At 46.0% G+C, this 500,621-nt stretch overlaps 8 protein-coding genes and 4 pseudogenes across 45 annotated transcripts in view, besides 53 other annotated features; 5 read left to right on the top strand and 7 right to left on the bottom strand.

Annotated features, from left to right (window-relative positions):
* MTCL2 (microtubule crosslinking factor 2) overlaps nucleotides 1-28,294 on the bottom strand; it is an 86,092-nt gene extending 57,798 nt beyond the window's left edge. Inside the window, exons 1-2 of one of the 2 annotated variants that reach the window (NM_080627.4) lie at nucleotides 27,414-28,294; nucleotides 3,973-4,197 (exon numbers count right to left, since the gene is read on the bottom strand). In NM_080627.4, the coding sequence (NP_542194.2) occupies nucleotides 3,973-4,197; nucleotides 27,414-28,100 (912 nt within the window). In that variant the 5' untranslated portion in view covers nucleotides 28,101-28,294. Of the gene's footprint in view, nucleotides 1-3,972; nucleotides 4,198-24,329; nucleotides 24,630-27,413 lie in introns of those variants that run through there. The other variant, NM_199181.3, reaches the window with a different exon arrangement.
* Nucleotides 169-228: an enhancer, noted in NCBI's record as "active region_17821". NCBI's record gives its function as "activates an Ori minimal core promoter by ATAC-STARR-seq in GM12878 lymphoblastoid cells {active_cell/tissue: GM12878}" and the evidence as "EXISTENCE:reporter gene assay evidence [ECO:0000049][PMID:35858748]".
* Nucleotides 459-748: a silencer, noted in NCBI's record as "silent region_12879". NCBI's record gives its function as "represses an Ori minimal core promoter by ATAC-STARR-seq in GM12878 lymphoblastoid cells {active_cell/tissue: GM12878}" and the evidence as "EXISTENCE:reporter gene assay evidence [ECO:0000049][PMID:35858748]".
* Nucleotides 6,416-6,475: an enhancer, noted in NCBI's record as "active region_17822". NCBI's record gives its function as "activates an Ori minimal core promoter by ATAC-STARR-seq in GM12878 lymphoblastoid cells {active_cell/tissue: GM12878}" and the evidence as "EXISTENCE:reporter gene assay evidence [ECO:0000049][PMID:35858748]".
* Nucleotides 10,687-10,836: an enhancer, noted in NCBI's record as "active region_17823". NCBI's record gives its function as "activates an Ori minimal core promoter by ATAC-STARR-seq in GM12878 lymphoblastoid cells {active_cell/tissue: GM12878}" and the evidence as "EXISTENCE:reporter gene assay evidence [ECO:0000049][PMID:35858748]".
* Nucleotides 11,007-11,056: an enhancer, noted in NCBI's record as "active region_17824". NCBI's record gives its function as "activates an Ori minimal core promoter by ATAC-STARR-seq in GM12878 lymphoblastoid cells {active_cell/tissue: GM12878}" and the evidence as "EXISTENCE:reporter gene assay evidence [ECO:0000049][PMID:35858748]".
* Nucleotides 14,766-15,265: an enhancer, noted in NCBI's record as "H3K27ac hESC enhancer chr20:35478413-35478912 (GRCh37/hg19 assembly coordinates)". NCBI's record gives its function as "activates a minimal SCP1, AML or CMV promoter by ChIP-STARR-seq in naive and primed H9 embryonic stem cells {active_cell/tissue: H9 hESC(naive and primed)}" and the evidence as "EXISTENCE:reporter gene assay evidence [ECO:0000049][PMID:30033119]".
* Nucleotides 14,996-15,137: a silencer, noted in NCBI's record as "fragment chr20:35478643-35478784 (GRCh37/hg19 assembly coordinates)". NCBI's record gives its function as "represses an EF-1alpha promoter that drives an FKBP-Casp9 reporter gene in an ReSE screen in phorbol 12-myristate 13-acetate-treated (for megakaryocytic differentiation) K562 erythroleukemia cells {active_cell/tissue: K562(+PMA)}" and the evidence as "EXISTENCE:reporter gene assay evidence [ECO:0000049][PMID:32094911]".
* Nucleotides 19,374-19,874: an enhancer, noted in NCBI's record as "H3K4me1 hESC enhancer chr20:35483021-35483521 (GRCh37/hg19 assembly coordinates)". NCBI's record gives its function as "activates a minimal SCP1, AML or CMV promoter by ChIP-STARR-seq in primed H9 embryonic stem cells {active_cell/tissue: H9 hESC(primed)}" and the evidence as "EXISTENCE:reporter gene assay evidence [ECO:0000049][PMID:30033119]".
* Nucleotides 20,377-20,877: an enhancer, noted in NCBI's record as "H3K4me1 hESC enhancer chr20:35484024-35484524 (GRCh37/hg19 assembly coordinates)". NCBI's record gives its function as "activates a minimal SCP1, AML or CMV promoter by ChIP-STARR-seq in primed H9 embryonic stem cells {active_cell/tissue: H9 hESC(primed)}" and the evidence as "EXISTENCE:reporter gene assay evidence [ECO:0000049][PMID:30033119]".
* Nucleotides 21,882-22,383: an enhancer, noted in NCBI's record as "H3K27ac-H3K4me1 hESC enhancer chr20:35485529-35486030 (GRCh37/hg19 assembly coordinates)". NCBI's record gives its function as "activates a minimal SCP1, AML or CMV promoter by ChIP-STARR-seq in primed H9 embryonic stem cells {active_cell/tissue: H9 hESC(primed)}" and the evidence as "EXISTENCE:reporter gene assay evidence [ECO:0000049][PMID:30033119]".
* Nucleotides 22,384-22,884: an enhancer, noted in NCBI's record as "H3K27ac hESC enhancer chr20:35486031-35486531 (GRCh37/hg19 assembly coordinates)". NCBI's record gives its function as "activates a minimal SCP1, AML or CMV promoter by ChIP-STARR-seq in primed H9 embryonic stem cells {active_cell/tissue: H9 hESC(primed)}" and the evidence as "EXISTENCE:reporter gene assay evidence [ECO:0000049][PMID:30033119]".
* Nucleotides 27,894-28,043: a silencer, noted in NCBI's record as "silent region_12880". NCBI's record gives its function as "represses an Ori minimal core promoter by ATAC-STARR-seq in GM12878 lymphoblastoid cells {active_cell/tissue: GM12878}" and the evidence as "EXISTENCE:reporter gene assay evidence [ECO:0000049][PMID:35858748]".
* Nucleotides 28,114-29,003: a silencer, noted in NCBI's record as "silent region_12881". NCBI's record gives its function as "represses an Ori minimal core promoter by ATAC-STARR-seq in GM12878 lymphoblastoid cells {active_cell/tissue: GM12878}" and the evidence as "EXISTENCE:reporter gene assay evidence [ECO:0000049][PMID:35858748]".
* Nucleotides 31,845-31,914: a silencer, noted in NCBI's record as "silent region_12882". NCBI's record gives its function as "represses an Ori minimal core promoter by ATAC-STARR-seq in GM12878 lymphoblastoid cells {active_cell/tissue: GM12878}" and the evidence as "EXISTENCE:reporter gene assay evidence [ECO:0000049][PMID:35858748]".
* RN7SL156P (RNA, 7SL, cytoplasmic 156, pseudogene) lies at nucleotides 34,855-35,158 on the top strand (annotated as a pseudogene).
* Nucleotides 36,738-37,244: an enhancer, noted in NCBI's record as "H3K4me1 hESC enhancer chr20:35500385-35500891 (GRCh37/hg19 assembly coordinates)". NCBI's record gives its function as "activates a minimal SCP1, AML or CMV promoter by ChIP-STARR-seq in naive H9 embryonic stem cells {active_cell/tissue: H9 hESC(naive)}" and the evidence as "EXISTENCE:reporter gene assay evidence [ECO:0000049][PMID:30033119]".
* TLDC2 (TBC/LysM-associated domain containing 2) lies at nucleotides 40,877-58,991 on the top strand. Of its 3 annotated transcripts, NM_080628.3 has the most exons (7): nucleotides 40,894-40,963; nucleotides 42,655-42,810; nucleotides 43,797-43,949; nucleotides 45,411-45,506; nucleotides 52,211-52,284; nucleotides 54,007-54,159; nucleotides 57,618-58,991. In NM_080628.3, the coding sequence occupies exons 1-6, from the start codon at nucleotides 40,931-40,933 to the stop codon at nucleotides 54,140-54,142; spliced, it is 648 nt and encodes a 215-aa protein (NP_542195.1). In that variant the 5' UTR covers nucleotides 40,894-40,930; the 3' UTR covers nucleotides 54,143-54,159; nucleotides 57,618-58,991. The 3 variants fall into 3 exon arrangements, with proteins under 3 accessions (NP_001291712.1, NP_542195.1, XP_016883163.1); NM_001304783.1 differs by lacking the exon at nucleotides 45,411-45,506 and having other exon boundaries at nucleotides 40,877-40,963; XM_017027674.2 differs by lacking the exons at nucleotides 40,894-40,963; nucleotides 57,618-58,991 and having other exon boundaries at nucleotides 42,723-42,810; nucleotides 43,802-43,949.
* Nucleotides 51,944-52,666: an enhancer, noted in NCBI's record as "H3K27ac-H3K4me1 hESC enhancer chr20:35515591-35516313 (GRCh37/hg19 assembly coordinates)". NCBI's record gives its function as "activates a minimal SCP1, AML or CMV promoter by ChIP-STARR-seq in naive H9 embryonic stem cells {active_cell/tissue: H9 hESC(naive)}" and the evidence as "EXISTENCE:reporter gene assay evidence [ECO:0000049][PMID:30033119]".
* On the bottom strand, nucleotides 54,529-116,464 carry SAMHD1 (SAM and HD domain containing deoxynucleoside triphosphate triphosphohydrolase 1). 3 transcript variants are annotated; one of them, NM_015474.4, is made up of 16 exons: nucleotides 116,192-116,464; nucleotides 111,494-111,560; nucleotides 105,795-105,867; nucleotides 99,785-99,945; nucleotides 95,516-95,631; nucleotides 91,938-92,008; nucleotides 84,120-84,275; nucleotides 81,705-81,805; nucleotides 81,478-81,586; nucleotides 77,217-77,308; nucleotides 75,974-76,089; nucleotides 70,120-70,259; nucleotides 68,913-69,005; nucleotides 63,196-63,300; nucleotides 62,578-62,715; nucleotides 54,985-57,822 (listed from the first exon to the last, which is right to left on the bottom strand). In NM_015474.4, exons 1-16 carry the CDS (start codon nucleotides 116,397-116,399, stop codon nucleotides 57,688-57,690), a joined length of 1,881 nt encoding a protein of 626 aa, NP_056289.2. In that variant the 5' UTR covers nucleotides 116,400-116,464; the 3' UTR covers nucleotides 54,985-57,687. The 3 variants fall into 3 exon arrangements, with proteins under 3 accessions (NP_001350658.1, NP_056289.2, NP_001350662.1); NM_001363733.2 differs by having other exon boundaries at nucleotides 57,449-58,685; NM_001363729.2 differs by lacking the exon at nucleotides 63,196-63,300 and having other exon boundaries at nucleotides 54,529-57,822.
* Nucleotides 111,531-112,366: an enhancer, noted in NCBI's record as "OCT4-NANOG hESC enhancer chr20:35575178-35576013 (GRCh37/hg19 assembly coordinates)". NCBI's record gives its function as "activates a minimal SCP1, AML or CMV promoter by ChIP-STARR-seq in naive H9 embryonic stem cells {active_cell/tissue: H9 hESC(naive)}" and the evidence as "EXISTENCE:reporter gene assay evidence [ECO:0000049][PMID:30033119]".
* Nucleotides 115,959-116,178: a silencer, noted in NCBI's record as "silent region_12883". NCBI's record gives its function as "represses an Ori minimal core promoter by ATAC-STARR-seq in GM12878 lymphoblastoid cells {active_cell/tissue: GM12878}" and the evidence as "EXISTENCE:reporter gene assay evidence [ECO:0000049][PMID:35858748]".
* Nucleotides 140,435-141,006: an enhancer, noted in NCBI's record as "NANOG-H3K27ac hESC enhancer chr20:35604082-35604653 (GRCh37/hg19 assembly coordinates)". NCBI's record gives its function as "activates a minimal SCP1, AML or CMV promoter by ChIP-STARR-seq in naive H9 embryonic stem cells {active_cell/tissue: H9 hESC(naive)}" and the evidence as "EXISTENCE:reporter gene assay evidence [ECO:0000049][PMID:30033119]".
* Nucleotides 141,007-141,577: an enhancer, noted in NCBI's record as "H3K27ac hESC enhancer chr20:35604654-35605224 (GRCh37/hg19 assembly coordinates)". NCBI's record gives its function as "activates a minimal SCP1, AML or CMV promoter by ChIP-STARR-seq in naive H9 embryonic stem cells {active_cell/tissue: H9 hESC(naive)}" and the evidence as "EXISTENCE:reporter gene assay evidence [ECO:0000049][PMID:30033119]".
* Nucleotides 154,384-154,885: an enhancer, noted in NCBI's record as "H3K4me1 hESC enhancer chr20:35618031-35618532 (GRCh37/hg19 assembly coordinates)". NCBI's record gives its function as "activates a minimal SCP1, AML or CMV promoter by ChIP-STARR-seq in naive H9 embryonic stem cells {active_cell/tissue: H9 hESC(naive)}" and the evidence as "EXISTENCE:reporter gene assay evidence [ECO:0000049][PMID:30033119]".
* Nucleotides 154,886-155,385: an enhancer, noted in NCBI's record as "H3K4me1 hESC enhancer chr20:35618533-35619032 (GRCh37/hg19 assembly coordinates)". NCBI's record gives its function as "activates a minimal SCP1, AML or CMV promoter by ChIP-STARR-seq in naive H9 embryonic stem cells {active_cell/tissue: H9 hESC(naive)}" and the evidence as "EXISTENCE:reporter gene assay evidence [ECO:0000049][PMID:30033119]".
* RBL1 (RB transcriptional corepressor like 1) lies at nucleotides 161,105-260,753 on the bottom strand. 7 transcript variants are annotated; one of them, NM_002895.5, is made up of 22 exons: nucleotides 260,529-260,753; nucleotides 253,745-253,878; nucleotides 232,742-232,942; nucleotides 231,989-232,053; nucleotides 231,749-231,877; nucleotides 231,480-231,640; nucleotides 230,180-230,229; nucleotides 226,840-227,026; nucleotides 225,859-226,025; nucleotides 220,902-221,014; nucleotides 220,309-220,412; nucleotides 211,809-211,946; nucleotides 208,842-209,006; nucleotides 204,909-205,041; nucleotides 199,998-200,264; nucleotides 197,421-197,632; nucleotides 187,406-187,582; nucleotides 185,415-185,486; nucleotides 183,035-183,125; nucleotides 172,167-172,315; nucleotides 168,458-168,622; nucleotides 161,105-163,685 (listed from the first exon to the last, which is right to left on the bottom strand). In NM_002895.5, exons 1-22 carry the CDS (start codon nucleotides 260,682-260,684, stop codon nucleotides 163,515-163,517), a joined length of 3,207 nt encoding a protein of 1,068 aa, NP_002886.2. In that variant the 5' UTR covers nucleotides 260,685-260,753; the 3' UTR covers nucleotides 161,105-163,514. The 7 variants fall into 7 exon arrangements, with proteins under 7 accessions (NP_002886.2, NP_001310211.1, NP_001310210.1 ...); NM_001323282.2 differs by having other exon boundaries at nucleotides 226,702-227,026; NM_001323281.2 differs by lacking the exon at nucleotides 231,989-232,053 and having other exon boundaries at nucleotides 226,702-227,026.
* Nucleotides 164,726-165,653: an enhancer, noted in NCBI's record as "H3K27ac-H3K4me1 hESC enhancer chr20:35628373-35629300 (GRCh37/hg19 assembly coordinates)". NCBI's record gives its function as "activates a minimal SCP1, AML or CMV promoter by ChIP-STARR-seq in primed H9 embryonic stem cells {active_cell/tissue: H9 hESC(primed)}" and the evidence as "EXISTENCE:reporter gene assay evidence [ECO:0000049][PMID:30033119]".
* Nucleotides 176,528-177,469: an enhancer, noted in NCBI's record as "H3K27ac hESC enhancer chr20:35640175-35641116 (GRCh37/hg19 assembly coordinates)". NCBI's record gives its function as "activates a minimal SCP1, AML or CMV promoter by ChIP-STARR-seq in naive H9 embryonic stem cells {active_cell/tissue: H9 hESC(naive)}" and the evidence as "EXISTENCE:reporter gene assay evidence [ECO:0000049][PMID:30033119]".
* RPS3AP3 (RPS3A pseudogene 3) lies at nucleotides 186,499-186,765 on the bottom strand (annotated as a pseudogene).
* Nucleotides 208,180-208,279: an enhancer, noted in NCBI's record as "active region_17825". NCBI's record gives its function as "activates an Ori minimal core promoter by ATAC-STARR-seq in GM12878 lymphoblastoid cells {active_cell/tissue: GM12878}" and the evidence as "EXISTENCE:reporter gene assay evidence [ECO:0000049][PMID:35858748]".
* Nucleotides 209,020-209,189: an enhancer, noted in NCBI's record as "active region_17826". NCBI's record gives its function as "activates an Ori minimal core promoter by ATAC-STARR-seq in GM12878 lymphoblastoid cells {active_cell/tissue: GM12878}" and the evidence as "EXISTENCE:reporter gene assay evidence [ECO:0000049][PMID:35858748]".
* On the top strand, nucleotides 213,994-214,501 carry RPS27AP3 (RPS27A pseudogene 3; annotated as a pseudogene).
* Nucleotides 260,112-260,211: an enhancer, noted in NCBI's record as "active region_17827". NCBI's record gives its function as "activates an Ori minimal core promoter by ATAC-STARR-seq in GM12878 lymphoblastoid cells {active_cell/tissue: GM12878}" and the evidence as "EXISTENCE:reporter gene assay evidence [ECO:0000049][PMID:35858748]".
* Nucleotides 260,445-261,121: an enhancer, noted in NCBI's record as "NANOG-H3K27ac-H3K4me1 hESC enhancer chr20:35724092-35724768 (GRCh37/hg19 assembly coordinates)". NCBI's record gives its function as "activates a minimal SCP1, AML or CMV promoter by ChIP-STARR-seq in primed H9 embryonic stem cells {active_cell/tissue: H9 hESC(primed)}" and the evidence as "EXISTENCE:reporter gene assay evidence [ECO:0000049][PMID:30033119]".
* Nucleotides 260,482-260,541: a silencer, noted in NCBI's record as "silent region_12884". NCBI's record gives its function as "represses an Ori minimal core promoter by ATAC-STARR-seq in GM12878 lymphoblastoid cells {active_cell/tissue: GM12878}" and the evidence as "EXISTENCE:reporter gene assay evidence [ECO:0000049][PMID:35858748]".
* Nucleotides 260,772-261,041: an enhancer, noted in NCBI's record as "active region_17828". NCBI's record gives its function as "activates an Ori minimal core promoter by ATAC-STARR-seq in GM12878 lymphoblastoid cells {active_cell/tissue: GM12878}" and the evidence as "EXISTENCE:reporter gene assay evidence [ECO:0000049][PMID:35858748]".
* Nucleotides 261,162-261,211: an enhancer, noted in NCBI's record as "active region_17829". NCBI's record gives its function as "activates an Ori minimal core promoter by ATAC-STARR-seq in GM12878 lymphoblastoid cells {active_cell/tissue: GM12878}" and the evidence as "EXISTENCE:reporter gene assay evidence [ECO:0000049][PMID:35858748]".
* Nucleotides 265,923-344,304, bottom strand: MROH8 (maestro heat like repeat family member 8). Of its 3 annotated transcripts, NM_152503.8 has the most exon segments (25): nucleotides 265,923-266,174; nucleotides 267,420-267,591; nucleotides 273,355-273,420; nucleotides 275,012-275,111; nucleotides 277,080-277,202; nucleotides 278,746-278,901; nucleotides 279,929-280,093; nucleotides 284,454-284,594; nucleotides 285,260-285,374; nucleotides 285,655-285,792; nucleotides 288,365-288,555; nucleotides 293,788-293,923; nucleotides 302,566-302,726; nucleotides 305,918-306,070; nucleotides 308,473-308,597; nucleotides 312,530-312,665; nucleotides 319,819-319,923; nucleotides 322,616-322,711; nucleotides 323,648-323,792; nucleotides 324,853-324,932; nucleotides 332,877-332,999; nucleotides 336,668-336,813; nucleotides 338,751-338,872; nucleotides 343,979-344,143; nucleotides 344,145-344,304. In NM_152503.8, coding segments are annotated over 24 exon segments (3,129 nt in total). In that variant the 5' UTR covers nucleotides 344,237-344,304; the 3' UTR covers nucleotides 265,923-266,174; nucleotides 267,420-267,442.
* Nucleotides 330,538-331,075, bottom strand: LOC100419562 (ribosomal protein L13 pseudogene; annotated as a pseudogene).
* Nucleotides 343,644-344,203: an enhancer, noted in NCBI's record as "NANOG-H3K27ac-H3K4me1 hESC enhancer chr20:35807291-35807850 (GRCh37/hg19 assembly coordinates)". NCBI's record gives its function as "activates a minimal SCP1, AML or CMV promoter by ChIP-STARR-seq in primed H9 embryonic stem cells {active_cell/tissue: H9 hESC(primed)}" and the evidence as "EXISTENCE:reporter gene assay evidence [ECO:0000049][PMID:30033119]".
* Nucleotides 343,712-343,791: an enhancer, noted in NCBI's record as "active region_17830". NCBI's record gives its function as "activates an Ori minimal core promoter by ATAC-STARR-seq in GM12878 lymphoblastoid cells {active_cell/tissue: GM12878}" and the evidence as "EXISTENCE:reporter gene assay evidence [ECO:0000049][PMID:35858748]".
* On the top strand, nucleotides 344,086-406,375 carry RPN2 (ribophorin II). Of its 11 annotated transcripts, NM_001324301.2 has the most exons (19): nucleotides 344,086-344,125; nucleotides 348,936-349,129; nucleotides 363,153-363,248; nucleotides 363,806-363,981; nucleotides 365,203-365,250; nucleotides 368,641-368,716; nucleotides 369,523-369,657; nucleotides 372,029-372,205; nucleotides 374,803-374,921; nucleotides 378,516-378,621; nucleotides 388,634-388,725; nucleotides 390,444-390,558; nucleotides 393,306-393,500; nucleotides 394,729-394,815; nucleotides 397,052-397,147; nucleotides 398,776-398,851; nucleotides 401,336-401,465; nucleotides 403,158-403,205; nucleotides 406,059-406,375. In NM_001324301.2, the coding sequence occupies exons 1-19, from the start codon at nucleotides 344,113-344,115 to the stop codon at nucleotides 406,069-406,071; spliced, it is 1,992 nt and encodes a 663-aa protein (NP_001311230.1). In that variant the 5' UTR covers nucleotides 344,086-344,112; the 3' UTR covers nucleotides 406,072-406,375. The 11 variants fall into 11 exon arrangements, with proteins under 11 accessions (NP_001311230.1, NP_001311234.1, XP_006723914.1 ...); NM_001324305.2 differs by lacking the exon at nucleotides 403,158-403,205; XM_006723851.4 differs by lacking the exon at nucleotides 397,052-397,147.
* Nucleotides 344,142-344,191: an enhancer, noted in NCBI's record as "active region_17831". NCBI's record gives its function as "activates an Ori minimal core promoter by ATAC-STARR-seq in GM12878 lymphoblastoid cells {active_cell/tissue: GM12878}" and the evidence as "EXISTENCE:reporter gene assay evidence [ECO:0000049][PMID:35858748]".
* Nucleotides 344,204-344,761: an enhancer, noted in NCBI's record as "NANOG-H3K27ac-H3K4me1 hESC enhancer chr20:35807851-35808408 (GRCh37/hg19 assembly coordinates)". NCBI's record gives its function as "activates a minimal SCP1, AML or CMV promoter by ChIP-STARR-seq in naive H9 embryonic stem cells {active_cell/tissue: H9 hESC(naive)}" and the evidence as "EXISTENCE:reporter gene assay evidence [ECO:0000049][PMID:30033119]".
* Nucleotides 344,312-344,361: a silencer, noted in NCBI's record as "silent region_12885". NCBI's record gives its function as "represses an Ori minimal core promoter by ATAC-STARR-seq in GM12878 lymphoblastoid cells {active_cell/tissue: GM12878}" and the evidence as "EXISTENCE:reporter gene assay evidence [ECO:0000049][PMID:35858748]".
* Nucleotides 357,062-357,356: a silencer, noted in NCBI's record as "tiled region #9458; HepG2 Repressive DNase unmatched - State 25:Art, and K562 Repressive DNase unmatched - State 25:Art". NCBI's record gives its function as "represses a minimal TATA promoter and a strong SV40 promoter by Sharpr-MPRA in HepG2 and K562 cells {active_cell/tissue: HepG2 | K562}" and the evidence as "EXISTENCE:reporter gene assay evidence [ECO:0000049][PMID:27701403]".
* Nucleotides 358,293-359,127: an enhancer, noted in NCBI's record as "H3K27ac-H3K4me1 hESC enhancer chr20:35821940-35822774 (GRCh37/hg19 assembly coordinates)". NCBI's record gives its function as "activates a minimal SCP1, AML or CMV promoter by ChIP-STARR-seq in naive H9 embryonic stem cells {active_cell/tissue: H9 hESC(naive)}" and the evidence as "EXISTENCE:reporter gene assay evidence [ECO:0000049][PMID:30033119]".
* Nucleotides 395,230-395,770: an enhancer, noted in NCBI's record as "H3K27ac-H3K4me1 hESC enhancer chr20:35858877-35859417 (GRCh37/hg19 assembly coordinates)". NCBI's record gives its function as "activates a minimal SCP1, AML or CMV promoter by ChIP-STARR-seq in primed H9 embryonic stem cells {active_cell/tissue: H9 hESC(primed)}" and the evidence as "EXISTENCE:reporter gene assay evidence [ECO:0000049][PMID:30033119]".
* GHRH (growth hormone releasing hormone) lies at nucleotides 415,842-426,570 on the bottom strand. 2 transcript variants are annotated; one of them, NM_001184731.3, is made up of 5 exons: nucleotides 426,499-426,570; nucleotides 421,563-421,664; nucleotides 421,150-421,254; nucleotides 418,966-419,085; nucleotides 415,842-415,984 (listed from the first exon to the last, which is right to left on the bottom strand). In NM_001184731.3, exons 2-5 carry the CDS (start codon nucleotides 421,643-421,645, stop codon nucleotides 415,969-415,971), a joined length of 324 nt encoding a protein of 107 aa, NP_001171660.1. In that variant the 5' UTR covers nucleotides 421,646-421,664; nucleotides 426,499-426,570; the 3' UTR covers nucleotides 415,842-415,968. The 2 variants fall into 2 exon arrangements, with proteins under 2 accessions (NP_001171660.1, NP_066567.1); NM_021081.6 differs by having other exon boundaries at nucleotides 415,842-415,987.
* Nucleotides 422,755-422,988: a silencer, noted in NCBI's record as "fragment chr20:35886402-35886635 (GRCh37/hg19 assembly coordinates)". NCBI's record gives its function as "represses an EF-1alpha promoter that drives an FKBP-Casp9 reporter gene in an ReSE screen in phorbol 12-myristate 13-acetate-treated (for megakaryocytic differentiation) K562 erythroleukemia cells {active_cell/tissue: K562(+PMA)}" and the evidence as "EXISTENCE:reporter gene assay evidence [ECO:0000049][PMID:32094911]".
* Nucleotides 429,902-430,021: a silencer, noted in NCBI's record as "silent region_12886". NCBI's record gives its function as "represses an Ori minimal core promoter by ATAC-STARR-seq in GM12878 lymphoblastoid cells {active_cell/tissue: GM12878}" and the evidence as "EXISTENCE:reporter gene assay evidence [ECO:0000049][PMID:35858748]".
* Nucleotides 430,162-430,211: a silencer, noted in NCBI's record as "silent region_12887". NCBI's record gives its function as "represses an Ori minimal core promoter by ATAC-STARR-seq in GM12878 lymphoblastoid cells {active_cell/tissue: GM12878}" and the evidence as "EXISTENCE:reporter gene assay evidence [ECO:0000049][PMID:35858748]".
* Nucleotides 432,633-433,179: an enhancer, noted in NCBI's record as "H3K27ac-H3K4me1 hESC enhancer chr20:35896280-35896826 (GRCh37/hg19 assembly coordinates)". NCBI's record gives its function as "activates a minimal SCP1, AML or CMV promoter by ChIP-STARR-seq in naive and primed H9 embryonic stem cells {active_cell/tissue: H9 hESC(naive and primed)}" and the evidence as "EXISTENCE:reporter gene assay evidence [ECO:0000049][PMID:30033119]".
* Nucleotides 433,180-433,727: an enhancer, noted in NCBI's record as "H3K27ac-H3K4me1 hESC enhancer chr20:35896827-35897374 (GRCh37/hg19 assembly coordinates)". NCBI's record gives its function as "activates a minimal SCP1, AML or CMV promoter by ChIP-STARR-seq in naive and primed H9 embryonic stem cells {active_cell/tissue: H9 hESC(naive and primed)}" and the evidence as "EXISTENCE:reporter gene assay evidence [ECO:0000049][PMID:30033119]".
* Nucleotides 435,241-435,310: an enhancer, noted in NCBI's record as "active region_17832". NCBI's record gives its function as "activates an Ori minimal core promoter by ATAC-STARR-seq in GM12878 lymphoblastoid cells {active_cell/tissue: GM12878}" and the evidence as "EXISTENCE:reporter gene assay evidence [ECO:0000049][PMID:35858748]".
* Nucleotides 442,120-442,169: a silencer, noted in NCBI's record as "silent region_12888". NCBI's record gives its function as "represses an Ori minimal core promoter by ATAC-STARR-seq in GM12878 lymphoblastoid cells {active_cell/tissue: GM12878}" and the evidence as "EXISTENCE:reporter gene assay evidence [ECO:0000049][PMID:35858748]".
* Nucleotides 454,199-454,308: an enhancer, noted in NCBI's record as "active region_17833". NCBI's record gives its function as "activates an Ori minimal core promoter by ATAC-STARR-seq in GM12878 lymphoblastoid cells {active_cell/tissue: GM12878}" and the evidence as "EXISTENCE:reporter gene assay evidence [ECO:0000049][PMID:35858748]".
* Nucleotides 454,381-455,285: an enhancer, noted in NCBI's record as "H3K27ac hESC enhancer chr20:35918028-35918932 (GRCh37/hg19 assembly coordinates)". NCBI's record gives its function as "activates a minimal SCP1, AML or CMV promoter by ChIP-STARR-seq in naive H9 embryonic stem cells {active_cell/tissue: H9 hESC(naive)}" and the evidence as "EXISTENCE:reporter gene assay evidence [ECO:0000049][PMID:30033119]".
* MANBAL (mannosidase beta like) lies at nucleotides 454,411-482,016 on the top strand. 14 transcript variants are annotated; one of them, NM_001387339.1, is made up of 6 exons: nucleotides 454,411-454,442; nucleotides 462,052-462,290; nucleotides 463,519-463,635; nucleotides 465,964-466,169; nucleotides 467,036-467,079; nucleotides 481,064-482,016. In NM_001387339.1, the coding sequence occupies exons 4-5, from the start codon at nucleotides 466,020-466,022 to the stop codon at nucleotides 467,054-467,056; spliced, it is 171 nt and encodes a 56-aa protein (NP_001374268.1). In that variant the 5' UTR covers nucleotides 454,411-454,442; nucleotides 462,052-462,290; nucleotides 463,519-463,635; nucleotides 465,964-466,019; the 3' UTR covers nucleotides 467,057-467,079; nucleotides 481,064-482,016. The 14 variants fall into 14 exon arrangements, with proteins under 14 accessions (NP_001374268.1, NP_001374264.1, NP_001363461.1 ...); NM_001387335.1 differs by lacking the exon at nucleotides 467,036-467,079 and having other exon boundaries at nucleotides 465,927-466,169; NM_001376532.1 differs by lacking the exon at nucleotides 467,036-467,079.
* Nucleotides 456,514-456,623: an enhancer, noted in NCBI's record as "active region_17834". NCBI's record gives its function as "activates an Ori minimal core promoter by ATAC-STARR-seq in GM12878 lymphoblastoid cells {active_cell/tissue: GM12878}" and the evidence as "EXISTENCE:reporter gene assay evidence [ECO:0000049][PMID:35858748]".
* Nucleotides 479,520-480,427: an enhancer, noted in NCBI's record as "H3K27ac-H3K4me1 hESC enhancer chr20:35943167-35944074 (GRCh37/hg19 assembly coordinates)". NCBI's record gives its function as "activates a minimal SCP1, AML or CMV promoter by ChIP-STARR-seq in naive H9 embryonic stem cells {active_cell/tissue: H9 hESC(naive)}" and the evidence as "EXISTENCE:reporter gene assay evidence [ECO:0000049][PMID:30033119]".
* Nucleotides 480,428-481,337: an enhancer, noted in NCBI's record as "H3K27ac-H3K4me1 hESC enhancer chr20:35944075-35944984 (GRCh37/hg19 assembly coordinates)". NCBI's record gives its function as "activates a minimal SCP1, AML or CMV promoter by ChIP-STARR-seq in naive H9 embryonic stem cells {active_cell/tissue: H9 hESC(naive)}" and the evidence as "EXISTENCE:reporter gene assay evidence [ECO:0000049][PMID:30033119]".
* Nucleotides 480,813-480,982: an enhancer, noted in NCBI's record as "active region_17835". NCBI's record gives its function as "activates an Ori minimal core promoter by ATAC-STARR-seq in GM12878 lymphoblastoid cells {active_cell/tissue: GM12878}" and the evidence as "EXISTENCE:reporter gene assay evidence [ECO:0000049][PMID:35858748]".
* Nucleotides 483,930-484,627: an enhancer, noted in NCBI's record as "NANOG-H3K27ac-H3K4me1 hESC enhancer chr20:35947577-35948274 (GRCh37/hg19 assembly coordinates)". NCBI's record gives its function as "activates a minimal SCP1, AML or CMV promoter by ChIP-STARR-seq in naive H9 embryonic stem cells {active_cell/tissue: H9 hESC(naive)}" and the evidence as "EXISTENCE:reporter gene assay evidence [ECO:0000049][PMID:30033119]".

Here is a 500,621-nt window from a genome sequence, read left to right on the forward strand (position 1 = left end):
CCCCACCGAGGTTCTGTAGGTCCTGTCAACGGTGAGGACCAGCAGAGAGGGAGAGCTGGGGGTTGGGGGGGGGCACTGAGGCCTGTGGTTTTATTCATGACCCCCCACCCCACCCCACCAATACCCCTCTGCTCCATAAAACCACAGGAGCTCAAAAGCCCTGAGGATTCAGCTGGTCAAAAGCCACATTTAACAGAAGGGGAAAATGAGGCACCAAGCGGTAGGGGCAAGTCAGGGCATGGACCACGGAGCTGGCAGAGCAAGTTGGGGAAGTCCCAGAGGTACCCTCCTAGGCAGCGCCCGCCCCCTCCCCACTCGGGTCCATCAAGCCCTCCAAGACGATGCCAGGGAAAGCAGCATTCTGATAACTTCCCAAAACCCCCCAGAACGACCCCAGCACATGGGGCTCAGGGTGGTGGCCAGAGGTGTCCATCCAGCTCAGGCCCCAGGCCCGCAGATGAGCTCAGCGCTCCAGCTGCAGCGTGGGGAGAGGAGGGAGGGAAGGGCAAGAGGGATGCTGATTGGCTAATTCAAACCCCAACAGAAACGGCCCCTCCTCTCCGCCCAGACTCCGGAGAGCCACACACCCGCTCCCCACACCCGCCTCCCCGCCGCCGCCGCCGCTGCTCTAGCTCCACCCACGGAGGCGCCGCAGCCGGCAGCTAGCTCCAGGTCCCAGCCTCTCCTCCGCCTCTTCCTCATCTTTCTGAAGTCTGACATTTTTTTGTGTCCCTCCCAGAAATCCTCCACTATATGCCCAAACGCAGATTCCTCTGAGCTTCTCCAGCTATTCCCTCCCCCTCCCCATCTCCTCCCTACTGCCTTCCCCCACCACCCCCCACCCCTCCCAACCCAGTGATTGGAATCTGAATATGCCCGGGAGCTGCCCTGTCAAGTAGAGGTACGCTTTGAACTTGGAAACTAACTCATTCTTTTTTTTCTTTTAGAGAGAGACCTTGTCGCTCTGTCGCCCAGGCTGGAGTGCAGTGCTGCAATCATAGCTCACTGAAACCTTTAACTCCTGGACTCAAGCAATCCTCTGGCCTTGGCCTCCCATATAGCTGGGACTATAGGCACTTGCCACCACGCCCAGCTAATTTTTTTTTTTTTTTTTTTTTTTTTTGAGACAGAGTTTCACTCTGTCACCCAGGCTGGACTGCAATGGTGTGAGCTCACTGCAACCTCGGCCTCCCAGGTTCAAGCGATTCATCTGCCTCAGCCTCCTGAGTAGCTGGGAGTACAGGCGTGTACCACCACACCCGGCTCATTTTGTATTTTTAGTAGAGCCGGGGTTTCACCATGTTGGCCAGGCTGGTCTCGAACTCCTGACCTCAGGTGATCCATCCGCCTCGGCCTGCCAAAGTGCTAGGATTACAGGTGTGAGCCACCACCCCCAGCCTCTGCTAATTTTTTTTATTTTTTTGTAGAGATAGGGTCTTGCTATGTTGCCCAGCCTGATTTCCAACTATTGGCCTCTAGCGATCCTCCCACTTCAGCCTCCCAAAGCGCTGGGATTCTGGGATTACAGGCATGAGCCTCCACCTCTGGCGGAGACACAACCATTGGTTGCCTCATGTGTAGGACAGCACTACAATCCCATTGTGCACCAACAAGACCACAGGGGGCGCCAGCAGCTTCCTGGAACAGGCACTCCTGTTTACCTCCCCTGGTTCTGCTGGCCTTTGAAACCATGGCTCTCCCTGGTCCCTTAACAAAGGTTTTTCTTTTATATTCCACTGGAAAGGCTATAGGGCTTGAGTTTGCCAGTGTCTTCCAACAGAAGGGACTTCTCCCCAGGTAAGTGTGTGGCTGACTCGCATCCTGCCGCTCCCCTGGGTCCTCACAGGAGCCATCTTCTGCCACCTTCCTCTTTCCCCCTTCCTGGCTCAGGCCCACTTCTCCCTTGGGCCTTCACTCAGAAGTCACCCCTGCAGGAAGCCTCCCTAGGGCCCCATCCCAGCTCCTCGTGTCACCAGATCACACTGGGCTGAGTTCTGAGGGCAGAGGGCCGGGCCTGGGGGCCCTGGAGTTCTCACCACCAGACCAGAGCTTCCGAAGACAGGCAGGGGGACATCCCACCTGCCAACCTCCCACCCACCCTTCCCCTGCTTCCTGAAGCAGAGAGCAGTGAGGCCAAGCTGGAGGCTTGGGAGGCTCATGAGCCTGGGCTCTGCCACCAACACACTGAGCGCCCCTTGACCTTCGGCAGGTATTGCTTTTCTCTGAACCTCAGATTCTTCATCAAGAAAATGGAAATAATGATAGCTAACATTTTTGAGTCCTTATGCTGGCATTTTACCCACATTATTATTATTATTATTATTATTATTATTATTATTATTATTATTTTTGAGACGGAGTCTCACTCTGTCACCCTGGCTGGAGTGCAGTGGCGCGATCTCAGCTCACTGCAACCTCCGCCTCCCGGGTTCAAGCGATTCTCCTGTCTCAGCCCCTGAGTAGCTGGGATTACAGGCGGGAACCACCACACTCGGCTAATTTGTGTATTTTTAGTAGAGATGGGGTTTCACCATGTTGGCCAGGCTGGTCTCGAACTCCTGACCTCAGGTGATCTGCCCGCCTCGGCCTCCCAAAGTGCTGGGATTACAGGCATGAGCCACTGTGCCCAGCCCGCATTATTTCATTTAATCCTCATATAACCCTGTGAGATAGAGATTGCTGCAAACCCATTTTACAGATGAGGACACTGAAATTGATGACTTTGCTCAAAATAATAAAGTTCAGGTATATTGGAGCCAAGATTTAAACCAGCCTTGACCAACTCTAGGCCTTCACTACTTCTCTTTGTTTTTTTTTTTTTGAGACGGAGTCTCGCTCTGTCGCCCAGGCTGGAGTGCAGTGGTGACACGATCTTGGCTCACTGCAAGCTCCGCCTCGTGGGTTCACGCCATTCTCCTGCCTCAGCCTCCCGAGTAGCTGGGACTACACATGCCTGCCACCACACCTGGCTAATTTTTTGTGTTTTCAGTAGAGACAGGGTTTCACTGTATTAGCCAGGATGGTCTCGAGGCCTTCACTACTTTTCATTAGCATAATTAAGGAACCTCTGCCTGACACCGTGGCTCATCCTTGTAATCCCAGCACTTTGGGAGGCCAAGGCAGGAGGATCACTTGAGCCCAGAAGTTTGAGACCAGCCTGGGCAACATAATGAGACCCCATCTCTACAACATATAGAAAAATTAGCCAGGTGTGGTGGTGTGTGCCTGTAGTCCCAGCTACTCAGGAAGCTGAGGTGGGGGTAGCCCAGGAGGTGGAGGCTACAGTGAGCTATGATCACATCACTGCCTGATACCTAGGCAACAGAGCAAGACCTTGTCTCTAAAAAAACAAGAAGAAAAAGAAACCCCCATGGAACTGTGCGGGGACAATTAGAGGCTAGCACCAGGTGGTGGTTGATACTCAATAAACAGTAGCTTCTCAGCCAGGCGCAGTGGCTCATGCCTGTAACCCCAGCACTTTGGGAGGCCAAGGTGGGCAGATCACCTGAGGTCAGGAGTTCGAAACCAGGCTGGCCAACATGGTGAAACCCTGTCTCTACTAAAAATACAAAAATTAGCCGGGTGTGGTGGCAGGTGCCTGTAATCCCAGCTACTTGGGAGGCTGAGGCAAGAGAAATCGCTTGATCCCGGGAGGCAGAAGTTGCAGTGAGCTGAGATCGCGCCATTGCATTCCAGCCTGGGCAACAAGAGAGAAACTCTGTCTCAAAGGAAAAAAAAAAAACAGTAGCTGCTGCTAGTAGGAAGGATTCATATTATGATATCATTTTGGGATACCCTTGATAGAAGCCCTGTGGGTTCACCAGGAATTCCTACTTAGATGAGGAAACTGAGGCCCAGAGAGGTGGTAGAACTTGGCCATGGACACACGGAAATGAGATGCAAGGCCAACCTGGGCCCCACTTAGACTTGTGGTCCCATCCCAGCAACAAGGGCACCCGAGCCCAGGCTGACCTTGACATCCTGCTCCAGACCACGGATAAGCTCGCCGTCCACCTGGCCGGTCTGGGCGGCACGGAGACTGCGGCGCTCGGCTTTGCGCAGCCGGTACTGCAGGATGCGGCAGGTCTTGCTGGCCTGGTCCAGCTGCTGTCGCAGCTCCTGCAGCTGATACACGTCCTCCTCCATATAGACGTCCCGCATCTCCAGCATCTCGGCCCGCAGCTCCTCAATCTCGTCCTGCGGAGGGAAGGAAGAGTCAGGTCACTGGGCCCACAGTAGCAGCTAGGAGGCCGGAGTACTGGCCACACCTAGGACTGAATGAAGCACCGTGGGGGACCTGGATGTGGCAGGCTGAATGACAGACCTCCAAAGACGTCCATGTTCACATTCCCAGGATCTGTGAATGTTGCCTTACATGGCAAAAGAGACTTTGCAAATATGAGTAAATTAAGGATCCCAAGACAGGGAAACAGAAGCAGAGGCTGGAGTGAGATGCTTTGATGTTGGAGGAAGGGGCTGTGATGACGGAGGAAGGGGGTGCCTCTCAAGGCAAGGAAAAGGTTTCTCCCCTGGAGCCTTCCCGAGGAATGCAGCCCTGCCCAAACCTTGATTTCTAGACCTTTGACCTCCAGGATCAGAAGATAATAATCTGGTGTTCATTTTTTTGTTGTTTTTGAGACGGAGTCTCACTCTGTTGCCCAGGCTGGAGTGTAGTGGCACAATCTCAGCTCACTGCAACCTCCTCCTCCCTACTTCAAGCGATTCTCCCTGCCTTAGCCTCCCAAGTAGTTGGGATTACAGGTGCCCACCACCACACCCAGCTGATTTTTTATATTTTTAGTGGAGACGGGGTTTCACCATGTTGGCCAGGTTGGTCTTGAACTCCTGACCTCAAGCGATCTGCCCGCCTTGGCCTCCCAAAGTGCTGGGAACAGGTATGAGCCACCCTGCCCAGCCTGGTGTTTTTTTTTTTTTTTTGAGACGGAGTCTCGCTCTGTCGCCCAGGCTGGAGTGCAGTGGCGCTATCTCGGCTCACTGCAAACTCCCCCTCCTGGGTTCACGCCATTCTCCCGCCTCAGCCTCCTGAGTAGCTGGGACTACAGGCACCCGCCACCACGCCTGGCTAATTTTTTTTTTTTATTTTTAGTAGAGACGGGGTTTCACCGTGTTAGCCAGGATGGTCTCCATCTCCTGACCTCGTAATCAGCCTGCCTCGGCCTCCCAAATTGCTGGGATTACAGGCATGAGCCACCGTGCCCTTGGCCTGGTGTTCTTTTAAGCCACTAAATTTGTAGTGATTTGTTACAGAAGCAACAGGAACACACTGGGGAAGCAGGAGAGGCCATTTAAGAAACATGGATGAGGTTGGGCACGGTGGCTCATGCCTGTAATCCCAGAACTTTGGGAGGCTGAGATGGGCGGATCACGAGGTTGGATCAAGACCATCCTGGCTAACATGGTGAAAATCCGTCTCTATTAAAAATACAAAAAATTAGCTGGGCATGGTGGCGGGTGCCTGTAGTCCCAGCTACTCGGGAGGCTGAGGCAGGAGAATGGCGTGAACCCAGGAGGCGGAGCTTGCAGTGAGCCGAGATCGCACCACTGCACCCCAGCCTGGGCGACAGAGCGAGACTCCGTCTCAAAAAAAAAGAAACATGGATGAGCATCAACTATGTACGTCCTAGGTAGGCCCTGTGCTAAGCGCAGGGGCAGGGAGGGACAATGGGGTGGGTCCAGCCCCTTCTATATACTCTGTATGGAGCCCCAAGCTTCACCAGGAAGATACACAGTAAACCAGAAAATAATAATAACAAAAGACACCTGGCTGGGCGCAGTGGCTCGCACCTCTAATCCCGGCACTTTGGGAGGCCGAGGTGGGTGGATCATTTGAGGTCAGGAGTTTGAGACCAGCCTGGCCAACATGGTGAAACCCTGTCTCTACTAAAAATACAAAAAAAAAAAAAAAAAAAAAAAAAAAATGAGCCCAGCGTGGTGGTTCACGCCTGTAATCCCAGCTACTCGGGAGGCCGAGGCATGAGAATCACTTGAACCTAGGAGGCAGAGGATGCAGTGAGCCGAGATTGCACCATTGGGTGACAGAGTGAGACCCTATCTCCAAGAAAAAAAAACAAAAACAAACCTCAGATACTGTTAAGTGCTATAAAGACAAAGCCAAAATGAAACCAAACAACATGAGTTATATGATAGGGTGAGGGGGGGTGCTATGTTAGGGGACATGATCAGGGAGGCCATCTCTACAAAAGAGACATTTGAGCTGAGACAAGAAGGAACAGCCGAGAAAGCTAGGGGGAGAGGTTATTCCAGGCAGAGGGAACAGTGTGTGCCAAGGCTCAGAGGCAGGAAAGAGCTCAGTGTGTCAAGGTACAGCAAGGAGGCCAGGGCAGCTACTGGGTTAATTTGAGGCTGAGGAAACTGACAGGAGTCAACCACATGGTACTGTGAAGGGCCAAATAGAATTTGGGTTTGGGATTTGTTTGCTTGCTTTTGTTTTGAGATGGGGTCTCACTCTGTCACCCAGGCTGGAGTGCGGTGGCAAAATCTCAGCTCGCTGCAACCTCTGCCTCCCAGGCTCAAGCCACCCTCCCACCTTAGCCTCCCAAGTAGTTGGGACCAAAGACACACAACCCCACATCGGGGGTGGGGGGTGGGGTGTGTGTGTGTGTGTGTGTGTGTGTGTGTGTGTGTGTGTGTGTATACAGGGTTTTGCCATGTTGCCCAGGTTGCTCATGAACTGAGCTCAAGCAATCTGCCTAGCTCAGCATCCCAAAGTGCTGGGATTACAGGCATAAGCCACCATGCCTGGCCTGGGTTTGGGTTTTAAGCAGAGAGGGTAAGAGTATGACCTCACTTCCTGAAGGCAGCTTCTGCTACCGCTGTCATCAGCTTCCAGCTGTTCCTCACTTCTCCTTTGTAATCATTATTAGCAAATTTGCAATTCTATGTTTAATAGTTTGTCTCCCAGCCAAACCATGAGTGCCTGGAGGCAACCCCATTTGGCCTAGCAGGTGGTAGCCTCCCAACAAATATTAACTGAATGGATGCATGCATGTTTAGTCAGGTCAAAAACAACAAAAAAGACATACGAATGTGCAACAATCATTAGATACTAAGTGTAAGGGGGAGGGAAGTAGAATTACGCAGAAGAAATGCATAATTATTATGTCTCATACAAATGTGAAAACCTAGTCACAAATGGGAATGATAATACCTACTCTTAATGTGACCGAATGATTTAAATAAGATTGTATACTAAGAAGGGAAACTGGCCAGGTGCGGTGGCTCACGCCTGTAATCCCAGCGCTTTGGGAGGCCAAGGCGGTCAGATCGCCTGAGGCCAGGAGTTCAAGACCAGCCTGGCCAACATGGTGAAATCCCGTCTCTACTAAAAATACAAAAATTAGCCAGGCATGGTGGTGGGCACCTGTAATCCCAGCTACTCGGGAGGCTGAAGCAGGAGAATCATTTGAACCTGGGAGGCAGAGGTTGCAGTGACCCAAGATCATACCACTGCACTCCAGCCTGGGCAGCAGAGCGAGCCTCTGTCTCACAAAATAAAAAAAAAGAGAAACAGAGTCACCAGGGATGAATGACCTGCTAAAGGCATCCCTGAGGAGCCAGGGGAAGCACCGAGGATGGCAGTGATGGAAGCAGGGGTGGGGGGTCCAAGGGGCAAGAAGGCCTCTGTGGGCCCTGGAGAGGGCAGATCTGGAGAGCCGGATTCCTCAGCTCTCCCTACCCGTCTTTCCCCAAAGAAAACGGAAAGGAAGGGACTGGGAAGTGGGGTCTCGTATTCCTCCCTCCTCATGCTGCCACTGGGAGGAGGGAGTGTCCACTCTGCTCCCGTCAGAGGGACACCTCTGGCTTCTGTCCGAGCACCCCTCACCACACCCTCGCTGGGGCTGGGAGGAAGGGGGATCTGATTTTGTGCCTGTGAAAGGAACAAACATGGGGTTCTCTCTCTTCACTCCTGCCTGCCCAGATGGGGAGGACTGCTCTGCTCTTCCAATGGTCAGCCTGGTAGGATGGCTCCCTGTGAGGAAGGGGGTACGACTGGGGTTGCCAGCGCCCCCTGAGGCTGGATGGATTTAACTCAGAGTCAGGGTTAGGGAGCCCTGCCCTCCAGGCCAGTTCTCACAAGCTCGAGAGGTTTTCCTGCCCATCGGTTTGACTCCTGGGGCTGCAGAGAACAGTCACTTTGCCAGCCCCCCACCCCCACCTCCACCCTCATAGACTCACCACCCCACCAGCATACCACGTGGACAGAACCAGAGTGGAGAGGAGGAAGTGGAACAGTAAATGATCACACCAGTTAAAAAAATGAGGAAGTGAAGGATCCACGCGCTGTTTCAGGCAGCCGGTGAAGGAAGCATGAAGGAAAGATCACTCAGGAAGTGCAAGCCGGTAGGCTAGGCCAGCCTCCAGATGGATCTGTGTTCAAATCCTAGCCATGCCGGTTACCAGCACCTCACTTATTATCTCTAGAAAGTTAAAATGACAGGATATGGTGATGGAAAGAATAGGAGGGTCTAAGTGGACCCCAAGCTCAGGTTGAACCAAGGGGAAATGCACACAACCCTATGATGCTGGGCTACATTAACAAATGCATGACATTTAGATCATGGGAGGTAACATCTCTTACACAAGATCACACCCAGAGCACTAGAGTCATTTTTGGAAATCATTTTTTTTAACTTTTAAATGACTGATTTTCTTATTTATAAAACAGGCCAGGTCGGGCACGATGGCTCACGCCTGTAATCCCAGCACTTTGGGAGGCCAAGGCCGGCAGATCACGATGTCAGGAGTTTGAGACCAGCCTGGCCAACATGGTGAAACCCCATCTCTACTAAAAATATAAGAATTAGCCGGGCGTGGTGGTGCACGCCTGTAATCCCAGCTATTCAGGAGGCTGAGGCAGGAGAATTGCTTGAACCCAGGAGGCGGAGGTTGCAGTGAGCTGAGATCATGCCACTGCACTCCAGCCTGGGTAACAGAGCGAGACTCTGTCTCAGAAAAAAATAAAATAAAATAAAATAAAATAAAGCACTGGCAGGGCACAGTGGCTCACCCCTGTAACCCCAGCACTCTGAGAGGCTGAGGCAGGAGGATCACTTGAGCCCAGGAGTTGAAGACCAGCCTGGGCAACACAGTAAGACCTCATCTCTACAAAAAAAAAATAATAATAATAATAATAATAACAACAATAATAATAATGTATTACATCCAAATAGGCCGTGACTTTAAAAATGGCTATCATTGGCCAGGTGCGGTGGCTCATGCCTGTAATCCCAGCACTTTGGGAGGCTGAGGTGGATGGATTACCTGGTCTGGTAGTGCACCTGTGGCCCCAGCTACTTGGGAGGCTGGGGTGGGAGGATTGTTTGAGCCCAGGAGGTTGGGGTTCTGTTGAACTATGATTGCACCACTGCACTCCAGCCTGGGTAACAGAGCAAGAACCTGTCTCTAAAAGTAAAACATGATCATAGAGACAGTTTTGAAAATAGAGAAAACAGGCCAGGTGCAGTGGCTCACGCCTGTAATCCCAGCACTATGGGGAGACCGAGGCGGGCGGACCATTTGAGGTCAGGAGTTCGAGACCAGCCTGGGCAACTTGGTGAAACCCTGTCTTTACTAAAAATATAAAATTAGCCAGGCATGGTGGCAGGTGCCTGTAATACCAGCTACTAAGGCAGGAGAATTGCTTGAACCCAGGAGATGGACATTGCAGTGAGCTGAGATCACACCACTGCACTCCACCCTGGGTGACAGAGCAAGATTCTGTCTCAAAAAAAAAAAAAAAAGAAGAAGAAGAAGAAGAAAAGAAAAAGAAAACATAATCCATGCATAATTACAATACCTGAATTACAGTGGCTCTCAAAGTGCAGTTCCTGGACCAGTAACATCAGCATCACTGGTGAATTTGTGAGAAATTCTCATGTCCCAACCCAGACTTGCTGAATCAGAAACTCCTAGGGTGAGCCCCCCAAGGGATTCTGATGAAGGGCGTTTCCTTCTAGTTATTTCCCCCCCTAAAAGGGCAAGAGTCAGGTCTCTGAGCACAAGTCCCCATGCCAGGGCCTGACACAGAGCAGGATCTCAGCAAGCATCCTTTGAATAAGTGAATGAATGAATGATAGTTCTCACATGAGCAGCTGTCTCCCCAAGGCCTGCCCTTCACCACAGTCAATTTGTGACAGCCCAAGATGTTGCATTCACGCCAGTTCCATCTCTCCAGGGGGGCCTAGGCCTCTCAGGGGGCTAGTCCCAGCTGCAGGCAGAATGCCCGTTAGCCCCTGCTGGCACGGCCCCACGTGAGAGGGTGAGCTGACAAAGGCAGGCTTGTGGCCCCAGGCTGGGTCTGCAGGGACGTGGGCGGGAGAGGCTGGCGAATGCAGGACTTAGGCAGGGGCGCTGGGCTTTCCGGGCCCGAGGTGGGGCTAGGAGAGGTGCTGCTGGGGCTTGGGGAGGGGACCCAGAGGGCAGGCCTTTGTTCTGTTCCAGAGGTTCACAGTCCTCAGGGAGCCTAAGAATGTTCTGGGGCTCTGTGGTCATGCAGTCTGGGCCTCCATCCCAGGAGAGCTCTCCAGTGACAGATCCAACTGAAGGAGCTGGGGGTGGGGGGCCCTGGGAGGTGGGGGTGAGGAGCACAGGCTTCCCAGCTCCTTCACAGACAGCTCAGTGGTTCTGAAGAGCCTCTCCCAGCTCCCAGACCCCCTAACTGTGTGGAAGTGGGGAGGGAGAGGCCCAGCTCCACTGGACTCAGTAGGCCTCGTGGCTATGGAACAAAGTTGTAGACATGGTGAAACCTTGTCTCTACTAAAAATATAAAAATTAGCCAGCTGTGGTGGCTCACGACTGTAATCCCAGCTGTTTGGGAGGCTGAGGCAAGAGAATTGCTTGAATTTGGGAGGCAGAGGTTGTAGTGAGCCAAGATCGCACCACTGCACTCCGGCCTGGGCAACAGAGCGAGACTGTGTCTCAAAAAAAAAAAAAAAATCCCCTCAACACCACTGGGGAAACCCCAAGCCTCATCCTCTGCCAGACAACAAAAGGGCACAGTGCCTGGTAGTGCCCACCTCAGAGCCTTGGGGCCCCTGACCCTCAGCCCCACCACGGCCTGGCCACCTCCTTCAAGTTGACCTCTTCACCTTAAAGGCTACTCTTGAAGCTAACCCAGATTTTTTAGCTGGACTAGAAACGGGGAATAGGAGCATGGGGGAGGATGGGGGACCAGGGCACCCACACTGCTGCCAGGATAGGCAGTGCTTCCCTTTCTAGAGAATGCTTTTTTGCTCTGATTACAGTTAATAGCTGTTTTTGGAGAAAATCTGAAGAAGGTAGACGGCTTTCTATCTCTTCCACCGGTTCTCACCAGCTTCTGCAGTAGGTCCAAGTCCCCTTACCGGGTCCTGAGCCAGCCCCTGGTCTCCTCCCTACTCCCGCCTTACCCCAGCCCTCCAGCGTCCAAATAGGCTGTGACTTTAGAAATGGCTACCATTGGCCAGGCACGGCGGCTCACGCCTGTAATCCCAGCACTTTGGGAGGCCGAGGCGGATGGATTACCTGAGGTCAGGAGTTTGAGACTTGCCTGACCAACATGGTGAAACCCCATCTCTACAAAAAAATACAAAAAAATTAGCCAGGCTTGGTGGCGTGTGCCTGTAATCCCAGCTACTCGGGAGGCTGAGGCAGGAGAATCGCTTGAAACCCAGAGGCAGAGGTTGCAGTGAGCTGAGATTGCAACAATGCACTCCAGCCTGGGCGACAGAGACAGACTGTTTCAACAAACAAAACACGGCTACCACCTATTAGGAGGCTCACTAATTACCAGGCCCCCGCACAGGCAGTACGTGCATTATCAGTTGACAGTTTAATCCTCTTACCGACCCTGTGAGGTAGGTGCTGAAAACGTTCCTGTTTTGCAGATGAGGAGACGAGGCTCAGAAGCTTCGCAGAGCTGCTTGAGCAAGGGACCTGCGGGGCTGGATTCCAAACAAGCCACGTGGCCCTGGGTCAGTGCGTCATAACTGTGCTCTTCCAATTTGTTCAGCTATTCCCTCTGCTAGAACGGCCTTTGCCAGGCTGACTCCTGACTATCTCATCCTTCCAGAACATTTCCTTCCCAGACTCTGATTCAAACCCCACACTCTGAAATCTATGGTCCGTTGTGCTGGTAATTTTAGGTTGTATTTGTCTGTTTTCATGTCAATCTTCCCCAAGAGCTAGGGAGAAGGGCAGGGGCTGGTTTGTGTCTAGTCCTCAGCATCACCCAGGGCAGACCGTGGCACAGAGCAGGTACCTGTCACTGTCTATGGGTAGATGTAGGAATTAAAGAATGAGTATGGGGCCAGGCGCGGTGGCTCACGCCTGTAATCGCAACACTTTGCAGAGGCCAAAGAGGGAAGATCCCTTGAGCTCAGGAGTTTGAGACCAGCCTGGACAACATAGCGAGACCCCATCTCTACAAAAAAATTAAAAATTAGCCAGGCATGGTGCTGTACACCTGTAGCCTCAGATACTCAGGAGGCTGCAACAGGAGGATCACTTGAGCTTGGGAGGTTGAGGCTGCAATAAGCAAGGATTGCACCACTACACTCCAGCCTGAGTGACACAGAGACAGTCTGACTCAAAAAAAAAAAAAAAAAAAAGAGTATAGCTTCTGTCCTGCCCAGTCCACAACTCCCAGCCAGCTGCAAAGAGTTAGGAAGACAGGAGTTCAAGACCAGCCTTGGCAACACAGTGAGTCTCCGTCTCTACAAAAAAATAAAAAATTTTAAAAACTTAGCTGGGCATGTGCCTGTAGTCCCCAGCTACTCAGGAGGCTGAGGCAGGAGGTTCACTTGAGCCCAGGAGTTCCAGGCTGCTGTGAGCCATGAGTGCACCACTGCACTCCAGGCTAGGTGACAGAGTGAGACCCCTGTCTCTAAATAAAAATGAGAGAGGGAGAGCCTGGGCAGATCAGAACTGGTCGCAGATCCCTATGCCACCCAAGGAGGGTAGGCAGGGTCTGTCTACGTAGGGAACCTCCTGCTCACCCACCCACTCCCTGCCCACAAGGTGCATCTCTGTCCACCCCCTGCCAAACCATGAGCTCAGCCTGCAGGAAGCAGCCTCTCAAAGGCAAACCTGCTCCCCTCGATGGACTGATTCCCAAGAATCCTGGGAGAATTGTCCAGGAAGAGCCTCTTGGTCCCGGCTGGGCCGGACAGCCAAACATGAGCTCACACTACTGCTAATAATAGCAAGATCTTGCACAGCAGCAGAGGGCTTCACAGTTTACAAAGACATTCCATCTGAATCATCTCACAGATCCTCACTGAACCCCCCACTCCCAGTAAGGAAAGACAGGAACCATCATCCATGTTCTACAGATGAAGAACTTCAGAGAAGCACAGGGAAGGTGGGTGGTGCCCAAGCACACGCAAACAGGCAGGGGGAGGGGGTGAGACCTCCAAGCAGGACTCAAAGTCCAACCACCAACTTCAAGATCTTTCCTTGGAACCAGAACTCAGGGAGTCCATGAACTTGGAAAATCACATCTTCCTTTTCACTGACCTCTAAGTAAAATGTAGCATTTCCTTCTATTCTGGGCCTATGAACAAATCATCATTATATGAGTAATATCTGTGACTTTGCCACCAAAAAAAAATCACAGGTATTTTCATATCATATAACAGTTGCTGCAAAAATGTCAAAATATTATTTACACTCATCAGTAGTTTGAAATTATGCTAGTTAGATCTGTCACCAGAATTTATGAGTTAATAAGCACACATATTACTATGTTGTAATTTAAAAATACTTTAATAACTGTGTTTCAATATAGTTGGTTTCCTTTTTTTTTTTTTTTTTTGTGACGGAGTTTCACTCTTGTTACCCAGGCTGGAGTGCAATGGTGCAATCTCAGCTCACTGCAACCTCTGCCTCTGGGGTTCAAACGATTCTCCCACCTCAGCCTCCCGAGTAGCTGGGATTACAGGCATGCAGCACCACGCTTGGCTAATTTTTGTATTTTTAGTAGAGACGGGGTTTCGCCTCGTTAGACAGTCTGGTCTTGAACTCCTGACAGGTAATCCACCCGCCTCGGCCTCCCAAAGTGCTGGGATTACAGGTGTGAGCCACCGCACCCAGCCAAAATAAGATATAACTTTAAATGTTGAAATGAAATACAGGCGGGAGAAGCAGAGCTCCACTTTCAAATCACACTTTTTACTTATTTTATTCTTTAAGACAGGGTCCCTCTGTGTCACCCAGGCTGGAGCACAGTGGCTTGATCACAGCTCACTGTAGCCTTGACCTCTTGGACTAAAGTCATCCTCCCACTTCAGCCTCCTGAGTAGCTGGGACTACTGGCACACACCACCATGCCTGGCTGAATGTTGTATTTTTTGTAGAGAGGGGGTCTTGCTTTAGTGATTTACCAGCCTGGGCTGGTAAATCACACTTTAAGTGTTCTAAGAAAGATTACTTTCTATCAGAAACCCACGCAGATATAAAATGATTTACGTTTGTACACTGAGGACAGCGGGGGGAAGTTTAGATTTGGGGCCCACTGGAACCTTTGCACGTGGCTCCAGATGCATGGCTATGACGGAATTGGCCTGCAGCAGCTGGTGAGCTGTGGGGCTGGAGATGAAAGTGACCAAACACCAGGACCCTCTGCAGAAACACAAGTGGCAGCATGTGGTCTGAACCCAGCAACAGCTCCCAGCTGGGAGGACACGGAGAGAACCAAGGGGACATGAGGCTCCCAAAGGCAGGAGCAGGTTGCCTCTTGCCAGCCACCAAGGAAGAGACTTCCAGAGCGGAAGTCCCTCAGCTACCTCCCACCCAAGAGTCAGCCCCTAGTGTCCCTGGGGAACTCTGATATGACCCCTACAGACCATATTCTAGCAACTCTACATATGCCAAGGCTGGCTCAGGGGCGGGGAGCTGGAATCTGAGCCCACCCACTCCCATGGGACTCTGTACTGCCTGGGACTCCTACTCCACACCTGTTTCCCACCTCAAAAGCCACCTCCAGCAGAGCGCAGTGGCTCACACCTGTAATCCCAGCACTTTGGGAGGCCGAGACGGACGGATTACTTGAGGTCAGGACTTCAAGACCAGCCTGGTCAACATGGCGAAACCGTCTCTATAAAAATACAAAAAATTAGCCGGGCGTGGTGGTGCACGCCTGTAATCCCAGCTGCTCAGGAGGCTAAGGCGGAGAATTGCTTGAACCCAGGAGGTGGAGGTTGCAGTGAGCCAAGATGGCACCACTATACTCCAGCCGGGATGACAGAATGAGACTGTGTTTGACCAAAAAAAAAAGAAAAAAAAAAGCCACCTCCACCAAAAGCCTCCCTGACTGTCCCAGGGCACAGCCCTTTTGTTTGAACAATTAGTGAGTGCCTATGGTGGGCCAGATCCATCACCAAATTATTGGATTTAATCCTTATGATGGTCACTCTGCTCCCAACTAATTTGTTCTCCATTCAGTACAGTGAGTGATTTTTTCTAAAACCATGTTTAAAATGTGGTTAAAACTGTTTAAAATTTTCTCCTGTTTAAAATTCTCCAATGATCACCAAAACCTGGGAATCACCCAAATGTCCCTCAGCTGGTGAATGATAAACTGTGGTACGTCCACGCAATAGAATACTACTCAGCGATGAAAAGGAAAGAACTGCTGACACCTGCAACATGGAGGAAGCTCACATGCAGGAAGCTTAGGGAAGGAAGCCAGACTGAGTAGGCTACACACTGTATGAGTCTGTTTTTGACACTCTGGAAACGGCAAGGCTCTAGGGACAGAAAACAGTCCCGGTGGTTGTCAGGGTCTGAAATCGAGAGAGGAACTGACCTCACAGGGTGAAATTTGGGGTGTGAAGGAACTGTTCTATATCTTGGTTGTGGTGGTGGCTACAGAACTGGATGCATTTGCCAAAATTCATTTTATTGTATGTATTTGTATAATATATTGTACAGTATATTGTATATATTTGTACAATATATTATACAGTATATTGTATATAGTTGTACAGTATATTGTACAGTATATTGTATATATATACCCAGTACACCTGACCTAAAACCCCAAAAAGCAAAAAGCAAAGCAAAACAAAACCTCCAGTGACTTTTCATCACATACAAAAGAAAACCCAAATCCCATCGTACAGCATACAGGCCCTGCCTGGCCTAAGCCCCGTCCACTTCTCCATCTTCATCTCCCTCGACGCCTCCTCTCACTGGCAACACAGCAGCCACTTGGGTCGTAGGCAACCAGCAGCCACCTCACCTGTCCCACCTCAAAGCCTTTGGCCTTGCAGTTTCCTCTGCCTGGATTTCCCTGCCCCCCATCTCTGCCCTGCTGGCTTGCCTTCTGCCTCAAGTCTCCACTGAAATGCCACCTCCTCTGAGAAGCCTTCCATGCTCCTCCAGGCCCATTACGTCCATCTTAATCCCTTGTTTCTTTCTTGGCATATATCATAGGCTTATTTGTGATACTCAGCGTTTTATTTGTCTGTTTGCCTGCAGAATGTCAGTCTCTACCACCAGGATGTGATGTCAGGAGGACAGAGCCCAGCACAGTGCCTGGGACACACAGAACAGCTCAATAAAGAGGTGCTGAATGAATACACAGGCCCTCAGAGGGGAGGAGAATCCCCCTGTTCTACTCCCCTACAGAAAACTACTTCTAGTCAGCGCTCCTGTGTTTGAATCTAATTCCTTGATTCTGTGAAGCTAATGCCCATGGGTGCTTCAGACCCCAGTGGTGGGGCTCAAGTCCCAGCCCAGCAACACCCAGGCCACAGCCCTGCCAGATTCCAAACCTTACCCAAATGTACCACCTCCTCCCCAGGTTCCAGGGGCCCAACAAGCCCTCCGACGGGCAGACCAACCCAGAAGAATGACAGAGCTGAGCTGAGAGGCCCAGAACCTTCACTCTGCGAGGCAGCAACCACACTACAGAGGAACGGGAGCCTCCGCCTGGCCCGCCTGCTCCCATACTGCCCTGGCCACCATGGTCCCTCCCTCAGGCCGAGGCCTGGGCTGCCTCCCATCTGCCACCCTGGCTCTGGGCCACTCGTCTCCTGCCCGGGCCCGGGCCACTCACCCCAGCCCCGGAAGGGCTGCTCTGTGGAGTGGGCCGGCAGTGGCCACAGGGGCGGCATGCCAGCCCCACCCAAGAGGCCAGGGCAGCCATCTGCCGTCCCTTCTGCCGGTCCCCCAGGAGTCTGTCAAGGCTCCAGATGAGATCATCACACTTGGACCCCAAAAAAGGATATGCAAAAAACTCCGCAGAGCTCCACTTCTCAGCCCAAATGCAAACACTCTGGGCACAGCAGCAGGGGAGGGAAACCAAAGACTCAATCCCTTCATACCCAGGGACAGAAAGGCCTTGAGAAGGACAGGGGACAATCCCACAGTCCCTGGAGGGGATAGCACTGAGTGGGAGGGGGGACTCTGGGCACCTGTCTCCCACCCCAGAGCTCAATCTAGCTTAGCATCCTTGCGAAGAAGCTAGGGTCCAGTTTTCAGGAAGTTGCATCAAAGGTCCTGATGAGGCCGGGCATGGTGGCTCACACCTGTAATCCCAGCACTTTGGGAGGCTGAGGCGGGTGGATCACCTGAGGTCAGGAGTTCGAGACCAGCCTGGCCAACATGATGAAACCCCGTCTCTACTAAAAATACAAAAATTAGCCAGGCATGATGGCACATGCCTGTAGTCCCAGCTACTCGGGAGGCTGAGGCAGGAGAATCACTTGAACCCAGGAGACGGAGGTTGCAGTGAGCCAAGATCACGCCACTGCACTCCAGCTTGGGCGACAGAGTGAGACTTCGTCTCCAAAAAAAAAAAAAAAAAGGTCCCGGGGAAAGAAGGCCAGGACACGCAGCCTGGCATCACCGTGCCACATGATGTCCCCACTCCAGACAACACAGAGGCTGCCTGGCCCTGGAGACTCACCACGTCCTGCTCCTCTGGTTGGGAATAATGAGGGAAGACTGGGGCCTGGACCCGCCTCTCCAATGCCAAGAAATGAGATGCTCCCTGTGCACCCCTGATCCCCGCCAGGGAGTGCACATTCTCTCACTGCAGCCCGAGCAATCCCCGATGGGAGAGGAACCTCACAGAGGTCAAGTATGTTGCCCAGGGTCACACACTAAGTGGCACAGCCAGGATTCAGGTCCAGTTGGAGCTCCTATAAGCTGGACTAGACAGTCTTATAATGAACAATGGTGACGATAACAATAGCTAACATTGACAAGCGTTTAATGCGTTCCAGACACCGGACTGAGACAGAAAAGCCATTATCTCTTGCTCAGTGATGATCCTTAGAGGCAGGCACTATTATTATTTTATCCCCATTTCACAGACAAGCAAACGGAGGCCCAGGAAGATAAGGTCTACGCAGCCAGTCAGGAGTGAGCCTCCCAGATCCGTCTGGTACAGTTCTGCACAAGAGACACTACAGATGCTCTATCAGGGAGGGGTGTGTGTGTGTGTGTGTGTGTGTGTGTGTGTGTGTGTGTGGTGGTTGTTGTTGGTAAGAGACCACTGCCCACCAAGGCCACATCTGGCTTGTCACTGTTGTCACTCTCCCATTCAAGGCCTTACCTGGCAGAGCAGGGAGATATCCACAGGCCCTACGGCCTCTGGGGCATTCGTGTCAGGAAGCGCCTGACAGTTTCCTCCCATCCTTTCCATGTGAACAGGAAGGAAGGCAGCATCTGGACCTGGATGTGTTTAAAACATCCCCCAAACACCCTCTGGGTTGCAGCGAAATCTCAAAAACTCAGAGCAGGGGTCTGAGGTCTTTAGGGATAGAAGGCAAAGCTCCAAAGAGAGTGGCCCAAGGCCACAAAGCCTGAAGCTCCAGGACACCCCAGCACTTCACACCCCTGCCATTCCCCCTGCCTGGCATCCTGGAGAGAAGCACAAGACCCCAGTCTTGCCTCTTGCCACTTACAGGCTGCATGACCTCTAACAAGCCCCTTAACCTCTCTGGGCCTTAGTTTCTCCCTTTGTAAAAGGAAGGAGCTAATTACCCTGGAAGGTCCCTGCCCTCATGCAGGGAAAGGTGGGGCAGTGATGGCATGAAACCTATCATTACCCCATTAATAATCTAATCAACATCGTGGTAAATGCCCCAAAGGAAGCTCCAGGGAGCTCCAAGGTGTCTGACACAGGAGCCTGACCTGGGGAGCTGCTGCTGGGGCTGAGCGCTCAAAGGTGGAGGAAGAAACCAAGGGAAGGAGCCGGGAACTGCAAGCACAAAGGCCGGATGGGAAGAGCAAGAGCACGGGACAGAGGCCGGGGTGTGTCCAGCACCCGCAGAGCTTGGGCGGGGCAGGGGTGGGTGAGGCTGTGGGAGGCAGGACCACACAGGCTGCTCCACCATGGGGTAGGGTCAAGGAGAGGCGGGGAGGGGAGAGGCTGGTGCAACTGACTCGAGCCCAGAAGACCCAAAGCAGGCCTGGGCCCCAACCAGAGTAAAGATGTTCAGCTGATCCAGCCTAGCTAGGGAACCCCAGAATTTTTTTCATAGAGGCTGAGCTTTTCCTTGTGGCTCAGGCAGTGAGAGATGATTCACCTCCATTTGAGAATGAGGGGCCGCCAAAGGTGTCCTTCCATTAGCAAATGTGTATCACCAGTTACTAAGCTGGAGGCACTAGCCTGGGCCATTCAGGGAAGAGTGACACGACGCCGTGGGGGAGGGAAGGGGGGACACAGACAGGGATATACGTTTGGGGGTGCCCAAAATGCAGTGCAGCTCTGTGCATAACACTCAGACTGATGCCCCAAGCCAACACCCACAGAGGGACACCCAGAGCCAAGCACAGCCCCTGTCATCAAGCACCCAGCTTAACCTGGGGTCACGGGGGTCACACCAGAGCCAGATATAACAGGCAAGCGCCAAGTGCTGTCGGGTCCTTCCCAGGAGCCAGACCTGGCTAATGGGACCCACACCTGCACACTTTCTCTTACGGAACCCTCACGGCAACGTGCGGGGCAAGGACATCCACATCCCCATTCTACAGATGACGAGACCGAGGCTCAGAAAGGGAAAGCTCAGAAAGGAAAAGGCAGAGCTGGGATTCCAGCCCAGTCAGCTTGGCTCCAGATCACAGTGCTCTCTCCCAACCACCCTGGACCTCGGAGAACAAAGGGCTGGCCTGCTGCTTCCACCTGCTCTGACCCCTGCTGTGCCTCACTACCGCAAAGCAGGTAGATGCAGTGCTGACTGAGGCCTCCAGTGATGCCAGGGTCAGCCTGGCATGGAGCACCCCAGCTCCAAGTTCCTTCCGGCACCAAGGGGAGTGAACGTGACCATGGATGAGGTCATGCATGTGGGGACTAGGGGAATGACCTCAGTGAAAACCTTGGCTGCTGGGCAGGCCCTTGCTTGAACTTAGCTGCGCCCCTTTCCTAGGGGACTCTCTCTGCCCCGGAGGCTATGCAAGACACGGGGCCTCCTCCCCTCCTCTGTGCCAGGATGGTGCTAGGTGCACAGAACATCTGAGCTGTCAGCCTCCCAAGTGCCCCACTAGAAAGGATCACATCCCCATTTTACAGGAGGAAGACGGAGTCTTGGTGAGGGGTTTGCACAGGGACAGCATGCACACGGAGGAGGTGACACAGTGAGGTTTGGCTCCAGACTTGACTCCAGAGGTGGAGTTGGCCCCTAGACCACACAGCCTGGCTCTCCTCCCTCCCCAGGCCTCTCCGGCAGGGCAGGCCTCAGGCCCAGGGCTGCAGACACATAAAAGGAGGTGGCTGCAGCTTTGCTGCAACAAGACCACTCCCAGCAAGGTGCTCCCTTGGCTTGGCATTCAATGCCCTTCCCAAGCCAGCCCAACGCCCCTTCCCAGACTCTCCCCATCCCTGCCAGCTCCCACCACTCCCTCCAGCTTTTCCGTTTCAAGCCTGTGGTCCACCTCCAGGCCCTGCCTACTGCCTTTCACTTAATTGTACACATATTTATTGAGCCCCTACAACATGGCAGGCACTGTTCTAAGAGCTGGGCACAGAGACAGCCACTTGAGGCTAACTCCCCAGCTCCAAGGACACCTCCTCCTCCAGGAAGTCTGCCAAGTCCCTCCTCTGAGCTCCCATAGCTCCTCTAGCCACCTCTACCCTTGCCTCCATCATTCCCCAGCCAGAATGGGGCACCCTTTATAGATGGGAGTGGCATGGCCCTCTGCAGCCCCCAGCAAGGGAACAGGGGGAGAAGGGGGAGATAGGGCCAGCAGGAAATTCCAAGGAGATTAGAAGGGAGTTGCCCCCGGGCAGTGTTTCTTCTGTGGGCAGCTCGACAATCGGTCCACTTCACTCAGCCCCACTGGCCCTGGGCCCAGGAGCTGGGCATCAGGGACCTGGGGGACTTCGGTGTAGCTTCTTCTGACTTCAAGACCTACCACCCCCATCCACCCACCACCCAGGACCCCAAGACCCCCAGCTCCAGAAGGTTACAAAGTCAAGGCCCTGGCCACACTCCTTAGTGTTCCCAGCAGCCTTGTAGAAGTAAGTCTAGTGAGCCACTGAAAACAGTAGTAGTTTGTACACATTAGCTCCAGGGAGACACAGACCAGGATTTCCTGTTTCTGTGTGTGGATGAAATGTCACAGCGTGTGTGTGTGTGTGTGTGCGTGCGCGCACGTGTGTGCGTGTGTCTAGGTTCCCTGGTTTGAGAGCCTCTGGCTCCTGTGGGCAAATGCTACATGCCTAATGTTTGCATGCCAGACTGTGCTGTGTCCCTGCTGATGTGCATGTGGGAGTCCCCTTGGTGGGTGTCTGTAAGCCTCGGGTAGGTGTGCAAGTCTCTGCTGCTCTCTTTGTAGAAGAGGCAGGGGAGGTACCCGGGTGGTGAGCTTGTGCCTGGGCCAGCCTGGCAAGGGTAGATGTGCAGACTTCTGTGGATGCTAGTGTGTGTGTATAACGTCTGTGTGGGTTTGTGTCTCCGCCTACATGTGTACTTCTGATAAGTCTGAGTGTGTCTGCAGGATGTCAGTCTGTCTCTGGGACATATCCGGGTGTGTCTAGGGGTGTAAGATGTGTATATGAGAATGTGTTTCTGACGTGGGGGTTGCAGCAGGGTCTGAGCCTCCGTTGTGTCTGTTTGGTGATGTGTGCGTGTGATAGAATGGGAGTTGTGTGGCTGCATGGGTTTGTGCACTTCTCTGAGTGAGTATCCTCTCTAATCTGTCTGGAGGCGTGCTTCTGAAAGCATCCAACACCAGCGAGTCACTGGATGGGTCTGTGAGATGTGTGCAAGTGGCTGTGTGTCTCTGAGCTTGAGCTGTGAACAGTATATGTGCATTTGTATGTGCAAGACAGAGTATGCCCAGGGACACAGGCTCAGCCCCAAGGAGGCTGCGGCTGGGACTCAGGGTAAGGAGCAGCCAAGAGCTTTGCTGACTGTGGTGACCTCCTCTCCTCCACCCAGTGACAGACTAGAGTCCTCCCCCTGTAGCTCCTGGGAGCCAAGAAGAGAAGAGCTACATGCAGAAGCCTACTACGTGGCCACTGGGTCCAGACACCCAGCACAGGGCCTGGTACCCAGGAGCCACTGGGGAAATATGTGTTGAATGAATGAATGAATGCCTGGAGGAACGGATAAGGGATCGGCAATGACTGGGACACACTAACACTCACTGTGCACTCCATCTGCGTCCTCACATTGAAAAGGGTCCTCACGGCCCTGGGCGGGCGTGCTTGTCCCCCATGTTACAGAAGGAACAATCTCACACACATGCACACACAAACATCCTCCACTAACCCCCACCTCCCCCAGGCTCCGGGCCCCCAGCATGCCTTAGCCTAGAGCCTGGCCCATGACAGGATTCCTCTCACCAAATGTGTCTCAGCCTAGACACGCTAGTTAACAACCAAAAGCTCACTGCTCTGGTCACACTGCAGAAAGAACAGGCCCAGAGTTAGACAAACCTGGGTTGGAATCCTGGCTATGTAATTTAGAGCCTCCATTTACTGATCTGTAAAATGGCAAGTGGGGATGGATTAGGTGCTTCCTCCAGGCCCTTCTGAGCTGACATCTAGACTGGCTGCACTTCACTCACATCTAGAATCACCAAGGAGGGAAAACACACACACACACACACACACACACACACACACACACACTGGCTGCACTTCACTCACATCTAGAATCACCAAGGAGGGAAAACACACACACACACACACACACACACACTGGCTGCACTTCACTCACATCTAGAATCACCAAGGAGGGAAAACACACACACACACACACACACACACACACACACACACACACACACACACACACACACACGGCAGGGAAGGTGATCACACCTTTCCGTTCTCCCTGGGGCAGCTACTGATGTATTAACATTCTAAAACTAAGGAAATCCACCCTCCTGCATTCTCCCAGTTCCTCCAAGAATGAAGACACAGACATCCTGTCTGCCTATTGGCTATGAATAATAACAATTCCTCAGGCGACTTGGGTTCACTGCTTGCAAAATGTTTTCTTGTCTATTCACACTTCCCTGATTCCTGATGACCATCGTATGAGGTTGTCCAGGCAGGTTCCATCACCTTTACTTATTTTTTTTTGAGACAAGAGTTTCACTCTGTTGCCCAGGCTAGAGTGCAGTGGCGCCATCTCGGATCACTGCAACTTCTGCCTCCCAGGGTCAAGTGATTCTCCTGCCTCAGCCTCCTGAGTAGCTGGGATTACAGGCGCCCACGACCACGCCTGGGTAATTTTTGTATTTTTAGTAGAGATGGGGTTTCGCCACGTTGGCCAGACTGGTTTCGAACTCCTGACCTTAGGTGATCCGCCCGCCTTGGCCTCCCAAAGTGCTGGGATTACAGGCGTGAGTCACTGCGCCAGGCCCCATCACCTTTATTATACAGATGAGAAAAAAAGCAGCTCAGAGAAGCCAGGTAACTTGCCCATGGCCACACAGTAAACGGGAGAGTCAGGTTTCAAAGTCAGGTCTTCAGACTCCAACTCTCAGATTCCTCCATCCACACCCAGTGGGTTCCTACATGTTCTGGCCACATGGTACGTGCTTAATGGTTAGTGGTGATGAAAGGCTGGAAGACCTCAGATCACCGGGTCTTTGAAGGTCTCAGGTGACGTGTCTGCTCGGCAGCTAAAGCTGCATCTTAGAATCCTGGCACCTCAGTAGTTAATAACCTTCAGACTTCCTTGGCTAGAAGGGACCCAAGGTCAGGCAGCTCAACTGCAGCCACCACATCAATCTCCCTCTGAACCCTTCTCAAGCAATCATTCCACAAACCCTCTATCTTTATCCAAGCATGCAAGGTCATCCCGCCTCTCTCTGAATAATTAAAGTGACAGTGAGCTCACTACCTTCTCTGTAGAAGCTCCTTCTATCTTCTCACTGGGAGAGAGTTGCCCGATTTATGCTTTCCTCACTTGGACCCCAGAGCAGACCATACCAGACTGGAGATCACAGTCCTTCGCAGTTGACAGTTCCCAGTGACCCCTACAAGGGGGAGGTAAGCCTGAGCAGGGCCACCCACCAGACCTGGTGGGACCTCCTTCAACTCTGCTCCTGCAGGGGACATACTGGGGATTTGGAGTCCTTTCCCTTGTACTCAGTTTCTGCATCTTAGAGGCAAAGTAGTCCAGAAAGGCAGAAAACACATCAAGAGTCTAACACATGCTTACTCCAAGCCCTGGCAGCCTAGCGACCCTGCTCTGGGACCCACTCTGGCCACAGTTTTCCCATCTGTGGAATAAACAACACAACACCTCCAGTAATAACCCCTCTATTTATGGTCCACATTTAGTCTCTGGATTTTGACCCTGCCTCTGTGAGGCTGGCGGCTGGGATAAACAGATATACAGAGAAGTTAAGGGACTAACCCAAATGTACACAGTGAGAAGTGGCATGGGCTGGCCTTGCTCTCCTCTCTTACCCACACTCCTTCCCCTCTCTGGCCTTAGCGCTGTTCTTGAACTCAACGAGCATTCCAATTTCCCTTAGCCTGAAATCTTCTTACTCCAGACCCTCACTCAGTTGGCTCCACGGCATCCTGCAGCCCTCAGCCTCCCTGTGCACCCCAGCCCCCACCTTCGTGTGCTCCTGGCAAACTGTCCCCTTTACCCTCATTATGATCTGTGTTGTGATTTCTTGTATGACTATTGTTTAATTCTGGTCTCCCCAAAAGCTCTATGAAAACAGACACCTCATCCTCCCTTGTCCACAGCTGTATCCCAGATCTGCCCTAGCACACGGCAGGTTCTAAATAAACAGCTGCCGAATGAACCAATGAGGGGCCAGGAGAAAGAGCCCAGCCTGCCTTGGGTGATGAAGAGGATCTATTCTGCCCTCACAGAATCCACAAGAGAACAGGCTGGGTGCACATGGAAACATGTCCCGTGCCTCTGACAAGAGCAGTGATCAGAGGTTTACTACATACCAGGTGCTCTAATGGTGTTTGCAGGAATCAGCTCATTTAACCGTTGAGGTTGGAAAGCGTGTTACTGTCCCATTTTTACAAATGAGAAAGCAAAGGTCCAGGGCCTTTAAGTAACTTGCCAAAGATCACGCCGTCAGGAAGCGACAGACCCCAGATCCAATAGCAGCACGAAGCCTGAGCCACTGAATGAATGGTGGAAATTACGGTTCCATCTTGGCCCAAACGTGGGATGTCCCCAGCTGGACCCCGGCCCCTGTGAGATCCCGGGCTCAACCCCCAGCCTCCTGGGACTGTTTTCCCCTTTAAACAGTCATGGGTGCCTCAAACAGACTTTGGGTCAGAGCCTGATGACTTCCTGGGATGGACAGGGGCCCATGGAGATGGGTGCCTAGGAGCCCTGAAGCAAAGCTCTGCAACCCATCCCCCTTCACCAGAGTGAGTAGCAGGAACCGGGAGGCAGGGGTGAGGAACTCAGAGTTTCGGTTAAGGCCAATTCAGGCAGCACTCACTGGAAGCAGCTCAGAGCACCAAGAGGGCAGGAGCAAAAGACCCTTGTCCTGGCTCGTCACCTCCCTCCTCCTCCTCACCTTCCACTTGCCCTCTCCTTACCACCGGCTTCTGAAGACTCAAAGAGCCGACTGAACTCCCAGTTGCCAACACCGAACCCGGCCCTTGGGAAGACATCCTCCCATTTAACGGATGAGGAGACTGAGGCCTGGCTTGGGGAAAGGTGTCTCTTGATTCAGACAGACCTTGTCCTTCCATACTACAAGCATTTACAGAACTCAGGCTGGAGAGCAGATCCCGGGGAAAATGGGGAGACAGAGACATAGTTGAGCAAGACACCAACACTCTAATGAGGGAGAAGCCCATTTGGTCAGAAGAGCCACAAGGAAAAGTTAAAACCTAAGTGCTGAGGGCAGACATAAACCAGCAGCATGCTGTGAGCTCCACAGCCAGGGGCACTCTGGGTGTTGTGCCAGGCCATCATCCACTGACAAGAGTCGGCAACATTTCAGCCTCCTCCAAAACCGTGCCCAGCCAGCGGCAGGAGAGCTCAGGAAGCTTCCAGCCTCCCAGGGAGAGGTCAACACGTGCAAGCTGGGCTGTCCCTAAAGCTGCCATGGCACCTGGAAGCGTGCAGATGGAGCCCGGCTGGCACCCAGTAGGTGCTCATGTCCACTGAAAAAGCAAAGGCAAAGCCTGCTGTCCGGGGGAAGCCCTAGGGTCCCCACATGGCCACAGGGAAGTCCTGTTCCAGGTGGGCAGTTGCCCTCCTCTCACTGCGAACATGGAAAGGCACTGGCCACGAGGGGCCAATGGGGCTGTTGTGTGCACAAGGTCTGCCCCAGGGAGGGCAAAAGACACTGTCCTGGGATTTAGGAAGCTGCCTCTGAACCGGTTCTCCCACGACATCATCCTCCAGGCTGTGGGACCGTTAGGCTGGGCGGAAGTGGACTCCAGCCAAGGGGATGTTCCCAGATGTCATGCTTTCAAACTGGACCCGCCCAGAAAGGCAGGCAGAGACAGGCCTGCGCCCGGGAAAGCCCTGGGTAACGACTCAGGATGGCATTCAGGCCTTTCCTGGGCAGGGGATGGCCACAGGTTTCCCTGGCGGCGGTGTCTATCAATCCCGTCCCAAGAAGGAGAGCCTGGGCGTGGAGGTTCTGGGCAGCTGAAGGCAGAGATCCATCCCTTCCCTGGCTACCCACCCCCACCTCAGCAACGCCTCCCAGAACGCTCCAAAGCTTTCTCAAGTCCCCGCTCCCAGGTTAGGGCCCTGTAGCCAGTTCCAAGGTCTTTTTCAGGAGCGCGCTTCCCAAATAAAGTTGAGAGGGGGCGGGGGGAATGAGGGAGCCCCAGATCCACCTCAGAGTGGTCCCCAGAGGGCTTGGGCCCCTTTCTCCGGATTGTTCAGTGGGAAGGAGGGCCGGCTGGTGCCTCAGGCCCGCGGGACTGTGACAGCCGGCGACCCCTGCGACCTCCCTTTCTACCCGGGCGCCCCCACCTTGAGATAGTCGTTCTCCGAGCGCAGCTCCTCCAGCTCCCGCACCAAGCCGCTGGGCCCGCAGTCCAGCATCTCCTCGGTGAGGTCGGAGAAGGCAAGCGAGGCGCTGAGCGGCAAGCGGCTGCTGCCCACCGACGACGCGGCCACCGACGGCTCGTCCGGGGAGGCGGGCGGCCGCGGGGGCTGCTGCGCGGAGGGCGCGGGCTGGGCCGGCTGCCCCGTACGGACCCCCGCCGGGCCCCCGGCCGCGGACTCGGCGTCGCTGCTCAGCGCCAGCTCCAGGCCCAGCAGGCGCGCCTCCTCCGACGCGCAGTCCGACACCTCCGAGCTGCTATCCGTGAGGCTGGGGGGCGGCGGTGGCGGTCGCGGCCCCGCACCCGAGCGCGGACGGCCCTTGGCACGGACCCCGGTGCGGACCCCGGCCACCCGCACACCCGCACCGCGCGCCCCGGGAGCCACTGCGCGCCCCTTCTTGTCCGGCCGTGAGGAGAACGCGGCGCTGCAGGCGACTGCTGAGCCCGGGCCTGGGCCGCGGCGGCCCTTAGCCAGCGACCAGCCGGCCACGTCTTTGGGCCGGGCCGGCGACGGCGCGCGGTGGCTCTTTTTCCTCTCCGGGGCAGGCGCGGGTGCAGGCGCGGGCTGGGGACCGCAGCCCCGGACCGGGGGCTCGGCCGCCGGCGCCTCCATCGCGGCCTCCCTCGGCCTCAGCGAGCTGCGCGCATGGCCCAGGCCCGCCCGGCCTCGACGTCCCTGGGGAGGGACCCGGCGCGGCTCCGGCCGCTGGGGCTGCGGCTGCTCTCGGCCCACCTCGGCCCCGACACCGCGTCCCCGTCCCAAGCCCCGCCGCGCGGTCTCTCCGCTGCTCTGGGCTCGGAGAGTGCGGCCCGACCGCCTCCAGGCGCCCCGGCTCCGGCTGCGGCTCCGCCCGGCGCCCGCCCCCTCGGCCTCGCCGCGCCCCCGGAGCGCGCCCGGGCCCCCGCCGCCCGCACGCCGATCGCTCCCTCGGGCTCCGAGTCCGGCTGCGGCCCGGGCCCCGGCTCCGCCCGGCGCAGCCCGCCCCCCGCGCAGCCCCGCCAGCTCCCCGCCCCGCCGCCTCGGCTCGGGGGCGCGCGGTTCCGCGAACAAAAGGCGGACGCGGCGGGAGCGGCAGGGAGGGACGCAGGCAGGGAGCGAGGGAGGGATCTGCGAGGCAACAGCGACCCCTTCGAGGGTCAGGCTGGCGCGGGCAGCCGCGGCCCGGGCTCCCTCCTCCTCCGCTCCGCCGCCTCCTCCCCTGCCCGCTCGGGGAAGGCACCCGGCGGAGGCGCCCCTGCGCCCGGCGTCCGGGCAGGGCCTGCGAGAGCGGCGGGAGCCGGGACTCCCGGGCCGAGGCCGGGCGGACCTCAGTTCGCAGGAACCCGCATCCATGCACGCCCAGCGCCTCGCCCCTCGCCCCGTGCCGAGCGTGCGCGAACTCCGCCCCCTTAGCCGGCATCGCCGGAGCCGCGATCCCATCGCACAGATGCGTAAACTGAAGCCTGGGGTGCACGCGCCAAGCTCACGGTCTAGGCGGCGCCGATGGGACCCAAAGCTCACACCTCCCGGGCGCGCTCGGGCTCCCCCTGCCTCGGCTTCCCTCTCCTGGCATAGGGACCGTGAAGCCCTGTGTGCATGCCTGGCTCGCGCACCTTGACCGGCGGATATTTCTCCCCATGCGCCCCCGACCCGGGTTTCAGGCTCTGTACGGCTAAAATGGAAGCGACCCGTAGCTAGGCGCGGTGGCTCATGCCTGTAATCCCAGCACTTTGGGAGGCCGAGGCGGGTGGATCACGAGGTCAGGAGTTCGAGACCAGCCTGACCAACATGATGAAACCCCGTCTCTACTAAAAATACACAAATTAGCCGGGCGTGGTAGCGCGTGCCTGTAATCCCAGCTACTCGGGAGGCTGAGGCAGGAGAATCGCTTGAACCCGGGAGGCGGAGGTTGCAGTGAGCCGAGGTCGCGCCACTGCACTCCAGTCTGGGTGGCAGAGCTAGACTCCATCTCAAAAAAATAAACAAATAAATAAAAACAAAAATAAAATGGAGGGGACCTATTACGAGATGTCAGCCTAGCGGATGCTTTGGAAGGCGGTTTTGGCCCCCGTGGGGGCTGGCATGGGCTGGGACGGTTGCCCTGACCCCACACGTCCCCACCAGGAGCAGTGCAGGAGGACTTGAGCTCTGATGGGCGTGTTTTCTTTCCTCCCGGGCGTCTGGGCGTCTCCTTGGCTCCTGGCCGTGTTGATTTTCCCATGTCTCTCACACCTTCCCCAGCCCCCACACCGCCTGGCCGCTACGCCCCCATCCCTGAGCCACCGCAGGGCAGAGCTGGATTGAGTGCTTTGCCCCACAGATGTACCCTCGTCCTTAGGGTGCCCCACACCCCTTGCCACCAGAAGGGCAGGGCTGTTTTTGCCCCTTTACAACCTCTTTCTCCTCCTGTTCTCTCCTCCCCCTCCCATTTATCCCCTGCTCTTTCTTCCTCCTTCTTCTCCCATCTTTCCCCTTCCTTTCCCCCCTCCTTTTCCAAGTCTTCCTTTTCCTCCTCTTTCCCCTCTTCTTCCTCCTGCCCATTTTCTCCTTCTTCTTCCTCCCCCAATTCCCTTCCTTCACCTCTGCACCTGCCTGTGACACAGCAGGCACCAGGTCCACTTCTTTGTCTCTGTCCCACCTCCCCCACACGCTGTGAATACACTCCTGGGGCATCCCCTCTCTCCAGAGGCATGACTTCATCTGGATCCAGGTGAGTGAGTGCTCCTCCACCCCAACGCTAGGTGCCCTCCATACGGCCAAGTGAGGAGCAGGCACTCAGCAGGCTCTTGGCAAACACTTCCGCAGGGGCATCCCCACCCCCTCCTAGCAAGACACCAGCTCCCCTCACGGCCCACTGACTGTCCACAAACCCTGTTTGCACAGGCGCCAGGTACACTGAGGGACGCAGTGGTGGGCATGTCAGTGCCTGAACTCATGGAGCACACAGTGTGTGTTGGGGGGGACCACAAAAGACTCAGCACAAACAGGGTGGCATGGCATGTGGGCAGGAGTGCTGGAGAAGGATGTGGGAGCCGCAGGCTAGTGACCCAGGGCAGGCCTTCCCACATTCCGGGCCTCAGAGTCCCCACCTGCTCTGGTCTAATGTAACAGATGACAGGGTCCATCCAGCTCAGATGCCCCTGGCTCTAGTAGGCTGCATCTAGTCTGGCACAGAAAGATGCTGTGAAGCTCTTGGAAAGTGTGTCCTCTCTCTGTGCTTCAGTTTCTGCCCCTGTGCAGAACATAGGTTTGGAGGTGTTGGGTGGTGTGAATGCAGGGACATAGCAGACCAGGCTGGCTCAGCCACTCCTGACACACCCTTGGTCACATCAGTGGTCCTGAGATTAGAGTGGCCTGCATCTCTCTTCTAGGGCAGGGATCTGAGTCCTGGCTCTACCACCTATCCTCTCTGGGCCCAACACTCATGGCTGGCCAGGGAGGGGCCTGTGGGTCCCACCTGCTCTGAGGTGCTTTGGATTTGGGGAGTCAAGAATCTACATTGTAGACCCAGGGAAGCCTTGAGAACAACAGGGCTCTGGTGGGGAGGGACTAGGTGGGGCTGACGTAGGGGCTGTGGACTCAGGGTCAGTTCAGACCAGGGATACCACAAAGGAGATAAGACTTGTTGAGAGTCCAGAACTGGCTACATTGTAGACGGGGTGACCGTCCTTGCGCCGGCACATCCTGCAGCTGTGTGATGCGTGGCCTCTTCCTGTGTGCCGGGCTCTGTGCTCCACATTTCAGTAAAGGATCTCCAAAAGGTGAAGATACTTCTTGTGACTGATTAATATTTTCCAAAGGGTATATCTCATCCCAATTGCTCTTCTTACAATGTGACACTGATGCTCCTCCAATTGAGCGGCACATGTGTGCGGCACGTGTGTGGGGGCACTGTGTGCCCCCACCTTGAATCTCAGCAGATCTTGTGACTGTCTCAACCAACAGAGTATGGCAGAAGTGTTCATCTGTGACTTCCAAGGTTAGGTCATAAAAAGCAACATGGATTCCACCCAGCTTGCTTCTCTCTCTCTTTCTCTCTCTCTGTCTCTCTGGCCACTCACCCACCATGATAGGAGGAAGCCCAGGCCTCATGGGGAGACCGCATGAAGGTGATCTAGCCAACAACTCCAGCTCTGGTCCCCACTAACCACCAGACATGTGAGAGAGTGAGCCTGCAGATGATTCAGCCCCCAGACTTGGAGCTGCCCCAGTGGACAAGTGGAGCAGAAATGAGCTGTCTCACCAACCCTGCCCAAACTGCAAAATAAGTATTGTTGTTTTCGGCCACTAAGTTTTGGGGTCATTTGTTACATAACACTGGGTAGCTGGAATGTGTGACCAAGGTCACACAGCTTGGATGTGGCAGGGCTGGGATTGACTTGAACCCAGAGCTGCCCAATTCCAGGGCCTGTTGTGGTACCCTATTGGGCTGCGAAGTGCCCAGCACAGACACACAGTGTGTGCTGCAGAAAGCGCTACTCAAAAGAGACTGAAGCATTACCTTGTAAGAATTATATAACATAGGAAGTGAAGATGCTGATTACCCAAGTAGAAAAACGGTTTCATTTCTCCCATTCAAGCTGCTAAATTGACCAACGTGATGAAAACTGAATGGAGACTCACTCCTGGAAAGCTTCCAAGAGGAGGTGTGTTTTTTCCTTTTAAACTAAAGTTGTTTTGTTTTGTTTTTTCATTATACAGATTAAAAAACAAGCAACTGGCTATGGGAAAATTAGAGGAATCGGTCGGGAAACCTCATTAAATAGGGGAGTCAGGAAGGCCTCTCAGAGAAGGCAGCCTTTTTTGTTTTTGTTTTTGTTTTTTGTTTTTTGTTTGAGATGGAGCCTAGCTTTGTTGCCAGGCTGGAGTGCAGTGGTGCAATCTTGGCTCACTCCAACCTCTGCCTCCTGGGTTCAAGCGATTCTCCTGCCTCAGCCTCCCAAGTAATTGGGATTACAGGCATGCGCCACCATGCCCAGCTAATTTTTGTATTTTTAGTAGAGACGGGGGTTTCACCATGCTGGCCAGGATGGTCTCGATATCCTGACCTTGTGATCTGCCCACCTTGGCCTCCCAAAGAGCTGGGATTACAGGTGTGAGCCACTGCACCCAGCCAAGGAGGCAGCCTTTAAACTGAGTTATTCTTTTTTTTTTTTTTTTTTTTTTTTTGAGACAGAGCTGTCGCCCAGGCTGGAGTGCAGTGGCGCGATCTTGGCTCACTGCAAGCTCCACCTCCCAGGTCCACGCCATTCTCCTGCCTCAGCCTCCAGAGTAGCTGGGACTACAGGCGCCCGCCACCACACCTGGCTAATTTTTTTGTATTTTTAGTAGAGACGGGGTTTCACTGTGTTAGCCAGGACGGTCTCGATCTCCTGACCTTGTGATCTACCCGCCTCGGCCTCCCAAAGTGTTGGGATTACAGGTGTGAGCCACTGTGCCTGGCCTAAACTGAGTTATTCAAGGAGCCACTGAACAGTTAGGGCCTTGCCTTTTTTTTTTTTTTTTGAGACAGTGTTGCTCAGGCTGGAGTGCTGTGGTGTGATCTTGGCTCACGGCAACCTCCACCTCCCAGGTTCAAGCAATTCTCTTGTCTCAGCCCCCTGAGTGTTGGGATTACAGGCGCCCACCACCACACCTGGCTAATTTTTTTTTGTATTTTTAGTAGAGACGGAGTTTGACTATTTTGACCAGGCTGGTCTCTAACTCCTGACCTCAAGATCTGCCTGCCTTGGCCTCCCAAAGTGCTGGGATTACAGGTGTGAGCCACCATGCCCGGCTGCTGCTTTTTCTTTTTTCTTTCTTTTTTTTGAGACAGAGTCTCACTCTGTTGCCCAGGCTGGAGTGCAGTTGCACGATCTCAGCTCACTGCAACCTCCACCTCCCAAGCTCAAATGATTCTCCTGCCTCAGCCTCCCGAGTAGCTGGGATTACAGGTGCGTGCCACCACGCCTAGCTAATTTTTTTTTTTTTTTTTGAGATGGAGTGTCACTCTGCCGCCCAGGCTAGAGTGCAGTGATGCCATCTCAGTTCACTGCAACCTCCACCTCTTGGGTTCAAGCAATTCTCCTGCCTCAGCCTCACAAGTAGCTGGGACTACAGGTGCCCGCCATCATGCCTGGCTAACTTTTGTATTTTTAGTAGAGACAGGATTTCACCGTGTTGGGCAGGCTGGTCTCAAACTCCTGACCTCAAGTGATCCACCCACCTCGACCTCCCAAAGTGCTGGGATTACAGTTATGAGCCACTGTGCCTGGCCCACTTCTGTTTTCTCAATGAAGAATGCAGTTGCCAGCCATTCAGAGTAAGAGAAAGAAGAGATCTCAGAGAGTGAAAATCAAACCTTCTGGGACATGTCAGGGAGTGTCTGGTCATCTTATACTCACCTGAAGTTCAAAGGGGAGCCAGTCAGCCCAGTGAACACCGGGTGTATTCCCTTTTAGTCATTTTCTCTTTGCTAATTTCAAGTTTCTTTTGCATAGCTGAAATCTTACTGCCTATGCAATTTTGTATCCTGCTTTTTTCGCTTAACAGGGTAGCAGAAGCATATCCCCACACATTTATAACACATTTATAAGCTCTTTGCAAACATCACTCTTCATACTTAGAAATAATCCACTGGGCTGGGCGCGGTGGCTCACGCCTGTAATCCCAGCATTTTGGGAGGCCGAGGTGGGCGGATCACAAGGTCAGGAGGTCGAGACCATGCTGGCTAACACGGTGAAACCCCGTTTCTACTAAAAATACAAAAAAATTAGCCAGGCGTGGTGGCGGGTGCCTGTAGTCCCAGCTGCTAGGGAGGCTGAGGCAGGAGAATGGCAGGGACCCGGGAGGCGGAGCTTGCGGGGAGCCGAGATCGCGCCACTGCACTCCAGCCTGGGAGACAGAGCAAGACTCTGTCTCAAAAAAAAAAAAAGAAAGAAAGAAATAATCCACTGGGCCATGCGCAGTGGCCCATGCCTATAATCCCAGCACTTTGGTAGGCCGAGGCGGGCAGATCACCCAAGATTGGGAGTTCAAGACCAGCCTGACCAACATGGAGAAACCCTGCCTCTACTAAAAATACAAAATTAGCCAGGCGTGGTGGTGCGTATGCCTGTAATCCCAGCTACTTGGGAGGCTGAGGCAGGAGAATTGCTTGAACCCGGGAGGCAGAGGTTGTGATGAGCCGAGATCACGCCATCGCACTCTAGCCTGGGCAACAAGAGCAAAACTGTCAAAACAACAACAACAACAACAACACAGAAATAATCCACTGAATGGATGATGTTCCATGAATCACTTCACCTTTCCCCCTTTTATTAGACACTTAAATTTTTTCCTGGATGACTATTGCAGTTCTGAAAGAGGCAGCATGAGGTCTGGTCAAGAAGAATGGAGAAGGCAAATTGCTGGTCGCAGTGGCAGTGCCTATAGTCCCAGCTACTCGAGAGGCTGAGGCAAGACAATGGCTTGAACCCTGGAGTTCTGGGCTAGAGTGTGCTATGCTGATTTGGTGTCTGCACTAAGTTTAGCATCAGCATGGTGACCTCCCCCGGAGCAGGGACCACTAGGTTGCCCAAGGAGGAGTGAACTGGCCCAGGTCAGAAATAGCAGATCAAAACTCCCATGCTGGACCAGGTGCAGTGGCTCATGCCTGTAATCCCAGCACTTTGGGAGCCCAAGGCAGGTGGATCACTTGAGGTCACGAGTTTGAGACCAGCCTGGCCAACGTGGCAAAACCCTGTCTCTACTAAAAAAAAATGCAAATTAGCTGGGCATAGTGTCACAGGCCTGTAGTCCCAGCTATTTGGGAGGCTGAGGCAGAAGAATCGCTTGAACCCAGGAGGCAGTGGTTGCTGTGAGCCAAGATCAAGCCACTGCACTCCAGCCTGGGTGACAGAAGAAGACTCCGTCCAAAAAAAAAAAAAATTAAAATAGGCTGAGTGCAGTGGCTCACACCTGTAATGTCAACACTGGAGGCTGAGGTGGGAGGCTCACTTGAGACCAGGAGTTCAAGACCAGCCTTGGCAATATAGCGAGACCCCGTCTCTACAAAAACAAAATAAATAAATAAAAGAAATTAGCAGGGCATGATGGCGCATGCCTGTAGTCCTAGGTACTCAGGAGGCTGAGGCAGGAGGATTGAGCCCAGGAGACTGGCTGCACTGAGCTATGATCATGTTACTGTACTCCAGGCTGAGTAATAGAGCAAGACCCTGTCTCAAATATAAAGTAAGATAAATAAATAAATAAAGATATAAAAAGAAGGTAAACTTCAAGGCAGAGTCCAGACATCTGCTAGGCCCTCTGGTATCTGGAATTCCATCATAGAAGATTTTTGTTCTTGTTTTTTTTTGGTTTTTTGAGACAGAGTCTTGCTCTGTTGCCCAGGCTTGTGTGCAGTGGCACAATCTCAGCTCACTGCAACCTTTGCCTCCTGGGTTCAAGCGAGTATCCTGCCTCAGCCTCCCAAGTAGCTGGGACTACAGGTGTGTACCGCTACAACCGGCTAAATTTTTTTGTATTTTTAGTAGAGACGGGGTTTCGCCATGTTGGCCAGGTTGGTCTTGAACTCCTGACCTCAAGGAATACACCTGCCTCAGCCTCCCAACGTACTAGGATTATAGGCATGAGCCACTGCGCCTAGCCTTTTTTTTTTCTTTTTGAGTCAGAGTCTTGCTCTGTCGCTCAGGCTGGAGTGCAGTGGTGCAGTCTCGGCTCACTGCAACCCCCACCTCCTGGGTTCAGGCGATTCTCCTGCCTCAGCCTCCCAAGGAGCTGGGACTACAGGCATGCGCCACCACACTCAGCTAAAATTTTTTTTTTTTGTATTTTTAGTAGAAATAGGGTTTCGCCTTGTTGGCCAGACTGGTCTTGAACTCCTGACCTCAGGTGATCTGCCCACGTCAGCCTCCCAAAGTGCTGGGATTACAGGCATGAGCCACTGTACCCAGCCTCCATCACGGAAGCTTTCTAGCAGCCGGTTATGTGGCAGTTGATGTTCCTGCCAGATCACACGCTGAGTTTTCCTGACCATGAGGACACAGAATGGGACAGTAAGGCAAACCCCATTGGCTTCTCAAAGTGCTCAGTGGTTCAGGTGTTGAGCTTGGAGGAGGGGTGGCAAGAAGTGCTAGGCATGTGAGCCCCAAGCCATTTACAGCTTAAACACACATTGCAACAGCCATGTTTGAGGTGGCAACAGGGCCCTTTGCTTACTTGTTTTCCCCATAATACACGTCCTTTTGGCATCCCACACTTCCCGGAGGGAACACTGCCCCAGGACACCCGGCCACGAGCAGGGCATCTGGGGACCCATGTCCTCTCCACCAAGACCAGCAGAATAGGGTCTCTTTCAGCTGTGAAAAGATGGCACAAGCTACCTGTGAAACGGTGGGCTCACCCACCTAACAGGCCGGTGACCTGGGCACATTCCCCAGGGGATTCCCATCCCAGGGGCAGGCTACTGAAGCCCTTTCCAGCTTTGAAGTTCTGTGAGTCAACAACAGAGCAGTCATTGAGATCTTACTGTGAGCTGGGGACAGAGAAGTAGCCCCCTCTTCAATGGATCGTCTACTGCCTGCCAAACATAGCTTCCTGTGTGTGACCTCGCCTAATGTCACCACAGTCCAGTGAGAAACGTCCTCATCTCATCTGAGAGGAAACCAGCAGGGGCCGAGCCTGCCGGCCCTGGAGCACAGGGTGACTGACGGAGAACCCCACAACCTCACCCTTTCCTGTAGTGTTTGTAGATCAGAGATTTTATTTTCTTTTATTTTTGAGACAGGGTCTCACTCTGTTGCCCAGGCTGGAGTGCAGTGATGTGATTTTGGCTCATTGCAGCCTCGACTTTCCCAGGCTCAGGTGATCTTCACATCTCAGCCTCCCAAGTAGCTGGGACTACAGGCATGTGCCACCACACCTGGCTAATTTTTAAAATTTTTTTGTAGAGATGGAGTTGCGCCATGTTGTCCAGGCTGTTCTCAAACCCCTGGGCTCAGGCGATCCTCCCACCTGAGACTCCCCAAATCCTAGGATTACAGGTGTGAGCCACCGTGCCCAGCCATATTGCAGATTTTAACCTCAAGGGAATAGTCTTCAGTGGTGGGCATCAAGCACCAGGACCTGGCATCTGGCAGCTGTGGTGAGAGGCTTCAGGAGAGCCAATGTGCCTGCTATCCCCACCTCTTTGGGCTGTTGGGGGCAGAGCTGGGTGCCGGGGGATGATAAGGTCTTGTTTGTGTGTGCTTGTGGGATTTGAGTTTCTGATGTATCATAATCACTGCTGGGCCTTCCCAGCTGGAACCAGAGTGGGCACAGGGCCAGGGCTTGCCGCCCTCTGGGCAGATATAAGAGCTAGGGAGGAGAGCCTGGAGTCTGGGTCAGAGGGGCCAGCCACCTACCCAGGGACCAGGGATTGGAGCTAGCTGCCGCAGACAGACCACCAGGTGGGCAGGGTCAGTGCCCGTGTGGCCCCCTCTCTGGGGATCAGGGAGATACGCTAAAGGCAGGGTGAGTACATCCTTCCACAGCTCCCTTATTTCCCTTCACCCTTTGAGCTCCTCACCCTGCAACTGACCAAGGGACTGCCTGTCCCAGAGGCACCCAGGTGGAGGCTGAGGGGTCACTTGTCAGGGATTCGAGCCCTAGACTCTCAAAGAGTCAGTGTGGGGGGATTGTAATAAGTATTGCCACTCACCCAGCACCCACAAACAACATAAGGTACTGTTATCTCACCTAACTGAGGTCAGGAGGTTGGATGCCTGGCTTAACACCCTAGCTCTCTAGGCTTTATCTTCATTTACTCTTACAACAGCCCTGATGTAGATGTAGATATTAATATTTACAGGTGAGGTGACTGAAGCACAGGGATGTAAAGTAATTTCCCCAAGGCCACACAGCAAAGAAAGTGGCAAAACCAGGATTTGAACTCTCTGACTCCAGAGCTTGTCCTCTTAACCGCCGTCCTACACTCATGTGACTGTGATGAGTTCCTTCCCTTTTCTGAATGGCAGTTTCCTTATCTCTAGTCCGAGGGTCATAAGGTTTGATGACCAGAAAGATATTACCTTGAGCTTCCCTAAAAGTACTTGGACATGGGTCAACTTTAAGCACCTGGGTAACCTTGTTGGAAACACTTATCAAGAACTATGCATATGGCCTTTGATCCAGCATTCAACTTTTGAAATTTATCATAAAGGATACAGTCAGATTTATGAACAACGTTCATTGCAGTTTTGCTAATAATTAGAGAAAATTAGAAGTAAACAAAATGTCCAACAGCAGGGGGAATAAGTTATGAATGTCCTGTGATGAAATAATACGCAGCCACTCGAGGAATCATGCATTCCAAGAGCGTAGGGTATCTTGGAGAATTCTCGATTGTTGTTAGTAGAAAAAGTATTTTATAAAACTGTGTGGTCGGCCGGGCGCGGTGACTCATGACTGTAATCCCAGCACTATGGGAGGCCGAGGAGGGCAGATCACCTGAGGTCAGGAGTTCAAGACCAGCCTGACCAACATGGAGAAACCTCGTCTCTACTAAAAATACAAAAATTAGCTGGGTGTTTTGGCACGCACCTCTGATCCCAGCTATTTGGGAGGCTGAGACAGGAGAATCACTTGAACCTGGGAGGCAGAGGTTGCAGTGAGCCAAGATCACACCACTGCACTCCAGCCTAGGCAACAGAGCAAGATTCTGTCTCAAAAACAAAAACAACAAAAACACTGTGTGGTCAATATGGTATGAACACATAATGTGAGCCCTTTGCAAATATACCTTTGGGGGTTGAGAGTTTATTTGTGAGAGATGGAATTGTGAATATTTTTATATTCTTATTCTTTTCCGGTTTCTCAAATTTTCTACAATATCTAAATATCACTTTTTAATTAGAAAAAAAAAAGCTTGGGCCGGGCCCAGTGGCTCACGCCTGTAATCCCAGCACTTTGGGAGGCTGAGGCGGGCGGATCACCTGCGGTCAGGAGTTCGAGACCAGCCTGACCAACATAGAGAAACTCCATCTCTACCAAAAATACAAAATTAGCTGGGTGGAGGCTGAGGCAAAAGAATCACTGGAACCCGGGAGGCAGAGGTTGCGGTGAGCCCAGATCACGCCACTGCACCCCAGCCTGGGCAATAAGAGTGAAACTCCATCTCAAAAAACAAAACAAAACAAAACACCTTTTAAAATCTATTCTTTTTTTTTTTACTGAACATTAACAAAAGTTTATTTATGTTTCAATTTAGAAATTCATATGTTCCATAGTGAAACCCCGTCTCTACTAAAAATACAAGAAATTAGCCAGGCGTGGTGGTGGGTGCCTGTAGTCCCAGCTACTTGGGAGGCTGAGGCAGGGGAATGGCGTGAACTCGGGAGGCAGAGCTTGCAGTGAGCCAAGATCATGCCACTGCAGTCCAGCCTGGGCGACAGAGTGAGACTCTGACTCAAAAAAAAAAAAAAAAAAAGAAATTCATCTGTTCCCCCCACCCCCATCTGAAACTAAATATGGAAAAAGAAACAAAGACTTAATAAAGAAACTTTCTGTTAAATGACAAGCAAAGCAATGATGAAAGCCTAAAATACATCTGTGTTTAGGATGCAAAGTAAAAATAGCTTTTTTTTTTTTTTTTTTTGAGACAAGGCCTCACTCTTGCCCAGGCTGGAGTGCAGTGGCATGATCTCGGCTCACTGCAGCTTCCTCCTCTCAGGCTCAGGTGATCCTCCCACCTCAGTCTTCCGAGTAGCTGGGATTAAGGCGCACGACACCATGCCCAGCTAATTTTTATATTTTTTGTAGAGACAGGGTTTCACCATGTTGCCTAGGCTGGTCTCAAATTCCTGGACTCAAGTGATACGGCTCCCTCAGCCTCCCAAAGTGCTGGGCTTACCGGCATGAGCCACTGCACTGGGCCAGATTGTTCTTTCAGTCTAGGCATGCCCCCTTCTAGCTTCTGTTCTAACACACTCATCGGCTTGGAGAGGGAAGTGAATGGCAGACTGTCAGTCCCGCGAAGTCTTCTGAGATTATCTGGTTCAACATGTTACATGTTGTGTGTGGTGAAACTGAGGCTCAGGAGTGCAAATGGGCTTATCCAAGGTCATACGGGGAACTAGAGGCCCCAGACCTCCAGCCTGGGCCTTAGGCATCTGGCCAATGGCCCACAGTCCCAAGGCCAGGCTGCCAGAAGGACAAGGAGGTAGAAAGGAATTGCAACCAGAATCTATGGTGTATGGTTAATACGTGTTACATGCTAACTGCAATGAGGTCTTGAATGCCGAGTTGCTCACAGACTCACCCAGCAGCAGCTCGGCCTGGAGTGACAGGTGAGAGGGAGCAAAGGGCAGCTGGCGTGGGCATGGAGCTGGCTGGGTGTGCCCCAGGCCTCTCCCTCTCATCTCTAGGCCTCACCTATCAGCGCTTCCTTCCTGGGCAGGGCTGAGGATTCACTCACTGCCCACGGCCGGCTGAGCAGGGACAGGAGAATGAGAGGCCTCCGCTGGCGTTACACTCGGCTGGTAAGGGTTCCAACTCCGTCTGTGGTGCAGGTTGGGAGGTGAAAGGAGGTGAGGTCTCTGGCAGGGTGGGGCCTGGGCTAGGGTTGGATGCGGGCAGTGACTTGTTCCCCTCTCAAGTCCCTCCCTGGCAGGCCTGTGGTTTGGAGCAAGGACTGACTCAGGAACATGGGGTCTTAACACCCCTGCTCCAAGGTTCTCAAGGGGGACAGACCGATGTCTCTGTCCCTTCCTCCCTGGAGTGGGTGCTGGATGGAGCTCTGTTCAGAGCCACACACAGCTAGACCTGCCTCAGGCCTGAGCCTGGAGAACAGAGCGGGGCAGGAGAGGGGGTCCTGTCCATCTCTCAGCCCTTGAGAGGTCTCTTCTTCCTGGGAAAAGCCTGCAAGGTCATTGTGTGGAGGCACACACATACACATACATATAACATATACACACTCACACGCATACACATGCAAACACACACACTCACACACTCAAACACACTCAAATGCACTCATACACACTCAAATGCACTCACACACTCAAACACACATACAGACACACACACATTCAAACACACACACTCACACACACACTCTGGTACAGAGTGGAAGCTCGGATGAATGAATGAGTGAATAATGATGCCCCTTATGGATGTAGATATTTACACCATCACAACTCACACAAACACATTGATATATAAACACAAATTTACACTCAATACCTCCACACATTGATGTGCCTACACAACTCTATTCCAAGCCAACACACAATTCGCACAGACAAACACATTTTACATGAACCTACATGTATGATCCCACATATGACTGCATGCATCATTTCACGGGCTTCATGGGGAAACCTTTGGGCTTCATTTTCTTCCTTTGGAAAATGCTGATAAGAAGAAATACACAGAAGGCCAGGCGCGGTGGCTCACGCCTGTAATCCCAGCACTTTGGGAGGCCAGGTGGATCATCTGAGGTCAGGAGTTCGAGACCAGCCTGGCCAACAGGAGGAACCCGTGTCTCTACTAAAAATACAAAAATTAGCCAGGCATGGTGGTGGGCACCTGTCATCCCAGCTATTTGGGAGGCTGAGACAAGAGAATTGCTTTAACCTGGGAGCCAGAGGTCGCAGTGAGCTGACATTGCACCTCTGAACTCCAGCCTGGGTGACAGAGCAAGACCCTGTCTCAAAAAAAAAAAAAAAAGGAAAAAGAAAAAAGAAGAAGAAACACACAGAGATCACAGACAGTGCACACTGAACACAGGCCTGGGCAAGGATGGGTTTTTTGTTGTTATTATTTAATGTACAAACACACACAATTGAAGCTCCCAGGGCTATGCCACCACCTGCCTTCCCCTCTGCTCCCAAGCTTAGAACTTGATCCCTGCCACCCACCCAGGACCATGGCAAACAGACCGACAAGTCGCACGGCCCACGGCCCCATCTGAGCCTTGTGGGGTGCTGGCGGGGGTGGGGGGACTGTGCTCCAGCCCTCAGCTGGCAGGGGCCAGGGAGGAAGCAGGCTGGCGGCAGGGGCAGCGTCCTGTCTGTCGTGGAAACCCCCAACTACCCTGGGCTGGGCTGGGGGTTACAGGCACATGGGCAGGGAGTGATGAGGTGGCCCGAGGAGGCTCTTGGGCTCAGGAGATGGTAGAAGCTGGGACCTCCTGTCCCTGGACACACCAGGCCACTTTGTGTTTTTGCAGCCCAGCCAGGTGGAGGACACCCTGTCTGGGGAGGAGGGTAACGAAGAGGAAGAGGAGGAGGAGGCAGCTCCAGACCCAGCTGCTGCTCCTGAGGATCCCACGGTGCCCCAGCTGACAGAAGCCAGCCAGGTTTTGAGTGCCTCAGAGATTCGGCAGGTCTGGGCATTGCCCATGGCACAAGAATTTCAGCCCTAAACCTAAGAGTCTCACCCTCCTGCCCTACACCAGCCACGCCCAGGGGCACCTAGAGTCACTCTTGCTCTGTTCTCATCATGCGTTACCTCCGGCAAATTGCTTCTTCTCTCGGGGCTTTGCTTTCCCTTCTTGTAAAATCATCCAGTGTTGCTAGCACCTCCCTCTACACTGGGCCAGGAGGTTAAGGAGGTAAAGAAAGAGGCTAGGACGGGCGCGGTGGCTCACGCCTGTAATCCCAGCACTTTGGGAGGCGAAGGCAGGGGGATCGCTTGAGGCCAGGAGCTGGAGACGAGCCTGGCCAACATGGCAAAACCCTGTCTCTACTAAAAATACAAAAATTAGCCGGGTGTGGTGGTGTGCACCTGTAGTCTCAGCTACTCGGGAGGCTGAGGCACAAGATTTGCTTGAACCCAGCAGGCGGAGGTTGCAGTGAGCTGAGATTGTGTCACTCTGCTCCAGCCTGGGTGACAGAGTGAGACTCTGTCTCAAAAGAAAAAAAGGAAAGAAACTAATTCCTACCTAGAACCAGCCCTTGGGAACTGAGGCCAAAGCTGGAGAGGGGTGGGCGGATGAGACGGAGGATCAGGAGGAGGGTTCAGCATCTTTCCTATTCTCTAGCCTCTGGGGGCAAGGGTGACCAAGCAGAAAGAGTCCTGAGAGTCCTGACCTGGGTTCAAATCCTGTCTCTACCATTCACTACCCATGCGAGCTTTGGGCTAGTTGTTCCACCCTCCCTGGGCCTCAGTTTCCTCATCTATAAGATGGGAATAACAACCCCTATCTCCGAGGGCTATGGCTGATGGCATGAAAGTCCCTAGAAACAGCAAACTGCTCTATCGCCTGTAAAGCACTGTGCTGGATGCATGCTAGCTGTCCAAGCCCACCCCCAGGATATGGCAGGAGGGCGCGAGGAGAACTCCTCCATTCACCTCCAACCCTGTCCCCAGCTCAGCTTTCACTTCCCACCAAGAGTCACCGGCCATCCCTGGAGTCTGGTCTTCTGCACGTCAAGGGACGGTTTCAGCCTGCAGAGCCTGTACCGGCGGATGGAGGGCTGCAGCGGGCCAGTGCTGCTGGTGCTCAGGGACCAGGACGGGCAGGTGAGCTGGGCAGGGGCACCACCCGAGGCTCTGGGGGCACCCCACCAGGTACTCATGGGCCCTGTCCCAGGGCAGCTCAGGGACAAGCAGGCAGAGTGACAGACTAAGTCACCTATAATGGACACTGATGATGGCAATGAGACCTGCCCACTCAGAGCCATTCCCCCATTTATGCATTCAACACATCTACATGGGGCGCCTTCTGTGTGCCAGGTGAGAGGTGGGATAGAGCAGAATCAACCCAGAAGAGGTCCCAGCTCTCTTGGAGCTAATGGTCTAATAGGGGAAGGGTCAGACATTAAGCAAATAATCATTTGACTGTAAAACTGCATCTTCATCCTCAGAAGCAGAAGAAACTATGGGGGTGCTGGGCACGGTGGCTCACACCTGTAATCCTAGCACTTTGGGAGGCTGAGGCAGGAGGCTTGAGTCCAGGAGATCAAGACCAGCCTGGACAACATAGCCAGACCCTGTCTCTAAAAAAACCCAAAACCAAAACCAAAAACCAACAACAACCACAAAAAAATTAGCCAGGTGTGGTGGTGTATGCCTATAGTCCCAGCAACTGGGGCCAGGGGTGTTGCAGGGTAGTTGAGGCAGGAGGATCACTTGAGCCTGCAAGGCTGAGGCTGCAGTGAGCCATGATCACACCACTGCACTCCAGCCTGGGTGACAGAGTGAAACCCTGTCTGAAAAAAAAAAAAATAGAGATGTACACTGGCATTAAACTGATGTCAGAAGGAAACATACCAAAATATTAAGAGTGGTTATCTTGGGGAAGAAGGAGGGGGATTAAGAGATGGCTTTACTTTTTTTCTTTTGCTTGTCTATTACTTCTACTTTTTTCTGTGATTACTTGTGTAGAATATATATATACATATATATATATATATATATATATATATATACTTTTTTTTTGAGACGGAGTCTCGCTCTGTCACCCAGATTGGAGTGTAGTGGTGCAATCTTGGCTCACTGCAACCTCCACCTCCCAGGTTCAAGCAATTCTCCTAACTCAGCCTCCCAAGTAGCTGGAATTACAAGCACTTGCCACCACGCCCGGCTAATTTTTGTATGTTTAGTAGAGACAGGATTTCACTAAGTTGGCCAGATTGGTCTTGAACTCCTGACCTCAGGTGATCAGCCTGCCCCAGCCTCCCCCAAAGTGCTGGGATTACAGGCATGAGCCATCACGCTCGGCCCAGAATAAGTATATTTAAGAAAAAGGAGGGCCCTGACGGCCCAGAGGAGGAAGGCAGCAGGAGTTCTTCCTTGGGGAGCATTAAGGGAAAGGATGCATAAGGATTCCTGCTCTTGGGTGTGGAGCCCCCATGCCCCAGCTCTGCCCCAGCTTCCCAGGTGTCCTCTAGGATGAGCCTGTATTACTAAACCTGAAGAATGAGGGTTGCCAGAGGACCCCTAGCTCCCTTCCAGCTGCAGACTACAACTTCCACTTTCCAGATATTTGGAGCCTTCTCCTCCTCGGCTATCCGACTCAGCAAAGGCTTCTATGGTACTGGCGAGACATTCCTCTTCTCCTTCTCCCCACAGCTGAAGGTGATGTTCCCAACCTTCCATGGGGGGAGTGGGGCGTGTGGCGAGACAAAGCTCCCGGGGTCCCAGTGGCTCCCAGCTCCATCCTCCACGATGGGCTGCCTGGTGTGCCACCATCTTCCCACAGGGGAATGAGCAGGGCAGTGGTGGGCAGAGCATCCCCCTTGACCTGCCTGTCCTGCATTTAAAACGTATTTGGTGGGTCTCTGGCAACCGCTGACTGGCTGAGAGGAGGGAGGACCATGCTTGCCAGGCACATGCTGGGAAGACAAGATGGTCCAAAGTAGACCTGAGGGCGTGGTGGCAGGACGACAAAGGAGGACACAGCCAATGGCTTCTCAGGAAGTATGGGGGCCAGGCACCGTGGCTCATGCCTGTAATCCTACTTTGGGAGGCCAACGAAGGTGGATTGCTTGAGTCCAGGATTTCAAGACCTACCTAGGCAACATAGTGAGACCCCCATCTCTACAAAAAATACGAAAATTAGCCAGACATGGTAGAGTACACCTGTAGTCCCAGCTACTTGAGAGGCTGATACGGGAGGATCGTTTAAGCCCGGGAGGTTGAGGCTGTGGTGAGCCATGATCGCACCACTGCATTCCAGCCTGGGCAACAGAGGAAGACCCTGTCTCAAAAAAAAAAAAAAAGAAATATGGGGTGAGGTCATTGCTGGAGGAAGGTGAAGGATCCGGTATCGCGGTCATCACAGGTGTGGGAAGGGAGGGAAGCCTGCTGGAGAACACCGGAGCAGCAGAAGCGCCGCTGGGCCGTGTGAGTGGCGGCTTGGGTTGTGAGGTTAGGACGCCGCCACTTCAGTGCATCGGCTGCTCGGCGCAGGCCTGCAGAGGGGACAGCAGAGAGTGGACAGCCAGGGTTGGGGGTTTTGCCAAACTGGCTTAACACCGGCAGAGAGGGAAAGGAAGTTGAAGGGAGTGAAAATACAACATGGACAACGGAACCTAAACTGGACCAGGAGGGGAGGGGAGAGAAGCGGGGGGCACTGGGGGACACCAAGGCAAAGGTGGGCTCGGCATGAGAGGTCTCCTTGACATCAAAGGCTTGGAGCAGTGACAGCAGTTGGACAATGTGTTGGAAGACAGGATACAGTGGACAGAGAGAGGGACATTTGAAATAGGCTGTGGAGGAGACACCTGCCATCCCTGGTGAGGACAAATTCTCAGATGTGAACATGGAAGACAGCGGCAGAAACCCATTCTGGGGCAGGGCCTGGACGAGTCCACGTAGACAGTGAAGTTTACCAGAGAGCTGTGAAGGGTGGTGGGTGGTGAGTCAGAGCTCAGGTTTCTAATTAATGATGAGTGGGAGAGTGACAGGCACAAGATGACTGGTATAGTCAGGTGGCTCGAGCTGCCCAGGAGCTGGGTGAGAATAATAGTCCCAAACACCTTCCATCCAAAGGTTTCCTGCCTCTGGGTTATTTATTCACTAAAGCTATTGAGCAGTACCTGCTTGGCACAGAGCATACTACTTTTACTACTAGTAAAAATGGCCAGGCCAAGCCCTGTGGTTCATGCCTATAATCCCAGCACTTAGGGAGGCAGAGGCAGGAGGATCGCTTGAGCCCAGGAGTTCAAGACCAGCCTGGCAACAGAGCAAGATGCCATTTTCCACAAAAAGGAAAAAACAAAAACAAAACACGGCCAGGTGCAGTGGCTGGCTCACAACTGTAATCCCAGCATTTTGCGGGACTGAGGTGGGAGGATTGCTTGAGCTCAGGAGTTCAAGACCAGCCTGGGCAACAGAGTGAGATGCTGTCTCTTAAAAAAAATTTTTTTTTAAATTGTTCAGTGGATGAAGTCGTTCCAGGTATTCTGCTATTAGAGATCTCTCCAATGCACAGACTAAGATTCCTTCAGACACATCCAGTCACACAGTCATCTGGTCTCATGACAGGGAGTTCACAAGGAGCTATGGACTGCTTTGCTAAAGGCAAAATATACCATATCTATTGCATTGCTGCCATCAGCTGGAGGGGCTCCATCGAGCTTCCCAGGATCCAGGAAAGGGTGAGGGAGGCATGGTGAGCCAGTGCTGGTACTACTCATCACCACTTGCCTTCCTGAACTTAAGTCTCAGAATTCTAAAGGTCTAGAATTTTCCTTCCATTGCACTGACATTAGACTATTCCTACATTGACTATTCCTAGTAGAATCTTTTGCTGGTTCGTCCTCATCTCCCCAGCCTTTCAACATCAGAGCTCAGGTGTTGGTTCTCATCTCTTCTCTAGTGACCCTCATTTCTTCTGTGTTCTCGTCCATTCCCACAGCTCTCCATGCTGCCTGTATGCTGAGGGTCTCTTCCCTGGACTCCAAACTCACGTATATCCAACAACTGTCCATCATCTCTCCTTGCATCTCAAACATGGCGTTTCTTTTTTTTTTTTTCTGAGACAGAGTCTCACTCTGTCACCCGGGCTGGAGGGCAGTAGCGCCATCTCGGCTCACCACAACCTCCACCTCCTGGGCTCAATTGATCCTCCTGCCTCAGCCTCCCAAGTAGCTGGGACTCCAGGCACATGCCACCATGCCTGGCTGATTTTTGTATTTTTTGTAGAGATGTGGTTTTACTATGTTGCCCAGGCTGGTTTTGAACTCCTGAGCTCAAGTGATCTGCCAGCCTCCACCTCCCAAAGTGCTGGTATTACAGACATGAGTGCTGCATCTGGCCCCAAACATGGCATTTCCAGCTTACCATGTCCCAAACGGAGCTCCTGGCTTTCCCGCACAAAGCCTCCTCCTCCTGCTATCTTCCCCCATCAAAGTGAATGGCATCTCCATCTCCCGCTGCTGAGACAGAAAATCTTGAAGTCTTCCTTAACTCTTGTCTTTCACAACCCCACATCTGAGCTGTCAGCAAATCCTGACAGCTCTGCCTTCTCTCTGTCTATATTCGGGATCCACCAGTGCCATGTCCTTTACTGCCATCTTGGTTCAAGCCACCATCATTACTTGTGTGTCCCTGCTATCACCTCCTAAAAGGTCTCTCACTGCCTCCACTTCAGTCAGCACAGTAGCTGGAGTGATCCTTTTAAAAGGGAAGCCAGGGCAGGGCTCAGTGGCTCATGCCTGTAATCCCAGCACTTTGGGAGGCCGAGGCAGGTAGATCACTTGAGGTCAGGAGTTTGAGACCCATCTGGCCAACACGGTGAAACCCCGTCTCTACTAAAAATACAAAAATTAGCCAGACATGGTGGTATGCGCCAGTAATCCCAGCTACTCAGGAGGCTGAGGCATGAGAATCTCTTGAACCCGGGAGGTGGAGGTTGCAGTGAGTTGAGATCGTGCTGCTGCACTCTAGCCAGGGTGACAGAGTGAGACTCTGTCTTAAACAAACAAACAAACAAACAAAAATGGTGGGGGGGAAGCTAGAACTCACAGCATGTCACTCCTTGGCTTCCTCTTTCACTTGGAGAAGAGCCAAAGTGTGTCCAATGATCTACAAGTCCCTACAACTTCTGGCCTCTCTCTCTGAATGGCATTTCTTGCTACTTTTCCTTTCTCTCGCTCTGCTCCAACCACACTGGCCTCTGAGCTGGTCCTTAAACATGCAAGCCTGCTCCTGCCTCAGGGCCTTTGCACGTGCTATTCTGCCTAGAATGTCCCTCCACTGGATCTCTGCATGGTTCAATTCCCACCTCCTTCTATGTTCTGATGTCACCATCTCAGTGAAGCCTTCCCTGACTACCTGATTTAAAATGGCAACACCCAGCCAAGTGTGGTGGCTCACGTCTGTAATCCCAGCACTCGTGGGACTCCCAAGGCAGGAGGATCACTTGAGGCCAGGAGTTCAGGATCAGCCCTCACAACATAGTGACGTCTCATCTCTACAAAAAGCAAAAAAATAGCTGGGTGTGGTGGCACACACCTGTAGTCCCAGCTACCCCTGAGGCTGGGGCAGGAGGATCGCTTGAGCCCAGGAATTTGAGGCTGCAGTGAGCTGTCATTGCTCATGCCACTGCATTCCAACCTGGACGACAGAGCAAGACCCTGTCTCTAAAAATAAATAAATAAATAAATAAATAAATAAATAAAATGACAACACCCAGCCCTAGGAAGCCCTTAGTGTCCTTCTCCCCCTAGCGTTTGCCATCATTTAACACAGAAATTCTTTTTTTTTTTTTTTTTTTTGAGACGGAGTTTTGCTCTTGTTGCCCAGGCTGGAGTGCAGTGGGGCAATCTCAGCTCACTGCAACCTCTGCCTCCCAGGTTCAAGCGATTCTCCTGCCTCAGCCTCCCGAGTAGCTGGGATTACAGGCATGCCACCACGCCCAGCTAATTTTTGTATTTTTAGTAGAGACAGGGTTTCACCACGTTGGCGAGGCTGGTCTTGAACTCCTGACCTCAGGTGATCCACCTGCCTTGGCCTCCCAGAGTGTTGGGATTACAGGCGTGAGCCACCGTGCCCGGCCAGAGAACTTCTTTTACTTTGTTATCTGCCTTCTCCCACTAGAAAGTCAGTCCGTTGAGGCAGAGGTTTTTGTCTATTGTATTCAGCAGTCTACCCAGTGCCTGAAAATAGTGCCTGGTGCATAAGTGCTTTAAAAAAAAATTGTTGAATGAAATGAGTAACTTTTTCAGGGGAGCCTGTCTTTCCAGTCTATTGTTATGGAATCTCATCTTCTAAAAAATTGGTTAATTCTTGGCTATCTCTGGCCTTCTGGCACTTGTATTCCTCATGAATTCGGTAGTTCGTTGATTGCTATTCCAAACGGCACCATGAACTTGGTCTCAATTCCTTCCACAGCAACGTGTATCTTACTCCTTCAGGTCAAAGGTCATGTCCTTCGAGAAAGTAGAGGAGGACTTGAATGATTCTGTCCCCTTGTGGTCACTTGTTAATATGATCTCATCTCTCCTGAGCATAGGACGTATCTTTTATTAGTCTGTTTTCCGGCTAAAAACCCTTTGGTTGCTCACAGCATTTTGGGCCACTGATTAAGGCAATAACATCCTATCGTTTTGCAGCCCTTTAAAACTATTTTGACTCTTGAATAATTTTTGCATTCAATAAATATATATGTTCCAGGAATACAGCCAGGAAGAAGACAGGCCACACGGAACTTAACGTCCTTAATATAAATAAATAAAGAGGAATGAAACAGGGTCTGGGAGGAAGGGCTACTTCAGATAGGGTGGTCCAGGAAATTTCTGAGATGATATTTGGGCTGAAGGATGAGAGGTGGGCCCTCTGAGGATCTAGGGGAAGAGCATTCTGGGCAGAGGGATTCTAGGTCAGGAATGGGCTTTGGGTGTTCCAGGGATGGAAAGACTGGTGTGGCTAATGTGTAGTCAATAAGGGGGAGAAGGGGCCAGAGAGAAAATCAGGGGTTAGAGCTGGCTGCACTTTTTAAGTTTTGACAGTTTTTTTGTTGTTTTTTAGAGTTGGGGTCTTGCGCTGTTATCCACGCTAGAGTGCAGTGGTGCGATCATAGCTCACTGCAGCCTCCACTCCTGGGCTCAAGTGATCCTTCCACCTTAGCCTCCCCAGTAGCTGGGACTATAGGTGCACACCACTGTGACCAGCTAGGTTTAAAAATTTGTTTTAGGGCCGGGCGCAGTGGCTCGAGCCTGTAATCCCAGCTCTTTGGGAGGCCAAGGCAGGCGGATCACGAGGTCAATAGATTGAGACCAGCCTGGGCAACATGGTGAAACCTGTTTCTACTAAAATACAAAAAGTTAGCCGGGCGTGGTGGTGCGTGCCTGTAGTCCCAGCCACTCAGGAGGCTGAGGCAGGGGAATCGTTTGAACTCAGGAGGCGGAGGTTGCAGTGAGCCAAGATTGCGCCACTGCACTCCAGCCTGGCAAAAGAGCGAGACTCTGTCTCAAAAGAGAGAGAAAAAAAATTTTTTTTAGAGATAGGGGAGGGTCTTACTATGTTGCCTTGGTTGGTCTAGAACTCCTGACCTCGAGGAAACTCCTGGCCTCAAGTGATCCTCCCGCCTCAGCCTACTGAGTAGCTGGGATTACAAGTGCACACCATCACACCTAGCTAGTTAAAAAATTGCTGGGATTACAGGCATGAGCCACTGCGCCAGTCCCAGGCTGCACTTCTGGCCATTGTTAAGGAGTTGAATTTTATCCCCATTGCAATGGGAAGCCATTGGAGGACTTAGGCAGAGGAGAGATAACATCTGATTTGGACGTAGAACAGATCACGCAGATTGCAGTGTGGGTATGGCTGTAGGTACAGACAGTGGATGCAGAGGGACCAGCTGGGAGGCTGTGATCCAGGCAGAGGACGGGATAGAAATGGCGGCAGGCCCGCTGTGTCTAGAGCTGCGAGGCTTGTTGATGAGCTGGATGTGAGGCAGCACTGAAGAGCAGGCGGGCTGGTGTTGTCCGGGTGAGAGTTAGTTAGAAGGGCAGTATCAGTTCCCACTCCTGGCCTGGACTGCTCCCCTCCTCCCTCCAGCTTTGGAAGCAGGAAGCCTCAGGGGTCGTTGTCCTATTCTAGAACAAAGAGGCTTCTAGGCTGTAGGAATTCAAACTAGAGGGCATGCGGTGGTGACTCCAAGGAGACTGAGAAGATAAACCCCAAGATCCCTGAGCCCGGAGTCCCACCTGCGGCTCGGTTGGGGCCTGGATGCTGTTCCCGCCACAACACTGCCATCCAGTGGTTCGGGGTCAAACTGCAAGGGCGGGACTCGCTCGCTTAGTAACCTGAGCCTTTCCCTATGTATCACCCAGGTCTTTAAGTGGACTGGAAGCAACTCTTTCTTTGTGAAGGGAGACTTGGATTCACTGATGATGGGCAGTGGCAGGTGAGTGTCTCAGTCTTCCCGAGTCTTGGGGCGGTCTGTGTTCTGGTCCCTTTCCCTCTGCCGAACTGCTGGGCTAGGCTGCCCTTGATGCAATGGCGAGGCTAGTGGGGAACTCTCAGGCCGTTCCCCTCATTGCTCAGCCTCCCAGCCAACCCCCTCAACCTCACGCTAAGCCAGTATTAAGGAGAAAGGATGCATGAGTGCCCCCACTGAAGTGTTACAGCTGGTGACAGTTTAGTCTGAATGTATGCAACTTTGGGAAAAGAATTCCACATGGTTGGATGAGACTAGCGTCAAGAGATGAGTGTGCCTCGTTTTTCCACCAGCCCAGGAATTGCAGGGGACATAACTCATTGCAGGAACCTCCCTCGGTGAGGACGGGGTAGAGAGAGGTAGGAAAAAAAAGTTGATCTCATCCTGGTGTGACCTTCACATTCAGGGGGCATGCGTCTTATCCTGAGGGCGGGGATGAGAGCATTGCTTGATTAGTACCAGGCAAATTCTTTGCTCTCCCAACTGCCTGAAAAGCCTCCACTGAGGGGCAGCTTGGCACAGAACACATCAGCCATTGCTGATCTGCAGGAATTCACTTCCTGGTTTCAGCCGAGGTTTTCTGTCAAATAAGGGGATTAGAATGGACGCTCTGAAGCATTTGGGCTCTCAGAGTTTGCACCCTGAGATGTACTAGCTTTGGTTAAAGAATTGCCATTTTGTTTTTTTTGAGACAGAGTCTCGCTCTGTCGCCCAGGCTGGAGTGCAGTGGTGTGATCTCAGCTCACCACACCCTCCGACTCCTGGGTTCAAGTGATTCTCCTGCCTCAGCGTCTCGAGTAGCTGGGACAACAGTTGCCCACCACCACGTCCGGCTAATTTTTGTATTAAGAATTGCTATCTTGGACCGAGCGTGGTGGCTTGTGCCTGTAATCCCAGCACTTTGGGAGGCCGAGGTGGGCGGATCACGAGGTCAGGAGATCGAGACCGTCCTGGCTAACATGGTGAAACCCCATCTCTACTAAAAATACAAAAAATCAGCCAGGCGTGGTGGTGGGCACCCGTAGTCCCAGCTACTCGGGAGGCTGAGGCAGGAGAATGGTGTGAACCCGGGAGGTGGAGCTTGCAGTGAGCCAAGATCGCGCCATTGCACTCCAGGCTGGGCGACAGAGCAAGACTCCTATCAAAAAAAAAAAAAAAAAAAAAAAATTGCCATCTTGACCAGGCGCAGTGGCTCACACCTGTAATCCCAGCACTTTGGGAGGCCAAGGCAGGCAGATCGCTTGAGGTCAGGAGTTCAAGACCAGCCTGGCCAACATAGCAAAACCCCATCTCTACTAAACATACAAAAATTAGCCAGGCATAGTGGTGGGCGGCCTGTAATACCAGCTACTAGGGAGGCTGAGGTAGGAAAATTGCTTGAACCCGGGAGGTGGAGGTTGTGGTGAGCCAGGGTCGTGCCACTGCACTCCAGCCTGGGTGACAAAGCAAGACTCCGTTTCAATAAATAAATAAATAAATAAATAAACAAATAAATAAATAAAGCTCTTAACCCCATGGGGAACAATGTGCTGAGTCCCCAATAATTCAGTATAAATTGCTTTAAGGGGCGATAAGACAGGTGAAACTGGGCTGCCGTCCTGGCATGGCCAAGAGCTGATGCTGGTGGCAGAGCCTGGGGGTTTCAGCACACAGGAGTGAGCCGCACCAAGACTGTCCTCTTCTCTCTAGTGGCCGGTTTGGGCTGTGGTTGGATGGAGACTTGTTCCGCGGGGGAAGCTCCCCTTGCCCGACCTTCAACAACGAGGTGCTGGCCCGGCAGGAGCAGTTCTGCATCCAGGAGCTGGAGGCTTGGCTTCTCAGCTGACAGCCCTGCGGCAACAGGTACTCAGCCCTGCTCATGATGCCACCCAGGCCTTCCTGACACACAGCAGCCTGTGCTGTTTGAAACACAGATGGTGAAGGGCCCTAGAGTTGGCCGAGGCTGCTGGCCAGCCTCCTTGTGGCCTGGGGACCCAAGATACAGGTGGGGGCAGGCACTGCTCTTTTGCAGAGGTGACTTTGAAGGATTAAAAGACGCTTACACCTTACTCAAGCAGCACAGAGACCCTAAGCTAACAGGGTCTTAGAAAACTCAGAAAAATCCACATCTCTTCCCCGCTAGTGCCTGCCTCCTGGCAAAGGGAAGATTTTTCACTATGCTGTTCCTCGCCAGCTACTGAACGAGGAAAACCAACCTCATGAACATTATCATTTTAGAGGTTCTACAACTGATTCATGTTTATTGTAGAAAAACCAGAAGACGTTAAAAAAATTAAAATTGCCTAAAATTCAACCCCCCCCAACTCTTAACATTTTCATGTATATCCTTCCAGACAATGTTCCATGAATGTGTGTGTGTGTGTGTGTGTATACTTACAAAAACAGGATTCTACTCTGTATGTGTGGAAATGATTTTAACTTACAGAATATTGTCAAACCTTAGAAACCTGGGCTTGAGCACTGGAACTAATAAATACTGTAGCAGCGTCGTTCCTCCTCTGGCCTGCTGCAGAATGTTGAGGCCTTTTTGTCTGCCACCAGTGCCAGGTGCTTGTGAGTCTGTTATTTAATTTCACAATGAAGGTATGAAAGGAGTAAATGAGTAATATGCATTTTTGGACAAAGAGGTCGAAACCTTTGTGGAACACAACTTTCAAGATGGAGATATATATTCACGAAGCTTTATTGCAGCTGTTTCCCTTACCCAGTTGAAGTGGCCAGTCATTTTAATTTGCAGTTCTATTTACATTCCCAAGGTAACCACGTTCAGTAACTCTCTAGAGGCTAAGCTGTTAAAATTTCCATTTTTATACAAATAGCAAAGATATTTCTTTCTCTTTCTTTCTTTCTTTCTTTCTTTTCTTTCTCTCTTTCCTTCCTTCCTTCCCTCCTTCCTTCCTTCCTTTCTTTCTTTTTGTTTGAGACAGAGTTTCGCTCTTGACCCCGAGGCTGGAGTGCAGTGGCCTGATCTTGGCTCACTGCAACCTCTGCCTCCCGGATTCAAGCGATTCTCCTGCCTCAGCCTCCCGAGTAGCTGGGATTACAAGCACACACCACCACGCCCGGCTAATTTCACCCGGCTAATTTTTGTATTTTTAGTAGAGACTGGGTTTCGCCATGCTAGCCAGGCTGGTCTCAACTCTTTACCTCAAGTGATCCGCCCACCTTGGCCTCCCAAAGTGCTGGGATTACAGGCATGACCACCTCGCCTGGCCAAGAAAAATGTAACCTTGTAAATAGCACAGCGTTCTCATAATGGAAACAGTTGCAAAGAACATAAAGTACAGCTGCGTTACATGTAACAAAAGATGCAAACAAAATAGATTCAAGTTGTTTTGCAGACAGCACAATGATACAATATTAGGACTACAGAATCTCAGAGTAAACCACAATGATTTAAAGGTAAGATACACAGAAATAAAATGATTTTAACAGAAAAATATGACATTCCTGACCTTAGGTCTGGGCACATGATGTCTGACCCCTATAGAGGCACCTTGGCTAAAATGGGAATGACCTAGTGCCATGGCTGACCTCACTTGTGCGTTGCTGAGCCCATATGTGAACAAATCCCCTTGATACAGCACCATGGTAGGCATGAGAGGAGAAGTGTTTTAACTATTCTCTTATGAATTGTAACCAACCCTTATTATCTACTGATGGATGGACAGGGGGTGGGGTGATCATACAGGATGGCAGACATTCCAAGTACTCTTCACCCCAGTGTGGACGGAACAGAATCTGGCTACACGGTGGCCAGTGATGGACTGCTGGGAAATCTGCTGGCCTGTGGTCTGAGTTCCCCTACTTGCTCAGGCTGCCCCTCACTCCCAGTGTGCCAGGGAGGCTTAGTCCGGGGAGCATCAGAGCAGAAGACATTCGGGGCTCATGGCTCCCATCCCCACTGGCCTGTATCTTCAGCACCCTCTGGCCACCACCAGCTTTGGCTCTAACTGCAGACTTTGTTCTTGGTGAATTGCTATAGAACTGGGAATGAGGTGTGCCCTGGGCACAGGGGCACTGCCCCACCAAGGTGGTGCCCACTCCACTGCTGGGAAAACGAAGTTACCTAGCGGAGCCTGGAGCCCACTGGGTGGTCACTAATTTCAGCACAGGCAGTGCAGTGTTTGTGCTTTTTTTTTTGGAGATGGAGTCTCACTCTGTCACCCAGGCTGGAGTGCAATGGCGTGATCTAGGCTCACTGCAACCTCCGCCTCCCAGGTTCGAGCAATCCTCCTGCCTCAGCCTCCCAAGTAGCTGGGACTACAGGCACACGCCGCCACGCCTGGCTAGTGTTTGCTCTTAAATACACAAAATGCACTGAACCAGCAAAAACAAAGTCCCAGGTCTGAGGAGCTCTGAGGATGATGCCTGTGATGGCCTCTGGCCAGCTCTCCAGGATACTGAGAGAGCAGGTCAGGGGAGGCCTTCTCCAGGCTGGGCAGTGGGAAGGCCCTCTGGACCGGGGGAGTGAGTATTCAGGGGACAAAGGCACTACCCGGGTCTGGAGCCGCCACGGAGCCAGGGCACAGCCTAGTTTGGGGGATTCCTCTGTCACTGGGGTAGGATCTCCCAACAAGAGGCGGCTTTATGTTCCACTCACGAAGAGGCCAGAGCTCTCAGATCTTCCCCAAAACCTAATCAGGCCTCTCACCAGCGTGTTGGAGGCCACTCCTGGCCATCATCTCCAACTCTTTACCCCAACCTGGCACCTTGTAGGGGGCTAGAAGGGTGAGGGGAGGTGTCTTTCACTTATGCTTAGGTCACTCTTAGAGGACTATCCTCAAACTTGAGGTGACAGGGAACTCTTCACGGGGGCAGGATTTGATGTTTTGTTTTTAGCCATGTTTGTCAATGACAATGTCAATTTCTAGTTCCAATTTGTACCCTTGTCTCATTTCTACATTAAAAACAAAAAACAATCATCTGTCATAAAAGTTCAGAGTAAGCTGGGTGTGGTGGCACATGACTTTAGTCCCAGCTACTTGGGGGGCTGAGGCAGGAGGGTCGCTTGAGCCCAGGAAAGTTCGAGTCCAAGCTGGGCAACAGAGCAAAACCTTGTCTCTTAAAAAAGAAAAAAAATAGAGTTCAGAATAGATAAAAGAGTTGTTATTCTAAGAAAATAGACTACTGAAGGAGAAAGGCTTTAATAATATTAAAAATAGGCAAGGTAATGCTTTTCATAGTATAGTAAGATTTGCCTAATACCATCTTATTTCTTTGATTAAAAGTTACTTAGCTTCAGCATGCGTGTACATTCAAAATACAAAATTAAAGCATGAGTTGTCATTAATTTGCAGAATTCTATGATTGAAGCCTCTAAATGAATTGTGCAGGAGAGGGAGTTTGTAAACAACTGACTACAGACATTCACATTGGGTCATCTTTAAAAAGCTGGACTCTGCTTTTGGATGCTTCTCGGAGGCGAGTTGGATTTTGGACTGAAGTACTGTCGTTCCATTCCTTTTTTTGAGGTGTTATGAGTGGGGCTATAACATCGCCATCCTATTAGGAAGAGAGAGAAAAACAGGCAATAGAGAAAAGCCAGTTTCCATCATCTTATTTCTGAGTGAAAGTCTCAAGTGCGCACATCCTCATCTTGCATATAGATTGCTTCTAGCTGTCCTCAATCCAGGGAAACTCCAAATTACATATGCCCTGTGCTTGGGGCAAATTAGAAACACTACAGTCTTACGCAGGAAGAGCCTTCATGAAAACAGCCACTGGCCTCTGCAGAGATGACTGGGAGCAGCATACCACTGCCCACCTCTATGGCCTCCTTCACACACCTTCACGGAGCACAAACTCTGTCCTGTTTTCCCAGGAGAAAGACGGGATGCACTGAACCCCTAGCTTCTCTCTCGCCTGGTCCCCTCTGCAATAAAAGGCCCAGGTCTACAAGATGGCAAAGAAGGGGAGGAAGAACAGTATGTACCTGCAGAATTTAAATTTTTCTCTGCATCAAAGCTCTAACGTTGGTCCCATCAGCATAGGCTCCAGCCAAAGAAGCTCCTCCACCCAAAATAAGGGAGAGATCCAAAGGGAGGCGATACAATGACGTGAAACCATAGAGGTAAGAAGCAAGGCCTCCTAATACTTGACTCTATGCTAAACTGTTCTGAACTTGTGGGTAGATCTTCTTTGGTTACAAGATGATGCACGATCTTGGAGAGCCTCTGTTGTACCAGGAATACAATGCTGGTGGGAGGATTCGTGCTCCTCATCTGCTTATTTGCTCTCAGATCCATTCTTCACTCTTCCTCTCCCTACTCTGTCTCACAGGAGCTACTCCGGTAAATTACATTTCTCAGCTCCCATGCCTGTTGGTTTCCAGTTAGATTTGGTCAGTGGGAGGCTCTGGTGGGAGACTGGAGGTGAGAAGAGGGCAGAGAAGTCAGGTTTTTTCTCTCCCTACCTCCTCTGGCACGAGCGGCAGTGGCAGTGACTATTCTGTGGTTCTAGCTTTTGCAGGTGGCCCCAGCTCCTGGACTCCCACCTGCTCCCTTGGTCTCTCCTATCCTAGAGGTGGTAGCAGCTTCCTGCTGTTGAATCACTGTCCTCTATGCTCATTTAGCTCTGCCAAAACTTTTGTATCTCACCCCCATGTTAAATTTTTTCTGTTGAACTACACTGGATCTGACTTGATAGAACTATTAAAAATAGTTTTTAAAAAATGTGTTATTATTTTTTTTTGAGATGGAATTTTGCTCTGTCACCCATGCTGGAGTGCAGTGGCACAATTTTAGCTCACTGCAACCTCCACCTCCAGGGTTCAAGCGATTCTCCCGCCTCAGCCTCCCAAGTAGCTGGGATTATAGGTGTGCATCACCATGGCTAATTTTTGTATTTTTAGTAGAGATGGGGTTTCACTATGTTGGCCAGGATGGTCTCGAACTCCTGACCTCAGTAAAGGCAATCATTTAGGCCAGGCGTGGTGGTTCATGCCTGTAATCCCAACACTTTGGGAGGCCAAAGCAGGTGGATCACTTGAGGTCGGGAGTTCAAGACCAGCCTGGGCAACATGGTGAGACCCCGTCTTTACTAAAAATACAAAAATTAGCCGGGCATGGTGGCACGTGCCTGTAGTCCCAGCTACTCAGGAGGCGGAGGCAGGAGAATCACTTCAACCCGGGAGGTGGAGGTTGCAGTGAGCTGAAACTGTGCCACTGCACTCCAGCCTGGGCAACAGAGCAAGACTCTGTCTCAAAAAAAAGTCATCCTATTGTCATGATACTTGTACTTAAAGGCCTATCTCAAAATCAACAGTATTTATTTGTCTTTAAACTCATCTCTATTTCTACCCAGCTTGCTTTCTTTCTTTCTTTTTTTGAGACAGCATCTTGCTCTATCAACCAGGCTGGAGTGTAGTGGTGTGATCATAGCTCATTGCAGCCTCAGACTCCTAGGCTCAAGCAATCCTCCCACCTCAACCTCCCAAAGTGCTAGGATTACAGATATGAGCCACCATGCCTAGCATATAGCCAACTTTTTAATTTCTACTCATTCTACTTTCAGTTCTAGTGAATTTTATAAATGTAAACAAATACGTCACTTTCCTGCTTAAAACCCTTCAGTGTCAATGCTCCCTACTGCTCTTGGCTGACAGGACTTTGATAAAGCCCCAGACACCTCCACACTCTATGCTCCTTCCTGAAATGCATCATGTTCTTTCTCATCTTCCGACCTAACCCTGTGGTGTCTATGCCTCAACCCCTCCCCTACCACCACCTCCTGCTGCCAGCCCTTAACCCAGACAACTCCTCACTCAACCTTCAGGTCTCAGTTTATAAGCCCTTCTTTAAATAAGCTTTTCCTGACCAACCAAGACCAGCTAAATCCTCCTTGTTTTTCCTCTTCTAAGACTGTGTACTCACCCTATACCCAAAGTACTTACCATGCTCCTATAATTATTAACTTATGGAGAAAAATTAATAATAATTATTATTATCCCCAACTAGATTATTATCCCCAACCTGAATGGGATCCATGGGTTATTAGGAACTGTCTATCTTAGGTACTGTTCCAGGTACCTAACACAGGGCATGGCAAAATACTCACTCCGTGAGTGAATGTACCAAATTTATAGTAGTTATCACGACACAGCCAAACTTTAATAGCCTCTCTTGACTCTCTATTTCCAGACTCTCCAAGTTCCAGTCTATCTGCAGCTAGAGTTTTCAGTGATTTAGTTTCAGTGATTTAGTTTCACAGTACCTAGGACAGACATACAGTTGGCCCTCTGCATCCATGGGCAGATTCAACCAACTGTAGATAGAAAATATGAAGGGGGAAAAATGGATGGCTGTGTCTATACTAAGCATGTACAGAATTTCTTCTTGTCATGATTCCCTAAACAATACAGTATTAACAACTATTTACATAGATTTACATTGTAGTAGGTTTTATAAGTAATCTAGAGATATTTAAAGTATAAAGGAGGATATGTATAGGTCATATGCAAACACTATACCATTTTATATAAGGGACTTGAGCATCTGTGGATTTTTCTTTTCTTTTCTTTTCTTTTTGAGACAGAGTCTCGCTCTGTCACCCAGGCTGGAGTGCAGTCGCCGGCTAATTTTTTGTATTTTTAGTAGAGACGGGGTTTCACAGTATTAGCCAGGATAGTCTTGATCTCCTGACCTCGTGATCCGCCCACCTCGGCCTCCCAAAAGTGCTGGGATTACAGGCATGAGCCACCGCGCCCAGCCTATCCATGGATTTTTCTATCTGTGGGGTCTGTGGGGGTCCTGGAACTAGTTCCCCACAGACACCAAGGGACAATTCTACTCTTATTCCCACGGGTGTCACTCTAGTTGGAGATGACACACATTCAGGTAGATCATACAGTGCATGGTAATTCTTGAATATGCTCAATGATTCCCTCCCCACTGTACAGAGAAAAAAATCTCTTAGCCAATTATCCAAGGTTCTCAATAATCTAGTCCACTCTTCCCATTTAACCTCTCCACACTTAACAGTAAGAACTTTCTGGCTGGGCATGGTGGCTCACACCTGTAATCCCAGCACTTTGGGGGGCCGAGGTGGGCGGATCACGAGGTCAGGAGATAGAGACCATCCTGGCCAACATAATGAAACCCCATCTCTACTAAAATACAAAAATTTAGCCAGGCATTGTGGCACATGCCTGTAATCCCAGCTACTCAGGAGGCTGAGGCAGGGGAATCGCTTGAACCTGGGAGGCAGAGGTTGCAGTGAGCCAAGATCGTGCCACTGCACTCTAACCTGGGTGACAAAGCAAGACTCCATCTCAAAAAAATGAATGAATTAATTAATTAAAAAAAAAAAGAATTTTCTACCCTGACAGGTCTCCTCATGGTCCCCTAAACAGTCTCAGCTCATTCCAGCTTCATGCCTTTGTGCTCCTCCCACTGCCAAATATACCCTGCATTCTCCCTGCTACTCATCCAAACACAACCCTGCCTTCTAGATCTAGCAGATCCTGCCCCTTCACCAGGCTTCTCCCAGAGATCTCCCAACTCTCTGAATCCTCAGAGATCTTACCTGGATCATGCCTTGTGGCACTTGATAAAGCACCGACATCCTGAGCTACGCTTTCATGTCTCACCCTATCCTTTGTTCCCTTTAGCACCTGACACACAGGGAGGTGTGAGGGAGAGTTCTAGACTAGGCAGTAAAGCACTGTTGCCCTGCATGCCAATCATATTCATTCATTCATTCATTCAATAAATGCCAACTGGCCACATTCTCTGTGCAGACACCTACCATGTGTAGGTCAGTAAGAGACAATTTTAACAACCTTCTCTACAGGGTTGGCAACTGTGGCTTGGCTCCTCTTCCCTCTACTCACATTCTAGATAATTTAAATAGCTAACTAATATACTGAAGTAACGAGGTTTAGAAACATGAAGTCTATTATCAATTTTATGTTAAACAAGTTAACTACTCAGCTTTGGTAACCTCTGAAAGATGGAGACACTATGAATAACCTTCCAGGGCCACTGGTGAACAACATTAGAAAGCATTATTTACATGTTCACATTTTTATTATTAGGACAATAATGCTAAACAGTATCCATTCCCAACTCCTGTAGGAAGAAATCACTGGCTGACACAGATTCAGACATTTTAAAAGGAAAGAAAGTGAAAGACCTTATTTTCAAAACCATAACCAAATGACTATAACTTAAATGGGAACTTTTCAGCAGATAGACTTACTTTTGGTTTTTACTTAAAAATAAAAAATTGTGCAAAGTTTGTGAGTAACAGGCCACCTACCTGCGGCTTGGTGAAATTTCTGTCTGCACACCACTGAACAAAATATTGTCTTGCGGCATACAAACTCTTTCTGTCCACCTTCTTACAATATACTCGAATCAGCTGCTCTGCAAATTTCTCTGGCAGAAGTTGTGAAACCTTTTTAAAATGAAGAGATTTCACTATCACCTTGAAGTCACACATTGGAGATATCAGCTGGTCCCTAGGCTCCTAACTATTCCTTTTTTTTTGAGACAAGATCTCCCTGTCACCCAGGCTGGAGTGCAGTGGCACAATCACAGCTCACTGAAGCCTTGACCTCCCAGGCACAAGTGATCCTCCCACCTCAGCCTCCTAAGTAGTTGGAACTACAGGCATGAGCTACCATGCCTAAGTTTTTTATTTTTTGTAGAGATGGGGTCTCGCTTTGTTGGCCAGGCTGATCTTAAGCTCTTCGTCTCAAGTGATCGTCCTGCTTCAGCCTCCCAAAACACTGGGATTACAGGTATGAGCTACTGTGCCAGGCCCACTTTAATTGTAAAGATATGCCTTAAAACCTAATTTGCATATAAAATGCTAATTTACTATAAAGATTTGCTACATGCCACTATAGTATATTTGTTTTGCCTAAGTAGTTACCTGGTTTTTAGTAATCCTGATTGCTCTGTTGGGGGCAGTCTTACAATAGAAGCTAACATGATCAATTGGATTCTTTTCTTGCATTCCATAATCCATGTTGATAACCTAAATAAAAGCAATTCACAAGTAATCATATAGCAAGCAGGAGAACTGAACTCAGGGCTGTAGGAGCATAACAAGAAATGGAACAGAGGCCGGGCGCAGTAGCTCATGCCTATAATCCCAGCACTTTGGGAGGCCAAGGTGGGTGAATCACGAGGTCAGGAGTTCGAGACCAGCCTGGCCAACATAGTGAAACCCCACCTCTACTAAAAGTACAAAAATTAGCTGGGCGTGGTGGCATGCGCCTGTAACCCCAGTTACTCGGGAGACTGAGGCAGGAGAATTGTTTGAACCTGGGAGATGGAGGTTGCAGTGAGCCGAGATCGCACCACTGCACTCCAGCCTGGCGACAGAGTGAGACTCTGACTCAAAAAAAAAAAAAAAAAAAAAGAAAGAAAGAAATGGAACAGAGCCTTCTGGGGATTTGGAAATAAGAATGTTGATGTGACTCATGGTGGAATAAAAATAACTGGTTCGTGACCACTCTTAGGGATTTGGTATTGAAATCTGGGAAGAATGGGAAATGCACTTGTGTGTTTGATCTAAGTGTGGTGTAAACTCAATCCCTGCTATGTGACAGACACAGATAGACACTAGAGGTACAACAAGGACACTTTAAAATAAAATCCCAGGCCGGACACAGTGGCTCACTTGAGACCAGGAGTTCGAGACCACCCTGGTCAACATGGTGAAACCCTGTCTCTACCAAAAATACTAAAAAAAAAAAAAAAAAAAAATTAGCCAGACGTGGTGTTGTGCACCTGTGGTTCAAGCTACTCGGGAGGCTGAGGCACAAGAATTGGTTGAACCTGGCAGGCGGAGGTTGCAGTGAGTTGAGATTGCGCCACTGCACTCCAGCCTAGGCAACAGAGCAAGACTCTGCCTCCAAAAATAAATAAGTAAAGAAAATCCTAGCCCCCACAAACCAGGCAGCCCTAGATTGAAATTCAACAAATAATTATAAAAGTATTCAACCACAGTTGAAAAGCAAAGGGTGCTTTGAAATGTTCTAACAGGTTACCTGATGTAGCCTAGGGTGCCCGGAGAATGACCGGAAACATTTTCCTGGGAAAGTGACTTTACTAAGTGAGCAAGAAACAAACAGGCTTAGGTGGGAAGAAAAAGAATTGCAGGCAGAGGAAACAGCTCAGAGGCAGAGAGGACTGAAACTGTCTCCTGGATTTAGCAACTCTGAAGTCACCGGTGATTCTGGAGAGAGTACAGTGATGGCAACAGAAAAAAAGGTTCAGGAGAAAATGAGAAACAAAAATGTAAGAGGCGCAATGGCTCACGCCTGTAATCCCAGCACTTTGGGAGGCCGAAGCCAGCGGATCACGAGGTCAGGAGATCAAGACCAGCCTGTCCAATATGGTGAAACCCCATCTCAACTAAAAATACAAAAATTAGCCAGATGTGGTGGCAGGCGCCTGTAGTCCCGGCTACTCAGGAGGCTGAGGCAGGAGAATCGCTTGAACCCAGGAGCTGGAGGTTGCAGTGAGCCGAGATCGTGCCACCGTACTCCAACCTGGGTGACACAGTGAGACTCCGTCTCAAAAAAAAAAAAAAAATGTAAGAGAAGGCAACTCTTAGAACTTTGGCTGTTCAGAGGAGGCAAGATGTTAAAGAAAAGAAAATTACAGCTAGATAGGAGGAGTAAGTTCTAGGGTTCTATAGTACTGTAGGATGACTACGACTATAGTTAACAGTAATTTCCTTTTTTTTGACACAGAGCCTTGCTCTGTTGCCCAGGCTGGACTGCAGTGGCACAATCTCGGCACACTGCAACCTCTGCCTCCCAGGTTCAAGTGATTCTCCTGCCTCAGCCTCCTAAGTAGCTGGGATTACAGGTATGCACCACCACACCCAGCTAATTTTTGTATTTTTAGTAGAGACGGGGTTTCACCATGTTGACCAGGCTGGTCTCAAACTTCTGGCCTCAAGTGATCCACCTGCCTCAGCCTCCCAAAGTGCTGGGATTACAGGCATGAGCCACCGGGGCCGGCCTAGTTAACAGTAATCTATTACATAGTTTTTTTGTTTTTTTTTGATATGGAGTTTCTGTGTCGCCAGGCTGGAATGCAGTGGCTCGCTCTCGGCTCACTGCAACCTCTGCCTCCTGGGTTCAAGCGATTTTCCTGCCTCAGCCTCCCAAGTAGCTAGGATGACAGGTGTGTGCCATCATGCCTGGCTCACTTTTTTTTTTTTTAATTTTAGTAGAGACAGGGTTTCACCATGTTGGCCAGGATGGTCTCGATCTCCTGACCTTGTGATCTGCCCGCCTTGGCCTCCCAAAGTGCTGGGATTACAGGCATGAGCCACCGTGCCCGGCCTATTACATAGTTTTAAATAGCTTGAAGGAGAATATTGAATGTTCCCAACACAGAGAAATGATAAATGTTTGAGATGATGGGTATGCTAACTACCCTGATCTGACATTTATATACACTATGTACCCCATGAAAATAGACAGTTATCATTTATCAATTTAAAAAATACATAAAATAAAAACATAAAGGAAAAAAAAGACAGCAAGAAAGAAGTATCTGGAGAGGAATCTGGTGCCTTAGAAAGGTAAGGGAAGATGAGTCTGACCCTGAAAAAGAGGAGAGGGGAAGAGCAGTGTGGTGTTCATGATTTTCTTGAGACAGGCTCTTGCTCTGTTGCCTAGGCTGGAGTGCAGTGGTGCGATCTCAGCTCACTGCAACCTCCACCTCCTGGGCTCAAGCGATCTTCCCACCTCAGCCTCCCGAGTAGCTGGGACTACAGGCATGCACCACCACACCTGGATAATTTTTGTGTTTTTGGTACGGATGGGGTTTTGCTGCAGCAAGGCATGATCATGCCACTGCACTTCAGCCTGGGGCACAGAGAGAGACCCTGTCTCAAGATAAACAAAAGTTTAAACTAACATTGGCTGGGTGCAGTGGCTCATGCCTATAATCCCAGCACTTCAGGAGGCTAAGGCAGCAAGATTGCTTGAGGCCAGGAGTTTGAGACCAGCCTGGGCAGCATGGTGAGACCCTATCTATACAAAAAACTTAAAAATTAGCTGGGCATGGTGGCACATGTCTGTAGTCCTAGCTACTCAGGAGGCTGAGGTGGGAGGATCACTTGAGCCCAGGAGTTTGAGGTTATAATGAGCTGTGATTACATCACTGCACTCCAGCCTGGGCAACAGAGTGAGACCTTGTCTCTAAAAAATAAATAAATAATTAACACTAAATACAATAAAAAATGAAGTTATTCAGTTACAGCAACCACATGTTAAGTGCTCAACAGCTGCATGCAGCTAGTGACTATGGAAAGGGACATCACTGACCAAGAATATCTCTGTCACTGCAGAAAGTTCTATGGGACAACACTTCTCTAGAACACAAGTAGAATTACCCTAAGCCTTTGACAAGAACAAAGCTGTTTCCCCACTATAAGAATGGGAATACTGAATACAGTGACAGATGGAGGAAGGCTTGTTTCTTTGGTGAGAAAGGTCTAAGGAGTTGCTACCTAATGGCCTATAGTTTATCTTGGAAATAGGAGCCAAAGGTTGGGTTACTCATGAGGATGAATACAGCTGGAGGTGGGAAGCATGGTTGGAGTTCTGAGAGGAGGGAGGACAGTTTGAAATGATGATGATGATTATTAGTAGTAGTATTTTTTGAGATGAGGGTCTTGCTCTGTTGCCCAGGCTGGAGAGCAGTGGCATGATCTTGGCTCACTGCAACCTCCGCCTCCCAGGTTCAAGTGATTCTCCTGCCTCAGCCTCCTTGAGTAGCTGAGATTATCAGCACCCACCACCATCCCTGGCTAATTTTTGTATTTTTAGTAGAGATGGGGTTTTGCCATGTTGGCCAGGCTGGTCCCGAACTCCTGACCTCAGGTGATCGTCCGCCTCGGCCTCCCAAAGTGCTGGGATTGCAGGCGTGAGCCACTGTGCCTGGACTGAAATGATTATTAGAGACTGGGAGAATCACACTAAGCCTGCCAGAAGGCCCAGCTTAGTTTCGTGACCGGAAATTTATAGATATGCCTGTATAGTGATGGTATCCAGGAGCATTTATGTGTCCAGGTATGGGTGTGGAGATGTTTAGATTTGATTCATCTAGGTTGTTTGGCCTTCTGCTAGGTAGATGCAAAGAAGGAAAAGAGAGTTGAGGGTAACTGCAGAAAATGAGTGAATTACTGTATCACGTTATCTAAGATACTTTTTTTTTTTTGAGATGGAGTCTCACTCTGTCGCCCAGGCTGGAATGCAGTGGTGTGATCTCGGCTCACTGCAACCTCTGCCTTCTGGGTTCAAGCAATTCTCCTGCCTCAGCTTCCCAAGTAACTGGGATTATAGGCGCGCACCACCACACCTGGCTGATTTTTTGTATTTTTAGTAGAGATGGGGTTTCGCCGTGTTGGGCAGGATGGTCTCAACCTCCTGACTTCAAGTGATTCACTCGCCTTGGCCTCCCAAAGTACTGGGATTATAGGCGTGAGCCACCTCACTCGGCCTACACGTGGAGAGAAATGAAGATAGAAGGCCACTGACAAGCTCGAAGAAAGTGAGGACACAATAAACTAGAGGGCCTGATGAGCTAGGAAAACATGGATGAGGAAGAAAGGGGTTTGTGGACAGAGAAAAGTATGTTAAACTAGTGATTTTACAGGGAGGGCAGTTTTGAATGTTGATAAGGTCCAGGGTGTAATCTGCTGAGACTATTGGCCTGAGGTGCAGTGCTGTCTCGCTCTGTTGCCCAGGCTGGAGTGCAGTGGCGTGATCTCGGCTCACTGCAACCTCCGCCTCCCAGGTTCAAGCGATTCTCCTGCCACAGCCTCCTGAGTAGCTGGGACTACAGGCACACACCACCATACCCAGCTAATTTTTGTATTTTTAGTAGTGATGGGGGTTTCACCATGTTGGCCAGGATGGTCTCAATCTCCTGACTTTGTGATCGACCCGCCTCGGCTTCCCAAAGTGCTAGGATTACAGGCATGAGCCACCGTGCCCAGCAATTTTTTTTTTCTTTTTCTTTTTTTTTTTTGGAGACAGTCTTACTCTGCTGCCCAGGCTGGAGTGCAGTGGCATGGTCTCGGCTCACTGCAACCTCTGCCTCCTGGGTTCAAGCAATCCTCCTGCCTCAGCCTCCCGAGTAGCTGGGACTACAGGCGCAAACCACCAAGCCCGGCTAATTTTTTTGTATTTTTACTAGAAATGGGGTTTTGCCTTGTTGGCCAGGCTGGTTTTGAACTCCTGACTCAGGTGATCCACCCACCTCTGCCTCCCAAAGTTCTGGGATTACAGGCGTGAGCCACCGTGCCTGGCCCCACAACTTTTTCCTCTGTGCTTGTATGCAGGCAATAAAAAAAATTAAAATGTATTACTTGTGTAATTAAAAATTTTTAATTAATATAGACAATGTAATCACATGACCACAATTATATTAAAAATAATGGCAAAACATCATGAACAAAATGTTTTTGTGGTTAATAATATTGGTTCTCTTTGTGAGGGCACATCATCTTTCTGTATTTTTCTAATTTGCTAAAATGAACATGTACTACTTTTATAATGGTGGGTGCTTTATCTTTAAAACGTATTCACTCAGTTTATTACTGGGCTAATTACTTACATCCACTATAAAATCTTCAGCCTTCAGTTTCACGTCTAGCAATACTTTGGGTTTAGCACTGGCAACCTCTTTTGGAAGAGATTCATAGTCCTCCTGGAAAACACAAGACTCCCCATGTTAGAATCCATTTTTCATCAAGTCTTTGAGCCACAAACAGGTTCTCTTTATGAAAATGGCACCTAACTAAGAAAAACGATTAGAGATATCCTTAACAAATATAGCTCCTACCAATGTCACTCGTTAAACAAAGAGAGCATTTTTGTAAAAAATTGTAAAAAGTGGCCAGGCGCAGTGGCTCACGTCTATAATCCCAGCACTTTGGGAGGCCCAGGTGGGCGGATCATGAGGTCGGGAGTTCGAGACCAGCCTGACCGACATGGTGAAACCCCGTCTCTACTAAAAATACAAAAATTAGCTGGGCGTGGTGGCGGGTGCCTGTAATCCCAACTACTCGGGAGGCTTAGGCTGGAGAATTGCTTGAATCCGGGAGGTGGAGGTTGCAGTGAGCTGAGATCGCGCCACTGCACTCTAACCTGGGTGACAGAGCGAGACTCTGTCTAAAAACAAACAAACAAACAAACAAAATTCACATTTTGAAAAAAAAAAAGTGACATTAACCTATTAGTACAACAAGAGGAAGTAAAGTATAACCCAAGAAATTATTGAGGTAGGATGTGGTTATAAGTATGACTTGTGTTACGGCTTTCTGGCAAACAGAAAACTCTTCAACAAGTAGGAGGTGAAAATAGATATTTGAGCTAAAGAAGACAGGTATGTGCCATCTGGGAGACTGATATCCTGTGAAGGAACCAAGTCATTACAACAGGTCACCACAGCCTCAATGAAGCTCATGCAGGCACTTTCTTTTGAGGTTCCTTTCCCTTATATTCATTTTCTCATGTCTGAATCTAGCCAAAATTGGAGACCCACTCTCACTTCCTGGATGAGATCAAAGATTTGGAGTTAAGTTAGACCTGGCTTTTGAATCCTGGCTAAATATGCTTTCATGAGCAAGTTATTTAATCTCAGTGAAGCCTCAGTTTCTCTATCTGTAAAACAGGCCTAAGACCCCTGCACTACTGTGAAGATTAAATGAGAATAAACGTAAAGCACTTAGTACAGAGTCATAGTATCACGATAGGTTAGTGGTCTCCTCTTGGAGGACAGAGATAACCTTTCACTAATGGAAAGATGCCTGATAACTCACCCTTTTAATCTTTATTTGTCCTGTTGGCTGCGTCTCACCCACATACTTGAATAGATTACGGTATTCAATTTGTTTTAAAATCTCTCGTGCGTCTTTCAATTTGGGATCAGTAGAGTATAAAATCTCCAGAAAAATGTTATCTGCCAATTTAATGACATTTCAGTTATATTAAAATAAAAACACAGAGTTAAAGAATTATATAGTGCTATTCTATTGAAATGATCTTAACAGGCAGTTCGCAAATGTAGGTACATTATTATTTTAGCAATGTGAGAAAAATTTTTAAAAGATTTAAGTGAAAAAACCTTTTAAAACTGTTCCAGTCGGCCAGTCATAGTGGCTCATGCCTGCAATCCCAGCACTCTGAGAGGCCGAGGCGGGCGGATCACTTGAGGTAAGGAGTTCAAGACCAGCCTGTCCAACATGGTGAAATCCTGTCTCTACTAACAATACAAAAAAATTAGCTGGGTGTAGTGGCGGGCGCCTGTAATCCCAGCTACTCAGGAGGCTGAGGCAGGAGAATTGCTTGACCCCGGAAAGTGGAGGTTACGGTGAGCCAAGATTGTGCCATTGCACTCAAGCCTGGGCAACAAGAGCGAGAGACTGTCTCAAAAAAAAAAAAAAGTTCCTGTCAATGTCTTGGATTTACTTCCAGGTAATCCAGAGAGTGGGGAAGGATAGAGAGAAATAAGACTGCATTGGAGTTGATGACTGCTGAGCTGGGTGATGGGCACATAAAGGTGTATGGATTTATTGTTGACATGTTTTATTTTGTCTTTAAGAAAGAATGGTGGCTAGGCGCTGTGGCTCACACCTGTGATCCCAGCAATTTGGGAGGCCAAGGCAGGTGGATCACCTGAGGTCAGGAGCTTGAGACCAGCCTGGCCAACATGGCAAAACCCTGCCTCTACCAAAAATACAAAAATTAGCCGGGCATGGCGGTGCATGCCTGTGGTCCCAACTACTCAGGAGGTTGAGGCAGGAGAATCGCTTGAACCCTGGAGGTGGAGGTTGCAGTGAGCCGAGATGGCGCCACTGCACTCCCACCTGGGTGACAGAGTGACACTATCTAAAAAATAAAAATAATAAAAAGAGAACGGTCCTGAAGTATTTACAAGCAAAATTATGTCTAGGATCTGCTTCTAAATTGTCCAGTGTTTGACAAGAGTGGGTAGATGAAGCAAAACTGCCATGTGTTGATAACTGTTGAAGCTAAGTGACAGGTACATGGCTTTGTAAATTTCTATAATAATAAAACAATGATTTTTTAATGTCCCATTCGATGATGAGAGTAGAAGAAATGTTTTTCCTTTCTTTCATTTTCTCCCAATTTTTATTTTGAAAAATTTCAAAATAAAATATCCTTCACTTAAATTCAACAATTGTTAATGTTTTTCTGCATGCGCTTTCTCCATATATATATATCTGTGCAATTTTTTTTTTTTTGAGACAGAGTCTTGCTTTGTCACCCAAGTTGGAGTGCGGTGGCGTGATCTTGGCTCACTGCAACCTCTACCTCCTAGGTTCAAGTGATTCTCGTGCCTCAGCCTCCTGAGTAGCTGGAACTACAGGTACATGCCACCACACCCAGCTAATTTTTGTATTTTCAGTAGAGATTGGGTTTCCCCATGTTGGCCAGGCTGGTCTCGAACTCCTGGCCTCAAGTGATCCACCCGCCTCAGCCTCCCAAAGTGCTGGGATTCCAGGTATGAGCCACTGCACCTGGCCTTTTTTTTTTTTTTTAAGGAGACAAGGTCAGGTTCTGTGGCCTAGGCTGAAGTGCAGTGGCGCGATCATAGTTCACTGCAGCATCAAAGTCCTGTGCTCAAGCAATCCTCCTGCCTCAGCCCTTGAGCAGCTGTGACTACAGACGTACACCACCATGCCTGGCTAAATTTTTTTTTGTTTGTTTTTGAGACAGGGTCTCGCTCTGTTGTCAGGCTGGAGTGAAGTGGCACGTGATCATGGCTCACTGCATCCTCGACCTCCTGGACTCAGGCAATCCTCACGCCTCAGCCTCCTGAGTAACTGGGACTATAGGCACATGCCACCATGCCCAGCTAAACCAAAAGCTAGTTTAAATGTAAATATAATTTGAAAAAATTAATCTTCCTGCCTTAGTCTCTTGAACAGCTGGGACTAAAGGCACATGCCGCCACACCTGGATAAAGATGACTTTTTTTTTTTTTTTTTTTTTAGACAGACTCACCCTGTTACCCAGGCTGGAGTGCAATGGTGCGATCTCAGCTCACTGCAACCTCCGCCTCCTGGGTGCAAATGATTCTCCTGCCTCAGCCTCCAGAGTAGCTGGGATTACAGGCGCCAGGCTGGTCTCGAACTCCTGACCTCGTATCTGCCCACTTCGGCCTCCCAAAGTGCTGGGATTACAGGCGTAAGCCACCATGCCTGGCTGACTTTTTAAAATATGGCATCACTTGCATTATTATGAATGAAAATTAAAAGTAAATATCTTCAGCTTGTTCAATTTTTTTTTTAACTTTTATTTTACTTATTTATTTATTTTATTTTTGAGAAGGAGTCTTGCTCTGTCATCCAGGCTGGAATACAGTGATGCCATCTCAGCTAATTGCAGCCTCCGCCTCCTGGGTTCAATTGATTCTCGTGCCTCAGTCTCCGAGTAGCTGGGACTACAGGCACCCGCCAGCACGCCCAGCTAATACTTTGTATTTTTAGTAGAGACAGGGTTTCACCATGTTGGTCAGGCTGGTCTTGAACTCCTGAACTCAAGTGATCCACCTGCCTCAGCCTCCCAAGGTGTTGGGATTATAGGCGTGAGCCACCCTGCCTAGCCTTACATGTATATTTTTAAAGAACAATGTATATAGTTCTTGTAATTTAATTTTTAAATTTTTTCTCTATCATTATTATTATTATTTGATACAGGGTCTCGCTCTGTTACCCAGGCTGGACTTCAGTGGTGCAATCTTGGCTCACTGCAACCCCGGCCTCCTGGGCTCCAGTGATCCCCCCAACCTCAGCATCCTGAGTAGCTGGGACTACAGGCACGCACCACCAGGGCTAATTTTTAAATTTTTTAGAAACAGGGTTTCACCATGTTGCCCAGGCTGGTCTCAAACTCCTGGGCTCAAGCGATCCAACTGCCTTGGTTTCCCAGAGTGCTGGGATTATAGGCACGAGCCACCTTGTCTGGCCTATTATTTATCTTTTGATTGAATTTACTGAAAGGTGTAATGTGAAGTCTGTCAAGTTGAATAATAAAAATTTGGGCTTGTATTTTACATGCCTTTTCCCCCCATTTCATTTTTCTAGTAATTCATTTTTATCATACTTTACAGAAATATCAATCTGCAAGGGGTTGGTAATTTTAAAAACTGGTTCTTCAAACACAGTTTAGGAGGAGCTAGTTTAGGTTTCATTCTGTCAGTGTGCAGCAAATAGAATCCAGCTGTGGTAGAACGGCAGCACTCTCGGCAGGAAGCTACGGTAGAGTGATTAGGCTGTGTCTTAGGTCACTTGGCTTCTGTTGTTTTTCTCCATTTTCAGAGCCTCCAGCCTTTCCACGGATTCTGTAAGCTATGTGATTGCTTTCCAATTTTATTTTTATTTATTTATTTATTTTTATTTATTCATTTTTGAGACAGAATCTTGCTCTGTTGCCTAGGCTGGAGCGCAGTGGTGCGATCTCTGCTCACCGCAACCTCTGCCTCCTGGGTTCAAGCGATTCTCCTGCCTCAGCCTCCTGAGTAGCTGAGATTACAGGTGCGTGCCACCACGCCTGGCTCATTTTTGTATTTTTAGTAGAGACGGGGTTTTACAATTTTGGACAGGATGGTCTCGAACTCCTGACCTCAGGTAATCTGCCTGCCTTGGCCTCCCAAAGTGCTGGGATTACAGGCGTAAGCCACCGTGCCCGGCCCAATTTTATTTTTAGTTAAACAGTTTCATAATTTGTAACTAAGAACTCTGACTGGTGTACACTTTTTGTTCTACTTCTTTTGCTTTATCTCAGTCAATACTTTCCCACATTAAAGAACCAGCTGTGGCTGGGCGCGGTGGCTCACACCTGTAATGCCAGCGCTTTGGGAGGCCGAGGCAGATGGATCATCTGAGATCAGGAGTTCCAGACCAGCCTGGCTGACATGGTGAAACCCCGTCTCTAGTAAAAATACAAAAAAATTAGCTGGGCATGGTGGTGGGCGCCTGTAATCCCAGCTACTCAGGAGGCTGAGGCAGGAGAATCGCTTGAACTCAGGAGGCGGAGGTTGCAGTGAGCCGAGATCGTGCCATTGCATTACAGCCTGGGCTACAAGAGCAAAACTCTGTCCACCCCCCTCCAAAAAAAAAAAAAAAAAAAAAAAAGAACCACCTTTACCCTTTACCTCTCTTTCCTCCTTTCCACACTAAGCTGCAGATTTTGTTTCTGCAGAAGTGTGGACAGATGTTCCTGGCATCTTGTGTTTTTATAATGAAAATAATGTTAAATGGCCAAGTCAGTTTTTTGGTGTTCAATATTAGTCCAGGTATGAGTTAAATAATGACAAGTCTGGGCAACATAATGGGACCCTGTCTCTACAAAAATTAAAAAAATTACTCAGGTGTGGCCGGGCGGTGTCTCACGCCTGTAATCCCAGCACTTTCGGAGGCTGAGGCAGGCGGATCATGAGGTCAGGAGATCGAGACCATCCTGGCTAACAAGGTGAAACCCCATCTCTACTAAAAATACAAAAATTAGCCAGGTGTGGTGGCGGGCGCCTGTAGTCCCAGCTACTCGGGAGGCTGAGGCAGGAGAATGGTGTGAACCCGGGAGGCAGAGCTTGTAGTGAGCCGAGATTGTGCCACTGCACTCCAGCCTGGGCGACAGAGCAAGACTCCGTATCAAAAAAAAAAAAAAAAATTCCCAGGTGTGGTGGCACATGCCTATAGTCCCAAGTAGCCAAATCAGCTACTTGGCTGAGGCTGAGGCAAGAGGATCACTTGAGCTCCGGAGGTTGAGGCTGCAATAAGCTGTGATGGCACCACTGCACTCCAGCCTGGATGACAGAATAAAATCTTGTCTGAAAATAAATAAATAAAAAAAAATTAAATTTAAAAGTTAAATAATGGGCCGGGCGTAGTGGCTCACGTCTGTAATCCTAGCACTCTGGGAGATGGAGGCGGGTGGATCACATGAGGTCAGGAGTTCGAGAAGACCCTGGCCAATATGGTAAAACCCTGTCTCTACTAAAAATACAAAAATTAGCTGGGCATGGTGGGGCATGCCTATAATCTCAGCTACCCAGGAGACTGAGGCAGGAGAATTGCTGAAACCCAAGAGGTGGAGGTTGCAGTGAGCCAAGATTGTGCCAGTGCACTCCAGCCTAGGTGACAGAGCGAGACTCCATCTCCAAAAAAAAAAAAAAAGTTAAATAATGTATATTGAGTACTTACGTATCAAGTCTATACTAGGTGCTATGCCTCATTTAAACATCACAACAAAACTATATGCTAGGTATCATTACCCTCATTTTATAGATGAAAGATTCAGATAGGTCAAATCCCTTTATCAAAGTCACTTTATTGGTACAAGACAGAAATAAAACTCAAATTCAAAAGGAGATAATTACTTGGGAAGCTAAAATCGTTCCATCGGCTGTGTACAGTGGGTCACACCTGTAATCCTAGCACTTTGGGAGTCAAGGCAGGAAGATCGCTTGAGCCCAGGAATTTGAGAGAAGCCTGGGCAATATAGTGAGACCCTTTCTTTATTTTTTTAAAATTAAATAATTATCTTTAAAAATGAAAAATAAAAGAAAGAAAAATAACTCATTGGCAATTCAGGGACTTCTTACAGTTTATCTGAGATGGACCATCTATGTTACCTGTTACTTCTTACCTGTCAGCTTAGTATAGGCTTCCATGTCGTCAATTGCTGTAGAAATGCGATACTTTTTTCCTCCAGCACCTGTAATCTCTATGTAGTCATCTGCTTTGAGGAAAGCATCTGTAATCCTAAAAATCATTTTGCAAAAATTTATGTTTATGAGAAATTTTGAATATTTGCCTTATGTCTTACTTAAGGAAATCTTTCTACTTTAGGGAAACAAAATAATGAGGCACAGTGTTCTAAAGACAACTGCTTCTCCACCGTACTAAATTTGTGCTTGGTAAGCTGTGAGCTGCCATGCTTACTGTGTTCCAGGCACTGTCGCAGGGCTTTGCATTCACCATCTTATTTATTCCTCCCAACAATAAGGTAGGTGTATTCAGCCCTCATTTTATAGATGCAGAAATGAAGTAAATTTTGATTTAACCAAGTTAGGAAGAAACAGTGCCAGGCTTTGAAACTAGATATCTCTGAATTACAAAACAACAACAATAACAACAACAAAAACTCTTACCGAAGAATTAACATACAAATAGGAGAAGGTATTCCAAGTAATCTGCTCATGACAAAGGATAGGTAAAAAATAGGAATGAAGATATACTTCCTCAACACAAATGTGAAAACGAACATGAAAAGTTAATCAATTTAAGGCTATTTTAGAGACATGGAAGAAGTAACTTGACTCACACCCAGTGTTTGATAACTCCTTATGGATCTTTGAGTCACGGAGAGACCTGGCTGTACAGTTTTCTGCTATGGTTCTGACTGGGTCAGGAAGAGGTAAAATTCCTGTTGGTTTTACCATTTGGTACTAATTTTGATAAATATTTGAAAGGATACAAATAGACATTAATCTTAATCCTTAAAGTTAACTTTTGTCATTAATCTCAGAATTTAAATATTCATGTCCTACCTCCCATTCTCCTGATGAGAATGGTGTGTAAGTGACTACCTGTGCCGAGGTCCTGAGTGATCTCAGCACTGCCGCTTCACGTCTGGCCTAAGCCAGCTCTTCTTCCCTTCATCTGCCCCTTTATCCACTTCCCTCCATCTGCCCCTTTATCCACTTCCCTCCTTTTCCTCCAACTAAATTAACTTTATGCTAGATTTTTTTTCTTTAAGGAAACCATTTTCAATTTAATCACTTAATATTCACTTGAACTCATCTAGAAATGTCTAGTTGAGCCTAGTATGATACTCTAGCCAAGTATCAAGGAAAATTTTATAGGGAAATGACAATCAAGTTTCTTACATTGTATCAATAATGTTGCCAACTTTGTGTTGATAAGCTCTACGGTGTAAAGAGTTGCGAGTGTGGAACATGTCATACAGATTTCCAACTTCCTGCAGGAAAACATGAAGTAAATATTAATAGGATCAGATTATGTTAACGTTATTAGAGACAAGTATATAGGACAAGGAAGGAAAAGGGATAGTGGCAGACAAGAGGGCTATGCACCGGGGCTTCTTCATTAACACCTTTGACCCCACTAAAAAATGAGGAGGCAGATTAGTAAAGCCATTTATTGGCTTGCAACTTTCATTTTTTTTTTTTTTTTTTTTTTTTTTAAAAGATGAGGTCTTGCTATGTTGCTCAGGCTGGTCTTAAGTGATCTTCCTACCTCAGCCTTGCTGGGATAACATGCATCAGCCACTGTACCCAGCTAACTTTCATTCTTTGTTTTTTTTTTTTTTTTTTTTTTTTTTGAGATGGAGTCTCGATCTGTTGCCCAGGCTGGAGTACAAGTCCTTCATTGCAAGAACTTTCATTCTTTTTCTTTTCTTTCTTCCTTTTTTTTTTTTTTTGAGATGGAGTCTCGCTCTGTTGCCCAGGCTGGAGTGCAGTGGCGCCATCTCGGCTCACTGCAAGCTTTGCCTCCTGGGTTCATGCCATTCTCCCGCCTCAGTCTCCCGAGTGGCTGGGACTACAGGCGCCTGCCACCAAGCCCGGCTAATTTTTTTGTATTTTTAGTAGAGATGGAGTTTCACTGTGTTAGCCAGGATGGTCTCAATCTCCTGACCTCATGATCTGCCCGCCTCGGCCTCCCATAGTGCTGGGATTACAGGCGTGAGCCACTGTGCCCGGCCAAGAACTTTCATTCTTAATAAACTAGGCCAGGTGCGATGGCTCATGCCTGTAACCCCAGCACTTTGGGAGGCCGAGGTGGGCAGATCACCTGAGGTCAGGAGTTCAAGACCAGCCTGGCCAACATGGTGAAACCCTGTCTCTACAAAAATACAAAAATTAGCCGGGCATGATGGCGGGTGCCTGTAATCCCAGCTACTAGGGAGGCTGAGGTGGGAGAATCACTTGAACCCAGGAGGCGGAGGTTGCAGTGAGCGGAGATCACGCCATTGCACTCCAGTCTGGGTGACAGAGCAAGACTCCAACTCAAAGAAAAAAAAAAAAAACCCTAAAATCTATCACATGCTCAAACTCTGTGACAGTTTCCGTTTTAGGCATCTTAAATTAAATATATATATATTTTAATCCTCCCAATAACTCTAGGAAATAGGTATTACTATTCTTATGTTCTTCATTCTTGACTTTTTTTTTTTTTTTTAGACAGTCTCGCTCTGTCACCCAGGTTGGAATGCAGTGGCACACAATCTTGGCTCACTGCAACCTCCACCTCCCAGGTTCAACCGATTCTCGTACCTCATCCTCCTGAGTAGCTGGGATTACAGGTGTATGCTACCACGCCTGGCTAATTTTTGTATTTTCAGTAGAGACAGGGTTTCACTATGTTGGCCAGGATGGTCTCAAACTCGGTAGCCCAAGAGATTTGCCCACCTCAGCCTTGCGAAGTAGTGGGATTACAGATATGTACCACCACGCCTAGCCCTTCTTGACTTTCTATAGTATAGTACTATACTACTTTTTGATTACATGACTGCCATCTAACAGGGACCTAGTGATTTCAGCTGTTTAACTACAGTTGACCTTTAACAACACATGTTTGAACTGTGAGAGTTCACTTATACAGATTTCCTTGCCCCGCTGCCACCCCTGAGACAGTAAGACCAATCCCTCCTGTTCCTGAGCCTACTTAATGTGAAGACGATGAGGATGAAGACCTTTATGATGATCTACTTCCACTTAATGAATAGTAAATATACTTTCTCTGCCTTATGAATTTCTTTCTTTCTTTTTTTTTTTGAGGTGGAGCCTTGCTCTGCCGCCCAGGCTGGAGTGCAGTGGCGCAATCTCGGCTTACCACAGCCTCCGCCTCCCGGGTTCAAGTTATTTTTCTGCCTCAGCCTCCCAAGTAGCTGGGATTACAGGCACTCGCCACTGCGCCCAGCTAATTTTTGTATTTTGAGTAGAGACGGAGTTTCACCATGTTGCCCAGGTTGGCCAGGCTGGTCTCGAACTTCTAACCTCAGGTGATCTGCCCACCTTGGCCTCCCAAAGTGCTGGGAATACAGGTGTGAGCCACCACGCCTGGCCTTGCCTTATGATTTTCTTAATAACATTTTCTTTTCTCTAGCTTACTTTATTGTAAGAATACAGTAGATGGGGCGTGGCGGCTCACACATGTAATACCAGCACTTTGGGAGGCCAAGGAGGACAAGTTGCTTGAGGTCAGAAGTTCGAGACCAGCCTGGGGAACATAGCGAAACCCTGTCTCTACAAAAAAAAAAATAGAAAAATTAGCCCGGTATAGTGGCATGCGCCTGTGGTCCCAGCTATTCGGGAAGCTGAAGTGGGAGATTTGCTTGAGCTGGGAAGGTGGAGGTTGCAGTGATCTGAGATCGCACCACTACACTCCAATCTGGGTGACAGAGTAAGATCCTGTATCCAAAAAGAAAAAAAAGAATATGGTATATGATACACGTAACATTCAAAATAGGCTGGATGCAGTGGCTCACACCTATAATCATAGCACTTTAGGAGACTGAGGTGGATGGGTTGCTTGAGCCCAGGAGTTTGAGACCAGCCTGGGCAACACAGTGAAACTCCACCTCTGTAAAATAAATTTCAGAATTAGCCAAGCATAGGCCTGTAGTCCCAGCTACTCGGGAGGCAGAGGAGGAAGGATCAGTTGAGCCCAGGAAGTCAAGGCTACAATGCACTATGATAGTGCCACTGTACTCCAGCCTGAGTAACACAGCAAGACCCTGTCTGGAAAGAAAACAAAAAACATACAAAATGTGTGTAACTGACCATTAAGGTTATCAATAAGGCTTCTGGTCAACAGAAGGCTATTTAGTTAAGTTTTTGGGAAGTCAAAAGTTATATGCAGGCCAGGTACAGTGGCTTACACCTATAATGCCAGCACTTTGGGAGGCTGAAGCGGGTGGATCACTTGAGGTGAGGAGTTCGAGACCAGCCTGGCCAACATGGTGAAACCCTGTTTCCACTAAAAAGACAAAAATTAGCTGGGCGTGGTAGCATGCATCTGTAAACCTAGCTAGTCACAAGGCTGAGGCAGAAAAATCACTTGAAGCCAGGAGGCAGAGCTTGCAGTGAGCCGAGATCATGCCACTGTACCCCAGCCTAGGCAACAGTGGGAGACTCCATCTCCAAAAAAAAAAAAAGGTAAAGAAAAGTTTTATACAGATTTTCAACTAGGAGAGGGGACAGCACCCCTAAACACCATTTTGTTCAGGTGTCAACTGTATAAAATTTTTCAACACTAATACAGTGATTAAAAATGAGACTCTGGGCCAGGCACCTTGGCTCATGCCTGTAATCCCAGCACTTTGGGAGGCCGAGGCGGGCAGATCACGAGGTCAAGAGATTGAGACCATCCTGGCTAACACGGTGAAACCCTGTCTCTACTAAAAATACAAAAAAAATTAGCCGGGCATAGTGGCGAGTGCCTGTAGTCCCAGCTACTAGGGAGGCTGAGGCAGGAGAATGGCGTGAACCCGGGAGGCGGAGCTTGCAGTGAGCCGAGATCGTGCCACTGCACTCCAGCCTGGGTGACTGAGCGAGACTCCGTCTCAAAAAAAAAAAGAGAGAGACTCTGGAACCAAACTTTTTGGGTTGAAATTCCAACTCTACCACTTGTTAATTATATGCCTTCTCTGTGCCTTAATTTGCTTGCCTGTTGAATGGAATAATAGTATCTATCTCACAGGGTTATACGGAATGAGTTGATCCGTCCAAAGCACTTAAAATGATGCCTCATACAAGCCAGGCATGATAGTGTGCACCTGTAGTCCCAGCTACTTGGGAGGCTGAGGAGGGAGGATCACTTGAGCTCAGGAGTTCAAGACTAGCCTGGGCAACACAGTGAGATCCTATTTCAAAAAAAAAAAATGCAACCAACCAAACAAAAAAACCCCAAAACCAGTGTCTAACTCAAAACTTAATAAATGTCCATGTTAATTTTATTATTATTTAATAATGCAGTAGAAGGGAAGAGACTAAAGATATTTACAAATCCTAGGAATTAAGTAAAGAGACTGACGATTTACCAATTATTCCAAATTGTTAAATGGTTATTTCCAAATTTCAGACCAGGAACAACATTCTTCTTATTGCCTCCTCTGGCACAGCTTACCTTATCTCTAGCACAAATACGCAACTCATTGTCTACTTCACAGACACGGGCAAACTTAATAAAGCGCTTGTAATCAAAATTATTTTGGATTCCAAGATGATGGCAGTCCCTAGAAGGATTCCAAAACAGAGAGATGAAATTTTTCAACAAGGAAGCTGTACCTTAAATAGTAATACTAAATTTATATAAATATTTTAGCCAACTTTTCAGAAGTGTTCAGTGCATACCTGGCAAAATAATCCCATTTGTCCACATCAATGCCATTTCTTTTATTAGATACTATCTCATAAAGGAAGCTTTTGTTTTCAGGACGCCCTTTATATGGCCACTGGAAGGCAAGAAAACCCACTGGAAGTTTTAGGATAGGCACCAAATCTATTTATAAACAAAGCAAAGCAATTTTATTAATCTGTAAAATATAAACAGATACCTGACTGGGAATATGAGATAAACTAGAAGGTTCTATTCTTTCTTTCTTCCACTTCATTTCAAAACTAGTAGAAAGGGAAAAGAAATGCTAAGGTATATGATACCCTATTGTTACCACATTTTCTTGTGCCACTGAAAAGATCTGAACTCTATTACATTTCCCAAAACCAACAACTTTTGTGTTTTCTTGGTTTATAAGTTTTTGAAAAATATAAAATCTAGGCCAGGCATGGTGGCTCACGCCTGTAATCTCATCACTTTGGGAGGCCGAGGAGGGCGGATCACGAGGTCTGGAGTTTGAAACCAGCTTGGCCAAGATGGTGAAACCCTGTCTCTACTAAAAACACAAAATTAGTTGGGCATGGTAGCAAGTGCCTGTACTCCCAGCTACTCAGGAGGCTGAGGCAGGAGAATCGCCTGAACTCAGGAGGCGGAGGTTGCAGTGACCTGAGGTTGTGCCACTGCCCTCTAGCCTGGGCAACAGAGCAAGACACCGTCTCAAAAATAAATAAATAAATAATATAAAATCTAATAATAAACTAACAATGCTTGAATTCATGCATTAAAACAGTACTATCTTTCAAAGTAGCTACATACCTAGTCTAAATAATATGCATTGTTGAATGTATTCTTTGAGCTCCACTTTTTTGGAAATAGGATATTTGCTACAAAACTCATCTGTTTATCTTATACTGTAAGTACACTTGTATATATTTGAGGAAACAGCCCTAAAAATCTCAGGGGGAAATTATTTCCCAACTTTATTTTTAATTAAAAAAATACAAAAGATCAAAAAGGAAACAAAACAGATTTTCCATTGAACTGGTTCAACTTTTTTGTAGATCTTCCTATAAATATTTCAAATATGATTTTTTTTTAAATTTGTAGACAGGATCTAGCTCTGTTGCCCAGGCTGGAGTGCAGTTGCACAATCACAGATCACTGCAGCCTGCCTCAGCCTCCCAAGCATCTGAGACTACAGGCATGAGACAGGGTTTCAGTATTACCCAGGCTGATCTCAAACTCCTGGGCTCAAGTGATCCTCCCATCATGGCCTCCCAAAGTGCTGGGATTACAGGCATGAGTCACTGAGCCTGGCCAAATATGTTCATTTTAATGGTTAAATAAAACATACACATTTACATTCCAAACAAAGTTACTTTAGGCTTCTATATAAAATACTGCAGGCCAGGTATGGTGGCTCACGCCTGCAATCCCAGTATTTTGGGAGGCCAAAGTGGGAGAATCACTTGAGCCCAGGAGTTCGAAACCAGCTTAGGCAACATAGTGAGACCACATCTCCAAAAAAAAAAATTTTTTTTAATGAATAAAATACTGCATATATATTCACTAAAAAAGAATTTATGGCCGGGCGCGGTGGCGGCTCACGCTTGTAATCCCACCACTTTGGGAGGCTGAGGCGGGTGGATCACCTGAGGTCAGGAGTTTGAGACCAGCCTGGGCAACATGGTGAAACCCCGTCTCTACTAAAAATACAAAGATTTGCCGGGCGTGGTGGCACACACCTGTAATCCCAGCTACTCAGGAGGCTGAAGCAGAAGAATTGCTTGAGCCTGGGAGACAGAGGTTGCACTGCGCTGAGATCATGCCACTGTACTCCAGCCTGGCCAACACAGTAAGACTCTATCTCAAAAAAAAAAAAAAAAAAAAAAAGAAAGAAAGAAAGAAAAGAAAAGAATTTATGCCAAGCACAGTGGCTCACACCTGTAATCCCAGCACTTTCAGAGGCAGAGCTGGGCAGATCACTTGAGCTCAGGATTTCAAGACTAACCTGGGCAACGTGACAAAACCCCATCTCTACAAAAAATACAAAAATTAGCTGGGCATGGTAGTGCACGTTTGTGGTCCCAGCTACTCAGGAGGCTGAGGTAGGAGGATCGCTTGAGCCTGGGAGGTGGAAGTTGCAGTGAGCTGAGATTGTGCCACTGCACTCCAGCCTGTGTGACAGAGTAAGACCCTGTCTCTAAAAAGAATTTCTGTATATATATTTTTGGGAAGTAACTTCTAACTAATTCAGTTGAGAGGTAGAAAAAAATATAAGCCTTTTATTTTTTGCATTAAACAGTAGAAACATAGAACTCATATTTTATCATTTAGCCTCTAAAATAGCCAAATGTATAACTCAGAAGGAATCATGAAAAGGCTAGATGAAAAGCACCAGTCAGTTAAAATTAAGCTGTACATAAACTTACCAATGAATCTTCGACAGGTGATTCAAGTGGTCCTACAATTTGTTCCTTTATAAAGCAAATATCTTCTTCAGGGATGAGACCATATTGTTCCATGACAGGCTTAATTCCATTAGAATTAATAAGGTGCTCAAACATCATAACTGAGCCTTGTTCATGCTAGGAAAAGTAAGCACAATATGATGTGTTAAAGATTCTAGCCCATTGGGAGCCCTGACTAACAAAATTATCCTCAATTCCAAGTAATTCTGAGATAAAGGTCTATTGCATATTAATTCTCTAGTTTCTAACCACAATCTTAGGAACATTTTTAAAAACCTGTCAGATTTTTCATTTTACTAGTAGTCTACAAACCTTTTACAAAACTTATTTCATAAACATATTTAATGCATTTAATGATATAATCATTTACAGTTCCTAAATGAATATTATAAGATCATGTAGACAGAATTACATTTTAATAAATATCATCATAAAATTGAATTTTATTTTTTCATCAGCCTTTGAACACGTGCAGTTATAAGCTCTGTTAGGCACTACCATCTAGTGGTGAAAAGGGGTAACTGCAAACTTGCCAGTAAAAACAAAGATCTCCCTTGAAATCTCCAATTGGCCTGTTTGCTCATCTCTCTCTGCTCACTCATTCACAATCAATGTAAAGGATCAAATGAACTCCTGAAGACATCTGCCCTTTCCTAGATCCTACCAAAAACTAACTCAAGATGAAAAACAAAACCTGAATTATCCTATAACTATATTTTTTTAAAAAAAGAGACAGGGAATTGCTCTGTTGCCCTGGCTAGAGTCCAGTGATGTGATCATGGGGTCACTGTAGTCTTGAACTCCTGGGCTCAAGTGATCCTCCCACTTCAGCCTCCCGAGTAGCTGAAACCACAGGTGCACACCACCCTACCCAGCTAATTTTTAGATTTTTTTGTAGAGGCAGGGTCTTGATTTGTTGACCAGGTTGGTCTTGAACTCCTAGGCTCAAATAATCCTCCTGTCTCAGCCTCCCAAAGTGGCAGGATTACAAGCAACTTGCCCTATAACTATTCTTTCCCCGCCCCCGCAGAAACAATTCTTGCTCCAGAAACTATTCTTAAAAACAGAATCAGGGCTGTCAGGCCTGGGTGCGGTGGCTCACACCTGTAATCCCAGCGTTTTGGGAGGCCGAGGTGGGCGGATCACTTGAGGTCAACAGTACAAGTTTGGCCAACATGGCAAAACCTCCTGTCTACTAAAAAATACAAAAATTAGCCAGGCATGGTAGGGTGCACCTATAATCCCAGCTACTTGGGGGACTGAGGCAGGACAATCACTTGAACCCAGGAGGTGGAGGTTGCAGTGAGCCGAGATCGCCCTGCACTCCAGCCTGGGTGGGCAACAAAGTGACACTCTGTTTCAAAAGAAAAAAAAAAAAACCCACAAAAACAGAATCAGGCTGGGTGCAGTGGCTCACATTTGTAATCCTAGCATTTTTTTGAGAGGCAAAGGTGGGAGGATTGCTTGAGCCCAGGAGTTCGAGAGCAGCCTGGGCAACAAAGCAAGACCCTGTCTCTACAAAAAGATAAAAAGATTGGCTGGGTATAGTGACATGCGCCTGTGGTCCCAGCTACTTGGGAGACCAAGGTGGGAGGATTGCTTGAGCCCAGGTGGTTGAGGCTGCAGTTAGCTATGTTCATGCCTGTACTCCAGCCTGGGCAACAGAGCAAGACCTTGTCTCCAAAAAACAACAACAACAACAAACAAATTGGCCGGGCACAGTAGCTCACGCCTGTAATCCCAGCACTTTAGGAGGCGGAGGCAGGCAGATCACGAGGTCAGGAGATCAAGATCATACTGGCCAACATGGTGACACCCCATCTCTACTAAAAATATAAAAATTAGCTGGGTGTGGTGGCATGCACCTGTAGTCCCAGCTACTCAGGAGGCTGAAGCAGGAGAAACGCTTGAACTCGGGAGGCGGAGGTTGCAGTGAGCCGAGATCACGCCACTGCACTACAGGCTGGGCGACACAGCGAGACTCTGTCTCAAAAAAAAAAAAAAAAAAAACGAATTGAATCAAGATATACGTAATTACAAAGAGGAAAAATAGTAACTTTATAATGGAGAGATTTGACAGACAATGCCTTAATCAAGTAAGCAGAATTAATATCATTGGTATTGGCTCAACTAGGATTTATGTGCCTCCTGAGATGATACACTATGAAGGATGCATCACTGATTTTTTTGGAGACAGAGTCTAGCTCTGTCACCTCCTGGGCTCCCGGGCTCAAGCAATTCTCCTTCCTCAGCCTCCCAAGTAGGCACGTGCCACCACACCCAGCTAATTTTTTGTGGTTGTTTTTTTTTTTTTTCCCTCTTGTTGCCCAGGCTGGAGTGAAATGGCGTGATCTTGGCTCACTGCAACCTCCGCCTCCCAGGTTCAGGTGATTCTCCTGCCTCAGCCTCCCGAGTAGCTGGGATTACAGGTGCCCACCACCATGCCCAGATAATTTTTATATTTTTAGTAGAGACAGGGTTTCGCCATATTGGCCAGGCTGGTCTCCAACTTCTGACCTCAGGTAATCCACCCACCTTGGCCTCCCAAAGTGCTGGGATTACAGATGTGAGCCACTGCGTCCGATCTGGACACATCACTTTTGTGGCATTCTACCAAAAATGCATAGCTTGAATCCATGAGGAAACATCACACTGAAACTCAAATTGAGGAACATTCCACAAAATAGCTCAGTTGCTCTTTAAAAAAATGACAAAGTCACTAACGATAAAGACTGAAGAATTGCTCCAGATCAAAAGAAACTAGAAAAATGGCAACTAAATGCAATGTGTAATTCTGGACCAGGGAAAAAAAGTTTTTTTCCCCTTTTTCTATATGGACAATTGGTAAAATTTGAAAGTCTGAATTAGATAAGAGTACTGCATCAACATTAATTTACTGATTTTGATAATTATACTATGGTTATATAAGAAAATGTTGTTTTTAGGAAATACCCACTGAAGTATTTAGAAATAAAGTATTTCAACAATTTACATTCTTTGAGAGACAGGGCTCTTGCTCTATCACCCAGGCTGGAGCTCAGTGGCATATTCATAGCTCAGTGTATCCCTGAACTCCTGGATTCAAGTAATCCTCCCGTTCTCAGTAGCTAGGACCACAGGTGTGCACCACAATGACCAGCTGATGTTTTCATAATTTTGTAGAGACAGTTTCACTATGTTGCCCAGGCTGGTGTTGAACTCCTGGGCTCAAAGCTATCCTCCTGCCTTAGCCTCCCAAACTGTTGGGATTACAGGTGTAAGCCACTGTGTCCAGTCTAAAAACTAACTTTCTTTTTTTGAGACAAGTTCTCACTCTGTTACCTACGTTGGAGTGCAGTAGCACGATCACAGCTCATTGCAGCCTCGACCTCCCAGGCTCAAGCAATCCTGCCACCCCACCATGCCTGGCTAATTTTTAAATTTTTTTGTAGAGACGGGGTTTCACCATGTTGTCCAGGCTGGTCTTGAACTCCTGGGCTCAAGCGATCTGCCCACCTTGGCCTCCCAAAATGTTGATATTACAACCATGAGCCACTGTGCCTGGTCAAAACTTACTTTCTAATGATTCAGAAAAAAAATATCTATATATAAAGAGAGAGTATTTTATTTATTTTTTGACACAGTGTCTCACTCTGTCACCCAGGCTGGAGTGCAGTGGCGTGATTTCAGCTCACTGCAAGCTCCGCCTCCTGGGTTCACGCCATTCTCCTGCCTCAGCCTCCTGAGTAGCTGGGACTACAGGTGCCTGCCACCACACCCAGCCAATTTTTTTGTATTTTTAGTAGAGACGGGATTTCACCGTTAGCCAGGATGGTCTCAATCTTCTGACCTTGTGATCCGCCCACCTTGGCCTCCCAAAGTGCTCAGATTACAGGCGCGAGCCACCACGCCTGGCCAAGAGAGAGTATTTTAAAAAATAAAAATGAGGTGGATCACTTGACCCTGGGAGGCAGAGGTTGCAGTGAGCTTAGATGACATCACTGAGCTCCTGCCCGGGTGACAGGGCAAGACCCTCTCTCAAAAACAATAAAATAAAAATAAATAAATAAATAAATAAAGTAAGGGATTTTCAAAATAGTAGTTTTAAATATATCAATGCCAACTGTGAATATACTAGCAAACAGAAAAAATTAAGTTTCATAAAGCTAGCACAGACCATAATAACAACTAAAATTATAAGGAACTTAGGAGTAAGTATAACAAAGATGTATGACTTTCATGGCAAGCCTAGGCAACATAGTAAGACTCCATCTCTACAAATAAATACCCAGGTGTGACGGTGCAGGCCTGTGGCCCCAGCTACTTGGGAGGCTGAGATGGAAGGATCGCTTGAGTCTGGAGGTCAAGACCAGCCTGGGCAACATAGTAAGACTCTGTTCTCCACAGAAAGGAAAAAATAAAAACATAAATCTTATTATAAAGTATGTCAACCTAAAAGGAAGGAGCTGAGAAATATTTAATATAGAGAGTTTATTTGGGCCAAGGTTGAGGACACATTTACAAATTGCCTTGGGGAATGCTTGGGGAGAACAAAAGAGGCTCAAGTTTTTAAACAAAAAAGGACTGGCCAGGTGTGGTGGCTTAGGCCTGTAATCTCAGCACTTTAGGAGGCCAAGCGGGGCAGATAGCTTGAGCTCGGGAGTTGAGACCAGTCTGGGTAACAAAGTGAGGCCCACTCCCTCTACAAAAAATATAAAAAATTAGCTGGGCATGGTAGTGTGTGCCTGTAGTCCCAGCTACTCTGGAGGATGAAGTGGGAGAATTGCTTGAGCCTTGGAAGTCGAGGTTGCAGTAAGCCATGTTTGCACCACTGCACTCCACCCTGGGTGACAAAGCAAGATCCTGTTGAGGGGAGGGGAGGGGAAAGGAGGGAAGGGGGAAGGGGAAAGAAAAGGAAGGGAAAGAAGGGAAGGAAGGGAAAGAAAGGAAGGAAAGGAAGGAAGGAAGGGAAAAAGAGAAAGAATGAGAAAGAAAGAAAGTGAGAAAGAGAAAAAGAGAGACAGAGACAGAAGGGAGAGAAAAGAAAAAAAAAGAAAAGAGCATAAATCAGGAGGAGGAGGTGATCACAAAGAGGAGGTGATAACAAAAGTTGTTAGTCAGGAATGTTCACTGGCTTACAGAAATAACATTAGTTAGTGATTGGCTACATATTATGAAGTACAGGATATATGGCATTTTATGGTTACCTGGCATCCCACATAACAGCTGGCTTCAAGAGATAATAATTATTTAGCTCAAGGGGGCGTGACATGATTGCTGTTCTATTTCAATGCCTCTCTGGGCCTGATAATGTAAAGGGGCTCATATTTCTCAGATAAAAATTTCTTTTCTTCTTTTTTTTTCTTCCCCAAGTAACAAGTGTGGAAACAGAACAGAATGCAGAATGATTCATCATATATGGGAAGTTAATAAATGTTGGGGTTGGTATTACAGTCAGTGGGGATAGGATGAACTATTAAAAAATTAGATTTCTCGGCCGGGCACGGTGGCTCACGTCTGTAATCCCAGCGCTTTGGGAGGCCGATGTGGGTGGATCATGAGATCAGGAGTTCGAGACCAGCCTAACCAACATGGTGAAAGCCATCTCTACTAAAAATACAAAAGTCAGCCAGGTGTGGTAGCACATGCCTGTAATCCCAGCTATTCAGGAGGCTGAGGCAGGAGACTCGCTTGAACCCAGGAGGTGGAGGTTGCAGTGAGCCAAGATCGCACCACTGCACTCCAGCCTGGGCAACAGAGTGAGACTCCATCTCAAAAAAAAAAAAAAAGAAAAAAAAAGATTTCTCCCATATACTTACACAAAAATAAATTGTACACGAGCTAAGGATTTAAATGTGAAAGGCAAAATGCTTAAAGGAATAGATTTGGTAATGATTGAGAAGATCCTATTAGATCAACTGCAGAAGAAAACAACTATAAGCTCTGGACAACTCCCTGAAGGTCCTGGAGAGAGACCAAAACCAAGTGGATGTTAGACCTCAATACTTAGAAGGGAGAGGTGCTGGGTGACATTCCGGTTTTATGGTTTTTTGCCTAAGGGCAGGCCCCAGGACAGAAAAACTGGTGAGAAACTACCCATTTTACTGGCTTGCAGAACCAGAGTACTTCATCAAAATTGAAAACGTCTGTTTTTCAAAAGGCACCATGAAAAAATGAATTGGCCAAGCCAGACACTGGGGAAAAATATTCACAATACATATACCTAACCATATATATACATAAAGAATTCCTACAACTCAGTAATCAAAGAGCAAGCAATCAAACTTTTTAAACGAGTAAAATGTTGAGAGTTCTTTGCAGAAGAAGATATATCAATAACAAAGTACAAAGTACAGGAAATAGTATTCAACATACATTAGAAAATCAAACCATGAAATACCATTTGACACTCATTAGAAGGGCTAATTTGAAAGGTCAAATGTTGATGAGGCTGTAAAACAACTGGAACTCCAGTATGTTGCTGATGGGAGTGTAAAATGGTACAACCGCATTGGAAAACTCTGGTAGTTTCTTATAGAATTAAATACATATCTACCATATGACCCAGCAATTCTAGCTCCTCGGTATTTACCTAAGTGAAATGAAAATGTATTTCTTTATTTTATCTATTTTTATTTTTATAAAATAATGTATTTCTGCTGAATGTATTTCTTGTTTTAAAAATGTAATTAACTTTCCACACTACAACAACATAGAAAATGTATTTCTACCAAAATCTTGTACGATAATATGCACGACAACCTTATTTATAACAACCAAAACCTGAAAACAATCCAAATTCCAACAAAACAAGAAAGGGTAAACAAATTGTGACTTATTTGCATAATGCCACACTACGTAGGCGATAAAAAAAAGGATCAACTACTGAGGCACATAACATGAACAAATCTCAAAACCATTATGTTGAGTAAATAAAGCAAGGCATAAAATAGGACCTCCTATATGATTCTGCTTAATCAAGTCTAAGAACAACAAAATTCATTTATGTTTGTAAAAATCAGAAGGTGATGGTGGGGTGAGGGGGAGTGAGAATTGACTAGGAAAAAGCACATGGGAATTTTTCAGGAAGATGAAAATGTTCTATATCCTGACTGGGTAATAGTCATATGGATGTATACGCCTGTCAAAACTCACTGAACTTAAGATCTGGACAACTTATTGTATGTGAACTATACCTCAAAAAAAGAGAGAGAGAAAAAAAAAGTGGTTGACATGTAAGAAGTTTTCAATATATATTAATATCCTTTTTCTATTCCCGTTCCAGAAATACAGTGTAGTAAAAACCAACCTAATTTTACTTCTCAAAAATTGATTCCAAAATATGGGACAGCCACCTGCAAATGCCTAATTTTAAAATGATTCATTTAATATATATGACTTGGCTGGTAAGTTAGTTCGTGGTCATACCAAATGTGTCAAAACTGGAGTTGGCCTTTTATTATACAGTAGTACAATGGAGCAGAAGGAGTATTAAACTGGCAACTGGTTTTGTATTGCTGATTCCAGTATTTAACGGCTTTGTGATTTTTGATGCATCAATACACATCCAAGAGTTTCAAGTTCCTTTATTTGTAAAAAGGGAGATAACGATAACTTCCTTACAGACTACTGTGAGAACCAAACAAAAGCATATATATATATATGTGAATGAAAGCACCCTGGACACTGTAATGGGGAAGTATTTTATAACACAGTAGTGGAACCAAACAGATAAATTAACTAAATAACCTGCTTAAATAGTCTTTCTTTTTATTGACTATTGACTGTATGAATACATACCGTCCATTTCACCTCCGGGCGAGCAAGTGGAATAAATCGTCCATCAAACATGTGAGAAAATGGCCCATGACCTTAAAAACAAAAGCAGCCTTAGAACAAGAAAAACATCTGTAAACCAACAAAAACTTTTTCCTTTTTTTTTTTTTTTTTTTTGAGACGGAGTTTCGCTCTTGTTGCCCAGGCTGGAGTGTAGTGGTACAATCTTGGCTCAACACAATCTCCGCCCCCTGGGTTCAAGCGATTCTCCTGCCTCAGGCTACCGAGTAGCTGGGATTACAGGCGTGTGCAACCACATCCAGCTAATTTTGTATTTTTAGTAGAGATGGAGTTTCTCTACGTTGGTCAGGCTGGTCTCGAACTCCCGACCTCAGGTGATCCGCCCGTCTCAGCCTCCCAAAGTGCTGGGATTACAGGCGTGAGCCACCACACTCAGCCAAACTGAATTCTTTAATCTTTTTAGTTTAACTTGAATAGCAAAAGAAATTAATAATCTAAAAATACAATCACAAAAAGGGACAAACCCTTTCTTCCTATTTCTAAAACAGGAGAACAGGAAGCAGAAACATGGAAAAGTAAGCTCTCCATCGAGCAGTCTCCAGTCACCAGGTTTTACATAAATCTGATAAAAGGGCAGTTTTTGTTGTTTTTTGAAGAGACAGAGTCTTGCTATGTTGTTCAGGCTGGAGTGCAGTGGCTATTCACAAGCATGATCATTATGCACTGCAGCCTTGGACTCCTGACCTCAAGTCATCCTCCTGCCTCAGCCACCTGAATAGCTGGGACTACAAGCATGCACCACCACACAGGGCTTGATAAATGGACAATTCTGTGTAACTAAAAAGAATGTTAATGCCAAAAACTTTTTGAAATCTTCAGATTGAAAATATCTGGATTAAAATAGCAGTTTCAAGAAAATCCACTAGGGCCAGGTGTGGTGGCTCATGCCTGTAATCCCAGCACTTTGGGAGGCTGAGGTGGGTGGATCACTTTGAGTCAGGAGTTCGAGACCAGCCCGGCCAACATGGTAAAAACCCTGTCTCTACTAAAAATACAAAAAATTAGCCGGGCTTGGTGGCGGGCACCTGTAGTCCCAGCTACTCGGGAGGCTGAGACAGGAGAATGGCGTGAACCTGGGAAGCGGAGCTTGCAGTGAGCCAAGATCACACCACTACACCCCAGCCTGGGTGACAGAGCAAGACTCCATCTCAAAAGAAAAAAAAAGGGGCTGGGCGCGGTGGCTCATGCCTGTAATCCCAGCACTTTGGGAGGCCGAGGCGGGTAGATCACGAGGTCAGGAGTTCAAGACAAGCCTGGCTAAGATGGTGAAACCCTGTTTCTACTAAAAATACAAAAATTAGGCGGGTGTGGTGGCAGGCGCCTGTAATACTACCTACTCAGGAGGCTGAGGCAGGAGAATCGCTTGAACCCGGGAGGCGGAGGTTGCAGTGAGCCGAGATTGCGCCACTGCACTCCAGCCTGGGCAACAGAGCGAGATTCTGTCTCGGGAAAAAAAAAAAAGAAAATCCACTGGGGTGCAGGAAGAAAAAATTAGAATTTCTCTTATAACTCTCAAGCTTAAAAAAATCTATCTTTGGCCGGGTGTGGTGGCTCATGCCTGTAATCTCAGCACTTTGGGAGGCTGAGGCGGGTGGATCACCTGAGGTCAGGAGTTTGAGACCAGCCTGACCAATATGGTGAAACCTCATCTCTACTAAAACTATAATAATTAGCTGGGCATGGTGGCATGTGCCTGTAGTCCCAGCTACTTGGGAGGCTGAGGCAGGAGAATGGCTTGAACCTGGGAGGTGGAGGTTGTGGTGAGCCAAGATCGTACCATTGCACTCCAGCCTGGGCAACAGAGCGAGACTCCATCTGAAAAAAAAAAAAAAAGAAGTGAGCCACTTAACTGGAGAGGGAAGTCTACCTAGACTAGCCTTGGCCCTGCTTTGCAAGTCACAGGCTACACATAAAGGCTCGCTAATGCAGTGCTCAGGCTCCTGGGGACTGGCAAAGGTTTCCCAATGATTCTCCCTCAAAATACCAAGAATCCATCAAATTTATCATCTAGGGGCTGGTATTGGTTCTTTGTAAGTCTCCGGGGGACATAAAAAGAGTGCCTACTTGCTTTAAGTATCTGGCTATCCAAACAGTGGCATGCACCTCCCTTCCCCTGCCCTGAGGGTACACACAAACTCTCAGAGTCCCTGAATAAGTAGGAATAAACTATAAGGATAGAGGTAAAAACCCCCATGATTTAAAAGGAACAGTCCCGGCCCAACGTGGTGACTTATGCCTGTATTCCCAACACTTTGGGAGGCCAAGGGAGGTGAATCACTTGAGGTCAGGAGTTCGAGACCAGTTTCAACAACATGATGAAACTGCATCTCTACTAAAAATAGAAAAAAATTAGCCAGGCGCTACTCGGGAGGCTGAGGCAGAAGAATCACTTGAACCCAGGAGGCGGAGGTTGCAGTGAGCCAAGATAGTGCCAACTGCACTCCAATCTGTGTGACAGAGCAAGACTCCATCTCAAAAATAAAAAAATAAATGGGACAGTCCCCTTTCTCTTTGTCACAGGAAAAGGATTATATTCTTTTGCTTGGATTAAAGTGGCCTAAGACCTCACATGGATCAGAAAAGACAAGGAGTTCTCTAAATGTGTTAATCCACTTGGGCAGATTAGAGATTATAAATATGAAAAAAAATGGATTTCACCAAATAACCGAAGGAAAAATGGTGATTTTATTTGATAAGAAGGACAAGGCCAGGCGCGGTGGCTTACACCTGTAATCCCAGCTCTCAGGGAGGAGAGGCGGGAGGATAGCTTGAGCCTAGGAGTTCGAGACCTGCCTGGGCAATATAGCGAGATCCTGTTCTCCACAAAAAGGAAGAAAAAAAAAGACCAAAAAAAAAAAAAAAAATAAGCATAAGAAGGATAAAAGAAAAATAAAATTCACATATCATCCTAAAAGCAGTAGTAAGAAAAACTCACTAGCAAAAAGCCCTTTCATATAACCTGTAGTAAACATGATGGCCGGGCACGGTGGCTCATGCCTGTAATCCCAGCACTTTGGGAGGCTGAGGCTGGTGGATCACCTGAGGTCAGGAGTTCGAGACCAGCCTGGCCAACATGGTGAAACCCCGTCTCTGCTAAAAATACAAAAATTAGCTGGATATGGTGGTGCATGCCTGTAATCCCAGCTACTCGGGAGGCTGAGGCACGAGAATTGCTTGAAACCAGGAAGCGGAGGTTGCAGTGAACCGATAATGAGCCACTCACTCCAGCGTGGGCAACAGAGCAAAACTCTGTCTCAAAAAAAAAACAACAACAAAAAAACCACTTTAGCAAAGATGTTTAACATGAGAAATTCACTGAAAGTTGCCAAGAAAATAAAATAGCAATGTTTTCTACTTATGAATCATTCTAGGAAGAAGCAACAGTACATTTATACTAACATCAACTGAAGAATTAAAATACAATTTCCATATTCTCTTGGTTGATCTGATTTTTTAACGTCAAAGAGAGGTAACATATGTTATGATTTTACATAACAACTTTGTCTCTTTGTACAGCTTACCGAGATCATGACAAAGTCCAGCAATCTGAACACAGAGAACATCTCGTTCACTTATCTGCAGCTCTGGTTGTTTTTCACCCAGTGCGTGAACTAGACATCCTGCTAGATACCCCACCCTGCAGAGCAAAAACACAAAAAGTCACTTTTCTGTTTGCAAGAGGAGTGATAGTTCTGGTCCTCAAGAACTTCAGTATGTTTCCTTAAACATTCTAACATACCTTTAGGGCAACTTTACTGAACAGTATATTTCAGAACTAGGCAGGAACACACACAAACGGAATCCCAAAAGCAGGACCTCTGGCTCAATATCACCAATCATTAGAGGAATGCACATCAAAACCACAGTGAGATACCACTTCACACCCCTTAGGATAGCTACTATTAAAAAAAGAAAACCAGAAAATAACAAGTGTTGGACATGATGTGAAGAAGTTGGAAGCCTGTGCACTGTTAGTGGGGATGTATTATGGTGTAGCTGCCATGGAAAACAGTATGGGTGCTCCACAAAAATTAAAAACGGAATTACCACAGTGATTTAGCAATTTCACTTCTGGGTATACACCCACAATAACGAAAGTAGGTCTTGAAAAGATTGGCTGGGCTCAGGGGCTCACGCCTGTAATCCCAGCACTTTGGGAGGCTGAGGCGGGCAGATCACTTGAGGTCAGGGGTTCGAGACCAGCCTGGCCAACATGTTGAAGCCCCATCTCTACTAAAAAATACAAAAATTAGCTCAGCATGGTGGCAGGTACCTGTAATCCCAGCTATTTGGGAGGCTGAGGCAGGAGAATTGCTTGAACCCAAGAGGTACAGGTTGCAGTGAGCCGAGATCTTGCCATTGCACTCCAGCCTGGGCAACAGAGCAAGATTCCGTCCCCACCACCCTCCCCCCAAAAAAAGAAAGAGAATATATTTGTACAGACATGTTCATAGCAGCACTACTCAAAATAGCCAAGAGGTAAAAGCAACAGGTATCCATCAACAAATGAATGTATAAACAAAATGTGGTAGATACATATGATAAAATATTATTCAACCTTAAAAAGGAAATAAAAAATAATTTAAAAATAAAAAATAAAAAATAAAAAAGGAAAGAAATACTGACACATGCTACAACATAGATGAACTTTGAGGAAATTATGCTAAGTGAAATAAGCCAGTGACAAAAAGACAAATATTATATGATTTCACTAAGATGAGGTACCTAGAGTAGCCAAATTCATAAACAAAAAAAAGAGGGCCGGGTGCGGTGGCTTATGCCTGTAATCCCAGCACTTTGGGAGGCTGAGGTGGGCAGATCACCTGAGGTCGGGAGTTCAAGAACAGCCTGGCCAATGTGGTGAAACTCCATCTCTACTAAAAATACAAAATTAGCTGGGCGTGGTGGCAGGTGCCAGCTACTTGGAAGGCTGTAATCCCAGCTACTTGGAAGGCTGAGGCAGCTACTTGGAAGGCTGCTTGGAAGGCTGTAATCCCAGCTACTTGGAAGGCTGAGGCAGGAGAATCACTTGAACCGAGGAGGCGGAGGTTGTGGTGAGCCGAGATTGCGCCATTGCACTCCAGCCTGGGCAACAAGAGCGAAACTCCGTCTCCAAAAAAAAAAAAAAAAAAAAAGTAGAATGGTAGTTACTAGGGGGTTGCGGGGGGTTGCGGGGGGAGACATGAAGAGTTGTTTAATACGTATACAGTTTCGTGTTTTTTTTTTTTTTTTTTTGAGATGGAGTCTCGCTGTGTTGCCCAGGCTGGAGTGCACTGGCCTGATCTCAGCTCACTGCAACCTCAGGAGTAGCTGGGATTACAGGTACACTCCACCATGCCCGGCTGGTTTTGTATTTTTAGTAGAGACGGGGTTTCGCCATGTTGCCCAGGCTGATCTTGAACTCCTGACCTCAGGTGATCCACTGGCCTCAGCCTCCCAAAGTGCTGGGATTCCAGGTGTGAGCCACTGCACCCGGCAAGTTTGGTTTTGTAAGATGATAAGAGTTTTGGCAAGTTTGGTTTTGTAAGATGATAAGAGTTTTGGCAAGTTTGGTTTTGTAAGATGATAAGAGTTTTGGCAATCGATTGGTTGCACAATGTGAATGCATTTAACCCTACTAAACTGTACACTTAAAAAACACTTAAGACTATGTATTTTCTATTCTGTGTATTTTACCACAGTTTTTTTTTAAAGTAGGAATATCTGGCTTTGTAATGTTTACAACATAATTGGAGATGAAGTACTTAAATGCACTTCCAGCACTTCCATCTGAGCCATTCCTAAATTCTTTTCCCCTGAACTCTGAGCTACATGAGGACAGAGGCGATTGTTATCTTTTTGTGGTTTGGTAGGGCTTAGTAAGGTTCGATAAATATTTGTTGATGAATGAACATTTGAGTATAGACACATGTTGTGCCTAACTAAAAATGCTTCTACACAAACAGAAAACCAAAGTAATATACTGTGAGTACTTCATGAAAATCTCAAAGACTGTCTATTCTTCCCTGTCCACTTCCTCCTGGCTCTACACTGCATAATGGAAATGCAGACCAACGTCTCAGCTTAGTTGTATGTAACAGAGGCATCGCCTTCTCTAAGATTATGAATGCTTTTTTAACTTACGCATTTCCTGACAGGTAAGAAAATGATCTGGTTTGAAAGAGCAACTCTGTACCAGAGTAAATAGAGAATACAGAAAAATTAAATAATCAAATATACATAATTAGTTGTATCAGCAACCGACCCATTAGCTTTTATTTATTTATTTATTTATTTTGAGACTGATTCTCACTCTGTCACCCAGGCTGGAGTGCAATGGTGCTATCTCAGTTCACTGCAACCTTGGCCTCCCGGGTTCAAGCTATTCTCCTGCCTCAGCCTCCCAAGTAGCTGCAGCGTGCGCCACCACGCCTTGCTAATTTTTGTATTTTTACTAGAGACGGGGTTTCACCATGTTGCTCAGGCTGGTCTCGAACTCATGATCTCAAGTGATCCGCCTGCCCCGGCCTCCCAAAGTGCTGAGATTGGCCGGGCACGGTGGCTCATGCCTGTAATCTCAGCATTTTGAGAGGCCGAGGCGGGCGGATCACGAGGTCAAGAAATCAAGACCACCCTGGCCAACGTGGTGAAACCCTGTCTCTACTAAAAAATACAAAAATTAGCCAGGCGTGGTGGTGGGCACCTGTAATCCCAGCTACTTGGGAGACTGAGGCAGGAGAATCACTTGAACCCTGGAGGCAGAGGTTGCAGTGAGCTGAGATCGTGCCATTGCACTCCAGCCTGGGCGACGGAGTGAGACTCCATCTCAAAAAAAAAAAAAGTGCTGGGATTACAGGTGTGAGCCACCACACCCAGCCCCTGTTAGCTTTTAATTAATATTTAAAAACAAATCCAACTGACCTGTCTATAGATACTTTCATTATTTTTCCAGGAAAGATCTGAGGTGGTTAAGAATACATAAAATAAATAAATTGCAACAAGGTAAATAAAAAGCCTCAATTTTGGGGCTGGGCACAGTGGCTCATACCTGTAATCCCAGTACTTTGGGAGGCCGAGGCAGGTGGCTCACAAGGTCAGGAGATCAAGACCAGCCTGGCCAAGATGGTGAAACCCCGTCTCTACTAAAATTACTAAAATTAGCCGGGTGTGGTGGTGGGCGCCTGTAATCCCAGCTGCTCAGGAGGCTGAGGTACAGAACTGCTTGAACCTGGGAGGTCGAAGTTGCAGTGAGCCAAGATTACGCCACTGCACTCCAGCCTAGTGAAAGAGACTCTGTCTCAAAAAAAAAAAAAAAAAAAAAAAAAAAGCCTCAATTTTCTCATCAATAAAATAAGGACATTATCATCATTTTGTAAAACTATTTATTCTCTAAAAGATTAAGACAACTATTTCTTTTTTTTCCTGTTTTCTTTTTCTTTCTTTTTTTTTTTTTTTTTGAGATGGGGTTTTGCTCTTGTTGCCTAGGCTGGAGTGCGATGGTGCAATCTCAGCTCACTGCAACCACCAACCTCCTGGGTTCAAGTGATCCTCCTGCCTCAGCCTCCTGAGTAGCTAGGATTACAGGTGCGCACAATCATGTCTGGCTAATTTTGTATTTGTAGTAAAGATGGGGTTTCACAATGTTGGCCAGGCTGGTCTTGAACTCCTGACCTCATGTGATCCACCCACCTCTGCCTCCCAAAGTGCTGGGATTATAGGTGTGAGCCACCATGCCTGGCCTAAGATAACTATTTCATGAGACAGAGAAAATACTTAAAAACTGCAAGTTCCCCACCCCATTCCCTTCTTACCCTAGACTATGCTCAAATCGATTGTGTGAAGCTCCTGGAAAAACATAGTAACCACCTCCCAGCTGTTTGATGTATCGAAGACGTTGAAATTGAGGTGTATCAATGATTCGGACGAGGAGAGGGTGGAGCTCAATGTGGCCATGGATAGGATCATTAATTACCTAGAAAATTATGTTTAATTAATACAAATAACGACATGTAAGTCCAACTGAAATTTGTGTGCAGCCATTCCTAATTATAGTGCAAAGTCAAAGCTATTTGATTTTTCAAGTAAAAATACTAACGGAAATGACAAGATGTTAACATCATTACCTTATTTAGGTATCACTACCAGACAGATCAAGTATATTGGATTTGAGTATATTTTACTTCTTCCTAATGGATGTGAATAACAGAAAAATAAGGATTTTGATTTTTTATTATGTATATGACTTAGTCTTTAATAAGTTTGTCTTGTATTCAAGTTAAACATGCATATTCATTTCGATTTAAACACATTCATCCACATCATGTAACCCATATCACTATAGGTATTATGTCTAATTTTTTTTTTTTTTTTTGAGACAGAGTCTCACTGTGTTACCCAGGCTGGAGTGCAGTGGCACGATCTCAGCTCACTGCAACCTCTGCCTCCCAAGTTCAAGCTATTCTCCTGCCTCAGCCTCCTGAGTAGCTGGGACTACAGGGGTGTGCCACTATGCCCAGCTAATTTTTGTATTTTGAGTAGAGATGGGGTTTCACTATGTTGGCCAGGCTGGCCGCGAACTCCTGACCTCAAGTGATCCGCCCACCTCGGCCTCCCAAAGTGTTGGGATTACAGGCGTGAGCCACCGTGCCCGGCCTAAATTTTTTTTTTTCTAAATGTATCTATACAGCACTCATCATTAAAACAGAAAAGAAAGAAGGGAGGCAGGGAAAGAAAGAAAGATGGAAATTCCTCTACCATATAGATAAGAAATCATGCAGGTCCGAGTGCAGGTGCTCACATCTGTAATCCCAGCACTTTGGGAGGCCAAGAGTTTGAGACTAGTCTAGGCAACATAGTGAGACCCCATCTTTAAAAACAAAAATGCAGTGGCGCACATCTGTAGTCCCGGGTACTCTAGAGGCTGAGGTAGGAAGATCCCTTGAGCCCCAGGGGATCAAGGCTGCAGTAACCTACTATTGTGCCACAACACTTCAGCCTGGGCGACAGAGAGAAACTCTGTCTCAAAAAAAGAAGAAAAAAAGCAAGAAAATAATTTTGTACAGCTGAACAATGTGTTTATGTGTGTGTGTTCTTTTTGTTTTGTTTTTCTTAGAGATAGGGTCTCGCTTTCTCACCAGGCTGCAGTGCGTTGGCTATTCACAGGCACAATCATAGCTTACTGTAGCCTCAAACTCCTAGGCTCCAGGGATCCTCCTGCCTCAGCCTCCCAAATAGCTGGGACTACAGGCATGTACCACCATTCCTAGCTAATTTATTTTTATTCTTTGTGGAGACAAAGTCTTGCTATATTGCCCAGGCTGACCTCGTGTCCGCCCGCCTCAGCCTCCCGAAGTGCTGGAATTACAGGCATGAGCCACCGCGCCTGGCTAAAATCTACTTTTAAACCATTTAAGGACCTAAAAGCCTTCACTGTAAATTTTTCAGGTTGTAATAACTGTCTTTTTTGTTTGTTTGTTTTTTGAGACAGAGTCTAGCTCTATCACATAAGCTGGAGTACAATCAGGGCTCATTGTAACCTCTGCCTCCCAAGTTCAAGCGATCCTCCCACCTCAGCCTCCCAAGTAGCTGGAACTATACCACGCCTGGCTAATTTTTCTTTTTTTGGTAGAGATGGGGTTTCTGGCAGGGCATGGTGGCTCATGCTTGTAATGCCAGCACTTTGGGAGGCCAAGGCGGGTGGATCACCTGAGATCAGGAGTTCACGACCAGCCTGACCAACATGATGAAATCCCGTCTCTACTAAAAATACAAAAATTAGCTGGGCGTGGTGGTGGGCGTCTGTTATCCCAGCTACTCAGGAGGCTGAGGCAGGAGAATCGCTTGAACCCAGGAGGCAAAGGTTGCAGTGAGCTGAGATTGTGCCACTGCACTCCAGCTTGGGCAACAGAGTGAGACTCTATCTCAAAAAAAAAAAAAAAAAAGATTCATTGATACATTTGAAAAATTAGTCCTCATTATGTCAAACACTGCACTCCCTCTTCACCATTACACAATCTCAGCTTCAGAGGCCAACTGAACTAAATTTAGCATAAAGAACACTGTGTCAAGAACAAACCATGGTGACCTTGGGTTCGGCAATGGTTTCTTAAATATGACACTAAAAGTACAAGACACAAATGAACAAAAAAAATATAAATTGGATTACATAAAAACTTAAAACTTTTGTGATCCAAAGAACACCATCAAAAAAGTAAAAAGACAACCCACAGACTGGGAAAAAATATTTGTGTATCATATCTCCCATAAGGATTTACATCCAGAACATATAAAGAGCTCTTACAACTCAAATCAAATTGTGTGTGATTGAACAACACTGTGAACTTTCTAAAAAGCACTGTCTTGCATACTAAAAATGAGTGAATCATACAACTTGTGAATTATATCTCAATAAAGCATTTATGTTTTAAGTATCAAGTTAGGTAGGTATGAAATTAGGGTAGAAATCCTTGAGGTCTGCAACTGAGTAGCAAACTAGGTCAATTCTTGTTGAACTGCATTGCTGATGAAGTTAAATTCATTTAAGGTATTGATTTCATTACTAAGCCGTGATTCAGTAGTTTGAAAATCTATTTCCAACAACTGTCATTTATAATTTATAAATGAGGTTAAACAATGTTGGTTTGTTTTTTTTTTTTTTTGAGACAGGGTCTCACTCTGTTGCCCAGGCTGGAGTGCAGCGGCGTGATCATGGCTCACTGAAGCCTCCACCTCCCCAGGTTCAGGTGATTTTCCTATATCAGCTTCCCAAGTAGCTGGGACTACAGGTGTGCACTACCACACCCAGCTAATTTTTCTATTGTTTTCTATTGTTTGTAGATGGAGTTTCACCATGTTGCCCAGGCTGGTCTTTGAACTTAAGGGCTCAAGTGATCCACCTACCTCAGTCTCCCAAAGTGCTGGGATTACGGGTGTGAGCCACCATACCCAGCCAACAATGTTCTTTTTACAGAAAAATAGAAAGAATAAAAGTGGGCAATTGAAACCACTGACTGCCTTAAATATTACCTCAAAAATATATTATTGGCTGGGCACGGTGGCTCATGCCTGTAATCCCAAAACTTTGGAAGGCCGAGGCAGGCAGATCACGAGGTCAGGAGTTCGAGGCCAGCCTGGCCAACATGGTGAAACCCCGTCTCTACTAAAAATACAAAAATTAGCCGGGTGTGGTGGCATGCACTGGTAATCCCAGCTACTCAGGAGGCTGAGGCAGGAGAATTGCTTGAACCCGGGAGGCGGAGGTTGCAGTGAGCTGAGATCACGCCACTGCACTCCAGCCTGGGCAACCGAGTGAAACTCCCTCTCAAAACAACAAAACAGGGACAGGCACGGTGGCACGTGCCTGTAATCCCAGCACTTTGAGAGGCTGAGGCGGGTGGATTATGAGGTCAGGAGATCGAGACCATCCTAGCTAACGCGGTGAAACCCCATCTCTACTAAAAATACAAAAAATTAGCTGGGCATGGTGGCATGCGCCTGTAGTCCCAGCTACTCAGGAAGCTGATTTAGGCTGAGGCAGGAGAATCACTTGAACCTGGGATTTGGAAGTTGCAGTGAGCCGAGATTGCACCACTGCACTCCAGCCTGGGAGACAGAGCAAGACTCCATCTCAAAAACAAAACAAAACAAAACAACAACAAAACATTATTATATAGTTGAACCAAAAATGTTCATTAAATTTTTTCAGATGTGATTTTCAATAGAAAATAAGCCTAGAACGGGCTGGTGGCTCACGCCTGTAATCCCAGCACTTTGGGAGGCCAAGGTGGGCAGATCATGAGGTCAGGAGTTCAAGACCAGCCTGGCCAACCTGGTGAAACCTTGCCTCTACTAAAAATACCAAAAAAAAAAAAAAAAAAAAAAAAAAAAATTAACTGGGCGTGGTGGCAGGTGCCTGTAATCCCAGCTACTCAGGAGGCTGAGGCAGGAGAACTGCTTGAATCTGGGAGGCAGAGGTTGCAGTGAGCTGATACCATGCCACTGCACTCCAGCCTGGGCAACAGAGCGAGACTCCCTCTCAAAAAAAAAAAAAAAAAAAAAAAAAAGAAAAGAAAAGAAAAAGAAAATAACCGGGTAGGCCAGACGTGTTGGCTCATGCCTGTAATCCCAACACTTTGGGAGGCCAAGGCAGACGGATCACATGAGGTCAGGAGTTCGAGACCAGCCTGACCAATATGGCGGAACCCTGTCTTTACTAAAAAAAATACAAAAACTAGCTGGGCATGGTGGTGTGCACCTGTAGTCCCAGCTACCTGGGAGGCTGAGACAAAAGAATCACTTGAAACTGGGAGGCAGAGGTTGCAGTAAGCCAGATTGTGCCACTGCACTCCAGCCTAGACAACAGAGCAAGACTCCATCTCAAAAAAAGAAAGAAAGAAAAGAAGTCTATAACTTGCAAAAGCAAAATTAAAATATGTATTCTTATAGAGAGGGATCTGAAATAACTCAAATACTATACATTACATCTATTTTTTAAAAAAAGTGAAAAATGCAAATGATGATCGGGCAAAAAAGTACAAAAAAAGAAGATATCCTACATCTTCTCCCAGGTCTGAAACTAAGTTTTCTTAACCTAGGAATGTCAAAAGAGTAAATAAGGTCTATTTCCTGTCACTAACAAAACAAGAAACATTTCATCAAGTATGGTTTTAGAATCACTCTGAAGAGCTTGTGAAAAATGCACATTCTGGCTGGGCGCAGTGGCTCATGCCTGTAGTCCCAGCACTTTGGCAGGACGAGGTGGGTGGATCACTTGAGGTCAGGAGTTTGACACCAGCCTGGCCAACATGATGAAACCCCAACTCTACTAAAAATGCAAAAACATTAGCCGGGTGTGGTGGTGTATGCCTGTAATCCCAGCTACTTGGGAGGCTGAGGCAGGAGAATCACTTGATCCTGAGAGGCAGAGGTTGCAGTGAGACAAGATAGTGCCACTGAGCCCCAACCTGGGTGACAGAGAGAGATTACATCTCAAAAAGAGGAAAAAAAAAAAAAAAAGGCCAGGCTCTGTCTCAAAAAAATAAAGTTTAAAAATATGTAAAACAATACTATACATTGTTTATGGATATACATAAATATGCAATAAGAGTAAAAACCATTCATGACAATGATAAACATCAAATTCAGGAAGATGCTTATTACTTCTAGGGAGAAAAGGATAGAAACATAATAAATAGAAACAGGGCCAGGCGTGGGGGCTCACATCTGTAATCTTAGCACTTTGGGAGGCCAAGGCAGGTCAATCTCTTGAGCCCAGGAGTTTGAGACCAGCCTGAGCAACACAGGAAGACCCCGTCTTTATAAAAAATACAAAAATTAGCCAGGTGTGGTGGCATGCACCCATAGTCCAAGCTACTGGGGTGGCTGAGATGGAAGGATCACTTGAGCCAGGGAGACGGAGGTTGGAGTGAGCTGAGATTGCACCACTGTACTCCAGCCTAGATGACAGAGCAAGACCACATTTCATTAAAAAAAAAAGAATGTACAAAGGAGGTCTTCAATAGTTTCTAATATTTTGCTCTAAAAATAACAGACTTGAAGCAAATTAGGCAAAATATTAATATTTGACAAGTTGGGTAGTGGTCTACTTATGCTTTTCTGTATGCTTAAACATATTTTAGTTCTTCTTCTGATTTAAATACTCTGTGCTCATTTTAGAAAGTGCAGAAAGTTTAGAAAAGATCCACTACTCACAATTCTATCACTGAGAAGCAGATTTCCTCCTATTCTCTTCAAAATGAATTTTACATAATTGAGTTATATCACTTTATATTCAAAAAACATAACAAACTCAGATCCTCTTACCTTCATTGTATCAACGTGGATTTGAACCAATCGCTGGATATAACTAAGCAGCTTCTTCCTCTCCCCCAAGGAACTAAAATTACAATAGGATAAGCAAGTCTATCATTATTTGCTTAATAATAATCCCTGCAGTATATAGTAGACATAATAAACTTTATATTATCTACACTAACAGAAGTTAGATTGGAAGGAACAATCAATAATTCAAACATACCCCTCCTAGAAACTCTCTCCTTCCTTTGCTGTTAAGATAGGGAACTCTCCTGCTGAATCAATATAGGCCTCCCACAGCCTTCTGTCCTTGACCCTCCTCTCTCTTGGTAAATTTAAGACTTGAAAAACTCCACATCTCCATGTCTACTCAATGCTCAAACTGTACTTCCTTTTAACCAAACTGAAGTCAACATCTACCCTCATAATCCTGGATTGATTTATGAGCACCAGGTATGACTCAAGCATGAATGAAATACATATGAAGGCTTTAACTTTATTTATATTCATTTTCCATTGTCAGTACTCCCTCACAATGCTCCAGTTTCAAGAAAATACATAATGGGAATTAAATTTGAGCAGCTCGAAGTCCTGTGATTCATTATCCTGCTTCATTTACAATTACTAGTTGGGCCCAGCATATCATCCTCCCTCCTGGCTGGGTGTCAACAGAGAGTGCAGGCAAAGGGTTTTACTGATCTACTAGATAACCAGATTGAAAAAAAAGTATCTTTCTACAAGTCATACATAGACTGGGAGTCAGAGGCACTACATTGGCCTCTATGGTACACACTGAACCCATGGTAATAAGAACACTTAAGAATAATATCTTGGGATACACAGAAGCATTATTACAGCTGATAAATTAAAGCAGCAAATTTCGTGTTTTCCTATTCCCCTATCCTCCTCATCAGTTTGACATAACAAGCACAGTGTAAAGCCAGGCTTTCAGAAGTACTTATAGGTGGACTTAGTTTAAGGGGAGTCACATAGTTGAGCAAAACCGGAGTCATAGCATAAAATATCAAACCTAAACTAACCCCGTGACCACTTAATATTTTCCTAAACTGACATTTGGTATTCATCGCTTAAAACCCCAAAATCGGCCGGGCGCAGTGGCTCACACCTGTAATCCCAGCACTTTGGGAGGCCGAGGTGGGTGGATCACCTGAGGTTGGGAGCTCGAGACAAGCCTGACTAACATGGAGAAACCCCGTCTCTTCTAAAAATACAAAATTAGCCAGGCGTGGTGGTGGCGCATGCCTGTAATCCCAGCTACTCGGGAGGCTGAGGCAGGAGAATTGCTTGAACCCGGGAGGCGGAGATTGCGGTGAGCCGAGATGGCGCCATTGCACTCCAGCCTGGGCAACAAGAGCAAAACTCCAACTCAAAAACAAAACAAAACAAAACCAAAATCACTGATTAGAGTATATAAAACCACCCAAAACCAGGGGGTTGTTTTGTTTAGCAAAGGACATGGCATTAAATAAAGATTTAAAGAAGTCATGGGCCAGGATATCTAGATTATGAAAGAATTTTATTCCTGTGTTCCAACATTTCTGAAATTTAATGCTTCTTACAATTGACATGTATATTTAACGTGACAATGTTTCTATCTAACTTCTTTTTTTTTTTGAAATGGAGTCTTACTCTGTTGCCCAGGCTGGAGTGCAGTGACGTGATCTCGGCTCACTGCAAGCTCCACCTCCCGGGTTCACGCCATTCTCCCGCCTCAGCCTCCCGAGTAGCTGGGACTACAGCCGCCCGCCACCATGCCCAGCTAATTTCTTTTTTGTTTTTGTATTTTTAGTAGAGACAGGGTTTCACCATGTTAGCCAGGATGGTCTCGATCTCCTGACCTCGTGATCCGCCCGCCTCGGCCTCCCAAAGTGCTGGGATTAAAGGCCTGAGCCACCACGCCTGGCCTGTTTCTTACTTGTTAAAAAAACCTTTATAAATCAATGGTTGTTCATAAAATTGAGGGCCTACTAGGAGTGCTTGTCTAAGCTGGATTCTCCCTAGAAAGCAGGGTCCAGGATAAGAGCTTGCAAGTAATTAATCTTGGGGTGAACTCTGGGCACAGGGATTGGGGGGTCTAGGGAGGGTAAAATAGGAAATTAGGTAAAAACAGTACAAAGGTCCATTAACAAGTTGATTGCATTGGTACTACTGTGAGCAACTGGATGGAGTGGTGGGTAGGGCTAATCCCACTGGCAACCTGTAAGGCAGCACTGTCTAGTAGAACTTTCTGCGATGATGGAAATGTTCTATATCTGCTCTGTCCAACACAGTAGCCGTTAGCCATAGTGACTACTAAGTACTTGAAATATGGCTAGTGTAACTGAGGAATTTTTTACTTAATTTACTTCTAATTAATTTAAACGTGAAGCTAGTTGTTATTATACAGAACAATACAGCTCTAAGGAGTCCTACAGAATTTGAGTTATGAGGTGGGGCACAGAGACGTGCAATATAGTGTTCCTTCTGGAACACTGCAATATAGTGTTCCTTTGTCTGTTTTGTTCACTCATGTGCCCCAAATTCATGGAAGAATTCCTAGTACATAGTGAGCTTTCCAAAAATATTCACTGAATGAATCAATAGCACTTGGGTCCACAAACATGCACATGGCTCCCTTGAAAAGAAAGACTGTATTAGAACAAATTCCATTCAGGTCAAATAGTAAGCAACTATTATGTACAAGAAACAAGTAGTAAAGGGGACTTTGAGAGGACTGAGAGGGCTGAAATGTGGTTATGAAAGAGTCATGCCGGGGACAGTGGCTCACGCCTGTAATCCCAGCACTTTGGGAGGCTGAGGCAGGCAGATCATGAGGTCGGGAGTTCAAGACCACCCTGGCCAACATAGTGAAACCCTGTCTCTACTAAAAATACAAAAATTAGCCGGGCATGGTGGCACACACCTGTAGTCCCAGCTACTCAGGAGGCTGAGGTGGTAGAATCACTTGAATCTGGGAGGTGGAGGTTGCAGTGAGCCGAGATCACGCCACTGCCCTCCAGCCTGAGTGACAGAGCAAGACTCCATCTCAAAAAAAAAAAAAAAAAAAAGAACTTTGGGAGGCCTGAGGCGGGCAGATCACAAGGTCAGGAGATTGAGACCATCCTGGCTAACACGATGAAACCCCGTCTCTACTAAAAATACAAAAAATTAACCGGGCATGGTGGCACATGCCAGTAGTCCCAGCTACTTAGGAGGCTGAGGCAGGAGAATCACTTGAACACCACTGAACTTGAACTCCAGCCTGGGCAACAGAGTGAGACTTCGTCTCAAAAAAAAAAAAAAAAAGAAAGGGCTAAGATGAGGTCCCTGGAGATTCTGATCCAAAGGATATTTACTGGAAGTCAGTTAAATGTTCTACAGTGATCTTGTTTCACAATGTACTTCTGTTATCAATTACTAAGCAACAGCACAGGAAGTAATTCAGTATAATCCTTTGTTTTGATTCTTTGGTTACTGTTACCACAAACAACATGTAACTAAAATTTCAGAAGAGAAGGCCATATTTCCCCACTGTTGCCAATTTTCTAACAGAAACAAAATCTTCATTTTAAGAAGTATTTAAGGCCGGTCGCAGTGGCTCGCGCCTATAATCCCAGCACTTTGGGAGGACGAGGTGGGTGGATCACCTGAGGTCGGGAGTTCGAGACCAGCCTGACTAACATGGAGAAACCCCGTCTCTACTAAAAATACAAAATTAGCTGGGCATGGTGGCGCATGCCTGTAATCCCAGCTACTCGGGAGGCTGAGGCAGGAGAATCACTTGAACCTGGGAGGTGAAGGTTGAGGTAAGACGAGATCGTGCCATTGCACTCCAGCCTGGGCAACAAAAGCAAAACTCCGCTTCAAAAAAAAGAAGTATTTAAGCACCAGATCCTCTACTGAGATCATTAAAGGAGCCCCACTCTAATCTAGACCCTAGAACCTACAGCCATACACAGAGATGGATCTATGTAACTATGTATGTATGTATGTATATATGTATCTATCTACCTACCTACCTATCTGAGACAGGGTCTTATTCTGCTGCCCAAGCTGGAGTGCAGGAGCTTATCATAGATCACTGCAACCTTGAACTCCTGGGCTCAAGGGATCTTCCTGCTTCAGCCTCCTGAGTGTAGGTGGGACTACAGGTGCATGCACAGTACCCGGCTAATTTTTTAATTTTCTGTATCACTATCTATAAAATTTACTAAGCGTTAATCATATGCTTCAACACTTTATGTACATCATCTCATTATTGTTATCCATTTTACAGGTACAGAAACTGAAGGGTTAAATGACTTCTCCCAAATTATACAACTAAAAAGTGCCTGTTTTGCATAGTGTCTTTAAATCTAATACCAGGGCATATTCCAATCTTTAGGAAAACCTAGAAATATGCTCAAGATAGGGGTGTAGCCTTGATTTTCTTACTAACATTTTTTTCCCTATTGGTTCTTATGTATTTCCCAGTGTGTATAATTCAATTATTCTGAACTTGAGAGTAAAAAGTTGGTCACTACAAACTTGATGAAGATTTGTCTGCAACATTATTTAAAATAGGAATAAGGCCACACACGGTGGCTTATGCCTGTAATCTCAGCACTTTGGGAGGCCAAGGTGGGCAGACCTTGGCCCACCTTAGGTCAGAACTCCAGACCACCTTAGGTCAGGAGTTCGAGACCAGCCTGGCCAACATGGTGAAACCCTGTCTCTACTAAAAATACAAAACTTAGCTGGGCATGGTGGTGCATGCCTGTAATCCCAGCTACTCAGGAAGCTGAGGCAGGAGAATGGCTTGAACCCAGGGGGTTCAGTGAGCCGGGATCGCACCATTGCACTCCAGTCTGGGTGACAGAGTGAGACTCTGTCTCAATAAATAAATAAATAAATAAAATTAAAAATAAACTAAAATAGGAATAAACAGTAATAGCAAACATAGGATTTGTACAGCGAAAACAAACAGCAGGTGGCCAGTCGCGGTGGCTCACACCTGTAATCTCAGCACTTTGGGAGGCCGAGGCAAGCGGATCACTTGAGGCCAAGAGTTCAAGACCAGTCTGGCCAACATGGTGAAACCCCATCTCTACTAAAAGTACAAAAATCAGTGGGGCAGCCGGGCGCGGTAATTCCAGCACTCTGGGAGGCTGAGGCGGGCAGATCACGAGGTCAGGAGATTGACACCATCCTGGCTAACATGGTGAAACCCTGTGTCTACCAAAAAATACAAAAAAGTAGCCAGGCGTGGTGGCAGGCGCCTGTAGTCCCAGCTACTCGGGAGGCTGAGGCAGGAGAATGGCATGAACCCGGGAGGCGGAGCTTGCAGTGAGCCAAGATCACGCCACTGCACTCCAGCCTGGGAGACAGAGCGAGACTCTGTCTCAAAAAAAAAAAAAACCGAAAAAAAATTAGTGGGGCATGGTGGTGGGCACCTGTAATCCTAGCTACTCAGGAGGCTGAGGCAGGAGAATAACTTGAAGCCGGGAGGCAGAGGTTGCAGTGAGCCGAGATACTCCAGCCTGGGTGAACAAGAGACTATCTCAAAAAACAAATGAACAAACAAAACCAGCAGGCAAGGGATTCTGCTGTTTTAAAGCACTTCATAGATTTAAAATGAGGACAGTTTATATCAGAGATTTTGGGCTTTGTCCCTGAAAGATGGATAAAGTGTGTTTGGTTATAACGTGAATTTATTTCTTCATTCTTACCTTACTCCAAGATTTTCAAAACGAGACTCATCAAGACAAGGCAGTAATGCGCCTGTGATTTCATTTTCTATGGAAGAAAAAAGACAAATTCAATGTATACAACATATGCTTTTCATTTTCTTTCAATTTGGATACACCAACATTTACCCAGATCCACATAAGTGAGTACCCACTGCAGGCAATGGATTGTGCCAAGTACCACTTTTTTGATCTGCTACTTGTAAAGACTTAATTTTAATTAAATAACTAAACCAAGAAGCATTTTTTGATAAATCACGTGAAAATTTCAAAATTATTTGTGTAAATTAGTTCCAAGAAAAACCAGTTGCAAAAAGGAAAGTGAAACCCGACTACCTGTTGGGGTTTTGCCAGGTCAGCAGCTTTGAGTTGGGGAGGGAAGGAAACCTAAGTCTATTGTTCTTAGAATTAACAAGGTTTGAGTTGGGGAGGGAAGGAAACCTAAGTCTATTGTTCTTAGAATTAACAAGTTAAAACCGTGAATTCAAGAGTGCTTAAAGTGTTGATTTTTCTCAAACCTCCTGGGAAAGCACTCAATACTCTGATTTGGAAGAGGTGTGTGTGTGTGTGTGTGTGTGTGTGTGTGTGTGTGTGTCCTGGGAAAGCACTCAATACTCTGATTTGGAAGAGGTGTGTGTGATTTGGAAGAGGTGTGTGTGTGTGTGTGTGTGTGTGTGTGTGTGTGTCCTGGGAAAGCACTCAATACTCTGATTTGGAAGAGGTGTGTGTGTGTGTGAGTGTGTGTGTGTGTGTGTGTGTCCTGGGAAAGCACTCAATACTCTGATTTGGAAGAGGGGTGTGTGTGTGTGTGTGTGTGTGTGTGTGTGTGTGTGTGTTGTTGGGTTTTTTCCTTTCTCTTTCTATACAATTAATTCTAATCTTTCCTGACCTCAAATTCCAGAACTCTGGACTATTTTCTTTTATTTTCTTTGAGACAGGGTTTTGCTTGTTGCCCAGGTTGGAGTGCAGTGGTGCGATCACATCTCACTGCAGCCTTGACCTCCTGGGCTCAAGCGATCCTCCTGCCTCAGCCTCCTGAGTAGCTGGGACCACAGGCATGTGCCACTGCACCTAGCTAATTTTTATTTTTATTTTTTGTAAAGTTGAGGTCTCCTGATGTTGCCCAGGCTGGTCTTGAATTCTTGGGCTCAAGTGATCTTCCCACACTGGCCTCCCAAAGTGCTGGGATTATAGGTATGAGCCACTGGGCCAGGCCTCCAGTGGTTTTTGATGAGAATACTTGTTAAGGTATAGATCACATGAGTTCTAGAGTCCAAAGACCTAACCTTAAAAAATCTAGCTCTTTTTTGTAGTGGTGTGATCTCTGAAAAGTTACTTTACATCTTTGGACCTCGCATACATCATCGGTAAAATGTGTTGAGTGTAGTAACTTATTTCAGACTTCTTGTGAGGCTGTATTCCATAATGAGAAAAGGGACACTGTACCTTGTGCTTGGCTTATCAAATTAAAAAAAAAATGGACTTAGATAAAGAGAGACTTTTTTTTTCTTTTCCGAGATGGAGTCTCACTCGGTCGCCCAGGCTGGAGTGCAGTGGCGGGATCTTGGCTCACTGCAACCTCCGCCTCCCAGGTTCAAGTGATTCTCCTGCCTCAGCTTCCCAAGTAGCTGGGACTACAGGCACATACCACCATGCCCGGCTAATTTTTGTATTTTTAGTAGAGACGGTGTTTCACCATGTTGGCCAGGCTGGGCTTGAATTCCTGACCTCAGGTGATCTACCTGCTTCGGCCTTCCAAAGTGCTGGGATTACAGGCGTGAGCCACCGTGCCCGGCCAAGAGAAACTTTATTAGAAAGAAAGACTATTGCTGGTCGGGCGTGGTGGCTCACACCTGTAATCCCAGCACTTTGGGAGGCCAAGGCGTGTGAATCATCAGGTCAAGAGATTAAGACCATCCTGGCCAACATGGTGAAACCCCATCTCTACTAAAAATACAAAAATTAGCCAGGTGTGGTGGTGGGCACCTGTAGTCACAGCTACTCAGGAGGCTGAGGCAGGAGAATTGCTTGAACCCGGGAGGCAGAGGTTACAGTGAGCCGAGATCACACCACTGCATTTCAGCCTGGCGACAGAGCGAGACTCTGTCTCAAAAAAAAAAAAAAAAGAAAAGAAAAAAAGAAAAGAAAAGAAGAAAGACTATTTCTACAGGGAGAAAGCTCCAATATCAGATATCTGCAAGAGGCTCAGGAATCAAACACATAGGCCGGCCGGGCGCGGTGGCTCACGCCTGTAATCCCAGCACTTTGGGAGGCAGAGGCGGATGCATCACCTGAGGACAGGAGTTGGAGACCAGCCTGGCCAACATGGTGAAACCCTGTCTTTACTAAAAACACAAAATTAGCCAGGCGTGGTGGCGTGCACCTGTAATCCCAGCAACTAGGGAGGCTGAGGCAGGAGAACCACTTGAACCCGAGAGGCAGAGGTTGCAGTGAGCTGAGATTGTGCCGGTGCACTTCAGCCTGCGTGACAGAGCGAGACTCCATCTCAGAAAAAAAATAAAATAATAAAATAAATTTTAAAAAATAATCAAACAGAGGCCCAAGAACCAAACAGAGGTTGGGCATGGTGGCTCACACTTGTAATCCCAGCACTTTAGGAGGCCGAGGTGGGTGGATGGTCACTCGAAGCCAAGAGTTTGAGACCAGCCTGGCCAACATGGCAAAACCCTGTCTCTAATTAAAAAAAAAAAAAAAATGAGGCCGGGCGCGGTGGCTCACGCCTGTAATCCCAGCACTTTGGGAGGCTGAGGCAGGCGGATCACGAGTTCAGGAGATGGAGACCATCCTGGCCAACATGGTGAAACCCCATCTCTACTAAAAATACAAAAAAATTAGCTGGGCGTGGTGGCACATGCCTGTAATCCCAGCTACTCGGGAGGCTGAGGCAGGAGAATAGCTTGAACCAGGCAGTTAGAGGTTGCACTGGGCCGAGATGGCGCCACTGCACTCCAGCCTGGCGACAGAGCGAGACTCTGTCTCAAAAAAAAAAAAAAAAAAAAAAAAGAATCCAACAGAAAAAGGGTCTTCTTTTATATGATAAAGGACGGGCAAGCAGAAATAAGCAGAATCTTTGGATAGGAACCTGGACGAGCAAGGGAAAATGAGCAGTGTAGCCCAACAGGACAGCATCCTACTGTGGTCAGCCGGTTCTCAAAAGAAACTGACCAGAGGGAGGCATATTCCACTGCTTTAGTGCCTGCCTGGTCAGATCTGGGGGTAAGCAAGAGTTGAGGGGCCCATAAGGGAAGAGAGAAGTCCGAATAAAGTTTGGTCAAGACAAAGCAGAAGCTAAGACATGAGCAATTGGGAACAGTTGGTCAGTTTTTACCAAATGAAAGCACATAGTGTCTTTGATAGCAATAGGTTGTAGGTTTAAGGAACACACATCATTCTGGAGGGTAACGAGTTAATCTACAAACCACTGAAACAGAGAGCCAACCACATTTTGAGACAGAAAATATGGAACTACTTCACTCCACTTGTTGCTAGTCAAAGAAAATAAAGTAATAATCCATCCCAGCAGTGGAGGGAAACGAAAGGGCAAAAGGGGGAAGAAAAAAAAAAAAGGAGAAATGCAATTTCCCATACCCATTCAAGCTATCTTTGGGTCCTGAACCACTAATGTTCCTCCTACCCCAGTTTCCAACCTAGCCAAACAGGGCCCCACCTAACAAATGCAAAAATTTACTAAATTTGCAAATCCCAACCACCAAAGAATCACCTTCCTATTGGACACCTAGAGGATATAAGGCAGGAGTCAAATCTCACACCCACCACAAAAAGTTGAGTAGAATTCACAAGGATGGATGCTTGGATACGAATCAGTAAAATATGATTAAAACTCAACCTAAACACTTCTCCAGGGGATGTGGCCAAACTGTGGCATGCTGGGGATTCAGTGGTCAACTGAACAACCCCAAGGTTCAGATTTTGGAGGGGAACCTGCTTTTAAAGAGCAAAACATGTTCCTTACCATGTTCTGCAAGTGCAGTCAACACACGCCTATCGGGCGCTGCTGGGATGCCAAGGAAGGTGATGGGAATTCAGAGATTAACCAAGCCAGTTCCTTCCCCTTCAGGAAAAGCCTCAATTCAGGGAGGAAACCGAAACCTAAAAGCCCCAGAACATCCTCTGATGTGGCAAGTGTTCAAGGAGCTGCGGTTAGCGCGGAGGGGTCCCGCGAGCCTGGATGACAGCAAGCCGCCCACCAAGGTCTGGGGAAAAATCTCCTTCTAACTAAAAAAAAGGGACCCGAGTCTCGCTTGTCCCGCGCCGGGGTGGCAAGTTAGTGAAGAAACCCACGAGAGTGAGATCCCAATCTACGACTGCCCCTCCCAGGTCCTCAATCCCGGGAGCCTGCTCCCATCCTACGAATCGCCTATCCCAGGCGACCCCATGTCTTCTTCCTCCGCCTCGGGGAGTCAGTCCCGGGAGCCCCATGCCGCAGGCCCTCCTGGGAACCCCCGCCGCAGGGCTCCCTCCCCCGCCTCGGGTCTTCCTTTCCTCGGCGCCCCCAGCGCAGGTCCGCCCTCCCGGGTGCCTCCCGCCGCAGGGCTCGCTCCTCGGCCTCGGTCCTCTCGTGGGGCCCCCTCCCTCAGGGCGCCTGGCCCGCGCCCCAGGTCGCCGCCCTTCGCCCCTCAGCCCCTCCGGAGCCGCTACCTCGGATGTTCTTCAGCAGCACCGGCTCTTCAAAGCCACCGCGCCTGAGGAAGGAGCACACCTGCTCCGGACCCCATGTCTTGTAGTCGGGATGGAGTTCCAGGCCCGGGGACCAGTCTGCCTCTGCGGAAGGGGTGTTTGAGGGGGTTCTCGGGCTGTCATCGCAACGGGGACGCTTGGAGGGCTGCTCGGAATCGGCTCGCTGCATGGCTACACCTGGCGTCCGGCACAGCAGTCAAGAACCTCGGCGCCGGACCCGCGCGCAGGCGCACTGACAGCAGGGCCCTGGCGGGGAGTCCAAGGAGTATTGGCAGCCTATTGGCCTCCTGCGCAGGCTCACTGACAGTTGAGCCCTTCGGGCAGGGCAGCCTAGCGGCTCTTGCCTTGGGCTCCCTGCGCAGGCGCAATGGCAGTCCAGTCGTCCTCAAATCAATCCCGCCAGGGCGCTGGACGTGAACGCGAAAGGGCGTGGCTAGAAGCAGAACTGAGGGCAGTGCTGGTGGAAAGGGGGAGGAAAGAGCGCGCCCGGCACCGCACCCCCAATTAGGGGCTCGTCTAGTGAATTGGGGGTATTCTCCTTCGAATGAGTACACTACCCGCCGCACCTTGGCCGGGTTTCAGATGCCCCAAACTTAAAAGAAGCCTAAAAGGCCGTCAGGCTGCCAGCACCTTCCCAGTGAAGAGGAAAACAGTCAAGGTGCTGAACTGGAAGAACCCGGAATGATTTCAAATGTGACTTGAGGGTGTCTTCATTCCACAGTATTGCTGGTCAACTAGAGGGCCCTGGGATACCTGTTGTCTGGTGTCCACACAGGAGGGGACTTCAGACTTCTTTCCAACTAGAGACAGAGCCCTCCATCCCAACTGCATTCCCAGAGGAAGGAAAGTGGCCAGTCTGATTACTTAAAATTTAACTTCTGAGGACTTTTACTGCCTGGTTGTAACAGCATGTGAAAATGGCAGGCATTTTCCCATCACTTAACCCCTCTGCGGCAGGGCTCAAACTTCCCTATAAATACTGGTCCATGCAATTGCCTGGTAAAAGGACATATCACTATTACTGTTAATAAAGCCAACACACCTTCCCAGCAACCAAGGCATAGACCTGTTTAGGGGGTCAAGGACGAATGAGGCGGAATAGCTTATCATCAAGCAGTATGAACTAGTGGTCTACTGGTGAGCCAAAATATTATTTGCAAACAGAGCTTTACTGTGTGCCAGGCACGGTTCTAAGGGCTTTACAAATATAAAATAATTTTATATTTATACATAATACTAAATGAATTAAGTACATTCATTAAATTATTTAAATATTAAATAATTTTTATAACTTCTAAGGGTTTTACAAATATTGTAAAGTTCTAAGGGCTCTACACATATTACTTCACTTAATTATCACAATTACCTTAGGATGTAGGAAAAAGTAATTTGCCGCAGGTCTTCTTTTTTTTTTTTGAGACGGAGTCTTGCTCTGTTTCCCAAGCTGGAGTGCAGTGGCGTGATCTCAGCTCACTGCAACCTCTGCCTCCCAGGTTCAAGTGATTCTCATGCCTCAGACTCCCAAGTAGCTGGGACTACAGGCGCCTGCCACCACACCTGGCTAATTTTTGTATTTTTAGTAGAGACAGGATTTCACCATGTTGGCCAGGCTGGTCTTGAACTCCTGACCTCAGGTGATTCCCACACCTCAGCCTCCCAAAGTGCTGGGATTACACAGCCGTACCCAGCTGCCCAAGGTCTTACAGCTAGGAAATGATGAAGCCTGTATTCAAACCCAAGAGATGTAACTTGGTTCCAAAGTCCATGGTCTTGATAACTTGCCAACCACTGCTTGTTAAAGGGGGTTTGGGGCTGGGTGCAGTGGCTCATGCCTGTAATCCCAGCACTTTGGGAGGCCAGAGCACTCACTTGAGGCCAGGAGTTCAAGGCCAACCTGGCCAACATGGTGAAACCCCATCTCTACTAAAATACAAAAATTAGCCAGGCCTGGTGGTGCATGCCTGTAATCCCAGCTACTCAGGAGGCGGGGGCACGAGAATCACTCAAATGTGGGAGGTGTAGGTTGCAGTGAGCCAAGATCTTCCCGTTGCACTCCAGCCTGGGCAACAGAGCAAGACTCTGTTTCAAAAATAATAATAATAAAAAATAAATAAATAAGTAAAGGGGGTTTTGATATAAAACTATTTTCTATTATTTAACCCACAATTTTCAATGGCTCCCTTTTCCTGCAGACCCATGGAGGAAAGTATAAAGGTGTTCCTGCCAGGCGCAGTGGCTCACGTCTGTAATCCCAGCACTTTGGGAGGCCGAGGCGGGTGGATCACCTGAGGTCAGGAGTTCGAGACCAGCCTGGCCAACATGGCAAAACCCTGTCTCTACTAAAATTACAAAAATTAGCTGGGTGGCCAGGCGCAGTAGCTGTCACCTGTAATCCCAGCACTTTGGGAGGCCGAGGCGGGTGGATCACAAGGTCAGGAGTTCAAGACTAGTCTGGCCAACATGATGAAACCCGTCTCTACTAAAAATACAAAACAATTAGCTGGGCATCGTAGCAGGCACCTGTAATCCCAGCTACTTGAGAGGCTGAGGCAGAGAATTGCTTGAACCTGGGAGGCGGAGGTTGCAGTGAGCTTGGATCGCGCCACTGCACTCCAGCCTGGGCAACAGAGCGAGACTCCGTCTCAAAAAAAAAAAAAAAAAAATTAGCCGGGCGTGGTGGCAGCCGCCTGTAATCCCAGCTACTCAGGAGGCTGAGGCAGGAGAATCGCTTGAACCTGGGAGGTGGAGGTTGAAGTGAGCCATAGCCTGGGAGACAAAAGTGAAACTCTATCTCAAAAAAAAAAAAAAAAAAAGAGTTGTTTTCCATCTGCACACAAGGCCAGGCCCCCCAAAAAAATGCCCTCAAACACTAGAGAACTTTGTGAAAAGACCTGACAGTTGCCAAGACTTGCGAAACCAAAACGGGATAAGAAAACAAATAGCATATGTATGAAAGACTTAATCTCAAGTCAGAAATGGCTGATTTAAAAACTTGTGTTTATAAGACCTGTGGGGAAACCTGCCCTGACATCAAGGTTTCCTGGACAATAGAAGGTGTTATAGCAGGGTTTTTAGTTTAATCAACTGTGTTTGTTCAAAGCAGCTGCTTTTAAGAATTTTTAGTTTTTTAATTTCATTTTTTTATTTTAATTTTAATTTTAATTTTTTTTGAGACAGAGTCTTGCTCTGTGGCCCAGGGTGGAGTGCAGTGGTGCAATCTGGGCTCACTGCAAACCTCTGCCTCCCGGGTTCAAGCGATTCTCCTGCCTCAGCCTCCTGAGTAGCTGGGATTATAGGCACCCGCCACGACGCCCAACTAATTTTTTTGTATTTTTAGTAGAGACGGGGTTTCACCATGTTGGCCAGGCTGGCTTTGAACTCCTGACCTCAAGTGATCAGTGAACTCCTGACCTCAAGTGCCTTGGCCTCCCAAAGTGCTCAGATTACAGGCATGAGCCACCGCACCCATCCAGAACTTTTATTTTCTGTTTTTGTTTGTTAAAAAGTATAATTTATTGCCATACTTATTATATTTTCCCTAATTCCCTACTTTCAAGGGGCCTTTGATCTTGCGCTAGGTCATTAGTTACTTGTTCAGGGTCAACATGGCTGGTAAGGGACAGAGAGAGGATTCAAAGGCAGTGCTCCCTCGCTCCAAAGTATAGGCTCTTTCCAGTTTGCCACTTCATTTAACTCCTCTTACAGTCCTAACGATCCTTTTCCATCATAATTCCACAGCCTGGGAACCAACACCCACTGGACACAGGCCCTGGACTCTGGCCATAGTGAGAGAAATGACTGCTCAAGCTGCCCTCTTCTAAAGTCAATCTCAGTATGGTTAGGACTAGAAAAAACAATAAGATCAATTAATTTAAGGCCCACTGCCCAATGACCTTGAATAAGCCCAGCAAGCTTTCCCTGACCTTATCTATTTACCTTCCACCCAGCCAGGCAAGCTGGGCAATTTTATTTCTGGCAGCATTCACCTGTGGTTTTTACATCTCTTCACAGCTTCCTTTTCAGCCAGTGTTGCTGGTTCTCAATGCCAGCTGCCACCACCCTCTGCATCTCTGTTTTACTGCCTTTTATCATTTACTGAACTTAGCCTCCTCAAGACTTTTTTTCCCATCTGCCCAAATTGCGAAGCTGAGCCAAAAAAATTTTTTTTTAAGTATTGATTTTCTTACCTGTTAAAGATAATGCTCAAGTAGGACAGGCGCAGTGGCTCACGCCTGTAATCCCAGCACTTTGGGAGGCCGAGGTGGGCGGATCACCTGTGGTCAGGAGTTCAAAACCAGCCTGGCCAACATGGTGAAACACCGTCTCTACCAAAAATACAAAAATTAGCCAGGTGCACGTCTGTAATCCCAGCTACTCAGGAGACTGAGGCAGGAGAATCACTTGAACCCGGAAGGCGGAGGGGTTGCAGTGAGCCAAGATCATTCCACTGTACTCCAGCCTGGGCACCAGAGCAAGACTCCATCTCAAAAAATAAAATGAAATAAAATAAATAATGCTCAAGAAAGAAAACTTGAACCGGGTGCGGTGGCTCTTGCATGTAATCCTAGCCCCTTGGGAGGGCATGGTGGGTGGGTCCCTTGAGCTCAGGAGTTTGAGACCAGCCTGGACAATGTGACAAAACTCCGTCTCTATTAAAAATGTAATAATAAAAAAAAAATTAGCTGTGTGTGGTGGCTTGTGCCTGTAATCCCAGCCACTAGGGAAGCTGAGGTGGGAAGATCATGTTTGCCTGGGAAGTTGACGCTGCAATGAGCTGAGATCAAGCCACTGCACTTCTAGCCTGGGCAAAGGAAGTAAGACCCTACCTCAAAGAAAAAAAAAAGAAAAAGAAATAAAGAACACTAGGCCAGGTGTGGTGGCACATGCCTATAATCCCAGTACTTTGAAAGGCTGAGGTGAGAGGATTGCATGAGGCCAGGAGACAGAGAGCAACCTGGTCAACATAGCAAGACCCTGTCTCTATAAAAAATAAAAATTAAAAAATTAAAAAGGCCGGGCCTGGTGGCTCATACCTGTAATGCCAGCAGTTTGGGAGGCCAAGGTGGGCAGATCACTTCAGCTCAGGAGTTTGAGACCAACCTGAGCAACATAGTGAGAACCCGTCCCTACAAAAAATACAAAAATTAGCTTGGCATGGTGACGTATGCCTGTAGTCCCAACTACTCAGGAGGCTGAGGTGGGAGGATCACCTGAGCCTGGAGAGGTTGAGGCTACAGTGAGCCATGATTATGCCACTACACTCCAGCCTGGGCGACAGGGTGAGATCCTTTCTCCAAATAATAGTAATAATAATAAAATTATAAAGAGAGAGAAAAAAGGAAACTTAGAGCCAGGCATGGTGGCTGGCTCCTGTAATCCCAGCTACTCAAGAGGCTGAGGCAGGAGGATCACTTGAGTGCAGGAGGTCAAGGCTGCAGTGAGCTATGATTGTGCCACGGCACTCCAGCTTGGGTGAAAGAGTAAGACCTTATCTCAAAAAAATAAAAAATAAATTAAAAAAGAAAGAAACCTTAGAAAACAAATGCACAAAATATACACACACACACAGAGCCAAAGGTCACCTTTTAGTGTGTTTGCTATCAGTCTTTTTGTGTTCATAGATGTAGAAACATATATTCTAGTTGAGATGGGTAGGAGACTGGCAATGAGTAATAATAATATAAATAACAATAATAAACTTAGATTATATGGTAGAAGTTAGTGCTATGGAAAATAAAAACAGAGCAAGGTAAGAGATTAGGAGCAGAGGAGTGGGTGGGCACAGTGGCTCACACCTGTAATCCCAGCACTTTGTGAGGTCAAGGTGGGAGGATCATTTGAGTCCAGGAGTTTGAGACTAGCCTGGGCAACTTGGCGAAACCCTGCCTCTACAAAAAATACAAAAATTAGCCGGGCGTAGTGGTGTCTGCTTCTAGTCCCAGCTACTCTGGAGGCTGAGGTGGGAGAATCATCTGAGCCTGGGAGGCAGAGGTTGCAGTGAGCCCAGATTGCACCACTGCACTCCAGCCTGGGCGACAGAGCGAGACCCTGTCTCAAAAAAAGAAAGAAAGAAAGAAAGAAAGACAGAAAGAGGCCGGGCACAGTGGCTGACGCCTGTAATCCTAGCACTTGAGTAGGCGGAGGCAGGGCGGATCACAAGGTCAGGAGATTGAGATCATCCTGGCTAACACGGTGAAACCCGGTCTCTACTAAAAAAACAAAAAATTAGCTGGGCGTGGTGGCACACACCTGTAGTCCCAGCTACTCGGGAGGCTGAGGCAGGAGAATTGCTTGAACCTGGGAGGCAGAGGTTGCAGTGAGCCAAGATCATGCCACTGCACTCTAGCTCTGGGCGACACAGCGAGACTCCGTTGAAAGAAAAGAAAGAGAAAAAGAAAGAAAAGAGGAGTAGAGAGAAGGATAGGGTCACCGTCACCATTTTGGATAGAGTTTCAGGATAGGTCTTTGAGAAGGTGACATTTGAGCAGAGAGTTGAAGGAAATGAAAGAGTCAGCTTTGCAGATGTCTGGAAGAAAAGCATTGCAGAAAAGGGAAAGAGGAAGTCCAAAGGTCCTGAAGCAGAAGCATGCCTGGATTTGAGCAATACCAAGCAGGCCATTGTGGATGGGGTAGAGTGAGTAAAATGGGAAGTGGTAAGAGATGAGGTCAAACAATGGGGCCAAAGAGCTCTCATGTCCCATCCTTAGGGCTCCACATCTAGAGGTAAGAGAAAGCCTCTGCTCCTCCAGTTCCAACGGAAAAATTGCAAGGGAATGACTTCAACAAGTTCATTTCAGCATCCATTGCTGGACCAGTCACTGTGGACAAGGTCATAAAATGATTGACCGAATCAGGTCACATGTTTACCCTTTGGGTCACAGGGAAAAGACTACTTCTAGGAGGAAAGGAATTGGCTTCGGACAAAGTTCCCAGGTATTTTTATACCCATTGAACAGACGAGGGAATGAAACTCAGAGAGGTAAAATGACTCGTCCAGGGTTACACGTGTGTGTTAATATTAAGTTCTTGGGGTTTCACCAAGATCTGCCTTGAAAGCTATTGCTCACCCCGGACGTGGTGGCTTGTGCCAGTAATCCTAGCACTTTGGGAGGCCAAGGTGGGCAGATCATCTGAGGTCAGGAGTTCGAGACCAGCCAGGCCAACATGGTGAAACCCTGTCTTTACTAAAAATACAAAAATTAGCCAGGCATGGTGGCAAAGGCTTGTAATCCCAGCTACTCAGAAGGGCAACAGAGCAAGACCCTGTCTCAACAGAGCGAGACCCTGAGGCAGGAGTATCGCTTGAACCTGGGAGGCGAAGGTTGCAGTGAGCTGAGATTGTGCCACTGCACTCTGCCCTTGGTGACAGAGTGAGACTCCTTCTCAATAAAACAAAACAAAATAAAGGAAACAAAAAAACTACTATTTCTCTTTTCTGCAACTTGAGCTGAGTACAAGGTCTGTTGCTTTTACATTGTTTCAGGGAGAGAAGCCATCTCGTCCTATAGAGTGTATTGTGACTCCTCGGGAGTGTCTCAGTGCTTGGGGTGGGAGTGACTGTGTTATTTGGAGTTTGGGATGCTCAAACACACAAGGAAGTGGCCAGACTTCCCTTAGGAGCCTAGGGTATCCTTGGGTAAAAATAAGTCATGTATCTTTCAATTAATTAATTAATTTATTTATTTGAGACGGGATCTCACTCTGTTGCCCCGGCTGGAGTGCAGCAGTGTGAACGCAGCTCACTGCAACCTCAACCTCCTAAGGCTCAAGTGATCCACCTACCTCAGTCTTCTGAGTAGCTGAGACCACAGGCACACACCACCTCACCCAGCTAATTTTTACAAATTTTTTGTAGAAACGGGCGTCTCACTTTGTTGCCCAGGCTGGTCTTAAACTCCCAAGCTAAAGCAATCCTCCTACTTCACCCTCTCAAAGTGCTGGAATTGCAAGCATGAGCCACCATGCCTGGCCTAGATCCTTTTAAAAGTCATTGCTAAGAGTCGTTTATAACTCATATTTCAAACATAGCACAGATTCCTAAACTCAAATGGTAATTGCATCAGAGAGTCTTTTTTTTTTTTTGAGACAGAGTCTTGCTCTGTTGCCCAGGCTGGAGTGCAGTGACGTGATCTCAGCTCACTGCAACCTCCACCTCCCAGGTTCAAGCAATTCTACTGCTTCAGCCTCCCAGGTAGCTGGGATTACAGACGCACGCCACCATGCTCATTTTTGTACTTTTAGTGGAGATAGAGTTTCACCATGTTGGCCAGGTTGGTCTCGAACTCCTGACCTCAGGTGATCTGCCCACCTCGGCCTCCCAAAGTGGTGGGATTACAGGCGCGACCCATTGCACCCGGCCTGAGCCACCGTGCCTGGCCAGCGAGTCTTAATCCCACATAAATTTGCTTGAGATCCCCTGTGTTACAACAAAAGGGGAATTTGCCATCCTAAAACCATTAGAAGAGGTTTATGAAGAAGCAATCACTATGGAAAGACCTTAGGCCTTTGATGAGTATATTCAGCCATTTGGTCAACCAACCAAAAAGTCTACCCTATCTTTGTACTTCTGTGGCAGGAAAATACGGTCTGGAGGCAGGGAACATGAGGCCGATTCACACTTCAGCTATCACAGGAAATATCCTCTCCATACGGCGTATGCCGAGTCGTACGTCAAGTACATGACTTTGTAACTTTACTTCATCCTCTTCGTTTACATAAGGCATACACCAAGTGACCAGTGGAAACCCCTAGAGGGTATTTAAACCTCCACAAACTTTTTTTTTTTTTTGAGACAAAGTCTTGCTCTTGTCCGCTAGGCTGGAGTGCAATGGCACGATCTCGGCTCACTGCAACCTCCGCCTCCTGGGTTCAAGGGATTCTCCTGCCTCAGCCTCCAGAGTAGCTGGAATTACAGGCACGTGCCACCATACCCGGCTGATTTTTTGTATTTTTAGTAGAGACGGGGTTTCACCACGTTGGCCAGACTGGTCTCAAACTCCTGACCTCAGGTGATCCGCCCACCTCAGCCTCCCAAAGTGCTGGAATTACAGGCGTGAGCCACCGCGCCCGGCCTAAACCCCCACAAATTCCGTAATGGGGCCTTTCATCCTCTATGCCCAGGCCACTCTCACACTGGGTAGTGTACTTTCATTTTCAGTAAATCTCTTCATTCCTTCCTCGCTTTGTTTGTGTGTTTTGTCCAATTCTCTGTGCAAGATGCCAAGAACCTGGACACTCTCCACCGGTAACGCTTCCACCTACATGAGCCAGTAAAATTTCCTTCATTTGAAGCCAGCATTATTTGAATTTTCTCTTGTTTGTGTGTATGTTGAATTTTTAGATTTTTTTTTCTCCTTTATAACTGACAGCATCCCTGAGACACTTTGCAACTCCAATATCTGACACTCAGCTCCAGGTACCCAGTGTTATCTGGCTGGCTTTCCCCTTGTAGTGACACTTGTATGCAGTCCAGTCTACTCCAATTCCTCATCATCTCACGTCCTACTGTCTCTAGTGAGTAGCACTGTCCATCAGCCAAGCTCACAAAGATCCTTTCCTCTGAGAAATTCCTTGTTTCTCCCTGAGTGGACCCACAGCATTATGGACTGAACTGTGACCTCTCTGTCCCCTGCATTCATATGCTGAAGCACCAGACCTCAATATCACTATATTTGGAGACAGGGCCTGTAAGGAGGTAATTAAGGTTAAATGAGACGAATAGGGTAGGATTCTGGTAGGAGCAGTGTCCTTTTAAGATGAACGGACACCAGAGATCTTTCTTTTCCTGCTCACACACCAAAGAGAGGCCATGGGAGGACACGGCAAGAAGGCAGCCTTCTGCAAATCAGGAAGAGAGGCCTCACCAGGAACCAGCCTTGCTGGCCCCTGATCTTGTAATTCCGGCCTCCAGAACTGTGAAAAAATACATTCCTCTTGTTTGAGCTGGTATCAACCACAGGTTCTTCAACTTTCATGTAATAAAAATTGATGGGAGGCAGAGCAAGTTTCCCAGACAAGGTGTTACTAGGCACTTATTTTCTTTTGCTTTTCTTTCTTTTTTTTTTTTTTCGAGAAGGAGTTTCATTCTTATTGCCCAGGCTGGAGTGCAATGGTGTGATCTCAGTTCACTATAACTTCTGCCTCCCAGGTTCAAGTGATTCTCCTACCTCAGTCTCCCAAGTAGCTGGGATAACAGGCATGTGCCACCAGGCCCAGCTAATTTTTTGTATTTTTAGTAGAGATGGGGTTTCTCCATGTTGGTCAGGCTGCTCTCAAACTCCCAACCTCAGGTGGTCCACCCACCTCGGCCTCCCAAAGTACTGGGATTAGAGACGTGAGCCACTGTGCCCGGCCTAGGGGCTTATTTTCGAACACAGAGAAGACAGCACAAGAGAGAGAGTTCTCTGACTGGTTCCCCAAAGAGAGTCAGGAGAGTAATTTTTTGTTGTTGTGTTTTGAGATGGAGTCTTGCTCTGTTGCCCAGGCTGGAGTGCAGTGGCAACATCTCAGCTCACTGCAACCTCTGCCTCCCAGGTTCAAGCGATTCTCCTGCCTCAGCCTCCCGAGTAGCTGGGACTACAGGTGCATGCCACCACACCCAACTAATTTTTGTTATTTTTAGTAGAGATGAGGTTTCACCATATTGGTTAGGCTGGTCACAAAATCCTGACCTCAAGTGATCTGTCCGCCTCAGCCACCCAAAGTGCTGGGATTACAGGTGTCAGCCACCATGCACAGCTAGGAGAGTAATTTTAAAGTGGCAAAAAGCAGGAAGGGAGTGACATTTACACATGTAGAGGCAGAAAACTGGGGCACCTAAGCAGTGTTGGGAACAGGCCCCCCAAAATCTGGCCATAAACTGGCCCCAAAACTGGCCACAGACAAAAATCTGTGCAGCACTGTGGCACTGTGACACTGTGACATGTTCATGATGGCCATGACGCCCACGCTGGAAGGTTGTGGGTTTACCAGAATGAGGGCAAGGAACACCTGGCCCACCCAGGGTGGAAAACCGCTTAAAAGTGTTCTTAAACCACAAACAATAGCATGAGCAATCTGTGCCTTAAGGATATGATCCTGCTGCAGATAACTAGCCAAACCCATCCCTTTATTTCCCATAAGGAATACTATTAGTTAATGTATAATCTACAGAAACAATGCTTATCACTGGCTTGCTGTCAAAAAATACGTGGGTAAATCTCTGTTCAAGGCTCTCGGCTCTGAAGGCTGTGAGACCCCTGATTTCCCACTCCACACCTCTATATTTCTGTGTGTGCGTCTTTACTTCCTCTAGCGCCACTGGGTTAGGGTCTCCACCACTGAGCTGGTCTCAGCAAAGCAGTTCGGTTACATGCTTCTTCTTGCATCGCATGTCTCATTAGCATGTTAAATCTTCACCCCTGGGTGTGATTTTTCCTATTATCATAATGGTAGGATTAAGGATCAGTCATTCTCCTGGCCTTGTGTGTATGCGGGTGGTGGGGTTAGTTTTCTTGAGCAAGATTTATGGTGGAATGCTTCTTATCTTCGTTTCTTCAGATAGCTTGCAGCAGCTGCAAGATTTTGACCACAGGTAAGGTGCCAGGGTGGTGGTGGTACAAGGTCTGGTAGTTAGTAGGTATGTCTAGAGGAATGCAGGAATGCATTAGTGGGGGTGGCACAATAGGAGACACACCGAGGGCCGTCCCTACCCCGTCTCAAAACCACCCAATCTGTGATATTTTGTTATGGTGGTCCTAACAGAGGAATCATGTGTATACTACCATGTGTGTGCCATGCAATGTCCACTCCTGAGTTGATGCTCTAAAGTTGGACGTTTTGACTCAGTGGTTCCCAAACTTTGGGCCCCAGGCTTCTGAGGCATTATGGAGCTCATTATTACCGGGAGCCCCTGTATGTTTAAGGATCTGATGCAGGTTGGGCGCAGTCGCTGACACCTGCAACCCCAGCACTTTGGGAGCCCAATCCAGGTGGATTGCTGGGAGCCCAAGGCAGGTGGATTGCCAGGAGTTTGAGACCAGCCTGGCCAGCATGGTGAAACCCCATCTCTACTAAAAATATAAAAATTAGTTGGGCATGGTGGTGCACGCTTGTAATCCCAGATATTCCGGAGGCTGAGGCACAAGAATCGCTTAAACCCAGGAGGCAGAGGTTGCAGTGAGCCAAGATCTCATCACTGCACGCCAGCCTGGTGACAGAATGAGATGCTGACATAAAAAAAAAAAAAAAGATATGAAAAAGATATGATCCAAAATAAAGTCCCACACATACTTAATCTATTTCTTCATGCTAAGTGTGCTATTATTATTAACAATATACACATTGATTCAAGTGTTAAGGAAGGCTTTGATCACTTTCTAACATTCCTTTCTCAAAGGTAAATATGTTGCTTGCATGGTGATCCTTACCTTGACCCCTGTGCCAAGACCTGAAGTTATTCCTTGCTTGGGACCTGGTTATCACTGTGATTCAGAAGCAAAGGAACAGTAGTTTCAGAATTTCTCTAATTCTAGCTCTGATCCTTATTTGAGAGAGAAATAAATAATTTCTCCAGTTCCTTAAAACTAGTAACCTAGGTGGGACTGGAAGATTGATCTTTGAAGCTGCATTTGTGTAACATGCATATTCTGTTTACCTACATTGCAACTTCGAGCAGACCAATAAACATAGTAATGTTGAAGATGATCTTATTCACAGTTTTTACAAGACTGAGAACACCTTGGTTATTATTCACATTAAAGAGGAGTAGGCCGGGCGCAGTGGCTCACACCTGTAATCCCAGCATTTTGGGAGGCCAAGGTGGGTGGAACACGAAGTCAGGAGTGCGAGATCAGCCTGGCCAACGTGGTGAAACCCCATCCCTACTAAAAATACAAAAATCAGCCTGGCATGGTGGTATGCACCTGTAGTCCCAGCTACTCAGAAGGCTGAGGTAGGAGAATCACTTGAACCTGGGAGGCAAAGGTTGCAGTGAGCCAAGATCGCGCCATTGCACTCCAGCCTGGCCGACAGAGCAAGACCCTGTCTGAAAAAAAAAAAGAGGAGTATTATTTTCAGTTTGGGTGGCTGCAGGGAAGTCAGGTTTCCCCTAGCAAGCATGCTCTGAGTGTCAGGGAGGAAACTGGCACTAGATTCTGAGGGAGAGATCAGGTCTTCCTTAGGGGAAATACCCTTTTCCTTGGGCAAGAGGTTAAGGTGGCACTGAGCCTTCGGGGTGTGGGTAGAAGCTGGTGCTAAGCCTCTGAGGTGGAAAGCTTAGGGAGGTCACAGTAAAGGTGAGGAGTTGGGGGCTCCCAGAAGACGATTAGGGAGAGAAGGTGCGGAAGACAAGGAACAGCAAGGAGAGAGCCATAAGATTGTGTAAAGGGAGAAGATTCACTGGAACACATTCTCCACCCCTAGAAAGGTTGGTTGTGATAAAAATCCTTCAACAAGCTGAGTTTCTTCTGTGTGTGATAGGGGTGAGAAGGAAGATTTACTCCAAAACAGAGGTAACAAATGAAGATGTTTCCAGGACAAAGGAAGACAAGCTTGAGAAAGAAAGAAGACGGCCTGGGAATTCCCAAAATATGGGGGATACTTATAGAAATCTGAGTCAGCCCAAGACTGTTATCAAAAGACACAGTGTAGGCCGTGTGCAATGGTTCACGCCTGTAATCCCAGCACTTTGAGAATCCGAGGTAGGAGGATTCGTTGATCCCAGGAGTTTGGAGACCAGCCTGGGCTACATAAGGAGACCCTGTCTCTACAAAAAATAAAATTAGACAGGTGGCGGTGCATGCCTGTGGTCCCAGCTACTCAGGAGGCTGAGGTGGGAGGATCACTTGAGCCCAGGAGGTTGAGGCTGCAATGAGCTATGATTGCACTACTGCACACCAGCCTGGGTGCCAGAGTGAAATGCTGTCTCAAAAAAAAAAAAAAAAAAAGTGGGCCTGTGAAACCACAGCGCTTGGCTTTGAATCCTAATGTGAACTTGGGCAAGTTACTTAAAAACTCTTGAGCTTTAATTTCTTCATCTGTAAAATTGAAATAATGGCTTTATTATAGAGTGTTATGAGAATTGAGCCTGGCACATAGAAAATCTGAATACATGTGAGATATAGTTATTATAAAAAGTATGCTTGCGTCCAGGCAGGGTGGCTCACGCCTCTAATCCCAGCACTTTGAGAGGCTGAGGTGGGTGGATCACTTGAAGTCAGGACTTCCAGACCAGCCTGGCCAACATGGTGAAGCCCCATCTTACCAAAAATATGAAAATTAGCCAGGCATGGTGTCGCACACCTATAATCCCAGCTACTCGGCAGGCTGACTCAGAATTCCTTGAACCTCGGAGGCGGAGGTTGCAGTGAGCCAAGATAGTGCCACTGCACTCCGGCCTGGGCAACAGAGTGAGACTCTGTCTGAAAAAATAAAAGGTATGCTTGGGCCTCCTTCTTAAATTCATTAATTTAACAAATATCAAGTCCATATTTAATTATTTAATCTACGCATCAGTCTATACCCTGGGAAAACCACATTAAAAAAATACTGCCTACATGGAGCTCATATTCTAGTGGGGGAGTCAGTATATGAGTAGATAATAAGTGCTAGGACGAAAAATACAACAGGATAAGAGTGTAGGGAAAGCTGAATTGGTCTAGGAAATGTGACCTGACACTTGAGCACAAATAGCTTTTTTTTTTTTGAGACGGAGTCTCGCTCTGTCACCAGGCTAGAGTGCAGTGGCATGGTCTTGGCTCACTGCAACCTCCACCCCCTGGGTTCAAGCGATTCTCCTGCCTCAGCCTCCCGAGTAGCTGGGACTACAGGTGCGTGCCACCACGCACAGCTAATTTTTTGTATTTTAGTAGAGACGGGGTTTCACTATGTTCATCAGGCTGGTCTTGAACTCCTTACCTCAGGTGATCCACCGGTCTCGGCCTCCCAAAGTGTTGTTGAGATTACAGGCGTGAGCCACCGTGCCTGGCCATTAAATTGTTTTCTCTTGTTTAATTAACTTCAATTCTGCCACTTGCTAGATGCTCTCTTAAAATAGCTGAAATTATTGTGTGCTTAGTCTCACTCTGTCCTTGTTTTGTTGTATAGTATTTTTTATTTTATTTTATTTTTTGAGACGGAGTCTCACTCTGTCATCCAGGCTGGAGTGCAGTGGTGTGATCTCAGTTCACTGCAACCTCCGCTTCCCAGATTCAAGCAATTCTCCTGCCTTAGCCTCCTGAGTCGCTGGGATTACAGGCATGCATCACCACACCCGGCTAATTTTGTATTTTTAGTAGAGGCAGGATTTCACCATGTTGGTCAGGCTGATCTCGAACTCCTGACCTCACCTGATCCATATGCCTCTGCCTCCCAAAGTGCTGAGATTACAGGCATGAGCCACCACACCCAGCCTGTTGTATAGTATTTAAATAAAAGGCACATAGAAGAAAATAGTTGTTGAGGTTTTAAGATAATCATTGGTACTTTCTCTGTTACTCTATTTAAAATGATGATGAGAAAAATTCATTGTCTTACTTTGCTAAGTTTGGCATAGGAGCTGTCAGTCTTTTTTTTTGAGACAGGGTCTCACCATGTTGCCTAGGCTGGAGCGCAGTGGCTCAGTCTCAGCTCACTGCAATCTCCACCTCTCAGGTTCAAGCAATTTTCAGGACTCAGCCTCCCGAGTAGCTGCCATTACAGGCATGCACCACCAGGCCTGGCTAATTTTTTTTTTTTTTTTGAGACACTGTTTTGCTCCTGTTGCCCAGGCTGGAGTGAGCAACAGGATTAATGCACATGCTTGAGCCCACTCACCCAACTCCTGAGATCTTATCAGGAAGCTGCTGATCACCAGTTCCAGGTGTTTCTATCTATCAGGAGACTGTATCTTCTCCTCGCACTGACTGTGACCAATTATTATTTTAGATGGACGCTTTTTTTTTTTTTCAGATGGAGTCTCGCCCTGTTGGCCAGGCTGGAGTGCAGTGGCATGATTGCGGCTCACTGCAACTTCTGCCTCCTGAGTTCCAGTGATTCTCCTGTCTCAGCCTCCCGAGTAGCTGGGATTACAGGCGTGTGCCACCATGCCCTGCTAATTTTTGTGTTTGTAGTAGAGATGGAGTTTCACCATGTTGGCCAGGATGGTCTTGATCTCTTGACCTCTTGATCCGCTTGCCTCGGCCTCCCAAAGTGCTGGAATTACAGGCATCAGCCACCGTACCTGGCCTCCCATGTTCTTTATATAGATGAGAAGCCTGTTTTTCAGTTAACTGATGCAAGGGGGCTGGACTTCTCTCCTTTCAAATAAAACCTTGAAGGTCCTGATGTATATTGAAAAGGGCGGCTGGGTGCAGTAGCTTGCGCTTGTAATCTCAGCACTTTGATGTGGGGAAAAGGGAGATCAGACTGTTACGGTGTCTATGTAGAAAAAGCAAGACATAAGAAATTCCATTTTGATCTGTACTAAGAAAAGTTCTTCTGCCTTGAGATGCTGTTAATCTGTAACCTTAGCCCCAACCCCGTGCTCACAGAAACATATGCTGTACTGACTCAAGGTTTAATGGATTTAGGGCTGTGCAGGATGTCCTTTGTTAAAAATGTGTTTGCAGGCAGTATGCTTGGTAAAAGTCATCACCATTCTCCATTCTCAACTACCCAGGGACACAATGCACGGCGGAAGGCCGCAGGGACCTCTGCCCAAGAAAGCCTGGGTATTGTCCAAGGTTTCCCCCCACTGAGACAGCCTGAGATATGGCCTCATGGGAAGGGAAAGACTTGACTGTCCCCCAGCCCGCCACCCGTAAAGGGTCTGTGCTGAGGAGGATTAGTGAAAGAGGAAGGCCTCTTTGCAGTTGAAATAAGAGGAAGGCATCTGTCTCCTGCTCATCCCTGGGAATGGAATGTCTCGGTATAAAACCCGATCGTACATTCTATTTACCGAGATAGGAGAAAACCGCCTTGTGGCTGGAGGTGAGACATGCTGGCGGCAATACTGCTCTTTACTGCACTGAGATGTTTGTGTAAAGTCAAACATGCACATCCAGGCACAGCACCTTTCCTTAAACTTATTTATGACACAGAGTCCTTTGCTCACATGTTTTCCTGCTGACCCTCTCCCTACCATTACTCTATAGTCCTGCCACATCCCCCTCGCCGAGATAGTAGAGATAGTGGTCAATAAATACTGAGGGAACTCAGAGACCAGCGCCGGTGCAGGTCCTCACTTGCTGAGCGCCAGTCCCCTGGGCCCACTTTTCTTCCTCTATACTTTGTCTCTGTGTCTTATTTCCTTTTCTCAGTCTCTCATCTCCACCTTGCAAGAAATACCCACAGGTGTGGAGGGGCAGGCCCCCTTCACTTTGGGAGGCCGAGGCAGGAGGATCACTTGAGGTCACGAGTTTGAGACCAGCCTGGCCAACATGGTGAAACCCCATCTCTACTAAAAATGCAAAAATTAGCTGGGCATGGTGGTACACGCCTGTAACCCCAGCTACTCCGGAGACTGAGGCAGAAGAATCGCTTGAACCCGGAAGGCAGAGGTTGCAGGGAGCCAAGATTGCACCACTGCACTGTAGCCTGGGCAACAGAGCAAGACTCCATCTCAAAAAAAAAAAAAAAAGTAAAAAGAAAAGAGCATGGAGGTGATTAGAGGAATTGAGGAAAATTTGTATTTGGGGTTCCTCATCCTCCCAGGGTAACATGCAGAACAAATGCTTAAACAGACAGGAAAGTCCTTCTGTTATAGGAGGAAGTGAGAGAAATACTCATGGAAAGCCTTCACATGCTCACAAAAACAGCAGCCATTGGATTTGAGTGGGCGGTGTTGACTTGCCCCCTTGACATAAAGAAGGAACCTCCAGAGGACCTGGGGCTTGGGATAAGGGCTCGAAAATGACAAAGCGCTGCTAACTCGAAGAAAAGCCAGTAGGTAGGGCCATTAAAGGGCCACAGAGTAAGGCCCTATGTAGACAAACTGCTTCAAAAGCCACCAAAAAACTTGGCCTTGGAGTGTAACAGGGATGAAAAGTATTTGGTAAGTCACAAGGAGCTGGCAGAGCCTGGCTTCCAACTAGTGCCTGTCCCAGCAATGAACCAACAGACAGGGGAAGGTTAGGAGGTCATTGAGCTGGTAAGGTCAAAACAGCTACAAATTTCAAGGGTCATCCACAAGGGAGACCCGCTCTTTGCCTGCTACACAAATGCAACAAAGGCCGCGGGAGCACAAATCACAAACGGGGATTGTGTGTTGAAGGCAGAGAAGGAAGTCATGTGTCATGCAAAGTGAAAGCAGAGAAAAGGCAGACTTGCTTGCAAGGCAGACAGTCTGGTGGGTGCACAAGGCCATTTCAGAATACACACGGAGGAAACAAGAGAATAGACAGTGCAGGATTTGGGGAAAGAGCTGATTTTTGTTGAAGAAGCAAAGGTAGCCCCATACATGACATGGTCTTAGCCTTTACCCTACCACTCCCACAAGCCTCACTGTCCCAGTGGGCCATTAGTGTCTCAGGTCTACTCAGTGTGGAATACAAGATCCTTCCCACCCCTACAAGTCACCCATGAGGGTGAGCTGAGAGATTAGCCAAGAGGACCAGAACCATTGTGGCCGAGAGGAATCATTCTAGAGGATGGTTAGTAAACAGGAGAGCAAAAGGGGAGAAGGAAACTGCGTATCGGAGTTAAACGCCTCCAGCTGAAGAAGGCAAGGTGTAGAGGTGTGTATTAGTCCGTTCTCAAGCTGCTAATAAAGACATACCCAAGGCTGGATATTTTATAAAGGAAAGAGGTTTAATGGACTCATAGTTCCGCATGGCTGGGGAGGCCTCACAATCACGGCGGAAGGCAAAGGAGAAGCAAAGGCACATCCTACATGGCAACAGGCAAGAGAGTATGTTCAGGGGAGCTCCCCTTTATTAAACCATCAGATCTCATGAGACTTATTCACTATCACGAGAACAGCACGGAAAAAACCCACTCCCACGATTCAATGACCTCCCACCGGATCCCTCCCACCACATGTGGGGATTATTACAATTCAAGGTGAGATTTGCATGGGGACACAGAACCAAACCATATCAAGGTTTCTTACCACTAGGGAATGTATCTTAGTTGTGACACCAACGCATGTTACCAGCAGCAAATTTGTACAGATCTGCTGCAAACTCAATCCTTGCCTCTGCAGAGGAAAGCATTTGGCAGGGGCAGAAGTAGTTTTAAGGCAGAGCAAGAGACAGAGGCAAGCTTAAGAGCAGGAGTGAGAGTTTATTAAAAAGTGTTACAGCAGGAGCAAAAGGAAGCAAAGCACATTTGGAAGAGGGAGAAGTGGGCAACTTGGGAGATGCAAGTGCCGTGTTCAGCCCTTGACTTGGGGGTTTATACACTGGCGTGGTTCCAGGGTTTTCTTTTCTCACTTGATTTTTCCCCTCCCCTTGACTGCTGCATGTGCAGTGGTGGTCAGCACTTGGGAGGGTGACTGCATGCACAGTGCGTTTACTGAGGTTGTGCACATGCTCTGTAGGTACAATTTTCCTTTACCAGTCGAACAACCGCAGAGGAAGATCAGACATGGGCCATTTTGCCTCTTAATGCGCCAGTCTGGTCTTAAACTCCTGACCTCAGGTGACCTGCCCATCTTGGCCTCCCAAAGTGCTGGGATTACAGGCCTGAGCCACCATGCCCAGTCAATTTTTGTTTTTAGTAGAGACATGGTTTTGTCATTTTGGCTAGGCTGGTTTTGAACTCCTGGCCTCAAGTGATCTACCTACCTCAGCCTCCCAGACTGCTGAGATTATAGGCATGAGCCACTGCACCCAGCAGAACCTATCACATTTGTGATGCTTTTGATCACAGTTCTGTCACTAGATTGCTAGCAATTAGATGTATGCAATGAGTAAGCTAACTACTTTAACACAGTGGTTTGAAGTACTGCAGGCAGTAATGACTGAACACGAAATCACAGCATTTTAATCTGTGACATGTTAGAGAGAATGCCAGGACTCTCTGCAGTACAAATGTTCTATTAACTAATCCTTGTGCTGCTAAATTATAGGGCTTTGGCTCCTGGGTCTGGAAAAGACACCAGTTCCTACTAAATCTTAAGCACTGACACCAGTCAATGCCTTGTCTTCAGACCCCAAGAGGTGACAATCAAAATGAAGTGCTTTCATGAGATATGGGGCCAGAAACTGAAACCGTTCAATCCCTCTAGGCTCACGGACTATTGCCGAAGAGGTGGGTGTGTGATATTATAGTTAGAGCCAATTTTGAGGGAAAAAATTATCTCAGAGTTTTTCTCTAAATTAAACATTAGCATCCAAAGCATACTGACACAAGGCAGGTGTCTGGGCCCCTGTATCAGAATAATGGGGTTTTCTTGGGGGCATTGATTTGATTTGTAATAAAAAAAAGTATAGGCAAGTTGTAATGTAATCTGAGCACTTTGGGAGGCCAAGGCAAGAAGATTACATGAGGCCAGGAGTTTGAGACCAGCCTGGGCAACATAGTGATGTTAGAGTAGGTAGTTAGACAGACATGAGCAGGGCAGGAAAAGGCCTCAAGTAATGTCAGGCAACCATCAGGTAACTGTCAGTTGTTAAAGTGTCCCTCTGGGCTGGGCGCGGTGGCTCACACCTGTAATCCCAGCACTTTGGGAGGCTGAGAGGGGTGGATCACCTGAAGTCAGGAGTTCAAGACCAGCCTGGCAAAAATGGTGAAACCCCATCTCTCCTAAAAATACAAAAATTAGTCGGGCGTGGTGGCACACGCCTGTAATCCCAGCTACTTGGGAGGCTGAGACAGGAGAATCGCTGGAACCCAGGAGGCAGAGGTTGTAGTGAGCCACGATCCCGCCACTGCACTCCAGCCTGGCCAACAGGGCGAGACTCCATCTAAAAAAAAAAGTGTCCATCTAAAATAATAATTGGTCACAGTCAGTGCCAGAGGAAGAGACAGTCTCCTGATAGATAGAAACACCTGGAACTGGTGATCAGCAGCTTCCTGATAAGATCTCAGGAGTTGGGTGAGTGGGCTCAAGCATGTGCATTAATCCTGTTGCCCACTCCAGCCTGGGCAACAGGAGCAAAACAGTGTCTCAAAAAAAAAAAAAAAAAAATTAGCCAGGTCTGGTGGCGCATGCCTGTAATGGCAGCTACTCGGGAGGCTGAGTCCTGAAAATTGCTTGAACCTGAGAGGTGGAGATTGCAGTGAGCTGAGACTGCCAGTGCACTCCAGCCTAGGCAACATGGTGAGACCGTCTCAAAAAAAAAAGACTGACAGCTCCTAGGCCAAACTTAGCAAAGTAAGACAATGAATTTTTCTTGTCATCGTTTTAAATAGAGTAACAGAGAAAGTAGGAATGATTATCTTAAAACCTCAACAACTATTTTCTTCTATGTCCCTTTCATTTAAATACTATACAACAGGCTGGGCGCGGTGGCTCACGCCTGTAATCTCAGCATTTTGGGAGGCAGAGGCAGGCAGATCAGCTAAGGTCAGGAGTTTGAGATCAGCCTGACCAACATGGTGAAACCCCGTCTCTACTAAAAATACAAAATTAGCCAGGTTGGTGATGCATGCCTGTAATCCCAGCGACTCCGGAGGCTAAGGCAGGAGAATTGCTTGAATCTGGGAAGCAGAGGTTGCAGTGAACTGAGATCACACCACTGCACTCCAGCCTGGGTGACAGAGCAAGACTCTGTCTCAAAAAATAAAATAAAATAAAATAAAAAATATTATACAACAAAACAAGGACAGAGTGAGACTAAGCACACAATAATTTCAGCTATTTTAAAAGAGTATCTAGGAAGTGGCAGAATTGAAGTTAATTAAACAAGAGAAAAAACTTAATGGCCAGGCACGGTGGCTCTTGCCTGTAATCTCAACAACACTTTGGGAGGCCGAGACCGGCGGATCACCTGAGGTGATCAAGACCAGCCTGATGAACATAGTGAAACCCCATCTCTACTAAAATACAAAAAATTAGCTGTGCGTGGTGGCCCGCACCGGTAATCCCAGTTACTCAGGAGGCTGAAGCATGAGAATCACTTGAACCCACGAGGCGGAGATTGCAGTGAGCTGAGATCGCACCACTGTACTCCAACCTAGGCAACAGAGCAAGACTCCATCTCAAAAAAATAAAGAAAATTTTTATTTATTTATTTATTTATTTTTTGAGACGGAGTCTCGCTCTGTCGCCCAGGCTGAAGTGCAGTGGCCTGAGCTCTGCTCCCTGCAAGCTCCGCCTCCCGGGTTCACGCCATTCTCCTGCCTCAGCCTCCCGAGTAGCTGGGACTACAGGCGCCCGCTACCGCGCCCGGCTAATTTTTTATATTTTTAATAGAGACGGGTTTTCACCGTGTTAGCCAGGATGGTCTCAATCTCCTGACCTCGTGATCCCCCTGTCTCAGCCTCCCAAAGTGCTGGGATTACAGGTGTGAGCCACCGCGCCCAGCCAAAAATAAAGAAAAAATTTAAGAAAATTAAAAAAGAAAAAAGAGCATCATCTCCCATTTCCAAGATTGGTTTCTAGATACAGTAATCCGGTAACTTTCACCATTAGAATCTTTAAACCAGTGCAACACTTGTACATATATTGATTTTAAGTACACAAATGAAGGCCCAACAGTGAGAGAAGGCTTAGGATCAAAAATCACTAGAAAGTCTCAGTTTTTTTGTTACTACTTAATCACTTAATTTTAATAATAGTAAAACAGGCCAGGCACAGTGGCTCATACCTGTAATCCCAGCGCTTTTGGAGGCCAAGGTGGACGGATCACTTGAGGTCAGGAGTTCCAGACCCTCTTGGCCAACATGGCAAAACCCTGTCTCTACTAAAAATACAAAAATTAGCCAGACATGGTGGCGTTCGCCTGTAGTCCCAGCTATTTGGGAGGCTGAGGCAGGAGAAATGAACCTGGGAGGCGGAGGTTGCATTGAGATCGTGCCACTGCACTCCAGCCTGGGCCACAGAGCGGGACTCCATCTCATAAAAAAAGCTTTGTAGGCCGGGCGCAGTGGCTCAAGCCTATAATCCCAGCACTTTGGGAGGCTGAGGCAGGTGGATCACGAGGTCAGGAGATCGAGACCAGCCTGGCCAATATGGTGAAACCTCGTCTCTACTAAAAAATACAAAAATTAGCCAGGTGTGATGGCACGTGCCTGTGGTCCCAGCTACTCAGGAGGCTGAGGCAGAAGAATCGCTTGAACCCGGGAGGCAGAGGTTGCAGTGAGCCAAGATCATGCCACTGTACTCTAGCCTGGGTGACAGAGCAAGAATCCATCTCAAAAAAAAAAAAAAAAGAAAGTTAGGCAGGTGAAATGCTGCTTGCCTGTAGTCCCAGCTACTTGAGAAGCTGAGGTGGGAGGATTGCTTGAGCCCAGAAGCTTGAGGCTGCAGGGAGCTCTAATCACGCCACTGCACTCCAGCCTGGGTGACACATCGTGAGCCTGTCTCAAAAACTAATAAAAGTAAAATAAAATTAATTTTGAAGTTAAGCTGCTCCATTATAAAAGGTCACCTGTTTTTAATTGTTTATTACAATTTTTTTTTACATGAAGGAAATTATGCAAATCTTAAGTCGTAAAACATGATGAATTTTTCCAGCTTTATTACATGCAATAAAATACAATAAAATAAACCTGTCTTAAGTGTACAGTTTTACATAAAATAAAATTTACATACAATAAAATACACCTGTCTTAAGTGCACAATTCGATGAATTTTAGTGATGCATATAGCTGTAAAACTACCACCACAAACAAAATATAGAATATTTCCATCACTCTAAAAAGTTTTCTCATGCCCTTTGATCTTCTTCCCTGCCCTCCCCACATCCTTCCTGCCACACGCCCAGGCAACTGTTGCTCTGTTTTATGTCACTATGATTTTGCCTTTTTGAAAATTTCATGTAAATATTTTTATATATGCAAAGTATATAGTCTTTTGTATTTTAGTTCTTTTACTTAGTATTATGTTTTTGAGATTCATCTTTATTGCATGTATCAATATTTATTTTCTATTGCTGAGCAATCTTCCTTTGTAACCAGTTAATGGATGTTTGGGTTGTTTGCAGGGTTTGATTAATATGAATAACTATCAATATAAACATTTGTGTGCAGTCTTTCAACATTTTTTTCCCTCTGTTGCCCAGACTGGAGTGTGGTGGTGTGATCATGGCTCACTGCAGCCTCAACTTCCTGGGCTCAAGCAATCCTCCTACCTCAGCCTCCCAAGTAGCTGGGACTACAGGAGTGTGCTATTTTTTTTTTTTATTTTTTTTATTTTTTATTTTTTATTTTTTTATTTTTTTATTTTTTTATTGATCATTCTTGGGTGTTTCTCGCAGGGGGGGATTTGGCAGGGTCATAGGACAATAGTGGAGGGAAGGTCAGCAGATAAACAAGTGAACAAAGGTCTCTGGTTTTCCTAGGCAGAGTGTTTGTGTCCCTGGGTACTTGAGATTAGGGAGTGGTGATGACTCTTAACCAGCATGCTGCCTTCAAGCGTCTGTTTAACAAAGCACATCTTGCACCACCCTTAATCCATTTAACCCTGAGTGGACACAGCACATGTTTCAGAGAGCACAGGGTTGGGGGTAAGGTCACAGATCAACAGGATCCCAAGGCAGAAGAATTTTTCTTAGTACAGAACAAAATGAAAAGTCTCCCATGTCTACTTCTTTCTACACAGACACGGCAACCATCCGATTTCTCATTCTTTTTCCCACCTTTCCCCCTTTTCTATTCCACAAAACCGCCATTGTCATCATGGCCCGTTCTCAGTGAGCTGTTGGGTACACCTCCCAGACGGGGTGGTGGCCGGGCAGAGGGGCTCCTGACTTCCCAGTAGGGGCGGCCGGGCAGAGGCGCCCCTCACCTCCCGGACAGGGCGGCTGGCCGGGCAGGGGGCTGACCCCCCCACCTCCCTCCCGGACGGGGCGGCTGGCCGGGAGGGGGGCTGACCCCCCCACCTCCCTCCCGGACTGGGCGGCTGGCCGGGCGGGGGGCTGACCCCCCACCTCCCTCCCGGACGGGGCGGCTGGCCGGGCAGAGGGGCTCCTCACTTCCCAGTAGGGGCAGCCGGGCAGAGGCGCCCCTCACCTCCCGGACGGGGCAGCTGGCCGGGCGGGGGGCTGACCCCCCCACCTCCCTCCCGGACGGGGCGGCTGGCCAGGCAGAGGGGCTCCTCACTTCCCAGTAGGGGCAGCCGGGCAGAGGCGCCCCTCACCTCCCAGACGGGGCGGCTGGCCGGGCGGGGGGCTGACCCCCCCACCTCCCTCCCGGACAGGGCGGCTGGCCAGGCAGAGGGGCTCCTCACTTCCCAGTAGGGGCGGCCGGGCAGAGGCGCCCCTCACCTCCCGGACGGGGCGGCTGGCCGGGTGGGGGGCTGACCCCCACCTCCCTCCCGGACAGGGTGGCTGCTGGGCGGAGACGCTCCTCACTTCCCAGACGGGGTGGCAGCAGGGCGGAGGGGCTCCTCACTTCTCAGACGGGGCGGTTGCCAGGCGGGGGGTCTCCTCACTTCTCAGACAGGGCGGCCGGGCAGAGACGCTCCTCACCTCCCAGACAGGGTCGCGGCCGGGCCGAGGCGCTCCTCACATCCCAGACGGGGCAGCAGGGCAGAGGCACTCCCCACATCTCAGACGATGGGCAGCCGGGCAGAGACGCTCCTCACTTCCTAGATGGGATGGCGACCGGGAAGAGGCGCTCCTCACTTTCCAGACTGGGCAGCCAGGCAGAGGGGCTCCTCACATCCCAGACGATGGGCGGCCAGGCAGAGACGCTCCTCACTTCCCAGACGGGGTAGCGGCCGGGCAGAGGCTGCAATCTCGGCACTTTGGGGGGCCAAGGCAGGCGGCTGGGAGGTGGAGGTTGTAGCGAGCCGAGATCACGCCACTGCACTCCAGCCTGGGCACCATTGAGCACTGAGTTAACGAGACTCTGTCTGCAATCCCGGCACCTCGGGAGGCCGAGGCTGGCGGATCACTCGCGGTCAGGAGCTGGAGACCGGCCCGGCCATCACAGCGAAACCCCGTCTCCACCAAAAAAATACGAAAACCAGTCAGGCGTGGCGGCGCGCGCCTGCAATTGCAGGCACTCGGCAGGCTGAGGCAGGACAATCAGGCAGGGAGGTTGCAGTGAGCCGAGATGGCAGCAGCACAGTCCAGCTTCGGCTCGGCATGAGAGGGAGACCGTGGAAAGAGAGGGAGAGGGAGACCGTGGAAAGAGAGGGAGAGGGAGAGGGAGAGGGAGACCGTGGAAAGAGAGGGAGAGGGAGAGGGAGACCGTGGAAAGAGGGGAGAGGGAGAGGGGGAGGGTGAGGGAGAGGGAGAGGGAGAGAGAGAGAGGGAGCGAGTGTGCTATTTTTTTGTATGTTTTGTAGAGACGGAGTCACGCCATGTTGCCCAGGTTGGTCTTGAACTCCTGGCCTCAAGTGACCCATCCGCCTCAGCCTCCCAAAGTGCTGGGATCACAACAAGCATGAGCCACCGCCCCCGGCCTGATCATACATTTTTATTTCCCTTTAATTTTGTATGTGTTGGGTTCATGGGTCAAATGGTAAGTATATGTCAAACTTCATAAGATATTGCCATATTCTTTCCCAAAGTGGCTACTACCCATTTTGCATTCCAACCAGCAATGTGTAAAAGTTCTAGTTGTTCTACATCAAGGCCATCTTTAGAAGTGAATCTTCCCAGACTTTAAAAAACATGCATATATTATGTATTTTTAATGTAAAAATGGTTCACAGATATCACTTAATATATCAGGGTCATCCTTGTATTGTCTAAATTAGACTTCTGTGACAATTTTTTTAATTAATTTTTTTTGAGACAGAGTTTCATTCGTGTTGCCCAGGCTAGAGTGCAATGGCACGATCTCGGCTCACCGCAACCTTCACCTCCCAGGTTCAAGCGATTCTCCTGCCTCAGCCTTCCAAGTAGCTGGGATTATAGTGATGTGCCACCACACCCGGCTAATTTTTTCGTATTTTAGTAGAGACGGGGTTTCTCCATGTTGGTCAGGCTGGTCTGGAACTTCTGACCTCAGGTCTCGAATTTCCGCCCACCTCGGCCTCCCAAAGTGCTGGGATTACAGGTGTGAGCTACCGGGCCTGGCATTCTGTGACAATTTTAATGTTGTGTTCCAATGTCTGAATCTCCCATTATTTATGTATTTATTATTTATTTTGAGATGGAGTTTTGCTCTTGTCGCCCAGGTTGGAGTGCAGTGGCACAATCTTGGCTCACTGCAACCTCCGCCTCCCAGGTTCAAGCGATTCTCCTGCCTCAGCCTCCTGAGTAGCTGGGATTATAGGCGCCCACCACCATGCCCAGCTAATTTTTGTATTTTTAGTAGAGACGGGGTTTCACTAGGTTGGCCAGGCTGGTCTCCAACTCCTGACCTCAGGTGATCCACATGCCTCGGCCTCCCAAAGTGCTGGGATTACAGGCATGAGCCACCACCCCCAGCCTCTCCCATTATTTATTACCAAACAAGGCAAGAAAAAAGGGTGAGGAGGATTTTGGTTGGATTTATTTCAGATATTGGCACTTGGAATAAATTTTGTTTAGTGAGTCTAAGGTTTGCAAAGTTAAAAATCAGGTATTGGCTAATGTATAACATCATGATACAGGATTTTTTTTTTTTTTTTTTTTGAGACAGAGTCTAGTTCTGACCCCCAGGCTGCAGTGCGGTGGGGCAATCTAAGCTCACTGCAAGCTCCACCTCCCGGGTTCACGCCATTCTCCTGCCTCAGCCTCTTGAGTAGCTGGGACTATAGGTGCCCGCCACCATACCTGGCTAATTTTTTGTATTTTTAGTAGAGACGGGGTTTCACCGTGTTAGCCAGGATGATCTCTATCTCCTGAACTCGTGATCCACCCGCCTCGGCCTCCCAAAGTGCTGGGATTACAGGCGTGAGCCACCATGCCCGGCCGATACAGGATTGTTAAAATACTGAAGGTATTTCATCACATAAAGGTATTTTTGGACAGGCATGGTGGCTCACGCCTGTAATCCCAGCATTTTGGGAGGCCGAGGTGGGCAGATCATGAGGTCAGCAGATTGAGGCCATGCTGGCCAACATGGTGAAACCCCACCTCTACTAAAATTAAAAAAAAAAAAAATTAGCCCAGTGTGGTGGTACACACCTGTAGTCCCAGCTACTCGGGAGGCTGAGGCAGGAGAATCGCTTGAACCCAGGGGGTGGAGGTTGCAGTGAGCCAAGACCATGCCACTGCACTCTAGCCTGGTGACAGAGCGAGACTCCGTCTCAAAAAAAAAAAAAGCTATTTGTGCTCAAGTGTCAGGTCACATTTCCTAGACCAATTCAGCTTTCCCTACACTCTTATCCTGTTGTATTTTTCGTCCTAGCACTTATTATCTACTCATATACTGACTCCCCCACTAGAATATGAGCTCCATGTAGGCAGTATTTTTTTAATGTGGTTTTCCCAGGGTATAGACTGATGCGTAGATTAAATAATTAAATATGGACTTGATATTTGTTAAATTAATGAATTTAAGAAGGAGGCCCAAGCATACCTTTTATTTTTTCAGACAGAGTCTCACTCTGTTGCCCAGGCCGGAGTGCAGTGGCACTATCTTGGCTCACTGCAACCTCCGCCTCCGAGGTTCAAGGAATTCTGAGTCAGCCTGCCGAGTAGCTGGGATTATAGGTGTGCGACACCATGCCCGGCTAATTTTTGTATTTTTAGTAAGATGGGGTTTCACCATGTTGGCCAGGCTGGTCTGGAAGTCCTGACTTCAAGTGATCCACACACCTCAGCCTCTCAAAGTGCTGGGATTACAGGCGTGAGCCACCCTGCCTGGCCGCAAGCATACTTTTTATAATAATTATATCTTACATGTATTCAGCATTTTCTATGTGCCAGGCTCAATTCTCATAACACTCTATAATAAAGCCATTATTTCAATTTTACAGATGAAGAAATTAAAGCTCAAGAGTTGGCTGGGCGTGGTGGCTCACGCCTGTAATCCCAGCACTTTGGGAGGCTGAGGCAGGTGGATCACGACGTCAGCAGATCGAGACCATCCTGGGTAACACGGTGAAACCCTGTCTCTACTAAAAATACAAAAAAAATTAACCGGGCGTGGTGGTGAGCACCTGTAGTCCCAGCTACTCGGGAGGCTGAGGCATGAGAATGGCGTGAACCCAGGAGGCGGAGCTTGCAGTGATCCCAGATCACGCCACTGTACTCCAGCCTGGGCGACAGGCGAAACTCAGTCTCAAAATAAATAAATAAATAAATAAAGCTCAAGAGTTTTTAAGTAACTTGCCCAAGTTCACATTAGGATTCAAAGCCAAGCGCTGTGGTTTCACAGGCCCACTTTTTTTTTTTTTTTTTTGAGACAGCATTTCACTCTGGCACCCAGGCTGGTGTGCAGTAGTGCAATCATAGCTCATTGCAGCCTCAACCTCCTGGGCTCAAGTGATCCTCCCACCTCAGCCTCCTGAGTAGCTGGGACCACAGGCATGCACCGCCACCTGTCTAATTTTATTTTTTGTAGAGACAGGGTCTCCTTATGTAGCCCAGGCTGGTCTCCAAACTCCTGGGATCAACGAATCCTCCTACCTCGGATTCTCAAAGTGCTGGGATTACAGGCGTGAACCATTGCACACGGCCTACACTGTGTCTTTTGATAACAGTCTTGGGCTTACTCAGATTTCTATAAGTATCCCCCATATTTTGGGAATTCCCAGGCCGTCTTCTTTCTTTCTCAAGCTTGTCTTCCTTTGTCCTGGAAACATCTTCATTTGTTACCTCTGTTTTGGAGTAAATCTTCCTTCTCACCCCTATCACACACAGAAGAAACTCAGCTTGTTGAAGGATTTTTATCACAACCAACCTTTCTAGGGGTGGAGAATGTGTTCCAGTGAATCTTCTCCCTTTACACAATCTTATGGCTCTCTCCTTGCTGCTCCTTGTCTTCCGCACCTTCTCTCCCTAATCGTCTTCTGGGAGCCCCCAACTCCTCACCTTTACTGTGACCTCCCTAAGCTTTCCACCTCAGAGGCTTAGCACCAGCTTCTACCCACACCCCGAAGGCTCAGTGCCACCTTAACCTCTTGCCCAAGGAAAAGGGTATTTCCCCTAAGGAAGACCTGATCTCTCCCTCAGAATCTAGTGCCAGTTTCCTCCCTGACACTCAGAGCATGCTTGCTAGGGGAAACCTGACTTCCCTGCAGCCACCCAAACTGAAAATAATACTCCTTTTTTTTTTTTTTTCAGACAGGGTCTTGCTCTGTTGGCCAGGCTGTAGTGCAATCGTGCGATCTTGGCTCATTGCAACCTTTGCCTCCCAGGTTCAAGTGATTCTCCTACCTCAGCCTTCTGAGTAGCTGGGACTACAGGTGCATACCACCATGCCAGGCTGATTTTTGTATTTTTAGTAGGGATGGGGTTTCACCACGTTGGCCAGGCTGATCTCGCACTCCTGACTTCGTGTTCCACCCACCTTGGCCTCCCAAAATGCTGGGATTACAGGTGTGAGCCACTGCGCCCGGCCTACTCCTCTTTAATGTGAATAATAACCAAGGTGTTCTCAGTCTTGTAAAAACTGTGAATAAGATCATCTTCAACATTACTATGTTTATTGGTCTGCTCGAAGTTACAATGTAGGTAAGCACAATATGCATGTTACATAAATGCAGCTTCAAAGATTAATCTTCCAGTCCCACCTAGGTTACTAATTTTAAGGAATTAGAGAAATTACAGGCCTGAGCCACCGTGCCCAGCCAATTTTTGTATTTTTAGTAGAGACATAGTTTCGTCATTTTGGCCAGGCTGGCATCGAACTCCTGACCTCAAGTGACCCGCCTGCCTTGGCATCCCAAAGTGCTGAGATTACAGGTGCGAGCTACTGCACCTGGCCACCCTTTTCAATATACATCTGGACCTTCAAGGTTTAATTTGAAAGGGGAGACGTCCAGCTCCCTTGTGTCAGTTAGCTGAAAAACAGGCTTCTTGTCTACATAAAGAACATGGGAGGCCAGGCGCGGTGGCTCACGCCTGTAATCCCAGCACTTTGGGAGGCCAAGGCAAGCGGATCACCAGGTCAAGAGATCAAGACCATTCTGGCCAACATGGTGAAACCCCATCTCTACTACAAATACAAAAATTAGGTGGGCGTGGTGGGGTGCACCTGTAGTCCCAGCTACTGGAGAGGCTGAGGCTGGAGAGTCGCTTGAACCCAGGAGGCGGAGGCTGCAGTGAGCCGAGAGTGTGCCATTGCACTCCAGCCTGGCGAAAGAGCGAGACTCCATCTCAAAAAAAAAGAACACAGGGAGTGGGAATATGAGAAAAGAGATAATAATTTTGTTATTGGAATGCTTAGAACAAGAGTCACTATAAGGTCATGGAGACAATGATACAGGGTGGCCCAAAACCACAGGTGCAAGAGACCAAAGTACCTACAGAACAGCGATGAAGGCGAGTCCCCACCTATAGGCACAAAACAGATTTCCCCTAGGACAGAGTTGAAGGCTGGTCCCGGAAATGGGACAAGACCAGGGTTAGGGTACCCAGTAAGCACTGGTTCATTCTGGAGCCCCTAGGATGAATGGGGGGACACCCTGTTCAGTCCGGTCTGCCATAAGTGCAGGAAAAAGATAGTAGGGAAACTAGAAGAGATGCCTTTTCCCTTCTCTCCTCTGCTCTCTCTTCACAGATGGGTAATCATGTCTCCATACAACAAGACGTGCCCCTCGGATGCATCTCAAGAACTGGGATAAGTTCAACCCCAAACCCTAAAACGAAAAACTAATTTTCCTTTGCAAAACCAGAGGAACTCTGGCCAAAACAAAAGTACAAATTTTAATTTTTTTTTTTTTTGAGATGGAGTCTCTCTCTGTCTCCCAGGCTGGAGTGGCGCCATCTTGGCTCACTGCAAGCTCCGCCTCCCAGGTTCACACCATTCTCCTGCCTCAGCAACCCGAGTAGCTGGGACTACAGGCGCCCGCCACCATGCCCAGCTAATTTTTTGTATTTTTAGTAGAGACGGGGTTTCACCGTGTTGGCCAGGATGGTCTCGATCTCCTAACCTCGCGATCTGCCCACCTCAGCCTCCCAAAGTGCTGGGATTACAGATGTGAGCCACTGCGCCCGGCAAAAGTACAAATTTTCATACCGTCCTCCAGCTGGACCTTTCCTGCCACCATCAGGGCAAATAGTCAGAGGTCCTCTATTTACGAACCTTCATGGCCTGAAGGAAAAACCCCAATCCTTATAAAGCTTGTAAGGCAAACCCCACTGTCCTAGCTATGCTTAGCTGCCTTCTCCAGGGCCCTCCACTGGGACTCACCTGCTGACTCCCTTCTCCTCCAAAAGCCAAGGGGAAAAATTGCCTCCCCCTCCTCCACAGGCCAAAAAGTGAAAAACAGCCACCTGCCTCCTCCCCTGTTTATCTCACTCCCAGACCTTTGGAATCAGCCCTGCCCTACACAAAGCCCGTTAGTTCTCCCTCCAGGCTCTGCTTGTTAGAGGAAGTAAGTGAGCCAGTTGGACCCATCCAAGTCCTCATCTCCTTTTCAGCCTGGACCTTTGGCAAATTAAAAAAAAAAAAAAAAAAAAACTAGGAAAGTTCTCAAATGACCCCAGAAGCTCATTGAAGGCTTCCAAATATTCACCCTTACATTTATTTATTTATTTTTTTGAGACAGAGTCTCGCTCTGTCACCCAGGCTGGAGTGCAGTGGTATGATCTCGGCTCACTGCAACCTTCACCTCCTGGGTTCAAGCAATTGTCATGCCTCAGCCTCCCGAGTAGCTGGGACTACAGATGCATGCCACCATGCCCAGCTAATTTTTCTATTCTTAGTAGAGACGGGGTTTCGCCATGTTGGTCAGGCTGGTCTTGAACTCCTGACCTCAGGTGATCCACTTGCCTCAGCCTCTCAAAGTGCTAGGATTATAGGCATGAGCCACTGTGCCCGGTCAGCCCTTACATTTAGATTAACTTGAAAGGACATAAATATCCTCCTGGGACAAGCCCTCTCACGGGAGGAAAGAGAAACCATCTGTGAAGCAGCCAGACACTGTGGGGATGAATTACACCTGGCAAACGTCAACTACTCTCGAGGGGCTACAGCTGTTCCCCAACAAGACCCCAATTGGGACTACAATATCCAAGCAAAAATATGGGCCAGGAACCACATGCTGCTGTGTCTAATAGAGGGAATAAAATAAAGTAAGGTTAAGTCTAGGAACTCTAATAAGTTAGCCACCATAAACCAGGGGCCAACCAAAAATCCCATAGCCTTTCTCGAAAGGCTACAGGAAACCCGTATTAAGCATACCAACTTAAACCCAGAATCCCCTGAGGGACAACTAGTTGTAAAGGACCATTTCTTTACCCAAGCCATCCCGGATATCAGGAAAAATTACAAAAGTCAGCCTTAGGACCAAGTACTCCTATGCCAGAAATCCTCAAATGAGCCTCCTCGATCCTTTATAACCAAAATCAGGACAAGGAGGACAGGGCTAAGGAAAACGAAAATGTAGGGACAAGAGGCAGGCTCAACTACTAGCTGTTGTGCAAGCCCACCAGCCCCCTCCAGGTTGCCTTCAAGACACTCCTCCAGGTAACTGCCATCAGTGGGGAAGACTAGGCCACTAGAGAAGGAATTGCCCAAAATGGAAGGATGCCATGCATAGCCTGACCAATCTGCCATAGGCTCGGCCACTGGAAAGACTGTCCCAGGAGACAAAAGGCCTCCCGGTCAGATCTCCACCCAATAATGGCCTTGAACTGAAGGGGCTCTTCACTCACCAGCTTCCAAATCAGACGTTGTCATTAAAGGAACAAAGCCAAGGACAACTCTGGAAGTGGCAGGTAGGACTCTATACATTTCCTTCGAAATACAAGAGCTGTCTACTTTATGCTAACCTCCTTCTCCAGGCAGCTTTCCTCCAAATCCTGTCGGGTAATGGGGGCAAGTGGCACCCCTTTCTTTCTTTCTTTTTTTTTTTTTTTTGAGACGGAGTCTTGCTCTGTTGCCCAGGCCGGAGTACAATGGTGCGATCTTGGCTCACTGCAAGCTCCACCTCCTGGGTTCATGCCATTTGCCTGCCTCAGCCTCCCAAGTAGCTGGGACTACAGGTGCCCGCCACCACGCCTGGCTAATTTTGTTTTTGTATTGTTAGTAGAGATGGGTTTTCACTGTGTTAGCCAGGATGGTCTCGATCTCCTGACCTCGTGATCCGCCCACCTCGGCCTCCCAAAGTGCTGGGATTACAGGCATGAGCCATTGCGCCCGGCCCCCTTTGTTTCTTTTTGACATCTCTACTTAAGACCCGAGGAGCCTTCTACATTTGTGGCCAGTTATTTCACCAATGCCTCTGCATTAACTGGACTGGAATGTGTACCATAGGCTGTGTATCTCCAGACATCTTCAGAGCTCCTGGCAATCTCTCTCTTCAGTACCAATTAATGGATCTATGGACATTCTATTTTTTTTTTTTTTTTTGAGATGGAGTCTCGCTCTGTTGCCCAGGCTAGAGTGCAATGGCACGATCTTGGCTCATTGCAACCTCGGCCTCCCAGGTTCAAGCGATCCTCCTGCCTCAGTCACCCTAGTAGCTGGGATTACAGGCATGCACCCGGCTAATTTTTGTATTTATAGTAGAGACAGAGTTTCACCATGTTGGCCAGGCTGGTCTCGAACTCCTGACCTCAGGTGATCCACCCACCTCAGCCTCCCAAAGTGCTGGGATTACAGGCGTGAGCCACTGTGCCCGGCCCAAGCATTTCATCTTGCCCAGGGTGAAGAGGGCTATCCAATTAATTCCACTTCTTGCTAGATGTGGCATTATATCCAGTATGGGAACCAGAATTGCCAGAGTCACAGAAGCCTCCTTGACCAGCTCTCAACAGACATAGCCAACAACATTGATGCCACAACTAAAACCTTAATAGCTGTGCAAGAACAAATTGACTCGTCAGCAGCCATAGTCCTCCCAAATCGCCAAGGAGTACATACGTTAATGGCAGCACAGGGAAGAATTTGTTTAGCCTTAGATGAAAAATGTTGCTTTTGGTTAAATCAATTGGGAAAAGTATACGACAACATCAGACAACTCGTAAATTGAGTCTCCTATGTATGGGAACAAGGAACAAGCCTCTCAGGGTTGGTTAGATTAGGAGGGAACATGGAAATGGTTCTCCTGGGTTGTCTTCTTTTAGGCCCACTTGTTAGTCTCCTACTTTTGCTTCTTTTTGGTCCATGTCTTCTAAATCTGATAACCCAATTTGTTTCCTGTCACCTTCTGGACATCAAGCTCCAGATGACCCTCAGTGAGGGATACTTTCCTCTCAATATTCAAGAGTCACCTTTCTACAGAGCACCCCTAGACGACCCATCAGTGAGACACGCCAGAGGCGAAATCCTGCCCATCTCGCTTGGACCTGGCTAGATACGACTTTCACCAACCCGCAAAGCCACCCTTGCTGGAATCACAGAAGCCTCCTTGAGATTTTGGTCCACGAAGACATGGACCAAAAAACAGCAAAAGTGGGCCGGGTGCGGTGACTCATGCCTGTAATCCCAGCACTTTGGGAGGCCAAGGCAGGTGGATCACCTGTGGCCGGAAGTTAGAGACCAGCCTGGCCAACACGGTGAAACCCTGTTTCTACTAAAAAATATAAAAATTAGCTGGGCGTGGTAGTGTGTGTCTGTAATCCCAGGTAATCAGGAGGCTGAAGCGGGGGAATCGCTTGAACCTGGGAGATGGAGGTTGCAGTGAGCTGAGATTGCACCACTGCACTCCAGGCTGGGTGACAGAGTCAGACTCCATCTCAAAAAAAAAAAAAAAAAAAAAAAAAAAATCAATCAATGACCAGATTCCCCATGATTGAGGAATTGATAGAAAGTTGGGAGAGGGGACTGAAACTGGTCCAATTGTCCCATAGAACTGATGTCAATTGTTTCATAGGACTGATGTTTATGGTTTCTTTTGAATAAAACAAAATTGACTCAGTCTTAAAACTTAAGAAAATTACATTTGTTTTGTCTGAGTTCCTTTCTCAGGAAACCAACCAGCAGGGCTCCCAGACAGTATCTAGGAACTTAAACTCACCAGGATCACTGCATGAGGACAGTGAGGTGCCAGACCCTTCACCCATCATGATTCTCTATCCAATACCTGTTTGACCAGCTCCTCTTCCTTACCCCACCTTAATTCCTATTTTTCTGTATGAAGTTACATTTCTTCCTTGCTATATAAATGCCTGAATTTAATTGCTTAGGGAGATGGATTTGAGACTAATCTGCCATCTCCTCAACTGCAGCATGATTAAAACCCTCTTCCCTGGCAATACTTGTCTCAGTGATGGGCTTTCTTTTCTTTTCTTTTTTTTTTTTTTTTTGAGACAGAATTTTGCTTTTGTTGCCCAGGCTGGAGTGCAATGGTGAGATCTTGGCTCACTGCAACCTCCGCCTCCCGGGTTCAAGTGATTCTCTTGTCTCAGCCTCCCGAGTAGCTGGGATTACAGGTGCATGCCACCACGCCTGGCTAATTTTCGCATTTTAGTAGAGATGGAGTTTCATCATATTGGTCAGGCTGGTCTCAAACTCCTGACCTCAGGTGATCTGCCTGCCTTGGCCTCTGAAAGTGCTGGGATTACAGGCGTGAGCCATTTTGTGCCCAGCAGTGATTGGCTTTCTATGCAGCCAGCAACAAGACCAAGATAGAACTCCTGGTGTTTCAGTAACAATTCCCCTGGAGATTATGATTTCACTGGTCAAGGGTGGAGCCTAGGAATCAGTATTGTTAACACGTCTCTCAGATAATCCTGTCCTTGCTCATTAGGAAACTGCAACTCTAAAATAAACATCAAATTTTGTCATTGTAGATCTATTTAAAATTAAAACCTCTTCAGTGGCTCCCTGATGTGGTTTAGATTTGTGTCCCTACCCAAATCTCATGTCAAACTGTAATCCCCAGTGTTGGAAGAGGGTGTCAGTTTCCAATCTGAGCTGGGGTCCAAGAGGAGTTGGTGGATGGGTGGCGGGTAGCTGAAAAAACACTCTAGGGAGTATAGGCAGTTGGGACATGGCCTTATTATCTCTCTCTCTCCTACAGAGTCAGCAGAGCAGTTATATTTTCACAGACAATAGTGGCTCAAAGCCAGGTATGAGCTCACACAAACAGGATACATCAAAATGGCTACATAAATGTGATTACATACTGCATGCAATTGTGCACCTGTGGTCCCAACCTGCTGTCATGCTGTACTGGATGTCTGCCTCAGCCCACTCCTGACTGAAGCACAGCCATTTTCCTTACAGAGGGGCCTGGTGGAAGGTGATTGGATCATGGAGGCATATTTCCCTCTTTCTGTTCTCGTGATAGTGATTTCTCACAAGATCTGGTAGTTTAAAAGTGTGTAGCCCCTCCCCCTGCTCTCTCTTCCTCCTGCTCCGGCCACATAAGATGTGCCTCCTTCCTTTTCACCTTCCGCCAATGATTGTAAGTTTCCTAAGGCCTCTCCAGCCAGCTTCCTGTACAGCCCACAGAACTGTAAGCCAATTAAACCTCTTTTCTTATAAATTACCCAGTTTCAGGTATTTATTTATAGCCGTGAGAGAACAAACTAATACAGAAAATTGGTACTGGAAAGTAGGGGCATTGCTGTAAAGATACCTGAATATATGGAAGCAGCTTTGGAATTGGGTAATGGGCAGAGGTTGGAATGGTTTGGAGGGCTCGGAAGAAGACAGAAAGTTGAGAGGAAGTTTGGAACTTCCTAGAGACTTGTTAAATTGTGACCTAAATGCTGAAAGTGATCTGGACAATGAAGTCCAGGCTGAGGTGGTCTCAGATGGAGATGAGGAACTTATTGGGAACTGGAGTAAAGGTCACTCTTGCTATGCTTTAGCAAAGACACTGGAGCTTTGATCCAGTGCCCTAGAGATCTGTGGAGCTTTGAACTTGAGAGAGATGATATAGGGTATCTGGTGGAAGAAATTTCTAGGCAGCAAAGCATTAGAGATGTGGTCTGGCTGCTTCTAATAGTGTATGCTTATACGCGTGAATAAAGAGTTGATCTACAACTGGAACTTATATTTAAAAGGCAAGCAGAGCATGAAAGTGTGGAAAATTTGCAGCCTGGCCATGTGGTAGAAAAGAAAAACCCTTGGGAGGCCGAGGCGGGTGGATTACTTGAGGTCAGGAGTTAGAGACCAGCCTGGACAATGTGGTAAAACTAAAAATACAAAAATTAGCCGGACATGTTGGCACATGCCTATAGTCCCACCTACTTGGGAGGGTGAGGCAGGAGAATCGCTTGAACCTGGAGGGCGGAGGTTGCAGTGAGCCAAGATCACGCCATTGCACTCCAGCCTGGGCAACAAGAGGGAAACTCCGTCTCGAAAGAAAAAAAAAAACAACAAAAAACAAAACCCATTTTCAGGACGGGAATTCAAGCTAGCTATAGAAATTTGCAGAAGTAAAGAGGAGCCAAGTGCTAATAGCTAAGACAATGAGGAAAAGGTCTCAAAGGCATTTCAGAGAACTTTGCAGCAGCCCCACCCAGAAAAGTGGGGGCAGAGGCCTAGGAGGGAAGAATGGTTTTGCAAGCCAGGCCCAGGGTCCTGCTGCCCTGCGCCTTGCCTCCCCAGCCATGCTTCCAGTACAACCTGTGGAACAATGAACCAATGAAACCTTTCTGTTTTGTTGTTGTTGTTGTTGCTTTTTGAGACGGAGTCTCACTCTGTCGCCCAGGCTGGAGTGCAATGGCATGATCTTGGCTCACTGCAACCTCCGCCTCCCAAGTTCAAGTAATTCTCCTGCCTCGGCCTCCCTCCCGAATAGCCTGGATAACAGGCTGTCAGGCCTCTGAGCTGAAGCTCAGCCATTATAACCCCTGTGACCTGCACATACACATCTAGGTGGCCTGCAGGAGCCAAGAAGTCTGGAGCAGCAAAAGAAAAAAACTACAAAGAAGTAAAACAGCGAGTTCCTGCCTTAACTGATTAACTAACATTACAATATTTTATTATTGTGACTTGTCCCTGCCCTACCTTAGCTGATCAATCAACTTTGTGACATTCTTCTTCTGGACAATGAGTCTTATGATCTCTCCACCATGCACCTTGTAAACCCCTCCTCTGCTAACAATAGATAACCACCTTTTGCTATAATTTTCCATTACCTACCCAACTCCTATAAAGCAACCCATTCCCTATCTCCCTTCGCTGACTCTCTTTTCGGACTCAGCCCACTTGCACCCAAGTGAATAAACAGCTTTATTGCTCACACAAAGCCTGTTTGGTCGTCTCTTCACACGGACTCACTTGACACAGGCGTCCACCACCACGGTCGGCTAATTTTTGTATTTTTAATAGAGACAGGGTTTCACCATGTTGGCCAGGCTGGTCTCGAACTCCTGACCTCAAGTGATCCACCTGCCTCGGCCTCCCAAAATGTTGGGATTATAGGTGTGAGCCACCGTGCCTGGCTGAAACCTCCTTTCTGGTAAATTACCCAGTTTCAGGGTTTTTTTTTTTTTTTTTGATACGGAGTCTCAGTCTTGTCACCCAGGCTGGAGTGCAGTGGCTCAATCTTGGGTCACTGCAACCTCCGCCTTCTGGGTTCAAGCTATTCTCCTGCCTCAGTCTCCTGAATAGGTAGCACACGCCTGTAGTTCCAGCTACTTGGGAGGCTGAGGCTGGTGGATTGCTTGAACCCAGGAGGTGGAGGTTGCAGATGACACCACTGCACTCCAGCCTGGGTAACAGTGAGAGTCCATCTTAAAAAAAAAAAAAAAAAAAAAAAGAAAATTTCCCCAGGTGCAGCCAATGTTGAGAACCACCAGAAATAATCAAGCCTGAGCTGTTTAACCTGGTGTTGAAAACCCAACCATGAAAGCCTCCTGCCTGCCGAAATAGCCCCATTTTCTATGACACTTGTGCATATGCACGCTACAGTCCAGCTTTGCCAGATTATCTTCAAATAGGGTCATCTAAGGATTTAAAACATTAAATTACCTGTAATTCCCAAACCTATGGTACTTTCACACATCTAGGTCTTTCCACAGTTTATTCTCACTTTGTCTTGAATACTTTTACTGTCCTGGCAAACAGTTATTTTCCCACAAGGATGAAACTACTGGCTGAGCACAGTGGCTCATGTCTGTAATCCCAGCACTTGGGGAGGCAGAGGCAGGCGGATCACTTGAGGTCAGGAGTTCAAGACCAGCCTGACCAACATGGTGAAACCCGTCTCTACTTAAAAATACAAAAGTTAGCCGGGCATGATGGCAGGTGCCTGTAATCCCAGCTACTCAGGAGGCAGAGGCAGGACAATTGCTTGAACCCGGGAGGTGGAGGTTGTAGTCAGCCAAGATTGTGCTACTGCACTCCAGCCTGGGCAATAGAGCAAGACTCTCCTTTTAGAGGTTCCTCTGGCACATGTGCTGAGGTAGAGTAAAACACTTCCTTCTTTGTGCTAAACTACCCCTCTTGGCACAGAGCTGTATTACTATACTTATCATATGAGGGGCTAGCAATATTATATCTTGAGTACAGGTACTATGTCTGGTTCATCTTTATATCCCTTGCACCTAGCCGAGGGTAGGAACAGAGTAGGCAGCCAATAAATGCTTTTTGGCTTAGTGAAAGCACTCACAAGGAACAAAATTAAAACAAGCAGGAACATTACCCTTTTTATAAAAAATCTGAATATAATCTAATCATCTAACCACACTTTTTTTTTTTTTGTTTGTAGAGACAGGTGTCTCACTATGTTTCTTAGGATGGTCTTCAACTCTTGGCCTCAAGTGATCCTTCTGCCTTGGCCTCCCAAAGTGCTGGGATTAGAGGCATGAGTCACCACACTTGGCCCACATTAAGATCTTAATTAGGAAAGAATTTTTAAGGCCAGGTTTGTGGCTCATGCCTGTAATCCCAGCACTTTGGGAGGCCAAGGCAGGTTTGAGACCAGCTTGGCCAACATGGTGAAACCCTGTCTCTACTAATAAAAATACAAAAAATTAGCTGGGCGTGGTGGTGGGAGCCTGTAATCCCCGCTACTGAGGAGGCTGAGGCAGAATTGCTTGAACCCAGGAGGCAGAGGTTGCAGTGAGCCGAGATCACACCATTACACTCCAGCCTGGGCAACAAGTGCGAGACGCCCTCTCAAGAAAAAAAAAAAAAAAGAATTTTTAAGCTGTAGGTCTCATGTGGAGAAATACACCTTGAAAGCACTCCAAAGAGAGTAATGAGCCATTTCCTTAATTAACTATAACGTAGTTCACATGTTCATTCCAAGGCCTTGAAATAATCCTGTTTCTTCATATGTATCTGATATGGCTTGGCTGTGTCCCCATTCAAAACTCATTTTGAATTGTAACTCCCACAATTCCCATGTGTCGTGGGAGGAACCTGGTGGCAGGTGATTGAATTACGGGGGCAAGTCTTTCCTGGGCTGTTCTCATGATAGTGAATACATCTCAAGAAATCTGATGGTTTTAAAAATGGGAGTTTCCCTGCACAAACTCTCTCTCTGCCTGCTGCCACCCATGTAAGATGTGACTTGCTCCTTGCCTTTCACCATGATTGTGAGGCCTCCCCAGCCAGGTGAAACTGTAAGTCCGTTAAACCTTTTTTACTTTCGTCTTGGGTATGTCTTTATCAGCAGCATGAAAATAGACTAATACAGTAATTTTGGTACCAGAAGTGGGGTGCTGCTGAAAAGATACCTGAATATGTGGAAGTGACTTTGGAACTGGGAAATAGGCAGAGGTTGGAACAATTTGGAGGGTCAGAAGAAGACAGGAAAATGTGGGACAGTTTTGAATTTCCTAGAAACTTGCTGAATGGCTTTGATCAAAATGCTGATAATAATATGGACAATGAAATTCAGCATGAAGTGCTCTTAGATGGAGATAAGAAACTTGTTGTGAACTGGAGCAAAGGTGACTCTTGTTATGTTTTAGCAGATCTACTGGTGGCATTTTGCCCCTGCCCTAGAGATCTGTGGAACTTTGAACTTCAGAGAGATGATTTAAGGTATCTGGTGGAAGAAATTTCTAAGCAGCAAAGCATTCAAGAGGTGACTTGGGTGCTGTTAAAGGCATTGTTATTTTTATTTTTATTTTTTGAGATGGAGTCTTGCTCTGTCGCTAGCTGGAGTGCAGTGGCACGATCTCAGCTCACTGCAACCTCTGCCTCCCGGGTTCAAGCATTTCTCCTGCCTCAGCCTTCTGAGTAGCTGGGATTACATGAGTGCACCACCACACCCAGCTAATTTTTGTATTTTTTAGTGGAGACAGGGTTTCATCATGTTGGCCAGGATGGTCTCGATCTCCTGACCTTGTGATCTGCCCACCTTGGCCTCCCAAAGTGCTGAGATAACAGGTGTGAGCCACTGTGCCCGGTTGGCATTCAGTTTTATAAGGGAAGCAGAGCATAAAAGTTCAGAAAATTTGCAGACTGACAATGTGATAGAAATGAAAATCCTGGCTGGGCATGGTGGCTCACGCCTGTAATCCCAGCACTTTGGGAAGCCAAGGCAGGTGGATTACCTGAGGTTGGGAGTTCAAGACCAGCCTGACCAAAATGGAGAAACCCCATCTCTACTAAAAATAGAAAATTAGCCGGGCTTGGTGGTGCATGCCTCTAGTCCCAGCCACTTGGGAGGCTGAGGCAGGAGAATCACTTGAACCTGGGAGGTGGAGGTTGTGGTGAGCTGAGTTTGCGCCACTGTACTCCAGCCTGGGCAACAAGAGCAAAACTCCATCTCAAAACAAAAAACAAACAAACAAAGAAAATCCCATTTTCTGAGGAGAAATTCAAGCTGGCTGCAGAAATTTGCATAAGCAATGAGGAGCTGAATGTTAATCACCAAGACAATGGGGAAAATGTCTTCAGGGCATGTCAGAGGTCTTCATCACATCCCCCCGACATTCACAGGCCTGGAGGTTTAAGAGGAAAAAGTGGTTTTGTGGGCTGGGCCCAGAATCCCCTTGCTGGTTGCAGCCTGGGAACTTGGTGCCCTACGTCCTAGCTGCTCCAGCCGTGACTGAAGGGGTCAATGTAGAGCTTGGGCCATGGCTTCAGAGCATGTACGCCTCAAGCCTTGGCAGCTTTCACATGGTGTGCACAGAAGTCAAAATTGAGGTTTGGGAACCTCTGCCTAGATTTCAGAGGATGCATGAAAATGCCTGGATATCCAGGCAGAAGTTTGTTGCAGGGACAGGGCTCTCATGGAGAACCTCTGCTAGGGCAGTGTGGAAAAGAGATGTGGGGTTGGAGTCCCCACAAAGAGTCGCTACTGGGGCACTGCCTAGTGGAGCTGAGAGAAGAGGGCCACTGTCCTCCAGACCCCAGAATGATAGATCCACTGATAGCTTGCACTGTGTGCCTGGAAAAATCGCAGACACTCAACACCATCCTGTGAAAGCAGCCGGGAGGGAAGCTGGGAGGTAAAGCCACAGGGGTGGAGCTGCCCAAGACCATGGGAACCCACCTCTTGCATTAGCATGACCTGGATGTAAAACATGGAGTCAAAAGAGGTCATTTTGGAGCTTTTAAGATTTGACTGCCCCACTCAATTTCAGACTTGCATGGGGCATGTAGCCCCTTTGTTTTGGCCAATTTTTCTCATTTGAAATGGCTGTATTTACCCAGTGCCCATGCCCCTGTTGTAGCTAGGAAGTAACTTACTTGCTTTTGATTTTACAGGCTCATAGATGGAAGTGACTTGCCTTATCTCAGATGAGATGTTGAACTGTGGAGGTTTGAGTTAATGCTGAAATAAGACTTTAGGGGACTGTTAGGAAGGCATGATTGGTTTTGAAATCTGAGGATGTGAGATTTGGGAGGGGCCAGGGGCAGAATGATATGGTTTGGCTGTGTCCCCACCCAAATCTCATTGTGAATTGTAACTCCCACAATTCCCATATGTTGTGGGAGAAACCCAGTGGGAGGTGATTGAATTATCGGGTCAGGTCTTTCCTGGGCTCTTCTCCTGATAGTGAATGTGTCTCATGAGATCTGATTCTTTTAAAAACGGGAGTTTCCGCTGGGCATGGTGGCTCATGCCTGTAATCCCAGCACTTTAGGAAGCTGAGGCAGGTGGATCATGAGGTCAAGAGATCGAGACCATCCTGGCCAACATGGTGAAACTCCATCTCTACAAAAATACAAAAATTAGCTGGGCGTGGTGGCACACGCCTGTAGTCCCAGCTACCTGGGAGGCTGAGGCAGGAGAATCACTTGAACCCGGGAGGCAGAGGTTGCAGTGAGCCAAGATCCCACCACTGCACTCCAGCCTGGTGACAGTGCAAGACTCTGTCTCAAAAACAAACAAATAAACAAACAAACAAACAAAAAACAGGAGTTTCCCTGCACAAGCTCTCTTTGCCTGCCACCATCCATGTAAGATATGACTTGCTCCTCCTTGCCTTTTGCCATGGTTGTGAGGCCTCCCAGCCACGTGGAACTGTAAGTCCATTAAACCTCTTTTTCTTCCCAGTCTCGGTTGGATATTTCTTTATCAGCAGTATGAAAATGGACTAATATAGTATCTAAGACTTAAAAAAAAATTTAAGGTGAAATCAAGACTTAAAAAAAAATTTAAGGTGAAATCTACATAACACAAAATTAACCATTTTTAAATGTCCAATACAGTGGCATTTAGTAAATTCACAATGTTATGCAACTACACCACCTCTATCAAGTTCCAAAATAGTTTCATCACTCCCCCCCCAAAAAACTCTGTATCCATTAAGCAGTTATTTTTCATTTTCCCCCTAGACCCTGGAAACCACAGGAACATTAACTTTTAAGTTATTCTAAGGAATTTTAGAGACATAGATATTAAAACAGACAGATTTCAGATGGCTGTGCAACTGCTTCCAGTCATACAGAAAAGAGTTTTTTTTCAATAATCTCAATTCCAATTTTTATTAGCCATTCTATGTACATTGATACCAAGTCCTGAAAACTGATAAAAACATGTCCAGAATTTCTTTTTTTCCTTTTCTGAGAAAGGGTCTTGCCCTCTCACCTAGGATGGAGTGTAGTGGTGCAATCACAGCTCACTGCAGCCTCAGAATCTCCCAGTCTCAAGTGATCCTCTCATGTCAGTCTCCTGAGTAGCTGGGACTACAGGCACATGCCATCACACCCAACTAATTTTTTTATTTTTTGTAGAGATGAGGGCTATGTTGCCCAGGTTAGTCTTGAACTCCTGGACTGAAGCAATCCTCCTGCCTCAGCCTCCCAAAGTGTTGGGATTATAGGCATGAGCCACAGGACCTGGCCCATGGTTTCTTATACAGTCAATGTACAAATGCTCATTTATATTTTGCACAATAATGAAGATAAAAATAACAATTATAGCAACATACAAATATGTACAAAGATTCCAGACAGACTTTGTTTTTTGGCTTATAACAATGTGTAGATACTACACAAAGAATGAGGATGTAATTTTCATTTACAAGCAAAATGTGACCAAAATCCCTTTTCTTCTTAAAATTGAAAAATGAAATTCTTGAGAATACTAATTAGTGACGGCCAAATCTTAGACTATTTTAAATTAGCCATGGTTAAACATAGGTGAGTTAAACATTGTGCCTTTCCAAAATTAAGGTTTGCAGTTAGAAACATAAACATTTGATAAAACTTCTCAAAATTAATTATGAGTGGCTTATTCATGTCCTTTGGATTCCAGACACACACTAGAAAAAGTAAACGTTAAAGAGGTGATATTTTGGAAAGCATCCCTAGTACTGAAAAGCATCCCTAGCACTGAAAAAAGCATCCCTAGTACTGAAAAGCATCCCTAACACTGAAAAAAGCATCCCTAGTACTGAAAAACATCTTCAGGAGTACTCAGTACTCCCTAGTACATCCCTAGTACTGAAAAAAGCATCCCTAATACTGAAAAGCATCCCTAGTACTAAAAAACATCTTCAGGAGTACCCAGTGGTCAAACACTAGCAGGAAACTCATGATGCACTAACAATACTGAGAACAAAGTGTGGGAAGTAATAAGCAGCTATTTTACTGATGTATTAAATATATTAGAATTATGAGGCATGAGATGATATTTATGTGATTTTTAAAAGGTTTAAAATATTCTTAGGGACTCAATTAGATATTGAGAATGACTGATAACTATGATCTCAAAAACAGTATATCACACATAATCATGGTGTTACCTTACTAATAGGAATTTAGTTTTTAATAACTAACTGAATTTTATTTTACTGGCTTCAGAAGCAGCTGCCTATTTTGAGAACTACATGAGTTAATACGATCATATATAATTAAGTTAATGTCACAGAAACCAAAATGATAATAGTTTACAAAAGAAGAAAGTGCCCCATTTATTGGGTTGTGACATCAGGCTGAGATGGCTTAGGGCTGGAAAGCAAGGATGAGTGTAGCACTGGGGCTCAGGTACAAATCTGTTTATAAAGCTCAAGGAGAGAAAAGGCACGAGAAGGGGTGAGACAACTCTGAATGGCGGTGGTACCTGGATGTGGAATTACCACAGTGGGCCAGAGACAGGATGGTATATAACCCTCTGGCCAGGTACTATGGGAACCAACCCCTTCCTTCAATATTAAATTAAGAATACAAATATCTCAAAGCATGCTATCAAAAGTAGATTATTTATCCTCATATTACAGAACACAGAAGGAGACATTTATTTTTAAAAGAGAGCTAAAAAGTTATGGGGTTTCTCCTTATTTCATCTTGAAAACTCAAGGAGCAAACATTAAAAAAAATTCCCTATTTATATATATATATATATTTTTTGAGATGGAGTTTTACTCTTGTTGCCCAGGCTGGAGTGCAGTGGCGCAACCTTGGCTCACCACAACCTCCGCTTCCTGGGTTCAAGCAATTCTGCCTCAGCCTCCCAAGTAGCTGGGATTACAGGCATGCGCCACCACACCCGGCTAATTTTGTATTTTTAGTAGAGATGGGGTTTCTCCATGTTGGTCAGGCTGGTCTCGAACTCCTGACCTCCGGTGATCTGCCCGCCTTGGCCTCCCAAAGTCCTGGGATTACAGGCGTGAGCCACAGCGCCTGGCCGGACTATTAGTATTTTTAAAAGGCACTTAAAATATTCCTTTCCAATCCAACTCAAAATACATCTCTGTCAACTACATTTTGGATAAATATTTTAAAAAGCACATAATTTTTGTGCAATTTTTTCTTATAACCCAGTGATATTTATCATCTATAGGGCTAAAAGGTTTGAAGGACAGAGCTCCAACTTTCTGCAGAACAATCTGAAAGTGCTTTTATCATAGAAACAAGAACAACATTAATGATTTGCTCTTTCACTGACAACATCCTGTAGTCGTTTCAGTAAAACGTCATCATTTTCTTGACAGACGCGTTTGGCAGGGGATTCTGCATCACTATCGATGGCTATTACTCGCTTCTTGGTTCTCTGCTCACCTTGCCTTATCATGTTGTTGATATCTTTCAAACTCTGTGCAGAAATAGAGAACGTGTGTGAGTAAAAGAGGGAGAGGGGAAATGGCAGCAAACAACCAAGCTAATTGTTTTTTCCTGTGCTCTATCCTCTATCCAAATCTTAACACTGGGATAAGGACTCTTTTTAAAACTTAGAACAACCTAATAAGGGATGGCTTGAACTAATCTTTTCAGGTGGTTTAAAAATTAGATTTAAGGCCAGGTGTGGTGGCCTGTAATACCAGCACTTTGGGAGGCCAAGATGGTTCAATCACTTGAGCCCAGGAGTTTCAGACCAGCCTGGGCAACATGGCAAACCTGGTCTCTACAAAAAATACAAAAATTAGCCAGGTGTGGTGGCTTGTGCCTGTAGTCTCAGCTACTCGGGAGGTTAAGGAGCATCACCTGAGCCTGGGGAGGTTGAAGCTGCAGTGAGCAGTGATCATGCCTGGGAAACAGAGTGAGACCTTGTCTCAAAAACCAAACCAAGAATAGAAAAATAAGCTTCCCGTCTCCCTCCTCTCCCTCTCCCTCCTCTCCCTCCCTCCTCTCCCTCTCCCTCCTCTCCCTCTCCCTCTCCCCACGGTCTCCCTCTCCCTCTCTTTCCACGGTCTCCCCCTGATGCCGAGCCAAAGCTGGACTGTACTGCTGCCATCTCGGCTCACTGCAACCTCCCTGCCTGATTCTCCTGCCTCAGCCTGCCGAGTGCCTGCGATTGCAGGCACGCGCCGCCACGCCTGACTGGTTTTCGTATTTTTTTGGTGGAGATGGGGTTTCGCTGTGTTGGCCGGGCCGGTCTCCAGCTCCTAACCGCGAGTGATCCGCCAGCCTCGGCCTCCCGAGGTGCCGGGATGGCAGACGGAGTCGCGTTTACTCAGTGCTCAATGGTGCCCAGGCTGGAGTGCAGTGGCGTGATCTCGGCTCGCTACAACCTCCACTTCCCAGCTGCCTGCCTTGGCCCCGCAAAGTGCCGAGATTGCAGACTCTGCCCGGCCGCCACCCCGTCTGGGAAGTGAGGAGCGTCTCTGCCTGGCCGCCCATCGTCTGGGATGTGAGGAGCCTCTCTGCCTGGCTGCCCAGTCTGGAAAGTGAGGAGTGTCTCTGCCCGGCCGCCATCCCATCTAGGAAGTGAGGAGCGTCTCTGCCAGGCCGCCCATCTTCTGCAATGTGGGGAGCGCCTCTGCCCTGCTGCCCCGTCTGGGATGTGAGGAGCGTCTCTGCCCGGCCGCCCCGTCTGAGAAGTGAGGAGACCCTCTGCCTGGCAACCGCCCCGTCTGAGAAGTGAGGAGCCCCTCCGCCCAGCAGCCACACCCTCTGAGAAGTGAGGAGCCCCTCCGCCCGGCAGCCACTCCGTCTGGGAAGTGAGGAGCGTCTTCGCCTGGCAGCCACCCCGTCTGGGAGGGAGGTGGGGGTCAGCCCCCCACCCGGCCAGCCGCCCCGTCCAGAAGGGAGGTGGGGGGGTTAGCCCCCCGCCCGGCCAGCCGCCCCATCCAGGAGGGAGGTGGGGGGGTCATCCCTCTGCCCAGCCAGCTGCCCGTCCGGGAGGGAGGTGGGGGGGGTCAGCCCCCCCGCCCGGCCAGCCGCCCCGTCCGGGAGGTGAGGGGCGCCTCTGCCCGGCCGCCCCTACTGGGAAGTGAGGAGCCCCTCTGCCCGGCCAGCCGCCCCGTCCAGGAAGGATGTGGGGGGGTCAGCCCCGGGCCCGGCCAGCCGCCACATCCGGGAGGTGAGGGGCGCCTCTGCCCGGCCGCCCCTACTGGGAAGAGAGGAGCCCCTCTGCCCGGCCAGCCGCCCCGTCCGGGAGGGAGGCGGGGAGGTCAGCCCCCCGCCCGGCCAGCCGCCCCGTCCAGGAGGGAGGCGGGGGGGTCAGCCCCCCGCCCGGCCAGCCGCCCCGTCCGGGAGGTGAGGGGCGCCTCTGCCTGGCCGCCCCTACTGGGACGTGAGGAGCCCCTCTGCCCGGCCAGCCGCCCCGTCCAGGAGGGAGGTGGGGGGGTCAGCCCCCCGCCCGGCCAGCCGCCCCATCCGGGAGGTGAGGGGCGCCTCTGCCCGGCCGCCCCTACTGGGAAGAGAGGAGCCCCTCTGCCTGGCCAGCCGCCCCATCCGGGAGGGAGGTGGGGGGGGTCAGCCCCCCACCCGGCCAGCCGCCCCATCCGGGAGGGAGGCGGGGAGGTCAGCCCCCCGCCTGGCCAGTCGCCCTGTCCCGGAGGGAGGCGGGGGGGTCAGCCCCCCGCCCGGCCAGCCGCCCCGTCCGGGAGGTGAGGGGCGCCTCTGCCCGGCCGCCCCTGCCCGGCCGCCCCTACTGGGAAGTGAGGAGCCCCTCTGCCCGGCCACCACCCCGTCTGGGAGGTGTACTCAACAGCTCATTGAGAACCGGCCATGATGACAATGGCGGTTTTGTGGAATAGAAAGGGGGGAAAGGTGGGGAAAAGATTGAGAAATCGGATGGTTGCCATGTCTGTGTAGAAAGAGGTAGACATGGGAGACTTTTCATTTTGTTCTGTACTAAGAAAAATTCTTCTGCCTTGGGATCCTGTTGATCTGTGACCTTACCCCCAACCCTGTGCTCTCTGAAACATGTGCTATGTCCACTCAGGGTTGAATGGATTAAGGGTGGTGCAAGATGTGCTTTGTTAAACAGATGCTTGAAGGCAGCATGCTCGTTAAGAGTCATCACCACTCCCTAATCTCAAGTACCCAGGGACACAAACACTGCGGAAGGCTGCAGGGTCCTCTGCCTAGGAAAACCAGAGACCTTTGTTCACTTATCTGCTGACCTTCCCTCCACTATTGTCCTGTGACCCTGCCAAATCCCCCTCTGCGAGAAACACCCAAGAATGATCAATAAAAAAGAAAAAAAATGGAAAAAAAAAAAAAAAGAAAAATAAGCTTCCCATTATGCAAGAGTCCTATGGCCTTTGTGCTTTCCTACCCTGTGAACTAAGAGTCTAAATCTGTGAAAAGATGTCCATGAGGTAGAGTTGAATTAAAATAGCAGGTTGCAGAACAATAAAAAAAAAAAAAAAAAAAAAAAACAAACCAAACCAATCCAAACCAAAACAACTGAATTTACTGTATAACAGTAGCTCTCGATGTGTAGTACCCAGACCAGAAGCAGCAGAAGCATCTAGAATTTTTTATTTTTTGAGACAGTCTCTCTCTGTTGCCCAGGCTGGAGTGCAGGGCATGATCTTGGCTCACTGCAAGCTCTGCCTCCTGGGCTCAAGCTATTCTCCTGCCTCAGCCTCCCTAGCTGGGACTACAGGCACATGCCACCATGCCTGGCTATTTTTTTGTCTTTTTAGTAGAGACAGGGTTTTGCCATGTTGGCCAGGCTGGTCTTGAACTCCTGGCCTCAAGTGTTCCCCCACCTTGGGCTCCCAAAATGCTAGAATTACAGGTGTGAGCCACCGTGCCTAGCCTTATCTGTTTTTTTTTTTTTTTTTTTTTTTTGAGACTAAGTCTTGCTCTTGTCGCCCAGGCTGGAGTGCAATGGCACGATCTCGGCTCACTGCAACCTCTGCCTCCTGGGTTCAAGCGATTCTCCTGCCTCAGCCTCCCAAGTAGCTGGGATTACAGGTGCCCACCACCATGCCCGGCTAATTTTTGTATTTTTAGAGACGGGGTTTCACCATGTTGGCCAGGCTGGTCTTGAACTCCTGATCTCGTGATCTGCCTGCCTCGGCCTCCCAAAGTGCTGGGATTACAGGCATGAGCCACCGTGCCCGGCCCTAATCTGTTTTAACAAGCCCTCCCAATGATTTTAAAGCTCCCTACAGTTTGAGATCTTCTTCCTTAGAGTAATGATTTTCAACATTTTTTTTTTTTGAGACAGAGTCTCGTTCTGTCGCCCAGGCTGGAGTGCAAAGGGGTGATCTCGGCTCACTGCAACCTCCGCCTGCCGGGTTCAAGTGATTCTCCTGCCTCAGCCTCCACAGCAGAGTAGCTGAGATTATAGGTGCGCACCACCATGCCTGGCTAATTTTTTGTATTTTTAGTAAAGACGGGGTTTCACCATGTTGCCCAGGCTGGTCTTGAACTCCTGAGCTCAGGCAATCTGCCCGCCTTGGCCTCCCAAAGTGCTAGGATTACAGGCTTGAGTCACTGTGTCCAGTCAGGTATATTATCTTAGCCAACTTTGTCAAGTATAGTAGGAACTCTGTAGTTATCTGTATAACTGAATAGGAAAGTAATAAGAAGGAGCCACTGTATTTGGACAGAGTTACAATCTGCCCCACTACAATTTCTTCCAGTTTATACTGATTCTGACTTCTGGAGACATACTGAACATATCTGCTTGATAGTCCATGAAGTCTCTGAAAACAGCAATCATGTCCATACCACATCTTCACCACTGAACAAGGATAAGGATGGAGATGATCACAGAGTTGTCTATGTACGTAAGAGGAGGCTTGTGTTTTCAGACATCTTCCTATCCTGGGTGCCATCTACCAAATGCACTTTCACTTCCAATGCCTTTCTTTCAACTTGACATCCCCCAGGTCTGACCACTTGCAGGTGTTGCCTTACTGGTCCCTTCTCAAGATCTTGCTTGAACAGGAAAACATGCTGGACTTTCAAAGTGAACTCCACAAATACCATGTCAATAATAATGGATTAAACTACCTCAAACTGAATATACTGCTCTTGATGAGAGGAGACATGCCATAGTTAACATTTCATATTTTATTAGTATAGTAGTAACTTGGCCAAAAAAGAAAAAAAAAAAAAGAGGCAGGATTAACAGTTACTGACTGTTAATCTGAAATCCAACTTTTAGCCTATTCACCTTACCTTAGAAGGGCTGCCATTGAACTTGTACAGCAGAGCGCTTCTTGGTGTAAGGCCTGACCCATTCTTGTGCGGGGAAATATAAATGGAGTGCTGCTGGGAAATGCGGCGTGGTGAGCCTGGCTGTTGTTTAATATGTGGAAAAGGAGAGAGTGGTGGAGCATCCATCTAAAATAACCCAAAAGTCAGATTTTTTAGATAAAAGTTTTTCTTTGTTTTTGAATCCCATATTTTTATTCTTATGGTATCTTCTAGTTAGAAAACAGTTATACTGTAAAAAGCTCATTTATGGTTGAGAAAAAAAATGATCCTTTACTTCTTCTTTTTTTTTTTTAACAACAATAGATAAACTAGAATTTATTTTCCTGAATCTTTTTTTTTTTTTGAGATGGAGTATCTCTTGCTCTTGTTGCCCAGGCTGGAGTGCGATGGCGCAATCTAGGCTCACTGCAACCTCTGCCTCCCAGGTTCAAGCAATTCTCCTCCCTCAGCCTCCCAAGTAGCTGGGATTACAGGCATGTGCTGGGATTACAGGCATGTGCCACCACGCCCGGTTAATTTTGTATTTTTAATAGAGATGACCATGTTGGCCAGGCTGGTCTCGAACTCCTGACCTCAGGTGATCCACCCACCTTGGCCTCCCAAAGTGCTGGGATTACAGGTGTGAGCCACTATGCCCGGCCTATTTTCCTGGATCTTTCAGGAAGTCCTATAACTAGTATTAAGAATTCTGGCCAGGCACAGTGGCTCACACCTGTAATGCCAGCACTTTGGGAGGCTGAGATGGGCGGATCACCTGAGGTCAGGAGTTTGAGACCAGCCTGGCCAACATGGTGAAACTCCGTCTCCACTAAAAATGCAAAAATTAGCTGGGCGTGGTGGCATATGCCTGTAATCCGAGCTATTTGGGAGGCTGAGGCACTAGAATTGCTTGAACCCAGGAGGCAGAGGTGTTGCAGTGAGCCCAGATTGTGCCACTGCACTCCATCCTGGGTGACAGACCAAGACTCTGCCTCAAAAAAAAAAAAAAAAAAAAAAGAATTCTGGGGCCGGGTGCAGTGGCTCACTCCTATAATCCCAGCACTTTGGGAGGCCAAGGTGCTCGGATCACTTGAGGCCAGGAATTGGAGACCAGCCTGGCCAACATGGTGAAACCCCACTTCAGCCTCCTGAGTAGCTCCTAAAAATATAAAAATTAGCCAGGTGTGGTGGCGTGCGCCTATAGTCCCTGCCACTCGGGAGGCTGAGCATGACAGTTGTTTGAACCCGGGGACAGAGGCTGCAGTGAGCTGCGATTATGTCACTGCACTCCTCCTGGGGTGACAGAGTGAGACTCTGTCTCAAAAGAAAAAAAAAATTCTGGACAAGACACCAGGAGTTAAGCCACGAGCATGAGAACCTCATATTCATGCTTAAAAAGTAAGGACAGGCTGGGCGCGGTGGCTCATGCCTGTAATCCCAACACTTTGGGAGGCTGAGGCGGGTGGATCATGAGGTCAGGAGTTCAAGACCAGCCTGGCCAAGATGGTGAAACTCTGTCTCTACTAAAAATACGAAAATCAGCTGGGCGTGGTGACAGGCGCCTGTAATGCCAGCTACTCAGGAGGCTGAGTTACAGAATTGCCTGAACCCAGGAGGCAGAGGTTGCAGTGAGCTGAGATTGTGCCACTTGCACTCCAGCCTGGGCAACAGAGCGAGACTCCTTCTCAAAAAAAAAAAAAAAAAGTAGGGACAAAGAGTAACCAATCTTCTAACACTTGCTGTAACAAGCTCTCTCTACACACATACCTGCTCACAACCAAAGCAGTAGCAGAGAGAATAAAAGAGGCAGAGAATTCTATTAGCCAGCAGGATGATTCCAACGTGGAAAAAATCTGTTAATGAAATGGGAAAGACTTCATATGGAAATGGAAAAGATTTATAAATAAGTTGGATGAGCAAGGATTTCATTTTTAATATCCTGTATAATGGAAATAAATTAAGATGGTAGAGATATTCCGAGTATAGCACATGACAGAGGGGAAGTGAAACTGAAGCAGGATGAACAGTTATGACCTCTGAGGATAGTCATAGACCATATTCCATGAAAAGAGGAAGAACAGAAATCTACAGAGGCACATAGATACATAGAAACAGCTATTGGCTGTCCGGCTGCAGCTTCTGCTAGGGCCTTCTTTTCTTTTTTTTTTTTCTTTCTTTTTTTTTTTTTTTTTTTGAGGCAGGGTCTTGCTCTGTTGCCCAGACTGGAGTGTGGTGGTGCGATTGTGGCTCATTGCAGCCTTGACCTCCTGGGCCCAAGCGATCCACCTACCTTAGCTTGCTGAGTAGTTGGGACTAAAGGTGTGTACCAGCCACTACACGGCTAGTTTTTAGTTTTTTTTTTTAAGAGACAGGGTCTTCCTGTGTTTCTAGGCTGGTCTCAAATTTCTGGGCTCAAGCAATCCTCCAGGCTTAGCTTCCCAAAGTGCTGGGATTACAGGCATGAGCCACAGCACCTGACCTCCTTTTGTTTTTTTTTTGAGACAGAGTTTCCCTCTTGTCACCCAGGCTGGAGTGCAGTGGCGCGATCTCTGCTCACTGCAACCTCCGCTTTCTGGGTTCAAGTGATTCTCCTGCCTCAGCCTCCCGAGTAGCTGGGATTACAGGTGCCTGCCACCACGCCCAGCTAATTTTTGGTAGAGATGGGATTTCACCATGTTGGCCAGGCTGGTCTCAAACTCCTGACCTCTGGTGATCCGCCCGCCTAGGCCTCCCAAAGTGCTGAGATTACAGGCATGAGCCACCACACCTGGCCCCTTTTGTCTTTGACTTGAGAAAAACATTAATCTCACAATATAACAACAGAAAAATTTACCAAATTTGCTGGGTGCAGTGGCTCATGCCTGTAATCCCAGCACTCTGGGAGGCCGAGGTGGGCGGATCACAAGGTCAGGAGTTCAAGACCAGCCTGGCCAACATGGTGAAACCCTGTCTCTACTAAAGATACAAAAAATTAGCCAGGTGTGGTGACACACTCCTGTAATCCTAGCTACTAGGGAGGCTGAGGCAGGAGAATCACTTGAGCCCGGGAGGCAGAGGTTGCAGTTGAGCTGAGATCGCACCACTGCACGCCAGCCTGGGTGACAGGGTGAGACTGTCTCAAAAAAAAAAAAAAAAAGAAAACAAAAAAAACAAATTAGTTGTTTTAATATTCATGTTCCCATCAAGTTCTTACCCATATGTATACGGAATTTCTAGCAACATAATCATGGTATAGATAAAATTCATGCCAGGCGTGGTGGTTCACACCTGTGATCCCATCACTTTAGGAGGCTGAGGTGGGTAGATTGCTTGAGTCCAGGAGTTCAAGACCAGCCTGGCCAACATGGTGAAACCCCGTATCTACTAAAAATACAAAAAAATTAGCTAGGCGTGGGGGCATGTGGCTGTCGTACCAGCTATTTGGGAGGCTGGGGTGGGAGGATCGCTTGAGGCCTGGAAGCAAGGGTTGCAGTGAGCCCAGATCTCGCCACTGCACTCTAGCCTGGGCAACAGATCCCATGATTTCCTCTGGTCTCTGTTGTACCATAGCCTTAATCACTGATTAAGTTACTGGACATGCTCTGATTAATTGCTAGTAATTTTACTTGGACATATTTATCTAGCAAAATAAACTTATAGTAATCCAACTATGACAGCAAATAATAATAAAGTAGTAAAACATAGAACATACCATATGGTCCTGATTCGCCAAGTCGTATTTCAGTGCAAATGACTTCACTCTTCCTACATATATTGTATTGTAAAATTTTATAAGATCACCTCTTTCCTCTTTCACTGGTCCACTGGAACAGTCAGGTGTTTTTGTAGCATCTTCTAAGTCTGTTAAAAAGAATGCAATGTTGTGATACAAAGCATACTTTTTATTTTTTTGAGACAGGGTCTCACTTTGTCACCCAGGGTGGAGTGCAGTGGTGCAATCTTGGCTCACTGCAGCCCTGACCTCCTGGATTCAAGTGATCCTCCCATCTCAGCCTCCTGAGTAGCTGGGACCACAGGCACGTGCCACCATGCCTGGCTATTTTTTATTTTTAGTAGAGACGGGGTTTTGCCATGTTGCCCAGGATGGTTTCCAACTCCTGGGCTCAAGTGATCCACCAGCCTCAGCCTCTCAAAGTGCTGGGATTACAGGCATGAGCCACCATGCCCAGCCACAAAGCATACTTTAATATACAAGTTGGTGATTTAAATGACCTTTCTACAATATTAAAAAAAACCCACAAATCTTTATGTAGAGAAATTAATATTTTCAGAGAAGGTTCAGCAATCCATCTGTATTACTTATAAGTCAAATTGGAATCTAGAGAAATGCAAACATATGAACTGAAGGTGGTGCTCTTTTCTCTAGATTCCACTTCAGAATGTTTTCACAACCATAGCTGTTGAGCTCACTGTCACTAGTGGCTCTTAGAGGGGTAACAGCCCTGGGCTGGTGTTTAGCTAAGTTCTACAGTATGGGAGGCAGTGGCAAACCTCAGCTTCAGACAACTAAAAGGCCTGCAGATATTCTTCTTGTGTCTTTGAGAAAGGTGGAAAGATTCTAAAAGGTAAAGCATATCCTGAGAGGTTAAGGAAGAAGCAAAATGAATTACATTTATTTCTCTGCAAATACATGGCAGGTGACAGGTGTTCTAAGAGCCTTATTGTACCACATACAACAGGAACCCTGATCAGGAACCAGTGTTCAGGTTTTACTGAGCACCCTCAATTGTAAAATAACAGCTTACCCCAACATAGTTTCCTACTTAATGGTGCAACTCTGGGATAGCTTGTGAAACCAGGCAGAACTTTGTCCTACTATTTTTTGGGGAAGGAAGAGTATTACAGGGTATTACAAACTATCATTTACTTGTATACACAAGAACCATGTGCTAAGAAAACCACTACCAATTAAAAAGAATTTAGCACATATATGAAAAAAGCTCTCATTCTCAATACACTGGCCTACAAACATTGAGAACATGGGTAGAAGCAATGCCTTCACCTTAGGAAAACCAGAAAACACAAACATGGTTCAAAAACCAAACAGCCCCAGGGGATGTCAGTCTTAATTTGGATGTCTTTTTCACTTCTGCTATTTCTAAAGGATCTTGACGAGGGTGGGAGGGGAGGGGAGCTATGTGGTTAAATAAAGTTGAGGAAATGCTGTATATTATATTGGAAATTCAGAAATTCATGTTAGTATAAGGCTCTGAGAAGTACTGCAGTTGGGGAAAAAAAATAACTCTCATGTTCACTTTAATTCCATACTTCCCCAGTTTTTTGTGTATAGTCTCTCTTCCCCCAAAACACTTTTTTTTTTTTTGAGACGGAGTCTTGCTCTGTCACCCAGCCTGGAGTGCAGTGGTGCAATCTCGGCTCACTGCAGTCTCTGCCCGCTGGGATCCAGCGACTCTCCTGCCTCAGCCTCCTGGGTAGCTGGGATTACAGAAGCATGCCACCACGTCTGGCTAATTTTTGTATTTTCAGTAGAGATGGTGTTTCGCCAGCTGGAAAGGCTGGTCTCGAACTCCTGACCTCAGGTGATCTGCCCGCCTTGGCCTCCCAAAGTGCTGGGATTACAGGCGTGAGCCACTGCGCCTGGACCCCCCAAAACACTTATACTACCATTCTGGGAAACACTGTTTCAAAGGATACTGGCTTGTTAACAGCTCTTCTAGGTTATTCTCATTATATGGATCAATTAAAATTATTTTTTTGTTTTGTTTTTATGAAAGGTTCTTGATCCTCTTGCCTCAGTCTCCCGAGTAGCTGGGACTACAGGTGCACGCTGCCACACCGAGCTAATTTTTTTTTACTTTTTGTAGAGACAGGGTCTCCCTATGTTTTCTAGGCTGGTCTCTAACTCCTGGGCTCAAGTGATCCTCCCACCTTGGCCTCTCAAAGTGCTGGGATTACAGACATGAGCGAACACGCCTGGTCTAAAATTATTTAATGTCCTCCTTAGATTAGAAATTTCTTGAGACAGAGACTATAGTGTCTCTATATTTCTGTGTCATTCCAATTCCAGCTGTTAATACTAACATAAGGTAAGGAGCTATACTTTACTTGAATGAACCAAACATTTAAAATTGTGGGAGGCTGGGTGTGGTGAAACCCTGTCTCTATAAAAATTTTTTTAAAAATTAAAGAAATTTAAAAACTAGGTGTGGTGGCATGCACCTTTAGCCCTAGCTACTTGGGAGGCTGAGATGACAGGATCGCTTGAACCCAGGAAATCAAGGTTGCAGTGAGCTATGATTGCCCCATTACATTCCAGCCTGGGCAACAGAGCAAGATCTCATCTCTAAAATTAAAAAAAAACTGAAGAAAAAAAAGACATTTAAAAAAACATACTTGGCCGGGTATGGTGGCTCATGCCTGTAATTCCAGCACTTTGGGAGGCTGAGGTGGGAGGATCACTTGAGCCCAAGAGTTCAAGACCAGTCTGGGCAACACAGTGAGACCCCATCTCGGTCTCCCAAAGTGCTGGGATTACAGGTGTGAGCCACCATGTCCGGCCAGAAATGGGTTTTTACTGATGAAAATAGTGAATGTTTATTAAGTGTGACTAATGCTAAAAAAGCCATACTCATTAATACAATAAATTTGATATTGCTTATAAATAATAGCTATTACTAAGGCCTTACTATGAACAAGCCCTGTATTAAATATTATATATATGCATATATGTATACATAGTTGTGTATTGCATAATGATGGGTTATCTTCTCAGAAATGCATTGTTGAAATGATTTTGTCATGAGAATACTATAGAATATACTTACACAAACCTAGATTGTATGGCCAACTACACACCTAGGCTGGATGGTATAGTATATTGCTCCTAAGGTACAAACCTGTACAGCATGTTACTGTATTGAATACCACAGGCAATTGTATCACAATGGCAAGTATTTGTGCATCTAAATATATCTAAACATAGAAAAGGTACAGTAAAAATACAGCACTATAATCTTATAGGACCACTGTTGTATGTGTGGACCATCACGGACTCAAACATCATTATATGGCACATGACTATGTGTGTGTGTGTGTGTGTGTGTGTGTGTCCACACATACATACATATACATATAATTATCTTTTTTATTTTTAGAGACAAGATCTTGCTCTATCACCCAGGCTGAAGTGCAGTGGTGCAATCATAGTGCACTCCAATCTCAAATTCCTGGATTCAAGTGATCTTCCTGCCTCAGCCTCCCAAGTAGTTGGGACTACAGGTGTGAGCCACCATGCCCAGCTAATTTTTTATTTTCATTTTTTGCAGACAGGGGTCTTGCTGTGTTGCTCATGCTGGTCTTTAATTTCCGGGCTCAAGGGATCCTCCTGCCTCAGCCTTCCAAAGTGCTGGGATTACAGGCATGAGCCACAACACTCAGCCTAAATATAATTCTTTTTAATCCTTAAAACAAGTTTCTAAGGAAGCAATGTAAAGTTTTCAATTAACTACAATACACTTGAGTACAGTGTTATGTTTGTGTTACTTAGGTTAAGCTATAACCTGGGTCTCACAAGTATTCTAATCAAGACTGCCACTCTGGAGCAGTCTGCTAACATGACATTGAAGAATTCACAGCCCATGAGGAGTGAGCTGGTGTTTTAATCAGGAAATTCATTCTCCACTCCAACAGTTTCTGCTAGGCATATCTCAGTCAATGACCAATGCTTTGCTCATTAACATACTCAAGGTCAGAATTTTTTTTTTTTTTTTTTTGAGAAAGAGTCTTGCTCTGTTGCCTAGGCTGGAGTGCAGTGGCACAATCTCAGCTCACTGCAACCTCAGCCCCCAGGGTTCAAGCAATTCTCTTGCCTCAGCCTCCGAAGTGGCAGGGATTACAAGTGCTTACCACCATGCCTGGCTAATTTTTGTATTTTTAGTAAAGATGGGGTTTCACCATGTCGGCAAGACTGGTCTCAAACTCCTGACCTCAAGTGATCTGCCCGCCTCGGTCTCCCAAAGTGCTGGGATTACAGGTGTGAGCCACCATGTACAGCCAGAAATGGGTTTTTACTGATGAAAATAATGAATGTTTATTAAGTGTGACTAATGCTAAAAATGAGCTCATGTTCAGGAAATCAAAAGTATTTAAGATAAGCAGATTGGTTAAAATATTTGACTCCCTCTCCCACTCCCTCTCCCCACGGTCTCCCTCTCCCTCTCTTTCCACGGTCTCCCTCTGATGCCGAGCCGAAGCTGGACTGTACTGCTGCCATCTCGGCTCACTGCAACCTCCCTGCCTCAGCCTGCCCAGTGCCTGCGATTGCAGGCGCGCGCTGTCACGCCTGACTGGTTTTCGTATTTTTTTGGTGGAGACGGGGTTTCGCTGTGTTGGCTGGGCCGGTCTCCAGCTCCTAACCGCGAGTGATCCGCCAGCCTCGGCCTGCCGAGGTGCCGGGATTGCAGACGGAGTCTGGTTCACTCAGTGCTCAATGGTGCCCAGGCTGGAGTGCAGTGGCGTGATCTCGGCTCGCTACAACCTCCACCTCCCAGCCGCCTGGCCTTGGCCTCCCAAAGTGCCGAGATTGCAGCCTCTGCCCGGCCGCCACCCCGTCTGGGAAGTGAGGAGCGTCTCTGCCTGGCCGCCCATCGTCTGGGATGTGAGGAGCCCCTCTGCCTGGCTGCCCAGTCTGGAAAATGAGGAGCATCTCTGCCCGGCCGCCATCCCATCTAGGAAGTGAGGAGCGCCTCTTCCCGGCCGCCATCCCATCTACGAAGTGAGGAGCGTCTCTGCCCGGCCGCCCATCGTCTGAGATGTGGGGAGCGCCTCTGCCCCGCCGCCCCGTCTGGGATGTGAGGAGCGCCTCTACCCGGCCGCGACCCCGTCTGGGAGGTGAGGAGCGTCTCTGCCCAGCCGCCCCGTCTGAGAAGTGAGGAGCCCCTCCGCCCAGCAGCCACCCCGTCTGGGAAGTGAGGAGCGTCTCCGCCCGGCAGCCACCCCGTCCGGGAGGGAGGTGGGGGTCAACCCCCGCCAGGCCAGCCGCCCCGTCCGGGAGGGAGGTGGGGGGGTCAGCCCCCCGCCTGGCCAGCCACCCAGTCCGGGAGGGAGGTGGGGGGGTCAGCCCCCTGCCCGGCCAGCCACCCCGTCAGGGAGGTGAGGGGCGCCTCTGCCTGGCCGCCCCTACTGGGAAGTGAGGAGCCCCTCTGCCCGGCCAGCCGCCCCGTCCGGGAGGGAGGTGGGGGGTTCAGCCCCCCCGCCAGCCAGCCGCCCCGTCCGGGAGGGAGGTGGGGGGGTCAGCCCCCCGCCCGGCCAGTCACCCCGTTGGGGAGGTGAGGGGCGCCTCTGCCCTGCTGCCCCTACCGGGAAGTGAGGAGCCCCTCTGCCCGGCCACCACCCCGTCTGGGAGGTGTACCCAACAGCTCATTGAGAACAGGCCATGATGAGAATGGCGGTTTTGTGGAATAGAAAGGGGGGAAAGGTGGGGAAAAGATTTGAGAAATCGGATGGTTGCCGTGTCTGTGTAGAAAGAGGTAGACATGGGAGACTTCTCATTTTGTTCTGTACTAAGAAAAATTATTCTGCCTTGGGATCCTGTTGATCTGTGACCTTACCCCCAACCCTGTGCTCTCTGAAACATGTGCTGTGTCCACTCAGGGTTAAATGGATTAAGGGCGGTGCAAGATGTGCTTTGTTAAACAGATGCTTGAAGGCAGCATGCTCGTTAAAAGTCATCACCACTCCCTAATCTCAAGTACCCCGGGACACAAACACTGCGGAAGGCCGCAGGGTCCTCTGCCTAGGAAAACCAGAGACCTTTGTTCACTTGTTTATCTGCTGACCTTCCCTCCACTATTGTCCTATGACCCTGCCAAATCTCCCTCTGCGAGAAACACCCAAGAATGATCAATAAAAAAAAAAAAAAAAAAAATTTGAGACACTACCCTCAATAGCCATGAAAGGGATGAAAGATCCAGTGAAGTCTCTCAGCTTTACTCTTAGGGATAATAATGTTAAGGCTAAAAGCTCTGAGAAGTCCTGTGTCCAGCCCTGAATTCTGATCCACGGTATTTGCTTGATGGTAGCCTTAAGGTTGACTGAATCCTGCATCTGAAATCTTGGCACCTGTTCTTGAGCAAATCTTTTCTATGGGTGCTGGTCAGACATAGAACTGGGATATATGAACTTACTGCATAGGATATATAAATTGTGTGTGTGCTTTTTAAACAGTAATTATTTTACAACTCATAATGAATTTGTTTATAGAACCAGAACTGTTTTTCCCAAGTTGGTGTTCTTTGGTGTGTCCAAATCTGGGTCATAGCATCTAACCATAGCTCTAAGAACTGGAAGGTGACTTATCTGAATATAGACTTGTCTGACTGTATATCCTCCTACATAACTTTCTCTCTTTTTTTTTTTTTTTTTTGAGACAGGGTCTTGCTCTGTCTGGAGTACAGCGGCAAGATCATGGCTCACTGCAGCCTTGACATCCTGGGCTCAAGCCAACCTCCCAATTCAGCCTCCTGAGTAGCTTGGACTACAGAAGCCCACCACCATGTGTGGCTATTTTAAAAAATTTTTTGTAGCAATAGGCTGTCACTATGTTACCCACAATGGTCTTGAACTCCTGGGTTCAAGCCACCCTCCTGGCTTGGCCTCCCAAAGTGCTGGGATTGTAGATGTAAGCCACTGTGTTCTCTCTTTTTGAGTGCCAGAATTCCTGAGTTCATTATCACTGGATATTCTCCCTGCCCTGTGCCACCACCACTGTACAGGATCTGTAACAATGGTTGTTTGCTTACTTGCTAATAAATATATCTAGTTAATAACCGTATGTAAGGCAGTGTGCGGTGACTCACGCCTGTAATCCCAGCACTTTGGGAGGCCAAGGCAGATGGATCACTTGAACCCAGGAGTTCAAGACTGGCCTTGGCAACATGGTGAAACCCCATCTCTACAAAAAATATAAAAATTAGCCAGGACGTGGCTGAGTCGAGAATCACTCGGGCCTGGGAGGTCAAGGCTGCAGTGAGCTGTGACTGTGCCACTGTACTCCAGCCTGGGTGACAGAGCAAGACATGGTCTCAAAACAAACAAACAAAAGGTCAGGTGCAGTGGCTGACGCCTGTAATCCCAGCACTTTGGGAGGCCAAGGCGGGTGGAATACCTGAGATCAGGAGTTCAAGACCAGCCTGGCCAACATAGCAAAACCCCATCTCTACTAAAAATACAAAAATTAGCTGGGCCTGGTGGCAGGTGCCTGTAATCCCAGCTACTCGGGAGGCTGAGGCAGGAGAATCACTTGAACCTGGGAGGCGGAGGTTGCAGTGAGCCGAGATCGCACCATTGCACTCCAGCCTGGGCAACAAGAGTGAGACTGTATCTCAAAAAAAAAAAAAAAAAAAAGAAAGAAAGAAAGAAATTGTGTAGCAGAATTTGATCTGAAACCTATATATACAGGAAGTGGCAAACTCTCAGTCACCCAAGTTTCTTTGGCAGATACTTATCAAAAAGAAAACAAAACAGAAAACGACATCGTCTATTATCTTTTGCTTACTTCTACTCTCTGGAACTTCACTGCTCTTGTAGCTCAGATACTTGCTAGCAGTTAGTTTCTCATAGAAAAAACACAAAACAGGCAAGTGATCCACAGCTTTCTAGCTAACCTCTGATGTCTGGTTTTGTAGGAACAGAAAAACCACCCTGGATAGGTAAGCAACATGTATAACAAATATAGAAAATGGCTTTTTTTGTTGTTGTTTTTTTTTTTTGAGATGGAGTCTCACTCTGTCGCCCAGGGTAGAGTGCAGTGGCGCGATCTCCGCTCACTGCAAGCTCCACCTCCTGGGCTCATGCCCTTCTCCTACCTCAGCCTCTGGAGCAGCTGGGACTACAGGCGCCCGCCACCACGCCCGGAGAATTTTTTGTATTTTTAGTGGAGACGAGGTTTCACCGTGTTAGCCAGGATGGTCTGGATCTCCTGACCTCATGATCCACCTGCCTCGGCCTCCCAAAGTGCTGGGATTACAGGCGTGAGCCACCGCACCCGGGCTTGTTTGTTTTTTTGAGATAGAGTCTAGCTCTGTCGCCCAGACTGGAGTGCAGTGGCAGGATCTTGGCTCACTGCAACCTCTGCCGCCCAAGTTCAAGTGATTCTCCTGCCTCAGCCTCCTGAGTAGCTGGGATTACAGGTGTCTGCCACTGCACCTGGTAATTTTTGTAGTTTTAGTAGAGACGGGTTTCACCATCTTGGCCAGGCTGGTCTTGAACTCCTGATTTTGTGATCCACCCGCCTCGGCCTCCCAAAGTACTGGATTACAGGCGTGAGCCACCGTGCCCAGCGGTTTTTTTTTTTTTTTTTTTTTCTTGAGATGGAGTCTCACGCTGTCACCCAGGCTGGAGTGCAGTGGTGTGATCTTGGCTCACTGCAACCTCTGCCTCCTGGGTTCAAGCAATTCTTGTGCCTCAGCCTCCTAAGTAGCTGGGATTACAGGTGCTCACCACCATGCCCAGCTAATTTTTGTATTTTTAGTAGAGACAAGGTTTCGCCATGTTGGCCAGGCTGGTCTCGAACTCCTGACCTCAGATGATCCACCCACCTTGGCCTCCCAAAGTGCTGGGATTACAGGTGTGAGCCACCACACCCGGCTAGGGTTACTGTCTTATATACTCCTCGTTGCCTTGAAAAGGCTCCAGAATAATACACTTATGTAAAAAGAATTGAGTTTGGCCTATTATCCTCAAACGGAGTCAGATTCTAGGACATTATTAAAAGATCTTTTTGGTGAATGAAATCTTAAAAGTTTATATCCCAGTGGACACCATAATGATTATGGATATTTTTATAATTTAAAAATTTGCTTTAATTCATCAGATTTTCTCTTAAGAATTTATCCTAAGGATGTGGCCTAAAGATTAAGCTACAAATGATGCTCATCACAGAGCTGTGCATAATTAGAAGCAACCTGGCCAGGCATGGTGGCTTACACCTGTCATCCCAGCACTTTGGGAGGCCATGGTAGGGAGACTGCTTGAGCCCAGGAGTTGGAGACCAGCCTGGGCAACATGGCAAAATCCCACCTCTACAAAAAATTAGTTGGGTGTGGCACAAGACTGAGATGAAAGGAGCACCGGAGGTCAGGGCTGCAGTGAGCCATGATTGTGCCACTGCATGCCTGCCTGGGTAACAGAGTAAGATCCTGTCTCAGAAAAGAAAAGAAAAGAAAAAATAAAAGAGAAAGGAGGGCAGGGGAGGGGGAGAGGAGGGGGATGGGGATGGGAAGAAGAGAGGAAAGGAGAGGAGAGGAGAGGGGAGAGGAGAGAAGACGAGACGAGACGAGACAAGACGAGACAAGAAAAGGAGAAATGACCTAAATGTCTCACACTGTGGCATTAAAGAAATCACAGTACCTAGGCTTAGCACAGTGGCTCATGCCTGTAATCCTAGTACTTTGGGAGGCCAAGGTGGGCGGATCACTTGAGCTCACGATTTCGAGACCAGCCTGAGCAAACATGGCAAAATCCCGTCTCTACAAAAAATATAAAAATTCGCCAGGGTGATGGTGCATGCCTGCAGTTCCAGCTACTCGGGAGGCTGAGGTGGAAGGATTGATTGAGCCTGGGATGTCCATGCTGCAGTGAGTCATGATCATACCACTGCACTTCAGTGTAGGTGACAGAACAAAACCCTATCTCAAAAAAAAAAAATCATAGTATATACACATGTATATATTACATACACCTGAAATACATGGAAAGATGAGACAAGGGAAAGGAGGTAGGCAGAAGAGGTGTATGAATACTAACCATTTGATTTTTCTTTCTTTGAAAAAAAAAGATTACTAGTGCCTGAAGTCTTAGCATGATGGTGGCAAGAGGGTGCAGTCTTGCCTGTGGTAGCAGAATTACCTATAAGTAATACTTATATGAACAGGACATTTTCTTGTGTGTGTGTGTGTGTGTGTGTGTGTGTGTGACAGAGTCTCACTTTGCCGCCAGGCTGGAGTGCAGTGGCGTGATCTCAGCTCACTGCAACCTCCGCCTCCTGGTTTCAAGCGATTCTCCTGCCTCAGGCTCCTGAGTAGCTGGGACTACAGGCGTATACCACCACACCTAGCTAATTTTTGTATTTTTTTTTTAAGTAGAGATGGGGTTTCACCATGTTGGCCAGGATGGCCTTGATCTCTTGAACTCGTGATCCACCCGCCTTGGCCTCCCAAAGTGCTGGAATTACAGGTGTGAGCCACCATGCCCAGCCGGGACATTTTCTTAACAGACTCCTCGGGAAGATTACTGTCAGCTACCTTGTTTTCCCTGTCATTCAGATTTTAGAATTTTATTAAGTCTCTTTTACGTGTTTCATTAACATGTATAAGTAGACTAGAAAACTTCTTCCAAAACACAATTAACAGGGGACAAATTAATGGTTTCAATAAACTATACCAGCACATTCTAATCTCAAACTTATTTGTTTTCAAAACATATGCATTGTCCACCTCACCTCCTTATGATTCACATTTCCATGTTGTCTGACACCCACTGTATTATGTACAGTGTGATCCAATGTGTTTTACATATAATATGTTAAATTGGATAACTTACCACAATCTATCATTTCAAAGTCATCATTTATATTTTTATTATATGCCACAACTTCTCTTGGAATACTTTTCAGCAGAACACTTCTATATACCTACATGCCAGAGGGGAAGAAAAGGACAGCTCAGTCACAGAGGTACAGGTTAAACAAAATCAAAGTGAGAAGAGCAAAATATCAAACCAATTAAAAACTATTTGTCTGTATAAGTGATACTCAAGGGTAAAATGTTATTAGCTCTAGTAAGTATAGATTATAACACATACCATAAAAGAGGGGATACTGGAGAAGAGCCTACCATCTAAGATGGGCTTAGTTTATAAAACAGAAGAAATAGCAACTAAAGACTGATGATCAGGTTTTACTAAATGAAAGCAACTTTAAAGACCTGAATTTGGTCAGGTGCAGTGGCTCACACCTGTAATCCCAGCACTTTGGGAGGCTGAGGTGGGTGGATCACTTGAGGCCAGGCGTTCAAGACCAGCTGGCCAACATGGTGAAAGCCCATCTCTACTAAAAATACAAAAATTATCTGGGTGTGGTAGCGCACAGTTGTAATTCCAGCTACTAGGGAGGCTGAGGCAGAACTGCTTGAACTCAGTGGGTGGAGGTTGCATTGAGCTGAGATCGCACCACTGCACTCCAGCCTGGACAACAGAGCAAGACTCTGCTCAAATACAAAACAAAATAAAACAAACAAACAAAAAACAAAAGACCTGAATTAATTCCTCCTTCTTCTTAATTCCTTACACAACAATCAATTGGTCTTTTTTTTCTTTTTTTTTTTAGAGACAGGGTCTCACTCTATGGCTCAGACTGGAGTGCAGTGGCACAATCATGGCTCACTGTAGCCTTGACCTCCTGGGCTCAGGCAATCTGTCTGCCTTGGCCTCCTTAACTGGTGGGATTACAGGCGTGAGCCACTGCGCCTGGACCAGAGTCATTTGTTCTTAATGCAGCTTGTTTTTCTGCCCCCAGCCCATTCCCATCTCCTTTCAGATGGCCACATGAAAATCTTTTCCCTTCCCTGCCCCTAAACTATTTCTCACCTCTGAGATAGCTGGAAAGGCATGATCCATTCCCCCTTGTACTGTATTATAGGTTACTGGTATTAAGAAGATATTCAGGGAACCATGGCTTGGCCCATTCTTGACTCACACTAACCTCACCTTAATGATCTTCAAGGACAATCTAGAGCTTTCTAGGCTCTGTTCCTGAGGGATTTTCCTGAAGAAGCCCAGAAACTCTTAGCTTATCACAGGATATAACAAATACCTGTACTTGGTTCTTCAAATGTCTCTATATTGCTTGCTATAATGTATTTTAGGGCTTAAACAAAGCTCTCTTAGAAGGGGATATAACTACTAATACTGAGGCCACATCTCTATTTTGGTCTGCAGTCTAGGCCACTACCTCTCTCTTTCTGTCTACAATTTCCAGGGCCAGAGAAGAGGCCATTATGCTTCCTAAGAGCAGAGCAACTAGGTTCTTGAATGATCAAACCCTTAAGGTAATTTACTTGTGTTCTTCAGGTACAATAATAACAACAATATGACATGAACATTCATTAAATGCTTATTGTGTGCCAGTCCACTCTGCTACCATGACTGAAAGGTTTCATGGAATTTTCACCACGGTCAGAACAATATAATCAGAAATGTTTAACATCTATTCAAAGATGCAAACATTAGGATGCTTAGCAGATGGCAAAAGAAGCTGTAGTTAGGTTAATGAATCCTCAAATTTCACTGGGTTTAAATATCATTAAAAAATAAAGTCATATAATTAAAGAATATTATTATTATTATACATAACTTTTTTTTTTTTTTTTTTGAGACAGAGTCTCGCTCTGTCGGCCAGGCTGGAGTGCAGTGGAATGCTCTTGGCTCACCGCAACCTCTGCCTCCTGGGCTCAATCAATTCTCCTGCCTCAGCCTCCCGAGTAGCAGGGATTATAGGCGTGTGACACCACGCCTGGCTAATTTTTGTATTTTTAGTAGAGACAGGGTTTTACCATATTGGCCAGGCTGGTCTCGAACTCCTGACCTCAGGTAATCCACCTGCCTCCACCTCCCAAAGTGCTGGGATTACAGGCGTGAGACACCGCACCCAGCCATTATACATATCTTTCATTAAATGAACAAATGGAATGGCAGAACTTATGAGAAGTATATGAAAGTATATGGATGAGTCGGAAACAGTCAGACTTCCTGGCTTCTATTGAAACTGTCCTTCAATGAAATTATCTCTTGAGTTTAATGTTATCCATTAAAACAGAAAATCTGAAGTATATTAAAACTATAAAATAAGTTTACCTTTTATATAACTTGTCAGTGGAAAAGAGTAAATCTATTTTTGGACAGTAGGAAAAATAATGTAACTCACGTGACTATTAGCTTGGGGCTGATTCCTATAACTTTTCATAATTTCTTGAAAAGTTCTTTCTTCTTTTGTTACCTAAGGAAAATAAAAACCGCATTTATCAACTGCTTTTTGAAAGAAAAATGGCTCTGAACAAAACTTCAATTATAAGTTGGCACTGAGAGCAACCTTGCAGAAAACCATTAACCCCAGGCCAGTCCATGACTAAAAACCACTAACATTTATGATTTTTTCTACCTTTAAAGTTCAGGCTTTGTGGCCTGTGGGGACTCACTTAATAGTTTCATTAATCAAAAAGCAGTGAAACTGCTATGGTGTGACTCTACTGAAAATCCATTTCTTTATATAAAAAAAGATATAAGAAAACTCAGATCTGTTTAATTCCCTGCAGTCTCCAGTTTTATTAATTTTTAAGTACTTACTTAAAAGTAAATTAACCACATACGAAGGATTAAAAATATCTTACAGTGATGATTCTCAATCAAACTGAGTGGCTATTACAGGATTAGGTTTTAACATTTCAGGACAGACTGTAGGGTTTCTAATGCTTAGACAGAAGTCACAGTGGTGGCCAAAAGGAAGAAAATGGATTAGTGATCCAAAAAGGAATTCCTTCTGGGATCTCTGTGATCATAAACTTCACTTAAGTCACTCTTTTCCCCTGCTTCACTGTCCATTAGTGCTAAACCTGTTCTCTATAATGATGAGCTAGAAATGGCAAAGCCTGAACTCTAACAGTCTTCTGGAAAACACACGATTAGTTAGTAACATTTATCTTTTAATTTTTTAATTCTTTTTTTTTTTTTTGAGATAGAGTCTCAGTCTGTCATCCAGGCTGGAGTGCAGTGGCATGATCTTGGCTCACTGCAACCTCTGCCTCCCGGTTTCAAGTGATTCTCCTGCCTCAGCCTCCCGAGTAGCTAGGACTACAGGCGCGTGCCACCATGCCCAGCTAATTTTTGTATTTTTAGTAGAGACAGCGTTTCACTGTGTTAGCCAGGATGGTCTTGATCTCCTGACCTCGTGATCTGCCTGCCTTGGCCTCCCAAAGTGCTGGGATTACAGGCATGAGCCTGCGCCCGGCCCTTCAGGTTGAGTTTTCTAACTGCAACTTCATCATTCTGCAAATCAGCAAGATACACTTCAAACACATGACTCTTGAAGCTATCAGATGCAATTTGGTTCCTTGAGTCCTGGTAACTAGTGTCTTTCCAGTATTTCTTGTATTGAACATAGTCGGTGCTTTTTTACATCAAACCAATCTTTCTTAAAAAATGAATCAACCATTTTCTTCTTTGCTCCCTTTTTGTTGCCTTTTGTATGGTGCATTTTCTCGTCAACCACCATAGTGCTGCAGTAACAATTATTAAGACCTATTTTTTACAGAGATTTCAAAGAGGCATTGTGGGAGGAGGGGTCACAAAGGAGTTTAAAAACATATGCTCTGTCTCAAAAAGCTGAAAAATCAAGTCTTAACTGTATACATCTGCTAGGACTGCCAGTGTGGCCAGTACAGTCAAGACAAATGATTGTATCAGATATATGAGAATTTTAAAAAACAAGCAAGATATGTTATTCCATGACTTAAAACACGTTGTAGCAACTAGAAAGTAAAATGCTCTTCTGAGGCAGCACAATAAATCACGAGAAAGCAATATGCGATATGGTACAGAAACTTTTATTTTTCTTGAGACAGGGTCTTGCTCTATTGCCCAGGCTGAGGTACAGTGTCATGATCTCGGCTCACTGCAGCCTTGGCCTCCTGGGCTCAAGAGATCCTCCCACCTCAGTCTCCCAAGTAGCTGGGCCTATAGGTGCAAGCCACAATGCCCAGCTGATTTTTATATTTTTTATAGAGATGAGGTTTCACCATGTTGCCCAAGCTGGTCTCGAAATCCTGGGCTCAAGCTATCTGCTCACCTTGACCTCCGAAAGTGCTAGGATTATACGTGTGAGCCACCATGCCCAGCCTCTTCTCCCAATTTATACATTACCTTTGCCATGATATAAAAGGCACAAAGGAGGAGCTGATCCAAATGCCTGTCTTTCATTAGATCAGGACAGTGAACTAAAGTGAATTCAAAACACGTCCATATCTTCCTTCGTAACTCATTTGAAACATCCAGTTTTAGACATAGATCACGTAAGCGTACACTTGCCAAATGATAGACCTAAAATAGAAGGTAACACATTGATGCAAAACACCAAGTAAATCATTTCTCAAATTTTTATGTCTTACCAAGACCAAGATTAAAAAACATAGGCTGTTGATATACTAAATTAAATAAAATTTCTGTTCTATAGCACTAGTTCACTGCTATGGCAGGAGGATATAGATTAAAGCAAAACTACTTGAAAAAATTTTTTAAAGATGTCATCTATTACTCTATGCTGCCAACTATGTAAAGTAAGAAAAAATGAAATATAGGATTTACCTGCATCATGACAATTATGAACATATAATTTTTCCTTTTTTTTTTTTCTTAGGTGGATTCTCGCTCTGTCACCCAGGCTGGAGTGCAGTGGCACAATCTTGGCTCACTGCAACCTCTGCCTTCTGCATTCAAGCAATTCTCCTGCCTCAGCCTCCCGAGTAACTGGGCTTACAGGTGCATGCCACCACGCCTAGCTAAATTTTTGTATTTTTAGTAGAGACAGGGCTTCATCATGTTGGCCAGGCTGGTCTTTAACTCTTGACCTCAAGTAATCCATGCACTGCAGCCTCCCAAAGTACTGGGATTACAGGTGTGAGCCACTGTGCCCGGCTCGAATGCATAATTTTTCAAAGCTCAGAAGTCTCTGTCTATTCTCTTTGGGTTCAGGTAAAATTGCTAGGGGGTCTAACATGCCAAATAATAAATGAAATATTTGACTCCAAAAATGAGTCAGAAAGCAAAACCATTTAAAAAATTGCTCCTATATTCTACACTTTTTAGGAGCACAATGGGAACGAAACAGGAATGTTAAAATAAGTAAGATACAAAGTTGTTGTTTTTTTTAAAGCCTGTGAAAATAAATTCAGTTCAATTCCCTGGCCCTAGATCCTGCAAGATTGTTTTTTTATTTTAAGACTTGATAACCGTGATGTGGTATTCCTAAACCAGACTATTCTATTCAAACTATTTTTTTTTTTTTTTTTTTGAGACGGAGTCTCACTCTGTAGCCTAAGTTGGAGTGCAGTGGCATGATCTTGGCTCACTGCAACCTCCACCTCCGGGCTCAAGTGATGCTTGTGTCTCAGCCTCCCGAGTAGCTGGGACTACAGGCAAGTGCCACCACGCCTGGCTAATTTTTTTTTTTTTGTATTTGAGTAGAGATGGGGTTTCACCATGTTGCCTAGGGTGGTCTCGAACTCCTGAGCTCAGGTGATCTGCTGGCCTCGGCCTCCCAAAGTGCTGGGATTACAGGCATGAGTCACTGCGCCTGGCCCAAACTATGTCTTTAAATTTCCAGATGGAAAAAAAAAGTTACCCCTTACAGAAAATTATCTTTGGCAGAAAAATACCTACAAACCGAGCTTAAAAACTAATTTAAGCTACTCAGTGATCTAATATAAAGAGAGACAAACAGTTGACTCCAAAGCCACCAGTGATTTATTTTACAGCAAACAAATTTTCTGCATCCTCTCCCCTTGTTTCTGGTCCAGCCATGCTCAGTAAATAGTAGGGTAAGAGCAGAGAGAAAGATGCTAGAACTTTATATTCATGAAAGGAGAAGATAAGATATATAGTCCTAGCTAGAATAATTAAAAATAATATGTAGTTAAGTAATACTTGGTAAAGTATCTTTTACAGAGCTGATCCAATGCTTACAGGATACACATACGCTGGAAGGCTTTTGATTCTAACATTCACAGTAAATTCTATTTAGGCATAGAACACCAGCATCACACTGAGTTCAGCATAGATAATCGTTATAATTTACTCAATGAATGGTTATTTTGAATTTATTATAGATTCAGACATTTCAGTTCCTTTTATATTTTCTAGCTTCTAATCTATGAGCAGGTTATAATTAAATGAAAGGAAAAGGATGTTAGATTCTAAAACAACATTCAAAATAAAGAATTCACCAAAAAGTCTTATTTCTGTCAAACTTAGGTTAATTATCAGAGGCAATAATTTGCCATTTTGAAAATTAAAAATGGTAAGTAAATGGGGAAACTGCTATATTTTCAAGCTCTGTTGTTAAAACAGTCCTTAGGCATAGGAGGGGGTGAAGGGACAGAGGAGAGAAGCCAGTAAAGGTGGTGAAAAGAGCAAGACTCTCCCTCAACCATCCCAACTGCCAACCAAAGCAGCTCTGCTTTCATATATTTTGTTTATACTTCTGAAGACTATTTCATTCAAAGAAGGGATTTCCCTAAAAGATGAAATTCCTTGGAGAATCAGTTGCTCCAAAACCCACAATGTAATGAAAATAAATGAGCTATAATTGAAAGGAACAGAAGACAAAGAATGGTTGTAGAAGCTATAAATGAGTTGTTTTCCAGTGTCTGTCTCCTCTTCTGCAATAACAGAACCCTTAACATTTACACCCACCTTCCTGTAATAAAGACTATATTTGCCCCTTTGAAAATTCTGCCTGGGCACGGTGGCTCACATCTGTAATCCCAGCACATTGGGAGGGTGAGGTGGACGGACTGGTTGAGTCCAGGAGTTTGAAACCATCCTAAGCAACATAGCGAAACCCCTTCTCTACAAAAAATTAAAAAATAAGCTGGGTGTGGTAGCCTGTGCCTATAGTCCCAGCTACTCAGGAGGCTGAGGTGAGAGGATCGCTTGAGCCCGGGAGGTTGAGGCTGCAGTGAGCCATGATCTTGCCACTGCACCCCTGCACGGGTGACAGAGCAAGACCTTGTCTCCAAAAAGAAAAAAAAAAACATTCTACAAGTGGCTATATGACTAAGTGGGAAATAAACAGCATTGGTGTATGTAACTTCTAGGACAGGTTCTGAAGGTGAGGAGGCATGCTCTTTTTCTTTCTGCTGGCTAGAATGCAGATATGATATCTGGAAGGGAAGCAGTCATCATGGACTGAGTTAGAAACCTTGTGTTGAAAATGGCCAAAAAAACCTTGAAGGGACCTGGGTTTTTTTTTTTTTTGAGATGGAGTCTTGCTCTGTCACCCAGGCTGGAGTGCGGTGGCGTGATCTCGGCTCACTGCAACCTCCGCCTCCCAGGTTCACGCCATTCTCCTGCTTCAGCCTCCCGAGTAGCTAGGACTACAGGTGCCTGCTACCATGCCTGGGTAATTTTTTTGTATTTTAAGTAGAGATGGGGTTTCACCATGTTAGCCAGGATGGTCTCGAACTCCTGACCTCATGATCCGCCCGTCTTGGCCTCCCAAAGTGCTAGGATTATAGGCGTGAGCCACCGACCTGGCCAGGACCTGGGTTCTTAATGGTCGTGGTAACCACAGCAGTCCCATACTATTTACACAGACTTTATGTGAAAGATAAATTCTCTTGTTTAAGCTACTATTATTTTCAAACAGCTAAACTGAAATCTAAGAAATAAATAGATAATCACTATGCCCGAGGTCAGAAAACACATTAGAGGTACTGTGAAAGAAATAGGATTTGATATAAAAATGTAAAAAATAATCCTCATGTTTTATCTTAATGTAAAATTATCTAATTCAGAGTGTGGGCTGAGACCTTCCATGACATCAAGTGACAAAAGAATGGAGAAAAACATGATTGAGGAAGAGTATAAATTAAAGAAGATTTATTTAGCATAGAGAAAAAAGGACATATAAAAAATTATTGCCGGGCGCAGTGGCTCATGCCTGTAATCCCAGCACTTTGAGAGGCCAAGACGGGTGGATCACGAGGTCAGAAGTTCAAGATCAGCCTGGCCAAGATGATGAAATCCCATCTCTACTAAAAATACAAAAATTAGCCGGGTGTGGTGGCACACACATGTAATCCCAGCTACTCAGGAGGCTGAGGCAGGAGAATTGCTTGAACCCGGGCGGCAGAGGTTGCAGTGAGCCAAGATCGTGCCACTGCACTCCAGCCTGGGTGACAGAGCAAGACTCCATCTCAAAAAAAAAAAAAATTATTAGGCTGGGCGCAGTGGCTCACACCTGTAATACTAGTACTTTGGGAGGCTGAGGTGGTGGATCACTAGGTCAGGAGATCGAGACTGTTCTGGCCAACGTGGTGAAACCCTGTCTCTACTAAAAATAAAAAAATTAGCTGGGCATGGTGGTGCGTCCCTGTAATCCCAGCTACTCGGGAGGCTGAGGCAGAGAATTGCTTGAACTAGGGAGTCAGAGGTTGCAGTGAGCTGAGATTGCACCACTGCACTCCAGCCTGGTGACAGAGTGAGACTCCATCTTAAAAAAAAACAACAAAAAAAAACAACAAAAAAAAACCAAAAAATTATTACAAGAACAATTAGTTGGGCATGGTGGCTCACACCTGTTGTAATCCCAGCACTTTGGGAGGCTGAGGTGGGAGGATCGCTTGAGCCCAGGAGTTCAAGATGAACCTGGGAAACACAGCGAGACTCCATTTCTACCAAAAAAAAAAAAAATTTAGCTGGGTGGGGTGGTGCATGCCTGTGGTCCTACTACTCAGGAGGCAGGAGGATCTCTTGAGCTTGGGAGGTAGACTGCAGTGAGACATGATCGTGCCTATGCACTCTAGTCTGGGCGACAGAGCAAGACCCTGTCTCAAAATAATAATAAAAAAAGAATGATTAGTAGAGAAATACACTTAAATTTGCCTGTAGACCCAGGTACTCGGAGGGTAATGAAAGAGGATCACTTGAGCCTAGGAGTTTGGGCTCTAGCGTGCTATAACTGTGCCTGTGAATAGTCACTGTACTCCAACCTGGGCAATAGAATGGGCTAGCCAACCATCTAGCTGTGGGATGCACTGCAGTCATGTTTGGTTATAAATATCTGATTAACATGTCTATCTTATCAGAAGCTGATGATTCAAAATGTGCTCGTAAGAGATAGGACAAATTCAAGTTATGTCTAAGGTCAACCGTTTTTAGTCCCTTTCCATTAATATTAAAATAATTTAGGCATTATAATAAGAACTGGTCATATGCTAATTTAAAGGGTAACACATTAGATTTATTTTATTTATTTTTGAGTTTTGGAGACGGGATCTTACTCTGTTGCTTGGGCTGGAGTGTAGTAGCACCTTCTTAGCTCACTGCAGCCTCGAAATCATGGGCTCATGTTATCCTCCCACTTCAGCCTCCTGAGTAGCTGGGACTACAGGCATGGGCCACTATGCTGGCTAATTTTTTAATTTTTTGGTAGAGACTGGGTCTCGCTATGTTGCCCAGGCTGGTCTTGAACTGCAAGCCTCAAGTAACCCTCCTGGCTTGGCCTCTGAAAATACTGAGATTACAGGCATAAGCCACCATGCCTGGCCTAGATTTATAATAAAAATTATGAGTAACAGCTGGGCATGGTGGCGCATGCCTGTAATCCCAGCACTTTGGGAGGCTGTGGTGGGCAGATCACCTGAGGTCAGGAGTTTGAGACCAGGCTGGCCAATATGGTGAAACCACGTCTCTACTAAAAATACAAAAATTAGCCAGGTGTGGTGGTGGACACCTATAGTCCCAGCTACTTGGGAGGGTGAGGCAGGTGAATCGCTTGAACCTGGGAGACAGAAGCTGTAGTGAGCCGAGATCACGCTACTGCATTCCAGCTTGGTAGACAGAGTAAGACTGTCTCAAAAATAAATAAATAAATAATGGCTTGGGTGGTGACTCACACAGTAATCCCAGTGCTTTGGGAGGTCAAAGAGGGAGGATCACTTGAACCCAGGAGTTCAAGGCTACAGTGTGCCATGATCATGCCACTGCACTGTAGCTTGGGTAACAGAGCAAGACCTTGTCTCTAAAAATAATAATAATAAAAAATATATAGCCTTCTCACAGTATCCCAGCAATCTTTAGAATGATTCTTCGCTAATTAAAATTCACCCATGAGATCCAACATGTATTTGTCCCACAGTGAACTCCATTCTACGGCAACATAACACAAAAGAGTTTCAGTAAATTCCAGAGGCTGGCCAACTACTTACTCAAAGTTAGAAAAGAATACAAGCTGGCAAAAAACATAAGTTAGATCTGAAAACAGAATCAAACCCTGTGAGCCTGAGTCTAAACTTATAGCTCACCAGGATCATAATGTTCTCTTGAAAGGTCAAATGTATTTTTTAAGTGGCTAAAGGTACATTACTTGATAGCAAAGCCAGACAAAGAAAGCATAAGAAAAAATACAGACCACTATCTCTTACGAATATTGGCGCAAAAATCCTCAACTAAATACTAGTAAAACAAATTCAACAGCATATGAAGAGGGTTATACACCATGACCAAGTAGAACTTATTTTTAGAAGGTAAGGATAATTTAAAACAAGGAAATCATTCAGTATAACACACCATATTAAAAGGACAAAGGGAAAATGGCCACATAATCATTTCAAGTGATACAGGAAAGCATTTGACAAAATTTAACACCCTTTCATGATAAAAATACTCAAAAAGCTAGGAAGAGAAGGAAACTACCTAAACATAATAAAGGATATACAGTAATCCCTTGGTATACACAGGAGATTTCTTCCAGGAGCCCCTGCATATACCTGAATGTATGCATACTCAAGTCCTGCATTTGGCCCTGTAGAATCCCCATGTACAAAAAGATGGCCCTCTATATACACAGGTTTCACATCCCTCAAATACTGTATTTTCATTCTGTGTTGGCTGAAAAAAATCTGTATATAAGTGGACTTGTACAGTGCAAAAACATGTTGTTCAAGGGTCAACTGTATATAAAAAACCCACAGTTAACATCATACTCAAATTGAAAACCTGAAAGGTGTTCCTCTAAGATCAGGAGTAAGACAAGGATGTTTGCTTTCACCACTTTTATTCAACATAGAACGGGAATTCCTAGCTAGAGCAATAAGGCAGGAAAAAGAAATCCAAATTGCAAAGAAAGAAGTAAAATTATCTTTGTTCACAGATGACATAATCTTGTGTATGGAAAACTCAAAAAACCTAAAGAATCCATAAAAACTGATAGAATTAATAAACAAATCAGCAAAGCTGCAAGAAAATCAATACAACAACATCTCTTGTGTTCCTTTACATTAATGAACAATCTAAAAAATGAAATTAAGACAATTCTACTTACTTATTACTTACAATAGCATCAAAAAGAATACTTAGGAATAATCTTAAGCAAGGACTTGTCTTGCAAAAGACATATACAGAAAACTACAAAATGTTGCTGAAAGAAATTAAAGAAGACGCAAATGAAAAGACATCCTATGATCATGGACTGGAAGACTTGACATTCTTAAGATGTCAACACTAGCCAATGCGATCTCCATATTCAATGCAATCTCTGTCAAAATTCCACAATGTTTTTGCAGAAAGAGAAAAATCCATCCTAAAACTCATACAGACTCTCAAGAAATCTTAAATAGCTAAAACAATCTTAAGAAAGAAAAACAAAGTTGGAGGTCTCACACCTCCTGATTTTAAAACTTATGACACAAAGCTATGGTTATCAAAACAGTGTGGTACTGAATACAGATAGACATATAGTCCAATGAATAGAATAGAGAGCCCAGAATTAAACCCCCATATCTATGCTCAAGTGACTTTTCAACAAGGATTCTAAGCTCATTCAATGGGAAAGGGCAGTCTTTCAACAAATCGTGCTGGGAAAAATGGATATCCATGTGCAAAAGAATGACTTTAGACCCTTATCTAACACCATATACAAAAATTAAAATGGGCTGGGCGTGGTGGCTCACGGCTGTAATCCCAGCACTTTGGGAGGCTGAGGTGGGCAGATCACTTAAGCTCACGAGTTGAGACCAGCCTGGGCAACATGGTGAAACCCCGTCTCTACAAAAAAGTTCAAAAACAGGCCCGGCGTGGTGGCTCACACCTGTAATCCCAGCACTTTGGGAGGCCAAGGTGGGTGGATCACCTGAGGTCAGTAGTTTGAAACCAGCCAAACCAGCACGGTGAAACCTCGTCTCTACTAAAAATACAAAAATTAGCCAGGCGTGGTGGCATATTCCTGTAGTCCCAGCTACTCAGGAGGCTGAGAAAGGAGAATTGCTTGAACCCGGGAGGCAGGGGTTGCAGTGAGCCGAGATTGCGCTACTGCACTCCAGCCTGGGCAACAGAGTGAGACTCTGTCTCAAAAAAAAAAAAAACAAAAACAAAAAACCCAAAAAACGAAAATTAGCTGGGCATGGTGGCACATGCCTGTAGTCCTAGCTGCTCAGAGGGTCGAGGTGGGAGGATCATCTGAACCTGGGAGGCGGAGGCTGCAGTGAGCTGTGACTGCGTGACTGCACTCCAGCCTGGGTGATAAAGTGAGACTCTGTCTCAAAAAAAAATAGACATAATAAATATAAGAGCTAAAAACTATAAAACTCTTAGACGAAAACATAGGGGAAAAGTTTTATAATACTGGATTTGGCAATGATTTCTTGTGTATGACACCAAAAGCACAGACAAAAAATGAAAAGAATAAATTGACTTTATTAAGATTAAAAACTTTCATGTGTCAAGAACACTATCAACGGAATGAAAAGGCAACCCACAGAATGGGAGAAAATACTTGTAAATAGTATATTTTATAGGAGATTAATATCTAGAATACATAAAGAACTCCTACAATTTAACAAAAACAAAACCCAAAACTCATAATTAAAAAAATGGGCAAAAGACTCGAATAGACATTTCTATAATGAAGATATATAGATGGGCAAAAGCACATGAAAAGATACTCAATATTACTAATCATTAGGGAAATGAAAATTGAAACTATAGTAAGATGTCTCTTTATACCCATTGGATGGCCATTATCAAAAAAACAAACAAACCAGAAAACACGAAACGTTGGCAACGATGAGAAGAACTTGGAACACTTGTGCCTTGCTAGTGGTAATGTAAAATGGTCCACCCACTGTGGAAAATGGTACGGTGGTTCCTCAGAAAATGAAATACTAAATTACTCTCCCATTTCTGGGAATATACCCAAAGGAATTGAAAGCAGAGACTTGAATAGATATTTGTTGCTATTTTTTTTTCTTCTTAAGACAGGGCCTCGTTCTGTTGCCCAGGCTGGAGCGCAGTGGTGTGATCTCGACTCACTGTAGCCTCAACCTCCTGGGCTCATGTGATCCTCCCACCTCAGCCTCCAAAATAGCCAAGACTATAGGCATCTGCCACCATACCTGGCTGCTTTTTTTTTTTTTTTTTTTTAAAATAGAGATAGGGTCTCACTGTGTCGCCCAGGGTGGTCTCAAACCCCTGGGTTCAAGTGATCCTCCTGCCTCGGCCTCATAAAGTGCTGGGTTTACAGGCATGAGCAACCACGCCTGGTTTGAACAGACACCTGTACACAAATGTTCATAGCAGCATAACTCACAATAGCCAAAAGGTAGAAGCAACCCAAATGCCCATCAGCAGATGAATGAATAAACAAAATGTGGTATTAAAAAAAAGTATATTCATATGATGGAATATTTTTTCTTTTGTTCTTTTTTTCTCTTCTTCATACAATGGAATATTATTCAGCCTTGAAAAGGAAGGAAATTCTGGCACAAGCTATAATATGAATGAACCTAGAAGACATTACGCTAAGCCAGTCACAAAAACAAACAAATATCGTATGACTTCACTCATAGGAAGAACCTAGAGTAGTCAAATTCACAGAAACAGAAAGTAGAATAGTAGTTGCCAGAAGCTGGGGAAAGGGAGAAATGGATACAGAATTTCAGAATGGGAAGACGAAAAAGTTCTGGAGATAGACGGTAGTAATAAAGCTGCACAACAATGTGAATGTATTTAATACCATTGAACTGTACACTTAAAAATGGTTAAAATGGTAAATTTTGTGTTATGTATATTAGAAAAAAAAAAGACCAAAGTCTGTCTCTGTTACTCAATCTTTCTTCCATTGATTAAACAAATTCTTCTAAAGTGCTATAAAAACACATACCTTTCTGTAAAATAGTGCTAAGGACCCAGTTCTCTTTGGCCTGTTTATTCCAGTTGAATGTACCTCTTGTGCTTTAGTCAGATTGGTCTGTTTTGGAGAAGCACCAATTAATGAATGAGCAGTAAGTGATACAGGACTCTTGACTTTGGACTCCTGATTTGTATTCATGGAAAGAGGTATCAGTGTGATCTCTCCAGCATCATTTGCGACACCTGAATGTATAAGCATTATTAGAAATAATCTGCATATGTTCTAGGAAAGTTGTCAACTATATATATTTTGACAATTATATATACATATATCTGTGTGTATAAGAAGGCTACAAAATAGTAATTCTAGGTTATGACTGAATTCTTTTTTTTTTTTTTTTTGAGACAGGGTCTCACTTGGTCACTCAGGCTGGAGTGCAGTGGCGCCATCTCAGCTCACTGTGGCCTCGACCTCCTGGGCTCAAGTGATCCTCCCATTTCAACCCCCGCAAATAGCTGAGACTACAGGTGCAAGCCACTATGCCTGGTAAATTTTTTTTTTTTTTTTTTGAGATGGAGTCTTGCTCTGTCGCCCAGGCTGGAGTGCAGTGGCGTGATCTCGGCTCACTGCAACCTCTGCCTCCCGGGTTCAATTCTCCTGCCTTAGCCTCCTGAGTAGCTGGAACTACAGGCACATGCTACCACACCCGGCTAATTTTTAAAATATTTTTAGTAGACACAGGGTTTCACCATGTTAGCCAGGATGGTCTCGATCTCCTGACCTCATGATCTGCCCTCCTCGGCCTCCCAAAGTGCTGGGATTACAGGAGTGAGCTACTGTGCCCGGCTTGTATTTTTTTTTTAGAGATGGGAGTTTTGCCATGTTGCCCAGGTTAGTCTCGAACTCGTCAGCTCAAGCCATCTGCCTGCCTTGGCCTCCCAAAATGCTAGGATTACAGGCATGAGCCACTGCAGCTGGACTTTTTTTTTTTTTTTTTGAGACAGTCTCACTCTGTCACCCAGGTGGGAGTGCAGTGGCCTCATCTTGGCTCACTGAGACCTCTGCCTCCCAGGTTCAAGCAATTCTCCTGCCTCAGCCTCCTGAATAGTTGGGACTACAGGCATGCGCCACCACACCCGGCTAATGTTTTTTCTCTATTTTTAGTAGAGACGGGGTTTCACCACGTTGGCCAGGCTGGTCTCAAACTCCTGACCTCAAGTGATCCACCTGCCTCAGCCTCCCAAAGTGCTGGGATTATAGGTGTGAGCCACTGTGCCTGGCGCCCCCCGGGCCCCCTTTTTTTTTTCTTTTTCTTTTTTTTTTTGACAATGTCTTGCTCTGTTGTCCTGGCTGGAGTACAGTAGCGTGATCATGGCTCACTGTAGCCTCAAATTCCTGGGCTCAAGTGATTCTCCTGCCTCAGCCTCCTAAGTAGCTGGGACCATAGGCATACATCACCATGCCCAGCTAATTTAATTTTTTGTAGAGATAGGATATTGCTATGTTGCCCAGTCTGGGTCTCAAACTCCTGGGCTAAAGTGATCCTCTTGCCTTGGTCTCCCAAAGTGCTGGGATTACAGGTGAAAGCTACCATGCCCCGCATAAATCCTTATTTTCTAGAAACAAGAATATTCGGTTTTGTTTTTATACTTTAAATTTATGGAAAAAAAAGCAAATTTTGTTCTCTATTTTGTATTTGCCTGGGATACATTTATAGTTTAAATTTATTGGAAAAAAAAGCATTTTTTTTTTTAACATTTTGAGCACTTGAGCTGTTAGTCAAAAAACAGAATTTTTGCTCAATACATACATATTGGAAAGCTCAGATAAGAACATTTTAAAAGTAGTTTGAGACCTGGGCAACATGGTAAAACCTCATCTGTACCACAAATAGAAAAAATTAGCTGGGAGTGGTGGCACTTGCCTGTGGTCCCAGCTACTCAGGAGGCTGAGGTGGGACGATCACTTGAGCCTGGGAGCAGAGGTTGCAGTGAGATGAGATCATGCTGCTGTACTCCAATGTGGGTGACAGAGTGAGATCCTGTCTCAAAAAATAAAAAAAGAAGAAAAGAAAAAGTAAAATAAGTCTAAACAAACAGAGAGGGTAGTAAATTTATAAAATTTAAAAATAAAAAAAAAACCACTATAGGTTCAAAACAAAAAGGTGGGGCACAGAGGATTTATAGGGCAGTGAAACTACTCTGTATGGAGCTATAGTGACAGATACATGTCATTATACGTTCTCAAAATCAATAAACTATTCACCAAGAGTGAACCCTAATGTAAACTATGGGCATTGGGTAATGTGTCAGTAATGTAGGTTCATCAACTGTAACAAATGTAGCATTCTGGTGTGGAATACTGATAATGAGGGAGGCTTTATATGCCTCTGGTTGGGGAAGGGGGACTATGAGAAATGTCTGTACCTTCCTCTGAATTTTGCTGTGAATCTACAACTGCTCTAAAAAATTCAAATCTATTTAAAAAAAAAAAGTATAGGTTCAAGAAAAAATAATGAGTTAGAAAAACCATGTGATCTAATCCACTAAGACATTTCTTAAATTTTTATCTCAGAAAAAGTACAAAACAAATGCACTATAACGTTACCATGTAATGGAATTGTAACTTTATGTCCTGTTGTTCCTGTTACTGGGGCTGTGGCCATTGTTAGAAGAGTTTGACCAGGTAAAATTGATACATTTTCAGCAGTAATGCTTGAAGAAGGAGCGATTTTCAATTTTGTTCCTTCTGTTATGATCTTGTCCATAAGCATTTCCTTTGGGGGGTCCTCTCCAAAGAGTCTTCTCTTAGCACTCCCTGCGGTAGGAGAACTGTAGCGTTCATGGACAGAAATTGGAGACAATGGTTGCATATCTAAAAAAAAATAATAAATTTAAAACAGAAATGTATTCCAAAATAATAAATTAGGTTTACTCATTCACTCAACAGATAGTGAGTTACTTATGCTGGGCACTAGCTAGATATGAATAACATGGCCTTTGCCCTCATGGAATATGTAGTCTACTGGGAGAAAGAGGCATGAAATAAGTCACTACGATAAAACGTGAAAATTATGATCACTCATCTTCCTGGTTTCTTGAACCTCTGCCTACATTAAAGGAGCAAAACATTAAGGACAAAGTAGAGGTTGAGAGGTAGAATGAAGTGAGCACTAAATTTTAGTAGTAGTCCAATATCTCCCAATCTTACCTAGTAGAGAGCACCTGAGAAGAAGGGAAGCAAAAGCAAAAATCAGGAATTTGGGTCACAGTTTTGCCTCTTTGTGAATATTTGCACTCCAAGCAGTTTAAGGCGGTAGCTCTGGCTTTCTAATTTAGTAGATATGGAATCATCTTTAGTAAATCTATCAGAAGATATGAGTAAAGATGATATAAATCTGCTTACCTTGCCTTAATCTGAGGGTTGGCAGTACTGTGTTGATCAAAAATAAAGTAAGGATTATGGATTTTGCCTCTCTTCCTGTGCTATCCTTTCACAGGATCTGCTTTCCATTCCCTCTCTACCAGCTGCACGGGTTTTTCTAGCCCCTTACAACCCTACATCTTTTCTACATCTTTTTTCACAATTCTTCCCTCAACCAATTATTCCTTACAGGTAGGTCAATAATATGCTTTTAAAACAAAAGTATTTATTTATTTATGAGATGGAGTCTTGCTCTGTCACCCAGGCTGGAGTGCAGTGGCACGATTTTGGCCTACTGTGACCTCTGCCTCTTGGGTTCAAGCGATTCTCCTGCCTCAGCCTCCCAAGTAGCTGGGACTACAGGCATGTGCCACCATGCCTGGCTAATTTTTCTATTTTTAGTAGAGACAGGGTTTTGCCATGTTGGCCAGGCTGGTCTTGAACTCCTGACCTCAGGTGATCCACCTGCCTCATTTGGGATTACAAGCTTCAGCCACCGTGCCCGGCCTTCATTATTTATTTTTACATTCACTAGATAATTAGATAGTCATGTAATCTATTTTCTTTTCTTTTTTTTTTTTTTTTTGAGATGGAGTCTCGCTCTGTTGCCCAGGCTGGAGTGCAGTGGTATGATCTCAGCTCACTGCAAGCTCCGCCTCCCAGGTTCACGCCATTCTCCTGCCTCAGCCTCCTGAGTAGCTGGAACTACAGGCAACCGCCACCATGCCCGGCTAATTTTTTGTATTTTTAGTAGAGATGGGGTTTCACCGTGTTAGCCAGGATGGTCTCGATCTCCTGACCTCGTGATCTGCCCGCCTCGGCCTCCCAAAGTGCTGGGATTACAGGCGTGAGCCACTGCGCCTGGCCCTGTAATCTATTTTCAAAACATGTTCAAAAGGTATGAAAATGACCCCTGGCAATGATTTAGAAGCTCTCTGTATTAGTGAGGTGATTGGGAAAATAGTTATAGTTTAATAAAAATCTCCGTAATTCTTGGGCTTATGAAAGCAGCTTTTACTTCTCCTGTCTTCAGTAAACAAGTGCAAATTTCTATAGTTGTTTCCATTACTCTTTTACAAGAGTCCATGTGAATGCCTTATATCTAAGAAATCCACGCAAGCCCTTGAATCTGACTAGGCATGTTTAAAGGTGACATTTCAAGGCAAGACTCGAGTTGAAGCCATAAAGTTAGCTGCAAATCCATTGAAATGATCTTTTCTTAGCACAGTACTGGAACAGCTATGGTGGATGCTCAATAAGAATGTAATGAATATACAAATGTAAAGCGGATCCAAATTTAGAAACATGACAATCTGTCAAGGTACAGAAAAGATGCTCACTTAGTTATAAATTATATGAGAGGAAGGTGGCAAGCACAGTTTAAACTATTCTTGCTAAGTTTTTAAAAAAGAAAATAATTCTCAATATTTCGTAAGTTTTAAATTATAGTATACTAAATATTTTTACTATTTTTTCATTTCTCTAAACATTAATAACTGACAGAAAGAAGAGCCTTTTTTTTAACATTTTGACAAGATTCGTAAAGATCAAAAAACAATTATAATAATTATAATTATTCCCACTGATTAAAATGACTGAGTATTCACATCTTATGCAATCTTGTTTTTTTTTTTTGGAGACGGAGTCTCACTCTGTCGACCAGGCTGGAGTGCAGTGGCACAATCTCGGCTCACTGCAACCTCCGCCTCCTGGGTTCAAGCAATTCTCTTGCCTCACTCTTGCCTCAGCCTCCCAAGTAGCTGGGACTATAGGCGCATGCTGCCATGCTTGCCTAATTTTTTGTATTTTACTAGGGACCAGTTTTCACTGTGTTGCCCGGGCTGGTCTTGAACTCCTGACCTCGTGATCTGCCCGCCTCGGCCTCCCAAAGTGCTAGGATTACGGGTGTAAGCCACTGCGCCCGGCCATTGTTTTTTTTTTTTTTTTTTTTTTGAGATGCAGTCTTGCTCTGTCCCCAGGCTGGAGTACAGTGGTGCGATCTCCGCTCACTGCAAACTCCATCCCTTGGGTTCAAGCAATTCTACTGCCTTAGCTGCCTGAGCAGCTGGGATTACAGGTGTACACCACCATGCCTGGCTAATTTTTGTATTTTTAGTAGAGACAGGGTTTCACCATGTTGGCCAGGCTGGTCTCAAACTCTTGACCTCAGATGATCCACCTGCCTCGGCCTCCCAAACTGCTGGGATTACAGGCGTGAGCCACTGTGCCTGACCTTATGCAATCTTTTTTTTTTTTTTTTTTGGGTCGGAGACTCGCTCTTTCGCCCAGGCTGGAGGGCAATGGCACGATCTTTGCTCACTGCAACCTCTGCCTCCCAGGTTCAAGTGATTCCCTGCCTCAGCCTCCCGAGTAGCTGGGATTACAGGCACCTGCCACCATGCCTGGCTAATTTTTGTATTTTTAGTAGAGATAGGGTTTCTCCATCTTGGCCAGGCTGGTCTTGAACTCCTGACCTCATGATTGACCTGCCTCAGCCTCCCAAAGTGCTGGGATTACAGGAATGAGCCACTGTGCCTGGCCTTTTTTTTTTTTTTTTTTTTCTGAAACAGAGTCTCGCTCTGTCCGCCAGGCTGGGGTCCAGTGGTGTGATCTTGGCTCACTGCAACCTCTGCCTCCCGGGTTCAAGTGATTCTCCTGCCTCAACCTCCTGAGTAGCTGGGATTACAGGCACCCGCCACCACACCCAGCTAATTTTTGTGTTTTTGGTAGAGATGGGGTTTCACCATGTTGGCCAGGCTGGTCTCAAACTCCTGACCTCAGGTGATCCGCCTGCCTTGGCCTCCCAAAGTGCTGGGATTACAGGTGTGAGCCACCGCACCTGGCCTGCAGTCATTTTTATGATCCTGCATTGCATGTAAAGCAAAGATTGCAGACAGACAAACACACATACACAATCACACAGAGTCCAAAAATGGATGTACCGTACTATGTAACCTGAATACTTGTTCATCTAAGATTTGTTAAGGGATACTATGTGGTCAGGAGATTTTAACTGATTTTTAAAAATCCAAGCGCTATATAATCCACAAGATACACACATCAGCTCGCTACATCACAAGAGAAAATAAGGAAGAATGAACTAAAATCTTTCCATTGGTAAGTCTCAAAATGAACTATTTTAAGAATAAAAATAACTAGTTTATTAGATGAACTTAAGCATTCCAAAGAGAATACAAATTTTATTTTGCTTTAAATGTTTTTCTACAGAGACATACACAGGCAAAGGAAGAATATAAATTTGGGAAATTTGGAAAAGTAGGTATTTAGCTTAGTGATATGGTTTGGCTGTGTCCCCACCCAAATCTCATCTTGACTGTAGTTCCCATAATTCCCACGTGTCATGGGAGGGACCAGGTGGGAGGTCACTGAATCATGGGGGTGGGTCTTTCCCATGCTGTTCTCCTGATAGTGAATAAGTCTCATGAGATCTGATGGTTTTATCAAGAGGAGTTCCCCTGCACAAGCTCTCTTGCCTGCTGCCATGTAAGATGTGCCTTTGCTCTTCCCTTTGCCTTCCACCATGATCGTGAGGCCTCCCCAGCCATGTGGAACTGTGAGTAAATCAAACCTCTTTCCTTTATAAATTACCCAATTTTGGGTATGTCTTTATTAGCAGTGTGAGAACAGGCTAATACACTTATCTTGTTTTTTCCTTTCTTCTTTTTCTTTTTTTCTGGGACATGAGGGGGGTCTCACTATTTCGCCCAGGCTGGGTTCAAACACAATCCTCAATACTCCTGCCTCAGCCTTCTGAGTAGCTAGGACTACAGAAAGATGCCATCGTGCCTGACTTTAGCTTATTTAAACAGTTCTCCATTAGCATTCAGGAAAGATTACATATATTTATTAAATAAATTACATTTAAAATTCTATTAATATAGAATACACTATAGTATATAATATAGTGTACAATGAGCTACACAGGGGTGCTGGCACAAGCATCAAGCTCCTTTTCGAACCCTGCTGAATAAATTAGATTTCTTAATAACATACTCACAAGACTTAAAATTTTCCCTGAAAAAAAGCCAAATGCCCTTTGTTACTTTTTCATTCCTTTACCAATGTTGAACCTACCTCTTCGAAGACTCCCACTGTCAGTTCGAACTTCCTTGACTCTTGGGTGCATTAGAGGAGACATTGGCATCAGGGGAAGATGTCCCTGCACATTTCCTCCATTTCCTGTTTCAAAGTTATTTGGGAATATAACCTGTAGAAAACAAAAACCCTTTGATTTACATATAGATAAACTTGCTGATTAAAACTTATTAAAAATGTTTTCTTTTCTTTTTTTGAGATAAAGTCTCATTCTGTTGCCCAGGCTGGAATGCAGTGGCACGATTTCAGCTCACAGCAACCTCCAACGCCCGGGGTTCAAGTAATTCTCCTTCCTCAGCCTCCTGAGTAGCTGGGACTACAGGTGTGTGCCATCATGCCCGGCTAATTTTTGTATTTTTAGGAGAGACGAGGTTTCACCATGTTGGCCAGGCTGATCTCGAATTCCTGACCTCAGATGATTCACCCACCTCAGCCTCCCAAAGTGCTAGGATTACAGGTGTGAGCCACTGTGCCTGGCCGAAAAAGTGTTTTCTTAACTTTTTTTTACTATTTTATTTCTTTCTCACTTCTTCACAAAATACAACTTGGATAAAGTGCTCAATTCTTAATGTTAACGAACGTATGGAAAGAGTTCATTTCATTTAACCTTATAATTTATATAGGTAAGTTACCAACCACAAGAACTAAACCTCTGAGGTAGGCAGTATCATTCTCCATTTAGGGATGAGAAAATTGAGGATCTGAATGTGAAATTTGCCCAAGGTCACACAACTAGTAAGTTATAAGAGCAACGGCTTCAATACTAATCCTTCTTCAAGTTCACAGCTTTTTTGAACTTGAAGGAGTCTGAAGTTCTTCAATGGAAATAAACTGATGAATACTGAAGAGTGGCCCAATAAGTTACTGTCTGCTGCAAAAGACCAAAGAAGTATGGAAGAGAGATTTCAAGAAACCATCTTCTTTCCAATTCCTCCTGGCCTTGGACAGTTCTAGTAGTTTGGGATTAGGGAAAAATTCAAGAAGATTAATGAAGTACATAAGGAGACAAAACAAAGAATCAAAAGACACGAGTTACAAAAGAATAACAGAAGTAGACAAAAAAAACCCCACAATTTCTCACGATACTACTATTAAAAATGTAATTTGTGCACAACTCTGGGCACACATTTTTAATTTTTATTTATTTATTCATTTAATTTTTTTTTGAGACACAGTCTCGCTCTGTTGTCCAGGCTGGAGTGCAATGGCACGATCTCAGCTCACTGCAACCTCCGCCTCCTGGGTTCAAGCAATTCTCCTGCCTCAGCCTCCCAAGTAGCTGGGATTATGGGTGTGTGCCACCATGCCCAGCTAATTTTTTGTATTTTTAGTAGAGACGGGGTTTCACCATATTGGCCAGCCTGGTCTCGAACGCTTGACCTCAGGCAATCCACTTGCCTTGGCCTCCCAAAGTGCTGGGATTATAGTCATGAGCCACTGCACCAGCCTCTGTTTTTTATTTTTTAATTCTGAATACCACCAATGAAAAGTGTTCAATCTTTATACAGACATTTGAAAATTTTTAAGTAAGTTTAATGGTTTCCTAGACATGATATCAAAAAGCAGAAGCAAAAGAAAAAATATCTGAATTGGACACCATCAAAATTAAAAATTTTTGCATTTCAAAGACACCATCAAGAAAGTGAAAAGACAGGCCAGGTGCAGTGGCTCATGCCTGTAATCCCAGCACTTTGGAAGACCATCCTGGCTAACACGGTGAAACCCTGCCTCTACCACAAATATAAAGAAATTAGCTGGGCGTGGTGGTGGGTGCTTGTAGTCCCAGCTACTCAGGAGGCTGAGGCTGGAGAATGGCGTGAACCCGGGAGGTGGAGCTTGCAGTGAGCCGAGATCACGCCACCGCACTCCAGCCTGGGCAACAGAGCAAGACTTTGTCTCAAAAAAAAAAAAAAAAAAAGAAAGTGAAAAGACAACCTAGAAAATGGGAGAAACATTTTGCAAATCATTTATCTGATAAGGGATTTGTATCTAGAATAGATGAAGAACTCCTATAATTCAATAATAAAAAGACAACCCAATTACAAAATGGGCAAAAGATCTGAATAGACATTTCTCCAAAGAAGATATGCAAACAGCTTACAAGCACATAAAAAGATGTTGATCATCATTAGCCACCAGGGAAATGCAAATAAAACCACAATGAGATATTACTTCACTCCTACTAGAATGGCAGGATTAAAAAGGCAGATAATAACAAGCATTAGCAAGGATATGAAGAAACTGGAATCTTTCTACATTGACCGTAGGAACAATAAAATGGTGCAGCCATTTTAGAAAGCAGTCTGACAGTTTCCCAAAAGCTTAAACAGAGTTACCATATGAACCTGCAATTCCACTCCAAGAAAAATGAAAACATATGTACATATGTTCACACAAAAACTTGTGCCTGAATGTTCATAGCAGCATCAATCATAATAGCCAAAAGGGGTTAGTTGTGGTGGCTCATGCCTGTAATCCCAGCACTTTGGGAAACTGAGGTGGGAGGATCGCTTGAGCCCAGGAATTCAAGACTAGCCTGGGCAACATAGGGAGATCCCATCTCTACAAAAACTACAAAAATTAGCCAGGTGTGGTGTGTGTGCCTGTAGTCCCAGCTACTCAGAAGGCTGTGGGGAGATCATTTGTGCCTGGGAGGTTGAGGCTGCAGTGAGCCGTGATGGCGCCACTGCACTCCAGCCTGGGTGACAGAGTGAGATCTTGTCCCCCCCCCTCCAAAAAAAAAAAAAAAAAAGTCAAAAGGTGGAAACAACTCAAATATTTATCAACCGATGAATGGATAAATAAAATGTAGCATCCATACAATGGAATATTACTTAGCAACAAAAGGAAATGAGCCAGATGTGGTGGCTCACACTTGCAATTCTAGCACTTTGGGAGGCTGAGATGGGAGGACTGCTTGAGCTCAGGAGTTTGAGATCAGCCTGTGCAACATGGCAAGATCCTGTCTCTACACACACATGCGCGCGTGCACACACACACACACACACACACAATTAGCCGGGTGTGGCCAGGCGCGGTGGCTCAAGCCTCTAGCCTCTAATCCCAGCACTTTGGGAGGCTGAGGCAGGTGGAGCATGAGGTCAGGAGTTCAAGAACAGCCTGGACAAGATGGTGAAACCCCGTCTCTACTAAAAAAAGTACAAAAAAAATTAGCCGGGTGTGGTGGTGGGTGCCTATAATCCCAGCTACACGGGAGGCTGAGACAGAGAATTGCTTGAACTGGGAGGCAGACGTTGCAGTGAGCCGAGACTGTGCCACTGCTCTCCAGCCTGGGTGACAGAGCAAGACTCCATCTCAAAAAAAGAAAAACAGAAAGAAAAAAAAATTAGCCGGGTGTGGGTGTGGTGGTATGTGCCTGTGGTCTCAGCTACTTGAGAGGCAGAAGGACAGTTTGGGCCGAGGAAGTTGAGGGTGTAGTCAGTGCACCATCTTTGTCCACTGCACACCAGCCCGGGCAAGAGTGAAACCCCGCCTTAAAAAAAGAGAGGAAATGAAATACCGATACATTCTACAACATGGATGAACCTTAAAAACATTATGCTAAGTGACAGATGCCCAGTCAAAAGGGACTACATTTTTATGATTCCATTTATATGAAATGTCTAGAATAGGCAAATTTATGGAGACAGAAAGTAGATTAGTGGTTACTTACAGCTAGGGAGAAGATTCGGGGGTAGGGAAGTGATAGCTAAAGGATGTAGGTTTCTTTTTGAAGTGATGACTATATTCTAAAATTGTGGTTATGGCTGCACATATCTATTTATATACTAAAACCACTGAATTGTACACTTAAAATGGGTGAACTCTATGGTATAGGAATTATCTCTCAATAAAGCTGGTTTTTTTTTTTTTTTTTTTAATGATACGATTATCAGCCTTGCCCAGACTCACTTCTTCACAGGTAGGAACTTTGTTTGCAGAAACCTGGAGAGCCTCCCACAGTGCAGAATCGTGACTCCATGCTAAACTCTCCAAAATCTGTTCTTCAATGCTGTTTAGGTGTTTCACCATGTCCCTTGAGAGCCCCTCTTCTGAGCGGATCACCACCTCAATAACCTGCAGAGGAGAAAGTGAGAAGGCAATGTGGTTTCAAGCAGTTAGTTCTAGTCTGGACTTGCATGTAGGACTAGCTGTGGCTTTCTTCTTCTTCTTCTTTTTTTTGAGACGGAGTTTCCCTCTGTTGCCCAGGCTGGAGTACAGTGGTGTGATCTTGGCTCACTGCAACCTCTGCCTCCCAGGTTCAAGTGATTCTCCTGCCTCAGCCTCCCGAGTAGCTGGGATTACAGGCACCTGCCACCACACCTGGCTAATTTTTGTAGTTTTTAGTAGAGCCGAGGTTTCACCATGTTGGCTAGGCTGGTCTAGAACTCCTGACCTCAGGTGATCTGCCCGCCTAGGCCTCCCAAAGTGCTGGGACTACAGTTGTGAGCCACTGCGCCCGGCCACTGTGGCCTTATTCTGTGGCACAGAACCAAAGTCATCTTTGAACCATAATTCTGTGGCTTACTAACATCTTCTAATTTATAAAGGAGTTTTTAAGTTCTTTAAAATATGTTCACATATATTTCTGTTTTTCACGTTTTATATTATAAATGACAACTTGAGGCAACGATAGGTGAAAACTGGTCAACAGACCAACAGTGGGAGAAGTCAGGTCTTGGGTTCCAAGTCTAGTTCTATTTTGAATGTATTGCTCCTTTCCAGACTATTTTTTCCACTAACTCAAAATAACAGAATGAATGAACTATTTAAAGTGACTTTGCGTATATACACTATAATTCCATTTTATAAGGGAAGTATCTAGAATAAAGTTTATATACACAAAATATTAATAATATGATTGTTAATAGATTATGATGTATGACTTTAATATTCACATTTATTTACTTATTTATTTATTTATTTATTTATTTATTTATTTATTTATTTTGAGACGGAGTCTCACTCTGTCACCCAGGCTGGAGTGCAGCGGCGCCATCTCGGCTCACTGCAATCTCTGCCTCCCAGGTTCAAGCGATTCTCCTGCCTCAGCCTCCCGGGTAGCTGGGACTACAGGCACGTGCCCCCATGCCTGGCTAATTTTTTGTATTTTTAGTAGAGATGGGGTTTTACTATATTAGCCAGGATGGTCTCAATCTCCTGACCTCATGATCCGCCCGCCTTGGCCTCCCAAAGTGCTGGGATTATAGGCATGAGCCACCGTGCCTGGCCCACATTTATGTTTATGATTTTCTTCAATGAGCACATATCATTTATGTCATTTAAAAAAACAAAGGAGGCCGACACAGTGGCTCATGCCTGTAATCCCAGCACTTTAGGAGGCCACAGTGAGAGGATTGCTTGAGACCAGGAGTTCGAGACCAGCCTGGGCAACATAGTGAAACCGAGTCTCTATTGAAAAAAAAGGCATTTAGCTGCTTGAATAAAATAAGGATGTTATAAATAAAAACCAATTACTATGAGGTTGTTGACAAAACTAAACTTTTTCCTAATGGCAAAAGTTGAATACACACATTAACATTAAAGTGAGTGTATAGTAGAATCACTTCTCCCTAAGAAACCTAAAAATACTTTAATCACACTCAGTAATTCACACAGATAAGCTTTCCAATGACCTGCATTTTCTACAACTTTAATTCAGGCATACTTTAGGTATAAAAATTTAACTCTTCAAACCAATTTTTCTATCACCAGTAGAAAAGTACCTAGATGACTAAATATTAACTAAATCATGCCAAGAAGCGTAACAGTAGCATTAGTCTTAAAGTTCGATACTATGTAACATTAAACGTTATTGACTGTGATGACTAAACGTTATTGAGGGTGATGATGTAGTTCAATAGCTATGACCTCTGTTTTATTTTGAAAAGATTAACAAAAATAGTTCTAGCAAGAAAAATAAAGGTAAGGTAAGTAAGATTCATTCACACTGAATTAGCTCAAACTTGGGGAAGAAGCATAATCTATTATTACGGCTTTATTAGTTAGACCACCACCAAAATCAATTTTAGGTCTTCCTTCCTCTTGGTAGAAAGCGTTTTTTGTTCTTCATCATGCATTTGTTTAATAGGATTATAATTTTCATTCATAAATATGGAAAATTTGAAGTTAAGTACTAGTTCCAGGTCACATTTTCAAGTCCGTGTTAACAAAGGAACTGAAGCTGTAAGATTGACTTAATTTACTGATACTCTCACCTTCTCTCTCTCTTTTTTTTTCTTTGAAACAGGGTCTTGCTTAGGTGCCCAGGCTGGAGTGTGGTGGCATAATCATACCTCACTGTAACCTCAAACTCCTGGACTCAAGCCATCCTCCAGCCTCAGTTTTCCAAAGTGCTGGGATTATAGGTGTGAGCCACTGTATGCTCAACTCTCTCTTGTGTTCTTGGTTTCACCCAAGAGGAATATATATTATCTTTTTTTTTTTTTTTGAGACAGAATTTTGCTCCTGTCGTCTAGGCTGGAGTGTAATTGTATGATCTCCGCTCACTGCAAACCTCCACCTCCCAGGTTAAAGCAATTCTCCTGCCTCAGCCTCTCAAGCAGCTGAGATTACAGGTGCTCGCCACAATGCCTGGCTAATTTTTTTTGGTATTTTTAGTAGAGACGGAGTTTCACCATTTTGGCCAGGCTGGTCTCGAACTCCTGACCTCAGATAATCCTCCCACCTTGGCCTTTCAAAGTGCTGGGATTACAGGCGTGAGCCACCATGCCTAGCCAGGAATATATATTTTCAGAACACATCTGGAAACACTTTCCAGATATCACAACAGTGTTTTTCTTCAGCACTAAGATAAATACAATGTTTCTGTGAGAAACACTGTTTTCATCTCATAACAGAACTTTGTTTTCATCTCACCTTATAAAAGTAAAATGGTTGCAAGTTGAGAACTTCAATAATCCAAGGAAAAGTACGAGGTGAGCTATAGGCAAAGAGCACAATTTCCAAACAACAAGCCATCAAGGAACGATGAAATATATCTTGCTCTAAAAGAACCTGGGGGAAGAGAAAGACCACAGTTTAATATTTTTCAGCAATTTCAGTCTTTGCCATTCCATAAAGAAACCTATAAAAACAAGAAAAAATAACGTGCAAATTATATTACACTAGATTACTGGAGATAAAAATTTGAGTTCTCAAATTGGTAGTTTTCCTATAATACCTATTCTTGCTCAGTGGGTAGGGAATAAATTTAAATAAGGTGTACATAACAATCTGCTTTGAAATCTGAACAAATAATAAAAGTCAGTATTCCCATCAACAGAAAAGCATTAGAATTGGTTATTTTTCTTAATGACAGTTAATTGTTTTGTCAACATAAGGGTTTATTTATCAAAACACAGAAATGAAAGGTAATATGTCACAGTTTAGACAAAACTGTTCAGAAAAAGAAATACTTCACTGAGAAAGTAAAAGTCCTACTTTACCATTAAGTTTAATATAAGTTTTCAGTTTTAAAAATGGTATTTGTTGCCTTCTTTCTTTCAAATATCACCCTAGATTGGCTGAGTGTGGTGGCTCACCCCTGTAATCTCGGCACTTTGGGAGGCCGAGGCAGGTGGATTGCTTGAGGTCAGGAGTTCAAGACCAGCTTGGCCATGATGGTGAAACCCCGTCTCTACTAAAAATACAAAAATTAGCTGGGTGTGGTGGCGCGTGCCTGTGATCCCAGTTACTCCGGAGGCTGAGGCAGTGGAATCACTTAAACCTGTGAGGCAGAGGTTGCAATGAGCCAAGATCACGCCACCACACTCCATACTGGGCGACACAGCGAGACTCAGTCTCAGAAAAAACAAAAAACTAAAACAAACAAACAAAAAACAAGTATCGCCCCAAATCAAGGGAGGATAAAAAACAGAAACTCCATCATCAGTAAAACTAGCAGTCATTTGTAACTGTAAACCACAATATATGAAGGATGACAAATTACTCAGCAGAAGGGACGATGATCAAGCATAAGGACCTGCAGTGAGACACTTAAAACAAAAGAATCTGATCTAAAATACATAGCAACTGAGGACACAGGCAGAATGGGAAGTGGGGGTGAAGCATTGGGTGGGTGATCTGAAAGTCTTAGGATCCTCAGGTCCCCACACAACCCCCACTCTATGGGATCAGATGACAGACCTCTATTCTGTCTCCACAGGAATCTACAGGATTATTCTCTAGAGAAATTGAACTGGAGACTCAGAGGTAGAGAACATTAGGCACAGAAAAGACTAGGGTTTTAGGTGAAACTCTGCAGACTGAACCATAAGACCAAGTTTCCCTTCCTTCTTCTGATCCACAACACCAACAGCCAGGCAAGAGATTTACAGATATGTCTCTGGAGAAACTGAGATATTCCAGAAAAGTCTTACGGATACCAGCAGATAAGTCTCTAATACTATGTGATCACCTGAGGTCAATGGATTTTTTACTTCCACTCTTGAAATAAAAGAGCTTTAAAACAAACTTTTACTGCCTCATTCACAGAGCTTTGAACACGTTTTTAGTGTCTCATTCAAATTTAAGTGGACCACTAAGAATTATCTGACATTTGAGGAAAACCTCTTACCTGAAAAACATAGGTCAAAACAAACAGAAAAGCGAGGTGCAGCAGCATGCACCTGTAGTCCCAGGTACTTGGGAAACTGGGGCAGGAGGATCACTTGAACCTAGGAGTTTTGACACTAGCCTGAGCAACATAGCGAGACACCATCGTATTAAAAAAAAAAAAAAAAAAAGCCAGGTGCGGTGGCTCAAGCCTGTAATCCCAGCACTTTGGGAGGCCGAGGGGGGTGGATTACCTGAGGTCAGGAGTTCGAGACCAGCTTGGCCAACATGGTGAAACCCCATCTCTACCAAAAAACACAAAAATTAGCTGGGCGTGGTGGCATATGCCTATAGTCCCAGCTACTCAAGAGGCTGAGGCAGGAGAATCATTTGAACCCGGGAGATGGAGGTGCAGTGGGCCGAGGTCATGCTACTGCACTCCAGCCAGGGTGACAGGGCGAGACTCTGTCCCAAAAAACAAAAAACAAAAAACAAAAAAAAATTTAAAGATCCGCCATCTGCAAATGCAGATTTTCGTGAAAACCCTTACAGGGAAAACCATCACCCTCAAGGTTGAACCCTCGGATACGACAGAAAATGTAAAGACCAAGATCCAGGATAAGGAAGGAATTCCTCCTGATCGGCAAAGACTAATATTTGCTGGCAAGCAACTGGAAGATGTCTGACTACAACATTCAAAAGGAGTCTACTCTTCATCTTGTGTTGAGACTTCATGGTGGTGCTAAGAAAAGGAAGAAGTCTTACACCACTCCCAAGAAGAGTAAGCACAAGAGAAAGAAGGTTAAGCTGGCTATCCTGAAATATTATAAGGTAGATGAGAACGGCAAAATTAGTTGCTTTCGTCGAGAGTGCCCTTCTGATGAATGTGGTGCTGGAGTGTTTATGGCAAGCCACTTTGACAGACATTATTGTGGCAAATGTCTGACTTACTGCTTCAACAAACCAGAAGATAACTAACTGTGTATGAGTTAATAAAAGATATAAACTAACATTTAAAAAAATTTAAAATATTTTTTAGAGAGAGAAAAAAGGCCAGACATGGTGGCTCACACCTGTAATCCCGGCACTTTGGGAGGCTGAGGTGGGTGGATCACCTGAGGTCAGGAGTTGGAGACCAGCCTGACTAACATGGAGAAACCCCGTCTCTACAAAAAATACAAAAGTAGCCAGGTGTGGTGGCGCATCCCTGTAATCCTAGCTACTCGGGAGGCTGAGGCAGGAGAATAGCTGGAACCTGGGAGGCGGAGGTTGCGGTGAGCCAAGATCGTGCCATTGCACTCCAGCCTGGGCAACAAGAGCGAAACTCCATCTCAAAAAAAAAAAAAAGAGAGAGAGAGAAAAAAAATGGAGAAAAATTCAGGAGAAACAGAGACGAAGCAGTCAAGAAAATTTCGAATAAATCTAAATTAGTAACTTTAGAGAACATGAAAGAGAAATGAAAATATAGCTGAAATTAAAAGTTCATTGGGACTAGATGAAAAGTTGAGTAAATATCTTTAAAAGTAGAATAAGGCCGGGCGCAGTGGCTCACGCCTGTAATCCCAGCACTTTGGGAGGCCGAGACGGGCAGATCACAAGGTCAGGAGATCGAGACCATCCTGGCTAACATGGGTGAAACCCCATCTCTACTAAAAATACAAAAAAATTAGCCAGGTGTGGTGGCTGGCACCTGTAGTACCAGCTACTTGGGAGGCTGAGGCAGGAGAATGGCGTGAACCTGGGAGGCGGAGCTTGCAGTGAGCTGAGATTGCACCACTGCACTCCAGTCTGGGTGGCAGAGCAAGACTCTGTCTCAAAAAAAAAAAAAAAAAAAAAAAAAAAGGTACAATAAAAGAGATAAAGAAATGGAAAACAAGAGAAGAAATTAAGAAGGTCAATTCAGAAGGTCCATCATCTGAAAAATGAAAGTTCCAGAAAGATAAATCAGTGGGCAATGTACCATCTAAGAAATAACAAAATAAAACGACCAAGAACTGCAGGGCATGAATTTCTAGACTAAACGGGCAAGTCTGTGGGAATGACAGACACATGAATGAAAAAAAACACAGTAAGATACATTTTTATAAATTTAAGAACATCAGTGATAAAAGATACTCAAAGATTTCAGAAAAAAAAAACAGGTCACATACTACTAAGTGGGAATGAGAATGTCACTGGACTTCTCATTAGTAACAGTGGAATCTATAATAGAAAATAATGCAACAGTACCTTCAAACTCATAAAGGAAAATGATTGTCAATCTAGAATTCTTTTCTTTTTTTAAGTTTTTTTTTGTTTTTAGGGATGGGGTCTTGCTATGTTGCCTAGGTTGGAGGACAGTAGCTATTCACAGTGCAATCATACTACACAGCATACATACAATACACAGTATACTACAACCTCAAACTCCTGGGCTCAAGCAATCCTCATGCCTCAGCCTCCCACAGATCTTTTTTTCTTTTTTTTTTCTGAGATGGAGTTCGCTCTTGTTGCCCAGGCTGGAGTGCAATGGCGTGATCTCAGCTCCTTGCAACCTCTGCCTCCTGGGTTAACACAATCCTGCCTCAGCCTCTCCCAAGTAGCCGGGATTATAGGCATGTGCCACTACACCTGGATAATTTGGTATTTTTTAGTAGAGACAGGGTTTCACCATGTTGGTCAGGCTGGTCTAGAACTCCTGACCTTAGGTGATCCACCTGCGTTGGCCTCCCAAAGTGTTGGGATTACAGGGGTAAGCCACAGCACCTGGCCTCTCCCACCAATCTTGAATTCTGTACATAGACAACTATCAATCAATTATGAGTCTAAAATAAAGTTACTTATGCAAAATCTTTAAAAAGGGACTTTAAGTGAGGTAAGATTTCTATACTTTACTTAAATTGGTTATATGGCTATACAAAACATCTATACAAAAAAAAATCTTTACAAGGCTCTAAAAAATGTTCAAGTAACCAACAGAGAGGGAGGAAAAAGAAAACAAAATTAAAAAAAAAAGAGTGAGAACAAACAGAAAACAAAAATAAAATGGCAGACTTAAGTGCTAACATAACAATTACTAATTTTAAGTCATCTAAATTTACTAATTAAATGACAGAGATTAGCACAGATTAGAAAAAAAAAAATGACCCAACTACACACTGACTATAAGAAATTCACTTCAAAGGTCACTTGAAAAAGGATGGAAAAAGATATGCCATGCAAACATTAATGAAAAGAAGGCAGGAGTGGTTATTCATAAACATCAGGTAGATGCAAAGAAAATTACCAGGGACAGAGAGGAACATTTTATTTATTTATTTTATTTTTAAGTTTTTTTTTTTTTAGATAGAGTCTCGCTCTGTTGCCCAGGCTGGAGTGCAGTGGTGCAATCTTGGCTCACAACAACCTCCACCTCCCAGGTTCAAGAGATTCTCCTGTCTCAGCCTCCCGAGTAGCTGGGATTACAGGTGCACACCACTATGCCTGGCCAATTGTTGTATTTTTAGTAGAGATGGGGTTTCACTATGTTGGCCAGGCTGGTCTCAAACTCCTGACCTTGTGATCCACCCGGCTTGGCCTCCCAAAGTGCTGGGATTACAGGCGTGAGCCGCCGTGCCCAGCCTTATTTATTTATTTATTTTGAGATGCAGTCTCTCTCTGTCTTCCACGTGGGAGTGCAGTGGTGTGATCTCGGCTCACTGCAACCTCTTCCTCCCGGGCTCAAGCGATTCTCCTGCTTCAGCCTCCCGAGTAGCTGGGATTGCAGGCGCCTGCCACCATACCCGGCTAATTTTTGTATTTTCATATATTTATTTTTTTGAGATGGAGTCTCACTCTGTTGCACAGGGTGGAGTGCAGTGGTGCGATCTTGGCTCACTGCAACTGCCACCTCCTGGGTTCAAGCGATTCTCCTGTCTCAGACTCCTGAGTAGCTGGGACTACGGGCATGCGCCACCACGCCTGGCTAATTTTTGTATTTTTAGTTGAGACGGGATTTTGCCATGTTGGTCAGGCTGGTCTCGAACTCCTGACCTCAGGTGATCCACTTGCCTCAGTCTCCTAAAGTGCTAGGATTAGAGATGTGAGCTACCATGCCCAGCCTTTTATATTTTCAGTAGAGACAGTGTTTCACCATGTTGGCCAGGCTGGTCTTGAACTCCTGACCTCAGGTGATCCACCTGCCTCAGTCTCCCAAAGTGCTGGGATTACAGGCATGAGCCACTGCGCCTGGCCAGGGAGGAACATTTTATAATGATTACAGAGTCAATTCATCAAGAAGGCAGACAGCAATCCTAAATGTGTAAGCATCAAACAGCAGAGCTTCAAAATACGTGGAGAAAAGCTGACAGACTTGAAAGAAATAGACAAATCTACAATCATACATGGACACTTCAACATCCTCTGTCAACAACTGATATAACAACTAGACTGGAAATCAGCAAGAATATAAAATAACAACATCAACCAACAAGATAAAACTGACATTTACAGAACACTCCATCCAACAATAGCAGAATACAGCAGATCCTTGAATAACACCATTTCGCTCAACACCAGTTTGTTGTAACAATGAAAAATAATGGATTCCCAGCTGGGGCCACTGTATGAAATTTACACATTCTCCTACGTCTGCATGAGTTCTCTCTGGGTACTCTGGTTTCTTCTTACATTCCAAAGATATGTACATTAGCTTAACTGGCATATCTAAATTGTGACAGTGTAAGTGTGGGTGTGTGTGTGTCCTATGATGAAATGGTGTCCTGACTAGGGTTGGGGCCCGCCTTTCATCGTGAGCTGCTGAGGTAGGCTCTCATGACCCTGAACAGGAATAACTGGATAAGTAATAATCTTCCTTATTTTTATTACTTTCTCTTATTTATTTCAATGTTTAACATTATAAGTGTTTTGTCTTTATTTAGAAGTTTGGTGAGGTTTTTGTGACTAGACATATGCCAAAAGAACTTAAACTCCTGTTTATATCAGTTAGCCTATGGTAAAATTGGTTTCATTGTATGTTGTTTTTGCTTAAAGTCACTGTTTCCAAGAACCTACTGACAAGGTTAAATGTGAGGATTTACTGTATACATTCTTTTCAAGTGGCCACAGAACATTCACCATGATAAAACATATCCTGGGCTACAATATAACTAAAACAAATTGAAAAGAACTAAATTCATACAGAGTATGTAGAAGTGGAAAACAATAATGGCTGAGAGGAGTAAGTGTAACTAACTATAAAGGGGTAGCAGGAAGGAGATCTTTAACAGTTCAGTATTTTTATTTTGGTTATGGTTAATCTATGCATATGATACAATTTTATACACACACACACACACACACACACACACACTGTTTTAATGTCAATTCCCCAGTTCTGATACTGCAGTATATAAAATTGTAACCATTAGGGAAACTGGATAAAGGATGTGTGGGACTTCTCTGTACTACTTTTGCAACTTTCTGTGAATCTATAATTATTTCAAAATAAAAAGTTGGCCAGGTGCAGTGGCTCACACCTGTAATCCCAGCACTTTTGGAGGCTAAGGCAGGTGGATCACATGGTCAGGAGTTCAAGACCAGCCTGGCCAAGACAGTGAAGCCCCGTCTCTACTAAAAATACGAAAAAATTAGCTGGGTGTGGTGGCAGGCGCCTGTAATCCCAGCTAGTCGGGAGGCTGAGGCAGAGAACTGCTTGAACTCGCGAGGCGGAGGTTGCAGTGAGCCAAGATCGCGCCACTGCACTCCAGCCTGGGTGACAGAGCGAGACTACATCTAAAAAAATAAATAAATAAAATTAAAAAAATTAAAATAAATAAAAGTTAAAAAATTTACTTCTTTCAGCTGGGTGAGGTGGCTCATGGCTGTAATCCTAGCACTTTGTGAGGCTGAGGTGGGCAGATCACTTGAGGTCAGGAGCTCGAGACCAGCCTGGCTAACATGGTGAAACCCTGTCTTTACTAAAAATACAAAAATTAGCCAGGCGTGGTGGCGGGCGCCTGTAACCCCAGCTACTCAAGAGGCTGAGGCATAAGAATCACCTGAACCCAGGAGATGGAGGTTGCAGTGAGCCGAGATCGTGCCACTGCACTCCAGCCTGGGCAACAGAGCAAGACTCAGTCTAAAAAAAAAAAAATTTACTTCTTTCTCAGGAAGCCATGGAAGTGTATGCACCATCAAGATATTAGCGTAAACTATGAAAAAGAAAGACACAGAAAAGAGAAACCAACACAGAAAAGACATGAAAAAAATTTCCAGGTAAACACAAAGAGAAACTCTATTACAATAGTTACGCAGCATCCTTAAGACATCAACCTGTTCCTATTGGGATAGAAAAGTTAGAAGACTCCAAGAGTGACTGCAGAGGGAAATAATGAAGGAGGAGGAAACAAAGATCATATGATAGGTCTGAATTTGTAGAAAAATTCTTTTACACATCTTATTGGAGACAGTGGTCTGACTTGGTCATAGTTAAAGAAACAAAACAAAACAAGAAAAACCCATACCATTTTATAATCCAAAATCCTTGGAAGGTATGGACAAATGTCTTAATTAACAGTTGCTTTAACAGGTGGAGGGATCACTAGCTGGGAATGAAGGACAGAAAAAAAAAAAAAAAAAAAAAACACTTAAAAAACACTGATGTGTACCAAAGATGAACTTTACGTTATTTCACATTTCTGCCTAGATTGATTAGCCTTGCATGTGCTAAAGTCAACTAAATGCCATCCTGGCCAAGTGTGTCATAGATTGGTGACTCCCACAACGCCTTACAGAGCCTCTCAAAACACTGCTTCCAGGCTGACTTTTGGACCTTGCCAGTAGCTCAGAGAGTGGATTTACTTACTGACATGTCCATTCCATGAAGTCTTCGTGTTTCCTGAACCATTACAGTCTCTAGTATTTTATAATACAAAATTTCTGCCAGCTTTAGTCTGTTTACAGCAAAGTCTATCAGGGAAATACAGAGAAAACATGTGTTAATGAATTTTAGTTGTTAAGGACTGAAAAGCAAAAATTATATATAAACTTAAATCTGATACATTAAGAATAGCAGGGCAGGCCGGGAATGGTGGCTCACGCCTGTAATCCTAGCACTTTGGGAGGCCTAGGCAAGCAGATCACCTGAGGTCCGGAGTCTGAGACCAGCCTAACCAACATGGTGAAACTCCATCTCTACTAAACATACAAAATTAGCCGGTGTGGTGGTGGGTCCCTGTAATAGCAGCTACTTGGGAGGCTGAGGCAGGAGAATCGTTTGAACCTGGGAGGAGGAGGTTGCAGTGAGTCGAGATCATGCCATTGCACTCCAGCCTGGGCAACTCGGTCTCAAAAAAAAAAAAGAAATAAGAATAACGGGAGAGGAAAAACCGTGAATTTCTAATTTTGGGGGGATTACTTATTTTCAATGCTATGCCAACTGTAGTTTTCTTTTCTTACCTATGTGAGATCCTGGCTGTTCATCTGTTGATTGAGTATAGTGTTGACAGAAAGTCTCTCCTATTCCTTTTAGTATTTTCATAATGTTTTCCACAGGATTACGCACACAAGATCTACAAAATACAAGAGGAACCAATTACCAAACCAAACAAAAACAAACAAACAAAAAAGACTCCACACCAGAATACTAACATGCCTTCTTCTTCTTTTTTTTTTTTTTTTTTTTTGAGACGGAGTCTCGCTCTGTAACCCAGGCTGGAGTGCAGTGGTGCGATCTCAGTTCACTGCAACCTCTTCCTCCAGGGTTCAAGCGATTCTCCTGTCTCAACCTCCCAAGTAGCTGGGATTATAGGCGCGCACTACCACACCTGGCTAATTTTTGTAGTTTTAGTAGAGATGGGGTTTCACCATGTTGCCTAGGCTGGTCTAGATCTCCTAACCTTGTGATCCACCCACCTCAGCCTCCCAAAATGCTGGGATTACAGGCATGAGCCACCATGCCCGGCCAACATGCCTTCTTTCAAGAATTAGTTTTTAGCAGCCAAAGTTGTATTCTCAGTTGGAAATCTACATATGTAAGCAAAGCTTTATATGATAAAATATTTTAACACGTAAAATTATATAATAAAAATACAGATTGTATACACATGTAATAAAACTTTGCTGCTGTAAGTTTGACTATACTATGTACCTTATATGAGTGGAATCATGCAGTATTTTGTCTTTTTGTGATTGACTAACTTCACTTAACATAATGTACTAAAGGTTCATCCATGTTGTAGCAAATGGCAGTATTTCCTTCTTTTATAAGGCTGAATAATATTCCATCTCATATCTCTATTTCTTTCTATCTATCTATCTACCTACCTACCTACCTACCTACCTACCTACCTACCTACCTACCTATCTACCTATCTACACACACACACATACACCCACAGCATTTTCTTTCTCTATCAATGGACACTTAAGGTGTTTCCACAACTTGGCTATTGGGAATAATGCTGCAGTTAACATGATGTGCAAATATCCCTTTGAGATGCTGTTTTTAATTCTTTTGGATGTATACCCAGAAGTGGTATTGCTGAGTTATATGGTAGTTCTATTTTTAATTTTTTGAGGAACGTCCGTACTGTTTTCCATAGTGGCTGCACCACTTTACAATTCTACCAACAGTGTGTAAGGGTCCCAATTTTTACACATTCTTACCAACACCTGCTATTTTGGTTTTTTTGGGGTGATGAGTGGGAAGTGGCTATGCTGATATGTGAGGTATTATCTCATTGTGATTTTGATTTGTAACTCCCTGATTAGTGATATCAAATATTTTTTCATATGCTTTTGGCCAGTTGCATATACTCTTTGGAGAAATATCTGCTGAATCCTTTATACGTTTTTAAATTGAGTTATTTGTTGTTCTTGAGTTTCAGGAGTTCTTTACATATTCTGAGTATGAACCCCTTAACTAATATATGGTTTACAATTACTTTTCCCATTCTATAGGTTGTTTTTTTTACTCTGTTGATTGTTTTCTTTGCTATGTTAAAGCTTTTAGGTTTGACACCGGGCATGGTGGCTCACATCTATATTCCCAGCACTTCGGGAGGCCAAGGTAGGTGGATCACTTGAGGCCAGGAGTTGGAGATCGGCCTGGCCAACATGGTGAAACATGTCTCTACTAAAAATACAAAAATTGGCCAGGCCTGTTGGCTAACACCTGTTGTAATCCCAGCACTTTGGGAGGCCAGGGTGGGTGGATCACCTGAGGTCAGGAGTTCGAGACCAGCCTGACCAATATGGTAAAACCCCGTCTCTACTAAATACAAAAAATTAGCCGGGCGTGGTGGTGCATGCCTGTCATCCCAGCTACTCAGGAGGCTGAGGCAGGAGAATCGATTGAACCTGGGAGGCGAAGGCTGCAGATCGGGCCATTGTACTCCAGCCTGGGCAACAAGGGCGAAACTCTGTCTAAAAAAAAAAAAAACAAAACAAAACAAAAAAAAAAAAGCCTATTCCAGGGTTCACTATTCCTAGTCAGGGACGTCTAGTTATATGAGGATCTCTCCCCAAATCTTCATGGAATGTTGGAAAATGGCAGCCCTTGGCTCATGCCTGTAATCCCAGCACTTTGCGAGGCTGAAGCAGGCAGCTCATGAGGTCAGGAGATCGAGACCATCCTGGCCAACATGGTGAAACCCCATCTCTACTAAAAATATAAAAATTAGCTGGGCATGGTGGCAGGCGCCTGTAGTCCCAGCTACTTGGAGGCTGAGGCAGGAGAACTGCTTGAACCTGGGAGGTGGAGGTTGCAGTGAGCCAAGATCATGTCATTGCACTCCAGCCTGGCAATAGAGCAAGACTCCGCCTCAAAAGAAAAAAAAAAAAAAAAGGAAAGAAAGAAACAATGACCAGGTTTTATTTGTTTTGTTTTTTTGTTTTTGTAGAGATGAGGTGTCGCTATGTTGCCCGGGCTAGTCTCAAACTCCTGAGCTCAAGCAATACACCCACCCTGGCCTCTCAAAGTCCTGGGATTACAGATATGTGCCATTGCACCTGGCCTCTAATATGGATATCTTAACAATATTAAGTCTTCCAGTCCACAAACACAGATGTCTTTCCTTTTTTTTTTTTTGTTGAGATAGGGTCTCGCTCTGTTGCCCAGGCTAGAGTACAATGGTGTGATCATGGCTGAGCTCAAGTGATTCTCCCATCTCAGCCTCCCAAGTAGCTGGAATGCATATCACCATGACTAATTTTTAAATTTTTTCTGTAGAGACAGGGTCTCATCATGTTGCTCAGGCTGGTCTTAAACTCCTGGGCTCAACTGATCCTCTCGCCTCAGCCTCCCAAAGTGCTGCAATTACAGGCATGGGCCACAACACCCAGCGTTTCCATTTATTTGTGTCTAGATTTTTTTTCTTTTGCATTCTATACTTCCTTTTTCTTATTGACATATTTGTATATTTGCTTTGTCACTGCTTTTCAACTTATTCATGTTTGAACAGTAGTTCAATCCAGATCTATTTACTCAAATGATATGGAAGGTAGATCCGTGACAGTCTTCCTATCTTACTGGCAGTATGCTTTTCTTCTGAGCTATTTCTGAGGCTGGAGATTGTTCTGTCTACTTTCTTGTATCCTGAAGGTTTGAGGAATGGGGGAGAGCTCAGCTATGTTCAGCTTTTCTTGGAGGACCAGGGCTTCGCTTTGTCTTCTGAGATTTAGTTAAATATTCCTATTCTAGGGTTCACTATTCCTAGTCAGGGACGTCTAGGTATATGAGGATCTCTCCCCAAATCATCATGGAATGTTGGAAAATGGCAGCCCTTGGCAGTTGTTCTGCTGGGATCCTGCTGGTGGTACATACGGACTTTCAATTGGGAAGGTTTGTATGACTTTTTATCTGTCTGCCTACTCCCCCATTTGTTTCCCTCCAAATCTGAAGTATTGATGAGAATTCTCAAGATCTATCACTATACCCTCTTTCCCCAACACTGCTTAGGGATGGGAATACCAGAATCATGAATTTTCTTTTTGATCTCTACTTTGGAAATTTGTCATGAAATCATATCTCTCTCCTCATTTGGTTGCCATTGATAAATATTTTGCTGGTTTTGACTATTCTCTTATTTTATTAGGTATTAGGAAAGAAGGTTCTCTGATCTGGCTTCATTCTACCATCTTTACCAGGAATCATGCTTCCTTAAAAAACAAAAAAAAAAACTGTATAAAATTCCATTTTATGGGCTGGGCGCGGTGGCTCACGTCTGTAATCCCAGCACTTTGGGAGGCCGAGGCAGGCGAATCATCTGAGGTCGGGAGTTTGAGACCAGCTTGACCAACATGGAGAAACCCTGTCTCTACTAAAAATACAAAATTAGCTGGGCGTGGTGGCGCACGCCTGTAATCCCAGCTACTCGGGAGGCTGAGGCAGGAGAATCACTTGGACCTGGGAGGTGGAGGTTGCAGTGAGCCGAGATCATGCCATTGCACTCCAGCCTGGGCAACAAGAGTGAAACTCTGTCTCAAAATAAATAAATAAATAAATAAATAAATAAATAAATAAATCCATTTTTATGGCTGTACCACCAATATGCAATTAGTCCCCTATCTAATGGACATTTAGAATGGCCCCATTTAAAGTTAATGTATGTCCTTATACAGGTGATCTTTAGAAACAAACAAAAATAAAAATAAATTAAAAATAAAGTCAATGTAAAATCAAAACATGCATAACTCAGGGGTAGTTATAAGAGTGAAATATCAGTGCTAAATAATCTTTAAGGTACACTTATCTCTAAAAGTCTATACTCCCATGAAATAACATTATATATAATTTTTTTTAAGAGACAAAGTTGGCCTGGCATGGTCGCTCATGCCTGTAATCCCAGCAGTTTGGAAGGCCGAGGCAGTTGGATCACTTGAGCTCAGAAGTTCAAGACCAGCCTGAGCAACATGGCAAAACCCTGTCTCTACAAAAAATATAAAAAATTAGGCATGGTGGCTTGCACCTGTAGTTCCAGCTAACTTGGGGGACTGAGGTGGGAGAGTTGCTTGAGCCCAGGAGGTGGAGGCTGCAGTGAGCTGTGATTGCGGCACTGCACTCCAGCCTGGGAGACATAGCGAGACCCTGTCTCAAAAAAAAAACAAAAAAAAAGGGAGAGATAAGGTCTCCCTATCTTGGCCAAGCTGGAATTAGTCTCACTATGTTGGCCAAACTAGCTTCCCAAGTAGCTGGGACTACAGGTGTGTGCCACTGTGCCTGACTGTTATACATAATTTTTAATAGGTACTTCAATATGGTTTTAGGTCAATATATTTTGTGATTGAAATGGTATAGTAAAACTTGCCAGATGAACATCCACTATCTTGAGAATTCTGAATATACTAAAAATAGAATGGAACAAGAAATCTAATTTTAAAAAGACATTTGGAAAAATAACAGTATTGTACATACTCAAAAATATTTATAAGTTGGTCACTTGGTGCATTTTTCAGACCAGCCACAATACTCTGTAACCGGCTCACACTTTGGGTGGCTGATGCAACAGGAGTAATGACTGCTTCTTTTTCTCGTAAATATCTCCGTCCGGTCAGTGGGGTAGAAGGTGCAAATGACCTTTTCTGTCAGAAAAGAAAAATCCGTGAGTTTTTAAAAGTTACCATCTTCCTTATTATGTGTTTAATTCAGTGCATATACCATCTTCTCTATTCATATTTGTAATATCCATGAAATTTTTAGCAATACTATGCTAATAACATCCTTATATTTGAATAACACTTTTTAAAAGCACTTTCTACATATAATTTCATTTAATCTTCACACCACTGATTTGAAAGATAATGTATACATAATTTAATTTTATATATGAGGAAATAGGAACAGAGAAATTTAAAAACTTATTTCAGTTGACAAAGTTAATGGTAAAGCTTGGACTAAAACTTAGGTTTTACTATGTTCTAGACAAGTGAATTTTCCATTAGATCTCTTCCTCCAACCCATTTTACACATAAATACAGAGTTAAGCCTTGGCCATTAACAATCAAGTCCAGAGTTTTATGGCTGAAGTTACAGAAAAACACATAGTTTGTGTCACGGGTAGGAAAGCAAACTAAAATTTAAAGCAACGTAACGGAGCCTAAGTTGAAGCAAAGAAAGAACTGTAAGAAAGCAAAACTTCCTCTTCATGTCAAAAGACATATACTCTACTAATAAACCCAGTCATGCTGGGAAAATGGATATAAAATATGAATAGTAAGAAATGAGGTAAAAATACTAAATGCCAGTTTTAAAAATTACCTTTTAAGGCTTTCATGAGAAATATGAATTAGTAGAAGAAGCTCAAGATTTAACTTGAAAGATGCTTCTGCTGTTAGTAGAATCACACACAGAGAGAAAAAGATCATTCAAGATTGAGGCCAGGCTAGGTTATATTACTTTTTCAAAGTGCTGTTGAAGGTTATACTCCACATTAGCCTGTGCTGTCAGTTTCCCTAATGGGGTGTCACGAGTGAACTTTCGAGGTGTTCCAATTTCCTCTTCTGCGTCTGCTCCCAAAAAGATCCTCTCATCAAAATCACCAACAGTTAGAACATACTCTTCATACTCCTTATTCACTGCTTTGCTGCAAAGAGAATTATTATAAGCTGTAATACTAAGTTACACAATGGATTTATTTTGACTTGAAGATAGATTTAGTGTTTACAGCTTAGAAAACTTGACAACTTTCTAATTTTTATTAACTCTGACCATCTAACAATATCAGAGGGTCCTACCTGATTATGGACATTCTTCAAATTCATATATACAACCAATAAATTACTTTCAAAAGTGAGAGACTACATATACTTAATCTGAAAACTAGTTGAATCTAATTATGAAAATGGTTTCTGATCACTAAGGAAACACTAGTGGCTTTGAAATATGGCAGGTGGAGGTTGCAGTGAGCCAAGATTACACCACTGCACTCCAGCCTGGCAACAGAACAAGACTCTGTCTCAAAAAAAAAAAAAAAAAAAAAAAAAATGGGCCAGGCGCGGTGGCTCACGCCTGTAATCCCAGCACTTTGGGAGGCCGAGGCGGGCAGATCACGAGGTCAGGAGATCAAGACTATCCTGGCTAACACGGTGAAACCCCATCTCTACTAAAAATACAAAAAATTAGCCGGGCGTGGTGGCGGGCGCCTGTAGTCCCAGCTACTTGGGAGGTGCCTGTAGTCCCAGCTACTTGGGAGGCTGAGGCAGAAGAATGGCATGAACCTGGGAGGCGGAGCTTGCAGTGAGCTGAGATCGCGCCACTGCACTCCAGCCTGGGCGACAGAGCGAGACTCCGTCTCCAAAAAAAAATATGGGCACTGCCAACATGTGATTAATGAAAGAATGTAAAATCAAATACAGAGTCATTGGGTCTGTTTATGAGTTTCTCAAGAGAGTGGCTGTTTTTTGTTTTTAAGACAGAGTCTCACTCCGTCACCCAAGCTGGAATGCAGTGGCCCAGTCTTGGCACACTGCAGCCTCTACCTCCCAGGTTTAAGCAATTCTCCTGCCTTAGCCTCCTGAGTAGCCGGGACTACAGGCTTGTGCCACCATGCCCGGATAGTTTTTGTACTTTCAGTAGAGACGGGGTTTCACCATGTTGGCCCACCTTGGCCTCCCAAAGTGCTAGGATTATAGGTGTGAGTCACTTCGAGCTTGGCTGAGTAGCTCTTTTAAATGCCATTTGGCTGGGTGTGGTGGGTCATGCCTGTAATCCTAGCACTTTGGGAGGCTATGGTGAGAGGATTGCTTGAGGCCAGGAATTAGAGACCAGCCTGGGCAACACAGTGAGATCCCATCTCTAAAAAAATAAAAATAAATACGTGTCAATGATTTTTTTTCTTTAATTGAGATGGAATCTCGCTCTGTTGCCTAGGCTGGAGTGCAATGGTGTGATCTGGGCTCACTGCAACCTCCGCCTCCTGGGTTCAAGTGATTCTCCTGCCTCAGTCTTCCAAGCAGCTGGGATTATAGGTGCACGCCATCACACCCAGATAATTTTTGTATTTTTAGTAGAGATGGGGTTTCACCATGTTGGCCAGGCTGGTCTCAAACTCCTGACCTCAAGTGATCAGCCCACCTCGGCCCCCCAAAGTGTTGGGATTACAGGAGTGAGCCACCATGCCCGGCCTCTTTCTTTTTTTCTTGTTTTTTTTTTTGGAAATAGGGTCTCACTCCGTCAAGCAGGCTGAAGTGCAGTGGTGCAATCATGGCTCACTGCAACCTCAACCTCCCAGATTCAAATGATCCTCCCACCTCAGCCTCCCAAGTAGCTGGGACTACAGGCTCACGCCACTACGTCTGGCTGATTTTGTATTTTTTGTAGAGACAAGGTTTCACCATGTTGCCCAGGCTGGTCTCCAACCTTCTGAGCTCAAGCGATCTGGCTGCCTTGGCCTTCCAAAGTGCTGGGATTACAGGTGTGAGCCACTGTGCCCGGCCTTAATTTCTTTTCTTTCTTTTTTTTTTTTTTTTTGAGATGAGTCTTGCTCTGCTGCCCAGGCTGGAGTGCAGTGGTGCGATCTCAACTTACTGCAACCTCCACCTCCTGGGTTCAAGCGATCCGCCTGCCTCAGCCTCCCAAGTAGCTGGGACTACAGGCGTGTGCCACCACACCGAGCTAATTTTTGTATTTTTAGTAGAGACCGGGTTTCACCATTTTGGCCAGGATGGTCTCAATCTCCTGACCTCGTGATCTGCCTGCCTTGGCCTCCGAAAGTGCTGGGATTATAGGCATAAGCCATTGCACGCCTGGCTGAGTAGCTGTTTTAAATGCCAATTGGCCGGGTGTGGTGGGTCATACCTGTAATCCTAGCACTTTGGGAGGCTATGGTGAGAGGATTGCTTGAGGCCAGGAATTAGAGACCAGCCTGGGCAACACAGTGAGATCCCATCTCTAAAAAAATAAAAATAAATACGTAAGTATCAATAATTTTTTTTTTTAATTGAGATGGAATCTCGCTCTGTCGCCTAGGCTGGAGTGCAGTGGCATGATCTCAGCTCACTGCAGCCTCTGCCTCCTGGGTTCAAGTGATTCTCCTGCCTCAGTCTCCCAAGCAGCTGGGATTACAGGTGTGCACCACCACACCCAGATAATTTTTGAATTTTTAGTAGAGATGCGGTTTCACCATGTTGGCCAGGCTGATCTCTGGCCAGGCTGATCTCAAACTCCTGACCTCAAGTGATCGGCCCGCCTTGGCCTCCCAAAGTGTTGGGATTACAGGCGTGAGCCACCATGCCCGGCCTCTTTCTTTTTTTTTTTTTTTTTGGAAATAGGGTCTCACTCTGTCACCTAGACTGAAGTGCAGTGGTGCAATCACGGCTCACTGCAACCACAACCTCCCAGATTCAAACGATCCTCCAACCTCAACCTCCCAAGTAGCTGGGACCACAGGCTCACACCACTACGTCTGGCTGATTTTTGTATTTTTTGTAGAGACAGGGTTTCACCATGTTGCCCAGGCTGGTCTCCAACCTTCTGAGCTCAAGCAATCTGCCTGCCTTGGCCTTCCAAAGTGATGGGTTTACAGGTGTGGGCCACCGTGCCTGGCCTTGATTTCTTAAAATAAATGTATTTAAAGCCAACAAGTCTTAGTGATAATAAACATTCAATGCCACTAAAGCAGAGAGAACTTGAATTTGGAGGTCTTACTTTGATATACTGTTATGCTTAACAAATTTCAACAAATCAACAAATATGACAGCTTGTGATAAGCCAGGCACCATTAGTACTAGATATTTACCTATTATCAGTAAAACTTGAAAGGTCCAGGAGGCATTCTCCTTTTAATATCTGTGAACAAAAAATTATTTTGGGACACCATATAATTAAGCATATTAATACACACACAAACGTGAAATTTATCTAAATTTCCATATTGTTATAACACACACACAAAACAGAATTATTAAATATTTCTTTCAGACTAGGATAAACTATTTAGCATGCAAATAACTTTTTTTTTTAACTTTTTTTTTTTTTTGAGACAGGGTTTTGTTCTGTCACCAGGGCTGCAGTGCAGTGGTACAATCATGGCTCACTGCAGCCTCAGCGTGCCAAGTAGCTGGGACTACAGTTGTGCACCACCATGCCCAACTAATTTTTGTATTGTTTGTAGAGACAAGGTTTTGCCATGTTGCTCAGGTTCGTCTGGAACTCTTGGGCTCAAGCAATCCACCTGCCTTGGCCTCCCAAAGTGTTGGGATTACAGGCGTGAGCCACCGCGCCCAGTCCCTGGGATCCTTTAAAAAAAGTTTACTTTGCTAGAGATGTTTAGCATACAGACAATGGGCCATAATATAGATATCTGAGGAACACAAGACTGAATACAAAAATTTGTATAAAAGAAGAAGAAACCAGTAAGGGAAGAATTTATGCTTAAAGAAAAATCTCATAATATTTGAAAAGTGGGATCCATAATCCAAACCCCTCCTTTTACCAAAGAGAAATCTTGAGGCTTAACTACATTTAATGGCTCGACGTTGGGGAAATAAGAAATTGAAACCCAAAGGAACAAGCCAATTCATAAATGTAGAAATAGCTAAGTTAATTACCAAGGAGACAATGTCCAGAATGCACACAGATAGCCTACAAGTGGCTACAAAACTATCATGGATTTTCTGCTCGATTTACATGGAATTAAAACTGTGGTTGTTATACATCATCCTACTTTTAGTCAACAGTCAGCAGTTATTCAAATTGTGGCAGTAAATTAGTCAGCTTATTCTGACCTCCTGTTTTTCCTAATTATTTGTCAGCCCTACTCTGATGTTCTATTCTTTACAATTCTTTATCAGTACCTCCTACGGTTGCCTCTGACAGTACATTTACCCAACAGTACATATAGTTGGTCACATTTTTCAACAGCTCTGTTTCTCACATCACACAAGATCATAAGGAAATTCTGAATCACAGTAGAGGCTAAAGCCTGGGAATCCTGACCCTAAGTTCTATAATGCTGAGAACTTGCTTAAAACATTTTTTTCTTTTCACATTACTGGTGATCTGTAAACATCTCAGTCATCTAATTATAAGTACAGTACCTTCCTGTCAAAGAGTTTTGAAATATATGGCTTAAAGTAGTGCTCCTTTATTCCTTTTGCTTCTACGAGAAGTCCATCATGCAGTTCACACAGTACAGCAATGATGCAGGGTGGCTCTTCAGAAGCCGTAAAGTCAGCAGTATGAAAATCAGATGGTAAACCTAGTTTGACAGTGTAGGAAGGGCAGAGGGAAAAAAAAATAGTCAACTTTTAAAAATCTTTTTCCAAAAACTGATAATCAGTTTTCAAAAATAAATAAAAGGTCTTACCTTTAAATGATGGATTTAGCAAGTCTTGTCTATTTGGGCACATAATCGCATTGGCAAAAATCAGATCCAAGCAGCATAGAAGTAAATGATAAGAGTTTACTAAGTCATCCCCAATCATCCGAAAATTACCTTTATAAGGGAAAAAAAAAAAAAAAAGACACAAAAACCAGAAACCTCTCATGTCAAATAGCACCAAGTTCCCAGAGTAGAAATGTAAGACCACTGAAAGTGTCATCTTACCCTTAGTATAAACAAAAAGTGTCCAACAGAAATTAAACAGATCCTTAACACTGCAAGGAATCCTCCTAAAAAGGGAAAAAAATTACTTTTTGTCTGACTAGCTCGCTAAATATCATGTAAACTGAAATAGTAAATGTAAATATCAAATAGATCAAATTACACATGAAATTCCATTCATGAAGAAAAGTAATCTATTATTTATGAAATGGACTTAAGTAAGCCTTTCCAACCTGCATAAAATAATCAGAACATAGGGCTGGGTGTGGTGGCTCATGCCTGTAATCCCAGCACTCTGGGAGGCCGAGGTGGGTAGATCACCTGAGGTTAGGAGTTCGAGACCACCTTGGCCAACACGGTGAGACCTGGTCTCTACTAAAAATACAAAAAATGAGCCAGACGGGGTGGTGCACACCTGTGATCCCAGCTACTCAGGAGGCTAAGGTAGGAGAATTGCTTGAACCTGGGAGACAGAGGTTGCAGTGAGCCGAGATCAGGACACTGCACTCCAGCCTGGGCAACAGAATGAGACTCCTCAAAAAAAAAAAAAAAAAAAAAAAAACAACAACAGAAAGAAAAATAAGTAAAAGTATTATCCTGAATTTCCAAATATGGATAATTGTACATGGATTTAAAAAGAAAATAATTAAGTTCTTTGCAGGAATACTTTTCATAAAAAACAGACTTTCAAAAAAGTATATTCTCTTAGTTTGTATCATAATCTTTATGTCAATTATATAAGGATTAAGGGCTCACCTCTGCTTCCGGCTTCGTGGTAACTTTGGTGGTTCTTCATATGGATTTTGAAATATATCTAAAAAAATTGGCTCATATTTTTTGAATATTACAGTAGACACCTCAAAATTTCTCTCTAGCCTTTCTATACGTTCACGAAATTCTTGTGGTAGATTTGACATGTCCATCCATTTCTTCATTTTACTAAAAAATTGTATTAAACTAAAAAAAAAAAGGAGGAGAAAAAAGGCACCTTTAAAATTCATTTAAATAATGGATTGAAAGGAAATATTCTATTCATGACTAAGACTCTTTATTAAAAAGCCAGATTTCCCAGGCAACATAGTTAAGACCCCATCTCTACAAAAATTTAAAAAATTAGCTGGGTGTGGTGGCATGTGCCTGTAGCCCCAGGTACTTGGGAGGCTGAGGTGGGAGAATTGCTTGAGCCCAGGATGTCGAGACTGCAGTTAGCCTCAATCATGTACTCCAGCCCGGGTGACAAAGCAAGACACTGTCTTACATGAACAAAGAACAAACACCATCCCTCAAGCCTAAATTTAATTAAAAAAAAAAAGTCCTCACTATGAAATCACTTTCGTTCCCAGGATCACCAGGGGAATACAGGTTATTAATTAGTGGTCATCACATAGAGTTTACTGCTATGGAGGGAGCGAGAGCACCTATCTACTTCCTTTATTCTCTATATTACCTAGACAATATTTTGCATAAAATTTACAAAGTTAATGTTAGTTAACAGATTGACAGGTTATAAAATTAGTTTGAGATCACCTGAGATCGGGAGTTCAAGACACAGCCTGAGCAACATGAAGAAACCCCGTCTCTACTACAAATACAAAATTAGGAGCTCTCCCTCTCCCTCTCCCCACGGTCTCCCTCTCCCTCTCTTTCCACGGTCTCCCTCTCATGCTGAGCCGAAGCTGGACTGTACTGCTGCCATCTCGGCTCACTGCAACCTCCCTGCCTGATTCTCCTGACTCAGCCTGCCGAGTGCCTGCGATTGCAGGCTCGGGCCGCCACGCCTGACTGGTTTTGGTGGAGACGGGGTTTCGCTGTGTTGGCCAGGCCGGTCTCCAGCCCCTAACCGCAAGTGATCCGCCAGCCTCGGCCTCCCGAGGTGCCGGGATTGCAGACGGAGTCTGGTTCACTCAGTGCTCAATGGTGCCCAGGCTGGAGTGCAGTGGCGTGATCTCGGCTCGCTACAACCTCCACCTCCCAGCCGCCTGCCTTGGCCTCCCAAAGTGCCAAGATTGCAGCCTCTGCCCAGCTGCCACCCCGTCTGGGAAGTGAGGAGCGTCTCTGCCTGGCCGCCCATCGTCTGGGATGTGAGGAGCCCCTCTGCCTGGCTGCCCAGTCTGGAAAGTGAGGAGCGTCTCCGCCCGGCCGCCATCCCACCTAGGAAGTGAGGAGCACCTCTTCCTCGCCGCCATCCCATCTAGGAAGTGAGGAGCGTCTCTGCCCAGCCGCCCATCGTCTGAGATGTGGGGAGCGCCTCTGCCCCGCCACCCCGTCTGGGATGTGAGGAGCACCTCTGCCCGGCTGCGACCCCGTCTGGGAGGTGAGGAGCATCTCTGCCCGGCCGCCCCGTCTGAGAAGTGAGGAGACCCTCTGCCCGGCAACCGCCCCGTCTGAGAAGTGAGGAGCCCCTCCGCCCGGCAGCCGCCCCGTCTGAGAAGTGAGGAGCCTCTCCGCCCGACAGCCACCCAGTCTGGGAAGTGAGGAGCGTCTCCGCCTGGCAGCCACCCAGTCCGGGAGGGAGGTGGGGGGGGTCAGCCCCCCGCCAGGCCAGCACCCCCATCCGGGAGGGAGGTGGGGGGGTCAGCCCCCTGCCAGGCCAGCCGCCCTGTCCGGGAGGGAGGTGGGGGGGTCAGCCCCCCGCCCGGCCAGCCGCCCCGTCCAGGAGGTGAGGGGCGCCTCTGCCCAGCTGCCCCTACTGGGAAGTGAGGAGCCCCTCTGCCCGGCCACCACCCCGTCTGGGAGGTGTGCCCAACAGCTCATTGAGAACGGGCCAGGATGACAATGGCGGCTTTGTGGAATAGAAGGGCGGGAAAGGTGGGGAAAAGATTGAGAAATCGAATGGTTGCCGTGTCTGTGTAGAAAGAAGTAGACATGGGAGACTTTTCATTTTGTTCTGTACTAAGAAAACTTCTTCTGCCGTGGGATCCTGTTGATCTGTGACCTTACCCCCAACCCTGTGCTCTCTGAAACAAGTGCTGTGTCCACTCAGGGTTAAATGGATTAAGGGCGGTGCAAGATGTGCTTTGTTAAACAGATGCTTGAAGGCAGCATGCTCCTTAAGAGTCATCACCACTCCCTAATCGCAAGTTCCCAGGGACACAAACACCGCGGAAGGCCGCAGGGTCCTCTGCCTAGGAAAACCAGAGACCTTTGTTCACTTGTTTATCTGCTGACCTTCCCTCCACTATTGTCCTATGACCCTGCCAAATCCCCCTCTGTGAGAAACACCCGAGAATTATCAATAAAAAATAAATAAATTTAAAAAAAAAAACATAAAATAAAATAAAATTAGTTTGAGGGAAAACAGAAGTCTCCCAAATGGAAAGACAATTCCATTTTCCAAATGGGAATTTGATTACAAAGCACCAGATTGTTACAGGTTAGGAGTAAAATTCAAGAGTTTGAGTTCCAATGTGTGGTTCCACAACCAAAAGTAAAGAAGGTAGCACATACTCAGAAAAAAACTTAATAGTTCTGGTGCCCAGGTTGGAGTGCAGTGGCACCACCTTGGTTTACTGCAACTTCCACCTCCTGTGTTCAAGCAAGCCACCGTGCCCAGGCCAATTCTGGGTACATTTTTTTATGTCCCTATGTTAACGTGGTCTTAGATAGAAAACTTGTCATGTCAAAGCTCACTTAATTAAAGGTCTAGCAATATATACAGAATAATACTTGTAATTTTTTTTTTTTGAGATGGAGTCTCAGTCTGTCACCCAGGCTGGAGTGCAGTGGCATGATCTTGGCTCACTGCAACCTCTGCATCCCAGCTTCAAGCAATTTTCCTGCCTCTACCTCCTGACAGCTGGGACTACAGGTGCACACCACCATGCCTAGCTAATTTTTGTATTTTTAGTAGAGACAAGGTTTCACCATGTTTGCCAGGATGGTCTTGAACTCCTGACCTCAGATGATCCACCTGCCTCGGCCTCCCAAAGTGCTGGGATTACAGGCATGAACCACTGCACTCGGCCCTATGTTCTGATTATTTCATGTAGATTGGAAAGGCTTACTTGAGTCCATTTCGCCTGGCCAATACTTATAATTTCTTTTTAAGGTGACAGAAGACATTAATAGCAAATCATCCAAAGCTATTTAATGTGGTTTGGATGTTTTGTCCCCTCCAAATCTCATGTTGCAATGTAATTTCCTTGGCTGGGCATGGTAGCTCATGCCTGTAATCCCAACACTTTGGGAGGGTGAGGCTGGAGGATCACCTGAGCCCACCAGTTTGAGACCAGCTTGGGCAACACAGTGAGATCTCGTCTCTACAAAAAATTTAAAAGTTAGCAAAGCATGGTGGTGTGTGACTGTGGGCCCAGCTACTCAGGAAGCTGAGGCAGGAGGATCACTTGAGCCTGAGGGGTTGAAGCTGCAGTGAGTCATGAACATGCTACTGCCTGGGCAAGAGAGTGAAAGCCCGTCTCAAAAAAATAAAAAAGAAACGTGACCTCCAATGTTGGAGGTGGGCCTAGTGGGAGGTGTTTGGGTCATGGGAGCAGATCCCTCATGAATGGCTTGGTGCTCTCCTCATGGTAGTGAGTTTAGTTGTCACTCACCTGAGATCTGGCTGTTTAAAAGTGTGGCACTTCCCACCCTCAATTGCTCCTGCTCTCATCATGTGATGTGCCTCCTCCCCCTTCACCTACCGTGACTGTAAACTTCCTGAGGCCCTCACCAGGAGCAGATGCCAGCCCCATGCTTCCTATACGGCCTGCAGAACCCTGGGCCAAATAAATCTCTTTTTTTAAATAAGTCACCCAACCTCAGGTATTCCTTCATAGCAACGTAAAACGTCCTAATACAGCATTCAAACTCTGGACATGCTGATATAATCTGAGACTCTTAAGGACCTCATTAAAAGATTCTTACCAACAGCAGCAAAAAATTTGTCAGATTACTAAATATTTTTTGGCTTACAAAAAATTATGCTCCCTTACAGAGGACTTTAAAAATTTTGTTTTTTGGCCGGGTGCAGTGGCTCACGCCTGTAATCCCAGCACTTTGGGAGTCCGAGGCAGGTGGACAACCTGAGGTCAGGAGCTCGAGACCAGCCTGACCAACATGGAGAAACCCTGTCTCTACTAAAAATACAAAATTAGCCGGGCGTGGTGGCACATGCCTGTAGTCCCAGCTACTCCGGAGGCTGAGGCAGGAGAATTGCTTGAACCCGGGAGGTGGAAGTTGCGGGGAGGTGGAAGTTGCGGGGAGGCGGAAGTTGCGGTGAGCTGAGATCGCACCATTGCACTCCAGCCTGGGCAACGAGAGCGAAACTCCGTCTTAAAAAAAAAAGACTGTTTTTATTTTTGGATGATCACATTTTGCATGTGAAACCCTCTGCTTTGAGGACATTTCCACTTTTGAGCCTTGTCTACCACTAAACAGATCAGCTTTACTGGAAGCTAGGATGAAGGCATATAATCTGATATCCTTTATCAGATACATCTGCTTGAGATTTTGAATCTGAAGCTGCTGGTGCAGAGAAGTGAAGAAGTGGTGAATTCTTAGAGCAGGATCAATCTCCTGGGGCAAATAAAGTGGCAATGTCCAGGGACAGCATTGCTAGCCATGCAAACTATGTCCCTGCTAGATGGATTCTGTGATATGCTCTTTGGCTGTGTGGCCAGCATCCTTTTGTTCCTGGCCTTTTCTAAGCGTAGTTTTCTTAAGTCATCCTAAAGATTTTATCACCTATCCAATACTTCTTTTAGGTCAGGCAAAGTTGGTAAGTGATATCTCTTATTTTTTTGAGATAGGGTCCCGCTCTGTCACTCAGGCTGCAGTACAGTGGCATGATTGTGGCTCACTGCGGGCTTGACTTCCTGGGCTCAAGCAATCGATCCTCCCGCTCCAGCCTCCCAAGTAGCTGGGACCACAGGTATGTGCCCCCACACCCAGCTAATTTTAAAATGTTTTTTAGAGACAGGGGTATCACTTTTTGTTGCCTAGACTGATACTTGCTTTTTATAAACAAGAGCCTTGACTACATCATCATATAATCCATTGTACATACTACTCTCCCAAGAATGGCTTTCCTAACCTGGAACAAAATGCATCAGGGTGTTTGAAAACAAAAAAACCTTATAGCACTGTTATAACTTAAATCATAATTACAGTTTTTAAAACTAAAATAAGAAGCAAAGTAAACTTCACAGCTTTCAATTCATTGGGATTCTGTTACAAAGAATATGCTACTGCTGGGTGTGGTGGCTCATATCTGTAATCCCAGCACTTTGGGTGACTGAGGTGGGAGGATTGCTTGAGCCCAGGAGTTTGAGACCAGCCTGGGCAACATAGTGGGACCTCATGTCTACAAAAAACTTAAAAATTAGCTAGACTTGGTAGTGTGCACCTATAGTCCCAGCTACTCAAGAGGCTGAGGTGGGAAGATTGCTTGAGCCCAGGAGGTCAAGGCTGCAGTGAGCTGTGACCACATCACTGAACTCCAGTCTGGGTGACAGAGTGAGATCCTGTCTCAAAAAAAGAAAAAAAAAAAAAAAAAGAATACACTACTCAAGTTGGGTGTGGCAGCATGTACCTGTAGTCCCAGCTACTCAGGAGTCTTAGGTGGGAGGACTGCTTGAGCTGAGGAATTCGAGATGAGTCTGGGCAACATAGTGTGATCTCATCTTATAAAAAAAATTAAAAGGCCGAAGCGGGTGGATCACAAGGTCAGGAGATCGAGACCATCCTGGCTAACACAGTGAAACCCCGTCTCTACTAAAAATACAAAAAAAAAAATTAGCCAGGTGTGGTGGCGGGCACCTGTAGTCCCAGCTACATGGGAGGCTGAGGCAGGAGAATGGCGTGAACCCAGGAGGCGGAGCTTGCAGTGAGCTGAGATCGCGCCACTGCACTCCAGCCTGGGCAACAGAGCGAGACACTGTCTCAAAATAAACAAACAAATTTTAAGCTGGCATGGTAGCTTACACCTGTAATGCCAGCACTTTGGGAGGCTGAGGCAGGAAGATAGCTTTGAGTCCAGGAGTTCGAGACCAGCCTGGGCAACATAGAGAGAACCTGTCTCTATATAAAGTTTAAAAATTAGCTTGGCATGGTGGCATGCACCTGTGATCTTAGCTACTCGAGGGGCTGAGGTAGGCAGATCGCTTGAGCCTGGGAGGTTGAGAGTGCAGTGAGCCATGATTGCGCCATTGCACTCCAGCCTGGGTGACAGAGCAAGACCCTGTCTCAGAAAAAAAAAAAAAAAAAATTTAAGAGAGAGAGAGAGAAGAGAATACACTATCCAAGCAAGTACATGAAAAGGTGCTCAACATCATTAGCCATCAGGGAAATGCAAATCAAAACTGGGATGGCTACAATAAAAAAGATGGATAACAAGAAGAATTGGCAAGAATGTGGAGAAACTGGAACCCTTGTAAACTCCTGGTGGGGACGTAAACTGGTACAGTCACCTTGGAAAAAAGCCTGACAGTTCCTAAAAAGGTTAAACACAGGGCTGGGAGCGGTGGTTCACGCCTGTAATCCCAGCCACTCAGGAGGCTGAGGCACAAGAATCGTTGAAACCTGGGAGGCGCAGGTTGCAGTGAGCCGAGATCATGCCACTGCACTCCAGCCTGGGTGACAGAGTGAGACTCTGTCTCAAAGAAAAGTTAAACATAGAATCACCATATGACTCAGCAATTCCACTCCTCTCCATATATATCCAAAAGAAAAAATATATGTCCACATAAAAAGTTGTATACAAATGTTCATAGCAACACTAATCAATAGCCAAAAGGTAGAAATAACTCATTAACTGATAAATGGATAAACAAAATGTGGTATATCTATGCAATGGAATATTATTCAACCATAAAAAGAACTGCTGATACATGCTACATCATGGATGAACCTTGACACCATTATCCTAAAGAAGCCAACACAGAAGACCACATATTATACGATTCCATTTATATGAAATGTCCAGAATAGAAAACTCTATAGAGACAGAAGTTGGATCAGTGGCTGCCAAGAGCTGGGTGTGGGGGTTGGAATACGAAGTGAATGCTAACAGGGGTTTCTTTTTGGGGTGATGGAAATGTCCTAAAATGGATTGTGGTGGTGGTACACAACTCTGTGAAAATACAAAAAACCATGGAACTGTACAGTTTAAAGGATGAATTATATGGTATGTCATAATATCTCAATAGGCTATTAAAAAATACCTCCCCACAACACTACTCCAAAGAGGTTACAGTAAATACATGTAAATATGTTAGAAATATTAATTTGTTCACTTTTTTTTTTGTTGAGATGGAGTCTCAGTCTGTCTCCCAGGCTAGAGTGCAGTGGCGCGATCTTGGCTCACTGCAACCTCCACCTCCTGGGTTCAAGTGATTCTCCTCCCTCAGCCTCCTGAGTAGCTGGGATTATAGGCACATGCCACCACACCTGACTAATTTTTGTATTTTTGGTAGAGATGGGGTTTTGCCATGTTGGCCAGGGTGGTCTCAAACTCCTGACCTCAGGTGATCCACCCACCTCGGCCTCCCAAAGTGCTGGGATTACAGGTGTGAGCCACTGCACCGGCCTAATTTGTTCACTTTTCTAGAGGCAATTTGGCAACATGAATAAAAAGCCTTAAAAATGCTCAAGTCCTTTCATCCAGAAATTACTTTTTAAAGACTCTAACCTAAGAAGAAAGTAAAAAATACAGGCAAAAATACAAAGATGCATATCATGATACTTTGTGTGAAGGTGTTGTTTTTTAATAAGTAATATGCACAAGCACAAAATTCTAAAAGTTACTAAAGCATGTATAATGAAAATTCTCTTTCTCATCACCTGCCTCCCAGTTTTTCTCCACTAAGGCAATCATGGTTGCCTTAGGGACTAATAGACTGTCACCAGGTTTTGTTTATCTTTGCAGAGGTATTTTGGGAATTTATAAACATATACCAGCATACATAATTTTTTCCACTCAAATGATGTCATACTACAACAGTAGTCCCCCCATTTATCCTCAGGGAATATATTGCAAGACTCAAGAGATGCCTGAAACTGCAAATAGTACAGAACCATATATAGAGTATATATTTTCCTATACGCATATACCTATGATAAAGTTTCATTTACAAATTAGGCACAGTAAGAGTTTAACAATAATAAAATAGAACAATTATAACAATTTACTATAATAAAAGTTATGTGAATGTGGTCTCTCTCTCTTTCTCAAAATATCTTATTGTACTGTACTCACCCTTCTTGTGATCTGTCAATCTCTGATAACTGAGAGGGCCACTAAGTGGCCAACAGGCAGGTAGCATACACAGCATGGATACAGTAAACAAAGAGATGATTCACGTCCCAAGCAGGATGGAGTGGATAGCACAAGATTTCATTATGCTACTCAAAACCATACACAATTTAAAACTTAAAATTGTTTATTTCTCGAATTTTCCATTTAATATTTTCAAACCATGGCTGATGGGCTACTGAAACCATGGAAAGTGAAACCAAGGATAAAGAAGGATTAATGTACCTACAATATTCTGCACCTTGCTTTTTCCTCTAATTTATCTTGGACATGTTTTTACATCAGTAAAACCCCTTCTATCACTTTAACAGCTGGAGTTTATTCCATTGTATACCATTCCTTTTATCTCTTAAACTTTTCACTTTGAAATACCATCAAACCTACACTTGCAAGGAGAGCATAAGAAGTCCTTTATACCCTTTACCAAATATTAACATTTTGCATATTTGCTTTATCATTTTTTTTTTTTTTTTTTGAGGCAGAGTCTTGCTCTGTCGCCCAGGCTGGAGTGCAGTGGCACAATCGCGGCTCACTGCAATCTCCGCCTTCCGGGTTCAAGCAATTTTCCTGTCTCAGCCTCCCGAATAGCTGGGACTACAGGCGCCTGCCACCAAGCTCGGCTAATTTTTTGTAGTTTTAGAGAGACTGGGTTTCACCACATTGGTCAGGCTGGTCTCAAACGCCTGACCTCGATGATCTGCCCCACCTTGGCCTCCCAAAGTGCTGGGATTACAGGTGTGGGCCACCTTGCCCAGCCATCTATATATACATGTATACTGTATATACATATGCATATATGGTAGTAAATTTTATGTGTCAGCTTGGCTGGGCCACGATGCCCAGATATTTTCTCAAATATTCTGGATCTTTTTGTGAAGGTGTTTATTAGATGAAATCAACATTTAGATTGGTGGACTTTTAGTAAAGCAGATTACTCTTCATAATGTAGGTGGAACTCATCCAATCAGCTGAAGGTCTTAATAGAAAAAAGACTGACCTCCCTTGAGTAAGAAGAAATTCTACCACAAGACTGCCTCAAGACTCAAACTGCAGCTCTTCCCTCAAGATGAAGACTCAAAGTGCAGTCTCCAACATGGGGCCTACCCCATCAGACTTTCAACTCTCCAAGCCTCCATCGTGTGAGCCAATTCCTTAAAATAAATTTTTCTCTATATATAGCTTGTTGGCTCTTTTTCTCTGGATAATCCTAGTTATTGCAATATACATATAATTTTTTTCTGAACCATTTGAGAGTCACGTTTAGCTTTCATGCCCTTTACCCAAAAATACTTCAGTTTCTATTTTCTGAAAAAAAAAAAAAAAAATTCTCTTACATAACCAAAGTACAATTATCAAAATCAGAAAATTTTACATTGATAAAATATTAGTCCATATTTCAACTTAAATTTAAAATTTACCAATTGTCCAAATGTTCTTTCGGAGCAATTTTAAACATCCTAATCCAGTAGCATGTATTGCATTTAGGTGTCATTTCCTTTCTGTTTCTTTCAGCCTGGAACCAGTTCCTCAGACTTCTTTGTAACACGAACATTTTAGAAGACAATTGGTCAGTTATTTGTAGTATGTCCCTAATTTGGGTTTGTCTCATGCTTCCCTCATTATTAGATTTAGGCTATGTATTTTTGACAAGAGTATTACCTAAGTGATGTCATATCCTTGTCAGAGGATCATATCCATTAGTCCCATTACTGATAACTTTGTACTTGATTTAGGTGGTATGTGCCATGTTTTCCATTTCAAAGTTTCTATTTTTTCCTTTGTAATTAGTGATTCATAGGAGACACTTTGCAATTACGTGAATATTCTGTTCTTCATCAAACTTTTATTCACTAGTTTTAATATCCATTGATGATCTTTGACTGTATCAATTATTACTATGAGGTTGCAAAATGGTGACTATTTTCTAATTCTACCACTTTTTCTACATTTATTAGCTGGCATTCTAATGTAAGCAGCATTCCTTTCTAATAACGGGAGTCTACCAATGGGAGTCTTTTCAACCTAGCTTCTAAGTTCCTTGACACACCTCCACCATTTTGTTGAGCACTCCTTACTTTCTGGCATAAGAAGCTGTTCCAGATGCATCAGAGAAAACACGTCTGCTAAGCATTGGAATCAGCCATTTCCTTGAGGACATTACGATAAGTGAAATAAGCATGTCACAAAAGAACAAATATTGTAGGATGACACTTCTAAGAGATGCTCAGAGTAATCAAATTCATAGAGGAAGAAAAAGTAGAATGGTGGTTGCTGAGGCTGGGGGTAAGGGTGAAATGGGCAGTTTTCATTTTGGTTTTATTTGAAGTTTAACACTAATATTTTCCTATGTAAGGCTTAATGTATAGTTACAATGATCTGATTAGTCAAGATGGTCTTTTTTTGGGGGGCGGGCAGGGGGAAGGTATATTTAACATTTCACACTGAAGATGTAACTGTCATGGGTTCCTAGCACTTTAGGAGGCCGAGGCAGGCAGACCCTTGGAGCTCAGGAGTTCAAGACCAGCCTTGGTAACATGGCAAACCCCATCTCTATAAAACAAAAACTACAAAAATTAGCCTGGCATGATGGTGTGTACCTGTTAAGTCCCAGCTACTTGGGAGGGTGAGGTGGGAGGACTGAGCCCAGGAGGTAGAGACTGCAGTGAGCTGAGGTGGCACCACTGCACTCCAGCTGATGCCACAGAGTAAGACCCTGTCTCAGCCAAAAAAAAAAAAAAAAAACCCTCAAATGCCATAACAGCAGTGTAGACAAAAAATAACAAATGATTATAATTTTTAGAAAAAGAAACTTTTTTTGTTATCAAGTTTCCCAAGATCTAAACCAGCTGTTTAGCCAATCTTTTATTTGGGTCTTTATATCGGCCATTAACTTAGTGATGTTATCTGATTTATCTGGGATATAGATACTTAGTTTTTGAGAACAGGGGGCAGCCAGTTGAGATTTTTAGATGCTGGGCTTAAAGCATTTTTTTTTTTTTTTTTTTTGAGAAGGGTCTTGCTCTGTCACCTAGGCTGGAGTGCAGTGGCATGATCATAGCTCACTATAGTCTGGAACTCCTGGGCTCAAGTGATCCTCTACCTCAGCCTCCCAAGATAGCTGGGACTACAGGTGCATATCACCACACTTCACTAACATTCTTTGTAAAATTTTTTTGTAGAGACTAAAAAGTAGTCTCTTACTATGTTGCCCAGGCTGGTCCTGAACTCCTGGGCTCCCTCCCAAGCGATCCTCCCACCTCGGCTTCCCAAAGCGTTGAGATTACAGGCATGAGCCACCACGCCCAGCCCACAAAGGTTTCTATATGTAAGCTACTATGGTGACTTTTCTGAAGTTTACGTAAAATTGTCCAGTTTCAGTTTGCCAGGCTTCAGGAAAAAGCAGTTTTAATTTTAGTGATTTCAAGTCAGAAAAGTGGGAGAAAAATTTAGAAACATCAATTTCAAGACTTGCAGACAGGAAAGAATTCAGGACTTAGTCCAAATTCTATGCAAATAATAAATTTAAAAAAATAGTCAAGGCTGGAATTTAATAATAGGTATGCTATAATTTTGATAGAATGTACTTTTTTTTTTCCTCTTCAATTCCCCATTTTTACCAAAGATTAATCTTAGTGGGACCAATTTACTTTCTTTTTAAAAATATTTATTTTATTTATTTATTTGATTTTATTTTTTGAGACAAGAGTCTCGCTCTGTTGCCTAGGCTGGAGTGCAGTGGCAATCTTGGCTCACTGCCACCTCTGTCCACTGGGTTCAAGCAATTTTCCTGCCTTGGCCTCCCAAGTAGCTGGGATTACAGGCAAGCACCACCATGTTCGGCTGTTTTTTGTATTTTTGGTAAAGATGGGGCTTTACTGTGTTGGCCAGGCTGGTCTCTAACTCCTGGCCTCAAGTGATCTGCCCATCTTGGCCTCCCAAAATGCTGCCTGTGCCTGGTCCCGCCGCAATTTACTCTCTCTCTCTTTTTTTTTTTTTTGAGATGGAATCTCACTTTGTGGCCCAGGCTGGAGTGCAGTGGTGCGATCTCGGCTCACTACAACCTCCACCTCCTGGGTTCAGGTGATTCTCGTTTCTAAGCCTCCCAAGTAGCTGGGATTACAGACACCCACCATTGCGCCCAGCAAATTTTTATAATTTTAGTAGAGACAGGGCTTCACCATGTTGGCCAGGCTGGTCTCGAACTCCTGACCTCAATAGATCCACCCGCCTAGGCCTCCCAAAGTGCTGGGATTATAGGTGTGAGCCACCACGCCTGGCTCGCAATCTACTTTCAAAATAAGGTTTAGTAATATATTTGGCCTGATTCTTTGCATAGGGGGCAATAAGAATAGTGAGTGGCCACCTAGGCTCTTTTAAGTTGGTTTTGTTGGAACATTCATAAGGAATTTTGGATTAGACTTTTAAAAGCCTTGAGGCTAAGAAGTCAAGCCAAGGATCCATCATCAGACTGTTCCCATAATACCTGTATGCATTGGGTGAAATCCTCTCTTCCTGAAGTCCCCAAAAATATCTTGAGGTTCCTGGGCTTGTCAGAAAGTGACATCTTTTACTTACTGCAAGGTCAGGGACCTTGTTAGGGAACCTTTGAACAATAATGATTGCTCAAGGAATTGCTTTGATCAAAGGGACAGTCATGTAGTCTGAAACAGTTTCCAGGACCACTTCTCTCTTGTTTAAAATTCAGCTTTGGTCCTTTGTAATATTCCCCCCTCCATGAGACTCAACTTCTTAGGAATGAACCTTCCTAATGGTGTGAGATATTGACTTAAACATGACCCAAATACATGATTGTTCTGCAATGGCGAGTCAATCTTCCCAAATCTTTTTTATCAGCTCTATAAAGTAAACCTTGGCTGGTGCGGTGGCTCACACCTGTAATCCCAGTGCTTTAGTGCTTTGGGAGGCAAAGGCAGGAGGATCTCCTCAAGCCAGAAGTTCAAGACCAACCTGGGCAACAAAGCCAGACCCAGTCTCTAAGAAAAGACAAAAAACAAAACAAAACAAAAACTTAGCCAGGCATGGTGGAATGCACCTATAGCCCCAGCTACTTAGGTCACTGAGGCAAGAGGACAGCTTGACCCCCCCAAGTTTGAGGCTGCAGTGAGCTATGATCATGCCATTGCACTCCAGCCTGAGCAACAGAGTAAAAGCCTGTCTCTAAAAAACAAAAACAAAACAAAAACAACCTCAATGTTTTAAAGCAGTCTGGTCATATCTGAAAATTTGCCATTCCAATCAAAGCCTAGGTAAAATAACCAGTGTCTATGATTGTGTCCTTAGAAGCAGAACTTTAATTCCAGCTCCATCAAGTGTGGAATTGGTTGCTTGAACAAAGTATGAATCTCAAACCAAAATTAGGAAGATTTGAAATCTGAGAGGAGACTCACCAGAGACCCCTGCTGGCTCAGCGAGATTGGGTGAATGGTACCAAGGCTCCAATTATAATATCAGTAAATGGAGGCTCGCTTCAGGTCACTTCATGGTTGCCAAAATGTCAACTGGCCAGGAGACATAGGGCAGCAGCAGCCCCTAGAAGACAGCACAGAGCATGTGTCTCTATGCCGGGGGAGCCTGCAAGGCTGGGCCAGGATCATAAGGTTTCTCCCTCACTAAGGGACAACGCAGGGGCCTAGGGACAAGAATACAACCAGAAACCCCAGGGACCTGCGTACCTCCTTCTTTTTCTCCTCCTCAGGTTGGGGCCAGCCATCCCCCCTGCTGGTGATGATACAGTCAGCCCTGCACCTCAGTGGAGCAGAGCACAGCATAGTTCACTGAGGCAGAGCTGGGCTGGACTAACAGCTAAACAGCTGAGTTACCATTTAATGTGTATAGTTTGGGAAGATAAGAAAGTTCGGGAAATGGTGGTGGTGTTGGTTGAACAATGTGAAGGTGAAGGTATGCTGAACTTAAAAATTGTCAACTTTATGAATTTTATGTTATATATATTTTACTCCACCACCAACACCATACACATACAAACACACACACACACACACTCTCTCTCTCTCTAGAGTTTACCCTCCATATCTGTGAGTTCCACATCCATGGATTCAACCAACCACACATCAAAAATAATTGGAAAAAAAGGATGGTTGTGTCCGTATTGAACATGTACCAACTTCATTTCTTGTGATTATTCCCTAAAGTATACAGTGTAACAACTACTGACATAGTATTTACATTGTATTAGGTATAAATAATCTAGAGATGGGACCAGGTGTGGTGGCTCACCCCTGTAATCCCTGCACTTTGGGAGGCGAAGATGGGTGGATCACTTGAGCTCAGGACTTCAAGACCAGCTTGGGGAACATGGTGAAACCCCATCTCTAAAAAAAAAGAGCTACAAAAATTATCTGGGCATAGTGGCACACACCCGTAGTCCCAGCTACTTGGGAGGATGAGGTGGGAGGATTGCTTGAATCTGGGAGGCAGAGGTTGCAGTGAGCTGAGATCATGTTACTGTACTCTAGCCTGGGCAACAGAGTAAGACCCTGACTCAAATAATAATAAAAGTTAAAAAAATTATATTTAAGTTGAAATTTTGAAAACAGCCCAAATTATTATAAGTCAAAGCAAACAAAATCATTTGAAATTTTTGTTTATTTCTCTGAATGAACACATTGATGCTGGGTAACTGCTCTTTTAGCATTAAAAATTTGACACTTAAAAACGTTTTGCGGAAGGCTGGGCGCGGTGGCTCATGCCTGTAATCTTAGCACTTTGGGAGGCTGAGGCGGGTGGATCACTTGAGGCCAAGAGTTTGAGACCAGCCTGGCCAACATGGTGAAATCCTGTCTCAACTAAAAATACAAAAATTACCTGAGCGTGATGAAATGCACCTGTAGTCCCAGCTACTCAGGAGGGCGTGGTGGGAGGATCACTTGAGCCCAGAAGGCGGAGGTTGCAAGTGAGCAGAGATCGCGACAATGCACTCCAGCCTGGGTGACAAGGTGAGACCCTGTCTCAAAAAACACAAACAAAAAATAAAAAAGATAAAAACAGGCTGGGCGCGGTGGCTCACACCTGTAATCCTAGCACTTTGGGAGGCCGAGGTGGATGGATCACAAGGTTAGGAGTTCAAGATCAGCCTGGCCAAAATAGCGAAACCCCGTCTCTACTAAAAATACAAAAAAAAAAAAAAAAAAAAAAAATACAGGTGGGTGTGGTGGCATGCACCTGTAGCCCCAGCTACTGGGGAGGCTGAGGCAGGAGAATCACTTGAACCCAGGAGGAGGAGGCTGCAGTGAGCAGAGACCGTGCATTGCACTCCAGCCTGGGCAACAGAGCAAGATTCTAGCTCAAAAAAAAATAAACATTTTGGGGGAAAGGGACTTTGAGAATATCAATCTACATTTTAAAAAGACTTAGTTTTCTTTTTTTTCATAAGTTTGTAATTATTTTTAATGGATTTTTTTTTTTTTTTGAGAGTGGGTCTTGCTTTACCAGCCTGGCTGGAGTAGAGTTGCATCATCATAACTCACTGCAGCCTCCACCTCCTGGGTTCAAGTGATTCTCCCACCTCAGCCTCCCGAGTAGCTGGGATTACAGGCATGCACCACCATGCCTGGCTAATCTTTGTAGAAACAGGGTATCACCCTGTTGCCCAGGCTGGTCTTGAACTCTTGGGTTCAAGAGATCTGCCCGCCTTGGCCTCCCAAAGTGCTGGGATTACAGGTGTGTGCCACTGGGCCTGACCAAAAAAGATACATCTTTTGACCCATTTTTAGGAATCATACATATTTTTGGAATTTATCAGAAATATCATCTTTACAATGATGTTTATTTGTCCGCAACTACAAAGGACTGGATACAATCGAAATGGCCATAAGGCATGGCTAAATAGATGAAAGATCCTTATACCCTAAAATATCCTAGTATCATTAAAAAAATTAATGAGGTAGAACTACATATGCTGATATGGAAGAATTTCCAAAATATAAAGAAAAATAACTGTAGAGCAACACATATAGTATAATTTATGTTTTAAAAAGAAAAAACACCAGCCTGGGCAACATGGTGAGACCCGTCTCTACAAAAAATATAAAATTTGCCAAGCATGGTGGTGTATACCTGTGGTCCCAGCTACTCGGGAGGCTGAAGTGAGGGATCGCTTGAGCCTGTGATGTCTAGGCTGTAGTGAGCTGTGATCACACCACTACACTCCATCCTGAGTGACAGAGCAAGACTCTGTCTCAAACAAATAAAGAGAAAAGAAAATAAAAAGAAAAAATACCAAAAAACAAGTTTATATATTTGTACATAGGAAGACCTTTTTTTTTGAGACAGAGTTTTGCTCTTGTTGCCCAAGCTAGAGTGCAATAGCACAATCTCGGCTCACTGCAACCTCCACCTCCTGGGTTCAAGAAATTCTCTTGCCTTAGCCTCCCGAGTAGCTGGGATTACAGGTGTGCCCCACCATGCCCGACTAATTTTTTGTATTTTTATAGAAATGAGGTTTCACCATGTTAGCCAGGCTGATCTTGAACTCCTGACCCCAGGTGATCCGCCCGTCTAAGCCTTCCAAAGTGCTGGGGAGTCCAGGCATGAGCTACTGCGCCTGGCCAGAAGAAATTATTAATAATGGTTAATTACGGAGAGTGCCAAAAGGAGACGTTTTTCTTTTCTTTTCTTTTTTTTTTTTTTTTGAGATGGAGTTTCACTCTTGTCACCCACACTGGAATACAATGGCACGATCTCTGCTAGCTGCAACCTTCGCCTCCCTGGGTTCAAGCAATTTTCCTGCCTCAGCCTCCCCAGTAGCTAGGATTACAGGCACCCGCAACCACGCCCAGCTAATTTTTTTGTATTTTTTAGTAAAGACGGTGTTTCATCATGTTGGCCAGGCTGGTCTTGAACTCCTGACCTCAGGTGATCCACCCGCCTCAGCCTCCCAAAGTGCTGGGATTACAGGTGTGAGCCACTGTGCGTGGCCAAGGATACTGCTTTCTACTTATAAGCCTTCTGTATTATTTAAAATTTTTGAAAATACATTTGTGTGTACGTGTGTGTGCGTGGTAAAACATACATAACCTTTACCGTTGTAACCACTGTTAAGTCTATAGTTCAGTAGCATTAAGTACATTCACACTGTGCAACCATCACCACTGTCCATCTCCAGAGTTTGTTTCATTATTTGAAATTTGATTTTTTTTTTTTTTTTTTTTTTTTGAGACGGAGTCTCACTGTGTCACCTAGGCTGGAGTGCAATGGCGCAATCTCGGCTCGCTATAAGCGCCGCCTCCTGGGTTCACGCCATACTCCCACCTCAGCCTCTCGAGTAGCTGGGACTACAGGCGCCCACCTGGCTAATTTTGTTTTTGTATTTTTAGTAGAGATGAGGTTTCACTGTGTTAGCCAGGATGGTCTCGATCTCCTGACCTTGTGATCCACCCGGCTTGGTCTCCCAAAGTGCTGGGACTACAGGCGTGAGCCACCGCGCCCAGCCTTGTTTTTTTAATTTGAAATGGAGTCTTGCTCTGTCGCCCAGGCTGGAGTGCAGTGGCGCTATCTCAGCTCACTGCAACCTCCACCTCCAAGGTTCAAGTGATTCTCCTGCCATGTACTGCTCTACATTTGTTTTGTTATAATTCTTTTTTGTTTAGTTCCCCCAGAATCTGTCATTACAAAGATTTTTGAAATTATATGAACAATGACAAACATTGACAGAAAAAGATCAGATTGTTTTATACTAACAATGATAATGTCTTGCTCAATTAAAAAATTAACCCCATTGATCTTCATTTAATTTTTATCATCTTATTTTATTTTTAGAACCAAAGTTGTTTAAAAACATTTTTTTTAGGCTGGACACGGTGGCTTACGTCTATAGTCCCAGCACTTAGGGAGGCCGAGGCGGGTGGATCACCTGAGGTCAGGAGTTTGAAACCATCCTGGCCAACATGGTGAAACCCTCTCCCTATTAAAAATATAAAAAATTAGCCAGGCGTGGTGGCGGGCGCCTGTAATCCCAGCTACTGGGGAGGCTGAGATCAGGCCATTGCACTCCAGCCGGGGCAACAAGAGCAAAACTCCGTCTCAAAAAATAAAAATAAAAAAAAATTTAAATTTAGCATCAACTAAAACCTATTTGCCATTTCTGAATAGGGCTTTAAACTTTGCTCCTCTTCTATTCTGGAAACACAGGAATAGCAAATAGACAATGACCACAAATAGTTTTGTCCCAGAAACAAAGAATATTAGCATGAATCCAAACTGGATAGCTAAATTTGTTTTGTTTCCTATCCAGCCAAATAATTCTATATGCTTGATACTAGAGTAAGTAAAAGATGTATCTGAGACCCATAGAGTAGCTGCAAGGTGAAAAAAATTAATATACAGTAGAGAAATAGGACAACATCTTGACCAGATGACAAAAATTAACATCACCAATGAGATGCAGATGGATAACACATGCCATCATCAGATGTGATATCCTCAGGAGACAAAATCACTTATACAGTTTTCCATCAGGGAATGACTAACCTGCATCTAATCAAAAGTTAATAGGAGACAAATCCAAAATTGGGAACCATCTATTAAAAGAGGGGATGAGGGTGGGCACAGTGGCTCACGCCTGTAATCCCAGCACTTTGGGAGGCTGAGGCAGGCGGATCACAAGGTCAGGAGTTTGAGACCAGCCTGGCTAATATGGTGAATCCACATCTCTACGAAAAATACAAAAATTAGCTGGGCGTGGTGGCACATGCCTGTAGTCCCAGCTACTCAGGAGGCTGAGGCAGGAGAATCGCTTGAACCCGGGAGGCGGAGGTTGCAACGAGTCCAGATTGCACCACTGCACTCCACCTGGGCAACAGAGTGAGACTCTGTCCCAAAAAAAAAAAAGGCTGAGGCAAGAGGACCACTTAAGGTCAGGACTTTGAGACAAGCTTGAGCAACATAGTAAGACCCTGTCTCTATAAAAAGATTTAAAAATATCAGTCAGGCATGGTGGCACATGATTGTAGTCTCAGCTACTTGGGAGGCTGAAGCAGGAGGATCATTTGAGCTGAGGAGTTTGAGGCTGCAGTGAGCTAAAAAGGTGCCACTGCACTCGAGGCCTGGGCAATACAGCAAGACTCGGCCTCTAAAAAAATTTTTTTTAATTAAAGAAAGGGACAAAGTGATTGTGGATTATATTCTTCAAAAATGGTAATGTCATAAAAGAAAAAGAAAGGCTGTGGAAATGTTCCTAATTACAGAAGAATAAATAGACATGATAAGCAAATGCAATACCTGATCCTTAATTAGAAATTGTACTTCCAGGAAAAAAAATGCCATAAAGAACATTATTGAATCAACTAACAAAACTAGAACAGAGTTAGCAGGTTAAATAAAATTATTTTATCAGTGTTAATTTTGCTGAAGTTGGTAGCTGTACTGTAGTTATTTAAAGAAATACACAGTGAAGTATTTTGGGGTAAAAGGCTACAAATGTATGCTACTTAGACTGAAATGGTTGAGGATAAAAAGAGAAAGATCTGGCTGGGAGTGCTGGCTCACGCCTGTAATCCCAGCATTTAGGGAGGCTGAGGCGGGTGGATCACCTGAGGTCGGGAGTTCGAGACCAGCCTGACCAAACATGGAGTAACTCCGTCTCTACTAAAAATACAAAATTAGCCAGGCGTGGTGGCACATGCCTGTAATCCCAGCTACTCGGGAGGCTGAGGCAGGAGAATCGCTTGAACCCAGGAGGCAGAGGTTGTGGTGAGCTGAGATTGCACCACTGCACTCTAGCCTGGGCAACAAGAGCAAAACTCCATCTCAAAAAAAAAAAAAAAAGAGAGAGAGAGAAAGATCTATATATTGAAGAAAGAAAAATCAAATGAGAAAGCAAATGGGATAAAATGTCAATAACAGGTGACTCTGAGTCAAGGGTATATGGGTATTGTCCTTTTCTTATTTTTGTAACTTCTCTGTAAGCCTAAAATTATTTCCAAATTTTAAAAAATTAATTTTAAAAAGTATAGCTAAAGATTCAACACAGAGGTTTCTAGCAGAATTTGAGAAAGGCAGAGAAAGAATATGAAAATTGGGAAAGGATTATCTATGTTATAACTTAGAATTAAATGAAGTCACACAGTGGCTCACGTCTATAATCCCATAGCACTTTGGGAGGTTGAGGTGGGTAGATCATTTGAGGTCAGGAGTTCGAGAACAGCCTGACCAACATGATGAAACCCCATCTCTACTAAAAAAAAAAAATACAAAAAATTAGCCGGGCTTGGTGGTGTGTGTCTGTAATCCCAGATACTCAGGAGGCTGAGGCATGAGAATCACTTGAACCCAGGAGGCAGAGATTGCAGTAAGCCAAGACTGTGCCACTGCACTCCAGCCTGGCTGGCACAGTGAGACTGCGTCTCAAAAATAAATAAATAAATAAATAAATAAAATAAAAATTAAATGAAGTCAAATGATCTCAAAACAAGAGAAAACTGATTCCAAAATTTAGAGCTTATATAACATTTAAAAACATCAAAGAGGTTTACCTTAATTTAGCTGAACGTAGTATTCTGGTAAGTGAAACACAGTTGCCTTCCATGATACCCTTTCCAACCGTGGGAATAATGCTTTTGCGGCATGCAACATATAATGAACATGCCAACCAGTGTGTAACTTCTCCCTGGCAAGCAAAAGACAAACAGCAAAACAGGTATAATATTATGTTAAAATGCTTTAATTCTAGAAACAAGAGATGTAGAATTATCTGGTCTCAATTTTCCTTATGTAGATAAAGGGCCAGAGAAGTGAAGATATTTGCCCAAGGTCACAAAGCTGTTAGTTGCAGTAATGGGTATAAAACTCCTTACTCTTAGTTCTGTGTTTTTACAACTATAACATGCTAAATTAATATTAATCTAAAGATAAAAGCCTGGCTTGGTGGCTCATGTTTGTAATCCCAGTAACTCGGGAGGCTGAGGTGCGAGTATCACTTGATGCCAGGAGTTTAAGACTAGCCAGGGCAACGTAGACTCTAAAAATGAAAATAAAAAAATTAGCCAGGCATGGTGGTGCTTGCCTGCAGTCCCAGCTACTTGGGTGGCTGAGGCAAGAGTATCGCTTAAGCTCAGGAGTTCAAGACTGCAGTGAGCTATGTTTGTGCCACTACATTCCAACATAGGCAGCTGAGCGAGATCCTGTCTCTTAAATCCTGTCTCTTAAAAAAAAAAAAAAGAAAAAAACTCTTTCACCTACACTCCAAATCTAATACAGGCATATGCCACATAACATCTTGGTCAACACTGGACCACATATACAATGGTGGTCACTTAAGATTATAATACTTGCCAGGCGCGGTGGCTCATGCCTGGGAGGCTGGAGCGGGTGAATCACTTGAGGCCAGGGGTTCAAGACCAGCCTGGCCAACATGGCAAAACTCCGTCTCTACTAAAAATGCAAAAAATTAGCTGGGTGTGGTGGCATGCACCTGTAGTCCCACCTACTTGGGAGGCTGAGGCAGGAGAATAGCTTAAACTCGGGAGGCAGAGGTTGCAGTGAGTAGAGATCGTGCCACTACAGTCTAGCCTGGGCAACACAGGGACACTCTGTCACACACACAAAAAAGATTGTAATACTGTATGTTCTAACTGTTCTATATATTTAAAAAATTATAATTTACTGTACCCCTTTTATGTTTAGATACACACATACTCACCATTATAGTTGCCTATAGTGTTCAGTACAGAAACATGCTGAACAAGTTTGCAGCCCAGGAGCAACAGGCTATATTAAACAGCCTAGGTGTATAGTAGACTACACTATCTAGGTTTGCATAAGTATACTCTGTGAAGTTCACACAACAAAATCACCTAATGTTGCATTTCTTAGACCATGTCCCTGTCATTAAGTGAAGCATGTCTGAATTACCAGAAGAGTTTTATTAAAATTTGTCAGCATGACTTTCTTGATTTTAAGAAATGGCCTTGATGATCCTGAAGTTTCTATCGTTTTTGCTTTATGTTTCTCTTTAGTGTGGCAGGGAAAGGCAAGAACAGAGTAAAAAGTTGGCAAGGGAGTCACACATAAAAAATTAATATTAATCTTACGCAACATGAAGGAGACTGTCATTTTTGTAAGGTAAACATTTGGGGATTTACCCCAAAACATGTCATCTTTAAAATACAGTCATATGCATTGCTTAATGACAGGGATATATTCTGAGAAATGCAACATTAGGCAATTTTGTTGTGCAAACATAGCATAGCCTACTAAACCTAGGCTATATGGTATGCTTATTGTTTCTAGGCTACAAACCTGTGGAGCATGTTACTATACTAAATACTGTTGGTAAATGTAACACAATAGTAATTATTTGTGTATCTAAACACAGAAAACATATAGTAAAAATAAAGTATGTGTGGTCCATCACTGACTGAAACATTCTGCAGCACACGACTGTAGTAAGCACGGCTCTTTATATTAGTAGATATCTCAATTTACAATGCCACAAAAAGGTGACATTTGGGAATTCAACAATTTTCTGCATTAGACTTCAGACATCTCCAAGCTAGAATCACTTCATGACTTCACTGCTGAAATACAATAGCTGAAGTTTAAGGATTAAGAATTACGGATAGGCCGGTGCGGTGGCTCACGTCTGTAATCCTAGCACTTTGGGAGGCCGAGATGGGTGGATCACCTGAGGTCAGGAGTTTGAGAGCAGCCTGGCCAATGTGGCGAAACCCCGTCTCTACTAAAAAATACAAAAATTAGCCAGGTGTGGTGGCGCACGCCTGTAATCCCAGCTACTTGGGAGGCTGAGGAAGGAGAATCACTTGAACCTAGGAGGTGGGGGTTGCAGTGAGCCGAGATCACGCCACTGCACTCCAGCCTGCGCAACGGGAGTGAGACTCCATCTCAAAAAAAAAAACAAGAATTACAGATAAAGGCCAGGCACAGTGGCTCATGCTCGTAACCCCAGCACTTTGGGAGGCTGAGGCAGAGGATTGCTTGAGCTCAGGAGTTCAAGATCAGCCTAGGAAACATAGTGAGACCCCCGTCTGTACAAAAAAGGAAAAAATTAGCCGGGTATGTGGCACGTCTGTAGTTAGAGCTACCTGGGGAACTGAGATGGGAGGATCATTTGAGTCCAGAAGGTTAAGGCTGCAGTGAGCTGTGACTGACCCACTGGACTCCAGCAAGGGTGAAAGAACGAGACTCTATCTCAAAAAAAAAAAAAAAAAGAATTACAGATGTAAATCTGATAGCACAACACAATAGTGTTCTTATACACTGTTCCACAGACTGTCTTTAAGACCAAACCCTAGAAGGATAAAAAGATTGATAAAAAGATTTCTTGCAATAATCTAAAAGGGGTGGGTAGAAATGGGTGGCCATCAATAAACCCAATGTTCCTACCCTGAAGGAATGAGAAGTCTTTTCTCAAAGCACTAAATGAGGCAGGTAAGCTTAAAGATGAATATTTTTACAAGCTTTGATTAATGAATTGCTTGGGAATAGGGTCTGGTCATGGTGGCTTACGCATGTAATTCCAGCACTTTGGGAAGCTGATGTGGGTGGACTGCTTGAGTTCAGGGGTTCGAGACTAGCTTGGGTAACACAGCAAAACCCTATCTCTACAAAATACAAAAAAATTAGCAGGACGTGGTGGTATGCGCCTGTAGTCCCAGCTACTCTGGAGGCTGAGATGGGAGAAGTGCCTGAGGCCCTTTTTTTGTCTCAAAAAAGAAAAAGAGAAAGAGTTGTTTGGGATTAGCATCCAAGTATTATAGAGCCTTTGGATACAGGCTACTAAATGAAAATTCTAGCAAGATGGTGAAAATATAAGTCCTAAAATTATTGTTTCGATTTTTTTAAAGACATTAAAGAATACACTGATTTTTATTTTACTTTTTAAAACAGGGTCTCACTCTGTTGCCCCAGGCTGGAGTGCAGTGGTACAATCAGGGCCACTGCAGTCTTGACTTCCCAGGAATGAGGGCCACTGCAGCCTCGACCTCCCAGGCTCAAGCAATCCCCCCACCTTAGCCTCTGGAGTAGCTGGGACTAAAGGCACATGCCACCACACCCAGCTAATTTTTGTAGAGATGGGGTTTCACCATATTGCCCAAGCTGGTCTCAAACTCCTGGGCTCAAGTGATCCACCTGCCTCAGCCTCCCAAAATGTCGGGATAACAGGTGTGAGCCACCATGCCCAGCCTATTTTATTTTGTGTAGAGATAGGGTCTCACTATGTTGCCCAGGCTGGTCTTGAACTTCTGGGCTCAAGTGATCCTCCTGCCTCAGCCTCCCAAAGTGCTGGGATTATAGGTGTGAGCCACTGTGCCTGGCCTGACTTTCTTTCCTTAAAAAAGTCAACTATTTTATTCCATGAGAATAAAATAGAATACAATTCTATTTGATAAAATCCTATTTCATAAAAATTCTATGAATTCTATGATATCAGAAACCATTTTTTGCATTTCTAAGGCCTACTTGCCAGGCCTTAGAAATACAAAAAATGTTTTCTGATCTCACAGAACTTCACATCTGGAGCTAAGAAGAGGAACAGATACTATCATTTATAATTGGTGAGATATACAAGCTATAAGAAGAACTGAAGATAAAGTGTTGTAGGAGAATATAGTGCAGTGAATAACTGATTTTGACTACAGTTTAGGGAAGGCCTCACAAAAGGAGACAAAATTTGTAAATCAATAAAAATGTAAGCAGGAGTTTGTCAGGTAGACTAGAGAGGGGTAGGGATTGGAGAAAGACTTCTTAGGAAGCATGAGATATATGAAAATGACTACTCCAAATACCTTTAAAAAATTGATTTTAAAAAAAGAGGAAAATAAACACTGGATAGAATAAACACAAAATTTCAGTTCATACATTTGTGCTTTCTAAAGCAAGCATTGGGCTGGGCTCGGTGGCTCATGCTTGTAATCCCAATGCTCTGGGAGGCTGCGGCAGAAAAATCACTTGAGGCCAGTTCAAGACCAGCTTGGGCAACATAGTCAGATACTATCTCCACAAAAAATTGAAAAATTAGCTGAGCACCGTGGTGCATGCCTATAGTCCCAGCTACTGGGGAGGCTGAAGCAGGAACATCACTTGAGCACAGAAGTTTGAGTTTACAGTGAGCTATAATTGCACCACTGCATTCCAGGCCTGGTCAAAAGAGCAAGACCCTGTTTCTTTCCATTTTTTTTTTTTTTTTGAGATGGAGTTACACTCTTGTGCAGGGTGGAGTGCAATGGCGTGATCTTGGCTCACTGCAACCTCTACCTCCTGGTTTCAAGAGATTCTCCTGCCTCAGCCTCCTGAGTAGCTGGGATTACAAGTGCACGTCACCATGCTCAGCTAATTTTATATTTTTAGTAGAGACGGGGTTTCACCATGCTGGCCAGGCTGGTCTTGGACCCCTGACCTAAGGTGATCTGCCCACCTCAGCCTCCCAAAGTGGTGGGATTACAGGTGTGAGCCACCGTGCGCCCGGCCAAGACCCTGTTTCTAAGGAAGAAAAAAAGAAAGAAAAAATAAATAAGTAGAGCAAACATTGAAGATGTCCTATTCAACTCTGCCTAACTAGAGATTTAGCTCTCAACTTTTCCTGGTGTTGGGGGTGAGGGGAAATATTCCAGGCAGAGGGAATGGCATGGATATACCACAAAACTGGGAACAAACTTGTCATATTCAAGAATCTGAAACAGGTGCATGCCTTGACCATAGTTTGACACAGTAAATGCTTATTCAATGACAGATGGTGTGACCTTGGGCAAGAGAGACCAAATCAGACCTAGGATGTCAGAAATGCTTTCTCAGGCTTTCAAAAATCAATCTGTTTTCAATTGAGACGCCATTCATTCTAATCTCCCTTACTTTCTTATTCTTCCCACAGCTCTCCAGTCATGCCACCCACGGATGTGGACCATTGTCCTTTACCCAGTCTATCCAGTTCTGAAGACACTTTTTTCAGGTACTACTCCTTCATATATAGGCACACATACAATCGACACTTTTCCAACTCTATGCCTTTGAACCCAGCAATTATTTCACTGGGTGGTGAGTCAGTGGTGCACCCTGGGAGTGGGTCCAGCGCCCTTGGCACATGAAAGCCTTTGAACATGAGGCCAGTGGTGCTACATGAAATACACTCCATCACAATTCTGTCTACACTGGGCTTATGCTCGTCTGGGTTTCTTTCTCTGTTTTTAGATAGAGTCTTGCTGTCACCCAGGCTGGAGTGCAGTGGTGTGATCTCCACTCACTGCGGCCTATGCCTCCTGGGTTTAAGCAATTCTCCTGCCTCAGCCTCCCGAGTAGCTAGATTACAGGCAGGCGCCACCACACCCAGCTAGTTTTTGTATTTTTTTAGTAGAGATGGGGTTTCGCCGTGTTGCCCAGGTTAGTCTCGAACTCCTGGCCTCAAGTGATCCGCCCGCCTTGGCCTCCCAAAGTGCTGGGATTATAGGCGTGAGCCGCCACGCCCAGCCTGGGTTTCTATATTAGAATAATCCTAGGCAAGACAACCTTCTGAGCCTTGCCATTATCACCTGGAAAGCAGTCTAATACTCATTGCCATGCCATGTTCACAGGGCTGTTGCGAGGATAAAATGCAAGAATGATGGGGAAAAAAATCAAGTAATTATAACTGACATTTGTTTTATTCAGAGCCAGACACTGATGCAAAGCATCAGGACGATGCTCTGACGGAGGAGGAAACGTAGGGCTGAGATCAGCTTCGTGTGCACATTGGCTTTGATCAAACTGCTGCACAGCGACCGGCAGCTCCACCCTGGTGAAGCAGAGGGTGGAGGTTAAACGGCTCAGACCCTGGGTCTGGCTCCATCTCTAACCGTGTGACCTTGGGCCTGTAGCTTAACCCGTCTAGGGCTCCGCTTCCTCTTGCGTGAAATGGGGATCACAGAAGGGGTTCAGACGGAACTGAGGGTCCATTTAAAGCTCTGGGCAGTGATGTCTTGGCATGCAGTTCATTTTCACTTTACCATTATATTTGTTCTTACTGATTTAAGGGCAGCACCATGACTTTTGTGGCGCTTGGCGGGGTAGAGGGAAGTGTGGTCAGGAAGCCTGGGGTCTGAGCGGCGCGGGACCTAGGCCGCTCCTTTCCTGAGCTTCAGTTTCCCGCCTCAAAATGATGGGTGGATTGGCTGAGCTACACCCACCTTTCCCGCCCCTCGGCGCTTGGCTGCGCAGCGACCCTCCTAGGTGGGGAAACTCCCACCACCCCATAGGCCGAGGAAGGGGCGGGGCAGGGGTGGGGCCTGGCGAGGGTAGGGTCCGGCCGCCCCACCTGCTGCCGCTCACCTCTAGGCTGTAGTTGCCTCGGATGGCAGTAAAGTCGTCCAGGGCTTCGGCCGCGCTCCCCTCGTCCAGGTTCAGCTCCTGGCACAGGGCCTGTAGCGCCTCCCCGGCTGCGGCGACCACCGCCGCCCCCTCAGCGTGGGGCTTGTCCTCGAACATCCCTTCAGGCCCCGCGGGCTGCGCGCCACGGCCCCCGACTTCTTTCTCCCTCCCAGGCGCGCTACCCACAACCACCTGCGCCAAAGCGCGCGAAAATCTGCAGCTGCGGGACGTGTTGTCATCCACCGTCTGCCTCCGCTTTTCTCCTCAAAAAAAGTCCGTTTTTCCTCCGGAGCTCCTAGCAGTCCCTCCCCGGAAATGTGATAAGAAGATGTACCTCAGATTCTGAAAGACCTGTCCTTGGCCCTTGGCTGGTCGCGGGGGGCCCAGCCGGCGGGACAGAAAAAGAGCGGAGGGATCCTCAGCCCGCGCGCAGAGCCTGCTGGGAGGTGTAGTCCATCTCTTGGGAGATGAAGCCCGCGGCCTCCCCCTGTCTTCCTGGTTAGGCTCTTGGGTTTTGGGGCAGGGCTGGGCTGCCTACTGCGAGGTGGCCTCGTGCAGCGTAGTGAGATGCCTCCTCTATCCACGGGCCCTGGGTTTGTCACTGTCCCTGGGCGCCAAACATAATCTGAGCTGTACCCCTTGAGTTAGGAGATGGAGGCTGGAAGAGAAAAAAGTAGCCCCTGGACGAAGAGGGGCCTCTTGGGACTCTCCCCAAAGTCCTAGTGCCCAGTGAGTGGTTCGCTAAATGACAGAGGGGAAGGATTGGTGACGGATATTAGAAGACGAATCCTCATCTCATGCTAGTCGCTAAAAGAGGCAGGCAGAGAAGACTGCAGTAAATGAGGCAGGAGAATAGGGTCTGGAGGCAGGGAACCTATGGCTGTTTCACGTGACTTCTTAGAACTAAATTGAAAGGAAAACCCCAACTTTCCACGCCTAAGTAACAAAAGAACCAGAGGCTGTTCCCTTGGACCTTTTCTGCATGGCAGATGGGAAATTGGCTGTCTGCAACAAATCACACTGAGCGCCTTCCAGTCTTTGTTTGCAACTTTGTAACTTCACTCCAGCCTCTGAACGGTTGCTGTCCACAACCAATCAGACTGATGGCGGGAGAGTCTTCCTTTGCATAGAAGTATAATTTTGTTAACTTCACCCTGGCCTCTGATTGGTTGCTTTCTGCAACCACTCAGACTGATTGTGGGCTACCACTTCAGTTACATCAAGAGAGCATAAAGTGGCCAATGGGAAACTTCTAGAGGGTATTTGGACCCCAGAAGATTCTGTGTCTGGGCCCTTGAGCTGCTGCGTGGGTTCGCTTCCCCACTATGGAGTGTACTTTTGTTTTCAATAAATCCCTGTCTTCGTTCTTTTGTTGTTCCATTATTTGCTTTGCCTGTAATCCCAGTACTTTGGGAGGCCGAGGCAGGTGGATCACTTGAGTCCAGGAGTTTGAGACCAGTCAGGCCAACAAGGCAAAACCCCGTCACTACTAAAAATATAAAAATTAGCTGGGCGTGTGGGTGCACTTGTGTAATCCTAACAACCTGGGCAACTGAGACATGAGAATAAAGAATCGCTTGAACCGAGGAGGCAGAGGCTGTAGTAAGCCAAGATTGCACCACTGCACTCCAGTCTGGGTAACAGAGTGAGACTCTGTCTCAAAAACAAACAACTGAGGACACATCTGTCAAACCCAGCCTCACCTGCATGCATTTAAAAAAACCAAAAATCAATATGCCCTTCCTTATATTGGTTTTATTTTTTCTTATTATCCCAGGACATGCCCATTTAACCCAAAATTGAGCTTTTCTGAATAGAAAATGAAGTATGGAAGGCCGGTTGCAGTGGCTCACACCTGTAATCCCAGCACTTTGGGAGGCTGAGGCAGGCGGGTCACCAGATCAGGAGATCGAGATCATCCTGGCCAACATGGTGAAACCCCGTCTCTACTAAAAATACAAAAATTAGCTGGGCATGGTGGCGGGCGCTTGTAATCCCAGCTACTTGGCAGGCTGAGGTAGAAGAATCGCTGGAACCTGGGAGGCGGAGGTTGCAGTAAGCCAAGATCGTGCCACTGCACTCCAGCCTGGTGACAGAGCGAGACTCCGTCTCAAAAAAAAAAAAAAAAAAAAGAAAAAAGAAAATGAAGTATGGGTAGTGAAATAGATTTACTCTGCCCTTCAGTTTTGAGCCAGATACACATGAAGGTTGTTTCTATTTTGATCCCATTGTGTGATAGCCTCTATGATTAGCCTCCCTGTTGTGGTTTAATATTTCAGAGTTCTCCCAAAGCATGTGGTTGGAACCTGATTATGACCTTTAGGGATTCCAAGACTAAAAAGATTATAGTGTGTACCCTTCCAAATGTAATTCAAAATATATGCAATTCTAAATCACAAAATAAGTGTAAGAAAGTACAAGAAAGTTCTAACTAATTTTCCCAAGATGTCTCATTTTGAAATTCTTAAATTTTTTTTTCTTTTTTTGTCCTCCAGCTTTGCTATGCCCTAAGCAGAAAATCAGTCTGCACTTGCCCCTCTCAGGACAAACTGCTTGTCTAACCTTCTATTAAAAAAAAAAAAAAAAAAAAAAAAAGCAGTTGATATTTGTGGGGGAGGGGCAAGACCTGACCTCACCATTCTTTTTTTTTTTTTTTGAGACAGAGTCTCACTCTGTCACCCAGGCTGGAGTGCAGTGGCAAGATCTCAGCTCACTGCAACCTCTCCCTCCTAGGTTCAAGCAATTCTCCTTCCTCAGCCCCCCAAGTACCTGGGACTACAGGCACACGCCACCATGCCCGGCTAACTTTTTTTTTTGCATTTTTAGTAGAGACGGGGTTTCGCCATGATGGCCAGGCTGGTCTTGAACTCCTGACCTCAGGTGATGCACCCGCCTCAGCCTCCCAAAATGCTGGGATTATAGGCGTGAGCCACCATGCCCAGCTGGACCTCACCATTCTTAATGTTCTTTTTCCTTGGAGGAAAAACTAAAGTGGTGATCTTTAAGCTGGTTCTGCACTGTGGAAGTAGTGCATTACAAAGATTAATAAAGCCTCTCTACCCACAGAAGGGGGAAAGGATTTGCATACAATCTTAGAAAAGCAAATGTAAATGGCTTTTAGATGTGAAAAGATGCCCAACTTTCTTTCTTTCTATTTATTTATTTATTTATTTATTGAGACGGAGTCTCACTCTTGTTGCCCAGGCTAGAGTGCAATGGAGAGATCTCGGCTCACTGCAACCTCTGCCTCCTGGGATCAAGCAATTCTCCTGCCTCAGCCTCCCGAGTAGCTGGGACTATAGGCGTGTGCCACAACGCCAGGGTAATTTTTGTACTTTTTAGTAGAGACGGGGTTTCACCATGTTGGCACAATGGTCTCAATCTCTTGACCTCGTGATCCCACCCGCCTCGGCCTCCCAAAGTGCTGGGATTACAGGCGTGAACCACTGTGCCCGGCCCCAACCTTTCTAATAGGAAAAATATATATACAAGTTTAAACCGGTATAAAACCATATTTTAATCTATTCAATTGTCAAAAATCCAAAAGTTTGAAAATGTTCTAGTGACTCCCCATTTCTTTCAGGGTTAAGCCAAGCTCCTTGTCCTGGCCTACAAGGCACTAAGGGTCTGGTGGTCCCCTGTCTAACTCTGCCTTCATTTGCTACTCTCTCCTTTCTCACCCTACCGTAGTCATACTTGTGATTCCTTTTGGCTACCTTTTTTTCCTTTAATTTTGAAAAATGCAAACTCAATTTTTTATGTAGTTGTTAACCCCAATGTTTAAAAAAAGTAAAGCATTTCATCCAAATTACTAACTAAAAGATAATAGCTAAGAATACCTGAACCAGATATCAAAGAATTGGGGGTAATGGGGGCCGGGCATGGTGGCTCATGCCTGTAATCCCAGCACTTTGGGAGGCTGAGGTGGACAGATCACTTGAGGCCAGGAGTTCGAGGCCAGCCTGGCCAAAATGGCAAAACCCCGTCTCTACTAAAAATACAAAAATTAGCTGGGCGTGATGATGCTCGCCTGTAGTCCCAGCTACTTGGGAGGCTGAGGCAGGAGGAGAATCACTTGAACCGGGGAGGCAGAGGCTGCAGTAAGCCGAGATTGCGCCACTGCACTCTAGCCTGGGCAACAGAGCGAGACTCTGTCTCAAAAAAAAAAAAAAAAATGCAATTAACCATTAGATACTTCCATTCTTCACCTGCCAGTTTTTCCATTTCCTTTCTTCTTTCCCATATCACCTCCAAGATGTCCCTCCATTGCCCTAGATAGCTCAGCTCTGGCTCTCTGTGTATATTCTTCAACCAAACAAGAGCCTGAGAATCAGATTGATGGTGACTATTTCTAATTAGTCCAAATTAGTCCAGTGTGCCTCTTGGGGGCCTCCCACAATTCCACATGCAGCTTATAAAAGTGGTTGCCCAACACAAACTAATCTCTTTTCCCAGAAAATTTCTGCTTGTAAGAAATTTTTCTCCATTTATGCTTAAAGCAGACAGTGGGTACTCAACAAATAATAGTTCCTATCCTAGAGCCATTTGAGGATCTGACATCGGTTATAGGAGAGGGAATTATGAAAATGGAAAAAAGGGAGAAGGAGTGGAAAACTTGGATATATTGGGATAAATTTACCATTACACCAATTCAGAAGTTTTTTTCTTGCTTGGAGGTTTTTTCTTTTTCTTTTTTTTCAGACGGAGTCTCGCACTGTTGCCCGGGCTGGAGTGTAGTGGTGTGATCTCGGCTCACTGCAACCTCCACCTCCTGGGTTCAAGTGATTCTTCTGCCTCAGCCTCCTGAGTAGGTGAGACTACAGGCACATGACACCATGCCCGGGTATTTGCATTTTTAGTAGAGACAGGGTTTCACTATGTTGGTCAGGTTGGTCTCAAACTCCTGACCTCATGATCTGCCTGCCTCAGCCTCTCAAAGTGCTGGGATTATAGGCATGAGCCACCGCACCCGGCCGCTTGGAGGTTTTTAAGGGAAAGGAAAAGGAAGAAGACAGGGCCAAAAAGGATTTCACAAAAATACATCATTAAATATGAAACTATAAGAATGGATTGTTGGCCAGGCATGGTAGCTCACGTCTGTAATCCCAGCACTTGGGAGGCCAAGGTGGGCAGATTACTTAAACTCAGGAGTTTGAGACTATCCTCGGCAACATGGCAAAACTCCATCTTTACCAAAAATACAAAAAATTAGCTGGGCATGGTGGCGCACACCTGTAGTCCCAGCTACTTGGGAGGCTCAGTGGGGAGGATCACTTAAGCCCAGGAGGCCGAGGTTGCAGTGAGCCATCATCGTGCCACTGCACTCCAGCCTGGGTGAATGAGTGAGACACTATCTCAAAAAAAAAAAAAAAGTTACTTTATTCTTAATATTGTTGGCAATTAAGCAGACATACTAACATTGTAACATTAACATTTATTTAGAATCTCTTTTGAAGCTGTCCTTGACCTGTTTCTCAAGACTGGAATTCTGCTGGGTGCCGTGGTGCATGCTTGTAATCCCAGCACTTTGGGAGGCTGACACAGGAGGATGACTTGAGGCCATGAGTTCAAGACTAGCTTGCCGCACAACATAGCAAGATTCTGTCTCTACAAAAATAAAAAAAAAATTAGCTTATTCATCTCTAGCTGTCAGTCCCTGGTGTGAGTCCAGTACAAGGGGGAGGAAGAGGAATTAACAATCACTAAATATGTACTCTGTGCTCAATCTGTGTAATACCTCTTACATACACTCTTTCATTTACTCCTTCCAACAAGCCTTTAGTTAGAAAACGCTATCTCCATTTTTTACATGAACCTGCAGATGAGAAATTAATTTTTTTTTAATGTTTCCAGAAAGTCAGCTATAATGCTGGCATTTGATCCCAGATGTGCACACTCCAAACTTCATAATATTTCCACTGTATTATTTTGCCTATTCCAAATATAGCTCTATTTGCAGAGCGAATAATTGTGCTGATATTTGGTGAGATAGCATGTGCAATAGAAAATCCAGTTTATTATTTAAATGGAGGCAGAAGATGTAGATATAGGCAAATCGTAACATCACCTATGTTAGCTCTTGTTTCTGTTTTGCCTTTCCCATTTGACAAAGAACTGTTTGTAGCAGTTAAGGGCTATTTTATTTTCTGAGATGGAGAGAACAGCATGAAGGGCATACCATTAGTAGGTACGGTTGTGTGTACCTGTAGTTCCAGCTACTTAGTAGGCTGAGGCAGGAAGCCAGGACTTTAAGGTTAGTGAGTTATGATCATGCCACTGCACTCGAACCTGGGTGACAGAGGGAGACCCTAACTCTAAAAGAAATAAAACAAACAAAAAAAAAGATGTGAACTTTTTTTTTTTTTTTTTGAGACAGAGTCTTACTCTGTCGCCCAGGCTGGAATGCAGTGGTGCGACCTTGGCTCATTGCAACCTCTGCCTCCTGGGTTCAAGCGATTCTCCTGCCTCAGCCTCCCAAGTACCTGGGATTACAGGTGCCTGACACCATGCCCGGCTAATTTTTGTATTTCAAGTAGAGACGGGGTTTCATCATGTTGGCCAGGCTGGTCTCGAACTCCTGACCTCAAGTGATCTGCCTGCCTTGGCGCCAAAGTGCTGGGATTATAGGCATGAGGCACCATGCCCGGCCAAAAACTCTATAGATTTTTAAATTATATCTGCAATTTTAAACTAAGAACTGCCCTCCTCTATATCTTAAGGTTTTGAAAGCAAAAGACATGTTGGAGGTAATTAAATGGGTAGAGGTGGCTTCATGCTGGCATTGTTTTAAGTCTGAAAAAAGTGGGGCTGGCATCAGTGGCCTCTGTGGCTTCTGAAAGGATTGGTTTTTACCTGATGTTGCTTGCCTTGTGTTTCTAGGCAGAGGACCTGCCCATGAGCTTCTGCAACCAGTTCACTCTCTGCTTAGGTTTTGGTTCGGCCCTCGCCATCTGGACTAGTAACAGAGTCTGGGAAGCGATGATGCACAGCGAGGGCTCAGGGTCACACAGCAGGTCTCTCAGATCTAGCGGTAGGCAAACACAGGTTGGAGGTAAAAGCCCCTGAGATCTGTGGAAATGAATGAAGGTCTAGATAGCAAAAAGCTTACATGCCCATAGCAGCTTAGATTACGGTCCAACTGTCTAAAAGTTTATATATCAGTGAATTGTTTCCAATTTTGATCTACAAAACCTACCGGTTTCTGAGTTGCCAAACATGTCACTCCTCTGCAATAATCACATTCCAAGTAGTCTTTCTAAAGTCGAATGATCTGGACCTCCCAAGCCATGTCTAATGTTAACATCTAAGTTCCCGTGTTGGTCCTAGAAGTAACTCTTACATCATTATCTTCTTTTAATTAAAAAAAAAAAACTTTTAGTTTTTAATATTTTCTTTCTTTTCTTTTTCTTTTTCTTTCTTTTTTTTTTTTTTTTGAGATGAAGTCTCCTTCTGTCGCCCAGGCTGGAGTGCAGTGATGCGATCTTGACTCACTGCAACCTCCGCGTCCCAGGTTCAAGTGATTGTCCTGCCTCAGCCTTCGGAGTAGCTGGGATTAAAGGTGCCCACCACCACGCACAGCTAATTTTTGTATTTTTAATAGAAATGGAGTGTCACCATGTTGGCCAGGCTGGTCTCCAACTCCTGACCTCAAGTGATCCACCCACCTTGGCCTCCCAAAGTGCTGGGATTACAGGTGTGAGTCACTGTGCCTAGCAGTTTTTATGTTTTCTTATTGCAAAAGAAATACATGTTCATTGTGCAGAACATTTAGACATTACATGTAAGCACAAGAAGAAAAGTCACCCATAATCCTAACATCTAGCGATAACTATTGTTATTTTCAATATATATCTTTCTGGTCTTCTTTCCATACATTTATATTTACATATATATGCTTTTATTTTTTGTCCAAATGGAACCATATGACCGAGGAATTGCAAATGCTGGTTTTATTTAATGATACCACATCATCATTTATCTGAGTCACTTAAAAATTATTCTAGGCCAGGCGCACTAGCTCATGCCTGTAGTTGCAGCACTTTGGGAAGACGAGGGAGGTGGATCATTTGAGCCTAGGAGTTCAAAACCAGCCTGGGCAACATGGCAAAACCCTATGCCTACAAAATATCAAAAAATAAAACATTAGCCAGGCGTGGTGGCTTATGCCTGTAGTCCCAGCTACTTGGGAGACTGAGGTGGGAGGATCCCTTCAGCCTAGGAGGTGGAGGTTGCAATGAACTGAGATCATGCCACTGCATTCCAGCCTGGGCAACAGAGTGAGATCCTGTTTCTAAATAAATAAATAAATAAATAAAATAAAAATTATTCTATAATATGTTTCTTGGCTATTCAGGTTGAGGATCCCGTATCCAAAATGTTTGGGAGCAGAAGTGTTTTGGAAATTAGACCATTTTGGATTTTGGAAGACTTGCATATACATAATGAGATATTTTGGGGATGGGACTGAAGTCTAAACACAAAATTCATTTATGTTTCATATACACCTTATACATATAGCCTGAAGGTAATTTTATACAATATTTTAAATAGTTTTGTGCATGAAACAAAGTTTTTTGACTGTGTGTGTGTGTGTGTGTGTGTGTGTGCACGTGTGTGCGCGTGTGCGTGTTTTAAACAGAGTCTCACTCTGTCACCCAGAGTGACAGATCTTGGCTCACTGCAACCTCCGTCTCCCGGGTTCAAGCGATTCTCCTGCCTCAGGCTCCTGAGTAGCTGGGATTACAGGTGCGCGCCACTACGCCTGGCTAATTTTTGTATTTTTAGTAGAGACAGGGCTTCACCATGTTGGCCAGGCTGGTCTTGAATTCCTGACCTCAGGTGATCCGCCTGCCTTGGCCTCCCAAAGTGCTAGGATTACAGGCGTGAGCCACCACAACTGGCTTGATTGTGTTTTGTCTTATGAGGTAGGTCAGGTATGGAATTTTCCCATTGTGGTGTCACGTTAACACTCAAGAAGTTTCGGGTTGGAGAACATTTCAGATTTTGGATTTTTTTGATTAGGGATGCTCAACCTGTATATAATTCTACAATATGAATATGCTATAATTTCTTTAATTATCTATTGTTTCCAATCTAGATTATTTCCCACTTTTGTTATTCTAAATAACAATAAATGGACATTCCTGTAACTATTTCTGCTTATTTTCATAGATTAAATTCCTAAACAAGAATTGATAAGTCAGGCTGGGCACGGTGGCTTACGCCTGTAATCCCAGGACTTTGGGAGGCTGAGGCGGGCAGATCACAAGGTCAGGAGTTCGAGACCAGCCTGACCAACATGGTGAAACCCCGCCTCTACTAAAAATACAAAAAATAGCCGGACATGGTGCCTGTAATCCCAGCTACTCAGGAGGCGGAGGCAGGAGAATTTCTTTTTCTTTTTCTTTTTTTTTTTTTTGAGACGAAGTCTCACTCTGTCACTCAGCCAGGCTGGAGTACAGTGGCGCAATCTCGGCTCACTGCAACCTCTGCCTCCCGGGTTCAAGCAATTCTCCTTGAATCACACCTGGCTAATTTTTGTATTTTTAATAGAGACGGGGTTGCACCGTATTGGTCAGGTTGGTCTCAAACTCCTGACCTCAGGTAATCCACCCACCTGGGCCTCCCAAACTGCTGGGATTACAGGCATGAGCCATTGTGCCCGGCCCAAAGTTTATTAATTGGTAATCTTTGCCATTTCGACAGAAAAACGCATACTGTCATCTCATCATGATTTATTTTGTAAACCTCTGATTACTAGTAATATCAAATATCTTTCATCTATTTATTGGCGATTTGTAATTATTCTATGAACCTCTTATTCATATTGTTTGCCAGTTTTCTTTTGAGGGTTTCTAATTTGATTTAAGGGTGTTAACCCTTTATCATGTTGCAAATATTTCCCTTCATATTATTGTTTGCATTTCACTTTTAACTATTTCTCTCTTTTTCAAAGTTGGTTTTTAAATTTTTATGTAGACAAATCTACCATTCTTTTATTTTATGGATATGCCTTTAGTATCATACTTAGAAAAGGTTCTCTTTTTTATTTTATTTTATTAATTAATTTATTTTTTTGAGACAGAGTCTTGCTCTGTTGCTCAGGCTGGAGTGCAATGTCACGTTCTTGGCTCACTGCAACCTCTGCCTCCCAGGTTCAAGCAATTCTCGTGTCTCAGCCTCCTGAGTAGCTGGGATTACAGGTGTGTGCCAATATGCCCAGCTAATTTTTGTATTTTTAGTAGAGACGGGGTTTCGCCATGTTGGCCAGGCTGGTCTTGAACTCCTGGCCTCAGGTGATCTACCCTCTCAGCCTTCCAAAGTGCTGGGAGTACAGGCATGAGCCACTGTGCCGGGCCAGGTTCTCTTTTTTATGTATAATTCTCCAAGGTCTCAAAAACGCTCAAGACCTCTTCATAATTTGGAGCTTTATATTTATTAAGCAGTGTTTTGCCTTTAAATTCATCTTGTTTGCTTGCAAAATGTAACATTTCACTAGTTTGTAGTTTCCTTCACTTCCTGCATTGAGGTCTGTCTACATGTTTCACAGAACATTTATTTATTTATTTATTTATTTAGTTAGTTAGTTATTACTTTTTGAGATGAAGGCTCGCCCTGTCGCATCTCGGCTCACTGCAACCTCCGCCTCCCAGGTTCATGTGATTCTCCTGCTTCTGCCTCCCGAGTAGCTGGGACTACAGGCATGCGCCATCACACCTGGCTAATTTTGTATTTTTAGTAGAGACGGGATTTCACCATGTTAGCCAGGCTGGTCTTGAACTTCTGACCTAAGGTGATCCACCTGCCTCGGCCTCCCAAAGTGCTGGGATTACAAGCGTGAGCCACGCACCCGGCCATGGTCCACAGAACATGAAATGTCAATCACATATGGTTCATTCTAATCTATATGCACATAATTATATATATTTTCTAGATTTTTCATATAGATAACTTTTGAATGGAAAAGGAAGTTTCATCCCCCATTTAGATTAGAAAATAATTTCTTTTTATTTGAACAGAATCAGCCATATAGAATCCTATCCCTTGGAATAATCCACATGGCTTCTTTCTTACTTTCTTTTCTTTTCTTCTTTCTTTCCTTCCTTCCTTCCTTTTCTTTCTTTTTTTTTTTGTTTTTTGATGGAGTCTTACTCTGTCACCCAGGCTGGAGTGCAGTGGTGCAATCTCGGCTCACTGAAGCCTTGACCTCCTGGGCTCAAACGATGTTCCCACCTCGGCCTCCTGAGTAGCTAGAACCACAGGCGCACACCACCATACCCACTAATTTTTTTTTTTTTTTTTTTTTTTAAATAGAGGCCAGGTGCGGTGGCTCATGCCTGTAATCCTGGCACTTTGGGAGGCTGAGGTGGGTGGATCACCTGAGGTATGGAGTTCGAGAACAGCCTGGCCAGCATGGTGAAACCCGTCTCTACTAAAAATACAAAAATTAGCCAGGCGTGGTGGCGGGCACCTGTAATCCCAGCTACTTGGGAGACCGAGGCACGAGAATCGCTTGAAACCAGGAGGCGGAGGCTGCAGTGAGCTGAGATCACACCACTGCATTCCACCCTGGGCGACCGAGCAAGACTCCATCTCAAAATATATATATATATATACACACACACACACACATACAAACATATGGAGAGATGAGGTCTCACTGTGTTGCCCAGGCTGGTCTTGAACTCCTGGGCTCAAGTAATCCTCCCACCTCGGCCTCCCTAAGTGCTGGAATTACAGGTGTGAGCCATTGCACCCAGCCTCCTTTCTTTGGCTTCTGATATCTGTGAGGAAGTGGGAGACCTTAGAGAAAAGTGGCATGATCTTTCTTAAATAAGCTTTAGCTCCTAGCTGTTTCACCAGTTATGTTTTTATTTTATAAGTAATGAATTACTAGGATTTTGATTAGATTCTGCAAGTAATAATTTTGGATTGTAAGACAGCATCATATGGCATTTTCTAATGGTAGGACTACTTCTTAGTGGGAATAAAGAATGCCTGTTTTGGCTGGGCGTGGTGACTCATGCCTGTAATCCCAGCCCTTTGGGAGGCCGAGGTGGGTGGATCACCTGAGGCCAAGAGTTTGAGACCAGCCTGACCAACATGGTGAAACCCCGTCTCTACTAAAAATACAAAAATTAGCAGGGCGTGGTGGTGCGTGCCTGTAATCCCAGCTACTCGGGAGGCTGAGGCAGGAGAATCACTTGAACCCGGGAGGTGGAGGTTGCAGTGACCCATTATCAGGCCACTGCACTCCAGACTGTGCGACAGTGCAAGACTCCATCTCGAAAGAAAAAAAAAAAAAAAAAAAGAATGCCTGTTTCTCAGAATAGGAGATTTGAAAGAAAAACATTAAAGAAAAAAAATTAAAGAAAAATGTGACTATAAAACATCTCTATTACCAAGTCCTACCTAAGTTACAGGACAACGGCTTATAGAAAATAGTACTGCAGTCATCTCTGTGGTACTTATGAGGAATCATCATAATTTACTAAGATAGTATTTCTAGGTAATGTCTTATTTGCTGACAGACAAGGCTCAGGAACTGTCTCTGAGACTCATCAAAGCTAGCTTCCAGACAAATAGGGTGATGTCCTTTCCTAAAGGGGAAACTGGACTGGGATGGGACTGTCATTCAGCTGAAATCACCAACAGGATTCCTGCTACAAAAACCAGGTTTTCTAGAGCTCAGGGTCTCAGCTCTGCTATAAAGCCTTCCCACACTGGCTGCCTCGGATACCTTCCAAAATATGGGTACACCCCAAATTCAAGGACTGTTATCACTTACCGTCCTCTATCCAGTCAGTACCCATCCTCCTGAGCTCATTGTGATCCATGTACTTCGATAAAAGGCCTAAAGGCAGGATAAAGTCAGTGAGTCTGTGATCTGGCTTTTGCTCTTGGAAATGAATATCTAAAAGTTTTTATCATTAAGACATCTAAGCAGCCGGCAGAATCGGCCTTCTGATAATTAGGCAGATTCCAAAAACTGGGCTTCCAGGTGCCTGGTAGTTACCTATAGGTAACAGGGCCCCTTCTTCCAAGGTCATCTTCATAAAGAATGGGGATACTTGGCCGGGTGCAGTGACTCACAGCCGGGTACAGTGACTAATGCCTGTAATCCCAGCACTTTGGGAGGCTGAGGCAGGAAGACTGCTTGAGCCCAGGAGTTTAAGACCACCCTGGGCAATATAGCAAGACCTTGTCTCTTAAAAAAAAAAAAATTGGCTGGGCATGGTGGCACATGCCTATAGTCCCAGATACTCAAGAGGCTGAGGGAGGTAGGAGGATTGCTTGAGCCCAGGATGTTGAGGCTGCAGCAAGCCATGGTGGTGCCACTGTGCTTCAACTTGGGCAACGAAGTGAGACCTTGTCTCAAATCACCACCCCCGCCTACACACATAAAACCCCCACACCATACATACATAAAAATGGGGATACTGACTGGGCGCGGTGGCTTACGCTTGTAATCCCAGCAATTTTGGTGGCTGAGGTGGGTGGATCACCTGAGGTCAGGAGTTCAAGACTAGCCTGGCCGACATGGTGAAACCCCATCATTACTAAAAATACAAAAATTAGGCCAGGCGCGATGGCTCACGCCTGTAATCCCAGCACTTTGGGAGGCCGAGGCGGGCGGATCACCTGAGGTCAGGAGTTCAAGACCAGCCTGGCCAACATGGTGAAACCCCATCTCTACTAAAAAATATAAAAATTAGCAGGGTGTGGTGGCAGGCGACTTAATCCCAGCCACTTGGGAGGCAGAGGCAGGAGAATCTCAACCCGGGAGGCAGAGGTTGCAGTGAGCTGAGATCAAGCCATTGCATTCAAATCTGGGGGACAAGAGCGAGACTTCTCTCAAAAAAAAAAAAAAAAAGAAAAATTAGCCAGGTGTGGTGGCAGGCACCTGTAATCCCAGCTACTCAGGAGGCTGAGGCAGGACAATCACTTGAACCCAGAAGGTGGAGGTGGCAGTGAGCTGAGATCGTGCCACTGCACTCCAGCCTGGGCAGCAAGAGTGAAACTCAGTTTCAAAAACAAAACAAAACAAAACAAAACAAAACAAAGACAGAGGGCCAGGCACCGTGGCTCACGCCTGTAATCCCAGCACTTTGGGAGGCCGAGGCGGGCAGATCACGAGGTCAGGAAATCGAGACCATCCTGGCTAACACGGTGAAACCCTGTCTCTACTAAAAATACAAAAAAATTTAGCCGGGCGTGATGGTGAGCGCCTGTAGTCCCAGCTACTCGGGAGGCTGAGGCAGGAAAATGGCATGAACCCGGGAGGTGGAGCTTGCAGTGAGCCGAGATGGCGCCACTGTACTCCAGCCTGGGTGACACAGCGAGACTCCGTCTCAAAAAAGAAAAAAAGAAGGGATGCTTGACAACATAATTTGGGAAAGTACAGGACAAAAGTGACTGTAGGAATGAAAGGACTTTCTTTGTACCTACAAACAAGACTGCTGATCTTCTGATGGGAAGTTTTGGGTTCTTGGAGTACATCAGTGTTTGTTCTAGGATGTTAATTTTCCCCTTGCACTTTTTTTCCTAAGTGTGGAAAAAAGTAAGTATAAAGCAGTGAAGCAGCAGCACTCTATTGATCAGCCTTACCACAGTTTCTGGGGTCAGAGACTCTATCAGAGAGAGTACAGTAGTGTTTGAAATAACTACAGTTGCTGAATGAGTATTATACCAGAATAACAAGCCCCTAGACCAAGTTATTCTAAATCCTGTGAATGCCCCTTGCTTGTACCCACTCATGCCATATATTGTGCCTGTAATGTTTCTAAAGCCATCTTGGCTTCTCTGTATCTAAGTCTTTGTTCTTTAAGTTCCACCTTGAGTTCTGCCTCCCTATGAGCTTGTCCTTGACTGCTTGCCTGCCTGACCTAACCCTGCTCTGAGCATTTTGCAGGTACTCCTCTCCCGGCACGCACTTTTTTACATCGAGGTTTTATCTCCTTTGCTAGCTTGCAGGCTCCCCTCAGGAAGTTTGTTTTTGTTTTTGTTTTTTCAGAAGGAGCCTTGCTCTGTCGCCCAGGCTGGAGTGCAGTGGCGCGGTCTTGGCTCACTGCAACCCTCACCTCCTGGGTTCAAGCAATTCTCCTGCCTCAGCCTCCCAAGTAGCTGGGACTATAGGTTCCTGCCCCCAAGCCCAGCTAATTTTTTTTTTGTATTTTTGGTAGAGACGGGGTTTCACCATATTGGCCAGGCTGGTCTCGAACTCCTGACCTTGTGATCCACCCGCCTCGGCCTCCCAAAGTGCTAGGATTACAGGCGTGAGCCACCACGCCCAGCCCCCTCAGGAAGTTTTAATCCTTGGGTTCTCTATGGCCTGTTATGGCTTTTGGGTGAAGGAAGGCACCTCTCAGTGGATCTTTTATAAGGATAGGCACCTCAAGAATAGGAGGGGGAGGCTGGGCATGGTGGCTCATGCTTGTAATCCCAACACTTTGGGAGGTTGAGCTGAGTGGATCACCTGAGGTCAGGAGTTCCAGAACAGCCTGGCCAACATGGCAAAACCCCAGCTCTGCTAAAAAATACAAAACTTAGCCAGACATGGTGGTGTAAGCCTGTAATCCCAGCTACTTGGGAGGCTGAGGCCTGGGCAACTGAGACTCTGTCTCAAAAAAAAAAAAAAAAGGAGGGGGAAAATAGGAATTTATTTTGATAGAACTTATGGCTTAATTAACATGGACAACTTGTAGTTGACAGCACCAAATTTCCTTCTGTAAATACTGTCATCAGTGTATCAGCTATAGGTTTGGGTGCAGATCAGACAGATAATCCCTAATGGAAACCCCGACACAAGGGCACTGCAAGTCCGATCACAGAAAGCTTCTGTGGGTCCTAAAGAGGTGATACATATGGAAGACTCCTGGGAATAGTCAGTCCTAGGGTCTGCTAGGTGGTTCTAGGGTCAGCTTCTAGAAAACCATGGATGGGCTTCCTGAGGCAGCCCAGGCTCAAGCTTGACCCTGAGATCAGACACAGTAGCCTCTGTGGAGTTCGTGAAGAGAAATGATACCACCTGGGTCCTGGCAGAACCAGTGGCATGCTGCCATCATGCTGCATGGCCACACAGCATGGCAGCCCTTGCTTGGGACTCCCTGGACATGCTCTGATGGACAGTAAAACAATCCGTTCTAGTCAAGGAAAGGATTCAAGATAGTTATAAAAGCAATATATAACTCCATTTCAATTCAGTCCATAAGTAACTTTTTCAGCATCAACCTGACCTTGTAGCCTCTGACCCATGTTAGAAGGGCTCCTAAGAGTCCACCAGTCTTTTCATGACTAAGAGTGGCAATCGAAACTAACTTTGTGACTCAGTTGGGAGGGAACTATAGAAACATAAATCCACAATAAAAAACAGGTCATAGATATCAACTGCTGATGTGAAAAGAAATGGGAAATGTTTCTTGCATGCCATGTTCTGTCATTAAATAGTGTGTCAGAAGAAAATAGGTCTCTCAGTATGTTGAAGAGTTAACAAAGCCATTATTGCTCACATACAAAGAATCTGCAGATTGTTCCTGCTTCAGTAGGTTTGATGTGCCAGGGATCTTTGGAGTACACTTCTTGGGGCAGCTTCCACTTCAGGAACTGGGCACATATAGTTAGGACTTGCCTGCTCTCCTGTGAAAAAGATGACCATAGATCAGCATTTTCAAACATTTTTATTTTTTTGAGCTGGAATCTCATGCTGTCGCTCAGGCTGGACTACAGCAGTGCCATCTTGGCTCACTGCGACCTCCACCTCCCGGGTTCAAGCAATTCTCTTCCCTCAGCCTCCTGAGTAGCTGGGATTATAGGCGCCCACCACCATGCCCGGTTAATTTTTGTATTTTTAGTAGAGACAGGGTTTTGCCATGTTGGCCAGGCTGGTCTTGAACTCCTGGCCTCGGGTGATCCATCCACCCTGGCCTCCCAAAGTGCTGGGATTACAGGCGTGAACCACCGTGCCCAGCCTCATTTTTAAACAGAGGTAATCTTTCTTCAATAAAACTAGTACTAAAGTACAATATGAAAAACTGATAAAAGAGAGCAGAAGAGCGGAAAGGAACTAGAATCCTGCCCTCCTCCTCCAACTTCTCCAAATAGTCCTTACGTGGAATCCACAAAAACCCTAGGGTTCTGGGGAGGATGTAGAAACCACTGGTGTTGGGCAAAAGTGACAGCTTGCAGATGTAATCCCTAGACCAGAGGTTTGGGCAGGAATTCCCATTACCCTGTGCCCTAGAGATGAAGCTCCCACCTCCACTTACTGTTCCTATGCCATTTTTCTGTCACTCTACAAAGGAAGTGTAGCCCCTGACTTCTGTCCTTGTGGCATCTCTGGGTTGGAAGGAAGGAACTCTAGAGGACTGATCTCTTCCTGATCCACATCCTTGAGCAAAATTTAGCAAGTGGGTCTCTTTTCTAGTTCATTGTTCTCAGAATGCCACCCATACACCATGCAACACCTCTGATGAATCTCCAAGCCAGTATTTTATCTCAGGTCCACTAGATGTTTGGGCCATAAAAATTCCTTTGGCTACTGATGGGCATATAAATTACTTCAGCCACTGTGTTTAGTGATTTATAAATATCTAATAAAAAGTTAAAGATACCTAGATATTCTACTTGAGGTTTTATGCCCTCAAGAAACTCTCATATGCGTGCACAAGGAAACAGGTAAAATAATTGCAGAACTGTAATCACGAAAAATTGAAATGTCAGGCCAGGCACAGTGGCTCATGCCTGTAATCCCAGCTCTCTGGGAGGCCAAGCAGGTAGATGATTTGAGGTCAGGAGTTCGAGACCAGCCTGGCCAACATGGCAAAACCCCATCTCTACTAAAAATACAAAAATTAGCCAGGCATGGTAGTGGGCAGTTGTAATCCCAGCTACTCAGGAGGCTGAGGCAGAAGAGTTGCTTGAACCCAGGAGGTGGAGGTTGCAGTGATCCGAGATCACACCACTGCACTCCAGCCTGGGCGACAGAGACCCTGTCTCAAAAATATATATGTATATCTATCTGTCTGTCTGTCTGTCTGTCTGTCTATGTATGTATGTAGGTATGAATGTATGTATGTATGTATGTATCTATCTATATGAGTATATGAATGCTTCTTTTCTTTGCAGAGTTGGCTCTGGATTTGAAGTTTGAGGGATGAGAGACACCGACAGTAGGCCTTACCTCAGCTACTGCATCATTTTCATCCTGAGAATACAGAAGTAGTGGGACCAAGCTGTCCAGGACTTGGTTCTCTATACTCTTCTTATCTGGGTTTTTTACAGACTTTATGGCGGCTCCAAAGAGAGTCACGGAGAAACGATGAACATCAGATCTCACCTGGGAAGGGAGTAGCCAAAGGGAAGCAATTCACTGAACGTGTGCGTGCTTAGCTTGTAACAACCTGGGAGGGGTTGAAAAGCCAGTCCTGACAATGAGGCTATTTAGCTGTATGTAGCTGAAGGCAAGAAATAAAATATACGTGGACACAGGCCAGGCGCAGTGGCTCACGCCTGTAATCCCAGCACTTTAGGAGGCTGAGGCAGGCAGATCACTTGAGGTCAGGAGTTCAAGACCAGCCTGGCCAATATGGGGAAACCCCATCTCCACTAAAAATACAAAAATTAGCTGGGCGTGGTGGCGCATGCCTGTAGTCCCAGCTACTCGGGAGGCTGAGGCAGGAGAATCGCTTGAACCCAGGAGGTGGAGGTTGCAGTAGGCCAAGATCATGCCACTGCACTCCAGCCTGGGTGACAGAGCAAGACTCCGTCTCCCTCCCCCTCTCTCTCTATATATGGACACAGTAAGACTTGCTGCTTTGGCACTACTTGTTTTCTCACCCTACAAGTGAGAGATGCACATAGTCTCACCTGTAGTCGGCAAACCTCGTGCCTGGTACAGGCAGGAACCATTCACACAGGCTGCTTTGTTGAAATTCGAAATCCCAGCCTTGGTATGTTTTACTCTTCCAAGGATGCTGGTCATTGTGCTCTATGCATTTCCTCTTGAGAAATATATGGCATTTGGGACAGGGACATAAGTATCATCCACCATCTTGACCCAGTTCTGATAGTTCTTGAAGGGAAAGACAATGTTTTCCCCTTCCCCATCACAAAGCAGGGTAGTACCTTAGCAAGTTTCTATGTTCAGTTGTTTTTTTTTTTTTTGGTTAAACCTGAAAAACAATAACATCTGCCCTATCAACATCACAGGTTACCTAGTAGGGTCTTAAGAGAGGAGGTTTGAAATGCTCTGAAAGTAAAAGTCCTATACCAAGTAGAGTGTATTTATTACTATACCAACTTCTGTTTGCTGTTATGCCCATTACCCTCCTCCTAGGAAAGTCTGTCCTCTCTGATTGTCTTACATCACCAAATAAGGAGAACAGGGTCCTCATCATGGCAGCCAGGGTAGTGAAATCCATTGTTCTAACAAGTTGCAGGAGTATCTGGATGGCTGACAGAACGATCTTCTCATCGGTTTCACGCAAGCTGTCTACAATGTATGGCAACAGGCTCTTGATGTCTTCTCTCTGCATGGCCAAAGGGAGCATATCACCTTTTCTCCAAATCGCACGTCACCTGGTACCAAAGGGGGTGCTCCCCATCTTTACTCAGTACCTAGTGCTCACTGATTTTTGTTAGGGGTGGTAGATCCAGAAGGGAGAAGAAGGGGATATGATGGCCTTCTCTCAGTACTGGAGGTCTGATACATAGAAGAGGGGCAGAGCTGCTTTGAGTTGCCTCAAGGGCAAAAGTGGGACCAGGCAGGGAAGGTCTAGGGCTATGGGCTTGGGCTCACTGTAAGGAAGAGCTCTGCTAACAAGGGAAAGTGGAACAGGTAGCTCAGGCCACGGTGAGCTCCCAAACACACAAGATATCCAAACAGAGGCTCAAAGATCCTGATATGGTTTGGCTCTGTGTCCCCACCTAAATCTCATCTCGAACTGTAATTCCCACTTGTAGAGGGAGAGACTTGGTGGGAAGTGATTGGATCATGAGGGCTGTTTCCCCCATGCTGTTCTCATGATAGTGAGGGAGTTCTCAGGAGATCTGATGGTTTTAAAATGGCAGTTTTGGCTGGGTGCAGTGGCTCATGCCTGTAATCCCAGCACTTTGGGAGGCCGAGGCAGGTGAATTACTCGAGGTCAGGAGTTCGAGACCAGCCTGGCCAATACAGCGAAACCCCACCTCTACTAAAAATACAAAAATTAGGCTGGGCACAGTGGCTCACGCCCGTAATCCCAGCACTTTAGGAGGCCGAGGTGGGCGGATCACCTGCAGTCAGGAGTTCGAGCCCAACCTGACCAACATGGCAAAACCCTGTCTCTACTAAAAATACAAAAATTCGCCAGGCATGGTGGCACATACCTGTAATCCCAGCTACCTGGGAGGCTGAGGCAGAATAGCTTGAACCAGGGAGGTGGAGGTTGTAGTGAGCCGAGATCGCACCATTGTACTCCAGCCTGGGTTACAAGAACAAAACTCTGTCTCAAAAAAAAAAAAAAAAAAAAAAAGCCTGGTGTGGTGGTGCCTGCCTGTAGTCCCAGCTACTCAGGAGGCTGAGGCAGGAGAATTGCTATAGCTTGAACTCAAATGGCAGAGGTTGCAGTGAGCTGAGATCACACCACTGCACTCCACCCTAGGTGACACAGAGAGACTCAATCTCAAAAAAAATAAAAATAAAAAATAAAATAAAAGTGGCAGTTTCCCCTGCTTTCTGTCTCTCTCCTGCTCCGCCATTGTGAAGATGTACCTGCTTCCCCTTTGCCTTCCACCATGATTGTAAGTTTCCTGAGGCCTCCCTAGCCATGCAGAATTGTGAGTCTAGTAAACCTCCTTCGTTTATAAATTACCCAGCTCAGGGAGTATCTTTATAGCAGTGTGAAAATGGATCCCCTGGCAGGAATTCAAGCAGAATTTGACCGAGGACTTAAGGGTTCTTCTCATTCTGAATGGGGATTCTGCTCTTCTGAAACTACTGAAAGGAAACAATCTCAGGGTTGTAAAGTTTAAACGTACACATGAAAAAGTAAGTAGAATATAAACACAAGTTAGGAAGCCAGTTTTAAAAAAAAGAAAAAGTAAGTAGAATAAAGCGATATTAATGTATCCAATCAACCAGAATTAACATACACTGACATTCGTCATTTTTGCTTCAGAAACACTTTTTTCTTTTTTTTTTTTTTGAGACAGTATGTCGCTCTGTCATTCAGGCTGGAGTGCAGTGGCGCAATCTCGGCTCACTACAACCTCTGCCTCACGGGTTTAAGCAATTCTCCTGCCTCAGCCTCCCAAGTAGCTGGGACTACAGGCACATGCTACCATGGCTAATTTTTGCATTTTTAGTAGAGATGGGGTTTCACTATGTTGGCCAGGTTGGTCTCAAACTCCTGACTTCATGTGATCTGCTCGCCTTGGCCTCCCGAAGTGCTGGGGTTACAGGCGCTAGCCACTGCGCCTGGCCCCAAATATTTTTAAATAAAATATTTGGTGAAGCGGCTCATGCCTGTAATCCCAGCTACTCTGCAGGCTGAGGTAAGAGGACTGCTTAAGGCCAGGAGTTCAAGGCTGCAGTGAGCCATGATCATGCCACTGTTCTCTAGCCTGGGCAACAGAGCAAGACCCTGTCTCTAAAAAAATTTAAAAAGTAAAAATAGGCCAGGTGTGGTGGCTCACGCCTGTAATCCCAGCACTTTGGGAGGCCGAGGCGGGCGGATCATGAGGTCAGGAGATCGAGACCATCCTAGCTAACACATGAAACCCTGTCTCTACTAAAAATACAAAAAATTAGGCAGGGGAATGGCATGAACCCGGGAGGCGGAGGTTGCAGTGAGCCGAGATTGTGCCACTGCACTTCAGCCTGGGTGACAGAGCAAGACTCTGTCTCAAAAAAAAAAAAAAAAAGTAAAAATAAATAAATAAATAAAATAGAACTCCAAGCCACCTGTGGTGGCTCACACCTGTAATCCCAGCATTTTGGAAGGGTGAGGCAGCCAGATCGCTTGAGGTCAGGAGTTCGAGACCAGCCTGGCCAACATGGTGAAACCCTGTCCCTACTAAAACATACAAAAATTAGCCAGGTGTAGTGGCAGATGCCTGTAGTCCCAGGTATTTGGAAAGCTGGGACTTGGAGACTTGGAGAATCACTTGAAGCCGGGAGGCAGAGGTTGCGGCGAGCCGAGATTGTGCCACTGCACTCTAGCCTGGGTGACAAAGAGAGTCCCTGTCTCAAAAAAAAAAAAAAAAAGAATAGAACTCCAGTGACAAAACTGAAGCTTCAGAAATTCCTCATGTCTTCTGGCTTAGGCTTAGTTTTCTCACCAGGCCTATGGAAGATGAGCTTTCTTCCAACATGAATGTCAGTGATCTTTTTTTTAGATGACAAGCATCTTGGGAGCATATCAATGGTCTTTTCAATCTACTCCATGGGGCAACACGGTACAAGGCATAAAACAATACCTAAATGCTGTCCAGGTTGTGATAATGAGTATACCTCCCCTGCAAATTGCAGCTATCAACTATTATGAATATATATAATTTGGACTTTTTATTTATTTCATTTAATTCCATTAACTCTTTTTTTCTCTTTTTTTGTGAGACAGAGTTTCGCGCTTGTTGCCGAGGCTGGAGTGCAATAGTGCGATCTCGGCTCACTGCAACCTCCGCTTCCTGGGTTCAGACGATTCTCCTGCCTCAGCCTCCCAAGTAGCTGGGATTACAGGCATGTGCCACCACACCTGGCTAATTTTTTTGTATTTTTAGTAGAGACGGGGTTTCTCCATGTTGGTTAGGCTAGTCTCAAACTCTCGACCTCAGGTGATTCACCCGCCTCGGCTCCCAAAGTGCTGGGATTATAAGCGTGAGCCACCGTGCCTGGCCTAACTTTTTTTTTTTTTCCCGAGACGGAGTCTTGCTCTGTTACCCAGGCTAGAGTGCAGTGGTGCCATCTTGGCTCACTGCAACCTCTGCCTCCCGGGTTCATGCGATTCTCCTGCCTCAGCCTACTGAGTAGCTGGGATTACAGGCATGTGCCATCATGCCCAGCTAATTTTTATATTTTTAGTAGAGATGGGGTTTCACCATGTTGGTCCGGCTGGTCTCAAACTCCTGACCTCGTGATCCACTCGCCTCGGCCTCCCAAAGTGCTGTGATTACAGGCGTGAGCCATCACGCCTGGCCAATTTCATTAATTTTTAAATAGTCAGTACTTGCCTATTTCTTAGGCATAAAACTTTAAATGATACAAAAGGATGTGCAGGAAAAAAGACCCTCTCCCACCTACTCCTGTCCCCAGGCTACCCAATTGTCTTCAGCTATTTTCAGTTTCTTAGGTATTATTTTGGGGTGATTAATTGGTATCTTAGGAATCAGTGATCTGGGCCAGGCGCTGTGGCTCACACCTGTAATCCCAGTATTTTGGGAGGCTGAGGTGGACAGATCACTTGAGACCAGGAGTTCGAGAGCAGCCCTGGCAACACAGTGAGACTCTGTCTCTACAAAAATTTTAAAAATCAGCTGGGCATAGTGGCATGTGCCTGTGGTCCCCGCTACTCAGGAGGCTGAGGTGAGAGGATCACTTGAGCCCGGGAGGTTGAAGCTGCGGCACGCAGCGATGGTGTCACTGAACTCCAGCCTGGGTCACAAAGCAAGACCCTATCTTAAAAAAAGAAAAAAAAAAAAAGAAAGAAAGAAGGAAGGAAGGAGAGAAAAGAAAAGAAAGAGAAGGAAAGGAAGAAAGGAAGGAAAGAAAGAAAAAGGAAAGAAAGAAGGGAAAGAAAGAAAGGAAGGAAGAGAAAGAAAGAAAGAAAGAGAGGGACAGAAAGAAAGAGAAAGAAAAGAAAAGAAAAGAAAAGAAAAGAAAAGAATCCATGGTCTGGGGGCCCCTCCTACCATCTCCTGGTGTCCAACAAGATTGTACAGTCCCCTCAGGCCGAGAATTCTAAAGAGATGATTTCCATCTTGTAGCCAGTCTTTAAAGCGGGCAACAGAGTATATGCTGGGCAGTCTCTTGGCCACTGGACTCCGGAGAAGCTGAAAGAACCCAGAGATCAGCCCAAAAAATGACCTTTAAGCCCTTTTTCATGTGGGGAGCTACCTTCCCACCAATGCTAAAGTACATATTTTCCTTTTAAATCTCTATTACAGAACATACAGGATGATGTTTATTTACCCTATAGGTACACAAAGAATACTGAATTATGCATGTGTGGAAAGAAGATTTTTGAGAGGCTTGAATCTGAAAATTCTTTCTTTTTTGTGTGTTTGTTTTGTTTTGTTTTTTTGAGATGGAGTCTCACTCTGTTGCCCAGGCTGGAGTGCAGTGGTGCGATCTTGGCTCACTGCAATCTCTGCCTCCCGGGTTCAAGCGATTCTCATGCCTCATCCCGAGTAGCTGAGATTACAGGTGCCCGCCACCATGCCCAGCTAATTATTTTGTATTTTTAGTAGAGACGGGGTTTCACCATGTTGGCCAGGCTAGTTTTGAACTCCTGAACTCAGGTGATCCGCCCGCTTCAACCTCCCAAAGTGCTGGGATTACAGGCGTGAGCCACCGCGCCTGCCCTTGAATCTGAAAATTATTTCTATCTCACTCTTGAAACAGATCCCAACATGCCACTAACTCGATGTAGCCTAGGAAGGCAGGGATTGCTGCTTCATAGGCTTCCTGAATCCAGCTTCTAAACAATGAGTCTTACCTCCACAAAAAAGCCTGCAGATGTGAGTTTATGTTTATCATTCCCTCGGTTAAGAAGAGGGACTAATAAGTACATGACCTTCTGTGCAAGGAGCTGATTTCTTTCCAGCAATGCGCTGCAAAACACAACACCAACAGAATGACTCTCAGGAATGCTCCCATCCAGAGGGCATTGTCTCAGGGCTGGGGACCCTCTAGAAGTTCTTGCCCAGCTACAGGATAGTATACGGTAGGGCCAGGACCTCTGAAAAATTTGCCTAGCATTATGGATATTTGCCCACCCTCTTATAAGGAGGTTATTCAACCTTAGTTGCTGTGATAACTAGAAGGGAAATAAATACTCAAAACAATGCCGATTTAGAACAGGTGGGTGTATGCATGACAAGGAAGCCTTACTTGGCAAGGAGAAATAGTCCCTGAAGATGGCCATCTTTTCCTCCCAGGAGAGCCCATCCTTTATTCTTTTCCATGATGTTGAATTCCTGCAAGCAGCATGTTCTGAGGAGGAGAGTCTTTGTAGCCTGCATGGCAAAGCTAAATCAAACGAAAACAGTGTGGGTGATTTGAACAGGTCCCTCCAACTTACCAGCACACAGTCATCCCATTCTCAGTGAGGAGGGTCATGCATTGACAACTGCTGGACTGTAATTCTCTGCTTTCCAAATTGCCCAAAAGACTCTTCTCTTTTTTCTTTTACTTTCTTCTTCTTCTTTTTCTTTCTTCCTTTTTTTTTTTTTTTTTTTTTTTTGAGACGGAGGCTTGCTCTGTTGCCCAGGCCAGAGTGCAGTGGTGAGATCGTGGCTTGCTGCAACCTCTGCCTCCCTGGTTCAAGCGATTCTCCTGCCTCAGCCTCCTGAGTAGCTGGGATTACAGGTGCACGCCACCACACCTGGCTAATTTTTCTATTTTTAGTAGAGACTGGGTTTCACCATGTTGGTCAGGCTGGTCTCAAACTCCTGACCTCAGATGATATGCCTGTCTCGGCCTCCCAAAGTGTTGGAATTACAGGCATGAGCTACCGTGCCCGGCCTACTTTCAAGACTAGTCAAGTGCAGTAGTGAGACCAGAAGAGTCTTAATGCTCTAATAACTTGTAAGGCCCTTTACACAAGATCTCAGCATAAAGAAATCTAACTAGGTCTCATTTCCCCAGGAGTTTAGAAGGAAATCTATGATAAAAGAAATGATCTGGGATGCTAAACAGACACACACTGCTTTTTTAAAAGCTTTACTGAGATACAATTTACCCCACACTATTTATCTCCACTGTTTTTATTATTTATTTATTTACTGAGACAGGATCTTGTTTTGTCACCCAAGCTGGAGGGCAAGGGTGCCATCATGGCTCACTGCAGCCTTGAGCTCCTGGGCTCAAGTGATCCTCCTGCCTCAGCATCCAGGGCAGCTGGGATTACAGGCATGTGCCATCAGGCTCCAATAATTTAAGAAAAAAAAATTTTTTTCTGAGACAGGGTCTGGCTCTGTCTCCCAGGCTGGAGTGCGGTGGCGCGATTTCTGCTCACTGCAGTCTCAATCTCCTAAGCTCAAGCAATCTTCCCACCTCAGCCTCCCGAGTAGTTGGGACCACAAGTGTGTTCCAACACACCTGGCTAATTTTTATAGAGACAGGGTTTCACCACGTTGCCCAGGCTGGTGTTGAACTCCTGAGCTCAAGTAGTCCTCCTGCCTCGGCCTCCGAAAGTGTTGGCATTACACATGTGGGCCACTGCACCCAGCCTAAAAATTTTTTGTAGAGACAGGCTCTTGCCCTATTGCCTAAGCTGTTCTTAAACTCCTAGCTTCAAATGATCCTCCTGCCTTGGCCTCCCAAAGTGCTGGGATTACAGGAATGAGCCATTGTGCCTGGCCGTCCACTGCCTTTAAAAGCTACTTACTGAACTGTTATCCCGGACCTAGCATCAGAGAATCTTAAAGCTGGAAGGAGCCTGAGCAACACAGTGAGACCCCTTCTCTACAAAAAATAAAAATAATTAGCTGGGCATGGTGGCAGGCAACTGTGGTTCAGCTACGCAGGAGGCTGAGGTGGGAGGATCACGTGAGCCCAGGATGTTGAGGCTGCAGTGAGCCATGATCATGCCACTGCACTCCAGCCTGGGTGACAGATGGAGACCCTGTCTCAAAAAATAAAACAAAATAATAAAGCTGGAATGGTCCTTTGAGATCACCTTGCCTGACCTTTCCATTTATAGATAAGGAAACTGAGGCACAGAACAATAGATTTGCCCAGGGTATAGAACTAGTTGAATGGATGAATGAGAACTGCACTAGAACTCAGGTCTACTGACTTAGTCTGGTGTTCTTAAATATGTCACATTATAGTACTTTCTCTGAAAGAAATCCATGTGCCATAGCAACACTAAGAAACGTCTTTATTATTATTATTACTTTTTGAGACAGAGTCTTGCTCTGTTGCCCAGGCTGGAGTGCAACGGCACGATCTCGGCTCACTGCAATCTCTGCCTCCCGGGCTCAAGTGATTCTCGTGCCTCAGCCTCCTGAGTAGCTGGAATTATAGGCATGTGCCACCACGCCCAGCTAATTTTTGTATTTTTAGTAGAGACAGGGTTTCACATGTTGGCCAGGCTGGTCTCAAACTCTTGACCTCAGGTGATCCACCTGTCTCAGCCTCCCAAAGTGCTGGGATTACAGGCATGAGCCACCATGCCCAACCAACAACACTAAGAAATTTCTACTGAGACTCTAATGGGACTTAAAAATATCTCTCCATGCAATAAAACAGAAAGCAGAAATCACTGCATGGTGGATCAGTACAGTTTTGGAGGTAGGTTTAGGCTGTTTTGTTTCTGTCTGTACTTGATTTATTAGGAAAGGGCTAACACAATATCACATTTGGCTAACCCAGATATAACCCAGATAGCCAAATTTACCTTGTTACTAATAAAACCAAAGATAGCCAATGAAAGCTCAGAATGATTCCTGGGCATTTCATCTTGATGGCTCATGAGGGTTGAAGGTTGTAAGCTCCCCTTCAGTTGGGACTACATCTTGGCTATCCCTGTGTTCACCACAGTGCCCAGTGCTTAGTACGTGTTACTTAATGTCAATGAAATAATGATGGGCAGTACCACAAAGGGGTGACCTCTGAAGGCACTTCCTGTTCTGTGTACAGGCCACTTGGGATGTCGACATCAGACATGGTGAGGCCGATGCTGTGATGAATCTGGATAAGCAGTGTCATGAGAAGCTGAGGAAAGAGTCGGAACGTAGCTGCTCGAAGCCTGTTTCCCAAAAACACCTCATAAAGGGCATCTGTTGCCTGTGGTGGAAAAGACACAGAGAGGAACTAAGCACCTGCCATTTTGAAATACGGAAGTCATGAAGGAAACTATTAACATATTTGACTACATACAAATATAAAGCCAGGGCAACATTTATCATAAAGTTAGATGACAACAGGCCAGGTGCAGTGGCTCATGTCTGCAATCCCAGCACTTTGGGAGGCCAAGGCGGGTGGATCACCTTAGGTCAGGAGTTTGAGACCAGCTTGGTCAACAGAGTGAAACCCCATCTCTACTAAAAATACAAAAAAATTAGCCAGGTGTGGTGGCTCATGCCTGTAATCCCAGCTACTCGGGAGGCAGAGGCAGGAGAATCGCTTGAACCTTAGAGGTGGAGGTTGCAGTGAGCCGAGATCGTGCCATTGCACTCCAGCTTGAGTGACAGAGCGAGACTCTGTCTCAAAAAAAAAGAGTTAGATGGCAACAACCTGGAGAAGTATTTGTATCAATATATTGTTCTTACTATATAAAATGCTCTTACGTAGCAGTAAAAAAATTACTCAAAGGGTAGGCCACACACCAGTAGCATTGTCATCACCTGGGAGCTGGTTAAACAGGGAGAATTTCAAGCCCCATCCCAGGCCTTCCATATCAGAACCTGTATTTTATTATTATTTTTTATTTTTTGTTTTTGAGACAGAGTCTCGCTCTGTCACCCAGGCTGGAGTGCAGTGGTGAGATCTCTGCTCACCGCAAGCTCTGCCTCCCGGGTTCACGCCATTCTACCGCCTTAGCCTCTCGAGTAGCTGGGACTACAGGTGCCCGCCACCACGCCCGGCTAATTTTTCATATTTTTAGTAGAGACGGTGTTTCACCATGTTAGCCAAGATGGTCTCGATCTCCTGACCTCGTGATCCACCCGCCTCGGCCTCCCAAAGTGCTGGGATTACAGGTGTGAGCCACTGCGCCCAGCTGAGAACCTGCATTTTAATAATATCCCAAAGTGATTGTGGTTTGTGTGCATATTAAATCTGAGAAGGACTAGTGTACAGGGCATGAACAAACAAGTCATAAAAGAAATACAAACGGCCAATTAAAAACATATACAAGGCTGGGTGTGGTGGCTCACGTCCGTAATCAGCATTTTGGGAGGCTAAGGCGGGAGGATTGTTTGAGCCCAGGAGTTTGAGACCAGACTGGGCAACATGGGGAATCCCCGTCTCTACTAAAAAATACAAAAATTAGCCAGGCATGGTGGCACTCTCCTGTATTCCCAGCTACTCAGGAGGCTGATGTGGGAGGATCGCTTCAGCCCAGGAGGAAGAGGTTGCAGTGAGCTGAGATCATGCCACTGCAGTCCAGCCTGGGCAACAGAGTGGGACTCTGTCTCAAAAAGAAAAATAACAGCCTCTCGCTCTCCCTCTCCCTCTCCTTCTCCCCTTCCCTCTCCCCCTCCCCTTTCCACGGTCTCCCCTCTCCCTCTTTCCACGGTCTCCCTCTGATGCCGAGCCGAAGCTGGACTGTACTGCTGCCATCTCGGCTCACTGCAACCTCCCTGCCTGGTTCTCCTGCCTCAGCCTGCCGAGTGCCTGCGATTGCAGGCATGCGCCGCCACGCCTGACTGGTTTTCGTATTTTTTTGGTGGAGACGGGGTTTCGCTGTGTTGGCCGGGCCGGTCTCCAGCTCCTAACCGCGAGTGGTCCGCCAGCCTCGGCCTCCCGAGGTGCCGGGATTGCAGATGGAGTCTCGTTCACTCAGTGCTCAATGGTGCCCAGGCTGGAGTGCAGTGGCGTGATCTCGGCTCGCTACAACCTCCACCTCCCAGCCGCCTGCCTTGGCCTCCCAAAGTGCCGAGATTGCAGCCTCTGCCCGGCCGCCACCCCGTCTGGGAAGTGAGGAGCGTCTCTGCCTGGCCGCCCATCGTCTGGGATGTGAGGAGCCCCTCTGCCTGGCTGCCCAGTCTGGAAGGTGAGGAGCGTCTCCGCCCGGCCGCCATCCCATCTAGGAAGTGAGGAGAGCCTCTTCCCGGCTGCCATCACATCTAGGAAGTGAGGAGCGTCTCTGCCCGGCCGCCCATCGTCTGAGATGTGGGGAGCGCCTCTGCCCTGCCGCCCCGTCTGGGATGTGAGGAGCGCCTCTGCCCGGCCGTGACCCCGTCTGGGAGGGGAAGAGCGTCTCTGCCCGGCAGCCCCGTCTGAGAAGTGAGGAGACCCTCTGCCTGGCAACCGCCCCGTCTGAGAAGTGAGGAGCCCCTCCACCCGGCAGCCGCCCCGTCTGAGAAGTGAGGAGCCTCTCCGCAAGGCAGCCACCCCGTCTGGGAAGTGAGGAGCGTCTCCGCCCGGCAGCCACCCCGTCCGGGAGGGAGGTGGGGGGGTCAGCCCCACGCCCGGCCAACCGCCCCGTCCGGGAGGTGAGGGGCGCCTCTGCCCAGCCGCCCCTACTGGGAAGTGAGGAGCCCCTCTGCCCGGCCAGCTGCCCCGTCTGGGAGGGAGGTGGGGGGGTCAGCCCCCCGCCCGGCCAGCCGCCCCGTCCGGGAGGGAGGTGGGGGGGTCAGCCCCCCGCCGGCCAGCCGCCCCGTCCGGGAGGGAGGTGGGGGGGTCGGCCCCCCGCCCGGCCAGCCGCCCCGTCCGGGAGGGAGGTCGGGGGGTCGGCCCCCCGCCCGGCCAGCCGCCCCGTCTGGGAGGTGAGGGGCGCCTCTGCCCGGCCGCCCCTACTGGGAAGTGAGGAGCCCCTCTGCCCGGCCAGCCGCCCCCTCCAGGAGGGAGGAGGGTGGTCAGCCCCCTGCCCGGCCAGCTGCCCCGTCCGGGAGGTGGCCACCCCTACTGGGAAGTGAGGAGCCCCTCTGCCCGGCCACCACCCCGTCTGGGAGGTGTACCCAACAGCTCATTGAGAACGGGCCAGGATGACAATGGCGGTTTTGTGGAATAGAAAGGGGGGAAAGGTGGGGAAAAGATTGAGAAATCGGATGGTTGCCGTGTCTGTGTAGAAAGAAGTAGACATGGGAGACTTTTCATTTTGTTCTGTACTAAGAAAAATTCTTCTGCCTTGGGATCCTGTTGATCTGTGACCTTACCCCCAACCCTGTGCTCTCTGAAACATGTGCTTAGTCCACTCAGGGTTGAATGGATTAAGGGCGGTGCAAGATGTGCTTTGTTAAACAGATCCTGAAGGCAGCATGCTGGTTAAGAGTCATCACCACTCCCTAATCTCAAGTACCCAGGGACACAAACACTGCGGAAGGCCGCAGGGTCCTCTCCCTAGGAAAACCAGAGACCTTTGTTCACTTGTTAATCTGCTGACCTTCCCTCCACTATTGTCCTATGACCCTGCCAAATCCCCCTCTGCGAGAAACATCCAAGAATGATCAATAAAAAATAAAAGGCCGGGCGCGGTGGCTCACGCCTGTAATCCCAGCACTTTGGGAGGCCGAGACGGGCGGATCACGAGGTCAGGAGATCGAGACCATCCTGGCTAACACGGTGAAACCCCGTCTCTACTAAAAATACAAAAATTAGCCGGGCATGGTGGCGCGCGCCTGTAGTCCCAGCTACACGGGAGGCTGAGGCAGGAGAATGGCGTGAACCCGGGAGGCGGAGCTTGCAGTGAGTCGAGATCGCGCCACTGCACTCCAGCCTGGGCGACAGAGCGAAACTTTGTCTCAAAAAAAAAATAAAATAAAAAAATAAAAAAAGAAAAAAGAAAAATAACAATAATTTAGACCACAGAAAGCTGAACCATAAACTGGTAGGGGAGAAAATAAAGTAAAAAGTAAATGTTGATAGTAGGGCAGGCTGTGTGTGTGTGGAGGCAGGTTTATGGGAACGCTGTACTTTCTGCTGAATTTTTCTGTGAACTTAAAACTGCTCTAAAAAATAAAGTATTTAAAAGGAAAAAATGAAAAAAGTATACCAAATAGATATACCAAAAGTTTATATATGTATAAAGACTTCTGGAAAATTCATTTTTAGGGAGATTGTTACAGACATGAGCTAAGAATGGTTTTTACATTTTTTAATAAAAGGATTGTTTTAAAAAATCCAAAATCCAAAGATTGTTTAAAAGAAATCCAAAGAATATGTGACAGAGACTATATATTTACCATCTGGTCTCTTATAGAAAGTTGGCCAACTTCTGCTCAGGGAGATCTGCACTTTCTTTTTTTTTTTTTTTTGAGACTCTCTCTGTCACCCAGGCTGGAGTGCAGTGGCGTGATCTCGGCTCACTGCAACCTCTGCCTCCCTGGTTTAAGTAATTCTCCTGCCTTAGCCTCCTGAGTAGCTGGGATTACAGGCGGCCGCCACCATGCCTGGCTAATTTTTGTATTTTAAGTAGAGACGGGGTTGCATCATGTTGGCCAGGCTGGTCTCAAACTCCTGACCTCAAGTGATTGGCTCGCCTCGGCCTCCCAGAGTGCTGGAATTACAGGCAAGAGCCACTGTGCCTGGCCTTTTTTTTTTTTTTTTTTTTTGAGATGGAGTCTCACTCTGTTGCCCAGGCTGGAGTGCAGTAGCGTGATCTCGGCTCACTGCAACCTCTGCCTCCCGGGTTCAAGCAAGTCTCCTGCCTCAGCCTCTTGAGTAGCTGGGATTACAGGTGGGCGCCACTACACCTGGCTAATTTTTGTATTTTACTAGAGATGGGGTTTCACCATATTGGCCAGGCTGGTCTTGAACTCCTGACCTCAGGTGATCTACCCACCTTGGCCTCCCAAAGTGCTGGGATTACAGGCGTGAGCCACCGCGTCTAGTCTGCACTTTGTTTTATACAGTTCTACGATATTTGAGGTTTTTTTCCCACAAGTTTGCATTTCTCTTTAACTATGATGATACATATTTTTTAGAGGATGAGGGAAGGAATGTTTTAAACATATTAAACCAGGGATGTTTCCAAGGGACAGATGACAGTCATGGGTTCTTAGTTTCTGTTTCTGGTTGGGTCAATAAAGCCCCTTCCTCATACCTCTTTTCCGCTTATCACTAGAGACAGAAACTAAATACCATGGCTTCAGGCTTCTAAAAGCCTAAAACAAAACAGAACAGAACAACAAAAACAAAAAAAGGCAGGTTGGACGAGTTTGTATTAAGGCATTCTGACTCCTTCACTCTCCCCAGCTCCCTCCATGTCAATCCCTTGGCAGAAACACTGTAGACTTATAAATGGATGACAGATGCAGGCTTTGAGAGGGACCAAAAGGAACACTCTCCACTGGGGTGTGGGGTCAGTCATCCTGGGAGGGGCTGACATTAGAGGGGCAAAGCTCAAGGGCTTACAGCCACAGCCACATATGCCATCTTCTCCTGTGCAGGCTCATTATGGCATTTCTGCAGCTTCCTCAGGAGCCTCCACAGAATCCAGGTCGTGCTGGGAAGCTCCACCGACAGCATTCTCCACACCTCAGCCAGGTGCCTGGAAATCCCAAAGAGCAAGAGGAGAATGGCTGATTCCAATGCAATCTACAAGAGGTTCTCCTCTCTACTCAGCTCTTCAGGGTGTCAAAAGACTGACTTTGATTTCATAACAGTAACTCCCCAGGTTTATTTTTTTCCTTTTTGTGAGACCCTGTCTCAAAAAAAAAAAAAAAAGGTGGTTGTATCCATTTATTTGCCAACAAGCAGAGTAGGATTCCTATTGCTCCATATTTTCTTTTATTTACTTATTTATTTTTTAAATTTTATTATTATTATTATTATTTTGACACGGTGTCTTGCTCTGTCACTCAGGCTGGAGTCAGTGGCGTGATCTTGGCTCATTGCAACCTCTGTCTCCTGGGTTCAATCAATTCCCTTGCTTCAGTCTCCTGAGTAGCTGGGATTACAGGTGCCCGCCACCACGCCCGGCTAATTTTTGTATTTTTAGTAGAGCCAGGGTGTCGCCATGTTAGCCAGGCTGGTCTCGAACTCCCGACCTCAAGTGATCTGCCCGCCCTGGCCTCCCAAAGTGCTGGGATTACAGGCGTGAGCCACTGCACCCAGCCGATTTTTAAAATTTTACTTTAAGTTCCAGGATACATGTGCAGAATGTGCAGGTTTGTTACATAGGTATCCATGTGCCATGGTGGTTTGTTGCACCTCTCAACCCGTCATCTAGGTTTTAAGCCCACACGCATTAGGTATTTGTCCTATTGGTCTCCCTCCCCTTGCCCCCCACCCCTGAAGTCCCCAGGTTTTATCGAATCAAGTTCCCATTGCCTCAGCGTGGACTTCAAGGCTATTCATAACCTGGTCCTGACTTAACTTTTTGGCCTCATCTCTTCCCCATCACACACTCTGTGCTCAAACCATCCAGACCATTCAGACCATTCACCTTTACCTAAGAAAACACAGACTTTGAAAACCCTATACCTTTGCTTATGTCACTGTCCTTTTTTTTTAGACAGGGTCTCACTCCGTCACCCAGGCTGGAGTGCAGTGGTGCCATACACAGCTCACTGCAGCCTTGAACTCCTGAGCTCAAGCAATCCTCCTGCCTCAGCCACCCGAATAGCTGGGACCACAAGCATGTGCCACCACACCTGGCTAATTTTTAAATTTGTTTTTGTAAAGATGGGGTCTCGCCATGTTGCCCAGGCTGGTCTTGAACTCCTAGGCTCAAGCGATCTACCCACCTCGGCCTTCCAAAGTGCTGGGATTACAGGCATGAGCCACTGTACCCGACCCTTATGTCACTTTCTTAAACTGGAAGGCCCTTTCCAAAACTCTTCTCTGCCCATCAAAATCCTTCAAGGTCCAGCTCCAGTGTCATGTCTCCTAGGAAGCCTTGGTTGCTTCTTCACCATGTCTTTCGTAAGAGTTCTCATAGCACTTAAAAAGTTTCTTCTTCTTAGAGGTCACTTCAATCTTATGTGTGCTATCATCAGTTCTTTATGTGTGTATCTGTTCGCTCTGAAGGAAAGGATTCTTTCTGGCTCTTCTTCTAGGAATTCCTCAGGGACTTGCACAATGCCAGGTTCATAGAAGGTTAAATTATAGACACATATATTCGATGTGGTCTGTGGTCCTCAAATTTTGGCTAAAGTTAATCCTTGAAATAAAGCTTTGATCCTGCCTAGAAGAGATATCTTCTAAAGAAAAATAATATGTAATAACTTCTCTGTCATTGATTCAAATGTAGGGCCTGAGAGTTACATAAACATTGTGGGAGAACATTACAGTGGGAAGAAAATTGGGAGTTACTCATGCTTTTAATCCATTCTTTTATTTTCAGAATCCATTTAGGCATCTTGGTATGCTAGAGTAAGTTTTTAAAGTGTGATCTTCCAGGCCAGACGTGGTGGCCTATAATCCTGTAATCCCAGCACTTTGTAATCCTAACACTCTGTAATTCCAGCAACTGCAATCCCAGTAGCTTGTAATCGCAGCACCTGTAATCCCAGCACTTTGGAAGGCTGAGATGGGAGGACTGCTTGAGCCCAGGAGTTCAAGACCAGCCTGGGAAACATGGCAAAACCCTGTCTCTACAAAAAATGCAAAATTAGCCAGGTGTTGTGGTGTGTGCCTGTAGTCCCAGCTACTCAGGAGGCTGAGGTGGGAGGATCATTTGAACCCAGAAGGCAGAGACTGAGGTGAGCCAAAATCATACCACTGCACTCCAGCCTGGGTGGCAGGGTGAGACTGTCTCGGGGGGAAAAAAAAGGAAAAAAGAAAAGAAAAGAAAAAAAAGAAAAAAAGTGTGGTCTTTCAACTGTGAGACTCATCCTAAAACTTGAGAGGCTTAAAGACTATCCCAACATTTCACTCCTCACCTCAGTGATTCTAATTTGTGAATAAAACAAAGTAAGAAGGTCCTAAAGAACTCCTAAAGAAAAGGCCAGAAAGGCAATATAGGATGCTGAAAAAACTCACAGCTGCAGAATGATGAGACGGCAGAATAGGAACATTCATCTGGGATGACATAAAGAAATTCTCATATTTACTTACCCTCGGTTATTTTCTTTGGATTCCTGAGGGAGTAAATGAAGTACTTTGAGAAGCTGTTTATTGTGAGAGAAGTGTTGCAAAATGCTTTTAGTTTGCCACACATTTTAAGTGTGCTGAAAATGCATCTGAATTTAGAAAGCGCACAGCCTTTAAGCCAATGGTTCATGAATTTCAGTGTGAGAAACATCTGGAGAGTTTGTTTAAAATATGGAAAAAATCTTCCCACCTCCAGTGATTCTGATTCTGTCTGTAGTTGTGACATGGGTTTTGTTTGCCCATCATCCCTTTGGGAAACCACCTTTTCAAGATCCTTAACAATCCTATTTGGTTCGTGTAGTTTGGTGGGAGCTGACTCCAAGCCAGGCTAATCAGAGTCCTGCCCAGGACTAAAAAGCTTAAAAGGAAATGACACACCCTTTCCACTGCAGTTTTGAGCTGATAGTAACCATCTTTGCCACCTTTAGTGCAAGTCCATCTGAGAGATGAATGGAGCCCTGATGAAATAAACTGAGTCTCGGGATTCAATCCTGACGACAGACCCTTGGACTTTGCTGTAATATAAGCCTATACAATTTCTTAAGGTAGTGTGAGCTCAGTTTCTGCTACTTCCAACCAAGAGTCCTGACTAATATAGTATGTGTGATGTAGGGTCTTGGAAAATGCTTTTCTTCTTTGAGACAGGGTTTTACTCTGATGCTCAGGCTGGAGTGCAGTGGTGTGATCACAGCTCACTGCAGTCTCAATTTCCTGGGCTCAGGTAAATTCTCCCACCTCAGCCTCCTGAGTATTTGGAACTATAGGCGTGTGCCACCACAACTGGCAAATTTTGCACTTTCTGTAGAGACAGGGTTTCACCATATTGCTCAGGCTGGTCTTGAACTATTGGGCTCAAGCCATCCACCCGTCTCAACCTCCTAAAGTGCTAGGATTACAGGTATGAGCCACCACACCTAGCCAGAAGATACATTTTTTTTTTAACAAGCATCATAGGGGATTCTGAGGCAGTGTTTCAGACACTTTAACAAACACTGCACTAGGAGACTGAAGAAGCCTACATCTTTAAGAACAAATATCTTGCTGTAGCATCCTTACAGAATAGAAAGAGAAACAGCCTCTTGTCTTTTCTGGTGGAGTACTGGGACAGAGCACTGCACCAGGGTAGTATGAGGGACACATGTCACATATGTACTCTATGACTTCTTTGGTCCTGCATTAGTGAACTGAGTTTCTTAAAGTATTTCATGTCCCATAGAGAAACAGTCAGTGGTGAAAATGTAGTGTAATTCCTGTGTCAGTAAATGATACCACCATTAACTTGGCCTCCAAAGCCAAAAACTGAGGAGTGGGGAGTTAGCCTGAATGCCTTCTTCCTCCCTGCCATTCCTTTCTGATTCAATCAAGGTCTGCCTACAGATGCTCCTATTTCTTTTTTTCTTTTTCTTTTTTTGAAATGGAGTTTTGCTCTGTTGCCCAGGCTGGAGTGAAGTCGTGTGATCCTGGCTCACTGTTCAAGCCAATTCTCCTGCCTCAGCCTGCAGAGTGGCTGGGATTACAGGCACATGCCACCAAGCCCGGCTAATTTTTGTATTTTTAGGAGAGATGGGGTTCGCCATGTTGGCCAGAATGGTCTCGAACTCCTGACCTCAGGCGATCCACCTGCCTTGGCCTCCCAAAGTCCTAGGATTACAGGCGTGAGCCACCGTGTCTGGCCAATGCTCCTGTTTCTTTACTCCCTCCTCCTCTCCATCTCTGAAGCCACTGCCCTAATCAGGGCATCATCATCTTTTGCCTGGAAAAGGTGCAACTGCTTAACTGCCTGTCTCTCTTCCTGTTTGGTAGAACAGCCTCTAATCCATTTCCATCAGAGTCACACTAAAAATCTGCATCTGATGATGTAAGTCCCTTAACTAAAGTTCTTCAGTGGCTTCCCAACTCCTGTAGTATAAAGTCCACTATTGTAGTTCTTAGTTGGTCCCAATCTATCGCTGCTAACTTCTGACCACTTTTTAAAAGCAGCTTTAGTAGCTGGGCGTGGTAGCTTACGCCTGAAATCCCAGCACTTTGGGAGGCCAAAGCGGGCGGATCATGAGGTCAGGAGATTGAGACCATCCTGGCCAACATGCTTCAGCTCTAGCCATCACATCACTTTCCAGGTGGCAGGAAGAAGAAAGATGATGAGCCTACTCTCTCCCTTTAAGGTTATTTGCCATAGGTTGCATGTACTACTTCAATTTGCATCCAGAATTTAGACAAATAGTCACACCTATATGCAAAAAGTCTAGGAAATAAGAGTATTTCAAATACCCAACTAAAGTTCAGGGATTATATTACTATAGAAAATGAAAAAATAATTAGTGAATACTGTCTTAAGTATACAACTCACTGACTTTTAGTAAATTTACAAAGTTGTGCAACCATGACGACGATCCAATTTTAGAACATTTCCATCACTGCAAAAAGATCCCTGGTATCTGAGCCCTTCTTACTATCTACTTTCCTCTCCAGCCACTTTGATCTGCATCTGGCTCTTAGCATTCATCAGCTTGGGGGCAGCTCTGCTTTCAGAAATCACTTCCTGACCCTTCATTTAATTAAGTCCTGACCTAGGGGCTTCCACAGAACTCCCTACTTAGCTTTAGAATACTTATGCATCTATGGGGCTACCAGACTGTGCTGCTTAAGGGCGGGGTGCATGTCCTGTCCATTACTTATGGGTCCTAATAGCACCTTGCACATAGTTGATGCTTTAGGCAGCCTCCTAAGAACAACCACTCCAATCTATATGTAAACCCACTAACGTGTGGAGTCCTAATTAGGGGAAGGAAGCCAGGCTGGCGGGAGCAAGGGAAAGCAAAAAGAAAAAGCAGATAAGCTGTAAGTCTGCCTTTCTTCATGGTCCAGGACACGGCCCTTCTGTGCAATCAACTCCCCATCTTCCTGTGCCCAACTATCACCAGACACCTGCAAATTAGCTCATTGCAACTTGGCATTATCTATACTGCACAAGGCCCTCTTCAACACGCAGCATGAACACTATGCTGTAAAATCTTCAACAAGTCTTTGTCTCCTGGCAGTCCGCTTCTCTTTTGCAGGCTGTCTGTTGTCTCTCTGGCGCCATTATTTTCCTACTTTCTCTAATAAATCTGCCTTCCTCTACCCACAACTGTCTTGGTAAATTCTTTTACCCCAGCGCCACCAGCCCAGTCCTTGCTCCCCTGTGACATAATGAACTTCAGGTAAATGACAAAAATATAATCAGAATAACATTTCCTGGCCGGGCGCGGTGGCTCATGCCTGTAATCCCAGCACTTTGGGAGGCTGAGGCGGGCAGATCACGAGGTCAGGAGATTGAGACCACGGTGAAACCCCCTCTCTACTAAAAATACTGTAATCCCAGCACTCTGGGAGGCCGAGGCGGGCGGATCACGAGGTCAGGAGATTGAGACCACGGTGAAACCCCATCTCTACTAAAAATACAAAAAATTAGCTGGGTGGTGGCGGGTGCCTGTAGTCCCAGCTACTTGGGAGGCTAAGCCAGGAGAATGGCGTGAACCCGGGAGGCGGAGCTTGCAGTGAGCCGAGTTCGCGCCACTGCACTCCAGCCTGGGTGACAGAGCAAGACTCTGTCTCAAAAAAAATTAATAATAATAATAATAATAACATTTCCTGAATAAGTCAGTTAAATTTCTAAAAGATTCCATAGTTTGCGTATGATCTACAGCAGTTCTCAAAGTCCTCCCAGAGGTAGAACAAATACAAACAAGAGAATAATGCTAAAAGCATACTTAAAATAATTAAATAGGGCAGCACACGGTGGCTCATGTCTGTCATCCTAGCACTTTGGGAAGCTGAGGCAGGTGGATCACTTGAGCCCAGAAGTTCGAGACCAGCCTGGATAACATTGAGAAACCACAAAAAATAAAAAATTTAGCTGGGCCAGGTGGTGTGGGCCTGTAGTCCCAGTTGCTCCAGTGGCTGAGGTGGGAAGACTGCTTGAGCCTGGAAGGTCGAGGCTGCAGTGAACTATGACTGTGTCACTACACTGCAGCCTGGGTGACAGAGAAAGACCCTGTCTTTAAAAACCCCACAAAAAACAAAACTAAATATATTTAGTATTTTGTACTTAGATTTATTTATTTATTTATTTAATTTGAGACAGAGTCTTGCTTTGTCTCCCAGGCTGGAGTGCAGTGGCGCGATCTCGGCTCACTGCAACCTCCGCCTCCCAGGTTCAAGAGATTCTCCTGCCTCAGCCTCCCAAGTAGCTGTGATTACAGGTGCGCATCACCATGCCAGGCTAATTTTTGTATTTTTTTAATACAGATGGGGTTTCACCATGTTGGCCAGGCTGGTCTGGAACTCCTGACCTTGGGTGATCCACCCCCTTTGGCCTCTGAAAGATTAATTTTTATATAAGAGTTGAGTACGGATAAGCTGTAGCAAGTACCAAACATTTAAGAACAATTTGTTAGAGAAATATACAAAAGCAAGCTCAAAAAATTTTAAAAAATTTAAAAAGCTTGAGTGTGGTGGTACACACCTATAGTCTCAGCTACTCAGGCAGCTGAGGTGGGAAGATCACTTGAGCCCAGGAGTTCAAGGCTGCAGTGAGCCATGATTGAGAAACTGTCTTTAAAAAAAAAAAAAAAGTAAGACTGTTACTCCAAGCTGGAGTGCAGTGGCTATTCACAAGTCCAATCATCATATACGATGGCCCCAAACTCCTGGCCTCCAGTGATTCTCCTGCCTCAGCCTCCTGAGTAGCTAGGACTACAGGCGCGTGCCACCACGCCCAGCTTTTAAAAAAATCCGCATTCTTTTTTTTCTCTGAATGGGTAAAAGTCTTCCATTATTTGATTTAGTTCAGTTTAGAGAACACAATAAGCACTACATCAAGATATTATGTGAGAACCATTCACTTAAAAGAATATTTTTCAAATAGTTTAAAGCAGGGAAATCTCTTCTTAAATAAAATAATTGCCCAGAATCACAATAGAGAAAGCAGATAAAAAGAAGCGCTGCTCTGGTTAAAGTGGGGTGGGGGCATGGAACTTTATTCTGAAGCCTTCCTGCCCCATCCGTAGGCATCTTTGTGGAACTTTCCAGGGTGCCTCCAAATGTGAAAAACACTAATCGAAAAAACCGTCTTTACACCTACTATGTACCCACAAAAATAAACAAAAAACCCATCCTGTTTGATCCTCTCTCTGATTCCATTCTTCTTTATGTATGCGTATCTACTTTTTAAATGTATATATTTATTGCCTTATTTTTAGGCAAAATCATTCTCAAGTCAGTTGCAGACATTATGACACTTTACCTCTAAATAACTTTAGTATCTTATCTCTTAAGAATAAGGACATCCTTCTGCATAACCACAGTATTTCACACCTAAGAAAATTACACTAATTTTTTTTGTTTGTTTGTCTGAGACAGAGTCTTACTCTGTCACCCAGGCTGGAGTGCAGTGGTGTGATCTTGGCTCATTATAACCTCCTCCTCCTGGGTTCAAGAGATTCTCCTGCCTCAGCCTCCCAAGTAGCTGGGATTAGAGGCATCTGCCACCATGCCCGGGGGTAAATTTTGTATTTTTAGTAGAGATGAGGTTTCACCATGTTGGCCAGGCTGGTCTTGAACTCCTGGCCTTAAGTAATCTGCCCACTTCTGCCTCCCAAAGTGCTGGAATTACAGGTGTCAGCCATTGTGCCTAGCCAGAAAATTACACCAATTTAATATTCTAGTATAGAGTCCATATTTAAATTTTCTCCAAGCTTTCTTTTATAGCTTTTGTTTTTGAACCAGGATCCAATCAAGGTCACGCAGTGCGTTTGGGTATGTTTTTGAATATCTTTTTATCTAGGACAGTTCCCTCACCACCAGTTTTACTTCCATGATGTTAATTTTTTTGAAGAGTCCAGTTCAATTATCTTACAGAATGTTCTTCATTTGGGATTTGTGGGATTCTTTTCTGATGATTATGCATTATGTTCTGATTTATATCACCAGCTTTATGTATACTGTGTCTTCTCCACAAGACAATCATTAGATTTTTGAGGGCAACCATGTTTCACAATACCCAGAGCTGTGTCACATAATCCAATTTAATCCAGAGGCTGTACGGGGTTCTGTTACCTGTTATACGGCACTGGATGACACAGAAGGAAGCTGAGCACTATATCTGTGTACTTGGGTCTGGATATAAATAAACTCACGGTATTTATGATTTGTTGGCGGACTCTAGGCTGGCTGATTATGGATAACTGGGCACAGATAACTCCCATAATTTCTGGCACCTGAAGAGGAAAAAGAAATTACTAAGACTGTAATCCTATAGGACACTGATGGTTACTGAGGATACTGTGGCCATTTCTGAAAGGTCTTGGGGGGGTGACTTTTTTTTAAAGACAGGGTCTTGCTCTGTTGCCCAGCCTGGAATGCAGCGGTGCAAACATAGCTCACTGCAGCCTTGAACCCCTGGCCTCAAATGATCCTCCCACCTCAGCCTCCTGAGTAGCTGGGACTACAGGCACACACCACCACACCCAGGTCATTGTTGTATTTTTTTGTAGAGACAAGATCTCTCTATGTTGCCCAGACTGGTCTTGAATTCCTGGGCTCAAGCGATCCTCCTGCTTGGCCTCCCAAAGTGCTGGAATTACAGGTATAAGCCACTGCGCCTGACCCCTAGGGGGTGACTTTTAAACAAACTGTTTATTATTTTTTGAAGTTTATGATTAAAACTACTTAAAATATATCTGTATGTGTGTATACACATATGAAGGATTTGGAAAGATTTATAATCAAAGCTGTCAATACTGTGTTTTTGAGGGACAGAGTATTAGATTTTTTTGCTTCTATATTTTTTCTAATTTTTCCTCAATAATTGATGTATTGATTTTATAACAAGACAAACTAATAAAAGTGTTGCAAGGAAGCTGGGCTTTTTTCCACTGTGACTCTGAGAATGGCAGTGGAGTCCTTACCTATCTTCTTTCCAGAGATGTCCATCAGGCTTAGGTAAGGGAAATAGGAGCCACTGGGCTTTGGTCTATTTCTCTGCTTGGACCGCTCTTCCCACCCACAGACGCATGGGTTCCTGTCTCTGTGGAAATGTCAGCTTCTCAGAGAGGCACACCTCAACCACTTAATATAAAATGGCCATCATCAGCACCAGTAGGCTGGGCATGGTGGCTCATAGCAGTAATCCCAGCACTTTGGGAGGCTGCGGCAGGCGGATCACTTGAGGTCAGGAGTTCAAGACCTGCCTTGCCAACATGGTGAAACCCCATCTCTGCTAAAAATACAAAAAATTAGCTTGGTGTCATGGCAGGCGCCTGTAATCCCATCTACTTGGGAGGCTGAGGTGGAAGAATCACAGCAACCTGGGAGGCGGAGGTTGCAGGGAGCAAGACTGCACCACTGCACTCAAGCCTGAGCAACAGAGCAAAATGCTGTCTCCAAAAACAAATAAACAAAATAATAATAATAATAATAATAATGATAATAATTCTGGCTAACAAACACAAGGGTAAATTTACCGGCGTTTTGCGGAAAGATTTTCTTCCCTGAATCAAGACATAAAAAGGAAGGCAACATCTTTCTTCTTCTTGGACTTAGTCTACTCCACTCAGAAAGTCCAAAATTGCTCTGACTACCTTATGACCACATGAACAGACAAGGCAGAAGGATGAAGAAACCCCTGGGTCTTCAATAACACTGTTGAATCACTGAATCAATCTTGGAAAATACTCTATGTCCAGACTTGTTATTATGTGAAAGAATAAATCCTTTGGTTAAACTTCTACCTGCTGGGCTTTTTTTGCTGCTAAAAGCACCCAACTGATACAAATGCCCATCTCACCTGCTCTTATCGTGTTATTCTTTTTGCATCTTTGTTATTTTAATAGGTTAAAAAAAGGGTGCTCATCATTTGTTGTTGTTGTTTTTAATTTGTTTTATTTGTTGTTGTTTTTTGAGACAAGATCTCCCTCTGTCGCCCAGGCTGGAATGTAAAGGCATGATCATGGCTCCCTGCAGCCTTGTCTTACTGGGCTCAAGCAACCCTCCTGCCTCAGCTTCCCAAGTAGCTGGGAACACAGGTGTGTGCCACCATGCCTGGCTAATTTAAAAAAATTTTTTTGTAGAGATGGGGTCTCACTATGTTGCCCAGGCTGGTCTTGAACTCCTGGGCCCAAGCAATTTGCCTGCCTCAACCTCCCAAAGTGCTGGGATTATAAGTGTGAGCCACCATACCTGGCCGGTTCTCATCATTCTTAAATTATTTTTTATTTGTACCCAACTACAACATCCAGTGGTATTTCAAGCTTCTTTCCTCCCTATTCCCCAGGTCTGTTCTTCAGAGAGAACTACTTTTATCCCTTTTGTCTCTTCCAGCATGTCCTTCTCTATTTCTAAATAACATAACTATATAGTTATTTCTTAATGTATTAATTTTAGATATATTTAGATAAATTCTCTTAATTTTGATTTGTAAGTCTGCCTCCTTCTAGGGTCACTTATGGCTTTTTATTTACTTTTATTTATTTATTTTGAGGCAGCTTGTCGCCCAAGCTGGAGGGCAGTGACGCGATCTCAGCTCACTGCAGCCTCCGCTTCCTGGGTTAAAGCAATTCTCTTGCCTCAGCCATCCAAATAGCTGGCAATGCAGGTGTGCACCACCATGCCTGGCTAATTTTTGTATTTTAAGTAGAGACAGGGTTAAGCTATGTTGCCGAGGCTGGTCTCAAACTCTTGAGCTCAAGCCATCTGCCCACCTTTGCCTCCCAAAGTACTGGGATTACAGGCGTGAGCCACTGCGCCTGACCACTTACAGCTTTTTAAATCTTGATACCTTTAACCCATCTGGATGAGTATCTAAATTAAAGTTATTCTCATATGTGTTAGTTATATCTCCCCAGAAAAACTCTACTCTTCTAGAAAATATGGACCGCATCTTTTTTTTTTTTTTTGAGATGGAGTCTCGCCCTGTCGCCCAGGCTGGAGTGCAGTGGTGCGATCTTGGCTCACTGCAACCTCCACCTCCAAGGTTCAAGCGATTCTCCTGCCACAGCCTCCCAAGTAGCTGGGACTACAGGCACGCGCCACCACGCCCAGCTACTTTTTGTATTTTTAGTTGAGACGGGGTTTCACCATGTTGGCCAGGATGGTCTCGATTTCTTGACCTCATGATCCACCCGCCTCAGCCTCCCAAAGTGCTGGGATTACAGGCGCGAGCCACCGTGCCTGGTCATAGACCACATCTTAGATTAAAAAAAAAAAAGTCTCCCTCCCTGGTTACATACACAGTAGTTGTTTGGTGTATGTTTATAGAGTGGATATTTATGACTAAACAGACTAAGGTTTGACCCTGTACTCATGAGTAGTCGTTCTCAGCTGAGAAGGACAAGCAGAGACTTCAATAGCTGCAGGGATGAAGAGGTTCTACTGGCTTTTTGAACCCAGGAAATTGCCACTGAAAGTTTACCTTCTCAAATTGGGACTCTGTATTTTTTGCCAAAGTTAGCAGTAATTCTCCTGCTGATCGCTGGATGCAGGGATGTTTCAGGGTTTTCAGGGTATCAAATGTAGTCATTATAAACTGGCAGAGCTCATTTGAATCAAGAAAACCTTCAAAGACCTGAAATGATGTAGGAAAATGAACTTCCAAGAAATAGGGAAATATGGTATGATAGAAAGTGTCCTGAACAAGGACTTGAGTCTAAGTTAACAATCAGAGAAGTGGACAAAGATGTACAAGGCTGTTTTATTTGAGTCTTGTGGTTTTGTTTTGTTTTTGGAGATAGCATCTTACTCTGTCATCCAGGTAGGGGCACAATCACGGCTCACTGTAGCCTCAACCTCTTGGGCTCAAGTGATCCTCCTGCCTCAGCCTTCTGAGTAGCTGAGGCTACAGGCACCTGCTACTACACTCTGATAATTTTTAAAATTTTTTGTGAAGTCAGGGGTCTCACTATGTTGCCCAGGCTGGCTGTGAACTCTTGGCTCAAGTAATCCTTCTGCCTCAGCCTCCCAAAGTGTCAGGATTATAGGTGCAAGCCATGCACCCAGCCCAGTCTTGTTTACCATGGTAAAAAGGTGGAAGCAATCCAAATGTCCACTGCTAGCATCTGTGCATGGCCTTTTGCTGCTCTGACACTGAGGCTGGAGTGCAGTGGTGCGATCACAGCTCACTGCAGCCTGGACCTCCCAGGCTGAAGTCATCCTCCCACTTCAGCTTCCTGAGTAGCTAGGACTACAGGCGTGCACCACCACAGCCAGCTAATTTTTTTATTTGTGGAGATGAGGTCTCGCTATGTTGCCCAGGATGGTCTCGAATCCTAGGCTCAAGTGATCCTTCCGCCTCAGCCAACCAAAGTGCTGGGATGACAGGGGTGAGCCACTGCATCCAGCCTGCTGCTCTTACATTTAGAAAGAAGCTTTATTGACCAGGTGCAGTGGCTCATGCCTGTAATACCAGTTGTTTGGGACCCTAAAGCGGGAGAAATACTTGAGCCCACGACTTGAGACTAGCCACTTGGCCAACATGGAGAAACACTGTCTCTACTAAAAATACAAAAATTAGCTGGGCGTGGTGGTGCTTGCCTGTAATCCCAGCTACCTGGGAGGCTGCGGGAGGAGAATTGCTTGAATCTGGGAGGCGGAGGTTGCGGTGAGACGAGATCGTGCCACTACACTCCAGCCTGGGCGACAGAGCAAGACTCCGTCTCAAAAAAAAAAAAAAAAAAAAAAAAAAAAGAAGCCTGGCATGTGGCTCATGTCTATAATCCCACCACTTTGGTTGGGAGGCCAAGGCAGGTGGATCACCTGAGGTCAGAGTTCAAAATCAGCCTGACCAACATGGAGAAACCCCATCTCTACTAAAAATACAAAATTAGCCGGGTGTAGTGGCACATGCCTATAATCCCAGCTACTCAAGAGGCTGAGGCAGGAGAATTGCTTGAACCCAGGAGGCGGAGGTTGCAGTGAGCCAAGATTGCGCCATTGCATTCCAGCCTGGGCAACAAGAGCGAAACTCTGTCTCAAAGAAACAGCCCCCCCAAACAAAACAAAACAAAACAAAACAAAACAAAACAAAAAGAAAAGGAAAGAAAAGAAAAAGAAAGAAGCTTTATTATGAGATCTTCAGAAAGAGTCATACTTTTATACGATAGGACTTAAAAAAAGGCCCTAATGTTACACAGCTGACAGGTTCCCAGGCATAATTAAAATGCCTTGTCAGGAGACAACATACTAAAAGAATGTGTCATTCTGTTTCTCATTGCATTTGGTAGTAAAGTCCTTCACATGATTATAATAGGTACAATCTACTGGGCACTTACTATGTGACAAGCATTTAGCAAAGCATTTTCCATACGGTATCTCCTTTAACAACGACTGAATTGTAAACAGTATAAATTGTAAAAAAGAAATTGTAAAAACTGTCCCAATTTTTACAGATCTCCATCGCACAGATGAGAAAACTGATGTGCAGAGAGATGAAATTACTTGGTACCTTTCACCCTACATGAGTAAGATCTGTGGGTTTTCTTTATTTTCCCCTATTCCCTAGCATACCTGGTACCTGGCAGATGTATAAGTATTTATTGAATAATGAATAACTACATTAATTTAAAAAGTCTGGCTTGTTGGATCAACCATACTCTCTTGCAGCTCCTTTTTGTGACCAGCATTTACATTTGCAAGAGACTCGCAATTATGAATAGTAGGAGCAGAGCTGGTATGAAGTGAAGTCCAGGGATACTGGCCTCAATGGCAGGTTGACCTTAACCCCCAAACTAAGAAGGCAAGGCATATATGGGCCAGGAACATGGTGCCTTGTCTCCAAACTACGGAACGTTTAGAGACCACGTTTCCTGGGCAATTGTGTATGGTTTTGTTTTATAAGAAACTACCAGAACTTTTTCCAAAGTGGTTTTTACTGTTTTACGTTTCCATGAATAAATGGCAGGAGACTTCTGGTTGTTCCCCATCCTTGCCAACACTTCTGGCTGTGGTTATAATTTTAGCCATTCTTATTACCTGGGCAATTCTGAAGGGACAGTTGTAGAAGCATTTAGCGGCAGAGCTGTGGAGCTCCAGGAATTCTCGACATTTTGTCAATGCTCTTTTCAAGTTTTGCTGATCTTTCTTGTCATGAGTGATATCTGAAAAGAAAATATAAAATATTAATACTTTCTGGCTTCTTTTTTTCTTCTTGATTTTACAGGTCTGGTTGATCTTCAGTTTAAAGTGGATTCCAAGATCTCACTCTTCTTTTTCACTTGAACAAAAATGCCTGGGGGAGGGAGTGTTTGTTCATCTGAAGGCTGATTTATTTCTCTTTCCTTCTAGAACAATACATAAAAAGAACCAAAAGAAAAAACAAAGAGGAGGTCGAGGCAGATGGATCACTTGAAGTCAAGATTTCGAGACAAACCTGGCCAACATGGCGATACCGAAAAATAAAAAAATTAGCCAAGCATGGTGGCGCACTCCTGTAGTCCCAACTACTTGGGAGGCTGAGGTGGGAGGATCACTTGAACCCAAGAGGTGGAGCTTGCAGTGAACCGAGATCACGCCACTGCACTCCAGCCTGGGTGACAGAGTTAAGACCCTGTCTTTTCTTTTTTAAATTTTTTTTTTGAGGCAGAGTTTCACTCTTATCACCCAGGCTGGAGTGCAATGGCGCGATCTCAGCTCACCGCAACCTCTGCCTCCTGGAGGTGATTCTCCTGCCTCAGCCTCCTGAGTAGCTGGGATTACAGGCATGCGCCACCATGCCCAGCTAATTTTGTATTTTTAGTAGAGATGGGGTTTCTCCATTTTGGTTCAGACTGGCCTCGAACTCCTGACCTCAGGTGATCCACCCACCTCAGCCTCCCCCAGTGCTGGGATTACAGGCATGAGCCACCATGCCCAGCCAACCCTGTCTTTAAAAAGAAGAAGAAGAAGAAAAAAGCAAAAGCAAAGAGCTTTTTGTAAGACCAGAGCATTTGAGTGATTTGTGAGTACAACCAAAGCATGCTACCTTATTTCCCCACTGGTGAGGAACTGTGAGGGGTCTCCCTATGAAGCTTAGGTTCCCAGAAAAAATTGCCCAACTCTATACTGTGTATGATAATTCTGATATCAGAACTCTTCATCATGTGTCAAGTATGCCAATGCTCCTTGTAGTGTCTTGTTTTTCTCATGTTTCATTGTGACCTAATATTTGCTGGAAATTCGTAGATGGAAAATTTATCTTTGAGCCCTTGGCTGAGGATACTTTCTCTCCAACTAGAAAATAAGTTCCCTGGGGGAAGGTATCTTGTTTGTCTTGATTACTGATGCATCACTAGAACAATAAATGCTTCATAACTATTTGCTGAATCAATAATCAACGTATTTCTTTGGCTGTATACCTGGTAGAGATTGCTCATACTGTGCCCAATGACAGGACAGTTGCTTTGGGAAGCATGGAGCTTCCTCATCCATGTGAAGCGCAGACTGAGGCAGAGGAACTACGGTTGTGTGTAGCTTAACAACAGGGATATGTTTTGAGAAATGCACTGTTAGGCTATTGCGTCACTGCATGAACATCACATAGAGAGTACCTTCTTTTTTTTTTTTTAAGACAGAGTCTCTCACTCTGTCACCCAGGCTGGAGTGCAGTGGCGTGATCTCAGCTCACTGCAACCTCCACCTCTCACGTTTAAGCGATTCTCCTGCCTCAGCCTCCTGGGTAGCTGGGACTATAGGCACGCGCCATCACGCCAGGCTAATTTTTGTATTTTTAGTAGAGATGGGGTTTTGCCCTGTTGGCCAGGCTGGTCTTGAATTCCTGACCTCAGGTGATGGACCCTCCTTGGCCTCCCAAAGTGCTGGGATTACAGGCATGAGCCACTGTGCCTGGCCTAATTTTTTTTTTTTTTACATTCTAAAGTGTTTTTGTTAAAAACTAAGACAAAAAACACACACTAGCCTAGGCCTACACAAGATCAGGATAATCAATACCACTGTCTTCCATCTCCACATCCTGCCCCACTGGAAGGTATTCAGGGCAATAACACGCATGGAACTGTCATCTCCTATGATAACAATGCCTTCTTTAGGAATACCTCCTGAAGGGCCTGCCTGGGGATGTTTCACAGCTAACTGTTTTTTTAATAAGTAGAAGGAGTCATGCTAAACTAATGATAAAATGTATAGTAAATAAATGAACCAGTAACATAGTTATTTATTATCATTACCAAGGATATATACTGTACCTAATTGTAGGTGCTATACTTTTATATGACTGGCAGTGCAGTAGGTTTGTTTACACCAGTATCACCACAAACATGAATAATGCATTGTACTGTAATGTTATGATGGCTACAATGTCACTAGGTGATAGAAAACTTTCAGCTCAGCTGGGTACGGTGGTGGACACCTGTAGTCCCTGCACTTTAGGAGGCTGAGGTAGGAGGACTGCTTGAGTTCAGGAGTTGGAGACCAGCCTGGGCAACATAGTGAGACTTCGTTTCTTTTTATTCTTTTTTCTTTCTTTTTTTTTTTTCTTTTTGAGATGGAGTCTTGCTCTGTCACCAGGCTGGAGTACCGTGGTGTGATCTTGGCTCACTGCAACCTCTGCCTCCCAGGTTCAAGCGATTCTCCTGCCTCAGCACCCCAAGTAGCTGGGACTACAGGCATGCCACCACGCTCAGCTAATTTTTGTATTTTTAGTAGAGACGGGGTTTCACCAGGTTGGCCAGGATGGTCTCAATCTCTTGACATCGTGATCCACCCGCCTCGGCCTCCCAAAGTGCTGGGATTACAGGTGTGAGCCACTGTGCCAAGTCGAGACTTCCTTAAAAAAAAAAAATAATAAGGCTGGGCGTGGTGGTTCACGCCTGTAATCCTACCACTTTGGGATGCTGAGGCGGGCAGATCACTTGAGATCAGGAATTCGGGACCAGCCTGGCCAACATTAAGTAACATTTAGTAGGGATGGTGAAACCCCATCTCTACTAAAAATACAAAAATTGGCTGGGTGTGGTGGCGGCTGCCTGTAATCCCAGCTACTCAGGAGGCTGAGGCACGAGAACTGCTTGAACCTGGGAGGTGGAGGGTGCAGTGAGCCAAGATCACACCACTGCACTCCAGCCTGGGTGACAGAGCGAGACTCCATCTCAAAATAAAATAAAATAAAATAAAAAGAAAAATTTCAGCTCCATTCTAATCTTACGTGACCCATACATGATCAGTTGTTGACTGAAATGTCATTATATGGTGCATGACTGTACTTGGTAGGGATGGAGTAGACTGAGATTCAAACACTGGGGGAATGCTGGGTTAGATATCCTCTAAAGTCCCTTCTAACCATGGAAGTCAGTGATTCATTCCTTGACCACACTGGCCCTCTCTCTATTTTTCAAACTCCTCAAGCTCATGCCTACCCAGGTTCCTTTCCTTAGCCATTCCTTCTGCCTAATATACTCTTCTTACCTCTTCAGGTGGCAAACTGCTCTTTATTCTCTGGATTACCTTTCCTGAACCCAGCAACTAGATTTGATTCTTACTCATGGCCCCTGTAATTTCCCTTCATAAGGACATTAATTTTCCTGCAGCCTCGACCTCCTGGGCTCAAGCGATTCTCCCACTTTCGTCTCCTGAGTAGTTGAGATTATAGGCATACTCCACCATGCCAGCTAATTTTTAAAATTTTCTGTAGAGAAGGGGTTTTCCCTGTTGCCCAGGCTGGCCTTGAACTCCTGGGCCCACGCAGTCCTCCCGGCTTGGCCTGGCAAAATGCTATGAACATAGGAGTGAGCCACTGCGCCCAGCCTCACTCCTACTTCTGACCAAACTAATCACTCTAGTTTGTCCACAGGGCCACATGTTTAGCCACTCCCTGGCTATGCAGATGGATGGCAATGATGGGTCTGATCTAGTGTTAGGATTCTAATTATTAAGTCAGTGTTGCTTCATCTCTGCCTATGGACCATGTATCCTTCTCTTTAGGAACTACTGTAAAAGGCCTTTCCAGAACATGGGGACTGAATGCGTAAGGAGGGCAGGTACTTATGTTGTGCTGGAGAATTCACTCAGGACCTCGCGGCCTTCAGCAGTGCCTTACACTTCAGCCTCAGGGTGATATGCAGCAGGGAGTGAATGCCCTCTGCAGCCTCCTCAGCCACCTTTTCCTGTGGGTCCCCACAGAGCAGTGCCATCAGAGCCACTAGGTGTCCAAGTCTTTGGAATCGCAGTGGAAGCTTGAGAAAGAAAAAGAAAAATGTCATTAGAATACACGTGCATTTAGTGCCTTCGATTTGAGTTGTTGAGAAGTAATCCCAATTCTACTCTCAACTCAAGAAGTTTAAGGGTCACAATCAGCCTGTGGATCTCTGTAGGGTTCATATTTAACACAGGTAGACACAGTATAGTCAGTAGATGGTGTTATTAAGAAATAGGGAAATGCTAACCTAAGGAAACAATCTGAAAAACGAAAAAGCTTTGTGCATAAAGATGTTAATTCCAGCACTGTTTTTATTTTTATTTTTTAATTTTAATTTTTGGGAGTACATAGTAGGTCTATATATTTGTGGGGTATACAGATGTTTTGATACAGGCATGCAATGCATAGTAATCACATCATGTAAAATGGAGTATCCACCCCCTCAAGCATTTATCCTTTGTGTTATAAACAGTCCAATTATATTCTTTTAGTTATTTTAATAATTTTTTTTTTTGAAACAGAGTTTTGCCCTTTTCACTCAGGCTGGAGTGCAATGGCACAATCTCAGCTCACTGCAACCTCTGCCTCCCCGGTTCAAGCGATTCTCCTGCCTCAGCCTCCCGAGTAGCTGGAATTACAGGTGTGAGCCACCACACCCAGCTGATTTTTGTATCTTTAGTAGAGATGGGGTTTCGCTGTGTTGGCCAGGCTGGTCTCAAACTCCTGACCTCAAGTGATCCACCCACCTCAGCTTCCCAAATTACAGGCCTGAGCCACTGCAGCTGGCCAATAAACGTACATTTAATATTACTAAATAAAAATGTATTAAAATTTTAATATTATTTAAAAATTACTAATGCACAATAGTCACCCTGTTGTGCTATAAAATATTAGGTCTTATTCATTCTAACAATGTTTTTGGTACCTATTAACCATGCCCACCTCTCCCCAATCCTGCCACGACCCTTCCCAGCCTCTGATAACTATCCTTCCATTCTCTATCTCCATGAGTTAAACTGTTTTGATTTTCAGGTCCCACAATATGTGAAAACATGTGATGTTTGTCTTTCTATGCCTGGCACATTTCACTTAGCATAATGACCTCCAGTTCCATCCATGTTGTTGCAAATGACAGGATCTCATTCCTTTTATGGCTGAATAGTACTTCATTGTGTATAAGAACCACATTTTCTTTATCCATTCATCTGTTGGTGGACACTTAGGCTGCTTCCAAACCTTGGCTATGGTGAAGAGTGTCGCAACAAACAAGGGAGTGCAGATATCGCTTCCATATACTGATTTCCTTTCTTTGGGGTATAGACCCAGCGGTGGTCTAAGGACCGCGCTTTGGAAATAATTGCATGACAGTAGTAAAAGGAATTATCCTACAGCCAGTCTATGAACACAACCATTAAAAATCAAGTATCTAAGGAATTTATAATGTGCTATTCTGCTAAGTAAAAAAGCTGAATGTGGCCAGGTGCAGTGGCTCATGCCAGTAATCCCAGCACTTTGGGAGGCTGAGGCGGGTGGATCACCTGAGGTCAGGGATTCGAGACCAGCCTGCCTGGCCAACATGGCAAAACCCCATCTCTACTAAAAGTATGAAAATCAGCCAGGTGTGGTGGTGGGCACCTGTAATCCCAGCTACTCAGGAGGTTGAGGAAGGAGAATCGCTTGAACCTGGGAGGTGCAGGTTGTAGTAAGCTGAGATCGTGCCACTGCACTCCAGCCTGGGTGACGAGAGTGAGACTCCATTTCAAAATAAATAAATAAATACATAAATACATACATACATACATACATAAAATAAAAAATAAAAATAAGCTGAACGCAAAGTTGAGATATAGCACTTAATTCTATTTATAAAATTCATTTTTTAATATCCTGCTTGATTATGGAAAAAAAATCCATGTAATGTAGCTGGAAAAATCATACCAGAAAAAGAAATATAACTTTAAATAAATACTGGAGAAAACTGGATAAATTAAAAAATTGGCTGGGCGCGGTGGTTCATGCCTATAACCCCAGCACTTTGGGAGGCCAAGGCGGACATATCATTTGAGGTCAGGAGTTCAAGACCAGCCTGGCCAACATGGTGAAACCCCGTCTCTACTAAAAACACAAAAAAATTAGCTGGGCGTGGTGGCACATGCCTGTAATCCCAGCTACTCGGGAGGCTGAGGCAGGAGAATTGCTTGAACCTGGTAGGCGGAGGTTGCAGTCAGCCGAGATTGCACCACTGTACTCCAGCCGGGGCAACAGAATGAGACTCCATTTCAAAATAAATAAATAAATAAAAATTAAAAAAATTAAAAATAATAAAAAAACATTAAGGTAGAAAAGATAAATGAAGTTAAGAATTTGGTTGGCGCTCTCCCTCTCCTTCATCTCCGTCTCCCGCTTTCCACGGTCTCCCCCTCTCCCTCGTCTCCGTCTCCCACTTTCCACGGTCTCCCTCTGTTGCCGAGGCTGGACTGTACTGCCGCGATCTCGGCTCACTGCAACCTTCCTGCCTGATTCTCCTGCCTCAGCCTGCCGAGTGCCTGGGATTGCAGGCACGCGCCGCCACGCCTGACTGGTTTTTGTGTTTTTTGGTGGAGACGGGGTTTCGCCATGTTGGCCGGGCTGGTCTCCAGCTCCTGACCTCGAGTGATCTGCCCGCCTCGGCCTCCCGAGGTGCCGGGATTGCAGACGGAGTCTCGCTCACTCAGTGCTCAATGTTGCCCAGGCTGGAGTGCAGTGGCGTGATCTCGGCTCGCTACAACCCCCACCTCCCAGCCACCTGCCTTGGCCTCCCGAAGTGCTGAGATTGCAGCCTCTGCCCGGCCGCCACCCTGTCTAGGAAGTGAGGAGCGTCTCTGCCTGGCTGCCCATCGTCTGGGATGTGAGGAGCCCCTCTGCCCGGCCGCCCAGTCTGGGAAGTGAGGAGCGCCTCTTCCCGGCCACCACCCCGTCTAGGAAGTGAGGAGCGTCTCTGCCTGGCCGCCCATCGTCTGGGATGTGAGGAGCCCCTCTGCCCAGCCACCCAGTCTGGGAAGTGAGGAGTGCCTCTTCCTGGCCGTCATCCCGTCTAGGAAGTGAGGAGCGTCTCTGCCTGGCCGCCCATCGTCTGGGATGTGGGGAGCGCCTCTGCCCGGCCGCCACCCTGTCTGAGAGGTGAGGAGCGCCTCTGCCCGGCCGCGACCCCGTCTGGGAACTGAGGAGCGCCTCTGCCCGGCCGCCCCATCCAAGAAGTGAGGAGCCCCTCTGCCCAGACGCCCCGTCCGAGAGGTGGGGGGCGCCCCCGCCCGGCAGCCGCCCCGTCTGGGAGGTGGGGGGCGCCCCCGCCCGGCAGCCGCCCTGTCCGGGAGGTGGGGGGTGCCCCCGCCTGGCAGCCGCCCCGTCTGGGGGGTGGTGGGCCCCTCTGCCCGGCTGCCACGTCTGGGAAGTGAGAAGTCCCTCTGCCCAGCCGCCACCCCGTCTGGGAGGTGTACCCAACAGCTCATTGAGAACGGCCACGAGAACGATGGCGGTTTTGTTGAATAGAAAAGGGGGAAATGTGGGGAAAAGAAAGAGAGATCAGATTGTTACTGTGTCTGTGTAGAAAGAAGTAGACATAGGAGACTCCATTTTGTTCTGTACTAAGAAAAATTCTTCTGCCTTGGGATGCTGTTAATCTATAACCTTACCCCCAACCCCGTGCTCTCTGAAACATGTGCTGTGTCAACTCAGGGTTAAATGGATTAAGGGCGGTGCAAGATGTGCTTTGTTAAACAGATGCTTGAAGGCAGCATGCAAAAAAAAAAAAAAAAAAAGAATTTGGTTGGCATGCAGAATGCATAATCATCATTTGCTTGAGGCAGGCCACAGAGCAAGGCTCTGAACTCTCTCATGGCTAATGTAGAGGTGCACACAATGATCCATATAACATGATTCACGCTGTCCTTAAGATAAGAAGCAACTAGCCACGTGGAGGAAGCATAGCTTTTCCTAGGGTTGAGATGGAAAGAAATTTCTTCCATGGCTCTACAGAAATAAGACACAGAAATATTGTGAACAGCATTTACAACCTATTTACAGTAAACACGTAGCAACATGCAAAGCTATGTAACATCTTTAATTCACTGATATAACCTTCATTCATTCAATCAACCAATAAATACAGTGTCTGTTATATGCCAGGAACTATGACTGGCACTGGGGATATAAGCAGTCAACAAAAGAGAATATCCCTGCTTGTGGAGGTGATGATCTAGTTGGGGAAACACAAAGTAAACAAAATAAATATGTAAAATGTATTATGTATCAAATGATGATAAATGTCATGATTAACAAAAATTCAGGGGAAAGGGATAAGAATTATTATTTTAGGATGGTCAGGGAAGGCCTCACTAATATTGAAATGAGAGATTGATACCTGGGAGAAGAGTATTCTGGGCAGAGAGAATGGCAAGCGCCAAGGACTGAGAAGGTATGTTTGGTGTTTCTGAGGAACCATAAGTAGGTTAGGTTGGCTGCAGCGATGTTAACGATAGGGAAAGAAATAGGAAGTAGATGAAGAATGGGCCAGAAGGTGTCGCAACCTGTAGAACATTGTGAGGACTTTGGCCGTCGGAGGGTCTTGAGCAGAGAAGGGACATGGGTTGACTCACATTTACTCAATCAATATTGAATTGAGCATCAACCACATGGCCGATTCTGTGCTAGGCAGGCACTGAGGCTACTGTGCTGAACAAGACAAGTATAATTGCAAGGCACAGTGGCTCATGTCTGTAATCCCAGCATTCTGGGAGGCAGAGGTGGGAGGATTGTTTGAGCCCAAGAGTTTGGACCACCTTGGGCAATATAGTGAGACCCCCATCTGTATAAAAAACAAAAAAATTAACCAGGCATGGTGGCACATGCCTGTAGTCCCAGCTACTCAGGAGGCTAAGGCAGGAGCATTGCTTAAGGCCAGGAGGTTGAGGCTGCAGTGAGCTGTGATTGTGCTACTGTACTCCAACTTGGGTGACAGAGCAAGACCCTGTCTCACATAAAAAAAAAAAAAAAAGACAAGCATAATCACTGGTAGAATTTACATTCTATTAGTGGGAAACAGATAACACAGCAGTAAAGAAAGAATCAAGCCAGATAACCTCTGATTCTAGACAGCCCTAGGAAGGAGAGAGTGATGAGACAGAGAGCAAGCGTAGGTCTGTCTGTGGTGAGCAGAGGCCCTTTTGAGGTCGAGACATCTGAACACAGTGCTAAAGAACCAGGAGGGGCTGGCTCTGTGCAGAGCTAGGGAAGGTCATTCCAAGCAGAGAAGGCAGCAAGTGCAAAGGCCATGAGGCAAGATGAGCCTTATGTGGGAAGAAGGAAGGTAAAGGTGGCTGCTGTGTGATAAGTCAGGGGACTTAGGTGTAGAGAGGTAGACAGACCTACATCAGACATGACCCCGTATTCTAAGATCAGTTTGGAAATCACTGGATCAAAGAAGTGACATGGGGCAAAAAAAGAAAATGAAGAAAAATAAAGAAAACACAGGGGAGAAAACAAGGAAACAAAACAAAAGCAAGAATGACATGGGTCTGAAGAGGATGACTCTGGCTATATGTAGAGAACAAATTGGAAATGGAAGCCCCCACCCCAACACACTCATGCACAAAAAAGAACTTGGAAGGTGCCAGGCGCGGTGGCTCTGCCTGTAATCCCAGAACTTTGGGAGGCCGAGGCAAGCAGATCACTTGAGGCCAAGGATTCGAGACCAGCCTGGCCAACATGGTGAAACTCCGTCTCTACTAAAACTACAAAAATTAGCCAGGCGTGGTGGCCTGCACCTGTCACTGAATGACAAACAGTTAATAAGTTTTGTTTTTTTTTTTTGAGATGGAGTCTCGCTCTGTCGCCCAGGCTGGAGTGCAGTTGCGTGATCTCGGCTCACTGAAAGCTCTGCCTCCCGGGTTCACGCCATTCTCCTACCTCAGCATCCCGAGTAGCTGGGACTACAGGCGCCCGTCACCACGCCCGGCTAATTTTTTGTATTTTTATTAGAGACGGGGATTCACCGTGTTAGCCAGGATGGTCTCCATCTCCTGACCTCGTGATCCGCCCACCTCGGCCTCCCAAAGTGCTGGGATTACAGGCGTGAGCCACCGCGCCCGGCCCTAAGTTTTATAATCATAATATTAAGAACCCCCAAACTTTATCAAGACAAAAAAGGCCACTGAAGAATTACGCTCCTAGTTTGATTACTAAATGCTTCTTCAGCATTTCCTTTTTTATTCTTTATTCTTTAGATTTCTTTGAGAATATGAAAAAAGTTAGAGACCCAGATAATATATATTTGTCAAAACTCATTGAACTGTATACTTAAATTGGATAAATTCATTGTATACAAATTATACCTCAATAAAATTGATTTAAAAAAAAACTATGGACCTTCCTCAGAAAAATCCAGAAGAGGACGGGCGTGGTGGCTCACGTCTGTAATCCCAGCACTTTGGAAAGCCAAGGAAGGAGGACCACTTGAACCTGGGAATTTGAGACCAGCCAGGGCAACATGGTGAAACCCCATCTCTACCAAAATAAATAAATAAATAAATAAAAATTAGCCAGGCGTGGTGGCGTGTGACTGTAGTCCCACCTACTTGGAAGGCTGAGGCAGGAAGATTGCCTGAGGCCAGGAGTTCAAGGCTGCAGTGAGCTATGATGGCCCCACTGCACTCCAGCCTGAGTGATGGATCAAGACCCTGCCTTGAATAATGATCATCATAATAATGAGATGCCATAGGGGAGATGATTCAGAACTGAGAAGTGAGAGAGAGAAAGAGAAATGTGAGGATCTGAAGAGGTGCCATAGTACCACTCTCTTTGAGTTGCTGGGAGATATTGAAGTTGATTTATTTAAATTTGCCTGCTGTACTCAAATATAATACTATACAGAGACTAGCCACCATGGGCCTCAGGTATTTTCAGGTTATAGTTACTATATCATTATGTTCCAGCTGTTGTGTTAAGCAATGGAGATGCAAAGATTAATCAACACAGCAACTGGCCCCAAGCTGCTCAGGAGAAGAGCAGATAAGAAGACAATGCTAAGTGCTATGATAGTACATGAGCACGAAGGGGACACAGAACCAGCCTGGGGAGTTATAAAGAGGAGGAGAAATCGGCAGTGAGGGAATGGCTTTGGATCTTTCCTCCTCTGCAACTGAAGGGCCGCTCACCTTCAAGTTGAGATGTTTGGATAGGCACTTCAGAACTTGAGCCATGCTGGCCGTGGCCCGTTCCCGCTCATGGTCTTTGACTGACTGTAACCAGGGGACCAAGTGCTGTGAGAAATAAAGGGAGGCTAAATGGTTTATCAGGAAGATTTGGGATACCATCCTTATTGTGTTTAGAAAGAAATGTGGAGTGACAAGTTCCATGTTGCTACCAGATCTCAAAATACTTTGCTAAATGCTATTATAGCTCAGGTTGGAAATAAAAGTGGTAGAATGACAAGCAAGGCACAAAGACATGGGTGGTGGGTGGTTTGGTTGTTATATAGGAGCTTAGGAGCTTCTTTTCTTTTTTTTTTTTGAGATGGAGTCTTGTTCTGTTGCCCAGGCTGGAGTGCAATGGTGTGATCTTGGCTCACTGCAACCTCTGCCTCCCAAATTCAAGTGATTCTCTTGCCTCAGCCTCTCGAGTAGCTGGGACTACAGGCACTCGCCACCACGCCCAGCTAATTCTGTATTTTTGTAGAGACGGGGTTTCACCATGTTGGCCAGGCTGATCTCGAACTCCTGACCTCAGGTGATCTGCCCGCCTTGGCCTCCCAAAGTGCTGGGATTACAGGCGTGAGCCACTGTGCCTGGCCAGAGCTTATTTTCTAGACTTACTTTCTCTTCAGCCCAATTCTTCAATTAATTATTCTGTACTTCTGAATGTTTTTAGCTCTTTCAAATCTGCTTTGGAAAGAAATAAAGTTAACAACATGCTACTAATTTTAAAGTTTAACTCTGAGGACAGCCAGGTGTGGTTGCTCATGCTTGTAATCCCAGCACTGCCGGAGGGATTATACTGACTGCTTGAGCCCAGGAGTTGGAGACCAGCCTGGGCAACATGGTGAAACCCCATCTTTACAAAAAAATACAAAAATTAGCTGGGCATGGTGGCGTGTGCCTGTAGTCCCAGCTGCTCGGGAGGCTGAGGTGGGACGACTGCTTGAGCCCGGGAGGCGGAAACTGCAGTGAGCTGAAATCGCGCCACTGTACTCCAGCCTAAGTGACAGAGCGAGATCCAGTCTCAAAAAAAAGAGAAAAAGAAAGGCTTGAATTAAGCTGCCAAGGCAGGAAAGTACAAAGTACAACTGCATAAAGAGGAGAAACCCAATCTGGCTGGTATGCTAATGTACAAATAGAAGAGGAATGAGAAGTAGTATTAAGGTCAGTTAGGATGAGAATAAATGCCCATCAGAGCATTTAAGAAAATAAGCTAGAAAATAAGCTCCTGTAGCAGCCAAACCACTCGACTGCCTAGGTTTTTGTGCCTTGCTTGTCAGTTAGGACAACAATAAATGCATCATTTGGGTGCAAACGATTAATAATAGCTTAAAGCCTTATCCCTTTCTGGGATATCTGCATCTTAAAAAAAGGATAAGAAAAATAAAAATAAAATAACAACAATAAAAAAAGGGTAGGAGAGCAAGATACCTGAATGCAGTGAATGAATTCCAATGAATCAATCTCTAGTGATGGAAGAGCATATACAGGAACAGGTGCAGGTCAGAGCAGTTCGTCATTATAACCTTTGAGTATCATCTGGTAGGAAGCTGCTTATTTACTAACTCTTTTTTTGTTTTGTTTTGTTTTTGAGAAGAAGTCTCGCTCTATCGCCTAGGCTGGAGTACAGTGGCGCAATCTTGGCTCACTGCAACCTCTGCCCCCTGGGTTCAAGCAATTCTCCTGCCTCAGCCTCCCGAGTAGCTGGGACTACAGGCATGCGCCACCATGCCTGGCTAATTTTGCATTTTTAGTAGGGACAGGTTTTCACCATGTTAGCCAGGCTGGTCTTGAACTCCTGACCTCAAATGATTGATTCGCCTGCCTTGGCCTCCCAAAATGCTGGGATTACAGGCATGAGCCACCGTGCCTGGCCTTACTAACTCTTGAGGCTGACCCTTCCCTCATCACTGAATAAAACCCTTCTATACTAGTGAGGAATAATAATTTTTTTTTTTTTTTGAAATAGAGTCTTTCTCTGTCACACAGGCTGGAGTGCAGTGGTGCGATCTCTGCTCACTGCAACCTCCTCCTCCTGGGTTCAAGTGATTCTCATGCCTCAGCTTCCTGAGTAGCTGGGATTACAGGTGTGTACCACCACACCTGGCTAATTTCTGTATTTATTTATTTATTTATTTTTTAGTAGAGTCAGGGTTGTGCCATGTTGGTGAGGCTGGTCTCGAACTCCTGGCCTCAAATAATCCACCTGCCTTGGCCTGTGCTGGGATTACAGGCGTGAAACACTGCGCCCTGCCCCCAGGAATAATTTAAGGAATAATTAAGCAACTATTTAAACAATTTATTGTGACAGGGTGCAGTAGCTCATGCCTGTAATCCCAGCACTTTGGGAGGCTGAGGTGGGAGGATAACTTGAGGCCAAGAATTCGAGGCTGCAGGGAGCTATAATGGTGCCACTTCACTCCAGCCTAGGCCACAGAGCAAGACCCTGTCTCTGAAAATAAATAAACAAATAATTTATTGAAGGCCACTTATTCAATATTCACAGTAATTATTATCTCCATGTAAATGTGAAGAAATGCAACACTGAGAGAGCAAATTCCTTGCAGAATTTCTAGCGGGAGGACGTGTAACCAATGAATGGCAGAGTCAGCATTTGAACCCAAGTCTCTGACTCAAAGTTGATAGCTGATACTCTTTACTACGTTGCCTCTTACCACTGAATACTTCCACATTTTCATCTCCCACTTTCACCAGTTAATAGGAATCATTTCCCACTCTCCCTTGATATCTTGTTTACCTTAATAATGGTGTCAAGATTTTCCAAATGTGGGTCTTTTACCACCAAACTCTGGAGCATCTCAGAGAATGCCTGAAACGTCTGCCTGTAAAGACACTGAAAAGGCACAGGATCAGCAACACTCCCTGGCCCCACGTGAAGTTCCCCTAGCATGGGACACTTTGGAGGCTCTTCATGTGACCCTAAGACTTTACTCAAAGTTGCAGTACCAGTGTAAAGGTACTAGTAGGTTGTTTGTGGCATGAGGTAAAAAGGAATACATCTTCATTTCAAACAGGCGCCTCGGCACTAGAGGGATCACAGCTGACTGAGTCTTACTACATCTGGGGAACTGCTTAAGGGTCATCAAGATTCTTTAAAGTTGGCTTGTGACTCTTTCTGATATCTTCAAACAGAGGGGAATAAAGTCCTCTTGGGTAACTGCTTTACCAACCAGTTTATTCGCCACTGAAGAAGAGATCAAGGCCTGCACGTACCCTTCCCTCTGCTTGAAAGCTTTCTCTCCAGACATACCCACACCTCTTTTCTTTCAATTATCATCCCATCATGAAGGCTTTGCCTGACCACCCATGTGCCTCCCAACCACAGGGCCCTTGATCCTGCTCTTTCCCTGCTTTACATTTTCATAACACTTATTATCAGCTGACATATTATATGCATGTATCAACAGTTTGTCTCTCTGCACTAGAATGTAAGTTCCGTGAGTGGGACTGGACTGCTGTATTCCTACTGCCTATCATCATTTTTGGCATATGATGACATACGGCACATTGTGTGCTTAAATAAACGTTAAGCACACAAGCGAGTGCTCCCACCTTATTTTAAAGCCAAAAGGAAGGAAAGAATAAAGGGAAAAGGAAAGAAGACAAAATGAAGGGTTGAAAGAAGCTATCTTCTAATTTAACCACCTATTTTATTTACCAGACTTGGCTTATGGTTTTTGGCTAGTTTCAAAAAATCAAATGCACTCTCCAAAGGCCAAGATCAGCTGACCCTGTGGATGGAAAGTTACTAAAGCAAAGCATGAGTTACCTCTGTGTTGCAGGTCCCATTGGGCATGATTTCCTGTATCTGGGTAAGGGTCCTTACAGAGGGCAGAGTGATTATACTCTTGATGGTAAGACTGAACAACTCAGCTCGATCTTCAGAGCCCAACAGCAAATGGACATCTTGGTAACTAAGAAAAGACAGTTTGGGAACAGCAAGCTGGAAAGACGGTTTGATTTGATACTGATAAGCAGAGATCAACTAAAAAGGAAAGGGTAGACAGGCTAGTGTACTGTTCTGATGTGAGAAATAAATGGCATAGCTTGTCAGTCTGTTCAGATAAATCTCACAAAAGGTTAGAGGAAGTTTTCCCCCAAGAAGTTACTGGAGCAATATCCTTCCAGGCTTCCCTTCAGTTCAGCCACAGAGGGAAGCCTGCTACAGTCTAACGTGGTAAGCCACAATTTTCCAAAGCATATTCTGCTGAATGTTCATTTGGGGAATCATGGGTTGAATCTAGTTAAAAAACTTTTTAACCACAAGACTTCTCAGGGTCTTTGATCAGCTTAATCACTACAATATAAATCTCTGAGAGGTAGACAATAGGCAGCCCTTCCAAATTTCTTAGAAGCCGGAACTCTAATGTCATGAGACATATATGGGAGTAACTTCCTGCCAAATATACTTTGGACAAAACTGAACTCCAAAGAGATTCCAATAAAGTCTTTCAGATATGGATAGTAGCATATATGAAATCAAAGTGCTTACTCAAAAACACGGATTTGGCTTCCTCTTTTCTACATAAACAGTTTTCAAAAGTTAAAAATATGGATCATGGCCAGGCGCAGTGGCTCACGCCTGTAATCCCAGCACTTTTGGAGGGTGAGGTGGGTGGATCACTTGAGGTCAGGAATTTGAGACGAGCCTGGCCAACATGGCGAAACCCCGTCTCTACTAAAAATACAAAAATTAGCCAGGCATGGTAGTGCACGCCTGTAATCCCAGCTACTCGGGAGGCTGAGTGAGGCAGGAGAATTGCTTGAACCCAGGAGGCAGAGGTTGCAGCGAGTCAAGATTGTGCCACTGCACTCCAGCCTGGGGGACAGAGCGAGACTCCATTGAAATGGACTCCATTGAAAATTTTTTTTTTTGAAACAAAAAAAAAAAAAAAAAAAGGGTCATGTCAGTTGGACCTGGCATTGGCCCTGAGAGGAACCAGGATGCCCGTGTAAGGGGCGTGTGGGCATCACCTGAGATCAGCGATGGTGACAAAGACCTCCTGGCGCATGGAACTGGACAGAGAATGCGGGCGTTCCTCTTGTACCAGTACCTGCAATGAGAGGGAAAGAACTTGAGAGTTGAGAAAGTACCCATTCATTAGGCCAGTGACGATCAGAGACTGGGTGGCCAGCAAGAACCACAAAAGGTCCTTCAGCCAGCCCTGCTCTTAGGCCCCAGATGCCTGGCAGCAGGACAGTGACAGGGATAGGGGTTTATTCTCTTGAGCCAGACCCCAGACCCTGGCTCTGCCTCTTACCAGGTGTTTGAGCTGACACAAATTATTTAACCTCCTTGTGCCTCAGTTCCTCATCTGTAAAACCAGAAAACAGGAATACTTACCTTCATGGGGCGGCTATGAGTACTCACTGAGCAAATTCATGACACCCAGCAGCCCTGTGTAATTGTTAGTGTCTGTTATTCACTCTTTTTATCACCAGTGATTATTTCTAGTTTAGGCATTCTAACTCCTCTCTCCACTAAACCAGCCATCTCTCTATGATCACATCTAATATTATTCTGAGTTACTTGTCCCGGAAAAAGAATAACTTTCCAATTTACAAACTGGCAGAGGGAAAGTGCATTGCTGTGCTGGAAAAACCCGTGGAGTGATAAGCAGGGGCTCTGGAGTGGGACAGTCCCTGGGCTGCGCACTGGCTCTGCCACTCACTCACTGTGTGAGCCTGAATGTGTCATTTAACTCCCTGTGCCTGAGTTGCCTTATCTGTATGGAGAAAATGAGCTAATGTAAATGACTGTAGCTGGCTGGACGCAGTGGCTCACGCCTGTAATCCTAGCACTTTGGGAGGCTGAGGCGGGTGGATCACCTCAGGTCAGGAGTTCGAAAGCCGGCGCCTATAATCCCAGCTACTCAGGAAGCTGAGGTAGGAGAATCGCTGGAACCCGGGAGGTGGAGGTTCCAGTGAGCCAAGGTTGCACCACTGCACCCCAGCCTGGGTGAAAGAGTGAAACTCTGTCCCCCCAACAACAACAACAAAAAAGACTGTAGCAGAAGCCTTGCTGGACTGTCCACCAGGCCCCTCTGGGAACTGTCCCCAACCCACAGAAATGGGTACTTCAAAGCTCTGTGTCTGCTAGGTCATTCTGTCCCACTGGCTACAGCTCATCTGTCCCAGAGTAGACACCAAGGTCTATTAGATTCTCTCTGGAATCTGGAATTGGGACACAGAGCTTCAATCTCAGTCTGGATGGTCTTCTAAAGGAAAAAATTTAAAATTTGGAAGCACTGGTCCCTGTGGATGAGGCAACTGAGAGGGCCAATTTTGGGGAGAGAAGATGGGGGAGAGGGAGACGGGGTGGGGGGAAAGGGAGAGAGAGAGGAGAAATGGAAATTCATACAAAGGAGCAAAAATAAGATATGGAAAGTTCTCCTTGAGTATGTGGAAGGTTTTTATTTTCTAGATTCATTCCCTTCCTGGGTCAGGCTGCTCCTCCTGTCAAGGGGTTCTGGGAAGCACTCAGTGATCCTTAGAACAAATCTCACCTTTTGTGTTTCAGCTGCTTCTAGAGGATTTCTCTTACCTGCAACCAAGAAGATCTCACTAGGAACTTAGGATGCAGGCTGGGCGCAGTGGCTCACGCCTGTAATCCTAGCACTTTGGGAGGCTGAGGCGGGTAGATCACCTGAGGTCAGGAGTTCGAGACCAGCCTGGCCAACATGGTGAAACCCCATCTCTACTAAAAATACAAAAATTAGCCAGACATGATGGTGGGCACCTGTAATCCTAGCTACTTGGGAGGGTGAGGCAGGAGAATCGCTTGAACTCGGGAGGCGGAGGTTGCAGTGAGCCGAGATGGTGTCATTGCACTCCAGCCTGGGCAACAAGAGCAAAACTCCGTCTCAAAAACAACAAAAAAACTTAGGATGCAGTAAGTGCTCACTAAACACTACAAGGTTCCCTTTCTTGCCCCTTTCTGAGTTTTTCTCCTCTTACTTTCCAGCTTTGGTCTGACTCCGATCTTGCTGGTGGGCTGCTGCTTTCTTCCTTATTTTCTCAAGGAGCACATTTATTCTTGCGGCTTTATAGTCCAGAAGGGACAAAGCCTAAGACTCTATCTTTAGCCCTGACAGCTCTCCCAGGGCTCTACTCATCTGCATCTGGTTATCTCCAGGGCACACCACTAACATCCCCAGAATTTTGGCATTAAAGTCAGTTCACTGTGGTCCCCGTGCGAAGAACACAGCTTCCTATCCTTTAATAGCTGTCAACTGTTCCCTTTCCCAGGGCTCACTAAAAAGGTGATTCATGATTCTTTCTTTTGTTCAAGCCCTACCTCCTATCAGTTATAGCATCAGCCACCCCCTGCTCTGCACGGTTTCTGTGACTCTCCATTCCTGGAGCCATACGCCTTCATATGGATGAAAGCAGGGTCTCTTAGCTGAAGCCCCGGGCTTGCAATCCCCTCTGACTTCAATTGACTTGATCCACTTCTGCCAGAATCATCTTTTCTTTTTTTAATCAGTTGGGTATTGAAGGTTTATTATTTGTTCACAGTTATGCTGGCCTCCACAGGGAATTCAAAAGTGAGAGGGTATTTTTTGTTAGTAGAGTATGTGTGTAGCAGGAACTTTCTGGGTGACTGCCCAGATCACAGCAATCACCCTTTCTCCCTCGGAACGCCTCCGAAACGCAGGGTGGGACACCCAGAAGTCATATCATTACTATATGATCTTGCCCCCAGGCAAACCTGATTGATGCAGGGGTGGGGAACAGACTAGTTTGGGCCAATCAGATTTTCTCTTGCAGAATTTGGAATCTTACAGTGACAGGCACAAAGCGGGAGTTGCTAGAGGGTTGAGTCATGGTGATGGTAGCGAAGCCCCTGCCTCTGAGAGCTCTGGAGCTGTCCTGAAACTTACTTTTCTGGAGGCTTGTTTAAACCTCATCCTTAGAGTCTAAGAGAGATATCCCAGCATCCTTTTTTTTTTTTTTTTTTTTTTTGGTAACTTACGTGAGCCAGAGGTGATTTTTGTTTCTTGCCTGAAGAATCCTAACTAATCCAAACAAAATTAGACGTTTTGTCTCAAAGGTCTTTTTTTTTTTTTTTTTTTTTTTTTTTTTTTTTTTTTTTGTGAGACAGAGTCTGGCTCTGTCGCCCAGGCTGGAGTGCAGTGGTGTGATCTTGGCTCACTGCAACCTCTGCCTCCCAAGTTCAAGCGATTCTCCTGCCTCAGCCTCCGGAGTAGCTGGGACTACAGGCGCCTATCACCATGCCTGGCTAATCTTTGTATTTTTAGTAGAGACGGGGTTTCACCATGTTGGCAAGGCTGGTCTCAAACTCCTGACATCAGGTGATCTGCCCACCTCAGCCTCCCAAAATGCTGGGATTACAGGCATGAGCCACTGTGCCCAGCCTGTCTCAAAGGTCTTAACAAAAGCCGAGCAGATGTGAATATCTTTATTTTACTGGTAGAGCTACTGATGTTCAGATAAGCTAAGTGATTTGTCCAAGGTGGGGAGGGTTTTGTGGAGGACCTCAGATATAGAATTCCGATGGAGTCCCATGGTGGCAGAGGAGAATTAAGAGGCAAATCTGGTTACATTAAAATTTTATTACAGTAGGTCTTGGTGCTCATGTCTGTTGTTGAGTCACTAAAAACCATCTCCTGGCCACTCTGCCATATTGCAGAATGCAGAACCCTAGCCTTGGCATAGCCAAGTAGCATTCTTCAGCTTACCATCTGAAGTCCTTACCCAGTGGTCCTTTCTCTCTTCTCTCAATCCTATCCATCATATCTTTCAAAGATTAGGTCAGATCCACCTGGATTAATTTCACCCTAATCCTGCTGTCACTTTATTCTATATCCCAGTTGCCACAGCCTGCCTCCCTTCCCTTTCCTTCCTTCCTCTTTTTCTTTCTTTTCATTTCTCCTCTTCTCTTTTCTTTCGTTCTTCTTTCCTTTGTCTTTCCTTTCTTTTTCTTTCTCTCTCCTTTCTTTTTCTTTCTCTCCTTCCTTTCTTCTTTTTCTTTCCTTTCTTTCTTTCTCTCCTTTTTTTCTTTCCTTTTTTTCTTTCTCTCCTTCCTTTTTTTCTTTTTTCTTTCTCTCCTTCCTTCCTTTCTCCTTCCTTCCTTCCCTGCCTCCCTCCTCTCTCCCTCCTTCCCTTCTCTTCCCCTTCCCTTCCCTCCCTCGCTCCCTCCCTCCCTTCCTCCCTTCCTTCCTTCCTTCCTTCTTTCCTTCCCTCACTCCTCTTTCTCCCTTTCCCTTCCCTCCCCTCCCTCCCTCCTCCTTCTCTTCCTCTCTCTGTCTCCCTCTCCCTCTCTCTCTATTTCTTTAAAGATGGGGGTCTCACTATGTTCCTGAGGCTGGAGTGCAGTAGCTATTCGTAAGTACAATCATAGCTCACTACAGCCTCCAACTTCTGGGCTCAAGTGTTCCTCCTGCCTCAGCCTCGACAGTGGCTGGGACTACAGGCAGGTGCTACCACACCCAGCCTCTTTTCTTTTTCATTAAAGTTCTCAACATTATATAATGTATATTTTTATATTATATTGTATATTGTATATTTTTTACAATATACAATAAACTGTACATATTTAAAGCATACAGTTTGATGATTTTTGATATATGTATATATCCATGAAACCATCACCATCCTCAAGAGAATGAACATTTCTATCACTTCCAAAAGTTTCTTTGTGCTACTTTGTGATTCCTCGCTCCTTCTCCTCCTCACTCAACCTCTGCCTCTAGGTTACCATTGCTCTGCTGTCACTATAGATTCATTGGCATTTTCTCGAATTTCATGTAAATAGAATCACGCATGATATCCTCTTTTTTATCTGGGTTCTTTCACTCAGCATAACTATTTTGAGATTGTTCCAAGTTGTAGCATATTTCAATAGTTCCTTTTCATTCTCACGTAGTATTCCATCATGTGGATATACAATACCACAATTTCTTTATCCGTTCACCTGCTAATGAACACTTGGGCTTCTTCTAGGGTTTGGCTTTTACATATAGAGCTGCTGTAAACATTTGTGCATGCATCATTGTGTGGACATATGTTTTGTTTTACCTAGGAGTGAAACTGCTGGGTCATATGGTAAGTGCATGTTTCACTTTTTAAGAAACTGCCAAATTGTTTTCCAAAGTGGTTGTGCCATTTCACATTCCTGGCAACACTGTATGAGAGTTTTAGTTGCTCCATATCCTTGCCAATATTTGGTATTGCCTTTCTTTTTTATTTTAGCCATTTTAGTAGGTGTATAGTTGAAGCTTACTGTTGTTTTAGTTTGCTTTTCCCTAATCACAATGATCAGCATCTTTTCATGTGCTTATTTTGAGAAATTTTTGGTGAACTCATGCCTGTCATCCCAGCACTTTGATAGGCTGAGGCAGGCAGATCACCTGAGGTCAGGAGTTCAAGACCAGCCTGGGCTGGTCTCTACTGTGAAACCCTGTCTCTAATAAAACCGCACAAAATTAGCTGGGTACAGTGGCAGGTGCCTGTAATCCCAGCTACTTGGGAGGCTGAGGCAGGAGAATCACTTGAACCCGGGATGCGGAGGTTGCAGTAACCTGAGATTGTGCCACTGCACTCCAGCCTGTGTGACAGAATAAGACTCCATCTCAGAAAAAAAAAAAAAAAAGAAAAAGAAATATTTGGTGAAGTGCCATAACATTTTTTCCCCCTTCTTTCCACTTTCTATTGTTGGCTTCCTTGGCTTTTTTAATTTGGATACTTGGAGCCATGCACTGGTTTGGGTCACAAGCACTGGTAAATGCCTTAACGTTTTCTTTCTCTATAATGACCCTGGCTTCTTCCTCCTTGTCGGTTCCTCAGCAGAAATGCTTCTCCTCTTGGGCACCTCTCCCTTTGGTTGCTGGGAGCTGTGCTTTTTCAGCCCCCATGTGTGGGCCTGTGGGGACTTTGTAGACTTACACAATGCTGCAGTGATCCATGCAATTTTCTCATGGATACTAGCTACCTTTAACTCTTCTAGGCTGAATCCCCTGCCAGCCTATACTTTGATTGACATCTGATGTGGGCATTTTATTACTGGGTGGACAGATGCAAATGCAGATTCAGTGTGTAATTCAGTACATTGTTGCTGTTGAGACCTGCATTTGTGGATTTTATGGACTGGCTGGTTGAACCATGTGGCAACCCATTGTTGCCAAGTTTGGTGAAACTAGAGCTCTAGAAACATGCCACTCTGGCTGGGTCCTATGATCCTGCGGTTGCCTACATCCCCTTTCCCAAGGAGTACAGCCAAGTAGAAAGCTGCATTTGTTTTCTGTTTGTTTTTGTTTTTGTTTTGAGATGGGGTGTCACTCTGTCACCCAGGCTGGAATAGAGTGGCTTGATCTCGGCTCACTGCAATCTCTGTCTCCTGGACTCAGCTGATCCTCCCACCTTAGCCTCCCGAGTAGCTGGGACTACAGGCATGCACCACCACATCCGGCTAATTTTTTTTTTTTTTTTAAGAGATTGAGTTTTACCACATTGCCCAAACTGGTCTCAAACTGTTTTTTTATTTGCTTGTTTGTTTGTTTCTTTTTTGAGACAGAGTCTCACTCTGTTGCCCAGGCTGGAGTGCAGTTGTGTCATCTCAGCTCACTGCAACCTCCACCTCCCAGGTTCAAGCAATTCTCCTGCCTCAGGAGAAGCTGTGATTACAGGCGCCTGCCACCATGCCCGGCTATTTTTTGTATTTTTAGTAGAGACGGGGTTTCACCATGTTGGCCAGGCTGATCTCAATCTCCTGACCGCAAGTGATTCGCCCACCTCGGCCTCCCAGAGTGCTGGAATTACACATGTGAGCCGCCGCTTTTTGTTGTTAAACCTGTATTATATCATCCTGTTCTTCTTAATGTATTATTTGGAATAGTTCTCAACCTATTTACTTTTTGAAATATGGCTACTTACAGATGGATCCTAAACCCTTCAAGGGCAAGGATTAAGGTTTCCAGGAAATGCGTAACCTTTATCAAAGCACCACAGTGTGTTTGGATATAGAAGATCCTTGGTAACTGTCCATTACTTAAAACTGTTAGCTGGTTAGCCTTGAATTATAAAAGCTATCAGTCTAATCAGCCTTATAGATCTGTGATATGAGAAAGAACTACTCATATTTCTGGAGTATGTAAGAAATTTCAACATCAGAATTTTAAAGCTTTAGAGAAACTGAAGGAGACATTTCACAGATGAGAAAACTAAAACACCAAGAAGTACTTGCTTGAGTGCATCAGCTCCTTTGCAATGCCCTTCTGGATCCTTTGCCATGGAACTGACCACTCAATCTCTACTCTCAGCCCCCCATATGCCTATTTAAACTTGTCACAGTTCCTGTGACATTTTATTATACCTTGCTTGGCTGCATAAATAGGGATTTTGTCTTCTTTGTCTTTGTAGCCCAAATTCCCAAGACAGTTCCTGGAACTGTCAGGCACTTAATGAGGGAATGAATGGATGAGTTGGTGGCAGAGTGTGGCTGGAGTAAGTACAAATAGAACAAAATACGATAACAATAATATAGTCATGTTTCTCAAGTGGCTCGTGTGTATTAGGTACCATGGACATGGCTTATATTTATTTTGAATTTAATGGTCACAATAGCTCTGTGAAGTAGATATAGCTATTCTTGTTTTATAGGGGAGGAAACTGAGGCATTGAGAAGTGAAGTAATTTCCTACAGTTTCACAGCTATAAAAAGGCAGGGCTGTCCCCTGAACCTAGGCATACGATTATGGGGACTGTCTGGGAACTACTGCTTGAGTCATGAGAATGTAGCGTTGGCCTTGCTGAGAAATTCAAATGCTGTTCCTGTCCTTTCTACTCTTCTTTTAATTGGTTTTCAAGGGTGATTACATGTGTGGGGTGGCCATGAGTATTTCTCCTCCATGTGGAGATACTGATACTAGAAGAGTTCAAGTGAATTGATAACATAGGTGAAGCCACTAAAAAATGCTTTGGCCAAGTCACTGAATTTGTGTGATCCCAATCATTTGTGATAAGGTCATAATACTTACATTTAAGGTATGCACAATGTCTGCTATGTGGCTGTGAATGAATGATTTTGCGGTTTCATCATAAGGTAAAGCTTGGCTGAGAGAAGACAGATCTCCTAGGAATTTCAGCTTTTCAAGTTCACCCTGAATTTGTGGGAAAATGATAAAAATACAATTATATGTCATAATCTTATTTGAATAACTGTGGAGAGTTTTTGAAAAGTTTCTTGGAATGCTTTAAATATCTGACATCTCTTTCAACCCAATATCAGTCTTTTATTACAAAGAATGAGTAAATTACGGAAGATTTCAGTGAAATTCCTTGTCCGCTGGCCCTGCCTTGCTTTGAGACCTCGGCTCTCCTCTCAGCTCCATGTTCCATCCTGGCTTTCCCCACTCTTAGTCTTTGCTTTTCTACCTGCCTGTCCTGTGTAGTGTTGCCTGATTAAGCTTCCTAGGCTGGGCATGGTGGCTCATGCCTGTAATCCCAGCACTTTAGGAGGCCGAGGTGGACAGATCACCTGAGGTCAGGAGTTCCAGACCAGCATGGCCAACATGGTGAAACCCTGTCTCTACTAAAAATACAAAAAAGTAGCCAGGCGTGGTGGCGCGTGCCTGTGCCTGTAGTCCCAGCTACTTGGGAGGCTGAGGCACGAGAATCACTTGAACCTGGGAAGCGGAGGTTGCAGTGAGCTGAGATGGTGCCGCTGCACTCCAGCCTGGGTGACAGAGTGAGATCCCATCTCAAAAAAAAAAAAGCTTCCTAAAGGTGACCTCTCTGATTCTGTTACTTCTAGTTCTTTCAATGTCATTAAAAATTCATTATTTTGCTTTTAAAATTTCCTATTAAAATCCAAGTTCTGATTGGAAGAATAAAATCTCTCAGTACTAACATTCTCTTTTTCTTTTTTATTTTATTATTACTATTATTATTATTATTTTTTTGACATGGAGTCTCGCTCTGTCACCCAGGCTGGAGTGCAGTGGCACGATCTCAGCTCACTGCAACCTCAACCTCCTGGGCTCAAGCAATCCTCCCGCCTCAGCCTCCCAACTAGCTGGGACCACAGGCACGCACCACCACGTCCAGCTAATTATTTGTATTATGTTGCCCAGGCTGGTCTCAAACTCCTGAGCTCAAGTGATCCACCTGCCTTGGCTTCCCAAAGTGCTGGGATGACGGGATGACAGGTGAGAACCACCATGCCTGGCCTCTCTTTTTCTTTTTCTTTTTTTTTTTTTTTTTTTGAGATGGAGTCTCGCTCTGTCACCCAGGCTGGACTGCAGTGGTACACCTGGGTTCAAGTGATTCTCCTGCCACAGCCTCCCAAGTAGCTGGGACTACAGGCATGCACCACCACACCAAGCTAATTTTTGTATTTTTAGTAGAGATGGGGTTTTATCATCTTGGCCAGGCTGGTCTCGAACTCCTGACCTCAGATGATCTGCCTGCCTTGGCCTCCCAAAATGCTGGGATTACAGGCGTGAGCCACTGCACCCGGCCTCTTTTCTAATTATACATACATACATATATATATAAAATTCCTATTTATCATAGAACCTTTTTTTTTTTTTTAAGACAGGGTCTTGCTCTGTCATCCAGGCTGGAGTGCAGTGGCGTGATCACCACTCACTGCAGTCTACATCTCCTGGGCTCATGGGATCCTTGTACTTCAGCCTCCTGAGTAGTTGGGACTATAGGTGTGCTTGAACCTGGGAGACGGAGGTTGCAATGAGCCAAAATCGCGCCACTGAACTATAGCTTGGGTGACAGAGCAAGACTCTGTCTCAAAAAAGAAAAAAAAAATCTCTATATATCTTAAGACTTGGAGAATGCGTTTGCTCCTGAAGCAGGGTCCAGTGTCCTTTCTTTTTTTTCTTTTGAGACAGAGTCTCACCCTGTTGCCCAGGCTGGAGTGCAATGGCATGATCTTGGCTCACTGCAACCTCCGCCTCCCAGGTTCAAGCTATTCTCCTGTCTCAGCCTCCCAAGTAGCTGGGATTACAGGCACCTGCCACCATGCCCGGCTAATTTTTTGTATCTTTAGTAGAGATGGGGGTTTCACCATGTTAGCCAGGCTGGTGTTGAACTCCTGACCTCGTGATCTGCCCACCTTGGCCTACCAAAGTGCTGGGATTACAGGTGTGAGCCACTGCGCCTGGCTGGTCCAGTGTCCTTTCTAAGTGTATCTACAAACCACATGAATAAATTGCTATCACAGCACTTGCGATACTCTGACATAATGACCTTCTTATTAATCTATTTCCCTGACTGACTGTGGAATCAGCTCAAGGCAGGTAATGGGCTTTTTTGTTTCAATTCATGGCAGCAATCCAAGCCCTTCATTAACTACAAAGAAATCGAAAGAAAACCATGCTGATATGAAGTATAAGGATTAGCTGAAGTCAAAAGTGAAGGCCAACATGTTGGCTTTAAATGTTTTATTTTTATTTTTCATTGGTATTCTACATAAAGAAAATGTACAGTTTGGTGGATTTTCACAAACCAAAAAACACCCTGTAGCCAGCAACAGATTATTACTAGCATTCCTGAAGTTTCCCTCATCCTCCTTCCAGTGGAGGCTCTGTGTGGTTTTGTGTGTATGTGTATGTGTGTGTTTTGTGTGTGTTTTGGTAAATTGACAAATTATGGTTGTATATATTTATGCGGTACAAAGTGACAACATGATTTTTAAAAATGTATCATACAGTAAAACTGATTTCGGCAGGAAGCATGTGGTTCCATGTGTTATAACACACACATACACATGTGTAACCATCACCACAATCAGGATACGAACAGTTCCACCATCCCCTAAATTTCTCTCCTGCTATCCCTTTTTAGTCACATCCTCTCCCCACCCTAATGCCTAGGAATCACTAATCTGTTCTGCATCACCATGTTTTGTCTTTTCAAGAATGTCACACAACTGGAATCATACAGTCTGTAACCTTTTCTGATTGGTTTCTTTCACTCAACACAATGCCTCTGCGATTCATCTTTGCTGTTGTATCGATAGTTCCCTCCTTTAATTGCTGAATAGTATTATATTTTTTGAGACAGGGTCTCGGTCTGTTTGTGGCCCAGTTTGTTTATCTGTGAATAGTCTTTAATCTTACTACTCCAACTTCTTCCCTGCGTCTAGCATAGTGCCTTATAAATGGTAGCTGTTCATTCATTACTTGTTGATTGGGTGAATGGGATTTAAAAGCCATAGAGGACCAGGCACAGCGGCTCATGCCTGTAATCCCAGCACTTTGGGAGGCCAAGGCATGTGGATTGCTTGAGGTCAAGAGTTCAAGACCTGCTTGGTCAACATGGTGAAACCCATGTCTACTAAAAATACAAAAATTAGCTGGGCAATGGTGGCACGTGCCTGTAATCCCAGCTACTCAGGAGGCTGAGGCAGGAGAATCACTTGAACCCGGGAGGCAGAGGTTGCAGTGAGCTGAGATTGTGCCACTGCACTCCAGCCTGGGCGACAGAGTGAGACACTGTCTCAGAAAAAAAAAAAAAAAAAGTCTAAAAAAATATAAACCAAAATGTCAGCAGTAGTTATTTGAGACTGGAATTAGGGAAGATTAGCTTTTAATTTTTATTATGGTTTTCTTTGTTTTTACATTAATTTCATAATTATATATGTAAGTATAATTTATAAATATATGTAAATATATGTATTATAAATATAAAACAAACATGTTTTATAACCTATAATATAAAATTATTTGTATAATCAAGAAATAATATGTTTAAAATATTTGTTAAAATGGAGGAATAAGTTGGATAACTCATAAAAATTGCTTGTGCATACCTTTAGCTCACCATTGAAAACCTTCTGGATGGACTGGATCAGTTTCTCAACAATGGCCTCACTGAGCGGGTCCTGTTGGGTCAGGTGTCTGGGGCTATGTGACAGGGGCTCACAATGGAGTCCAGGGATGTCAGGGATGTCCAAGTCTAACATTGAAAGAAAGACACTGGATGATGCCTCCGTACTGTGTAAAGTGATAAGGTTTAGTATGGAGTACCTCTGGCTCACCTTTACTACTTGCTCTATGACCTTAACCAAGTCCCATCCTGTCTCCTAGACTCAGTTTTCTCAAAAATAAATTCAATGTTCTCTAAGGGCCTCCTAAGCTACAAAAAACCTTTGGGACTGAGCTGTAGCAGAATGGTTAAGACTATGGACTTTAAATCTCAATTTGAGACTAGTTTGAATCTTGGCTCTACCACTTACTATTTGTATGACCTTTATCAAGCTAGTTTGCCTCCTGAAACCTAAGTTTCCTTTTCTGTAAAACAGGGTTATTATAAGAATTAAATGAGGTAATACATGCAAAGAACTGATCCCAGAAGTATTTCCCCCTTAACACATCTTTCATCTGAAGATTTTTACCATTCTTTTTTTTTTTTTTTTGAGACAAGAGTCTCACTCTGTCGCTCAGGCTGGAGTACAGTGGCGCGATCTTGGCTCACTACAACCTCTGCCTCCTGGGTTCAAGCGATTCTTGTGCCTCAGATTCCCAAGTAGCTGGAATTACAGGCACACGCCACCACCCCCAGGTAATTTTCGTATTTTTAGTAGAGATGGGATTTCGCTATGTTGGCCAAGCAAGGTCTCGAACTCCTGACCTCAGGTGATCCACCCGCCTCAGCCTCCCAAAATGCTGGGATTACAGATGTGAGCCACCGTGCCCGGCCACCACTCTACTTTTGCATTCTTTTTGATTTCTTGAATGCCTCTTCAGTAAACTCTACCCACTTCCTGCCATATTCCTATCATCCACTAATTGCAATAATTGAAGCCATGTTCTCATTCTGATCTGTGCACAGGCTGTTCCTTCTGCCTGCATTTTTCTCCTTCTTCTCCCCCACCTTCCCTTACCTATCTTTGCCTTGCTAACTCCTACTCATCCTTCAAGTCTCAGCTCCAGGATGCCTTTCGTGTATGCCCTTTTTGCCTATTTTGGCTAAGTATCCCCAAGTCACTAATAAACCGCTCTGTATCCACTCTGGCTCTCCCACCCCCATCACACTGATTGCACTGAGTTCCATTTGCCTGTTCATCCGTAGGTATACTGTGTCTGTTCTGTTCGATGCTATATCTCCAGCTGCTAGATTAAGCTTAGAGCACAGGAGGGCTTCATTAAGTATTTGCTGAATGAATGTATGAATGAATGAAGGTAGCTTCAAACACACCAGGATCTTTCCTGTGTCATGCACATGCTGTCCCCATCTATCTGTAGTACTCCCTATACTCACATGAGTTACTCTCACATCTTTCAAGCCTCCTTTAGATTTAAATAGCACTCATGGTCTCATACAGGTGTTCTCTGACAACCAGAGTTTCAAGTAGGTTCCTATTGCCCTTATTTTTGTCTCAGCCTGTTCTTCCATACTGCTTACTACAAGTTGTAGTTACTTCAGTGACTGTTTACTCTTTTTGGTCTCTTTTCTGCACAATAATGTAAGTTCTATGAGGGCAGTGACCATGTTGGTCATGTCTACTGTTGTATTCCCAGCTCCTGGTACTCAATACATGTTTTGTAGAATGAAAGTTATTCTGAAGCCCAATCCAGATCTTACCTTCTGCATAAAGTCCTCCCACTCCAAGGTATCCCACACTGCCCTTTCCCTCCTCAGAATCCCTCAAGCACTCACACTCTTCTGCAGAACTGTCTCAGGACCAACCTTAGTTTCCTGGACATCACGAACCATGTATCTCATTTTGCCAACTGTATTTCAAGGTCTCAAAGTCAGGGACCAAATTCATCATCAAAGTCTAGTCAAGGGCTGGTCACCCAGCAAGTACTCAATCAATACCTCTTGGCCTGAGTTGAAAATACATTCTCTTTTCCCCTCCCCTCCCCTTTCTAGTCCTTTCTCCTTTTTACCTGTCAGTTCAATGCTACTTGAGCCTTTTTTAATAATCTCTAAGTTGCTCAGCTCCAAATCCACACTTTCTGAATCACTGTCATAGGCACAGGGGATCACTACTTCTTCCTGACTACAGATCCTAGGAATAAAGAGGAGATGCGAAAAATTAGTTTTCCAGGACTGCTTCTGTCTCATCATTTATTTGAAAGCCTCAATGTCACTTTCTGAGAGAGGCATTTATTCATCACCAATCTAGATTAAGTAGCTCCCACCATCCTGGCCCCACAGTTACCTTCTTATTTTTTTCATGGTATTTAACCACCACCTACAATTACCTTGCTCATTTGGTTTATTTGTTTGACTGTCTCCTATCAGACTATAAACTCCATTAGAGAGAACCCTCGTCTACATGGTCACATTTGTATCCCCAATACCTACCTAGCATGTTGTCAGTCTCATTAGGAGTGAATGGATAGGTAAGAAATACTATGCTGCTGTTAAAAACAATGCTGGGTGCAGGTGGCTCACGCCTGTAATCTCAGCACTTTGGGAGGCTGAGGCGGGCAGATCACCTGAGATCAGGAGTTCAAGACCAGCCTGGCCAACATGGCAAAACCTGGTCTCTACTAAAAATACAAAAAATAGCCGGGCATGGTGGCACATGCCTGTAATCCCAGCTACTCGGGACACTAAGGCAGGAGAATCACTTCAACTGGGAGGTGGAGGTTGTAGTGAGCCGAGATTGTGCCACTGCACTCCAGCCTGGGTGACATAGCAAGACTCCATCTCAAAAAACAAACAAACCCATCAAAAAAACCAGATTGAGGTAGAACACCTCACCAAACTCCCTCTATCTTCCTTACCCTTTCCTACTTTTTCTTTTTACCATAGCACGTAACACCTTCCAATATATCTTTCACTTGTTTATGATGTTCATTGTCATTTATTTCCTCCTGCTAAAATGTAAGCTTCATGAGGGCAAGAATCTTTGGCTGCTTTGTTCATGAATGTATCCCAGGAGTCTAGAACAGTGACATACAGAAGTGCTCAACAATTATTGGCAGAGTAAATGATTGAGCAGGTCTCTATTTACTGAATGTTTAGCATAGATTCATGAAAGAAAAAGCAAGCTGTCAAACAATGGATATGACATTTTTCATTAAAACAAAACTATTTTCACAAAAGTATAAGTATATGTGTATACACACAGAAACACACACACACAAATGTTGGCATACATGAAAAAAAACTTATGGAGGCTGGGTATGGTGGCTCACTCTGTAATCTCAGCATTTTGGGAGGTTGAAGTGGGAGGACTGCTTGAGCTCAGGACTTCGAGACTAGCCTGGGCAACACGGTGAGACCTCATCTCTACAAAAAAGTAAAAAATTGGCCAGGAGCGGTGGCTCATACCTGTAATCCCAGCACTTTGGGAGGCTGAGGAGGGCGGATCATGAGTTCAGGAGATTGAGACCATCCTGGCTAACAGGGTGAAACCCCATCTCTACTAAAAAAAAAAAAAACAAAAAAATTAGCCGGGCACGGTGGCGGGCGCCTGTAGTCCCAGCTACTCGGGAGGCTGAGGCAGGAGAATGGCGTGAACCCGGGAGGTGGAGCTTGCAGTAAGCCGAGGTTGCACCACTGTACTCCAGCCCAGGCGACAGAGCGAGACTCCATCTCAAAAAAAAGAAAAAAAAAGTAAAAAATTAGCTAGGTGTGGTGGCATGTGCCTGTAGTCCTAGCTACTCAGGAGGCTGAGGCAAGATGATCCCTTAAGCCCAGGAGTTTAAGACTGCAGAGTTTAAGCTATGATGGCACCACTGCACTCCAGCTTGACTGACAGAGAGAACTTGTCTCTAGAAGAAACAAAAACACAACTTACGGAATTCATTTTTTAAAATTATTTATTATTTTTAATTTTTATTTTTTTTGACACAGAGTCTCACTTTGTCGCTCAGGCTGAAGTGCAGTGGTGCAATCTCAGCTCACTGCAACCTCTCTGCCTCCTGGGTTCACGTGATTCTCATGCCTCAGCCTTCTGAGTAGCTGGGATTACAGGTGCCTGCCACCACGCCCGGCTAATTTTTATATTTTTAGTAGAGACAGGGTTTCGTCATGTTGGCCAGGCTGGTCTCAAACTCCTGACCTCAGGTGATCTGCCCACTTTGGCCTCCCGAAGTGTGGGGATCACAGGCATGAGCCACGGCGCCCAGCCAATAAAACAATTTTGGAAGGACACCCCAAACCAATAAAGTTTGAACTCTGTCCTGTATGCATATATTTCTTTAATAAAAAATGAGTTCATTAAAAACAAAGAAACCCTCTAGGAGCAGAATGGTTGGGTTGTGTGGTAGATTGTGTAACTGACTTCTTAAGATGCTGCCTGGCCACGTGTTGTGTCTCACGCCTGTATTCCCATTGCCTTTGGGAGGCTAAGGCGAAAGGATTGCCTGATACCAAGAGTTTGAGACAAGCCTGGGTAACATAGCAAAATCCGATCTCTACAAAAAATTAGCTGGGGGTGGTGGCATGTGCCTGTAGTCCCAGTTACTCAGGAAGCCAAGGCAAGAGGGTCCTAGAGTCCAGGAGGTGAAGGCGGCAGTGAGCTATGATTCCATCACTGTATTCCAGCCTGAGCGACAGATGGAGACCTTGCCTCGTAAAAAACAACCACCGCCAGTGGCTCACGCCTGTAATCCCAGCACTTTGGGAGGCTGAGGTGAGTGGATCACTTGAGGTCAGGAGTTTGAGACCAGCCTGGCCAACATGGTGAAACCCCGTCTCTACTAAAAATACAAAAAAATTCAGCCAGGCAGTGTGGCGCGCGCCTGTAATCCCAGCTACTCGGGAGGCTGAGACACGAGAATCGCTTGAACCCAGGAGATGGAAGTTGCAGTGAACTGAGATTGTGCCATTGCACTCCAGCCTGGGTGACAGAGGGAGACTTTGTCTCAAAACAAACAAACAAACAACGAAGAAGCTGTCAATCTGTTTCCAAAATGGTCGTACCACTTTACATTTCCATCAGCAGGATATGAGAGATCCTGTTGCTCCACATCCTTGCCAACATTTGCTATTGTTGGTCTTTTTCTTTTTCATTAGTCAGGTGTGGTGGCTCCCATCTGTGGTCCACAGCTAGTCACTAGGACCACAGATGCGAGCCACCACACCTGGCTAATCAAAATTTTTTTTTTGTAGAGGCAGGTCTTGCTGTGTTGCCCAGGTGGGTCTCGAATTCCTGGACTCAAGTGATCCTCCTACCTCAGCCTCCCAAAAGCTCTGGGATTACAGACTGAGCCACCATTCCTGGCTGCATATGCTAAGTCTGTGGTGTAAATACTCCCATCATGGCCAAAATCAAGCTACCAATACTACCTTGGGAAGAGATGTTCAATGGCATACTGTCATATATTTCCACCACACAGTTACAACAGATATAAGCAACCACAAAAGCACACAAAACGTAAAATGTAGTGAAATAATTAGAAAATAATGAGTTTTGTTTTCAATATACTTTATTTCATCCTAAATTGATATAATTTTCTAAATGGCTGTATTTAACCAATTTGCAAAATTACTGCAAATTTAACAATGGACTCTCAAGATAGTATGAGACAGCTCCAGCACACCACTGGTTGGTTGTCTTATTCTTGAGCTGGGAGAATTCTTTATATATTCTACATCAGCACTGCCCAATGGAACTTTCTGCAATAATGAAGATGTCCTATAATTTTGAGTGGTCCAATCTGATATCCACTAGTTATCTGTGGCTACTGAGCACTTGAAATGTGGCTAGTACAAATGAGAGACTGAATTTTAAATTTTACTTAATTTTAATCCATTTAAATTCAAATTTAAATATCCACATAAGGCTAGTGGCTATCATAACAGACACAGAAAGAACTGACTCTCTCCCATGCGGGATAACATTTGGGACAATAATAACGTTAATAAGAGTTATATTGTGCATACTTTATATGTTCATAAAACTGTAGTTAAAAGCACAGATTCTGGAGTCAGCTGCCTAGGTTCAAATCTGTTTCCTTCTCTTTAAAATGGGATTAGCCTGTAATCTCAGCACTTTGGGAGGCTAAGGCCGAAGGATCCTTTGAGCCCGAGTTCCAGACCAGCCTGGGCAACAAAGCGAGACGCGGTATCTACCAAAAATAATTTTAAAGATTAGCTGGGCGTGGTGTCGCAAGGCAGCAGTCCCAGCTACTCCGGAGGCTGAGGCGGGAGGGAAGATTGCTTGAGCCCAGGATGTCGAGGCTGCAGTAAGCTGTGATCGCACCACTGCACTCCAGCCTGGGCGACAGAGCAAGATCCCGTATCAATAAAAAAGGAAAGAAAAGAAATAATGCTTGTAGAGCGTTCGGCACAGTGTCGGGTTATACTGTAAACATTCAGTAGTTGGCGCTAGTTATTAGAGCGGTGTTCCTGGATGAGCCACCTCCATGTTGAGCCTGTAAAACTGGCCTAATATGTTCTCTATGAGTCACTGCATTGCTCTGCAAATCAGATAAAACGTCACTCGTAGGTCAGTTATTAACAACCCCACTGATAATCTTTGGAAAAAACTGACATAATTTTCTTTTTCTTTTTTTTTTGGTGAGACGGAGATTTACTCGTTGCCCAGGCTGGAGTGCAATGGCGCGATCTTGGCTCACCGCATCCTCCGCCTCCCAGGTCCAAGCGATTCTCCTGCCTCAGGCTCCCGAGTAGCTGGGATTACAGGCATGTGTGACCACGCCCGGCTAATTTTGTATTTTTAGTAGAGACGGGGTTTCACCGTGTTGCCCAGGCTGATCTCGAACTCCTCACCTCAGGTAATCCGCCCGCCTCGGCCTCCCAAAGTTCTGGGATTACAGGCGTGAGCCACTGCGCCCGGCCAGAAACTGCCACAATTTTCTAAAGAGGAAAAAAAAATCCCTTCTAAGCTATCCCCTCCCGACGAGACCCTTCCTGTTCCTTTAAAATGGGCCGGGCAGCAGAAAGACGAGTGAGTGACAGCAGACAGGCCAATCAGAAGCGGCCCCGTCTCGGGCCCACCCCGAGGCCTGGCCCAACCGCGTCCCGGTAGCTCCCGGAATAGGAGCGTTGCGAGACGGTCGGTTCCAAGTGGGCCTGGGCGCGGGGGAGAGGCGGGTCTGTCCTCGGGAACTGCAAGGCCCTGTGAGCGGGAGGACTGGGATCCCGGCCGCGGCTGCTGGAAGCGTCGAAGCTCAGCGGGGCCGCGGACACTGACCTGTGCTTAGAACTCATCCTGGCCCGCAGAGCCTGCCGCGAGTCCCTGGCGTCCCCTGTGGCGGGCTCTTGGAGCCACTTTCCCGAGCGGAAGTCAGCCCGCGGCTCGGACTCCGGCGGGACCTGCTCGGAGGAATGGCGCCGCCGGGTGAGGAGTTGCGCGTGGCTTTGGGGAGAGGGCTGTCGCCCGCGGGAGGTTACTAGTCGCCGCTCGAGAGCCGGCCAGGCGGGATCCCCTTCCCCTGCGGGACAGGGGCATGGGCACAAGCTCTGGCTGGGGCGCTCTCGGATCGAGGGTCCGAAGGAGGGCTGCGAGCTGGTGGGAGTGCCCGCGACCTGGCGGGGTTGGTGCCTGGGGGAGGGGTGCAGCGCGGAGCTACGGGTCGCCCCGAGGCTCAGCCGTGGGGACCGCGGACGCGCTTAGCCTAGGTCTGGCCTCATTCATTTCACTCGCGCGGGCTTCTGGGCCAGGCGGCCTAAGGTTCTGGTCCCGGCGCTGCCCCTTACTCCGTGTGAGGTTTTGGGCAGATTGTCCTTCTTTGTGCTGTAGTTTCCCATTCAGTGAAAGGGGCAAAGAAAACCCTCACTTCTCTCTGGGAGCCTGGAGCATAAGTTCTCAAGTGACACTCTAGGTGCAAACTTGCAGTCGGCCACGTATTCATTGTGTAACCCAAAGCAGGTTACTTAACCCCTCTACACCTCAGTTTCTCATCTGTAAAATAAGTTAGTCAAATTAGTCACGTTATCTGCCTCGTTGAGTTGCTTTATTAAGTGAAATAATCTTCGTGCTTAGTTTAGAACAGTGCATGGCCCTAGGTAAGAACTAAGTTAACTGCATTGGAAGTTACTGAGTAGACGCTGTGCAGGGTGGAATTTCATGTAGCCTCATCGTAACTTTGGAAGCATGTACTCTTGTTACTACCATTTGACAGATGAGAAGTTGGAATCCCACGGAAGGGAACTTACTTGCCCAGGGTGACACATGAATGAGTCAGTGGCTCACCGTTTCATTATTTGAGAAGTTCAGGATAGTAAAGTGGTTAAAAGCAGACTTTGGATTCAAATTGCCTGAAGTTTGATTTTCAGTGATGTGTCCTAGGGCAGGTAACTACTTCTGAGCCTTACTTTCCTGGTCTGTGAAATGCAGAAAATAGCCACCTTGCTTAGATGTTGTGAGGATTTAATGATTTGGTGTGTGCAAAGCACAGCATAGCGTGGGCATACCTAACATATTAAGTGCTCAACTTTTAGTCAGAAAAGTTACTGCTCTCGTTAACATGGAGTGAGAAGATTAGGATTCTGACACAGGTGCTGTTTTAGGGGAATTTACGGTCTAGGTGGGAAAATGCTAGTCGCAGCCATTCACTAGATCTTCATATATTGGGTACCCGCCTGTGCACAAGGCATTGGGGATTCAGCATTAGTATCTTGACTCCGCTCTCTCTTAGGTCTTTCTGTCCATTAGCAGTTTCTGATAGGCTTTGACTTTGAATTCTAGCCAGACTAACTCTCATCACTTCTCATCATGTTCACTGCTGTTGCCCTGGTTTGGGCCACCATCATCTTCTGGCTTGGATTATGGCGGTAGTCTCCCAACTGGTGTCCCCTGCTCTGTCCTTGCACCTGCATGGTCTGTTCTCCACACAGTATTGTTTATTCTCAACACAGTAATACCATTAGAGTGTAAGTCAAATCACTCCTCTGCTTAGAACTTTCCAGTGGTCTCCAGCCGGGTGCGGTAGCTCACGCCTGTAATCCCAGCACTTTGGGAGGCTGAGGCGGGCGGATCACGAGGTCAAGAGATCAAGACCATCCTGGCCAACATGGTGAAACCCCGTCTCTACTAAAAAGACAAAAATTAGCTGGGCATGGTGGCACGTGCCTGTAGTCCTAGCTACTTGGGAGGCTGAGGCAGGAGAATCGCTTGAACCCGGGAGGCGGAGGCTGCAGTGAGCCGAGATCGCGCCACTGCACTCCAGCCTGGCAACAGAGCGAGACTCTGTCTAAAAAAAAAAAAAAGAACTTTCCAGTGGCTTCCACTACGGTGGTATACAAGGCCCTCTGGATTTGTCCTCTGCTACCTCTGTTACCTCATCTACTTCTTACCCTTTGCTTATTCCACTCAAGCTGTACTGTCCTTGCTGATCTCAAAAAACACTGTATGTGTACATACTCCTGATTCAGAATGTTTGCATTTGGTTTTTCTTTTCTTTTTTTTTTTTTTTTTTGAGACAGAGCCCCAGGCTGGAGTGCAGTGGCACGATCTCAGCTCACTGCCCACTCTGCTTCCCAGATCAAGTGATTCTCGTGCTTCAGCCTCCCTAGTAGCTGGGATTACAGGCCAAGTCACCATGTGCGGCTCATGTTTTGTATTTTTAGTAGACATGGGGTTTCACCATGTTGGCCAGGTTTGTCTTGAACTCCCGACCTCAGGTGATCCCCCTGCCTTGGCCTCCCAAAGTGCTGGGGTTAGAGGTGTGAGCCACTGCGCCTGGCCATATTGGGTTTTTCTTCTTAGCATAGTTTCCCACCAGATATCTTTATGACTTGCTTCTTCTTCAGATCTGTACTCAATATGTTTATTTCTTAGTCCTTCATAGACTACCGTATTTAAAATGCAGCCCTTCCCAAATATCTCTTCTGTACTTTATTTTTTTCCATAGCACTTACTTTGTAATGTGATAAATAATGTTATTTCATGTGATGTCTTTTGTCACTAGAATAGAAGCTCTTTGAGGGTGGGAGTTTTGTTTCTTTTGTTTCCTGCTGTATTTTTAACACCTAAAGTAGTGTGTGGCACATAGTAGCTCAGTATACATTTGATGAATACACCACGTGATAGATTTTTTCTTTTTTTAATTTAATTTTATTTATTTATTTTTATTTTTTTGAGATGGAGTCTCACTCTGTCACCCAGGCTGGAGTGCAGTGGTGCGATCTCGGCTCACTGCAACTTCCGCCTCCTGGGTTTAAGTGATTCTCCTGCCTCAGCCTCCCAAGTAGTTTGGATTACAGGCACCCACCATCACACCTGGCTAATTTTTGTCTTTTTAGTAGAGACAGGGTTTCACCATGTTGGCCAGGCTGGTCTTGAACTCCTGACTTCAAGTGATCCGCCCACCTCGGCCTCCCAAAGTGCTGGGATTACAGGCGTGAGCTACTGTGCCCAGCTGTCTTTTATTTTTTTGAGACAGGGTCTCTCTTTCTCACCCAGGGTGGAGTGCCATGGTGTGATCTCAGCTCACTGCAGTCTCAACCTCCTGGGCTCAAGTGATCCTCCTACCTCCGCCTCCCGAGTAGCTGGGACTACAGGCACACGCCACCATGCCTGGCTAATTTTTGTATTTTCTTTTTTGTAGAGAAAGGGTTTCGCCATGTCGCCTGGTCTAGTCTTGAACTCCTGGGCTCAAGCATCCGCCTGCCTCAGCCTCCCCAAGTGTTGGGATTACAGAAGTGAGCCAGTGCCGCTGGCCAATAGTGCCTTTTTTCAAGGATTCTAGTTCAAGCTTAATTTAACACTAAAGGCAAAGGATTTAGGGCCACTCATGTTAGCCTAGTGATTATTTGTTACTGCTGTTACTTGGGTGCCAGACAATGCACTTTATCAAGAAGCAGCCCATTCAAAAGTGTTTTTTGTTTTGTTTTTTTAAATAAATGAAGTAGAAATGTACCACTCCTGCAGCTTCCTGTCCCCTGGGGCATCATAGATGGGGATTAATTTTTCTTTTCATTTATTCAGCAAATATTTATTCAGTAACTATGTGCCAGGCAGTGTGCAAGACTTGGAAATACTGGGATGAACAAAAGAAGCAGTCTTTATCCTCATGGAACTTACAGTTTAGCAGAGAAATCAGACATTACGCTGTTAAAGTTGTAGAAAATCCCACAGAGAAGTACAGATTGCTATGAGTGGATATAAGCACAACAATAATAATAGTAGTAGAAGTAGTAGCTAACATTGATATAGCATTTGTTATGTGCCAGTCATTATTCTAAGATTTTTTTTTTTTTGAGACGGAGTTTTGCTCTTGTCACTCAGGTTGGCAACAATGGCGCATTCTCAGCTCTCTGCAACCTCTTGTCTCCCAGGTTCAAGCGATTCTCCTGCCTCAGCCTCCCAAGTAGCTGGGATTACAGGCACCTGCCACCACACCCAGCTAATTTTTTTGTATTTTTAGTAGAGGCGGGGTTTCACCATGTTGGCCAGGCTGGCCTCAAATTCCTGACCTCAGGTGATCCACCTGCCTCGGCCTCCCAAAGTGCTGGCCCGGCCAGATCTTTCTGTATTAACTCGTGTAATTGTACCTGAGGTAGATACTATTATCACTTTACACTTTAGGAAACTGAGGCACCAGCTGGTTGAATAACTGCCAAGGGCACATTGCTAATAAATGGCAGAGGTGTGATTTAAGCCTGGCCCCAGAGTCTGGGTTCTTCCTTACATTATTGTACTGGGGAACTAATCCTAGGGAGAGCTGCTTAAGGAAGAGGTGCTTGAGCTGAATTCTGAAAGTAAAAATTAAGCCAAGTTGAGGTAAAAACATGGAAAAATGCTGAGCAGGAAAGAACCTGGCTTCTTAGAGGACAGAGAAGAAGCCAGAGAGCAACAGATAGCGGGAAGCGCGAGGGAGGAGATCTGGTTGAGAGGCTGGCAAGGTGTGAGGATTCAGGATTGGGTTTGTCCTTAGAGGCAGAGGACTTACAGACATCTTTCAGATGGGAATAGTAGGATAAGGCCTGTGCTTTAGATGCTTGGAGGCTGCTGGGAGGACTGTCCTTCCACCAGTTGAAGAGCAGGCTCCCTGCCTTCCCAAGGCTTCTCCTCAGGTTAAACCCCTGGATTCCCTCGCCCTTCCCCATGTGATTTGGTTCCCAGATCTTGGTGTGCATCATCATTGGGACTGTGTATAGCACCTTGGAAGAGTGTAGAGTGTACTGAATGGTTGTTTCCCCCCAAGGTTCAAGCACTGTCTTCCTGTTGGCCCTGACAATCATAGCCAGCACCTGGGCTCTGACGCCCACTCACTACCTCACCAAGCATGACGTGGAGAGACTAAAAGCCTCGCTGGATCGCCCTTTCACAAATTTGGAATCTGCCTTCTACTCCATCGTGGGACTCAGCAGCCTTGGTGCTCAGGTGCCAGATGCAAAGGTAAGGCTGCTTTTGTCCTGGTGGTCAGGGTGGTTCAGGAGAACCTTCATCCCCTCACTATATTCCTTTGGGGTAGTTCAAAACTAACTCTTGCTCATTTGAGGATAACCAAGGTTAATCCAATATAAGAAATATTTGGCCAGGCGTGGTGACTCACGCCTGTAATGCCAGCACTTTGGGAGGTCTAGGCAGGTGGATCACGAGGTCAGGAGTTCGAGACCAGCCTGGCCAGTGCAGTGAAACCCTGACTCTGCTAAAAATAGAAAAAATTAGCTGGGTGTGGTGGTGCATGCCTGTAATCCCAGCTACTCAGGAGGCTGAGGCAGGAGAATCGTGTGAACCCAGGAGGCAGAGGTTGCAGTGAGCTGAGATCCCGCCATTGCACTCCAGCCCAGGCAACAGTGTGAGACTCAGTCTCAAAAAAAGAAGTTTATTTCAGTTTGACAGATCTGTTTTTGTTTTTGTTTTTTTGCCTAATGTATGTTAAGGATCATACCAGATCAGTTATTTTTAGTGGGATGTCAAGAAGAGCAAGCATAGATCATCTAGAAACTTTTACTTCAGCTCTGGGAGTGAGACTGTCCAATAACACATGTACTTACTAAGTGCCCCCCTATGTGTGTGGCTAATAATAAGGGAATTCAAGGTGGAAGGCACTCACATGTATTAAATAATGGTAGTCACTACATCAGGCAATTTTGATACATGTTTTTGGACTTCTGGTGAGGAAAATGCATTATGATTAAAACCTTTCCTGGATTCGGGACAGTCTTTTTTTTTTTTTTTTTGAGACAGAGTCTGGCTCACCCAGGCTAGAGTGCAGTGGCATGATCATGGCTCACTGCAGTCTCTGTCTCCTGGGCTCAAGCCATCCACCTCAGCTTCCCTAGTAGCTGGGACTACAGGTGTGCACCACCATGCCTGGCAATTTTTGTATTTTTTCGTTAGAGATGGGGTTTTGCCATGTTGCCCAGGCTGGTCTTAAACTCCTGGGCTCAAGTGATCCACCTGCCTCAGCCTCCCAAAGTGTTGAGATTACAGGTGTGAGCCACCACCTGACCAGGAACAGTCTTAAAGTGAATTTACATTTTATTCATTATAGTAGTATGGACAACTAGACTAAACAATTTTCCTTTGCCAAGTTTCTCATATCTGCCTTAGTTTTCTTTGACTGAAGAACAAATTACCATAAATGTAGGGGCTTAAAACACCACCGACTTATTGGCTTATATGGCTTATAGTTCTTTATTTTATTTTATTTAAGAGAGGGTCTCACTGTGTTGCCCAGGCTGGAGTGCAGTGGCTATTCACAGGCATGATTATAGCACACTATAACCTCGAACTCCTGGGCTCAAGTGATCCTCCTGTCTCAGCTTCCTGAGTACCTGGGACTATGGGTGCATCCCACCGCACCCCGCTGTTAGCTGATAATCCTGCAGGTCAGAAGTCTAGACAGGCTTGCCTGGGCCCTCTGCTTAGTGTCTCCTGAGGTCAAAGTGAAGGCATTGGCCAAACTGGGCTCCTCCCGGAAGCACTGGAGAAGAATCTGCCTCCAGGCCCATTCATGTTGTCGTATTGTCAGCAAAATCCAGTTCCTGTGGTTGTGGGCCTGAGGTCTCCATTTCCTTGCTAGCTGTCTGCTAGGAGTTGCTCTCTGTTCCTCAAGGCCATTGGTATTTCTTCTCACATGGCCCCTCCACCTTTAAACCAGTAATGGCATGGTGAGTCCTTACTCTTCAATTCTCTCTGACTTCCTCTTCAGCCACCAGCCAGAGAAAACTGCTATTAAAGGGTTCACCTGTTTGGGTCAGCCCACCTGGATAATCTCTGAATTGTAAGGTCAGCTGACTTGGGGCTTTAATTATACCTGCAAAATCACTTTATAACAGTTCCTAAATTTGTGTTTAAATGAATAATCAGTGGATGGAAATCCAGGGGGAGGAGTATGAATGTCTTTAGAATTCTGCCTACCATTTCTTGTATTAGCATGGAAATGACTCCAAATCTGTAGGGACTTTAGGCATACACTACTGCACCTGGCTTGCTGGATGGAGTGTCTTCAAGCAAATATCAGACATATTGTTGTACTTGTATCTCTTATTCTATTTATTTATTTATTTTGTAGAGATGAGGTCTCGCTATGTTGCCTAGGCTGGTGTCATGAACTGACCTCAAGCAATCCTCCTGCCACGGCCTCTCAAAGTGTTGGGATTACAGGCATGAGCCATTGTGCCTGACCAACAGTAATTCTTTAATGTCATTTAATTCTCAGTCTATGTTCAGTTATCTTGAGTTATCTCAAAAGTGTTTTTTACAGTTAGTTGGCTTAAATCAGGATCTAAAGAAGGTCTACACATTCCATTTTTTGCTGGTATCTCTTAAGACTCTTTTCACCGATAATAGTTCCCATTCCCTCTTTTCTCCCCATACCATTTATTTGTGGAATAAGTCAGGTCATTTGTCCTGGAATATTTTCCACATTCTGCCTTTGATTAATTGTATCTTCATGATGTTTTTGAACATATTTCCCTATCCTTTGTATCCCTGTAAACTGATAGTTAGCTCTTGAGGCTAAATTATATTCAGGGTTGGTTTTCTTGGTGAAAATATTTCACAGGTGGTGCTGTGGACTTCCTATTAATAGATACATAATATCTGGTTATTTCACTTTTAGTGATGATGAAGTTGTAAATTAAGGTGTTGTCAGACTAATCTATCGCTTATAAATAGTATATAGTAGGGATTTGTTTTTTCATCCAGTCTGATAATTTCTACCTTTTGATTGGGGAGTTTATTCCATTTATTTTTTTATTTTGATTCTTTTTTTATGTTTAAGATCAATCATTTGGCGGGGCGCGGTGGCTCAAGCCTGTAATCCCAGCACTTTGGGAGGCCGAGGCGGGCGGATCACGAGGTCAGGAGATCGAGACCATCCCGGCTAAAACGGTGAAACACCGTCTCTACTAAAAATACAAAAAATTAGCCGGGCGTAGTGGCGGGCGCCTGTAGTCCCAGCTACTTGGGAGGCTGAGGCAGGAGAATGGCGTGAACCCGGGAGGCGGAGCTTGCAGTGAGCCGAGATCCCGCCACTGCACTCCAGCCTGGGCGACAGAGCGAGACTCCGTCTCAAAAAAAAAAAAAAAAAAAGATCAATCATTTATGTTTAATTATATTGTTGGGTTTACATCTGTCATCTTGTTATTTGTTTCCTATTGGCTTACCTGTTTTTCCCTCTCTTTTCCTGTCTTATTTTTATATTTTATTTTGTTTTATTTTATTTTTTTGAGACAGGGTCTCACTCTTGTCACCCAGGCTGGAGTGCAGTGGTGTGATCTCTGCTCACTGTGACCTCTGCCTCCCGGGTTCAAGTGATCCTCCCATCTCAGCCTCCTAAGTAGCTGGGATTACAGACGCGCACCACCATGCCTGGCTAATTTTTTGTATTTTTTGGTAGAGATGGGGTTTCACCATGTTGGCCAGGCTGGTCTTGAACTCCTGACCTCAAGTGATTTGCCCTCCTCGGCCTCCCAAAATGCTGGGATTACACGCGTGAGCCACTGCGCCCAGCCCCTTGATTATTTTTAAATATTCTGTTTTATATCTTCTATTGACTGTTCAGATCTAATTTTTTTTTAGTGTTTGTCTAGTTTTGTTTAGAGATTTTAATATGCATCCTTAATTTCTCACGGTATATCTTGAATTATTATTTTGCCATGTCACAAATAGTAAAAGAACCCTATAACTGTATTTGCATTTAAACTCTCATCATTTCTGCTATCATTGTCATACTTTTTGTTTGTTTGTTTTTGTTTTTGAGATGAAGGCTTACTCTGTTGCCAAGCTGGAGTGCAGTGGCGCGATCTTGGCCCACTGCAACCTCCGCCTGCTGGGTTCAAGCGATTCCCCTGCCTCAGCCTCCTATAGGTGCACGCCACCACACCCAGCTGATTTTTTGTATTTTGGTAGAGACGAGGTTTCACTATGTTGGCCAGGATAGTCTCCATCTCCTGACCTTGTGATCTGCCCGTCTTGGCCTCCCAAAGTGCTGGGATTACAGGTGTGAGCCACCGCGCCCGGCCCATTGTCGTACTTTTTAACCTTCTTTCAAGGATCCCAGCCTTTGCTGTCTGTTGTTCAGTGTCTCAATTTCATATATTTCATACAGTTTTATAGTTATTTTTGGTAGGAAGGGAAGTTCAATATATTTAATTCTGTCAAGGGCAGAATTGATAGTCCCAATTGGTGTCTTTTTTTTTTTTTCTGAGACAAGGCCTCGCTCTGTTGCCCAGGTTGGAGTGCAGTGGTGCGATCATGGTTCACTGCAGCCTCAAACTTCTGGACTCAGGTGATCCTTCACCTCTGCCCCTCGAGTAGCTGGGACTACAGTCACCTGTCACCATGCCTAGCTAAATTTTTTTTTTTTTTAATATTTGTAGAGACGGTGTTGCCATGTTGCCCAGGGTTGTCTCAAACTCCTCGGGTCAAGCCATCCTCCTGCCTCTGCCTCCCAAAGTGCTGGGATTATGGACATGAACCACTGTGCCCAGCCTCCAATTGATGTCTTTTTTTGTTGTTTGTTTGACATGGAGTCTTACTGTCATCCGGGCTGGAGTGCAGTTTTGTAGTCTTAGCTCACTGCAACCTCCGCCTCGTAGGTTCAAGTGATCCTCCAGCCTCAGCCTCCCAAGTAGCTGGGACTACAGGCATTCTCCACCACGCCTGGCTAATTTTTGTGTTTTTTGGTAGTGACAGGATTTTGCCATGTTGGCCAGGCTGGTCCTGAACTCTTGACCTCAGGTGATCCACCCGCCTTGGCCTCCCAAAGTGCTGGGATTATAGGTGTGAGCCACCCCTCTCAGCAATTGATATCTTTCAATCCATTTCAATTGTTATCCTTTTTGGTGCTCAAAATGTTCCATTTTTGCCAATGGGCCAAACTGTGTGTGTGTATGTGTGTGTGTGTGTGTGTGTGTGTGTGTGTGTGTGTGAACATCCATTCATTTACACATTGGGTACAACTGGTTTTCAGTTTAACTGTAGAGTTAAATAGTTACTAGACTGGCCAGAAAGCCTAAAGTATTTACCAACTGGTCCTTTACAGAAAAAGTTTGCTAATCGCAGCTATATGAGATCCAGCTTACTCAAATTTTTTCCTGACAACCAGCTCTCCGTTTCTGCCCAATGTTTTCTTCCTGTGTGTGACTCTATTAAAGATACAGACGTTTCCTCATGATTACACTCTTATAAACCCTAAAGGTGAATGTACCTCCTGATAAAATTAGTTCTGCTCAAAAGTAAGAGTATACCCATCAGAGTCAGTTAACTCAAGCTTTTAATTCTGGCTCCACCTCTCTGCAAAGGGAGTTATGAAGCCTACCTCACTGAATCATTGTAAGAAGAAAGTGAAATTACAGTATGCCCCTCAAAGGAAATGGTAGCTATTATCGTTCTTACATTGAAAAGGTTTGCTTCTATTTATACTTTGTTTAGGTGAGTTCAGACAATGCCTGGCACAGACACTGTATTCGCAGTGCCTTTTGTAGTGATGCTTCGTACTTCTGCTCTGGTTTTTGGTGATGTCTTTAGAGGCCCTGGGGAGAGAGAAAGAGCAAATTGACTAGAGGTTTTGTATTGTGAGGTATAGGAGATAACATTGAAATAGTAATGTTAACCTCTGGCAGGATTTGAATGCAGGATGAAAAGTTTCTCCTGAAGGTTTTCAAACTTTTGTGGAACCACAGGATTCGGTGTAGGGGGTCACGGAGGAATGAGGTGCTCCCACTTCATCCAGAGCATGTCTTTTGATCTGTGTCGTGATTTGGAGTTCTATAGGAGATTTAGGTTGAACACATACCCCCAAAGCTATTCTCTGCCATCATCACAAGTTTGCGGGATGTTGGTTAGGGCTGAAGATGTAGATTGAGAGGCATCCGGCCAGCTGCCATGCAGTGTGACTTGGGATAATTACATGATTGGGCTGGCTGTGGCTTTATGTTTACAATACAGACGCTGAAGTCAGAGTGGTTGCCTTCAAGGTGTTAACTTCAAAACTTCACACCTGAGTCACCTGTGCAGCTTATTTAACCTTTCAAAATTGTTGTTCTGTCATCGGTAAGATGGAGATAATAATACTCAGCTCACAGATAATGTGTGCAGGGTAGTTAGCACGTTGATGGCATGTGGTAATACGTAGTATTACCCTTATGAGTAGTATGACTATATATAAATAGTAGTAGCAGTTGGTACACATTGATTGACATTTTTTTTTCAGACTGTCATCCTCACTGCTTAGCATACATCTGACACACGGGTGTCTAACAAATATTTGAACTGTAGACTTTAGCTCAATCAAAATGGGAGCTCTCTAAATGTGCCTGCTAATCAGAAAATAAATAGGTTAATCACATACTCCATTCTAATTGCTTATGAAATGTGCTGTGTTGATTAGGTGGTGTGTGCATTATAAGTAATGGAAGAAAGGGAGTTGTATGCATGTTTCAGAGCTGTTGAATTTCCTCATTAGATGTGCAAACTACATAAATCCATTGAGAGATTTATGTCATTACTGTCACTTCCGTGTAGCGGTGCATGTCCTGCTCAGCTGTTGCTGCCTTCAGCTCAGTAGAGAGAACTCCCTGGGCTCCCCTAGATACACTGTTGCCTATTCTCACAGATCGATATATTTGGAGAGATTTTGGTTATTATCTCGTAAGAGGTTTTAGCAGCAAAACTGGGAGAAATGGGGTTTAATGAGAATAGAAACTATGGAGACAGCAGTGTGGAATGAGAGTTGATTTTAGGTGTTATAAAGTGTGAGCATCGGCTGGGTGCGGTGTCTCAGGCCTGTAATCTCAGCACTTTGGGAGGCTGAGGTTGGTGGATCCCTTGAGGTCAGGAGTTCGAGACCAGCCTGGCCAACACGGCAAAACCCTGTCTTTACTAAAAATACAGAAGTTAGCTGGGCGTGGTGGGCATGCCTGTAATCCCAGCTACTCGGGAGGCCGAGGCAGGAGAATTGCTTGAACCCAGAGGCAGAGGTTTTGCAGTGAGCTGAGACTGTGCTGCTACACTCTAGCCTGGGTGACAGAGCGAGACCCTGTCTCAAAAAAAAGGCCAGGCGCGGTGGCTCACACGTGTAATCCCAGTACTTTGGGGATGCCGAGGCAGGCGGATCACGAGGTCAGGCAATCAAGACCATCCTGGCTAATACAGTGAAACCCCGTCTCTACTAAAAATACAAAAAAATTAGCTGGGCGTGGTGGCGGGTGCCTGTAGTCCCAGCTACTTTTTTTTTTTTTGAGACTCTGTCTCAAAAGAAAGAAAGAGTGAGCATTTTTCATTTGAGTTATATTTATATAAAACATAAGCATGTCAGAAAGGTGATTTTACAGATATCATTATTTAGCTTTTTACAAGATTAAGAACATGCTGGGCACAGTGGCTTATGCCTGTAATTCCAGCACTTTGGGAGGCTGGGGTGGGAGGATCACTTGAGGTCAGGAGTTGGAGACTAGCCTGGGCAACATAGTGAGACACCCGCCCCCCACCCCCGATTTCTGCAAAAAGTAAAATTAGATGGGCATGGTGGCATGCACCTCTAGTCCTAGCTATTTAGGTGGCTGAGGCAGAAAGGCAGGGATATTGCTTGAGCCCAGGAGTTTAAGGCTGCAGTTAGCTGTGATGGCACCACTGCAGTCCAGCCTGGGCAACAAAGCAAGACCCTGTCTCAAAGAAACCAAATTACTTTAAAAAAATGCCTCCCTTATAAAGCGTTGTGAGCATTAAATGAGATAATAAGTGTAAAGTGCTTAGTGTAGTGCCTGGCACATGATGAGTGCATATAGTAGTAAGTATATTTGTTTGTGGGTCAGGCACTAGTTCATTCCTGGGGATAGCAGAGAATGAGGCAATCCTTCACGCAGTAATCATTTATGGAGCATCTGCTGTGTGCCAGACATTGTGCTAAGTGCAGAGAAGACAAGAGAGCTCATTATCCATTGAGAGTACCATAATACAGTGCTAAGTGCCAAGAGGCAGACAGGCTGTTTGTGGAAAGTACCATGGGAGTCCAGCAGAGGGAGCCGGCACTCACCCTGTCTGCCAAGAAAGCCACAATCTTGCACTGGAGTGCTGCCATCTGTGCTGGCTGCTGCAGGCTTCATTTGGTCACTCAGCAAATATATAGTGAGTTTCTGCTGTGCACTAGGTATAGTGCTAGGCACTGGGGATTTACTCTTGAGCCATAAAGAGGGAGAGGGCCCCTGCACTCTTAAGAATATGTTGTCTAATAGCTGAGACAGGCATTAATCATGTAATCAAATACATGCACGAATATTTGCAACAATGGTAAGTTTTATGAAGGGGAGATATGTGCTGTTATAAATAGGGGATTTTATAGGGGTAGAATAGGGGACTTTGATTTGCCAGGAAAGGCTTTCCTGAGGAAATCTCCGAATTTAAATCTCATTGTGGGCTGAGTGTGTTGGCTCACACCTATAATCCTAGCACTTTGGAAGGCTGAGGCAGGAGGATTGCCTGAAGCCAGGAGTCTGAAACCAGCCTGGGCAACAAAATGAGACCCTGTCTCTACAAAAAGTAAAAAAAAATTATCTGGTGTAGTGGTGTGTGCCTGTAGTCCCAACTACTCAGGAGGCTGAGGATGGAGGATCGCTGGAGCCCAGGAGTTGGAGGCTGCAGTGAGCTACGATCATGCCACTGCACTCCAGCCTGTGTGAGAGGGCAAGACCCTGTCTCAAAACAAAAACAAAACAAACCCCAAACCCAAAACTCAAACCTCTCTGCATCACCCTAATCTCACTCTACTCCTTAAGGGCAGGGACTTTGTCTATTTTATTTGTTGTGTATCCCCAGTTCCTAGAACAGCACCTGGCATGTGGTAGGCACTGAAGTGAAGGAAGATGTGATTGATCTGAATTCTAAAGGGAGAGGAGGAGTTAACTGTGAGACGAAGGAGAGAAGGGACTTCAGGCAGAGGAAACAGCCTGTGCGGAGGATAGAGAGCAGGTTACATTTGAGATTGAAAGGAGGAGGTGTGTGGAACAGAGTGGGAGGGAGGGAGAGGAGTGAGGCAGGCTGGGGCCAAGCCATAGTGCCTTGGCCCACATAGGAAGAGTTCTGATCTGTTTCCAATGAGCAATATATTTTAAATAGCTAGTATCGTGATTCACCTTGCATTTTGGAAAGACTTCTCTCTTGCTTTTTGGAAGACAGACTATAGCAGGGGGCTACAGGGCAAGATTGAATGCAGGAGGGGTACAAAAGATAATGCCTGGACTTTCTGCTTCTGCTGCATGGATGGGTAGTTGGGCCATTCCATGAGATAGCAACACAGGAAGACAATGAGGTTTGTCTGGGAAAGATCACGAATTTGGTCTTTACCATGGTGAGCTTGAAATACCTTTGAGTCATGTAAGTGGCTGTTGAGAGAAGTCTGGGCTGGAGGTACGGGTCTGAGAATTATCTGCATAGAATTTTGGGATGAAGCCATGGGCATGGATGGGATGGCCTAGGGAGGCAGGGGGTGGTGGGATGAGAGCCAGGCCTAGGAGCTGAGAAACAGCAGGAGAGCTCAAAACTGAGGGAGGAGCTGCCAGAGAAGTAGGAGACCCAGCAGGGTGCGGTGGCATCCCAGAAGGCTACGGGCGCGCATGTTTCCCAGTGAGGACGTGATCGGTCTGTCCATTGTTGAGGAGTGAGCACTGGAAAATGTCCTCTGCTTCGACAATTTGGAGGTTGCCACTGGCCTGCTGGGGGCAGAAGCCAAATTGGAATGAGTGGAGGTGAGGACATGAAGACTGGAGCAGTGTGGCTGTGTGGGAAGAGAGAAGGTGGCACTGGAGGGGAGAGAAGGGTTGAGGGAAATTGTTGTTGTTGTTGTTGTTGTTGTTTGAAAGTTTCGCTCTTGTCACCCAGGCTGGAGTGCTGTGGCTCGATCTCGGCTCACTGCAACCTCCGCCTCCCAGGTTCAAGCGATTCTTCTACCTCAGCCTCCCAAGTAGCTGGGACTACAGGTGCACACCCCCACGCCTGGCTAATTTTTGTATTTTTAGTAGAGATGGAGTTTCACCATGTTGGTCAGGCTGGTCTCGAACTCCTGACCTCAGGTGATCCACCCGCCTCAGCCTCCCAAAGTGCTGGGATCACAGGCGTGAGCCATCACGCCCAGCCAGGAAGTTGTATTTTAAAATAAGTCTTGAGTTTTGTTAATACATTATAGGAGAAGTTGAATTGACGAGGTAATGGGCTTCCAGATGGAGAGACAGGGTGTACAAAGCCTGGAGGCTTCCAAGTGCTTGTTGTGCTTTGGGGCAGTGAGGTGCTTGTGCAACTGGAGCAGAGATGGGTGGGGAAGTGCAGTAGGAAGCACCTGGGGAAAAGCGGGCCTGGTTAGAAAGGGTCTGGCGTGGGGCCCCAGCCAGTGTGTGCCTGGGCAGCACATCACAGTAACAAAGTCTGAAGAGATGACAAAGCACAGTCTGAGAGGCAGCCAGAGTAGCGGGGAGCTGTTTATGGAGGAAATAGGGGAGGGGAGGGCAGATGAGAGAGATTTGCGGTCTTTTCTATAGGCCTCCGTATTTGATTAGGTTCAGGGAGTTGTAGGGGAAAACCTATGATGGAAGAAAGCACTGGTGTTCTTTGCTCAAGAGGGTGTTTGATTAATTGGGGTATTAGCACAGAAAGTTGGAAGCAAGCAGATCGGGGGTGGACATTTAGGGGGCAGTTTTCAGCCTTCAGTCGGGAAGATGAGTCTAGAACGTTGGAGGGCAGCTGGAGTCAGAGTTTCCAGTCCCCCGACAGTAGCTGGCTGAAGCCTCAGCACTGGGTGGGCTCACTGAGCAGGCTGAGCATGTTCTGGGAGGTGTCCCTGCTTCTGCTGCTGTGTAAACTCCGCCGTCAACATCTTGGGCTTTGAAGCCACTGAACGCCGGACTGGTTTACCTTGATTTGTCTTTGCAAAGTGTAGGAATGATGCTTGTCTTACTCCAGAATAGATTGTTTTTAGTGGGCTCTTGAGAAGTGGAGGTTTTATAGCTCAGACACCAGAGCCAGGCTCTTCTGGAGCCAGGGAATTCTAGTTCCCCTAGTTAAAAGCTGAGTGACTTTGGACAAGTTACTTTGCCTTTATAATGCCTCAGTTTTCTTACCTGTAAACTTAAGGTGATAAGAGTGCCTGATCCATGAGATAGATTGGGGATTAAATGAGAAATGCACATAAAGCACTTAGAACAGCGTTTGACACATTTTAAGTGCTCAGAAAGAGGTAATGATAGAGGTAGAAGTAGAGGTAGTCATTGTTTTGGGGTCTCCAGTGTTGTCGTTCCATTGTTAAAGCACCAGATGGCGACAAAGCACACATTTTCAGCTGCCTTGCATTCCCCTGCTTGGACTCCTTGAGTAGCTTTACTTATTCTCTTCAGATCCCTAATTGATGCAAAGTGAAGTATTTTGTTTGTTTCCTTTCTCTCTCTGGCTTCTTTAAAACTTCTGGTTGAAACTCATTTGTTTTGAGACTCTTATTTAAATTTCATTCATAAAATTAAAAAAATGCTTTGGTTGGAGTAGCATGTACACACAGTAAAACATTGGACAATACAAAATAGCTGTTAGTGAAAGGCAGCGTGCTGCCCTTGCCCTCCACCCTGTCCTACTCTCCAGGAGCACCCCGCGCTTTTTTTTTTTGGTGGGAGAGGAGTCTCACTCTGTCGTCCAGGCTGGAGTGCAGTGGCACGATCTCGGCTCACTGCAACCTCTGCCTCCCGGGTTCAAGGGATTCTCCTGCTTCAGCCTCCTGAGTAGCTGGAACTACAGGTGAGCGCCACCGTGCCTAGTCTCCCCCCCACCTTTTTTTTTTTGAGACGGAGTCTCGCTCTGTCGCCCAGGCTGGAGTGCAGTGGCACGATCTTGGCTCACTGCAAGCTCTGCCTCCCGGGTTCACATCAGTCTCCCGCCTCAAGCCTCCCGAGTAGCTGGGACTACAGGTGCCCACCACCACGCCCAGCTAATTTTGTTTTTGTGTTTTTAGTAGAGATGGGGTTTCACCGTGTTAGCCAGGATGGTCTCGATCTCCTGACCTTGTGATCTGCTCGCCTTGACCTCCCAAAGTGCTGGTATTACAGGTGTGAGCCACCGCGCCCAGCCTTTTTCTTTTTTTTGAGACAGGATGTTGCCCTGCCACCCATGCCAGACTGCAGTGGTGTAATCACAGCTCACTGCAGCCTCAAACGATTCTCCAACCTCACCTTCATAAAGTGTTAGGATTACAGGCGTGAGCCACTGTGCCCAGCCAGCACCCACTTTTAACTGTTATTATTACCACATCTTTTTGAATAGCTGAATTTTATATTACTTCAGCCAAAATATTGGCAGTCTATTGATTTGATACTGTTTCTTGGAGTCGAGGAGAGTCGTAGTAGCGGGGGCTTGGCGATTTTGTGATGTGTTTCCTTTGTGCCAGTCACTGTGATGGGCATTTGGCAAAGTCCCTGATCTTGGGCCACTAGTCACTGGGGGAACTAGTAAGTGCAGTGTGGTACGTGCTTTGGGGGAGCACTTGAGAGGGTGGATACCTGGCCTCTCCTGGGAGGACTGTCAGGAAGAGGTGAACATCTGAGCAGAGTTGAAGATAGGACCTGGTTTGGCAGGCAGGAAGGACAAGGAAAAGGTGCTCCCGGCAGGGTGGGTAGCAGGGTCAAACACGTCAAATGGCGAGAGCGTGGTATAGCTGCAGGAGGCTAGAGGGTAAGATTTTGGAGTTGGAGTTAGGGCTATGGTGATGCAGGCAGCATGGAGAGGGAGGGTCAGTCTTGAGGGCATTTCATGCTGTGTCAGAAGTTGGATCTTGTCTGAGAAAAACAGGGAACCACTGAAGGGTTTTAAAGGTAAAGCAACACGGTTACACTTGTATTTTGTGAAGATCAGTCTTGAAGCAGTGTGCAGAATGGATTGCATGGCTTTAGACCGCTTAGGAGATGACTGACTGGGACAATGTAGGTGAGAAATGGCAAGGGCCTGCTGTAAGGCAGTGACAGAAACCAGAGGCGGGACTGGGCCTGAGAAATGAAAAAGAGGTAGACTTGATAGGCTTGGAGGGTGGGGAAAAGTCAAGGATGGTTCCCATGTTTCTGGTTTGGGTTGCTGGATGCATGGTATTACCTGTGCATGAGCTGGGAAGTCCTGGTGAAGAAATAGAAGGTTTTAAGCTCATTTTCTTTTTTATTTTTATTTTTTTGGGGGACTGGGTCTCGCTCTGTCTCCCAGACTGGAGTGTAGTGGCATGAACATGGCTCACTGCAGCCTCAACTTCAAGCAGTCCTCCTACCTCAGCCTCCCAGGTAGCTGGGACCACAGGCATGCGCCACCTGCTCTGCTACTTTTTGAATTTTTTGTGGAGATGGGGTCTTACCATGTTACCCAGGCTGGTCTCAACTCCTGAGCTCAAGCAGTCCTGCCTCAGCCTCCCAAAGGCCTGGGATTACAGATGTGAGCCACTGCACCCAGCGTTAAGCTCATTTTAGATTTGTTGAGCCTGACTTGGCCTTGGTGACATCTAAGTGGAGATGCCAGTAAAGTTGGAATCAGAAGAGACTGCCACTTGGTAGCTTTGTCACCTTCATCAGGTTACTTGCCAATTTGGAGCCCCAGTTTCTTTTTCAGGTAAATGGGGATAGTGATAATCTCTACCAAAGGATCATGTTGTTAAAAGGAAGAGCTTCCTAAATACCCAGCACAGTCCATGGCCAGACAGGTGATCCGGGAAGTGGTTTCCTTCTTTCCTTTCTAAGGTTCGGAAGGACTCAAGCGCCTTCAGGCTTATTGCTCTTTGTACGAAGTGAGCAATTTTGGGTAATACCGTGTCCTATGGAAAGTAACTACTTAACTAAATTCATGTAGCTCATTCCTTAAGCCATCTATAATGGCTGAGAATGTTATCTAAAAACGCCTTTGCTTTTCCTGGTTCACTACATGTGTCACCACTTAACATTGACTTTTCCCCACTGTGTAGAAAGCATGTACCTACATCAGATCTAACCTTGATCCCAGCAATGTGGATTCCCTCTTCTACGCTGCCCAGGCCAGCCAGGCCCTCTCAGGATGTGAGGTGAGTCCGGGTTCCTACGCTGACAATGACTTTAACTATTTAAAGTACATTTTTAAAGGGGAGGAGTCATGTCAAACATCCTTTTTTTAATTATGAGAGTCCATTATTGTGAGTGGGAATTCCATTCCTGTGATTTTTTTTTTCCTTAAGAAAGTATAGTTTATGTTTCTCCTAAGTTTTTACTTTTCAAGGGTTTTAAATAACCTTTTTGTACAGTTTTTGCTTTTCTTCTGGTAGGTCTTGATTTTTTCCTTTCCATCTGCCTTTAACACGTAAAAATGTTCAAAGTGTACCCCCACACGAGGTTTCTGGAAGTCATTTTGTTGAACATAGGAGAACCATATAAGTAGAAAGGTAACTTGTCAGCATCTTTTCACATGGGAGTGTTGTACCGAAGTTTTGCAAACATTTCATCCTGGTGTCTGGGGATTAGAGGGGGATGAGCATGTGCGAGGCGGAGGTGACTTTGGCAGCTGCTCCGCATTCTGTCTTTGCCATGCCTGCCACAAATTGCCAAGACCTGTTCTAAAACTCTGTGTCTGCCAATTCTTTCTTAGATCTCTATTTCAAATGAGACCAAAGATCTGCTTCTGGCAGCTGTCAGTGAGGACTCATCTGTTACCCAGATCTACCATGCAGTTGCAGCTCTAAGTGGCTTTGGCCTTCCCTTGGCATCCCAAGAAGCACTCAGTGCCCTTACTGCTCGTCTCAGCAAGGAGGAGACTGTGCTGGCGTGAGTTGTCATCTCGAGCATTTCTCAGGCTTCATTTGTCTCGGGTCCTATCCGAAGAGGGCTCATTCATTGGTTCAGCAAATACTTTCTGGGCAAGTACTTGCAGTAAATACTTCCGTGTGCCAGGTGCTCTGCAAGGCACCGCAGACATGATTGCATGAAGGCAAGTAAGGTCCGTGTCCTCGTGGAGCTCACATGGACACAGTCTTCTGCAAGCCTCGCAGACAGAAGGCAAGCGCTGAGCCAGAGCATGAGCACACCACCACCTAGAGATCCAGTTGCCTTGTGCGGTTGGAGGGCTAGAGCAAGGGCAGATAACTGAGAAGGAGCCACGTGCATGTCTTGTTGAGGCTTGGCTAGGGCAGGATGACATGTTGGCAGTGGAGGCTCTGCAAAGTGGGGGCTCTCAGGATCCCTGGAAGTTGTGAAAGACAGCATCTGGTGGGTGAGGTGGTTGCTCAGAGGGTGGAGTATTCTAGGAATCAGACTCTACTACTCTGCAAAAGGCTTAGGTGAAGGAGAAGCACCTTTCCTATTTGTTATAAATGGAAATATTGTAACTTCAGGGTGTTTTTTGCTAAGCTCTTAAGTGATAATATATGTAGTTTTAAATTTTTATTTATTTAGAGACAGGATCTCACTCTGTCACCCAGGCTGAAGTGCAATGGTATGATCAAACTCACTGCAGCCTTGAACTCTGGGCTCAAGTGATTTTCCTACCTCAGCCTCCCGAGTAGCTGGACTACAGGTGCAAACTACCACGCCTAGCTAATTTTTTTTTTTTTTTGAGACGTGGTCTTACTCTGTTACCCAGGCTAGAGTGCAGTGACGCGATCTCAGTTCACTGCAACCTCCGCCTCCCGGGTTCAAGCAGTTCTCCTGCCTCAGCGTCTTCAGTGGCTGGGATTACAGGCGCGCCACCACGCCTGGCCAATTTTTGTATTTTTAGTAGAGACAGGGTTTCACCATGTTGGCCAGGTCTTGAACTCCTGACCTCAAGCAATCTACCTGCCTTGGCCTCCCAAAGTGCTGGGATTACAGGCGTGAGCCACAGCGCCCGGCTGCCCAGCTAATTTTTTTAGTTTTTAGTGGAGATGGGGCCTGTCTGTGTTGTCCAGGCCGGTTGTAATTTTTTTTTTTTTAACACTTAAACTGCTCCTTTAAAACAATATTTTTTTTGTCATTTTATTTGTGTTCACCGTTTCACTGCAAACCCTGAAGGAGGGTGTGGAGCACCGTTCTGGAATCCCGTTCGTTGTTTAGCAAGAGGTTGGTGATACCAAATCCCCCTTTCAAAACAGTGAGATTGTTTCCCAGGTTTTTTTGTTTGTTTTTTGTTTTTTTGCTGACAACCAGATTTTCTGTAAACTTAAAGCTTTGTTAAGGACAGGGTTCACAGGCAATTGACATTCCCTCTCTGTCCCTCCTCACACCCTCCCTATATTCACATGGTCAATCATCAGTGACTCTAGGGCTGACATTTTGTACACACTTTGTCCAGTGCTTGGCCCTTTTGGGCCTTTGATTTCAGGTGACATATTTTGATATCTGCTTTTAATCCCTCATGGGGAATGCTTCTCCAGTCACCATCATCTCATGCCATGATGCCACTGTTAGTGCCTGTGCCTTACTTTGATGCTACCTTCTACAAAAAAAATTCCCATTTCCTTCCAAGCAGAAGGGAAAATCCCCTTCCTCAAAACCCCAGAACCCCAGGAAGAAGTACAAGGGAAGTACGTCCACTTTGGAGTCAGACAGACTTAGGTTTGAACACCAGCTATTTCATTCCTTGTGTCTGACTTTGGCCAAATTTCTAACTTCTCTGAGCCTTGCCTTTAAAATGAAACCCATAATTCTTACATCAAAGCAACTGACAGGATTAAATGAGATAATAGGTGTGAAGACCCTAGCGCAGTGCCTGGTTCTTGGTGGGCGTGTAGGAAACGGAGTTCCTTTTCTGGACCATTTGTTTGTTAGGTCCCTAACAAACAGGTCCCCCTTCTTAGAGAGTTTGTTACTTCCTTCGTTGTTGTTATTTGTATGTTAGGTCATAAGCTTTTTTTTTTTTTTTTTTGAGACAGGGTCTCACTGTGTCATCTAGGCTGCAGTGCAATGCGATCATATTTAAAGCTCACTACAACCTCAAACTCTTGGGCGTGAGCGATTCTCCCACCTTAGCCTTCTGAGTAGCTGGGACTATAATCACATGCCACCACACCCAGCCATAAGCTTTACTTGCAGTGCTTAGAGAGCCTGGCACATGGTCTGTACCCAACGGAGTTAATAAAGGATGAAACTATACTTTTGTGTTTCTGTTGTCTTGTAGAAAGCTCATAGGTAGGAAGAACATACGCTTTGGAGCAGAAAGAACTGTGTTCAAATCCATTCTTCTACTCAACCTCTGTGACCATGAGTGGGTTGTTTAGCCCGCCTAAACCTCAGTGTTCTCATATGCAAACCTGGAGAATGTCTCGTAGGGTCATTGTGAAATCCAACTGGTAGGTTGCCTTATATTACTACTAATTTGCGCTATTAAAGGCAAGCTGATATAAATTAGAACTCTTCTGAATGGGCCTTCTATATTTAAATGGGCTTTTTCTAGGAAGTGTATATTTGTAAACTTGTCTTGAATGGAAAAAAAGAAAATACTTGTAGATTTGAATGAACCACCTGAGAAGATCTCATTGTAGTCTGTCATAAATCAATTTCTCTGAATCATCTGCTATATATTAGCAAGATAAGATCTGCTTTCTTAGTGTTCGAATACAGTACTATGCTCCAGAGAAAAAGAAATTGCTGGCTGGGGAATAAGTAATTAAAGCCAGTGACAAAACTTTCTAAAACTCAGTGGATTAATTTCATTCTAAAACTTCTGAGGTTGTTACCAGCACGGCACTCTCTCATTCCAAAGAGAAAAAAATGATATCTTAATTGAGAAGTTCTTTCTAGGCTATCTTAACTGCCTTTTCTGAGCACAGCGTTTATCACGGGCAGATGTGTGATTTTTGTCTTGTTTGGAAATTCAGGTTTCATTTTCTCAAGTGTATGATAACAGCAAGCATCCCATAGGTGTCGTTGAATACTCTGGGGCTTGTCTCTCTGTAAATTGCGACTCTGCTGTTTTCCAACTTGTCATCTTAATGGAATGAGTTTCCCATGGAGAGAATCTAAATTGTTATGTTCTTGACATAAGCAGACAGATTCTTGCTCTACATTCCCTGACATATTGACTTGATAAGTGGTGGTTTTACACAAGGGCCCAGTCATCTCTTAGGAATTAGGAAACCATTCGGGGTGGAAGCAGCAATCTGTTTAACCACCAGGGGGCCTCTCCTCTCCCAGTTTCACCCAGAAAAGCACCATTTATATTTTCCAAATTATCTGTATTAAGATAATAGAATCTAATAAGTCTTACATGTATACATCTATCATGTTCCATCTTAAAAAGCTTATCTTCCAGAATTATAGATAAAAATATATGAATAAGCCATAAAAAAGAATGAAGTGCAGATACGTGCTACAACATGGATGAGCCTTGAAAACATTCTGTTGAGTGAAAGAAGCCAGACATAAAAGGACACAGATTGTATGATTCCATTTCTATGAAATAGCAGAATAGGCAAATCCGTAGAGATAGAACATAGATTGCTGGTTGCTGAGGGCTAAGGGGAGACACAATGGGGAGAAACTGCTCGGTGGGTTTTATCTATTTTTTTTGGAGACAGGGTCTCACTCTGTCACTTAGGCTGAGTGCGGTGGTGCAATCACAGCTCACTGAAGCCTCAACCTCCCTAGCTCAAGTGATCCTCCTACCTCAGCCTCCTGAGTACCTGGGACTATAGGCATGTGCCACCATGCCCAGCTAATATTTAAATTTTTTGTAAAGATGAGGTCTCACTGTATTGCCCAGGCTGGTTTCGAACCCCCAGGCTTAAGTGATCCTCCTGCCTCGGCCTCCCAAAGTATTGGGATTACAGGTGTGAGCCACCGTGCTCAACCAATGGGTTTTATTTTAGACTGATGGAAATATTTGGGAACTAGACAGGTGGTAGTTGCACAACATTGTGAATGTAGTAAGCACCCCTGAATTGTTTGCTTTTTAAAATGGTTAATTTTATGTGAATTTTGCTTCAATCTTTTTTTTTTTTTTTTTTTTTTTCTGAGACAGGGTCTCACTCTATTGCTCAGGCTGGAGTGCAGTGGCTCACTGCAACCTCTGCCTCCTGGGCCTCAGCCTCCCAAGTAGTTGGGACTACAAGCACACGCTACCATACCTGGCTCATTTTTAGTATTTTTAGTAGAGGTGGGGTTTCACCATCTTACCCAGGCTGGTCTTGAACTCCTGGGCTCAAGGAATTTGCCTGCTTCAGACTCCCAAAATGCTGGGATTACGGGCGTGAGCCACTGCGCCCAGCCCAATGCCCACGGTTCTTCTTGCCAGTTCTGTTGCCTGGGTTGCCTTCTCAGCTGTGATGATCTTTTCCAGGTTTTGTCACATCTGTCCTAACTGGATTATAAGTAAACTCCTTAAAGGCTGAGACCAACTTGTACTTCTAAAGAACAAGAGTAGGATATTTGTGAAAGTGTCCAAGTACGGGAAGGGGTGAGTGGATGAAACAAGACTTGCCATTCATTGGGGTTCTACTCTTTACCTTCCAGAACAGTCCAGGCTCTGCAGACAGCATCCCACCTGTCCCAGCAGGCTGACCTGAGGAGCATCGTGGAGGAGATTGAGGTGTGAATCTTTTGCCAAATGCATCTCCCAGCTCCTGTCTTTGACACTCTGCAGAAGAATCTTGCAGATAGCCATGCATGATCTGTTACTACAGGTTACATTGCTTCTTATATCCATGGCACACTTGTGTTCTTTGTATTAAGGTATTGTGTCCTGAGGAATATTTGTGCCTATTACATAATAGGTCCTCAGGACGTGGTGACTGTGGTTTTTATTATTGCTCTATCCTTGCCTTTGCCCAGAATATCATGCTCCTCTGGGACCTCTGTCATGGACTGCCTGGCAGGAGTGACAAGCAGTCCTGATGGTGTTCTCACTGGATGCTTCACAGGCACGTTGGTTGCCTAGTCATGTTGCCTAGGAGAGCAGTATGTCTCTCTTTGTCTTTTGGAGCATTAAGAAATTCTGGGAAACGCTGTGCTTTGTAGGTTGTATTCAAATGGATGGCCATGGACTCCATCTGTGTCATGATGCTTCCTGGGTGCACAGCAGCCTGGCCCACTGGCTTTCCACCCAAAGCAGCTGGCGTGTTCTGTGCCATGACTCCTGGGCTTGGGCCTGCATACAAGGGGCCAAGGAAGGAGCCCTCCCAAAACTGCAGAAGATAGTGCTCTCCTCAAATGTCTGTTTGATATACTTTACTCTGCCTAAGCACCATTTTTGAGAAAGTATGAAGTGACTGAGATGGTCTTCAGATTTAGAGTGAGAGATGTCACGAAGCTGTCTGCAGTGGGGTTGACAGTGGTTCGTGCATCTCATTTCTGCTGTTACTTGACATCCAGCATATTTCTGTTTTGTTATGGCAGGACCTTGTTGCTCGCCTGGATGAACTCGGGGGCGTGTATCTCCAGTTTGAAGAAGGACTGGAAACAACAGCGTTATTTGTGGCTGCCACCTACAAGCTCATGGATCATGTGGGGACTGAGCCATCCATTAAGGAGGTACCTATCTAACAATTTTCAGGCATGAAACCCAAAGGGGTCATCAGCTGTATCTGCTAAGGATGGCTTTTATCAGAGAGGAATGTTCAGACAGTACCTTGGGATGCTGTCACTCAGTGTCCTGGGTTAGGGATTAAGAATGAGAAATAGAAAGATGTAATGCCTGTCTTCAGGAAATGGGTTGCTAGTGAGGTAGACGTGTAAACAAACCATGCTTGCTTTAAATGGGGTATGTACATGTCACGAGGTAGTATCAAGGAAGCCACGTGTATTACTCCTGTTTCATCTCCCTTTCTTCCCAGTACCCTTTTCTGCTTGTCGCCTGAATGCTTTCCACTCTGGTGGCTCATTCAGATCCTTCTCTGGGCTCACAATTGCTTCTCCTCCCTTCCCCCTTATGCTCAGCAACGGCTAAATCTTAGCTAATCTTTGCTGATGGACATAGTTCACTGAGAGGCATGTGTGTCTATCACACATCCGCCAAGAGTTCATTCTTTTTCTCAAGAGGAGGTTGTTAACCTGAAAGAATCTTTAGTTGGAATGCATGTGGGAAGCCTTTTTGAGTAGGACCGTCTTTGTACCCCTTGTTTGTGAGAAGTTACCAGCCCTTAATCTAAAGTACTTAAAATACAAGCTGCTTTTATTTAAATTTTAGGAGGAGAGATTTGGGTTTTAAGTGAGAATTTTCATTTCTTTATGCATTATGAGTTTTGTGCCAAGTTTCTTTAAGTAAATAGTTATCTGTCTTGGATAATTGGAATTAATTTCATATTTTCTCCATGTGGTCAAATAAGTTATTCATGTGTTTGCATTCTTTTTGTGTCTCTTCCTTTGTCCTAAGTGTAGGAGGTCTAGAAATATACTCCCTTTTAATTTCTGTTATGGGTGAAATTGCAAGAGTGTGGGGTCTTAGGGTACAGATTGTTTGCTGATTGTCCTATACACAGTAAAGTAGATGAATTAATGATATTGTACTTATACAACTTAAACATTTTCTTCCTTTATTTCCAAGCTGCTGCTAACCAGGTACTTGGCTGGAGTAATTTCGCTGTCACTGCTTTTGACAAAACAATTCTGGTGAACAGTCACCCATTTTAACGTGTCAACAGAGTAGTGATGGAAAATTGTAATTGGTCCAATTAAAGAAAATTCTTTCATGTTGACTGTGAATAACACTGTCAGGAACAAGAGAGCCCTTTTGTTGGATGGTAGATTTTAAAAAACAAAACTGATTGAAGGGGAAAATGTTTCCTCCTAAGCAAATAACCTCCAGAATTTTAATAATGCCTTTTAGGTTCCACTTTTTTAAAAAATTGCTTTTAGTTTTCTCCTCTAAGCAGCCCATTAGTTCTTAATGGAGAGTTATTTTAGTTTCTTTTTAATGTACATTTTAGCTATAAAGTTTGGTCTTATAAATAAAAACTTTGCCTCAATGTACTACTTACAAGTAGGTTGGGAGGAAAGGTAGCTTAGCTGGGAGGATAATGAGAATCAGGAAAGAACAGATTTTCTTGTAGAAGGACTTTGGAGACAAACAGTCCTACATTTGAATGTTGGTCTTGCTAATGTTGTGGTAACTTGCAGAAGTTATTTAGCCTCCTTTAGCCTCAGTTTCATTTTTTGGGAAACATTGATAATAGCAATCTTTTATAGTTTTTGTCAAAATTTGAGTTAATGCATGTAAAGCACCTATCATGATGCCTGGCATATATAGACATTAACAAATAATTACTATTATATATATTTCATAATATAGTTTCATATCTCAGTAGTTATCTGGAAGTACCCTGCATTTGTGTAGTAAGCATTATTATGATTTTTTTTTCAGACAGAGTCTTTCTCTGTCGCCCAGGTTGGAGTGCAGTGGCGCGATCTTGGCTCACTGCAACCTCCACCTCCTGGGTTCAAGCAATTCTCGTGCCTCAGCCTCTTGAGTAGATGGGATTACAGGCGCATGCCACCATGCCTGACTAATTTTTGTATTTTTAGTAGAGTTGGGGTTTTTCTCTATGTTAGTCAGGCTGGTCTCGAACTCCTGACCTCAAGGGATCTACCTGCCTTGGTCTCCAAAAGTGCTGGGATTACAGGCGTGAGCCACTGCACCTGGCCTGTATAATAAGCACTTATTAAATAACTGACAAATCATGAATTTCAGTTTATAAAGGAAGATGGAAAAAAAAACAACCACATCCAAGTTCTAAGTTTAAATGCAGAATATTTGCGTTTTCTCCATCTACGAATTTGGATCATTGACCAAAAGACCTCCCATGTGAACACCCGAAACAGATAAGGGTGACTTTCCTCTACAGCAGTGGCCCTCCCACCTTCCCAGCAGAGGAAGAGAAACAGCTGCATTTCGCATTTCTTTCAGGATCAGGTCATCCAGCTGATGAACGCGATCTTCAGCAAGAAGAACTTTGAGTCCCTCTCCGAAGCCTTCAGCGTGGCCTCTGCAGCTGCTGTGCTCTCGCATAATCGCTACCACGTGCCAGTTGTGGTTGTGCCTGAGGGCTCTGCTTCCGACACTCATGAACAGGCTATCTTGCGGGTAAGACATCCATGCCCAAAGTGTGCCCCTCTGATTATCATTCCTAGTGGAAGGCTTTCAGAAATCTGGACTATGGTCACAGCCAATTACAGCCCCTACAAGGACATACCCATTAAATGGAGGGCAAGGCTCATTTCCCTGAGCCTTGAAATGGAGACATGACCACTCGGTGAACTAGCCACAGAACCCTTCAAATCTATTAAAAAAATTTTTTTCCCCTCGTGGATTTTTAATTTTTGTTTCTTTTTTTGAGACAGAGTCTTGCTCTGTCACCCAGGCTGGAAAGCAGTGGCATGATTTTGGTTCACTGCTGCATCCACCTCCTGGGTTCAAGTGATTCTTGTGCCTCAGTCTCCCAAGTAGCTGGGATCACAGGCGCACACCACCATGCCTAGCTAATTTTTGCATTTTTAGTAGAGATGGGGTTTTGCCATGTTGGCCAGGCTGGTGTTGAACTCCTAGCCTCCCAAAGTGCTGAGATTACAGGTATGAGCCACTGTGCCTGGCCTCTCCCTAGAGGATTTTAAATAGTACAGGCTTGGCTGGGTACTGTGGCTCACGCCTGTAATCCCAGCACTTTGGGAGACTGAAGCAGGCGGATCATGAGGTGAAGAGATTGAGACCATCCTGGCCAACATGGTGAAACCCCATCTCTACTAAGAATACAAAAATTAGCAGGGCCTGGTGGTGCGCACCTGTAGTCCCAGCTACTCAGGAGGCTGAGGCAGGAGAATCGCTTGAACCTGGGAGGCAGAGGTTGCAGTGAGCCGAGACTGCACCACTGCACTCCAACCTGGTGACAGAGTGAGACCCTGTCTAAAAAAAAAAAAAAAAAAATACAGGCTTTCAGTAAGTGCAGGAATATTGCATTTCTAGGTCTATAACTCCAGATGTATAGAGAAGTCTTGCATCTAAAATGCACTTCCCAATACCAAACTTTCTTTTTCATATTTTTTTGGTTTTGTTTTGGTTTTTTTTGAGACGCGGTCTCGCTATGTCGCGCAGGCTGGAGTGCCGTGGTGCGATCATGGCCCACTGCAGCGTAGGCTTCCTCCAGTACCCAAATTTTCTAAATATGTTATTTTACGACAGCTGTTTTAATTCTCAATTAATTCTGGTGTTTATGGTTGATCAGTTCTCTTTTTCCCTGGTCCTTGATGGGATATCTTTTTGCCTCTTTATAGCACAGTCCTCCCTTTCACTCAGCAGTAAGCATAGACTTCTCCTTTGTGTTAACTCGTTGAACAGAGCACATGCACAGATCTTGAATATGCTTAGAACTTTTATCTCAAATGAGGCGTTTTGTTGCTGTTGTTTGGAACCAGTGATAAGCTAAGATCTTCATGAGAAATTAGCATTTTATTAATGTCTAAGTGTTGGGTTTCCACTTAGGACAGTTCTGTCTGTCCCATTAGTTCTACTTTGGTGGCCCCTGCAGATATCCTCCTGAGCGAGTACCCTGTTCTTCAAAATTGCCCATTTTCTCCCTACATACAACTCATATACCCTCAACAAAGACTTGGGTAGAAAGTAACCTGAGTAACATGGTTTCCTGTGAGTCAAGAGGGGCTAAGAGAACAAAGTGGAAAAAGAATTGACTCTGAAGTTAAATAGATGGTTTGAGTCCTGGCTCAACTGCTTAACTGGCCATGTGACCTTTAGCAGTCCCTTAACCTCTTGTGGCTTGTTTCTTCACCTGTGCAATAAGGATTATTCTATCTGTGTCGTACAATTGATAGGAGAATGTATGTAAAGGGCCTAGCCTGGTATATGCATATAGTTGACTTTCAACAAATGATAGTTATTAATATTATCCATATTTCTTTAATTTTCCCATTGCTGATACCATTCTAAAGTATTTTTCTGGCTGATTTATTTATTAATTTTTTAGTAGAGACGGGGTCTCACTGTATTGCCCAGGCTGGTCCCAAACTCCTGGCCTTAAGTGATCCTCCCATCTCGGCCTCCCAAAGTACTGCAATTACAGGCATGAGCCACTGCACCCAGTCTAGCTGAGACATTTTTTTTTTTCTTTTTCAGAGACAGGGTTTCCCTCTGTTTTCCAGGCTGGAGTATAGTGGCGCAATCATAGCTCATGCTAACTCTTGGGCTCAAGCAGTCCTCCTGCCTCAACTTCCTGAGTATCTGGGACTACAAGCACATGCCACCATGCCCAGCTAATTTTTTAATTTAAAAAACTTTTTTTTTTTTTGGTAGAAACGAGGTCTTGCCATGTTGCCCACGCTGTTCTTGAACTCTTTGGCATCAAGTGATCCTCCTGACTCAGCCTCCCAAAGCACTGCAATTATAGGCATGAGCCATCATGCCCAGTCTGATAAATTCTTTTAAAGATTCTGTAGTAGAGTGGATAGAATAGGGAATCAGAAAGAAGGCAATATATTGGCCAGGTGTGGTGACTCATGCCTGTAATAATTCACTTTAGGATTAGGCAGCAGGCCCAAGGTCAGCCAAGATTTCCCGAAGCAGGGGATTTGCTCTCCTGCAGAGCTTGCAACCTATAGATAAAGCACCCCAGAAACAAAATTCTCTGCTCCTGTAGCCTTTGTTGTAACAAATAATTTTTTATTTATTTCCAGTTGCAAGTCACCAATGTTCTGTCTCAGCCTCTGACTCAGGCCACTGTTAAACTAGAACATGCTAAATCTGTTGCTTCCAGAGCCACTGTCCTCCAGAAGACATCCTTCACCCCTGTAGGGTAAGTCCTGATCATATTTTGGTGGGGCGCTGACCTCTTTGTTTTGGAAAGTTAGCCTGCAGCCAGTGTAACAGATTAATACATTCCAGTTAGGTAAATTTGATCTACTGGTATCGAAAGCCTACAGTCGAATGTAAGAAAATGATTTTTAAAATGAAGATTATTTGGTTTTACTGTTTCATTCTCTGTTTCTAGTTGGCTCTGTCTTGTCATTGTGACATAAGTAGCTATTTTGAAATTTAATATTTATTGATTTTTTTCTGATAAATAATAATGTTTATTATAGGAAAAATACAGCAAAGCACAAAAAAAGAAAATATAACTTACCCATAATGCTACCATTCAGAGATAACTTTTGCTAACTTTTTTTTTTTTTTTTTTTGAGGCGGAGTTTTGCTCTTGTTGCCCAGGCTGGAGTGCAATGGTGCAATCTCAGCTCACCGCAACGTCTGCCTCCTGGATTCTAGCGATTCTCCTGCCTCAATCTCCCAAGTAGCTGGGATTACAGGTGCCCGCCACCACGTCCGGCTAATTTTTTGTATTTTTAGTAGAGACAGGGTTTCCCCATGTTGGCCAGGCTGGTTTCGAACTCCTGACCTCAGGTGGTCCACCTGCCTCGGCCTCCCTAAGTGCTGAGGTTACAGGCATGAGCCACTGTGCCTGGCCTTGCTAACATTTTATAATTTTTTTTTGACAGTCTTTTTTCTATGTATGTAAATAAATTTTAAAAATTCAGTTAAGGGCCAGGCATGGGGCTCATACCTGTAACCCCAGCACTTTAGGAGACTGAGGCAGATGGATTGCTTGAGCCTAGGAGTTTGAGACCAGCCTGGGCAACATAGCAGGACCCCATCTGTAATTTTTATTTATTTATCTATTTATTTTTTGAGATGGAGTCTTCCTCTGTCACCCAGGCTGGAGTGCAGTGGTGTGATCTCGGCTCACTGCAACCTCCACCTCCCGGCTTCAAGCAATTCTCCTGCCTTAGCTTCCCGAGTAGCTGGGATTACAGGTGTGTGACACTACGCCTGGCTAATTTTTGTATTTTTGGTAGAGGCAGGGTTTCACCATGTTGACCAGGCTGGTCTTGAACTCCTGACCTCAAGTGATCCACCCACCTCGGCCTCCCAAAGTGCTGGGATTACAGGCGTGAGCCATTGTGCCCGGCCTTTTTTTAAATTAGAGATGGGGGCCAGGTGTGGCAGCTCACGCCTGTAATCCCAGCACTTTGGGGGGGCCAAGGTGGGCGGATCACTTGAGGTCAGGAGCTCGAGAACAGCCTGGCCAACATGGCGAAACCCCATCTCTACTAAAAATACAAAAAAATTAGCCAGACGTGGTGGTGCACGCCTGTATTCCCAGCTACTCCGGAGGCTGAGGCAAGAGAATCACTTGAACCCAGGCAGCGGAGGTTGGCAGTGAGCTGAGAACGCGCCATTGCACTCCAGCCTGGGCGACAGAGCGAGGCTCCATCTCTATTAAAAAAAAAAAAAAAAATCAGGGTATGCTTTATATGTAACAATGTGCCACAAACTTTTTTTTATAGGATTAAATATTCTTTTACAATTTTTTTTTTTCTTTTTTGAGATGGAGTTTTACTCTTGTTGCCCAGGCTGGAGTGCAGTGTAGTGGCGTGATGTCTGCTCATTGCAATCTCCACCTCCCAGCTTCAAATGATTCTTCTGCCCCAGCCTCCTAAGTAGCTGGGATTACAGGCACCTGCCACCATGCCCGGCTAATTTTCGTATTTTCGGTAGAGATGGGGTTTTACCATGTTGGCCAGGCTGGTCTTGAACTGCCTCAGCCTCCGAGTGGCTGGGATTATAGGCGTGTGACCTCAGGTGATCCTCCCACCTCAGCCTCCAAAGTGCTGGGATTACAGTTGTAAGTCACCATGCCTGGCCTTTACAATGATTTTTAATGGCTGCATATTATTGCTATGTAATTTTTTAAAAACTAAGGCCCAGTTTACTGGGTGTGTGGCTTGCCTATAGTTCCAGCTACTTGGGAGGCTGAGGTGGGAGGATCGCTTGAGGCTGGGAGGTCTAGGCTGTAGTGAGCCATGATCATACCATATCACTCCAGCCTGGGTGACAGAGGGAGACTCTGTCTCAAAAACAAAAACAAAAAACTAAGGGTCAAGCTGGGCACAGTAGCAGGTACCTGTAGTCCAGCTACTTGGAGGTTGAGGCAGGAAGATCATTTGAACCGAGGAGCTTAAGACCAGTCTGGGCAACATAGTAAGACCTGTTTCTAAAAGAAAAAAATTAAGGGTCAATTTTTATATGAATTAGTGTTTTTCCCAGCTAATTGTATAGAATTTTTTTTTTTTTTTGAGACAGTTTCGCTCTGTTGCCTGGGCTGGAATGCAGTGGCGTGATCTTGGTTCACTGCAACTTCTGCTTCCCAGGTACAAGGAATTCTGCCTCAGCTTCCTAAGTAGCTGGGATTACAGGCACCCGCCACCATGCCCAGCTAATTTTTTTTGTATTTTTAGTAGGAATGGGGTTTCACCATGTTGGCCAGGCTGGTTTCGAACTCCTGACCTAAAGTGACCCGCCTGCCTTGGCCTCCGAAAGGGCCAGGATTACAGGTGTGAGCCACTGGCCTTATATGGAACTTTTTGAAGTGTTAAATTAGGTAATAAGTTATTGAGATCAGGAGTTTTCAATTTTAGAGAGAAAATGCGTTTCTTAATCATAAGGATACATAGGCAATATGTGAAATTAAAAAGCAAAATCATTTTTAGGCGTGTCAATGGAGTGGTAAAAGACATTGAGATTTTACTATATAGTTAGAGTAAGGAATTCTCTACCTTTTTTTCCCTTTAAAATAAAAATAAATATTTTTAATAAAAGTAAGATATGTCCTTTTTGAGAAATTCACAAAACACGGAAAGGTAGAAATCATACCAAAAAATTAGCCACAATTATACTATCGTACACCAACCTCTTTGTACATTTTGGAGTATTTTCCTCTACATTTTTGTTGTCATTGTGAAACATATGTGGGATCACATTGTAAACTTCTCAATTTTACATTACACTGTGGAAAGCTACCAGGAGTTTGAATTTTAGGAGTGGTGGGAGTAACAAAGGAAAAGAAAACGTTGGAAACCTAGGGGTGTTCATCTTAGATACTTTTCTCCACATGCCAATCTGTGATTAAGCACGAGGGTCAGGCATGGTGACTCATGCCCCAGCCTGCACTTTGGGAGGCTGAGGCAGGTGGATCACTTGATCTCAGGACCCTGTCTCTACAAAAAACTGCAAAATTATCTGGACGTGATGGTGCATGCCTGCTGTCCCAACTACCAGGGAGGCTGAGGTGGGAGGATCAGTTGAGCCTACGAGTTTTGAGACTGTGGTGAGCTGTGATCGTGCCACTATACTCCAGCCTGGGTGACAGTGAGAACCTGTCTCAAAATAAAAAAAAAATAAGAAGCACGAGATTGCCCAAGTGGGGTGGGAAGTCAAAAAGGTAAGGAGTTGGCTAGCCTTGGACAGTCTCCAGGAGACATTTTGTAGCTCCTGTTTGTTATATCCATGACTTTCCTACCTGAGTTCTTGCTAAGCCCATTGTCATTCTTAACAGGGATGTTTTTGAACTAAATTTCATGAACGTCAAATTTTCCAGTGGTTATTATGACTTCCTTGTCGAAGTTGAAGGTGACAACCGGTATATTGCAAATACCGTAGAGGTAGGTGTTTTTCTTTCCTTCCCATTGCCATGTTAGTATATCCAAGGATATGGCCAAATTGACACAGTATTAATTGTCTGGTGCATTGACTTTTCTCTACAACCAAGCTAATGTGTTTATGTGGAGGGAGGGCTGCATTCAGTCTTTGCTGTTTGACAGACTTAGTAGCTAAGGCAGTAAATCAAGAACTTGGTCATAGTGAATTTTCTTTTATTTGTAAGTTTTTCATTTTCCATTATAATTTAGCATTACTGTCTTACATGAAATTTAGTTAGTAGAAAAAATAAAAATCACCCATAATTCCACTGAGCCTTAAACTCTTAAAGTGTTTTGTGTGATAGGCTTTGGTGGGTTTAGAAAAGTGCTTGATGCCAAATAGGTGACAAAAAGCACCAAGTGACACATACGTAACACTATAATGAAGCTATTTGGGTAAAGGATAAAAGAAAATCAGTAATCTTTCATAATGAACTTTGTTGATGTTTAGCTAACTCTAGCTGGGTTGAAGATCGAAGTAGCTTTAAGGATAGAAAGCCTTATTTACCTGATGCTTTGTGGGAAAGAGGTAGTTCACCTTAGTATTTTTCCCAGCTAATTGAAATTTACCCCATCTGGCATGGTGGCTTTCATTGTAATCTTTTTAGATAGAAGTTTATTTAAGATGAGTGACACATTTTCCTACTTTCTTACTTCCAATTTAAGATGGTTTCTTTGTCTTTCATGACCTTGACACTTGAAGAGGATGGGCTCTCAATCTGTAGAATGTCTCTCCGTTTGTGTTTGTCTGATGTTTCTTCATGATCAGGTTCAGGTCATGCATTTTCCGCAGTTCTATCCCAAAAGTAATGCTCTGCCCTACTCAGAACAAGAAGTATATGATGTCGATATGTCTTATTACAGGTCATGTTAACCTTGATCACTTGAGTAAGGTGATTGTGTGCTAGGTTTCTCTGCTGTAAAGTTGCTGTTTTTCTGCTTGTATTTAAGTGTCTTGTGGGGTGGTACTTTGAGACTCTGTAAGTATCCTAATGATGTTGTCTGTAATAGTTATTACTGTGGTGTTTGCCAAAGGGTGATTTTCTCTTTCATTCCTTCTACATTTTAAAAATTGGAATTCTGCTGTAAGAAAATAACTGTGTTTTATACCATTTTATTTATAACTATCATAATTCTTTATCATAACATGTTTATAATGTAATATATTTTCTATAATTCATATGTTTACAATAATTGCATCATGGACATTTATTTTACTATATACATTGTGGTCCATGACTCATTTATCTTGTTGCTCATTTTATCCTAGGTTTGGCCTTTGGAGAGCTCCTCAAATTGGCTCCTGTGACACTTGCTTTCTTTTAATGACAGAATTAATAGCTAGAAAGTTTGACCTTTTCAAAAATGCGGCATTACTTCCCATAGGTAGATTCAACACTTGCATTTAAAGTTTGGCAGAAAGGAAGATGTTTTCTGGAACTCGAATCTCTTCACCTCATGTGTTGACCTTTTTAGCATGAGACATCTGATCTTAGTTCGTTCACTATGGATAGAAGCTATTGTAGCGTATGCCTTGATCCTTTCAAATCCACATTCTTATAATGTTAGTTTCCTATGTTAAGAGGACTTATTTGCAACTGAACATATTAAAAGGAAAGTTCTTTTTTTCTTTTCTTTTTTTTTCTTGAAACCTCTTCTTCCCTGTACTTCGAGTCCATCTTAAATGCCAGGCTTATACCTCACAGTTCTTAACCCCTTCCTTTCTTTTCACTTCTACCTTCTAGTCAGTTACCAAGTCCTATTGATTCCACCTCTGATTGTCTTTTCCATGAGTCTTTTGCTGTTACAGTCACCAAATTGCTCTATTCTCCATATTCGTACCAATATTTGGTATTTTTAGGTTTTAGTAATCTGATGCATATGAAAAGGTATCTTGTTTTAATGTCTTTCCTTGGTTACTGGTAAAGTTAAACATCTTTTTATATATTTATTAGCCAATTACATTTCCTTTCCAGTGAATTGTTTTATATCTTTGCCTGGTTTTCTTTTGGTTTGTTAGTCTTATTACTGATTTTTAGGAGTGATATATGTTTAGTTGTGAGCATCAGATATCTTCCCCTAGAATTGCTTTATGGCATCTCTTGAAGCACAAAATTTAATTTTAATGAAGCCTAATTTAAATGTCTTTTCCTAGGGCCAGGTGAGGTGGCTCACACCTGTAATCCCAGCACTTTGGGAGGCCAAGGCAGGCGGATCACCTGAGGTCAGGAGTTCAATACTAGCCTGGCCAACATGATGAAACCCCATCTCTACTAAAAACACAAAAAGTAGCCAGGCGTGGTGGCACGTGCCTGTAATCCCAGCTACTCGGGAGGCTGAAGCAGGAGAATCGCTTGAACCTGGGAGGTGGAGGTTGCAGTGAGCTGAGATCGTGCCACCGCACTCCAGCCTGGGCAATGGAGCCAGACTCTGTCTCAAAAAAATAAATAAATAAATAAAATACAAGTTTTTTTGCTAGACTGTGTTTTTTATATCTTCTTTAAAACAATCCTGTGCTACCCCAAAGTCAAAAAGATATTCTCCAATGTTTTCTTTTTTTATTTTTATTTTTGTTTTTGAGACAGAGTCTCGCTCTGTCACTCAGGCTGGAGTATAGTGGTGCCATCTTGGCTCACTGCAGCCTCTGCCTCCGGGGTTCAAGCGATTCTCCTGCCTCAGCCTCCCGAGTAGCTGGGACTACAGGTGCATGCCACCACACCTGGCTAATTTTTGCATTTTTAGTAGATACAGGGTTTTGCTATATTAGCCAGGCTGGTCTCCAACTTTTGGCCTCAAATGATCCGCCTGCTTTGGCCCACCGACGTGTTGGGATTACAGTCGTGAGCCACTGCACCTGGCCCTCCAGTGTCTTTTGAACATTTTTAAAGTTGTTTTCCCCCTTATATTTAAGGCTTCGGTCTATCTGAAGTTCATTTTTGTTGCTGTAGTATTTTACACCCTTTTCTATAATTGTACTTATTGCATTATATTACCATTGTTTGTTTATATGCATTGCTTTTTCTTTTTCTTTTTCTTTCTTTTTTTTTGAGACAAGGTCTCATTCTACCACCCAGGCTGGAGTGCAGTGGCGTGATCATGGCTCACTACAGCCTTGACCTTCTGGGCTCAGGTGATCCTCCCACCTCAACCTCTCAGGTAGCTGGGACTACAGGCATGCACCACCATGCCCAGCTAATTTTTGTATTTTTTTCTAGAGACTGGGTTTTGCCATGTTGCCCAGGCTGCTCTCGAACTCCTGGGCTCAAGCGATCTGCCCACCTTTGCCTCCCAAAGTAGTGGGATTATAGGCGTGAACCACCACCTGCATTGCTTTTTCACTGGGCTGAGAACTCCTATGGGTGAAAACTAAATATTATTATTATTATTATTATTATTATTCTTTTTTTTTTGAAACAGAGTCTCGCTCTGTCACCAGGCTGGAATGCAGTGGCGCAATCCCGGCTCACTGGAACCTCCGCCTCCTGGGTTCAAGTGATTTTCCTGCCTCAGCCTCCCGAGTAGCTGGGGCTACAGGCACGCGCCACCATGCCCAGCTAATTTTTGTATATTTAGTAGAGACGGGGTTTCACTATGTTGGCCAGGATGGTCTTGATCTCTTGACCTTGTGATCCGCCTGCCTCGGCCTCCCAAAATGCTGGGATTACAGGCGTGAGCCACCATGCCCGGCCTAAATCTTATTTTTTCAGTGCTTGGTTTCCATTTAACATTACTTAGAGGAAGAAAAGGATAGAGTGGTCTAAAGATGTTTTTCCACATTGCAGGCCCTTCAGAACTCTGGCAATTCATCTTCCAGACTTAGCTTTTTTTTTTCTTTTTTCTTTTTTTGAGATGGAATCTTGCTGTCACCCAGGCTGGAGTGCAGTGGCACGATCTTGGCTTACTGCAACCTCCGCCTCCACCTCCCGGGTTCAAGTGATTCTCCTGCCTCAGCCTTCTGAGTAGCTGAGATTACAGGTACACGCCACCATGCCTGGCTAATTTTTTTGTATTTTTAGTAGAGACGGGGTTTTGCCTTGTTGGCCAGGCTGGTCTCAAACTCCTGACCCTCAGGTGATCTGCCTCGCCTCGGCCTCCCAAAGTGCTGGGATTACAGATGTGAACCACTAGGCCCGGCCAAGAGTTAGCTTTTATTTATTGATTTAATAACAGCTTTATTGAGGTATAATTCTCATACCATAAAGTTTACCAATTAAAAGTATGTAATTCAGGCTGGGCATGAGCCACCACGCTTGTAATCCCAGAACTTTGGGAGGCTGAGGTGGGAGGATCGCTTGAGCCCAGGAGTTAGAGACAAGCTTGGGCAACACAGGGAGATCCCATCTCTACCAAAAATTTAAAAATAAATTAGCCATGTATGGTGGCATGTACCTGTCCCAGCTACTTAAGAGGCTGAGGCAAGCGGATCCCTTGAGCCCAGGAGTTTGAGGCTGCAGTGAACTATGATCACACTACTGCACTCTAGCCTGGGCAACAGAGTGAGACCTTGTCTCAAAAAAACAAAAAGCCTGGGCGCAGTGGCTCACACCTATAATCCCAGCACTTTGGGAGGCCGAGGTAGGTGGATCGCCTGAGATCAGGAGTTCGAGACCAGCCTGGTCAGCATGGGGAAACCCCGTCTCTGCTAAAAAAAAAAACAAAAAAAACAAAACTATGCAATCCAGTGTTTTTAGTATTTTCACAGACTTGTGCAACCCTTGCCACAATGCCATTCCAGAATATATTTATCACCCTGGAGAGCAATGCTATATCTTTTAGTGGGCACTCCTCATTCTCTCTTCCTACTTTCTGCTTTCTGTCTCTGTGGTTGCCTATTTGGGACATTTTGTGTAAATGAAATCATACAATAGGTTACCTTTTGTGTCTGGCTTTTTTGTTTTTTCACTTAACATAATACTTCTAAGGTTCATCCATGTTGTAGCATGTATTAGTACTTTATTTCTTTTTATGGCAAAATAATATTCCATTGTATGGATATATCACATTTTGTTTACCGACTTATCAGTTAATGACATTTGAGGTATTTCTCTTTTTTGGCTCTTATGAGTAATGCTGCTGTGAACATTTGTATATAACTTTTTGTTTGAACACTTGTTTTTGGTTCTTTCAGGTATATGCTTAGGAATAGAATTCCTGCGTCATATGGTAACTCGGTGTTTCACTTTTCAAGAAACTAACAAGTTTTCAAAGCAGCTGCACCATTTTACATTTCTACCAGCAATGTGTGAGGGTTCCAATTTTACTACATCCTCACCAACACTTGTTATTATCTGACTTTTTGATTTTCGCCATCGTAGTGGGTATAAAGTGGTGTCTCATTATGGTTTTGATTTCCATTTCTCTGATAGGTAATAATGTTGAGTATCTCTTTATGTGCTTATTGGTCTCTTGCATATCTTCTTTAGAAGAATGTCTATTCAAATCCATTGTCCATTGAAAAAAATGTTTTTGGTCTTTTTTTCTTCCTTCTACAATCTATACACCTCTTATTTCCTTTTATTTATCTTTTTATATTATTGAGTTGTAAGGGTTTCTCTGGTTAGAGGTTCCTTATTAAATACATGATTTGCAAATATTTTCTCACAGTCTGAAGGTTGTATTTTCACTTTCATGATGTTGTCTTTTGAGGCACAAAAAATCTTAATTTTGATGAAGTCCAGTTTTAAAATGTTTTGTTGTTGTTGTTTGTGCTTTAGGTGTCATGTCTAAGATGCCATTATGTAATCCAAGGTTAAGAAGATTTACTACTATGTTTTCTTAAAAGAATTTTATACTTTTGGCTCCTACCCTTAGGTTTCTGATTCATTGTGAGTTAATTTTTGTGTATGGTGTGATGTAGGGGGTCCAGTCTTCTTTTGCAGTTGTCCTAGACCCATTTGTTGAAAAGGCTGTTCTTTCCCTAACGAATTGCCTTGGCACATACATCCTTGTAGGAATCACTTGACAATAAATGTAAGGGTTGATTTCTGGACTCATAATTCTATTTCATTAATCTGTATTGTCCTTATGCCAGTGCCACGCTGTCTTGATTACTGTAACAGCTTGGCATTTTGTAACATCAAATCTGGTGTTTGTCCAAGTGTTTCTGTGATTGTTGGAAAAATTATCTAAGTACAAAATAGCAGAAATGGCTAATAGCTCTTGTTCATGCAATGATAATAAGCCCCCATTGAGGCCATTTACTCTCCTTTTCCTCCCTAGTGATGGAGTAAGCATTACAAAATCTTCTCTCTTCCTCCTTATTACATTAGAGGTGTGTGTGTTTGTGTGTGTGTGTGTGTGTGTGAGTGTGAGAGAGAGAGAGAGTCGGCTTTGACCTTTGCCGTATATGCAACTTTTCTTTGTAATTTCAGTAATAATCACACTTAGAGCCTCAGAGCAGGTCATTGGGTCCTGTTTGTCCTCCCAAGAAATGCTCGACATTGGTCAGAGTGCATTAACGGTGGTTTGGTGTGGAAGTCCTGTAATAGCCCTCATTGACATTGGACTGGCTGTCAGGGGAAGCATCGGTTTTGGACGCTCTCATTAGCATTAATTGCCCCTAATGCACCATCATTTTTGACAGTAATAAGCTAAACAGGGGTGTTATTACTCCCAGCAGAAAGACTGCATTTCCTGGCGTTAAAACATTTTTTGAGATGTATATGGCATGTGGTGCAGGCAAAGAAAGGAATAGCATGATCCAGTGTAAAGCAGGCTTAGCTGCATTTAAAGTGGAGAAATAAGTCCCTTTCCTATTATAAAAACGAATCCTGCATTGTTAGTTGGAAGGAAGAAGCAGCTAATCAACAGGGATCCTACACTGAACTCTTTAAAAGAGGGCTTTGGAAAAAGTTACGATTTTTATTTCTAAATTTGCTTTAAAAGAGTAGCATAAAAATGCTTTGCTTTTGAGTGTTTCCAGAGACCCATTTATAGTGAGATTTTAGGAGCAGAAGGATTTGTTTTAAACTGTTCCCTATTTAGGAACAGCCCTACGGGTGTTTATGTGCAACAATGAAAGCTGTAACTTAGGAAACCTTTTAAAATTGGGGCTGAGAGCAAACCAAGAATGATGCAAGTTCACTGCAGTTTGCCCTTTGCTCACTCCATGTATCTGCATTGTCTGGGGATGCTCAGGATGTCTTTAGAACACACACGAAGCTGGATCCTGATTAGCTGGCCTTGGTGGCCAGTTAGTGCTGAGAGTTTACAGCCAGGATTCTAAGTGAAAACCTAAAAGCTGATAGCTTCCTTATCACTATCATTAGGAGACACTGAAGACTTTACACAATTCTTTTTTTTTTTTTTTTTTGAGGCGGAGCCTTGCCCTATTGCCCAGGCTGGAGTGCAGTGGCATGATCTTGGCTCACTGCAACCTCTGCCTCCTGGGTTCAAGCCATTTTCCTGTCTCAGCCTCCTGAGTAGCTGGGACTACAGGCGTGCATCACCATGTCTGGCTAATTTTTTTGTATTTTTAGTAGAGACAGGGTTTTGCCATGTTGGTCATGCTGGTCTCAAACTCCTGACCTCAAATGGTCCTCCTGCCTCGGCCTCCCAAAGTGTTGGGATTACAGGCGTGAGCCACCACGCCCGGCCTAGTCTGTTCTTTTTAATTGCTCCATAGTAATTAATAATATGCATGTATCTTTCTTTATTTAGCTAGTCTTCTGTTTATGGACATTTCAGTAGGATGATGATTTCAAGATCACATTTACAGATTAAATGAATGAGTTCTTAAGAGAATGAGTTAGAGAAATAGGGAATTACCTAGTTAATCTTGATGAAGATTGCAGAGTAGTTAACTCTGAAGACAGATTATTTTTATAGCATGGAGTATTATTGCTAATCCTCCTACCTCTCCCAAAATTGGAGGGCTGCTAAGCCCATCAAGCCTCCTCCTCAGTCTTCTTGCTATGGAATGTTTCCTACTCCCCATTTGGGGCCACCCATGGGCAGACTTGGGTCACAGTTCCTTCTGTGCTTTCATAACACTTTGTACATCCATTAAAGCAGCAACCTGGTTTATTATAATTATGGTTTGTGTACGGGACAGGAAGGATTTCTTGCCATCTCTGTATATTCCCTGAATGGGGAAAGTGCTCTCAGCAGGTGTCAAATCAAAGCTCTGTGGCTACTTCTTTGCCTGAGCCTTCCATTCCAGTTTGTTTTCCAGTGGAAATGATGTCAGTACTTGTCGGGTTGTGTTTTTTGCAAGAAAGCTTGCTCTGGTTCTGAGCCTTGCGTGAGTTGTAACGCTGTTAACTCAGCAGAGAGCCCAAAGAGCCAAAGTGAGGCTCCTAGCTCCCTTCTTGGGGGTGTCTATTCAACCTGATGGGCCATCGTCCCTCCTCCTCCACTGCCATAATTTCACCCAGTTGCCTAGACTCAATGACAGGCAATGATCCTAAATATAGTTCTGCTATGAATTCATAGGTGGCTGTGAATTCAAAAGTAGATGGTAATATCCTTACAGCTTCTGGTAATAAACCTTTACAGTTTTTTTTTTTAAAGCAAAACAACACCCCTATTCAACATGATAATTGAGGCTGTTGTCATAAAATAGTTATTACAGAGGCAGGAAAGAAGGCCGTTAGAAGGAATTACTTGATAGGTATCTTTATTTTTAATTTTTCTTCTTTGCCCTTGATTTGAGGTTGTCACACCTCGATATGGTATTTCAGAAAACTGCCAGAGCTATCCTTCAATTATTTGCCCAGCCCGTTATCTCTATTCCTTGATCCTGACTTAGACTATAAACCAGTGGATTTGGCAAGGATTTCCTTAAGTGTTACATTCAAACCTATCAAATATTTGGAAGGCTTACAGATCTGTTTGCACATAAAAGCGCCTTGGGTTTGCATAATTTGCACATTCAAACTTGGGTTTTAATTCAGAAATTTAACATGTTTTCTGTCTCTTTTGGATATTTACATTGATTTTAATCTAATTTTAAAATTTCTCATTTATTGGCATTAGCCCCTCTTTGTGAAGATGTTTAAGGGACATACAGAATTCAAACACTTTAAGAGTCAACATGGATTGGTTTGTGCTTATAACAAACTCCCAATCTCAGTGGCTTAAAACAATGAGGGTTTATTTTTTCCCCACGCTAGATTCTTTAGGTGGTCAACTGGAGGCTCTGCTTCATGATATCTTTGCTCCAGGACCCTGGCTGAAGGAGCAAGCATCTGGACATTGTGTCCATGTCAGAGGAAAAGAGAGAATCACACATTGATTCTTAAAGCTTTCACTTCTGCCCACATTTCATTGGCCAGAGCAAATCATGTGGCCACACTTGACTCCATGGGGGCAGGGAAGTAGAATTCTACCACATGCTCAGAAGGAGAATGAGAAGTACTTGGGCAACAGTACAGATAACTACCATGACTGTCTAACAAGGAGCTGAAGTGCATGGATTCTGAGTCAGAGTGCCTGAGCTTGACACTGGCCTGATCACTTCCTCACAGTCTGATTTTGAGCAAAGCAGCTTCATCTCTCTCATCTTTTATTTCCTTATCTGAAAAGCAGTACCTTACAGAATTGTGAGGATTAAATGAGATAGTCTTTACAAAGCCAGTGCCTTTCACATGGTAAGCACTCAATAAATCCTAGCTATCATTAGAACCCAATTCTTGCTGATTTGAATGAAAGGTACTGCTTAAGGATTTTTCCCCTTATTTATTTTAAAGGACACATGAAAAGATTTACTTTTTTTCTTTTCCTTTTTCTTCTTCTTTTTTTTTTTTTGATGTTTACCATCCATCCAAAGCCAGAAAAAGACATTTTAGGCCTCGGAATGGGAGAGGTTGGAAATATTACTGGGCTGGGTCAGTGTTATTATCATCCTTGAAGACTCTTGTTCTAGGATTTTTTCATGCCTTTACTCACCTTAAAGAATAGAAAACTTTATATCTGCATGTGAATTCCTGAACACCCACCAATTGACCTGGCAACTGTCTTCTCTATTTTCCTCTAGCTCAGAGTCAAGATCTCCACTGAAGTTGGCATCACAAATGTTGATCTTTCCACCGTGGATAAGGATCAGAGCATTGCACCCAAAACTACCCGGTAGGTGAGATGCCACCTGATCACTCAGGGAGCTGAGGCTCAAGAGCTGAGAGGAGTATGCCTAGGCACTGAGCCCTGCAGGCATCAGTTCTGTGTCAGCAGCCATCCAGCTTACATCCTAAATTAAAGAGTCTGTAGTTCCACTGGTCCTGCACCGGGGATTCTGCGAATTATCTAAGTGGATTTGGAGATTGTATATACCAGTGTTTAGTCCATGCACAAACTATTTATTAACCAGTCCTCAACGAGGTAAAGCGCTTACCTCAGGATGTTAGTCTGAGTCAGTCAGCTATGTCACTAAGCATATTATTTAGTTCAGATGATAATTTTTAAAATAATAAGACCTTCTCAATGAAGGAAGCAAGGTATTAATTTACATTCTGGTGCGATCTCCTTATCATCACAGTCCTGAATTTGCTTTTAGTGACCTAATGGCAAGTCTCTCTGGCCTATGATGGGTCTGAAATTAGTTGGAAGCCTCACACGTGCTTAAAATTGAGATGGCAGATACCCAGCACTAGGGCTGCCATTTCCCCCTCCCAAGTCCATGGAGGCAGTACTAAGAAGTCATAGAACATTTGCTCCCACTGAACTCAGACACAGCCTCAGAATCTTTTTTTGAAACATAATCTTCTAAGTAGACACTAACAATTGAACAGAGTTGGGCCAGAATGCTGTAAGAAGCCTGCTCATCAGCCCTCCCCCAGATCCTTATTGGCTCAGCGGGGATCTAGATTTCTGGGGTATAGTCCAGACCCCAACTTTACTCAACTAGGGTAGCTATAGAGGCCAGAAGACAGTAGGGTGAACCATCAAGGCTCTTTGAAGATGGGATGTTAGCCAGAGGCTGGAAGCCAAGCAGCTACTCCTTTTAAATCACATAGAGTTGGCCTTTGTGTCTCTGGGTTGGCTATTTTTGTAGTGATATTGGAGATAAGAGCACTGTTTAAGAATCCACTGAAGAAATGTCTGTGCGAGCGCTTTGCTGTTTAATTCTCTGCCTAGATGAAGAGTTGGTCTTACTTACGAGTAAATGTAAAATGTGAGTATAAAATAAAGCCAGGTCTGAGCTCTGTAACCATTTGGCTGGTTTATCCCCTGGCCATCTTACCCTAAAATCCCAGGAGATAGCTGTGAAAAGAAGTTTTCCTCATCAAGTCTGCCTTTTGGGAAAATGACTTTTTAAAACCCAGTTTCAGGGCAGAAAACTAAATTGAAACAGTGTCCAGGAAAAAAATATAGCATTAAAAAAAGACAAAGCTGAAAGTACCCTTCTTTCTTTTGTGTCTCCTACCTGCCTTGTCTCGATTTTGCTCACGTGTGCTGCTGGCATCAATCCTGTAATTATTTCTCCTTGCGGTTCTGCCAGCCCGGCTCTCCTGTGTGCCTGCAGAGGCCACACGTGAGCTCCTCTGGTGCCTGACTTTGTTGGAGTTGAGAGCCTTAGGTCCTTGAAGTGAAAGCCCAGAGGTACAAGCATCTGTACACAGCATTTCCCCAGATCCTGCTGGAAGTTTATTCTGCACTTTTCTCAGTCCAGGCTTTATCAGTCCAATTTGCCCCCAGGTTGCAGACAGTTCTCCACATCTGTCTGTCCACAACAGAAGTGTTACTATGGGAGAGGGTGGTTGAGGCAATGAAGTGAAGTATATATTTTCTGCCTGTTCTCAGAGATATACTGATCCTCTCTGAAGACTAACTCTATATGCCTCTTTCAGGGTGACATACCCAGCCAAAGCCAAGGGCACATTCATCGCAGACAGCCACCAGAACTTCGCCTTGTTCTTCCAGCTGGTAGATGTGAACACTGGTGCTGAACTCACTCCTCACCAGGTCAGGAAGACACCTAGACAGTTCTCTTAACCTGAAATGTGAATGGATACTAGAGTTTACAATGTGGTCTATAACATGGACTAGAGAGAATTCCACGTTCCTGCTTTCAGGTTTTGACCGAACCCTGACAGTCCATCAGGTTCTCCCACATGACACTCTCACCCTTCTACTGGTTGTAGTCCTTTACCTGGGATACACCCTTCTTTCTAAAAAGTTAGCTGGTATTGAGGAGAGGTACTTAAGGCAGATTTGCACTTAATTAAGGTCATTCCTTCCTCCCTCCCTCCCTCAGATGGACTCTTGCTCTGTCACCCAGGATGGAGTGCAGTGGTGTGATCTCAGCTCACTGCAACCTCTGCCTCCTAGGTTCAAGCGATTCTCCTACCTCAGCCTCCCAAGTAGCTGGGATACAGGCATGCATTACCATGCCCAGCTAATTTTTGTATTTTTAGCAGAGACAGGGTTTCACCATGTTGGCCAGGCTGTTCTCATCTCCTGACCTCAGGTGATCCGCCTGCCTCAGCCTCCCAAAGTGGTGGGATTATAAGCATGGCACTAGACTCGAGGCTTTTTCTTTCTGATTTAAAAAAGGGAATGTGCTGGCCAGGCATGGTGGCTCACGCCTGTAATCCCAACACTTTGGAGGCAGAGGTAGGAGGATCACTTGAGCCCAGGAGTTGGAGACCAGCTTGGGCAATATGGTGAGACCTCATTTGTGTGTATGTATGTATGTATAAATAAATAAGGGAATATACTGAAATAATTTCAAAAGAAGACCCAAAGCATTTTTTTATTCTAGCCAAAGCAGATTTTGTATTTGTGGGACTCTGAAGAATAGCCCTTTTAACTTGTGCTTACTTTGTATTATGAAAGCAATAGGCTTTATTTTTTTCATAGAGTAATGAAAATTATTATTTAAAAGATTTTCAAACCATATACTCTTTCCCCTGAGAACCTAATATGGCCCCATGTCCACTCAGATACCCCCACTCCCACACTGCCTGTCATCCCCCTTGATGGAGAATAACCTGCCTTTAGTGTTACGTGAAGGAAGATTCAGATAAATACTTTGAATGCTGAAAGACAGGAATGCGGGACCTAGTTTGGTATGGGGTACCCTGTACCGATGCTTTAGCAAGGACCAGCAGACTTGTTGCCTTGAGGCAGCTTCAGGGCAGACCTCAGAGGCAACTGGATTTACTTGAGAACCTTCTTGCTTTCTGTTTCTTGCAGCTGCAGCTGTTGGACTTGTGCCCCAGGAGCACGTTCCTCTATGGCCACAGTCCTGGGAGTCCTCTGCTCCTCTCTCCTCCCTACTCCCAAACTCCAGACAGCTTGGTTAGGGCCCTTAGCCAAGCCTAACTGACCTTTGAGTACTTCAGCCTCTTAGCATTTCCCAGCTTCTTCCCAGAATGACATTTGCCAACCAAATAGCACAAGGGAAGGAAGAGTACAAAGAGAAGAAAGTAAAAGACTAAACTAGTAGGATTAGGATTAGAGCAAGGAGAGTTAGTGAGGAAGTGTAACTTTCACTGAATACTTGTCTCATCCAGAATTCTGCTGTAGAATCATGGCCTAGAGACCTTCCAGGTGGAGGTGGCATTTTGGTGATGAACTTGGCAGCTGCCTGCACTTGATTGTGATAGGAAGGAGATCTGGCATCCGGTCTCCCCATTCCATTCCTGGCCAAGACTAATTGCTGTAGTTGGGATGCTTCATATCTCTGGGCCTCTTTCCCTAAATGCTTTGGTGGTGGTTCTTTGTTGTTCAGGTATAGATTAACACATGAGATGTAGATTTTCTGTAGATACAGTGCTGGCTCTGTCACCCTGCCAACTCATTTAATGCTTGTGCCTTGTGATCTGTAAATTGGATCTGTAAACCTACCTGCCTTGTTGAATTCTTTATTTTGAAACACCTGAAAGAAAAGCTCTGGGTAGTTATCAAGTTTTGGTCCAGTTCTAATGTGCAGACACCTTGGTTTCTTGTGCCATTAGTGGGGATAAAGTGATTAGACTCAGTACCATCGTATTGCTATTAACTACTATTTGTTGACTAGCTAGCATATACCGTTCCCTGCACTAATGCTTAGCATATGGTATTGCAAATCTTCACACAGATATGCCACATCTGGAAGTTAATTTTTCTGCCTTAAAGTTGAAGAAATCAAAGCACAAGGAAGTTAAGTAACTTGCTCAGCTAATAAGTAGTGGAAGCAAATCTGTCTTCCAAGCCGAGGCTCTCTCCATGACACTGGGCTGCTCTGCTTGATTAGAACTCTGCCTTACCATCAATACCCAAGCCTCCTCTACTAAATCTTTAGCTGGAGGCACAAGGAAATTGAAAATGGGCCTCTTACAGTTCCACCTCATTTCCTTTCTTTTCACCCTCTGGTGAAGCAGTTAATTGGGCAGCAAAGTGACCAAAAGGCTGGCGGGAAAAAGAAATTGCAGCAATAGCAAAGGGCTTAAATCATCTGCAAACTGGGCAGTCAGCCTCCAACTAGTCGAGAATTGGCTGGACCCGTAAGTTAAATTTCCTTCCTTGTACCAGCAAAAAGTTATCTCTGAGCTGGGAACTAGGGTGGCATGGCCACTCCTTCTACTCTCTGGGGCAGGTCTGGCAGATCCCAGAGCTCTCACTGTGACAAAGCGCTAATAACCGTCTGCTGCCCGGTGGATTCAATGTTAGGCCCAGGGAGAATCTTGAAATTATCAGATGAAAGATTGTATTATTCTTCCATCTAGACATTTGTCCGACTCCATAACCAGAAGACTGGCCAGGAAGTGGTGTTTGTTGCCGAGCCAGACAACAAGAACGTGTACAAGTTTGAACTGGATACCTCTGAAAGAAAGATTGAATTTGACTCTGCCTCTGGCACCTACACTCTCTACTTAATCATTGGAGATGCCACTTTGAAGAACCCAATCCTCTGGAATGTGGTATGTGCCTGAATGTACCCCGACCCAGGTGAGAGTGGCTGTGCCCCAGGCACTGGTGGCTCTTTTTCAGGGGCATGGGGCTCTTCACCTTCGCCTTGCCTGTGCCTCCTATAAATAAGCTTGGGAGGTGAGGCACTGTGTGCAGTCTCCATAAATAGTCCTGGGGTCATGCACGGGGCTTGGCAACATGGTACGTGCTTAATAAATATTAAGTGAGTGAAGGAAGTATAAACTTTGTGAGTGCTAGTATCTGTGAATTTCTATAAACATTATACAGGAAGGCCGTTTTCATATTATAGCAGGCACTATTGGGGTTACGTAGATGTGAAAGTTAAGGCCCTGGCCTTTGAGATATGGCATAGCTCATGGGAGGGATGAGATCTGAATTCTGATAACAATTCAGGATGATGTAGAAAAGTGAATTGTACAATGTGCAAAATGCTAATTAACTAATAACCAACATTTGTGTAGCATGTTGTTGTTTACATAGTGCCTTCCTGCATGCCTCACTTTGGATTGGCGTGATGAGAGTAAACGTCTTGCAAGACAGGGCATTTGAGCAAGGGGTTGAAGAATGGCAAGGGTTTATCAGATCTGGGGCTGTGGGGTGATCATTGGGGAAGGGCTTGCAGAAGAGCTCAAGGTGCTTTCAGTGCAATGGGAGCGGTTGTGTTTTGCCAGAGCACCTGAATCCTGTCAAAAGCAGGAGGTGATGAGCTTGGAAAGGTAGCAGAGGCCAAATTGCAGGCTTTGAATGGTGGTTGACTCACTTTGCAAGACAAAGGGGCAGCTGCGTTTTCTCGTGTGGTATTCAAGACTTCTTTTCTTCTCCTGGACTTCAGGCTGTTTTTGTACAAGAGCGCATACTCATTTCTTTCTCTCTTTTTCAAATGTGACTAAATCACACTTCCCAGGGACACCAAGCTGTTTCTGATTGCAACTGTAACAGCCTGTGTACCAGCTGGGATTTTTGTATTAAGCAGCTCTATGGGGCTACTATACCAGCAGAAAATTAGAAGTCTTGCTCTAAAAAGCATTTTCAGCAAATACTTGTTTTGTTCTTAAAGTTTTTACTGCCTCAATTTGTCAGCTAATGGATCAGAAGTGATTGGGACTGCCTGGAGCTTTTTTCAGTTATGGTCTTAGATGTGAGTCAGAGAATATTATCTATTGAGTTTCACCCACTTCTCTGCCCCTGTGCTTTTACAGACTGTCCTTATTTTTCTAGGCTGATGTGGTCATCAAGTTCCCTGAGGAAGAAGCTCCCTCGACTGTCTTGTCCCAGAACCTTTTCACTCCAAAACAGGAAATTCAGGTATATCCCAAAGGGCCTATCCACTAAACGTGGGAGAAGAGAGGGCAACAAAGCCCTGGACAGTGGCTCTGCTCCCTTTAACTTGTTTTGTGATGTTTTATAGTTTGATCCTCACACCCTGTGGATTAGGCAGGGTAAATGGCAGCCCCATCCTTGAACTGAGAAAACAGGTTTAAAGAGTCCGGTGACTAACCCCCAGAAAGCAGAGAGTTGAAGATGAAATCAGAACCTGAGTCTGGTTTTCCTGACATCCGGCAGGTTCAACCCTCAGACCACAGCTTATTAGCTATGAGCGCAGATGGTTCTAGCGTTTATCCTCCCTGCTCCTGTGTAAATCAGGGCTGATGGGGCGACAGGTGGGAAAACTCACCTGGGAGAACAGGGCTCTACTTCCTTAGGCAAGTCCTTGGATAAGCAAGCCTGGTCCTGTCCTGCACGCAGGACTGTTGTGAGAATCAAAGTTGATAACAGATGAGTGAAGAAAGGCTTTGAAATGTTTCTAAAGCCCTTTCCAAAATAAACACAATAATTGTTAAACACTTTGGATACTGGTTAAGGAAACTGAGGTGGATCCACTCAGTGGACTATTTTGCAATCTTGAGAAATGATCGTACTTGGAAACTTGCATACGAATTAATGTTGAAGTGTCAAAAACAGACTACCTGCTGTCATTCCACTTTAAAAAACAAGTGCTCAAAGGGTAGAGTAGTAGGATTGTTTTCAAAACTCCTTTTCATATTGATACAGCATTATTTAAGAATGTAAAATGCAGCTAACTGGTAGGTGTAATTGTGATGATGAAGGGTGCTGGCTGAAGTAGGTGGCAGCAGCTGCTATAGTGTTAGAAATCCTTTAATGGCAGCGGCAGCAAAGAAGAGCAGAGGTCAAAATTTAGGAACAGGAGGCTCAAGTGGGGCTGTGTCATCATGGAGCTGGTTTGGCTGGGCATTGACAAGCAGAAAAGGCAGGCACAAGTTGATACGTTGGAGGAAAAATCTTTTTTAAAAAGTTCTATTTGCATAATGAGTTACAGCTTACAAAGCATAATCAAATGCACTATTTCATTTGGTCTTTAGAGTATCTTTACAAGCCTAGCAGGGTGGTCATGGCCCTCCCCACCCCCAATTTTCCAGCTGGAAAGTGAGGTGAAGAGTGGGAAAGTGACTTCCCTTCTGGTCACACAGCCATACGTTTCAGTTTGGGCCTAAACGGAGGTCTCCAGAATCCCACACCATTGCTGCTTCTGCTAGGTCACACTATCTAGGTGAGCTTCGTAAAGAGAATTCATGTAGAATTGCTCAGGAAAAAACAAAAAACAAAAAAAAAACCAAGAAATACCATCAGAATGCTTGTCGAGCCTTCTGGTTTAACTCTGGAAATCAAAGTTGGGCCAGGCATGGTGGCTCACGCGAATCTTGCTTTGCAGGGCCAAGGAGGGAGGATCACTTGAGGTCAGGAGTTGGAGATCTAGTGAGACTCTGTCTCTACAAAGAATTTAAAAATTAAGCTGGGTGTGGTGGCGCGTACCTGTAGTCCCAACTACTCAGGAGGCTAAGGCAGGAGGATCTTTTGAGCCCAGGTGTATGAGGTTACAGCAAGCTATGATGGTGCTACTGCACTTCAACCTGGGTGACACAGTGAGGTCCTGTCTCTTTAAAAAAAAGAAAAAGAAATGAGAGCGGGAAGTTCGTTTAGGGCTTCCTTAGAGCCATGGCTCAGGGAGAGAGGGATGAATTATGGGTGGAAAGATCTGTAGGGAGGCTCTGTTACCTTTTAAAAAGGTATAGTGTTACCACCATTAGCCAATTAAGTGGGGCAGCAGCATTTGCCAGGGCCACCCTAGGAACCCAGAAACATTGCGAGTCCAGCGTCCTGCCTCAGTCCTGTCACTCAAGCCATCCATATACCTGGGCACCCTCTTTGGCACTAGCCAAATGCCACTTGATGGATTGCATTCTCTGGCCTCTGAATGGCAGTGAGTCTTTGAAGGGAATAAAGGGTTGGCCAAGCAGTGAGCTGGGGTTAATGTAGTCTCTGTGGAAGGGAGACCTCTGGGATCAAAAGCCAGCATTGAGAAGAGGCAAAAGGCCCCATGCCCACTTGTTGCCAAGAGGTTTTAGCCTCTGGGCGGCATATCCTCTTCATGACTGACATTGATGCTTTGGTCCCCGGTATACATGGCTGCCCCTACTGGGAAGGGCACATTCTTAAGTCTTCTTGGTGTGTCTTTCGGCAGCACCTGTTCCGCGAGCCTGAGAAGAGGCCCCCCACCGTGGTGTCCAATACATTCACTGCCCTGATCCTCTCGCCGTTGCTTCTGCTCTTCGCTCTGGTGAGTGGCTGTAATTAGCGTGGGCAGCATGCGTCTGGCGCCAGACCCAGCAGATGCATTCCTTCCAAAGGAGGCTGTGTTGTCTGGCCTCAGTAAAGCTCCAGAGGGGTCCAGCAGCTGTGACCTGAATTGATGCTCAAGACATTTTAGAATGACCAAAAGTTCCCACTGTGGAGGAGTGGCCAAATAAACTGCCGCATTAACAAGTGGGCATGAGAAAGTACCTAACAGCCACTAAGAATGACAAAAGTGGATGGACTGTGATGCCGTAGGAGGGTTCAGATGAGATCTAGTGTGAACAGAGCGAGATCCGATGCTGGTAGCTATAAAAAACAGCACAAAGGCTGTGGATTTCAGCACTGCTTGGGGCAGAAAACCAGAAACAACCTAAAGTTCATAAGATGGAATAATATGCAGCTTTTCAAAGAATGGATAGATTTATATGCTGATAGGACAAGATTGCCAAGATGTGTTACTGAGTGAAAAAGGCAAGGGGTAGGGTAGTGTGTTTAGTATGATCCTCTGTAAAGTTTTAAAAGGTGGCTGGGTGTGGTGGCTCATGCCTGTAATCCCAGCACTTTGGGAGGCCGAGGTGGGAGGATTGCTTGAAGCTCAGGTGTTTGAGATCAGCCTGGGCAACATAGCAAGACCCCATCTCTACTAAAATCAGAAAATTAGAAAAAAAAAAATTAATGGTGACGTATGCCTGTAGTCCCGGCTACTTGAGGAGCTGAGGTGGGAAGATCACATGAGCCCAGGAAGTCAAGTCTGCAGTGAGCCATGCATTCTAACCTGGGTGACAGAGTGAGACCCTGTCTAAAAAAAAAATAAAAATAAGTTTTAAAAGGCGATATGTGTTAGTGTTGGTCATCTCTGAGGAGTGGACATTCTGGAGAATGTAGAGGAAGTAACTTTTACCTTTTCTCCTTTTCAGTACCATTTGAATTTTTTTTTTTAGCCAATTGTGTTTTTCTCTTTTTTCAAATTATAAACAAACATGAATGCATATCCTCAAAGCTCAGAGAATTTTGAGAAAACACTCATTAGATCTTACTTTTGGAAAGTTGCCTGTGTTCCTAATTGTTGCTTTTAACAAAAGAATTACTGTTTAAATCTAGATAAATCTAGAAGCCTTGCTACAGGTTTTCAGAAACCAGACCTAGGGTATGGGCACCTGTCCTTACATTTCAGTGATGAGAATTTCAAATGACATGGAACCCACGGCAAGAGCGTGAATGCCACCAGCTGCCGGTGGGTTTATCTTACCAATTCTTAGAGAACTTAGTGGGGGTGTCAGTTACCTTATAAATGCAGTTTCTGACCTTTCAGCTTCATGGTCTCACCTGTTTTAAAATAGTAGGGTTTGTCATCATTAAAAATGATGTTCAGGTTTGAGTTACACGAGCCCATTTGAGAGCAGGTGCTGAATGCCTTTCTAAAGAAAAAGGGAACAAGTTTCCCCGAGGGCTTATAATAGGGTGGTTGTCACTTGGAAGAATTGCCTGTCCTTCTAGGATGCATGAACTTTGAAGCCTTGGGGCTGTTGATGGGATTAGCATTGGCATGGCTTGTGTTGCTTCCCTTTTAAGTTCTAATGCCTTTTTAATTTATTTCTCCCCATCATTCAGTGGATCCGGATTGGTGCCAATGTCTCCAACTTCACTTTTGCTCCTAGCACGATTATATTTCACCTGGGACATGCTGGTAAGTGCCCCAGGCTGCTAATTACCTGTAACGTCCTCTGACATTTAGCCTGCCCACGCAAAAGCCCTGTTAAGTAGACCCACAACCTATTACCTATAATGACTTAATAGCATTACATTTCCCTCTTCCTCCTGGCCTTTTAGGACAGTTAATACGAAGATAAACCTGTTTGGTCCATCACTTAGAACAGCTGTCATTATATTGGGCTTTGTTGTACTGTGCCACTGTTGGCAGACCATTTACCCTCAGTTAATAACCCTGTTTATTTCCAGAGATTACTCACTTATCGTATCTTTACATTGAGCAATCTTCCTGGATGAAGAGCATTAATGCAGTTTCCAAAGGTTATCTTTCCCCACGCTATCGATCTTCACATTTGCTGCCGGCTCTGTCTGTGTAGTAATAGAAAACAGTCCTTTCCACAGTCAGACATGCTATCCTGCATCGTTCTCTGGAGACCTTAGGACTTCAACAGCCTAAACATAACAAGACAGTAAATTCACAAATCACTTAAGCATTTCTGAGGCTTTTGATGCTATTGGATCAGGGGTGCCTTGCATTTCACTGTGACTTTAATTTTTTGTTCGTTGTTTTTTTTTTTTTGAGACAGGGTCTTACTCTGTCACCCAGGCTGGAGTGCAGTGGTGCATTCATGGCTCACTGCAGCCTTGACCTCCCAGACTCAGGTGATCCTCCCACCTCAGCCTCCAGAGCAGCTGGGACTCCAGGCTTGTGTCACCACATTTAGCTAGTATTTGTATTTTTTGTAGAGACGGGGTCTTGCTGTGTTCAGAGCTGGTCTTGAACTCCTAGGCTCAAGCAGTCTTCCCGCCTTTGGCCTCCCAGAGTGCTAGGATTATAGGTGTGAGCCACCACGCCTGGCCTGACCTTAATATTTTTAAAATTCTTTGCCTCTTTCAGGAGTCACTATCTGTGCGCCCATAGTAAACAGATTCTGTAGGGGTGCATAGATAAGTCTCTTGAAATTCTAGGCAAATGTCTGTATTTTTCTGGGGAAAGAGAGAGTTGTGACTTTGATCAGATTATTATGGTGCAGTGGTCCGTGACCTCAGAAGTGGTTAAGAGCCCCGCTGTAGTTCATCCGTCATCTGTCTGGGCAAAACTGACAGGATGACCTTTCTCTCTGGCTCAGTTCCTGGATATGTATGATAGCCCTCTGGGGTCAGACCGAGAAGAAAACCTGAATATAAATCTGTTGAGAGCCGTGGCTTTTCCTGCCATTGTGCTTTTTGTGCACGTTTTCTCATTTGATTATCATCATAGCCCTGATGAGGGTGACTGGGGCAGGAATTATGATCCCTTTTGACAAGGTGGGAGAATCTGGGCTCAGAGAAGTTAAGTGGCTGGTAAGGGCAGGGCCTGGACCAGGCCCCAGGGCTCTCCGTTCCCAGCTCTGAGCCCTTTTCACTCAGCCTTCTTCCTGAGTCCTCCTTGCTCCCTTCCTAGTCACAGTGGCAAATTATCCTTACAGTTTGTTTCCCCCCATAAAAAAAGAAATTATTCATTTATTTATATCCTGTTTATTTTTTATTTTTATTTTTTATTTTTTTGAGATGGAGTCTTGCTCTGTCTCGCCCAGGCTGGAGTGCAACGGTGCGATCTTGGCTCACTGCAGCCTCTGCCTCCCAGGTTCAGGCGATTCTCCCACCTCAGCCTCCCAAGTAGCTGGGATTATAGGCCTGCGCCACCACACCTGGCTAATTTTATATTTTTAGTAGAGAGAGGGTTTCACCATGTTGGCCAGGGTGGTCTCGAATGCCTGACCTCAAGTGATCCTTCTGCCTCGGCCTCCCAAAGTGCTGGGATTACAGGTGTGAGCTCCCGCACCCAGCCTATTTATATCCTGTGTATTTTTGTTAAGAATTTGAAAAATGAATGCCAAGTATAACATGACAGAGGAGTTTTAAACAAAAGCAGAGAAATAGTTGTAAGCAGGAACATGGCACAGGTCGCTGAAGTCCAATTGTTACCCCTGTTTGTGGGTGTGTGTGTGTTTTGAGACGAGGTATCACTGTCACCCAGGCTGAAGTACAGTGGTGTGATCAAGCTCACTGCATCCTTGACCTCCCAGGCTCAAGCGATCTTCCTACCTCAGCCTCCTAAGTAGCTAGGACTACAGACATGGACCATTACGCCTGACTAATTTTTTGAATTTTAATAGACACGAGGTCTCACTGTGTTGCCCAGGGTGGTCTCGAACTCCTGAGCAATCCTCCTGCCTCAGCCTCCCAAAATGTTGGGATTACAGGTGTGAGCCACTGTGCCTGGCCACACACTTGGCCACAGCTGAGAGGCGAATATATTGAGTTAGCTACTTTTTGGCATCAGAGCAAAGGAATAAAACAAGCTGGTATAGGAGTACAGACCTTTTCATGATCCAACAGTTGCTATGTCTAACTTTCCTCAACCGCAGGGCATCATTATGTTTCATTTAATTGGATGTCATGACACCTCTTCTTGCAGCTATGCTGGGACTCATGTATGTCTACTGGACTCAGCTCAACATGTTCCAGACCTTGAAGTACCTGGCCATCCTGGGCAGTGTGACGTTTCTGGCTGGCAATCGGATGCTGGCCCAGCAGGCAGTCAAGAGGTAAGGCCAGACATGAGCCAGGGATCTAGAGTAGGGTTAGAAATACTCAGCTCTGCCGGCCTAGCTCTTTGAAGGGTAGGTGGCAAAATGATTTGTGTTCTTAGGGGCAAGTCTGACACCCTAATCTAGCCCAGTACAGAAGCCAGAAGCACTTTGAAGTCAGAAAAGAGCCTTAGTGGTCAGCTTTGAATGTATTACAACCATTGTAATTGATGCCCCAATACAATAGAATGAGAGAGGAAAATTATTAGCTTTATGAAGATGAAAATGCATTCATAGATGTGGCAGAAGATTAATTTGTTAGCTGTGTAAAAATTCTCTGCTGCTACAGAGAATCCTGCCCTGCCCTCCCCACCCTCAACATGTCCCCGAGAGCTGCTCCTCTGTAACCCTCACAGCTCCAGGAGCTTGTCCCGGAAGCACGAGGTCTGTGTTATTTCCCACAGAAGCTGCAGCAGGTTTTGCAGAGGCTCCCAGCAAGGAGTATCTCCTCAGTAGCCTACACCATCTCCCCGGGACCCAGACAACCTTAGAGTCACATGGATGGTCAGACAGACCTTGACATGAGGGCAGCTTGCTGGCAGCTTGACTTTCTAAACAGAATTGGAGGCAAATTTAAATGTCACAAAGGTGTTTCTCATTGATTTGACTTTATTAGAACCTGAGTGATTTCAGACACGCAAAGGCCAGTAAGAACAGAATTGCTTTCACCTCTGGAAATCGTTTTCAGATGTGCCGCTTTCTTCTATCCAGGACGTTTGCTGGAAGAATGTAACTCAATAGTGTACCCTCAACGTGGCTGCCAGTTAGGGTGCTGGGATCAGAGAGAGGCTTTTTCAGGGAGACCATCAGTGGGTGGGAGAAGATGTCTCATCTCCGCCCGAGTCTCCATTGTGAGCTTTCTGAGCATTTCACCATGGAGACTCGGCACAGACGTGTTCCTTGGCTTTCCTGTAGGAATCCAGGGCCCACCAGAGCTTCCCTTAGCACCAGCAGTGGCAGCTGGTTCATTTTGCCACCCTCCAGTAGCCTTTTCCTGGTGGTTCTGCATTGTACCTGAGAAAGAGCCAGGACTCAGTTGCTTTTGCAAAGCAGAACCCTGTTCCCTTGCAGCACCTGCCTGGGCCCCCAGGGAGCCAAAAGACTGCTCTGCTAAGTTCTCTCTTTTCTGGAAGTTGCTCACTCGAGAAGAATGAAATCTGCCCGCCATGGTGGCTTATGCCTATAATCCCAGCACTTTGGGAGGCTAAGGCGGGAGGATCGCTTGAGCTCAGGAGTTGGAGACCAGCCTGGGCAACATAGTGAGACCTCGTCTCTCAAAAAATTAATAAAAATTAAGAAAAAAATCAAGACAAGAATTGAGTAGAAACCATTTGGTTTATGTTCTGCTTAGCAGGAGTTCCTAATCTGGAATCCTAAAGTTGTATGCATTTTATGGGGAGAGAGACTATGGTTTTTATCAGAATCCCAGAAGGATCAGTAACTCCTCCCTCTCCCCTGCTCATGTATTCGATTCAAAAACTTAAAGCCCACTCTTCTGTGGCCCTCTTTGTGAGTCCTAGAATGAACTCTACCCTGGAAAAATCAGTGACCCTAATGGAAGCTCTGGTTGGGTGTTTGTCATTTCTTTCCTCAGCTGATTTCTCCCCTCACTGTCCTTTCTTGATTCTCAAACCCTCTTTCCTTTGGCAGGATCGCTGCAGAGCAGAGCAGTAGATTGGCAAAATATAGGACACTACGGTAAAGATGAAGGGCGGACTCATCCCAGAAGCAGGGTCCCTTCCCCGTCTTGCCCGCCTCATGCATGTCAGTTATCTCTCTAGTTTTCAGCCCACTTGCTCCTCCCACCCCTCCCTAAGCCACAGCTGAATTCTGAGGCTGCTTTTCAACTTGCTAGATGAGGTTGTGACTGGACCAGGGCAAAAGCTTCCTGAGTTAGCCCAGCTGATGGGATAACTTTGCAGTGAGCAGCTTTGGCCTGGCTTTGACTGTATAAGACTTCATTCTCCCTTATATCCCGTGGGGTACTTACTTATTTATAGACAAGCCTCTCTCTCTGTTTCCAGGACAGCTGAGATGAGGATAAGACAAATCCAAAATTCATTAAATGACGGTCCCATGGCAAATCCTGGCACACCTTGTCACTGTTTCTAGACTTTTCTGTAACACCGATCTCTAGTTGGGCTAAACATTGTGGTCTGGGGAGACTGTAATTTATGAAGGACTGATGGCCACAGATCAAAGCCAGCATCAGAATCCAGGTTCCTAGCACTCAGGGTATGTTAAAAGGGCTGCTCCCCATGTGACTAAAATGTGAAGTGAGATTCCACTCATTCTCCTTCTGCATATCAGTCCTAGGATGGGAGGGAAGTGGAGGGAAGGAGAAGGAGAGTCTGATGCTTCACTGATCTGCTCCGCTAGACCAGGGTCTGGCAAAAGTTTTCTGTAAAGAGCCAGACAGTATTTTAGGCTTAACTGGCCATATGGTCTCTTGGCACCAACTACTCAACTCTGTCACTGTCATGTGAAAGCAGCCATAGACTGTATAAACAAATGGGTGTGGCTGTGTTCCAACAAAACTTTATTCACCAAGACAGGTGGTGGGCTGGATTTGGCCTGAGTGGCACAGTTTGCTGACCCCTGCCCTAGACCAACAAAGGGAGGGGAGGTATTTGAATTTTCAAGTCATGTTCTCCTTTATCCTTTGCCTTGGAAATGGCTTTCCCTGCCAAAGCCACAAAACCATCTAATTTCTAATCCTCTGAAAATAGGAGAGATCAACAAAAGCATAGTATTTGGAGCCTTTCCATGGATGTGTGAGCATAAGCTGGGTCACCTAGTCCTCAACACAGAAGGGAACTGCATTTGTTTGTTTGTTTGTTTGTTTGTTTGTTTGTTTCCAGGTTTAATGGAGTTGTAATTTATCTGCAGAAAAATGTACCCTTTTTAGTGTACAATTCTGTGAATCCTGAAAAACCTCTGTAGTCATGTAGCCACCACCTCAGTCAAGATATAGGTATTGCCACTCTCCAGAGAGCTCCCCGGTGCCCCTTTTAGAGTCCGACCCTTCTCCCACCCCCACTCCCTGGCTATGCCCGTTTGGTTTCATCCTACATTATAGTCACTCTGTCTGAGATTTGCTTTCAGCAACTGTCCTTGCTGCTACATGTTGAGTTCTTTAATTCTTTAAATAAGTCGATTTCTTTTCTTGATTAAAAAGAACTTTTTTTATAGAGATGGGGTCTCATTATGTTGCCCAAGCTGGTCTCAAGCTCCTGGGCTCAAGCAATCCTCCTGCTTTGGCCCCTAAAAGTGCTGGGATTATAGACGTGAGCCACCTTACTCAGTCTCTTGAGTTTTAAAGTCCGTTCCCACCCTGCTATCCCCAAATCATTGCTTGAGGAAGAGGAAAGTCACTTGATCATTTGGACATTTGGCATTTCCTAGCATTTGAAAGGAAACCCCCTGGTAGCAAAGTGTTCTTGATCTGAGGGCAGACATTGATTTGAGCAGACATAATGTGGGACGTAAGTTCTAGCCGCAGTCAAGAGTTGTGGGCCACTACCCTTCGGCTGTTCTTATTTCATACTCATGCCATCCTTTCTGCATGAACATTTCTGAATGCCCACATATTAGTGTACCTAAGAACCTCTGAATACTGGCAAGGAATTAGGGGTGCACACCCCAGCCCTCAAGATTAATTCCATGCCTGTGCATGTCTTTTGGAACTGCTTTATTAATGGGTTTGGAGTCTGCCATTCTGCAAGACTGGATCATTATCACCTTAGTCCTCACCCCTGGGAAGAGCTGCCACTGAAGGATGGTGTGTGTGTGTCAGCAACCCTGCCTCTGCTTGCTGGAGCCTGCTGGGATCAGTTACTCACTGCAGTCACCTCCTCAGCTTCACAGTCTGTCTAGATTGTCATTTTCATTCATTGTGCTTCCCCATCCCTCCTTAGAGTCTAGGGAAAGGCAGCGGAGGGGAAACAAAGAGTACAGGAGATAGGTTCTTATCCCCTTTAACACTTTCTGTGAGCTGAGTCCCATTTTTGAGAATCTTTCTGTGTTAGGTTAGATGCTGAGTGTGACTTGGCAAGAACACGGCCACACGGCAGGAATGTGCAGGTTTCTGTAATGAATGGTCAGGATGTCATGTTCTAAGCTACAGAAGGGCCAAGTGTTGGTTGGCAGAGCTGGAGTCTGGGAGATTGATGATGAGCATTATTTAAACTTTGCTCTTTGTTCATCTAATTGAAATTTACACTGTGTTTTTGGCCTTGCACTGTGAGAGGTGTGCCTGGAATTACCTCATCTCCTTATGTTGTCACATACCACTTTCTTAGTTATTATTGAGTTTGTTTTGTTATTTGTATTTAAGTTGTCATCAGCTTAATTATGAACTAGCTGTCTCACATTCTTTTGTAAAATGAGATGGGGCATACATAAATAGACTTGGGAGATAAATGATTATTCCCTTATAAATGGGATCTTAGAGCGGGAGAGTACCTTAGTCTCTCTGTTGTCACCAGTTAGGAACTGTAACTGTGAACTGAAACCTTCAGTAATTCTGTGTTTGTCTCCATTTTCTTTCAGAACAGCACATTAGTTCCAGAAGAAAGATGGAAATTCTGAAAACTGAATGTCAAGAAAAGGAGTCAAGAACAATTCACAGTATGAGAAGAAAAATGGAAAAAAAAAACTTTATTTAAAAAAGAAAAAAGTCCAGATTGTAGTTATACTTTTGCTTGTTTTTCAGTTTCCCCAACACACAGCAGATACCTGGTGAGCTCAGATAGTCTCTTTCTCTGACACTGTGTAAGAAGCTGTGAATATTCCTAACTTACCCAGATGTTGCTTTTGAAAAGTTGAAATGTGTAATTGTTTTGGAATAAAGAGGGTAACAATAGGAACAAAGGCCTGATTGAGAGCTTATTCTCATACTTTTGGGTGGTGGGGTCCTTGGGTATATGACATGAGGACTTAGTTGGAAATGCTGTTGATGCCAGCATATTTCTCCAGGCCTTTCTTGGTCCTTCTTGCCCCTTGCTCCTAACAGAACTGAGAACTGCCTGGAAAGGCCAGCTTCCTTTTTTCTTCTCCAGCAGTGAGCACCAGCTGTCTGCATAGGAGCCCTGTTGGTATCTGAAGGCCCCATTTGGACCTCTAGGGGTCCAAGGGGATAGGTTTTTATCCCCTTTAACATTTTCTGTGAGCTGAGTCCCATTTTTGAGAATCTTTCTGTGTTAGGTTAGATACTGAGTGTGACTTGGCAAGAACACAGCTAAACAACAGGAATGTGCAGGTGGACTGCAGCTAGGACCTCTGCTCAAGGCTCTTGTCTTGGGGCCAGGCATGGAGGCTCACGTCCGTAATCCCAGCACTTTGGAAGGCCGAGGCAGGGGGATCACTTGAAGTCAGGAGTTTTGAGACCAGCCTGGCCAACATGGTGAAACCCTGTCTCTACTAAAAAACCAAAATTAGCCAAGGGGTGGGCATGGTGGTGCATGCCTGTAATCCCAGCTACTTGGGAGGCTGAGGCAGGAGAACAGCTTGAACTTGGGAGGCGGAGGTTGCGGTGAGCCATTGCACTCCAGCCTGGGCCACAGAGCCAGACTCCATCTCCAAAAAAAAAAAAAAAAAAAAAGACTTGCATGGAGATTTGTTGCAACATGAATTTTCAAGGGACACAAATTCAAACCATAGCACTGACCACTTGAGTGACTTTAGTCTAGAAGGCCACATCTCAAGAATGCCCCCTCTGAAGTTGTGCCCATTACATGAGGTTATATAATAGCACAGAGAGAAGTAATACTGCATAGCATGGTTGACTGCGTAGACTTTGGTTCCAGGCAAACCTAGTGTTGCCACTTACTAGGGTGAGGGACCTTGGGCAAGTAGTTTAACCTCCGTAAACCTCCTTTTGTGTTTCTGTAAAAGAGAGATGATAACTACCTACCTCATAGGATTAAAGGAGTTGAATGCTGACGCAGCTTAGCACTTGGCATCTTTCCTGATTGACCTACGGTTATGTGCCTTGGCCCATTGCCTCTAGTTCTAGAATGGCAAAAACTGCAATTACTTTTGCACCAACCTAATATTAATTGAAACATAATAAGTTTAGTTAACTTGTGAAATATGGTAATCCTCATAGTATTTATTGAATTGGGGGTCTGGAAGTTGTTTTATTTTAATCAGATTGCTTCCCAACTAGCTGGACCTTACTACAGTGAAGAAATTGGGATTTTGATTGGGAAAAAGGGAAAGAAGATTCTAGAACTCTATGCCGTTCTGAATGGGATCCTATAGGTAAGAGGATGATGTGGGCAGTTACAGGGATGCCTCTAAGATGGGAAGGAGGCTTCTCCTTCCCAGAGGTTGCAAACTTGTGATCTGTAGTGTTTTTTTAAAAATTGAGTAAGTTGCCAACATTTGAAGACAGATTTTATATAAAAATCTTGGTTTTGGATTCTGGATTCTCCTGAAAGAGAAAACTAGAGCTGTCCACGGCGGGCCTGATTCCTGAACGGCAGCAGTCAGCTGACACTGAATAGCAGCTCGTCCCTTTGGATGGAGCCTGCAAGCTCCAGCTTGTCAGCCCCTCCCCGCACAGGTGTCCACATACAGGACACTTGCGCCAGTCCACCTGGCGACTGTGCTTCTCTGATACCTGCCTGGCTCCCATAGGCATATACCTTTGGGATCCTCCACTTTTTAGTTTCTTATCCCACTCGGAGGGGAAGGGGTGATGGTGGTTTCCTGTTGCTCTTGGGCGGCTCCTAGTGTTCCTACTTAGGTGTGCTGGGACCTCAGCCGCTCAGACTGGAGAGGAAAGAGAGCCCCAGCAGCGTGTGGGATGAGAGCAGGGACACTTGCCACCTATCACCAGACCTGTGCGGGCCTGGAAGACAGACTGGGTGCGGGGCTGGTGGACAGTGGTGTGGAGCAGGGGTAGTAGGGCCTGAGGGTGGAAGTACAAAGGCTGCTGGGTGTCCTGGTCACTGGGAACAAAGGACAGCCAGTGGCTGGAAGGAAGGAAGTCGGGAAACAGCTTTTTGGAGAAACGGCTGGCACAGCTAAGTAAGGGGTTCCCGGGCTGGTTTGGGGCTGGCCTGCAGACTCAGATGGGAGCTGGAGAACAGAGCCCAGTAAACATTGCCATGTGCCAGGCTGTGTTCTGTGTCCAGAGCTACCACAGGGAGCAAGACAGATCCAGTCCCTTCCCTTGGTCCAGGTACAGCCCACGGGCACCCAGCTGAGGGAGAAAGGAAGCAGTGATCACACATGTGAGAAGGGCCTCAGAGGAAGCAGTTCTTACCTTGATGGCTTGGGAGGTCTCAGCTGAGACCTGAAGAATGAGAAGGCGCCTATGCCAAGCTGAGGAAGAGCACTCCGGCCAGAGAATCAGCCAGCATGGAGGCTCTGGGGCAAGAGCACGGCACATTCTGACTGGAAGCAGGCCAAGCAGCCAGGGTGTCACTGGCAGGAACGGCATCCTCGCTGGGATAGAAGCCAGAACAAACTTGGCTTTTAGGGGCTGTGGTAAAGGGGACTGATTTTTCTCTTAGGACCTTTTTTAAAACAAAACAAACAAAGAGATGGGGTCTTGCTATGTTGCCCAGGCTGACCTTGAACTCAAGGGATCCTCTTGCCTCAGCCTCCTGAGTAGCTGGGACTACAAGCATGCACCATCACGCCTGGCCAGCCTGAGTTTTATTTTGGGGTATAGCAGAGGCAGATGCTGTCTGTCTGACCCTGCCCACTGGGCAAAGCCTTTTTTTTTATTTTTTATTTTTTATTTTATTTGAGACAGGGTCTTGCTCTGTTGCTCAGGCCAGAATGCAGTGGTGCAATCACGACTCACTGCAGCCTCAACCTCCCAGGCTCAGGTGATCCCCCCACCTCAGCCTCTGGAGTAGCTGGGACTACAGGCGCGTGCCACCACACTGGGCTAATTTTTGTATTTTTGGTAGAGATGGGATTTTGCAATGTTGCCCAGGCTGGTCTCATACTCCTGAGCACAAGCAATCTCCCCGACCTCCCAAGGTTCTAGGATTACAGGCAGGAGCCACTGCACCTGGCCTCAAAGCCTCTTAAAGGGACTCGGCTCTCAGTGCTGGAGCAGTGCTGCAGGGGAATAACCTGGTTGCTATAGCCAAGACAGTCTGGGAGTCCAGAGCTGACAGCAGGCCTCTCTCTTATAATTCATGAAATCCACTGGATTCATCACTCAAATGATTCGCTGCAGTAGCGCCTGGGCCTGGCCTTCTCTGAGGAGTACAAGACATGCCAGCTTTAGAGTCAGAGCTGCTTCGAGTTCCCCCATTAGCTGTGTGTCCTTTTGTACCTTTACCTCTCTGGGCCTTGGTTTCCCATCAGTAAAAATGGGGATCATACCTCTGAGGGTTTTATAGGGATTAGAGGAGGCCACAGCCACAACACATACCACAGTGCCTGACACTTAGCATTGAGTCAGTGTTTGCTCCCAATAGCGCAGATATTGTCATCATTATTATTTCCCAGGTGGTGTTAACAGGAGCCCAGTCAACAGTTTGTACCAGGTCTACATTCACCTGTTAGTTCAAGTTACTCGACACCCCAGCTCCCTCATTTCCTCCCCAGCATTTCCTGAGGGGCCTGGAGTCTTAAAGCAACCTTTTCGAGAGAGTGTTGCCTTCCCTCCCCGCCCCATCAGTCCCGTCCTGCCAACCTGGAGCGACTCTAGTTGAATCTGACCTCTAGTTGGATCCAGCTGGGCCAATGTGCCCTGCCCTGCCTTCCTCAGGGGCCTGTTGTAGAGAACAAATGAAGTAATGGATGGGAAGCCTCTTTGTGAACTCTAAGTTAATACAAACAGAAGAGATTATCATTAAAAGCGACAAGTCCCCCGTTGATTAGAGCATTTCTTTAGGGAGAAAAATAGCACTCCGTCTTAAGTAGGACCCTCCCCGGAGTGGGAAGCTCCCAGCTCCTCTGCGGGGCAAGTGGAGTCTCTCCGACGCCATTCGTGCCGTGGTTAATGGTATGGAGCACTGGAGTTGTTGCTATGGTGGTTTTTCCCCTATAATTGCATTCACCTCCAAAACCACAAGTAGCAGCAGGTCCCAGCAGTCGTTATTTTATTTGAAAAACTAATTGGAAGTTGAAAGAGCCCTCGGCTTTTGCTTTTGTCAGGATAGGCCAAGGAAAGAGATGAGCAGGTGGGTCTGGGAGGAAGGAGGGGGTCTTGGGGCAGGCCGGGCGCGCCTCCCATTCACAGCCCCTTCCTTTGTGCCTGCCTCTCTTGGTTGAAGTGGGCCACCTGCCCTCTAAGGCCAGCCTTTTCCTCCGAGGGGGCTTTTGTCTCCCATTGTTCTGATTGTCTCCTCCGTGGAGCCGCCTCAGTGGCCCCCTGCAGACGGTTTCCCAGGCTTCACGTTTTTTTTCTCAGGCGCCCAGGGAGAGCAGGTGGTCTTTACCCTGGAAGGAACTGAGTTGGTTATATAGTTCTGGTGCTGGGAGACCAGAGACCTGGCTGCCAGGCCCTTCGAGCTTGGGTCATTCCTTCCCTGACGACACTGTCTTAGGCTACAAAATGGAGAGGTGGGATTGTTCACTCCATCAATGTTAAGATGCTGTGATTCTTTTCGCACTTTTTTTTTTTTTTTTTTGAGACAGAGTCTTGCTCGGTCACCCAGGCTGGAGTACAGTGGCGTCATCTTGGCTCACTGCAACCTCCACCTCCTGGGTTCACGTTGATTCTCTTGCCTCAGCCTCCCTAGTAGCTGGGATTACAGGCCCATGCCACCACACCCAGCCAATGTTTGTATTTTTAGTAGAGGTGGGGTTTCACCATGTTACCCAGGCTTCTCTCAAACTCCTGACCTCAAATGATCCGCCCGCCTCGGCCTCCCAAAGTGCTGGGATTACAGACTTGAGCCACTGCACCTGGCCCCTCTTTTTGCACTTTTTAAATCAAAACAGACATCCCATCATCTAGACTTTTCACAGTTGTCAGGTTTTTTTTAGGTTTAATTTACGTACAGCAAAATGCACAGATCCTAAGTGAACAACCCAATGATTTTTTATATGTGACAACACTGGTATAACCACCACCCAAATTGAAATATAGAACATTTCAGTCACCCCAGTAAGTTCACAGATTCTGATCAGAGGCACGCAGAGGGCAGGTGATGTGTGGCGATATTTGGCCCAGATAAAATGGCTCATGAATAGCAAGAGTTGGGTAATCACTGATGCGGGAGCCTCGGGTCAGTGGCTCCAGTTCTCTGCTTCCCTTTATAGCAAAATTTCTCAAAAAAATAATCTCTACCAGCGCTGTCCAATAGAAATACAAAGCAAGCTACATAGGTGATTTTACATTTTCTGGAAACCAAGATAAAAAAGTTAAAAAGAAACAAGTGAAATTAATTTTAATATATTTTATTTAACCCATATATCTAAAATATCATTTTAATATGTGATCAGTATAAAAATACTGAGGTATTTTGTATTTTTTCATATTAAATCTGAGTGATTCCTACTTGGACCTTTAATCTGTGGGGTGTTTTGTTTTATTTATTCTTTTTTTGGAGACAGAGTCTCACTCTGTTGCCCAGGCTGGAGTGCAGTGGTACAATAATAGTTCACTGCAGCCTCAAACTCCTGGGCTCAACAATTCTCCCACCTCAGCCTCCCAGGTAGCTGGGACTGCAGGTGTGTGTCACCACGCCTGGCTAATTTTTTTTGAATTTTTATTTGTAGAGGCAGAGTCGAGCTATGTTGCCCAGGCTAGTCTTGAGCTCCTATCCTCAAGTGATCCTCCCTCCTTGGCTTCCCAAGAATGCTGGGATTGCAGGCATGAGCCACCATGCCCCAGCCTAAATCCAGTGTTTATTTTATACTTAAAGTACATCTCAGTTTGTACCAGCTACATTTCAAGTGTTCGTTAGCCACATATGTCTAGGGGCCACCCTATTGCACAGCCAAATCTATACTCACCAGCTCTGATTCCTCTTCTCCCATTTCTCCCACTCAAATCAGACTTTGGCCTTCACTACACCTGATTTCTCTTTGCCAAGGTCATCAGTGGCTTCCATGGTCACTTCCATGGTCAGTTCTAAACTGACTTGTCCCATCAGCAGCATTTAGCAGAGCAGATCACCCCTTTCTTCTAGAAACACTCTTCATTGGCTTCTGGGATTCTTCTTTGAAGGAGTTTTCCTGTTACTTCACTGCCTGCTACTTCTCAGCCTCCTTTGCTGGTTCCTCATCTTTCCTCAAAACTTTTTTTTTTTTTTTTTTTTCAGACAGTCTTGCTCTGTCGCCCAGGCTGGAGTGCAGTGGTGTGATTTTGGCTCACTGCAAGCTCCGCCTCCCAGGTTCAAGTGATTCTCCTGCCTCAGCCTCCTGAGTAGCTGGGATTACAAGCGTGCACCACCATGCCTGGCTAATTTTTGTATTTTTAGTCTAGAGACAGGATTTCGTCATGTTGGCCAGGCTGGTCTTGAACTCCTGGCCTCAAGTGATCCACCTGCCTTGGCCTCCCAAAGTGCTGGGATTACAGGCGTGAGCCACTGCACCCGGCCTTCTTCTAAACTTTAAATGTAGGGTTTCCAGGGGATCAGTCCCTGGACTTTACTCTTCCTATATTCTTCCTTAGTAATCTAACTAGTCTTTTGACTTTAAAGACCGACCGTCTAAATGGTGACAACTACCAGCCAAACCAGCTGTCCAGACCTCTCCCCTGAACTCAGGGGACTCTCTCCTGAACTAGGACCTGTACAGCCATGTGCCTACTCAACTTCCTCACTTGGACCTTTCATAGGCACCTCACACTCAACATTCAAACCTAAACTCTTAATATTCCCCCAACCCCCAAAGCTGCTAAGTGGCAACTCCATCCTCCCATCCTCCATCCTTGGGCCAAAAACTCAGGAGTCATTCTTGACTTCTCTCCAATCCCTACACCCTGTCTATCAGCAAATGGCTTCCGCCCTAAGAATGTATCTAGAGTTTGACCATTTCTCAGAGTGATTTTCAGCATAGGTCACAGCATGTCATTCTTCTGCTTAAACTCCACCATGGCTTTCATCTCACCAAGTTTGGGATCCAAATCCTTACTGTGACCTTGTTAAAGAACATTTATGGGAGGCCGCTGTTTTGAACTGAGCTCTTGCACTAGGCGGGCCCCAACAAACCAGACCCAACCAGAATAGAGTCACCCATGACATACTAAGTGCCATGTCATCAAACAGAACTTTAAAATGGTCCAGTTTTCTGAAATATGAGATTCACAGCAGCCAATCAGAAGGGGTCCAGTTGGGACAGGCACAGTGGCTCACGCCTGTAATCCCAGCACTTTGGGAGGCTGAGGCGGGTGGATCACCTGAGGTCAGGAGTACGAGACCAGGCTGGCCAACATGGTGAAACCCTGTCTCGACTAAAAATACAAAAATTAGCCAGGCGTGGTGGCAGATGTCTGTAATCCCAGCTACTCGGGAGGCTGAGGCAGGAGAATTACTTGAACCCAGGAGGCAGAGGTTGCAGTGAGCTGAGATCATGCCACCACACTCCAGCCTGGGTGACAAAGCAAGACTCTGTCTCAAAAAAAAAAAAAAAAAAAAAAAAAGGAAGGGGTCCAGTCTACTTTAGCTTGCATAATCAGGAAGTCCCCTCTGCTTTAACCCCAGAAGGAAGGTAACTTTGAAATGACCAATCTGCTTTTCGTGCCCTGTTTCTGCTTCTTTAGCCCCTTTTTGCCTGTAAGGCCCACTCCCACTCAGCTTATCAGAGTCCCCCTCAGGATGCTGCCCAGTTCATGAACTGCTAACAAAAGCCAATTCAATCTTTAAAACTCTATTTGGGTTGGGGGTGGTGGCTCACACCTGTAATCCCAGCACTTTGGGAGTCTGAGGCAGGTGGATCACCTGAGGTCAGGAGTTCAAGACCAGCCTGGCCAACCTGGCGTAAACCTGTCTCTACTTAAAAAAATACAAAAATTAGCTGGGTGTGGTGGCACACGCCTGTAATCCCAGCTACTCGGGAGGCTGAGGCAGGAGAATCATTTGAACCCTGGCGGTGGAGGTTGCAGTGAGCCGAGATCGTGCCAGTGCACTCCAGCCTGGGAAACAGAGTGAGACTCCATCTCAAAAAACAAACAAACAAACAAACAAAAAAAACACTAAAGAGTCAATTTGTTCCTTTTTTTTTTTTTAACACCTCCAAGTGTCCCCATGAGCCGGCCTCCTGCTCCTCCAGGACTCTTTTCTTTCCACTGACATCCTTGCTCTGGCCCAGGTAGCCACATTGATCCCCTTGCTAGTCCTTCCACACTGCTGCCTCTAAGCCTTTGTTGAGTTTTCACTCTGCCTGAAATGTTCTTTACTCTGATATTTACAAAGCCAACTCCCTCTCTTCCTCAGGTCTTTACTCAAATGTCACATCATCAGTGAGGCCTTCACATATACACAGTGTAGATCAAATTATACCCCCAGCACTCCCTGGCCCTTTAAAGCTTTATCCTTTGCACTTGCCAACATCTGACATATTCTATATTGACTTGTGTTTATTATTCTCTCCCCCACCACACACGCATTGGAATATAAGCTCTATAAGGTCAGGGACTTTGTTCATGACTATCTCTCCAGTGCCCAGAACAGTACCTGGCACAGAGTGGGTATTCTATAAATGTTTGCTGAATGAAGGCCGGGTGCAGTGGCTCACGCCTGTAATCCTAACACTTTGGGAGGCTGAGGCAGGCAGATCACCTGAGGTCAGGAGTTTGAGACCAGCCTGACCAACATGGAGAAACCCCATCTCTACTAAAAATACAAAATTAGCTGGGCGTGGTGGCACATGCCTGTAATCCCAGCTACTCAGGAGGCGAGGGCAGGAGAAACACTGGAACCTGGGAGGCGGAGGTTGTGGTGAGCCAAGATCATGCCATTGCACTTCAGGCTGGGCAACAAGAGTGAAACTCTGTCTCAAAAAAAAAAAAAAAAGTTTGTTGAATCAATAAGTGGTATTGCTTATAGAAGAGCAAATCACACGTGGGTGAAGGATGACTTTGATCGAAGTTAGTTGAATGTGGTTAAGAGCTGGTTCTGAGTTGGACTTGCCTGGATTTGAATCCCAGCGCTCTCATTTGCACGGTGTGACTGTGGGCAATTTGGTTACACTTTCTGAGCCTCAATTCCTTGTCTGTGAAAGGAGGAGGATACCAGTACCCTCCATCAGCCTGTGTAAGGAGCATATGAGATCCTATGCATGAAGCTGCCTGGTTTGCACTCTGCGTGCTTGGTAAATGTTAGCTTTAAAAAAAATTACACCTCGTAATACCACTTTGGGAAATGTAACTATGTAAAACACATAAAAAATTAGGCTGAAGAGAAAAGAACATTTAAATGCACACCGGTATGGGGGAATTTTATTGTATTTTCAAAGGAAAAAGTGGGTCAGAAATGAGAGGATTAACTGGATCCAGTTGCATTTTGGCTACAGGTAGCCCGGGTCACAGGAGGAATCTTCATCCCTGGGAGTTCCTGCTGCAGAAAGAAAGATCAAGCTCAATCCGGGGAATTGAAGTAAGGGTGGCTAGAGTGGGATGCATGGAACCAGGGTGACGGGTGCTCCCGTGACAGGAGCTGGCCTTTTGGATTCCAAAAGAGGCAGTGTGGGGTGGAGGGAAGGATGCGCAAGCATGCCAGCAAGGCGAGTCCCAGGCTTAGCCCCTGCTCTCTGCTCTGCCAGCCAACTCCCACCGAGACCCTGGGCCAGTCACTTCGCCTTGAAGAAGCTTCCTCTAATCCCCAGACAGGCTCAGCGTTCTCCCAGCCTCACCATCACCACTCCCCAGCATCTCTTCCCATTCATCACAATGAAGTAATTGACTGTACAAGAACGTGTCTAGTTCCTTGCTGCTTCGGTGTGTTATGAATTCCATGAGAGCAGGGGTCGCTGCTGTCCTGTACCCTGCTATGCCTCTGGTCCAGAGTGTGGCATGTCATAGTCACTGGATGGTCTTTACAGGGGTGGGAAGATGGCTAAACCCGAGCCTCAGTTTCCTTACAGGGCTGTTACGTGGACACAATGTATGATGGCTGCAAAAGTGTGCCATCTGTCACATGGCTCTACTCTGCACTCTAAAGCAGGAACTTATTCCTGCTCACCAGTGATATCCTGGTATTTGCAGCAGTTGAGCTGGAGGGGGAACAATGGCTATAGCAGCCTTCGGGGCCCTTCCTGCCAGCTCTGCGGGCTCTGTGATTTCAATCTCCGTGAAGCCTCTGGCTTTTAACTCGCGGGAACAAAGCCTGCATTCTTAGGATTAGCCCTCCATGGAGCCATCCACCCTACTGGGGCCTGATGAGAGCCATAGCAGGTGAACAATTACTTAATCCCAGCCTGCAAGGCACAGAGGAGGCCTTCTTCTTAGAGACATTATTTTTGAACTCTTGTCTTGCGGACCCTAGAGATGGTAAGAGCTAACCCCTCCTTTCACAGAGTCGAAACGAAGAAGTGTGTTGCTGTGCCGCTAGTTGCAGAAACAGGCCTGGGGCCCAGGTGTTCTTCCCGCCTCCCAGACTGGTTGTCGCCTCTCCTGTCATCTGCCGTAGGCCTGGTGCTGCTTGTAGGTGGTGAAATCTCTGGGCTGGTGGTGTCTAATCGGGTTGGGAAGAAGGTGAGAGAGGCCATGGAGCGCTCTGCTGGGAACTGGATTTGCTTAATAGCTTGGACCAGAAGTGCCCAGCAGAGCCACACTGGGACCTGCTTGTGCTCGCAGTTAAATCAGGCTCTAGGCCGGGTGCGGTGGCTCATGCCTGTAATCCCAGCACTTAGGGAGGCCATGGCAGGTGGATCACCTGAGGTCAGGAGTTCGAGACAAGCTTGGCCAGCATGGTGAAACCCCATCTCTACTAAAAGTACAAAAAATTAGCCGGGCGTGGTGGCGGGTGCCTGTAATCCCAGCACTTTGGGAGGCCATGGCAGGTGGATCACCTGAGGTCAGGAGTTCGAGACAAACTTGGCCAGCATGGTGAAACCCCATCTCTACTAAAAGTACAAAAAATTAGCCGGGCGTGGTGGCGGGTGCCTGTAATCCCAGCACTTGGGGAGGCCAAGGAGGGTGGATCACCTGAGGTCAGGAGTTCAAGACCAGCCTGGCCAACATGGTGAAACCCTGTCTCTACTAAAAGTACAAAAATCAGCCAGGCATGGTGGCAGGCGCCTGTAATCCCAGCTACTCGGGAGGCTGAGAATCACTTGAACCCTGGAGGCAGAGGCTGCAGTGAGCCGAGATCACGCCACTGCACTCTAGCCTGGGTGATGAGAGTGAAACTCCATCTCAACAACAACAACAAATCAGGCTCTAAACCCCAGCAGAGTTTCTCCAAACAACCACGACATTTTTGGGAAACTTTGCCCATGAAGTGGGGGCTTTGTGCAAAGAAGTTCCAGGGAGGCAAAACAGGTCTGGGCCTGCCATTCCCTGACTTGGGGCCAGCTGCCGCCCCGTCTTTGCCTCACTTTTCCTCCTCTGTAGACTCCCAGGAGAAACGTGAGGGCCAGTGAGCTGGGGAACGACAGTCATCACGTCTCTCGTCTGCTGATCGTGTGTCTGCGCACACTCATCTACCACAGGGTGTGGGAGGGCTGGTCTGTCTTTGGCTTGATAGTTTTTTGAACTTGGCAAGGGAACCAGAGCATGCCTGTCAGTTCACCTGCAGCCGAATCCTTGGGAACACCTGTTAAAATTCAGATTTCTGGGTCGTATCACGGAACCATTTGGTGAGTAACATTTTTGGGCATGGACACTGAGCCTGGCCTCTGGCTCCGCACTGGGATACAGCCATGGATAAGATGCGGTCTCCATCAGACACTTTCCACCCTTCATGACTAAAGAACTCTCCTAATATTGATTGATTGATTGACTGATTGAGACGGGATCTCACTATATTGGGCAAGCTGGTCTCAAACTCCTGGCCTCCAGTGATCCTTCCCCATCAGCCTCCCAAAGTGCTGGGATTATAGGCATGAGCCACTGCACCTGGGCACTCCCCTAGTTCTTCTTCTTTTTTTATTTTAGACAGAGTCTTGCTCTGTCACCCAGGCTGGAGTGTAATGGTGCGATCTCAGCTCACTGCAACCTCCGCCTCCCAGCTTCAAGCGATTCTCCTGCCTCAGCCTCCCGAGTGGCTGGGATTACAGGCGTGAGCCACTACACCTGGCTCATTTTTGTATTTGTAATAGAGACAGGGTTTTGCCATGTTGGCCAGGTTGGTCTTGAACTCCCGACCTCAGATGATCCACCCACCTTGGCCTCCCAAAGTGTTGGGATTACAGGTGAGCCACCATACCCAGCCACTCTCCTAGTTCTTAATGTCTGTCAGGAGGGTCCTTGTTCTTGGTTTGTTTGGCAGAGCCCCATACCTTCAGAGAGGAGTGGATTTTTTCCTTTTCCTGGCAAACCACGGGGTAGGAAGCCCTGAAGTCCCTAGATGCACCCATGCACACACACCCATACCTGTGCTTCTGCAGCAGGGCCACCAGGATGCTCTCCAATTCCATTTGCTTTTGTTCTGCCCACATGCTGTCTACCTGACGACCAAGCCGTGCCCTTGCTCCTCGCTCTTGGTTGCTCTCTCTGTGTGGTTAGAAAAAGAGAACTAGTTGCTATTTGGGTAGGATGTGGAAAGGCAGGGGTATATCCCTATGCCTATTTCAATATCTGGTGTGGACTCTTCTACCCAACTGAATTAGATTCAGCCACACTTAGGGAGGCAGTATATATAGTAATGAAGAGCACAGAAGTACAAGTGTACACAGTTGCAAAACGTCTCCCCACAGATTATTAATGATAGAGGGAAAAATAACTTTATAGAGGAGAAACCTAGCAGACACCATGTTAACCAACTGATCAAAGTTACCATCTACCAATAATCCACCAATAATGGCACAAATTGCCATCCTGTGCCTCCTGATACCAGGCACTGAGAAGGACACAACACTACTTCTGTGAATGCATCACCTGATTCCTCTAATCATCATTAGAGGAACGCATCCTCTAATCATGGGGATATGTCTGGCAAATTCAACATGAGGGACATTCTATAAATCATTAGCCTTTACTAATCAAAACTGTCAATGTCATGAAAGACTGAGGAACGATTCCAGATTAAAAGAAACTGAAGGGACATGACAACTAAATGGTATCCATGATCCTGGATTGGGTCCCAGATCAGAAAAAGAAATAATTGTTATAAAGGACATTTTGGGACAACTGGTAAAATTTGAATATGGATTATAATTGATAATTATATTATGATTATGTAAGGGGATGTCCTTTGGTTAGGTATTAGGAAACACATATAGAAGTACCTAAGGGTAAAGGGTCATGATGACTGCAATTTACTCTCCAATGGTTCAACAAAAATGATAAGAATACTTAATGTGCATATGTGTTTCTGTGTGTATGTATCTATATCTAGCTATAGATATAGAGTAAGCAAATGTGATAAAATGTTAGGAATTGGAAGTGTATATGGAAGTCCATTGTGCTTTTGTTGCAACTTTTTTGTAAGTTTGAGATTTTTTTCAAAGTAAAAACTAAAAAACGTATAGGCTATAGAGTCAGGCAGTTTGGCTCCAAACTCTGCCACTCTTTGTGTGTCCTTTAAAAGCTATTAACCCTGGGCCAGGGCGCAATGGCTCACACCTGTAATCCCAGCACTTTGGGAGGCCGAGGCGGGCAGATCACGAGGTCAGGAGATCGAGACCGTCCTGGCTAACATGGTGAAACCCCGTCTCTACTAAAATATACAAAAAATTAGCTGGGCATGGTGGCGGGCACCTGTAGTCTCAGCTACTCGGGAGGCTGGGGCAGGAGAATGGTGTGAACCCGGGAGGGGGAGCTTGCAGTGAGCCGAGATTGTGCCACTGCACTCCAGCCTGGGGGACAGAGAGAGACTCCATCTCAAAAAAAAAAAAAAAAAAAAAAAAAAGAGCTATTAACCCTGTACAATGGGGATAAGGGTTGTTATGAAGATTAAAGAAGAAACTAAAAGCTGGGCAAGGTGGCTCACAACTATAATCCCAATGCTTTGGGAGGCCAAGGTGGGAGGATCACTTGAGGCCAGGAGTTCGAGACCAGCCTGGGCAAAATAGTGAGACCCCATCTCTACAAAAAATAAAATAGTCAGTTGTGGTGGTGCACACTGGTAGTCCTAGCTACTTGGTAGGCTAAGATGGGAGGGTCGCTTGAGTCCAGGCATTTGAGGTTACAATGAGGCATGATCATTCCACTGTACTCCAGCCTGGGCAACAGAATGAGACCCTGTCTCTAAAAAAAAGAAAGCAAGAAACTAAGAATAATAGTAGCTGACACTACCAAGGGCATCTGTGTGCCCAGCACTGTGCCAAGTGTCTGTAAATGTCCTAGGGCAGAGCCTTTGTTTTTGGCATGGAGTCATGATTAAATGGTAACTACTACCAGTGTTGTTACTGTCGGAGCCTAGCCTGAAGAGACACGTGGTAGGCATGGAGGTAAGTTGAGGTTTAACGCTGGAACCCTTTTGCTATGGGAAGTCCAGAAATGACACTTGCTGTGCCAAGGAAGAGATCTGAATTGGTCCCTGGTCCCCTGTAGGGAACAAGCTCCTGCAGACTCTGCTGCAGGGTGTGGGAAGAAATCACTAGAACTCCTGCTTACCCCTGCTGCCTGCTCATGATGTCCTGGAGCAGCTTGCGGGCGGACAGCTGGCCCAGCACCTTCCGGTAGCTGTTGGTGAAGATGGCATCTGCATACCGCCGCATCCTGTGCGGAAGGAGTCAGGGGTCAGAGGGCGGGGTGGAGGCCAGGCGAGAGGACAGTCGTGGCTGCACTCGCCATGTCTCTGCAAGATCCTTCTGTTGCCATCTGTCCCACTCACCCCAAGAGAGACTCAGACCCCTCTGAGTGACCTCTGTGAAGCTGTGTCTGCCTCCTCTGCAAGGACGGGCAGTGGGTGCTGCCTGGAGACATAGCCAGGGCCCAGCTGATGGGCTGAGTCTGCATTCACTAACGCCTGCCCCATGGCAGGGATGGCTTGGGAGTGGTGGGAACTTTCCCCAGGGTCTGCTTACCTGAGGGTCAAAGGGGGAGGTGGGGAGCAGTGGGAGCTGTTGCTGAGGGTGAGGATCACAAAGAAGAACACCCAGAGTGGCATCCTTCACCCGGGGTGGCACCTGCAGAGTGACAGGAGGGGAAGGTCAGGTACAGCCACAGCCATTGGGATGGCCTTCACTGGCCCAGCCCTGGGCTTGGCTCCATGGCAAGCCTTGGTCCTTGGTTTTTGGAAGCTGTGGGATGGGAAAAAGAACCCAGACACTGGAAGTCAGACAGACCTGAGTTCATGTTCTGCCTCTGCCAGCCACCTGCTCTGACTTCATTTTCTCCATCTGTAGAATGGGCGTGATGGAGCTCCCCTGCCAACCACATAGGGTTGAACCAAAAACCAGTGATAGTAGGGAAATTTCCCCTTGCCATAAGGTATTAGAAGTAGGATTTGGGCTCAGGCACAGTGACTCACGCCTGTAATCCCAGCACTTTGGGAGGCTGAGGTGGGCGGATCACCTGAGGCCAGGAGTTTGAGACCAGCCTGGCCAACCTGGTGAAATCCCATCTCTACTAACATTACAAAAATAAGACAGGAGTGGTGGCGTGTGCCTGTAATCCCAGCTACTCAGGAGGTTGAGGCACGAGAATCCCTTGAACCCAGGAGGTGGAAGTTGCAGTGAGCCAAGATCGTCCCATGCACTCCACGCTGGGTGACAAAGTGAGACCCTGTCTCAAAAAAAAAAAAAAAAAATTTAAATAAATAGAATAAATGGGATCCCTTAGCAAGGAATGGGGAAGGTCAAAGAACCTTCTCTCAGTGCCCCTCATTCAACCCCATCCAGTGTGGCAGTGAAAGCAGGCAGCAAGGGTAACTGCTCAGCTCTGAGTCAGACAAACTGGAAGTTCAAATCCTGGCTCTGCTGTCATTAGCTGTGTGTCCCAGGACAAGTGGCTTCACCTCTCTGAGCCTTATTTTCCCCGGCCATAAAACCAAGATAGTAACTAGACCTCCTACTTCGGCTCCTGGAAGGATCTGGTGAGGTAAGTGCCTGAACCAATAGGGAATTCTCTAGAAACCTTTGCTGTGTCTACCTAAGACCAACCCTCTCAGAGGGCAGGCTCTTCCTGTTTTAATTTTGTTTGGAGTTGGAGAGAGGGGAGAAGGGCTCTAAGTCTTGCTCCAGATGCTTAGATTTTGCTGAAGAGTTTTAGTCCTGGAAGAGACTGAAGAGCCGGGGGATCCAGTGTGGCGCAGTCATCTCATAGGTCCTGTAACTACCCTTAATTGGGGCCTGCGGACAGCATGCTCTGCAATTAGGGGAAAAACAGCCAGCAGGGGACAGAGCCCGCCTCCGCTGGGGCAAGTGCCACTGCTGTCAGCCCAGACCTGCCCAAGCATGGAAACACGGCTGGCCTCGGGGGACTTGGCCACCTAGGAATTGGGTCCTCCCATCTCCCATGGGTTTCTCCCTCTCTCAGCAGGATGTCTACTCCATGGGGGTGTAGATCCATCCAGAAGCCCAGCCAGCCCCGGAGGTGGCCAGCACCCCCGCCTTTCCCACAATCTCCTCACATGGCTTCCTTCTCTCCCACTCCTGGGTCCTGCTGAGGAGTTCTGGCAGGCAGGGCCAGCACTGGCAGAACCCACCTTGCTCTCCCGGCCCTCTCAGGGTATCACCCTCCTTTCTGAAGGCACTGAAGTCTCCTCTAACCCAGGGATGCCTTGGGCCCCCAGGCAGCACTCAGGGGGTCTGCTTACTGCAGCCTGAGACCCTGTACCTGCAGAGCTGGAGGGAGCAGCAGCCCAGGCCTCAGTGGTCAGCCCCTCCCTCCATGACATGAGCATCCCCACAACACGCACACTGGCTGTCCTCCACTTCCTGCTCGAGTGAGCACTTGCTGCCAGCGAATGACAGGGATCTCACTACCCCCAGGCCCGGGAGCTTATTTCCAGATGGTTCTTTATTTATTTATTTTGAGAGCGGGTCTCACTCTGTGGCCCAGGCTGAGGTGCAGTGGTGCAATCATAGCTCACTACAGCCTCAAACTCCTGGGCTCAAGCAATCCTCCTGCCTCAGCCTCCTGAGTAGCTGGGACAGCAGGCATGTGCCATCATGCCCAGCTAATTTTGAAATTTTTTGTAAAGATAAAGTCTCACTATATTGCCGAGGCTGGTTTCAAACCCCCGGGCTTAAGTGATCCCCCCGCCTCAGCCTCCCAAAGAGTTGAGCTTATAGGCATGAGCCACAATGCCAGGCCCAGGCAGTTCTTATTGTTAGGAAGTTTGTCTCACCATGTCAAGCCCAAATCTCCTTCTCCTGCAAATGTTTGTTAAGCCTCTACTGTTCCGGTAAGGACTGGGGCTAGAGAAAAGATGAGAACACGGGATCTACCCCGAGGGCTGGCTGTGTAACATCCGCCTGCTGGGCTGGAGCCTCTGCACCTACAGCCACACGACTGGTCCTTTAGATATGTTCCGCATGTCTGACTTAAGCTTTTGTTCCTCAGACCAAGGCTCGGCAGGCTTCCGTCCTCCTCATCGCACCATACCACGTCTGGTCCCCCTTCTCCCCACCTGGTCCAGGCTGCCTCTCCAGAAGTGGAATTTCCTAAGCCGAGAGATCTCTGGATGCAAGCAGGGCCCCTTGACAGAAACCACTGCCTTTTCTGTCTCCCAGCTGCAGCCTGGCTTTCTTGCCTTCTTTGCTGCTGATCTTTTAAAGATTCAGGCAGATCTAGGTCCCCAATCACCTCCCTCCCCTGCTCAGAAGCCCTTGGCTCCCCACTCCTTCCAGAATAAAGCTCAAACCCCTTCTCTTGGCTTAAGCTCTCCCTCTGCCTGCCCCTTCTCCCAAGGGCTGGCACAAGTGATTCCCAGCCCCTGTGCCCTATCAGGCTCCACAACCCATCCTTGCACTCTCCCTCTGGAGCAGGCATCCCCATGCTCCTCTTACAGCCAAGGAAAAGAGCCTAGAGAGGACAAGGACATTTTCCATGATCCTCCATCAAATTAGTTTTGGAGTGGGCACTTCAGAGTGGGCCTCCTCATTCCCAGGCCGGCAGACTTCCTTCCGCTCCATGCAGCAGCCTCCCAGGTACAATGCTCTATTCACAGTATTCCCCATTCACAGGGATCCTCAGCCTCCATCACCTGCACGTGGGAAAGGGTCTGAAAAAAAGGAAAGCTTCTTGCTCTTTGTTGTTGGGCCTCTGGGGAAGAAAGAACAGGGACAAACAGGAACACCTGCTTGATTGGCCCCTCCCTATGCACACCCAGTAGTTTCAGGGAGTTGAAACAACCTCATAGGAGGGCAGACTTTGGTGGGGAGGGCAAGTCATAGTAAACACAATACCCCGCTCATTCAAGATAAGGCTCAGCAACTGCACAAGTTAACCAAGAGGCTCAACATTTGCCACAAATCCTGTGCCCCAGGCATAGGTCAAGACCCCACAGCAACCTCTGAGCTATGAGAACCGAATCCATGGGTTTGCAGATCCCACTGGATGAAAATGGGAAACAAGAATTATCCAGTGTAGGGTAAGATAAGAAGAATAGAGGTTATGTCACTAAGGATAAAATAGCTCCAGCCTGAGCAACATGGCGAGACCCCATCTCTACAAAAAAAAAAACACACAAAACAAAACAAAAAAAAACTTATCTAGGCATGGTGGCGCATGCCTGTAGTCCCAGCTACTCTGGAGGCTGATGTGGGAGGATTGCTTGAGCCCGGGAGGTTAAGGCTGCAGTGATCCATGATAGTGCCACTGCACAGTAGCCTAAATGTCAGAGCAAGACCCCATCTCAAAGAATAAAATAAAATAGCTGTCAACAGACACATTCCACATGACAACTTAAGGAGTCAAAATTCACTGAATGAAGTGTAGCCGAGCCCAACAGCATTGCTGGCAACCCTGATGACTGAAGGCACTCCAGAGTTTATAATCTATCATTATGATCATCGGTTAGCTTCCTGCAGTGCTTACTGATTCTGGGATTAGATGTACTTGAGATTGCCTGGATTCAGGATAAACGGGCACTTGATCTACATCCGTTGGCACCTTTTGCCAGCTTTCATGCCAGGAATGCCAGGAGAATTCTGCAGATTCACCTGCAGCTGACAGAGGTCAGGTCTCAAGCACCCAAATTCGCAAGGCCATTTTTGAAAACCCAGGGAAAGAACATCTTTAACCTTCCTTGAATATCCCCCTTTGAAATTTGAGCACCCCAAAGCATAGACTTCCTGATCTGGTTTATAAACTGTTTCAGTGACAGCATTCCAAGTTAAAAGAAATCTAAGTTTTTAATGAGGAAGCATCTTGAACTGTCATTCAAAAGAGTGACACTCCACCTCCTTCCAGAAGGGGTTTGAGGCAGTCTATGGTGAAAGACACAAATACTTCAGGACCATTAAAGCAAGGATCAGGAGACAGGCGTGGGGTAGCGGAGGACTCCAAAGGCAGATAATTGTGTCTAAAACCTGGAGTAAAGAGTGTGGCTGCAATTGAGCAAGAAAGCAAAATGTTATCAATTTCCCGGCAATTACATTGAATCAGTTCTGAGTGATCAATGAGCAGTATTGATTTGCACAGCCACTTGGCTCATCTCTGATCCATGGCAGAATCCCATCGCTGACAGGAAAATCGAGCCAACTCACGTTTGCCCCCGAAGCCTGCCCACGCATCCTCGAAGGAGCACTGAGACCTCACCACCTGCGACAGACACCTGGAGCCAGTCCGCCACGCGCCCAAGTTAAGACAAGCCCCAAACAGCACCATCAAAAGCCTATTCCAGAGCCCCTATTGAGGGGTGATTTTATCCAGAGAGGGGCTCAAATGTACTCACCAGTCCATGGGCAAAGAGGATGGCGGTGGGCCTCTTGGACTCAGTGTTTCTAAGTTGGTGAGAAGGTTAACTTTTCTTACCCCCACCCAGCCTAGCCCCCCCAGGGCCACCCCTCTCACCTGATGCGGCAGATATCCCTCTGCTCCGAGGCACTGCTCAAATCCAGGGGCCCTGGGCTGGGTGTTTGCTCTGGCAGCCGCCTGGCGTTCCCATCATTTATCTCTTCATTTTCCTAAGCGTTGTCAGCGTCAGAGAATCAATTACCCACAAGTCAACCAAAGGACTGTTTTTAGCATCATATCACACTGACAAACCCTGTTGGTGAAAGAGGTTTGGCCCCTTGCAGACTTAGACTCCTGGTAAAGTCTCCTTTTATCTTTGGCACAGTGGACATAGTACAAAGGTGTAACATTATTCCAAGAGGATATAGAGAATATATACTGCTATAATAGTGATTGGAGAACTCGGCTGGGCGCGGTGGCTCACACCTGCCATCCTAGCACTTTGGGAGGCTGAGGCGGGTGGATTGCCTGAGCTCAGAAGTTTGAGACCAACCTGGGCAACATAATGAGACCCTGTCTCTAGAAAAAAATTAAAAATTAGCTGGGCATGTTGGCACATGGGTATAGTCCCAGCTACTCAGGTGGCTGAGGCAAGAGTGTCACCTGAGCCTGGGAGGCGGAGGTTGCAGTGAGCCAAGACCACGCTATGGCACTCCAGCCTGGGTGACAGAGCACGACTCTATCTCAAAATATATATTTTTTAAAAAAAGAAAAAATATGTGTTAAAAATAATTGGAGAACTCATAACAGTGAAACACCAAGAGTTTATTGATTCTCCAAGATAAATGTGCCTTTTCAAAAGTTCATATAATTTAGCTTTGTCCCTGTGTAATTTTATTTCACTTTTGGGTAGACAACATTATGAATAAGCGTTATTCTCTCCTTAGTGGGGAATTTGTTCCCTATCTCCCTTGTCGTCCAATTATCAGAATTCTGCACTATTTGATTTACACCTGCTTGGTCACAGGCTGATTTCAACAGCTAGCCTGGGGGCATCCGTCGTCACCTGTCAAGGCAGCCAGACATTGGCAGTTGCCTCAGAGAAGTGTGAAATGAGAGGGAAGAGATGGAAAACCTTGGGAGAGTTGTTGTGTTTCCAGATTTCTCTAGCCTATAGCTAAGAAATCCTCAGGAATGACATAAAAGCACAGGAGGCAGAAGCTCTGGTTTCCCAGGCGGCCGTCGTGGAGGTGTGGAAAGAGCTCCAAGCCTCGAGTCTAGGGACCTGCTGCCTCTCCCAAGCCTGTCAATCATGACCTCTGTGACCCTTAGGAAGTTACTTCTACCTGGCTGGGTGCAGTGGCTCACACCTGTAATCCCAGCACTTTGGGAGGCTGAGGCGGGTGGATCATGAGGTCAGGGGTTCGAGACCAGCCTGACCAACATGGTGAAACCCCGTCTCTACTAAAAATACAAAAATTAGCTGGGTGTGGTAGTGGGCACCTGTAATCCCAGCTACTCAGGAGGCTGAGGCAGGAGAATTGCTTGAACCCGGGAGGTGGAGGTTGCAGTGAGCCGAGATCGTGCCACTGCACTCCAGCCTGGGCGACAGAGCGAGACTCTGTCTCAAAAAAAGAAAAAAAACTTCTACCCTCCGGGCCTCAGTTTCTACCTGGAAACTTGAGAGTTGACATAGAACAGCAACTTTCAAACTATTTTTTTGAGAGGGATCCTATCTTTGCCACCCAGGTTGGAGTGCAGTGGCATAATCTCGACTCATTGCAACCTCCACCTCCCGGGTTCAAATGATTCTCCTGCCTTAGCCTCCAGAGTAGCTGGGATTACAGGTGCGTACCACCACGCCTGGCTAAGTTTTGTATTTTAGTAGAGATGGGATTTCACCATGTTGGCCAGGTTGGTCTCAAACTTCTGACCTCAGGTGATCCACGTGCTTCTGCCTCCCAAAGCACTGGGATGACAGGTGTGAGCCACCACACCCAGCCCAAACATTTTTTAAAAAGTAGCAAAACTCTTTCTTTGGAAACCTACAGAGACAGGTTTTTAATATGGGGCTACTCTGGTTGAAGAGGGGGAAGTGGAGACCCCCTTGCCTATCCCTGAGGTACCTCGATGGGTCACAATTACAAGCCAGTAATTTCCAAGAGTCCCCTTAGCAACACTATTTTGTGGTTCTCCTTCTTAGCCTGCACTGAGCCATGTTCTTGGCATCTAGCAAATATGAGATGTTTCTCATAGAAGCAAGGCTTGAGTGGTATGTCACCTTGCTGGCCAGGATACGAAGTGGTCAGGTCAGGCCAGATCCCCAAGGATTAAGAATGGGCTGATAGTGGCCAGGTGCGGTGGCTCATGCCTGTAACCCCAGCACTTTGGGAGGCCGAGGCAGGCGGACTGCCTGAGCTCAGGAGTTCGTGACCACTCTGGGCAACATGGTGAAACCCCGTCTCTACTAAAATACAAAAAAATTAGCTGGGTGTAGTGGCATGTGCCTGTAATCCCAGCTACTGGGGAGGCTGAGGCACAAGAATAGCTTAAGCCCCAGAGGCAGAGGTTGGTGTGAGCCGAGATGGCGCCGCTGCACTTCAGCTTGAACAACAGAGTGAGACTCTGTCTCAAAAAAAAAAATAAATAAAAACAGGGCGTGGTGGTTCACGTCTGTAATCCCAGCACCTTGGGAGGCTGAGGCGGGCGGCTCACGAGGTCAGGAGATCGAGATCATTCTGGCTAACATGGTGAAATCCCGTCTCTATTAAAAATACAAAAAATTAGCCGGGCGTGGTGGTGGGTGCCTGTGGTCCCAGCTACTCGGGAGGCTGAGGCAGAAGAATGGCTCAGGACCCAGGAGGCGGAGCTTGCAGTGAACCAAGATGGTGCCACTGCACTCCAGCCTGGGTGACAGAGTGAGACTCCGTCTCAAAAAAATAAATAAAATAAATAAATAAATAAAAATAAAAATAAAAATAAATGGGTTGATAGCTTTAAATTAATTATTATTATTATTATTTTATTTACTTAATTTTTTGGAGACAGGGTCTCGCTCAGGCTAGAGTGTAGTGGTGAGATCTCAGCTCACTGCAGCCTTGACCTCCTAGGCTCAAGCAGTCCCCAACCTCAGCCTCCTGAGTAGCTGGGACTGCAGTTGCACGCCACCATGCCCAGCTAATTTTGTTTATTTTTAGTAGAGATGAGATCTCACTATGTTGTCCTGGCCAGAACTCAAATATTATTTAAAAAAAAAAAGTGCAGGTCACAGCAGCAGGGAGCAGACGAAGCAGTTGGGAGCCCCAGGGCTATGGGCTCTCGCACAGTCAGGAAGTGTGGGGTAACTCCTGGAAATGCAAAGTGGGGACCATGCAGAGCTGGGCACCCAGAGTGGACGCTGGTCCAGGGCACAGATGCAGGTTACATGGAGTTGGCCGGAGAAGCCATGGGGCTCAGAATCCAGCCTCGGTTGAAACTCTGTGCCAGGCATTGTGCTACAGACTTCACGCCCTATCTCAGTTTTCTTATTTGTAAAATGGGAGTGATAGAGCTCAACTTATGAGGCTCTTGGGTGAGAATTATTGTGACATTGCATAAAGGGCAGACCTGGCATAGGGCAGAGCTCACAATTTAGCTTTGATAATTGCTGTTCTTGTCATTGCGGTAAATGAGGAAACAGGCATGAAAGGTTACGTGCTCAGCCACAGCCACAGAGCTAGTCAGTAGCTGGAAGAGCTATGACTCAAACATGTTTTCTGACTTCCTTACAGCCCCAGCTACTCAGGAGGCTGAGGCAGGAGGATCACTTGAGCCCAGGAGTTAGAGGCTGCAGTGAGCTATGTTCGTGCTTCCGTACTCCAGCCTGGGCAATGGAGTGACACCTTGTCTCTATTGAAAAAAAAAGGAAAAAAAAGTTTTCTGATTTCCAATTTGTTTGCCCCACACTAAGGCCCTTCCTGGGCCTACCAGTTCTAATTTTTTTTTTTTTTTTTTTAAAAAGAACTTCAACAGTTTGGCCGGGCGTGGTGGCTTACACCTGTAATCTCAGCACTTTGGGAGGCCGAGGCAGGCGGATTGCCTGAGGTCAGGAGTTCGAGACCAATCTGGCCAACATGGTGAGACCCTGTCTCTACTAAAAATACAAAAAAATTAGGCGGGCGTGGTGGCATGCGCCTGTAATCCCAGCTACTCGGGAGGCTGAGGCAGGGGAATTGCTTGAACCAGGGAGGTGGAGGTTGCAGGGAGCCAAGATCGCGCCACTGTGCTCCATCTTGGGCGACAGAGGGAGACTCCATCTAAAAAACAAATAAACAAACAAAAAAGAGTTAACATATCATAAAGCTCACTGGTTTTAAGTCTATGGCTCCATGAGCTTTCATACATTTATACGGTGGTGCCACCATTGCCACAATCCTGTTTTGGAATGCTTCTGTCCCTCCAAAAATTCCCTCTAGCCCATTTGCTCTCAGTCTCCACTCTTGCCCCCTGCCCTAGGCAACCCCTAATCTGCTGTCTTACAGTTTTTCCTTTGCTAGGAAATTCCTATAAATGGAATCTTTTATATGATGAGTAAATCATAATAAATCAAATAAAATACGCACTTTTTGGTGTCAGGCTTCTTTCACTCAGCATAATGTTTGACCTTCATCCATGTTGATCCAGGTATTAATAGTTTGTTCCTTTTTATTCCATTGTATGGATGTATGACTGTTTGTTTACCCATTCACCTTGATGGACATTTGGGTTGATTCCAGTTTGGGGCTAGTATGAATTATGCTGCTACGAACTTTTTTTTTTTTTGAGACAGGGTCTTGCTGTCACATAGGCTGGAGTGCAGTGGCACAATCTCAGCTCGCTGCAGCTTTGACTTCCTGTGCTCAAGTGATCCTCCCACCTCAGCCTCCTGAGTAGCTGGGACCACAGGCGTGATCCGCTGCGCCCAGCTAATTAAAAAAAATTTTTTTGTAGCAATGGGGTCTCTCTATATTGCCCAGGGTCTCTCTCTATCAAACTCTTGGGTTCAAGTGATCCTCCCACCTCGGCCTCCCAAAGTGTTGAGATTACAGGTGTGAGTCACCCTGCCTGAACTGCTATGAATATTTCAGTAGGAGACCTTGTGTGAACATGTTTTCATTAATCTTGGGTGGGTACCTAGGAGGGGAATCACTGGGTCATATAATGAGGGTTTAGCTTTTTAAGAAACTGCCAGTCTTTTCCACAATGGCTGTACCATTGACTTTCCCCCCAGCAGCGATGGGGGTCTGCCCCCGAATTTCTTAAATGAGCATTTATTTCCTCATCCCACAAACCCCTCTTAAGCAACTAATTAGGCCCACGTAGAGCTTGCTGGATTAGCTGTCCATCTCCGAGGGGCTTAGTCCCTTTTCTGCAGTTAGGGGAGTGGGGTGGCTCTCTCCCCTCTGCATAGCATCTTCTGGGTGCTATGAGGAACGCAGAGTGTTTGGACACAGTGCTTGTCTTCAAAGAGCTACAGGAGGAAGCTGAGTCATTACCCTGGGCAGGTAGATCCAGAGAGGGACACAGTATCAGTATAAATGCAGAGAGGGACACAGTATCAGTATAAATGTTCCAAGAATCGAGAGAAGGGAGAAGTCATGTAAACCCAGGAGTTCATCGTCAGACAGGAGTAGGGAGAAGCTTAAAATGGGAGCAAATGGATTTGGATTTGAAACCAACTCTGCCATTTGCCCCATGTGAGATTCTAGGCAAGGTCAATCCCTTAATCTCTCTGAGCCTCAGTTACTACATCTGTACAATGGAGGTGATAAGAACTACCACTCCAGGTTGTTGTGAGAACCAGAAATATGCTTGGCCGGATGCGGTGGCTCACACCTGTAATCCCAACACTTGGAGGCAGAGGCAGGCAGGTTGCTTGAGCCCAGGAGTTCGAGACCAGCTTGGGCAACACAGTGAGACCCCCGTCTCCACAAAAAGAAAGAAAGAAAAAGAAATATGCATGTTGGTGTCTGATATGTAAGTGTCTTGGCAAATGGTAGCAGTTATTGTAGTTTTTCAGAGCTGAGCTCTGAAAAAACGGGCTGCTTGGTGGCAGCCTGGTGGCGGGGAGGGCTGGGAGCCATCTTGGTGACAGGCTTTATTTGCAGTAAATTCTCAAACCCACTGAGAAAGAGCATAGTGGGGCGGGGGGTGGGGGAGGATGGGGAGCCAGAAAGAACCCGGAGAATGAAAACCCAGCCCCTTCCACCGATTCCCACCGCCGCCTTGTCCTTGTCCTCTGAGTGATGATGAGAACGCCTCGGTGGCCGCCCAGCTCACTTTCCCAGGACGTGTTTTAACCCAGCGTTAATTAGTGATTGTGGCTGCATCTAGGGCTGGGGGCTTGAGCTGAAGAAAGAAAGTACCCCAGAGAAAGGCAGACTTTAAAAGGCCCCAAAAGGCTGGGGCAGTGAGGCTCTGTGGAGAGGGAGACAAGCCGTGCATTTGTGTTGCAAATTTCCAGTGTGTGCAAGCCAGCCATTCAATGAGGGCGATGCTACTGGCAGCCGGCATGGGGGTGGGGAGGGAAAGGAAGTCCACAAAGGGGGCCTGTCTGAGGACCTCAGACCCTGCTTTGTAAAAGCTGCTTTCATCCCCCTCCCTGGTTGATGGCAGTGTTCCCAGTCCAAGGCCACTGTGCAAGGATCCAGAGGCCTGGACCCCAGACTCCCAGATTCTCTTGACCCTCCCCACTTGCCCTTCTAGGCCTGTTTTTGTGGCATCAGCAGCAGCAGGTGTCTGAGTGCTCCAGGGTACTGTGTCAGAGGAGACCAGGTTTAAGTGGTGTGGGCTTGCTAGGTGGCTTCAGGCAAAGTCACTTAACCTCCCTGAGTGTCAGTTTCCTCTTCTGTAAAATGGAGATGATGTGGTCCTTTCCCCTGCTTCACAGGGTCCTACCCAAACAGAAGGGCCTGTGATTGGATGGCAGCTCAGAGCTTCATTTCTTTCTCAAAAAGTCTGCATCTGGGAAAGTCATTAGAAGAGCTCTTTTAATGAAGAGATGAGGTTGATTGTACTTAGCAAATCAATGAAGCAACTCTGGGTTCCTTGGAAATGTTACTCCCACGAGTATTTTAATTTTTTTTTTCTTTTGAGATGGAGTTTAGCTCTTGTTGCCCAGGCTGGAGTGCAATGGCATGATCTCAGCTCACAGCAACCTCCACCTCCCGAGTTCAAGCGATTCTCCTGCCTCAGCCTCCCCAGTAGCTGGGATTGCAGGCGTGCACCACCATGCCAGACTAATTTTGTGTTTTTAGTAGAGATGGGATTTCACCATGTTGGCCAGGCTGGTCTCGAACTCCCAACCTCAGGTGATCCACCCACCTCAGCCTCCCAAAGTGCTGGGATTACAGGCGTGAGCCACCGCACCCGGCACTAATTTTTTTTTTTTTTAAGACAGTCTCGTTCTGTCACCCAGGCTGGAGTGCAGTGGCGCGATCTCTGCCCACTGTAACCTCCGCCTTCCAGGTTCAAGCAATTATCCTGCCTCAGCCTCCCAAGTAGCTGAGACTATGGGCACAAGCCACCATGCCCAGCTAATTTTTGTATTTTTAGTAGAGACAGGGTTTCACCATGTTGGCCAGGCTGGTCTTGAACTCCTGACCTCAAGTGATTTGCCTGCCTCGGCCTCCCAAAGCGCTGGGATTACAGGCGTGAGCCACTGCACCTGGCCCATGAGTATTTTAAACATTCACCTTGCTTGGAATCTTTGGGCCTGCCACAAGTCAATTAGGCACACTAACCAGGTTGTTTTTTGAGTTGGTAGACTTGGTGCAGGTGCCACGCCTGCTGCATAGGAGGCTGTCCCCAGCTGATCCTCGGGTAACCTTTCCCTGGTGAAGATATGACCATACTTCAAAAGCCCCCTTGGAGGCCATCTCTTCAAGAAGCATCCTCCCTCCCTGGCCTTGCCTGTGGTTGAGTGATTTTATAATTTTATATGCAGAAAATTGTCTCCTTTCCTGAGACCCTTGGGATGCCTGGGACCAAATCTTTGAGCCCTCTAAAGCTTTCTAATCAAAGTGTGGTCCATAGACCAGCAGTATTGACAGCACCTGGGGGCTTGTTAGGAATGCAGAATGTCAGGCTCCACTCTGGACCAATTGAATCAAAGGCTAAAATCTGTGAGGATTCTAAAGGCATTAGGCACCCTGGTGTCTAAATGCCCGGGATTCTGATCAGGTAGGAGGGCCATGGCCTCAGACAGCCGGGAGATGTCGCTGTTCCCCAGTCATTGGAGTTGTCAGGTTTTGCTACCAAATGCCAGAGGCCCCGCCTGTGGGGCTTTGTTCGCTGTGAAATCCCAGGACTACGAAAGGGTCAGGTCAAGTTTGTCATGCCACCTTTTCATCGGCCACTCAACCTGCGCCTCCTCCCATCTTTCCCTGACCGTTGCTGCCCTGGGTTCTCAGCTATGTTTCCAGATAGGGAAGACTGTGTGATCCCCAAGCCCAGCCCTGCCCCAAGCCCAGCCCTGCCCCAGGATCTCAGGAGAAAGCCCACAGGAGAAAGGGCATCTGGCCAGGCGCAATGGCTCATGCCTATAATACCAGCACTTTGGGAGGTTGAGGTGGGTGGATCACTTGAGGCCAGGAGTTCAAGACCGACCTCGGCGACATGGTGAAACCCCATCTCTACGAAAAATACAAAAATTAGCTGAGCTTGGTGGCATGCGCCTGTAATCCCAGCTACGTGGGAGGCTAAAGCAGAAGAATCACTTGAACTTGGGAGGCGGAGTTTGCAGTAAGCCGAGATCATGCCACTGCACTCCAGTTAGGACAACAGAGCAAGACTCTGTCTCAAAAAAAAAAAAAAAAGGAAGTGCATCCTACAGAGTCTCCCTCAGCCTGGCTCATCAGGCAAGAAGAGCTCAGACCAGCAAGGAGGGGGTGTCTACAGGGAGGACCGCCCTCGCTTGGAATCTCTGAGTTGGGGGATCTTAGTGACAACAGGACCTGCAGACACAGTGAGAAGAATTCCCATGATTTGAGTGTCCACAGGCAAAAGTCAAGGCCTGCTTGGGACTTCAGCTTCCAGTTTCTACTTCCCATGTCAGAGCCAGGTTATCTCACGGTCTTACTTCCCCTCTGTGGTTACAGTGCAGTTAAAGGAACCCTAATAGCCTCGACTGCAGCAAACTCAGGTTTGAGTCAGGGCCAAACGGCCCTCACTCCAGACTAGAAGCAGAGTCATTGGGGTTTCCCTCTAGGGTCTGGAGCTCCCACTCTCTGGGCCTTTCCCACCCTGCCTGGTTTAGTCCCTGAACACCCAGGCCACAGAGCAGAAGGAAGAGCAGCCTCCACACCCAGGCCCCCAGCTCCTGACTCCCCAGTGGCTGGGCCCTGTTGAAGCTGGAACCTCTTCTAAGGCCCAGAACCTGGAATCCATGGCTGAGTGAGACCTGGCTCCCTGCCTAGCTCCTGTCCCCCTGGGGTCAGCCCCAGTCACCACCACCCAATGACTCACGGAGTCTAGCTGTCCTGGATTTCCGCAGTCTAGCAGTAACATCTACATGCCAGTCACGTAACATACGTGATCTCATCTCATTCAACAACCTTGAGCCTTAGGAACACATAGTGCTCTCATTTCATGGTGGAAGAAGCTGAGTCTTGGAGATATTGGGTAACTCGTCCAATCTCATACAGACGGTACATGGAGAGGCCGGGGTTAGGAGTGGGGCTTGCCTGCCTCCAGACAAGCTCGCCTGCCCCGGAACAGTGCTATCCCTGACCCTGCCTCAGCAGCCCAGGGCTAATTTCTGCCAGCTTGATTTCCCATGGATTGGTATCAGCAGGGTCCATGTGGGTCCTGCGAGGTGGAGTGATAAAGGTGACAAGTGAGGACACTGCAATGGAAGATGGCACTGCACTTTACATTTGCACTTGTCATGGTGATAGTGACATTTCTGATTAACATCAGAACTTTGGTCTGCTGATTTCACCCGTGAACTTGGAGCCAGAAGTCCCAGGATCCATCTGATCTCTGACCCAATTGCCACGTCCTTCAGGTGAGAGATGGTCCCAGGCATGCACAAACATTCCAGGATATTAATTGATGATGAAAAGTCATCATTAATTTATTGGCATATTTTGTCTTTTATTCCTGCCTCCTTCCATCCTTTGATAATTTATCCATCAGATATCGATGTAATAATACCCATCAGGTGCTAAGTGCTGTGTTTGGTGTCCAGGAGCCAAGGAAGTGTAAAGCACAATTCAAATGAACTGATATTTATCAAGTGCCGCTATGTGCCATTCACCGAGTTGGGGGCTCCAGGCATTCTGTGGACTTGCTTTGGTGCAATTTTCATCCTAGCTAGACAAGTGGGCAAACAGATAATTACACAGTGTGATATACACAGTCTATAATCGAGGTGCATACAAGGAGCTGTGGGAGCAGAGTGGGTGTGGCCTTCACCCTGCTAAGGAGCAGGAAAGGCTTTGCCTAGGATGTAACTTTTTTTTGGGAGGGGGGCACAAGCTCTCACTCTGTCGCACAGACTGGAGTGCAGTGGCACGATCTTGGCTCACTGCAAGCTCCGCCTCCCGGGCTCAAGCGATTCTCCTGCCTCAGCCTCCGGAGTAGTGGATTACAGGTGCGCGTCACTACCGCCCGGCTAATTTTTGTATTTTTAGCAGAGATGGGGTTTCACCATGTTGGCCAGGCTGGTCTTGAATGCCTGACCTCAAATAATCCACCCCCCTCAGCCTCCCAAAGTGTTGGGATTACAGGTGTGAGCCACCTCGTCTGGCTCCTTTTTTTTGGAAACAAGGTCTCACTCTGTCACCCAGGCTGGAGTGCAGTGGCATGATCTGGGCTCACTGCAACCTCTGCCTCCTGGGCTTGGGTGATTCCCCCACCTCAGCCTCCTGAGTAGCTGGGGCTACAGGCACGTGCCACCATGCCAGGCTACTTTTGTATTTTTTGCAGAAACGGGGTTCCTCCATGTTGCCCAGGCTGGTCTAGAACCTGTGGGGTCAAGCAATCCACCTGCCTCAGCCACCCAAAGTGCCGGGATTATAGACGTGAGTCACTGTGCCCGGCCAGGATGTGACTTTTAAGCTGGATCTTGAAGAAAGAGGAAAAATTAATCCAGCCTGAGCAAAGGCTTGGAGGCCTGGTTAGTGAACAACAAATTATTTGGTGTGGCTGGAGTGAGGGTCCTCACATCTTTCTGGGCTTCGGACCTGGACCCCAGATTCAGTTGTCCAGGGTAGGGCCCAGGGTTCTGAATTTTTAACTAGGGCCTCAAGTGATTCTGGTACAGGTGCGAGGTCCCACAGACTGGGAAACTCGGGCCTGTGGCTTCAGCGGCAAGAAATGTGGATGAATCTGGAACAATGCATTAGGGCCAAGCTGTGCAGGGTGTTAAATGCCATGCTAAGGAATTTGGACCTGTCTTGTTCTCAATGGAGAGAGTCCATTGGAGGCTTTCAAGCCCTGGAGTGGTGGTTTTGGAAGGAAAATGTTGCCAGCAGCCTGGTGGGAGGAACAGAGACCCGAGAGGCTAGAGAGAAGAAGCCCAGTGAGGAAGCTTTCACAGCTGTCCAGGCCAGCCATCCTGGAGGCCTGAGCTGGGGGTTTGGGGGGGCGGTGGGCAAGGAGCATGGGAGTGGGGGCGCTGGATTTGAGAGGGCTCTGAAAAATGGGGCGCAGGCCTGCAGTAGATGGATGAGGAAGGTGAAGGAGAGGTTGTTGAGAATGGGCTGGGGGGCCTCAAGGGCTGATCAGGATGCACCAGGGCAGTGGGTTGAGGGGAGGAACAATAGAGCCAATTTGCATGAGTTGAGTTTTTCACTCATGTGACCTCCAGGAGGATGTGGGTAACAGGTATTGGATCTTGTCCGAAGCTTGGAGAAGGTGGTTGAAGTTGAGGGGAGAGCTTTTTTTTTTTTTTTTTTTTTTTTTTTTTTGAGAGGGAGTTTTGCTCTTGTTGCCCAGGCTGAAGTGCAATGGTGCAATCTTGGCTCACCGCAACCTCTGCCTCCTGGGATCAAGCGATTCTCCTGCCTCAGCCTCCCAAGTAGCTGGGATTACAGGCATGCGCCACCATACCTGGCTAATTTTGTATTTTTAGTAGAGACAGGGTTTCTCCATGTTGGTCAGACTGGTCTCAAACTCCCAACCTCAGGTGATCTGCCAGCCTCGGCCTCCCAGAATGCTGGGATTACAGGCATAAGCCACCACGTCTGGCTGAGACTTTGAAGAGCAAAGAGGTATTAGAAGACTGTAGACTGCTTACGAATCTTCAGGGCACGTGGAGGCAGAATTAGAAAAAGAGGCCAGGTGTGCTGGGCCACACCTGTAAGCCCAGCACTTTGGGTGGCCAAGGTGGGATTGCTTGAGGCCAGGAGTTTGAGACCAACCTGGGCAACAAAGCAAGACACCCACTCCCCATGTCAAAAGCAGAAGCGAAGAGAAGGGGAGGGGAGGGGAGAGGAGGGGAGGGGAGGGGAGGGAAAGGAGAAGGAAAGAGGCAAGAAGAACACACTAGAAAAGTAGCTGTTTGGTTGTTTTTTAATTTATTATCTCCACTTTGCAGATGGGGAAACTGGGACTCAGACAATTAAATAACTTGTCCATGGCCACTATGCTTAGCAGGGTAAGGCTGGAGTTTTGAACCTAAGTCTCTTTGGCTCCAGTGCCCATACTCTCTTGGCTGAGTCTCCCAAAGGCAAATCCTGTCCCCAGACACAAAATAAACAGATTCAAAGATTGGGGGTGAATGGGTGGAGGTGAGGAAGATGCAGCAAAAAGAACTTGCAGGAGGCCAGGCGCGGTGGCTCACGCCTGCAATCCCAGCACTTTGGGAGGCTGAGACAGGTGGATCTCCTGAGGTCAGGAGTTTGAGACCAGCCTGGCCAAAGTAGTGAAACCCCATCTCTACTAAAAATACAAAAATTACCCGGGTGTGGTGGCAGGCACCTATAATCCCAGGTACTCGGGAGGCTGAGGCCGGAGAATCACCTGAATCCGGGAGGCAGGTTGCAGTGAGCTGAGATCATGTCATTGCACTCCAGCCTGGGGGACAGAGCGATACTCCATCTAAAAAAACAAAAAAAGAATAACTTGCAGGACAGAGGCAGGGGAGACCAGCATATTAAGTGAGCCTATTTTTCATTCCTTCTCCCACTAGAATATATTGAAGAAAACCACAGACTTCATATTATTTCATCGATAAATATTTCAGTATGTATCTCAGAAAGATAAGGCTCTTTTTTAGACATAGTCACAATCCCATTATCACACTTTAAAAAAAAAATCTAACAATAATTCCTATTAAGGAAACCTATCGAGGACAATCTGACAAGACCTCAGAATGGAAGTGGGCTTGTATATCTTGAGCCAGCACTGTCACAAAGCCATGATAAGGAATTTAAATTTTCCCAAGATAATTACAGCCAAGGCGAACAGGGGGTTGGAAATGCAGGAGATTTGAGAAGCTTGTCTGGCTCTGGAAAGGAAATGTTATAAAGGAAGAAAAAAAAGACTGGAAAGGTTTACAGAGTACAAAAGACAAGACTCTTCTTTCTTTCTGACTTCCCCTTTCCTCATGCGAGGGTCTTTAGTCATAAATGAGAAATAGGAACCCGGGCTAGAGTGAAACCAAATGGATAAAAATAACACAACAAATACAGTATTGCTAAATGCAATGAGATAGAGGCATGGGGTTTATTTCCCACAAGGCTGTGCAAACTGCTCACTTCTTAGATAAAGGCTCTTCAGTTGCTGCTATTCAGAATCCCAGCTTCCTGAGAGGTCATGTCCATTGATTATTAACTGGTTATTGTGGACACTGACCTTCTACTAGGCATCAAGAAATCAGATTTCTAGACCAGGTGCAGTGGCTTACATCTGTAATCCCAGCACTTTGGGGGGCCGACGCAGGTGGATCACTTGAGGTCAGAAGTTTGAGACTCAGACTGGTGAAACCCCGTCTCTACTAAAAATACAAAAATTAGCCGGTGGCTCATGCCTTTAATCCCAGCACTTTGGGAGGCCGAGGCAGGCGGATCACCTGAGGTCAAGAGTTTGAGACCAGCCTGGCCAACATGGCGAAACCCCGTATCTACTACAAGTACAAAAATTAGCAGGGCGTGGTGGCGTGCGCCTGTAATCCCAGCTACTCAGGAGGCTGAGGCAGGAGAATAGCTTGAACCTGGGAGGTGGAGGCTGCAGTAAGCCGAGATCGTGCCACTGTACTCCAGCCTGGGTGACAAGAGCAAGACTCCATTTCAAAAGAAAAAAAAAATAAATTAGCCAGGTGTGGTCTCTACTAAAAATACAAAAATTAGCCAGGCATGTTGGCAAGCACTGTAATCCCAGCTACTTGGGGGACCAAGGCACGAGAATTGCTTGAGCCGTGGAGGTGGAGTTTGCATTGAGCTGAGATCGTGCCACTGCACTCCAGCCTGGGCAACAAAGTGAGACTTTTTCTTAAAAAAAAAAATATATATATTGGTCCAGCTCCTCCATGAAATTGCTCTGTGACCTTGGGCAAATTCCTTGACTTACCTGAGCTGTCTGTAAAGTGAGGGTATTAGACCATAAGACCTCATCATTTCCTTTAAGAGTCGAGTTCTCTGATTCAGTGAATACCTAGTGAAACAGTGCTTACTTCCTGGGGTTTAGAAAGCGTTACTAGGATTTGGCTCAATGTTACACTGCATCTGCAAAATGCTTGGATAGGCCGGGAGCGGTGGCTCGTGCCCTGCAATCCCAGCACTTTGGGAGGCCGAGGCGGGTGGATCACTTGAGATCAGGAGTTCAAGACCAACCTGGCCAACATGGCAAAACCTCGTCTCTACTAAAAATACAAAAATTAGCAGGGTGTGGTGGCGCGTGCCTGTAATCCCAGCTACTAGGGAGGCTGAGGCAGGAGAATCGCTTGAACCCAGGAGGCAGAGGTTGCAGTGAGCCGAGATCACACCACTACACTCCAGCCTGGGCAACAGGTGAGACTCTGTCTTAAAACAAACAAACAAAAAAAAGAATACTTGGCTAACCTCGGTGAAGGATGCCATGTGTTGATGATGCAGGTTCATGCTACAAAATCACCCAGCGTTGCTCTTGGCTGACGCCCCAGAGGAAATCTGAAACGCAGCACTACGTGAGCTCTCTGGAAATGGATGGTAGACGGAGAGCACGTGGAAACTGCACAGAGCCGTCCACAGATGGAGCCAGCTGCCTGAGGCTCAGGAAGCAAATTGAAGAAATAAGTTGAAACAACAGCCCAATGTGTTTTTTTTTGTTGTTTTGTTTCATTTTAATGGCAGGTAAAGGGGTTGACGGATGGGGACCAGGGATGTGGGGCTGAGATGGAGCTAAAGGGGAGGGGGCTGTGAAAGCCGGCAGGTCCAGTTGCCATATGTTGCTGGGATTCTGGGACCTTGACCTGGGGAACTGCATTTGAGCAGAGTCTGAAGAACTTGAGATTGGAGGGGAGCCAGAGGAAGTTGCAGAAGAACTTGAACCCGAAAGGGCAGAGGAAAAACAAAACAGACCCCATCCTGGGCCAGAAGAGAAGCCCTTTCCTGACACCTTGCCCTCTGTCCGGCTCATCATCACGTGAGGAAGGAGGGGCTGTGTGGCTCTTGGCTCCAGCTGCTCTGATTTCTTTTTTCAGTTCCTCCAAGGTGCTCTGTTCTTTCTTGCTGCATGGCCTCTGCTGTGTCCTCTCCCTGGAAGGCAGCTCTTTCCCCCGATCAACTTCCACTCAGACCTTAGCTTAAATGTGTTGCCTCCAGGAAGCCCTCCTTGGCCTTCTGATAAGACAAACCACTCCATTTTAAGTTCTTACGTCATTAGTCACTTTTAAAAAATAGTGCTCCTCACTGTTATCATTCTTAATGTATTTATGTGATTTTATCATTCTTTAATGTATTTAATGAATTTATGTGTATTATGTGATTTACATGTTTCTAAAAAAATGTCTAATTTTGAAACAACATTGAGCTTTTAGAAAAGTTGCAAGAATAATACAAAAACCTCTATAGGCCAGGTGCGGTGGCTCACGCCTGTAATCCCAGCACTTTGGGAAGCCCGGGTGGGTGGATCGCTTGAGCCCAGGAGTTCAAGACCAGCCTGGGCAACATAGCGAGACCTCATCTTTACAAAAAACAAAGCAAGCAAATTAGCTGGCTGTGATGGCACGAGCCTGTAGTCCCAGCTACTTGATGGTTAAGGTGGGAGGACTGCTTGACCTAGGAGTTCAAGGCTGCAGTGAGCTATGACTGCCGCAGCATTCCAGCCTGCACAACACAGCGAGACCCTGGTTCTAAAAAAATAATATTTCAAAAATTAAATAATTTAAATTAAATGAATTTTATTTATTTATTTATGGAGATACAGTCTCACTCCGACACCCAGGCTGGGGTGCAGTGGCACAATCTCGGCTTTGCAGCCTCAACTTCCAGGGTTCAGGTGCTTCTCCCACCTCAGTCTCCTGAGTGGCTGGAACTCCAGGCATGCACCACCATACCCGGTTAATTTTATATATATATATATATTTTTTTTTTTTTGAGATGGAGTCTCGCTCTGTTGCCCAGGCTGGAGTGCAGTGGCGTGATCTCGGCTGACTGCAAGCTCTGCCTCCCGTGTTCACTCCATTCTCCTGCCTCAGCCTCCTGAGTAGCTGGGACTACAAGCATCCGCCACCATGCCCGGCTAATTTTTTGTATTTTTAGTAGAGACGGGGTTTCACCGTTTTAGCCAGGATGGTCTCAATCTCCTGACCTCGTGATCCTCCCGCTTCGGCCTCCCAAAGTGCTGGGATTACAGACATGAGCCACCGCGCCTAGCAATTTTTTGCATATTTTTTGTAGAGAAGGAGTTTCACCATGTGGCCCAAGCTAGTCTCGAACTTCTGGGCTCCAGCAATCCACCTGCCTTGGCTTCCCAAAGTGCTGGGATTACAGGTGTGAGCAATCGTGCCTGGCTTAAATTATCTTTAACTTAATTAAATTAAATTTTATTTAATTTTTAAAATTAAATAAAAATAAAAAGAACTCCTGGCTGGGTGCGGTGGCTCACTCTTCTAAGCCCAGCACTTTGGGGGGCCAAGGTGGGTAGATCACTTGAGCCCAGGAGTTCAAGACCAGCCTGGCCAACATGGTAAAACCCCATCTCTACAAAAAAGTACAAAAAATTAACTAGGCATGGTGGTGCACACCTGTAGTCCCAGAGACTTGAGATGCTGAGGCGGGAGGGTCTCTTGAGCCCAGGAGGTGGAGGTTGCAGTGAGCCGAGATTGCACCACTGCACTCCAGCCTGGTCGACAGAGTGAAACTCTGTCTCAAAAAAAAAAAAAACACAAAAAATTGTAAAAACTCCCAGACTCAACAATTGTTAACATTTTGTCACATTTCCTTTGTGATTCTCTCTCCCTGTCTCTTTATATGTATACGTATAGATTATATGTAATCATACCTATATACATATAATATATGATTGTTTTTTCTGAACCTCTTAAGCATAATTTGCAGATATCTTGCCCCTTTACCCCTAAATAAGATCTTCACTTACACAGCCACAGTTGTATAAATGATCTGATTAATGGAATAACATCTGTTTTGACTTAAATGTAGGTTCCATGAGGGTGCGGCGGTATCTTGCTTTTTCACCCACGTATGTGTCACCTAGCATAGTGCCTGGTGCATAGCTGGGACTCGAAATATTTGTTGAACGTACAAGAATTCCTGAATTCCAAGGGCTTGCCATTAATATGGTGTTCTTGCCCCGCGGCCAGCTTTCTCACTCAGCCTGCTGCACGTGTTGGATGGGGCTGGGTGTTGAGACTTGTCCCGCCCATCTCTCGGTGGGGAATCAGGATCCCATCAAGGTAAATCAGTGCCTGAAGATGTGGCTTTGGCTTCTGTCATTTCTGTTAAATCCTCTCCAGCCAGCTCTGACCCTTGCCGAGCTACATTCCTTTTTTTTTTTTTTTTTTTTTTTTGAGATGGAGTTTCGCTCTTGTCCCCCAGGCTGGAGTACAGTGGCGTGATCTTGGGTCACTGCAACCTCTGCCTCCTGGGTTTAAGTGATTCTCCTGCCTCAGCCTCCTGAGTAGCTGGAATTACAGGCATGCACCACCACCCCCAGCTAATTTTTGCATTTTTAGTAGTGATAGGGTTTCATCGTGTTGGCCAGGCTGGTCAAGAACTCCTGACCTCAAGTGATCTGCCTGCCCCAGCCTCCCGAAGTGCTAGGATTACAGGCGTGAGCCACCGTGCCTGGCCCGGAACTACATCCTTGACTGGCAGCCACCTCTCCTCTGGCTCGGTGGCACCTGTTGGCCATCACACCCAGTTAACTGGCCCCATGAGAGAGTTCTGGCAAAGGCAGCTGAAAGGCTGGCCAATCTTCCCAGGCAGTTGCCTTTGTGAGGCACTGGCCTCAGCCTTGGAAACTGCCCTCTGTCCCCTTGGCCCACCAGGTGCTTTGGCCTACCTTACCGCCCACGTTGTGCTCTCCTGTTAGGATGTCGTAGCTCTTAGTTTACATAGGGGGCCAGTGGAGGGCATGATGTCCTCAGGGCAAGTAAGAGCTGGGGCCCACAGCCCACAGAATCCTGAGTTGGACAGGCTTTTAGAGATCAGATAGGACAGTGGTTTTCCAAATGTGGTCCCCAGTCAGCACCATCTGCACCTCCCGGGCACTTGGTAGACGTACCCCACCCCAGCTCTATTGAATCAGGAACTGATTAGGGTAGGGCACAACCATCTATGTTTTAATCAGCCCTTCAGGAGGTTCAGATGCGTGCTCAGGTTTGCAACCTTTTGCTTTAGGCCAACCCTGGCAGTTTTCAGGGCGGGGGTGGGGGGTTCACGCGGCTCCTGCCTCTCACATAGCACATTCTTTGCTCGCTGTTGCCCATCTGCAGCTACTGGCTTTTTAAAACAATGTTTTCAGAATAAAAAATAAGCTTATCACGGAGTTATTACATTACCATGGCAACCTGGCACCTGACTAGACAGAAGCAGGTAGCACAACTGCCTTGGGGTCTCAGTGGCACTAAAGTAATCGTGGATTTTTGCTCTGTGGGCTGTTCTGCGTATGAACAGCTTCTTTGTTTCTCTTGTCTTTTCCCCCTTTTTTCTCCTGTTTTCGGTTTGGACCCTTATTCCTCTCTCACCTCATTAGGAGCAAAGAATAATTGTTTTAGATTTTCCAAGAGGCTGCCACATCTGACCTCTCCTTTGAAACTAACAATAACCCCAAGAGGTAGCTGATATGAGCAGGGCTATTTTGCTGCGTTTTTTTTGTTCATTTGTTTGTTTGTTTTTAGATGGAATTTTGTTCTTGTTGCCCAGGCTGGACTGCAATGGCGCCGTCTCGGCTCACTGCAACCTCCGCTTCCCGGGTTCAAGCGCTTCTCCTGCCTCAGCCTCTCGAGTAGCTGGGATTACAGGCATGCGCCACCATGCCCAGCTAATTTTGCGTTTTTAGAAGAGTCTCACCATGTTGGTCAGGCTAGTCTCGAACTCCTGACCTCAGGTGATCCACCCTCTTTGGCATCCCAAAGTGCTGGGATTACAGGTGTGAGCCACCTCGCCAGGACCTGACTGCATTTTTATCATCATCGAAGTGTTGTATTAAAATTTTCTTGAATTGATTGTTTTGAGAAGGAACACGCACAGAAGGCAAAATTCAAAAGGTACAAAATGGTGCATGTTCAGAGTGAGTCTCTGAATGACTCTGTGTCCAGGTCTCCTCCCTGGGCCGGGGTGGGGGGCGGGGTCCCGTGATCTGTTTCTTGTGCTTCCTTACCGACTTGCTGAGACAGCCTACACATATAAAAGGTTTTTTTTTAAACCTTTCACCTTTGTTATTTACACATATGGCAGGTTCCATCCCCACTGCTCAGTACCTTGCTTCCTTCACGCAGTCTGTCTTAGGGATCCTTCTCCAGCGTTTAGAGTTGCCTTATGCTTTTTATTTTTTAATTTAATTTTTTAAAAATTTGAGACAGACTCTCACTCTGTTGTCCAGGCTGGAGTGCAGTGGTGTGATCTTGGCTCACAGCAAACTCTGCCTCCTAGGTTCAAGTGATTCTCATGCCTCAGCCTCCTGAGTAGCTGGGATCACAGGTGAGCACTAATTTTGTATTTTTAGTAGAGATGGGGTTTCACCATGTTGGCCAGGCTGGTCTCGAACTCCCAACATCAAGTGATCTGCTCACCTTGGGCAGATCCCAAAGTGTTGGGATTATAGGCGTGAGCCACCACACCCAGCCGCCTTATGGTTTTTAAGAGTCTGTTCCATAGTGTAGATGTATCACCATTTAAGCAGTCCCCTGTTGATAAATATTTGGGTTGCTCCTAGTCTTCTGCTATTTTCATCCTCATTTAACAGCTAGAAAAGTTGTGATTCAGAGAGGGACATGACCTGTGAAAGTTCCCAAAGCAAACGTTGGCATCTTCAGGCATTGCTTAGCTACAGAATATAAGAAAAAAGGAAGAGATGACTGACCCCTGAATTAGAGAAAACACAGAGCCATCCAGCGACCTGATTTCCTCTTCTGCCACACTAGTGTCTTAACTAGTTCAGTTAAATTCTTCTAACGTTGCCTGATATGGAATTAAATAATCATTTATGGAAGTATTTTAAATCTGTCTTCCTTGCTAGACAGTAACCTTTGTTAGGGCAGGGACTATGTTTTCCTCACTCCTTCATCCCTAGCAAGGACTATACTCCTAGAAAGTACTAAGTATATAGCAGGTGCTCAATAAATACCTGTTAAATGAATGAATGAATGGATCAGGATTGTGCGTGGTTAAGACAGTGGGCTTAGAGATCTTGCTTTGAATCCTGGGTTTAACAGTTATTACTATGTAATCCTAGACCCATCATTCAGCTTCTCAATACCTCCATTTCCTTAGGTGTGACATGGAAACGCTCCCTTGGGATTGCTGGATCAGGTGAGCAAACGCAGGTCAGGTATCCATCACAGGGTCTGTGTGCAGTGAGGCCTCAGCCATTTTTCCTAAGCCAGAGCTTCTTCCAACATCATATGCTGCCTGGAAATTCTGATGAAGGAACCGAAGAATCTTCAAGGCGGAGGTAATTTGAGCTGGGCCCTGAAGGAGGAGTAAGATTCCAGCTTATGTGGCCAGGGCCAGATTTCTTTCCTGAGTTCATCCAACTACAAAATGGAGATGATGACACCCAGTTTCTGTCTCCCTCTGGGAGCGCTGGTCTGGCTTAAAGTCTCTCAAGAGGAAAAACATCATACAATTAAAAGGCACCATCGTTATTCAACTGGAAAAGTGCCTTCCCGGGACAAGTGATTCTGCTTGTGCTGTGTATGATTGGATATTTAGTGTGAATTTAACCCAGGGTGTCAACTGTGCTGTCAGTTAGAGCTAAGTGTAATGGGGCACTTAGTAAATGTGGAGGTAATTAAAGCCATCCAGATGCTGGATGTGGGTGAGCTTTGTGCTGCCTCTGGGACTGAAATGCTTTAGAGAGATGAAGTTCTGGAGTCTCTTTTTGGGGTGCACTGGGAGTGTAAGTCCCGGCGTTGGCCTTTGCTGCTGCTGTACCCTTCTGCTGGAGACTGAAAGCCACCTATTCTGGGAAGCCTTCCCTGATCACCAAGACAGAATCTGATGTTCTGGGTTTTCCTGGCACCGCACACACTTCTCACAATATCCTATTATCTTAGTTTGTTTCTATGCCCATCTCCCCCAACTGGAGTCCAAGATATTGTCCCTAGGATTTTTCTGACATACAGTTAGTGCTCAATAAGTGTCTGCTGAATGAAGCTTTTCAGGTTTCACAACCATGGGAAATCTTGGGTCTCAAGAACAGATCAAGGTGTTTGATTTTCCTGGGAAGGGTAGACCCTGTGTAGTTCTGGCAAGTGATCCCTCTTCTGATGGAAATTCTGTTTGATGCCCTCCCTAGTGAGGCCAGGGTGGCAACGTGAGCCTATCCTCCTTTGCAGCAGACCTGAGCCCTGTAGATTTACAGATATCTGAGTGTGGAATCCAGCCCTGAGTCCACACCTTGTAGAAAGCAGGAGGAGAGCAGGCCTTGAACAACTGAAGTTGCTTATCTGCTATGAGCCTCCTGGAGGCCCAAATAAAGAATCCAGAATGTGGCGAGTCTCCACTGCTGCCTGGGCCCTGTTGCCTCTAAGATGAACTTATCGCTGACCTTTCTGGCACATGGAGAATGTCCCCACTGCCCGGAGAAGAGAGGCCTCTCCTTGTGGTCCTGCATTCTGGACTCAGTGGGATCCACCGCACTCAGCATTCTTGGCTTCATGCTGGAGCTGAGCGTAAGGTGAGAAGGAGTTGCTGGGAACACTGTGATACCTGGCTCAGGCAGGAACCACCCAAGTCAGGCATGATCAGATCTTGGACTGACAGCCACCTGCTCTGAACAAGGCCCTGGACTCTGGACTTACCACTGTCTCTGACCAACCCTTCCAGCTGGCCTTTCTACCTCCAGATTCGGAGTCTGGAGTCAGGCTTCTGGCTGGTCATGGTTAGGTCCAGTGTCCATGCTCCAGCAGGAATTGAGGGGAGCGTGTCCCTCCCATTCGTCTGCCATTATCTCCCTGCTTCTTGGGATTCCCACAAATGGGGTCTCAGATGCTGGGCAGCCCAAGTGACAAATACTAGCTGGGTTCCCATTCTATGAACTTGATATTCTCTCTCGGAGGGCTCCATCTCCTGGGCCCATCTCTGCCCCATGTGGTGTCTGCTGAGGTGCCTGGGTCTAGAGAATCCACTTCCAAGATAGTTTCTTTGTTCAAAAAATGTTTTTTTTTATTTTTTTATTTTTATTTGAGATGGAGTCTTGCTCTGTCACCCAGGCTGGAGTGCAGTGGCGCAATATTGGTTTACTGCAAACTCCGACTCCCTAGTTCAAACAGTTCTCCTGTTTCAGCCTCCTGAGTAGCTGGGATTACAGGCACATGCCACCATACCCAGCTAATTTTTGTATTTTAGTAGAGACGGGGTTTCACCATGTTGGCCAGGCTGGTCTTGAACTCCTGACCTTGTGATCTGCCTGCCTTGGCTTTCCAAAGTGCTGGGATTACAGGCGTGAGCCACTGTGCCTGGCCCAAAATTTTAAAACGAAAAATTAAAACATACAAAAAAGCCAAAAGAATTGTTCAAAAAATGCTATACCCATCATCTATTAGGTTGGAACAAAAGTAATTGCGGTTTTTGCCATTCCTTAACCTAACAGATTCTATGCTTAACTTTCATTCTGCCACATTTACTTTAACACACATGCATCCATCTCTCCACCGCTCTGAGGTAGCTTCTTCACTCTTGGGTCTGATGCCTGATGCTCCCTGCACTCTTTCTCCCTATGTGGCCTGAGCTTCTCACAGCTCGGTGGTCTCGGGATAGTTGTTCTTTCTGCATGGTGGCTGATTTCCAGGCCAGTTCAACACCATGCTTGAAACTGACACAGCATCTCTTCCACAATTGTCTATTGCTCAAAGCAGTCACTGGGTAGAAGAGCATGTGGGATGGGGAATACCAGCCACTTAGGATAAACAGTCAGCTGCAAAGGGTGGTCAGTGGAGCCTTGAAAAGGTGATATTGGGGCTCGGTGCGGTGGCTTATGCCTGTAATTCCAGAACTTTGCGAGGCCAAGGCAGGTGGATCGCTTGAGCTCAGGAGTTAGAGACCAGCCTAGCTAACGTGACAAAACCCCATCTCTACCAAAAATATGAAAATTAGCTGGGTGTGGTGGCACATGCCTGTGGTGCCAGCTACTCAGGAGGCTGAGGTGGAAGGATTGCTTGAGCTGGGGAGGTGAAGGTTGCAGTGAGCTGAGATCATGCCACTGCACTCCAGCCTGGGAGACAGAATGAGACCTTGTCTCAAAAAAAACCAAAAACCAAAAAACAAAAACAAAAAAAAAAAAAAAAGAGAGAAAGAAAGAAAGAAGGAAGGGAGGGAGGGAGGGAGGCAGGATGGGTGGTATTGGGGCTGAGCCCTATGGAAAGAGAATGAACCTGTCTTGTGGAGAGCCAGAAGACAGCATTCTAGACAGAGAGACCGACAAAGGCAATGGTTTGAAGGTGGAAAAGCAAATGTCGTACCTCTACTTTCCCTTTTCCACATCCAAATCCAGCCCATCATTCGGGACCCACATTGAGCTGCCTCCCTCACGAGGCCTTCCTAGATACTTCGGCGCGTGCTGATCCTGCCCCTCTTCCTAGAGCTTTCATGTGTGTACACTCATCTGACATGCACAGGTCAGCTGGGTAGTGCAAAGGTTATGCATGCAGACTCTGCGAGGCCTTAGGGAAGCTGCTTAACTTTTCCAGCCTTAGGTTTCTTCACCTGTAATGCCTACTTTATAGGGTGCTGGGGGAGAATATTGATACGTGTAAAGTGCTTGGCACCTTTACACATATGAATATGCAATAAACAGCAGCTACAATTAATACAAAACTGGCTCACTCAGTCAAGTGTGACTCCAAGAAAATATTTTTCAGAGAAGAGGCTACGGCTTTTTTGGCTTTTTCTTCTTCATTGTGCAATCACTGTGCCTTGCATAGATATTAGGCATAGAAATAAGCCTGCCACAAAGCTCTCCTCCGTGCTGTGGTGCTCATGGAGCCATGCAGGGCACAGAGACAGCAAAACTCAGCTGGAGGCCTCTAAGAGCTTCTAGAGAGTGAGCAAGTAGCTGTGCCTGTCATTGTGCCTGCAGCAGTCACTTGGGCGATCTTTTACATTTGGATACAGAGAGTAACAGGTTTCAAAGCACCTGCACACCTGGATTAGTATGCTGGGGCTGCTCTAACAAAGGACCACAAACTGAATGGTTTAAACAACAGATATTTACTTTTTCCCAGTTCTAGGGACTAGGAATCTGAAATCAAAGCGTCAGTGGCACCTTCTGAGGGCTGTGAGGAGCCTGTCCCATGCCTCTTGACTAGCTTCTGGTGGCCTGCTGGCAATCTGTGGTGTTCCTTGGCTGTAGAGGCATCGTCCCGATATCTGCCTTCATCTTCACATGACGTTCTCTCTATGTGTGCATCTGTGTCCATGTTCCCCCTCATTTAAAATAAACTATTTCCTTTTTTAGAGACAGGGTCTTGCTCTACCACCCAGGCTGGAGTGCAGAGGTGCGATCATAACTCACTTCAGCCTCCAACTCCTGAGCTCAAGCGATCCTCTCATCTCAGCCTCCTAAAGTGCTGGGACTACAGGCAAGAGCCATCGCGCCCTGTCAAAATTTCCCCTTTTTATAAGTACAGCAGTCATACTGGATTAGGGACTACCCTAACACTCTCATTTTAACTTGATTACCTTTGTAAAGCTCCTATCTCCAAATAAGATCCCATTGTGAGGTACTGGGGGTTACGGCTCAAACACAGCTTTTTGGAGGGACACAATTCAACCCAGAAAACACTCTCCTCACTCACACCCTGCAGTGTGTCTCTCCAGGGCAAGTAGTAAGTCCTGTCCTAAACATCTGCACCCTGCAGGCCTCAGTGTCACCCCCTCAGCTATTCTTAGGCTCCAAGCCGTTTCTCACTACCCAGCCTTTCCACCACCCATCGTGCTTTTTCCTCCTTCTCTTTGCCTGGCAAAGTCCTCCTCATTCTTCATTTCTTTTTTTGAGATGGAGTATTGCTTTGTTGCCCAGGCTGGAATGCAGTGGTGCGACCTCGGCTCACTGCAACCTCTGCCTCCTAGGTTCAAGCAATTGTCCTGCCTCAGCCTCTCAAGTAGCTGAGACTACAGGTGCACACCACCATGCCTGGCTAATTTTTTGGGTATTTTTTGTAGAGACGGGGTTTCGCCATGTTGCCCAGGCTGATCTCAAACTCCTGGGCTCAAGCAATCTGTCCACCTTAGCTTCCCAAAGTGCTGGGATTATAGACGTGAGCCACCACTCTTCATTTCTTACCAGAAATGTGATCTCATGGACGTCTTCCCTCATCACCTCTCTTTTGATTGTATCTCCCATGTTATTGCTTCTCTCATGGCTCCCCCTTCTTCCTTCCCAACACATCTCATGGTTTTTAAGTGTACATTTATCTGTGTGATTGATTAGTGGGGGTGACAGACATTGACCCCTAGTCTATAAGCACAGTCAGGGTAGGATCCCACCTACTCACCATTGTCTTCCCAGTTTCATAGTGCATGATCCAGAGTAGAAACTCCATAAATATTTTTTAAATGAATAAATTATGCATTTTGGGTCCCCCATGCCACCTCACATAGTATGGGATTAGTGAATGTTGAGTGTATTATTTGTCTTCTAAGAGACTGAATTCCTTTAGGGCAAGATAGGTCTCTCTCTCTCTCTTTTTTTTTTTTGGAGTCTCTGGTATCTAACCTCTGTTCCTTGATCCTCTATGTATGTTATCTAGGCTGCATAACCAATTATCCTAAAACTTAGGAGCTTAAAACAATAACATTTAGTATTTCACAATTTCTGTGAGGCAGGCATTCAAGTGGCATTGCAAGGTATTTCTGGCTCAAGGTTGCTCTTGAGTTTACACTGAAGATTTTGGCCAGGCCACAGTCATTTGAAAGCTTGACTAGGACTGCTGGAGCCACTTGGCTCATACACATGGCTGGCAAGTTGGAGCTGGTTGTTGGCAGGCAGCTCAGTTACTCCCCATGCGAGCCTCTCCATAGGACTGCTTGAGTGTCTTCACAACATGGATTCCCCATGAGCAATCAAGACAGAGGAAAGAGGAAGTTGCAATGTCTTTTATGACTTTATCTTGGAACTCGTGCTCCAAGATTTCCGCAATATCCTATGGGTTATACAGGTCAGTCTTATTCTTGGTGGGAGGTGACTACAGAGGGGTATGGATATCAGGAGCCAAGAATCGTCAGGGTTTATGGTGGAGGCTGGTTATCACACTCTCATCTAGGTTTCTTTTTCTCCTACTACTTGCCCCCCACCCCTTCTTAATCATGGAACACTGTTCTTTGCCTTCAAAAAACTTATCCTGTTATATGATTACACATTCATTTAATTAGTCTGTCTCCCTCCAACGGACTGTAAGCACCACAAGGGCAGAGACTGTATGTGTCTGCTTTAGCACTGTGTCCTCAGTTACAAGGACAAAGCATAGAGTACGCGCTCAGTGAATGCTTTTTGAATGAATTATAATGATTTGCTTCTGTCTGAATTACAAGAGGTGTTTCTGTTTGTCTCCTCTCTGCATTGTAGGCTCCTAGCTCAGGACCTGGCATAAAATTAAGGAAATGAACGTGAGAAACACTTTTGAAATAGTGACAACACATCCAGATGAACATTTTGCAGGACAGCTACACACCCGTTTTAGCTCACCAGCTACCAGTTGTGACTGTGCTCTGCTCTGGGAGATGGCTTAGCTTTGCATAGGACAAAATTCTAATCTAGTTTCGCGCAGTTCTTACGAATTTGTTACAATGAGACGGGCCAAGCTATACAGCCCATTGCGATGAATAAGTAACTTTTTTTTTTTTTTTTTTTTTTTTTTGAGGAAGAGTCTCATTCTGTCGCCCAGGCTGGAGTGCAGTGGCGCGATCTCGGCTCACTGCAACTTCTGCCTCCCGGGATTCAAGAGATTCTCTTGCCTCAGCCTCCCAAGCAGCTGGGATTACAGGCGCCCGCCACCACGCCCGGCTAATTTTTGTATTTTTGGTAGAGACGGGGTTTCACCATGTTGACCAGGCTGGTCTCGAACTCCTGACCTCAAGTGATCCGTCCGCCTCGGCCTCCCAAAGTGCTGGGATTACAGGCGTGAGCCACCGTGCCCAGCCCCGAGAAGTAATTTCTTTTGTTTTCTTTTTAATTAAACAAAAATGTTGCTGAAACGAGCTGAGTGATATAGGAGCTTAAAGAATTGACAAGCTCTAGATTTCATTTCCCCAAACCTCTTTGTCCAGCTCGAACCCACAGAACAGGGACAAAAGTCGACAAAACCCAGCGGTGCCTCACCCAGAAACCTGGCAACGCGGGCGGAACAGAGCCGGTTGGTTGCTCAGTGCGCGTCACTTCCGGGACTCAGGGTCGCAGGGAACTACTTCCGGGGGAGCGGCGCGGCGGCGCGGGAGGTGAGTGCCGCAGCTTTGCGGTGGGGTGGGAACCGAGAGAGAGCCGTCCTCGGTGCGGTGGCCTGGCTTTCCCGGCCGGCCTGTCTCCAGCGGCGCCGCTTGGTGGGCCCGGCTGTCGCTCCGCTCAGGGCCTGAATACGTTCCCTCGGCGGTTGTTCGAAAGTTACTTCCGGAGGGGAATTTGAGCCCCCCGGGAGGCGGAGGGCCTCGCCTGGGGCAGCCCTGCGCTTTCGTGCGGAGGCTGGGCCAGAACCCAGGGCTCCTCATGGCCTGGTCCGGGCCTTTCCTCCCACGGGTGGAGCAGTAGGAGAACCCTGAGCTCCAGAGTGAATCTGGCCAGGGTTCGAATCCGTATGGCTCTCTTACCGTGGGCAAGTCACGGTTCCTCTCTGGCCCTCAGTTTCGTCTTCTAAAATGGACATACACGCTTGTACTGCGGGGTAAACCGAGGTGGTGAATGTAAAGCCCTTAGTAGGTGCACAGTCCATGTTTGTTGTACGAATTCTAAGAGAAGCGAGAAATGAATATGAGAAACATTTTTAAAATGGTGACAACACATTTAGATTAATAATTATATTTTGCAGGGCATCTGCACACCAGTTTCAGCCCACCGGCTACCAGTGTGACTTTGCCCAGAGAGGTGGCTTAGCTTTGCATTCTAATCTAGTTTTGCGTGGTTCTTAGGAATTTGTTTTAATGGGACGGGCCAGGCTGTACAACCCATTGCCATAAAGCGGTAACTTCTTTTTCTTTCCTTTTTTTTTTTTTAAAGCCATTCTATTTATTTATTTAGAGACGGAGTCTCTCTCTCGTCCACGCTGAAGGGCAGTGGCGGGATCTTGGCTCACTGCAACCTCCGCTTCTTGGGTTCAAGCGATTCTCCTGCCTCAGCTTTCCGAATAGCTGGGATTACAGACGTGTGCCACCACGCCCGGCTAATTTTTGTATCTTTAGTAAAGACAGGGTTTCACCATGTTGGCCAGGCTGGTCTCAAACTCCCGACCTCAGGTGATCCACCCGCCTCGGCCTCCCAGAGTGTTGGGATTATAGGCGGGAGCCACCACACCCGGCTTTTTTTTCTTTTTAATTAAAAAAAAGTTGAAATAGAGATGGAGTCTCACTATGTTTTCCTGCCTGGTCTTGAACTCCTGGAGGCAAGATATCCTTCCTCCTGGACCTCCCAAAGTGTTTGGGATTACTGGCAAGAGCCACTGTGCCTGGCCTAAAACAGTAACTTCTGACACTGGTTTCTATTCCCCAGTCTGTTTTCAGCTGAATTTTCACAATAGAATTTAAAGTTACTTCATTAGAAGCCAAGAATGGCCTACCAGCACAGTACACAACATTGGGAGATGAAGGCCTGTGGCAGTCGTGAAATCTGAGTTTTTCAGTCTTAAGAGAAGATTTAGTATTTGCTAAGTCTTGAGAGCTATACTTGTCTCAGTGGTTTTTTATTTATTTGTTTTGAAATGTTGACCCATTCTTTTTTTCCCCAATAACCTTTTTGTTTTAGAATAATTTTAGATTTACAAAGTTATCGCAAAGATACTTCAGTGAGTGCCCATATAGCCCACGTTTCCCCTATTACTAATATCTGAAATGTCACAATTACTGAACCAATATTGATACATTATTATTAACTCTAATCTGTACTTTATTCACATTTCCTTAGTTTTTCCCTAATGTCCTTTTTCTGTCCTGGTATTATCCAGGGCACCCTATTACATTTAGTCATCATATCTCTTTAGGCTCATCATCTCTGTGATCGTTTCTCAGACTTCCCTTGTTTTAGATGAACTTGAGGGTTTTGAAGATAGTACTGACTGGTCAGATATTTTGCAGAAGGACCTTTAATTAGGATTTGCCTGTTTTTGACATGAGTAAGATCAGGGTAATGGGTTTTTGGGGAGGAGGACCACTGATAGGGTTCGGCTGTGTCCCCACCCAAATCTCATCTTGAATTGTAGCTCCCATAATCCCCCCATGTTGTGGGAGGGTCCTGGTGGGAGACAATTGAATCATGGGGGTGGGTCTTTCCCATGCTATTCTCCTGATAGTGAATAAGTCTCAGGAGATCTGATGGTTTTATAAAGGGCAGTTCCCCTGCACACACTCTCTTGCCTGCTGTCACATAAGACATGCCCTTGCCTCCCCTTTGCCTTTTGCCGTGATTGTGAGGCCTACCCACCCATGTGGAACCGTGAGTCCGTTAAACCTCTTTTTCTTTATTAATTACCCAGTCTCGGGTATTTCTTCAAAGTGGTATGAAAATGGACTAATCCAACCACAGAAGTAAAGTGCTATTCTCATCACATCATATCAAGGGTACATACTATCGATATGAGTTATCATTGTTGACATCTGTTAGCTTGAGCCACCTGGCTTGAGGTAGTAGTCAGGCTTTTCCAGTGTAGAGTTACTTTTCCTCCTGCACTTTCCGCACTGTACTTTTGGAGAAAGTCATTATGTACAGCACACATTTAAGGAGTGTGGAATTATGCCCCATGCTTAAAGGCAGAGTATATAATGCAAATTATTTGGAGTTCTCTGTGGGAAATTTGTCTGTTCCCCTATTTTTTGCTTACAGAGTCATATATTTGTATCGGTGTGAACTCATGGATTTGTTTTGTTTTGAGACAGGGTCTCCCGCTGTCGCCCAGGCTGGAGTGCAGTGGTGCAGTCTTGGCTCACTGCAACCTCCACCTCCCGGGTTTAAGTGATTCTCCTGCCTCAGCCTCCTGAGTAGCTGGGATTACAGGCACCTACCACCATGGCTGGCTAATTTTTGTATTTTTAGTAGAGAGAGTTTCACCATGTTGGCCAGGCTGGTCTTGAACTCTTGACCTCAGGTGATCCACCTGCCTTGGCCTCCTGATTACAGGAATCCCCTCTCCTGGGATTACAGGCGTGAGCCACCATGCCGGGCCTGAACTCATGGATGTTTATTTTATACTTTGGACCAGAATCCAGTACTACTTTATTTTGTTGCTGAAATTGTTCCTCCATTGGCCATTGGGAGCTCTTCCACTTGGCTCCTGTATCCCTTTGACATATCCCCCTCTATATGTTTTGCTTTGTTTTGTTTTGTTGAGCACTTTCTTTCTATTCCAGACTCATCTGGTATGTTTCTGCCCCAGTCCTAGAATTAGCCATTTCCCAAGGAGCCCTGGCTCCTTTTATTGGAGAATGGCCCAGAAAACAAGATCTGGGCTCTAGGTATGCTCAGTGCTTCTCAGTGTCCTTGCTTCTAGGCCTTCGCAGTGGACAGAGTAAGAGACATACGTATATATGCACAGATCTAGAAGTATTTCCATATATAACCACCTGTATCTACGTTCAGCTAAACATAACTGATGTCCAACTCTTATCCATGACTGCATGGATTGTTCTAGCTTGGCAGTCCCCAACCTTTTTGGCACCAGGGACCGGTTTCATGGAAGACAATTTTTCCACAGACCTGGGGGTGGGGATGGTTTTGGGATGATTCAAGTGCATTACATTTATTGTGCACTTTATTTCTGTTACTATTACATTGTAATATATAATGGAATGATCATACAACTCACCATAATGTAGAATCAGTGGGAGCCCTGAGCTTGTTTTCCTACAACTAGACAGTCCCGTCTGGGGGTGATGGGAGACAGTGACAGATCATCAGGCATTAGATTCTCATAAGGAGCACACAGCCTAGATCCCTCACATGCACAGTTCACAATAGGGTTCGTGTTTCTATGAGAATCTAATGCAGCCGCTGATCTGATAGGAGGTGGAACTCAGACGGTAATGTGAGTGATGGGGAGCGGCTGTAAATATAAAAGAAACTTCGCTTGCTCACCTGCTGCTCACCTCCTGCTGTGCGGCCTGGTTCCTAACAGGCCATGGACTGGTACTGGTCTGTGGCCTGGGGGTTGGGGACCTGTGTTCTAGCTTCCTTCTCTTGCTTGTCTGTAACCTCCCACTCCACCTGTGACAAACCCGACTCCCACCATTCACCATACATTTACTTAATTGTTCCATTTAGCATACATGTATGGTGGTTTTAGAATTGCTCCCCCGATCCCCTGTGGGAAACAACTTATCAGCTAGAGTACAGTGTGTACGTGCAGTTCCTTTTGCCTTCAGTCTTACAGGCTCCACTCGTTTTCAAAGTTACTTAGGTCAGCACCCTATTCCCCCACTACCCTTTCAGTGAAGTTGTTTAATACATTTGGATTCAGAATGTCACATTCTGCATTCCATCCTGGAACACCCTGACTTCATGCGTGTGTATGTTGGTGTGTTTTAAAAACTGGGTCTCACTATGTTGCCCAAGCTGGTCGCAAACTGCCGGGCTCAAGCAATCCTCCTGCCTTGGCCTCTCACAGTTCTGGGATTATGGGTGTGAGCCACTGTGATGGCCTTCCTATGTCTTTTTAAAAATATTTGCATACATTAAACTTTACTCTTTGTGCTGTCAAGATTTTTGGGTTTTGACAAATGCTTAATATTTTGTATTCCTAATTATAGTGTCATACAGGATAGTTTCCCCTTCTTCAGGGATTATTTTTAACTTCTTTCAGATTTCACCTCAGCATTCCTGTTGGCCTTCACCAAAATATATCTGTAAGCTGAGAATTTACCACCTCCACAGCTACCACCCTGGTGCAAATGTGTCTTTTGACTGTTAAAGTAGCCTCTTCACTGGTCTCCTTGCTTTCAGTCTTGTCCCCTACAGTCTGTTGTCAACAAAGCAGCCAGAGGGATCATTTTGAAATGAGTGAGACCATGTGATTTCTTTGCTAAGAACCTTCCAGTAGTTCCCTTTTCACTCAGAGACTGGCCAGAGTCCTCATAATGGCCTGCAGCTTGCTTACTTGACTGTTCTTGATCATGATGCTTATTCCTGCCTCAGGGACTTGGCCCTTGCCGTCCCTCCATCCTGGGATACTCTGGCAGATGTTTAAATGACTTCTTCCTTTGCTTTCTTCTTTCCTCTGTTGAAATGTCACCTTTGCAGAGAGGCCCTTCCCCGACCACCTCATATTAAATAGTACTATCCTCTTCTTCCTTCCTGTATGTATTGTAATACTCACCCCTGACATTGCATGTGTATGTGTGTATGTGAGTACTTCTAACTGAATGGAAACTCCGTGGCAGGGATTAGACCAGTGCCTGGCACATAGTAGATTCACAATAAATATTTGTCCAATGAATTAATGTCTTACGTCACCAGTGTCTGGCATTCAGGGGTGAACTTCGCAGTGTCCAGTAACCTCATGAAATTATTTGCCACGTTCAGTAATAATTAATTATGCACCTTTTGTTAAATTCTGATGGGGTATGAAAGTCCCCTGGTGTATAAAAACCTCTACCTGTAAGCAAGTCTGGAGCAGGACAGGGCTAGAGACCAGGATAGCAGCTCTGCCCTGACTCATCAGGAGAGTCTAGGGAAACCTCGTGGCCTCTCAGCTCCTCCTTGTCGTTAAATGATGACTCTGTTGGTTGAGGCATCTGCTCTTGCTTTCGAGGTGGGAAACAGAGGCATAGGCTTAGTCATTTACCAAATATTTATGAGTCAGGACCTGGAATAAACTCAAGATGTACCCAAGATCCTTGCTGTTCAAGAGATTACAATGGATCAAATAGAAAACAGTAGATTCCAGTGTAATATTTCTCAAACAATAAGAAATAACATTCTAAAATTTGATCCAGCACATGCATGCTCAGATGTAGATGGATGTTGAAAAAGCTTCAGGATATAATACCGGCCCTTAATGTGATACTCTTTGATATTTTCTATTGTTATTTACCTACTTAAATAAAGTGCTGGCTAATAAAAAATGCTGGTTGCAGCCCCCTAAATGGTTTTCCTGGCTCACTAATGGGCCACAGCCTGCAGTTTGAAAACGATTGACATACTGGGTAAGCGCCCTGACTCTGGGGAAGCCAGCCCCTTTGAATCTTGCCTTTGCCACTTATCAGCCAGGTTATCCCTGGGTAGGTCATATAACCTCTCCAAGCCTTGGTTTCCTCATCCTCATTAGTAATACCACCTCCCAGTGTGGTGGTGAAGTATGCGAGTTGCTGCCTGTAAAGTGCTGTTCGCAACACCTGGCCGTTCATTTGCCGACTGCTGCTGCTGCTGGAACAATGGCCAGGGAACAAAACCTGTCACAGCCAGTCGAAGGGGTGTCTCCTAGTTGAGATCTGCAGGATGAATAGGACTTGTTTGACTTTGGTCATCAGGAAAGGAAAGCCCAGAAATACTGGCAGGAGGGCTGGGAAGTAAAGCACAGAGGTGCAGAGAGAACTAGATGAGAGCCGTACGGCGCACAGTGTGTGTAGAGCAGTTTATGTTTCCAGAACCTTTTCACAACCACCCTCCTGTTACACCTGTGCTGTCCAGTAGGGAACCTTTGGCCACATGTGGCTTTTTATTGTTAATTAGTTAAATAAAATGAAAAATTCAGTTTCTCTGTAACATTTAAGTTTTCAACAGCCACATGTGGCTGGTGGCTACCATTTGGAGAACACAAATACAGAACATTTCCATCACTGCAGAAAGCTTTATTGGACAGTATGACATTATACCCTAACAAAAGTCTTGTGAAGGAAGTAGGTAGGGCATAGATTTTTCTTAGATACTTTATTGTTTCATAACATTCCAAAAAATTAAAACTCATGACTTATTCACCTTAACAGCAACTATTTATGTTTCTGTAGCATCTTTTGATCTTTAGCCCATGAAATCAGCTTATAGATGGTTCCAATCATAGTGTTTATACAATTGCTTATTTTTTTCAATTACTGTTACTTTGCAAAGACTTTCCACTGACCTGATACACAATGTTTATATTTGCCGGGTTAGTGAAGAGGGATTATGCCATGATGTACCATCACTGGGTTAACTGCTTCCTGATTGTTGGACGCCTGGGTTGCTTCCTGTTTTTCAGTATTATGAATAGTGCTGCCATGAACTTTTTTGTACCTGAAGGCTTTTTCTTCTTTTGAATTGTTTCCTTACTATAAATTCTAGGAAGTAAGTTATTCAGTCAAAGGATATAATCACTTTTATGGCTCTTGTTATATTTTGTCTAATTGCCATTTTTTAAAAAAAGGCCTAAATGTATTATAGGTATCATTGTTGCTTGGCTCATGAGAACATCCCGTCTCCAGAGGTCAAGAGATTATTAGCCCAAAGTGTAGCTACTTGCAGATAGAGCAGGGGCTTTTGTCCTCTGCTTCCCAACTCTTGCCCTATCTTTCTATTGTACCACTCCAAATATTTCTTATCACAATGTTGCTGTTAGTAGTAACACTAGTAAATCTGAGTATTTATAAGCTCATAAAGCTTGTTACAGCCTTAAGCAAAAAGCTTGGGGCCAAGGGCGTTTTAAAAAATGCACACTTTATGAGGTGCAACTGCGGAGAAATGAGGACGCGTTCTTAAGCTTTGGTATTCACATGGTGGTGGTGCTGGTAGAGGCTGTTACATTTCTTCCAGTGAAGCTGTTCTTGCAGCCGCCTTGGAATTCACTTCAGGGCCAGTTTATGAGCCACCCCAAGTAATCTGCTTGGAGTCTGAGCATCATACCTTGTATTTGACCAAAAATGGTATTCCTGAGCTCAGTGCCACCTGATTCACTGCACTTGGAACCAGATGATGTTGGGCTCTTTCCAGAAGTCAAATCCTTCCTGGGAGGATGAAGATCTGCCAGCTCTGAGGATTCTGGCTGGGAAGAAAAAGAGCCTCAAGCTTTGAAGGCCATTCCCATGGTAGACAGAGCTGATGTGAAAAGTGGCCATCCTGTTGCCCCAGGCACATGACCTTCTGAAGTGACCAGGCTGAAAGGGAAGCAATACTCGTGTGTAAGTCCGGCTCTGTTTACTTACGAAGGTTGTTTTTATTATTCTTCGGTTACTTCATGTTGGAAACATGGTGCAAAGCAGTGAAGCAGCAGAGCCAAGGTGGCGGCAGGCCTTTTTTTTTTTTTGAGATGGAGTTTCACTCTTGTTGCCCAGGCTGGAGTGCAGTGGCGTGATCTCGGCCCACTGCAACCTCCGTCTCCCGAGTTCAAGCGATTCTCTTGCCTCAGCCTCCCAAGTAGCTGGGATTACAGGCACCTGCCACCATGTCCGGCTAATTTTTTTGTATTTTTATTAGAGACGGGGTTTCTCCATGTTGGTCAGGCTGGTCTCAAACTCCTGACCTCAGGTGATCTGCCCACCTCAGCCTCCCAAAGTGCTGGGATTACAGGCGTGAGCCACTGCGCCCTGTGAGGCAGGTCTTTAGGATTGTCTCTACCCCAGGGCTTCCCCACAGAAATATAATACAGACTATGTATAATTTTACATTTTCCAGTAGCCACATTTAAAAAGCAAAAAGGGATGATGCCTGTAATCTCAACACTTTGGGAGGCTGAGGCAGGAGGATCACTTGAGCATAAGAGTTTGAGGCTACAGTGAGTTATGTTTGTGCCATTGTACTCCAGCCTGGGTGACAGAGTGAGACCCTGTCTCTAAATAAATAAATAAATAAATGGGTAAAAAGAAACAGATTTTTAAAAAATTGTGACAAAATATATGTAACAAATTTACCATTTTAACCATTGTTAAGTTTACAATTCAGTGGTATTTGCAGTGTTGTATAACCGTCATCACTGTCTATTTCTAGAACTTTTTCATCTTTGCAAACTGAAACTCTGTACCCAGTAAACAATATCTCCCCATTTCCCTTCCCTCCAGCCCTTGGTAACCTCAATTCTACTTTCTGTCTCTGAATTTGCCTATTCCAGGTACCTCATATAAGGGGACTCATACAATATTTGTCCTTTTGTGTCTAGCTTATTTCATATATATTTATTCAAAGCTCATAATGTTTTCAAGGTTCATTCATGTTGTAGCATGTATCAGAATTTCATTTCCTTTATGGCTGAGTAATACTCCATTGTATGTATATACTACGTTTTGCTTATCCATTCATCTGTTTATGGACTCTTAGTTGTTTCCATCTTTTGGCTATTGTGAATAATGCTGCTATGAACATTAGTATCTTGAGTCCTTGCTTTCAATTCAATTTTTTTTTTTTTTTAAACAGGATCTCTCACCCCGTCACTCAGGGTGGCGCAATCACGACTCATTGGCTCACTGCAGCCTAGACCTCCCAGCTGGAGCAATTCTCCTGCCTCAGCCTTCTGAGTAGCTGGGACTACAGGTGTGTACCACCATGTCCGGCTAATTTTTAAATTTTTTATAGCAACAGGGTCCCACTCTGTTGCCCAGGCTGGTTTCAAACTCCTGGGTTCAAGTGATGCTTCTGCCTTGGCCTGTCAAAGTGTTGGGCTTACACTTTGGGCGTAACCCACCATGCCCAGCCAATTATTTTTTACGTGTATTTTTTGGTGGCAGGGTGGGGTGGGGGCAGGGTCGGGTGGGGGCAGGGTCTCGCTCTGTCACCCAGGCTGGAGTGCAGTGGCGTGATCGTGGCTCACTGCCTTAAGCTCCTGGGCTCAAGTGATCCTCCCACCTCAGCCTCTCGAGTAGCTGGGAATACAGGAGTGAGCCACCACTCCTGCCTAATTTATTATTTTTTTTGTAGAGATGGGGTCTCGCTGTGTTGTCCAGGCTGGTCTCAAACTCCTGAGCTCAAGTGATCTGCCCACCGTGGCCTCCCAAAGTGCTGAGATTATAGGCGTGAGCCACTGCAATCGTTTCAGCATGTAATCAATATGAAAACATTATGAATGAGATAGATTACATTCTTATTTTCATACTAGGTCTTTGAAAATGGGTGTGTAATTAGCATCTCAATTCAAACTAGCTGCGTTTCAAGTCTTAATAGTCATGTGTGGCTCATGGCCACCATATTGGATAGCTCAGACTTAGCAAAATATTGCATTGTGGCACAGATCTCTGGAAACACAAAGGGTTTTAGATTCAAGTGGGCCTGGTTCCAAAGTAAATTTGCCCCTTTATCATTGGGATGGGCAGAAGAAAGCCACTGATGGGTGCTGTGGTAAAGGGGGAGCAGTTCAGTCATGCCAGGGGAAGAGGAGGGTGACAGGAGAGGCATGTTGGGGAGATGACACTTGAGCTCAGCCTTAGAGGCAGAGTGGGGGCTTTGTCAAGCAGTCACAGTGGGAAAGGACATTCTTTGCAGAGTATGCAGCTTGGGCAGAGGCCCAGGATTTTGAAAGAGCCCAGTGCTCTTGGAGAACCACAGCAGTTCTTTCAGCTTGACTAGGATATTAGGAGTGGGGGCCCTGCTGAGAGGAGAGGCTGGAGAGCTGGGCTGAGGCTGGACCTTGCACCACTGGCCACCACTGCCCCTGTCATTCACGCCATCAGCAGCTCTTGTCTGGCTTATTGGCAGGGGCCTCCTCCTGGCTCTCCCTGTGTCCACTTTGCCTCTCCCCTTGTTGTCCCTCCTCCATTTAAAAATGGAAGTCAGATCATGTCACTTTTCTGCTCAAAACCCTTCAGTGGCTTTACATTTTACTCAATCAAATTGGAGGTATCAGGGTCCGCCCCCACTCCTCTCTGATCATACCTCCTTCCACCCTCCCTCCTGATCACTTCTCTGCCTGTACTGGCCTCATTTCCCCACCCTGGGGCCTCCACACTTGCTTTTTTCCCTGCCTGGAACGTGTTTCCCTCAGATACACAAATGGCTCCCTCTCTCACTTCTTATCTCTTCCACTCCATTCCCGTCTCTGTTCTTCAGAGAGAGCCTTCTCATCACAAAATAAAATGATGCCCTTAAGTTTTTTCCAAAATGCTTATCACTACCTGGCATATCACATCTCGACGTGTTCATTGTCTGCTTCCATCCTGAGCATGTAGAGGCTCCAAGAAAGCAGGGGTTTGTCTGTTTTGCTCATTCTTCAGTGCTTGGTATTCAAGAAATATTTGTTGAATGGATGACTACATGAATAAATAAACAACAAAACCTGAAACGTAGCAGCCTTTAGTAAATGTATGTTGATTTGAGATTTTTGTTGAAGTGCTTCCCTTTGCATTTATTTATTTTTCTCAACTTTATGTTTGGAAAACATCAGATACACAGAAAAGTTGAAAGAATGGTTCATTGACTGACCATATGTTCCCAACTTAGATTCAAGAGTTGTTAACATTTCACAATTCCTGTATATATTCTTGGGTGTGTGTGTGTGTGTTCAAGTTAAAAGTCAGTTACAGGCTGGGTGAGGTGGCTCACACCTGCAATCCCAGCACTTTGGGAGGCTGAGGCGGGCAGATCACCTGAGGTCAGGAGTTCAAGACCAGCGTGGCCAACGTGGTGAAACCCTGTCTCTACTAAAAATACAAAAATCATCCAGGTGTGTTGGCCCACACCTGTAATCCCAGCTACTCGGGAGGCCAAGGCAAGAGAATCACTTGAACCCAGGAGGCCGAAGTTGCAGTGATCATGCCATTGCACTCCAGCCTGGGCGACAGAGTGAGACTCCATCTCATAAATAAATAAATAAATAAATAAATAAATGTCAGTTACAGAAATATGACACTGACCCTTTGCATTTACAAGTTGGTTCTAAAGAGTGGTGAGTCAGAAGAGACGTCAGGCAGCAAGCGACTTGGGCCATGGCCTCTGACCTAGACTTCTCACCTCCGGAGGTGCCCGAGCCCACTTTCCTGGAGAACCTGCTACGGTACGGACTCTTCCTGGGAGCCATCTTCCAGCTCATCTGTGTGCTGGCCATCATCGTACCCATTCCCAAGTCCCACGAGGCGGTGAGTTTTTCCCTGGGAGCCTCAGCTCCTCTGAGTGCCAGGCTGGGTTCTGAGTACTAACAGTAGGTGCCACCACAACTGAGATCAGCAGGGTCTACATTGGGCCTTTTTGATTTAGTGTGCCTCTGAATTTCCACCTGGTGGGTTGAACCACATAGCTAATACTTTATTTGTTCATGTACCCATTAAGGAGATTTTTATTTAGTGCCTACTACATTTCAGACTCTGCTGAAGATGTAGTGTCTGCACCTGAGGAGCATCTAGTCCTTGGGAGGAAGGCAGATAACAAAAACATACCTCCATGTGCTCCCATGAGAAGTACAGAGTCCAGTGAGGCTATATAACAAGGGGGAGAGAGACCTGATCTTACCCTGGGCTGTGGGCCCTGCCGAGGAGGCAGTGTTTGAGCTGAGACTGAAGGAATGAGCAGGCTTCTGCCAGGTGAAAGTGGGCAAGGGGCGAGGACAACATTCCAGGGAGAGGGCACTGCACGTGCAAGGGACTCAATAAAGGAAGGGGCTAATTCAAGGAACTGAATGAAGGTGACTGTGGCCAGAGCACAGAGGGGGCATGATGAGTGGTGCAGCCAGAGGTGTGGGCAGGGGCCAGAGGGTTTTAAGTGTGAGAATGACATGGTCAAATTGGCTTTTTTGTTGTTGTTTTGACTCTTCTTCTGTAAGTATCTTTATAACTATACACCCTCCTTCTACCCACTTTCTTGCCCACTCCCATTTGCTCGTGACATTGATTTATTGGAGAAAGCAGGTCGTTTGTCATGTGGGATACCTACATCCCAGGAATTGGCTATTGCTTCTCTGTGGTGTCATTTAACGTGTTTCTCTGTTCCCTGTGTTTCCTGTCAACAGGAGTTCCATGTAGAGGCCTGATTCCATTCCAGTCAGGTTATTGGGTACGAATACCTCAGAGCTGGTGCTATGTACTCCCTACTGTGTGGCATCAACAAGCAGGTGGTGTCTGGCTGCTGCACATTTAGAGATTCTTGGATTGATCGGTGGGTTTAGGTGGTATCAGCTGATCCCTCCATTATAAAAATCCGGTCAGTCTTTCACCTAAGCGGTTTTAGCATCCATTGATGGTCGTTGCTTAGATCCATTATTTCCTTCTGCATCTGTTAGCTGGAATTCTTTAACAAAGACCTTTTCCTTATCACTTGTATGATTACTCTGAATTGCTCTTCATAATGAAAAGCAGGAAAAATGCTTGGTTCTTTCCCTTTATTTATCAATTTTCAAAGTTGTGAGTTCAGACTCTAGCAACTTCCAATGATGACCAATGAAGCTTTGGTTTTCATAGCATTCTGAACATATTTTTAATATATTTAATATGTTTTAGTTTTTTTTTTTTGAGGGCACTTATCTGCCATTAATTTGTTTTTTATGTTCAGTGGGAGCCCCTTTAAGTTGATGTCTTTGTTCTTTGTCATACTTCATTAGTCTTTGATAGCTTCCTTGCTTCATGGTTCAATAAGATGTCACAGGCTCTTTTTTGTGTGTGTGCGAGACAGGGTCTTGTCTGTTGCCCAGGCTGGAGTGCAGTGGCACAATCACAGCTCACTGCAATCTCTGTCTCCCAAGTTCAAGCAATTCTCCTGCTTCAGCCTCCCAAGTAGCTGGGACTACAGGTGTGCCACCATGGCTGGCTAATTTTTGTATTTTTAGTAGAGACACGGTTTTGCCATGTTGCCCAGGCTGGTCACAAACTCTTGGGCTCAAGCCATCCACTTGCCTTGAGCTCCCAAAGTGCTGGAATTATAGGCATGAGCCACTGCGCCTGGCCCCAGGCTCATTTTGTACATTTCCTGCCCCAGTCTTGGAATCAGTCATTTCTCTAAAATGCTCTGGTTCTTTTTAGCTAGAAAATAGTATCTAGAGGCTACAGTTGGGACATTAGAAGTTTTCAGTGCTACTGAGCTGTGATTGCATCTAGGCCTTTCAATAAACAGAAATAGAAAATAAACATTTTTTAAGAAATGAAAAAGTTGTGAGTTCATACTGGTATTTCCAATTCAAATGTAAGGTGATAGTGTTTCTATTTATTTGATTTTATACTAGTGTCTTGTAACTCTTTATCTTATGCTGGAAATCTTGTTCTCAATAACATTAACAAAATGATGTATCTGCTAGATCCTACTGAATCTGAGGTCCCCAGGACCACCCCAGGTTCAGTGATGCACTAGGACTCTCAGCTGTGGCAGTGAAAGGATACCAGGTATGGCGGCACAGGGAAAAGGTACATGGGGCAGAGACTGGAGGAAACAGGCGCAGGCGTCTGAGTGCTCTCCCATTGGATACCCACAGGAAGGATTTGTGGCAATGTGTGTGAAGTGTTATCTAGCAGGGAAGTGAGTTAGAGACTCAGTGCCCACATCTCTTACTGAGGACTGGTTACAGAAGCACCCTTGGCCTAGCATGTACCAAAATTCCAGACTTCCAGAAAGCAAGCAGGTGTTCAGCATGAACCTTATTGTTTACACAGTATAGGCGTGGTGAGCCACTCTTATCATTTCTGGGAATTGTGAGAACCACCTGGAATCCAAGTTCCCAGATGCCAGTCAAGGGCCAACCTTGCAAGCATGCTTCTCTAAGATTAGCAATTTATATTAACTTTATTCTGCTCATCTACAATATACCAGTTACACTTTTAAAATAACTATATTTTTTACTACTAAGACTCAGAATGAAATTTAAGACTTCTTTGTGATTCTTTTTTGGCCTTAAAATATGTCTTTGTGGAGATACAAGGTCAAAATGTTGTGTTTAGTAACTATTTTTCTCTGTGTAGGTCTCCCATCATGAGATATAGTTTGGTTAATTTGCTTCAATCTGTTTTTAATTTTTAGAGATTTTTAAAATTTTGATTTAATTTGTTGTTTTAATTATATAAAACATTTATATACAATATTTCTCAAAGTCAAAACTATATAACAAGGTACATTTACAGAAGTTTCCTTTAATCTCATTCTCCTCCACCCTATTCCCTTCCTTCCCACATAGTTAACAGTTGTTATTAGTTTATCTTTCCTTTGTTTCTTTTTGAAAACAGTAACAAATGCATATATATGTGTATGGTGTGTACATATATATTTATATTCCCCCCTTCATTAAATAAAAGATAGCATACTATTAAACACAGTTTTGCAACTTTCTTTTTTCACTTAACATACGCAATATGTTCTGGAGATCCATATATCTTGGATATCACTGTTCCTGGAGATGCTGCTTCTGTAGCTGGGAGGATGATGGGGAATTACTGATACAATGTGGAACCTATTGATGCAGTGGAGAACTATGGTGAAGGAACAGGCTTAGGGTGGGTGCAGGGAAGGAACATGCCAAGTTCAGTTTTAAACAGATACTTTAACATGTCTGGGTGGTTCTGTCAAAAAAGCCGGTGGATTTACAAGGTCTCTAGCAGGAGGAGTGCATGGGCTGAGTGTTGACCAGCATGTGGGAGTTGATACGATGTCATTTGAAGCCACGGCAGGGGACAGGGTCTCCTAAGGAGAGAATGTGGAGGGAGATGAGAAGAGGACCTAGGCCAGAGCTGGAGGGGCTCCAGCATAGAGGGCACAGGCAGGGGAGGAGCAGCCAGCAAGGGTGGGAAAACCTTGGTGAACAGGGATGGGTTCGTGGCCTCTAGGTTGTCTTGTCCATCTCTTATTCTGGTATCTTGAGAAGGAGATCACTATTGGCGTTCTTCCACCCACAATTGTATCGCATTTTAAAAACATCACCTCTGTGCTCCTGGGCTCTGTCCCTGCAGACGTGGCATGCTATTCGGTATTATAAATAACAAATGTGGTTGTTGGTGGCTGATGAGGCCTGCTAAGAGTCCCGAGGGAGGGAGGTGATGAGCCTTCTTGTTTTATAGGCAGAGGTGTGTGGCTGTTTGGAGAGCAGGGAGGCTGCTCACCTCCTGTTGTGTTTGAAGCCCTTAGAAGTAAGCCACAGAAGCCTGGGTTAGTTCAGCAAACTTCAGAAAAGGAGCCCCTTTATTGTTCTCTTTAAGATTTTCAGTGGGATAGTGCGTTAAAGTCTTTTGAGGCAGGGAGTTGATGAAGGGTTCAAAAATATGCCATCATACCCCCCTACCCACTGCCATTTAGAGGTTACTTTTGGACAACAACCTCATGTTTTTAAATTTAAATATAGTACATGACATCTCTCATTTTTATTAATCTTGCATTTAGGGAAACAAGGCTCACACAAGTAAATTGTCTTCATAACTGAAGCTTACTGTTTTAACTTTTTTTTTTTTTTTTTAGCTTTTCAATGGATCAGTAGCAAAAAAATACAGTACTGTTGATCTAACTTTTTACTGGCGCATCAGGGGAGCAAATGGCCCCAGGTTATACAGGGGGTTCTGTCGCTAGCTCTCTGTGTGTCTCCATAAGGCAGCCTTTCTCACTTCCGAAACTCCTAACTAGATAGAAAGGAAACACAGCATTCTGTGCATAAACAGGATTACAAAGAGAGGGTGGATGCTGAGACTGTGCTGCTTAGAGGTTGTCCCTAATAGCTGAGATTTGGAAGGAGTTTGGAGGGGAAAGAAGGGGGTTTTAACATGGGGACGGGGTACTCTTAGGGAGAAAGGGAGCCCATGGGAGTGGGGGCAGCTTGTAAGACACTAGGCAGCCAGAGGGCAGTTGGGAGATACCTGGAAGTGGAGGGTGGCAGGAGGTAGGAGAGGGGGCAGAAGTGAGGGTGGGAGGACCCAGAGAACAGTCTTGCCCTCTTTGCCGTTTTGCTCAGGGCAAAATCTTCCCTCTTGCTTAGCCTATAGAAACAGGGTTTATTAGTGGCTTTTTGGGTCAGAAGATAATATTTTTGGCTCCAGATGATGGGAAAGCCTTTGAAAAGCAAAAGAATGTTTCCTGTTCTAGTAAGCCGATTTTTTGCAACTTGCTTATGACTTCAGTATTTCAATACTTAGCAGATTATTTGAAAGCTCTTTTGGGGTTAATCAGGGAGGAAAAGAGGGAACACATACAAATGCTTCCCACCCCACCCCCTTCCTTTTCATAGTAGGAGCAAGAGTCAATTTGTAAAATCAAAAACCAAGTCCCTAGAATCGTAAGCCAAATGAAAAGGTTTTCTCATTGGCAACTCATTAAACTCAGACCTAAGAAAACAAACATTTGTTTGAGCCTGATGGAGGCGTGGGCCACACTTAATCCAAGCATTTTCTTGTAGGCTGGATTCTAAAATAGAAGATAGTAGGTCCTAGTACCATTTCCATCTAGTCCAGGTTAGCTGGTAAGTTTCATCTCTCATGCCAAGTCTGATCAATTGCTTGGTGGCCATGGTGAAAAGGATTCTGGGGGCTGCTGCTTTGCTCTGGAGGAAAGAAATTGATCAATGATGTCTGTTTGCTGTGAGCTGGGATTAGAGAATGACAGTGCCGGTCCTTGGACTGGCCAATGATTCTCCACAAGGCTGCACATAGAACCATCTGGGGAACTTTCAAAGGCCTAGACCACACCCAGAGATTCTGATTCAGTTGTTCTCTGAAGCCTTGGATCAGTATTTTCTTTTTATTTATGTTTTTGAGACAGGGTCTTGCTCTATTGCCTAGGCTGGAGTGCAGTGGCACAATCGTAGCTCACTGCAGTCTCGACCTGGACTCAAGTGATCCTCCCGTCCTCTGCCTCCTCAGTAGCTGGGACTACAGGTGTGCTCCACCACACCTGGCTAATTTTTAAATAATTTTTTTGTAGAGACACGGTTTCACTATGTTGCCCAGGCTGGTCTTGAACTCCTGGGCTCAGGTGATTCTCTCACCTTGGCCTCCCAAAGTGATGGGATTACAGGCATGAGCCAGTGTGCCCGGCTTGGATCAGTATTTTTTTAAAGTGTCCAGGTGATTGTAATATGCAGCCACTACTCAAGTCTTTAGATAATTTCCCTCAAACACAAACCAATTTTAGGAGGACAGGATATGTTCAGTTCTTAGATGTGTTAAGTTTGAAATAATAGCAAAATGTTCCGTGTGGGAAAGGAAAGGCGAGCAAGAAGTTGGGAATAGAGACCTGACAATTATTTTATTAACAGAGCATTATGATGCCTGTAAACCCAGCACGTGGGAGGCTGAGGTGGGCGGATCACTTGAGGTCAGGAGTTCAAGACCAGCCTGGCCAACATGGTGAAACCCTGTCTCTACTAAAAATGCAAAAACTAGCCAGGCGTGGTAGTGTGTACTTATAATCCCAGTTGCTAGAGAGGCTGAGGCAGGAGAATCCCTTGAACCCGGGAGATGGAGGTTGCAGTGAGCTGAGATTGTGCCACTGCACTCCAGCCTGGGCGACAGAGCGAGACTCCATCTCAAAAAAAAAAAAAAGGAAACCAAACAAATACAGCATTATTACTTGAAACCCAAGAATGAGTTGCTGAGTTTTGCAAGGGAAATGAAGATCCAGGAAAGACGTGAACTTGGAGCATACCCAACCTGTTGAAGTAGTTTCCGTGCAATGTAGATAGACTGAGAAGGTGCGGGTGCTGTCCTAGAACCCAAGAGCAGGAGCGCCGCAGGGCCTCCGGAAGTGGTGGGAACTGGGACTTACTGCTCCTCACTGGCATGCCCTCTGCCTCCCTTCCTGTCTCCCTCCTGTCTTTTGCTTTTCTAACTAGGACCCTGCTTCTCTGCTTGCTGGCCCTGTGGTGAGATGCAGCACAGCCACTAAACACAACCATGCCTTCCTGCTGGTCTCAGTTCCAGCATCCCCAGGGAAGGAACTGTGGCTGACCCAGCTTGGGACAGCTGTGGCCAGTGGAGGGGAGGGGAGGGTTCTGTGGAGTGACCTCTGAGTGAGGATGGGAAGGTCCATTCCCACAGGGGGACTGCTAGGCAGACAAAGCTGGGGTCTCCCTTTCTCTCCCTCTCTCAAGTGACAGGCAGAGCAGTGGGCAGGAGACCAGGAGAGTGTGGCCTCCCTGAAGTCCACCGAGTGGTTCATGGAGAGCACATGTGACACCAGTTCCCTGGAGAGGATTGGGGAAAGCCAGCCTAGTCTGACACCACCACTGTGTTCCAGCTGCCGTCCTTCAGAGTTGGGTTTCAGTAGAAGAAAGTTCTCAATAGGGAGTTCCTGGCTTTCTAGGGAAGTCCTGGGATAGGTTTGAGGGGTCTGTGATCCCCCTCAAATTGTGTACAAGAATGTGAGGTTTTATATGCCTAGGCACATTTTCTGGGGGAGATGGTCCATAGCCTCTCTACATGGAGTGCAGTGGGAAGTGGGGGACAGGTTTCTTCTCAAGGTGGGGAGCCTGTCTTCCTCCTCCCCATAACCCTCCTCCAAGCCTCTTCCGGATCGATTTCTACACAGAGTGTTGATTCAGCCAGATAAGGTGCACGAAGGTAACTAAGCAAGTGGGTGTAGACTTTGAGTTCAGCAACTTGTGTGGCAGATAGTCAGTCATACACGGTAGTGAATCAGAAACTCTCCTAGTTTCAGTGTTGACTATTCTCATCTGTTCATATGCTTATAGTGCATCTCGTCAGCTCACAGCCAGCTGCCTGCTTCTAGAAGGCAGGTCCTTTCACTTCTACTCTGCCATGTTTGTTGATTGCCACCGTCTCATATTAGTGGGGACTCTTCCTGTTGCAAGTTCAGAAACAGCTCCAGCAGCTTCCCCGAATGGAAACAGTATTGGCTCTTGGAACTGGGAATTTCAAAGGACAGCTGGATTTAGGGGTTCAAGGGGTCTCCAGGGCTTCATGTGTCTCTCTCTCTCCTGGCTTTCCTGGGAGTGCTGGCTTCCTTCCTAGGCCCTTGTTCTGTGTTGGGAAAGATGGCTGCAGCAGCCACAGTCAGTGCCCTTATCAGTCGGGATTGACAGGTGAGAGAAGCCATTTCTCTGCCTCTCCTCACCTTCTGAGTCTCATGGAAGGCCTCTCCTTGGCCACATACACCTTGTCTCACAGGTGGGAAGCAGGAATGAGTGCTGTCTCTGGCCAGGCCACATTTAGCTGCCTACTCTTGTGACCCCAGTGACTGAGAGTCCCCCAGACCCCCATGGGATAGGGAAAGGGCAGGGTCCCCATGGAAAAGAGGTGCTGGGAAGACAGACAGCCGGTGGCCAGCATTGCGATCTAGTGGAGGACTCGCCACGGGCGATGGTGAGAGTGGTGGCTTTCAATATGATGCCCGTGGAGACTTCACAACCAACCAGAAAGCCCTGCAGTGTTTAGACCCCTGATGATGTTTTGGCTCATCAGTATGGTGAGCCACCTGCACCTACTGCACCACAGGTGGCTCATTCCTGTGGTGCAGTAGGACAGTGGCCTAGAAGGTCAGGACTCTTCTGGAAAATTTTGCACAAGGGTCTTGATTTTAAACGAGGCCGCTAGTTGCCAGTGAGGCCTGCCGTAAATAAATAATGAGCCCCAGGCAAGCATCCACCCATTCTCAACACCTCAGGACACAGACTCACAGAAGCAACTGTGCATTTCTGCTCTGTGTGGTTTTAAAGCTTGGGAGGAGGTTGCAGTTGAATTGAGAGGCAGGCTGTTTTTTACTTAATGACCCGTTCTGGAGAGATTGCCGTGTGATGAGGGTATAAACATGCTTCCACCAGCCTGTGGTCTGGAGATGTGTACCGACCGGTTCTTGGGAGAGACGGCTGGACACACAAGGAGCCACAGAGCAGCCAGTGGGGAGGGCCAGCATAGTCGTGCTGAATTGTGTCTGGAATGAGCTCCCAAGGCTGTTCTTTCTAATCACAGTTCTCCCCGCCTGCCAAGCGCATCCTGGACTCCGTGTCTCCGTTTGCCTTGTTGAGTCCACATGGATGGCCTTCCTTGCTCTCTGTTTCAGCCAGTCCTATCTTTCCTCAAGGCCACTGCTAGTTTCATCTCTGCGAGGCCTTCTCAGCTCCCACCCTGTCTCAGGCCCTCATGGCCCGCTGGGATGGGCAGCACCTTCAGCGTTAAGCAGACTGGTCTGAGTGCTGACCTGCTTTTAGTCTGCCTCCGTCATCAGAAGAGGATATTCCTGCCTAACTCCATTGTTCTTAGAGGGTCATGCAAGATAAGGTGCACGAAGATGCCTGAGTATAGCACCTGGGCCATTTTCAAGGAAAGAGTGGCCTGCGTAGAATGACATTTTGTCCTGATTTACAGGACTAAATCCACATTGAACTGTAGAGTGGAAATCATAAAATTCAATGCACTTTTCATGCTGGAAGGGATATGATGTATTGTGGCACACATTTGATTATTTGGATCTGATGAATAGCAGCAATTTTCTGGCCTGGTAAGCGCTGCAGAGCTGCTTCATTATTGATGGGGCCTGTGTCCACAGAGGACGCCACTGTGAACCCAGGAGCCACCTGGCCTCGGGAGTTTTCTTTTATATGTGACAGTGTGATTGCTGAGGAAACTTGAGGCTCGCTTGAGAGGAGGCGCAGTGCTCCCAGATTTAAAGGCAGGGCTGTCGGCTTTGTAGTCTGCCGTCTGTGTGGCTGGTACGGGCAGCGTACATTTGAGGAGAAATGAAAAGGCAGCCCTTAATTGAGAGTCATTCTTGTCAGTGAAGAACTTGGAGCTACAGGCCCTGTGTGGCTGGGACCCCAGGGCCCAGGTCATGTGGGTCACGGCCGCCTTTGCTTCCCTGCAGCTTGCATGGGGCCGTCACCTGGCCTCAGGGAGCCTGAGTGGCCTTGCCAGTGGAGTGTGGCTCGTGGTGGCTGGCTCACCAGGGCGATGGAGAGGCTCGGTGAGCATCCACATGGCACACAGCCACTAAGTGTGCGTTCTCATCTTCATTCCCCGTGGCACAGTGCCCACATGTACTGGGTGCAGGTAGAGATACAGAGGAGGAAAGGGAGCAGAGTACTGGGAGACACTGGCTGGCCAGTATCTCAGGGTGACAAGAGTAGGCTGCACGACGGGGCCTGCCTGGAGACAGGGGCCAAGACCGAGCAAGAGGCCTGGAGCCCCTGCTGGGTGTCTTGGAATTTATCTCACACAAAGGGGAACCAGCAAAGTTTTTGAAGGAGGAAACAGACACGATTGGGATTGTTGTTGTCATTGTTTTTTTTATTTGTTTGTTTGTTTTTGTTTTGAGCGAAACTTTTTTTGAGTTTTGCTCTTGTTGCCCAGGCTGGAGTGCAATGGCATGATCTCGGCTCACGGCAGCCCCCACCTCCTGGGTTCAAGTGATTCTCCTGCCTCAGCCTCCTGAGTAGCTGGGATTACAGGCATGCACCACCACGCCTGGCTAATTTTGTATTTTTAATAGAGATGGCATTTCTCCATGTTGGTCAGGCTGGTCTTGAACTCCCGACCTCAGGTGATCCACCTGCCTTGGCTTCCCAAAGTGCTGGGATTACGGGCGTGAGCCACCGCGCCCGGCCTGTTGTCATTGTTTTAGGAAAATCGACTCTGAAAGGAACGTAAAGTAAACTCTGACGAGCATGGGGAGGTAGAGGCACGGGCAGGAGAGTCTGTGGGAGGCAGATGCAACCAGTGGGGCCGGCAGGGGACCTGGGTCTGATCTGGGCAGTGGAGTGTGTCCAGAGGGGACTGGCTGGGTCTAGAGCCCGTTGGAAAGCGGAATGGACAGACCTTGGGGACAGGTTGGATGCTGAGAACTCATAAATGACTTGGAGGTATCTAGCTTGGGTAACTGGGTGCGTGACGGCTCTAAAAGCTGAGGTAGGGAAGAGAGGAGGAGGTCTGGGGTGAGGAGGAGACAGATCAAGCATTCAGATGACTCGATAACTGTAATATGTACACACACCCACAGAAGACTCCCTTCAGCTGTAAAAAATCAAGCGTGATCTGGAGCACAAACCCACTTTTCTGATTGCTGTAGGGACTTTAGTCACAAACAAGGGGTTGTAGGTGACCCATTGACAGATAGGTTCTCAGAGGAGCTGTACTTACCATTCCAGAGGCACCTTGTGGTTCTGGGGGCTGCTAAGTAGAGAGTAGATTTCATAGTTAACTCAGATTCAACTTATTCCTACCCCTGAGGGCCCCAGGAAACCTGGGAGAGGCTGGACCGTGTACCCATGAAGAGGTTAGTTTCAAATCTTGGGTCTGCTACTCACCAGCTAAGGCCTTAGGCAAGTCATATGACCTGAGTGTCTGTTCCTTTGTTTATAAATTGGGCCTCATTATGGCACTTTGTGAGGCCGTCATGTCCAGACACATAACACAGGGTCTGGCATATTATAAACAATAAATAATTAGCAGCTGTTGTGGCTCTTGTTTTTTAGAGAGGGAATCTCTCTCTGTTGCCCAGGCTGGAGTGTAGTAGCTATTTACAGACACAGTCATAGCGCACTACAGCCTCAAATTCTTGGGCTTTAGTGATCCTCCTGTCTCAACCTCTCGAGTAGCTGGGAGGACAAGCATGTGCCACCACGCCCAGCTGTTGTTATTATTGGCAGCTATGCTTAAGGCATAATTTAGGCCAGGGTATGTATATTCGGTTTTAAGTCTGTTCATATCCTCTGTGATCATGGAAAAGTGAGGCCTGGTTTTAAGTGCTGTATTTTCATGGGAATAAACAAGAATGAAGTTCTCATGGTTACTGGGAGACCTTGGCTGTTCTTTCATTTCATTCATTCATTCACTCATTCATTGATTCAGCAACAGTTGAAGCTATCCCAAAGTGCTCATGGGCTAATAGGGGAGACTAACATGAAAACATGTAACTGGCTGGGCGCGGTGGCTCACGCCTGTAATCCCAGCACTTTGGGAGGCCGAATCGGGCAGATCACGAGGTCAGGAGATCGAGACCATCTTGGCTAACATGGTGAAACCCCGTCTCTACTAAAAACATAAAAATTAGCCAGTAGCGGGTGCCTGTAGCCCCAGCTACTCGGGAGGCTGAGGCAGGAGAATGGCATGAACCCAGGAGGCGGAACTTGCAATGAGCCGAGATCGAGCCACTGCACTCCAGCCTGGGCGACAGAGCGAGACTCCGTCTCAAAAAAAAACAAAGAAAACATGTAACTATGGGAAAATAATAGTGGCATTATGGGCTGGGCGCAGTGGCTCACGCCTGTAATCCCAGCACTGTGGGAGGCTGAGGCGGGTGGATCACTGGAGGTTAGGAGTTTGAGACCAGCTTGGCCAACATGATAAAACCCCATCTCTACTAAAAATATAAAAAATTAGCTGTGCGTGGTGGCGGGTGCCTGTAATTCTAGCTACTCAGGAGGCTGAGGCAGGAGAATCACTTGAACCTGGAAGGCGGAGGTTGCAATGAGCTAATATCGAGCCACTGCACTCCAGCCTGGGCAAAAGAGTGAGACCTTGTCTTAAAAAGAATGGTGGCATTATAAGGTTCCTGGGTGCCTAGGGGCCCGAGGAGGGAGGAGGGGCTGCCCCCAGCTGGAAGGAGGAGCAGGGAAGGAAGGCTAGACAGTGAGTAGGAGTGTATTCATGGACAGGGCCAAACCATGGGAGCAGTTTGCCGGGTGGCCAAGGAAACAGGTATTCCTGTTGATGAAGGTGACCAGCGGAAGCTCTGGGGCCTGACTCAGTGTGAGGGATGAAGAGGAGCCCATGTGAGGCTGGAGAGGTGGCCTTTCTTAGATGCCATTCCAGAGACAGCCACTGGAAGCTTTAAGGTGGAAGGTGCAGTGGTCAGACCTGCACTTTAGAATAGTTCCTTTCGTGGGTGCATGAGGAATGGACAGAGACAGCAGGCACTTTGCTTAGCTGTGGGCGGAACTGAAGGGGGAATTGGATGCTGGAGAGAGTAGCAGAATCAAGAGGTAGAGGGGGTCATGTCAGCAGGACATGGTGACCCACTGGACAGTGGGGAGCAGAGAGAGGGTGAGGTTACCGGGTCTCTGGTTGCTCCACCAGTGGGAGGAGGGCCGGGCCTTCTGGGTCTGGGACAGTTAAGTTGGAGGTGCCTTGGAGATGCCAGTCCTGATTGTCTGGCAGACAGCTGGATCAAGGGAGAGGTCTGGGAGGTGCCAGAATGGTTGAGGCTCTAGAGACAGGGCCTGTGGAGTGAGGGAGGCACTGGGGCGGCAACTGGGTCTCACTGTCCCTGTGGTCTCTGAACTGAGCCCCACTGAAACTGGAGGAGCCCCCAGCCTTGAGCTCAGAAGGCAGACTCCTTCCTAGAGATCCAGGCAGGCCTTGCAAATTTTGTTTTGTTTTGTTTTGGCCAAGTTACATAAACAGAGTAGGGGGACCTTCAGATCATTTTGATTTTTGGTGGGAGGAGGCTCAGCAGGCCGAAGGAATCCAGCACTGCAGTGAGAGGCCTGGCTGGGGAGGGGAAGCCCTCCAGTTATCTTGGGACAATCACTCCTTGGGGGCCTGGGACCTGGCTGGCTCTTCATATCTGGTTATCTCGCCTGGCTGATGGGAGACGATGTTGGCCGATAGGAGGGAGCTGACAGGCCTCTGGATCAGATCCGAGGCAGGGACTGCCCTTCCCTGCATGGGCCCTCCTCTTCTGTAGGGTGGGCTGAGGCTTGGGCCACGGGCCAATGGGGCAAGCAGGGAAGGTCAGGGAGTAAAGTGAGCTGGAAGCCGGGGTTGGGAAATGAAACACAGAGGGGTATTTTTCTCATCTGGAAGTGTCCCCCCTCCCAGGAGTCTTAGTCTGCTTCTTATTTTCCCATTTCTCAATAAAGAACATGGGCACTGAGAAACATTTCCCAATCATAGTGCTGGGGGCGGCAGGGTGTGGGGGCCACGGTCGGCACCTGAAAAGGGGCAGCGCCTCCTCAGCCCCTCACTGCCATGAGGGAATGCAGGGCCATTGTCACCGGATGGTTAGTTTCAAGAGAATCTAGGAATCCAGATTTCATGGGAAATCTCCCAATTGGCTTAAATTTTTAAATAAACACTGCCGGCCAGATGAAGTCTGTGGCCTGGACGAGGCCTGTGGGCTGTGGTTGGCGTTCTCTGGGCTAGCCCGGCCTCTCTGACGTCCGTCCTTTCTGGCCACGGCACACTGCAAGTTATCACCCAGAGGAGGAGAGGACACTAGATAGGAGCACACTGAGCCTATTCCAGATACTTCTCTGACATGAGCCTGAGTGGCTGGGCCAAGCTGTGTCCCTTCCCTGGAGTCTCCCTTCCTTATCAGCACAATGAACGCCAGGGCTAGATCTGTGGGTTTCAACCTTTCGTTCCTTAGCAGCAGAACTTTGTTTCATTTCAATCTTACAAGGGACAAATCACAGTGTATGAAATAGATTGAAAATCAGAGCTGCTCCTGTCGCCCAGGGAGTCTGGAATTCTGCCCCGAGGCTGCCTCTGCCCTCCCCCACAGAGGCACCTCTGACAGGCTCCGCAGAACACAGTGTGGGACTGCCCACCTGCCGGCTGGCCCTCTGCACCCCTCCCAGTCCTGGCATTCTGTGGGTTGAATGGGAGGACAAGAATGGCAGCCAGAGGAGGGCAAGCCACAGTGGGTCTGCCCCATAGCCAGCTCCTCGCCCACATTTTGTCCAGTCCCTGGCACGAGGTGATCGGCCAGTCACTGGGTGCAGCTGGCACTTCCTGGGTGCTTTCCACGTAGTTTTGCCTCCTCACATCAGCCCTGTAAGGCGGGTGTGGCTATTTCCATTTCACAGGTGAGTAAACCAAGACACAGAAAGGGGAAGTGAGTTTCACACAAGGTCAGTTGGCTGGAAAGGGAAGGATCCCAGGTTCTACCTGGGCGTCTGAGACCCCACAAGCTGCTCCCTCCCCGTGGGGCTTCCTTTATTCTTCACTGAGAGCCACGATGCTCCGGGGCAGTCCCACATCCGTGTGGGTGGTAGGTCCCGGGAATGACAGTTTCCATCTCTTGTGTTTCTGTGGCATGCTTCTTTGCTTTCAGATGTGATCTCCTTTTGCTGGCGTCAGGCTTGATCCATCTAAGCAGGACTCTCCTTTTTATCACCTCACAGGAGGCTGAACCGTCTGAGCCCAGAAGTGCTGAGGTGACGAGGAAGCCCAAGGCTGCTGTTCCTTCTGTGAACAAGAGGCCCAAGAAAGAGACTAAGAAGAAGCGGTAGAAGAGGAGGCCTGAGGAGCTGGGCGGGCAGGGAGAGGGTCTTGGGGACAGCCCTCCTGGGAATCTACATTGTGTTCCCCCGCATTCCAGGCTCAGGGTCTGAGGAGGCTGTGACGCCCTATGACCGCAGAGATCTAGACAGTCGTAACAGTCCCCAGGCTCCAGCTGGGCAATCCACCACTTCCTCTTCCTTCTGCTTCTGTGACGGTTTAGAGTCAAGGGGGCTGAAACACACTGTGAGCATAGACTGTATTAGGTTTGTTCAGAAGCCGGGTCAGCTCACAGAGTCACATTTTCTTGCTTAGTCATGTGTCCCTCCTTGAGTTGCCCCCTCCTTGTGGGTTTACACTACATTTGGGAGTCATTGTCTAATGCTGACAAGCACACCCTCTCCCATTATTTGTGCACTACAGATCTCCTCCTGATCAGTCACCTTTGTTGCTGCTGTGTAGACAGAGCCAGGCCTCACCTGTTTGTTTAGGCCAAGATGCCATGGACATGCAGCGTTAGTGATCCCACTAGCTGTGACAGCCAGGCCCAGAAAATGCCTGGCGTGAGAGCCAGCAGACAGCCAGGCCAGGGTAGGCAGTGCCTGCTTCTGCTCCATCAGGTGCAGGGGATTTGGCTGAAGGCGTGCATATTTCCTGGGCACAAACTTCCTGAGCCTCTGAAATGGGAGGCTCGTCAATTTCAGACCAACCTCTTTTCAACCCATCATAGCACGTTCAAGGTGTGCCTTTTACTTCTACCTGTACATCCCCCATCCCTTCAATTCTTTCATTCCCTGACCAGTGAGAGGGTTCCTGGGGGAAGTATGGTGAATAAACTGACATGCATGCTTCAGAACCTGCCTGTGTTGTCTTTTGCTGAGGGAGAGGGGAAGCCTAGGGCCCTGCCCCGGGGATGAGGGAAAGGCTTGACCCCCAGAGAAGTGGGACAGTGGGGGTGAGGATGGCCAGAATAGGATGGCTTCGGTAAGAGCAGTTCTGCAGGCTGAGCCATTCTGGAAGAAGTTTTCAGGAAGGATCCGGCTAAGTGCTTCGTGTGGCCCTTAGTCACTGGAAACACTTGTGAATGGCCGTGGGTGTGTTAGAGTTTCCACTGGGTCCAGGCCCCACTCATTCCCCAGGTTCCTTCTGAGGAAGATGCTGCTTGTCTTCAAAGTGGCTTGAGAAAAACCAAGTGCAATACAGTAAAAGGCCTTACGTGGCATTGGCCAGGTCTAGTCACTTGCCCTGAATCAGCTGCTGAGGAAAAGCCCTGACCTCTTGGTAACTCGGATTTGCCCAGCTCATTTACAGCCTGCCAGACAGCTTTCCCAAATGCCAGGACTGATGAGGATCTTAAGAGATGAGCGACTATCATCTCTGTTTTGGAGATGGGAAACTGAAGTCCAGACTACTTTGAGAATGTCCAAGCTGGGATTTAGACCCAGCCCACGGCACATTCCTTGGTATTTAACAGGTATTTAGCGAGTGTTGGTAGGCACAGTGCTATGAGGGTCCTGCTCTGCTGCAGAGGGGCTTGGCAAGATCTCCCAGCACTTCAGGTTTCAGGAGAGGAAGTCCAGGGGCTGGGGATTGTGCATAATGAAGGGCTAGATACTGGCTTGAGAAGGAGCTTCTGCGGATTGTTTCTGTTTCATAACACTTACCGAGAGCTTCAATGCCAGGCACCATGCTAGGAACTGAGGATGCAGAAATAAGGAACCTTCCCGGAAACCCAGAGTGCACCTGGCTGAGTGGGAGACGCAGACATGTAAGCAGGTTTGATGTGGGGAGTTTCTCCAACAGAGGAGCAGCAGGTGTTCCCAGGGGCACCCAGCTCAATCTCGAGGGGTCGGTGCAGCCACCTGGCAGAGTGGAAGTGATGGAGCTGAATCTTAAAGGCTCAGCAGGACTTGAGACCACAGGGAAATGAGGCTGGGAGAGCAGGGGCCAGGCCTATAGTGCAGACCTGTTTCAGCTTGTGGAGGAGAGACAGCTTCTGGCTCCCGGGAGCAGTGCTACCTCAATAGATCCAACTTCCTTAAATTCTTTCCCTTAAAGGCTGGGCCAGAGAATGGCCCTCAGAAAGCAAGGGCTGTCATCCTCTGCTCCACCAAACCCTTCTTCCACATGTACTGTGGGCAGAGTTTGCAGCATTTGGTTCTCTTGGTTTTCGGGACCCATCCTCTCCCGATTTCCCTCCTGCATTACTGGTTCCTCCTCTTGAGAGGGGCCCAGGCTTCAGTCCTTAGTCCTCTATCCTCTGTTACACAGAAGCTCCAGTCCCTAGACTTCCTCTCTGCACGTACTCCTTTGAAGATCTCATCTAGGCTCGTGGCTTTAAATACCACCCGTATTAGGATTTTCCAGAGAAACATAGAAGGAGACTTTAAAAGTTTGTATTTTTTGAGATGGAGTCTTGCTCTGTCACCCAGGTTGGAGTGCAGTGGCGCGATCTCAGCTCCCTGCAGCCTCCGCCTCCCGGGTTCAAGCGATTCTCCTGCCTCAGCCTCCCAAGTAGCTGGGATTACAGGCATGTGCCACCACGCACAGCTAGTTTTTGTATTTTTAGTAGAGATGGGGTTTCGCCATGTTGGCCAGGCTGGTCTCGAACTCCTGGCCACAAGTGATCCACCTGCCTTGGCCTCCCAAAGTGCTGGGATTACAGGCATGAACCACCGTACCCAGCGAGACTTCTTACAAGATATTGTCTCCAGTGATTATGGAGGCCGAGAAGTCCCACGATCTGCTGCCTGCAAGCTGGAAACCCAAGAAAGCCAGTAAGGGGCCGATGGTGTAGATTCTGTCTGAGTCTGAAGGCCTGAGAACCTGGAGTGCTGAGAGAAGACAAATGTCCCAGCTCATGCAGTCAGACAGCGGGAGGGCGAGTCCAACCTTCCTCTTTTTGTTCTGTTCAGGCCCTTAAATGGATGAGGCCCACCCGCTTTACTCAGTCCACAGATTCAAATGCTAATCTCTTCCGGAACACAGACACACCCAGAAATACTATTTAATCAGATACCTGCTCGTCCTGTGGCCTAGTCAAGTTGACATATAAAATTAACCATCACACCACTCACATGCTGATGTCTCCCAGACGGATCTCTCCAGCCCTACTCCTGAGCTCCAGACTCACATATCTGACTTCCTACTCATTATCTCCATTTGAATACACAACAGGCATCTCAAAGCACATTCCTGATCTCACCAGCAGCCCCAAGCCTGCTCTTTTCGTGGTCTTCCCTATCTTAAAGAGCATCTTAAGAAAAACAAAGTATCTATTTAAAATATACAACTTGCTGATTTGATATACGTATATGTTGTGAAATAATCACCACAATCAAGCTAATTAAAATATCCATCACCTCACATAGTTATATGTGTGTGTGTCGGGCGGTGGGGCGTGGGGGTGAGAACACTTAGGATCTTAGAAAATTTCAAGTATATACGGTTGACCCTTGAGCAACATGGGTTTGAACTGTGTGGTCCACTTATACGCAGCTTTTTTTCAGTAAATACAATTCCTTCATATCCACATCCACATCTACAACCAAGGGCATATCAAAAATAGTGTTTGTGGGATGCGAAATCCACATATATGGAGGACTAACTTCTCCTAGAGGTGGGTTTCACAGGGCCCACCTCGAGACTTGAATATGTGTGGATTTTGATGTCTGTGGGGGTCCTGAAACAAATCCCAGGCAGATACCCAGGGATGACTATAGTACAGTATCATTGTCTATAGTCACCGTGCTATACATTAGATCTCCAGCACGCTTTCATCTTGCATAACTGAAACTTTGTGCCCCTTAACCAACAGCTCCCCGTCACCCACTACTCCCAGTCCTTAGCAACCTCCATTCTACTCTCTGATTTTGCAGGTTTGACTATTTTAGATTCTACATATAAATGAGATCATGCAATATTTCTCGCTCTGTGTCTGGCTTATTTCACAGGTCCATTCATGTTGTTGCAAATGGCAGAATTTCTTTTTTTTTTTTTTCTTTTCTGTTTTTTTTTTTTTGAGATGGAGTCTCGCTCTGTCACCCAGGCTGGAGTGCAGTGGTACGATCTCGGCTCACTGCAACCTCCACCTCCTGGGTTCAAGTGATTCTCCTGCCTCAGCCTCCTGAGTATCTGGGACTACAGGCACTCGTCATCATGCCCGGCTAATTTTTGTATTTTTAGTAGAGACAGGGTTTCACCATGTTGGCCAGACTGGTCTCAAACTCCTGACATCGTGACCTGCCCGCCCCGGCCTCTGGGGTTATAGGCGTGAGCCACTGTGCCTAGCCTGGATTTCCGTTTTGTGGTTTTTTTTTTGTTTTTTTTGAGGCAGAGTCTTGCTCTGTCGCCCAGGCTGGAGTGCAGTGGCCCGATCTCGGCTCACTGCAAGCTCCGCTTCCCAGGTTCATGCCATTCTTTTACCTCAGCCTCCCGATTAGCTGCGACTACAGGCTCCCACCACCACGCCTGGCTAATTTTTTGTATTTTTAGTAGAGATGGGGTTTCACTGTGTTAGCCAAGATGGTCTCGATCTCCTGACCTCGTGATCCGCCCACCTCGGCCTCCCAAAGTGCTGGGATTACAGGCATGAGCCACCACGCCCGGCCTCCTTTTTTTTTTTTTGTTAAGGCTTAATAATATTCCATTGTATGTACACCACATTTCCTTTATCCATTCATCAGTTGATGAACATATAGGTTGTTTCTGTATCTTATCTATTATGAATAATGCTGCAATAAACATAGGAATGTAGCATTTCTTTGAGATACTGATTTAATTTCCTTTGGATAAATACCCAGAAGTGGGATTGTTGGATCATTTGGTAGTTCTTTTTTTATTATTATTTTTTGAGGAGCCTCCACACCATTTTCTATAATGGCTGTACCAATTTACATTCCCACCAGTAGAGTACCAGGTTCCAATTTCTAAACATCTTTGCCAACAGTTACCTTTTGTTTTTAAAATAATAGCCCCTCTAATAGGTGTGAGGTGATATCTCCCGGTTTTGATTTGCATATTTAGTGATGTTGATAACCCTTCCATAGACCTGCTGACCATTAGTATGTTTTCTTTGGAAAACTGTCTATTTAGGTCCTTTGACCATTTAAAAAATTGGGTTCGTTGGGTTGTTTTTTTGCTATGGAGTTGTATGAGTTTCTTATATATTTTGGATATTAATACCCTATCATATATATGATTTGCAAACATTTTCTTCCATTCTGTAGATGGCCTTTTCATTTTGTTGATTGTTTCCTTTGCTGTGCAGAAACTTTTTAGTTTGATGCAGTCCTATTTTTTTTATTTTTGTGTTTGTTGCCTGTGCTTTAGTTGCCATATCCAAAAAATTGTTGCCAAGGCCAATGTCAAAATGCTTTTTCCCGGCTGGGTGTGGTGGCTCACACTTATAATCCCAGCATTTTGAGAGGCCTAGCTGGGAAGACATTTGAGGCCCAGAGTTTGAGACGAGCCTGGGCAACATAGTGAGAACATAGTGAGACACCATCTCTGCAAAAAAAAAAAAAAAAAAAAAAAAAAAATTAAATTACATATATATGATTTTAAAAAGCTTTTTCCCTGTTTTCTTCTAGGAGTTTTAAAATTTCAGATTTTATATTTAAGTGTTTAATCTATTTTGAGATGATTTTTGTATATAGTATAAGGGTTCAATTTCATTATTTTGTAAGTGGCTATCTAGTTTTCCAAGCACCATTTATTTTTTATTTTTTTTTGAGACAGAATCTCTCTATTGCCCAGGCTGGAGTGCAATGGCACAATTATGGCTCATTGTAGCCAAAGACTCAAGTGATCTTCCTGCCTCAGCCTCCCAAGTAGCTGGGACTGCAGGTGCACACCACCACACCCAGCTATTTTTTTATTTTTTGTAGAGACAGAGTCCCAGTATGTTGCCTAGGCTGGTCTTGAACTCCTGGGCTTAAGTGATCCTCCTGCCTCACCTTCCCAAAGGTCTAAGATTACAGGCTTGAGCCACTTTGCCCAGCCCAACACCATTTATTGAAGAGGTTATCTTTCCCCTTTTGTGTATTCTTAGTGCCCTTGTCAAAGATTAGTTGACCATATATGCTTGGGTCTATTTCCAGGCTCTTTGTTCTTTTCAATTGAACTATTGTTTTTATGTCAGTACCATATTGTTTTGATTACTAGAGCTTTGTAATATAATTTGAAATCAGGAAGTGTGATGCCTCCAGCTTTGTTCTTTCTCAAGATTGCTCTGGTTATGTGAGGTCTCTTGTGGGTCATATGAATTTTGGGATTTTCTTTTTTATTTCTGTGAAAAATACCATTGGAATTTTGATAGGGATTACATTTCATCTGTAGGTTGCTTTGGGTAATATGGACATTTTAGAAATATTAATTCTTCCAATCCATGAACACATTGGAATATCTTTCACTTCTCTGTGTCTTAAACAACATCTTAATTCTTCCAGTTGCTTGGGCCAAAAACCTTGAAGTTATTCTTAACTTCCCTCTCTCTGTCATACTCCACTTCTGACCCTGAAGTATCTCCTTGACACTCAACCTTAAAAATCCAGAATGATACTATCTCACCACTTCACTATCCTCATCTCACCTGGATATTGCAGCAGCCTCCTCACTGGTAGTCTGTTCTCAAAACAGCAGTCAGAGGGATCCTCTTAAAACTTGTGAGATCACCTCCATCACCTGTCCCCATCTCACTCAGGTAAAGGCCAAAGTCCTCACTGGGACCCACAGAGCCTGCAAGAACCACTTCACCTCCTTCGCCTCTCTGACTCCATTTCCCTCCACTCCTTCCTTGCCCACTTCACTATCTAAAGGACTAAATCACTAATGGCAAAATTGTGCTCATCAATGAGGAAGAGACTCTAGAGAAGAGTTTTGTTTTTATTTTTTAACTTATTGGAGTAAAATTCACATGACATAAAACTGACCATTTTAAAGTATACAATTCAGTAGCATTTTAGTGCTTTCACAGTGTTGTATAGCCACCACCTCTATCTTGTTCCAAATTTATATATTTTTTAGAGGCAGGGTCTTGCTTTTTTACCCAGGCTGGAGTGCAGTTACACCATCATAGCTCACTGCAGCCTCGACGTCCTGGGCCCAAGCAATCCTCCTGCCTCCGCTTTCTGAGTAGCTGGGGCTACAGGTGCATACCACCACCCTCAACTAATTTTTAAATTTTTTGTAGAGACAGGATCTCACTATGTTGCCCAAGCTGATCTCGAACTACTGGCCTAAAGTCATCCTCCCACCTTGGCCTCCCAAAGCCTTGGGATTATAGGCGTGAGCCACCATGCCCCGCCAGTACAGCCACTTTAGAAAACTGGGGTTTCTGGGAGCTAAATGATGAGAACTTATGAACGGAAAGAAGGAAACAACAGACATTGGGGTCTACTTGAAGGGGGAGGGTGGGAGGGGGAGAGGAGCAAAAAAGATCACTATTGGGTACTGGGCTTAATAACTGGGTGATGGAATGATATGTACAACAAACTCCCGTGATATGTGTTTACATATGTAACATACCTTCACATGCACCCCTAAACCTAAAATAAAAGTAAAAAAATTAAAGAAAACTGGAGTCTCTTTTAAAAATTTAACATACATCTAACCTATGAGCCAGCATTCCACTCCTAGATATTACCCAAGAGAGACGAAAATATTTGTCCACAAAAATCTTGTACTAAATTCAAGCTAGATTGTTCATAGCTGCTTTATTCATAGCAGTCAAAAACTAAAAATAGCCCTGATGCTCATCAACAATAGAATGAGTAAAATGCAGCATATTTATACAATGAAATACTACACACCATCAAGAAATGATCTACTGTCAGGCATGGTGGCTCAAGCTTGTAATCCCAGCTACTCAGGAAGCTGAAGTGGGAAGATCCCTTGAGTCCTGGAGTTCAAGGCTGCAGTGAGCTATGACTGCACCACTGCACTCCAATCTGGGTGACAGAATGAGATCCCGTCTCTTAAAAAAAAAAAAAGAAAGAAAGAAATGATTACAGATACACACAATATGAATATGAATGATTTTTGACTTTAATTTTTCAACTTTATGATCCTGTGAAAGAGATACATGTTCAGTAGAAACCGTATTTTGAGTACCCGTACAACCATTCTGTTTTTCACTTCAGGACAGTATTCAATAAATTACCTAAGATATTCAACACATCATTATACAATAGACTTTGTGTTAGGTGATTTTGCCCAACTGTAAGCTAATGTAAGTGTTCTGAGCGCACTCAAGGCAGGCTAGGCTAAGCTAGGATGTTTGGTAGGTTAGGCGTATTAAATGCATTTTTTTTACTTTTTTTTTTTTTTTTTTTTTTAAAGATAACTTCTCACTCTATCATCCAGGCTGGAGTGCTGTGGTATGATCATAGCTCATTGTAGCCTCTAACTCCTGGGCCCAAGACATCCTTTCACCTCAGCTTCCCGAGTAGCTGGGACTAGAGGCATATACCACCATGTGTGGCTAATTTTTCAAAAATTTTTTTTTTTGTACAGGTGGGGTCTTACTATTTTGCCCAGGTTGGTCTTGAATTCCTGGCATTCAAAGTACTGGGATTATAGGTGTGAGCCATTGTGTCTGGCTTAAATGCATTAAAAATTTTTTTTGTCGGTATAGTAGGTGTATATGTTTATGGGGTACACGAGATATTTTAATACAAGCATACAATGTGTCATAATCACATTGAGGTAAGCATTTATCATTTCTTTGTGTTACAAACAATCCAGTTATATTCTTTTAGTTATTTTAAAATGTATAACAAATTATTGTTGACTGTAGTCACCTTGTTACGCTATCAAATACTAGATCTTATTCATTCTACCAAACTCCAGCCATTCTACCTAACCGTTGCCCCTTCCCCTGCCGAATGCATTTTTGACTTAATGATATTTTCTATTTAGGATGGATTTATCAGGATGTGACACCATTGCAAGTTGAGGAGCATCTGTGTACTGTCTGGTTCTATTCCAGTGAAATTCTAAAACAGACACAACTAACCCGTGGTGATAGAAAGCAGATCTGCGGCTGCTTCTGGGAAGTGGGTTGACTAGGAAAGGGCATGAGAAAACTATCTGGGATGATGAATTTTTTCTTTGCTTTTCTTTTTTGAGGTGGGGTCTTGCTCTGTCACCCAGGCTGGAGTGCAGTGGCGGGATCTCAGCTGACGGCAGCCTCCCCCTCCCAGGCTCAAGTGATCCTCACACCTCAGCCTCCTGAGTAGCTGGGACCACAGGCATGTGCTACCACATCCAACTAGTGTTTTGTATTTTTTGTAGAGACAGAGTCTTGCCATGTTATCCAAGCTGGTCATTAACTCTTGGGCTCAAGCGATCCACCCCTTGACCTCCCAAAGTGCTGGGATCACAGGAGTGAGCCACCACCTGCACCACCTGCTGGAAATGTTTTATATCTTGATATGCAGTTATCCAAGTTGACTGAATGCTTCAGATCTGAGCATTTTGTTATGTGTAAGTTGTTTTTTCCTAAAATATTTTTCTAGGCTGAGGCGGGAGGATCACTTAAGCCCAGGAGACTAGCCTGGGCAACATAGTCAGGCCCTGTCTCTATTAAAAAAATAAAAATAAAAAACTTTAAAAAACTTTTCCTGTGGGTCAGGACGTAAGCTATGTGTTTGGGACACAGTATGTCATTTAACTTGTAAGCAAATTCATTAAGGTAGATATTATTGTCTCTGCCTTACAGATGAGAAAACTGAAGCTCAGAAGGGTTAAACAATTTGCCTCATTAAGAAAGGTGGGATTAAAACCCAGCACTATGGCCGGGCTCAGTGGCTCACGCCTGTAATCCCAGCACTTTGGGAGGCCGAGGTGGGCGGATCACGAGGTCAGGAGATCGAGACCATTCTGGCTAACACGGTGAAACCCCGTCTCTACGAAAAATACAAAAAATTAGCCGGGCGAGGTGGCGGGCGCCTGTGGTCCCAGCTACTTGGGAGGCTGAGGCAGGAGAATGGCGAGAGCCCTGGGGGGGACCCTGCAGTGAGCCGAGATCACGCCACTGCACTCCAGCCTGGGCAACAGCGAGACTCCGTCTCAAAAAACAAAAACAAAAACAAAACAAAAAAACCCGGCACTATGACCCGAAAGCCCATACCTTAAGGGTTACGTCTTCTCTCTCAACCCATTCTTTTCCCTAAGATTTTACAAAAGAGGAAACTGAGTCCCAGAGAGGGTTGGAGACATACTCAATGCCACTTAGCTCTTTGGAATCAGCATGGAACTAGAATCCAGGTTTCCAGAGCTTTCTTACTGCATCCCACTTGGGCAAAGAAGTCAAGCTCACTCCCACCTCCACCCAGCTGGAGGTTGGGAACTCAAAGTATAATTTCTAAAGACTTGAGTATAACATTCACGTTATGGGAGGCCCAAATTCAGGGCATAGATATCCTGTGACTTCAAAATGAGAGACTGTGCTTTCCATCTGTCTTTGTATTATTGGAGTCATTCCAGGCTGGTTTTCTGTGAATCACAGAGGCTTGCCATTCACCCTGCTGCAATTATCCCATTTTACACCCAGGACCCCCAACCAGACTCACCTATTCCCTCCCTCCGTGGCTTTTTGGGTGGCAAGATTTCCAATCCAACACATTCCACAAGCTTCCCTCTGCTTAATTTAAGAGGAGCTAGCATGAGTTTCTCATCTGCTCCTTGACTCTCAGAGTTCTGACATGGATTCATGTCAAGAACTACAAAAACAGCCAATCTAATTTGGTTTTAACCCACATCCAATCAATCAACAATAAGAGTGGCTGTTGTCAGGTTCAGCCCATCACATTGTTCAAAATCAGTGTCGTCTCTTGTGTTGTTAGAAGGTACCATCTTGTGTTTTGAGAGAATTAGGCTTAAATGGTGATGATAGATTCCTCCCAAAAAAGCTTGGTTCTCCGGGAGGAAAAAAAGTCGTATGTGTCCCAGCTTCTTTGGCCTTCTTCTGCTAAAGAGAAGTTTCATTAAAAAATGCTGGCCCGGTGTGGTAGCTAATGCCTGAAATCCCAGCACTTTGGGAGGCCAAGGTAGAAGGATTGTTTGAGCCCAGGAGTTGAGGATCGGCCTGGGCAACATGGCAAGACCCCCATCTCTAAAAAAAAAAAAAAAACACCCAAAATTAGCCAGGTACGGTGGTGCACACCTGTAGTCCCAGCTACTCGGGAGGCTGAGGTGGGAGGATCGCTTGAGCCCAGGGAGGTGGAGGCTGTAGTGAGCTGTGATGGTGTCACTGCCCTCCAGCCTGGGCAATAGAGAGAGACCCTGTCTCTGAAAAAAAAAAAAAAAAAAAAGTCTTTTTCTCCTCCTTAAAAGTCACAGAGTATGTTTCATGGGCTGCCTCTTCTCTGGAACTGGCAAGTGGTGCTGTGAATGAATCACCCTGTTTCTTGGGAATGTTTTGCTCCAAGAGCTCAAGGGGGTACAACAAGATGATAAACAGCCTCTTGAAAGGGCCTCTCCTCCCCCCGCTGCGGGGCTTGGAGCCTGTGAGTTCACGGAACTGGACAGTGGCCGAGCTTTCAGAGACTGCCGAGTCCAACTCAGTTTTGCAGACGAGGAAACCTGGGCTTTCACATTTATGGAAACGGAGCCAGGAGCAGGGCCGAGGCCATGTGAATACGACCCATCCCCACTGCTGGCGGGCCTGTGGGCCGAGGCCATCTTAGTACGACCCATCCCCACTGCTGGCAGGCCTGTGGTTCATCCCGCATCACTCTAAGCTTCAGCCTCCTTCTCTGGAAGATGAGGGCAGGATGCCTGATGTTCCCTGTGGTTTCCTATCATTCAGGGATCCTGAGTCTTTGCTCCTATGTAGTCACTTGGTAGAAACGCCGAACCTGAAATGTGGCACTTTGCTTCTCAAGCCAGAGAAGGATCCAGGCTTATGGCCCTTAGCAAAAGCCCAAGCGGTTCAGTTCAGCTCAGGTGGGTTCAACAAATACACTGACGCCCCGGCCCTGTTTAGCCCCTATGCTGGGCATCGGGGATGCCAGGTGAATCAGATCTGGCCCCAGCCTCCAATCAGTGGGGCTAGGCAGACACACAGACAGACTATGACCATAGGCTGTGGCAAGCCTGGGGATATTAGGCCTGAGGGGCTTTGGGAACACAGGCCAGGGCCTAACCAAGCCTAGGGGAGAGCCAAGGAGGGCCTCTGGGGCAGGTGGCCATGTTGGAGGGTTCGCATCTGGCGGCACTGATGAGAGGAGGTGACGGACAAATGGGATGAGACCTTGGGCAAGGCCCTTCCCCAGTCTGGGTCTGGGTCTTCCCAGAATGCACTTGCAGGGGATGGCGGAGGTCTCCCTACCTCTGGACTTCTTGGGTGGGGAAAGTGTTAATGTTCGTTGTGAGCTTGGAGGGCGCCCGTCCATGGCCAGGAGAGACTGTCCTATCCTGGCACCCAAGGCTGTGGCCTTTTTCACCTCCTACAGGTCCAGAGTCCTCTGGGAGCATAAGGGCGCTGCCTGGCAGCCCTCTCAGCTCTGACTGAGTCCCAATGTGTGTGGGAACACCTCGAGCTGGGAGAGGGGAGAGTAAGGCACCCTGCCCTCTCCTGACCCCTGCCTTGTCCTCAGTCCATTGGAGAATTGCTGCAGGCAAGAAACAGCCCTCAATAATACCAAGGACTGAGGTGCACAGCTGCTGATCAGTACCAAAAAGGAAACTCTTTGTTTTTTTTTTTGAAACAGTCCCCCTCTGTTGCCCAGGCTGGAGTGCTGTGGCATGATCCTGGCTCACTGCAACCTCCACCTCCCAGGTTCAAGCAATTCTTGTGCCTCAGCCTTCAAGTAGCCTGGGCTACAAACACATGCCACCATGCCCGGCTAATTTTTTTTATTTTTTACTTTTAGTAGAGATGGGGTTTCACCATGTTGCCCCGGCTGGTCTCGAACTCCTGACCTCAGGTGATCTGCCTGTCTCAGCCTCCCAAAGTGCTGGGATTACAGGCGTAAGCCACCGCGCCCAGACTCAAAAAGGAAATTCTTATTCTGAAGTGTCCGTCTCTGACAAATCCCTGGAGTCTCTGGCTCTAGATGGGCAGGAGAGTATCCTGGGACCCCAGTCCCTGTAAGCGGCGTCTGTCTCCCCCCTGCCCTCCCCAGCCAGGCTTAGCTGCCTCCACCTCTCCTCCCACTCTTTCCAGGACCTCTAGTGGTCTAGCTCCCGCCTCTACTCCCCTGAAACCTTACTCCCTGAGGTCAGCTGGAGCTGCTTTGTGATTGGTGGCTCAATGACCTGGACACTATTGGCCCTGACTTATCTCACGTGATCTCCCAGCAACATCTAATCCCAGAACAACATCCTTCCAGGAAGCCTATAACCCTCTTTGGAGGCCTCTTCCTGCAGCGTATTAGACATGAGGACTCCCCCTGGCTCTTCCTGGCTTTCTCATCCTTTACAAAACATCATATTCTGAGCCTCAGCTTCACCATCAGTGAAATGGGAATAATGATACAGGTTGAGCACCTCAAATTCAAAAATTTGCCATCCAAAATGCTTTAAAATATGAAACTTTTAGAGCATTGACATGACATTCAATGGACATGCTCACTGGAGCATTTCAGATTTCATTTTTTATTTTTTGGATTAGGGATATATATAATGCAAATATTTCAAAATCCAAAAAAATTCAAAATGGAAGCACCTCTGGTCCCAAGCATTTCGGATAAGGGAGACTCAACCTGTAGCACTTTTTCCAATGGGTTGCAATGAGTTAATGCATATAAGGCACTTGGCAACTGATGCAGTGTGTTCAAAAGTGTTGGTTAAATTATTCATTTTTTTCAACATCTCCATGGATATCTAACAGGTTTGCCCAAAATAATTTGGCCAAAACCAAACTCGTGACTTTTTGGCCTCAGTGGGCTCCTACCCAACCTTCCCCATCTCAGTAAATGCACCTCCACTCACCCACCCAAAGCCTGAGAATCCGTCTTGAGCTGCCCTCTCTGTGCCCACACCCCTCATCCATCAGCAGGGACTGTGGGTGCTTCCTCCTAATGCACTCAAGTCATCCACTCTCACCACCTCCCCTGCCAGGCTTGCAACATTTTCCCTCCCTCCTGGAGGACATCCCAGCCTCCTTGCTGGCCTCCCTGCCTCCACCCACGTCCCTTAATCCCGCTCTATGCAGCTGCTGGCAGGGCCTTGCAAAAACATACATTGGTGGCTCATGCCTGTAATCCCAGCATTTGGGAGGCCAAGGCGGGCGGATGCCTTGAGCTCAGGAGTTCGAGACCAGCCTGGACAACACAGGGAGACCCTGTCTCTACAAAAAATTAAAAAAAAAATACATTAACATCTTGTCACCAACACCTGTCTCCTCCTTTAACATCCACAGTGGTCTCCCAGAGCCTGGAAGTAAAGCTCAAGCCCCTTCCCCATACCCCAGGAGGCTCTAGTCCCTGTGAAGAGCTCTGGTTCCATCTCCCACTAATCTTCCTCCACCCATTCTCCATCCAGATCCAATATAACCAGTTCCCACCTTGAGGGCCTTTCCCTGAATGTTCTTTTCCTCAAATCATTTTCTTTTAATTTTTTATTTTATTTGAGATGGGATCTCGCTTTATCACCCAGGTTGGAGTGCAGTGGCACGATCATAGCTCACTGCAGCCTCAACCTCCTGGGCTCAAGCGGTCCTCCTGCCTCAGCCTCCCAAAGAGCTGGAATGACACCATGCCTAGCTCTCCCGAATCTTTGTATGGTCATTCTTTTTCATCCTTCGAGGTTTAGCTGCCCAACTCTAGTCCCAGCTGCTTGGGAGGCTGAGGCGGGAAGATCACTTGAGCCCAGGAGTTTGAGGTTGCAGTGAGCCAGGACTGTACCACTGCACTCCAGCCTGGGCAACAGAGCAAGACCCTCTAAAAAGCAATAAGAACAATAAAAACCAAGCTTTAGCTACTTTCCTCTGGGAAGCCTTTCTGACCTGCTGTCCTCAGAACTCCTCACATCCTTCTCACCCTGTCCCTCACTGACTCCTGTCCTAGCAGGTAGCACATTCTGCATTTCTGCATCACTTGGTTCAATTTTTTTACCGACCACCTCTCACACCAACCTGTGAAATCCACAAAGGCAGGGGCCGTGTGCATTTTATTAACCAACGAGCCCCCATCAGTCACTCAACAAATGCTTTACCCACTCCCAAGGCCTCAATCAGATCTCCAGACCTGGGCTCTGTGGCCTTGGGGAAGTTACTCACCCTCTCTGGGCCTGTCTGGCAGGTAGAGGGGCCTGGCTGGTGATGGATGCCTCCTCTTATCCCTGGCCCACGTTGTGGCAGGGAGGGGAGGCTGCCCAGGCTGGCCCTTCACGTGCTGGGTACTTCTGAGGGCAAGCTTCCACAGACAGAGCTCCCCGAGTGTTTGCTGAGTTGAACAGAAGGACCTGGAAACCTCGATGCCAACACCTCCAGGAATGAGAAGGCTGCAGGGGAGCCAGCTCAAAGCTCAGGGAGCTAATTGCACCATTAGATGATTAAAGATGTTTAATGACAGGGATGCAGCTGTGGTGGGAAGTTAAGCATGGACCACAAGCGGCCCGAGGCTTGGTTCAAATTTGGGGTGTGGGAAGGAGCCTCCCCCAGATCCAACCATCTGGATAGGAGAGGTCACAGCCACAGCCTGTGGCCCCAGGCGGCTGAGGCCTGAGCCAGCACTGGGGCTGGGCTCCTTCCGGGCTGCCTGGGGATCCCTGCCTCCGGAGTCCTCCCTGAGCTGGCGGGGCCCTGAGAGAAGGTGAGGCCAGACTCAGGGTGTGACGGGGGGCAGGGTGGCTGGCTCAGTTCCTGCTCTGGAAGCCAGAGCTAATGTGCTAGCCTCAGACAGGGGCTGAGATGGGCCTGGCATGGCGCCAGCCGATCTGGGGAATCCAGGCCTGAGATTCCTGTCCCAACAAGTGTTGGGGCCTGTTGAGCGTCAAGCGCTGGTCTGAGCAATGCCGGAACATGATGATGACCCAGCCCACCCTCTCCCTGCTGGAGAAACATCCACTGGGAGGAGTGCAGATGGGATCTACGAAGCTTTGACCTGGGCTTGGGGGTCAGGGGAGGGACCAAAGAATGGAACAGGAGTTAGCAGGGGATTAGAGACAGGAAGGACATCCCAGCAGAGGGCAAGCAGGAGCAGGGCCCACTGGGGAGACAGCGGCAGGGAAGAGGGGTGGTGGAGGTTCAGCCGTTCAGCCTTGCAGGCAGATGAGGTAGGACTGGAGAGGCTGGCGGGGCCCTGGTGGCCTCTTAAGTGTGAGCTTTGGCCTAAGGCCCCTGGAGAGCCACTGAAGGATCAGAGCTGTGATTTGGAAAGAAGAACACAAGGACTGTTTTTTAACATTATTTTATTTTTTTGAGTTGGAGTCTTGCTCTGTCACCCAGGCTGGAGTGCAGTGGCACGATCTCGGCTCACTGCAGCCTCCGCCTCCTGGGTTCAAGCGATTCTCCTGCCTCAGCCTCCTGAGTAGCTGGGATTACAGGTGCACACCACCACGCCTGGCTCATTTTCTTGTATTTTTGGTAGAGACGGGGTTTCGCCATGTTGGCCATGCTGGTCTCGAACTCCTGACCTCAAGTGATTGACCCACCTCAGCCTCCCACAGTGCTGGGATTACAGGCTTGACCACTGAGCTTGGCCACAAGGACTGTTATAGGATGAATTAGGGAGGGGCACAGCTGGGATCTGGATGAGCCAGGCCCCACCTGAGTACCAGGGAGGGGATGAAAGGAGGGGATAGTTGGAGTGGAGGAGGGAGGCCAGGGATGCCAGGTTTCTGGTGGAAGTTCTTTTTTGTTTTTTTTTTAGATAGGGTCTCCCTCTGTTGTCCAGGCTGGAGTGCAGTAGTCATGGCTCACTGCAGCCTCAACCTCGCTTGCTCAAACAACCCTCCCACCTCGGCCTCCCAGGGTGCTGGGATTACAGGTGTGAGCCACCTCACCCGTTCTCTGGCTGAAGTTCTTGAAAGGGTGGGATCCCAGAGGAGGGCCAGTTTCAGGGAACAGAAGATATGTTCTGCCTGGGATGAGTGGAGTCTCTGGGATACTGTGTCGGGGTAGGAGGACGTTCTATGGAAAGGTCTGGATGATGACTGGACAGATGGGTCCAGAGTTCTGGAGGGAGGCCAGGGCTGGGGAGGGAGATCTGGCATGCAGCTGGGTAGGTAGTCCCTTCTCGATCCTACAGCGGTGACCTCCAGAGCGCTCCATGTATTGGCTTTTCTCCTTCCCTGCCTTTCCCTTCCTGCTTCTTTGCTCCAGCTTCCTGGGGTCACTTCTCAAAAGAGTAGTCTCGGGCTCTGCTTCAGGAGAACCTGAACTAAGATAGAGTGAAGCTGAAGCCACCAGACAGTGGGCTGGCTCCTCTTGGGCTAACACTGGCTGTGTCCTCAGCCCAGGCCCAGTGCAAAGGAGCCTCCCTTCCTCATTACCCGCTTCTGCCCTACCCCGGGAACGTGTGTGGACGTAGAAAGGGTGAGTCAAGGCCAAGGGGAAGGGGAAGGGGAAGGGGACATCCCAGAACGTCACGAAGAAGAACTGGGCACTTCCTCCTGGGGGTAGCACTCTTTCTCATCAATGGTGCCACGACAGGTGCAAAATGCACAACGGATGTCACAGAGCATCCCCAGCAGGTGCCCCCAGAGGGACCAGCCCAGAGCGGGTGCGGAAAGGCCAAGTGCATGACCAGCCGCCTTGAGGACTTTGGCCCCCAGGAACCTTGGGCTGTGGACTAGGCCTTGTACTTGGGCTTCCCGACTAGTTGGGAAGCAAAGATCCGTGTGCTTAGAGGGCGCTAGATGGCACTTTAAAAATAACTCATAGGCCGGGTGCAGTGGCTCACGCCTGTAATCCTAGCACTTTGGGAGGCCAAAGCAGGAGGATCACTTGAGCCCAGGAGTTCAAGACCAGCCTGGGCAACATAGGGAGGCCCTCGTCTTTACAAAAAAAGTTTTTTTTTTTTTTTTTTTTTTTTTTTTATAATTAGCCGGGCATGGTGGTGGTCGCCTGTGGTCCCAGCTACTTGGGAGGCTGAAGTGGCAGGATCACTTGAGCCCAGTTCAAGATCAGTGTGGGCAAGATGGTGAGACCCTATCTCTTAAAAAAAAAAAGAAAAAGAAAAGAAAAGAAAGTAGGAAGGAAGGAAAGAAAGGAAAGAAAGGAGGAAGAAAGGAAGAAAAGAAAGAAAGAGAAGGAAAGAAAGAAAGAAAGAGAAAGGAAAGAAAGAAAGAAAGAGAGAGAGAAAGAAAGAAAGGAAGGCAAGCCAGGTGTCATGGCGCTCATCTCTAGTCCCAGCTACTCTGGAGGCTGAGGTGGGAGGATTCCTCGAGCCCAGGAGTTTGAGGCTGCAGTGAGTTGTGATGATGCCACTGCACTCCAGCCTGGGTGACAGAATGAGACCTCCTGTGTCTAAAAAACACATAAATACATAAAACTAACTTAAGCTATTTTCTATTGCCTGAGCAACATTAGCTCACTGTAGAAAACTTAAAAAATGCCCAGGCGCAGTGGCTCACACCTGTAATCCCAGCACTTTGGGAGGCCGAGGCGGGTGGATCACCTGAGGTCAGGAGTTCGAGACCAACCTGACCAACATGGCAAAACCCCATCTCTATTAAAAATACAAAAATTAGCCAGGTGTGGTGGCGCATGTCTGTAATCCCAGCTAGCTGGGAGGCTGAGGCAGGAGAATGGCTTGAACCTGGGAGGCAGAGGTTGCAGTGAGCCGAGATAGCGCCACTGCATTCCAGCCTGGGTGACAAAAGCAAAACTGTCTCAAAAAAAAAAAAAAAAAAAGAGAGAGAGAAGAAAACGTAAAAAATAAAGACAAGCATAAAAGAAAAAATTATTAAGCTCATCGGTGATCCCCCACCCCCAGGGCAACTGCTAGTATCATGGAAGTGTTTATTCCATTTTTCCTGTGCCCACTTTTTTAAAAGACAGAAATAGTTACATCATTAATGCTATAATATTTTAATTTACTAATATGACATGAACTCTTTCCATGTCAAAACATATGAATCTTTAGCTGGGCGTGGTGGTGTGCGCCTGTAGTCCCCGCTATTCAGAGGCTGAGGTGGGAGGATCTCTTGAGCCCCGGAGGTTGAGGCTGCAGCGAGTCGTGATTGTGCCATTGCACTCCAGCCTAGGCAACAGAACAAGACCTTTTCTCAAAAGAACTAAAAAAGAAAATAAAAGTTATGTGGATCTACATTATTAATTTTAAGGCCGTCATAATTATCTACTTTATTAATGGACTTGTCCGGCTGCACCAGAAATGATAATAATATGCATTCACTGGGTATCTAGCATGTGTGTCATTACACAGCCATATGAGGTGTGTACAAGTATCCCCGTTTTACCAATGAGAGAAGTGAGAGTCGGGGGTTAATGACCTCCAAGGCCACACAGCTACCGAGGCAGGATTCAAACCCAGGTCTGCTCTTAACCGT

Source organism: Homo sapiens, chromosome 20 (genome assembly GCF_000001405.40).
Source record: "Homo sapiens chromosome 20, GRCh38.p14 Primary Assembly".
NCBI lineage: Eukaryota > Metazoa > Chordata > Mammalia > Primates > Hominidae > Homo > Homo sapiens.

Excerpts from the sequence above, each read along its gene's own strand:
- RBL1 (NM_002895.5), bottom strand. The coding sequence starts at position 260,684 with ATGTTCGAGGACAAGCCCCACGCTGAGGGGGCGGCGGTGGTCGCCGCA. Across the intron at positions 205,042-208,841 it reads AAGTTCCTACCTGTGAAGAA|GTTATATTCCCAAATAACTT; the intron begins GTGAGTCTGGGC and ends TGTTTTCTACAG. Across the intron at positions 183,126-185,414 it reads AGCCCCAAGCTAATAGTCAC|GTATATAGAAGTGTTCTGCT; the intron begins GTGAGTTACATT and ends TCTGGCATGTAG.
- GHRH (NM_021081.6), bottom strand. The coding sequence starts at position 421,645 with ATGCCACTCTGGGTGTTCTTCTTTGTGATCCTCACCCTCAGCAACAGC. Across the intron at positions 421,255-421,562 it reads CCTCCCCCTTTGACCCTCAG|GATGCGGCGGTATGCAGATG; the intron begins GTAAGCAGACCC and ends CCTTCCGCACAG. Across the intron at positions 419,086-421,149 it reads ATCATGAGCAGGCAGCAGGG|AGAGAGCAACCAAGAGCGAG; the intron begins GTAAGCAGGAGT and ends CTAACCACACAG.
- TLDC2 (NM_080628.3), top strand. The coding sequence starts at position 40,931 with ATGAGAGGCCTCCGCTGGCGTTACACTCGGCTG. Across the intron at positions 42,811-43,796 it reads GTGCCTCAGAGATTCGGCAG|CTCAGCTTTCACTTCCCACC; the intron begins GTCTGGGCATTG and ends CCCTGTCCCCAG. Across the intron at positions 43,950-45,410 it reads TCAGGGACCAGGACGGGCAG|ATATTTGGAGCCTTCTCCTC; the intron begins GTGAGCTGGGCA and ends TCCACTTTCCAG.
- SAMHD1 (NM_015474.4), bottom strand. The coding sequence starts at position 116,399 with ATGCAGCGAGCCGATTCCGAGCAGCCCTCCAAGCGTCCCCGTTGCGAT. Across the intron at positions 95,632-99,784 it reads CGATTTGAGCATAGTCTAGG|GGTGGGGTATCTAGCAGGAT; the intron begins GTAAGAAGGGAA and ends TTTGCTCTGCAG. Across the intron at positions 57,823-62,577 it reads GAAATTTCACCAAGCCGCAG|GATGGCGATGTTATAGCCCC; the intron begins GTAGGTGGCCTG and ends TCTTCCTAATAG.
- MANBAL (NM_001387335.1), top strand. The coding sequence starts at position 466,020 with ATGGCCTCTGACCTAGACTTCTCACCTCCGGAGGTGCCCGAGCCCACT. Across the intron at positions 466,170-481,063 it reads TTCCCAAGTCCCACGAGGCG|GAGGCTGAACCGTCTGAGCC; the intron begins GTGAGTTTTTCC and ends ATCACCTCACAG.
- RPN2 (NM_001324301.2), top strand. Across the intron at positions 374,922-378,515 it reads ACATCCTTCACCCCTGTAGG|GGATGTTTTTGAACTAAATT; the intron begins GTAAGTCCTGAT and ends CATTCTTAACAG. Across the intron at positions 401,466-403,157 it reads GCCCAGCAGGCAGTCAAGAG|GATCGCTGCAGAGCAGAGCA; the intron begins GTAAGGCCAGAC and ends TTCCTTTGGCAG.